At 40.1% G+C, this 576,716-nt stretch overlaps 2 protein-coding genes and 1 non-coding gene across 12 annotated transcripts; 1 reads left to right on the top strand and 2 right to left on the bottom strand.

The window, feature by feature from the left end:
• The first annotated feature begins 23,870 nt into the window (after nt 1–23,870).
• Nucleotides 23,871–27,271, top strand: LOC138393748 (arylamine N-acetyltransferase 1-like). Of its 2 annotated transcripts, none has more exons than XM_069485191.1 (2): nt 23,871–23,949; nt 26,143–27,270. In XM_069485191.1, the coding sequence occupies exon 2, from the start codon at nt 26,149–26,151 to the stop codon at nt 27,019–27,021; it is 873 nt and encodes a 290-aa protein (XP_069341292.1). In that variant the 5' UTR covers nt 23,871–23,949; nt 26,143–26,148; the 3' UTR covers nt 27,022–27,270. The 2 variants fall into 2 exon arrangements, with proteins under 2 accessions (XP_069341292.1, XP_069341293.1); XM_069485192.1 differs by having other exon boundaries at nt 23,875–23,935; nt 26,143–27,271.
• Nucleotides 27,272–92,290: 65,019 nt separating this feature from the next.
• On the bottom strand, nt 92,291–527,779 carry PSD3 (pleckstrin and Sec7 domain containing 3). Of its 9 annotated transcripts, none has more exons than XM_069484898.1 (16): nt 527,180–527,598; nt 412,987–413,095; nt 359,049–360,138; nt 355,583–355,978; nt 302,282–302,476; nt 302,080–302,160; nt 299,138–299,250; nt 296,547–296,605; nt 279,299–279,388; nt 185,400–185,443; nt 166,542–166,735; nt 147,289–147,359; nt 126,453–126,610; nt 123,704–123,848; nt 114,627–114,770; nt 92,291–95,673 (listed from the first exon to the last, which is right to left on the bottom strand). In XM_069484898.1, exons 1-16 carry the CDS (start codon nt 527,501–527,503, stop codon nt 95,458–95,460), a joined length of 3,429 nt encoding a protein of 1,142 aa, XP_069340999.1. In that variant the 5' UTR covers nt 527,504–527,598; the 3' UTR covers nt 92,291–95,457. The 9 variants fall into 9 exon arrangements, with proteins under 9 accessions (XP_069340999.1, XP_069341000.1, XP_069341003.1 ...); XM_069484899.1 differs by lacking the exon at nt 527,180–527,598 and adding an exon at nt 467,744–467,889; XM_069484902.1 differs by lacking the exons at nt 355,583–355,978; nt 359,049–360,138; nt 412,987–413,095; nt 527,180–527,598 and adding an exon at nt 314,029–314,069.
• On the bottom strand, nt 420,906–421,021 carry LOC138393840 (U5 spliceosomal RNA). The gene has a single exon (XR_011235250.1). It is a non-coding gene; the product is annotated as a U5 spliceosomal RNA (small nuclear RNA).
• Nucleotides 527,780–576,716: the final 48,937 nt, after the last annotated feature.

Raw genomic sequence — 576,716 nt, 5'->3', positions numbered from 1 at the left:
GGACAGAACCTAGGAAGGCCACGCCCAAAGGGCCTTTGCACCCCGGGACCAGAGAGATTTAAAGGTGAGTCACTGGAAATGGGACAAGGCAGAGGAATTACTTGATAAGCTTCTTAGAATGGGTAAGAGGGTTGAAATTCCCAAAGCGAACACTTAGAAACCCAAACTGCTATCTAGGGAGGGTGGCTCTGATTAATGGCGGGATTCTTATTTTACTGAATGGGTGTTCAGGAGAGGAGAGGTTTTTGGGGCCCCTGATGGCTCTCTTCCTCTGCCCTTCCCCATGCAGCACAGGAAGCCTCCCTGCTAAATAAATACTGAATGACCACACTCGAAATGCATGCACACATACACATGCGTTTTAAAATATGCAAACTTACTGGTTTGGTTTGGGTATGAGCATGTCTCAGTAGGGCCCTGTGTGGAGAGGAACAGCAAAAGAAAGAAGTTTCCTTAACTTCAAGGACTTATAGCGCCCCCAAATTATTGCATAAAACAGTTATCTGTCAGTAAAATTTTCAAAGAGCATCCAAGAATAACCCTGATTGGTAATTATATGAAAATTCCTATGGAACTAACTTTGCAGATAACTTCTCAATAAACGTATGAAAGACTAAACAGTGGGAAGATCCCCCTTGTAGAAATAAAAATGTTAATTAAGGAAAATGTGTTGTAAATTTCAAAATTTATTTCATTACAAGAAAAATTTTAAAAGAGCTTTCAGCAAAGTGGGGATTGCAATTAGTTTGTGTACAGAAGGTTGCACAAGACATAAGCCAAGCGACCTAAATTGTTTTGCAATTACGTGATATAAAAAATTAAGTTCTGTTAGCTACATGACCCTTAAACAAGTGACATAACCTCTGTGGGCCTCCATTTCACCAGTTAAATAAAGACTTTGAATTGCATAATTTCTAGGTCAACACTGGTTGAAAAATCCCTGGAGCTCTGACTGTTTCATCAGGTGAAGGTCAAGTTTAAATTCACTGCCATATTCTGTTTTTCTCTTTGATGTTGTCTAGGCTCTTTCCTATGTGGGTCATTTCAGCGAGAAATAGGAACTTTTTGTCCTCTAGATAGAGAGAATCTTTTCTTCTTTCACACATTCAAGACACTCCTGCAGTCCTGCCCCAGGCCTCCTGCCTCAACTTGCTTTTGCACCTGGGGCACGCATCTCAGCCCCACACTCAGAACCCTGGGGACATCCTTGACTTCTCCTTCTGGTCATCCAGTCAATCAGAAAACTTTGTACATGTTTGCAAAATAGCTCTCTATGTCGATGGTCACCACCAAGAACAAAAAATAAAATTATTCTCAAAGAAAAAAATTATAAGCAATTTTGGGGAAATTTTTACTTGCATCACAAGGGAGCCAAGTGGCTTCCTCAATAGAGAAAATAAGCAACATCTACAGCTCCATTCTTACACGGTAGTGTATAATTCTGTTTACATAATGATTGTGTGAATTTTAATAAAATGTACCTTGAGTGCTATGACATATAGTACTCTTTATTACCCCAAACGGTGGATAAGATTAGTCTAAGGGCAAGATGTCAGTTTTGCCTTTATTGTTATCTTTCACTTGAGCAATTACGAGTCTCCTGATTGGTTTCTCTGCAGTCATTCTGGTCCCCTTCCCTCTGTTCTCCATTCTTCAGGTAGAGTAAATTGTATAAAATTGTGCATCAGATCGTATGATGCCCCTAGAGTTCTCTCTGCCTGCAACACTCTTCCCTCATCCTCTCTCCTATCTACAGCTCAGGTTGCGGCTTAGTCATTCCTCTCCTGGGAATCCTTCCCCGACCACCACCCCCTCATCATCTCCTACCCCTACGCACACACACTCGGTTAGATACCCTCTTCTCAGCTCCAGCCACATCCTCTTATTTAGCCCTTTTGTAGTTCGTACTTGTTTACTTGAATATGAGTTGTTTACCTTCCTGTCTTCATGCTAAACTGTGAATCACGTGGGAACAGGACTGGGCCAATTTTGTGTGTAGCTGTATCTGTGCTGACTACTGCAGTGTGCAGCTCACAGGGAGCACTGGATTCACATCTCTGAGTGTCTCTGTCTTAGACTCCCTTCTGCGGGGGCCTTGTCATTCTGCCCAGCAGGGATGCTGACGCTGAAAGCAGTGAAAGGAGGAACGATGCTTAGAGCTGTCCTCACATTCTTCCGACAGCCCCCTCTCCATTCTTTCCACTCCTGGGGTGCCCAGGCATCCTTCTGTCTTTTATCTCACAAGGCAGCACCAGTGGGAATTCTTGGCTTCCTGATGCAAGAGCACCAGTATTAAGATATTGATTGTTCTTTCCCCGACAAAAGCTTTTCTTCCTTTGCCACCCACACAATAATTTGAGTCATTCTTCCGGGAAGCACTCTCCCTGTGACAGAATGACTCCGTCCTCTGGCACTGGGTTCCCTGCCCTCCCACAAAACAATCAGGGGCAGCTAAGCATGGGCATGTGAGCTCGGATTTCGGTGAAGTGTGCTCTCTCTTTTCACATGTGAGATCTTGCTGTTTCCTTATTTTCATTATTAATAGAGTCATTTCTACTCATCAATATTTCAGAGATTTCATTTACCTCGTGTCTAAAGACAGAGATGAGGCAGCGGAGCTTCCTACAGGACAATTATCATCCCTTCTAGAGAACGGCTTTTATATTCATGGCTCGACTGCAGACCTCATGGATGGGTTGCATAGGGAGAATTAAGGGACAACAAGCCACAGAGGTGAAACTGCATGTCACTGGAAATATGCAAACCATTCCTAACATTCTGGTGCCCACAACCTAGTACAGGTTGGCTAAATATCTAGGAAGAAATTTGCAAATCCACTTCCCATAAATATCGAGGAACCAGTCACCCACACAGCACTGAAAGAACCCAGATGAAAATACCTACCTCCATGTTATATTTATTCCTTAATACTCCTTTCAGCAGACTTTGGCCTTTTTATGAAATACATTTGGCACTTACTTTTGCCAATGGAATGTGGAATTTTTAATGTTCTTGCATTTGCTTATTTTAGGCAAGATCTCAGCATGCCCCATACTGCCTGGTTCAGATGCCACCCCTCCACTGGGCCTCCTGGGTCACCGTGGACAGGGCAGAGCTCCCTGTCCTGTCTTGCTGTTTACTATTTGTGCCTTTACAGAGCCTCATTGAGGGCTAGAGTGTACGAAATGACTTGTGTACGTAACTGGACTGCAAGTCCCCAGAGGGCAGCTGCAGTTTCTCTCCTATCTTTGTGTCCATGTCCACAATGCAGGGCACATAGTGAGTGCTGAATAAATGTCAATATGTTGAATTTGACTGAAATCCTTTGGATTTGTGGTCCAAGAGTTTGAGATATTCACAATTTATTCTGTACGTGGCTTTCTGTCCCTTAATTCTGTATGATCCTCCTGCTGAGCTGCCTTTCTCTGACAACTCAGAGTCTACAGAGGGGCACATCTTTGTGGTTGAAAATGAAACTGTCATCATGTTAGACAAAGGCAAGTTTTTGCCTAGTATCAGCAAGAGCCGTGCATCTGATTTTATTCTGGTATATATTTTATGGCCTCTGGAAATCATGCCGTTGATTTTTGCAGTGGCTCCCAGGAGGCTTAGAGCCAAATGTGTGCTCCACTTCTCCCAAATATACTGGAGCTCATTATGCTCTGTGTACTGACCTCACAACCTAACTTGCTCTCACCTTTCCTTGTCTCATTTTTCTCTCATCTTATCTCCTTCTCCACTCATTTTTTATTTTATTTTATTTTGTGAGTATGTATATAAGCCAAATTAAAAATAGTCCTGGAACAAAGTCATTGTATAAGCAAGTAAATAATTATAATATGATATGTTTGAAATTTTTTAGCAGCATAGGAAAAAAAGACAATTTGCATATATTCATCAAATGTTGCACTAGCTGTCTTGAATGGTGAGATCATAGGTAATTTTTATTTTCTTCTTATATTTTTCTACATTTTCTATAATAAAAAAGATATCACTTTTATAATTTTGAAAATGAACTTAAAACTAGTTTAATGAAGAACTTAGTTCCTTATGATGATATCTAAATGAGATTAGCGAAGGCATTCTATGTTCTGAGAAGACAAATCTTATAAAAACTTAAAACCACAATAATCACATCTTGGGAAAATTGGGAGCAACCACACGTAAGAAAAATTACAGCATGCAGGACCCTTCATTGGCCTGTGAGGATTTTAAAAGTAATTTCGTTAAAATTAGTTAAGAAAAGGAAACAGATTTGTGAAAGGCTGCACTTTGGGGCCTGATTCAGGAGCACCTCCACTGCAAAATGCTGTAATCCATCCCAGGTTGTTATAGCATTAATGTGGTAAAACAGTATCATAACAAATTCTATAAATTTTGTATGCATAGTGTGATTTACAGGAATTTTGTGTTGCCTGTGTGCTGAATAGAATGTTTTTATTTCATTCTTCTTTCTCTCCTTGTTTTGACAGGTTCTTACATAGACACCATGAAAACTGAGATACAAGGCCAACACCTTATCTCAGATCAGCCTACAAAGCTGCCACTGCCTGTTGTCTTCTTCTAGACTAAAGCACAACTAGGTACCCCACCCCGCCCCACTCGCCGAGGGAGACTCAGGTAAGCTCACTAATCTCTAAAATGCCAAGCGATCATAAATGTCCCTCTTTAAAATTAACTATCATTCTTTCTAAATGGGTGAGGTTTATGGCTGCAACACTTTCAAATTAAAATGCATATGGTTTGTGTGTGTGCATGCATGCACGTATTTTAAACTTTCATAAATGAATTTCATTCTGCTTCATACTCTTTCACTTAACCTAATAGTTTTAAATTCTAACCTGTATGGCTTTGTGTACATCTAATCTGTTACTACTAACTCTATGGTGTGCAAGCGTCAATTTTATCTAACTGCTCTCCCTGCTTGCTTCCAACTCTCTCCCACCACAAACTTTACTATAAATTAACAGCTTCACGATCCCATATGGACCTGGTGACAATATATTTGTAATGTATCTCGGGGAGCAGAATTTCTGTAATCTGTAATGTCTATAATGTCTCAGCAATTCTTCTTCTGAGATATATTACAAATAAATTCTCATGCAGGTTCGTGTGTGTGTGCGCGCGCACGCGTGTGTGTATGTGTGCATGTGTGTGTGTGTGTGTATTTGACTCGGTACTTCTAGCTCACTCTCCAGAATGGCTGCCAAGTCTAACCTCCCACATTGCCACATGTAGCAGATAAATGGATGAGGACTCCTATGGCATTATCCAACTTTTTAATATTTGCCAGTCTTATGGGAGTAAAATAATACCGAATTGCTGTTTTAATTAGCAATTCTCGGATTCCTAATGAATTAGAGCATCTCTTCATATGCCTGTAGCCATTTAGAGTTCCTCTTCTGCAAATTGTCTTCTGATATTCTTGTGTTTCTCTCCTAGGACTTCTTTTTTATTCTTGTTGATGTGAAAGCACATCTTACATATTACATGAATCAATCCCTTATTAATTTTGGGCAATGTAGATAACATCTTCCCTTCATCTTCTGTCACCTTTGTCCATGGTGTCCTTAATTAAAAAGATATCCATATACCTTTAACTTTGAAGAAACCAGAGTCATCAAATGTTTTGCTCTATGTGGTGTAGGGCAAGAGCATAGCGGGATGAGATTTGGAGATAGAGGATGCTGTTCATTGCCCTTATCTCCAAGAAGATGCTGAAGGGGCTCACCCAAGATTGCACAGCTACTCAGGGTCAGTCTCCACACCTTGTGGTCCATGAAGAAAGAGAGGGAAGGTCAGTTAGGAGAAGATAAATAATACTATCAAAGTGGATCTAAGATTCCACTCTCTAGAGGAAGGTTTAAATATTCAAGGTGAGGAATTTCTGCTGTCAACAAAGAGGTAGATCTGAGAGCAGTGAGAATTTTTAACCTTAATAGTTCTATTCCCCTTTCTTCTGTGATTTCCATTTCACTCATGTTTCCTTGCTTCAGATACTTCATTGCTCCCTTCCTCTGTCTCTCCCACCTTCCCTCTTTTTCTCTTCTCTCCTTCGTGTTCTATCCCACAGAAAAATATAATAAGCTTTCTAGCCAGATGTGACCTTTGCTTTGCTTTGGTAAAGACATTTATGTCATATTTTACCTGTTGTCACCATTAAATGCTCTAGTAGACATAAAGATGCAGAAGGGAAGGGTTTCCAACAGAAGAATAAGACTATCAAAGCAACTAACCATACAGCATTCTTCGGGAGGTCCTGGCTAATGCAAAACCTGGGGAAAAGGAAAAGAAATACAGAGACATGAATATCACAGTCCTCCCCAAAGGAGGAACACATTTACATACACGCAGCATACGTTACGTGACAATAAGGTTTTAGAGGAGGACAAGAGCCCAAAGAGCTTAGGGGGTGAGATAAGGTTTCCAGAAGGTCAGTATGCCCTCTTCTCTACTCTTACAACCCACTCCCAACTCTAGCTGTGCACACTGAAAACTTAATGAAAAATAATTACAGATCTTATAAATGGAAGAAGGAAAGAAAAGTTACTGAAGACAAATAAGGTTAGAGTAACCTTAGACATTTTCAAAAGCCAGTGTTTTTAAAAAGTAGACTTTCTCTATTGTGAACACACTAAGGATTTCTAACAAAAAAACTAAACTAATATGGAGCATTTATCCAATTAATGACTATGTATTAAACAGAATCTTCCAGAGAAACAGAACCAAAAGGCAATAGAGAGAGAGAAAGAAAGAAAGAGAGAGAGAGAGAGAGAGAGGAAGGAAGGAAAGAAAGAGAGAAAGAAAAGAAAAGAAAGGTGATAAACAACGAGGAATTGGCTCATGCACTTACAGAAGCTGAGAAGGGCCATGATCTGCCGTATGCAGGCTGGAGACCCGGGAAAGCTGGTGGTGTGATTCAGTCAAACCAAAAGGCATGAGAACTAGGGGAGCTAATGGTGTAAATCTCAGTCCAAGGGCAGAAGAAGATGAACAGAGCTGTCCCAGCTCAAGCAGGGAGGCAGAAAAAAAAGGGGGACAAATTCCTCCACCTTTTGTTGTATTCAGGCCCTCAATGGACTGGAGGATGCCCACTCATATTGGGGAGGGCAATCTATTGAGTCCGCTGGTTTAAATACTAATCTCGTTCGGAAACGTCCTCACTGACACACCCAGAAATAATGTTTAATCTGGGCATCCCATGGCCCAGTTCAGCTGACATAAAATTAACCATCACAGCCTCTCAACAAGCTATGTTAAAGCCCTTATAAGCCCAAGAAGTGCACTTTGGTTCTGTCTTTACACAGAGGCCACACTGGAAAGCACAGTTCAGCAACCTTAGAGAATTACAGGCTGAGCGTGGTGGCTCATACCTGTAATCCCAGCACTTTGAGAGGCCAAGGCAGGAGGATTGCTTGAGGCCAGGAGTTTGAGAACAGCCTGAGCAACACAGTGAGACCCCAACTCTACAAAAAAAAATTGAAAAATTAGCTGGGTGTGGTGATGCATGGCTGGATTCCCAGCTACTCAGGAGGCAGAGCCGGGAGGATCACCTGAGCCCAGGAATTTGAGGTTTCAGTGAGCTGTGATGATGCCACTGCACTCCAGCCCGGGAAACAGAGGGAGACTCTGACTCAAATAAAGAATACAGTTGATTTTTATTATAGATCTTCTAAAGGGGTTAATCCAGAAATTCTAAATAATACACACCTTACAGAAAACTTTCTCTACATCCATTTAGACATTGTTCCCTCTCTTGAATGTTTCACACTCAGGGTAGCTAAAAAAGAATCCCATTGCTCTGCCATTTCCTGAGGTCCTTTTCCAGAACTCTGCTCTCCTCATTCAGCATCTTCTTCCCTCTCCACCTCCTCCACCCCTGCAACCACAGCACCTGCCTCCCAGCCCTGGGATTTCCGCTCCTGTTCTCACCCCGAAATTCCCCATAGGATGAAACTTTCGAAGACTGATCCCTCTCAGTCAGTGGGGGCACGTTGCTCACATATGTTAAAAACTTTGGGGGTCTTACACTTGGCATGTAGCACTATATTTCTTAGTATTTTTTAAAGGGTGTTTAGATAAGTATGCATGCTGGCTATTTCACAATTCCATACAGACACCTTTTACGTTAATTGCCAGTGTCTGTTGCTTCTTGGCAAACGGCTGGTGAGCTGCTGTGCAACGCTCATTAACAAAACTGGGATGTTTCAGCCGTCCAAATCTGGCAGAATAGGTTCATGAGTCACGTAATCCAAAACATTTAATTATCAATGCTCTGAAATTTGGAGAGAAAAAGAATATGGAAAAACACAATCTCTGGAGTCTGTGTGTGTGCATGTACATAAGTTTTGACATATCAGTGTTCTATATCTTACTCCTGACTGACATATAATAATGAGAGTTGATTACTTATAATGAAAGTTATTTACAAAACCCCCAGTGTCTCCTATTATCCCCCATAATTTTCTCAGCAAAAATATTAGTTTCTTTCTCTTGAAAATATCTTTTAAAATTTACATAAAAGACATTAATTTTGAGACCTTACTCCATGACAGACGTGTGCTAGGTGCTTTAGCATTGTATATTTTAGGAGAAAGAAGAAGGCAAATGAAGCAAAAGTTTAAAAGGAGGTAAAATATGGCTTATATAATATTTAGAATTGATTTTAATTCTTTAATTCTATCCAAACTCAAATTGGCCAAAAATAGCTGATGCTGTTTGACTTTCTACATAAAACTGAGAGGCACCAAAATATTTGGAAAACAGAAGAACTGTTTTAAATCTACAAACGAATTCTCTTCATTACTGAGAGCCTCACTTATCAAACATCCAGAAGGATCTCAAATATTGATTAATGAAAAGGAAGAGCTTTGTTTTGTAAAACCAATGACTACAAACTATGATGAAGAAACACCTATTTTTCCTGGGTTTGAATAAGTACATGAAATAATTGTTTTCCTTTAAAGGGATATATGCTGTCTGGATGCCCCATAGATTTCTTGGAATTCTTGCTATTTTTAGAGTGCCTTAAATCAGTCATTCCCAGACACTCTGGTGTCTGTAATGGATTATTATGTCAAAATGTTTTGTAATCAATGTTCAAAGACACGAATTATTTAGTCACTACTGTTGATTAAAGAATAAAACAAGATATGAAATTGTTGGTCAACTTTAAAAATTTTCTTTTGAAAATTGGGTTCTGAAAATAATCTGGAGAAGCCTTTTTCAACTCCATCCTCTAACCTATCGATGACGTTTTGCTCTTCACCATTTTAGTCTCACGATTATGATGTTCTGCCAATACTCTGAGCTACTAACCTAGACCCAAGAGCTTAAAAAAAAAAAGTGTAGAGCAAAACTAAAAGATATATTCTCCAGTTTAGGGGAAAAAGTAATCCTTGCTGAAGATTAATTTTATGTTCTATTTCCTAAAATCTGACTACATATAATGGGTAACATCAGCCAGAAACCCATCCGGAAGAAAAAACAACCTAACGGTGACAACAAATCTCACAATGTCCCAGCACTTTGCCTCCCCGGAGAATCTGCCTTCTCCTCCTATTTACTAGGTAGCACTTGTGTAGGCCAGAATGTGGGATGTGTTTGAGATAATGTATGTGCAAATAGACTTCCCTTACACCCTATGAGAGAAATATCTTTCTCAACTCAGAAAGTAAAAAGGTGCCATTTTTATAACAAAATCCTCCAAAACCAGCAAGCTCCTGTCTACTTCAAGCTTTAATAGCAATCCCTACCTACAACATCTGCCGTTGGACTGATTTAGAGTAATTAGTTATAGCGATTCATTAATTCCCATGTGATCCACAAGTTACCAGCCTATGCGAAGATAATTTAAATCAAAAAGGGCTGGCAATGCCCACATTACAACTAAGATTATTATGACTACAGAAATACTTGTAGACTCGTCTCCTGCCTGTCTGGTCAATAGAACAAGTTTGGCCTACAGTTGGGGTGCTTGGTCTGTTCAATTATAATATTTATTGAGCACCTTTTTTGGTTCCAGGCTAAAAAAAATTAGTAAGAGAATTCCTGACCTCTAAGAGTTCAGACTGGTGAAGATAAAGATTAAAACACAAACACATACCCAATTCAGCATGGTAAATGCTATGACAGAGGTCACAATACTATTTAAAAGTCATCACTCTAAAGTGTCAAATATGTAAGGGCCCTAACCACCACTTAATATTTTCTAGGGGTAAGACCCTTTTCTGATTTTCAGCTTCAGCCGAACACTTTCGTATATTGTCTTTACCATTGGTAGACATTTTTAAAAGCAAAAAAATTTTAAGGATCAACACACATTTGACAGAAATTGCTTACATGTGCAGGGAAGTTCCACTACACAGGAAGCCTCCAAGTTTGTATCTTCCTCAGGCTTTTTCTCAATGAAATCTCATTTGCTCTCATGGTTTTTCTGTTGCCTATGGACTGATGGCTCTCAGGGCTGTGTTTCACTCTAATTTCTTTTCAAAGTTCCAGACCCACTTGTCTAATTGCTTGCTGAATCTTCTGACCTCACTCTGGAAGTCTTCATAGGGTCTATCTTAGTCTGTTTTGCATTGCTATAAAGGAGTACCTGAGACTAGGAAATTTATAAAGAAAAGAGGTTTATTTGGCTCATGGTTCTGCAGGCTGTACAAGAAGCATGGTGCCAGCATCTGCTTCTAATGAGGGCTTCAAGGAGCTTCAAATCAAGGCAGAGGGTGAAGGGGGAGCAGGCATGTCACATGGCAAGAGAGGAGCAAGGGAGGGGGGCTCAGGCTCTTTTAAACAACCAGCTTTTGTGTGAACTAATAAAGCAAGAACTTACTCATTACTGCAGGGAGGGCACTAAGCCATTCATGAGGGATCTGCCCCCATGGCCCAGACACCTCCCACCAGGCCTTACATCTAACACTGAGGATCAAATTTCAACATGAAATTTGGAGGGGCCAAACATCCAAATCATATCAGAGTCTAAGAAGCCTACCCGTCCAAACAAAACTAAAAACTATCCCTATCAGACATTAAAACTTGTTATAAAGCCAAGTAACTAAGATAACCTTGTCCTGGTGCAAGAAGAGAAACAAATCAAAAAATACAAGTAGAAGAATTTACAATGGAATAAATATCACATTTCAAATCAATGGGGAAATGAGAGATGACTTAATAAATGATGTTGGATAATTGGCTAGTTTTGGGGGAGTGGGGTGAGATAAATCCAAAAAAAAATCCAAAATAAATTCCCAGATAGATCAAAACATTACCTGTAAAAATGAAACCACAAAGGAATATAGATGAACATGCTGACAATCATGAGATAAAGAAAATTTTAAAACCTGACAAAAATCATGTAAGTACAGATTAAAGAAAAGATTAAGATCAACTTGAAAACTTAAAACTTTTAAAGCTTATGTACAGTGAAAAAAGCATAAAGAAATTTAAAATATAAATAAGTTAGAAGTATATTCGCGACATATCTGACAGCATTTGATGTAGTAAAGGAGCAATTTCCCCAAAATATAAATAACTCACAAATCAATAAAAATGCCCAAAGTACACAAATAGATAACTATTTTAAAAAACAATGCACATTTCTACTAAACATGAAGCTTTTCAATGTCATTCATATTTATAGAAAAAAAAGGAAAAGAAAAACAACAGCAACAACTTTTACCCATCATATGGCAAAGAGTATAAAGTTATGCTCACTCAGCGTTTGCAAAAATATGGAAAATAGGCACTGTCTTACACTTCTAGTCAGAAAATAAAATTAGTAAAATTTTTATAGAACAGTCTGGCAATATCTATGAAAACATATAGCCACTTTTTCTCAGTACTTCCGCTTATAGTAATTCATTATATATTAATAGAAGTAAATACATCTTTGAAATCATATGTAAGTATGAAAATTATAGCATAATGTGTAATGACAAAAAAGTAGAAACTACCTAATTATTTTAAATAGAGAATTGCTTTAACATTATGGTTTATTTATGAAATAGAATAATTTGTAGTTGATAATAATAGATGACTCTATATGTGCCAAAGTGGAAAAAAATTCATGCTCATGCTTATATACACATTAAAATGTCCTCAAATTATAATAATGATTTCCTCCAAAGAAAAGTATAAGGAACAAAAATTTGTTCTCTGTCAGTTGCACTCCCCAATGCCTTTCCCATTATCTATGCATTAATTATATTTACAATCAAAGATAAAACTCATTGATGCTATCAGCAAGCTGGCATAATATGAGATACCAGTCTTTGTCCTTCAAAAAGCCAATTAGACAACTGTCCATGAATGAAAAGAGCTGTGGGAGGGCCCAATTAACGGGTGATATCAGCAAAATGGTGGAATAGAAGATCCCCCAGCATCAGTCTCCCCACAAAAGTTCAACTAGAAACTATTCAAAGACAAGTTAACCACCCTGAATTTATCAGAACTCAGGGGAAAATGAAGAAACTCACTGGGTGCACAGAATCAAAAGAAACCACAACTAGTAAGAGAAATGGTCATTTTAGACTTTGCCATCCACTCCCCCAAGCTGGTATAAATCCAACTCACAGAAAAATTTTCTGGACCCACTGTTACTGATTGAGAGGAAAGAATTGGAGGTGGACATTCAACCTCCCGACTGATCTGGGAATCTTCATGGGAAACCCACTTTGGTCCCATCCCGCAGGAACCATTGGGAGTACCAGGAGGGCTGAGCCTCCTGACATGAATTAGAGCCAAAGAACAAGGCACTGAATGCAGCAACTTGGAGGCTACTCTGTGCTCAGATCAGTGGGAATGCCATGCTGAGGAGACTGGTCGGCACCATAGCCTCACCACCTGGCCAGATTTCCCATAAAGCCCAGCTGCTTGCTTGGAGATTTTCCTTATTCTATAAAAAAAAATTAAAAGGATGGAATTAAGTTCCAGTGCTCCCTACAAGTTTTCACCAGACAGGGAAACAAAGGCAGGGCAGTGGTTTAGTTCCAGGGCAGCATTTAAGTTCCAGTGTTCACTATAAGACTTTCCCAAACCAGGAAACAGTAGGAGAGCAATGAATTAGTTCCAGGGCAGTGGTCTGGGTCTGGTGCTCACTATAAGTGTGCCCCAGGACGGGAAGCAACAACAGGTCAGAAATTAAGTTTCAATACTAATTAGTAAAGGTCTACCACCACCAAAGAACAACTGCAAAAACTGAAAGAGGTGGTTGTCTCCCCAAATGTACAAGCATCAATGTAAAGATGCAAGAATTATAAAAACTCAGGGAAATATGATGCCACAAGACAAACCAACAAAGCTTTAGCAATAGACCAAGAAAAATTAAAGATCTATGAAGTGTTTGAAAAGAATTCAGACTAAGTTTCTTAAAGATGCTTGGGGAATCACAAGGAAATATAAATAGAAAACTAAATAAAAATGTGAAAACAATCCAGGAAAAAAATTAGAAATTTTAAAAAGAAATAGAAAAAATTTTAAAAACTAAATTTTAGAAATAAGACAATAAAATACAGTACAATAACTGAGCTGAAAAACTCATTTAAAAACATCAACAGCAGAATTAATCAAACAGAGAAAAAGAACTAGTGAGCTTGAAGACAGAACATATGCCATTACCCAATCAGAGGATCAAAAACAAAAACAAAAAAAAAAAAAAAAAGAAAGAGTGAAGAAGGCTTATGAGAATTATGGGTCACCATCAAGCAAACTAATCTCCACCTAATAGGAATTCCCAAAGGAGATGAGAAAGAAAAGATCTATAAAGGATATTTAAGGAAATAATGTCTGAAAAATTCCCAAATCTAAAGAAAGACTACATCTTCCAGTTACAGGAAACTGAGAAGTCACAAATCAAATTCAACCCAAAGACAAGCTCCTCAAGGCACACAATAATCAAATTATCAAAACTCAAATATTAAGAACAAATACTCAAATCAAAAAGAGAAGAGAAATATGTCATGTCCAACAGAACTCAGTGAGGCTTCAGTGAATTTCTCAGCAGAAACTCTACAGGCCAAAAGACAATGGGGTAATATAGTTAAAGTGCTAAAAGAAAAAAAAACTGTCAGCCAAGAATACTGTGACTGGCAAAACTTCCCATCAAACTTAAAGGAGAGATAAAAACTTTCCCATCAAAATGAAAGCTGAGGGAATTAATTACTACCAAATCTATCTTAGAAGAAATGCCAATGGGAGTTCTTCAATCTGAAAGAAAAGGATGTTAATGTGTAATAATAAAACATCTGAAAGTATAACACTGATAAGTAAAAAAAGTAAGAATACAGACAAATTCAGAATAATACTGTGATTGTGCGAAGTAAACCATTTTAAGTATAAAGACTAAAAGACAAAGCTTTCAAAAATAACAATAACTGCAACAATTGTTAAGAGATATGCAATATAAAAACTGTAATTGAAACATCAAAAAGTCAAAATGTGAAGGAGGCATGGTGTCAAAGTATACACTTTGTTTTTATTATTTTTCTTTTCTTTACGGTCAAAGTTAAGTTGCTATCAATTTTAAATACCCCGTTATTACTATAAGATTTTTTGTAAGCCTCATGGTAACTACAGAGCAAAAATCTATATGAAATACATTAAAAATAAACATCATGAAACCAAAACATACTACTAGAGAAAATTACGTAACTACAAAGGAAGACAGTAAAGGAGGAAAAAAAGAATCTACAAAACAACCAGAAAGTAACAAAATTGCAATAGTAAACACTTACCTAAAAATAACAATCTTAAATGTAAATAGATTAAATTCTCCAATTAAAAGATATAGAGCAGTTGAATGGGTAAAGAACAATTCAACTATATATTCTCCATAAGAAGTTCACTTCACCTATAAGGACACATACAAACTTAAAGTGAAGGGATGGAGAAAGATATTCTATGCAAATGGGAACCAAAAAAGAGCAGGAGTAGCTATACTTAGACAAAACTGACTCTAAGTTAAGAATGGTAAAAAAAATAAAAATAAAAAAGGATAATACAGAATTATATCAGTATAGAATGATAAAGAGGTTAATATAATACATTAAGGGGATATAACAATTGTAAGTGTATATGCACCCAACACCAGAGCACCCAAACATATAAAGCAAATATTAAAAGACCTAAGGAGAGACGAGAGATAATTGACTGTAATACAATAATAATAGAGAACTTCGACACTATACTTGCAGCAATGGACAGATTATCCAGACAGAAAATCAAAAAAGAAACATTGGAATTAAACTGCTTTCTAGACCAAATGGACCTAACAGACATTTACAGAACATTCCATCTAATACCTTCAGAATACACATACTTCTCAACAGCACATGGAACATTCTCCAGGATAGACTATATGTTAGGTCACAAAACAAATTTTAACAAATTTAAGAAGATTGAAGTCATATCAAGTATCTTTTCTGACCACAATGGAATAAAACTAGAAATCAATAACCGAAGGAACGTTGAAAACTGTACACATTCAGGGAAACTAAACAACATGATCCTGAGTAATGATTGGGTCAATGAAAAAATTTAAACAAAAATTGAAAAATTCCTTGAGACAAAAGAAAATGGAAACACAACACAGAAAACAGAAACATAAAACCTATGGGATAGAGCAAAGGCAGTCCAAAAAGGAAAGCTTATAACAATACATGCCTACATCAAAAAAGTGAAGGAATAGGAAAGTCTTAACTACTTCTGGCATATGTGTATAAATTGGTATAACCTCCTTGGATAATAATTTCTCAATATGTAATAAAGTTGAAATATGCATACTGATAACTCCTCCTATAGCTTGTTAAATATGTATATTTGGCCACCATGCTCAATATAAATTCCCATTCTCATTGTCTTTGCCTAGAAGCACATGTTCCTGGCTTCTGGCTGGGGGCTTGGCTTTCCAGCCTGTTGCAATGGCCACCCACAGGTTCCAACCCTTTATGAGAAATAAAGGAGCAATAAAGCTCTTCTTTCCAAGTTAAAAAAAATGAAAAAAATATGAATATAAATCAAGAATTATAGACATCAACAGTAATTTTAGTGGCCTCAATAGTGGCCTGATATGTTTTTCTTTACTGCAGAGAAATAAATAGCAAAGCAGTTAAGGAAGCATTCTTATTTTATTGAGCGCGTGGCACGTCCAGAGTTTTGAAACGTATTTTGTCATGGCAACATCTTGAATTAATAATTAGTTCCCCAAACACATTCTAGAAGCCATCGGGGTACTTTCATTCTTCTTCTCAAGGACAGACAAGGGCTCCTTCCCGGGGCGTTTGGGTCAGATGAAACATCTGTTTGCCTCAGGTGAAACATCGGGTTAGCAGCCAAAGAAACTCAACAAAACAAAGAAGGCCAGCAGAAACCATGGAAACTTAGCTTGTTTTCTGTCCAGTGATGTGAATTGTATTTCATTGAAAAGATAATGTTTAAGGTTGTTAAAGCTCTGAAATATCTTCATTAATTTGACTACAGATTTTAATTGCTGGATCTAGAACCAGGTTTCAAAATACGGTCCTGAGTGGCATTTAGGTTGTTAGTGGAGTTGTTTGCTTTCCTCAGCTGCCCATTCTCTGCCTGCTCTCCTCTGAGCCCTCACAGTTTGTCCCCAAAGCTGTCTCTCCTATCTACTTTCCAGTACGTAGCTTGGTGCCTTTTCTTTTACAAAATAGCCCATCTCTTTGCTCTGTTTTTTTTTAATCCCACAAATCCACATACTCTCTTGATTAACTAAAAGGCTGGGGAGGAGGAATCAACATTGCTGCTTTAAAATTTTTCTCTAGATTATATTTTCTCCTAAAATACAAATAAATTATGCATATATTATATGCATAAATATATTTTTACAGACACACGTGCACATATACAATGTATATTGCGGAAGAGATTGGCTTTGTCTCACGTATATAAAAGGTACCTGTTCTCAAGGTGATGTCGGCAACAGTATGGCAGAAGACGAGGTTCCTGACTTCTCTCCTCTCACAGGCACACCGAGCAGACACCTACACACGGATCAATTCTCTCCCAGAGAAAGACAGACTTTAGTGGAAAGACTCCTACACACGGGATGACTGGGAAAATATCCACATCAAAACGGGTAGAAAAAACAGATACACTTGCACACTAACCCCATCCTGAGCACAGCGCCTGACAACCTGGAAGGAATCCCGATCTCTCAGCTTCCTCCTGAGGTGATGGGGTGATAGGGGCTTGTGGCACACACGTGGTGCGTGGGTGTGAGACTTCTGCTCGCTTGAACAGGAGAGTGGGTACTCCCTGCACCTTACCCCCAGCTGCCTCCATGATAATTCTAGCCCTGCCATCTCTCCATGAAAAGAGGCTGAAGCCCTCTCCCAGCAAGAACGGGAGGGGCAGACTCCCCATGCCTCTTCCCAAACTTGCTCCAGAGATAAATTTCTAGAATCTTTCATTAGAGGGACCTATAAGATCACCCACCATGCCTAAAAAGAAAAAGTCGGAACTCTCCACACCTTCTTCCCCAGATTGCTTCAGTGACATCTTCCGACCAGAAGTCCCCCTCTGCAAAGAGGGTGTGAGACTTTTTGTCTGAACAAGAGTGGGAAATTGCAAAATCGCTAAAAGAATAGATTTTTAATGTTCACACCAAAAAAAATGGTAAGTTGGTGAGGTGATGTGTATGTTAATTAGCTTGATTTAATCTTTCTATAATGTATATAAATATCAAAACAACACATTGTATCCCATAAACAGACAATTCTTATTTGTCCATTTATAAAAGAAAGAAGGAAGGAAGGAGAGAGAGAAATAAAGAAAAGAAGGAAGGAAAGCCAAGGTCCTCAAATAAGAACATGTTATATTTTAGGCTAATGAACACAGAAAAACAACATTGGATTAGGAGATCCTTTGAAAGTACTACCTAAGACATATTGGTACAGAATCACCCGGATGAAACCAGGGACCTTCAGAGAGAGCAGTCTTTGGTTCCAGTTTGGTTATGAGTTGCTTCCTGAATGCCTCTTTCATTTCCAGTATTTTTGTTTGGTTCTTTCATAATATTACAATTTCTTTAGAGAATTTTTCATTCATTCCCTGTATTGTTCTTGTGGCTTCTTTGTGTTGGGTTTCTATTTTCTCTTCAATTCTATTGAGTTTTCTTACAATCCATATTTGGAATTCTTCCTCTGTTCTTTTAATCATTTCGCTTAAGTTGGTATCCGTTGTTGAGTATCTAACGATTTCTTTTGGGGGTGACTTTTCTCTCTGATCTTGCATGTTTCCTGCGTTCTTTCACTGATTCTTTCTCATCAGGCTACTTGGTCAAGAACCAGGGGTGCTAGGACTGGGTTATGGCCCTGTCTCCAAGTCCTCAAGGGTCGTTCCTTGACAGTGCTGGGGAGAGGCATGCTGGTCCTGTATTGCCTTAGAGGCATTTTAGCAAGTTGGGTTACCTCTGACCTGTTGTCTTCACCTCTTGCGAGTGGAAACTAGTGAGTTTGGTCCCCCAGCTTAAGCTCCCAGCTTGTGGATCGCACTTGTGGGTGTGACTCCACTGCCCTCTAATAGCTTGAGATGGAAGGCACTGTGCTAAGCTTTGGGGTTACCCTCTCTGTCGTTGGTTGTTGTTTGCATGGAGGAGCCAGTAATGGAGGAAATCTGATGTCTGTGTGTTAGGCTCTGGTCCCCTGGATGGGGAATATGAATGCCCCAATCTTTGGGAGCGGCCTTTTCACTCCTGAGGGTTACTTGGACCCTGTTCCCCTTAGGGTGGGAGTAAGGGCAAGATAGATTGTAGCTGGTGCCTGCAAGCCTGGGTGTGTGCGCTTCTGTGGTTGCTTGATCTGCCGCTAGGGGGAGCCGCTAATATGTTATGCAGGGCTCTTCCACCACACCTGGGAGGCTGCTCCTGATGGGAGGGGTCACTTGTGCAATTGCTGAGGTCCTTGGCCATGTCTTTCCTTCCCTGTCCACAAACCCCAATGCTGGCGCCTCCCAGAAGTGGAGACCAAGCCCTGGAGTTGAGTTCTTATTGGACGACCTAAGCCCGTCTGGTGGGCTGAGTCAACAGGCTGGGCCAACAAACTATTTTTCTGGACGGAATCCCGCAGATTCACGCCAGTTGCACAGAGAAAGCAGCTCTGGGCAAGAGCCCTGGGTAGAGTGTAGTGGTATAATCGTAGCTCACTGCAGCCTCAAACTCCTGGGCTCAGGCAATCCTCTTCCTTCAGCCTGCCCAGGAGCTGGGACTACAAGCATGCGCCTTGATGCTTGGCTACTTTTTCTATTTTTAGTAGAGACAGAGTCTTGCTCTTGCTCAGGCTGGTCTCAAACTCTTGAGCTCAAGCGATCCTCCTGCCTCGACCTCCCGAAATGCTAGGATTACAGGCATGAGCCACCACACCCAGCCCAGACTTGCCTTTTCTTGGGTTTTAGCATTTCTTTTCATTTTATATTAGAAGCTAAACATTATGTATTGGGTTATATTAATAGCTACTGAGGTATGTAGGCCTGTAGTGTGGGGGTTATGTTTTTCTGGCTGGGAGTTAACACTGTGCTTACTGTTTCCTATAGCTGCAGGTGCCTGAGGCTTCAATTTCCTTTAGTGTCCTTGTTTTTGTCTCCCCTTTTGTCTTTGAGTTTTCCTAGAAACTCCTTCTTCAAGAGAGTCTAAAACCTGCATTTTTTCAGCTGTAATTCACTGTGGATGTGCTGGTAAGTTCTAGGGAGAAGAGAAGCATTCCACAGTCCTATAATGAGGTCACAATCTTCTAGTGAACCTGTGCCCTGGGCTGTGACCCTCGAAGGTGCTTCTCAGCTTTTTCCCCTCTTAAGTGAGGCAGGAAAGCTAGAGGGGCGTGGAGTTGAATGCTTCCCTTCCCTCACTTCAATTAGGCTCTGAGAAAGCAATTTCCCTTGAGGGAAGGGGAGCCAGAATGCTCTGGGCTTACACCACTTGGTTGTTTTTCTCCTCCCCCTGCCGGAAGCACAAGGGGATTATTCTCCAGTGTCCATGGTGAGAACCTCAGAGGGGGCTCCTAGGGTAAAACACAAAAGTACGAAGACCCCCTGAGACTGAGCCCCCAGGACTTTAAACTCTCCAGCTTGCCCGACCCGGAGCCTCAGAAATTCATCAGTTGCATGTTTAACTGTTCCTAAGAATCACCGGCTTCCTCTGCGGCCTTTTGATCCTGGGCTCTGGTTCTATTGAACCAAATAAGTGACTGAGGCAAAAATCCCAAGCAACAGAGGTTTAATAAGCCAAATTGAGGACGTGCCCAGGAAAAACACGGATGACAGGCAGACCTGTGGCTGTTTTTCAGAAGGGCAATTCGGAAGCTTCAGTATTTAAAGACACACAGGGTGAAAGGACAAGGCTGGGTGAGGCCAAATGTTTACATTCTTGTGAGGCCCAGGAAACCTACACTTTCTATAAGATAAGGGGGGTGTTAGAAGAGAAAAAGGCAGTGAAGGAAGCATCAGTTAGGTAGATGTCCCTGCTTAGGTGGAAGACTGATTCTGTCCTTTCTCTTGTTCTATTACGTATAAAGATAAACTTGTCACTTAGTGTGGAATCAAACAGATTTTAGTTTTACATGCTGGACATAGTGACAACATCAAGTTCTTGCTTACAGGAGGCCAGCAAAGAGTTCCCCTGGTGAATGATCTGTAGTGCCTGAGACCTTTACCTTCCCTTTGTCTAAAGAACTGGACGGGTGGCCCTAAGAATTCTCTTTTTACATTTCCCAGGATTGATAATAAACTCTGATTCTCTATTCACCCATCTGCCTCTCCACTATTCAGGGCAGCAGTTTGCCCTGTGACCTCAATTCTATGATGGATCTCAGAAGAATTATTTATTTTCATTTTATTTAGTTTCTCCTTGATGAGAAAATGGGAAAGATAACTCCATACATTACCTGTTGAAATAGAAACCAGAAGTTTCGGTAAACAAATATTAAAACTGACGTAATTAAGCAAAAGCAAAAAAAAATCTTCAGCTTGAAGCCCGTGTTCCCATAGAGCCCTTCTTCAGGGAATTTCCGGAAAAGAAGAGCTTGTATTCCTTTCTTCCCGCCTTCGCAAAACAATTCTTTTTTTATAGCAAGAAAACGAAGAATCGGTTACCAAACTATAGAATTTCGACATAAAACTGAGTTACCACGTTAGAATATTTAAGCCAGACGTGCTACTGTCTCCGATGCTTTCAGTGTTTTCAGAAACACAAGCAGCGAGCTTTCAGCTTGCTTATGTCACAGGGAAGGCGGAGCCTCTCTTTATGTTGTCACTACTATTACCCCAGCCTATCTCTGTGCCTCTTACTGCTATGGTGACGGAGTGCTCGGTGACAGTTTAACTGTTTCCAACTTCTGCTCCCCTTCCATATATTAAAAAAAACACAAAACCTTGATATAGTCAGATTTTGGCTTGAAAGTTTTGACGACCACTCCACTGGAGGCTCTACAGTGTTCTCAAGCCCTCTGACGTCCCAGCCCTACGACCTGAGGTGCTCTTGGCCTTGGACATGAGGATCCTTGACTCTGGCCTCACCCTCCCTTAGCCACAAGCCCCCCGATCTCAGAGTTTCCCAGACAGTTCTTGCTGGCCATCCTTAAGGGCCTCTGTCACTTTGGCAATAATGCTAGAAGCAATGTCAGAATTATAAATTTGCTAATCTGAAGTGTAACATTTTAATTTCAGGGGGGAAGTTTCCCAGAATCCAGGGGACAGTGGCCGTCATCCCTTGAACAATTCTTTTCCTATACTCTGCCCCAAATGGTCCAGACCCTGATTCTGCATTCAGGGATTATGTCCTCCCTCTCCCTCCCCCACCCCTACCTCAGCCAGTATTCTTCTAGCAAGATGCTCTGCAACCCATCACTCTGGGGCCTGGCTAAGTTGGCAGAAGCAGCTCTTCCTCCAAACCTTGCCAACTAACTCGCAAGTGGAAATGTGAAGGGTCGTTAGGTATGTGAAGAGTTGCTCAGGGTCACTAGATATCAGAGAAGTGAAAATGAAAAGAACACCGAGCTATCACCCGAGACACAGAGAAGTGGCACACATTTGAGGGTTGCTAATACCAAGTGTCAGTCAGGATATGAGGAAGATGGGAATTTTTCTTCTATACAAAAGGACAGAAATCTGGTAGTGCTAAGGGAAATGAAATAAGCCTATGCCCTGCCCCTCAGCGGATCCCATTCCCAATACATATCCCAGCAAAGCTCACATGCTAATCTACAGGGGATGTCTAGGAAAGTATGCATCACACCGGCGTTTGCAAAAATCTGGAGTAGGAGGCAACCTACGTGTCCTTCACCAGTAGAACAGGTGAGTTAAGTTGTCTCATCATGGCTTCCTCTAAAAGCAAACCCTGGCTGGGCACGGTGGCTCACGCCTGTAATCCCAGCAAGTTTAGGAGGCGGAGGAAGGAGGATTGCTTGGGGCCAGGAGTTCAAGACCAGCCTGGTCAGCAGAGTGCAATAATGTCTCTACAAAAAAAATTTTAAAAATAAAAAATAAATAACACCTGATCCTGAGACAAGGATTTGCATTTGAGTAGCTTATTTGGGAGGTGATTGAAGGAAGCACCAGGGCGGGAGTGGGACAGTGAGACCAGGGCAGTGTGAAGATCAATAAAAGGTGCATCATTTCCAGATTGCCTGTGGACAAAGGGAACATAATGCCACTAGATGACACCAGGAGGCGGTGTTGTACATGCCTAAAGGTAATCTCACCTGAGCAAGTAGGACACAGGGACATGAGCCGCCAACTGCTTTCATCCTGGACTGAACGGTGGTCCCAGGGGCATTAATTTTCAGGTAATTAATTTGCAGCCTGCCCAAGCACAGGCTGAGAAGTTCACACAGCGGAGACACTCGCCACAGAGACACGTGCTGGAACAGCAGGTTCAAAGGCAACAATCATGTCATGAAGACCACAGATCTAACTTACGTGTGTACTCAAAAACCTGATCTCATGGAAATTAAGAGTAGAATAGCAGTTCTCAGAGACTGGACAGAATGGGGGCAGGGGGAGACGGAGAGAGGGTGGTCTAGTACACTGTTACGATTAGATAGGAGGAAGAAGTTCTGATGCTCTAGTGCACAGTAGAGTGACCATAACTAACAGTAATGTGTTGCATATTTCAAATAGTGAGAAGAAAGCGTTCTGAATATTCTCACAACAAAGAAATGATAAATGTTGAAGGTGATAGACGTGCTAACGTGGAAAAATCATTCCACATGTATACATGTATCAGAACATCTACCCCCTTAATATGGACAATTGCTATGTATCAATTAAAAACATTAAAAAATATATGGGGAGAAAGTAGGGAGAAATGCATAATAGCAAGGGTTATAGACCAATATCATTAAATAAAAAACACAAGCAAAAACAAAACCATGTGACCTATGTCACACTCAGACCCTATGTGTGGACTTATTGCAGACACCCATCACGGTGCCTTGGGTAGAGAGGAGAATGGAGCTGAGGATGAGGGAGGAAAGGAAGAAAAATAAAAAGAGAGAGGCCTCATAGGAGTTGATGAAAGTGTGCCATAAACTGGGAGTGTGATTAAAACCTTCCACCTTCCTCTTCTGCCTCCTCTAGGTTATTGGATCTGTTTTTCCTGGACCCCTTCTAAGCTGTCATCTTCCACGTCACAGCTAGGAAGTCTGGCATCAGACTCCCAGGGAGCAGGAACTATGTGACATACAAGGGCACACCCCGCCAGCCTGGGGCATGGGGGATCATTGCATAATAGGACGCTCCACATTTTTTCCAATGCAAATACTTGAGTAAGAGGGACACAGGAGCAACCTGAGGTCCTGCAACTACACTTCCCAGAGATCTCTGGGGGCGGGGCCATTTGAAAGCCAATAAAGGCACCTTCTCTGCAGACCTTAGAAGTCAGAGGATTGCATTCAACCCGGTTCCTGCTGCAGGCTGAAGTAACCCAGTGAGTAGAGCTTCGTAAGTACCTTGCAGTGTGCTTTGAAATCGGGATTTCATGCTATCTCAAATATGTGTACGGGAGACTGGATTCTGCACCATGCCTGAATTTCAAGTTCTCAGGGTGTTCAGAAAGTTTGGCTGGCACATAGTAGAATCTAATGCTATAACCACACTACAGCATAACTTTAACAAACGCTTGATTTAAACCGTCTGTGTTCAAGTCACAGACAAACCACTTGGTACCCATGTGAGAATGTGGCCATGTCGTTTAGCTTCTGCAAAACTCAGTTTCTCCATCAGTAAAATAGAGCTAACAATACTGAGTACTTCAAGGGGTTGTTGTGAGGTTTAAATATGTGTAATAAAAAAAAACAAGAACCACTAATGTGTTTAAGAGAACTTCCTCAACTGGATTTCCCTATTGGATACTTGTGACATGGGAGTCCACGCTCCTCTGTCCTCAACAGGGTGTGTCCCAAAGAGCCCAGTTAGTCCTGCTGACAGCAAGCTCCTAACAGTTCCTGATCCTCTTGCATTGGCTGATCAGAAAACCCCTAAGGGCCCCCCCGTCCAGGTTGTGTGCATTGGATTGTCCGCAAGGTCTAGGGGAGCTTCTGGGGGAAGTTTTGTCTTACTGCAGGGAGGCTTAGTGAGGCGTGTCTCCAGGAGCCATAAGTGACAAAAATTTAACTCCTTCACTGTCAGACTGAGGGCATCCCCCCTGAACACACACGTGCAGGATCCCCCAGGAGAGAGGAGCCTGCCTGGGCCATCAGCCCCGGGCGCTGCGGGCGAGATGGACCTTGCTCTGGTCACTGCTCCCGTGTTCCCGCGTGATGCAACACGTCCGCTCTTTGCTCTTCTCTGATCAACTGCTCTTTCCCTCTGCGGGCCGCTCCTTTTAGTGCCTGAACATGCTTAGGTGTCAGCAAAAGTCCCTCAGTAAAGTCTCATTATTCTACTTATGTCACATGCCATCCCTGAGCCAAACATCGGTCCTAGCGAAGATGTGTTTGAGTTTGTCCTTCCTAGTTCGTGTGACGATCCGTGGAGCTCACGATGGACGGCTCCTTCTCCATACAGTAGCCAGAAATGTCCCACGGATTATGGCAAACAGTGTTCAAATTAGAACCCTCCCCTCATCCCTTTTCATTTAGATTTCTTATCTTAGAGTAAAATCAAACTGCCAGCACTGGCCCCAAGGTGACTGTTACCTGTCTGATACCATCTCAGTCCATTCTCCCTCTCACTCACTCTGCTCCAATCACCCTGGCTTCCTAGATGTTTCTTTCTTACTTATTTTTTTTTCCCAATAACTTTGGTACAAGCTACATGTTTCTTTAATACTCTACATAAGTTCCAGTTTAGAGCCCTTTTACTCTCTGATCCCTCTGCGTGGAATGTTCTCCATACATACCCACAGGGCTTATTCTCTAGCATCCTGAAAAGTCTTAGAGAGTCTTTCTCTAACCACCGTATTTGACATTTAAGCTTTCCCTGTGCATTTACTAGCCCCTTCCATAGCTTTAGTTTTCCCCGGGGCACTTACCACAATGTAACAGATCGAATGTTTTATTCGTTCATTCAGTTCAGTCTCTATGTCACTCCGACTCCCACTAAAATGTAAGATTTTTGCGGGCAAGCAAGCTCTAAATCAGTAGCAAACACGTGATTGTTATTCAGTAAACTATTTATTGAATGAATTAATCAATTAATGAGTGAGCCAATAACATTCTTTGAGTGAAGAGCTTTGACTATATAAGTTTCAACAAAAGGGGAAATCAAATGTGTCATGTACCTTGAGTACCATATCCTCTGTTGTATAGTTCTGCTGCTTACAGCAGAAACTGTTTCTAAAGCTACTTAATTGATACCAACTGGAATCTCTTTTTTATTCATCACCAAGAAAACCAAAACAAGATATTTATCATTTGGCTCATCATTTCTTCTGGATTTCTAGCTTTTCATGCCTGGAAGATAGAAGAAATGGTAGTACTTTCCTTACAGGATTCTGAGACTATTAAGTGAACTTGTGCCCGTGAAAGGATTTTGTAGAACAAAGCACTAAACAAGAGAGTTCTTAATACAGATACTTGTAATCATAGAGTGTTTTTCCATAGGTAAAATACATTATACCTATAATTTGTCTACTCAAAGAAATCCACGTGCAAAAGTAATACTGTCTATCTTTGTTTTGTTTTCCTTGCTTAGGGCATCATGGACATTGAAGCCTATTTTGAAAGAATTGGTTACAAGAACCCTAGGAAGAACTTGGACTTGGAAACACTAACTGACGTTCTACAGCACCACATCCGGGCCATTCCCTTTGAGAACCTTAACATACATTGTGGGGAAGCCATGGAATTCGGCTTACAGGCCATTTTTGATCAAGTTGTGAGAAGGAACCGGGGTGGGTGGTGTCTCCAGGTCAATCAACTTCTGTGCTGGGCTCTGAGCACAATGGGATTTGAGACCACAATGTTGGGAGGGAATGTTTTCATACCTGCAGTTGACCAATACAGCAGTAACATGATTCACCTTGTACTGCAGGTGACTATTGGTAGCAGGAAGTACATTGTTGATACTGGGTTTGGATTCTCCTTCCAGATGTGGCAGCCTCTGGAGTTAATTTCTGGGCAGGATCAGCCTCAGGTGCCTTGCACCTTCCGCTTGAGAGAAGAGAGTGGAATTTGGTACCTGGACCAAATCAGAAGAGAGCAGTACGTTCCAAATGAAGAATTTCTTAATTCTGATCTCCTGGAAAAGAATAAATACCGAAAAATGTACTTTTTTACTCTTGAACCTCGAACAATTGAAGATTTTGAATCTGTGAATACATACATGCAAGAATCTCCAACATCTGTGTTTAAAACCACGTCACTGTGTTCCTTGCAGACCCCAGAAGGGGTTCACTGTTTAGTGGGCTTCACCCTCATCTCCAAGAGATTCAGTTATAAGGACAATATAGATCTGGTAGAGTTTAAGACTCTGAATGAGGAAGAAGTAGAAGAAGTGCTGAAAAATATATTTAATATTTCCCTGGAGAGAAAACTTGTGCCCAAACATGGTGATCTATTTATCAATCTTTAACTTTTTAGCATAAGGAGAAAAAAAAAAAACCACTCTTGTTTTTATCATCCACCTGACCCAATTACCAACTGATGAATTATCACATTGCCTCTATACCTCCACATAATTTTGAAGAAAATCCTAGACATGAAATCATTTCACCCATAAAAATGTCAACATATATAACTAAATTGCTTTTTAATGAAACATAACACACCTTTTCAAATTAATAATAAAGTCATTGTAATGATAATCTGTGGGCATTTTGGGAATCCTCGTGATTTATGCTATAAAACCTTTAAAATTTGTTTATTATTGAATTCATAGAAAATTTTTACTGGTAGATGAAGTAGAATATTGTAGAAAAATTTATTGTCTATAAAGTATATTAAAATATTTTTGGCTAATATGTGAATCAAAGTTTTTTTTTTGAAGACTTAAGATGTTATGGGCCTATGTCATTGTTCCTCAATGAAGTCGTCTTCTCACCCTCTTTCTCGTCTCCTAGTTATATTCTTTTATTAATACTTCCTTGCATCCTTTGTCATAGGAGAAAGAATATGACCTTCTCTGTGTAGATCTGATTTGAAACTCTGTGGTTACTGGGTCAATTACTTTTTTTTTGTTCTTTATTTTATTTTTTTAAATTTCAGCATATTATGGGGGTGCAAATGTTTAGGTTACATATATTGCCTTTTCCCCACCCGAGTCAGAGCTTCAAGCATGTCCATCCCCCAGACAGTGCACTCCGCACCCGTTAGGTGTGAATATACCAATCCCCTCCTCCCTCCCCAAATGAACAACCCAACAGCTGATGAATGTTACTATATGTGCACATAAATGTTGGTCAGTCAATACCAATTTGATGGTGAATACATGTGGTGCTGATTTTCCATTCTTGTGATACTTCACTTAGTAGAATGGACTCCAGCTCTATCAAGGATAATACAAGCGGTGCTAGATCACCATTGTTTTTTTGTGGCTGAGTAGAACTCCATGGTATACATAGACCATGTTTTAGCAATCCACTGATGTGTTGATGGGCACTTGGGTTGTTTCCACATGTTTGCAATTGTGAATTGTGCTGTTATAAACATTCAAGTGCAGATGTCTTTTTTATGGAATACCTTTTTTTCCTTTGGGTAGATGCCCAGTAATGGGATTTCTGGATCAAATGGTGCAGATGTCTTTTTTATTGAATTACTTTTAAATCAGTGGCTCTGATTCCTCAGAGGTAAAATGGGGATAATACTGATATTATTCAGTGGCAGACCTAGTGTAAACTCTCAAAAAATATTTGTTAGATGGATGAATGAATAATGTCAATAAGTTTTTGGTACTGGATCATGATTTCATGGAAGTTCTCCTTCCATCTTGTTTTATGTCCCTGCAGCCTGAAATCCTGTCCCCACTGTCATCTGCCTGCTTCTTTCTTGATGAAATATTGATAGGATATCAATGCTTCAGATCTAAGAGTATGTCTTGGGCTTCGGAATATGAATCCTGTCCACAGTGATACCACCCTCAACATGCCCGATCTCATCAGAATATGAGTCTTTATTTATCTATAACTCAGATTTTCTGTTCATGGATTTCAGTATCAGGTCTATAGTTTGAAATGTAAACCGATTTTTATATCATTCTCCCTCTTCAACTTGTGATTGTTGTAATAAGGTTAAGAGAAAAGCAGAGACTGGAAGGAGAAATGTTAGTTAAGAGAATAAGTTACATTGTAGTGTGGGTATTTTATGTAGCTGTATATTGATTGGGATATACTATTATGGGTCAATATCTTAGAAAGAGGTGGACATGAGACCTTGCCACTTTTTTTCCTGTGATCTAGAAAGACTTGTGTATGTCTAGTACCCTCTCAGAGCTAGGAGGTTTAGGATGCAGTCTCTTAGATGGAAGCTCTAATGGTGGGATGCTCAACATATGAACAAACTTGTTCCAATAGGGATCAATAGACACAGAGTTACCACTGACATGACTGGGAGAGGCGGTTACCTTCTCTGATGTGCAGAAACCAGCACAGAGTGCCAAAGAAAATGAAGGAACAGGAAAATATATTCCAAATAAAAGAACAATATAAGTCTCCCAAAATTGACCCAAGTGACATGGAGACATGTGATTTCCCTGACAAGGAATTCAAAATCATGGTAAAAGCCGCTCACCAGGGTAAGGAGAACAATGCAAGAACAATCTGAGAATTTAAACAAAGAGAAAGTTTTTTTTTTTTTTTTTTTAAAAAGGTACCAACAGAAATTACAGAGCTGAAGTATACTATAACTGATCTAACTCCTTTAGCTTATCTTTTTCTTCTCTAGGTGTTTAGTCAGCATCTCTGACGAATAGGACACTAACTAAACCAGTACCACACCTATGGCCAGACTGCATAGAAAGATTTAGAATAGGTGTCTTAAGCATGAAAATTTGGGGAGATGATGCAATACCTAAAAATAATTTTTTATGCAACAATGTGTATGAGAACTTTCTGGGGTCAGGATTATGTTGACTGATTAGCACAGGAAGTTTTTAAGGAGGTTCAGTAAATATATTCAGGTCCACATATGACTCAAGAACTATGAATAGAGACATGAGCACATTGTAAGCATCAAGAGACTTTCCCTCCTAGTGGAGGTTTAAACTGTGTTCACAGTAGGCAGGGACTCTGCCTCATTTATCATTTATCCGGTAGGCACTTAGTAAATATTGTTGAATAAATGTGTGAATAGCCCCAGCTTCTGTCTAGTACAGTTCTTGACAAATAGTAGTGTTCACAACTTGTTTGCTGAATGATGGCATGGGGTATAACTATAACACATGCCTTACTGTTGGAAGGGAACGTACACATAGTTATCTTGTGCTACTGGGGTCAACTTTTCCCCACTCTACACCCACATCAAGCAGGCTCCTGAGTCAGCTGTAGTGGCCGCAGTGTAAGGTTCTTCTGTGCAAATAGCGTAAGCCTGGCTGTCTCCATGCCCCACCCATTCTGGAAAGATGGCAAGGTGCTTTCCCCAAAGGGGTGGCTGGAAAGATCCAAAGCCAGGAGTCCCTTGCTTTTTCAATTCCTGGAAGTAAAAAGCAGAAGACTGTACGTACACCCAGAACAGACTTCGGTTTTGTTTCTTACTTTTTCCTTTTGGCCATGACCAAGGGAGAGAAGCAGAACTGGAAACGAAGTGGCCTCACTGAGGAACTGGGAAGGGCTGCCTGTTGGCAGCAGCATCACTTGGTTGGTGCCGTGACTGAAGAAAGCAAGAGGGGAGAAGGCTGCCGGCGGGGCTACCATGGTCAGTGCTGCTGAGGCCAGGACGGGGCCGCCCTGGAGGATTTCACAGTGAACTAGGGCAGCGCACATGGCCACACAGGTGCCAGTAGGCAGGCATCAGTGGGTCCTGCAGCACTGTACCCCACAGGGTGACCAGGAGGTCAGGGCTAGGACTACTGTTCCATCGTCTTGATGTCACCCTCCTTCTCCAACCCCGCACCCAGCAGGCAGGCAGCGGCGTCGCATTCAGTTCTGTCTGCACCATTAAACTGTGAGGTCTTTTAGGAAAAACAATACCCACGTGCTTAATAAATGTAGTCCAGTGAATTCATAGTTTTGGCAATAGACACATAAATAAAATTCTAATTCTTAATATGTTAGTTCTTCCTCACAGTTTAGTACGCGAGCCAACTCCCAGCTTTTGGAATCAGTTGTTCTGGCCAGAGGTGAATTTCACTTGCTGCTAAGAAAGCCTATTATTCAACACTTTCTAACAGTAAAAGGATATTGTGCAGCCCAGGTGCCAAAAGAAAATTGTCACTGCCAATGTCACCATACTCTAATATTCAAGTTTCATTTGCAAGTGAATTCAACCCTCAGCACTCTCTTTGCCACAGGACTTAGAATATAGTAACAAATATCTTTTTTCTTTTTTAATTATTTTTTTCTCAGCAGGCAGGGTTTTTGACATGAACAGATGTGGAATCTTGGCCATTGCTATTTTCTGTTCCTGACTCTAGTTCTGATCTCCATCAGTCTGCCAGTCCTCCACCTGAAAACTTCCCAGCTCTCCGCCAAGGAAGGCATGTTCATGCAGGGAGAATCACTAATCCTTTTCAAGAACCAAGAGGAGTCAGGGGCAGGTATCCAAACTCTGGGATGCTGACGTTCTTGTAACCATTTCCTACCCACAGGGAAACCATTCAAGTCCTTCTCCATCAAAAAACAACATATTCATTTAAACTTCAAGTCATTTGGAACAAAGGACCAATCAATCCAGTTGGAATCTAGATGTACTGCGCATTCCATCTTTCGATCCTCTTTCTCCTTAACAACACACTCCTTCTGCGACACAGATATCCTGGTTTCTCCTTAATTTTTGGTAAGGGTAATCACTGACAGCTTTTCTCCCCTCTAGAGAACTCAGGCTGCAGCCACTCTGATCTCTGAGCTGGTCTGTCTCTCATGCCATCTGCACTATACATGCCCACCCCTCTTCTCTGTCTGGGGCTGGAAGGGCCAGAAAACGAATGACCTAGGTCTCTAAAAATGTCACTAATTCTCCTACAAAACCTGCAAAGTATGTTTTGTTGTCCCTATTTTATAGATGACAGTATGGAGACTCACAGTGACTAAATAACTGCCCAAAGTTAAACAGCTGATAAATGTCACGGTTGGATCAGTTAGTGTTATAGGCTGAACCGTCACCCCTCATAATTCATATACTGATGTCCTAACCCTCAGTACCTCAAAATGTGACTGTATTTGGAACAAGACCTTTAAAGAGCTGATTAAGTTAAAATATGGCCGTTAGTTAATCTAAGCTAACGTGGTGTCCTTATAAGGGGAGGAAATTTGGACACACAAAAAAAGACACCAGGGGTACACACACGCGCACAGGGGAAAGACCATGTGAGGACACAGTAAGGAAGTCTCCGTCTCCAAGCTAAGGAGAGAGGCTTCTGAACAAGGAGCCCAGTTGGCACCTTTATCTTGGACTTCCAGCCTGCAGAACTGTGAGAAAATAAATTTGTGTTGTTCAAGCCCCCAGTCTGTGGAATTTTGTTATGGCAGCCTTAGCAAGGCAAGTTAATACAGGTGGGAACGGGATTCGGCTGCTGGTGGCAGAGCTCTAATACCAACGGCTTAAAGTAGGGGTGGACAAACTATGGCTCATGGGCCAAATCTAATCACTGCCTATTTCTATAAATAAAGTTTTATCGGAACACAGCCATGCCCATTTGGTTACGTGTTGTCTGTGGCTGTTTTCGCTCTGCAATAGCAGAGTTCAGCAGTTGCAACGAGACCATGCGGCCCACAAAGCCTGAGATATTTTCTATATTGCTGAATTTTATGTACTATACTTTACCACAATAAATGATTTAGTATGTTTACTATACAGCCTTTTACAAAAAGTTTGGTGACCTCTGTCTTAAACAAATAGGGGTTTATTGTTTCACATAAAAGAGGTCTGGAGGCTAAAAATCCAAGGCTGGTGTGGCAACTCCCCCAAAGTGACCAGGCACCTGTGCTCCACCTCTTTGCTCCACTATTGTCACAGGACCATCTGTAGCTTGTATCCTCAAGATGCAAAACGTCTGTTGGACCTCCAGCCATCACGCTTGCATTCCAGGAAGGAGATGCGAACAAACAAGGCACGGAATCAAAGAGATTTTCCAGTGGCCCTGGCTTTTTAAGTGGTTGGCAAAGAAGAAATGAGGGCCTGGTTTCAGATAGCAGCAGTGGGGTTAGGAGAGATAAGGGAAGTAAAGACCCACTGGATGTAGGGGATGAGGCAAAGACACACACAGGGACTGCAGAGTTGGAAACGTGTCACCAACCTGCAGTGAGGTCCATGAGATGCGCACAGTGGGATGGGGCATGTGTATGAGGCACACCTCGCCTGGAAAGAGATTGAGTCTCCTTTGGGGCAGGGAAGGACAAGACAGGTGGAATAAAATCACAGGTATTGTAAAAACGTAGGTAATTCAAACTCGAACCGGCTCCAAAGTCATTGAGTTCTGGCTCCCACCAGCTGGTCAGCCCTGCAGAGCAAGAGAGAAACAGGCTGGCGTGTGCCTGTCGTGACTGGGGGAAGGGAGGGTGGAAGGTAGTTGGGGGAGGGAGCCGGAAATCGCAGTGGGTTTGAAAGGCACCAGTCATAAGTCAATTCCTTGCCTTAATCCAGCGTCTTAGTGAAAGAGCCTAACAATGAATTCTCTCATTATTTCCCAAATATCTGGTCTCTTTGTTGTATTCGTGGAATCACGGAAAACGTGATAGGGTGGTAAGGCTCATGAATCAGTTTCCCAAAACGAAGGCCTCAGAAGCAGAAGTTTTTCTCTGTTACCTTCTCTCTGTCCTCCTGCCTCTCCGTCCTCTCCTCCCCCTGAGGCTGGCCATGTAGCCATGGAAACTAGACTCCCTCTTCCCCCCATGGGTCATAAAAGCCGGAGCCCCTTTTCCCAGCAGAGAGACCTGCCCTGTTGGTAGGTCATAATGTAACAGAGTCAAAGCCCTGATGGGGAACAAAAATGTTGTACGAGTTGTCTCTTTAAACGCCCCCAACAACTCTTTTTGGGAATTAAAAACTGCACCTCTGCCCGAGCCCAGTAATCAGAAGGGGAGAGGAGTGTTCTTTGGTGTTTTTGTACCACAGCTGATTGCTTAATGGAATTGTCGGGGGCAGAGGTCGAGAGATTGTCTTCACCTGGGGATGGGGTTGATCGGGACCATCAACTGTCGTTAAACAGCAACTGCCCCAAGATGAAAACGCCTTCTAAAAGCGTTGTGTTTCTGCTTATAGGTAGGACAACTGTAAGATGCAAATCTGCCATTCTCCTCATTTGCCAGCAAATGAATACATTTCTCTTTCTTTCACCTCGAACCACTTATCCTCATTCTTCTGATGTGGCCTTGGGGAGAAGTGACAAACTTTCAGGAACAGAATTTGGTGCCCCTGGCTGGGCCCATGGGCACCCCAGGGGAACAGCACCCTGAGACTGCTGGACGAGGCAGGGAGCAGCCCTGGGTCAAGCTGTGGGTGGGAGCTTTGCCTTTTAGGGTAAGAGGGTGAGGGACCATCCCCAGCGGCTGCCAGAGCCTGATTAGCTCCAGGGAATTCGTGCCTCGCTCTGCTCTGAATTAGATCCAGCTGCAACCAGCTTCAACTTTGCTGAGGAAAAGGAAATGGATTTGCGAAGCGTCCAGACGCCTTGGCTGTGTGTCTGGGTAAGTCCCCCGGCGTGCTCGCCGAGACCCTCGATTCCACCCATCTGGGAGGTTTTCAGACCTTCCTGCCACTTTGTTTGGATTTGTTCGGAGGTGCCATTTGGGGGTGGAAGTCACGGTTGAGTGGAACTAGGGAAGCTGGTTTGGGTTTGGAGCGCGTTTGTATGGGTCCCAGGGAACCTGGGGGATTCCTTCTCCTTTGGATCAGGAGATGTTGGTTCTCACTTGAGAATTTGGTTCTCATTTGGATGGTTCCCATTTGTTGGAAGGCCTTGGCATTATTGGTTCTCACTTGAGAATTTAGTTCTCATTTGGATGGTTCCCATTTGTTGGAAGGCCTTGGCATTATTGTTTCGTCGTCTGTGTTTGTTGTTTGTGAGTTTTGTTTCAACATAGCGAAGTTCCCTCTGAAAGCCCCTTGGGGAGAATCTTGGCTACACGGCCAGCTTATAGCTGTCCGTCTAAAAGGGAACGGTGTTACCCTAATCCAGTGTGTGTGCTGGAGTATGGGAAGTTGCTGTTGAAGGAAACGTTAAATTCTTATACTATCTTACAACTGGAATTACTTTGTCAAAAGGCAGGGAAATGGGACGAGATCCCACGTGTGCAATCTTTCATGCAATTGCATAATAAAGAGGCTGAAAGGCCGGGTAATAGAAGTGGGGAGGGATTAATCAGGTTGGATCTCATGAGCCCTTTACCCACTTCCCCATTCACCACGGGCCTTTGCAATACTTTGTTTTAATTAAACAGATTCCCCTGGTCCGCACCTGCTCTAAGTTGGCTGCCAGGCACGGCGGAGGCCGCTCACGTGGCCCACCACCCCGTGGCGCGGGGAGAGGGGGGAGAGGGGCGCCCCCCGCAGCATGGGAATCATATTTTCGAATGATGACATTAAAAGTAATAATTACTTGGTTCAGTGATATTTTTAGAAATCATAAACGTTCTTCCTTTGTGCATATACAAGGAAAATTGAATCAGTGCCAGGAATTTGGATTGTATAAAAAGTTAGATGGATCCTCTCCCCAAAACTACTTACTCACAAGGAAACAAAGGAAGTCATGTATCATGATAGTATTTCTGTCTTATTACTGAAGTCAAGCAGAAAGCCAGCCACATGGCTATGGTCTCTGCAAAACACCGTTTGGGGAGCAGTAGAAGATGTGGAGTCCAAGAGACGCTCTCCTGCCCCGCTCCCCATTACCTGATGCCTGAGATTCTGCCGTGTGCTTAACACACGCCCTCCTTCTCAGCAGAGTTTCTCAGCATTGGCACTGTTGACATTTCGGGGTGGATCATTCTTTGTGGGAGTCTGACCTGTGCATTGTGGGATTTCCCTGGCCTCTACCCTCTGAATGCCAGTAGCTCTTCCCCCACCTCCGAATTGTGATGTCCCAAAATGTCTCTGGACATTGCCAAGTGTCCCCTCGGAGGCAAAATCGAAAACCTGGTTGAGAACCACTGCCTTAAAGACAAATGCCACTGTGAGATGTTGTCAGTCTCTCGTGAAGAAAGGGCCAAGGAGAACTGGATTGGCTAAAGTGGTGGGAGGATTGAACAACAGGTGTCAGGGAGAGTTTACAGAGGCACCTCACAGGGAAGGTCCTGGGTGCAGATAACAAGAGAACCACCATGCACTTTGCCAAGGATGTGTACTGTCCTGGGACAGTAACCGTCCTACAGCGATGGAGCTCACCACTGCTTGGTGTCTCCTACGGCATAACTATAGGCAATGCCAGATTGTGTGGTGCGGTGGGTGTTCTAAGCTCCCTTTACATGACCTTAGTGTGCTTTGAATTGACTGGTGGGAATTTCTTGGCTCATGTGAGTGGCATTGGCTGAAGCATGAAGTATATTACAGTGGTTGGGATTACAGTCACTGGAACTGGGCTGCCTGCGTTTCACATCCCAGCTCTGACGCTTAATAACCATCCCATGCTTGTTCTCAGTTTCCCTGTCTGTAAAATGGGAGAACTAATTCTATGTCCTAAGTCAGCTGGGGTCTGTGATTGCACTGATGGGAGTAAGGCTTACCTAAGATGTTTTAATTGTTTTAATTACTTAGAATAACTTTGTGTATTTTGTCAGCAAACGCCCTGTGTGATACAGTCTTTTGTCAACCCAATATCCATTTCTCCTTTCTCCTCCCTAACAGAAATTTAACTTTGTTTTATTAACCTCATCATTCTCAATTTGGAAGGGAAAGTTTGATTCATTCAACTCAGCCAGTTGGTGTAAGGCCTCTACCCCAGCCGCTGGTTTTGGTTTAGGGTGGGCACCTGCTGGGATGACGCAGACTGTCATGGGCTGTTTCTCTCTTGCTTGTAGTGGATGTGAATAAGAAAGCATATTGACCCATTTACTTGTAGTCATTTTACAACCCTGAGGGTGCCCAGGATTAGAATAAAGCTGATGCTTTGGACAGAAGTTTGGAGAGGCAGAAAAAATGATGCTTATCTTTGAACCAGTGATTCCATCCACCCTGGAGACTTTGCTATGTCTAGCCTTCCTGTTACGTGAGATAGTAAATTTGCTCATCAGATGAGTAGGATTTTCTATTAATCGTAACCAAGAGAATCTAACTGGTTCATTTGTCATCCTCTATTTCCTGTTTCCTAAATGTCTATTCACACCTCTAAAGGTCTTCTATCCTACTTCTGACCTGAAAGAGCCCTGCTGATTAAAAAGTTCTGCAGACTCAGTGTCTGGAACTCCAGTCTGCAATGTAAAGGGCGGGAGAAGTGGGGTGGGGGGAGCAAAGGCTTCTACCAACGAGAAGAAAATGTGGTCAGTAAATATTTTTCGTACATAAGGAAGCAGGAAATTGAACAAATGTGAAAATGCTAATTAATGACACATTGTTAGGAAACTTCTTTGGGTTGTTTTCTATCCATAATCTTGCCTGCACTACCAGGAACTATAACATTTTCAAACAGTTCCATCTGATTTCCATGTCCCATGACTATTTCAGCTCCTATTATTTTTCCTGCCTGTGATATCCTATTCCTCGGATACAGGAAAATATTTTTATACATGTGATTCACCCAGAGAGATTCAGTTTGATCACGTAAGACCTTTCCATTCTTTGTTCTGAATCAAAGCAGGAAAACAAGAGGGCTCCCCAAAGATTTTAAATATAGTAACATTTCTTGTATGTAGTCACATCACCTAAACCATTCAGTAATGAAAACTTCATCCTTTAATACGCCTTGGCATTCTCCCTTCAGAAAGCAATTATTCTAGAACTAAAAAAGGACAAGATAAAGGAAAGAAAGAAAGGAATAAATTAGAAACCAACCAATGTTGTCTCCAAAACTCTCAAAAACTTCTAAGAGCAAGATAACTGGTGAGATAATAGACTGTAATTTGAACTGAAGGCAGTGACGTCACTACTCAAATCACTTCCGTAGGAAACCAGAGCACGGCACCCTGTAAGAACCATTCCAGCTACCCTGGTACTCTGCAGTTGCTCGATATATTTTATGTCATGTGGCCCTTATATTAGTGGATAGGTTGAAATGACTTATAGATAACTATTTTCTTAGACCATTTAACAATCCAAAATGTTTGGAAACTATATATGATAAGAGGTTAATATCAAAAATACATAAGGAACTCAATAGCAATCATAATAATGCTACCAAAAATGGGCAAAAAACTTGAATAGACATTTTTTCCAAAGAAAACATACAAATGACAAGAACAGATGCTCAATATCACTAATCATCAGGAAAATGCAAATCAAAACCACAATTGAGATATCACCCCACATCCATTAGAATGGCTTCTATTAAAAAATAACAAAAGATAACAAGCATTGGTGAGGACATAGAGAAAAGGGAACCCTTGTATATTGATAGAATATAAATTAACACAACTGTTATGAAAAACAGTATGGAGTTTCCTCAAAAAAATAAAAATAGGACTCCCATATGATCCAGCAATCCCACTGCCGGGTATATATCCAGAGGAAATGAAGTCAGTATGTTGAAGTGGTATGTGCACTGCCATGTTCATTGCAGCATTATTCACAATAGCCAAGATGTGGAATCAGCTTTAGTGTCCATCAGTGGATGAATGGATAAAGAATATATGGTATACGTGTGTGTGTGTCTGTGTTTGTGTGTATGTACAATGAAGTACTATTCAGTCTTTAGACAGGACAAAGTTCTGTTATTTTTGATGAACCTGGAAAACGTTATGTTAAGTGAAATAAGCCAGGCATAGAGGAACAAATACCACATGATCTCACTTTTACGTGGAATTTAAGAAATGATGAACTCACAGAAGTAGAGAATAGAATGGTGGCTACCAGGGCCTGGGGGATGGGGGATATTGGAGAGATGTTGGTCAAAAGATACAAAATTTCAGTTAGGAGGAATAAGTTCAAGAGATACATTGTAAAACATGGTCATACATGATTATAGTCAATAATACCACAAAAAAAAGGTGAGGTCATGCATTTGTTAATTGGCTCGATTCAGCCATCCCACAATGCATACACATATCACAACATCATGTTGCACATGATAAATAATGTATAATTTTGTCCATTAAAATTAATTAAATTTAAAAAATTTAATTTTTGAAACTCAATTTTTTAATGCCACACAGTTGTCACTAGGGGTCCAGATGCATATGGGATATTTAAGCACATTAACATAATAACTGGAATCTTGGTGTCCCCTTCTTTTAAAAATTAAATCCCCACTCCCTGCCTCTTAACTCTAGAATGAGGATTAACTCTCTGTTGTATCAAAGTCTTAAAATCATGCTGTTAAATAAGAACTAGACCTTTTCAGATAAGAAAACTCCTCCTAGTGATGTCAGAGCTGTTGGGTTTTCCTTCAATGGAACATGTCAGAAAGAGAGAAATCACATCAATAAACCCAGAAGGACCTAGGATGTCATACTAGATCTGCTACTGACTCTCGGTGGTCTTGAGCAATGCAATTAAACACTCCCTGCCTGAGGTTCTTACCTCTGTAATGAACATGACAGTGTTTTGTTGGGTCTCCAGGATCTTTCTTTGAGACCCACTGTGTCAGGCGCTGTGCTAAGACCTGTGTAAGGACAAACATATTCATTCTTCAGAACTATCCTGGGGCGGGGGGGCGGGGTTGTTTTACCCACTGCAAAGGTGCAAAGACAGGGCTAGAAAACCTGAAAGCTTAATCTTAACGGCCACCCGGCTAGTCAGTTGCAGAGCAAAGATTTGAACTGACTGCAAATCCCATCCTCTGCCCACTGCCCAGAAAAGGCCAACAAGGTAAAAAGCAAAATCTTTTTCAAAATCAGCAAAGTACACCCAAGAAGTGAATTACTCCCTAACAGAAGAGAAATGAGCTTGTAGACGAGCAATGGCATCCTTTTGCTTTAAAGGAGTGAGAAGTTCATAGCTGAGCACGTGTGATCGGGGTTGAGACATAATTCATCAAAATTTTAGGCAAGGCAGTTGAGACAGGGAAGAAAACCACAGAAGCCACGGATAATTGATGGTCCTTAGCATCTTCCTTGAGGTCTCAGAGACCTCATAAATCTTTACCCAAAATGAATTTCTTGTTGTTTCCTTAGTGTAGGCAATTTGTGATCCTGTTCATCCATTTTTTCCAACAAACCTAAAGCAATGGGGACGCAGGTGAATTTCAAGTTTTATATTTTTGCCTTCATATTCCAAAAATGGGTCTGAACTATTATAAAAAGCCTTCTGTCAAATAGATATCCCATCCACAAAGGAGCAGTGTTCAAAATTCAGAATGTTCCAGGCATTTGGCTGTATTCATCTAAATCCAAACCTCAGGGAGAGGTGATACTATTAAAATGGAAATGGTATACATTTGCATGCTTTGGTAACTTGTTTTGTGAAATTAAATAGATTTCCAGAAACAGTTAAGCACCGGGGATATTGAGTTATTGTTTAAATCTGAGATAAAAAAAAAAAAAGACGCCCACTTTCAAAAGGAAAAGAACTGTGAAAAACCTTGTATCTTGAAAGATGAATATGAGTCAGGAGAATGAGAAAATCTTACCCTTGAGGGGGAGGAAAGGGCTTTTCCTTTCAGGGCTGGAGATGAAACATTTAAAAATAAGAATTCAAAGCTCCAAGTCTCTCGCAGGCCTTTGTGACTCAGAATTGAATTTATTAGCCTGACAAATTGGTTTTTACAGATGCCTTGATTTGAAAACCAAATATACTGTTTGGCTGATAACCTCACAGAGGCCACACATCTTGCTGAAGTGCCTGAGAGGGACAACGTCCCCTGTGTTTGTTTATACAGGTGACAGAGGACTCAGAAGGGGGCTGCCTCCCAGGTGAGACGGTCTATCACCGTGCACAGGTCTTCTCAATCAGGGGCGGTTTGGGTTGTCTTGGCGGCTCTGGACTGGGAACTTCCCGAGTTGGGCACCTCCTGTGTCTCCTAACCAAAAGCAGGAGCAAAAGAACGTGTGAGATGGAGTCGAAGCCAGAATTGGAAGCCAGGACTCAAAGTCTAGACTTGTTGGCTATATAATTCTGGAGCTATCACTTCTGCTTCACCTTCTTATGAGGCCGAGTGAAGGCCTGGGCTCTAGAGTCAGGCATACCTGGACATGAACTTATCTCTACGATGTGCTGGGCATCCTCCTGGAGCCTCAGTTTCCATATCTGTGAAATAAGGATAATATTGATAATAATATCACAGGCAGGGTTCTCCAGGGAAATAGTACCTACATATGCACAGGAGAATGATTATAAGGAATTGGCTCATGCGAGTACGGAGACTGGCAAGTCCAAAGTCTGCAGGGGGAGGAGTTGGGGAAGCTGAGTTCAAGTCCAGAGGAGTCTGCTCCAGAGCCAGGAAGAGCTGATGTTTCCGACAGAGTCTGACAGCAGTGTTTGGAGAATTCCCTCCTACTGGAAGGAGGCCGGTCTTTTTGTCCTGTTCAGGCCTGATTGGATAAGGCCCACTCATGTTATGGAGGCAATCTGCTTTCGTCAAAATCCACCCATTTAAATGTTCATCTCATCTGAAACACCCTCCCAGAAATGCCCAGAATACTGTTTGGCCAAATACCCGGACACTCTGGGGCCCAGCCAGGCTGACACAGTGGCTCAACCGTCACACTCACGGGGTCCTCACAGCAGTCCTGGGAAACGAGGGCTATTTGTGAAGCGCGTCTCCCAGGCTGGTACAATAAATAGCCTTTAGTATTATTCCTTCACCTGTAACGTGGTGACAAAGTCAGGGGTCACTTCGGTTCCCTCTGTTCTCACCGCATTTCCAAAATAGCCCCTTCTCCTCAATCTCACCCCCATAGACTCTCATTCACTGTCTCTTGATAAGGAGGCTGAACACATTCAGTCCAGTGAGCTGACGACACACGTTCATTTCACTTCCTGACGGCTCCTCTGTGATGTCACCTCTGAGGTGCGTGAAATCATAAAAGTGGGTTCCAAAACTCCCGTCCCCAAGGATTATTCTGTTTAAGGATTTTCTTTTTGCATCTGTACCTGTAACTGCCTCCATAAGCAAGAAACCTTTTTTTAAAAATAGGTTTTTGTTTGTTTTGGGGTGGGTTTTTTTTTTTTTTTTTTTTTTTTGTAGTTCTCCTATGTTTCAAGTTCCCAGGCCAGTAAGATTTGCTGACCGGGACTTTGTAAATTTCTGCTGCAGTGACGCGTTCCCTTTTGAGTTTCTTTCCCTGAAATGGCAGATCCTCCTTGCAGCCGTAGGATTAACTACAAAGCCTACACCACCTGTTTGTCCAGAGAAAACAAGATAAGCGACTCCCCAACTCAGATTGTGCCCGGGGACCCACTGAGCAGCCTACTCCCCGCATCCCACCTGGGCACAAGGCTGAGAGAATGACCAATATTGACCCCTGGCTCATTATACTCCTAAAATCCAACCCCCGGCCAGGGACTTATCCACCATGTTTTTTGATCGTGCGCTGTATGTACTAGCATGATTTCTCACTGAGCTTGCATGCCCTGCGCTCCACCCCCAACACGTAATGCTGCTCACTCCGCTCGTGCTTTATTCATTTCGCCTCCAGAAGAATCCCTGACCCCTTTGGTCAGGGAGGTAGGTGAAGTGTTAAGTGATAGCGATCTCAAAGACTGTTCCCTGCCATCTAAACTAGGGTGCTGTGACTCAGTTGCAGACGTAATCAGGCAGAAACAGGCACTAAGTCAGGACGGAGGAGATACAGGGAGGAAGAAGCCATAGGAAACACACCCCACAGCAATCTTCACCAAGCCGCTACCCAAACATCCTCTAAAGAGGTTTGTTTGCTAAGAGCCTAGAATGTCTGGTGGGGGACGTAATAAAGAAATAAAGCTTATTACACAACAAAATGAAAACAAAAGCTGTTATGATCAACTTCACTGAACCAAAAACAAAAGCTTCAATGTGCTTCGATCTTTGAATTAAAAAAAAGTAAAAGCTTCTAACATTAAATGACAAATGTCAGTGTTTAATGCTTTTCCCATGAGATTAGGAATTCTATCATCCCCAGTAAGGCTAATATTCTTTTTTAGTACCCAAATGTTGGGAGAATGTTAGCACAAAGACCAAACAGTTAAGAGAGCTGTCATTAGAGATTCTTAGCCAGTAGGAGAGGGTGTGCTCCAGGGAGCTTGAACAGAAGTTTCAATGCAGCTAATATTTTATTTTAGATTTGTTTTCATCCAGTGTTAAAAATCAATTTTACAAATACTGAATTTTTCAGCTACAGTTTTGCCAAGGGACCAGTGTTAATGAGTAAAAGAAGCAGGCAGGGGAAATGTTGCTTTTGATTTCATTTGAACTGAAAAGAAAGAAGCACTGGGTTGTGTAAACAAAATGAAGATCACTTTTTATTTAAATCTCATGTTGAATTAATTGTATTTCACGGTTTGCTCACATCTTTGATCCATGCGAGGCCACACGCTTGAATACTAGTTTATTCTTTTTTGTACCTGTTCTCTCATTCCATTCTCCTTCCCAGCCTTTACAGCCCACCGCCCTGATGTTTTTAATATGCATCCTTAAATCTGTAGTTATTCTTTTAATATGCATAGTGTTATCTGTGTGTACATTTAATTCACATAAGTTCTATTTTGCTATATAGAGATACTTTGGTTGCTTGGTTGGTTGGATGGTTGGTTCCACTTAGTACTGTGTGTTTAAGATTTATCTGTGTTGCTGTGGTGCTTCTGGTTTTTTTGAAAGCCTTGTTGCTTCTAATGGTTGCCTGTCATTTTAGTGTGCATTCCATGACATCACACCTTTTCATCTCCACTACCTTACAGTGACAAGCAAGGAGGTTGCATCCCTCCAGCGCACACTAAATGCTGCAGTGAGTATCCTGAAAGGTTTGCTTTCACAGCTGACATTGAAAGTTTCTCTGGGGTATAGATGCATTAGTGGACTCCCAAGGCATGGGACGTACGTCTGCATAATTGATTTGACTCACTTCAGCCAGATTGTTCTGCAGTAGGTTGCACCAGGCTACACACACCCTCAGTACATGGGGCTTCTTGTTTCTTCTCATTTCTACCAATTGACTCTTTTTTGAGGGAGGTGGGATTCTGATGGATGTAAGTGACATTTTGTTTTATTTTGCATTTCTCTTTAAACTTTATGATCCAGTGATCGCTTTTCTTCAGAATTTTTCTTTAGGTAAGATAGAAAGAGTTTAAAGAACAGACTTGCGTGTACTCTGGATTTTAGTTGTAAACAAGATATAAGCTGGAAACGCCCGGCACTTTGAGATTTAATTGTGATCGACTGAAGCCTCTCAGCTTGTGGGAATTCCAGTAGATTCTCCAAGATTCTTTGAATTTCCGGGGGATTTCACTCTCGTGGTTTTGAGGGCCTGCACCCCACGAATTATCTCTTCTCCTGCCATCAACCTTGTCTTTCTGTCAGCAGCAACAATGACATGGAAATTGGTCCCTAGCCCTTGACTTTGTGAGGCACTCGTGCGTGTAGCAGACTCAAGTCAAAGTGTAGAGTCATAGAAGATATTTACATTAGAGTAACATAAATAACTTAAAATATTAGCATTCTCTTAAGAGTACATTTCTGGTAAAAATTTAAAATGATACCGTGACTCTGAAAAACAGAATTTGGCAGGTTTGTTTAAAAAATAAAACTAAAGAGGCAAATACCAGAAAGCCTTTCAATTTCACTCTTGGCATTTATCCCAGACAAATGAAACACACAAAAACCTGTACATAAATGTTCATGGCAGCTTTATTCATAATATGGAAAAACTGGAAATAACCCAGATGCCCTAGACCAAAATATGCAAGTGAGACAGAGCAGAAAGGTGGGTTGACGCCTGTAGGGAAAGGCAAGGAATGAATGGTGAAGGGTTAAAAGGTGAATTATTTAAAAAACATCCACACCATGGAGTATTATTCAGAAATACAAAGGAACAAACTATTGATACATGTTACAAGTTGGATGAATCTCCAACTAATTGCGCCGAATGAAAAAAGCCAATCTCCAAAGGTTACATACCATATGACTCCATTTATACAACATTCTTGAAATGACAAAAGTATAGAAATAGACAATGGATTTGCAGTTGCCAGAGGTTAGGGACAGTGGGGTGTGAGGTGTGAGAGAGCTGTGTGTGGTTGTAAAAAGCAACGTAAGGAATCTTTGTGGTGATGGAACTGTTTTGTACCTTGACTGTGAAGGTGGATATATGAATCCACATGTGATAAAGTTGCATAGAACTAAATACACACACACACACACACACACACACACACACAGGAGTACAAGTAAAACTGGGAAATCTGAATAAGATCAGTGGGTTATATCAATGTCAATATTCTGGTTGTAATATATACAATTTTTTTGTTTTTTTTTATTTAAAAAATTTTATTCTATGAGTTTTTAAAAAAAATTTTTTATTCAACAAGTTTTACAAGATGTTACCTCTGGAGGCTGGGTGCGGTGGCTCACGCCTGTAATCCTAGCACTCTGGGAGGCCGAGGCGGGTGGATCGCTCAAGGTCAGGAGTTCGAGACCAGCCTGAGCAAGAGTGAGACCCCCGTCTCTACTAAAAATAGAAAGAAATTATCTGGCCAACTAAAAATATATAAAAAAAAAAAAAAGAAAGAAAAAAAAAAGAAAAAGAAAATTAGCCGGGCATGGTGGCGCATGCCTGTAGTCTCAGCTACTTGGGAGGCTGAGGCAGAAGGATTGCTTAAAATCCAGGAGTTTGAGGTTGCTGTGAGCTAGGCTGACGCCACGGCACTCACTCTAGCCCAGGCAACAAAGCAAGATTCTGTCTCAAAAAAAAAAAAAAAAAGATGTTACCTCTGGAGAAACTGGATAAAGGGTGCAAAAGATCTCTTTGTCCTGTTTCTTACAATTGCACGTGAATCTTCAATTATCATATAATAAGAAATTTAATTTTCTTTTAAAAAAGAATACTTGAGCCATCCTGACACCAAGCTGCTTTTCTCTACAGACTTCAAGCCATTCTTTACTCTTCATTTTTCTGCTCTCTCACTCTGAAATGCTGGTTTGGTATATCTTTGTTTTCTTGTACTCTTTCAGTCTGTACTCTCAGGACCCAACTTCTGCACCCAAAGCAAATTACCAGGCCCTTTCCTAAGCAGTCATAACCCGGATGCTGGCTTCTGCAAGCGGTTTCGGTCTTCACTGTGTTGCAGTTAACATAAAGAGACCAGATCATTGGCTAGTAACAAATGTTTGCATAAAAATTTGGGGGAGAAATACAGAGGAGGATGCACAGTGTACATTCCAAGAATCTGCCCTAGACATCTGTTCCTAATTCTCTTTTCTCGTTCTTAAAACCTCCAGGTCTCCTCTCTGCTCGCCTTGCACCCAAAGTGCTGCCTGCTCTCAGCACCGCCTCTCCCTTCCTGGCGAGGAAACCCACCTTTGCCTCCCGCCTCCCACCCTTTCTCCCTGATCTCTTCAACTGTCGTCTGCGGCCCAATTTAACCTTCTTCCAGTTTCCAAAAGACAAAGCTGATGAGGGCACCCAGATGTCAAAGAATTTAGAGATTGAAGACATTTATTCTCTTTTAAGGAAGGCTTAGGAGTGATAAGGCTGTCATCAAACTGACTTTGTATTGTTCCAGAGGGAACTCAGGTAGAAATTAGAGACAGTTAGATTTTGACTGAGTAGAGGGGATATGTTCTCACAAAGATGACTGCCCAGTCTACCTCTTGATAATGCACAAGATCTGCCTCTGAGAGAGCATTCTGTCACTCAGAGTGTTTAACCAGAGATGAAAAGAATCGTTGAGAGGGTGATGGGAGTATGTCTTACTGTAATGGGAAATTGACATGGAGCCAACAAGATGAAACTAAATATAACCTTGGAGTCACTGAACAAGGACAAGAAGAGGGGAATGGAAGCATCAGGTAGCATTTGTCAATGTAGGTGTATCAATGGTAACATCAGGGCCACTCTGGTGGGGGATGCGGATAAGGAGGGAGGGGCCAGGAATGTACGGAATCTCTATACTTTCTGCTCAATTTTGATGTAAACCTAAAACTTCTCTAAAAAATACAGTCTATTTTTTTAAAAAAACTGGATTGTGCCAATGGTTATATAACTCTAATTACTAAAAGTAATTTAACTATATACATATACAATTAAATATATATATATTATTTCTCAATAAAGCTGCTTAAGCCAAAGAAAGAAAAAGAGAAAAAAATAGAGGGTGCAGTTTCTTGGAAATTCCCTTAAAAAGAAGAATCTCCCCCTCTTCTGTCCTGCTGCTACTGTCTAGACCTCCAGTGGCCATATTGTCCCATTCCTTAGAAATGGAAGCTGCACGTGTTAGAAATCCAAGACAGGAACACGAATCCCTAACACGGTGGAGCACTCTACTAGACCCAGATGATAACCTTGGCACTTCTTAAATGTAAAAGAGAAATAAATACCTATCTTGTTTTGGCCACCACTATATTGGAGTTTTCTGTTACTTGCAGCTAAGGTTTAAAGCCCAAATTATACATGTCCTATCGTGGGCTAATTTTTGTTAATCTTGGTCATTTATGATCAAATTTATATTTCCCATAGTAGAAATAAAAGCTATGGGCACTTATTCCAGAAGTTTTTTAAAAAATAGGAAATAAGTACATTACCCTAGATGGTACAGTGCTAACAATCCTAACCAGTATAGCAAATGTCATGTTATATAATCATTTTGATAATATGTTTTTAAGTTTAACATTATCCCATACATTTTGATATTTCTATAATTTTTTGGAAAAATATTCTGCATACTGTTCAGTCAAGTGGGTGACTTATAGCTAGCTCGTTTGATATTAAGGTTGGTTCTACTTTTCCACTATAATAGATCCCACTACAATAAACATATTTATACTTCAATAGCAGATGCTTTTTAATATTAGTGTATCAGTCAGAGTTCAGTTAGGAGACAGAAACCACAGCAGTAATTTGATCAGAAAAAATTTAACATAAAAAATTATTAACTAGAAATAGGGGGTTTAATTGCTAAGAAGGAATAGAAGAGAACACTAAAGAAGACATTAGGCCTGAAGGAGAATAGTCCAAGAAGACACAAACATGGAAGGGGGTGTTTTAGACATCGAAGCTGGGCTTGTTTGCTTATTGTTTGTTTTGAGACAGAGTGTCACTCTGTCACCCTGGCTAGAGTGCAGTGGCATCAGCCTAGCTCACAGCAACCCCAAACTCCTGGGCTCAAACAATCCTCCTGCCTCAGCCTCCTGAGTAGCTGGGACTACAGGCATGCGCCACCATGCCCAGCTAACTTTTTCTATCTTAGTAGAGATGGGGTCTCGCTCTTGCTCAGGTTGGTCTTGAGCTCCTGACCTCAAGTGATCCTCCCGCCATGGCTTCCCAGAGTGCCAGGATTACAGGCGTGAGCCACCGCTCCCGTCTGAAGCTTAGGCATCACTCAGCCTAAGAGGGTGGCTGTGGGTCAGTGGACAGAGGAGAAATTCACTGGGTTGTGCTGAACCTGAGTAGGGCCACAGCTGGAGGTCCAAGGCTCGGGAGCAGGAAACCACTGGCCAGCACCGAGAAGCAAAACTTGCTGGTGTGTGTCCTGTAAGCAAGTAGCTGTACCAAAAGACCCAGAAGAGAGAAAGCCCAATAAAACCAGGAAGAGAAGCCGCTTCCTCCTGAAAGCTGCCTCCAGTGCCCCCTATAGACAAAGCCCAACATTGTCCCAGCCGGGTAATGAGAAAGGTTTACAGGGTTCAGCTCCAGGAACACAAAAAGCAGGGGATAGAATTGTGGCTTTGGAGCTGAAAGACAATAAATGGGTACCTGGCATAAACAGCTTTCATTCATTCTTCCTGTGACAATTGTACCCCAATTTTCCACATCTACCTTTTTAGTCCATATACTCCGATCAGAGTATCATATCTCACTAGCCATGGTGATTGGTGCAGGGCAGAGATATCTGTCTGTCTATCCACCATCTATTTGTCTGTCTGTCTAAGCTTATACTGCATCCACAGGCTGAGTCATTTGCTCTTTTCAGCTGGTTGAACAAGGAAAGATGTGAGTTTCTTGCTGCTGAAGGCAGCACACGGAGCCTTCAAATGAAGCCCTTGCAGCAGAAAGCATTATTCAGGAAGCATGACCCCAAAGGGGGACTTTGTCTAAGCCTTAAAGTCAGCAATCCATGGACTTTTCTGTTGCATGAGCCAATAAATTCCCAGTTGAATTAGGTTATTACATTTTCTGTTCCTGGCAACAGAAATAGCCCCATGCACAGTTCCTCAAGTTTTCACCCCTATTAAGTATTTCTAAAACTTTTAATATGTTTGGTTGCAATTTTTCCCAGTAATGATTGGACATGTCCTCTTAAATAGATATTTGACCATATAGGGAATAGCTACCACATAAGTCATTACTAATTTGCTAATATATTCATTCGGAAAATACTGATGGAGTGACGTACACATACCACCTACTCCGCTAGGCTCTGGGAATTGATGCATAAACAAGAGAGACACATTCTTTATTTTTCTGGAGCTCATAGTCTAGCAGGGGTTATGGAAAAACAAACAGGCAATAACAATACAGGATAAATGTCATGTTGGGTAAGTCCTGGGTGCTTATGGTAGCCCAGAGGGGGGACCCCTGAACGAAACTTAGGGGCGGTGATCTCCGCAAGAGCAATTTCATCAGAGTAGAGTGGTTGGGATCCACACTACATAGATTTGAAGAGTGAATAAGGGAAAGGAAATGTACATAGCAAGTTAAAATGTTCCTTTTAAGAAATTTCTTGTGAAATGAAGGAGGAGGTCGCTGAAGGTGACTTGAGTTTGAAGGAGAGTTTTATTTAAAGATAAGTGTCAGACGTATTTCAAAGTCAACAGGGAGGCAGGTTGGACTTACAGAAGAAAAAGGAGGTAGTATTTTGCTGAGATCCCTGGGAAGACAGGACCAGATGGGGTCCAGGGCCGAGACGGAAGGGAGATAGGACACACCCTCCCTTGTGAGAGGAGGAAAAGAGAATGGGTAGGGACGGAAATAAGTCTGTGGTTTGGGGAACAGGAGATGGAGGACATGGGATGACTCCTTTTTTCTTTGTGGAAAGGGAGGCCAAGCCCATCCACCACGTGTGAGGCAGGAAGAGTTTGAGGCATGTAGAAAAGGCCTGAAATAGTCCCCGTGGAAAATAAGCAAGAACTGATTAGAGAAACAACCGAGGGGCTACACTGAGGGCCCAACTGTGGTTAGACCTGTGGGGGTCGAGGGGCAGGGAGAGCCTTAAGATGAGGAATTTCCTTCAGCAGCCTTGGAGCAGGTGCTGAGGAGCAGCCAAAGCAAGTCAGTGCTTCCTTTAGTTTTCCCCCTCTTCGGTCAGGGTGGTCATTCGTATTTTTTGAAAAACTCTATCATCCATTTCAGTGAGATTTTAGCTTAGCTAGCATGAATTCTCCATAGTTATTCTTTAAGAATTTATAATGCTATCTATCTTTTGCAGTATTTTTGTTTTCTTTATTTAATTTTCCTTAACTAACATTCCTGAAAACTGAGATAGCCTGTGTATTATTTTCCTATGGCTCTTGTCACAAATTACTCCAAAGTTGGTAACTAAAAGCAACACACATTGATACTCGTACAGTTGTGGAGGTCAGAAACCCGAAATCAGTTTCACGTGTGTCAGCAGGGACACACTGGCTCGAGGGCCCCGGGGAGGGATCTGTTTCCTTGCTTTTTCTAGCTTCTTCGCGTTGCATTCCGTGGGTTTCTTTGCCCACGATCACTTTCTCTTCTCAAAGCCACCAGTGTAGCTTCTTGCTTGAGTGGTCACGTCGCTGCCTCCTTCTGTCCAACCATATCTCCCTCTGCCTCCCTTTCAGAAGGACATTTGTGATTGTATTTAGGGCCCACCCCAATATTCCAGTAAAACTTCCCCATCTCAAGATCTTACCTTGCTCACATGTGCAAAGCCTCTAAGGTGAGATTCACAGTTCCAGAGATTAGGACCTCGGTATCTTAGGGAGCCATTGGTCAGCCCACCGCATGCTGTGTTCCGTGTTGGGACTGCCAGTCCTCCATGACACTGGAAGATGTCTGGAAATACCACTGGCAACGGGACCCAGCTACTGATGGCAACATGTCACTCTCTGCAGTCCACGTGCGTGGGAGGAGGGGCAGGTCAGTTACACGAGAATGTGGACTCTAAGAAGGAAGATGGGTGTGAAGCTCCAATGCCATGAACTCATTTTGAACTGGCTAACAGACATTAAGATGCATCATTTTGCGGGGGGGAGAGTGAGCTTGAGAGAGGAAGAGACTGAGAAATGACAGGAAAATAATTACTGACAACAAGTAAAGAAAACTACACCCCCCCCCCCAATGCCTCAAAATTCAGTCATAATATATCCGTACCTGACTTGCCCATGCTTTGCTCCTTATTGTCTCAAACATGCTTAAGGGATTCATTAACTTTTAACAAAAAAGATTTTTATACTTGTGTATTTCATCCTGTTTCAACTTTCCATCATGAAACTAGCAATTTTCTAGGACAAAGAAGTCCTTGACCGGCCCGGCCACACGGTGTGGCCGGACCAATTTCAGCTTCTCTCCCGTGTCACGGCGCCCTCCCGGCTGCCCCGTTCAGCTCTGCGTTCACCAAGGACGTCGTGACAGTACAGCACAAACCCGAAACATTATAAGAAATCCATTCCGGGCATAAGAAGGGCAGCAAATGACAATTATTTTGATTTAGAAACCCTGACATCATTCTTAGAAAAGTATCTGCTTTCTGTTAAATGATTTTGCAGAGCAGAGAGGACCGGAGAATTGCCAGAATGGGTACTTGTTCCTATTGTTCTTATCCCAGACAATAGGAATTAGAAGACCCCAACGTGTTTGGTTTGTATCCAGAAATTTAGATGAAATAGTCTAAGGACGTCATAGCCGAGAAAGTAACTTTCATGTCTCAACCAACAGCTTTCCAAAAAATACTAATGATGCAAACTTCTGTGTTATAGAAACACAGATGGATACTGATGTGTTGACATAGGGACCACGAGACCTAATTCTAGCCTGATTCCAGCCCTGGCCCTTGCCCTATACTGTACCATTTTGATAAACATACTTTCCCCATCAGAACTCACTTTTCTGGGCTGTAAAATGGATGAGTCGCACTCAATGATATCAATGGATTTATCTCTCATAGCCCACCCATTATAGTATGATTTTTATCCATGTGTCAAATTGCATATTAAGGATTTAAGGGTCTGTAATCCCATTTTTAGCTGGGATTAGCATTAAAAATGGTAGCTATTGCTCAGACACTTCTACACAGACATCTGATTCATACCTTTTATTTGCATTTGTCAATTTAAGCAAAATAGGCTTTTGTAGCTGCACAACCATAACCTAAGCATATTCCTCTTTTACAAGCCCTTTTATGTTGAAAGTTCCCAATTCTTGCCAAAGTTTTTTTCCTCCTTGCTAGGGCATTTTTGAGGAGGTCACACCCTTTTTAAAAAGCTTAAATGCTTAAAACATACCCTATTAAAGTAAAGGCAGTATTGTTTCTATAAAAGGAATTTCACCTCTTCAGAATTTGAAACATCATCTTGAGGACAATGTCAAAAGAATATACACCACATATTTAGTCTTGTAAAATACCTTACAGGGTTACGCACCCAGGGTGATTTAAACAATTAAATTATGATAGGATTTCAAGTTGTGTTGAAGAAATCAGGAGTTGGAAATGGCAGATCAGATCTGCCTGCAGATACTCTAGTTTAGCCTACCCGGAATCTTAAAAATTGAAAAATGTCACCCAAATATCTGAATTTTGGCTGCTCTTCAAAAATGGGAAGATCAGGCCACATTGGGAATGTTTTCCCCACTTTTACGCATCAGCAGTCGGGGTAGTGGGAGTTCTCTGTATAAGGAGCAGACCAATGCCACGTTCTGCACTCCCCACCACCCCCTATTGTCTCACCGGGTTCATTTCCTTTATCCGCATTACTTCCTGCCCCTGTGAGAATTCAAGTTTTCTCCCCAATCCTTGAACACATGAATAAGAAATAAAAATAAACGCTTAATTTTTATGAAAAGTATCTGGAAGTGAGAACACAAGAATTTCTCCTTTTTTATCACTTCCAGCTAACTCTTTTGAGTTGAGAAATGCCAAACCAACAGGGACAAACTACAGCAAGACCTCCCAGGCAGTGTGAGTAGGAGGGGAAATGGTGGAAGAGCCTCAGGGTGAGTAAAATGTCAAGGACCAACTGCATTTAGGGGAAATATCTTAACTAGAATCCTAACACGAGCATCTCTGAGCCATGCATTGCAAGGGTGATTCCCATTCCTTTCATTGTCCCCAGCTGGATGGGCCACATTCAGTTCTTCCTCCTGGGAAGCCACGGGTAAGTGCTACAGGTGCTACAACACAGGTCTGAGAGGGGCCACAATTCCTAAGTAGAAGATAAAATAACTCTGGAAAGATAGAATCTCACGGGCCTTAAAATACATGGTTTGAAATGAAACATGCCCCAGATGCAAATGCTAGAGCAAGAAGAAATTGAATTTCCATGTTTTCTTAATAACTTTGGCACCATTTGGCATGAATATTTTAATTTTGTGAATAGGTAATACAGTCACATGATTCAAACACCAAAAAGTGGGCTCCGATCCTCCTCACCCCCACTAATACACAGTTCTTGGGGTTTTGGGTTGGTTTGTTTCAGAGAAACTTTATGTATTTAGGAACAAATAGAGATACATCATTTTTTCTTTCCCCTCCTTTTAAAAATAATTGATACCATAATGTATACTGTGTTGTACTGCAATTTTTTTCACTTAGCAGTGTATCTAAGAGATTGTTCCCCATCACGTATAAAGAGCCTGCTTATTCCTTTTTATAGCTATAAAGTAGCCATCTAGGTGTGCCGTAATTTATGTAGTCAGTCTCTGTTGATGGACATTTGAATTGCTCCTAATCTTCTGCTACTACAAACAATGCTGCAATGAAAAAACATCAATATATGTCATTATAATACATACACACACATACATATATATAAACACATACTAACATTACTATAGAAAAAATTCTAGAATTGGAATTGTTGGGGAACAAGATATATGCATTTATAACTTTCATAGCACTGAGATTGGCCCTTCCTAAGGCTGACACCAATTTATCCTGTCACCACTAATGTCTGAGAGTGTCTGTTTCCTGAGAGCCTCACCATATACGTATTAACAAACTTGAGGAACTGTTATGCTCCAATGGTCTGTTCTGGCAGTGTGTTTGGACACTGGCAACTCATAGTTTTAATTAGCTTATTGTTTGTGTATTTGGTAGGGCTGGTCCCTACTTGCTTTTCTTTTATGGAACTTCTGAGAAATTCTCAATGTTTTCTTCTTTCCATATGAAATGAGGAGTCACCTTGATTGGCTCTTCTGAGTTGGTGGGTTCTTCTAGAGTGTAGTATAGTCATCATAGCTCACTGCAACCTCAAGCTCCTGGTCTCAATCAATCCTCCTGCCTCAGCCTCCCCAGTGGCTGGGATTACAGTTGCATGCCACCAAAGCTGGCTAATTTTTCTGTTTTTTATAGAGACAGGGTCTCGCTATGGTGCTCAGGCTGGTCTTGAACTCCTGTCCTCAAGCAATTCTCCTGCCTCAGCCTCGCAAAGTGCTGGCATTCCAGGTGTGAGCCACTCACTGTGTCTGGCCTTTTAGGGTTCTTTTCTTTATGGAAACTGCATTGAAATCCAACATTGAGCATAGCTCATGAGGAACAACAGAGGCAGTGGAAGCTACATTGACTCACCTGTATCTTTGATCTCATGTGTGTCTTTTCCACTGCTTGTTTGTGAGTTTGGTATAAAGTGAAGTAAATGCAACCTCATATTCACTTTCAATTCCTGACCAGCTTTTAATGGTCCAGCCTAACTCAGAATGGGAGTGGAGTAGGGGTGGATGTCTAAAGGAAAATCAGGGTGCTGCTATAAAAAGAAAAAGAAAGGGATACTAAAAGGCAAAAATTCTCAGGAACCCATAAACTTTCCACAGCTCAGAGGGCTAAGTTAGGTCCCTGTTATAAGCTTCAAGAACACTCTTGAATTCTGCGCTCCCACCTGTAATTATTTCCAGTGTCCATCATCCTCACTAGACCATAAGCTCCTATGTCTGTCGTGGTGACAACTTAATCCCCACAGGACTTGGCACAGTATAGGTGCTCAGTAAATATTTGTTGAGTGACCCCCCCCCCCCCCAAATCACTAAGCCACCAAATAGGAGAACTGAGGACTAAACCCTAAAATTCCTCATTCAATTTTAGCACTCTTTTCACCAAGCCACGTTATAATCCTACACCTGAAATCACCTCGCACATAACTAGGGAAGTTATAGAACGTGGTTTCCCTGGAGACTCCTCAAAGTGCGAGTTTATTATTCAAGAAGCAGTATCTTATTAGATTTTCAGTGAAAGACAGAAATGATGGCAGAATGGGTTGACTCTATACAGAATATCTTTATAAAAAAGTAACTAGTGATTCTTTGCAGGAAATCTAGGAATTCAACCAAAAGGCTTAAATGATAGGCTACCTTAAAATTGGAGAATTAAGGAAAGCTCAAAAAGCTCTGAAATGAAAATGACACTATTGGGAAGCTCTTCCCTTCAAAGAGAACTGTTTCAGCTACATTGATTTAAAGCATTTGAATGCATATCTAACTTAATAAACTATGATTTTTAAAAAGTACATCCATAGGGAGTCCTCAAGAAGATTAAGATAATGGTTTATATTACTGCTCACAACACCCCTAGAAAAAGAATGAGTCTGCATTGGTTTGAAAGGGGAAGAGGTCTTCTGAGAGAAATGAAGCTTCCTAATTAAGCTTAGTTCAAAACAAAACACAATGGCACAGAGGGGGTTAGAAAGATTAATAAATTATGTTTTATGCCCTCAAAGAGCTTGCAGCCCAGAGGGAAGAAGGGCATGTACATGACTAACTATAATAAATGGTAGAACAGCATAAGTGCAAAGCACTATTGGGCGTGCGATGGAGAGATGAAATCTGAACGGGAGTCCCAGGGCACCCTGAGGAGGAGGAGCTGCCATCTGAGCTAGAGTTATATAATAAATAATTTATTTGGTCTTTGTCCCAGATTCCTGGAGTGGAGCTTCTAAAACCCTTGGAATATCCTGAGTGATAGGAGTGTCTCTGTTATCCATAAGCCCCTGGGCTCATGCCTGACTTTATGCTAACAAGATGACGCAAGATTGGGCTAGTCATTAGAAAGATCAACTATGTGATTAGGGGATTGGGCCTTTGAGCCATGTAGTACCAACCTGACCTCCCAACTTCCAGGGTGGTGGGGTCAGAGACTGAGTTCAGTCATTTGGCCAATGATTCAGTCAATTGTAGGGTAGGAAAGGCTTTCCTCCAACCTTTTAGGGTCCCTCGCTGGGTCTGAAAATCAAACTATCAAAGAAAGATTAACAGCAGAAAAGCATACAAATTTATTTTAAGATATTTACATGACGTGGAAGTTTTCATAAAGAAATGAAGACCTCCCCCCCAAAAAAATTTAAACTTTAGTGTTTTTTAATAGGAGGTTTGATGAAGTGTGAGTAATTGTGGAGAAATATGATGGAACAAAAAGTGTATGATCTAATGGTAACAAGCTGGCAGAAACTTAGCATGGCCTATTTGTTCAGAATCTTCTGTGTGACCCTTCGTCTTCAGAGATAAGGATGTTCCCTTCCTCCGGGTACGAGAAGAGAACCTTTCACATGAGAAGCTTATGACTGGCTTCAGGGCAAAGTCAGAACATTTTTTCTAGGTTTTATGATCTGCTTCAGGGGACAAAGATGAGGGTAGGTCAGAGAGACCTTTCTGCTTCTGAGATTTTTCTTAAATTCCTTCAGCTTAAAATATTCAGCATGCCAGAGTGCCATAGCTTGGAGTAGTGTGTTCTGAGCCCCATAATTGCGCCCACACAATGAAGCTCCAGTACAAACTCAGCACACCGAGGCTCACTGGAGCTTCCCGGTCAGTGAGCACATCAGTGTGCTGGGAGGGTGAAGGGCACGGATTCCACAGCGAGAGGGCTGGCTGGGGGAAGTGAGAGGCAGGGATTACAGAGAAGCACAAAAACGTCTGGATGTGACGAAATGTTCATTATCTTGAATGTGGTTTTTAGATTCTATACTTTAAATATGTAGAGTTTATTTAATGCTAATTATATTTCAATAAATCTATAAAAAAATCCCCAAATATAAAATATTTAGTTAATTTTTTAATTACAGAAGACATCCTTTTGGAGAAAAAAAAAGAACATTACAATCCTGGAATACATATGGTAGAAACTGAAAGTTTTCCATAACCCCAGAGATAATGACTGTTAACAGTTTGGTGTATATTCCTTCATTCAGATTGTTTTCTGTGAATATACTGACACACATATCAAAGATTCTTACTATATCTTACAAGTGAGATTCTATTAAGTATCCTGTTTTGCATACTTTTTAAATTAACCAATAACATTGAAATATATTAAAAAAAAAAACAACAACAAAGTGCCCACTACCCTAAGTAATCAGATTTGCTTCTTAGGATTTGAGGCTGAGGAACCAGAGTAGCTGAGCCAGCTAAGAATAGAGACAGAAATTGAAATAAAGCCATAAGTCAGTTTGAAAATAACATAAAAAACATAAAAAAACATTCAAAGAGTCAATCTCAATAGCAAAAAAAAAAAAAAAGTATAAAATATCTAGAACCTAGAAATAAATAAACCTAGCCACAAATGTGGAACACCCTTGTGGAAGAAACTGTACAACTTTGTTAAGGACAAAAAAACAAAACAAAACATGAACATGAATCAATGTGAGTTATAATAGCTTCATGGATGGAATGGCTCAATATTGCAAAGAGCCGTCTATTTTCTGCAAGTTAATATAGAGATTTAATAGACTTCAAATCCAGATCCCTACTAAGTTTTTCAAGGAGCTTAACAAGCTGACCCTAAAATAAAGTGAAAGAATAAACGTGAAATAATAAGCAAGGTACGATTTTGAAAGAGAAATGAAAGTGGGACTTGCCCTACCCAGTATCAAGACATTGTAAAAAGATATAATACTTAAGCAGCATGGTATTGTCCCAGGAATAGACAGACTGATTAATGGAGGAGAATAGAGAGTCCAGAAACTGGCTCATGTATATATGAGAACTTACCGGATAATGAAGGTTGAATCTCAAAGCAGTAGAGGGATGAACAGATTATTTAACCAACAGGGTTGGAGCAACTTTTTAGATGTTAGGAAAAAATAAGTTAACAGCTAATTTTCTCTGTGGAAATCAACCTCTCCTGTTCTCAACCCATGTGGTTCAAGTGAGGGATTCCAGTTCACAGTTTTAGGTGTGCCCAACTAGAGTTACAGGGGTGGGTTTAATAAAGGGCATATATCCCAACCAAGGGTAATCTCAATTAGGCTGGACCTTTTTCTGGTAGTACAGAGAAGGAGGCTCTCAGTTCTCTGGGGTGGCTGAGCTGGTAGAATAAAAGACTAGACCTGCTGGTCACCATCATCAGCTACAAGTTGGTGTGAGGGAGTGAAGAAGGGTTATGCGGTTGGAGAGAGGAAAAGTCTGTATAACATCATTTGAGTACCCGGTTCCACCTGTGTCTGAAGTTAGTGTCCACCTAACCTTATAAGTTACATAAGCCAACATATATATTGCTACTTTGCTTGAGCTAATTTAACTTGGGTTTCTGTCCTTTGCAACTGGGATAGACAAGAGATGACTTTCTCCAGATAAAAATAGTTAATTTCAGGGGATTATTCTGCTGGCAATGTCCACTTCTCACTGTTTTTTTTTTTTGTTGTTGTTGTTGTTGTTGTTTTGTTTTGTTTTGGTTTTTTTTTTTTTTTTTTTTTGCTTCTTGGAGTCTGAGCTGCCTTTTTGTCCACTTAGGATAAAATCCAAGTGGCTGGTCCTGGCTTAAGTGACCTTGATTCTAAGAGTTTATCACCACGGCTATTGGAACCAGATATTAGCTCTTGTTTGGAATGCAGCCTACAGGGTAAAGAAGATGGAAAATGAGGTCAATGAGGTAGGACAAGATGTAAAAAACACCTAAGTCAAAGGAAAAGAGTATGTTTAACAATGTGAAGTTCTTTCTATGGGGTAAATAAGGGCCGAGAAAAAAAATCCCTTCATCAATGATGATTAAGAGGGTGTTTGGCAACTTTGAGGAAGTATTTTCATTAGAGCGGTGTGGTGACTTTAGCAAGAGTCAAAGAGTCAATGAGCGGTAGCAAGTGTATATTGTTTTGCTTTGGCAAAATAAAGTGAATGTCAGAGATGGACCAGTAGCTCAGAAGTATGATGAGAAAAAGTGTTTTTGCTGGAGAGATATTTGTGCAAGTTTATAGGATGAAGGGAAAAGAAGGGTGAGAGAGCTAGGAAAATGGATGGAACAAGGTAGTCTACGAGGTGAGGTCCAGGGAAAAAATGAAAGCGTTCTCACCTGGTGTCTTCACACTGGGCTGCACGTAGAATGACCCAGAGAGGTCGTTTAAAAATATCAGCGTCTAAGCCTCATTCCAGCCAATATAATCAGGTTCTCTGCATGCGGGGTGGGACCAAGGCATTGGGATGTCTTCCTGTGCAGCCAGGGTCAAGAACCACTCCCGCAGACACACGCTTCATTTCCTGGATTGATGGGAGCAGACAGGGTGTGAGACACTCAGAAACAAAGACATTTGAAGACAGATGACATTGATCTCTTCAATAAAGAAGAATACAAGGTCAACTGTTAAGAACAAGTGAAATAATGGCCAGTTGGGGGCCAAAAAAAAAAAAAAAAACCACAGTGCACAAAGTTTAGAACAGCCATTAGGTTAAAAACAAATGTCCAAGGAAACAAATGTCTCAGTAGTATTTCTGCTTATGTGCAATTAAGTCATATAATGAATAGTGCTCGGAATGAAACAGAGCTACTGCAACTGGAAAATAACTCGATAACTCATCAAGGTTGCAAATTTTAAAACCTAAGGGCAAGGAAAGTAAAATGGTTAAATCAACTTTGGAAAATAAATCATATCGAGGGAGGTATTAGCTATGAGATTAAACAGTGGAAATATGTAATACCTGCTCAAGCAATCATTTAAAATAGAATGGTTTTTTTTCTTTTAAGGAGCTCTGTGGATGAAATTACATTCTCCTGTTATGTTTTTATGAAAGGACTTTAATGATTTCTTTTTTCCATTTATATAGAGACGGGGTGGGGGGGTGTTGGTGGATGGGTATAGAAAATATTAGTTAATTTGCCAAGGTTTAAAAGAAAGAAGGCATCATTCTATAAATTCAATTTAATTTTCAAATTCAATTTTTTCGGGGCTTAAAATAAAAGGAGTAGAATCCACAGTGCCTGACCCTAAAAAGCATTTAATCCATAGAGGGTTTAAAATATAACTGCAGAATGTAAAGAAAGCCATGAAAAAGACACCAAGTGCTATGAAACTGCAAAAATAACTCAAAAGATGTTACTTGCATCTGCCCAGATTATCAGATAAATTTTCATGTGCAGGAAGATAATTCAACCAGGCCTTGAAATGTGGGCGTCGTCATGAACAGATGTCAGGGGAGATGAGCATGAATCAAGGAGAGAGAGGGAGAAAAAACTACAAAGTAAGCTGCATGAGGTCAATCAAGAAGTGTGGGGGCCAAGAAAAAGCTTCCTGTCCCTTCTCTAGAGGTTCACTAAAAATAAACTGACAACTGGTAGACTAATAGGAGAAAAAGGCATGCAAATTTATTTAGCGTGTATAAGCATGGCGGACTCACAGGAGAACAATTACCTGGCAACACAATGATGTCCAAATACTTACATACCTTCCTCATAGGGAAGGGGAGATGGGGGAATTTGGCCATTTTGAGGGGTGATAAATGGTTTTTAGGGGGAATGAATGAGCCCAAAGAACACTGGCCTGGAACAAAATTCCTCTGAGCTCTGGGGGGAGGTGGCAGGAAGGTGAGGAGTGGAATTTCACTGTGAACAAAGGTGGTCTTTTTGTGCAGATAAAGTCTCCTAGGTAATCTCTCTGAGCCACCCTCAGAGGAATAGATGAAAAGTCTATCTGGACGTGGTGATGATATTTAGTCTCTTCTCTAGTGGTTAATCTTTCTTGGCTATTTGATGAGAGTCCTAGAATGCGGGGAGGGTCCTAAGACAATTGCATTTCTTTTGAAAAAATGTTTTCTTGTATAAGGAAATTCCAGAGAGAGTCCCTCCCTGCGCTTTGGGTGAGTTAGGGGGTTGGGGACAGAAACAAGAGAAGGTTAGAAAGTTTTGGGTTCTGAGGCAGCTTCTAAGGTCTTTCAATTTCTTTTTTCTCAAATCACTAATCTCTTTGATTAGTGATTCCTCTGGTGATGCATCCCAAGCTGGGCAGGTTTAGCTTCAAGCAAATGCCGAAACGATTGTAGCTTAGTGTTTAATGTTTTAAGTAGTAATCAAATCTAAGACAGAAATTCCAGCTGAATTTGGGAGTAAACAATGTGAGTCAAGAAATAAATTTACTTGCATTAAGAAAAGAGAAAAGGCAAAGGAAAAGCAAACGCAAACAAATAAACAAAATCCCGAAAGAAGCACTGAAACACAATTTACCCTGACAACATGATCCACTGAATTGGAATTTGAACTAAGAAAGAAAAACCATCAGTCTTTTACATGTGCTTTTCCTTTCTTGATTTAGTTTCGAGCCATTACTTAAGTGGTGTATGTCTCCAACTATATTTCTTAACTGCATTTTTTATGCCTTTCCTATCTGAGGATATCTTTCCATTGCCTTCACACATCACGTGACTAAGTAATAAATTCTCGGATTGCTATTGTTTCTCCTGAAACTCTATAATTTGCCCTATTTCATCAGGTGCTAAGTGTTATAAATATGTCTGCATTTAGTCTGATTTTTTTTTTGTCTATTTATTGGTAAATTATTTTTCCTGGCTTGGATGTATACAAGATGTCTTATTTGACATTATAATTGAAAAATCTCACCGCACTTTGACCCTCCATGTGTCATTTTCTGTTGATTTGCACCTTGGAACATAGTGAACACACTTGATCTATATATACTAAGTTACTTTTTCAAATCTGGTACATTTTCTTCAACTAAGCCTTAATTCTTCTTTCTTTCCAATGAGTTTGGCTTTTCCATCTTAAATACCCATAGTTCTTTGATTGATCTTTTGTTATCTTTTCTCTTTATGTAATCATTATTTCTCTGATGACTTAATTATTGTCTTTTTGCTCTGTGTTCTGATTTCCTGGATTGTCTTGGACATCGACTCAAGTTTTCTCCAGTGTCAATTCTGTAATCTTCTGTCTCTGTTGAGGACTTTAATTCTGTTATATCTTTTTATGTTTCCTTACAACCTTAAAAAAAAATCTTGCCAGTTTTCTCTTTTGTCTCATCCTGTTGTTTTTCATCTCAGCCTGATACCTGTTTCACAGAAGCCATCTATTTTTATAATCTATTAAGGATACCAGTTTCTGTAAGTTTCTTTTGGTTCTTGTAGTCAATCATTTTACAAGACTGACTCTTTGTCAGAGTTTTTAAGATACTTCTCCTTTTCCTTGTCCTGACTACCCTCTTATGAATTCTATGTTGTCTTTTTCTTTCCTTGATCTCATCCTTGAAGGAGAGACATTCATTAGTTTGACGTTTGGAAAAATCTATAAAGATCCCAAACAGATAGGCAAGCCATAGGCAAACCTAACCCCAAGAAAGTCTCAAGACTTATAATCAAGTAGAACACAACTGTCTAATCTTACAAATCTAAAGAGTTATGATCTCAGAGCAACAATAGTTGAGGGTCTTTGTGTGCAAAATAATTTAGGTGCTTATACGTAATGAAATTCTCCACCACAATATAACTAACTTTTGCATAAGGCATTGCAAATAAAAAAGCTCTTTAAATATTTTATTTAACTGCATCTTCGACAAGCCTGTGAGGTTAGATGTTAGCCTTAGAATTTGACGAACAAATGACAGGCTGGAGGACCTTTTGCAATTTGCTTAAGATCACACAGCCAGTAAGTCCTAGAACCAGGAATCAAATCCAGCTCTTAGGACTCCCTAAATTGCTTATTCTTTCTCACAGGATACAAATAATATTTTTAATGTGATTTGCATCATCTACAATTTTAACAAAAATAGTTTACTTTTGAAATCACAACTGAGTGGCAAGCCAGGCTGTTAAGGTCATGAGCCCGTAGCGTAGGCACTTCCTGGTGACAGTTGCCCGAACGATAATCTCAGTGCCTGTAAGGCAGCTCCCAGCGCACCAGCCCTGCAAATCCAAGCAACACCAAGACAGAAGGCCACTGTCATAAAAATCAACCATTTAGATGGATTAAGGTTAAGAAATCATTATTCGGCCGGGCGCGGTGGCTCACGCCTGTAATCCTAGCACTCTGGGAGGCCGAGGCGGGTGGATCGCTCGAGGTCAGGAGTTCAAGACCAGCCTGAACAAGAGTGAGACCCCGTCTCTACTAAAAATAGAAAGAAATTATATGGACAACTAAAATATATATATACAAAAAATTAGCCGGGCATGGTGGCGCATGCCTGTAGTCCTAGCTACTCGGGAGGCTGAGGCAGTAGGATCGCTTAAGCCCAGGAATTTGAGGTTGCTGTGAGCTAGACTGACGCCACGGCACTCACTCTAGCCCGGGCAACAGAGTGAGACTCTGTCTAAAAAAAAAAAAAAAAAAAGAAAAAGAAATCATTATTCATCTTGCAGGTTTGGGGTCATCAGACATGCGCACCTCCCACCCCCAGCCTAAGCTCTCAAAATATCTGAGCAAGAAAAACTGAGATAACATATGAATAGATTTATAATCCTGGAGTCTGTGTTTGCCAGACATGGTGAGCATGCAGAAAAATGAGGCTGTGATATTCCCTAACAGTCCTTACAGATTGCTCCAGAATCCTTTCACTTGCTGCCTGCCTCCCATCCTGTGCTCCATCTAAATGCTCCTGAGTAGGCAAAACCTGCCTCAGTGTAATCAGGCACAGACTGCACTATGCCAGCACGTTCATGCCTCCTTTACCAACCGCCCCCACCCCCAGCCATTTCCTCCCTTTCTGATTTGGGGAAAAGCAATATGATCGATTTTAGGAATTAATAACCATTTACATTTGTACAGTGCTCCATACCCATAATCTGAGGACCTGAGTAAATTCCCTTGGACATTGAAGAAAACTTGCTAACAAACGGAAATTGCATGTTTAGAAAGAATGTCATGATATGGCAGTGGTCAAGTATTTCTGGAAACAAAAGACACTTCCTTAGCCCTGACCTTGTCAATCCCAGGCTGCCTACCAGTGTTTACTACCCTTCCAGCAGATATATTTTGCTTCTAACAACAGCAAATTGGAAAAGGCTGAGATGGTATTTATTTGAAATTCCTACCAGCACAAAGCTGAGAAGATGAAAAAGATTAATTTGCACTTGAATTTTTATTATTTTTTTCTTGAGATCCAATATTTGTTGAGCAAATTTGCAATATTTTGTTCATCCTTAATAGGATGCACTTTAGGCATGAAGTGATTTCATAAAAAGAAATAAATCTTGAAAATAATCAAATTTCCCTTTCCCTCACATTAAAAAAAAAAACAAAAAACAAAAACCAAAGGACCATAATGTCTAAAATGAAGTTTCTCTTCCTGCTGGATATAAACTTTTCATTTTATGTTCATTTGCAACATGATTATCACAAATCAGTTCCAGTATACCACCAAAAAATATACCAGAATATTTAACATATATCATCACTGGTGCACACAATAAAAATTTTAGGGTGATGACAATTATAGATAGTGCATGTTTATAAGAACATATGTTACCAACTTCTATGTTACTGATTGTTTTTCTTTAAATTCATAAACAACTGACTCCCAATCTCTCCTACCACTGATACATCAAAAGCATCTGTTAGGAACACATTGAACTATTTGTAGCTTCCCATGTGTGCAAGAAGGTGAAGTCAATGAGATCGATGTGAATCTCATCACATCCGTGTGAAAATAGGATGCTTGCTCCGGGTGGCAATTTCAACCAACAGAATTTCAGCGTATGAATGGCTGGGCTCTGACGTCATAGTAGAAGACTGGTTTCCAAGCAACGTAGCATCTGGGTGTAGCAGCATTTCAACCATAGTCACAGCAGGGTCAGCGCGGAGCACTCGGAGTCGGCTGAAGGGGATGGTCACTCCTAAGGGGTGGCTCTAAAGGGGATTTAAGCACAAGTAAGAGGTTAGAGTAGCGATAGCCAACACTGACAACTGCCCCCAGTCCTGGGATTCTAGGGCTCCAAGGACAGCGACAGAGGTGCCCCCGCCACATACTGGGCATCTGCTGGCTTCTCCCGCCTGTGCCTTCCCCTCATTCCTCTCGGGAGTTCCCTGGAGTGAAGTCCAAGGTCAGGTGCAGAGGTGAACACACCTCAGCACTTTGCCTGGGCTTCTAGCGGGGCAGAAGTAGGAACAGAATGGGATTTGTTTCTGAGCTTCTGTGGGTACGTCTCTCTGGATCACCGAGAGATTGGAGAGGTCTTGGAAGCGGCCCGTGGGAGAAGGAAATGGGGACCGAGTGGTAGGAGCATTTTGGGGGAGTTTGAAATGGAAAGAGCCGGGTCTTGCGCAGTGGGAAAGCAAGCGAGGCCGGGACTCACGGGGATAGAATCGTGCGTGTCTGCGGGGAGCCCTGCCGGGCGTCGCTACCGCGCAGGTTAGAGCGGAGCGGTTCATCGCCACCGTCATCGTCACTGTGAATTATGACATCACTGAGCGCTTGCTGTATGCCAGCCCCTGCGTTAACCCTTCCCACCCTGACTTCAGCTTTCCTCGGGCTTACCCTAAGTAACGTTGTGTTCCCTGCCCGAGGTCACACAGGAGTCGGGGAGCACGGAGGGACTCAGCGCAGGTGTGTCTGACCCCGGAGCTGATGCTCCTACCTGGCTGGGCTCAGCCGTGCTGTGTCCTCCACCAGGTGGGCCCTTCCTGAGCCCCGGGCTACGGGGCAGCACTTGCCCTGCGGGCCTTGAGTGCAACCTCTTCTCATGTCTCGTATTGCTCCTCCAAGAGTGGGGACTGTCATCTCAGTCGCCTCTGTATCCCCACCAGTGAGAAAAGTCCAGGAAGTGGCCAGTAAACTTGGGACTCGAATTCAATAGAGAGGCAGATTCAGTAAGAATGTGGGAGAGTAGAGACTCTAGAAAGCGGAAGCAAGGCTGCTACAAAAATGAGCAAGCAAATAAATGATTTGAAAACATAGACTCTTACAGATTGAAACAGACCAAAAAAAAAAAAAAAAAAAAAAAATCCCTTCACCAAAGAAGGGATTCTAGGGCTCCTCAGAACCGTGTGTGTTTCTTTTTGTTGTTGTTGTTAATTTGTAATTTTTAAATTGCAAATTGACAAATTATAGTTATATAGATTTATGGAATACACAGCGATGTTATGATTCATGCATGCAATGAGGAATAATTAGATCAAGCTAATTAGCATATGCATCCATCTCTCAGATAGCCACTGTGGAAGATCAGATTCATAGTTGCATCTGCTTATTTAATGCCATCCTGATTAGCACCAAGTTTCTAAATCCATTTCAAATTGGTATTAGAATTACATAGTTCTGAAAGATGGATTAATAATAAGGCTAATTTTAAATCTGCCCGGCTGCTCAAGATTCCCCAGTATCCTGCTAGGAGGGAACTCGTACTCTGGCTGGAGGAGATAACCATGATCCCTGGGGGCCACAGCATCTCTGTCTCACGTGCTTCCAGGGCCATGGTCCTTTGCTTTTGATGACTTTCCAGTAATAATCTTGAAAAGGCTAGATGTCCTCACATATGTTAGAATGGCTGGTATCAATGAAACTTAAAAAAAATACAAAAAAACCCCCAAAGATTGGCTGGGCACACCTGTAACCCTAGCACTTTGGGAGGCTGAGGCAGGAGGATCGCTTGAGGCGAGGAGTTCAAGAACAGCCTGGACAACATAGCAAGACCCCATCTCTACACACAGAAATTTTTAATTAGCATCCCACTGTTAAAATCACAGGGCAAAGACTGCAAACTATATAAGTTGTCAGCTAGTAGGAAGCATAGAAATAAAATTTCATCACACCTTTCTACCCAAAGTTTTGGGTGTTTTAGGAAGAAGCCCAGAGCATCAAGGGGCCCCCAGTGGCTATAAGCTACCACATTGTTGTTCATTCATGACTTGTAGAGAAGAGACCCCTAGGAAGTGAGTTTAAGATATCACTGGAAAAAAACCCCAAACTCTGTAAACTAATTTAAAGAGCTTTTTTCCGAACCAAATATACATATATTTGGTATGCGTGCTGGAGAGCCGCGCCCAAGAAGCCTTGAGCAAGTGGTCTTGCCATGGCTGGGTTACAGTTTGTTTTTATACATTTTAGGGAGACAAGAATTATACATAAAGTCATAAATCAATGCATGGAAGGTGTACGTTGGTTTGGCCGGAAAAGGCAGGGCATCTTGAAGCAGAGAATTACAGGTTACAGGTGGGTGTAAAGATTCTTTGATTTGTTATTGGTTAAAGAAATGAAGCTTTGTCTAAAGGCTTGGAATGTTTTAAGTTAAGGAAGTCTGCTAATCAGAGACAAGCCACCAGACATATACTGGACATATACCCAGACTCAAGTGATCTATTAAGTAAATCGATGACCTGCAGGTGTGGTTTAACCTTTGTCTTATATGGCCTTAGGCTTGTTAATGATTTTGTATCTTATTGTTACAAAAAATTACTCCAAAAGGGACAGGGTATGTCTGATCTCTCTTCTTATGGCTGGCAACTCAGCTTTAAGGTTTTTTTTTGGGGGGGGGAGGTTCCCTTGGCCAAGAAGGGGTCCATTCAGTGAGCTTGGGGGGCTTAAGATTTTATTTTGGTTCACAAAGAATTCTAAAAACTTGAGAGGGGTGCAGACCACTTTGAAAGTCAAAGAGGAGGCACTGAAGGACATCCTTGCCCATGCAGACATCTTCACGGTCTCTTTTCCTTCTAAGACTGGCTGACAAAGTGTCCACTCCCAGGACTCAGGCCCAGCGTCAGGCCTCCCTGATGACTGTCCCTGGGGTGCTCTCCAGAAATTCTCTGCATCACAGAAGTGGGGGAAAAGGGAGAGGAAGGGCCAGTTCACCCCCAGTGCCACCTCCAGCCAAGCACATTTCTACTTCCCATCAAAAGCCAAAAGAAAGCAAAATGCAGGCTCAGAGTCCACAAGTCATTACAAATTCCCAGGAGAAGACGAAAGTCTGAGTGAGCAATGCAGTTTAATGAGCCCTATTTTTTAAAATACGCTCTGATGAAGTTTACTGACGTTCTGGGAGTAGCAGTTGAAACGACTTCTAATTACAGAGCATGGACACAGTAATGATGTTGATGAGAATGTTGTCCGCACAGGCAGTTTGGAAGAGTTTCCTCCAGGGCTCAGAGACGTAGAGCACTCGTGGGACCCATCCAGGCCCTGGGGGAAGAGCTAAGTTGTGAGGTCTGACGTCCGCAGGGCAGAAGGGTGGCCTGGTCACAAGGAAGGCTGGGGCAGAGAAGGGGCCGCTCGGCTGGAATATGACAAAGGAAATCAGGGGAGCACAGAGGACTGGGAGCTAGATCCAAGTGCTGGATTGCAGGATTGGAGGGAATTCAGAGATTACAAAACCTGAAACACGGTGGGTGTGATCGAACCCACTGGATATAAGGGGAACGATGTTAGCGTTCAGGCCACACAGGGCTTCAGCCTACGTGAGAAATGCCTTCATTACGGGGTGGCAGTCAGGATAGGAAAGAATGAATCTGAGACAGATTCTGAAAGTAGAATCGTCAGGACTTGGTATGTGGTATAAGGAGTGAAAGAGAAAGAAAATGAGATGGCAGATTATTCAGTGATAAAAAGGAATGAATCCAATACAACAACCTGGATGAATCTCAAATGCTTTATGTTAACTGAACGATGCCAGACCCAAAAGGCTCTGTAGTGCATGATCCTATTTATATAACATGTTATATAATTCTATTTATGTAACAGTGCTCTGAAAAAGGCGAAACTATAGGCACAGAAAACAGATCTGTGGTTTCCATGAGTGGGGGTTTGGGACACAGTCTGACTGTTAATACAACGGGCATGAGGGAAGTTTTGGGGGTGGTGGAGCAGTTCTACACCCTAAGTATGGAAGTGTTTATAAGACTACAAGATTTTATTAGAACTCATAGAGCTATATACTAAAAAAGTGAATTGTACTATATGTGAATTATAGGACCCCAACCACCATTCTGCCCTGTGGACTTCAGCCCTCATGACTTGATTCATTCGCCAGGGCCTAGGTGAGTCCCACTGGGGCTCTACAGCTCTGAGCCCTGGAGGAAACCCTTCCAAATGGCTGTGTAGCAAATCTGACCTAAAATAATTTCTGTCTTGGGCAACTGAGTAGGAAATGATGCCATCCCTTGATACAGAGGACCCTGGAGGAGGAATAGGTTTGAGCTGTGGATGGGCAGGCAGAAGAGGATCTGTTGGCTATGTTGAATTTGAACACCCAAGAGATGGGTCCAATAAGCAGCTGGACACATGAGTGTGGAGCAGGAGGCAGGACATAGAGTGGGCAGGCACCAGCTCCCGGGGGAAGGTGAAGTCACAGGGTGAAGAGTTGGTCCCAGGAGAAGGGTGGTGCTTGGGTGGATTACTCGGCTAGCTGAGAGATATGATTTTAGGTGTCTTCCCTCCCAGTTCCTTCTCTGAAATACCTCCATCCAATGCCTGTGTATCCTTAAAATAATTTAATTTTAATTTGACCACTGGCATCTTTCAATGCATATTTAAGCAAATATTCCTGGGGGGTGGGGAGCTTAATGTAATGATGGCTTAATGTAAACTATTGAGGTCAGGTCCTCTTATGAAAGCTGGGTTAGAATTTAGGGGCCTACTGGGTCTCTATCCAAGGAACAGAAATCAGCGTATGAAGGGAACACCTGCACTTGCCTGTTTATTGCAGTGCTCTTCGTGATAGCAAAGATACGGGATCAACCTAAGTGTTCATCTGCAGGTGACTGGATAAAGAAAACGTGGTGTATATACATGATGGAATACTAGTTGGGCGTATGAGAGAATGAAATCATATCATTTGCAGCAACATGGGTGGAACTGGAGGTCATTATGTTTAGTGAGATAACCCAGGCACAGAAAGTCAAATTCTGCATGTTCTTGCTCATGCATAGGAGCCAAAACACTTGGTTGCATGGAGATAGAGAATAGAATCGTGAATATTCTGCCCCTCAATTAGTAAAACTACAAAAGATCTAAAACCACTTTCTCCCAGTGCAGCTGCTGTCTTTCAAGCCTGCCTGCTCTCTTTCCTGAGAGTCTACTTTAGCTTTCAATAAATCCTCTCACTTGCTTGGCTTACGTGGTGCGTCCTGAAATTCTTTTCTCCTGACACATTCTTTTCACCCAGAACCCGGAAAAACCTCCACTTGGAGACCAGTGACACTTCTTTGAAAACATTCACTTCAGGGACCACAGGTACCATGTCGGACAGAGATGCTACATCCCACTGCTGCCTAAATTCTGGTCTCACATAGACAAGGGGTCTTCCGGACTGAATCCAGCTAACCTCGCCCCAAACTTGGCTCCAGCCCCATTGGTATCTAAATGCCTAAGAGAGGATCAGAACTTTCCTGAGATACAACAAAGCTAATTCTGATTATTCAGTCAGTTAATATCATGGTGATGACAGGGCTTTTAATGCAGCTTCCCTGTATATGGGGACATGTGGAAATCGGAAGGTAAAAAAGACTCCAAATCTTCATCCTTCCCTGAGTCATGCCCTTTGCAATGTAACTTTACAGCCCCTTCTACCAAGGGGTGGGGTGTATGTCCCATGTCTTGAATTTGAGCTGGCCCTGTGACATGTGTTGGTCAGTGAAATGGGGAGAAGTCACATGGCACCAGCCAGTTCTGAGCCCAGACCTTGGGAGGCCTTTTAGCTTCCACGCTGCTTCATGAACCCCTGCAATCCCGGTATGAACGAGGCCAGGCCGGCCTGCTGGAGGAGAAGAAACCAGGTGAAGCAGAGCTGATGCACCCGAGCTGAGGCCACCCTAGATCACACAGCTGACAGTGGATGCATGAGCCAGCGTAGTTGAGACCAGCCATGCCCAGCCCAGCTAGAAGCACCTGGCCAACCCATTGACTTGTGCCGTAAACAAATACTGTCATAAGTCACTTGTTTGGTGGTGGTGGTTATGCTACATTACTGTAGCATTAGGTAACAGATACAGGCAAACACTCAGCTGAGTGGAGCCCAGAAGGATCCAGAAGAGAGAGGAAAGAGTCTTTAGCTAAAAGCCGGAATAGCTAGGTCATTCACTGGGGTCAAGTGACCGTCATGAACACCCCAGGACAGCAAATCAGTTGTGAACTAAATGTGTCCTACAGATGGAAAACAGAAATGGAGTGGGAGGACCCTAGAGGTCTGCAAGGTTTTCTCCAGGAAGCAAAGAAAGTTCATTCAAGGACTGTTACACTTGCCTAGTGGTAGCCCCCGAGACCAGGAAGAAAAGAGTAAGCAGGAGACCGCTGAGCCGTGAACAGGGTGACGTCACGTGAGCCCTTGGGACTCGTGACGTTTTCTTGGAGTAAATGGATTTCATGCCTGGAACCAATGAAGCTTTTACTACTTTTGTTTTGAAGTTTCATTCATCCAGTCCCAAATATTTTTGAATCGCTATGGTGTTCATCGTACTCACCACCCTACTTCCTCACATCCTGCAGAGTGATGGGGAAACAGTCCCTGCCTCTGGGGCTCACAGTCTGGTCAGGGGCCACCAGGAGAGTAGATGGGGGAGCACGGCAGGGGAAGGGCCCTGCTGGGGCAGCCAGCCCCGTGAGCAAACACAGGATGCACGCCCAGACATGTTTTCCCCGTGGCTTTCTTATGCTAAGGCCAGCAGGGCTTGACAGCCCTGTAACTTTTAACTACTTGACCTTTGGAGTTATTTCCCAGAAATGGCAGAATTTCTGCAAGATAAAGGAGTTGATATTCCAAGGCCCCTGCTGCAGACTTTGACGTCAGAAACCAGCATCCCTTACAAACTTGTAACTTCTGAATCAAACCATCTGCCTGGGTAAATTTCAGCATAACCTGCCCTGATGGGTGTAGCCATATTTCTTAACCCCTTGTAAAGGCCCCTACTCTCCTTTAATCGGACAGATGGATTTGAGGCTGCTCCTCCGTCTCCCAGCTGACGTCATTCGTATGAAAAATTCCTTTCTCCCTTGGCAATCCTGTTGTCTCAGTAACTGGCTTTCTGTGGATGAACCAGGCCTAGGCTGGACCCCTGCTGCAGTTTCCATGATGCTGGTCTCGAGGCAGGTGGATGGGGATGCAGAGAAAAGGCAGAGCCCTCTGGTCACTTTCTCTCGGAGTCTCATGGTCTCAGGACTGTCATTAAGGTTCCTATTGAACAGAGGAGGCAAAATCCCTTATCACAGGGTCGTACAAACCAAAACATCAATACAGAGTCTTCAAACGTTTGCCAACAAGGCAAAGGGTCCATGAAATGGATCAGAGGGAGGGACTGCCGGGTCCCTTGCCTCGGGACCCCCGTGGGAGAGGCAAGTACTCGGGACTGACACCGATCCATAAACACGAGCTGGGACCGTGCCTCCCAGGGAAGGCACCAGTGCTCTGAATGTGTACAGGAGCAGAAGAGCCTGGTCAGAAGAGGCTTCCTGTGGAGCTGACATTTGAACAGACATCGGCGGGATGAGCAGCTTGGTGAAGAGAGAGGAGCCTCCGAGAAGGGCACAGAGTGAGCAAGACCCAGAGGTGGAGAGGTTGGAGAATGGAAGGATCTGGAAGTATGTGAGAACATCGTGAGCCATGAGGCTTGACAGGTGGCCAGGGGGAGCCTGGTGGGCTGAGTCAGGAGCTCTGGTCTTTATTCCAAGTGCAGCAGGAAGCCTTAGAAGGAGAATGACCATATACGTTTGAACCATACGAAATTGCCATTTTTATTGGTCGAGGACGGCCAACGCTGGCAGCTTGACAGGTTGAGCGTCCCAAATTCCAAAATCCAAAATCCGAAATGCTCCAAACTTCAAAAGATTTTTAGTGCCGACATGATACTCAAAGGGAATGTGTCTTGGAGCATTTCAGATTTTTTGGATTTGGGACGCTCAACCGGTAAGTATAATGCAAATATTTCAAAATCTGAAAAAAATCCAAAACACTTCTGGTCCCAGGCATTTCAGATAAGGGATGCTCAACCTGTATTTCCAAAGGAGGCTTCAGCCTAACCCTTCCAAGTTTGACCATTTGTTACGGGTCTTCTAATTCCAAGGTGATTTTCTCACTTCCTGTCACAGGTGAACCACACTTGAGCAGCGAGAGAGTGGGGAGTGAGAGCAGCCGAGGCCGAGGCCAGATGGGCTCAGCATGCTGCTCTCTGGAGCAATGATGTCACTGTCATCTCGCTCACCTTTCTTCACAGCCTGCAGTGCCCCATGCAGAGGTGTGGGCTCAGCAGGGAAGATGCCACTTCAGACAGCTGTCCTCTGTCCCCGGGGTCTGGGGTGGGGACACTCTTCCTGCCTGGAGTTGATGAGTTCACAGTGGAGGTGGTAGACTCCAAAGGTTGTCAAGGTATGGGCTACAGGAACACAACCCTCCCCACCCCACCCACGCCCAGCCATGGCGGCCACTTGTCCTCAGCTTGTAGTTGCTTCTGTGTATGTGAGACCAGAATCCAGGTCACAACGCAACTGGACATCACTGCACTAAGATTTGTCATTTCCTGTTGGCAGCCCACGCAGAACTGTTAAAGAGAAAGTAGCAGGAAGATCATATAAGCCGAATGCAAACATCGAGGCATAACCAGGTACTGATGCGATTCACGTCTGATAAGGAAAACTAGCGTTTCACAAGGCATCCTTTATGGGGAGCCTTTTAGAAACACCAGAGGTGACACCTCACAGCACCCTCGGGCTTGAGGGAAATGGAGAATGTTCAATGTCCCCCGTGTAAGTGAGACCCCAGGAATGGTGGGGGTTCTTCATCTTAGACTGACTCCTACGTCCCAGAGCACTTTGTATTCCCTGGTCCCATGTCGAAGGAGGCAGTTTTATACCAACTGGGACAGAGGGGCTGGGGGGCACTTGGTTGACCTTGACTCATGCTCTGTGCCCACCTTGAAGTCACACCCAGCAAGATCTGCAAGGTTGAGGCTGGACACAGGGTAAGGCCTGATTCTAGAGCGATTGCAAAGCCAGGCACAGGGCTCTGGACTTAATCAAGAGGAGCACTATCTAGAGATTTGATCTGGGAATGTTAAGATGGAAGCCGTGAAACTAGATAAATCAGCCACACTCAGCTGAATGGTCCCCCCAGGAATAGAGAAAACACCCGGTGTATTATTGAAAAGCCACCGCACACACATTAGGATTTCTAGGTTTTCAAATAAGTTGTTCCAAAACGCCCCAATTTATGACTTCAAACCATGATACAAAAGTTTCTAAAGTTGATGGAGAAATTATCTGATTCAAAAATACTACATTATCTGAAGGAAAAATAGAGCTTTTTATAACTCATGCTATAAAATAAGTTTTTGAAATAAGCTTTTGGAAGCCTTGGTAGGATTAGGAAAGGAGGCCAGATTCCCTGTCGTTCAGGTCAACGGAAATCTATGACAAGGTTTAATGTCACAGAGGTGAACTCCATCCATGCACGCTCAGATGAAAAGCTTTAGTTGGGAGCTCTAGAAATTATTTTCCTTTCACTTATATATTTATAAAAAATGTATGTTCACAGAAAACACACAGACACATTCTAACAGCTAGCACCAAACTTAAGAGCATCACCTGTCTTTGTTGACAATGATACTTTGATGACTGCTGAGACGGCAAAAGGCCGCAGGCAAGAGTTTAAAAGAAGACACTTGGGTTATAGAGAGAAAGGGGGAAGCGAATTATTTATGAGTATTTACCTAGATACCAGGAATATCATTCATGCTGATCTTTGGTTTGGACTCAGATTTGAGGTCTGTCTTCTGGAAGGTGCTGTGGTTTCTTTCCAGTGTCATGTACATGGCATCATCTTGCAGTGTGGGGAAGAGAATGAGCTTTGGGCTGAGGGTCAGGCTCTATGGGTCCCAACACCCCAATACCTGGGACAGTCCTACTTTTTATATCAGTTGCCTTGATGTAGTTCTTAAGAACATTCCCTTCCCTCCTCAAAAGTGATCAGATTCCATATGTGAATCACATGATGGGGAACATTATAAAAACTAGCTTACTCTTCCTTGTACTGATAACCTTTGCAATGTGGCTTTTTAGCTTCTGCATCAAACAGTGGGATCTTTTTCCCTCTCCTTGAATCTGGACTCATCTGAAGACTGGCTTTTGGCCAATAAAACCCGGTGGAAGTGGGGGACCAGTTCCAAGCCAAGGCTTCAACCTACCTTGCACGTTTTTGCTGTTTCTCTTGGAACTTTGTCCAGCTGCCATGTGACCTGCCTGCTGGTGGCTGAAAGATCATATAGAGCAGCGGTCCCCAACCTTTTTGGCACCAGGGACCATTTTCATGGAAGACAATTTTTCTACAGACCGGGGAGGGAGAGGGGATGGTTTGGGGATGATTCAAGCACATTACATTTATTGTGCACTTTATTTCTAGTATTATTACATTGTAATATATAATAATTATACAACTCACCATAGGTTGGGGACCCCTGGTGTGGAGAGCAAACAAATCCTTCCAGCTGAGGCCATCCCAGACTGGCCGACCCCAGATGAGCCTAGCTTAAATTTATGATCCTTAGAATTATTAGCTAAATTTTTATTGTGTTAAACTCTTAAGATCTAGATTGTTATGCTTCAAAAACTAACACAACTGTGGTCGCCCTATTTCTAATCACCACTTTGTAACCATCCCTGCAAACTTAAGCAAGCCCTTAACTCTGCTGGAGTTAAGTGTTAAGTGAGGAGTAAATACATTTTGTAAACAGGTGACCAACGTTGCCTGTGTTCGTTTGCTATTGTTGCTGTACAAATGACCACAAGTGCAGAGGCTTAAAATGCAAATTTATTCTCCTACAGTTCTGGAAGTTAGAAGCCCCAAATTGGTTCCAATGGACTACAGTTAAGGTATTGGCAGGGCTGGTTCCTTCGAGATGCTCTTGGGGAGAATCTATTTCTGCCTTTTTTTAGCTTCTGGAGGTCACCTGCATTCTTGGCCACAAACAGGCGATGCCCTACAATGTGTAATTTGAACAGATAGCTCCATTGAGAACATCTCTGTGCCCTGAGTGGAGTTAACATGCGCCTCTTCCTCATCCCTCTCCAGCCTCTGCTGTGGTCCTCACATCTATTTCCTCTCTGATCTCCTGCATAAGGGTCCTTGCATTTACACTGGGCCCACCCATATAATCCAGGATAATTCCCTCATCTCAGAATCCTTAATTCAGTCACACCTGCAACATCGCTGTTGCCACGCGCAGTAACATTCACAGGTTCCAGGGATTAGGACCTGGATACGTTTGGGGACCATCACTCAGCTTATCACATCACCCAAGAACTCTGCTGTTAGCTGTGCTCTTGAGAACTGGGGAAACAGATGCGAAGAACACTTCCTGTTCAAAAGCAGGAAGTTGGACTGGAATGACTTCCATGTATTCTTGAGCAATGGCATTTAAGTAGTCCTTATTTCTGTGCTGTCACGATGGCCCCTTGCGTGGTATATGCCATTGCCTGAGGGGTGACACAAGGATCTACATGGTTCATTCAAGGCTTCAGCTCCAAAAGGCAACTTCCCCCTGTGCCCACCCTGAGTGAGGCGTTGGGCTGGAAGGCATCACGTGTCGTGTAGCCCACACCTGAGCCAGTGGTGGTTTAGTAAGGGCAGCTGGGAAAAGCAGTGGGGACTGGGTCGGAGGGAAGAGAGAGGTTCTCCATGGAAGCTGCCATTCAGATCACAGCACTGTAGGGCAACCGCCTTCTGTGACCAAGGGTGCAAGCGAAGGCAGGCGGTAACAGGGGAGAGTGGGTGCAAGGGAGGGATGAAGCATCAGGAAAAGGGGAAAGGGGGAAATGTAAGGTGGCAGAGAGGAGGAACAGCTAAGTTTGGAAAAGTGAATCTCACAACATAGCAAATGGCGCAGCGACCACACGCAGGCAGCTGGGGCTGAGCGAGGGGCGGGGTCCCCACCCGGCCCTCCTGCCGGGACCCACGCAAGCATTCCCCTCACTACCCCTCCATCTGCTCCTGGGATTAATTGCTTGTGAAGAAGCATTTATTCTCAGCGGGAAAAGATCAGGATATTAAGGAAAATTTCTAGAAATGGTAAAAATGACTACTTGTCAAACTCGAATTGGGAAGTAAAGGAGGGCTGGCATATACGCTACTCAGAGAATCTAGAGCTAAAACTCAGATTCGTCCTCCCTGGGGCCTTTTGATGCATGAAGAGCCTGTGACAACATCCATCATGGGGCAGACCCGCAATGTGAATTACAGTAACTGTGACAACAACTGAAATTTGCTGAACACGTGGTGTGAGCTAGGAGTTCTACGTGCATTATCTCATTAAACACTGAAAATAACACTGGGAGGTAAGTTCTGCACATCTTTGTCTTAAGAGAAGGGATCTAAGGTACAGAAACGTCCTGGTTCCCGTGGGATAACAGCAGCAGTCTAAGTTGGAATATATCCTGCATCCAAACATCCTAGAGTGACCATACAAAGCACAAGTAATAATAGCCTTTAAAATGTTTATAGCATGTTTAGCACTAACATTCCATTTGCTTGTAAGTAGGAAGAGAAATATCTGGTTGCACATTGTGAATGTACTAAATGCTATACTCAAGTTGTTCACTTTAAAATAGTTCATTTTTTTCAGCTTTATTGAGGTATAATTGACAAAAATTATGTACACGCAGGGTTTACAAAGTGTTTGGATGTACATATGCATCGTGAAATGATTTCCATCAAGCTAATTAGCATATCCATCACCTCACATGGTTACCTTTTGTTGGGAGTGAGACTCCTTCAGTTCTACTCTCTTAGCAAATTTTAAGTATACAATATGTTATCAATAATTATAATCACCATACTATGTATTGGGTCTTCATAACTTATTCATCTTATAACTGCAAGATCATATCTTTTGACCAACATCTTCCCATTTTCCCCACCCCTGGTCCCTGGAGTAACCACCATTCTACTCTCTTCTATGAGTTCAACATTACTGGATTCCATGTAAAAGTGAGATCACATATATTTATCTTTCTGTGTCTGGCTTATTTTGCTTAGAGTGATGTCCTCCAGGTTTATCCATGTTGTTGCAAATGGCAGAATTTCTCTAGTGAGGTTAAATATTCCTGTGTATGTTGGGGGGGCGGAGATCATAATTTCTTTGTCCATTTTTCTGTTGATGGACACTTAGGTTGATTCCATAGCTTGGCTATTGTGAATAGTGCTGCAATGAACACGAGAGTGCAGGCATCCCTTTGAGATGCTGACTGTTTTCCCCCTTTGGATATATACTCAGAAGTGGGATTGGTGGATCAGATGGTAATTCTATTTTTAATTTATTTTAGGAACTTCCATAGTGTTTTCCATAATGGCTGTACCAATTTACACTCCCACTAACAATGTATTAACATAAGGGTTCTCTTTTCTCTGTATCCTCATCAACACTTACCTTTTGACTTTTTGATAGTACCCATTCTAACAGGAGTGAGGTGATACCTTACTGTGGTTTTGATTTGTATTTTCCTAATGAATTAGTAATGTTGAGTACATTTTCATGTATACATTGGCCATTTGTGTGTCTTGTTTGGGGAAATGTCTATTCAAGTCCTTTTCTCATTTTTTTAATTGGGTTATTTGCTTGCTATTGAGTAGTATGAGTTCCTTATCAAATATATGGATTGCAAATTTCTTCTCTTCCATGTGTTGCCTTTTCATTTTGTTGATTGTTTCCTTTGCTGTGCATAAATTTTTAGTTTAATGTAGTCCTACTTGTGTAATGCTTCCTTTGTTGTTTGTGCTTTTGGTGTCATAGCCAAAAAATCACTGCCACAACCCACATCATGGAGGTTCCCCTAGGTTTTCTGATGGGAGTTTTACAGTTTCAATTCTTACATTGAAATCTTTAATCCATTTAGTGTTGATTTTTGTTTGTGGTATAAGATAAGAATCCAATGTCAAATTTTTGCAAGAGGATATCCAATTTTCCCAGCATCAGTGGGCAGTGGAGCTCTGTGGCCCAGGTATTGAGGACCACAGTGCTAGAGGGAGACAAAAATGGATGCCAAGACAACATAACATCACAGATAATTCACCATAGGCCTTTACAAGGACTCCAACTTCATTTAAATAGGTAGTATTGAATCTCAACCCCCCCCCCCCAAAAGTCAGAGAGATGTCCATGGGACCGAGCTATGCATCCTCTTTATAATATACTTCTAACAAAGATTATTTTTTTAAGTGTTTAAACCACACCCTTTGTTATCCAAGGCCCAAAGGAAGGAGAAGCCTCTTGTGGTGCCTCCAACATGGCCATTTATGCCTAGTTATGACACACCAAGGTCAAAACTTTCTCACAAAGTATTTTTGGTATCCCCCAAAGCCAGGGAGATCAGGTAACACAATACAAAAGACAGTAGTTTTATATCTGAGAGGAATCTTCTTATGACATTTTGGACTCCATTAGGAAAACAAAAGACCCCCCCAAAAAAGGATGAGCGATGCCTTTTTTCCCTTGAGTTCCTTGAGGAGTCTGAGCCATTAGCAGCAGCAGATCTTAGCTGGGAGAAACAGTGGACATTTTTGCTTTTGAACTTTTTACTAAAGATACTCTTCTAAACGAAACCAATGAGCTTTAACTCAGGTTATAACTTAATCAAGGAAGGAAGGAAGAGGGGCCTCCAAAGAGGTGCAAGACAATGTTTATGAGATCCAGAAAAGCCAAAAAAACAGTTCAAAGAAAGGACAGTCTCACTTGCCATAAGCCAGGTATAACCCACACTTGCCTGGCCAAATTTTTTAGGGTCTCAATTTCTCAGTTGACCATTTACTTATAAAAGTCCAAAAGCCTTGTGTGCCTCTCACAGGCAGGAGAAAACAGGAAATGAAAGATTGTCCATGGAATAGATGACAAAGTTATATAAAATCAAACCAGACTTATTCCCTGATGGGGAATTGAACCCAGGCTGTTAAGGGGAAAGCACAGAATTTTAAGAATTAGGATATAAGGTAAATTGGCCTCTGTTGTCATTCTCACAGGAGCAATCTACAGAAGAGTTTTATCTTTTAGGTCAGATTTTGCTCTTTAATTTTGTCGAGAGAATTTTGAAGGCTAGCCATAACACAATGACGTGTCTTTCTTTTAATCCAATTCCTCTACTAATACACAAAGGCACTTGTTTAGAGTAAGAGCTCTCCAAAATCTATCTTTCAATTTAAAGGATCCATCTTTTGGCTGTTCCTTTTCAATGATGTACTTATTCTAAAGCAACTTAATCTAATGTTAATCAGTCTCCCGAAGAATTTGGGAGCTAGGGTTTTTTAAGGATAGTTTGGCAGGCATGGGATTAGGCAATTAGGTTTGTTAATTGGGGCAAAATTACAGGGATGTAGAAATCATCTTCTTGTGTTGCTCTAGTCCCTGGGGTCACGATTCCAGTTGCGTTGGTTCCTTGGTATGGGCTGCTGGTCTGGGTGGGCCAGTCAGTCCACTGGAATGCCCAGCCTGGAAGGTATCTTAAAAACTACCTTTAGGTTTTGAAAAAGTGATGTTATCTACAGAGAAAGTTAAGAATCTTTATTGACACTAGCTGTATGGCCCCAGCTGGCAATTATAGAGACATAAACAGGGACAGCAAATAAGTACCTCTATTTTTAGCTAGGTGTTTACCATAGTTCTCACCTTGTACCCCGTTACTGAAGGGCAGTTTGATTATTATTTTCTATACTCCAACAAAATAGCAACCACCTTCCTAAAGCAGAAACTACACTCATAATGGAGAGAAACACACAAATAATAGGAGATTTTAATGTGCAGTTCTCAGTCCAAGACAGATCAAGGTAGTGGAAAGTATTTAAAGCTTGGAAAACCAAAAAACTCTCACAATTAACAAGATAGAATGTATGGCTATGCATCACACTTTATACCCTGATATCACAGAAGAACACACCTTCTCAGGGGCACATGGAGCGTTCATGGGCATTGTCCATACTGTGTTATAATAAGACTTCAATCATTCTTGAAACAGATACAATACCAACAATCTTCTCCGATCACAATGCTGTCTAATAAGACATTAATAATGTAGGGGAGAAAAAATAATTTTCTCTCTACCCTTTATGGTTCTTGGTTGGAATGGACCCTGTAACAAAAGAGATTAAGAAGAGGAAAACAAACATATGTTTATAACATGTACACACAGGAGATACCTAGGGAAATGAGTACATCTCAAAGGGGTGGCTTGGAATTCAGGCTTACATAGCATAGTCTGCTGAACAAAGAAAGGGTATAGGGAAGGCCCCTTTATGAAGAAATGCCTGGGGAAATGATTAGTAAACAAGGTAAGGTGTGTTATGTGTTATGCAGATTAAAGTCCAAGCTTTCTCCATTGATAAGAGCCTCTAGTGATTTAGTCATCCCTCTCTGCTGTGAAGGAGACACTCTTACAAATGGAGATTTCCTTTATAGATATAAATTTCCCCTACAAAAGGGTAACTTCTCTGTTTTTGGAGCTTCTCCTGTGTCTGCAGTATCTCAAAATAATCAGCTCAAAATAATCATTATGCTAAAGAGGCATATTCTGGTCTCTTCCAGTCATATTTTGGAGTGGCATATTCTCGTCTCCTACAGTAAACATTTAACAAGGCCCTTCAACTTGGAAATTAAAAATATCTCTAACAAACAAGCTTGGGTTAAAGCAGAAATGGAAACCTTAACTGCAAAAAATTTTCTTAAATTATAATGAAAACACTATATATTACTACTTTTCATAGTTAAAATGGAATTGACTCACCTATTAAAAGTTTTCAGAGGAAAATTAATATTTGTTACTATTAAATAATAGTAAATACTTGAGAATAAAAGAAAAGGAATTAAATTCCCAATTCAAATAGCTAGATAGAGAAAAACCTAATAAAAAGAAAGCATAAAAGAGAAAATAATAAAGATTAAAGCAGGAATTAACAGAAAAACATATCAAAACGCAAGTTCTTTGAAAAAAAGCAAAGACATATACAAACTAGTATCTAACTTAATTACAGAAAAAGTAAAAAAAGCACAAATGCACGAAATACGAAATGTCAAAGGGGAAGCTGTGTAGGGGCAGAAAGCTGCGATACCTTTCTTCACCCCTCAGGGGTAACAGCCAACATTGCTAGAACAAAAGACAGAGTAATAGCAGAAAAGAATAAGAAATTTATTTAATCAAAGTTTTACGTGACACAGGAGACTTCAGAAATAAAGACTCAAAGACCCAGGGAAAACTATCCACTTTTATGCCTACGTATTTTTAGGTAGATGTTGAGGGACTCCGGGTCTCCTAGGGACAGAAGTGGGCACTGTTGCCTTGGTACAATCGCCCCACCCTAATCTTCTCCTGAGCAAGGGCCATGCCTGGGGAAGGAGGGAACATCCTATGAATCTGTCCATCAACTTGGCCGCCAGCTGCAAAAGAATGCAGAGGACTCTGTAGCCCATGGGCCAACCAGCGTAGGTACCATAGAGTCGGGAAATTGATCTAGAACCATGCGCATGTGTAGTAATGCAACTCCCAACTGTCCAATCAAAGTGGTTCTATGGTGGCCTCTGAACCACAAGGGAGGTCCCAATCCAGGCTCTATAAAACAAGACACAAACCATAACTGAGTTCCTTGTGCCCTTCTTTTTGCTCTCCCTTTGCTGCGAAAGTGGGTCCGGTCATCGTCTGTGGCCAGATAGAGTGAATCATGCTCTGTAAACCTATCTCTTGCTCTTGCTCTATAATCCTATCTTTCTCTCCTCAATAAACCTCATTTTTGTGCTTGCCTTACTTTGGTGTGTCTGGTCATTCTTTGATCATGAGTGTGTCAAGAACCAACCTTTCAGACTGAAACCTGATGTTTGATGAAAAATAACTGTGTGAGATGTGATTAGATGAAGGGAGCATGATCTAGTAGTTATAGACTGCGGGGGACGCCCAGCCAGGCTTGTCTATTCTGATTCTTGTTGGCCTCTCTGGGTAGCATTTCTTCCTTCCTGGTGTAGACCAGGACCCCTTCTGGAATGAGGGTCTTAGATCTACTAGCAGGCAAGGTAGGTCAGAGAATTTTCTTTGTGGCCAGCTCTTACATAGAGAGGCAAGGGAAGGTCAGAGTAGTATTTCTATGGTTTTTGGCATGCTTTTGGGGAGAGGGGTTCTAATTTCTATGATCTGCCTTGGGGAAGCAGAATTCTGGTTTCTATGACTCAGTTTTGAGGGAGACAGGAGGGTGAGAAGTCAGACAGACCTTGGTTCTGAGGCTGCTTCTGAGGCCTTTCAAAGTCTGTAGTTCAAAGCACCCAGCATGCCACAGTGCCATATTTTGGGGTATTGTGTTCTGAGCCCCAACACTTCCGTAAGTGTAATTAACCCAAGGGTGTTGCCAAGTATCCCCTTTCTGGCTGAGAAAGAATAAATTCACCAGGAAATGCTACCCTAGTCGACTTCCTGGGTAGGGCTGTTAGATAAAATACAGAATGTTCAGTTACATTTGAATTTCAGATAAATGATGACTACTTTTTTTGGAATAAGTATGTTCCAAATATTGCATGGAACATACTTATACTGAAACGTATTTGTTGTTTATCTGAAATTCAAATGCAGTTGGGCATCCTGTGTTTTATCACAACCGTACTTTTGGGAGACGGGGCCAGGCAAGAGTTCCCTGGATAAACTCTTCCAGGCCATGAATGCCTCTTGCAAATTTTAGCAGTGTAGTCAGAGATCGGTATGTGGTGTGCTTAGGAGAGAAGGAACTGTGAATAGTCGGGGAAGGTTGCCTATAAAGGAGAGACAGGTTGTCCTTAAAACGTGGGTAGGAAGGTGGATCTGGAGGGTGGATTGATATTCCATGTCTAGAGGGCCAGCCCCAGCCAGGTGGCTCAGGGTGGGTCTGTGGGGTGGGCTGGGAGGGGGGTCTCCTTCTAGAAGGCAAGAGAGGGCTGGGGCTTCCCCTTCACTTCTACACGCAGGGAGGCCCTCAGGGCATCTTGGCAGGACTCCTTAGTTGACATTTCGTTACATAGCAGTTGATGGCCTGTGTCCCTTCTTCAGGAAGACATCTAGAGATGTAAGTGACAACAGGCAGCACTGCACCCAGCACAACAATGGCAACAAACTCCACTTAACCCTTACTAGCACGAAGGGCTTCTCTAGCCGGGTGAGATCTCAGACTCACTGGGTGTCACGTTACTTAGAGGGCTTGATTGAAGCACAGAGGGCTCTGCCCATCTGCAGACTTTGTGGTTCAGTAGATCTGGGGGGAGGAGGGTGGAGCATTTGCCTTTCTAACCAGCTCTCAGGAGATGCTCGTGCTTCAGGGACCACACTTCGGGAACTGCTCTGAAGCAAAGCTTCTCAAACTGGAATGTGCATAGCAACAACCTGGTTAAAATGCAGAATCTGACTCACTCGCTCTGGGAAGGGGTCGAAGATTCTGCTTTGCCCGCAAGCTCCCAGGAGATGGCGACAGGCAGGCACCAGGTTGCCAAGCTCCAGGGAAGGGGTTTGCAAGTCGGACTGTACCTTAGAATCACCTGGGGAGTTTTGAAAACTCCCGGTGCCTTGGCCAACATTCCAGACCGATTCAGTCAGAATGTCTTGAGCGGGACCCAGGCATTTGGATTTTTAAGCCCACGGGATTCCAATGTGGCACGGAAGGGGCTATTTGTATCGCAGGCTCTTCCTGGGTGACACACACACACTCCTGTTCCTGGGAGGGGAGTCATTGCTTCCTGAATCTGAGGCTGACAAGTTAGTGGTCAGAGCTCTGATTTCTTCTGTCGTTCAAAATAGAAGCTGTTGGGGTGTTAAAAGTATCTGAAGAGAAGGAGCCTGGTGCAGACTTTTCCTTATCTGTAAAATGGGGGGAATAATGGTTCTGCATCATGGAATTGTGCAAAAAGTGTATGTAAATAGAGAAGTCATGCTACGAGTGTAGCACGGTGCCAGGCAAGCAAGTGTGCGGTAAATTATCTTTGATTAAATCCTCCGTCATCATTAACACAATCCACCTACCCACCTCATGCTGCATTCATTCCTCAGTGTTTGTGCCCCGTAGATGCCCAGGCCACACTTGAACTCCTCCATTGGCAGACGACGTGTCTGTCGGGGACAGTCTCGAGTGCTGGCAACTCTTCCTCTTGGGCTGCTGTCTTATTTCTTGTAGGTTCCAGTCACCAAGTCTAGTTAAACGCCTTAGCTTGCTACAGGACAGTTCTCATTTCCCTGCTACGTAAGACTCGTTTAAATATTTAGATCCAGTCTTAGTTCTGCTGTGCGTTGACCATCTCCAGTTCATACACAACCCACATTCCTCTCATTGCATTGTTCACGTTTTTGGCCCTCCTGGCTGCTGCTTTGGCACGCTTTCTGATTGGTGTACATGCCCAGTCTCAAGCAATTTATGCAGGTGTAGTGTCACTAGCGTCAGGAGCACTGTAAGTGACCTGTACTTCCATTAACGTGGCCCGAGATGGTACGTGTTTTGGTGGCTGCATCACTGTGGACTTTCGTGGAGCTCGCGGTGGATTAAAGTTGGGGGCTTGGTCTCTCACGTGCGTGCTATGCTACGCAACATAACGTCCTATCTTGACCTCGTATAACTGGGTTTTTTTTAGCTGAAGAGTAAGGTATGATACATTACATTTCACATTAATTTGCCCCATTTCTCTGCCTGAAGAGAGTTTTTTTTTGAATTCTGATTCTGTCATTGAGTATAATCCTTCTGGCCCAGCTTTATGACATAGCCGTTTTTCATAAACTTGCCTTCTGGAGTTTGTCAAGTTGTTAATTAAAATGTTGAACAGATGGGGCCAAAAGGCAAGCTTTGGAGAAGGGCACTAGAAATGCTCTTCCAAGCCGATCCGTGTCCTTTAATTACCGCTGTTCAAGTGGTTTCACACCCACCAACTGTACTAACGCCCAGATCATATCTCTCCATTTTGCCCAGACATGGGTCATTAAAGACCATGTCAAATTCCTAGTTGTGGCCCAGATATTTTGTCTCCTGCATTTTTCTTTGATCTACGGGCTAGTCTTACAAAACAGGGAATGAATGGAGTCTGAAATGGTTTCTTCTTGGGAACCCATGCTGGCTTCCAGTAAGTGTTGCTTCCCTTGCAATTCACTCTAAAAATACCCCCAGGGTTAACATCGAGCCCACTGGTCTACAGCATACAGAACTATGCCAGTCTCTAATATTTCCTATTGCTCACAATTTATCCGTTAAAATTGACAGTGCTTGAGCAATTTCCTTGCTGAATCTCATGGTACTGTGGCATAGAATTAATCTAGAGATGAGCTATTTAGAGTTGCTTATTGCTTCCTTTTATCTTAATTTGTCCTGGGTTTCAGTTTCCTCTTATGAGTGTTCCCACGATGTCTACAGTCCCTTTGGCACTAATATTAGTTGTGCAACATAGAGAATATGACAAATAGAGAATATGACAAGAGACACAGAACTCCCACATCTGGAGGACAGGAAACTGGGCACAAAGGACTGATGTTTGAGTCTCGCTGTTCAATAGGAGCTGCAGTGGGAGCCCAGGGGTGCAGAAGGACGCTGTTCCCCCCAAACTCCCAGAGCTTGTATTTCTTTGAGATTTATACATCGTAGCAGGTTTGATCTCCGCTGGGCAGTCCTTTCATTTGTGTTTAAGAGGCTGTAACCAGTGACCTCATCTGAAAAAGCCTCCCCCCCAACATAAGATATCCTCTCCAATATTCAGAAGTTAAGGGATTAGCGTGGAATTTTATTTTTCATTTTACAAGTCAACAGATCTTATTGTTAACATTGTTTGGTTAAGAGAACGCAAAAGATACACACTAGGCACAATACAGCAGTGATGTGGAGATCAGCATCTGCATTTTGGGACAGTAATTAACTCCACGGTCCCTTTGCCTTGATGAGAAGTAAATGGGAATGCAAATGGTTCTTGAAATTGCTTCAAAAAGTTCATTTGTTCCTCCCCTGCTCAAATCCCCCTAATGGGGACAACAGACCTCGGAAAGTATCTAATAGCCTCTACCAACATCTTTATGGAAACACAGATCTTCAAGGAGGTCCACAGAGGTGAGTGAGTGTTAACCAGTTGACTCTGTCACCACCTCGCTCAACTGCTGTGGCCAAATCTCTCATCGTGGGGCCGGTGGTTATCTTGTCATGGACAAGAGCAGGGTGCTGTGCTGTGTTGCTTTTTTATTTTTGAAGGTATTATTCTAGTTGCTTAAATAAGCAAATAACAACATTCCCCCAAATGACTGAAATTTGAATTTATTTCTAAAGTACATTTACATATATCATATACATATTTTAAATCCTTCACTATTTTGCATGATTTCTATTACATAAAAACCATTTAAATGCAATAAGTTTTGTTGTTGTAAAACAACAAAATACCCCCAACTTATAAAAACACGGGAACAGTTATATTCATAAACATTTACACAATAAATGTACTATATATATCACAGCTTCTATACATATCAGGTGACTCACTTGTCTACAAGGTTTGCGTTTACTTTAACAACAGTGAGATAAGGGTAATATTTATGTACAACTATTTTAATAAAAAATAAAGCAATTGTAAAATGTAAACTTAATTTTCAAAATAGTCTTTAAACACTTTAACAATATCCACACAAATTACTGTTCCGTCCAAAAGACAGCCACCATAAAGGCCATCATCTTCTAGGAGATGGCATTTCTTGAATGTGGTGGGTGGTAGTAAGGAACAAGGCTTCCAGGACGTGATATGGTACCACTCGCTTACTCAAGCCTGCCACGGCTGACGGTTTGGCCACTGGAAAGGAGCAGGCTGCTAGTTTGTCACTAATTACTTTCACAATTTGCAGGGGACATATGGCACCAGGACTGCAACGAAACTGAAATGATTGGTGGGTGGAGAAAATCTTGAAGGTAAAGAAATGCTCTACGATGCCAATTAGTTGGAGGCACAGTGACTACAACCCAGTTAATGGGTCGGGAAAACTTGAAAGATACCAGTGACTGCTCTCCTGCCTGTCTTAGGGTGATCGAGGCGGACACATGGATTCGCCACTCGCGTAAATTTCTCTTCTAGAAATGGGTCCCTCAAACTTGAGGTAGGAGAGACTAGGGGGAGGCATTTAAGGCCTTTCCCCAACAGATCTCGTCTGGACTGAGCAGAACTGCTAAGCAAAAATTCAGTGTTCCTCGACCCTTGCCACAGAAATGAAACGTGATCCATTTCCCGAAAAATCTGGGTGGAAAGGCAAAGATATTACCCATCCCTGGTTAGAGCTCAATGTGCGAGTTTGTTTCTTGCAAAGGCAAAATACGTGGCCTTAGCTTCAAATATCTCTTTCATTACCTTTGTCCCGTCTGAGTGACTCGGCCACTCGGAGTGGGTACCTTGCCTCGGCAGGGTCTGTTCACTGGCACACCTGGCTTCTGAGCGCCAGGGCAGGGGCACGGGACACCAGGGTGTGCTTGCTGCTCAGCAGATGCCCAAGTGGAGTGCGAGGCTGGGGGACGAGCTCCTCTCCGCAGAGAGGATCCATCGTCACCTTCTGCAGAGCCCTGGAACTCAGGGCGCAGTGCAGTGAGCCTGGGACCTGCAACGTGGTCCTTAATTGAGCCTTGGGGCGGGGACCCTCAGGGGCCCCTGCAGACTTAATTGATGCTGACTGAATGGGAAATACTAAGTGAAACTCCAAAATTCTCTCCATTAACCAACATTTTCAGGGATTGAAGTGAAGGTGCTTATTTTAATAACACTATTAGCGAGAACGCAGCTCTCTGCCCTGCAAAGGGAAATGCGTTTTAACGAGGTTCCTTCCCCTCTCCAGCCTGGCAGTGGTTGCTCATGGAAAAGCGCTCAACGGTTCAGCATGTTCGGTCAGAGGGGAACGCGGACAACCCACATCAGTGCTCCCGGGGTCGGTGCCTCGCTGCTCCCCCCTTTGCACTCTCCTTTCTCAGAGGAATGATCTGCAAAGCAAGCAGCTCTGCCAGCCTCGGAGCTGACGCACACCAGCTTCCTGGAGCATCACCCAGGCGACGGAGGGACGCTGGAGAGCTCCTGCTTGTGGATCGCAAGAAAGCCTTCAGCGGGGTGGCCCACCAGAGGAACGTGGTATGTACCCCTCACTCAGTTGTCACAAATGCAGCTCAAGCTCCACCCCGGCCCTTGGAAACCTCTGTGAGGCAGTTTCCACACCCTTCGTTTATCATCTCTTTAGAATACTCTGGACTTTTGCGTCTTAAAGTCTTATGTTCATATAACTTAACACAGTCACCATGTGGGCACGTGTACACATGTCAGAGGTCCCAGATGCGTCAACTTTTCCCCTTACGCAGCTAAGGGGACAGTAAACTGGTTCTGAGTCTCTCAGGAGCAGAGAGGACTGACCCCATGCGTGGCTACCCCACATGGAAGGCCACCAATTTACTGTCCCCCCCCCCCCAGGTCAATTTGGTCTAATTACTCTTGCTCCTGTAGCTTAAAAAGAAAAGTATCCTAACGGCATTTAAAAATTAATGTGCATACATACTCTCTATAGAGTGGACATTATTATCCATGTCTAATGGTTACTTGGCTTTATAACCTCCATGGCTTTATATGCAAGTCCAACCATTTCAAATTATTAAGGCCCAAAATGACACTTATTTCGGCTATTCCTTTTCTATATGGTTTCTGAATCCAATGGCTGTTTTTGTAAATTACAATAATCCTCGGAAGGAAACACTCTTGCAAAACTAAGACCCTGCTCGTCAGTCAGAGCCAGTCCACTGCACGTCAAGCACAAATTAGGAAAAATGATATATTTGCAAAAATAGTTTGAGACTATAGAGTTAATTAAAAAAAAAACATAACTCAAGTATAACTACCAACACTACTGCAGCCTGGAGCCGAAGGTTAGCCTCCCACCCCACGAGTCCAACTCTCTGCATCAGATACAAAGACACGAGGCAGCGCGTTTAAACAGAAGACGCTGCCCTCAACCACTCACTCAGACACACTCAGTCGTTGCTTTAAATACACCAAACATGCTGGTTAATAAAGTTTTAGTCTCTAGTTAACTATTTACACTCTATAATATAAGCAGTAAGCTCAAACAACTAAGGCCGGTGGCTCTTCTTTGGGGAGAGGCAGGAAAAAGAGACCGAAGTATAAAAATATTTAAAATAAAGTTTAAATCTCGTCCTAAAATTCTTTTACCTGTGACACTAGATGCTAATTTGTGCAACTGTGCACCTAGCATACAGTACCCAATCCTGGGATGCCCTGATGTACTTTAGTGCTTGTGATAGTTCTTCAAAGTAAAGAGGTTAAGGAGGCGGCACCAGGAGAGTGCTTTGATCTCCTGCAAAATATACACAAATACATAAATGATATGGTGGGTACTTACTGAAATCTTCTCAATCTATTTTTCTGGACTAATTACAACAATAAAGAACGTGTGCTTTAAAGCATCACATTTTGTAATAAGCCCCAAATTGTCAGTTTAAGTGCTCTTAATACTAAAGTTACTAAGACTGCACACGCTGCCTTTCTGTTTTTTTTTCCTCCTTTTCTTTCTCTATTTTCCAGGTTACAAGGAGCAAGGCCCTTGGTATTGCACACGGTGCACCGTGATGGGTTCACAAGGTGAGTTCAAAGTCATTTTTGCCCTGGTGATTCAAAGCTCAAAGACAGAATTTTCTAGCATACAGTCTTATTTAAAAAATTTAATCAAAATAGCATTTGAATTTAAGTTTAATAAAACAATATCACTGTATATACTTTCAACAACGTCATTGTATAAGCAATCCTATGAGGTTTTGACTTGCTTTTCACATCACACTAGTAATTAAGGACAAAAATAATATTGATGGACATGTGCTGTACACGGATACACGGTCTACACGCTGATGCATATACACACAGACAGCTATAAACACCCACAAATACAATGTTGGCAGGGGACAGAAAGCATTTTCTTTGACATCTGACATACTATCTGTAAGAATATTCTCCAAAGCCTGCACTACTACACATACACACATAAATTACAAGGGATGAGCCAAGGAGACTTAAGAAAACCTACTGTATGTACAATTAACTTGCAATATTTTCTTGCTGTCGCATTCAAGTCAACAAACTGTCATGCAGATTCAAGTATTTACTGGCATTCTCTCTATGAAGACATTCTCTCTGCATGCAACGGGCCAATTACTGTCCTAAGCAGAAGGCTGCCCACTTGGGTTTTGGATACTGTCAGAACCAAAGGAGATGACTTTGGACTTCAGTCCTCCTTTTAGGGGGTGAGAGATGGAAAAGGCATCTGAGAGGAAGCAGAGACAAAGCACCTCTCTGTCGCTACCAGCAATCCGTCACAGGATTAATTTATGGTGATCTCTCAGGTCCCCTGGATGATTTGATGACGTCAGGTGTCAAAAGGCTGGAGGAGAGACACGTGCTGACCTGGGGCAGACCAGGAGGTTGGCCTGGGAGAGAAGGTGAGCAGAAAGCTACGGAGTAAGGTAGGAGGCCCAGAGACTCGTCTGCCTGCAAAGCCCACCGATCTTCTGTCAGAGTAACTTAGATGTTTTGAAACAAAAGCAGATGCTATTTAAACCCCAAGTTGCACTATTACTGCTAAACTCAACTCTACTTTTAATGAGTCCTCAGATGCCACTTTGGTTCTTGGTTTTACAGTGCTAGTTTTACACCTGGAAGAGGGAAGGGCTCATTCGCAGCTGGAATGAAGACAGGTGGCTACCAACCTGCCGCAAACTTCCGTGCACACGAGCTAAGCTACACAGACTTGGACCTACAAAGCTAAGAAAATTCCTGTGAATTCAGGCTGAAATAAGCTTCACCGCTGACTATAAGGAATTCAAAATTCCAAGGGTAATTAACTAAACCCAGGAAGGTCTAGAGTGTAAGACAGGAGAGAAACTTCTTGAAGGTCAATTTTCCTCTGATTGTCACTGATTAGGTGAAAAGACATTGAAGAGGCACAGCCCACGACAGAGCAGGCCCTGCTGTACCTAAGAACATCTTCCCTGGATCTGTACGTGACAGAGGGAGCAAGAGGCCGAGGACAGCAGAAAACTCCATGTCACTTTGTGCTCAGGCAGCAAAGGCCTCTTTCTCTGCCGATTATGTAAATTCTTCCTCAACCTCAGAAGTTCTATGGTTTGGCCAGAGGGTAAAACACAAACCTGCCTTGGCCTTGGAAAGCCGGCCAGATTGTCCTCTTCCAGAATGTACTCCCTCATGTCGGTCCTGCCTAGGGACTGGGTAACAGTGGGAAAAGCACAGAGGGTCTTGCGTTGGCACCAGACCACTGCGTAGGAAAATGCTTTCTCTCCTCTTTCCCTAGGAGCAAGAAAAAAGGTAACACATAATCCAGGGACTACATTTGCGGCAAAGGACTCTCCTACATGTTGGTTTCACTGAGATATTGCTTGGTTTAAGTAGACACTGCTGAGAGTTAGCAAAATGATGTTTTAAGAAAGTGCACTTCAGAAATGCCTATGGTCTGGCAATAGAAGCCTCTGCACGCTAAGAATGAAGTTTTGATTGCTAACAAGGAATCTCTGACACCTTCCTGTGAAAGCCAGCATGCAAGGTGGGGACAAACCCTGAAACATTCACAGATTTTATACATGGGCCACTTCCGTGGTCTAGAAGACTATCGCCAAGGTATTTGGATGACTACCAAGATTTTATATGCTAAAAATTAACATTAAGTGTATTTATGTGAAAAAGAAGAATGATTTATCACATGGAGAGAAATCTCCAGGCTCCTCCCGGGCACCGAGGTGGGGAGAGGAACAGCAGGGGGTGGGGTACCTGCAGAAGGGAGGGAGATGGGGGACTCCCCGTACCGTGAATCGGGCCGCAGGCTGGCGCGAGCTCTGAAAGGAAACATCTTCAATGTCCTTTCACTAGATACCACAGGAAAGACATGATCGCACACAAAAACCATCACATGGTTGGCTATGTCTCTAATCAAGCCAGAGACTGTTTCCTCCCAGGGGGCCAACTCTTGGCCTGCCCCATGCACTGACAGCAACCTTCCAGAGGCCTCCTCGGAAAGAGGTGTTCTCAGCCTGTCCCCTAAATATGGGCAGCGTCATGCTAGGGCCATCTGACATCCTGGCTCACAAAAGAACCTTTCAAGTCGTTTTGAAAGATAAACCACGCAAACATGGTATCCTGCAACTTCAAAAGAGCCCTTCTTATCCAATGATGGGTTAAGCATATCCAGAAGTCCCTGGAGTTAGCACTGCTGAGTCACGTGCCAGGACCAGTGCTGTAGTGGTGCGGATGCTGAGTATTTCAAGACTACTTTAAATGTCAGAAATACTGTAGCAAGGTACCCTTCAATGTATATTAAATACTATAAGTAAAACATACACAGACATTCTATATACACAGACACACACTGTGGGCAAACACATTCAAGCCAGAGAATTTTTCTTCAGTTATTGAAACTCATGGTCTAGGTACCTCTCTCCCCTCTGCTTAGTATAAATATTTAGGCAGAAAACAAATATGCTGACAACTTAGATTATCAGGAATAAAGACAACTTGCTTGTGGAAATTTTGGATTCAGTAAGAAGCTACAGAAATGAATGAGGTACATGGGCCATGTCGGGAACGAGCCTGTTCTGCAGTTCTAAAGCCATTGCCTTTACCTAAGCAAGATCGAGACTTTGAGTTGTTCGAAGGTGTGGCAAAATACCACAAAGCAAGCAACTGACAACCTTAAAGAGGGGTAACTCTTCTCCGGACACGAGCAAACAGAGACATTTAGATAGGTGAAGGAAGTAAATGTTAATAAATAATTCTGTAAATAAATGCTGGTATATACAATAATATACCACTTAGAAACTACCATGTTCTATAGCAGGTTTTCTCTAATTCACTGGAACCATGCTATTCACACAGACCAGCTGATTCTTTGGTCATAGTACCTTTAACTCATGAACCGAGTAGAACTAGAGAAAATATCTATGGGAGGAAAAGGAGTAATCAAGGTGATTCCATTAGTTCTGAAGTTTTGCCATTTGTGGAGATGACAGTTTTAGGGATGACAGAGGTTCGAAGTCACAGTGGGCTACCCTTTCACTCCTTTCTCTTCCTCTACAAAATATTATTCGGTTTATCACCTTGAGTTTCACAGGGGCTGTCACTAGAACAAGCTCATGGCTGTAAGGTGAATAGAACTATTTTGAGTAAAGTACTTTTAGGAGAAAGTTCGACAGTACCAGAGTGAAGTGGCTATCAGAGAGGCTGAGACAAGAATAAACTAAGTCACTTTGCATATGCAACCAGCGGATGCCTCGGTTTTCCAACCACCATTCATTCAGTTACTTTCAGAGTTAAAGAATATCCACTGGAGACAACTGCAGCTACTTTCCTCCCTCATTTTGCCTTGACTTAAAGAAAGAACAAAAGGGGTTCTGTTTTCAGTATTTTGTTAGAAAGGGAGACCCCACTGCCACAACCAGGACATAACCCGATGCCCACACCCATATATATGTAGAGTAAAACAGGATCCATTCCTGGATGGAAGGGTAGCAACAACAGAGATGATTCTGGATTCCTAGTCTAGACCCTGCGGGAGTGAGGTAACCATTCCCTGCAGACCAAACACATGCCTACGGCTGCAGCTCCCACAAGCCCAGGATTGCCATTATCCTGTAGAAATCAAAACTAACCGGCTCTCACTCTTTCCTCAGTGTTCAATGGCAAAATGACTCTACTACTACTTTCCCTTGCTCGGCTGAAATGGAATCAACACGGCAAGCAAGCTCATGTGCTTCCCCAAGTTCTGCAATCCTGCGGTCTCCACGTACCTTCCCTGCTGCCAGCAGGGTCGGAGCTCAGCAGTAAGTGCCAAGATGCACGCGGAGCTGCATCGTATCAGAACATCTTCATTCCCAGCATCGTGATTTCTAACTTGAGCGTCTGCGAGCGCTCGATTCCACCTCTGTGACTGGGCAAGATTTCACATGTAAAGGCTTATATTAACTCTGGCTAGAATTTACTAAACTACAGTTTGTCCAGTTAAATGTTTCACAATGGATTAAGTTTTTTAACCTTAAAAAAAAAAAGTTGAACAGTTGATTCGAGAATACATAAAACAACTGATCAGAGTGCAAACGAGAGAAAACCCGAGGAGGGATACATAATTCCCTCTGAAATCACGATCCCCTCCCCCTCACAAAAAAGGTGCATTAGTTCTCAAGTTGCAAAAATCATCAAAGCAAAGAAATCAAGAGCAGAGACAATCTGTACAGAAACTAACGAAAATATACAATAGAAAAAGTTACTAATGCACCATTTTGTCACAGACTTTTTTTTTTTTAATATATTCACGGATTACCAGAAAGATCTTGAAAAACCTTATGTTGCTCCATGACCAGCACTTCCTGGCCGCAGATGGATTCTAAGTGACTTTTTGCTTAATGCTGGGTGTTTCAGGTCGGTGATCCTTCCTCTCTGACACGTTGCGCTTGACCTTGGCAGTGATGGGAGATGAATCCGGGTTCAGCGAAGGGCTCGAGTGGGACTTCTTCAGTCCCGCGGCCTCACTCTCCTCGTGACTCAGGAGCTCCTTGCCTCCTCCTTTTAGGATGCCGACGTAGATTTCATAGCGGGTTTTCTGCAGGCAAAGTCAGAAGAACAGAGTCAGCAACCTGTTCACAAATGCACATGTGTAACACACTGGGGGGTTAACTATCTGGACAGTGTGAATGGCTGTTGAAGACCTGACTTCATTCTCCAAACTGACAAATTACTTGGGTACTTACCGGGCACAGGAGAGGCAACACACCAGGAGACTGACTGACTCAGCCATTTAGGTAAGCAATTAATTAGAATTTGAGTTCTCATTTGTTCTAGAAGCTGAAGGAACGCCAACTTGGAGTTACTGGCTACAGATGCAGGGATCGTGAGTTCTGAACACTCAAGAAGGGTCTAAGTGGGAGGATATGTGGGAGGATCTGTAACCTCTGGTTTTCGGTGACAGTACAATAGTCACTTGAGTCTTCCCCACGTAAGCTAAGCCTCACTGGAAACTGGCTTGGATATGGTGGTTTGCTCTTTCGTACTCCCTATAACTCTACAGTAAAGACTCAACTCGAGGCCGGGCGCGGTGGCTCACGCCTGTAATCCTAGCACTCTGGGAGGCCGAGGCGGGTGGATCGCTCAAGGTCAGGAGTTCGAGACCAGCCTGAGCGAGACCCCGTCTCTACTAAAAATAGAAAGACATTATATGGACAACTAAAAATCTATATAAAAAAATTAGCCGGGCATAGTGGCGCATGCCTGTAGTCCCAGCTACTTGGGAGGCTGAGGCAGTAGGATCGCTTAAGCCGAGGAGTCTGAGGTTGCTGTGAGCTAAGCTGACGCCACGGCACTCACTCTAGCCTGGGCAACAAAGTGAGACTCTGTCTCAACAAAAAAAAAAAAAAAAAAAAAAAAAGACTCAACTCGAGGGATCATTCCGTGGTGACTCTATTCTCCACTCCCCTGTAAGATGACAGCACTTTCTAGAAGCTGCTCTGGGTTTCCTGCCATTACTTTTCTGCTTAGAGTACCCAATTCTTAGGCTATTATCAATAGCAGCTACTGTGAACTGTATGAAGCTTGCAGAATTTCAAATTATTGTCTGATGCTTTTCTTATTCAACAAAATTTCTTTCATTATCAAGCATGTAGTGAGTGCCTGCTACTTTTCAAACAGCTCCTTGATTTCCCCTCTCTTGTGTCTGCATATAGTTTTCTAAAAGTATTTTTTTCCCTCTAGCCCTAACTGGGCTTTAAAAAGCCCCCACTTTTTAAAAGTTCCTATCTCAGTCAATATGTAGAACGATTCTGTACATATTACAAATTACAGAAGGGTCTCAAACTCTTGAGGTGATACCTTCTAGTCAAAATAAGTCTTTCACCATCCTGCCTGAACACATGAAGACTTTACAGAAGGCCTACAGCGTTTTATTTCTAAACAAAAGGACAGGTCAGTTATAAACTGTCTCAATAAAGGCAGGCATATTCTATTTTGACTACAAACCTTTTAGGGATTTTTGCAGTCAGATTGGGGTTTTTGTATATGTTGGTTTTAAGTTAGTAATTGTGAAGCGCTACCTTTCCAAGTTGTTTTGCTCAATAGTAGGAAAAAAGCTGCTGGACCTTAAATTTGTTCTGGGTTTGGTCAATATCCAAGTGTGAGTGCTGAGCTTTGGGTGATGACGATGACATTTATTGGGTGCTTGCACGCTGATTTCAGGCCATTCATACAATAATCATATACAACTGGTAACATTATTATCCCCACTTTACAGTTAAGGAAACAAAGACAGAGAGAAGTCAAAGTAAGCATGAAATGAAACTGGGATTTGGACCCAGATAATCTGACTCTAAAACCCATGCCCTTAAGCTATATTCCCCCCTTGATATGAAAACACAGATATGTATATTTCAGGATGATTGCTGCGACAGACACTGTTGGTTGGCCAATCAAAAGCCATTCTCAACTCCCTCTACTCTTACGTCCCTCCCACTGCAAGGAATGATAAAACCCAAGATACTTTCTCAGCCTCTCTTGCAGCTAGGATGGGTCATGTGATGTTCTGGGCAATGAGATGTAAAGAGAGGGCTTTTGGAGGGCTTCTGGGAAAGAGATTTTGATGACTGAATCAACCAACCTCCAGTAGCTATCATCTCGCATGTGCCCAGAAAGTACCCAAGTAATATGATAAAAGGGATGTTCCTTCCCTGACATGGACATGATTCCTAAAGCTGCCACTCTCGGACACGGGCAGTAGGTACGAAGATAAAAGGATAACATGCAAGGCCTGAGGAAAAATGGAAAGGCAGAAAGAGCCTGGGTTCCTGATGACACAATGAGCTGTATCTAACCATATGACCACTACCCTCTGGATTCCTGTTAAGAAAGAACAATAAATATCCTTATAGGTTAAAGCCATTGTTTATCAGGTATTGTTATCTGTAGCTGAAAGCATTACTAACTGATACACATTCCAATTTTAATAAAGAAGTAACAAGGTGAATCAAAACAACATGCTAAGCATGATCTCAGAAAGCCACAGGCGGGGTTAATAAGGGCACTAGCTAGAAAAATGTCATCAGTATTAGATATCAGTACATGCATTGTGAAATCTGGGGGTTGAACTACAAGATATCCAAAGGACATACCGGTTCTAAACTCCTACTCATTGTAGGAATTCATTACTCTGTCTCTAAACTGCCTTGGTTGGCAAGATTAAAATGCAAGAAAGAGCCACTCCCAATAGGTACAAAGTTTAGTAGAAATGATCTTAAAGGCAGTTTAAAAATAGATTCAGGAACTCAGTGTAAAGCATACGATATTTCACAAAGCTGAAGCATTTAGACAATGAACAGGGCACGTACGAAGGACAATTTTTTGAGATGACCTGAAAGGGGACAAAAGGAGAGAAGGTGATAGGGACCGTTTTCTACGAGTCTTTGAGGAAACTGATACTATGGGGAAAATTCACCTGAAAAACACATGAAGGACAACCATCTCATCCACTCATTCAACGGCTGCGGTTGCGAAGCTATTGTCTCAAGTAAATGACATCAGGGTGTCGGTCACTCATGGCAGTGCATGAGTCATCAGACCAGAAGAAAAGATAAAACAGAGAAAAGGTGAAAGAGGGGCCAGGAAACAAGGACTGATCTGTTAGGATAAATAAGGAAAAGGAAAGCTGTATGGGTTTATGATTTTCCAAACGAATGGGCTCCATTTTGGATTCTCAAAAGTTTACAGGGACAGAGGCCACGAAATCCAGTAATACAGTTTTTTACCATTCTCTGAGTCTGGCTTTTACTGAAACCAAACCAAATATGCCTCTTCAAAATATTATAGGGCAACATAACTTTAATCTCAGAACTATTCCTTGGGTATTAGTTTTAGCCATGTCTTTCCAGGACTACAGACTCATCCAAACATGTAAACCGTATGCAAAGGATTTGGAGTCAAAATAAAATTGTCTCTGAGTAAAGAAAAATAACTGAATGAAGCCCTGAAGGGCAATGGGCATGAACATAACTTTAAAATTCCTCTCCTCACTGATTTCTCCTTGTATTGTCTTTTTGGGGAGTAGGAAGGTCAGACTTCTTCCTGACTATGCAACCCCATCGTTGGGAGGGTTTGTCCTTCCTTCCCTTCAGAGAAGACATGATTCTCATCTTTTTTCCCAAGACCAATTGTGAAATTTAAGTTAAAGCTGGTGTGTAAGGAAAAGCTGAAGCAGCAAGACCAGTGTTAGTAAATCACCTTTTAAAGGTCTGATGTACCATACCACCTCGGACACTGACAACTTGATCGACGTTCAAATGGTCAACCTGGACCAAAGAAGCTCGTAACTGATGCTGTGGCAGACAGTGTCTGCTTTCGGAACAGCTTCTTCTTTCATGCTAATGGCACTGTGATTTTTATTAAGCATGTCGATGTGCTCAGTCCTCTCAGGGTTCAAACCAGACATGATAACCCTGTCTCCATTTGCTACTTTCTCTTGCCACCATGTGTCAGATTTGGCCACTGACATGCAAGTAGCAGTCTGCTAGGACACTTTTTGAAAGCAGCTTTTGCTATCCTGACAAAAAGGGCTAGGCAAAATGTTGAGCTATGGCAGCCATTGTGAGACCATGAAATGAAACACATGAAAACAAAAAGGCAACATGCTAATTATGACAGATTAGAAATTTAGAAAGATCATACATCCTTGATGACACTTAGCAGCCAGTAAGTACCCACTTGCATTTGCTTAAGTGAGATAAAGAATGTTTGTACTATTTAAACAGTTGAGTTTTCTGTTATTTGCAGCCAAAAGCATTCTTAACTAACAACATGGTCAACATTCAGCTTGGTTTCAATCATTAAAAAAAAAAAAAATTCCCAATTGAGTTGCACATGCACCTCCTGTCTTAATTTTACTTAGGAAAGGATTACTTGGTCAGTAACCTTTGGTGTGATGTAGCTTTGTTAGCGGTTTCTCTTTATAGTCAAAAATAATTTATAGATATTGCTCCATTATGGTCCACACTGTGGTTATGTAATGAATATTCAGTCAAGGGCTATTTTATCAATTCCACTGAGAGTTTTATGAAATTTGTTTAATCTCTATGGGTGCCAGAGTACATTTCTCCCAGTCTTTCCCTGTAAGCCTATACTACATGTAGGATATCCAAGAGTTCCTAAGAGATTCTAAGGGTTAACCAAAAAACCGAGCGTTCCATATGCTCGGCACACCTTGTTTTTTTGCACTTCATAGTTATTGCATTTTTAACAAACTGAAGGTCTGTGGCAATGCTGTGTTGAGCAAGTCTACTGGCATCATTTTTTTCAATGGCGTGTGCTCACTTCAGGGCTCTGTGGGAGATTTTGATAATTCTCATAATATTTCAATTTTTTCCCTTATTATTATAATATCTGTTATGGTGATCTATGATCAGTGATCTTTGATGTTACTATTGTTAACTGTTTTGGGCACCAGAAACCATGCCCCCATAGGATGATTAACTTAATAAATGTTGTATGTGTTCTGATTGCTCTACTCATTGGCCATCCCTCTGTCTCTTTCTCTCTCCTCAGTCTTCCCAATTCCCTGAGATACAATAATATTGAAATTAGGCCAATCAGTAACTCTACAATGGCCTCTAAGTGTTCAAGGGAAAGGAAGAGTCTTACATTTCTCACTTTAAATCAAAGGCTACAAATGATTTAGTCAGCAGGCACTTTGAAAGCCAAGATACATTAAAAGCTAGGCCTCTTGCGCCAGTTAGCCAAGTTGTTAAATGCAAAAGACAGGTTCTTGAAGGACGTTAAAAGTGCTACTTCAGTGAACATGTGAATGATAAGAAAATGAAACAGTCTTATTGCTGATATGGAGGAAGTATGAGTGGTCTGGATAGAAGGTCAAACCAGCCACAACACTCCTTTAAACCAAAGCCTAATGCAGAGCAAGGCCCTAAATCTCTTCAATTCCTGGAAGACAGAGAGAGATGAAGTGGCAGAGGAAAAGTTTGAAGCTAGCAGAGATTGGTTCATGAGGTTTAAGGAAAGAAGCCATCTCCGTAACATAAAAGTGCAAGGTGAACCACCATGTGCTACTGCAGCAAGAAGTTGCAAATCATCTAGAAGATCTACCTAATATAACTGATGAAGGTGGCTATACTAAACAATGCACTTTCAGTGCAGATGTAACAGCTTCTGTTGGACTTTCATAGCTAGATAGGAAAAGTCAATGCCTGGCCTCAAAGCTCTAAAGGACAGGCTGACTCTCTTGTTAGGTTTTTAGGGGCTAATGCCACTTGTCACTCAGTTGAAGGCAATGTTCAATTACCATTCTGAAACTCTTGGAGGCTTTAAGAATTATACTACATCTACTCTGCCTGTGCTCTATAAATGGAACAAAAAAGCATGGATGACAGCACATCTGTTGACAGCACGGTTTACTGAGTATTTTAAGCCCACTGTTGAGACCTACTGCTCAGAAAAAATGATTCATTTAAAAATATTACTGCTCATTGATAATGGACCTAGTCACCCAAGAGCTCTGATAGAGATATACAAGGAGATGAACGTTGTTTACACACCTGCTGAAACATCCACTCTGCAGTCTACAGATCAAGGAGAAATTATGGCTTTCAAGTCTTATTATTTAAGAAATACATTTTGTAAGGTTATAACTGACGTAGATATTGCCTCCTCTGATGGATCTGGGCAAAGCAAATTGAAAAACTTATGGAAAGGATTCATTATTCTAGACACCATTGACAACATTCATGATCAGTGGGAGGACGTCAAAACATTGACATGAACTGGAGTTTGGAAGAAGGTGATTCTAACCTTCATGGATGACTTTGAGGGGTTTAAGGCTTCAGTGGAGAAAGTAACTGCAGATGTGGTGAAAACAGCAAGAGAAATAGAATTAGAAGTGGTGCCTCGAGATGTGACTCAATTGCTGCAATCTCATGATAAAACTTTAATGGATGAGGAGTTGCTTCTTATGGATGAGCAATGAAAGTGGTTTCTTGAGATGGAATCTATTCCTGGTGAAGATGCTCTGAACATTGAGATGACAACAAAGGATTTAGAATATTACATAAACATAGTTCACAAAGCAGCAGCACGGTTTGAGAGGACTGACTCCAATTTTGAAAGAAGTACTGTGGGTAAAATGCTGTCAAACAGCATCGCACACTGCAGAGAAATCTTTTGTGAAAGGAAGAGTCAGTCCATGCAACGGGCTTCACTGCTGTCGTATTTTCAGAAGGTGCCACAGCCACCCCAACCTTTGGTAACCACCACCCCGATCAGTCAGCAGCCACCAGCGTCAAGGCAAGATGGCTTCTCATCCTTAAAATCCTCAAAATGGCCTAGCAACCCTCATCTGTGCCATGTGCCACCCCCTCCTCTGGTCCCATCTCTCAGGGCTCTCCCTGGGCTGTGTGCCAGCGCTTCTACCTCTGGGCTGACCTTGAACGCGGCAGACACACTCTTACTTGAAGACCTTTGGAACTTGCTGTTCTCTCTGCCCAATAAACTCTTCCCCAGAAACCCACAGGGCTTCCTCCCTCCCCTCCTCCACCTCTTTCAGGTCTTCATGCTTGACACGGAGGCCCTTCCTGGCCACCAAAATCTAAAATCGCGACTCCTACTCTTAGGTCCTTCACGGCTTTATTTTTCTCCTTAGACTTCTCCCCATCTAACAGCATCATATTTTACTTTTCAAAATCCCTTGTTTTTATCCCCTCTGCCCTTGAGTACTAGATGCCATCACATGAAGGTAAGGACTTTGCTTTTGCTTATTAACGTATCCCCAGGACGGAGAACACACAGCACACACTGAGTAAGCATTTGGTGACAGTATGAATGGAAAGAACAAATTTTCCCATATCTGGTAGAAAACATACATTGAACTAGTAATATGGCAAATTCCAGAAAAAATAAAAATAACATGGCTATATTAATAGATGTTGACGCTAGACGCTGCTAAGATCCTAATTCAGGATTCTCTGGGGACACACCTTTATCTTCAGTGTCCCACCATTCCCATATTTTTCACAAAAACACTAAGGTCTGAGCCGTCAGTGCTGAAACTCAGGAGCAACCACTGGGCAGAGGCTCGTCCATTTCCTCTCCACACCCACGTGACCGTGGCTGTCGAGACGCCACGTGGCCACAGCTGTATGTGCAGCGGTGCCGGCTGCTCTGTGCAGGACGGGGGCGCTCTTCCCTCCCTCACCAGTATTAACACAGGAGGGCATCTGCTATTGCCACTAAACAAATAACAATACCGAAGTATTATACCTTTGCTCTGACAATTTTTATAGCCAAATGGTAGAAAAGGAAGACAAAACAAAAAAGAGGATGTTTTAATTAATATAATTTCATGCCATAATCATTACACAAGAATTAATAGTCCCACATAGGGCATATTAAAAATGAAATGGGATATTTAGAAATGAGTCCGTGAAAAGCACTGTGCCAGTGGAAAACCAGCCCCGCAGTAGGGCAGCCTGCTGTGGACGATGGTCCTCACTCACAAGCGAGGCCTTAACTCAGTCTCCTAATCAAGGGTGGGGCACCTACGGCCTCAAGGCCCCATGTTGCCTTCTAGATCCTTAGGCACAGCCTTTTACACCAATCCAAATTTTACAGAACAATTGCTGAGTCTTCATTATGTAGCCCTTTCAGGTATGTGTCTTTCATTAAAAAGGGCAAAGAGAATTTGAGAAAAAGACGGTGTGCCTCAGGGACAGTTTAGCTACCTTTGGTTGTGTTATTAAAGATTTTATCTTAGTCTCTGCAGATTCATTCTCAGATCAATTCTAAATCATTTCAAGCTACCAGCTCAGCTTCCTTCCTTAGGAATGCTCTAACAGTGTAAATGGAGTTCTAGCACTCTAACTGCATAATATAATTCCACTATCGGAAAAACAGTGTGGGGATGGGATGTTTACCACATCCAAGTGCTGTGGCTATTCTCTGCTGACAAGCATCTGAGTAATGTTTTCTTGCACTTGGTCCATTCAGCAAGCTCTCTCCTTTGATTTCTTTCTTAAGATTTGCTATTTTCATGAAGCCTTCTGGGACCACCAAGAGCCAAAGACAACTCAAATGCACGAGCATCTATTAAAGTTCTTTTTCAGTATGTAACCTCCTTACTACGTTTTTTTTTTTTTTTTTTTACTATATTAAGTTGATCATCAACTGCCTGGAAAAATACTTCTCAAATATGTAGAGAAAACATCCCTTTTCACTAGCAGCAATGCCTACCAGGGATATACGAAAATTACCGTGTCCAAGGCTGTGTAAGCTGCTACTTGGACTGAATGTTAATTGCTTGCTGAAAAAAGTCTGACCTATTGACATTCTTTGAAAAGAAGTTTAATCACATCCACACATATATTTACAAGCATCTGATTGAACACTTTCTCTCCTGAGCCCTCCATACCATTTTATATTTCATTTAATAGAATGATCTCTCCTTTTGACCTCTGATACACAAATATGATAGTAACAACCTGAATGAAAATAAAACGGGGCTGCAGTTCTAACTCACTACTCCCATTTGCATTCAGACCTCGCTGCTCCAGCAATCAAATCCTGAATACATTTCCTCCTGACATTTCGCTTGCTCATGCAGGCAGGGTAAAAGGCCATCTCAAGACAAAATGAGCAGAAAACCAATAATGTCATGTACATAGCAAAATACTCTGCTCTTCGATCTCTACACTGGAAAACAAAAAGAAACCAAAAAACAGAACAAAACAGAACAGAACAAGACAAAATAAGGAGCTTCTGAAGTGACTGCCATTCAAGTCAAGACTGTTCACCTCCGTTCCGCATTCTATGGGATGATGGCGGAAATGAGTTGTAAAGACTTTCTCCTTAACCAGGTAGTTGGTTCACCCACCACTATCTACCTACTAATGTAGGGAAAGCAAATACATTCAAAACAAGAGTTCTTATATGAAAGTCATGCTGGACTTACATTTTTAAAAAGAAAATGTTCAGTCCCTGCCCCCACCCATGCTACTCCCGTATCAGGCAGTTTAACCCACTGCCTAAATATAGCAAATACCACACATTTTTATTTATACAGTTTGCATTTGTGGTTTTCTGGGAAAACCTAAGGAAGTGTGAATTCCATTCTTTTGATTCATTCTTCCTTTTCGCCGTATTGCTCTCTAAATGAGCTTTGTGACTTTTAATTTTTATTTAAAAAATTTAAAAATGAAAAAGCCTTACTTTTATATAATACGAACACAAGCATCCAAAAACTCCACACTGATACAGACAAAAAGGACTCGGTCTGCAGAAAGCACTGTGAGGCTTCATTTGTCTGTATTCTGTTGCCCTGCAGCCCCGTGATGCCTTACAGAATCAGGTCTTTGTCTGACTGCAGACTAGCTCCACTTTGTTCTTCACTTCCCCTAGACAGTCCTCTCCTGCAGGCCCTTCAGAGAGGAAGGAGAGCTGAATGGCCATCAGTGGACTCTCCCCAACCTCTGGGCCTTGCTACTGTCCTCCTCAGAACCCATCTGGTAGCCAGGACTAGAAGTAGAAGGCAGGTGCTTTTACCTTTGCATGGCAACATCATCTTTGTGGAGAAGAACGAGAACGAGAACAAGACTTGAGTTGATATTATGAGTATTCGATTCCCGCTGAAAACTAATTTCTAAAATACTGCTCCCTCTCTCATTTGTTACACTTTGTTCCTCTAGCTTGAAAAAGTCCTTCCTTAAAACCCTTTCTGTATTAGTGTTCAGTTTTTCATCTCTTAAAAAATTAAACTCAAAATTCTTTTTTTTCCTATTTATTATTTGTATGTACTCATGGGGTATAAGTGCAATTTTGTTACACTGATACTGCATTGTGTTGAAGTCGGGGCCTTCAGTGCGTACATCACTGAAGTAATCACATTGTACCCACCAAGCAACCTCCCATCACCCACCACCCACCACCTCCCAACCCTCCCACCCCTCCAAGTCTCCACTCTCCATAGCTCCACACTCTGCTCTTATGTGTACACCTATTCAATCCCCTTTATAAGTGAGACTGTGTGGTACTTGTCTTTGTGTCTGAGTTGTTTTCCTTAAAATAATGGCCTCCAGTTCCATCCATGTTGTTGCAAAAGACATGATTTCATTTTTTTTTTTTTTTACAGCTGAATAATGTTCCATTGTATGCATATACCACATTTTCTTTATGCAGTCCTCTGTTGATGGACACTTAGGTTGAACAGTGCTGTGACAAATGTATGAGTGCAGGTATCTTTTTTATATATTGATTTCCTTTCCTTTGGGTAAATACCCAGAAGTGCAATTGCTGGATCATATGTTAGTTCTATTTTTAGTTCTTTCAGAAATCTCCATACTATTTTCCATAGAGGTTGCACTAATTTACATTCCCACCAATAGTGTGTAAGAGTTCTCTTTTCTCTGCATCCTCACCAACATCTGTTATTTTTGTCTTTTTAGTAGTAATAGCCATTCGATTGGGGTAAGATGATATATCACTGTGATTGTAATTTACATTTCTCTGATGATTAGTGATGTTGAACATTTTTTCATATACTTGGCCATTTGTCTATCTTCTTTTGAAAAATGTCTATTCATGTCCTTAGTCCACTTCAAAATTCTTAATTTAAAATACTACAGAACTCACTTAGAATATGTCACACATTTTATTTTCTAGGTAGAAAGTCAGTCTTTCCCTATAAAACTTACTCCAGAAAACTGGAAGACGCATTGTTCTACCAAATGCAAAGATACCAACGTAGGGACAGGTGTGTTGGGGACAGGTCTGTTGGGCTGCCTCTCTGGCTTGGATGGCAATGGTATGCAATGGTTCAGCTGGCCAAGGGTGGGTCTGGCTGTTTTTTTTTGGATGGCGTATCCAGAACATGGATGCTTGGCCAGCTTGTGTGATGGGGTGGGGGTGTCCACCAGAGGCAGGCCCATCAGGTTCATTCTCTGGCCGGGCGTGCAGGCTGCAGCTGCTCCATGGCTTGGAGACGTGAATGCTGGGGGCATGTCTGCTGGCCTGCACCTCCTGCCAGGGACAAGGGCACACAGTGGTTCTGTAGGCTCAAGAGTGTGTCCACCCTGGGTGGGACCACCAGGTTGTTTCTCTGACAGTGGCTGTGGGCTTGTAGCTGTTCAGCCAGACCAGGATTACCATGATCATTCCTTGGCCCAGACTCTGAGTAGCCAGAGTCGTGGCACTGCAGCCACCCATGTGGGCTTGATGGAAAGATGGTGGAGCCCCAAGGCTGGAGGAGAGCAGTGGCTCCTGGTCACCAGGGCAGGATGCACCCAGTAGTGCATCTGGTTTCCAGATGGCACCGTACTGTAGTAGCATGTGTAATGAGGGGGAAGTGAGGGGTACACAATTTGTGCTCCTAATCTGAAGCAATGCAGCTGTGTCAATTCCAGGCAGCTCCCCAGACTGGGCTCAGGGCTTATAAGGATGGTGGTATTCTCCTGTAGTAATAAGGGACTCCAGATATGTGCAGTAGCAATGAAGGCTGCTGGGGTCTTCTGCTTAATTTTTCCCCCTCAAGAATAAGTCCCTGTCTACCCTGAGCTGATCCCAGCAGGGGAGATGGGTTGGCACAGGCAGGGTGACCTACCACCCTTGCTATGCTGCCTTCCTGGGCTTCCTAGCCCACAGGGATCTTCACCATTCCCCAGCTCCATTCCAACACTTCCTGCCAACATTCAAGTTTTACTTGTTTATTTGTTGCCATGGTCATTTTTTGTGAGGGAGCATAGTGCCAGATGCTTCTAGTCAGCTATCTTGCTGACATCACTCCTCAACCCCTTTTCTTTGGCTGCTCTCAAGAGTCTCTTTGTCTAATTTTTGACAGTTTGATTATAATATGTCTTGGCGAATTCTTCTTTGGGTTCAACCTGACTGGAGGTCTTTGAGCTTCATGTACTTGAATGTTCACATATTTCTCCAGATTTGGGAAGTATTCAGTCTTTAAATAAGTGTTCTTTAAATAAACTTTCTGCCAGTTTCTCTTCTCTCTTCTCCTTATCGTCTCCTATGATGAGAAAATTAGCTCTCTTGATGGTGTTTCATGAATCCCGTAAGCTTTCTTTATGTCTTTTCATTCTTTCTACCTTTTTTCCTATTGACTGGATCTTTTTAAATAACATGTATGGCCCTAATTCTTTGCAATGATTTACTTAAAATGTGGTTCAAAGAATCCTGTTGTTTTCCTCCCTTCAAAGGCACCTGTAAATCGTTTACAGATTAAAATTCAGAGCTGCTTAGTCTTCTTTCATCATGTAATACAAAATGCAATTCCAAGTGACAATGCAAGAATTATGTCCCCATTATTAACTGGACTGAGTGTCTAGACAACTGTTGCTCTCAGGTCACTAGCGTTTGACTCGTAATACAGACGCTCCTTGACTTATGACAGGGTTACATCATTAAGTAGAAAATATTAAGTGAGAAATGCATGTACACCTGACCAAACATCATAACTTAGCCTAGCCTACCTTAAATGTGCTAAAACACTTACGTTCACTTACAGTTAGCAAAATTATCTAACACAAAGTCTATTTTATAATAAAGTGCTGAATATTTCATGTAATTTATTGAATACTATGTACTGAAAATGTATTGCTTTCATATCATCTTAAAGTCAAAAAACTGTAAGTCAAACCACCTTAAGTCAAGGATTGTACTTAGCATTCCCATGAAGAAAAGAAAAAGAAAACTCTTAAATTTCCCCAAGAATTCTATTAACCTGCACTATCACAGCTCCTCAGAACCAGATATATAATCATCTTTGTGATGTCGTCTATAAAGGAGATGGCATTTGATTCCAGCCTAGACCGAGTTACTAAGATTGAGACTCTTGCTACCAATCTACTTGAGGTAGGTTAGTGGAATTTCTCCCTTGCTTTCATTAGGGAGGAAAAGGGAAATAACTGCTATCTCTGTATTTTTATGATCAAGGCCACTTATAACTTAAGAGCTAGATAGTTTTGTTCCAGAGGGCGAGTTTGCCTTGTGACAGTTGGCTCTGTTTTGAGATATGTCCTTGAGCTGCTCCTGTCAAAGAAAAAACAGTCCACAGTATGGCCTCTAATGTGGAAATTACTTCTCCAGTGTTGACAAATGAACCATAAATAATCTGAGGAAACGGGTCTATGATCATAACCAGAGATCATAAGGATTGCTCAAAAGGAGACTTATCAAATTAACTACCCTACTACCTACTAGGCAACAAAATACCCAGGTGTAAAACTAAAGTTTTACAACTTCAAATGTATATTATATGTGCTTCTAGATATGAGCTCTTTTTGGGTTTCCTTAATGAGTCTACATGGAATGTACTCTTTTTCTTAAATATATCGATTTGAGAAGGAATCATGCCATTTTAAATGCCATCAAAAACTAGAAATTCAGAAAAAGATGCATCATGTCCCAGATTTCTTAGATTTTAAATATTCTGTCCCAAGAAGTTTGTATGTCTCATTATAGTGGACATTTGTTGTTTCTAAAATTGAATTTCCTAGCCATGTGGTTGGTGTGGGCCCTAACTGTCTCAAGCCGTAAGCATATGCTACTCCAGGTCGTAATTTAGGGGTGGGCATTGGGCTGAATTCTAGCCCATTAAGTCAAGGGACCTTTACCCTGTGGTCCCCAACCCCTGGGCTGCAGACAGGTACTGGTCCGTGGCCTGTTAGGAGCTGGGTGGTACAGCAGGAGGTGAGTGTCAGGAGAGCCAGCAAAGCTTCATCCGTGTTTCCAGCCACGCCCCATTGCTTGCCATCCCCCTCCCCCGCCCCCCATGACCTGTCTCTGGTGCCACAAAGGTTGGAGACTATTGTTTTATGCTAAGTCTTCGGTTTCAGTAATCAGGGAAGTGGACTTTCTCTTTTTCCTGCTGAATTGGAATATGCAAATATATACACCCGGAAGCAATTGTTCAAAGATCTAACCAATACTCAAAGCATATAAAACTGGCTGCAGCCTCTGTAACAGGGTTTGCAAACTCAAATAGCTTTAGGGGCCAGGTGATGACACAAATGTAGAAAGCTATTAGATGTGATATAATAAGTAGTGGGAACGAGACTGCTTGCTTGTCTTTCCTAAACGCATTTAGATTACCATTAAAACAAATTCAGCAATATGCTGGCCAGAGAAAACATGTTGCCATTAGGTCTGCTGGTCACGTACAATTCACTGGCATTGTGTGGGCCACAGTTTTCCACCTGGCTCTACAAGACCCCTGGGAGCTGGCTATTACCCTGATCTTCAGTAATCCCTCTGAAGTAAACCTCTCACAGCCCAGCCATGTTCTCAACATGGCTGCTGCATTGCCTCCCTCTCCCTACTCAGGTGTGCTCAACATAACGATTAGTTACTCAACCTACTGCAAATATCTTAAGTGTTGCATGAAAAATATCTCAGAATAAACAGCATCTTCTCTTTCTAACTGCTGTTGCTTTTAAAGCTGAAAAAAACATAAAGCCAAAATATCAGGGCCAACTACGTTGCTATCAAGGGAATTTCTTTAATGATGCTGTTTCTTACAGGGCCGGGGTATTTTCCAGCACAGCTCAACCTGCTGTGCTTTGACTGGTGGGGTCTTGTCAGTTTCTACATCTGATACAAACCATCCATCTGCCCCGGATCTTGGTAAGTTTCTTCAAGTACCAGAAGCATAGGGATCCATTAAAACATTTTTAAGTAAAATGGGAACTGAATAAAGTAGACATAATTTACAAGGAAATGTGGCTATTTCTGATATTTATTTCATGAATAGGGAAATGGTGAGTTTCTCAATGTAGACTTGTGATGCCTCACAACTCTTTCAAAAGTTAAGATTAGATTTCAAGTGAGCTCTTCCAAGAAAATAGCAGCCACAGCTTGGGGTACCAATTCAGTCAAAAACGAAACACGCTCTTCCTCTCTAGTTAACAACCAGTGAAGACAGCCCATTCTGAATGAAGTTTGCTGCTTTAAGTAAAAGTGAATCTTTTCCTAACAGGCCAAGATGGAAGTCTCCTTGCTCTCTGTAGATTTTTTAAAAACCCTGAACCTATATATTTACCAGAATTCTAATTATTTACTATTAGCCAGAGTTTGGAGAATTTCTAAGACAGAGAAAGAGTTGTGGATTTGACTCTCCACGAAGAATTGTTTGTACTCAAAGCAACTTGGGATATACACAAATGCAATGCATAAAGCTAGGAACACTGTGGTGTTATTATTATACTAACAGCTTAATATTCTGGCAAAATAAAAGTGTGTTTTTCCTTACTAAGACTTGTGAAACTTGTAAGAATTGCCATGAAACCAGGGGAGGCCTCCCTGGTGATGACCTACTGCGGGAATAGGTGGGAGAGCTCATTGGTGCCTGTGATTCTGTCTTGATGACAACAAGACGGACTAAAGCCCTTCTCCCTGTCACTCCCCGTCTGAGGGTGCCCACCGAACCGCAGACCCGGCTGCCGGTTCCCGCCTGCCTATCAGACTTGTACTCATGGGAGCTTCTGGTCCTGTGCAAAGAATTAATACTAAGTCTTCTCTTTCCTCTGATGTTACCTTTCATACACAATAATAAAATTTCATTAATTCATTCAGCAAACATCTATCAATAAGTCAGTGTTCTAGAGGCTGGGGATAGAGCTGTGAACACAATGGCCAGTAACTCTCATATCCCCTGTTCAGGCAGTGAAGGAGCCAGCTCAGGAAATACTGCTTATGAAGTCGACGATGCCACGCAGAGACTCTCCACAAGCACCCATGTGTGGCCTAAATAATAGGCAAGTGGAGTCTACATGATATACCACTTCAATTTTAAGTTAGTGAGGAACAATGATTCACTTTTTAAGAAGCATTACTTTTACAAAACTCTGTTTAGATGGCACCTGTGCAAAATGAGGTACCTTTCACCTTCCAGGCGAAGGCCTAATGACCTTGACAGACAAGTCAACACGCTGCACCTATTAGCATGTGAGTCTGACTTTAATGAGTCAAGGGTCGGGGAATGCTATCTTCACGCTCCTCAAAGTGACAATTTGATGAAAGCGAGAATTAATCCCACAAAGCTTGGTCTAACTTCATGTCAGGGAATGAAAAGGCTGGCTCTTGCTGGGTTACATTTTCAGAAAAGGTGCAGCCCAGTAGATTCAAAAGCAGGAAGTGCTTCTAGCATGACAACCTTCCTATGGTCTTGTGGGGGACAGGCTGTTCCTCTTCAGAGTCAAGGGCTCAAGCAAGGTGCCGAGTGCTGTTGGAAGCAGAGACTGAAGTGTTGGGAAATTTAATTAGCACGTGTGAAACAAAACAGGGCCTATGGCTTCAAGCCACTCCAGAAGTGTGAAGAATAATGATTGCTTTTTTTTTTTTTTTTTTTTTTTTTTGAGACAGAGTCTCGCTTTGTTGCCCAGGCTAGAGTGAGTGCCGTGGCATCAGTCTAGCTCACAGCAACCTCAAACTCCTGGGCTTAAGCGATCCTCCTGCCTCAGCCTCCCGAGTAGCTGGGACTACAGGCATGCGCCACCATGCCCGGCTAATTTTTTGTATATATATATTTTAGTTGTCCATATAATTTCTTTCTATTTTTAGTAGAGACGGGGTCTCGCTCTTGCTCAGGCTGGTCTCGAACTCCTGACCTCGCGCGATCCACCCGCCTCGGCCTCCCAGAGTGCTAGGATTACAGGCGTGAGCCACCGCGCCCGGCCATGATTGCTTTTTGAGAACTCCTATTTCCCAAGAATGAACGAGCCTGGGGAAAGATGAGTGGCTTAGTTTTTTGTTGTTGTTCTTTTCTTTCAATATTTTTCCAAGTATTTTGCTGGTAAGGCTCCCACAGTTTTTGTTAACAAACTTTACCAAAATAAAGATTTCTGTTGGTATTGCCATCTGCCCATCTTGCTTGACCATGAAAAAACCAATACACGGATCTGTAGTGGAAGTGCCATCTTTTGAACCAAATGCCACATTTGATAAGAGAAACAGTTTAACTCAGAAAGAGACTTTGTAAGGCTTCCATGAAATCCTGTCCAATTCAATAAGCAAGCGTAAAGAAAGGTTGGGAATGAACTTGGGGTCCCTGCCCTCCAAAAGCTCATGGTGTTGGGCAGGCGGAGGTGTTACTGGAGTCACCACACACACAAAGATAGACCGAAATAACATCAACATACACCAAATTGTGGCAAATACTGACAGATTAATCCTAGCTAGTAGGTTAGGGTAGGCTTTTCCTAGAAGGGGCTGTACTTTGAAAGATGAACAGGACTCCCAGAAACGAAGATGGTGGGAAGAGCCCTGGAGGCAGAAGCAAGCAGATGAACTAAGGTATGAAAGCGTGTTTGGGGGAAGTGGGCAGAAATGTGACTCAAGTCCACGGAGGCTGGCATAGGAAAGACTGATGCTATGGAGAAGCCGGCACTCTCAGGTTAAGCACTCGGACTTTATTCAGAGAACACCTGGGGGTGAGTTTGTGGGAGAAGACCCAGGGCAGCTGTCGCACAGAGGAGGGCCAGCATCTAGGTTGAGCGTCAGACAAAAAACTGGCTAAAGGACGTGGAATGAACTGAAAAAGGAGACACAGTCGGAGGTGGGGGGACAGCGGGGTGGAGAGAGATGAGAAAGCGGGGACTCAGTGGAGAAGAGTAAAAGCCACGAGCAACGCCGGGAAGAAAGGGCCAGGATTTGCGCACTCGAATGGTTGCGAGTTTCAAGCCTCAGGAGGAAACAGGATGATAGGACAGACGTGAAGGAGAGGAATGACGGGAAATAAAAGGGGACAGAGTCACAATCAACAAGAATAGCTATAGATGGGGCCAGCACACCCAACAGCAAAAGAAGTATGTGAAAAATTAAAAAATGATTATTTCTGTTTTGGACTACATGCTACGTACTTCCAAAAAAAACCCAAAACCAAACCAAACCAAAAAACACCACTTACAATGTCTGAAGGCGGTGCTAAGGGGGAGAGTCCGAAGTCAGAGGGTCCTGCATAATCCTGACACTAGTTTGGGAGAAAACATGGATCCTCACTGTTCTTTTTAATAACCACACATGTGCCATAGTTCATCAATCCCTTTCTAAAGAGCAGTGAAAGATAAAATGCACTGGTGTCACCTAGCAGCAAGAATGTGCAGGAAAAAGCTCATGCTTCATGTCAACCCACAGCTCATTTCCTTTCTTGTACTTTTTTTTTGACTCAAACTCTGCGAGAGGAGACACAGGGACACAGAAAGTAGCTGTCCACTCTGGCATGTCCCTCTTCTGTTCTTTCTTTTTCCCCTCACAGCAGGCACACACTGTTCCAGCCAGGCAGGCTGTTTGCTTTGAAGCGCAGAAACTGGCAGGGACTCTTTGATGTTTATTTGGCACTTCAGTGGCACCACAAACAAGAGGGGCCACCTTGGCCCAGGCTGTGCCAGGAGCTCTCAAGTCAGCGCCAGGCCAAGGCACGTTTCCCACAGTTACAGTAACCGTAAAAAGAAGTGTTGCCTCGTGGACAAATCATACAATAGCTCAGTAATAAGCATTTATGGACGTTGTCGCTCGACATACCTCAAACTCCAGATAGTGATCTTTCAGTTTGTATTCGTCCACGTCCTTCGCTTTAACCTTCTTGTCCGGGGGGTACGAGCGATGCTCGGCCAGCTCGGTGGTGATCTGCTTCAGCTTGCTTTCGTGAGATTTCAGCTGCTCCTCCTGCAGGAAATTGTTAAGCCATTTAGTGGCCAAAAAAATAAATCAATAAAAAAGTGTAGTGGGCTTTAAAAAAATGCCTGTTGAACAACTTTAATTCCTTAGAAGTCCCATGTGCCTCCGCTGCTAGAGCTTCCCAGCTTTCTCTCACCAACGTTTGCCTATTTCCCATATTCCTTCCCAGGGTGGCAACCAAGGCAGCCTCCCTAACCAGGCCCCTTGTCACCAAAGCAAATGGATTCAGAGCTGTTTATCACGTGTAACTGCCACTCAGCTGGGACCAGGCTTCTCAAGAGATACCTTGAGAGGCAAGTCACCAGCTGAAGAGTGAAGCACTTGGCCTGAGAGCCGCACCCCTGGGCCTCTCTGTTTCATGCCCACCCAGCAACGCTGCCAGTCTCCCTATCACAACGAGCGAAGTGTCTATCTGCACATTTTTTATTCTTTTTTGGGACAAGCAGTGCTACGGAGAAATGATTCTTCTCTGAAACCTATCAGATGATATTATAAAAAATGTGGCTATCTCTGCTTAGTTCCTTCAACCGTATTGACCCAAAGTAGTCATTCCTGCCTGAATAGCATTCTTATAGGCATCATGCACCAATGCAACATGGTTCATCCCATGCCAGAGGATATCCATTCTAGGGGCACCATTTCTATCATCTTAGCAACAAGCTACCTAAAAAGATACGCTACTGAACCTTCTGGCATTTTAAAAACATTCTTGAAACAATGACACTGGAATTCTCTTGCATTCCTGAAATTGCTTGACTGCTTACTATTCCACTTTTACATACATGTTTTTCTTAATAACATGTTCTTTTTTTAATAAAATATTTCAGATATACAAAAAGTCATATTGAATGGATATATAAAAAACACTCATGTATTTAACACCCAGTTTAATAAAATGTTCTCATTTGAAACTCTCTGCACATACGTACTCATCTCATTCTTTTTCAGTGCTATTCCTGTACAAAGGTATATAACCATAAAAACACAGAAGTATGTTCCTATTTTTATACTTTATATAAAAACTACTTAAAGGTTGTCTTTTGTAACTTTCTTCTCCACTCAGTGTGTTTTTAAGATGTATCCATACGTATGGTTCTAGTTTCTGCCTTTTACCCATTGCATGTAGGACAAACTACAATTTTGTTGAAGAGTACTTATGTTGTTTACAGGCTTCTTATTTTTGTGTTTTTTTATATTATAAATGAAATTTTGATTTTTTTTTTCCCTTTAAGAGACAGTCTCACTCTGTCAGCCAGGCTGGAGTGCAGTAGTGTGATCATAGCTCACTGTAACCTTGAACTCCTGGGCTCAAGCGAGCCTTCCACATCAGCCTTCCAGATATCTGGGACTACAGGCACATGCCACCATGCCTGGCTAATTTTTAAATTTTTAAATTTTTTGTAGAGACAGGTCTATGTTGCCCAGGCTGGTCTCAAACTCCTGGGCTCAAACAATCCTCCTGCCTTGGACTCTCCAAGTGCTGGTATTACAGGCATGAGCCACCACACCTGGCCCACAATGAACATTCTTATACATGTCTCCTGGTGAATATGAGCAAGTATTTTTCTACAGAATATCACCAAGAGGTGGAATTTCTGGGTTTTAGAATATGCACATCTTTAAGATGACATTACACTGGTTTCCAAAGTGTCTGTACCAGTTTACACTTCCACAGCAGGTTTGAAAGTTTCCATTATTTGACATCCTTGTCAAAATTTGATGTTTATAACATTTGTAAATTTTTGCTAATTTCATGCGTATGAAATAAGCCATTGTGATTTGAATTTACATTTCCCTGAATGTGACTGAGGATAGTAGTTTTTCCCATGTGGTTGCCCCTCTGTGAACTGGCTGCTGAAATACTGGATCTATTTTTCTATTGGGTTGTTTGCCTTTTATAAATAGATTTGTAGCAGTATAGTCATTTCTAGTATATGTTAAGAAACCAAATTCTCTTCTTTTTTGGTCAGTAAAATGATTAGCATCCAAATACTTTTTTTAAGAAATAAGATTTTAGATACTTTGGTAAAATAATTTATAAATCCTCTGTATTTCTGGACTTTGAGTCTGTGTAAATATTCTTTTAGGTGCTTGCTTCGTCCAAAAGCTTTAAGTTTATGTTTCCCAATCTTACATTCAAATGTCTCTTCTTTGTTGTATAAACTAAAACTTCTATTTATTTTAATGAGGAATACAGGCCAGAATGACAATATGCATAGACTCATATACTGTCACTTTCCTCCCAATGATGGGGCTTGCCAGGCACTTGCTACGCCGGCGCTGGGAGAAGGGAGGGGAATGGCCACAGTCCTGCCACCAGACTTGTCCCCCCAGCTGTGGGGCACAGAGTCCTAGGAGTCCTCCGGTGGAAGAGAAGCTGGCCATGACCCCTTCTACTCTCTTCATCTTACAGGAAATAGAGATTCGGAGAGTTCACGTCCTTGGCTCCAGGTCGGAGGAAAGGACAGAGTGGCGGTAGCCCCATTCTCCCAGCTTCTGTCATAAGCCCTCCTCGGCACAGCCTTCTGAATCCAAAGGGCTGCTAACGACCTAAGCTTCAGAACGTTCCACTCCTGAATGTATCAGAGCCGGACTCGGCTCTGCAGCCCTTGCTACGCTCCCTGTGAGCTGGGCTCCCCGCACAGCTCTGCAACCCGCAGGCTGTGCCCAGGGCCATTTGCCTTCCTCCAGTTGCACCGAGAGCCGGTGTCACTCTGTCTCACCATCTCCTGCTCTTCTGCAGGACTGAAGCACTTAAATGCCTCTGCCACACACACAGTACAAAACAGATTCTGGCCTGTGTGTGACTTTTATTTCCTCTACTGATTACAAGCTCTTTAAAGGCCAAGAAAGGTCCTTTCCCCCTTTTCCTACATCCTTCAGTGTCTCGTGCAGGGCTGAGCAGGGAAGATAGTATGTGGCACAGTTCTGGATTTATAGATGTTACTTGCCCAACACTGACAAATACCTTAAGCTCTCAGAAGCTGAGAGCCATTATCACTGTCTTACCTCTTTTCATAATGCTCACAATAACTAATATATTACCTGATATATGAACACATGGATTTTTTTTTTAAGTGAAAGTAAAGAGGGGAGGTCCCAGACTGTTTCGTTTGTGCCGTCTTAAGGGAGAAAGATGCTTTAGAAGGTAATGACATTTCTAGGAGTCTGCAATGCAACTTACAAGTCAAACCGCTAAACACTGGAGACTTGCCGAGCTCCCGCGGAATGGAATTTAGAATAAAGAACCTCTGCCCTCGAGTCAGTTTGAGGCGGGCTGTTGCTGAAAGCACCATCCAAAAGATTTGTTTTTCATCACTTCATGCTTAAGATAGTTTCAGACCTTAAACACAGTGTTTAATAAGCTTAAGCGCAGTGACTTCCAAATGATTTATTATTTTATAGAATACTTCATATATACTAAACACAGACCTCTAAGAAATGAACAAGAAATCTATCTATTCTGGAAAAGCGTGGGCACCATTTAAAGCCAGGCCAAGGAGTCTGAACTACATCTAATTGGAAAAAATGAGCCAGTTAAGGGTAGGTGACACAATTAGAAGCATATTTTAGCCATAACCGTGAAGGACGATTGGTCAAGATTAGAGGGAGATCGATCTTGGGGGGTTGCAGAAATAGTCCTGGCCAGAGTTTTCCAAAGTGGGGTGTGAACCCCAGGCAAGACGATCCATTGGGGAGAATTTTTAAAATCAGTAGTGAGGTATAATTCACATATCATATAAAAATCCTCGTATCCTCTAACTGTGCTGAACTTATTTATGAGTTCTACAAGATTTTTAATGAATTCTTAAGGCACTGGGGAAAATTAAAAATTTTTTTTTTTTTAATCTAAGCACTATAAAATGTTAAAGTTTACTCTTGGGGTTGACAGTAGGACATGCAATATATTTTATTTAAAAAACATATATTGGAAGATGAGGGAGCAGTGGGTTACTTCCACGTGAGAAGCACGCACAGGACTTCCCTGAGTTTCTGGCAGCGTCCATCACAAGGTTGGCCCCAAATAGCACCAGTGATCATCCACTGATTCAAACTTTTATAAGAGAATGGCTGGAATTCAAAGAAGAAAACAGGCCTGGATGTCAGGCAATGGTGACTCACAGGGTACAAGTCTCCAGGGAAGTAAGGACAGGCCTAAGGGAGGTAGAGATTCTTGTAGTGAGGCGTGTCTAAGTGTCACCTGCACCACCCCCTGGCCGGACATCTGGTGTGTATGAGAAACACATATTCCTGGGCCCCAGCCTGGACCTGAACACCCCCTGGAGGGGCTGAGAAACATGCATTTTATACAAGTCCCCAGATAATTCCTGTGCACATTCAAGTGTGAAGGTCACTGCTTTGGTGGGTAGAGAGGGAGGTCCTGACAGATCCTGAAGGGGGACCATAAGACTCTATGTTTGGAGAGCTACACCAGAAGGAGAAACAAAACTTGAATTTTCCAATGAGTCTGTCTACCTCCAACAGAAGAAGAAAAATGTATTCTGGCAACACTGCCATGAAAAACAAAGAAGGTGATTCCTCCTACACAGCAGAGTTGTTTAGAAAGAACCATGCTGCACTGGCAATAATCAATTTTAATAATTAAGGCTAATGTGTTTTGCATAGAAGACAAGAACAAATTAAAGAAAGGGCCACAAATGACAGGGTGATGAACAATGTGTCTTACAAAGTAACAAACAATTTTTTAATTAAACGTTTAATTTTTCCTAACACTGTTTATCATTTTTTCCAACAGGGCACTCACATTGTTATACGTGTACTTTGTAAATTGAAATTACCCAAGAGGTTCTGGCATTTAGGGGAGTGGTAGGCAGGTTGTGGGGGTACAAAGAAAGGGAGGATGGCTAGTCTCATAGATTAGGAACCACTGGGTTTAATCAGTGTTTCTCAACAGCAATGAGGTAGATTTTGATGCCACCAGACATTTGGCAATGTCTGGAGACATTTTTGGTTGTTACAAATGGGGTGATGCTACTGGCTTCTAGTGAGTAGCGGCTGAGGATATTGCTAAGCATCCTACAATTCACAGGACCTCGCCCCACAACAAAGAATTATCCAGACCAAAGTGTTGATGGTGCCAAAGTCGAGTATGCCTGCACTAAAGGATGGAAACTGGCCTGCAAGGTGGGGGCGTCCAGACACATGTTCCAGGGTTTGCTGGGGGTGCACGATGACTCCGGCACAGACACCCGCCAGAGCCTCTACCCGAAGTCAAGGCTACTCCCAACACCAGGCTATGTATGAACTAACTCTTCTCTCTGCCTTTATAGCCTATTCTTTCTCACATGCTTCATTTTACATATTTGCTTCTCAAAGGCAAAAAAATCTTTATTTTTTAGAAACAAACATTATGATCTGGGCAAAGAAATAATACAGAGTTAGTGATAGGAAAAAAACCTTAAAGACATTCTAGAACTTTCTTCTCATTTTCTGGATAGAAAACTGAGGCCTACCAAGACTCAGTGATTTAACTGGGGAGGAAATCATCTTATTTTCCAAAGATGTTACGTTCCTGAAACGGCGTGGTCATCTTGTCTTATGTGATACTGGAGGATGCTTCTTTTTGGTTATTGTTTTCTCATTTAAGATCTTGAATCTATCACTTTGATCACAGTATATATGTATTTTTTGCATCTCTGTGGATATATGTCCAAAATGAGGGAAAATATAAAAAAAAATTATGCCTTCTAATTTTAGTTCCAGTATAAGACATTTACTTAAAATAAGAGAGTCTGCCTTGATAAAGGTACTTGCTTGCCTGTTCTGGTAAACACACAAACAGATGAACACACTCATTTTCATGTGCATGTGACTTACTAATTTATAGCCCACACAGAAATGGGAAAGCAGCACATTTTTCACAGTAGAAAGTAAACAGAACTGTAGATCCTACAGTGAGGGAAGAAGAAAAACGCGTATGTTGCTCTGAGCTACGTATTAATAAATCTTCTATGAATGACACGCATATTAACATCCATCTTTAGTTCAGCTCACCTCCCCTGGATCTTTTATAGAACTGAACGTGAGAAAGAATCAATATGTTGAAAAATAACCACTGGAAAGTTCATAGTACAATTAAGAGAACTCAATTTTTATATTTAAGAGATGGGGTCTCACTCTGTCGCCTGGGCTGGAGTATACAGCGGCATGATCATAGCTCACGGCAGCTTCGAACTCCTGGGCTCAAGTGATCCTCCCACCTCAGCCTCCCAACGTGCGGGCATTACGGGTGCACACCACAATGCCTGACTCAAAACTCAATTTTTGAAGTTATTTTTTGCTTCCTATTGTTTGATTTTTTTCCTCCCTCCCCTTATCATGATCATGATAACTGGTTTACATTTTATGTGATATACTCTTTCCTGTTTATGTGGTATACTGTTTATGTTAAGTACCCAAACTTAAAACAGGGAAATGGGTTTGCTTGAACAGTTCATATCTGAGTAGGTGGAGAAGTCAGCCAACATATTTTCTGGCCATTAATAAAAGCCTTCCCTTTATCTTAAAAAGTCTCAGAGTATTTATTATCCTTGAAAATTAAATGCTATGCTGTCCTATAAGCTAAGCTGGCTTGGTCCCTTCTATTCTTAACAGTGTGTTTGATAGTATATTAACTGCATAGTAATAGTAATGCTTACAGAGTAAGCATCCAATATATGTTAATCATGAATTAAAAAACAAAATGAAACAAAAGAATCTTTCCTGAAACCACGTCTCCTCTCTTCTTCTTGCTAGTCTTCCTGTTTTTTAAAATAACTTATGGCAAGACTTGTGCACAAGTCTTTCCCACTACCTTCCATACACTCATCAAAGGAGACCAGTGTAGTTTCTGTTCCCATCTCTTCCTTCCTACCTGACAATCGTGCTATCAGAGATACTAGTTTCACTCCACCAAAACTACTCTTGCCAACATTACCCAGTGACCTCCCAGCCATTTAATAGGACAGGTATTTTTTGTCTTAATTTTACTTGACCTTTCCCCCTTTTCTTGGCACAATGTTCTCCCTTTTTGGTGTTTTGTTTTTCATTTATTTATTTATTTTTTTACCTAAATATCTTAAAAACATTTTTTATTTTTCAAGTGTCTTTGTCTGCTTGTGAGCCCTGGGCACGGCAACATTTGGAGAAAGAAAGAACAAAGGGCTCCAGGAAAGGGCCAGGAAAAGCAGCAATGGGGAAACCAGGAGATGGTGAGGTGAGGCTCCAAAAGCCAGGCTGGACACCACAGTCTCCAGCTGTCCCAGCCGAGGTGACAGCCCTTTCCCCTCCACTTCTGCGAACCACTAGAACTGTCCGTTCTACACTCTCAAGGTCTCTCAGATACTTTCACTTCTATCCATTTCTTCTACAACGAACTTAGCTAACTCTCCTCTGGATTACTGAAAGTTCTCTTAAAACAGGCCTTTCTTTAAAATAGTAGTATCTTCTTCTACTGTTTTTCCTCACATTGTAATGAGAATAATTTTTAAAGTATAAATTTGATCACATTTCTCTTCTGCTTAAAACGATTATCCTAAAGACGCTGGGAACCACTGAAGCATCCAAAATCCTACATGTGCCAAAGAAGGACTTTGGCAATTTGGCCTTTGCTTACCCCCATGGGGGCGCGTTTCTTGCTTTTTCTCAGCATTTTGCTCAGGTCCCACTTAGTGTGGTTCCTGCAGCTCAGTCCTTGCTCCTGTGGGCCTGGATCATTTTTATTAGCTCATCCACAGCTCACCTAACTGCTTCTCATCCTTTAAGCTTCACACTAGATATCACCTCTCCTCCTTCACCTCCAAGGCCAGGCAAGGTCCCTTCCTCGCACCCCCACGGCACTCCGGACTCATCCTTCCTGTGCCTGTGTCCAATTGTGTAAGAGTCACTTGCTTATTTGCATTTGCCTCTCCTGCAGGAGACTGTTTGGGTTTCATTTGCCTTCCTAGCCCCAGGGCCTAAAATAGTTTCTGATGTGCAACAAGCAAAGGACGCACATTTATTAAATAAATGTATCATTGATCATCAGGACATCAGAGATGTGCAGAGGACCTAGTTAATACCAACACCTGGTTGATCATAGTCAGATAAAACTACTTCTATGGTTGCAGCAATAAGGAATTCACCAAGATATCAAAGTAAGTAGCTTCCAAGAGCTTTAGCTGGTCAATGGCAATGGCGTGCTGCAGATGCGTTTAAAATCAGCAAACGTGGTTTGTAGGCAGTGTCCTTAAGACAGTTTTAGGTGGAGAGGAACATAAAATACGGTTTTTAGCAAGACTAATCTGCCAACAGAAGGAAGTTTACGTAAATACATCTGAGATAGAGTTCTGGTGCACCGTGTCTCGATTGGCTTAGAAAACCCAAATGTCCCATTCAGCTCCGCCCTGAGAGGTAGGGAAGGCCCTTCCCCACTGTGCTGTGGGCACTGGGTCCCTGAAAATATTTCTATGTTCCTAGCACCAAATCCAGCCTGGCATATGGCAAATGCTCAGTAAAACAAACCAATGACGGAATGAACGAATGAAAAGCTTGCTAGCAGGGCGGGGCATCTCCCTAACATTAGCCAGCCATTTAAAAGTTACGGGCTGTCAGGAAAAAAAAAAAAAAAGGAGAAGATAAAAAGAAGAAGAAGAAAAAAACAGAACCGGGCAAGTATGACTAATTAAATAATAAACTAATTAATTTCAGAAACAAAATCAAAGACTATGTCATACTAACCACGACTCGATTGTGTTAGCTTCCTATATGAAGCACAAAACCCTGCATGCTGCAATCCTGCCCCATTTATACAATATGGCTTTACACAGCCAGGTCTCTCATCTGCCCCTCAAATATGGAATACTATTCAAATACAAACATCGGTAAGATTATTTTACAAAGCACTTTTCTTCCAGGGTCAAAACACTATCAAGATGACTTACCTGAGACAATTTTGTCGTAGTGGCAGGCAGAAGCGGGCGGCTAAACTTCTTCTGAGAGCCAATGGCTGCTGGAAATGGGGGTGCAGAAAATACAGCCGCAACACAGTTGATCCTGTTTATCCACGCTTGCATTTCCTCCGCACTCCTATGAGAAACAGACATACTTACATTAGGATATTTCTAGATCTAAGTATATCATACTTTACCCATTTCTCATTGCTCATTTAAAATGGCACATAAAAATCATCTATTCTTCTTGGTATAATTAATCCCTGGCAAAACTTCATTGGAGATTAACATTCTGAACAATGAACAGTAGTGAAAGGCCGTGGAACCTATTATCATTGTAGTATAAGATTATCCCTCTTGGATACAGAAGGAAAAAAAGAGAAATCTCACTTGACAATAAACCCCTGCTTTCTGTTTGATACCAAGCTAGGCCAAAAATCAATTATAAAATTAACTCATCTCTTTTAATCATATCATTTGATTTTAAAATCCAGCTGAAGCATATATTGATAGAGGGAATGTAAAAGGATATACCCACTTTGGAAAACAGTTTGACAGTTTCTTCAAAAGTGAACTACCAAGTTATTCTACAACCCAGCAATTGTACTCCTAAGTAGGTACCTAAGAGAAGTAAAAACATAGAACGACACAAAAATTTGTGTGTCAGAGTTCATAGCACCATTATTCCGAAGAGTCAAAAAGGGGAAATGATCTGAATGTTCATCACCTAGTAAATGGATGAACAAAACGTAGTAAATCTATACAACTGAACAGTATTCAGCAATAAAGGTGAGAAGCACTGATATGTGCTACAACGTGGGTGATCCCCCAAAGCCTTAAGTAAAATAAGCCAGACAAAAAGGACCACATAACGTATGATTCTGTTTTTATGAAAAGTCCAGAAAAGGCAATTCTAGTGAGACAGAAGGTAGATTAGAGTGCGGCTGGGGCAGAGACTGGCAGAGACTGCAGAGAGGCACGGGGCTCTCTCTGCAGAGATGGAAGTGTTCCAAAACCGGAGTGTGGTGACGGCTGCACCATTCTGTCAATTTGGTTAAAAAAAAAAATTGAAACATACATTTCAAACCAGTGAAATTTTATGATACGTAAAATATACTCACTAAGACTGCCAAAAAAAAAAAAAAAAAAAAAAAAGAATCCACCTGACAGGAGGTGGAAATCATCTGATGTCATGATATTTTTAATTTCTGTGTCATTATATCCAGAATGCCCCAAACTGACAGCATTTAGTTTTCGTGAATTCATAAATGAATGGTAGAAATGATCACGAACCAGCATAGATTATCTGCCATGTGCATAATTAATAAACAAAAAGTGAAATAAATGTCAGCCAAATCTAAAGTCATTTCTTTCGCTGTCTACTCTGAGAGAAATAACAATAACCTGAAACCACACTACGTACCGACTCCTCACTGCAGCCCAAATGCCTCTCTAGGCTGATCTGTTCCTCTGTTATTTCAATTGACTGATATCTGCCATCAATTCCTTTGGAATTAGATTTCCTTAGTTATTACAGCTGGTATTTTCGATTTTAAAGAAGTATTCGGGCATACAACAATTTGAAAGATTCCTTACCTAATGCCTAATAACTGTAATTACACCTCTGGCTACAGGGCCCTTTGTGGTGTTAACTGTCCTATTCCAACACCCCAAAAACCCCGTGTAACTGGCTTCCTTACAACTGCCTCCTCACCTGATGTCAGTAATTTTATAACTTCAAAAGTTTGACATCCACAAATTATGAGAGTACCTGCTTTGTTTTCATTTCTCTTTTCTTGATATTACATTGCTCTGATCAACAAGCACGCAGACACTTGTGTTCACTACCTTGATGTCAAATTTCAATTCTGGTGTCTACTGGGCTCAGCGGACAGTGTTACGCTGAGGGTGATGCTGAAGTCAAGCTCAAGCAATGATTAACGCTGCCTGCCACCGACACTGATGCCGTGTGTGGCCCCTATTAAAATTCCTGTTCTAGAGGCTCAGTTCTCAAAATCCAGTTTTTCACTTCTCAAATCCAGAATTCTCCATGTGGCACGTTCTAAGTCTAATTTGACGTTTGTCACTGGACTCCTCATTAGACTGGCAATCCATCCCATTTCCTTGCTCACAGCAGGATTTTGTTTTCCTTTTAGTATAATCACAGACTACAATAGCTCAGAAGGAAAGGGAAATGAGAGAATAAAATGGAAATTTTGGGGAAATTTACATTTACTGAACAGTTACTACATGCCAGGCTCTGTGTGAAGTATTATATACACTTATCTCATTTAATCCTCACCAGAACCCTATGAGATAAACATTATCACCCTACACGAGTGACAAGCTGGTGTTCAAAGAGGGTAAATTACGTGCTAGGAGAAAGAGCTGGGGAAATGGTGATTTGAATCCAGGTCTATTTTACTTTTGTTGTGAAAGACCTTGTCTACTAAAACCCTCATTTGTCATTGATGAGGATTACTGGGATCTACAGATGGTCTAAGTGGCTGACTAAAAGTCACAGGGCTACTCTGCAGCAGATGGAAAAATCTGGACGCAAGGTTTCTATTTTGTATTTTAGTCTCCTTGGCAGTTGTCTCTCTAACGTAACCAATTGTTGACTTTGACTCCAACTCAAAAAATGCGCCCTGCAGAGCCTGTTTCTATTCGTTGGTATAAAGTGGTGCTAAGCGAAGTAAAAAAAACAAAACAAAATAAAAGCCAAACCAACAAAACATACTGGGTTTGAAAAAGCAAGACCCTCCAGTCAGCAGTTTTCAGTTTGAACACATTTGGCTTCTTCTCGTAGTCCGTGGCCTTGGACGCCAGCGCGTGGTGCACGCTCACCGCGTTTTTCAAGTCCTCCTCAGACAAGGCCTTTTCCGGCTTGTATTCATCCTGTAAACGGACAGAAACAAAGACAAAGTCAGGATCGGATTTCAACTTCTCTTTTTAAAACCTAAAAATAAATTTTTTCATTTTTTTTTTTTTAGGAAATCCATAAAAGTGCATGGAAAAAAACGAAATGAATGGTGAGTAAAAACAACTCTTCACAACCTCATAGATGTCACTGAACATCACACTGTTTGAAAGTTTGCTGAGAATGAGAAAATACACATACCTAAGAGGCATTTTTAAAAAGCTGATATAGAATAATTAAGGTAAAATAGCTAAGGCAGGCCAAAGACAGAAATATCTATCACATGCATTTTACAGTGATTTGAAACAAGGCTTGGTCCAATAGTTAGCATGATTTGGTTTCAGGATTAAATGGCTAAAAACAAAAGCTTGCAGATACTCATCAACAGAATTATACCGGTGGTGAAGACAATGCCATTGTGTTCTTTGCTCTAAAGACACTGTATGTTCCCGCTACTTTCTTTTTAGGCGAATATTATCCAAAGAAAACGAACAGTAAAAGAAAATGATTACTCTAGCTCTTCTGTTGAAAGAAAAGAAAATTATTAAGATTATTGAATCTGAAGAAAGCTTAACTCTATTATCATACACTTCAAAAATGGGTAAAAATAAAAATAAAAAGGAAGGTATCACATATGTACGCAATTTTATCTTTGGACAACTACACAATTCAGAGTTCATAAAGGTTCTTCTGTATGGCATCCCTCCAAACACAACTAAAAAAAAAAAAAATCACAACTGGTAGAATAATAATTAGAATTTAAAACAAATTTGATTCCATTATTTCTAGTTGTTCTTGGGTTAATTAAAATTTAAAAAGCCCTAAATCGAATGTAAATATACTACCTATCTACTGCATAAGCTACAAACTATTACAGTAGATATTTTCTGAAGCTTAATGCCTCTCTCTCTTCTAACCATATTTTATCAAAAACAAGATATGATGCTAAATAAACTAGCATTTCTTCTGTAAACACACACACCACCTTCTAATTAGTAATAAAAGCCTAAAGGAAGATGTTGTCTGTTCTCTTGTCACAGACTGCTTTTACAAATTTCCAGGAAGACAATTACAATGCCCCAAACCTCCTCCCCCTTCTACCTATCATCCTTCTACCAATCGAGCAATTCCGAGGTACTGCTGTACCATCAATTCAAACTGCGTCAAAAATACCCTTAAAGTGACAGTTGCTGAGAGGCAAAGGTTTTCCCTTGAAAATATGAAGTAAATACCAGTAGCAATATAAAGAAGAAAATACTTGAGAGAAGAGAAAATAACAAAGGATGAGAATAGAGAAGTCAAGATGGAAAAAATGAAGAAGCAGGTTAGCAATGAAACGTGGACACAATCTATGAGAATAAGGAGAGGCTTAGAGGAGCATATAATCCAAGTGTAAAATAAGATTTCTTGAAACAAAATCCATAATACAAGATAATTTTTATTCTCAATGTCATTCATTTTCTCTGACGGGTATAGAACTGGATATAGAACGATGGCTGCAATATTTTTCACTAATTTCACTTATAGTCTGTAGATGTTATTCTCTTATAGTTTCAACTCCTACATGATGTCTAACAAATTGCTATAGGTGTATAGGAAACACGAAGACCAGTTGGTAGCTATTAATAGTGGCTGACTTACACCTCTGCACTTGGAGCCACTATGAATATTCTTGGAGCATATTTTCTCTGATATTTTTGTTTAAAACCAAGCTTAAAGGATGGCAGTCTTAGGCTGCTTTTGAAAGTGCAAAAATTTTTAAAATGCAACATTTATTACAGATCTAAATAAAGGCTAACAGTAATTGTCACCTTGGGGAATTGCGGCATTGTTTTTAAAGAGAACTTTTTATTTCTAGAGTTTAGGCAGCACCCTAAACTCTAAGATTCACTGCCAGTTTACCTTATAACGGAAGGAGAACACTACACAGGGCAGCAATGGAAGAAAGGATCTATTTAATTAGGGCTAAACTGAAGTCAATGACTTTTAAGTCTAAGAAGCTTCCACTTTTCCAGTTGATAATAATACCATTTTACCATTTTTTTTAAAAGGCAAAATACAAACCTCATTTTCAGCATTCTGAATTCCTATAAGAAAATGAAGCTTCAAGTCCACAAAAAATGAGCAGAACCCAGGGTAGAGTGGAAATACTAGGGTTGACAATTGGATAAAAAGAAATGCCTTTATCCTACGGAGTTCATTCTGACATCTTTACTGTTCACTACTCACAGTAGAAGATGGTGTTTAAATGACAAGATTGGGAACAAATAAGGGATAAATTATCGTAATCAAACCATTTCAAACCTAGGACTATTTGCTGTACAAACTAAATGTGCAACAGAGAGCAAGATAAATCCAATCAAGAAATTTTCTGTAAGAAAAGAAAATGCTCTGTGACATCTAATTACTACCCATTTTCTCAAACAAATGAAGGGTGAAAATGATGACTAAAAACATTTTATTCTCTCCCGTGTTCCCTGTAATTTACATCTTTTTACGTAATATGATTCATTAGACACTATATCATCCTAATAAGCAACAAGAATGTGATTTCACAACGCTATTTATTTTAAATTCATTTAAAGCACGAAATGAAAAGCTTCGTTTTTTTTCCTGAGAAGCTTGTTAATTAAACCTCTAATGAAATCACATCATAACACACTAAAAACACCTACATATGTACAAATAATTGGTATCAACTCTGGAAATTTTGTACTTTCAGGTGAATATAAAGTAAAATTTGGAAAGTGACCATATCTCAATTGAAATTCATCAATATCAGTTAAAAATATACTCCAATTCCAGATTTCAAAATATCATTGGCTAGGTGTGGTGGCTCATGCTTATAATCCCAGTGCTTTGGGAGGCCAAGGTAGGAGGATTGCTTGAGGCCAGGAGTTTGAGATAAGCCTGGGCAACATAGTGAGACCCTGTTTCTACAAAAAAAATCTAAAAATTAGCCAAGCGTGGTGGCATATGCCTGTAGTCCCAGCTACTCGGGAGGCTGGGGCAGGAGGATCACTTGAGCCCAGGAGTTTGAGGGTACATTGAGCTATGATTGCACCACTGCATTCCAGCCTGGGTGAAAGAGTGAGACCCTGTCTCTAAAAATAAGTAAGTAAATAAATAATATTATTTACTTCATGCCTTGTTAAACAGGGTAAAACTGTTACAGTAATCAAAACAATTTAAAACAAGGTTGAAATGGTCTTGATTTCCACTGGGAAGATAGAAAGTAGAACCAAGACCATATCCTTGCTTGAAGCTGTGAGGATACTATTACAAAAGTCAATAAAGTAAACTGGGTCCTAAATTGTCTATTAACTCCAGATTTTAAAAATGGCATTAAAAACATTTTTCATAATTTGATGACTTTTTAAATTCTAAATATGTCTGGTTAGGTATCTTTCTAAAAATCATTTAAGTTTATTCTTCCTGTTTTACCAGGCAACACGGGAAGTGCTGTTTCCATTAATCTGGAAGCTCCGAGTAACAGCAAGTCAAATGAAAACACCTTTTGGCTCATCACTCAACTAAGCATGTATTTGAAAATCAATCACAGAATTTTAAAGCTGGAAGGAGCCTGGGGTATCACTTAATTTTCTCATGTTATACAAATAGCGTTGCAGTCAGAAAAATACATCCTATATTACTGTAGAAAGGAGAATTAAGAGAGAAGAAGCAAAAGTAAGTCAAAAGGTTCAAATTTTTAATATGAATTTGTTCAATTAACATGTACGTGGTGCCTGTCTTCCATATTACAGAGATGGGGAGGTGTTGGCCTGTAGTAGGACTTTCTTCTTAGCACTTAGTCCACTTAGAGAGGGCACTTAAAGACACAGCCTTTCTCAATAATGGAGGGCTTTCTCAATAATGCCTCAGGCTTCAGTGAGGCACATGACGCTTTCCAGGATAAATCTGACAAGGGGACCAGGAAGTTGGGATTTAGATTTTTCACCATTATGCAGCTGCATGGGAAGGCAGTTAGATAAGATCAGATAACCATTATCATCCTTTGCAAAAACATTGTAAGATTCCTTGACTCAGTATCTGAAGAAAGTTAAGAAGTCAAAGTTTCTTAAGCAGAAAAAAAAATCTCAGCAGTTACTTTTCCATATTTCTTCTACTTAAAATAATGATCAGGGTTGTTACTGGTGGTAGGCTATTATTGCTGCTTTCCTCTCAGCTCTGGGCTTCACTAACATTCTGTTAAAGGCTGTGCTTTAATAGAAGGTCATCGTTTGTGACCATGTTGTTGTCTCCGTCTACAACCCACCCCACGTCCATTCAGTTCTCAGCCCTGTGAAGGCCAAGTTCGTGTTTACTTCATGTTTCCCTCTACAACTTTCACATGATTGGTGTGGGCGTATTATTTATTGAAAGAAAGGGAGGGAAGGAGGGTAGGAGAAAAAGGATGGGGAAGGGAAGGAGGGGAGGAAGAGGAGAGAAAGAACAGAAGGAGAGGAGGAAGAGAGGGAGGCAGGAAGGGCGGGCAGGGAAGAGAGGAGGAGAGAAACGCATTGCCCAGGGACCTCAGCTGCACACAGGCAAAGAGACCTGAGTGAGAAGAAGCCACAAACCACTGCATTAGCTTCGCAGATGGGGCCGAAAAAATTCATTAGGAACAAACTGGTTTCTGTTTGCTGAGCATGTAAACTGGAATTGTGTTTTTAAACAGAATCTTTCCTTCAGGGCACAGCCTAAATGTCTCAAACCCTGGAGAACAGGTGTGTTTCCAGTTGCAATGACTTTTTATGACTTTGTAGTTTTGTTTTTAGAGATGAGTTCTATCCTGTCCAGGCTAAATTTGAACTCCTGGGCTCCAGTGATCCTTTCCCTTCAGCCTCCTAAATAGCTGGGACTACTGGCATGCGCCACGGCATCCCGCTGAATTTACAGTTTTTAAAAATTATGATTATGCCCTAAATATCCCTCACATAATGGTCACATTTCTCTGCTGTAAAGGACCATTCATCTAAATTATGACTAGCAAAAACTTGAATGTGATCATCATTCTTCCAGTGGAACAGTAGGCTTCGAAGCTTTTTTTTTTTTTTTCTTTTTCCATGGTTTTAGAGAATGATGAGAGAGGGTCCAGATAGCCTTTTTCGAAGTGTGAAAGGCACAGAGCCAGCAGTTTCAAAAAGGAAATAAAAATGCCCTGGGTGCACAGGACAGCAAAAAGGGATAGAGGAGATGGGGACAGGAACCGGGCTGCTCGGGTGCTACGGTATTTGGCACATCAGCCCCAGACTGGCCACCATCCCTGCAGTCTGGGAAGCCTTCAATTTTCAGTGGCTTCCTTGCGCCTGGCCTAGGCTCACCCCGATGCTACCTATACCTGAAATATTGCAAAAACTCCCTTTCCAATTGAACTTTTAAAAAACTGTATAGGCAGCTGGGACAAATCTCCTTTCCAAGTGATCCAAAGAATGAGAGATTGTGCATCGAGGACAGAAGGGTTACCAGTATATTGTGATAACAAACTAAATGTTTAGATCATGAACTGATTTTTCACTTTCTAAAGACATGGTAAAGGCACATAGATTCAGATTCGAACTAGCTGTTTTCTAGACCCTAGAGAGAAAAGATATTAAGATTCTCAAGAGCCTGCTCTGCAGAACAGAATAATGAGACGTCAAACTCTCAGTAATTCACTGAGATCCACTAACCAGCCGCCCACACCCATCACTCTTACCCGCCCAGCAGTCACCTGGCCGTCTATCTTTAGGGTAGTTCAGTTTTGTGACAACCAGACCTGTAACAACAATACCACCATAAACCTTACCAAAATACTTTCAGGAAAGAGGCAAAGGCTGGTAGCACCAGACACAAAGCCCATGATATTATAGAAACCAAGAGAGAACTTTCAAAGCGAAGCGATAGCAAAGGCTTATGTGAGCACTTGGCTAGCAGATGACTCACTCTGTTAACAAAATGGATATGAAGTTAATATCCAAATGTCAACAATGATGGATCATCAAGACTAGTAAGAATTTAATCATTTTTATCATCAATTCATAGAGGTTTCTAATTTTTAAAGTATATATGAACTACGAGTATTACCTTAAAATGATAATATTAGACTTGTGCTGCCATGAACACTTTATATTCCAATAGCAGGAGTTGCTTGGGCTCAGGGCCCCTTGCAGGTACGAGAAAAAACAAGGATACAAGGACAAGAGCGTGTTTCTACTCAGCTGTAAGACAGAACCACTCTACCATAAATGTCTTATTGTGCCTGTTCATTACTGGTACTTGGACTTTGGAATAGTTTTCAATGTGCAAATATTTAAATCAGCCCCTATGCTGGTGCTGTATTTCACAGGCTCTACCTCAGAGAGTTCTAGAAACTGGAATCAGCTATTTGCCCAAATTCATTCCATTTGCCCATTTTTCCCCCTCACCTATACACTTGGTTTGCATCATGCTAACTGGTGCTTTTTCATGAGATGATTTTAAGAGTTCACCAGCCATTCATTGCCTAAGATTGGTCTTCTCACCTACACTGTAAGCCCAAGCTCTTTCAGGAAGGAGACACTGTTTATTTCTTGCATAGCACCTAATATGACACTTTGGAAATGGGCTAGACATTACTATCATGACACTGTGGATTTACTCTTTGCTTTCAAGTTACAGGCAAATGTCACTAAGGAACATCAAGTGAGGAGGCCAGAAGGGGAAATGAGGTGGCTGGTGATGAAGACGACTGTGTGCAACCCAGAGAGGCAAAACAGGAGCCCTGGATAATGGCAGAAACTGTCCAGGGGAAAGGAAAAGTGACAAGGACTTGTTTTACTTCACAGAGAAATCAATAACAGGAAAGAAGGGAGATTCAACAGAAACAAGATAGACATCGGGGACTTGTTATTTACAGAAGTCATGGGAAGGGGCTATCAGAAAAGGAGTAGAGGGAAGAGCACAGTGGGAACTACAGGTGGAGCTTCTTAAAAGTCGTTGTCTATATACTCCCTGCTTGTGTCTCTTCAACTCTCTCTCCAATCTGCCCTCTACACCCACCACTCCACCGAAACTACTTTATCAGTAATTTCCGGGTTGCTGAATTCATGCGGCACTTTCCAAATCCTGTCTTACCTTTTCACAGCGTGGGACATTTCCAACAGCCCTTGGTGCCAGTGGCGCCACCGTCTCTCTCACTCACTTGTCTTCCTAGCCGTCACGTATGAAGTGTCTATGTCCCACTGGTCTGTGGCTCCATCTTGTTCTCACTCGACAAACTGAGCAGCCTCATCTACCCCATGGGTTAAATTATCAACTACTTGTTGATGGCTCTCCAGATCTGTATTTCTAGGTTTCCTCCTTGGCTCCAGATCTGAATATGCATAACTAATTGCTTGGGGATGATTGATTTATTATTCCACAGACACATGGAATTCAACAGCTCAAATAGAACTCCCCAGTTAGACTTTATTTCTCCTTCCCTGTTGTCCCTACCCTAGTTTAAGCTAATCTGGTCTCTACGTCTCTGATCCAATCTGCTTCCCATCCATTCCCCATCCTGTAGGCAGATGGATCTTTCTAAAATATATGATCTTGTCACTCCCCATTTAAAACCCTTTGATAGCTTCGCATTTTTCTAAGATAAAGTCTCAACTCTTCAACGTGGCCTTCTAAGCTCTTCATAATCTGCCCGAGCACTGAACCTGCAGCTCCTCTAATGTGCGGTCGTTTCTCACATCCAGGCATCCACAGGTTGTGCAGGGTTGTCTGTATCCGAATGCCCCTATGTGACTAACTTCTGTTTTCTTTCTAAGTGTAGGCTTAGATATCACTTTGTTCATGAATCTTTCCATGATCTTCCCTTCTCTTCCTAAGGCTCAGTTAAGTACCCTTCTAAATGTGTTTCCATAGCACACTTCCCTTTGTAGTATTTACTAAATTGCACTGAACTGGCTTTTTGTATTTGTTACTCTCCTCAGACAGGACATAAGTTCCTCTAGGAACTAGATCTTACTCACAATGATCTCTCTAATGTATAACATTCTAAAAAGCGAGCAGACTTCTAATCTTATAGATGCATTCTTTACGGATTGGCTCCCTAACTAGCATTACAGCCCTCTGTACCAGAATGGTAGCTCATTAGCCCAAGGTCAGCAGATATGTGAGGCACTTTTAAGTATCAATCTAACAGTTAGGACATGGTTGGGATATTGACATTTTCCTATTTCATGGTTTCTGGGAATGGGAAGAATACCTGAAAAAGGACTATGTTAGAAAATCTCCAAGTTTACTTACTCTAATTATAGGAGATGATTAGAGACAGTCCCATATTCCAGTGCAAGAGTGGCTAGAGTCAGGGGAATGCAACGAGAGAGGGGGAACCCACCAGTCCTCACAAGCAGGAGGTTAAAGGAAGTAAGTCACTGCACATTTGCTATGTATTGGCCAAGAGTTACTTAAATCTGGATGAACATATAGAAGTCAGAGACACCACCCCCTCACAATAGCTTGTTTTAAACTTGCAGTAATTAGAGGGGTCACACACTAGAGCTTTAGTGTTCATCTGAGAATAGCCTAATGGAAAAAACACTGGCTTGGTCACTGCCACCTTTACAATCCTGAGGAGGGCAATCAACCTTTGAGCCTCAGCTTCTCAATTAAAAAAAAAAAAAAAAAAAAGGGAACAATATCCTTCTATGAAGTAGCGAAGTTCAGATGCAAAAAGTACCCTCAAAACTGTATCATACTGACAAGCCTGTCTTATTTCTGGCTGAATGATCACTGAAGTCAGCCGGCTCAGGAAATCTGCCAAGCCGTTTCCAACATTTGTGATGTATGACGCTGTGACCTGGGACTGTTTATCTTTTTAGATATTAGATATAAAGCAACACTCTGCAAAGATATGTGGGTTTTTTAAAATACAGGAATACTACTCTGAAGTGCCCCTTCAACAAGGTGGAGGGCTCCTATTGCTTCCTTGTTTCATGTTTTTTGCCGTATGAAGTGAGCATGTAGAGTATAGAGCTTGTATCTTCATAGAGGACCCAAGTCAGGGAGTATCCAAACCTCCTGAACTGGGACAGTAGGATGGTGACAAGAGGCACATATTTGACTTTTGGTAAATTCCCTCTACGTGGACGCCAAGTATGCAGAACTCATGTCACATATATAACTAGTGTCTACGGGAATGAGGATCAAAGGTCGACATGGTATCTCTGACTAGTGTTGATGCCACGTGGCGAACTCCACAACACGAAGCCTCTGCCTTGCCTGTTACTCCTTACGCTGGTCCTAGGAGGATCTATGGCGGCTTCTGACTGTCTCTGATCTGAAGCGGGAAGGGGTGGAAGGAATTACTTAATCTGCAATAAAGCCGGCACAGAGGAAAAGGGCCTGTGTATTTGGATGGCTGAGATGGCCTAACTCGCTCTTAATCATTTCATCACACAGAGTGCTGTTGGAGGGTCGTGAAAAGACAGGGGGAAAAGTCTGAGGAAGTCACTTTACTCCTCATGAGATTTACAAGGATCAGGAAAGGACGAAAAGAAAAAAATACTCTCATTTCTTATGAGTCATTAGGAAGGGAATCAATATTTACTATTAACCTAACATATAATAGGTGCTTTTTTCATATATTTAAAAAATCCTTTACGTTGATCGTGTAGCACTATTTCTCCCCATTTTACAGATGAATGAGTTGAGGCTCAGAGAGGGTAATGAACTGCTCCAGATCAGAAATTAATCAAGTGACAGACTTGGAGTATGACTCTCCACACTCTTCAGGGTATGACTCCTTTTCTGCAAGAGTCTTTAGTATTCTTCCCAGAGACATATTTTCCTAGGAGGATCGTAGGAAACCAAGGAGAGAGATCCCCAGCCTAGCAGAGCTGTCACTTTAATACCTAAGAGGCTGCTGATACTGTGTGTGTGTGTGTGTGTGTGTGTGTGTGTGTGTGTGTGTTCAGGAGGCACACAACAGACAGGGTGGATTTTAAACTTGGGAGGCCCGAGATATTATTTATTAAACTCTTCAGTTTCCTACAGGAGGGGCCAAAACCCTTTGCAGCAAGCTTCTATCTGGCGGGGATGGGAGCAGGGAAGGAGGCTGAGTGGATGGAGACTGCCAGGACTTGGGGTTCTTTCCAGTAGGATTTTGCCTGTGTCTGCTTCTCCTTCTGATGACTGTTGTTGTTGTTTGTTTATTTTGTTTTGGAGGAGGAGGAAGCTTTTGCTATTACTCTCCACTCTTAATGAGGAAATGCTAATTGAACTGTTCTATTAATATATGGGTAAAAATCATTACAGGCTATTTCATAGTTGAGAAGTCTTGATGAAAGGCTTAAAGTAATTGATGAGAAATTAACGATGAAATGAGACCCTAAATAGATTGCTACTCCAGTGGGGGAGTGGTTTTGTGTATGTGTGTGTGACGTGTGTGTTTACAGCCAAGGGAAGGTGGTCTTTAAAGGAGTGGGTTGCTGGTCATCATGGCCTCTTTAGGAGACGCATCTGATTCATTTAATCAAGCAGGGGAGGCCCTGTTTCCTTCTCGGGCTCCTCATTTAGGAGCCAGGGCCCAGGCAGCGGCAGGGGGCTGGGGCAGGGGGCTGCGGCAGTGACGGAGTGCCTGCCCACCTGGGGAAAATGGAGGGCACTCAGGAGGGAGGACTTGCTGGAATCTTTTGGACAGGAATCCTTGCTGCTGAGGAACTGATATGGAATAGAAAGGTGTGAGAAAAGAGAGAACCAATGAGAGAATGAACGCAGAACCCAAGTGTGCTAGCGAGCGCCTAAAGGACGATGCCAGCTCCTGTGATCTCTGCATCCCCACACCTGGCCTAGCCCCTGTCACACAGGAGGCTGAATAAGTGAGTCTTTGCCACACTGATGTGGCTCTCCAGATCCCCAAGTGTGGCTCTTTGACCGAATCAATATGTCACAGAACAAACCCCTTTATCAAAAGGATTTGTTCTGTAAAATTTGGATTCAGGACAAAGGCCACACTCAAGGATCCAGAAGGCCCCATGTGATCCCAAGGCCGCAGGTTCCCACCCCTGGTAGGGGAAAGGTGGGACTTTTTTCATTACCCCTTTCTCAAATAGTGGAGAACCGACTGAAGAAGGGCAGGAAGAAGGGGTGACCTTCCCAGCTTTGCTTGAAGCCCAGGAGTGTTGTTATTGGCATTCTGAGAGCACAGAGGGGAGAGCACCGTGCCACTCCTAGGGCACATGCCTCACCTGGCAGGTGTGTGAGAAGGGCTGCCTAGCGTGGGGGACAATGCCAGCTCAGTCCTTTGAGCACCTGGGTATAGGTGGGAGCGGCAGTGACCTCAGACTCAAAGAGCTTGAAATTCCTTCAAGGAAGAAAACAGCTTCTTTTGTAAACTGGGAAGTTTACGACACTGTGACACCATCTCTTTAATTTTCATGACACATTCATTGTTTGAGATGTAATTTTTCATCATCTTTCTACGGCTTGCTACTCCTCATCCATCCTATAATTCAAACGTGAAAAGCTGTTTTCCATTCTTTGAACATGTCACATTCTCGCAAATCTGTTATTTTTCTCCTTCTCTGGCTAAAATGCTTTTTCTTGCTTTGCCTGCCTGGACAACTCCTGCTCATGCTCCAGCCATCAGTTAAAGTGTCTTAACTCCTCAGGGATGCATCCTCTGACATGTGCAAGTATGCCTGGGTGGCCCTCTTCAGAAAGACTTTTCCACATCTCTATTAATTTATCCCATTGTTTGGTGAATGCTCAATTTACCTGTTTTCCACCTATTTTGTGAGATATACGTAGGCAGGGACTGGATGTTAGTCATCTTTGGAAGCCCACAATTTTGCACAGTACCTGACATGTCATAAACTCTAAACAGCTATGGGAGGATATAAAACCAGAACTGTATAAACCCCAAATCACCTTGCGACCATAGAATTTACCTTTTCCATAGCATCTGCCATCGTGTGCTGGCACATTAGGCTTGCAGCAGGGTGACAGATTAACCAGCAATGGGACATGAGAAGCCTTCTGTAGGACACAACTATCATCAGTACTGAGCCTCCGACACACTATACAACCCCAGGGTAATTCTGAGAGGAAGTCCAAGTACTTATTCCTGTTGTTTCTGGTGGGCAGCTCGATACCCCCAAAGGACACTCTGAAGCAAAGCTCTGCTCAGCAATAGACTATTGACTTCACAGTGCTTGGCATTTTCACATGTAGATGCCCAGAGAGTCTTCACATTTGTATGGTCCACTTGTCTTCTTGCTTGTTAATGTTACAAATCAGGAAGAAACCAATTTAAAGAATCAGGTAGATACACCCATACAAGACCGAGGCCTTCTAAGATCAAGCTTCCAATGATTGATGAACTAGTCTCTAGGATTTGTGTGAGGTTCCTGGAAACAGATATTTATTGATTGCTGGTTGAGATTTCAAGCATTTGTGACTTTTTTTTTTTTTTGGCCTTTTAAAAAAAGAGCACTGACAAAGAGAGTAGAGATTGGTTACAAAATATGGCCGCCTTTTGCAGGCTTACTGTTCTCCTAAGTAGACACTTTACAACCATTTATTTCACGGATTGAAATGAAATAGCAACCTGATAGATAACCCAAACTCTACTCTTCACTTTCTTACAAAAATATATAATTTCCTCAGTGCCAAATTTTCTCTTTATAAAAGCAATTTCACCCAACTTTTCCTAACTGCACATCTGCCACACTCCAGAGGTAACATCAGTCTGGAGGAGTAATCCTCCTGAAGCTCTAATCCACACTGAAGCTGAAGCTTCAAAGTTTACAAAGTTGTTCCCTCGTCAATATTTAGCCCTTTCTGGTCTGTATCTGGATGACTCAAACTCGCACTGTACTTCTCTGAGGGAGAGGAGAACAAGCTAGGAAAAGCCGGGGACTTGGAAACAGCATCTCTCTTTGCGTCACTTCTCTCAAATGTTGAATGCAAGAACGTTTTTCTCTTCTCAGGCCCACCCTGAGACAGAGTGGGTGGAAATCCTGTGGCTGGGTATTCAAAGAAATGGTTTTGCCAAAGACAGCTGTGCCCCTTATAGAGATTCTAGAGAAAATGGAAAAGTGAGCCAAGAGAATGGGATTTATGCTGGGGAAACAGCTGTGATCTGTGAAATTTAATTTCAAAGGGTTCCTCCCTGCAGAGACAAAGCTAGCTGAAAGGACCAGTGTGGGCCTAGGAGGCACACGCATGCTGATTTGGTGGAGGCCAGAGCAGTCAACTTATGAATTAAAAGCTGTGCTGGTTCCACAAGGAAACAAAGACAATACAAGATATCTGGCCACCTAAGAGCATGGATAATCTAAGAATATGAAAAACTGTCTCCATTTCTCTCTTGTTACGACCCTTGAAGTAATGTGTGAATTTTAGAAGGATGCTCTAAATCATCGTCTTTTGATCTTTGATTTTCAGCTAACTCCAAATCTCTCTCTGCAAAGGATATTTTACCCACAGAGAGAGCTTGGTCCTAGGTGAGGTAATATTCCTTACCCGATCTATTCCAAAAGGGAGACAACAAAAGGGTTTGTGTTAGATATGATCCTTCCTAATCTGGACAGCTGTAAAAAGTTTCAATAAAGAATAAAACAAAAAATAATTATGAAAGTGTTCCTTACAAAGCTGTTGAGGTAATATACAAAATGTTGATAAAAGATATATGATACAGTTGAAATCCTTCTGAATGTGGATCATCTAGGTGGACTCCTAAGGAAGGGTCATTTTAAAAGATAATAATTATTTCAATCTTACTATATATGGCATTATAACATTTTGAAATGTTTAAAATAACAGTAAATCAAATACATTTCTTCCCAATAGTTGTATTTCCATTCCAAAGTAGTTTATGCAAGCATGGATACCATTGCAAAGGGATTGCCACCTGATTCAGTACTGTAGATGGTGTATCAAAGGGAAAGCCTCTTTTCTAGAGAAGCATAAGTGTGGAAAGATAGCTATAGCAGTGTGTAAAGTGTGTAAGGACATGTGTTTATGCTCCAAAAACAAAAATCTCAAAATCAGCAAGATCCTTTTCTCTGAATATCTATATGCCCATAATGTGTTGGGAGAGACATATATTATCACAAACTACTGTAAGGCATGAAAACTGGTATAATCTCTCCAGAAGTAATTTAGAAATATGTCTCAAGAACTGTGAACAGTCCCTGCCATGGCACTCCCCGGAACCTACGTTAAGCAAATAAACAGGTGTGTGTGTGTATACACTGTTATTTATAACTGTGAAAAACTGAAAAAGAGTATGTCTGAAAATGATGAAAAGGTTAAATTATGATAAATCTATTTAATGGAAAGCACTGCACGCATTTAAAAACAAATACTTTTATAAATGCTACAAGGAAAGAGGGAAAAAAAAATCAAACCAAAATGACATAATATTTTGCCATTACCAGACGGAGCAAAAAAAAAAAAAATGCTTCTGAAAATTTTAATAAGAAAGTGTTTATAGTAATACATAGAATGAAAAGAATAAGATGCTAAAACTATATTATACTGTCAGTGCACATAGATTTTAAAAATCTTTTCCCAGGAAAGATGTTAGCAAGATAGATTAGGAAGTCCCAGATCTTATTCCCCCACAGAAATATTGATTAAGCAATGATATACAGACCAAAATATCTATTAAGAGGATGCCAGATCCAGTTAAGAGGTTGCAGTACCCCAGAAGACCACAAAGCAAGAAATCCACATTGAAGTAAGCAAGAAAACCAATTTCATGTTACCCACATCAGCTCCTCCCGAAGCTGACACACCTCAGCTCAAGAAGAGAACACCCTGGCCCATGACGTCTCCCACCAGGGGAAAGAAAACAGTGAGCGTGCCTCCAGTGTTTCTGGCTTTCGGAGGGCTGCCTGAGTAATGGGTTTATCTTGGCTCACTTGGGGCACTGATGGAACTGGCATAGTCTAGATGCCTGGGGATGTGAGAACAAAGCAAAGTGGTGGGTGGCTTGCTGCAGTCAGCACAGCCTGGTAGACCTGCAAGGAAGGAGCTCAACCTGAGGCTTCTTCCTAGGGAGGGAGGAAGAGGAGTACAGTGTGTGGCCAGCTCTTCAGAGGCTAGCCAAGGGGCTAGTTTCTGCCTCACCTCATTCAAAGTGCTAACAGAATCAGCATAGTTTGGATGCCTGGAGGCCTCTGAGAATAGAGAGACAGGTGGCTTGCTGTGGCTGGCAAGCTTAGCAAAGTTGGGAGGATGCACACAACTAAGATTTCCCTCTTGGGAGGGAGGGAGAGGAGCAGAACATGCATCCATTGTTCTGGCTCTTTAGAGGACTGGTACTGACTCACCTGATTTGGGGCATTGATGGGGAGCTGGCTTACACTGGGTGCCTGGTAGGTGCTTAGAATAAAGGAGAGCTGGGTAGCTTGCTGCTGTAGGACCACATAAGCTGCAGTGCTGCAGCCAGAAATTGGAGGGTACAAGGAATACGAATTCCTGAAAAAGAAATTGGCAAGCCTCTCTAATTGAGAAATTGCCATGCACAGGCTCAGAGAAGTCACAGCCCCTGAAAAAGGATTCAGAGGTCTAGCCAGAATGATTAATGAGTGACTCCCCCCGTAGGAAGCCAGTTGCTAAACTGGAGGAGGTGGCTGTTTCTTGAAATGTACTTATCTCTACAGAGTTACAAAAGACAGGAAGAAACAGGAAAACATGGTCCAATGGAAAAAATAAATCTCCAGAAGGCAACTCTAAGGAAATGAAGTATATGAATTACCTGACAAAAAATTCAAAACAGGCTGCGCAGTAGCTCATGCCTCTAATCTCAGCACTCTGGGAGGCTGAGGCAGGAGGATCATCTGAAGCTAGAAGTTTGAGACCAGCCTGCGTAACATAACACCTACAATGCCTACACATCTCTTCATTGGTGTCGATTCAATGTAGCACTTGATATGTAGAAAAGCCAAGTTTCGTTTTTTGGAACTAAGTGAAATATTTTTGGGTTGAATGTCAAATATGGAACCCACTGATAAAGAGAGCTGATTGTATATAGAAAAATACACAATACTTTATTATATAATAATAGTTGGAAATAAATCACTTAATTTTGCCATGGAAATTAGAAGACAAAAGTGTAAAATGCTTATAAATTATGCTAAGGGAAACACAATAGAAAAGATATAATTTGTGACATCAAATAACAAAGTGTGTGGTTTTTTTTTTTTTTTTTTTTTTTTTGAGACAGAGTCTCACTGCCCGGGCTAGAGTGAGTGCCGTGGCGTCAGTCTAGCTCACAGCAACCTCAAACTCCTGGGCTTAAGCGATCCTACTGCCTCAGCCTCCCGAGTAGCTGGGACTATAGGCATGCGCCACCATGCCCGGCTAATTTTTTTTTTTGTATATATATATTTTAGTTGTCCATATAATTAATTTCTATTTTTAGTAGAGACGGGGTCTCGCTCTTGCTCAGGCTGGTCTCGAACTCCTGACCTCGAGCGATCCACCCGCCTCGGCCTCCCAGAGTGCTAGGATTACAGGCGTGAGCCACCGCGCCCGGCCACAAAGTGTGTTTATGTGGGGGAGTACAAGTGTAGTTGTGGTATGGGACTGAAGTTATCAGCTTAAAATAGAGTCTTATGTCTTGTGTAAGCCCCATGGTAACCACACTAAGAAAAACAAACAGTAAAGGAAATGAGAAAGGAATAAACAAATGTCAATACAAAAAAAATACAAAGAAATACTCAAAAGAGGAAAGGAAAGTAAAAAGGTCACAACACAGAAAACAAATAAAATGGCAACAGTAAGTCCTTCCCTAAATGGATTAAACTCCTCAATCAAAAGACAGTGGATGAATGGACAAAAGAAAAAGAAATAGAGACCCAACTATACACTGCCTCTAAGAGACTCATGTTGGATTTAGAGACACACAAGACTGAGAGTGAAATGATGAAAAAGATATTCCATGCAAATGGTAACTAAAAGAGAACAGGGGTGGCTACACTTACATCAGATAAAATAGACTTCAAATCAAAAATTGTCAAAAGATCTCTACCCAGAGGCACTAATAAATAAATAATTCCAAAAACAAAAACCAAAATCAAAATTAAAAGAATTGTCAAAAGAGACAAAGTAGGACATTATACAATGATAAAAGAGTCAGTTCACTAGGAAGCTATAACAGCTATGAATATATATGCATCCAACATTAGAGTACCCGAATACATGCAGCGAACATTGACAGAACTGGAGGGAGAAGCTGCAAACACAGTAATAGATTTCCACATTCCACTCTCAATAATGTATAGAGCATCCAGACAGAAAGAATATCAATAAGGAAATGGAGAACTTTAATGAAACTTCAGGCCAAATGTACCTAGCAGACACATACAGAACATTCCACCCAATAGCAGCAATATATACATTCAAGTGTATGTGAAACTTTCTCCAGGACAGATCACATGTTAGGGTAAAAAACAAGACTTAACAAATTTAAGAGACTGAAATCATACCAGGCATGTTTTCTAACCACAGTGGAATGAAACTAGAAATTAATAGCAGAAGGAAAACTGGAGAGTTCACACATACTTTGCAATTAAACACCAAAGTTTTGAACAACTGAGTAAAAAAAAAAAAAAATGGAAATTTGAAAATAACTTGAGACAAATAAAGATGGACACACAATATATTAAAACTTGTAGGATGCAACAAAAGCAGTACCAATAAGGAAGTTTATAGCAATAAACACCTACATTTAAAAATAAGATCTTAAATAAACAACCTAATTTTACACCTAAAGAAACTAAAACAATAAAGAACAAACTAATCACAAAGCAGAGGAAGGAATGAATAAAGATTAGAGCAAAAATAAATGCAATAGAAGACAGAAAATCAATAGAAAAAAAAAAATCAACAAAACTAAGAACTTTTTTTTTTTATTTTTTGAGACAGGGTCTTACTCTGTTTGCTGGGGCTAGAGTGCAGTGGCATCATCCTAGCTCACTGCGACCCCAAACTCCCCGGCTCAAGCAATTCTCCTGCCTTAGCATTCCAAGTGGCAGGGATACAAGTGCGTGCCACCACGCCCAGCTAATTTTTCTATTTTTAGTAGAGATGGTGTCTCACTCTTTGCTCAGGCTGGTCCTGAACTCCTGGCCTCAAGAGATCCTCCCACCTTGGCCTCCCAAAGTGCTATGAGTATAGGCATGAGCCACCATGCCCAGCCTAAGAACTTGTTTTTGAAAAGATCAACAAACCTTTAGCTAGACTTAGACAAAAAAGAGAGAACACTTAAATAAATAAAATCAGAAATGAAAGAGGAGACATTGCAATTGATGCCACATAACTTAAAAGGATTATAGGAAACTACTATGAACAATTATATGCCAACAAATGGAATAACCTAGAAATGGATAAATTACTAGAAACATACGACCTACCAAGACTGAATTATGTAGACAATCTGAACGTATCTATAATAGCATGGAAATTGAAACAGCAATAAAACCCTCCCAGCAAAGAAAAGCCTAGGACCAGATGGCTTCACCAATGAATTCCACCAGTTAAAGAACTAATGCCAATCCTTCTCAAACTCGTCCAAAAAAAATGAACAGGAGGGAACATTTCCAAAATCATTTTATAAGGCCACCATGACCCTGATATCTAAACCAGGGGGAAAAAAACTGTAAGAAAAGAAAATTGCCTGGCCGATATCCTTGATGAACATAGATGTAAAAACCCTAAACAAAATACTATCAAATTGACTTCATTAGTATATTAAAAGGATCATATACCATGACCAAGTGGAATTTATTTATAGTAGTCCCCCCTTACCCACAGGGGACACATTCCAAGGCTCCCAGGGGATGCTTGAAACCACCGTAATATTGAACGCTATACACAGATGACCCTTGAGCAACACGGGCTTGAACTGCACAGGTCTACCTATACACTGATCATTTCCAACCAAATGCGGATGGAGAATAAAGCATTTGCATGACATGAAACCCAAGTATACAGAAGGCTGACTTTTGAATATGTGGGTTCCACAGGGTAATACCGTATTTTGATATACCCGAGGGGAGTCCTGGAACCAATCCCCCGAGTAAACAGAGAGATGACTGTATACTGTGTTTTTTCCTACACATACATACCTACGATAAAGTTTAATTTCTAAATTAGGCAAAGTAAGAAACTAACAACAATAACTGATAATAAAATAGGTCAATATAATAACATGCCAGCATCACTACTCTTTAAGGCCATTATTAAGTAAAATAAGGGTTACCAGGACACAGGCACTGTGATGTCGTAACTGTTGATCTGGTGACAGAGATAGCTATTAGGTCACTGAAGGGCAGGCGGGCACAGCCTGGATATACTGGACAGAGGATGACTCACATCCCAGGAGGGATGGAGCAGGGCAGGGAGATTGCATCACGCTACTCAGAACGGCATGCAATTTAAAACTTAAGAATTGTTTCTTTCTGGAATTCTTCATTTAATATTTTCAGACCATGGGTAACTGAAGCTGTGGAAAGCGAAATTGCAGATAACGGGGGACTGCTGTACATACATACAATGTAATATTATTGAAAAGCAAAAAGGAAGGAAATTCCGACGCATATTACAACATGAATGAACCATGAACGACCTTGTGCTAAGTGTGATAAGGCAGACACAGAAGGACAAATGCTACAGGATTCCACTGACCTGAGGTATCTAAAACAGTCAGATTCATAGAAACAAAGTAGAATGGTGGTTGCCAGGGACTAAAGAGGGGGCGGAGGGGACAGGGCAGGGGACCTGCCGTCCAATGGGTATAGAGTTTCAGTCATTTAAGATGAAAAAGTTCTGTAGATCTGCTGTGCTGCATTGTGCTTATGGATAACAATACTGTACTATACATATAAAAATTTAAAACAGTAGATCTCATGTGTTTTTTATCACAGTTAAAAAAAAAATCTTTCCCTATCAGACACCATTGAGGGCCTTGTTTCCTACTGGCCCTAAATTCATTGACTGCCCCTTCACAGTGGGAGCTAGAATCCACGAAGACCCTGTACTCCTTCCAGTCAACGCACACCTTCCCCATCTCCACCCACACAGAGCTGGGGAGGTGGAAGCTCCGGGGACTACCCTTCAAAGGGCCAGAACTTATCAACTGGATCCCAAACAGGTTTCCAGATTCTGCAACTTGGAAGAAAGGATCCTGACAGGGAATGCTCTGGTCAAACCTTTACGCAGGTAATCTGGAATACACTTGCATTGTTAAGTACACATGTTTAGGAACACGAATGAAAAATGTGTCTAGCTTTAGGTAGGATTGAAATTAAGACAGTTAAATAGTATATAAATGGAAGCTCTAACTAATCCATGGCATAACTATCCACTGAAACAAGTGCTGCCACAGGTCTGTACCTGCATAGACCATACAAAGTCTAACTCACCAGCTTAGGTTCAGTATTTTACTGAACATAATCAGAACACAGCCCATCCATTCCTCTGGATCATGTATTATATGTGTGTGTTTGAGTATCTACAGATAATTTTTTTTAACAAAAACGAAAATAATCTAAGAAAAAATTTCAACAATTAAATTAAACAGTCTTTTGAATGTTTAATATGGCTTTGCTGTACAAAGTGATTATCTCTTTGGGTACCTTATTTATCATTTCATAAAGCTTTGAGTTTTATTTTTTATTTATTTTGCTCTTACCTTTTGCAAGTATAGAACTGTTCCCTTCAGTACAGCATAAAAGGTTTTCCATCCTCGCTTTCCTCTTGGAGCTAGAAAGGAAAAAAAATGTTAATTTTTATTTCATGTAAATTAGCATTTTAGAATGAGAATCTAAATGACCAATATGGTAGTTTCAATATTCCTACTTTATTAGCTACCAAAACTAATAAGAACTAAAATTTTGTTGAGCCTTAAGGTGTACCAGGCAGAATTCTAAAATGTTTCCCATATATATTTAATCCTTACAATAATCCTGCCTGGTGGATACTATTACGCTCCTCTTTTTTATAGAACCGAAGCCCAGAGGAGTAACCTGCTAATGGTCATACTACTGGGAAGAGGAGAAATTGGGAACCGAACCCAGGTAGCAAGGTTGAGCAGCCTGCCCTCTAGTAGAGATCACTTATAGACTTGGAAAGCAAAAAAGGCATATTATAAATACATAATAATTCAAAAGAAAACGTAGAAGGCTCATTGTACCAGATCTTTTATGGCTTCTTCAAAGTCTCTAGGAATCATAAAAGTCTCAGAATATGAAAGGACCACTCTTGGCATTTCTCCCACATTCCCCTCAACCAGGTTATAACTTTAGTTATTACTCCTACGGCAACCTGTGCATATCTCTGCTGCAATGTAATTTGTTCTGTTATGGGTCTGTCACTAGCCTGTGAGTGACTTCAGAGCAGGTTACCCTTCATCTTTGGAATTCACAGAACCTAGCATAGTGCAAGGCAGACATTAGGCACCGATATCAAAATTCTCCAAATTAATTCTTTCAGAAGTCCTTACTTTCCTTTTGTTTATATTTTTCTGGATTATAAAGTAGTATTTCTCTACTGGCTTATATAAAATCTTAGAAATTGTCCTAAAGCAAAAGCATAGATTAGGAAAACTTTATTTTTTATTTTTAATCTTAATCAAGTTGAAATCTGTAACTGGAAATTATCACCTGAATGTCATTTTTCCAAACATGTCTGCCCAGATATATTTTTTTATATATATATATAAATAAATAAAAATATATAGGGAGGGCCATTTATTTATATTCCTTTATCAAATACTTGGCTATCTTTAGGCCTTCTTTAACTTGGATTAAATTAGGACATATACCACTTTAAGCAAATCCTTTAAATCTCTTTTGACTGAATATTCAGGAATTCTTAGGCTTGGAACTAGGTGAATACAAACAATACAGGTGGCTCCTGCCAACACCATACTGAGATACCCACCTGGCAAGGACGGACTCAAAACATCCGCTCTGCAGGTTTCCAGGGGAAGTAAAAAATATAAACCCTTCTGTTTCTACCAGGGGAGGTTTAAAAGTGTGTACTCAAAAATATATGACCAAAAAAGGATAATAGTATTATCTCCTTTATACAGAAAAAAAGTGACCAGGATGAACCGTAGAGCAAATATTCAATAAATATTCACTGTATGTTCAATAGTTCAGATTCTGGTCCTGCCCACGTGAGAAGTGTGCACACACACACACACGTGACCAGGGGCCGAGGGAGCTGCGGCACAGCAGGAGCACAGGTGGCATGGTTAGCGGAGGCGCCAGACCTTCTAGATCTCACCCGATCTTAAACCCATCCTCTCCCGCACCAACCCCTAACTGCCTAACTCCTGACAGTCACTCAACCTGTCAGCACTTCAGTTGCTTCGTGTTAAAAGGTGGGTAATTCACATAACTTAGGGCCCAACACTAGTGCTGGAAGGGAACTTAGAGAAAATCCTTTTGTTTTCAACAGGAGACCATAGGTCCTGGAGTTTAAAGGCTCTCCCTCGAAGCCTCAGAGCTAGTTTATTGGCATCTTGAGATCCCTTTAAGTTCAAAGATCTATAAATCTATTTTCTACTTCGGAAGCAGAAATCTGTGAATCCATGTACGTGTTCACAAAATTTTTAACAGCTCTTTCTCATTACCACACTAAGTCTACTACCTAGAAACCGAATCCAAAGAGCTCTCCAAGTGAAATTGATCTTAAAAGTCACCCAGGAGTGACTAATGCTTGCTAAGTGAGTAAGCATTACCTTCTATTGCATTCTCCAACTTTTCCATCTCCCACAGAAGTGTAAAACTTAATCTTGTCTTTGGTCAGTTACAATTTAGTTGTCTAAGATGTGAATGAAGCAACTTATAATCCTGCCAAAAAGATAAGCTGGCAGCAAGTGCTCAGCAGTGTAATATGTAGGTAGTATGTTGTACAAGCACTGCCCTAAGCGCTCTGACCTGTGTTAATTCATTGAATTCACACCGCAACGCTAAGAATAAGGTACTATTGCTATTAATATCTTTGTTTAACACACGAGACAGTGGGATTCAGGGGAACGAGGGACCGCTGGGCACTGGAGTAGGCTGGGGAGGCTCTCTGGAGGCCCACGCCATGGCTCTGATTTTAAAACCACTCATCCAGCGCTGCTACTGGGGCTGCACCTTGGTGAGGATCATCAGGTGAGACGATGGGCCAGACACCAATGAATGAAGAGCATCCTTCCTCATGACCACTGCGGGAGGAGTTAAAATTGATTTCACAGCACACGTGTTATTAAGGACATAGGACTGGGGAAAGAGGTGTAACTGTTGTCACATAATGACCAGAATGGGAGGAATGAGGGGAAAGGTTACTGATTGATAACCTGATGTGTGGACTGAAAGGCTCTAAGTACCAGGGCGGTGGGGCGTTGCTATGCAGATGTGTTCTAACAAACGTCCAGGTATCTACTGTGAGCAGCTGCTTACTGAACTTGACTAAAATGTCATTTTCTGTGCCAGACAGGATTTCACAGCAGTTTTTAATATGCATAGGTAAGGTCCAAAGATAATCAACTGCTTTTCTTCTTGAAAATACAAGAATGGAATGTTTTCATTCCAATCATCTGCCTCGAACCTTACCTGATAACAGTGTCTGTTACTTTAGCTTTAAAAAAAAAAAATGCTACTGACATAGACATTGCTATTTTTCTATAAACTGCTAATGTTTAGATTTGCCCACGTGTTTATTTGTGTCTTTATTCATCACTTTATTCTGTACCTCACTGTTCTTCGGAGGCCATTTTCAATTACTTCTTGATGGTAAATCTTTTTCTATTTAAAAAAAAGCTTTTGAAATTTATAATTATTGTGGGTACATCATAGGTGTGTATCTTTATAGGGTACGTGTGTTTTGATATAGGCATACAATGTGAATGAATCAAATCAAGGTAATTGGGGTACCCATCTCAAGCATTTATCATATCTTTGCATTAGGAACATTCCGATTCCACTCTTTTAGTTATTTTAAAAGTGTACCCTAACTTATTGCTGATTGTAGTTATTTTTCTAACTTTTGTGTATATAAAAGTCTTTATTTCATTAAAAATTCTAGCAGTTATTTTTTTCTTATGAAGCTATCATTTCACCCTATTTTGGCTACCATCACTGTTGGGATGTCCACCCCGAGTCTAGGTGTTTTCTCTAAGCATGGGTTTCTTTTTACATTTACACTGCTTGGTGTTCTCAGGGACTCGTGCGTATCATTTTGAAAAACCCGTGGCCATTGTATCTTTGAATATTGTCTCTCCTCATTGTCTCCGCTATTGTCATCTTCTAACACTCCACTCTGACTTCTCCCTTCATTCCACCTGTGTCTTCACTGTTCTTTCATACTCCCCATCTCTCTGCCCTTCTGTGTTAAACTCTGTGTAATTTTACCTCCAGTACTGGTCGGCCACCCAGATCCAAACCTGCCCTGAAGGCTGAGCGCCCCAAGGTTAGCTCAACCTCCCTAGATCTGCACTCATGCTTTATTCCTAGCCTGACAGGATTTCCCTTCCATTGTACAGGCTCATTCATTTAAAAAAAAGATTTAAAAATATTTTATCTATCATTTTTAGATCTTTTATAATGGGAGAGTTTCAGAATCTGTAGGCCATCATATTGAGAAAAATAGACTCTCCAGTTCTTTTATCTTTCCCTTTTTTTCTAAAAAAAGGAATTTATTCACAAGCTTTGTAATCTAGGAAGAATACATTTGGAGCAGGATATGGGAGATTTTGGGGGTGAGGATGGGGCCAGAACAAGGGGACCCAGTAAGGAGGCTATTTCAATAGCCCAGATGAGAGAAAGAGGCCAGAACGTAGACGGAGTTATGTAATAAAATCAAGATGAAGACATGAAAGGAAAGGGGAAAGGTGTTAACATCAACTGAGCATCTATACTGCGGCACTCCGGGCACTGGGCATCATCCAGGTACATTCGATGTGATCCAAACGATCCTGTCAGGTAGGTATTATTGCCTCTATTTCATATTCAAGTCTCCACTGTTAACTATACTTGCAGTTCTGAAAGGTAGAGTGAGCTGCTGAGGAGCTACCCATCTAAGGATTCAAAGCTACGGTACGAGGCAGTGCAGATCAGGAAACACGTTCCAGTGATGCGTTAAGGAGAAACAGTCAGGCTACCATCCTTTGCAGCGGTCAGTCAGCTCCTCCTGTGCAGCAGGCACTGAAGGCAGGAAAGCAGGTGATAACACAGGAGGGGAACACGAGCCAGGTACTTTCGCTCATCTCTCTTACCTCTAAGGACCTTCCAAAGGCATCCCTGCTCACAGCTACAGGTCACAGAAGAGAGGCACAATCCCTGTGTCTGCCCTCTCAAGGTGATACAGCATAGCATTTCTGCAGAATCATTATCTAATACCAATAATGATTACAGTATTAGTAATAGCAGCAGCTGACGTTTACTGAGTGCTGTTCCCAGACCTGACATGTACAAACGATACGGGAGCCACGATTATAATCTCCATGTTACAGACGTGAAATCCGAGACCCCACCTGACCGGCAGCATGTGCTTCCCCAGGGCGTTGGGCACCTTCGCACTGGTTGGTGTGCAGGGAGAGGCCAGTTAAATCAGACTCGGGATACAGTGTCTCGGATAACTCTGAGATACAGGAGTGATGTTCAAATTACTTAAGAGCTGATTCAGCAGGGACCCTGACCTATCAGGAAAAGCACTGTCCCAACCAGATTGGAGGGACACCCACTATACCAGTGTATCAGCCCTGGCCTGGGGACAGCTTCCTGCCCACCGTGGGTTAAAATAAGAAATGAAAAAAGGCAATAAGCTTCTGTGATTGTTACTCTGCATCACACGTATACACACACACAAACACATTTCTGTAAAAGAAAAACTGACAGTTGTCCCAAAGATGGGTGATATAGGAACTATCACTGAATTTTCAATATTACAAACCAGTTATTATTTTCTCATTTTGATTGTGCATTTGTCGAAATCTATTTGGAAGTATAAAGTACTTTGGCTTCAGTTATTACCACTGATCTTTACAAAAGAGTGAAATGCATAAATGGGAAAGGACAGGCTGTTACCCTTCTTCCATAAAAAGGAAGGTGTGAAATATCCCTTAGCAATAAAATATTCAGTGAAGAGTATTGATGGATACATGCCAGGAAATGAAAGTTATTTATTTTTTAATCCTCCATGTAAGCTTCATGCAGAAGTTTATATTTGCATGCTATCCTCTCCAACTTTCTTTTCTTCTCAACTGAATTGGGAATGCATTGTGTTTAAGATCTTTCCCAATTTTTCTATTTTATTCAAAGGGCAGAGTAGTTTTTCCTGCATCAAAAATCTTGTCCTGTTTTTGACTACTCCTTACTCTGGGCTCCCTGATCATCTGCTTTTTCCTTTTCTTCAAGTTTAGTATCAGAAAGACATAATATGCATAGAAAGACATGGTGTGTACGTTGCCTAATTTTTTTTCATTTAATATACTAACGTTTCTTTCCTGTCTGTTGTCCTGAAAACATTCTCCCATTGTCCCACATAAAATGACAAAAATACAGTCTGTAGAAAAGGTCAGTAAGCAACATCCACATTAATAAGAAGGAATTCTTCCTTACAGCCTGAACAAGAAACTTGGTCTGAAGGCCCAGCCAGGCCAAGCAACCACAGAAATGTGGGGATGAGATAGTTCTAACGCATAGTATCTTCTATTTGCTTATGTTAATGGAGAGAGACATATAAAATATAATGCAATCCCAGTGAGGGCATTCCAAAATAAAACTAGCACCTTGCTGAACTTGGAAACACGATGTGCTCAGCAAAAGTTCTATACTAATATAATTGGGACACATCTATATTAGATTTTAAAAGGTACAAGACATTTTGGAAATTGTTCTATTTCCCTCGTGATGGTATCTGAAAACTGGGCAAAATTCTTCAAGTATCTCTCCTAAAGGTGAAAGCAATCTCTGAAGTTCTACACCACTGAGGCAGCTGAGGATAAAATGCAGGCAGGGGGAAGTCTACTTGCTGCGACTGGTTTGCAAAGGACGTAGATACGTTAGCAGATGACAGACTCACAGATCGTTAAGTGAAGTTAAGGGTAATCCTTGTATATTCACCCCTAACTTTCTTCCACAAAATAGCCCCGGGCCCCATAAGAAGTACTATTAAATCTTAATTAATAGAGCAGCTAGGGCACTTTTCGATGACTGCTTGAAGCAATCAAGTCCAAGCTGAGCATAACAGAAGTTACCATTGGGAGATGAGTCACACAACATTAAGCAACTGATAGTATCAATTATCCCCAGGTCCCTAACAGTATGGTAGAAATAAAATAGTACTATTACTGTCTTACATTCCTATCACTTATCTTTGAAACATTTAAGGCATTTTACACAGTTATTTTTTTTTAAGAATCAGTTAATGCTTATAATTTTTCTCTAAAATAGGGACACTTTATCAACTCAACTTGATAAAAGGAAAAACTGGGGCACCCTTAAAGGAAACAGAAGTACAACTTACACCTATTGTAGAACGTGAAACAAAAGAAAGAATTAGAAGAATATCCTATCTAAAATGTCTCCTGGTCGGTGATGTTCACTCTGGATATGGCTCTATTCCTTTAAGAGGTCTTCAAGACTTTTACCCTAAAATGATCTTCCTGGAATGGCAGAAAGTATCCTGAACTGGGAGCCAGGCACTTGGATTTTATTCACACCATGATGCTATTTCTCTGATTTTTGGTAAGTCACCTAACATCTCCGGTTACAAATCTACAAAATGAATATTCTATAATGTACCATCACTACTTTATACTGTTGTTCAGTTATTCTAGGCAGACAGAAAAATTCTTAGGACACATACCCTAACCCTGAAGAGTGTACATACAGAGGCAGTAACATTGACAATGAAACTTAACACAACACGGTAAGGTGATAAGCGAAATGGTAGCACAGCACTGTCCTGGGACAGTCACAGTAGGATTCAAGGAGGTAAAATGAGGAGGAAGTCATTAATTCTGCTTATGAGTAGGATTTAGAAGTTAGAGAAGACTGTAAGTGGGGATTTAGTTTTAAGCAGGACTCTGAAAAAGAGTGACAGGTTTCTCATTTGACCTTCACCTTCTCCACAGGGTATATACACTAACACACTGAAAGTGTGGATCCCAATTATGGAAGTTTCATAACATTGCAAATCACCACCATTCTGTACTAAGATGACCTCTGGATTACAGTCAACATAATATTTTTTATTTCTTAGGAGAATATATTTAGGAACCAGAGAACCTGGTCTGAAATACTGACTTCACTTGAGTATTGGGCAAGTCACTTAGCCAACTCCATGCTTTACTTCCTGTGTAAAATGGGAGCAACATAGCAGCTACTTCACAGAGTTATTCTGAAAATTAGATGAGTTAATATATGTAAAACCCTTAGAAGTGTTTTTGTTAAATGAAGGATAGTCTCTGTTTAAGAAAACGCATCCAATTTTCATGCTAAAACCAAAGACTTTTTAAAAATTTCATCCATGTATTCAGAATATTTTTCTTTGTTAATATTTTAAAATTTTAAATTAAAATTTAATTTAAATATTTTAAATTTTTCTTTGTCAATATTTTGAGACACCATCCACCTAGCGATGTTGATTCATTTTTAACAGAAACGAGGTACTTAGCACACACCACCCTTAATCGCGGGGAGGGTGAAGGGTGACACATTTACTGGTATAATTGCTGTTTCCGTTTTGTCCCGAGCCTGTCTTGACATTGGAGGTATCAAACATGAATGCAAATAACAAAAGTAAATGATAGGATAAGAGACAAAAGCGGATATTTTCTACCCAAGTAATGAGCTACAAAGATATTCAAATCCGACTTATAAACAAATATTATATGGTTCCACACTTGGCTAGGAGATGGTTTCACTGGTAGCACAGGAAGGATTTGCCTGGCTTGGGCTGAGGCTGGAAAAGAGAGTAGAACAAAACAAGAACGTGCATCATTAGCTAGGAGCTACAGGAAAAGTGTGTGGGAGGCAATGAATTTGACTATATTATTTTTTCAGGAAAAAACAGAAACACTAGAGTCACAGAAATATTTTTTAGGATCTCGACAAATGAATTATTAATATATCTCACATTCTCTCTAGCTAGAATGTTCCTTTCCCACATATCATTATGACTTGCCCCCTTCACTTCAATTGGGTCTCTGCTAAAAGTCATCTGTGAAACGTAACATACAAGATGGCATCACCCTCATTCAGAGCCCTAAAATGTAGTCAGGAAGCCATTCTAAAAGGGACTGCCTGCACAACCTGCAACCTTGCAAAAAAAAAAACCCCAGGAACTTCTCTTGAATCTTTGAACTGGACCAAACCATGAGAACCACAACATCCTCAAAAACAGCTAAGTGTTGCCAGCACTGCAACTTCTAAACAGCAACAACCACGGACTAGGGACTCATGTACCAAGCCAGCCGCCTCCACCAATGATAATTCTTTCAAAACAACTTGTGTAATCACCCTCAGCTTCTTTTTAAAAACCCCTACTCCCCTCCCTCTCTTCAGAACACAACCTGGCTTCTAGCCAAATCTGTATCTCCCGAATTGAATTGTTAATTCCTAGAGCCCAGTAAATGCCCTCTTACTGCACTGCAGTCTGGTGTGTCAACCTTGTTGGTTGACACACCTCATCCGGGGGTTTCTTCCAATCACTCTCTGACACATAGCAACTGCACACTTCCTTCAATCTCTCTTAACCTTGGCTTTATTTATTTTGGATCTCTTAACAGTCATATTAATTGTCACATATTTATTATTTTCTCCTTATATAGAATGAAACCTTGAAGCAAGTACTTCTGGTTTGTTGCTGTGTTCACAGAGCAGATTAACCCCTCCTCCGAAATAAAAAACATCAGATGTTCTAAATAGGCACGTAGATGGTGTGATTCAACAAATATTACAGGGAATATTTTTAAAAAGTGTTTTATTATTTAAGTAAAACACGGTAGAAAATTCATGTTGCTAAAAGAGACTAGGTAAGGTGGGATAAAATTTTGGTACAGATTATTCCAACAAGAAAATGTTTTGTTTGGAAATAAAGTATCAGTAAACACCCAGGCTCATAAGAAAAAAATATAGCTTGGCAAATTACTATGGGTTTTCAGGGTTAAAGGATGAACATCTGTGATAAGTGGCTTCAAAATTTTAGCAAATAAGTCCTTCCTCATAATTTTTATAAACTGGATCTGACCAAAGGAAGAAGCTAGAGAACTTGTTTTTTTTTAGTAGCCACCTCAAAAAAGTTGGGCATAGCAAAATGTTCCTGAAATTCAATAACTTCATTTATGTGAAATGTATGAACACTGAACTCCAAGAAAATCAAGCATACTAATGATTTTTTCATAATCTTGAGAAATTTATAGAGCTCTTCTTAAAACTTGTGATCTGAGAAACCAAAATAGACACCTCTTCATCAGCCATGATGGACCCTAAAATTAAGGAAACAAAAGTTACCTATGGGCAGAGTGTTCAGAGCTCGGCTGGCACAACTTTCTCAATTCCCATGGCTACAAGGAAAACCAATCCCTTGCTAAATTCCCTAATAGGAGCCATCTGGCAAACTGTCAAATCCTCCCTAACTCTGATTAACAACCCAGACCCTACAACTCTTGATTGCACAGAGGACCAGCTTTGCAAACATCCTTTCCTGATGAATAACTGTAGACCTCAAGCCAGTTTCAGCCGGCTTATAGGGACTGCACATAGACCGTCTTTGCCTATAGTTCGCCTTTTGACATAAAGAGCCAAATTCCATTTCATTTTAATGCTAAAACTCCACCTCAAACTGAACATGAGATGTATATTACATATAGGTTTAGCCATTGCACATGTGCTCGACCCCCCTCATAAATATGTATAGCTCCCCCCAACCTGCTGAATATGTATGACTCTATTGTGTAATACAGACCCCGTGAGGCATAAAATCCAACCTGCACTTTCTCTCTTGGAAGAGAGTGTGCCTTCAGTCCATAACACAGACTATTTCTTCCCAGTCTGCAAACTGGTATTGCCAATAAAGCTCTCCTTTCTACTACTAATGTTTAGCCATCCTGGTGGCCTTCTGGACTGCGGACTTATAAAGAGCAAAGTACTAAAATAAAACGTAAGGTTAAATTGGTGAAGTGTATCTGCAAAGTACAGGTAACTGCTGAATCAGACAGGCAGGCTTAGCAAATGATACCAAATCAGGTTTCCTCAATTTCAGAAGCGCCATCTGACCCAGGGAGAGACAGAGCCAAAGACCCTGCTGAGCCTGCGTTTCTACAAATAGCAATTCAAATAAGCTATTGTAATTGTAAAACAGCCCCAGGCCTACTGGCACCTTTAAAATGCCTCTGGGCAAAAGCAGCTGAAGGTCAAAGAAACTAATTCCCAGTGGCAAGGACAGCAGCCCCCAGACAGACCCTGCTCTCCAAGGAACATGAGGGCAGCCTGGCTGCTTTCCTCAAACGTAAGAGGCTCCAGGAGAGACTTCCAGCTCCTTCTCCAACGCAGTTGCTGACTCTCATTCCAGGGCCAGGGCTCTGCCTTGCCGCTCGTGCAGAGGTGCCAGCAAACCGTGCACCGCCACGGAAGATGCCACTCTGTTTGCCTCTCAGCTTCTCCAACTCAGGCCAAGCTGCTTCGACTTGCCAGACGTCCAGTGCGCTCATGTGCTTGCCGCTGAAGGAAACCAAAATATTTCACCCCAAAATATACTTCTTTGTCATATTTTGAGACGGCTGTTCAGAGGGCCAGCAGACAGCAGTAGCCTTGCAAAGCTGTCTGTGGGAGAGAGAGGAAGCCAGGCTCTCTCCCAGGCCCTCCCTTGTCTGCATCTAGGAAAGACAAACTGAGAGTCTGACACCTTTAAAGGTCGGAAAGAAACATCTACCATCTCTTCTCTCTAAGGGCTGCTACCTGTGAGGTTTTTTTTTTTTTTTTTTTTAACATAAAAAGACCATGTTTGTCAGGCAGGCCTCATCTTCCTCCCCTCCCATAACCTGTTTTGCCAAGATCCAAGCCCTTATTCTTTCTGTGAACTCAAGATGGTATATAAGCTTCTGCACCTCCCTGGGGGTTGGGTAATCACTCTGTGATTCTTCCCGTGTACACGTTAATAAATTTCTATGCCTTTTCTCCAACTAATCTGCCTTTAGTGAGCTGATTTTTCAGTGAACCTTCAGAGGCCGAAGGGAAAGTTTTCCTTTGGCCCCTGGAGTACACAATCTTTTAATCATTTTCGTATGTACACATATGCCATATAAATTGAGATCTACTTGTTGCTTTTAAACTTTTCTACTTATATACGTGTTATTTAAAAAATGACATTGTATTGCTGCATATTTTACTTAAGGGACCTTTTATTGGCCATTAAGCTATATCCAAAATGATGATATTCTGTAGCTAAAATGAGAGTTGGGTTCCTTCCACATGCCAGGCAGTGTGCTAAGCACCAGAACAGACATTGGCCACATTTGATTATTATTACACCTTACAGCTTTTTGCATTACCTGTTTTCTCCACTGGAATTCTCTCATCTACAGTCTTTACACCCAAAGATTTCATGGACTAGCTTTTGTAATTCAGCTCTCAGCTGAATGACACATGTTCAGGTGTATCCTCTCCCTCCCCACCAAGAGTATTACTGGCACACAGCTGGTGCTCAAAAATATTCTTTTAAAATAAATCAATGACCTCTGTAGTTTCAAAGCTGATACTCCTAGGATGCTATTATCTAGTGATAACATTTTTGTTCATGAATTTTTATTCCTGTGATTAATCCTTTTAGGAAACTGATACAGTATTTTTAGTTTCAAATTTTCATCAGACTGAAGAATTTTATATACTGCAATAAATCACCATGGCAGAGGCACAAGAATTATTTTCTTCTTTCTCCTAAATGTTAACCAAAAGGTAAACACAGAACGAGTCAACAGTAAAAATAGAATAATCTCTAAAATTCAGAGGCAGTGAAAACTGTGCATTCCTCTTTCAGAAAGAAATATGTCAGAGTTTCAGAACATAGATCTGGTGGTGCTTACAAGATTGGCAGTTTATTTTCCACTATCCCTTGTCAAAAGTACTGCTTCTGAGAAGAAGGTTGGGGGCCTTTTTTAACCAACTTTATAGCAGGAAAGGGTAGATTTTAAAGACGCTAGCCATTAAAAGGGAATATGAAAACCTAAAACAACTTCTTTTACTCTACATGTTAAACTGTGAAGAGGCCTTCCCCATCTAGAACAGACAACATTCCGTGAGAACTAGACTGCCACGTGACAAACTCTGACTGGAGAAGTCACTCAGCAGCCCCTCCTATGCTGTTCTTGGGCCTGGCATTAACAGCTCACCTCTCTTCATTCCGTACCCTGTTGCCACAGAACAGCAAAGTGCAAAGGGGAGGGAAAACCTAGCCTAGTTTGAAAATAACTGCTTTGCTTTGCCTCCACTTAAAGAGTCTTTCTCTAACAGGAGGAGACAACTGTCTTATAGGGAAAAAAACCCATTGCGCTTTTATTATCTCTTAATTATAGTGTCGCTGTTCTCAATGTTATACAATAGCAAAGAATTCTGCCTGCATTGCCATTATAAACTCTATTTTCAGTATGTATGACTCAGAATAACATCTACTTTCTCAAATTTGACACGTGGGTCTCAATTTTCAAAACTTTTCGTGACAGCCAAGCGTGTAAATCCCTCTAAAGTGAGTGAACCTCCCTAACCTTTTCAAGGTGCTATCTAGCACTCCTTCTAGCCAAAGTATTGAACATGTAATTGAAAATGTAGTTCTCACATCCTGAAGAAGCAATTAATATTTCAGTATTTTATATTAAAAACTAATCTCAGGGGGTAAAATGACTGAAGAATCTATACAAGAATGCAATTAAAATATTTTAAAATTATTCAAGTGATATGTCCATACAATTAGCCTCTTTTGATTCACTCTACCCCAACTCCTCTAATCCTATTTTCCATAAGAACCTAGCTTTTAACATTTAACCTATTTCTCCTGGTAGTTAAGTACCATCATGTCCCTCAACAATGAGCTTCTACACTATGTCATAATAGGTTGTAAACATGCTCTATTGGTTTTCTGCTACAATAGGTGAAGATTTAGCAATCTTACGTGCCCCATTCCATCTTCCCAATATATACAGGGCTTTTTATGTGTAACTGTATTGATTACCTCTAGTTTTATTTCTTTCTCCCCTAAAACATCTACATTACTATCTCTGTACATTTAAGGAGCATAACATTATTAGTGAAGATTTTTTTCCCCAGCTTTATTGAGGTATTTTTGACAACCACAAATTGTACGTAAAGTGTACAATTTGATGTTTTGACATATGTACACACTGTGAAGTAATCACCACAATCAAGGTAATTAACATACCTTTCATCTCAAACAGTTATCACTTTCTTATTTATTGTGTATTTAACACATTCACTGGCACACTAGAAAACAAATTTTTCATAGGGGTCATGGTGTTTTATTACGAAGGTAGCATGAAAACTTCGAAAACAAAACGATCCTTTCTAATTTAATAAAAAATCTGTTATTTTTTATTGTTTTTTGTGCACGACATATATGCCCCCAAGGTGAAGAGATGTGTGAGTTCCGTGGGCTTCAAAAGGCCCTGGGCTCAAAACTAGCCTCAGTTAAAAACAACTCACAGGGCAGTTAATGCGTTAACAAACAATAAGTGACATTATTTTGTTTGCGTGCTCTGACTTCCTCTCTATATAAAAGGAGCATAAAGGCTGTTTCCCTTCAGTTCTCCTCTCCACTTTTACCTCCAAACTTCTTCCCTCTGTGCTTTTACAGGGTCAAGTTGGACAGTATTTATATATTCTGCTGTCTAACCAGGATTAAGTATTTCACATTTCAAAATGTGAGCAATAACCAAAATTCTATTACTGCGGTAAAGTTTTTAGATATTATACTGTAGCTGTAGTGATGGTGATCACAAAGACATTTTCTTTCTTGGGACTAATTTTTGTTTTTCAGGTTTTCTAACTGTGATTTTTCTTGCATGGATTCCAAGAAAAATATCCTTATATGTTTCTAAATTTTCCATGCAGATATTCTATTGAGTTTTAAAAGTTTTATTATGAAGCACTTAAGACATCACAAGGTTATCAAGAATAATAAAGAATACATGTACTATCAGCAAACTTAAATATATACACACACACATACACACACACACACACACACACAATCAATATAGTTGAACTGCCGGGTACTCCTCATTGACTGCATGTTATTCTCCCTGTCCATGGTACTAACCATTCCAAATTTAAATATGGAATTAAAAATGTTTATATGAATAATTATGAATACAATCTGACAAACAGTCAATTAAAAAATAAATACCAAATCTTGAGTAAGTGGCCTCTTCAAGAAAAGTTAATCAGTGTTTTATAAGAAAATAATCTCTCTGTAAAGCTTTGGCCCAAATCTTCACTTATTAGATAGTACTATCTGCCATGAGTACCTGGCCATGTTTACATATATGTACATATGTAATATAGTTCTAGCTATAGTGAACATGCTTAATCAAAATAAATTCTAGAAACTTAGCAGGAGAAATATGTCCAAAAGGTATCATCATGCAGATTTTTCAAATTATCTGGAGCTCCTATTCCAGGAAAGCTCCACTGTTGTTTTGATTTTTTTCTAATGTATTGGAAATGAAAAGTGATGTATTTCATAGCACAGTAGATATGGGCACTTATTATAAAACATCTCACAAATTTGCTTATAGTGACCATTTCTCAAAAGGGAAAAGTCAGAAATATTCAGAAACAGTTCAGAATTCCACTACATTTCTAAGAAGCAGCAGCAGCCTAACAGAAAAATCAGTTCAACCAGATATGATTGAAAGTTTAACAAACGGGAGGGGGGGAGTGGGAAGATTAGATGGGAAGACAACGAAACCTTTTCTGCATCTCCAAATACATACCTAAACAGTTTGCTTGTACGTAAATACTTAGAATTCCTTCCTACTTTCATAGCTCAGTAAATACTAGGTCTTGAAGTCTGAGGCAACTAGAAAGACACTTCTTAACAAAAAGGAATGTTAATCAGTTTACTCAATCACATAAACTACCTACTATAATAACTAAAAAAAAGGGACAACACATATATGAAATAGAAGTTTTTAGACATCTCACAATAGGCAGCAGTAGACTGTGATTCTGAAGTGGAAGATGAGATAAACCCAGCTTATTGCTTGGAGAAAGTTTCTCAGCCCCAATGAAAGAAAGAAAGTAAAAAATAGACCTTGGGTGTCATGCTGAGTTGAGGAGATGAAGGAGGAGTTCAGTGAGGCTGAAAGGACTAGAATTTGTGGAGTGGAGTAAAAGAGAGGGGAGAGTTGCACAAAGACATTGAAGATCTGCAGAGGAATCCCTTGGCTGTGGCTGGAACATCAATTTTAGCACAAATGAAAGGAAACAACCCAAGGCATGGGCAAGAACCAGCACAAAGTAGTGGAATGAACAATTTCGAGAGCTCACACAGGGCTAAGAATAGTTTGTGTTTTCATCAGCCAGAGTAGATAGACTTTGTAACACACGGGATATTGGGTGGAGTCTGAAGAAGGGCAGAATGCCTTATTAATGGAACTAAGTAAGTCCTAGAATAAAGGCTGCTCTGGATCCACCGCGATGAAGGGTAAAGGCAAGCCTCTGAAAAATTCAGCTACTTACCCGCTTATCTCCATACCAGAATAAAATCTTTTTTTTTTTTTTTTTTAAAGGAACACAACAAAAACAGCACCCAAGGAATGGAAAATTCACCATGTATGGCATTCAAATAAAAATCATTGGGAATGCAAAGCAAAAGAAAGTATGATACATAGCCCGCAGAAAAATCAATCAATATAACAGTTCCAAAAAAGATAGAAAGAATTCAAAGAAAAGAACCTTAAAACAGTAATTATAAATAGAATAAATATATTAATACATGAGGCAGGAAGAAAAACATCAACTTAATAAGGGGATGAAATGGCCCAACTGGCACTGTCTTAACCCATCCATATATTTTTCCCTTTGCTCTGAGGCAGGAAGCAGAGATGGAGCAGAGGCAAATTCCTCTGCAAAATAGGCAGAATTTATGTTGCTACAAAGACAAAAGCCTGGTGACACTTAAAAATTTCCCTAACCAACCAGAAGCTCTCCACATAGTTAACTAAGACATTAAAGAAGTTATGTTGGCAGGAAAACTTCCAGCTTGGTACAATGTGTCGGTGATATCTCAGCTGCTAAGCAGTCCTTAGGTTTTGTACCTATATTCATATGCACTAGGCTGCTAAAAGAGCAGAGCCTCCAGCAGATGAATCTTCTCCAATAATCCGCAGAGGCGGCCCAGGAAAACAATGGACAAAGACAATTTCATCAGTAGGTAGGACCTAGGTACACTTTGGAATAAGTTAACGAATTCAGTCAATCCATTGCTAGGAAGTGCATCAGTGAAAAGATGCTCATGGTTTAACTTTGTGATCCTGGTCTAGCGGGTTTTATTTTCTTTTTTGCCTTTTCTTGAACCGGCATTTTAAACTGCAGTTCTGTTTTTCACTGCTCGTACTTTATATGAAATATATCAGATACAGCTGGCTCTCCATATCTGTGGGTTCTGCATCCATGATTCGACCAACCACAGATCAAAAATATGTGAAAAATAATTGTCTGTACTGAATATGTACAGACTTTTTTCTTATCATTATTCCCTAAACAATACAACAAGTATTACATAGCATTTACATAGTATTAGGTACTGTAAGTTAGTCAAGAGATGATTTCAAGTATACGGGAGGATGTGCGTAGGCTATATGCAAATACTACATCATTTTATACCAGGAATTTGAGCATCCTTGGATTTTGGTACCTGTGGGAGGTCCTGGAACCAATCCCACACAGATACTGAGGGACAACTCTGTTTCTATATTTTTCATTTAACCTATAGATTGAGGTTACATCCACTCCTGACTAAGGGGAATGAACACAACCAACACATCATAGCCTTGGAGATGAAAGCTGCAGCTGGACAAAGCATGTTGCAGAGAGATAAGGATCTCTGCGGTTGTAAAAGGAAAATGGTACTGTGTCTGGCAAAAGCATTGTTCAATGTTTTGAGAAAGGTAACACTGGAAACAAAGGGATGGGTATCTATTGCCTTGCCTGCCAAGAAGAACTCCCTTTCTCTAAGACCTGTATGTTACTGCCTCTTTCCTCTTGCTATTGCAAGCAAGTGGATGCTGCCAACCACAGTATTCCATCCCCTCAGTCATTGGTATGTCAGAATCCTGTCCTAGAATGTACTAAGTTTGGAGTTAGAGAAGAAGGAGGATCCTCTTTGGTGTCAAAATCAAACATATGATCTACAGTGATGTGAATAACCATGTGTAAAGAACGCCATTTCAAAGAATAATGTTGACATGAAAAATACTGCAGAGACAGGAATTGAGAATGTGTCCTGGCATCAATCCTTCATGTCCAGGTGTGCCCTTTTTCTAAGATAGTTTGACTTGCTGCCACTTGCAACTCAAGAACCCTGATACAACGTTGTTAGAGAAAATTAAGAGTCTGGTAAGCTACTATATAAGGCTGCGGTCCCCAACCCCTGGGCCGGTACCAGTCCGTGGCCTGTTAGGAACGGGACCACAGAGCAGGAAGAGAGCAGTGGGCAAGTGAGCGAAGCTTCATATGTATTGACGGCCGCTCCCCATCACTTGCATCTGCCTCCTGTCAGATCAGCAGTGGCATCAGATTCTGCATTATGCTGAGTTCTAAATTCTTTCATTATATATTACAACATAATAATAGAAATAAAGTACACAATAAATGTAATGTACTTGAATCATCCCAAAACCATCCCCCCAGCTGCCAGTCTGGGGAAAAATTGTCTTCCATGAAACCAGTCACTGGTGCCAAAGAGGCTGGAGACCACTGATATAAGGTACACAGGGAATATGGTGGAGGTAACTCCTAAAGAACTTGGAAGCCTCAAGAACCTCGCTCAGCATCGTAAGTCAATGCCAAAGCCACTCTACTGTACTGTTTCTCTTTGCTGCAACCTAACAGAACCTAACACATTAAGAAAAAGTGCCCAGCCACAGATGAAAACAGCGGTTCTATCCATCCCTTCACTCCGTGTCTATTTTTATAGGTAGGGAGGGACTCCACAGGGGTACATCCTACTAATTTCGAGCATACATGTCAGCTTATGCTACCCTGTTCAACGACATCAAATTGCTATTTCACTCTATGCATAGATTATTCTAACCACATAAACATACTCTGTTCCTCTCAAACTTCAAACACCATTATCTGTCAGAAGATAATCATGTCTCACACTTCACAGAGAAATCAGAAGCCATCTGAAGGGGCTCTCCTTCAATTTCCCAATGCTAATTATACCATGCTCTCCTACATCTGACCTATCTCACCAATGGCCAATCACTCCACATGTGCTCTGAATCTTAATTCCCTCCTTCCTCCCCATTTTGTGTCTAGGACGTTACAAACACTGATTTTTCTATGTGTTGTAAATTTAATCTTTCCCTCGACTACCAGAAATAACATCTCCATCAAGACAGGGACCTTGTCCATCTTTATCCACTGCTGTATTTTTGGTGCCTACCATTAAAGGTAGCCAGTATTATTTGTTGAGAGGTGAACCTAAGAAATTTTCCGTTTCTGAAGTTCGGGAACTCTACTTAGAGATATCAGGCGCCACACTGGATTTCTAATTTAGGGTTAGGGGCCTTATCAAACTTCACAAATACTTCTCTAGGTATACAGTTTTTCTTCATCTTTGACTTTATTTCGGATAAATTAACTTTCAACTCTGAGCCTAAGGATGAAATAAATGAAATAGAAAATGACAGCAAATGATGCTTACTCTTCTTGCCATCCATATCCGCATGGATTTTCCGAGCCAAGAATCCGCTTTTGTACACAGCAGCATTTGGGTCGTGAGGAATGTCCAAAAAAGGGTTGGTCGTACTCCCAATTCGACTGATGGTCTTGGGATGTGTTCCATTAGCCTTCTCATCAGTACCTTCTGAGGGAGATTTTTTTTTCTCTTCATCATCTCTAAAATGGAGAAAACACAAAGACTGAGCCAGGCATCTACCATAATATTCAATAAAAGGTTACTTAGTGTAAAGAACTACCTTTATTCTAATGGTCTCTCATCCTTCGTAACAATCACCATGGTAATAACAGTCACCATTTAATAAATGTCTTCTAGATGCCAGATATTAATGATCATGACAATCTTGTAAGACTGATATTAGTATCCTCTATTTCAGATAAGGAAACAGACTCAGTGAGTTTAAATCAATACGTAATTTTGTAATAAAAACGAAAGACAATGACGGTATAATATAAAATCTCTACAGCCTCTGTTCTTTCCACCCATGACAATGTCTTCGTGTTTGTCTTTTTTGAAATAAGTGGGAATTTTTTTTTTGCAGGGATCATGATTTGACTTCTGTATTTCTGCAGGGTCTAGCATACTGCTAGGCATACAGAAAACAACAAATAATGATAGATTAAGCACAATAAATAATATTGAACTCTATCTACCAAATAATCAGGCTAATCCCTAATATCAAAACTTCAGGTAAAGCTACCAGCAGATTAGGATGGTGGCGTCATACACAGTGCTTTGGCTACTACTTTCCCAACCAATGTAGAAGTGTGGGTACCCTATAGGCTGCTGAGAGACAACACCCCTAATTACCTGACCCCCTTTTCTGAATCCCTGTTCCTTCAAGCATGGCAAATTTAAATCTGAGATCACAGTGTACATTAAGTATGAAGGAGGCAGAAAATGCATGATCATATCCAGTTAATAAAGAGGAAGACAGACGAGAGGAACGTTAACAAGCTCTGATCCACTGCTGGAGAACAAGACACCACGACAACATCATCTGTCTTAGTTCAGCTGTTGTAATTTCCTCAATCACCTCTGAGTTCACTGTTTATTAGATTATTGAATTTTTATAAAAACTTCAACCAAAATAACCACCACCAAAATATACTTTAAACTAATCACAAAATTAATAATTATCAGAAGTGTTTCATGATGAGGTGATCAGAGAAAACCAGACTTTTTCTTTTTCACTGGTATTTTATAAGCAATAAATGTATTTTAAACTAATCACAAAATTAATAATTATCAGAAGTGTTTGATGATGATATGATGAGAGAAAAACAGACTTTTTTCCTCCATCAGTATTTTATAAGTAATTGAGAAATATGTGAAAATAAAGCTGGACTCTTAGATATCAATATTTCACTTTTATTTGGAAAGAATTGTAGACTTGCAAAGATAGTAGACAAAGTTCCCATACGCCTAGCTTCCCCTAATGTTAGCATCTTATATAAACACAGAACTTCCAAAACTAAAAAATTAACATTAGTGCAATACTATGGGTTAAACTTCAGACTTTATTCAGATTTTGCCAGGTTCTTTTCCATTATTTTTTTTTTTCTATTCCAGGATCCTACCCATTATCCTACAGTGCATTTAGTTGTCATGTCACCGTGACAGTCCTCAAACTTCCCTTGTCCTTTGGGACCTTGGCACTTTGCAGAGTACTGGTCAGTTATCTTGTAGAATACTCTCATTTTAGGTTTGTCTGTTTTCTCATGATTAGGTTGAGGTTGTGCATTTTGGAGGAAGGAAATCTTCTCAGTGCATCAGATCCAGGGGATACTAACCGAGACCCCTTGGATAAGGTGGCATCTGACAGGTTTCTCTACTGTAAAGTTACTATTTATCTTTGCAAATGCTTTGAGGGAGTTATTTTGTAACTACGCAAATTCTCCTTTACATTTTGCCCACTAACTTTAACATTCATTAGCGGATCTTGCAACAATTATTACTGTGGCAATTTAATGGGTCCCTCACTTATTCTACAGTCATTAACTGAAATTCTGTACGTATGGACACACAGATATTTATTTCTTTCTTTGTATTATAATAAAATACTACTATGGTTATTTAATTTGTTGCACAAATTTTTCTAGTTTTGGCTTTTGGGAGTTCTAATCAGATACGCTCCTATGACCTACGAACATGCCTCATCTGTTTAAGTACTTCCTTATTTTTCAGGTATTACAAGATGCCTACAAGCTCATCTTGAATTTTCTTTGTCCCAGCCCTGAAATCAACCACTTCTCTAAGGAGTCTTCTTATTGGAGAATGGTTCTTCTTACTGGAGAATGGTATTTAGAAAGCAAATCTAAGTGCTAAGGTGCTAACCACTTCAAGGTCCTCTCAACAGACAGAGCTAGGAAAATATTATCATGTGCCACATTAGCAATGTTTTGGTCAGTGACAACAGCACATAGTATACAATGGTGGCTCTTAACATTATAATGGAGCTGACAAATTCCTACTGTCTAGTATTTACTGTGTTTTCAACATTAGAGTGTACTCTTTCTACTTATAAAAAAAATAGTTAACTGTAAAACAGCCTCAGGCAGGTCCTTCATGAGTCATTCCTGAGGAAGTCATTGTCATCACAGGCGATGACAGCTCCATGTGTGTCATTGCCCCTGAAGACCTTTGGGTGGGACGAAATGTGGAGGTGGATGACAGTGATATTGATGATCCTGACCCTGTGTAGGCCTAGGCTAATGTGTGTGTTTATGTGTTTATTTTTTCACTTTTTAAACATTTTGGTTTAAAAAAATTTTAAAATAGAAAAGAGCTTAAAGAATAAGGAGATAATGAAGGAAAATATTTTTTTGTACATTTGTGCAACATGTTTGTGTTTTAAGCTATTACTACAAAAGAGTCAAAAAGTTCTAAAAAATTTAAAAAGTTTATAAATTAAGAAAGTTATAGCAAGCTAAGGTTAATTTATAATTCAGGAAAAATTTTAAAAAGTAAATTCAGTGTAGCCCAAGTGTAGTGTTTATAAAATCTGTAGTAGTGTGTGGTAATGTCCTGGGCCTTCACATTCACTCACCACTCACTCACTGACTCACCCAGAGCAACTTCCAGTTCTGCAAACTCCATTTATGGTAAGTGTTCTAAACAAGTGGTACAATTTTTTTATCTTTTTTTTTTTTTTTTTGGAGACAGAGTCTCACTCTGTTGCCCGAGCTAGAGTGCCGTGGCGTCAGCCTAGCTCACAGCAACCTCAAACTCCCGGGCTCAAGCAATCCTTCTGCCTCAGCCTCCCGAGCAGCTGGGACTACAGGCATGTGCCACTATGCTCGGCTAATTTTTTCTATATATATTTTTAGTTGTCCAGCTAATTTCTATTTTTTTTTTTTTTTTAGTAGCGACTGGGTCTTGCTCTTGCTCAGGCTGGCCTGGAACTCCTGACCTTGAGCGATCCTCCCACCTTGGCCTCCCAGAGTGCTAGGATTACAGGTGTGAGCCACCGTACCCAGCCATTTTTTATCTTTTATACCACATTTTTATCATATCTTTCTATGTTTAGATATGTCCTGACACACAAATACTTACCATTGTGTTACAACTGCCTACAGTATTCAGTACAGTAATACACTGTACGAGTTTGTAGCCTAGGAGCAACAGGCTACACCATCTAGGTTTGTGTAAGCGCACTCTATGTTTACACAATGATAAAATTGCTTAATAACGCATTTCTTAGGCTGTATCACTGTTAAGTGACACACAGCTGCATATATAAGTGTATCGATGTATACATACATCTCTGTGTTTGTGTATCCACCCATCCATCCCCATGAGTTCATACCGATACCTCCAAACCCAAGCCAGCACAAGGTTCATTCCATCCTTCCCCTTTGCTTATTTGTACTTCCTCAACAGTGAGAAACCTGGCTCTCATTATCTACAACATAATCATTTATTGTTCAACCACAGTAAATATATAAACTAGCTTCAGAATCGCTAGCCTATGTCTGCGTGAGGAACGAATTTCTACTGGAGTATAGTGTTTGTGTACAGTTCTTCTTTCATACAAGATGCAGTCAAAATACTGTTTTCCAAAGTGATTGGGTCAGTTCCTATCTTCTTCACCCTCTTCACAATGGTTATGTGGAAAACACATTCCTTTGTTATAGTCTGAATTCCATCTTGCATTTCCCATACCCAGGCTGATGTTTAAAAATACACACTGTGAAAAGTACACTTCTTGTGATATATGGTTTTATGGATGTAGATAATACAGAGTCATGTATCTACTACAACAATATCAAATAGAACAGTCCTATCACCCCCCAAATTCCTTGGTGCAGCTCTTTTAGTCAACTCCTCTCCCCCACCAATCTCTGGCAACTGTCTCCTATTCCCATAGTTTTACTTTTTCCAGAATGGCATATAAATGGTTTCTTTCACTTGGTAAAATGCATTTAAGATTCATCCATCTTGTTTTGTGAGTCAACAGTTTGTTCCCTACTATTGTGGAGTACCATTTCATTTTATGGATATATTAGTTTATTCACCTATTGAAAAACATCTAGGGTTGTTGCTAGTTCTATATTTTATTTTCATAATGAAAAATTATTTGTGGCTGCAAAAACCACAATGGTAACAATACAAAAATACAGTACTACCAATCTTTCATAGATTAGAATCAATCCAGAAGATTTCTATCCTTCAAATGGATTATTCTGCTTTTACCATTAAGATTCAATACTGTTATACAGTTAACATCATACTCAACAGTGAAAGGTTGAGCACTTTTCCTCTAAGATCAACAACAAGACAAAGATGCCCACTCTCTCCAATTCTGTTCAACACAGTTCTGGAAGTTCTAGCAAGAACAATTAGGCAATTAAAAAAAAAATAGGAGGAAGTAAAATTGTCCCTGCTTGCTGTTGACATGATCTTATATATAGAAAACCCTAAAGATTTTTCCCCAAAATTATTAAAACTGATAAACTGAGTAAAGTTTCAGGTTACAAAATAAACATACAAAAATAAGTTGTGTTTTTATACACTAACAGCAAGCTATTCAAAGAAGAAGTTAAGAAAACAGTCTCATTTATAATAGCATTAAAAAATACTTAGTAATAAATTTAACCAAGGAGGTGAAAGATTGTACACTGAAAACTATGAAACATTGGTAAAAGAAGTTAAATAAGACACAAATAATGGAAAGATAATTCTGTTTGTGGATTAGAATTTTGTTAAAATGTCCATACTACCCAAAGTGATCTAAAGATTCAATGTAGTCAGTATTAAAATTTCTGTAAGAAGATGATCAAGTTACGATGAAGTCATTAGAGTGGGCCCTAATCCAATATGACTGATATATCCTTATTAAAGGGGGAAATTTAGACACAGATGGACACATACAGAAGGAAGACTCCTGCAGCTACTAGAAGCTAGGAGAGGCATGGAAGAGATTCTCCCTCACGACCCTCAAAAGGACCCCTCTTGACACCTTGATCTTGCACTTCTAGCCTCCAGAACTATGAGACAATACATTTGTGTTTTTTAAGTCACTCTGTTTGCAGCATTTTGCTACAGACGTCATAAGAAACTAATAGATGCTACCTCATCCCTGCGCCTGATTAATTTTACCACTTTTGCAGGTGGGGGTGTACCCTAGTGAAGTAAAATCGGGACACCTGGGTCTGAGTACTTGCTCTTCCACGAACTCTACTCTGATCTTGAGTAAGCCACAGCATCTTTCAAGGTCTGGGTATCAACATATGCAAAATTCGAGGCTTGCTCTAAATCAGTAAATACAAGCCATTCAATGCCTGTCATGGGAGTGGGAGCCCAGTAAGAGCAGGAAGGTCTCTGGAATCCCCACTTTCAACAATACAACTCCTGAAAAAAGGCTGTGGTCTTGAATCCATTCTAGTTCTCCTATCCCAGGATTATAGGACTCTGTAAGATACAGACCAAGGCATAAACACAAGACAAGAATGGGCGATCTCATGTGTCTCCATGGCAGTTGACCATAAATGGAAAACAATGCTGGTAAGTTTAGGCCAAATGCTGCAAAAAAGACTCTCCCCTCTGATACAGGGAACATGCCCCAAGCCTGGCTAGGGAACGGGGTATGACTGAAGTACCAAACTCCACCTTGAACTTGTAGTCATTACCATGATCATCGTAACTTACTTTCTCGACCTCACAACAAGCCTAAAAGCTAGATGTTATTTCAGGGAAAAACCAAGGTCCAGACAGGTGAAAGAATCCACGAAGGCAGGACTCATGGTAAGTGGCCACCTTACAGGACTCCTCGGGGCCTCCCTGATTCCAGTATCATCCCCAGGAATGCCTGGGGAGCACAGCAGGCAGCAGGAGGCCGCGACCTCCCTCTCCTCCAGGGAGTAAATGCCTGGAAACTGGTGTCCCTCCCGTCAGGGCCCGCTAAGCAGTGATCAGAAGGAGCTTTTAGTCACCAGGCCGTGTGCTAGGCAGTGGCGACATCGCGATGATTAGGACCCCTTGAGGGACTTGTAATCCAGCGGGGGACATAGACACACAAAATGATGAGAACACATTTTTCATAAAATAGCATAATATATGCCTCAACAGATGTATGTACAAAGCACTAGAGGATCAGATAGGAAGGAAAAGTCCATATCATATACGCTAAATTACAAATACGGGGAATCTTTTTGGGTGATGGAAATGGGGTGATAGATTGTGGTAGTTGTTACACAACTCTGTAAAGTCACAAAAAAAAAAAAACCATGGAATTGTACACTTAAGTGGGTTACATTCATGGTATGTAAATTATACCTTAATAAATCAGTCCAAAAAAAAAAAAAAAGTAAATGTAGTGGCTGAATGCAGGAGCAGAACACTAAGGCGGATACGATCTCAGTATTGTGATCAGATGATTGTCGGAAAATAACATGAAGAATGAGCTTATAAAAAATGTGCTGACTTATCATGGGGTTTCCATTATAACACATCATATTACGCCATGAGGCAGGCTGAGTTTAAAATGGATCTTTGTCACTTACCAAAAATAAAAAATAAAAAAGCATGTAGTTAAATTTAAAAATTCTGGTGAAAATATGAATTGAACTTTATTTTATAAAAATACCTTATTTTGACACAGGCATCTTATTAAATGTAAAAAAGAGACTACACTTTCATTAAAAACGTTAAGCTCTGTCACTAGCCCCTTAGTACCAAGAAAAATGCTGCCAGAGGTGAGGAAGATGGAGACTTGGCTTTCTAAATAAAGGTTCTGACTGTATGTACACTGAATGCAGTATGCTTTCCAAACTAAGACAAACTTAGTCATAGAAGTTTATTTGGTTAAAAAAAAAAAAAAGTTTTTGGAAATGCAATGAGGTCAAGCCAGATGTTAGGTGTTTCCGAAAGGTCTACTGGGAAATTTTTAATGAGCAACTAAAAATAACATCCTTCAGGATTATGGATCTGTCTAGTTAAATTTTTCTCACCTTCTGAAAATGTATATATGTGTGTATAATAAAATGTACAAATACACTAATACTCAATGAAATCTAAACAACTATTGTCTAAAATGTTCAAGGAACTGTATTGGTCATTGCACACAGGAGTCATTTATATTTATTTATTTCTTCTTGTATCATTCTTTATCAAACATCAAAGGCTTAGCAACTATAATAGATAATATAAAATTCTATATGATCAGCGAATTACGAAAAGTACTTTCTTTATATCCCAGGCTTCATAATTCTTTGCACCTCAGTAATTCTAAAATTGCTTTAGGACAAGTAGGCTACTAACATTATAATCACATTCCATCTGCTCACCAACCTGTCTGCTCTGCATATTCTGAAGCTGAAGATAATGTGAAGCAAAGAACAATATTTGTAAATTACATCACTTTTATCATCTTTAGAAATATTAACACTGTTTTCACAATACAATTCTTAAAAATTCTAAGTCATGTCAATCTCGTCAATGAGAGAGATGCCATTTATACCTACAGCAAATAACTCCTTGTCAGTTTTTTAATTTTAATTTTTTTTTTAATTTGCCCTTTTAAAGCTAAGGACTTGGTGGCAAATCTTTCCAGGTTCCTATATACCTGAGTTCAGCATACTTGAGATCGTTGAGAAAAACAAATACTTAAATGTTAAGTGTAAGCTAAGATTAAATGTGAAGTATGAGCTATGATTCCGGTTCTTAAAATTACATTTCACAGAGCTATGAGAGATCTGTCCCAGTCCTTTTTGTGTTGCTTTAACGGAATTCCATAGACTGAGTAATTTATAATTAACAGATATTTATCTTTTATAGTTATGGAGGCTGAGAAGTTCAAAGTCGAGGGGCCAGAATCTGACAAGGGACTCTTCTTGCTGCATCATCCCATGGCGGAAGGTGGGAGGGCAAGAGAGCACAGGGAGAAAGAAGGGTGCGGACCTGCTTATAAATAAGAAACCCTCTCTTGTGACAACATTAATAGCCCTAATGACCTAACTGCCTCTTATGAAGCCCTCATGACACTGCTGCATTGGAAATTAAGTTTCTTACACATGAACTTTGGGGGATACATTCAAACCAGAGCATTCTGCCCCTGAACTCCAAATTCATGTCCTTTTCACAAGCAAAATATACTCATTTCATCCCAATAGCACCCCCCCCCCCCAAGTTTTAACTCTTAGTACCAACTTAGAAGTCCAAAGTTTCATCTAAATCAGACGTAGGTCAGATTCAAGGCATGATTCATCCTGAGGCAAATTCCCCTCCAGCTCTGAGCCTGTGAAATCAAGTTATCTACTTCCAAAATGCTACGGTGACATAGGCTTAGGATAGACATTTCCTTTCCAAAATGGAGAAACAGGCAAGAGGAAAGGAGCCACAGGTCCCAAGTAATCAAAAACCCAACCGGGAAAACAACATTAAGTCTTAAGGCTGGAGAATAACCTCCTTTAACGCCATGTCCTGCATCCTGCACATACTGGGATGGGGTTTGGGCCCCCAAAGCCTCAGGCAGCTCTCACCGGTTGGAGTCTCAGGCCAGCAGCTCTCCCAAGCTGGTACTGCAAACTGGTAGCTCTACAGTCCTGGAGTCTTGGGATTGGTCTCACTTCCGCCGCTTCACCAGGCATTGCTCTAGTGGGAACTCCCTGTGGTGGCTCCGACTCCACATTTCTGTTTAACCCTATGTTTCCATAAGGCATTGCCCTAGTAGGGGGCTCTTCGTGGTGGCTCCACTCCTGCAACAAGTCTCTGCCTGGGCCAACAGACTGCCTGTGACATCCTTTGAAATCTAGGTAAAGAAAGCAACGCTCATATAGCTCTTATAGTCTGCGTGCCTGGAGAATTAGCACCCAATGGATGCCACCAAGGTTTATGGCCCCAGCTGCACCTGGGCCTGCTTAAGCCATGGCTGGGGTGGGCATGGAACATGGTGTCAGAATGCAGGGAGTAGAGAAGTGAGGCGGTTCTGGGCAGCTAGCCCATGGAAGGAACCCAGGGCCCATCCCCTGAAACTATTCTGTCCTCCTAAAGCTCTGGGTCTATGATGGAAGGGGCAGTAGCCTAGAAGATCTTTGAAATGTGCTTGGTGTGATTCTCCTATTGGTCTTGGGATCTTGATAATCCCTCATATCCATGCAAATATCCTTAGCAAACAATGACTTGGTCAAAATCTTCGTTTGCTTTCCCAAACAAGCCTTTTCATTTTTACAAGGCCAGGCTGAAAATTTTCAAAACCTTTCCATTCTGCTTCTCCTTTAATTATAAATTCTCTCTTTAAGTCATTTCTTTCCTCTTGTATCTTACTGTATGTGGTTAAAAGTAGCCACACAGCTCCTCCAATATTTTGCTTAGAAATTTCTTCCACAGATATCTTATTAAATAGTTCATTGTTCATAAATTATGCCTTCCATAAAGTCCTTGGGCATGCACACAATTCAGTTAACTTCTTTACAACTTTATAATAAGGACTGCCTTTACTTCAGTTTCCAGGATCTTGTTCTTCATTTTCATTTGAGAACGCATCAATATGGCCATTACTGTCCATATTTCTAACGTTCTGGTCATGACCACATATGTAATGTCTAAGAAGTTCCAGATGTTTCCTATGTTTCTCGTCTTCTTTCGAGCCTTCACTGATCCACTTATTGCAACCTAGTTTTTCTAGCATTTACTTCCGAACTGTTCCTGCCTCTAGTCCTTATCCAATTCCAAAGTCCCTTCCACATTTTCAGGTTACTTACTTGTACCAACCTTCTGTCCTACTCAGTTTTTTGTTGCTATAACAGAATTCCACAGATTAATTTATGATGAACAGACATTTATTTCTTACAGTAATGGAGGTGGGGAAGGCCAAAGTCAAGGTGCCTGCATCTGGTGTCTAGCCCTCTTCTTACTGTGTCATCACATGGCGGAATGTGGGAGGGCAAGAAAGTGAGAGAGAGCAAGAGGTGCTTGAACTCACTTTTATAACAAAACCACTCTCATGATAATGACATTAATCCCTTCAAGAGGGCAGAGTCTTCATGACCTCATTACCTCTCATTAGATATATGGTATCTATATCTATATATACACACACACGTAGAGATAGACAGATACATTATTGCATGGGAGATTAAATATTTAGCACATGAACTTTGTGAGGACACACTGAAACCATAGTAAGAGTCTTCCCTAATTCTAGCCACTGAAATTTTCCTTCCTTTAAACACTAAACTCCAAGAAACTAATCCACATTCAGTATAATTTTTAGCTAACAATTTTTTTAATTAAAAATATTTCATTGCAAAAAATGGTAACAATAGCTAAAACATTTTTAAATGGTATCAGTCCTTTAGCTCACTATTTCCTTTAAGTTAATGGTCAATATTTTATAACTATATATTTTTTCTTATATTTAATGTACATTCACTGAAAATATATGCACACACACATATATATAAAATAATCAAATCAACAATATTCTGTTAACAGAAGAAATAACGAGGTTCGTAATTGGGAAAGGGCTCTATTTCTCATAAAGGCTTGCAGCCTGAGGGTGGCCATTCTGACAGGCTGGAAAGCAGGGCCCCTGGCCATGAGCCAGGAACCCGTGCTTTGAGGCAGGGACAATGGTAACAGGAATTTATACTGCGAGGGATGGCCAAATATACATATTTAATAAGCTATAGGAGAAGTCATGAATATTTACAGAAAGAGAAACATGAGCCTGTGCAATGGAACTTTTTGCCCTTTCACAGGGTCCCTGTTCAGAAATGGCTGCCCTCTACGTCAAAAAGGTGAAACAAGGACACGAAAAACCCTCTCTGCACATGCCCCACGGACTGATGAAAACCACTTCACGGTTGGTGGTCTTTTCTCAGGAAAGAATGCTGGTCTGGCCCTTAGGAAAAAAAGCCTGAAGAACTGTTAGCAAGGGAGGCAGGTAAAATGATGCCAGTCTGACCTCCCATCCTGTCATGGCTGGGAACTAAGTTTTAAGGTTTCTTTGGAGTCCCCTTGCTGAGAGGAGCAGGTACGTTCAGTCAGCAGAGGGGGTTTAGGATTTTGTTGTTAGGAACCCGAGTATAGTCCAAGAGACAGCAGTTACCCTGGGAACAATCCGTCTTACTCTAGTGTTTCAATGGGGCACAATGCATAGCTGGAAAGTAAGTTTAACAGTATGAACATCCCAAATGGAGAACTGGGTTTTATTCCTTCTTTCTAGTCAAATATCTCATATAAATAGTTTTATTAATTTCTCCATGCTGAGTTCTCTCTGCCCATGACTCCTAATGCCTACCATCCTACCTCTCTCCCTACACACTCAAATTACTCAAATATTATATTTACAACATCTGCCGTATCTGCAACCATTGTCCAACTCACGGCAACTTTTCTTTGCCGTATGTTTCTCATTAGTAATTGTTACCAACCTACAGATGGCTATTTTGAAGTTTAAAATGAAAATTACTTTTGTTTTAAAATGTCCACTTACATGTCTTGATCCCAAATAATTTATCTGATCAAGAAAGTTTTCCTTCATGTGCCTACATCTACTATTAAGAAACACTGTTCTGGTTAACAATTTCATATATCCAGATTCAACTAGGGCATTAAGAAAATAAAGTTATATATTATAAATCATTGCAAAAAAAGGAATTAACATGGGCTGTCTTTAAGGAAATAAAATAATTTTATCTCAAGGTAGAAAATATTTTAATAGGGAGCACCCTTTTTTCTTTAGGATACAGGTTTAAATCTTGTATATGTGTGTGTGTGCGCATAAGGAATTTCACTTTTTAGTCAAGGATGATTTTGGTGTTGCCAAAATCAGAGAGAAATATAACAAGAAAAAAGAAAAACTTAAATGAAAGGCAACAAATTGCATTCAAAAGTGGAAGGTGGCACAACTAAATCAGTCTAAATTAATAGAAAAACTCTCTGGTGAAAATATAACTACTTGTCCTTTTCATATGGCCATTTCCTATACAGCAATAACTGAGATCACATTTTAATTAATATGCATTATTACCTAAAGTGAAATTAGAATCAATACTAAGTAAAATATGAAAAGGGAAACAACTAATAAAGCAGAAGAACTCTAGAAGGGTTCTTTTCTTGGAAAAAGTGTTTAGAGATTACACAGCAAAGAGACTTTGGAAGTAGTTACCAATTTCAGATTCAGACCCTTGGACTGGATAAAGAATTAAAGTACCCACATAAAAGACCAAGTAACAGTTATCCCATTGCCTCTCTCTATCCTTCCCCGATGATACACACAGACAGGCACTCACATGCACACACTCACAGGCAGTGTTCAACAAAATGCCAAGAAGTGGGAGGAAATCTTTAGAAAGTTTCCTCTACTTCCTCATTTCAGCAAACCAGCCAATAAATAGGCAGCACCGATCTGAAAAGACCAGCCATGATTAAAGTCCACAACAAAGAAAGGATAAAGAAGCCAAACAACCAACGGTTGGTATTAAAAACCACACTTTTTAAAACTCAAGGCTATCATAACATAGGACCTGAAGGACAGAAAGATCCCAGTGTGCCACCACCCCACCTAATTAGCCAGAACAATTTAACATGTGAGGGCAGACAGGACACAGTTTGACTTACTAGCGAAGACAGCAAAGGTTTTTCCACTGCTCTGGTTACACAGTGAGTCACAGGGCAAGATGAAACAGCAAAGACTGTTCCACATGCAAGGTTGTGAAATGTTTTTTCACGGTTAAAAAGAACGACTGTGCAAAATGATAAGCAAAGGCAATGCCGCTGTAACCCAAACACTAGGAGAACGGGAGTACGGGGAAATCAGCAGCTCATTATTCACACTAGTTTTATTGTGTCTTAATTAAAGTGAGGCTGGATACATAAATTTTTAACATTTTTTGAGACCAGGTGTGTTGGTCTGTTTTGCGTTGCTATAAACAAAATACCTGAGGCTGGTTAATTTATAAAGAAAAGAGGTTTATTCAGCTTATGGTTCTGAAGACTTTGTAAGAAAGATCACACCAGCACCTGCTTCTGGTGAGGGCTTCAGGGAGATTCCAAATCAAGGCAGAAGGCACAGCAGGAGCAGGTGTGTCACATCGTGAGAGAACGAGCAAAATCAGAGAGGGAGGTGGTGGTGCCCGGCTCTTTTAAACACCCAGCTCTCAAGTGAACTAATAAAGTGAGAACTCACTCATCTTGGAGAGGGCACCAAGCCATTCTTGAGGGATCCACCCCCATGACCCAAACACCTCCCACCAGGCCCCACAATTAACACTGGGGATTGAATTTCAACGTGATATTTGGAGGAGCCAAACATCCAAATCACATCACCAGGGTAAGGGAGATTTCTTGTAATTCCTAAAAACTGTTGTTGTACAAAAACAGCAATAAACATGGAGGTGAAAAGGTAGGAAGAGAAGATCATTAATTTTCCTAATGAATAATATTGTACTTATTTTCCCATTTTTATTAATTGTTTTAGTCTCTGAAGATCTTCATGCAGCTCAATTTTAAACAACTCTAACATAAGTTAAAACTCCCATATCTACCTCGCCTTACCTCATTCTACCCCATTACAGTCAGAGAGATTAATTACTACTTATTTTATCACTTAGACCGTAAATTTTCTTAAGGCCAAAAAACATTCCTTAATGCCTTATACACTTTTGTTCTCCCCAAATTCCCAGCATACTGCAAAGTATGAAGTAGCTCAACAAATTGATGCTTTGTAAATAATAAACAATTGAGCCAAGGAACTTGGAAAGGCGTGTCTTACTCATATTTGTATCTCAGGGCATCGCCCTGGGCCAGGCACAGAAGCTGCTGGTTAAAGACTGGAATAGATGAATGAATGATCCTTGTTAACCAACTTGCTTGGAGGAAAAACACTAGTAAATCTTTGAGTATTTAATGAGACTAACAAATTGATATAAAACTCTTCGTTTGCACTGTATTAGAGGCTGGCACAGAAACATTCAGATACAATTCCTGCTCTCCGAACACCCTGTAAGACTGTACGGCTACAGAGAAGCCAGGCAACATGGTGCTGCCACCCATGGGCAGCCAGAACTCCTGGGGACACAACTCCTGGCCTTGCCACCGTGCTAGCTGTGTGACTGTGGACCTGCTATACAGAATGCTTCTTGACTTCATTTTCCTCATATATGAAATGAGAGCACTGGACTCAACTTTCTAAAAGTACAGATACCTTAAAGAAATATTAAATGGGATTCTAAATATATATTCAAAAAAGATAAAAGTGTAGCTTCTTTGGTCAGCTGAAATAAGCATGATGCTTGTGGGAGGCAGAACTGGGTCCCCATCAACTTCCCCCTCTCCCCTCCCTCATCAGTGGGGAACAGAAACCACCAGGGAGGCCCCCGAGATATCTCCCTGGACTCCTAGAGCTCCATGGAACCAGTCAGAAAACCAATGAACTCAAAACTTCTAAGGTCTCTCCAGCTTAACATTCCATGATTCTATCACTGGATTTCCTGTAAGGTTTTAAAATCAACATCAAGATACCTCCCATGCAAGTACTGTATATACATTACCCTACAAATTTTGTAGTAGCATCACCTTTCCTGTAACTATTTTCTAAGCTGTACAATTGTAGGCTTGTCTCTGAAGAAACGCAGTTCCCTGCATTATCATTAATATTCTCTGTACAGCGTTTTTATGGAGCCTTCATTACATATAAGCACTATGATCAGCAGAGGAGGAGACGAGGGACAAATCCAGACATGTATCACTTCCTTAAAGAGCTTACAGCCTAATGGCACATTACTGCAGGTGACTGTGATGGGGAACAGAAACCGATGGTGCCAGCAGATAAAGTAAAATGGATGCTTGAGGGCTGAGATGATTTCTGGTTGGTAAGATCAGGAAAGACTTCAAGGAATGGATGTGATATGACCTGGGCTATAAAGGCCGGTAGGCTTTGAACACGGAAAGATTGCGGGGATACAGGTTCCAAGCAGAGGTCACTTCATGAGCGTGGGCAAAAAAGCAGGAAGCCAAGGGACAAGCACGGGGAACTGCACCTAGGTAGGGGCAGCCTGGTTGAAACGGGGGCTGTGTGAAGACGACAATGGGGAATAAAACGGATTACTGGCAGGATGTGCAAGGCCTAAGTGAAGCTTTACAGCACAGAAGAGCTTTATACAGGTTACAGTAAAGGAGAAAGACAGGAGACAGAGGCTCTCGTTAGGAGGCAAAGAGTATGAATGCCTGGAAAAAAAATTTTAAAAGGCAGGCATGGCAGCAGGAGCAGAGAAGAAAGGCACTGCTTGGAGCCACTTCTGCAGCAGCACGGCGGTGGCGTGGGAGGAGTCAACGATGCAGAGGCTAAAAGCCAGGTAAGTCGGAAAATGCTGGTGTCATTGACAGAAATGGAGAACACACCACAAAGTGTGGAGACAGATGGTGGCACGAGAAGTACCCAGAGCAGGACAATGCGAACAGTGAATTGAAACTTTCGAGAAAGAGGACAGAGCTGTATACGTATTTAGGAAGAATTTTTACAGAGATGGAAGAAGAAGTTTTAAGAATGAATGGGACTGCTGAGAAAGATTATATTGAAAGAAGATAATTCTAAGTGTTGATCGTAGGGAGGCACTAACATAAATGGATAGGAGGAAAATGAGTCAGAGAAAGAGTGGTTGGAGAGGTACAAGGAGAACTGGGAGAACATGGTCTTATAAGTACTTATATCCATGCACACACGTTTATCAAGGAAAAAGCTTAGCTCCTGATCTAAAGGATCACAGAAATTGATATATATCAGTGTTTTCTAAAGCAGCGGTCCCCACCCTTTTTGGTACCAGGGACTATTTTCATAGAAGATAATTTTTCCATGGATGGAGATGGGTAGGAGGGGGATGGTTTTAGGATGATTCAAATGCATTACATTTATTATGCACTTTATTTCTATTATTAACACATTGTAATATATGATGAAATAATTATACCTCTCACCATAGGTTGGGGACCCCTGTTCTAAAGGACACTAGTTTTCATAGATGTTAAAAGGTGCTTTATGATCAATGTAAGATTCAGTGATCTAAAAAGCTGGGGTATTGGCACTTCATTCTCTGTAGAAATTCAAAATGTACATCTGATTGTTAACAAATGAACACGCCAGTAACAGAGAAAACTGTTCAACTTTGTTTAAACTAGAATTTATTCCAAGACTCATGTGACCCATTAACTCTTTTAGTTTTACATTTGTTAGATACAGCAGTGCCCGTTCCATAGGAATTCAGTTTAAGAAACACTGATATATAGTAAAATTCAGAAATTTATAGACTATTACAACTGGAAAGGATATTTGTGGTCATTTCATCCAATTCCTTTATTTTATAGATGAAGAAAGAAAGTTAATTATATGATAAACTACTATAGTACCTTATTCTAATTCTTGATAAAGTATAAGAATGCATTAATAACGTATGTATATGTATAAGCAAATGAGAGACAGAGAGAAAAAAGAAATCAGGGCTTTAAAAGCTATAGCATTAGACATTAACTGAAGGATAACTTACTTTACGTTTAGTGTTTTAGAACATTTCACAGTGTTATCCTGGTGGTTATAAGAGGCTCAAGAATTGCTCCACCTTACTAAAGAGGAAACTGAGGCTTAGAGGTTAACTTGACCAGTGACTTGGCTAGTACAAGAAAGAGCTAGAATTCAACTCAAAATCTATCTGACTCTGAAATCTGGGCTCCTGAACAAGACGCTTTGCTGACTTCACAAGAAGCCCACAGAAGAATCTAGTTCCTGGGTAAACTTCCATCCCTCCACCCTTGGATAAGACCCAAGATATAGCTTTCTTGCATCAAAGTCCAACTACACATAAATATATAATTAAATCTATTGTAACAAATAACAAATGCAACATAAAAAAAATCTAGATTTACAAAACAGGTCCTCAAGAGTATATTTATTTGCCTGGTAGAATAACTTCATAAAAGAATCCTCAAAATATTCTCTCCCCCAGTGTGAATATAATTATTTCATTTTTATTAATTTTCTCTAGAGTACATATTCTGCACAGGTCAGGATATTCCTTTAACATTTCAGCAAGATTCTATCATTCAAAAAAATTTTCTAGGAAACCCAATTTCATTCATGATAAATAAGTCCAAAGAAAAATTATCACCTTGGATTTTAGACCACGAATTCTTAATAATCCCTTGAAATGGGATTTAAATGTCTTTAAATGAGTCTCATCATGTATATACACACAGACACATGAGACATTACATATGTTTGCAAGTATTAAAGTCTTCTAAACTTTGACTCCCTAACTGGAAACAGTACTGTATGACCTTGCAGTTAATAAAGACAATTCAAGAAGTACTGATTTTATTTATTCATTCCAGCATATTATATGTGACATGTAGTTAACTGCTAAAGCATGTTCCCCCAATGTGCACATGAAAGAACAAGATTTATCTCCCAAGTTATGATTCTGTAAACCTGAGTTCGTTGCAGAATGTTATGATAGGCCATATGCTAAAAAAATTATGAATGCTTAGTATCATTAAAAATCAAAAATAAGAATCACATGTAGTTCTCATTACAAAAAAAATTTTGACTTAATTTTTTGATAACTTGATTAAAAATTTAGTAAAGATTCTTCCCTAACAATTTTTTAAAAATTAAATTTTTAACTGCTATGTTGTTAATGAAAGTTTAACTGTTGTTCTACATACAGTTCGGTGTAATTTGTCTGTTAACAGTAGTCCTCAAATTATGTACCTTGAAACACTACATTTTACTGTCAAACAGATTTAGGTAATATTGCAAACTATTCCTCTCTTAGAGATTGACAACATATGTGGGTGTTATGTAAGCTCCTGGAAGTTCTGCAGTTAAAAAAATTATTTTAGATCTAATACGTCACTTCTCAAGCTTATCTACCCACAAAACTTTGTGTGCATGTGTGCTTAGTATCTATCAATGTCCTGGTATGATTAGTATCACAGGAAACAGGACCAGAAAACCATGATCTATGATGATAAGAAAATAATTAAAATACCTGGACGGTACCAAAATCATTTGTATTACATTTTGGAATACAGGAAATTTATCAACAGATTTTCTTTTAAAGACACATTAAAAAGATAATTGATTGCCTACAGGCATAGCAACCGGTTTAAAAGCAGAACAAGAGCATATTGAGTACCAAGAAAAAAACACAGGATACTCATGGTTTACGTAGGTTTTATACAAAGTATGTAAGACACTTGGTGTAAAAGGAGAACTGGCGATGCATATTTAATCCTTCTCTAAGATCACATCCATGGCACAAAGAAAGACTGAGTAGGAAAAAGTGAGTAGTTCATTATTAAAAGGCTGACATCCAGCATACTTACACTGCCCACTCAAGCTTCTCGTTCTTGATTGAGTTGTACAGAGCCTGTAAAGAGAGAAAATAAGATCGAATTATTCTTTTCATTCTAGGTTCCACATCTTGAATTCAGCAAATGATCAGGCAACTCCCATAACCTGGCCGTGAGGGGATGCGCCTGAAACCCCTTGTCAGTTATCCTGTAGGTTCATGGAAAGAGGAGGAACATACAGGTATAATAAAGGCACACAAGGCAAGCAGTGTTTTATGAAACAAAGACTTTCACAAAGTAAAAAATGTCTTTTATAAATAAGACACACAATACCGTGTTACATTTCACCATAGTAAAATATTAGGATATGATAAAAATTAGACAGTGCACTCTATTTCTTATTCAAAAATGGTCATGTAGTTTCACTAATTTGGACATTGGAGTACTCATACCTTTTTCATTAATGGAATAAATACAACTTTTTATGGCAAGTTAATGAGTAATATATACGGTAGAGGGACTAAAGCCAGAGAGGAAAAAGCATCTTAGAATAGTTTCAGAGTTTCTGTACCAATGACTTAAGCAGTTTTTATTGTTTTAACATGGTAATTCTGCTTTACATTTAAGTGAGAATTATACTGGTGTGTATGTGTGGTGGAGGAGCAGATAGAAAGCTTCTTTAGAGCCTTGGAAATAATAATAATACAGTTAGGTCAGAATAAGACTGCCTGACTCTTCCAGCTCTTGCATTACATACAAGGTCCCTACGATCACTTGTTCCACTACAACAACTACCCAAGAAAATGCTACTGTATGTATCTATATTATATATATATGTGTGTGTGTATATATATATATGTGTGTGTATATATATATATATATATATATATATTTATATATTTGAAGAGACAGGTTCTGACTATGTTGCCCAGGCTGGAGTGCAGTAGCTATTCACAGGTGCGATCTGGGCTCAAGCTATCCTTCTGCGTCAGCCTCCTGAGTAGTTGGGCCTACAGGCACAAACCACCTCACCTGGCTTTACTTTTAAATTTTGAATAAGATGTTAAAGAAAACACAAATGCATTTCTAAGATATAAAATCGCAACAGCAAATTATGTTGAACAAAAGAATAACTATATGGTTGATAACTTCATGATGATGTGGGATATTTTTCCTAAAAGAAGGACTTGGACCTATTGGAGCTTGAAGACTTGGCAAAGACTTCTTTTACTTTAAGATGGAAAAAAGGGGAACTGTCTCTTAGTACGTCTCATCCAAGTGTTTATATGCGTGTAAACAAAGACTGCACATCAATAGTGGATTCTCCTTTCAGCAATATGCTTCTGAATTCAGTACAAATGTGTTTAGGTTACAGATTTTATAGTATTTAAGATTCAATATTTGTATCCTTAGCCAGTATCTTGACAGACTGAGGAAGTTCTTTCAGTGTGGAGAATAGGCAATTTAACTATTGAATAATTATGGTAGCTAATAAAAATCAGAACACATTTCATCTTTATCAGAACATGGTGAAGTAATGTGTCCTCAAACACAAAAATGATACAACATCCAATTAAATTATAGGATACATCAAGGCACAAAGATTATGATATAAATTGGATATTCTTTTTGAAGAACTCAAATTTACTAGAGAACTACAACCTATGGTATAGCTGATGTCTCATAAAGCTGAACAGTTATGCAAGTGCAAAAATAATAGAAATCTAACTCAAATTTCAGGGGGCTTTTGCAGAATAAATGCCTTTTAAATGGATTCTATTACTTGTATGAGCCATTTTGAACCCACAAGTCACAGCGGGCTGAGAAACTGCAATTGAAAAGAGACGTATCATTAAAGAGCTTCCTTATATACTATCACATTCAGTATCACCCTAAGTAATTCATGATGTAGCAAAGATTTAAAAAAAAAAAAAAAACCTGTTCATAAAGGTAGACAGTTGAAAATGATATCTAAAATTTTTCTAATACATTCAATTCTGCCCTAGAATAATTTTTTTCAAATGTTTGACCTCAAGGATATTTTGCTTAAAGAGAAATGAAGTTCTATATTTAAAAATTCTTGCTACTCCATCAGCCAGATATCTCATGACAAAAATATATTATAAAAATACCTTGTCAAATTTCACAGACTTGCCATATTGTAGGTCAAGTTCTCTTCCTGTGTGTATAATAAAAAAAGGTTTCTTCTTGTAGCATGCCAAATCTAAAAGGTGCATGTCATTCCTATTCTTTTCAATTGTAAAATTACAAAGGAATTTTCCTGATCCTTTGCAGTGCTTTATGGTGATCCATTATTTTTCTTAATAAAAGGAAGATGCTTTGTGACTGCATCCAACACTTATATACTCTTGTCACAACTTCCTATCCTTTTATTTAGCTTAGCCCAGTTGCGAACTGAATTTCCTTGATTCCTCTGTAACTGTAGCCCAACAGACACCCCTTCCTTCCTCTCCTGCCCTGCTGAGGCACTGTGTCTATCACTTCCACCAGTCCTGTTAATATCTTCAATATATTTGCCCCACTGTTTTTCTGTTGTACCTGGAAACCGATACTCTACAACTCTTGACCAATCTTACTCTGTATTAGTTAAGATTTCTTTTCGTTTCAAATGTCAAAAATACCTCAACTCTAACTACCTTAACGGAAAAAGGGACCTCATAGTTAATGTGGTCAGAAAAGGTATGGCTGGAGCTGGCCTCAGGGATGCAGGAATTTTACTCTCTCCTTTTTCCACCCCAAACATCCCCAAGTCCTTGTTTCTCTACTATGCAAGAGACGCGTCTGCATCAAGCAACACCTATTTGCACCCTTGAGTCTCTCAATAAGAGAAAATAGTTCTTTCTTCCAGCTCCAGTAGGAAAAGGCCCAGGTAAATATTCTCACTGGTGTGGTCTGCTACCCTCTCCTCCCCGGGGATGGATCCACGTGGCTGGGGATGAGGAGCTAGGACTCGGCCGGTCCCTAAGTCAGGGGGCGGGGGTAGCAGTTAATGAGGAGTAGTGCTGACAAAGCCACTAGCATAACGCTTTACAGCCTCCCCAATGCACATGCGACTGATTCAGCACTACTAGAGAAAATTAAACAATACCACAAATTAATGCCACTGAATATTCATCATCTCAAACTTCCGCAGGGCCTTCATTCATGAGCCTCTTCAATTTCTTGCCGTCTTCTCTAAAATCCATCTGCACTGACACCCATTCTTTTACTCCTTTCTGATGGTAAGGGAAGAAACAACAAAATGGAATCTCTGAGCTGAACAGGGACTTAAGAGACTATGGAACAAATGCTTCCTTACATAGGTAAGGAAAATGAAGCCCCATGTTAATTAACTTCTCTCAAGGTCCCGAGGTGTGGGTTTTTTTTTGTTTTTTTTTTTTTTTTTTACAAAGTTTGACCCAGAAACATTTCTCTCCACCTTTACCATCAACTAACTACACTCTGTATTTCTAAGACTAAACCTTACAGCATCCCATATGTGCCTGGACTGAATCAGGGTCCATCTGAAAAGGTAACAAGGCTTGTGCCTATTTCAGAATATATTCAAGTAATGCTCAGCACTGTAATATTCTATTCTTAAAAGATGAGCTTAAACAAGAGCCACTGTTGCTAGGACACATGCTTGAAGTGCCTTTGTCGGGGAGGATGATGGGTTTGCTGCACGGATCCTACACTCTCAGTCCACTTATGACCAAAGCTATTTGCCGTGAGAACGGCTAGAATTGGAGGTGTAGTCCACAGGTCAGGGAAATAATTTATCCATCTGCTGTGGAAGGCTGAATAACAGAACCCCAAAAGATGTCCAGCTCTGGAACCCCTAATATTACCTTATATGGCAAAAACTTCAAAGATGTGAATATGTTACAGAACTTGAGATGGGAAGAGTATCTGGGTGGGCCCTAAATGCACTTGTAAGTGTCTTTACAAAAGAAAGTAGAGGGAGGTTTAAGAAAGACAGAAGCAGAGAAGGCAGCATGAAGAAGAGGAACACAGAAATTGGAGTGACAAGGACAAATGCCAAGGGAGGCTGGCAACCACCAGAGGCCGGAAGAGGCAAGGAACAGACTGATTCTCTCCTAGATGCACCAGAGGGCATACAGCCCTTCTGATACCTTGATTTCAGACTTCTGGCCTCCAAAATTGTGGGAGAATAAATTTCTATTGTTTTAAGGCACCAAGTTTGTGAAAATTTGTTCCGGTAGCCCTGGAAAACTAATATACCGGAGTATAAGTGAAAGGCTGATACCTGAACGAAGAACAATCACATACCCATAGGTTGATTTTCAGAAATATTTCTAGGATCAGTCCCTGGGTAAAACAGTCTTTTATCATAGCGGTCTCGTCTGTAGATATGATGGCACACACCGGTCAGCCAAGGAATTTTAAAAAATATTGATTATAGTACCCTATCCCAGATCTACTGAGTCAGCTCCCTGGATGAGGAAATTGTGCATGAGTATTTCCAGATGCTCCACATGTGACTCTGACATGAAGCCTTGGTTAAAATATCACTGCTCTGTGTGTTAACCAGTCTCTCCTCTAACTGAAATTTCTGCAACTTAACTCAGGAGCTAGGTAACAATCATATACCTCCACTGACACTAAACAGGACAGAATAATTCTTCAAATTTGAAGATCACCATTTTTAAGAATGAGAAAGCAAAGTAAATTGCTTAAATTATAGAGATAAAGGTATTTTGGTCTAAATTTACTTTTAAGTCTTTGTTCCTCACTTTTGATTGCTTCTCAGAGATGATAAAGTACAATTTTATTCAAGGCTTAGCACCGTCATCGTCTGCCCACACATGGCTCTCTGAAGTTTTTCCACATTACCATGCATTGTGTAACCATGGGGCTCTCTCTCCAACACATTTTGTACAGTTGGTGGAATCTGTGTATTTTAGTTCAATCATCTCTACACTCTAATTAATTTTTTTCTCTGTAGTCCCTGAATCATTACGAAAAGTATGGAGGATAACATAGCTTCCACGTTCAGTGAAACTGACAGTGACCACAGAATTTGCACTCGGAAAGAATTATGACACAATCAACACCATGATTACCTTTTTCAAGTGCAATCCTGGCTCATACAGATAGTATTCAGATCAAGCAGACTTTTAAGTGCAGAATTAAATATGCACCACTCTGGCGGTGTCATCAGACAGAGAGCATATTTGAAAAAGACATTGGTTAAAAATTAATGATAAACCTGGTTACCGGATGAATGTCAAAATGGTGAGAAAAACTCAAATACCCTGCAGTGGTCATCAACTTTTATTATTCTCTCTATCCTTTAAAATAATATTGAAAAACTGCATTATCCTTCACTAAAGGAAGCTTCTCCAAAACCAGTATTTGAAAGTGACACTTAGTTTGCCCGCTCTGAACCCCTGGAGGTCTTTATACCTGTGCAACGTATCAAATAAGGCTATGGGGGAGAGTTATTTTATTTTATTTTAAGTGGCAAAAGGCAAATTGTCCAGCAGAGGTGAAAGCAGAGAAACAGCCTGAAGCCTTGAGCATAAGAGAATTCAGAGGTAGATCCACTTTAGGGAGGAGGACATACGGAAGATGATTTTCTGGAAGTTGCTACCCTTTAAATTACCAGTGTCCCCGTGCACACTAGACGGCTTCCATGTGCCCAAGTTCAAAGGGCACTATTTAAAAAGCACGTATATTCACAGGCAAACTTGTCCACATTCATCTCTTTAGATCTCCTTCGGGGAGACAAAGCACGCTTGAATTTGGTTTGTGGTTTTTCACTTCTATAGTCATATGCATTTTTTTTGGATCTAGCCAACACGTAAACAGAGCCAAAATCTACATCCTGGACAATTATCTTAATCTTGTGTTGTGGTGCACTTACAAACCCAGTCAGCAATGGCAAAAATATCTAACCATGAATGAATGAGTGTACCAGCACGAATTCATAATGAACACTAGAAAATTAATCTAAAAACCCTTATCTTATTGAAAGGGAATTCTGAAGTATAATTAATATGTGTAATTCATCATGTAATCAACATTTTTGAGCACATTCTAGAGGCTAGGGAGGCATTATGCTAGGTGCAGATGAATCCATTCTGCCTTCAAGGGGCCTCTTATATACAAACCCTGACTGAGCTTTACCCAGCGGAGAATTAGCTAATGAAATCACTAATATTGTACTTGCTACTTACAATGTGCACGACACTTTCACACACAGTATCCAGTGTATGGCAGTATGTTATGTATTTACTTCCGAGAAAAATTTAGTAGATGAGAAAAGAGACCTAACCTCAGGAGCTAAGCACTGGAGGCAGGTAGGTGGGGCACCTGACTGTCACCAACGTGCCCATTTAAGACAAGTCACTGAATCTGCCTGGCCGGCATGTTCTTCCCTGGCCATATGACAGGGTTGTGTAAAGTCATCATTCTTGGTCCCCTTCCAGATCTACCCTTTTATGATGCTACTAGAAAAAGACCTGAGAGATAACACATGGCCAAACTCCTAGACTAGTTCTTTCCCTAGTCTCTGCTTCCTTTCCCTGTGGCCCCCACCAATTTTTTTTTGTCATAGATACTGATTAGGAGCATCACTACCTGCTGCCAAATCCCAAGCATGGCTCTTAATAAAGTAATGAATGTGTATTTTACAAGCATGCATAAATGAGCAGGAACAGGCAGAGGGAGCAGGAGCTGGAGCCAGAGAGAAATGATTCTCTGAGAAGGTGAGGGTGGCACTTGGGACTTCTAAGGCCTCTTGTCAAATGTACCTTCCTGAGCTAAAATAGTCTGAACCACCATTCCTTCATTATTCCTGAAAACAATACTAAATAAACGCCACAGGCTATCATGGGCAGCTCCGAAGGTGCACAAAAACAAACTTGAAAGAATGAAAATGGAACTGGTGGTTATCCTTTGGACTAACGCAATACTCCAAACTTTTTCTAATGTATGTGTGCATTCACTCATTCTTCATTCATTCATTCATTTATTTTGGGGGTGGACATAATCAAGAAGATGCATTTATATAGAGCACATTCCTCCTAAAGTGCTTTTTTTCACCTTAAGATTAATTTCCATTTGACTGGCTGCTGTGTCTAAAGCAAAGTGTCTTAAATATGTGAGTACAAATAACACTATTCCAAATGTAAACAGAACTTTAAATACTCAGCCACCAAGTTCCTTGTTGAGCAGAAGTTTTAAGTGCAGGCATATCTTGTTTTATTGTACTTCACAGATACTGTGTGTGCCTTTGTCCCCCAACCACTAGATCACCAGGGAATAGACACCATACTTTTTAAAAGTTGAAGATTTGTGGCAACCCTTTGCCAAGCCAGTCTACGAGCACCATTTTTCCAACAGCCTGTGCTCACTTCATCTCTCTCTGTCACATTCTGGTACTTCTCACAATATTTCAAACTTTTTCATAATTATTTTATTTGTCATGGTGATCTGTGAGCTGTGATTTCTGATGTTACTGTTGTAATTGTTTCGGGGCGCCACAAACCATACCCATATAAGATGGTGAATTTACTAAGTGTTGTGTGTGTTCTGACTGCCCCACCAACCAGTGGCAGTCCCCTGTCTCTCTCTCTCTCCTCAGGCCTCCCTATTCCCTCAGACACCACCATATTGCCACTAGGCCAGTTAATAACCCTACAATGGCCTTAGAGTGTTCAAGTGAAAGGAAGAGTCTCACGGCTCTGATTTTAAATCAAAAGCTAGAAGTAAGCTCAGTGAGGAAGGCATGTCAAAAGCCAAGACAGGCTGAAAGCTAGGCCTCTTGTGCCAAATGGTTAGCCTAGTTGTGACTGCCAAGGTGAAGTGCCTGAAGGACATTAGAAGTGCTACTCCAGTCTACACACGAATGACAAGAAAGCGAAACAGCCTTATTGCTGATACGGAACAAATTTGAGTGGTCTGGATAAAAAGATCAAACCAGCCAGAATATTCCCTTAAGAAAAAACTTAATCCAGAGAAAGGCCCCAACTCTCTGAATTCTATGAAGGCTGACAGAGATGAGGAAGCTACAGAAGTTGGAAGCTAGCAGAGGCTGGATCATGAGGTTCAAGGAAAGCAGCCATCTGCCTAACATAAAAGTGCAAGGAGAAGCACAGCAAGTGCTGATGCAGAAGCTGCAGCAAGTTATCCAGAAGATCTCTAAGAGCTAAGTGATTTTCAATGTAGATGTAACAGCCTGCTACTGGAAGAAGATGCCATCTAGGACTTAAAGCTTGACAGGAGAAGTCAATGCCTGGCTTCAAAGCTTGAAAGGACAGGCTCTCTTGTTAGGAGCAGCTAATGGAGCCAGTGACTTCAAGTTGAAGGCAGTGCTCAATTACCATTCTGAAAACCCTAGGGCACTTCAGAATTATGCTGAATCTACTCTGGCTGTGCTCTATAAATGGAACAACAAACCTGGATGACGGCACATCCGTGGACAGTGTGGTTTACTGAACATTTTAGGCCCACTATTGAGACCTACTGCTTAGAGAAAAAGATTCTTTTCAAAATATTATTGCATATTGACAATGGACTTAGTTAACCAAGAGTTTTGGTGGAGATGTACAAGATGAATGTTATTTTCATGTCTGCTAACACAACATCCACTCTGCAGCCCACGGATCAAGGAGTAATTCTGCCTTTCCAATCTTCCTATTTAAGAAATACATTTTGTAAGGCTATGGTTACCATAGGTAGTGATTCCTCTGATGGATCCGGTCAAAGTCAATTGAAAACCTTCTGAAAAGGGTTCACATTAAAGATGCCATTAACAATGCTCGAGATTCACGGGAGCAGGTCAAAGTACCAACAGGAACAAGATGTTTAGAAGAAGGTGATTCTAACCTTTCATGGATGACTTTGAGGGCTTCAGGATTTCTGTGGAGGAAGTAACTGCAGATGAGGTGGAAGTAGCAAGAGAACTAGAATTAGGAGTGGGGCCTGAAAGTGTGACTGAAGTGCTGCAATCTCATGGTAACACTTCAGTGGAGTCACTTCTTACGGAGAAGCAAAGGAAGTGGTTTCCTGACATGGAATCTACTTCTAGTCAAGATGCTGTGAACATTGCTGTAATTATGACAAAGGATTTACAATACTCCACAAACTTTGTTGATAAAGTGGTAGCAGCGTTTGGGAGGACTGACTCCAATTTTCAAAGAAGCCCTACAGTGGTTAAAATGCTATCAAACAGCATTACATACTACAGAGAAATCTTTCAGGAAAGGAAAAGTCAGTCGATGCGGCAAACTCATTGTTGTCTTATTTGCAGAAATTGCCACAGCCACCCAATCGTCAGCAAATATGACCCTGATCAGTCAGCAGCCATCACCATCGAGGCAAGACCTTCCACCAGCAAAAAGACTATGACTTGCTGAAGATTCAGATGACTGTCAGCATTTTCTAGAAATAAAGGATTTTTAAATTAATCTATGTACATTTTTTAGACATAATGCTATTGCACACTATATAGACTACAGTGTAAACATAACTTTTATATGCACTAGGAAACCAAAAAATCTGTGCGAGTTACTTTATATTTATATTTATTTATATTTGCTTTATTGCTGTGGTCTAGAACTAAAACTGCAATCTCTGAGTTATCCCTTTATAAAAAAATTTTCCCCTTGTTAAAAAGCTCTAAACATTTCCTAATGAATCAGTTTGAACATCAAGTCCAAATGCTGGTTCAGCACCAAAAAACAGACTAAGAGTTGTAACTCAAAAATCTACAGGAGTTGGCAGGTAACATGAATAAGGAAGGCCAGGCAGAGACTGGGCATTTGGATAAAGTTCCATGTAGAGGAAAAGCTAATACCAGGTGTAGCCTGATTTCAACCAGGTGAGAATGTACCTTTACTACCGCTAGTTACTATTATTTTTTGGAAGTAGTTGGAAGTCCACATTATTCAAGACTGAGAAATTTTCAAGTATGGCAACAAAAAATAGCAATTAAAACTACTGTGGGCCAAACACATCTATTGTCCAACCTGACACCAATTTTGAAACTCTGATTAGAATGATGTGATTAGAAAATTGTAGTGAGGAAACAGCAAGCATCACTGAGTAAATCTCGGTTTATGATTTAAACTTCTGAATATTTTGTTTCACCTGATATTTTTGATTTTGTGATGATGTTTTGGCCATTTCACAATAGCTGATAATCTATTGATAATAATGTAACTATTAACAAGGATGCATTCATTATGTGAGACACTGCTAAGAGCTTTACTTTCACTTAATGCCAATGAACCCTCACAGCAACTATACGAGAGAACTATTATCCTTTCCATTTTAGAAATGACGTAACTAATGCTTATAAAGGGTAAATGGCTTGCCAAAGGTCATATGGCAGAGCTGGGGATCTGAAGACAGGCTTGTCCTAGGCCAAAGTCCATGCTTTAAAGTGCCCTAATCATGACACAATACTGACAGCATATTTATGTTATTTATATACACGTACGTGTATATGTATATATATATGCACATGTTAAATCAATATAGATTATCAGAGATAAATTTTGCAACTCTGATAAATACCTTGTTGAAAAAACTTACTAAAATCAGAATTAATGAAATTAAAAACAAAGAATACTATCCATATTAATTAATACATTTCTTAGCCTTTTAAACTTTGTTATATCAGTGCAGGACCTGTTATTAATTTATCTAAAAATAATGCTTTCGTAGGGAAAGATATCCATGATCCTAAATTCACAGTTAAGAAAACACTTATGGTCACAATATACATGAATTGATGGTCAATAGTTCAAATTCTCTTTCAACATGTTGAATCTTTATCATCTGTCTGCTCCAACTGCCTACATGGCATACCTTGCTCAATTCATCTGTATTTTATTACTCTATGGACCAATGATCACAAGTATTTTATCATAACCTATGCTGATATACCAAATGAAATTACTTTTATAACTACTAATGCTAATCCACTAGGGATATGTTTGAGACTCCCAGTGGAGCCTGAAACCATGGATGGTACCACATCCTATAGATTCTATGCTCTTTCCTATACATACATACCTATGACAAAGTTTAATTTATAAATTAGGCACAGTAAGATATTAACAATAACTAATAATAGAACAATTATAACAATATAATAGCATTACTACTCTTGCGCTTTGGGGCCATTAAGTAAAACAAGGGAGACTCGAAGGCCAGCACTGCAGCGCCGCAGCACATCTGATATCCTGGAGGGGCTACTGTGTGAGTAATGGTCAGGGAGCACGGACAGCACAGACATGTCGGACAATCAGATGGTTCGTGTCCCAGGTGGGATGGAGATTTCATCACGCTACTCAGAACAGTGGGTAATTTAAAACTTACGAGTTATTTATTTCTAGAATTTTCTATGTAGTATTTTTGGATGCAGTTGACTGTAGGCGACTGAACTTGTAACTGAAACTGTGGAAAGTGAAACCATGGATGGGGGGATACTGTAAGAGTACAGTATATAGTACAGGTATCCATAGAGGATGGTATTAAGTATTTTATAACTACTAGACTGGAACTCATAATTATAAAATGAACAGTATAACAGTTGTAATACTTGTAACAGTATAAATAAATCTTCTCTTAACACCATCCATTCAATCCTATGTTCAGTCAGTTACTACCTGCCAGATACTAATTAGGCACCAGGATCCAGGGTGCACAATGCATAGACCTTAGATTTTAGTGGGGTGGAACTAGACAACAAAGATGATGACAAACAGATGATGATAATTCTGTCATTTTCTGGTGGGCTACCAGAGAATTATCACGAGGTGATTAAAATCAGGTAATTCAAAAGAGTAGCTTTGGGATGGATGGTCAGAGAAAGCCTCTGTGAGCCGTCAGTGGCAGGGAGCAGGGAGCAGGGTGCACAGGTGAGGGGAGAGGGGAGCGGGGAGCAGCTCCTAGGCATGGCCGGAGCACGGTGGGCCCTGGGTGTGGTGGATGACTAGCACAAACAGGGGAGCTGGGCCCAGGGGGCTTTTTAAGTAGAACCAGTCAAAGGTTTATTTTGTGCAAGCCGGGCAGCCTGCTACAATTCAAGTTTTTAAAGGTGTGAAGAAAGGACTGGAAGAGAGCCAGGGAAACAGCAGTGAGCCTGGTGGTGCCCGGGCGACAGGTGAGGCGATCTGGCTGGGGTAATGGCAGTGGCAGATTTGGGGTGTGTCATATTATCTTCCTAAACTATGGGAGAATGGTGGCCCATGTTTGCATACCTCAATCGCAAATAAACTGTGTAGACAAACAGATTCAACAGTAGCACCAGAAATATAGTGTTACGCATGCATATTTACAGTCATTTAAGCCACTAAGCAGGAGGTCAATATTATATTAAGATATATTGTTAAAGGAAAAAAGTAAGGTGCAAAACAGTTGTTATGGTATGCTCCCATTTTTTTGGGGGGTGGAATACGTCTATCTGGTCACCAAGACAACGTTTCTGAAAGGATACACAAAACACCACTGACAATGACTGCCTCTGGGGAAAGCAACTGTGGGAAAACTGGGTGGGAGACAGAACTTTCAATGTATAAACTTCTGTACTACTTGAATGTTTACCAGACCACGTACACATCACTTCCTTCAACTAAAAATATAGATGACACTAGATTTTATACTCCTTGCAGATGAGATCAAGTCTTCTGTCTCCCTTTAGACTCCACAGTGCCTCATAAATTATCTTTACCACAGCAAGTGTTTTTAAAAAAAGTCTGTTGATAAGATAAGGACCTGAGTGATGACAATGGTGGTGTATCACAATTAGGACGGAAGGCAGCCAATGTAGGAAAAAAGAACAGTGGACTCAAAATCAGTAGACTTGGATTCAAAGCTGTCTCTACAACCTATGAAGTCAGTACATTACTCCACTTCACTGGTCTAGAAGCTGGAGATTAAAAGATTATTACCTGCTTTAGGTTGTAGGTTGCAAGAGCAAATACAGGATGCCCAGTCAAATTTGAACTTCAGATAAATAGTGAATGATTTTTTTTTTAGCGTAAGTATGCACCCAAATTTTGCATGAGACACACTAAAAATTATTTATCTAATATTAAAATTTGTCTGAGTGTTCTGTGTTTTTATTTGCTAAATGTGGCAACTTTATGCCAGTAACATCTCAAAGATATGACTGATTCCAGAACCGATATTTTATTCACTATTTTACACTTTTGTTGTGTGTTTCCCAGAATGGGCTTGCCATGACTATGTCAAAACCCTCCTGGGAAGAGGATATGTTTCTCTGAAGAAGAGGTATTTTCACTGAACTTAGTGAAATATAAATGGAAAGACAGCAACATATATTATGAAAGCACCTTCATCTTTCCTTAACCCAGTGTAGACATTAAAAACAAGTGTCCAAAAACATTATGTAGATGTGATTAAATGTAGAAATCCTTAGAGTTTATGCGATTATAGTCTTAGCAAATCACCTTCTTCCTTATAAAATGAGTTAAAGGTTAACTTCCAGAATATTCTACAGCATATGTAACTGTTCTCTGATCTGTGTAAGTACCGTGATTTCCAAATTCATTGTTCATAGTCATCTCCTCATTTTGTTTTTAACTCTTATGCTCTGATCCTCTGAAACTGTAATTTATTTATTCATCAAAAGCTTGTCTAGATTTGGACAGCTAAACCATGCCAATGAAAAATATAATCATGACCAATATCTTCAAAGAAGATTCTGAATAGTATTTGCTGTAATCTGTTGTTAGATCCCTCTTGTTGGTAAACCTTAATTATTGGGAAGTAGCAGGCATGAACCATAATAAAGAATGGTTGATAATCTGAGAACATAAGGAAAACATAAATTTCAAGTGACCTTGTAAATTACATGCAGTATTTTTTAAATACCTGAGAAAAATGATCAATTATATTTAATGACTATGGACATAGGAAGTTAACATGCCCAGTTAAAAAAAACCTGTTTGTTGGGTAACAAGCAGAGCCCTTTTTAATAAATGGCTTGTAAAAAAACAATCCCTGGGGTACACTGACATTTAGAGAGAACAAAGGCCAGGTCTGGCATTTGTTCCCTGTCATTTCCATGCATTAGACAAAGCAATGAAGACAAACCAAATGGAAATAGACTTTATCCAAAACAATCAATACAGCCAAATTAAATAATCTAATCCAGTGGATACTAGGCTTTCAAATTTCATAAAGAGGAAAATTGTCAAAAAAAGTGTTGGGAACTACATAGAATTGCCAGTTTTTCATTTTGCTAAGTTAGAAAATAAATTAAAAACACAAAACACTAACTACTGTCACTATCAGTCCATAAAAATAAGTAGCATGGACAGTCTCAGAATAAAGAAGTGTTTCTCAAGAAAGAACCAGTCTTCCAGTAATATTTCGCTACAGACTGAAAACTTTGACAGCAGAACATGGTCTAGTCTGATAACTGCTACAGTATAAAGTCTTGGAAAAAAAGTCATTTTTTTTTAAAGAAGCGTTTATTATCTGGTATTTGTTAAACACAAAGTTAATTAAGATAAACATTGGAAATTATTCAAATCTCTTATATACCTATGCATGCTACTTACTTTCCTTCCTATTTAAAACTTTTCTCAAGGCAATACTTGTATATCATTTACATAATTGAAATTAGTAACAGGTACCTAATGAAAATAACAATCTCTTAACTTCATCTCTGATTCTTCTTGCCCAAAGGTAACCTCTTTTGACTCCTTTTTGGTTTTTCTATTTTTGAGACGAACTATTCACTTTCAACTGTGGAACTCTGAAAAAAGAGCATTTATTTAGCTCTCTTATTGCACGCACGTACGTAGGTACGCGCAAACACACACACACACACACACACTACCCTACTCTCTTCTTCTCCCTGCTCCTAGTCGTTCTATCAAAATTATATCACAATCACAATTTGAGGCCCATCAATTTTCAGTGCCTATGTTATTATGACTATGTAGATATACTTCACAACTGAGTTACGTGGTACACTATGCTACATTTCCTTTTTGTAAGCTTTTGTTTTCCCTGGAGTTAATCATCACTTCATTTTGTTGTTTACACTTTGTTTTCTATTTATCTCTAATTCAACTCCACTCTCTCCAACAGGCACTCTATCAGTGACTCGGGGAAGCCTGGCTCTGGGAATCCTCTCTGCTCCCACTCCCATCTCACCTGGCTGGTTTCTATCTCCTGCACAGCTGCTGTCCCAGGGCTTTCCTTCCCCATCACCCTGGGGACTCCCTCTCCCTCTCCGCTATTCCGTTTCCTGTTACTGGATGCCATGCCTTCTCTTTAACTGCAAGTAACTGAGAAAAAGTAAAGGGGGGTGGTGGGGAGGAGAGAGGGAAGAGACTCCCTGTTGTGAAGTGTTTATACTTCTCACTTAATCCTGTTATTTTCAATGTGGGGATCTCACTGCAGGGCCTCAATTGAGCCTGATTTCCTAGGTCCAAAGCCTCCGTGTTAAAGTCACCAGCGAGCAGGGGGGAAAGTGGCGGTGGAGGGGCAGCTGGCTACACAAAGCATGAGAGGGCACTTTCCAATTTAGAGGCTTGAAAGGGATCGTCCCATTTTGAACCCTGCCCTCAGAGGCAGCCAGCGCCCCGCCCTATTCCTGGGCCTTTCCTCTGTTCTGTGGAGCAAATCACTTTGCTTCCTTTCCTGGCTCCCAGGTCTGCAGGCACGTGGGGTGGGGATTCGAGCTTTCTCCAGGGTGCTACAACAGTTAACGAAGAGTCTATCTGCTTCCCATCTTTCAAATGTTGTTGACATCTTGAGGGCATCCTCCTCATTCTCAGGGTCCTTAAAGACCTATGAGTTCTGTTATCTTAGTGAAATTTATGTGGGCTTAGATAAAAGCACATCGTTACCTTAAACTCTAAGTTTAAGAGTTAAGTTTTTGCTATAGATAAATACCACTTAATCATGGCTATGGCAGTGGTCCTCAACCTTTTTGGCACCAGGGACTGGTTTCATGGAAGACAATTTTTCTATGGATTGGGGGGTGGGGGTGGTATGGAGTTCAGGCAGTGACATGCCACCCAGTTCCTAGCAGGCCACGAACCAGTTCCAGTCCGTGTGTGTGTGTGTGTGTGTGTGTGTGTAGGCAAGGGCAGGTGGGGACCCAGGACTCAAAGGGATCATAGCAGGGGGTTGACGAGATACACAAAAATCCCCTCAAAACACTGCCCAGTCATAATAAAAGTATTCTGGGGAGCCTTTCCATTCTACCTTTTTTATTGTTCTTTCTTTCTTTTCTCTGCTCCTCCTGATCTGCAGGAAAATTTTACTGTTTTTAACAAAGTGTACTGAGGAAGAGAAGTGTCATTTATCAATATAAATCAGCTGGTACTTTTATCTGTCCCTCTAAGTGACAATAAAGAGCTTCTTCTCACTTTCCTGTATCTTGTATGTCTACTAGGTCTCGTTAGGTGGGACCCCAACCCTTCAGGTTTATTTATGCTGGGAGCTGTTAGAAGAAAACTGTAATGACAAGTTCAATGGGAACGAATTCCCTTGTCAGGAGCTGCTGGGGCCCCGGATCTACAGAAGGCCTTGCTGCCTGCTGTGAACACCTTGGCCTGCTCCAGCAGACTTCTGAGGTGTAGAGGTGCAGATGATGCCACCAAATTGCACCTGAGTGCAAGATGGAGCTTAGACTGTCTGGGATGGCTATGTAATTTTATTTGGCTTCCTGGAAACACACACACACACTTGGCTCGCCCTTTGAATCTGGCAATAGTGAGTATACTGGTGTCTCCAGTAGGTTGGGTGGCGTTTCACGTTGTAAAACTTAACTGCAGGCTACAGCCAACAGCATGTGGTGAGAGGAGTTAGGGTGAGAGGGCCTCAGCCAGCAGTATCAGAAAAACTTGGGTGTGAAGCATTCCAAAGAATCTACCTAGAAAAACAAATTTCATTGAAATCAGGTGATCTGTGTGCCCACAGGGGTACATTAAATGTTGTACCAGCAGAACACAGTAGACTGGATTTTAAACAAGAAATGAAAAAGTCATCTGCTTGAATGATAAAGCAAAGCCCAAAAATCTTAATTAAAATGGGAAACAGAAGAGTAACATCCATCTTGAACTACTGAGGAGGAAGCCACATTGCTCAACTCCTCACAGTTTCTGCATCACTGCGAGTAAATAAAAAATGTTTCCAAAAATCTGTTAGACTGTAAGCTGAATGCAAACCCTGAACTCTAAACCAGGCATAACCTAGCAACAGGTCGAGCTAAAGGAAAGGCATCATCCTGGAAAATGCGCGACACCCGGTCATCACACATATTCCCACACTTGAGCCCTGACGGTTAATTTCAGGTTGTCACGATGCTACTCAACCCCCTAAATCTTCAACGATTACTATTTTTAAAAAGTATTTTTTTCTCTCCCTTAACTCCTATCAATATTTCATAGATTCTTCTATTTCCCTCCTCTTGATTCTGGCAAGGGTATTATACCAGCTTGCAAGAGATGGGGCTCAGAAAACAGTACCCCAAAATGAAGGCCTCAGATGCAAAAGTTCTTCTCTAACCTTCCCTTGTCCCGTTCTTCCCTGAGGCTAGACATGGAAACCAGAATCCCTCTTCCCCAAGGCAGGTCATAAAAGCCAGAACCCCTTTGCCCAAAAGCCAGCCGTAAAACCTAAAATTATTCCACATAAAAACTATCCATAAAGAAGTTATGTGACCTACCTGAATGACTGTAGGTCATAAGACTCTCATTCCAGAAAGGGCCCTGCCCCACACCCTGAAGGAAGGAATGCTGCCCAGAGAGGCCAAGAAGAATGTGGACACACAGGCCTTGCTGGGTTCCCCACTCAGCAAGTTAGCATTAGATCATACCCTGTTTCTACATGGCTGTCCATACTTTGTTGAACCTAAGCATAAAAATGGACAATTTCCCGTGTCTTTGAGTTTTCATTATGAAGGTTCCCATATACACATATTAAAATAAATTAATCAATCTGCTTCATGTCAGTGATGTCTTCAGCAAACCTTGGGAGGGTGGCAAGAGTCTTGCTCCCCACATAGGACCAGCATGGACCAGAATTTTCTTTATAATGTTCAAATACTGCGTGGAAGTTTGGCAAGACCTGCTTTAGGACACCTTCATTGGAAGAATGTGTTCAAATAAAATCTACTTGTAAGTGTAGCGGAGCAAGAATGCCGAGTGACACTAGGAGTTATTTTAGAGACACTCAAACCAAACACAACACCACCTACACTTTGCTCAAGTGAAATAGGTAAACAGTGTGGATGGTAAAGATCTGACTTTAATTCAGGAGTCAACGCGTGTCACTCTATTGGGAGCATAGTTTGTTCAACATTCACTCCAAAATAATCATTTGTACATCCTTGAAAAAGGTGTTAATTTACTTGAAAGTACAGCAGGACCTGAAAAATTCACAGAAACAAGCAAGCTGGGGGAAGGGTGAAAATTAGGGGGCAATAGGGATCCCAAACAAAGGAATTCAGCAACAAAAACTAATGTCCCTTTGCTAGCTCCCTTAACTTAGAAATAAAACCAAAGGTAGTGAAAGTTTTTATTGTGGGGCAAGTCTGACTCAGGTCAACTTAAAGGGGATAAATACCTATTGATAATGATATTGATCATGATACTAATGCTGATATTGATAATGATAATCATAAGAAGCCAGGTCTCTTAAGATCTCCTTTGGGTAAGGATACTAATACCAATATTGATAATGATAATTATAAGAAGCCAGGTCTCTTAAGATCTCCTTTGGGTAAGGATCACATTAAAACATCAGAATGTGTTAGTCTGGCAGAATCACACCTGGAGGCAAAAGTGTAATTTCTTGGAACACAAGAAGTGCAGTGTAAAGATAGTAGAGCCAATAGAAAAGAAATAGAGTTCTGGAGATGAAATTGTTTTTATCTTTGCACTACCAGGTTCACTTTGTGAAAGACATCTCCCTGATCCTCCCATATGCCAGGTTATAACTAGTGCAGGGAGATGTTCTTGATATTCTGACCTAATAGTTTAAGTTGTTAAAAAAAAATTCCAATTGGGAGTCCATGAGATTGGGGGTGGGGGTGGGTTCTGGTACATTAAATTCTGACAGGAGCAAACCAAAGCCCAATGTAAACAGTAAATTGAAACTAGAAATGACACCAATCCCAAACTACCAACTTCTTTTTTTTAAAAATTATTATTTTTCTTTCTGTTTATCATTCTTTTCATCAACTAACTTCTAACCAATCAAAACTATTTCTTTGTCTTGCTTTGGCAAATACTATATAAAAGTTTCCCCTGGTGCCTGCTTAGCCTCTCAGTGGAGAGCTGGTCCCCTGTGCTCTGGTGTGACCCCCCCATTCAGGAATCCCCGAATCCTCAAATCAATGCTTTAAAATTTATATGTGCTTAAGTTTTTTTTTGGTTTTTTTTTTTTTTTTAAACAAAGTCTATTGTTTCTCTTGAAAGGATCCAGCTAAAGGATGAATTTATGAGTTAAAAGATGTTCTGATTCAATTTAAGAATTAAAAAAAATATAGAGAGACATCGGCAGGAAAATTTTCAAATTATGACTGAGGATTTTCTCCATAGGAGATGAGATATGCATTTTTAACTAGGCAGATATGAATGTCCCATTTAACCAGAATCTCCTTTCCTGGCTCCAGCCTTAGTCTAAAGAACAAAACTCATCTAGGAAAGAATGACAGATCTGTAAGCCTCCCACTAAAACTTCAGATTGCAAAGGGCTATTGTCATGATTTCATCATGTTTACATTGAACTCACAGAGGGAGAATGATTAGCATTTATCTCACACTGCTGGAGAAATAGCGAACAAAACTAATTCAGAATGGAGAGAACAGGGTTGATGGTGCCTCTCAACACTGCTGCAACATATTTTAAAGAGCAATGAATTAGGCACTCCCCAAGCAGTGTTTTGGAGCAAAGCACCTTCATTTTCCTTTAACGTATTTATGGTTAACATCTTCTAGAGTACAGGAGGAGGTTTATTCAAAATACATATAAAACTCACCTCCCTTAAATCTAGCTCAGTCTTTAGGTTCCTTTTACAGAGGAAATAACCCCACCAACCTCCGCGAGGTTTCTAAAATTAACATGGCTCAGAACAAAAATATCATTTTATCAACTCCTGCATTTTAGGGATGAGGCTCAGGAAGGCAAAGGGATTTGTCTGGGTGCGCACTGTCGATTAGTGAGCAAACCAGGGTAGGCCCACCAGGACGCAGCATCATGGCTGAGAAAGCAAATGGCCAATATTTTCTCTATGCACCACCCAAAGTACCAGTAGTTTTACTAGAAGTTTCTGAAATTTCACTGTCACAAAAAGTGATATCTTTGCTGTATTACTGAATACCTTTAAACAGTTCATTTGAATCTGCAGGATTATTAACTAGTGAATTCTTGATTTAATCTCTAGCCTCATGCTATTACTCATAAAACGCCTCAAGGATTCAACCACGCATGTTATATTCACCCACAACATAAAGAAACCAAAGCATCGGGCTGAGATTTCCCCCTCATCTAAATGTCTAACAAAGGTTGGCAAGATGTGGGGAAGGAATGAAGTTGATATTATCAACACGAACATTTACAGATTCATGTTCTAAACCTTACTCAAGTTAAAAACTAACCAGTACCAAAATAATTTATATTTGAGCTATAACTAGATTCAGAGGAGTGTGGAAACGTTTGGCAGAACTGAGGTTTAAATCAACACATGCTTATACTGCACACCCCAAGTTCTGGAGCATAGTCGGCACTCCGTATGTGAGGGGTTTCAAAACCCCGCAGACACAGAAGGACAACTGTATTTCACTTTTAAGAAATGGACTGATTCCAAAATGTTACTTCTGTCAAAGGCAGAGCAACCAGCTGGGCTTGACAGCAGGAAGGGCTGCACTGCCCCCTCCTGGCCGGGAGCCTCGCTGGTGACTCCTCCAATACCACTCATCTGACAAGCAGCTGAACTCAAAGTCAGACTTAATTAATACATTTTCACAATGGATGCTGGTCTCCGCAAAAATGCATAAATATTCTTCCAAAACGTTATGATTGCATCCTATTTTGTCTGCTTCAGAATTTGATATAAATATTGTTAGCTAGAAAAAGGCAAAGCCACATTCTCTCTAGAGGAAAGAAAAGAATTTAAAAACACATTAAAGAAAAAAAAGTCCACACAGAGAATGGAGTTTTAAGGGAAATAACATACCGAAGCTGTGTTTTAGTAGGTTAAATACTATTCTTCAGACTATGTCAATATGAGCCACAAAGGATTAGAAAATTCAATTTTCTTAATTTAAAATGATTAGATCAAGGAAAGCTTTTAAGAGATTTCACTAAAATCAAAGGCAAAGAGTATCTAATCCTTTCAGAAGTCGTTTAACACTTTCTTCAAATGAAACAAAAATGAATAAATAGGAAAAAAGTGAGGACTACAGATGAACTGATATTTAAATAAACCATTATGTATTTAAGGGCCCACAGAACCAGTTAGAAACACCAAAGATGAAAGTTTTCAAAGAATACAAAACATGTTCTAATCCCGACTCTCTGCCAAGGAGAAATGATTATTATGCCCATTCTAGAAAGAGCCAGAGTTCCAGGGAGACAAAATTAAATCCTAGGAGCATACCATGAGTTAATGGTACTTTATCTTTTTTTTTTTTTTTTTTTTTTTACAGGTTGGGGTAAGGAGGTGAAGGGGTGGAGAGAGGTGGGGGGTGTGAAATTTCTTCTTGTCATCAGATTAGACATCCTGCATTCTGGATAGAGTCAGATAATCAAAAAATGCTGTTTACATGATTAGCAGAAAGAAACACTGATTTGGGTGCTAAAAATTACTACTAGATATAGGTAAGGTGAATGAGAATTCTGACTATTAAAACTTGGAGTAAAATGTGTAAGTGTAAATAAGAGTGTATGTTGACATGTATTTATACATGTCTACAGTATAATTAAGTTCAATTTTAAAAGACTAGATAATCCTTAAAAAAATCTCTTGTGAGGCATTGGGAGCTTGGATACATTCTTGGATACACATTCCATAACTTAAGAGATAAGCCTCAAAAAAAAAAAATAAGTTTTAAAAAACTGGCTGTAATCTCTGAAGTATTGTGTGATGGCCTACTGACTACAATTTTACCACGGGCCTTTTTATATTGTTAACTCCTTGAAATGTTTGCGTTATTTCAAAAATAAAGTGCTTGGCCTTCTCTAGCATAGACATGTATCGAATGAAAGTATCTGTTCTGTGTGACAAACATAGAAGACAGCAGAGAATCTTTGCATTTGGCATCTATGCTAGATTCCAACATTACACTACACAACCACAATCCTGGGTGAACCCACTAATATTACAATACTTAAGCTGTCATCAGGATAGGTGGTAGGACTGCAACAGTGTTAATGATGAAGACTTCTTAATTTCCCATAGGCTCTGACTGTACACTGTGGGTATACATTAAACATATACATTAATACATATAAAACAAAATCTAGGGATGACTCAGTGCTCTTTATAGAAGCCACTTTTATAGCCATGTTGAGAATCACATACATGCCAACATACATTTTATTTAACAATGTGAGAAACCATTTCAGTCTATCTCAGCAGGAGACTGTAGTCATCACACCACAGAAGGTCTCCTCGCAGTTTCAGTAGAAACCAATACATCCCCATCCAGGTCACATTAAAGGACTTTGAAGACACATGTTTCTCCCTAAAGCTAAAGCTTCTAAAAAAATCTGAGGAGGAAAAAGCCACCTCTGAAGACTTACTGGAGCCAGACAATTTGCTCATGATTGATGGGGTTAGACGCCACTATGTCATAATCTAGGGGGGTGGATAAGGAAGCCAACATATTTCTTAAAGTCACACTAAGGTATTTTGCCACCTGTCCCCTGCCGTATTTTGAGGGGAACCTATTATTACCAAAGTCTTTCAATAATGTAGTGTCACAGAAGGGAACCGGGAGGGCGCAGGAGAGGAGGGCAGTGGGGAGAGGTGGGAGGGGGGAAATCTGATGTCACTGTCACTGGGTCTGGATATAACCCTGGGAAGACTGAAATGACACTGGGACCCACCTCCTAAGCTTTCCCTGCACATAATCAAGCCTATGAATCTCCATTATAATCATCTGCATCTCCATCCAGCCCTCGAGTTCTGTGATCCTATGATTCTATTATTCCATTTTTAAACCTGTGGAGTGGGAGTGTTTCTGAGTACCCTGCTCACACAGATGGTGGTGGGCAGGATCTCAAGAATATGTTGCATGTAGTAAATGCCCACTTCACTACGTAATCACTCCCTTCCCATTTCACACGAACAAAGATTAGATTATCTTAAAGACAGCCACAGAAACACAAGTGGTTTAACGGCAGCATAGCATCGGCACATATATGTGGCAGGAACATGAAAGAAGAAATTTCTCCTAATTATACAAACCTGGGGCTAACGACTCTACACATGACAAGAATGTAGTATAACAGGACCAGGTCACTATTGTGCATTAGCTCTACATATGGGGGGACAGAGGGAGACCGGGGGAGGGAAAGCAAAAGGAACTCACTGAAAGATAAAATCATACACGATCTCTCTATATTCCTGATGTTCTAAAAATACACGGCACTGAAAAATCATTTGTCAAGGCAACCTTTCTGAGACTAAAAACAAGATCAACGTGCCAACCACCAGTTTCCCACAATCATCGCATTTTTGAGCATCGCTCCGATCCTTCTCTTCCACAAACTGGCTCTTTACAAAACTGACCCATGCCACAGCAATCTTTGCATCCGGAGTTCGGGCACCAGCCTGTTCACCTGCTCGCACCTGATCGGCTTAGAGCCATTTTATGCTCCTTGTTACTTTCGCAGACTGTCATTGCACATTAGACACTGGCAAAGACTGTATCCAATTCTGTTATCCTACCACACAATTGTCAAGAAGGTTTTAGCAGGGTATTTCTTTACCTTAGTCTCCTTAGCAGAGAACTCTGAGGAGTTGGAAATTTTCATAGACTTTGACCTGTGGGACTGCCGCCGGATAGAATCCTCCCGGGAGTATTTCACGGAACCTGAGGTCCTCACCCGTACCTTGCTGGCACTCTGAACACTATTCACGCCAATCATTTTGAAGGTCAACTAGGGAAGGGGTTTTGGAGAAATCAAAAGGCACTTTCCAACCGTTACAAGGCTCTAATGCTGGAGGAACTCTGTCGGGTTGTGCCTGGGCAGCTCCTGAGCGCTGTGATCCGCGTTAGCTTAAGAAGCACCGGGCTGCTTCCCCCAGCATCTTCAACTACCCTGTTTGCAGCGAGTCTGATTGTTCCAGGCACAGCTCACGTCACTGGCTGCAAAGAGGAAAAAAAAGCAATCCACCCCTGCTACTCGTCTCTCTTTTCCACACACACACACACACACACACACGCCGCACCATATTCACACACTGGAACAAATGGCAATTGGCCAGGCAAGCAATTCATTAACATTCCAAATAGCAACACTCTTTCTCTTGTGATATTGTGCAGTAAGCTCATTAATGTCAACAACAAAATAGAGATACCACAAATAAAAGTCTCAAATAATCTGCAAGGCACCATGTGGGGTGGGAATGGAGCTAAATTTCCAAAAGGAGAGGAAAAAAAAAAAAAAAATACGGACGAGCATTAAATGGCTCAATCAATTACAGGCTAGTGAAAAGGATGGTAGACACAAAGCCGTCTCAATGATCAATAATTTTCCTTTCTTTTCTGTTTCAGGACACACGCTGTTTAACAGCAATTCAAATTGCATTGCCATTCCGAAGAATTAAATGTTTCTCGTGACCTTAGACTACTACAGCCATGTATTTAAACAGGAATTATGTCAGCTTGTATGGCAAATACAGATAAAGATGTTATACTACCACTCTGTCATTCTGACAAAATAATTGTGGAGTTAGCACATGTAAACTTTAAATATGGCTCAGAGTGAGACCAATGAAGCCACCTCAGATCAATAAGGAGCAAGCCGCTTTTCCTAAAGCTATAAATGTTCTGTTAGTGGACACAACAGCACGGGACCTTCTGAGTAAGAATTATGAATTGGAGATTACTAGAAAACAAGGTAATTTTAGTTGCTGACACATGAAGTTAGTTTTGAGAATAATACTTGAGACTGCAGTGCCTCATTCAGCTGGCATCCCAGGGCCGTAGGGGTCAGCCACATGAGCACGTTTTTCCCCCAGATAAAGGAGATTTTAGTGTTAACAAGGAAATTTAAAAATAGTTTATAAAAGCCAATCTAGTTGAGGCTATCTTTCAAGTTCAAGGTAAAAAAAAGGCCAATCTGGGGGACAAAGTGCTGCCTCAATCAATTCATCCCAGCCCTCAAATCTAAACTTTTCCTTTATGACTCAAGATTTCAAATTTGCAAAGTACTGATATTCTTGAATATTATTTAAGGTAATTGTTTTCCTCCACTATCAATAGGCCTCGGCAAAGGTGATGTTTGAGCTTTGGGTTTTGTTTCACTCTCATGATGGTGGCTTTCTCCTCCACCTACTTTAGACTTCTTTACTGTCCAGCCCCTACTTTTAAAGCACTTTTTTTTTAAAATGACAAAGACATGAATTCTGGTAAAGTTTTGTCTGAAATAATTATAGATAACAGGTTTTGGAAGATATTGGGGCTCTCCTGTCCTTTGAGGTACATTTTCCTCTCTTCCTCCATAATTGAAGCTACTGAATAACTTTCTTTAAAAATTATAATACAAAAATTCTGTTGTGACTTTATACTTTATAAAGCATGTTCCAAGGACATGAAAAGTGGTGTGTATCAGGCCAGGCATGGTGGTTTACGCCTGTAATCCTAGCACTCTGGGAGGCTAAGGTGGGAGGATTGCTTGAACTCGGGAGTTCAAGATCAGCCTGAGCAAGAGCAAGACCCTGTCTCTACAAAAAATAGAATAATTAGCTGAACGTGGGGGTGCATGTGCCTGTAGTTCCAGCTACTCAGGAGGCTGAGGCAGGAGGACCACTTGAGCCCAGGAGGTTGACACAGCAGTGAGCTATGGTGATACCACTGCACTCTACCCGGGGTGACAGAGTGAGACTGTCTGAAAAAGAAAGAGGTGTGTTGTAGCAGTAAAATCAAGTTCATCATTTAGAATACACATAATTCTAACTTAAGCATAGGTTAGGGGAAATTATCTCCATTTAATAAAAGCCTGAAGTAGAACCCATAAAGGAACTGACAGCAGAGCCAAGATAAAAATTTAAGAAGTACCATGTAAAAAACATGAGAGCCTGCCTCAGTGTGGTGATAAATACAGAACATCGGTTGAAAAGAAACACATCCTTTGGATATTTGCCAGTCACCATAATGAGGAGTTAGAAATGTCTCCTGAACTTAATTTTCTTTTTTTCACCAACATGTTTTTTTTTTTTTTTTTAAAGAATAAACCCACGTGCTAGCATGTACATAAATGGAATCTGATATACAAAGTCATTTCTGGGAGGTTTAGCAGAAATATACTCTCTTTACCCAAAGACTGCCCAATTTGCATTATTACTGTCCTGTCATTACTAACAACCCCTTTTCATCTGTTTAACACCTAATACTTTACAGAAGTAACACGTTATCTCATTTGATTCTCAGCTTGACGATTTTGTGGGGTGGGCTGAGGTGGTATTACAATTTCCACTTCACAGATGAGGAAGGTCAGTTCAAGATGCTACGACAGAGACAGCATTCAAAATTTCTCACGTTGAGCCGTACAACAAACCACACTGTCTCCCTCACACCACGGCTGTTCGCACTGCCCTTTCCTTTTGAAACCTGTAATGAGCCTTTTTGCAAGTCTGGGAGAGAAAAGTCTTCCTGTGCTCCTGCCTTATATTATCTGTTCCAGAATACAAATGTCAATCTGGATGGAATGAAGACAAACATTGTAATGCCTCTGGCAGTCTGAGAAGTAGCAGCAGATGATGCCCACCATGTATCTCAGTGTTTCCTCAGGAGATACCAGAAGAAGCCAGTAGGATCCCTAGCACTCAGGGCCCCTGAGTGCTCTGGCCTTAGCCTACTGACCTCAACTTAATCCTTACCATTGTGCACTACCAACCCTTTCCTTCGAGCACGCCTGTCTCTTCATCCCAGGTTAAGGCACTGGACTTTAGCTTCCACTCAACCCATGCATGGAACACGAGCTGCCTCCTTTCTGAAGCTTTCCCGAATGAGCCCTCGTTTGCTGTCCTCCTGCCTGGAATTCTGCTGTCCCCATCCTGATTTCCCACATAGCTGGTTTCTCATCATCCAGCACTCAGCTGAAATGTTACCTTTCCCAAGGGACCCTCTCTGGCCAACCTTCCTGAAACAGCCCCACCCTGCACCCCACTCACTCTGCATCATACCCTCTTCTTCCCTTGTCTTCAGGGCACTCGGCACCGTCTGAAATCATGTGCATCAAAGAGCCCACAAAAGTGCCTGGTAGAGAGCATGAGCTCAGTGAGTACTTGTCAAATAAACCAACTACTTAAATACACAGTACGTTTCCCTTGGTTATTAGCCTTCATGTGATTAAACTTTCTTTTTAAGAAAATTTAGATTTTTTTCTGAAAAATGAATATAGTAAATATATAATAATTTTTCCCTAACTATACAGAAAAGCATACAGTAAAATTTAAGTTTCCTTCCCTTACCAGTTGCCTAGTCTCTCTGCCCAAACACAAGAATTATCACCAGTTTCCCACGCATCCTTCCAGAAGCAATTCATCTATATGCACTGTGTGTCTGTGTCCCTTTTGTTCTTAGGGACTATAAATGGAAGTATGATCTATATTCTTGCTGTTTCTTGCTTTTTCACCCTGTATCATCAAGATTACTCTACATCATCACACATATAGCCACCTCACCTTTACCAATGATAGCATAGTGTTCCAGTATATGGATGTACTGTATTTTATCAGGGTCTTATTACTGGACATTTCGTTTACAGATTTTGCTACAATAAATGATACAGTGAATATGGCTGCAATATACCAAATCTTAACATTTAAACAATATGGTTTTCCAATTGTTTTCTGAGCAAGCCTTATTTTCCTCCTCCTACATTTATTTCATATCGCCCACAGTCATGGTGTTAGGTACATATGGGGTTCACAACTAGATTCAACACGAAATAATTGCTTCAAAGACCTATTAGATGGCCCTGTCCTGCCCCATCCGGCTCTGAGGCCTTGACCGTTTATAGACATTAGCCAGCCTGTGCACAGCCAGCCTGCTTGCTAGAAAATAAAAGCAGGCTTCCTGGAGAGCAGCAGCTGTTTAAAGGTACAAAATAACTTTCCATAAAAGCTTTAGCAGAAAATGAAGGTGACTTCCATATCAAATCAAAGTTGTGGGAGAAATTTAATGAAGCAAACTAATTAAGTGGAAGGCTGGGAATTGGTCCTTCACCTTCTGATGCTTTCTGACTAAGGATGCTATTTGGTGCATAAGCCCTAAAAGGCTTTTAAAAAGTGACCTAGTTAATGGTCATTGGAAAAACTCTCTTGGCCTCTCAAGAGAGTATCAGAGAAATGAACTCAATTTCAGATGTCTTTCTTGTTGTGTACCTACTAGGTACCAGGGGCTGGGGATATACAACACTGATATCATCAGGCCCCCAACCGAGCAGATCACAGTCAGGGGTGGGGAGTGGAGAGAGCAGGAAGTTCTGTTGTCATAATTATAACAGTGAATACATTCGAAGTATCAACGAACTGAAAGGCTGTAGATCCAGATGAGACAGACAGGAGAACATCAAATGATATCTAGGCAGATGCTTCTCTCTTTTCTAAGAAAATGCCATAGAGCCATTAGCAGAAAAAGCTGAAGATTGAGTTATGAGCTCTCGGGGGAAGGGAAAGCAGAAATGAATTATAAATACCAATTGTCCAGAGATACAGTCAACGCAATACCTCCCGGGACTGCGAAGGGAAGACAGGCAGAGGGCATCAAGAGGAATCCAGCCTCCGTTTATTTTCACAACAGAATGGCAATTGTAACATTCACTTAGCTGAAAAGGCTCTCATGGTTTTCCCCAGGTTCCTCAGATTACATTTGCTCATAGGGACACAGAGTAAAGGGACAGAATGCTGATCCAGGAGTGACAAGGTTGGTGCTCACTGAGGTTTTCTGGCCATGTTTGTCACGTGGCCCAACATATTTGAAAGGCTGGTGCTGCTGTCTGAGGTGCTAATGAATAATTCTTCCCTAGGCCATTCATTTGGACTTAATCTCATTATTAGAGCTGGAAGGGACCTCAGAAATAATCACTTTCAATGTCTTTTAGAGATGAAGACTCCTGACACACGGAAACATGAAGTGACTTGTCCACGATGCCGTGACTATTAAGTGACAGAATTGAGACTTAGGCTCAGGTTTCCTAATTTCCAGCATAGAAGGTTTTTTCCCCTCTCCTGTGCTATTTGTTTCTTGGAAGCTAAATATTCCAGGTACACAAATCTTTTCAGCCTGCATTAAGGCTTGAAATGGAAAATTCAACTTGGGAAACAGACTCTAAAGGTGAAATGGAGGCCAATCACACAAGAATACAAAAAGGAGACTTAAAAAAAAATCAACTCTACCAATAGCTTAGGAACTAGTCTTGGAGTCCAAAAAATTGTGTGACAGCTTCCTGTCCTTCCATCGTCTGGGGGCTATTCCTTCCCATACAGCAACATGATCGCAAAAACGAGTTCATCTTCTAGAGAACAATGTCGACTACAGTCGTTGAGAATACACATAGACACAAATAAATTTTAGTGTGGAAAAACAGATTAATTCCATAAAAACTTACTTCCTGCTTTACTTTTCCTGTCTTCTTCCAGGCTTTCCCAGCTGAGAGGACCCATTTTGAACTCCAGCAGATGGTAGCAGCCTACTTCTAACACCCTGTACCCCAGGACTACATCTCGATCCCCAGATGGCCCAGCGGCATGAGGCCTGATGCAGGCCCCCTGCCTGACTTCTGAGTCTGCGATGGAACCCTATTGCCATGTGTTACTAATCTACCACTTTGATGGACACAACCCCACTTTCCTAAATAGGACTCAGACAATTTCTCCCAGAATAGACACTCAGCCCACAGTGCGTGGCTACCTTTTACTTACTCTCTGGTCCCTGATCCTTCAACCCCAGCCTACTGAGCAAGTTTCACAGGCCCTTCCCTTTGTCCACCGATGCTTTGTAAAGGCCCAACAATGCTTGCCTTTACCCGTCTCAGCTGGACACAAAAGCGAAAAGTTTTGTCAAGCAGTGGGGCTATAGATTTTCTTAGTTCACATAAGGTATCACTAGAACATAAACTAAAGCAACTTCAATGAACAATCACCATCTATAGGAATTGGCACTTGGAAGTCAAAAATCCCATGACCTGCTCAAACTATGAGGACGTATCAGCTAACTCTGGTGGCCCTCAATCTTGCCTGTAGCATCACATACTTTTGGTTCCATCTGTTCCTCAAACATACAAAGCAACAGGATGGGGAAAAAAATCTTGAAATAGAACCTTCTTACATTTCAAATTAAGTAACAGTCTTAAGGGGGGAAAACACCCTGTATGCATGAAATAGTTCCAAAGTTGAAAAATCATTTTCCTCCTCATGAATGAAACCAGGCATGTAAGATGTTTTAGACCAGAGTCATACATTATATTTGCTATTAATAAGTACAGGAAAATGCAGAAGGAAGACTACATCTGTGTGTTCACATACATAACTCAGTATACCTGACACTCTCACAGCTCAGACCTTTTCAAGCTACCACGTGGAAAAGAAACAGAATACCTTGTCATGAAGCTACTAGGCCTTCTGGAGAGGTAGAGACCTACCCTATACACCTGAGGCACCATAAGTTGTTCTTTCTGTGCTACAAGAAGGTACTCTTCATTCTAGCCCAAAATAATATGAAATGCAAATACAGAAATGTTATTTCAGGGCCCCAAAAGCTGTTCATCTGGGTGAGTGAACTAATAATTGTATATAGGAGGATAATTGCTGAGAAATTATTCTGCTTCCAAAGCTAATCAATAAACTCATCCATAACTATCTCTTTATAACATCGAGTGTCAATTCAGCAAATATCCCCTAAGTGCCTAATACATGTTATGCACAGTATCTAGGAGGAAATAAAAGGATCAAAGATACCTATCTTTCTGCCTCACATCAAAGACAAATTATTCTCTAAGAAACAATGCCAATCAAAGGACATGGCCCCACTTACATTTTTTTTCCCCAAAGATTATTTATTTGAATAGAGAACAAGCTGCTTTTTTGCTGTCTCATTTTCATTTACCAAAATGGCCTTTAAAACAACCAACATTTCAGTTTTCATTTCTTTGATTAGCTTGCTTGGCAGTTTGGTCACTTACTTATTACTTTCCATCAGTCCTCAACACTTTGAAGCCATATTTAATTTCACCAAAAAATGGTTACCTTTGGCACTATGTAAGAATAATGGTAAGCTCTATAGTGCAAAAGACAAAACATCTGCTTAATTCTGTTTAACATTTTGATTCCCCTCACCCATTATGCCAGGCACTAGGAATCAAATATTAGGCAAAACCACATAGATTCCTGTTCCCACTGAGCTTACGGTGAGATAGACATTAATCAAATAGTCAATAATCAATAAATAATCCCATAAACAAATGTATAACAGTAACTGGGCCAATACTATGAAGGAGAAGCACAAGACACTGTATTCTCAAAGTCTCTAACAGGATTCTGAACAGACCTGGCCTTAAGGAAATCTTAAGGTTTTCTTGAGGGAATTAGGAAATGATGCTTGTTGACATGGGATCTGAGGGATGGAACAGGAAAACAGAGGGATTTGTGCAGTTTGTGCAAAGGCCCTGTGGCTGATAGGTGGAAGGTGGGCAGGAGTGACTGGAATGAAGACCAGTGAGACCAAAAGGTGATGGGCGATGTGGGATGTAAGCCTTACTAAAGGATGCTGAGAAGCCATCAAAGGGACTTACAAAGGCAGTAGCAGAATCTCATTGGAATTTTCAGGGATTATTAATTCTTTTTTCCTCCCAATAACTGATGTTGATTGTGGCGCAACATTAATAGTCTTCCCTGAACGTACTATAATGTTGCTGCTTATACGTAGAGCAGAATCAAAGGCTCAAATGGTCCAACATTGGTCTACATTAATGTAGAGTTAGTGTGATTGCTATGCTTTGGTCATGAAAAATGTGCCTCCGTCTAGCTAGTTACCAGCAACACTTAAAATGGGAAGTAGTAAAATAATAGCAGTAGCAGTAATTATGTAAGTTTCAAAGAAGCTACAAAAATGGTTACTTTGGGGACATTTTCTATATCCAAACTTATCCTTGTGTTTCATTCTCAAAAGGACAGCAAACCAAAGTGTCTATACTATGTAGATGTTATTTTAACTCCTCAATCAGTAAGGTCTCTCCAGAATTCCAATCAAAGAAAGAATGGAATACAGAAAGTTGAGGAATAATTAAAATTCCAATTTTACCAAAGCTGTGCTTTGGGGCTTCAGAAGTTCACTTCCAGGGGTAGAGAGTCCAGGTGGGAGTTTGGACTGGCACCAGCTCACCCTCAAGTGAATTCCTAAAGCGTTTAGAAAAATCTTGGAGATTTAGGAGTCTAGTCCACTTTGAAATAGGCAAAGGCCAGGCTATTATGTGACACTGGGTATCAGATGCTCAACTTCTCAAACAAAGCTGGGCATTACAAAGTTTGGAGGACACAGAGCTATTTCAAACACCTTCCAACCTTCTAGTCATACCGCTGCTAAGTCCTCAACAACATCTATAGGGTGCCTATGGAACCAGACCAGCTGAACATGTACAACCTGAAATGCAACAACCAAACCAACCCAATAGATGTATTATTTAATACTCTCTACCTCATCCACATGTCAGCGTGGCCAAGACCGTAACATGTAGGTTAACAGCACATAAGGCAGCGGCAAAGTGCAATGATTATGAGCCAAACAGACCTGCGTTCACATCTTGGCTTCGGCATTGACTGGTCACTGACTTTGGGTAAGTTACTCAAATTGTCTAAATTTCACTAAAAAACAGGGGGGAACAGGCCACAGTGGACATCTGTTGATTTTATGCTACTCACTAAAAACAACCTTCTACTTTAGGGGAAACCTCCACTGTGTGCCAGAGGGGTGGCAGGTAGATATCCCCTGTCCCTGTAAGCAAAGGTACAAGCCATGTGTCCTAAGCTTGGACATGTGATGTTCCCAAAGGAGTGACATAAAGACTCAGACTGTGGCAGGGCACCCCTGCTGCAGTCGTGGTGGCAACTGCAGTGTCCTCATCCCATACCCCTCCCATGGAAGCAATGTGGCATTGTCCTCTGTCAGCCCTCCTTGGCTCAAGTCTATTTTCCTAATAGGATTCTCAAATTAGCCTCCTCCTGCATTTTGTGAACTGCCCAATGACCTTCCGATAGGTTGCTTTGACCCGAAAGTTATCAAAGGTCAGTTTCCATTTTTTGTAGCCAAGAATCTGGCTATTACAAATGACTTAGGAGGTGGTAGAGAGCAAATGGAGGTGAAGCGTTCAGCACAGCGTCTGATTTGTAAGCGGCATGTTTGTGGCTGTGAACAGTAACACTGGACGGAATGCTCTCAAAGACTTGTGTATTGAGGATCTGAAATACTCCTGTCCGTGTGTCAGGACACAATGAAGTAACTACAGTTCCTCAAGCCAGAGCTCTGTTTCAGTAACAAAGATGGCACTGGTACCTATTTAAGCCTCAGCTACCAAGTAGAAAATAATCAATAAAACTTTCCTGTTCGCTGTGCCTTAAATGCCTGCCCACCACTCCCACCCTACCCCGACCTGTCAGCCAACTCTCCTCATCTGCTGCCACCCACAGTGTGCCCTGAGCCTCTGGGGAAAACATTCTACAGAACTCAAATAAGTAGCAAGTGAGGCTCCTCCTCTAGATGAAAGCTGCTTTCATTTCTTAAGTAGATACATAAAAATTATTCTGATAAATAAAATGGTCTTCATTTGGCAGTGCTCATTCAAGAGATCCTTAGAGCTGGTCAGTAGTGCAGTGGAAAATTATAGCCCCCCCCCCCCCCAAAATACCCCTAACTCTTAGGTGTTAAAAAAAATCAAATACACCATTTTTACATCAGAAGGAACCAATAAATGGAAAGGAAAAAACAGAGACTCTAAGACAAATAACAATGAAAGGGACCAGAGTTAGGCTGTGCAATTCTCAAATTCTCTAGGGATAAAACTACCCCTAAGAAGACTAAAGAACTCCAGCAGACAGAAAAAGCTCCCTTACAAAGAAGAGCAACAACAAAGGGCTGATGAGAGCTAATATTACAGTGATATTGAGATCACAACTTGGGCTGGCTAGGTGAAGGCTGACAATCTAAATTAAATCTTAATATCTCTTAGAGGAAGCTGCTGACACAAGAGTCATTGATACCTGATGGCCCCAAATGAGCCTTGTAGAAAGGAAGGCACAAGCATGAGGTTAAAAGATAACAGCATCTTTCATGCCTCCTGTCATATGTTATAAACGGAACTGGGTAGTATATCAAATACTCTAGAAACAAACCATTAGACTTCTTCCTGTACTTCAAAAGACTCCTGAGGGATTTCATAAAACTATGGATAACTTTAATCTCTTCCCTCTTAGGGCACATTTTTATTATGTAAATAGTAGACACACACAAAATAATACATATGTTTATGCAAGATATTAAAAATAATAAGAAACATCCTCTAACATTCCCCTCCCTGCAAAACATAACCACTACCATTAAAACTACTTGGGGTCCAATCTCAACTGTTTTGCTCTTCCTCAACATACACATTCTGGGAAACAATTTGGCATTATCTTGTAAAGTTCAATTTGTCTTCCTTATTACCTCAAAGTTTTTCTCCTAGGTCCATACCCTAGAAAAACTCTTACACCTATATATGCTCTAGGACATGAGTTAAAAAATGTCATTGTTTCTAACAAGAAAGCAGAAAATAACTCGAACGGTTAGATAAGTGATGGTAACTTGATACAACCAGAATGGTATACTTTCTCATTTGTAAAGCAAGCTTATTACAGGAGGGAGAGGGTAATGGACTCTTCTGGGTGGACACGGTGCTGAGCTGCCCAGATGCCCCTTCACGGGTGATGGACACATGCAGACTCACCTGCGGCCCTCTCTGAGAAGTGCCCTCAGATGAGGAAAGCTGCCTGGCCCAAGTTCACTGCCCCTTGGGCGAGATGACCTGCATCTGAGGATCAGTCGGTGCCCGTCTAGCTCGCTCATCCCACCCTGGGACGGCTGCGAAGGGCCACCTAAGTTTCAGGGTTCTGTGAGGGGCAAAGAGGCCTTTGTTGAGACTGCATCACAGTCTAGTACCTCCTCTGCCCAGCCCTGCTTCCTCTTTCCTCTTCCTCCCCCACCCCCAAATGACTCCGTCTGTTTTCCAGGGAATTTCATAAATGCCAGAAACTTCACTTACATTATTTCATTTAATCTTTCTGAGAAGACTTATTAGATAGATATGATTAGTCCCAGTTTATAGATGGGTTTCAGAGAAAGCGGCTAACTTACCTAAAGCCATTCAGCTAAAACAGGAACTTGGATTCAATGTTGAATCTACCTGGATCCTAAAGACTACACTCTTTATATTACTGTGTGGCCTACTTAACTAAGCAGCATTTCACTCAGCTTGCATTAATATACATTCCCAGAAACAAATAAAAGTGCTTTTCTTTTAAAACATTCTTTAATTCAGATATCACTAATTGCATTTTTCCCAGAATTATCAAGACCTTCCTGTAACAATAACACAGTATTCGCAATCATTCATCAAGATACGATGAACTTACTAGATTGTGAATACAAGTAAGAAATATTTAATTTTTACTGGGCTAGTTCTAAAAAAATATGGCTCCACTACTATTGCTCATTCCGACAGGATAAGGGAGAGGCAGTGAGCCTCCAATCAGACCATGATTAGACCTGGGGGAAGTGCAGGACGGTATTGTCCAAGAGAAGTCCATAAAAGCCACATGTCTAATTTAAAATGTCTAGTAACTTCATTAGAATGTGTAAAAAGAAAACACGTGAAATTAACTTTAAAAATATATTTTATTTATCCCACATGTCCAAAATGTTATCATTTCAACATGTAATCAATATAGAAAACTAACTAGTGAGATATTTTATACTCTTTTTTTCTGTACTAAGTCTTTGAAATCTGGTGGGTATTTTATATTCAGAGTATCTCAGTTTGAGCTAGCTGGGTATTAACTGCTCAGCGGGCACACGGACCAGTGGCTACAGTCTTGGGTAGCAAGCTGAAAGGAAAAGAGCAGAGAACACAAGGCTAAGAATGAGATCAGGAATTTCTAGTACTTCTCCCATCTACTCTCTTCTCCGGCCAATGAAAGCACTTGACATAAAACATTTTCCCTCAAATATGGAGCATGTCTCCTTGATGATCTATTTAAACTAGAGCAGTTATGTAGAGCACTCGAGAGAAGCATTTCTTTTATTTACAGTATTGAGGCTTGAAGCCCATGATTGCCTAGAACATTACTTCTGTGCTATCAGAAGTAGATTTGGGAACATTTTGTATTCTAGAATATTAGTGTTAATTAAAAAACCACCACCAAAAAAAATCCCCTTAAATGGAATTCTAGGAAAGGAACAAGGTACCTTTTCTCTCCCCTTCTCTATCTTAAAAATCCCAAAAGCTCTGCCTGTGATTAGGCAAATGACCTCTGGGCAAGGGTGTCTCAGTTTTTTAGGGGTCCCGGATTTCTCATCTATGAAATGTGAATGTTGGATGAGGTAACCTCCATAGTTCCTTCCAGCATCAGCATTTTGTGACTACATGGCAGAGTCTGATCAGCAAATTGTTTTCTGAAAAGCAACCAAAAATCCATTTCATTGTTGTTATCACTTTCCCCTGAGAAACAGTTTGCACATCATGTGCCTACTGTGGGGTAAATTGAATAGTAGTCCTCCCCTCAACCCACATCCTAATCCCCAATTACAATATTTTTATATTATTCTGTGAATATGTTACCTTACATGGCCAACAAGGACTTCGTAGACAAGTTAAGGATCTTGAGGGGGGCATGATGGAATAATGGGGTTCTTGTAAGAGAGAGGTTGGAGGGTCAGAGTCAGAGGAGATGTAATGACAGAAGCGGAGGTTAGTGAGAGATTCGACAGTGGTGCACTGTGTGGCTTTGAAGATGGAGGAAGGGGCCATGAGCCAAGGAATATACACAGCTTCTAGAAGCTGGAAAAGGCAAACAGATTCTCCTCTCTGCTGGAGAAGGAACACAGCCCTGCTAACCCATTTCAGACTTCTGATCTTTAGACCTATAAGCTAATATATTTGTATTGTTTTCAGATAGTTTGTGGTAATTTGATATGGCAGCAAAGGAAATCGACGAACCTATGTATCATTCTAGCATCATCCAAGGTGGCGTCTATGGGGCTTCTTTAGCAGAGGTAGCATATTGATTTTAAATTCATCTGCCTATTTCATTAGGATTGATGTGTTTTATGTCTATTCTTATATAAGAGAATAAAAACATGAGTTTCAATTAAAAAATTGCATTAGCTTTTTCTAGAAAATATGTGGAAGTATTGACATTTGAAATTATCATTAATGAAGACTAATAAGTCCATATTATCATCAATGCATCTGAGAGCATCTGAAGACCCAAAGAAGAGACTCCAGCTCAACCAGGCTCATTAGTAAATGAATGAAAAGATTACTTGGAATGGCAAAGAAACACATTTTTGCCAGCCAAAATCCTTTCTTCTCCCTCATGGACAGGGTTGTTTCTGGGAACATCCAGAGACTGTTTCTCAATGCCCCTTGCAACTAGATTCCCGCTAGAGGGATGTGCGCCACTTCCAGGCCAAGCTTTTAAGAACCAGTGTTCTCCCTCCACTCTGTCTTTCTCCTTTTACAAGCCAGATACAGAAACATTAACAAGTCCCCAAAGATGATGAAGTCACAAAATGGAAAGAGGCTATGTTTTTCATAAAAGAAAGCAACCTGTTCACCAGGAGCATCTGCCTTCTATGACTACTATAAGCAAGAAATGAACCTCTACTGTGTTCGAGCCACTATACGAATTAAGATCATTTACCACAGCAATTTAGCCTACCCAAACTGATCCACCTAGCTCCAACCCGGAAAAAGGACCCAACATTTCTTTCTTGAGTTACTTCCATGATGGTAACGATTCATGGTGTTTGGTGAAAACTAGATTTCCATTCAATGAGTTGACTACTTCTACTTGTGTGGCCACATACTCTAAATGAAGGAGGGTGTGCTTTGAAAATATTGGCTGGAATGTCTATAATTCCTGGTAAAGATTTCCGGTAGCATAAAGTCTATGGGGTAATATAAGATGGTAAGAGAAAAACAAAAGAAATTCAAATGATATAAAAGGTGAATTATAAATTTCTGGATAGGCATACTGGGATATACAATGGGTGGGCGGTTGGACAGGGAGAATAAGCAATATGTCGAGTTTTAATTATTTCCAGTATTTAAACTAAAGTTCATTAAGGTTATTCCCAGTAATACACATTGTACAAATCATAATGAGGTCCTCTAAAAAGCAAAAAGCAAGCTTCGAATTCTATTATTTCTTCTTTTCTTTACTAAACCCACTGGCAAATGGTTAACTTTTTGAAATTATTCCCAAGCATAAAAATTTCCCCACTGGCAGATAATCAACAATAAAATTTCTGAAAAGAATTTCGTAATGTGAAGCTTCCTGATTTGCAAGGGCATTTGATGAAATCTTACTTGAACCCTGTATCACTTTCCTTGGTACAAAATTAGAGAAATGGGACCTGAAATGAGCAACCATCTTTGGGGTTCTCATATTAACATTAAAGGTATTAAACACGTAAGAAACCAAACCCAGAGAATAATGCTGTAACTTTCCCTGTTTCCTTTGAAAAGAGACTTCTTAATCACTTAATTAGATATAATGTAAAAGGTACATAAAGTCCAAGAATTACATAAGTTGCTAGAAATACGAGGATTTTATAGATTCTCATGAATGAGTCATCATATATATTCTTATTAGTAATAGGAAAAATGATGCACTTTCTAGAGTATGGCTGTTTTCTTCTGGACCAAGTTCTTAAAGATGTAAAACACCACTTCAACAGCGTGAACATTGGTTAGCGGCTATATATCCCATGCTTATCACCTTGAACTTTTCTGCTACACTTCTAATAACCTGAAAACTGTACTTCTAGGCAGCTGTTTAGCGGTTCATAATTTCATCTATAATTTATCACAATTTTAACATCAGTTAACCTGTTTATAAATCGTCTAAACTCTGGAGAATAAAGATTTAAAGAAATTTCATTTTGTAAACAGGAATGTTTAAAGGCCCGTTTCCCCATCGAAACACAAACACAAACAAAAACACAGGTCAGATGTGTAAAACAATACAGAAAATCCAGTTTCTTTTTTTTATTTAAGAGGAAAATAAAAAGTTAAAAATAATCTGCCCAAGGCCTCTGAACAAAGGCAAAACCAAAGCCAAGCCTCTAGACCTCTAGACTCTAAGACCAACAGGTTTTACAACATCACACTAAAGACCCAGACAAAGAATACTGCATCTTCATGTTCCTTAGGCTTTTCCTTTCTTTTGGGATTTTCTTTCTTTCTTTCTGCCCAGGTCTAAGCAAACGGTAGGATAGAAAGGAAGCTGGACTGAGAGTCAGAACATCCGAGTGGAGAGGAGGCAGTGCCACCGTCCTGCTCCATGACCTCGGAAGGGTCACTCTACACCTCCAGGCTTCCGTTTACTCATCTGTACCAAGTTACGATCTCCAAGGTCCCTGGAAATTTAAAATTCTACAATTTCATGAAACAACATTTTATCTTATATACTGTAACTGAATTTTTTTTTTGGTCCTAAGAAATCATATATATCTTGTTAGTATAAATAATTTCAATGACAAGTTTCATTCAAATTTTAAACTCAAATATAGTCACCCATTTTATTTAACAAGCTCCTTTGTGAAGCCTGCACAATTTAAAACGTATCATGTATCAAGAAACCTCTTTATATAGGACAGAACAGAATCATGTTGATTATCAGTATCATATAGTTGCTCATTTATATTACAGTCCAGTGAAACCAAATGTGTCTGTACTAATCTCATTAGATAGAAGAGGTGCTCCACTGTGGAAGGAAACAAAAAAGTGGCTTCTAGTTGGGGGCAGTGGCTCATGCCTGTAATCCCAGCACTCTCTGAGGCTGAGGCAGGAGGATGACTTGAGGCCAGGAGTTTGAGACCAGCCTAAGCAAGAGCGAGACCCCATCTCTAGAAAAAATAGAAAACTTAGCTGGGCGTGGTGGCGTGTGCCTGTAGTCCCAGCTACTAGGGAGGCTAAGGTAGGACGACTGCTGAGCCCAGGAGTTTGTGGTTGCTGTGAGCTACGATGACGCCACTGCACTCTAGCCAGGAGACAGAGTGAGAGTATCTCCCTCCTCCACCAAAAAGTCGGGGGGACCTTCCTGACAGCATAGAACAAGTAAGTTCCAAGTTGTTTAAAAGGTTATACCTGTCAAGGTGAATTTTCTTCAAATACGCTGAGTTTATTTGGTAAAGTTTGGAGTTGGATTGTGAGTGGATATTTGCCTTTAATATTTACCCACTGCGAGAGCTTTACAGTTGCATAACCATCAGCTTTCCCAGGGGTGTAAAAACCTATTTACAAAGTAGAGACTTATGAACAGTATTTCATTTTAGCCTTTTCCAGTCTAACACACACACAACCATGAAAACACCATTGGTGTGAAATACTATGTTCACAGGACCATTATGGCTCTTGGGATTTTTGCCTATAAATTATGTGAAAGAACTAAAAACAAAAACAAAGCAAAAACAAATCCTCTGTAAGATTCCATTAGTTTCAGCATTTTGCTTTTCAAGGCAGGATGTATCCCAGGAACCCTGGGACTGACTTCAGACACTTTGACTGACAGTTAGTGCTGCCAGGTATTTCCATCTGTGGAGAAAGGCTGCAATGATCACTTGGTAACCAGCAGTTCTTTCTAGGTGTTCAAGATAATCTTGAAATAGATGGAATTGTTTCTAACTATCTCTCAGATCCACATTCTGCCTGACAGCTTCAAAGCATGACCTGACTGGTTAAAATCAATCATATTGCAGCAACATAGTACAGTCGTTAAGAAGGATGGAGCGGAGATGTGTCATTTACGATTTGGGGAACCCCCAGGCTACTTATTCACGCCAACTAAGCTTCAGTTTTCAGTTCTGTAAAACAGGGAAATTTCAAGTGTGTGGACACGTGTATATGTAACCCACCTTATTGGTTGTTCTGAGAGTTACAAGATGAAAATCATGTCAAATATTAGTTTATTTGTAAAATATCTACACCTTAAATGGTACTCCTTTCCCCTCTTTTTGGTATTTTTTACTTGCTATATCATAGTCGTACATATTTTGGGGGTACCTGTGATATTTTGATACATGTAGACAATAATGTGTAATGATCCAGTCAGGGTAATCAGGACATCCATCCTCTCCCACATTTACCTTGTGTCTGGATCATTTCAATTCTTCTCTTCTGTATTTTGAAATATATAACAACTTATTGTTAACTCCAGGTGTTCTTTATAAGAGGCACATTATTGTTTTGTGTACTCCTGACACAGCCATTTTCAGGTTCTCCTAAAACGTCTTTCTCCATCTCTTTTCTGATGCTGTCTTGATTTTTGTGTTTTTGTGAGGCAAGGACTGTGAGCAATCCTAACAGGAAGAACTCTTCTTTGCCAGTGTCGAGAGCTGGATGAAGTATCCTTTAACCATTTGGTGTTAGGACTGCACCAAAAAGAAGGCAACCCCGCCAGCAGTGCCTGTTAGAAACATTTCTATTTCAAGATTATCTGAAACCCCTAGAAACAACAGTCGGTTACCAAACAGTAGGGGTCTTTTCTCCCTGATGAATTCACAGCCCACAAGAATCAGGATAGAGGTTTCAAGTGCATTCTGTGGCTGTTCCAGAGAGTGAGGGTCAAGACCAAGATGCAAATGAGCCTGCAGCTACCGGATCTACTGGCCCAGCAAGGGCCTGCTGAGAGAGAAACTGAGTTACCATCCCCTTCAATGTACTTAAAAATGCTGATTAAGTAAACACTTTTGAGGTTGAACTCATGAAAATAACTTGAACTTGAGAATACTTAAAACTAACTTTCCTTCGGTTCTTCATTATCACCAGACAAGTTAGACTCTGAAGGGATCAAGCATTTACTTTTCAAGGAAAAGTGTAAAACAAACTTTTAAGAACACAAAACAACTAGAAATGTACCATTTTGCTAGTGTAAATAACCACCCGCAGAAAACAGATCCCATATAGAGAATTCCTCTGGAAATGGAATTCTTTGCTAAAGAACATGCAGCTGACAGAAGACTGGGTGATCACGGCACAAGGGATGCTATTTCTAAGAAGACAGTTGCTAACCCTTATTTTTAAAAAAATAAAGGTAAAACAACATGAGTATGTTTCTAATGATAATATATAACACTACGCCTGAAAGTTATTAAGCAAAGCTGGAGTGGGAAACTATATGAATATAAATGAATGCGGTTGAATCTCAATGCTATCATTTTCAAAATTCGGCCTGAAGAATACTGACAGCGAGTTTTGCATTACTCAAAGTGCTTTTAATCCTGAAAATACTGCAACATCACTGATTTGGTCCTAAAATTATGGCACCGATTTCCAAAAGTGGCTGATTCATCAAAAAGAAAAGGAACTTCCTGGCAGATAAAGCTCTAAAGGAAAGATGCCAAAAAATGAAAAAACAAGAACCAAAGCAAAGCACAATGTACCAAAATGCTACTTCCCAATTGAAAATGGATACATTTCTGTCCTCTCTTTAAACACTAGTACTTTGGACCCCTTGGCAACCAAAAGGTAAGAACAATGCCATAGCTTTGTACAACCCTCACTTTATTGTCACTGAAATGCAGATCCGCTTTACTCTGGACGTTTATTTTTGTTACTAGACTCTAAATGAAGCATCTCCCTTTATAGTTCTGGGAAGACGAACTTTGACAGTGGGAACCTTCAACAACAAAAGTGTAAAGGAAAATAAGGAAACCTCAATGCTTCCAGCTCCTTCTTTGAGTTTCTATCTTGGTCCTGCCGAACCACTGAGACAACTCCTCTCTAGTTCTACTGCTTCTGTTCTTTTCTTCCTACCCCATCCTACCTTCATACAATACACCGTTCACAATGTCTTTGTCCTGTTTAGGATTCAAAGACTGAAAGTAGGAAAGTAACAGACATTAAAAGAAAATCCAGAAAAAATTATAATCAGCACATGTGTCAAAGGTGAAAAATTAGAAAAAGCCCTCAAAATACAAAGATTTTTAGAGATCAATTAGGAAAAAAAATGAATACCTCAATAAAAAATTGGGAAAGAGTAAAATAGGCAATTCAGAAATGAAGAAATACAAATTTGCAAGAAACATGATAAAAGTCAAAATTAACCAGTGCTAAAAAATGCAAATTTAGACAGTGAGATGCTATTTTCACCTGTCAAACTGCCCAAGAAATAGTACAGAATAGCCTTCCTGGAGGAAGATTTTGTAATATAAACAAAAAGCATTAAAAATATGCATTCATCTTTTGACTCAGTAATTCTTAAGGAAATGAAAAAAATGTTTGAACAGCTGTTGAAAATAACAAAAATTGAAAACAATCAAAATGTCTACTAGTGGGGCACCAGTTAAATAACTTACAGCACATATAACGAAATGCAACCAATTAAAATGCTGTTGAAACACACACTGATATGTAAAGATGTTTTTAATGTATTAATTCGGAAAAAAGAAGACCACAACCACTTAAATATTTGTTCATCTACCTCTATATCATAAAAGACTTAAAGAATGCAGTATGTTATGCTTGGATAAAGGGGTGGGTTTATTTTGCCTGTGGAAGAAAATGAGTATTTATGACCAAGAAAGTAGAAAATGATTGCTGTATTTCTGTATACAAATATACTTTGTATGTGAAGAAAGTGTGACCAAGGCCATTATAATATATATTATTTTTCACAAATATCTACTATATACCCTAGTCCCAAGGTTTCCCAGGGAAAGTTTCCTATTGCATTGATGTTGGTCATAGCCATGTAACTTGCTTTGGCCAATGGACGATGGGCAAATACGACCTGTATCATGTTCCAGCAGAAGCTTTAAATGCACTGTGCGGTTGGTTTCACCTCTCCTGTTCTTCCCTTCTACCATAAAAATGGGCCTCCTGTCCACTGAGGAACTGTTCCTTCAAGACGGCTGCTCTCCCAATGAAAAGCCACATGCATGGAGCAGAGCTCTGTCCCAGCCATCCCACAGCCACCAAAAAGTCACTGGAAAAGTAAATAAATACCTGTTTTAAGCCATTATGATTTTGAGGTTCTGTGTTATTGAGAAATGCTATTCTGCAAAATGTCATTATCAATTTTTTTCTCTTGTTTTACTTATCTATATTTCCTAATTTTTCTATTATAACTATGTTATATAAACATGCATTAGTCAAAAAAAACACAACAGGATAGCTCAACAAGCTAAAAGAAACTGACTCTAACTTGACTGAATATGTTACAATAGCTAAAGAAATACTCATTGACAGCTATTTGTCAGCTGAAGAACAGCAAAACCCACACAAAAAGATCACGGGTGGTGTCTATCTGTGCACAGTCCGGGGAGAAAAGGCCTTAGTTAATGGGACTGGACATATTTTTGGTTCAACTGAAATCTCCTAGCGTGGAGATGGATACAGAAGCTGTAACTAAGGGGCTCTGCAGTCTGTGGTCCACTGGCAAAGTCATCTCCATTGGAAATGGCTACAACAAGCTGCCTTAGCTCGATGACATAAAAACAATCAGTTTCTCTAACTCCCTTTGTCCTGATGCCACACAGGCTAAGCAACCTTAGTATACTTTATTATATGGTGTCCTCGTAGTCTTATCTACTGGGAAAGAATGTGCTGGTTACATCAGCTTAGATAAAATTTAAGCTAATAATTGGTATTTAGATCTCTCTTTTAGAAGGGGGAGAAAGAGTGAAGGAATCTACAAAGATTCTTGACTATGAAGTGCCACATTCTTGTTCAGGATTTTCCATATTGCACTCTATCCAATCCCATCTCAACTACTCCCCATTTTCTTTCTTTTTTCCTTGTTTTCCCCCCAGAGATAGGGTCTTGCTCTGCCCCTACACTAGAGTGTAGTGGCACCATTATAGCATCATAGTTCATGATAACCTTGAACTCCTGGGCTCAAGCAATACTCCTGCCTCAGCCTCCTGAGTAGCTAGGACTGTAGGTACCACCTCTGGTTAATTTCTTTTATTATTTTGTAGAGACAGGGTCTTGCTAGGTTGCCCAGTCTGGTCTCAAACTCCTGGCCTCAAGTAATCCTCCTGCCTTGGCCTCCCAAAGTGCTAGGATTATAGACATGAGCCACTGTGCCCATTTTCAAGTCCACACTCCAATTATGCTTATTCCCTTTCAGTTGCCACTGCACACACGTATACACATCATACACACATGTTAATCATGGGTAGTATCCAAAGCTTACCCATCCTTCAAAAATAACACCTCAAAGCTTTCCCCCTGCCCCTTTCCAGAAATCTACCCTTCGATTTCCAAGAGCAGCACTACCCATTTATACTGTTTTGCTCATGCATCAAGTGTATGAGATTTTTCTCTTCCAGGTGGCTATGAGCTCCTCGAAATCTTCCATATCCCCCACAGCAAAGGCGAGTAACTGATCCTTAAAAAATATTTGCGGAATTGACTTCTGACCAAATTAATCTGGCAGCTGGCAGTTTCAGGGCAGGGTTTATCCTGCTTATCTTGGCAGATTGGAGGTCTGGGATTTACGGCTGGCAGCCCGCCCCACAGCAAACATGCTTACTATTACTGCCAGGCAGAGTTCTGAGCACTTTTTTCTATATTATCTCATAAAAAAAAATACAAGACTAGGAGATAGATATCATTATCATTTTCACATTCCAGATGAGACAGCAAAGCTCAGATGACTGATAACACTCCCGAGGTCAGGAGTGGCAGGGTCCATGTTTATTATCTCCTGCTAATTTTAGTTCATTATTATAAAACTCACTGGAAATGTAATAAGATAGAAACAAATTATTATACTCCTCCCCTAAAAGAGTCCAGTGTAAGACTGAAAAGTTCGGGATTGGAAGTCAGAGCCCCAGAGAGACACGTTTGAATAAAAACAGGCAGAGGCTCATCTGTGTTGTACAGAGGGCAGGTCACAGTGACTGCAGTATTTGTTTCACTGAGCAGGACATGAAAGTTTGGGGCCAGAGCTGTGGTGCTCAGGACAACACGTGAGAGATGACCCATTGCTACCTACATTCACCTCCCCTGCTCTTGTCCTAGATAGCCATCAACTTTGCTTCTAAATATTAAATAAATATTAGCCAATTACATAAAGAATATTTATTTACAATCTTGGCAGAGTTTCCCAGCCTGACCCTGGAGGTAGGGGGAAGAGGAGAATGAGACCGAGGAATCGTGTCTTATTTACAGTTTTAATGGGGTTCACTTTGATCCTCAGATTTACTCCTCCTCCTTCCTTTACACACATGGCAAAGAGAAAATAAGGGTAAAAATGATCGTAAAACTCCTTTTTTTCTAGTCATGACATAGAAACGGTAATTACATCATTCATCTCCATTGTCTTGAAAGGTCTAAGTAAGAGCTTGTGCTAAAGCATCCAGTGTAAGCTCAAGGCAGGGTCGGTCCGCTGCTGTCCCCACTTTCCACCTATGTGCATCCTGAACGTGGCATTCCGTGTGAGTTCTAGGCCCAGGGTTTTAAAAAGTAACAATAATAAATCGCTCCATAGAAAAAGTTCTAACTTTCAGTCTTAGCAGTTGCCTCTAGAGCCATCACTAATGAGTTACAGACCATACAGTTTTCTCTCTGTGTTTTGTGTTTTTCCAAAAGTTTTTATTCCAACCTTCAGTAAGAAATAACATTTTCATCATGACCCAGCATACACAAGACACATGTATCTATCTATTTTTTTTTTTTTTTTTTTTTTTTTGAGAGTCTCACACTTTGTTACTGGGGCTAGAGTGAGTGCCGTTGTGTCAGCCTAGCTCACAGCAACCTCAAACTCCTGGGCTCAAGCGATCCTCCTGCCTCAGCCTCCCAAGTAGCTGGGACCACAGGTGCGAGTCACCACGCTCAGCTAATTTTTTGTTTCTATTTTTAGTTGACTGGCTAATTTTTTCTATTTTTTTTTTAGTAGAGATGGGGTCTCACTCTTGGTCAGGCTGGTCTTGAACTCCTGAGCTCAAGCAATTCTCCCACCTCCGCCTCCCAGAGTGCTAGGATTACAGGCGTGAACCACCACGCCTGGCCAAGACACATGTATATATCTTAAATGAAAGTTTCAGAGAGTAAAACTTACTTTTCCTATGTGTAATATGCTATTTTTATATTCCATTCTAATTAAAAAATGCTAGTCACAAAGCACTAAATTAATGTAATGATCCACAAATGGGTCACAATCTGTAATCTGAAAAGCGTTGGCCTAATTAAGCAAATCTTAAAAAAAAAATCTACTAATGTATTCATGTATGTATTTGTTTACTGTTCATCTACAAATTCTGACGCTTTAAAGAAAGTCAATATTTTGCTATTCTTTGAATTATCCTGATTCAGATTGTTCAAGAAAGCTAAGTGTTCTACAAACTCTAAATTACCTGGGTTTATAATCTGACAGCAATTTAAAATGTTATCTTTTCGTCTAGAGACTAAGCAGCATTTAGACTTAGTCTCATGTGCTAAATATAACAGAATTTTTTAAAAAGGAAAATCTCTTGCAAGTGTTTCCCAAACACAGGCATCAATGTTCTGCCTCAGTTGCTATAACCCATGGCAGGTTTCACAACAGGGTCCTGCTGCTCCAGAGCCTGCGGCAAACACCACTTATTACCGCTTGTTTCCCGAACCCCATCGCAGTCTTTACCTTTCTTCCCATCTCAGACCTCCCGGCAGCTGCCAACGAACTGGAGCTGGCACATGAGTTTATTCACCAAATATTTACTGAGACTCTACTATGTGCCAGGCTTTGTCCTAAGTAGGGGTGGGCACAGCAGTACAAATGCAAAGGAACATGGATTTTAGTGCGGGAGGCAGCCAACAAATGAATAAGCAAATTCACTGATTGTTCCATGTTGCTAAGAGCGCTAGAAAGAACATAAACCAGGGTAACGGCAGGGCTGGGTAAGTAGCCATGACATAGGTATTGGTCAGGGTGCAAGTGCAGAGAACACAATCTACTTAAGAACATTATTTATCAGGTATTAAATAGTTTACATTTTGCTGGGAAGGCTGAAGAGAAAGGTCAAGGCCCAACATCCAGGAAACACTCCCCAATCCACAGTTGCCTCCAACGGTCCACATTCGCCTCACACGTCTCACGTGGCGTGTCTGGTGGTGGAACTGAACCACCACCGGAACCCTAGCAGCAAGGGAGGAGGGAAATGCAGTTTTCACCCTTCCAGGCTCTGCCACGGAATGGATGGAATTGATGCTTCTGTGAAATCACAGCACTTGAGCAGGCCCCTGATTAATGATGAGCCAATGAAAAAAGAGTGTTCCAGGTGTGTGAAACAACCAAAGGGCTGAGAGAGGGAGTGGGCTTGTTGTGTACACACAGCAGCAAGGTGGCCTGTGTGGCAGAGAGTTGGGCAGCAAGAGAGAAATTGGTAAGAGTTGAGGGGCTAGAGGGGTTGTCTGGAGCTGGATCATGGGAGCCTTGTAGGCCTGGATAGGTGTGGAAGGAAGTTACAGGATGAAAGGTTTTAAGCAGGGAAATAATATGATCTGATTAACCTTTTAAATAAACCATTCTAACCAAAATGACTAATTTGGTCTTGTATAGAATGGTAACTTTTTAAACCCAAAGAAAGGCCTACAAGGTGGTATTTCTCAATCTCTCTCTTTCACAGACATAGTGTGTGGGCGCATGATCACCTCCACTTTCTCTAGGACCAAGAGCGGTGGCACAATGGCAGCTGCCCCAACCCTGGATCTACATCTCCTGCCAGACTCCAGAAAGATGTGGTTGATAAAGGATGTACCTTTTTCTTAGGGGAAAAAAAAAAAAAAAAAAAAAAAATCAGACCTCTGAACTCAGAAAATCTGAGACTCATCAAATGTGGAAAAAATGTTGCTAATTAGAAACAAAAATGAAAATTAGCTGGCAGCACTGAAGTCAGCCTAATTTAAAAGAGTCCCAGGGTTAAAGGTTTTTTTTTTGTACTTCTCCAATACAGAGTTCAAAGCCAAAACATTTCAAAACCAAAACAATACAATGAAATAAACATAAAATCAACAAAGTAAATTATGTTTATTTAAAATGTTTTTTCAGATAGTAAGCATTTCACTTTAACACTCCATTCGCAATGGGCCCATTTAAAAGAAAATGTCAATTTTATAATTGTTCCAGAACAGGGGGAGTGAGGAATTCTGGCCATGAAAGTCCATGCCTTGTCTAGCAATTGCCATGCTTCTACCAGTAGCATCTATTACCGGTTTGAGGTCACCCATTGTACCTGTGGTCTAAATGTTCTAACCTGCTTTTCTTCTTACAATGATAATGTTTAAGCTTTTAGCCGAAACACATACTGCTCCGATTTTAAAAGAAAACATGAAGCAAAACTGCACAAAGGGAATCAGTTTTAAACACATTTGCTCTATTATGTATTTTATGTATTTGTACATTTAATTTCTTTTAGCTTCTCCAAAGCAGCCACAATACTGGCTTTGATGAAGGGTCACAATAAAAGCACTTTTATTTTGAGTCTACTCTGGCCATTTTGAATGAGTCAGAAAGATAAAACAAAACGGAACATTATTCCCTTTGCTTTCTCTCCATACAGCCTACCCTGGGATCCTTCTCACACATAAATTACATCTGAACCGTTCATTCTCTTTCCATTTCACAAACTTTTTGCCTGCTCCAGCTTCCCCACATACATTACATTACCTAGGGGTGAGACCTTGTAAATAAAAGAACACAAAAAACGTTCCCTAGGATTAGACTCCATGCCCAAGCTGGCTCAGTGGGGGTCGAGGCGGCTAGTCTCCAGGATGGCACCCAGGGAGCCCAGCCTCGGAGACACACATGCTGGTAGATGCCCTCCACATCTGTCCTAGGATCTAACCTCCTCCCTTCAGGAACATTTGGTGGCAACAGGATTTGTTTCACACCTGCTCCAGGGAGCCCTCAACATCCCTTCCATCATGAGCTGGCTTTGACTGCATCTGACCTCCTGGGGCAGCTACCACACCCCTGGCTCTGCGCAACCTCCTAAAACAACATCTTCACATGGTTATGTTGTATATAATAGTCTTTCCCCTTCACACGCTTATATTTTATTCATTCCTCCGTCCACATTCACCCATCTACAATCAGAGCATTCTTTACCTATTTTCCTGTGTTATCCATTACATGCCCTAACTTTATTTTTCCCCATAAGGAATTATAAAAGAAGTTTTCTAGCTTTAGCACACTATTGTGTGTGTTTTGGTTTTTGTTTGTTCTTGCCAGGAAGTAGGCAGAGGCGGGGATTACAAAGAGGTTAGATCATTCAGCTTCATAGACAGATAAAAAGGACTAGAAGGAAATATTCAAAAGCACTAATTATCTCTGAGCTGTGGGAATACTGATGCATTTTTGGTACTTTAAAGATTTACAGTCCAAAAAATATTAACAGAAAGCAAATATAATTACCACATGTATTCATGCACACATAAGCTGTGCTCTTGAACATATGTTCTTCTAAGACCCGAAATGTCATATAATCCAAAGTAAAAACCCTAAAAACCCTAAGGTGATGACATATGGTACAAGAAAAACAGGAAATGATGTTAGAAGACAGTAGGAAGTCAGGGAAATTTTATAATTTAGAGATATATCGAGTTTGAAAGTAAAGGGTTTTGGTACCAAAAAAAAAAAACAAAAAAAAAACCTAAACTGAAATGGGAAAATCAGGTTTAAAAAAAGGAGGCAAGTAAGAGCAGAGTTTAACACAAAGGCCTAGACAATGTGCAAAAAAAAAGACATCACAGAGCTTCAGCTTCTACCCGAGTGCCACAAATATCTGTGAAACTGTCAAGCAGCTGATGGAGGGATCTTGTGAGAATAAAGGATTAAAGAACAAAAGTGGTAGCAGAGTTATCCTAAATCAGGAGAATGAGGCTAAAAGGAAAGAGCTAAGACGGAGACTGAAAATTAGGTGGCTGTGACTTCCCATAGACTCTGCCCTGTTCTGGCCTATAAACAAGTTTCCAAAAGGCACTTTGGAAGGAGGATATGAGCGGACTGTACCGAGACTGTCAAGCTAAAAGGTCTGATATATAAAATACAGAAAGAAGGCCGTATTTTGACACTGACTTTTTAATGAAATTTTTTAAATCTGAAATTTAATTTCTGGACTGAACATACACCTAAATCCAGACTTTTGCTTTATTGCATATTTTAGAGGATGCCAGAGAAAAAGAATTTTCTCAAGCTACGTAAGCAACATTGGCACAAGCAAAAGACAAGTCAAAGGCATCTTCTTTATTATGTGCAACGAGTCATAATACTTTAAAACATTCATATTTGTAAAAAACTATAACAAAATTGATACCATAGAGTTTCATTTGGACCAGACCTTAAAAATCATTTAGTCCAAATTCTCTTTCAGCTGGATTCCTTGTTCAACATCCAGAGTAATTGCACGATCTATGCTTAAACACCTCCAAGTCAAGGAACAATATTGGCCAAGGAGTACAATCTATCTGTGGACACCTCCAACTTTAAGAAAGCCTGACTTGCCTGTTGTAGGTTATCTTATCTTTAATCCTAAAACTACCTAAATCTGCTCTTTTAGGGTTGGTTTCATTTTAAGCAAATGGTTCTTTAGAAATACAACATACATATATATAGCAAAACTCAGTATTTTACTTTGTCAAAGATTTTTGAGATAGTAGGTAAGAATGGGTTTTGTATACCATGAACTATATACTAACACAAAGGATTAAACACCACAAATGACCCTTCTTCTGTTCACGGTGATACAATCATTATATTTGTCTCATGCAAATACAAAAAAGTAAAGAGATGTAAGTGTTCTTGCCTTCGGTGCCCAAAGTGTAAAATAGAAACCTACAGGCACTGTGACTGCTCTGCTCTGCCCTGTCTCATTAAGGACTACTGCCATAACCAATACACGGGGCACTCCCATATGGACAGAAAATCCGCAGAGATATTCCCTGCAAGTAGAGGGGCAGGTTGAAAAACTCAAAGCTCCTGTTCTGAAAGCAAAAAACATAACCATAAACCATATTTTATTGAATTGGGCATTAAAGTACACGGGCACATTCCAATCATTCCTGCCAACATGAATCACCAGATGTTTACTGGATTACGTATGTTGGCACATTGGCATTCTGTGAGCCTCTTAAAAAGACTCTTTGGATTTATAACACATTTTAATAAAATGTCTGGGAAAACAGTATAATTATAATTGAGTAAAGGCTGAGTGATGTAAGAAACAAAACTAAAAAAAAAAAAAAAAAAAGAAAAGAAAAACTTCTATCCATATATCCTCAAACTACCTGGAATTATATGTGTTTACAGCAATTAACAGTTGGCAAGAATTAGAGGCTCTTGAGTGGGATAGAAAGATAAAATATATGCAAAATGACCAAAAATTGAAATGAAAAGCGATTCTTAAATAAGTATATACTGAATATGCCAGTAAAATTAAAAGAAGAATCCAGTCTTTAGTGCAAACCCCCCTCCCTGCCTGGCCACCCCCACAGTGCTCTGCAGATGGCATACAATACCCAGTCGCAGGAACGCACATGCACTCTCCCAACGCCTTTTAAATACACACATAATTACAACAATGCAAGCCTTCAAGAAAAGAAAATAAGGTTAAAAGGTCACATTAAAGAACAGTGATATATTATTTGTGGTGATGTTTAATTTTTCCTGTATCACTCTTCCCCAAGCCCCAGAATTTAGAAAAGCCAAAATAAGCCCATATTTAAACAGAAAGGATGAAGATAGAAATATTCATACTGACGGGAAAGCATCAGTCAATGTGAACAAGGAGTTTAAATAACAAACATTCCACTGGTTTTCTTGGGAAAAGAAGTATCTGCGGGAGAGCCCACAGCCCATATCCCAGCGGAAGCAAAAGCCCTTCTCACCCCGAGAGCCCCACTGAATCATGGTGTTGCCATCTGTCCCTGCAGGACACCCCCTTGCTTCTGGCTAGCGAAATAAGGTGTGTGCAATTTCTGGTATGGTTTTATCAAGTAATCTTAATGGTTTCTCTTGAAGGATCAATTGTTTCTGAACAAAATCTGCCAACGTTCCAACAGAGGCTCCAAAGGGGGTGGGGAAAGCACTGGTGCTATTTAAGATTCATTTTGAGATATGTCTACAAATGTCTATCTCGATGAATTAACTGTGCCCTAAGTAACTGGGGCCAAGTACTTGAGCCACTTGAGACCAGGAAACACTGTATTTACTATATTTGTTTTCCCCTAAAGTTCTATAGCCTAGCTAGGACAAGAAAAGCCTTAGAAGTTAAAAAGATTGACATTTAGTGAGACAATAATGCAATGTCTCATTTTATATATGAGGAAGGTGACACTGGGCAAGATTAGGTGACATGCCCAAGGTGATGAAGCTAATGTAACGGCAAGGCCAGAGCAGGGCCTTGGTCTCCTGCTTCCCGCTCCAGGAATCACTCTGCATAAACAGATAATGTATCTGGAAAATGTGTCCTTTCTTAACAGAGCAAGAGGGAAGCATTTACTAGAGTAACTGTTTACTAAATGGTTCCCTAGACAAAGACTCATCACACTTCTTCATCCAATAAAATCCAGCCTATAAAGCATCACAGTCACTATTTATTTAATCTGCTGATGTTCAAGATATGTTGCATTAAAAGACAGCTTTTTAAAAAGCCTACAAATCAACCAATGGATGCACACATACTGTTCCCACTGAAGGGACAACCATTTTAAGTAGGTCACAAATAGTAACACCAAGTAATTTAAAGTGTGATGACTAACAACACATTTTAAAACGGAAGTCAATTTATTGTTATAATTTCTAAACTAGTGCAGACATAGAGATTGTGATTGTTGAGGCTTGTTTTTACCATTATAAATTGAATTTCAACTCCCCTTTCTCCCAGCTGCAGTATTGAACTTAAATGTCTACTAGATCAGTGGGTGGAAGATCAAAGAACATTTTAAAAATTTTAACTTTACTACCCACAAGGTGTGGGAGTAATATGTCAGTGGGACTAAAATGTATGTGACAGCGTCTTAGAGATTCCGTAACTCAACAAGGAGCAGGTTGTTCCCTCTCTTAAAGAAACAACACTCACCCTACCTTTGCTCAGTCTACTTGCTAGAGCTGACAAACAGAATACAAGAGTTAAATCAGAATCTAAAAATGTACATGTTCTTATATGTTCTGTTTCCAGTGCAGTTGAAGACACTAATCACAGCTAATAATCTGAGATTTCTCCTACTTAGATGGCCTTGTAAAAGGGTTCCTTTAATTGGGTAATATGTGATCCACACTAAGAATAAACTTAATTTTTAAAAATTGGAAAAGATTAAGTCTTCCTCTCCATTTCCTCCCCCTTCATTCCCACCTCAAAGGGAGTACAGATGTGAATAAATGTATCTAAATATAATCAGTAGAGACAGATGTCAATCTCATTTCCAAAAGCCTGAGCCAAGGAGGAGGAGGAGGAAGAAACAGCAAATGTGGACAGGGTGACTGACCTCCTCAGCCCCCTGCTGCCTCTGACCATTGTCACATCTTCTCAGGTATGGCCATACCTGTGGAATGTGAACTCAGGTCGGCCACCTTCACTGCCATGCAACACTAATAGCACACTTCCAGCCACTGCTGCTCTCTCATCCTAGAATGCCCCTTCTGTCTTGCCACGGGCACCCCCTCTTCCACCTGTCTAAATCCTATCTATCTGTAAGGCCTATTCAAATTCCAACACCTGTAGAGAGCTTTCCCAGAGTGCTATATATTCGCCAACTCTCATTTTCTGAACTATTACAGCACTTATAATGCGAACCCCATAATCAGCAACTATTATAGAATGCCTTGCATTCTTTGCTAGTTGTTCCATATGTTATCAGTCTTGTCTCCCCATTGAAACGATGACATTAAGGGCTTACAACATAACTCATACTTTTAAAATGTTTTCCAAAGTACTAGCATGCAAAAGGACAAATAGGTGCTTGAGAAAAAACAGATCAAGCTCCACTGAACTAATATAGTGAAACTCATGCCTCTTAAGAGCGACCTACAACATTTCTTCCGTGGGGTGTACATGAACCCGGAAGAAAGTGAAAGATGTAGGGCTGCAAATTACACCAGTGCTCCAGCCCCTCTGGAAAGACCAGATAAAACCATCAATATTACTGTTTTTGTTATTCATCTTCACAGAAAACTAAGTGCCATAAGTAACGCTTAGGCACGAGCTGTGGTGCAAACTCCTCAAATGCCTTTCTGCATATATGGATGTAATTTTTCTTTCATTTGTGGATTTCATCATCCAGTGCACTTTCTCATTTTACAGGAAGTCATTAAAAAGATCCTTGAGCAGCTATTTTAATGTAATCCAAGTTAGTTCCACAGGCATTTCTCTCCTCAAGATCGATTAAATGCTTAGCACAGAGCAACATCCTAAGAGAAATGCAAGAAGACATATGACAGAGTTCCCTGTCTATTTTGAGGGAAGGAACAAAAACCTATTTCTTCTCCATCTCCAATACCATCTCTCCCAGAGCTTTGCATACAGCAATAGCTCAAAGAGTGCTCAGCGCCACTGCATTGTTTACAGAAGAATAAAATTTGTTGAGTATAAACATAGCAAAGTACGGTAGCCCTTGATAAATAATCATAGGAAAGCCAAGTACATAAAAATAAATTAATGCATTTTAAGACCATGTTTTTCTTCTAACTGAAATTTATAGAAGTTGATTTTCCCACACACTGTGATGGAAAAACCATTTATTGATTTGAAATCTCCTTTTATGCTCCCTGAGGCAGAAATTAATTTAATGGGATTGGCAACTACTGTATCTAAACACATCAGAATACTAAAGGAAGCTTCCTGTGACCACAGCAGTGGAATACTCTCATGGCCATATGAACGTAAGTAAAGACCTGTAAAGCTAGACAGAAAGTTATTCCTTTTAGAGTGAATGATAATAGATATTAAAAGAATAGAAATAATAATAAAAAAAAAGTGAGCCTAGGGTTTTGGTTCCATATAAGCAGGTAAGGGCAGAAGAATCACATGGAGTGGAGATCCTGGTGTCAGGATCAGCAGAGGGACACGCCTGTCACCAGGCCTATTACAGGGGACTACTAACAGAAGAAGAAAAAGGAGGCAAAAACCTATCGGGTAGCCAAAACAAACAGCAGTAATAGTAAAGCTAGAAATCTCTTTGTAATTCTTACCATTGGTGGGGATGGGGGTGGGTAGACAGTTAATGGGAGAATGGAATGGTTCATGTGAGAAAAGCAAATATGGCTCAACAAATGATTCGAGAACAAACGTCCTTATGAATAAAGGGAGGAATGAACACATGAATGTGTAAATAAAATAAAAGCAAGCAAAGAGATGACGCAACTAACAGCCTAAGTCCCTGGATGCAAGGAGGAGCACATAGACAAAGACCAATCCTAACAACTAGACAGGAATACTTGCAGGTCTGGAATGGGCAGGTGAGCTTAGGCAAAGTTACTGGCTCAGAAAAAAGAAAGAAAACTCATGTAAAAAGATTGTATGGAGACAGATCAAGTGAACTGAATTCTCCCATGTTGGATATCGTTGAACAAATCTAATTTCCTAGTTCTTTTCTGCCAAGTGACCTTCCAATAAGCTTTCAGTGCAGCAAATGTCTTCTATTTGTTGGCAGTCAGTCATGATACTTCCTTTGCAACCCATGCCTGGAATAAGCCTCCACTCCAACCCACCCTTCTTCTATCTACCCTTTAGGTCTAATTCAAAACTCTTTTTCTCCCTTAGGAAACTTAAAAAGAGTAACCTTTTTCTTCTTTTGCAGTCAGCTTTGGTAAGGGGGGATACAAACAGACAAAGCACAGAAACACATAAAGGAGGAGGTGTAAGTAGGATCAGAACTTGGGAGAAATTGATATTGTAGATTTCTTTGGCTGGTGTCAGAAGAAAGATGAAAAACCAGGTATTCCAATCATATTTTGGCCTAAGAGGGTAAACCATCCTTTATACTTTCTTCAAGGAGGCTAACTTTTGATTTCTGGAATCACTGCAGGCAGTGGGGTTGGCATTCCTTTCTAACTCTCTACCTCATGTTCCATTTCCCCTCCTTTCAGGGATTGGGGCATCTAGTGTGTAGTCATTTAGTTTATGTCCCAAGATCCACAGAGAGACTTTTTTTCTTTTTTTTTTTTTTTTTTTTTTTTAAAAACAAATTCCTTTAGGATTAACCTTGTAAGATGGGATAGATAACATCTCCTTGGTTATTGCTTGAGAATACTGTTCCAACTCCAAAGAAAATATAATGCTGAGACACTGGGCCACTCCCAAGGAAATAAGTTATAAAAGGGTAGAGGAGGGAAGCAAAATTAGTGGCACCAATAGCAATGACGCAAAGAAAAAGAAAAAAGAAAGAAATGCCAAGCTGTAGCCAGGCAATGCAATGTAAAACCATTGCTTCATGTCCCGCCCACTTCCACACCCACTGAGAGTGCTGTTCTTGGGGACGAAAAAACAGCTTGAGGTAACAACAGAAGAATCAATGCCAAGCCATGCTTATCTCTGAGCCAAGATGCTAACCTCCGGGTTCATGGCCATTACTCAAAGACAGGAGATAAAGATAACAGGAGAAACTGTGATTGTGGTTCTCTCCTTCCTTGTCCACCACTCCCCTAGACCCAGAAAGGCACTCCTGTGCCAAATCTGTTTAAAAATCATATGAATCACTGGGCTCTATTTCTTTCGTGTATTTGTTGGAGACCAGCCTACACTGACATCGAAGAGCTGGGGAGATACTGCCAAGTAATAAGCAGTCGGAGACATTAAGTTACTGAACTTTAATCAAATGACAGCTTAGAATTTAAAGACAAAGAAATGTCTTTCTTTCCCTTCCACACACAGAAAAGAAATACAGCTGGTTAAAAGATCCCCTGTAATTCCCTGATTTTCTCTTATATCTTTATTTTAATACCAATTGCTATATAGCTGATTACAATCATTATATTATTATATCAAACCCTAGATATAAAGATTTAAATAAACTACAGGGTCATCTGCTACCTAGGACTAGGCTTGAACCTCCATCCAGTCCTATGACTTCAATTCATGGTTGTCACAAAAGATTTCTAAACACTGATCCCCAGTTCTATCCTCTCATCTCAGTGTCCACTAGAACATAAACTCTATGTCTATTGTGTTGTGCCTTTATAATCCCTGGAGTATACTTGGTAAGCATCAATGGCACAAAGATTCAACTTATGCAAAATATCTTCATTCCAACCAAATCACAATTACTGCCCTTTCTCCGTGCTCCCACTGCTCTTCTGGGCTCTAAATTTATAGAATTCATCCCTCTCCTTCATTTCCTCTATGCAGATAGTGTATCATGTAGGAAAGTTTCTTTATCAAATAGATTACTGAATTAAAAAGAATAAAAAAGAAAGAAATTCAAACACCACCCTCCACCCCAAGAACACACAAAGTCTCTCTTCTGTTCATCTGTACTTCTCTGCCACCACCCTATTCCAAGCTGGCTAGCATTACCCCTATTTTGGTAATCTTGTCTAAATAGGCCTTTTTACTTTCAGTTTCTGCATACAAATTACAGACTAAAAGTCTCCTTTGCTTTTACATGTATATAATATATAATATATAATACATAATATATTATATAATAAACATATATACAAATATAAATATATATAAACATAAATGTATATATTTAAAAGTTTCCTTTGCTTTTAAACTGTATATACTTCCCCATTACCCACCCACTATTCAAAGCAAGATTACGCTCTCAAGGGAAACTATTCAAAGCCCAACTTTGTAACATATCCCACTCAACAAGTTAGGTTCCTCATTGCCCTACCAGCCTACTAAGCTAATTTTTCTACACTTATATTTAACCCATTTTTATCTATTTAGTCCATTAGAATGCAAACTCCATGAGGGCTGGGATTTTTCATTGTTATATCTTCAGCACCTAGAATAATGCCTGAAACATATTAGCCCCTCAAATAATATTTGCTGAATGAATGCACAAATGATTTTAAGAAGAAGAAGAGAAAAACAGAGAAAGGGATGTAGGAGAGAAAGACTGTTAAACTTCCTCCATGAAGGAGCTTATCATTAAAGGTTCAGGTCAAATCACCACTTTCACTAATCACTTCTACTTTCACTGGTTTCTGTCTTCTCTGATTCTCTAAGGTACTTCTGTATCATACAATCCAGCACTTAAATACTCATTCCAAGGATTTCAATGAAAGGTTGGGAGCCTCCTACATGCCAAGCTCTGTGTGACACACCGGTGAGGCACTGGTGATGCACTCATGTGTATGAGACGTGGTCTTTGGCTTGTCCAAACCTACAGTCTTGAACAAACATTGAACAGTCAGTCAATTAAAAATCAGATGCTACAGGTGCACATAGAAAGGACACTTGGCCGGGCGCGGTGGCTCACGCCTGTAATCCTAGCACTCTGGGAGGCCGAGGCGGGTGGATCGCTCAAGGTCAGGAGTTCGAGACCAGCCTGAGTGAGACCCCGTCTCTACTAAAAATAGAAAGACATTATATGGACAACTAAAAATCTATATAGAAAAAATTAGCCGGGCATGGTGGCGCATGCCTGTAGTCCCAGCTACTCGGGAGGCTGAGGCAGTAGGATCGCTTAAGCCGAGGAGTCTGAGGTTGCTGTGAGCTAAGCTGACGCCACGGCACTCACTCTAGCCTGGGCAACAAAGTGAGACTCTGTCTCAACAAAAAAAAAAAAAAAAAAAAAAAAGAAAGGACACTTAACTTGGACTTCAACAACAGAGAAGGCTTCCCAGAGGAAGTGACATCTGAGGGAAGACTTGAAGGATGAGTATGAATTAGCCAAATACGAAGTAGAGAGAAGTGTTCGAGGCAGAGAGAACAGCGTGGATAAAGACCTAGAGGCAAAAGAGACTAGAAAAGTGTTTATGAATTGCAGGGAGTTCAGTGGCTCTGGAGCACAAAGTGGGCAGGAAAGACCAGAAGCTACAGGGGCTGGTAAGGACCAGAGCTTGAAGGGCCACGAAATCACCTGAAGCTAAGCAGCATGAGCTAAAAATGTGAAGAATGCGAAGTAATGCATGTGATACTCAGCTTGATTCAGCCATTCCACAATGTATACATATTTTGAAACATATTGTCCATCAACAGTCCCCAACCTTTTTGGCTCCAGGGACTGGTTTCACGGAAGACAATTTTTCCACAGATGGAGGGTGGAAAGGGATGGTTTTGTGATGACTCAAGTGCATTACATTTATTGTGCACTTTATCTCTATTATTATTACATTGTAGGATACAATGAAATAATTACACAACTCACCATAATGTAGAATCTAAGGTTGCCGCTGCTGATCTGCCAGGAGACGGAGCTCAGGCGGTGATGCGAGTAATGGGGAGCGGCTGTAAATACAGATGAAGCTTTGCTTGCTCACCCTCTGCTCCTGCTGTGCGGCCTGGTTCTTAACAGGCCACAGACTGGTATCAGTCTGCGGTTCCGGGGTTGGAGACCACAGTTGTACATGATAAAATATACAATTTTTCTAAGTCCATTAAAAGTAAACACTTTTTTTTTTTTTTTAAAAAAAAAGCTATAAAATGAATATGAAAGGGAAGCTGGGAAGGAGACAAAGGAAAGGTAGAAGCCTTACATGTCAGTTTTGTCTCTCAGTCTAAAGGATAAACTCCTTGTGGGAAAAGCAGAGACTTGGTCTTATGCTTTCTGTATATCCCAAAATGCCTTTTCAAAAATTGTGGTGTTAAAAAAAAAAAAAAAAACAAACTATCGACTGAAAACTTTAATTCAACCTGCCCCTTTCCCATCCAAAGAAAAACAAGAATAACTTTAAAATGTAAAAACTGAACACAGAGACTAATAAACCATTTTAAATGCAGGAGATTTCATCAAGTATGTGAACCTTGAGTCCCTTTAAATTGTTTTCCCCTCTGAGACTCTGAACTTCCTCTGCTAGTCAGCAGAGACTTCTGAACTAGACTTCCCCCAGAATCTACATTCCTATAAATTCTCATAATTATGCATGCTGTAAAAGCTTAAGCAATGAGCTAAGGAAACAGCTCTAACTGGTTCTGATTTCCCTTTTTCTTTTGCATCAGATTAACTTACTCCTTTAATCCACGGCAGTATTTAACATTAGTCCATACTCAATATCAAGTTCTAGCCAAATGCGGAACCGTGTATAAGGCTGTCTCACCCAAGATTATTTCAAGATGAAAAAGACATATCTAGACTCACGCAGTACTCCTAAGAACATGCCACCACATTAGAGAAAAGAAATGTGCAACAATGATGTAAGGAATAAACAAAGTTCAAAGCTCCTAAGACAAAAAGTATGCAGCTTTCTATGCAAGGTATAGATTTTAACTGAACAATTTTTAGTAATTGTGTATTAAGAAAAGCTACCCAGCATCTGTGCCATACATCACCTCAAACACTGTTCTGTCTCTAAATAGCCTGCACTCATTCTGGGCCATGAATGAAATGAGGCCACTATGAGAAATTATAAATGCCATTCTGGGGGGAAATCCTTCATATCCCTGTCTCTAGCCTACTACGCAGAGAGGAAATAAATTCTCACGCTAAACCTTCCTACTGAGGAAGTTACTAATTCAATTTTTCTTAGTAATGTTGCTGCAATGTACTAAACAATGTTTCCACACAGGAGAAACTCTTACTTATCATATTCATTTATTTCCTCTTTCATTAAAATAGCAAAGCTTAATTCCAATAAAGACTAGAAAGAAAAGCATCAAAAAACAATAAAGCTTCCCCATTTCTGCAACAGGGCCATTATATGGCATTCTAGCTTTTGACTTTCAAAAGTAAGCAATACACTAAAGCAATGCCTTTTTCTAATTAGAAGCAATACATGTGTTTTTCCCAATGTACCACCACTTCTTTTGAGATGTTCTTAATGTGAAATGTTTTAATACTTTGGAATAGCTCTGAACATCTGAAATCATTCCACAGCGACACAACAACCTGAGGATCTGACATTCTAGGGCTCAAGGTACCTTGGCATGATCATCAACCTTGCCATCAATTCTCATCTATTAATATGTAAAATGTCTCTCTGCAGCTGACAAGTGGCAAGTATTCTCCAGTGCAAACACACACACACACACACACACACACACACACACCCCCCACATTACAACTAACAATTTATCTAGCTTTGATCTGTCATTCTGGAAGAAATGTAGACAGTCTTTATATTGCACCTTAACAAGACAACCATGCATTATATATGAACTAGCAATTTGGTCTTTAACAAAGCCAACCTTCAGTACTTTTGAGGAAAGAGAATGAAAAAACACACTGTATCTGTTGTTACACTCACTGATCTTTCATCTATCCACTCAAAAAGCACTTACTGATCACCTTCTGTGTGCCGGATACCGTGCACTGCAGAATGTTGCCCAGCATTTTTAGCTTCCACCCATGGAAAACACCAGTAGCAGCTATCTGCTCCAGCTGTAACAACCAAATATGCTTCCAAATGGCAAATGTCCCTCAGAAACCACTGCTCTATTAGAGGTTTAGAGTACATAGCCACCATTTTTCAGAAATTTGGACAGGTGTGGTGCCTCTAATCCTAGCACTTTGGGAGGCCGAGGCGAGAGGGTTGCTTGAGGAGTTTGAGACCATCTTGAGCAAGAGCGAGACCCTGTCTCTACCAAAAATAGAAAAATCAGCTAGGCATTATGGTGTGTGCCTGTAGTGACAGCTACTCAGGAGGCAGAGCCCAGGAGTTTGAGGTTGCAGTGAGCTAGGACGATCCCACTGCATTCTGCCCGGGGCGACAGAGTGAGAGACTGTCTCAAAAACAAACAAACAAACAAACAAACAAACAAACAAAAATGGAATGGAAAGGAAAGGAAAGGAAAGGAAAGAAAGAGAATGTAGCCACCATTTTTCAGAAATTTAAAATACAACCGGAAGACAAGATATGCACACTTAAAATGTATGAAAACATTGAACAAATACATAAATAGCCTGCAGTAACATTTTAGGGTTGGCAAGAAGGCTACCAAAAAAAAATTCACATGTACCTAGGTAAGGCTAAAAATATTTATTTTTAAATGAAACTAAGGAAGGAGAATTTCTTCCTAAAAACTATTCCTCTCTAGAAATTTTGCCCCCTCTTCACCTCCCCAAAATACCCTCTTCATCACATAACAAAACGTTTATTTTAACTACTGACTTTTGAACTCAGAGTCAACGTCAGTAAATCATTACTGGAGGGATGGGAACAGCAAGCACATCACTGAGGTGAGCTTGCTAAGGGTTCTCTCTGTCAATTAAGAAATCAACTTAGATCCTCTAAACCCTTCCTCATTTATCCTTTGATGCTTAAAGTAGACTGCCTTGGATTAAACACGATCTCAGTAATTCTTTTTTAATCAACTGTTTAGGACAGTTTGAGGAAAGGAATTGCTAGGCAGAAAGACAAAACGAAAAACAATAAATCTTTAAGTACAAAAAACTGACAACAAAATGAGAAAAATACTACCTTGAGCGTTCAAAGGAAATTGCTCATAGAAGCTGATACAAGGACTCAGAACAAGCATTCATTCTACTCAGGAAATTAAAAGTTGTACTTTTAAAAATGGCTTTGGGTCCCTCTAGCACATTTAAAATAACACTAAATGACTACCTTCTAAGCTTTCCTGGGAACATTTACAATTTGAACAGAAAATTTACATTGCAAACTCTCCTTGGATTGTCTTGGCTTTCATTTAAAAAATTTTTTTTTAAACCAGATCCTTCTGTTTTGTTATCTGTTCATCAATGAGTAGCACATACAGTTTTTCAAGGTATGGTCCTTTAGAGAAAACGTCATTTTTTCCCCCACTATTTTTCTTTTGAGAGAGAGGAGTAACTTTTTGGCTCTCATGCACAACTATAAGAAGTCAATGCCACTGTGCCCTCCAGAGAAACATTCTCTCAGGGGCATTTCAGGGGACATGTCTGCTCCAAGTAAAGGACAAATGTAAATGCCACTAACTACAAAGTGAGAAGTAGCTACTAAAGATTGCTTAATGCATTTATACTACAATAAACAAAATACTGATCATAGACAGATAATACATGGTCATGGAACTGCTTGGGCAAACAGTGAACATATGAGAAAAGAAGGAAGATTTGGAAGATATAAATCCTGCCTCAGTAATCTATTATTCTGCAGTAAGCTACTCTGTAAGTCGGTGGCTTTAAATCATCATTATTTCATTTGCTAGAGATTCTGTGCATGTGCAGTTTGGGCAGAACTCAGCAAGGACAGGTTGTCTTGGCCCCACGGGGTATATTGGCCAGGCTTGCCTAGGACTGGAGGATCCAAGAGGCCCCAGTCCCAAGTCTGGGCATGTTGATGGCTGCAGGCTGGAAGGTCTTGGTGCTCCTACACGTGGGTTCTCTCTCCAGCAGCATAGCTTGTACTTCCTTCCTTACATGGTGGCTCAGAAACTACTAGGCCTCTTAAGGTCTCCAATTAGCATAGCATCACTTCTGTCATGTTCTATCACACAAGCCGGCCCAGACTTTGTAAGGAGGGTGAACAGACCCCACCCTCTTGATGAATGGAACAGCATGTGCACACAGTGTTGGGAGAACTAGGTGGCCATTTTTATAATCTACCACAAACCCCATCGCTGGAAGCCACAATAATATAAAAGAAAGAAGGAAAAAGAAAAGATGATTAAGTGCCTTTTCTTGCCAACACAACTCATCTCTTGCCCTTGACTCTTCAGCCAATGAAGAATAAAAAAGAAAGAACAGAACGGAAGATGCAGTACAAGCTAGAGCTTTAGAGAGATCAACTTGGGTTACAACATCTAAGTAAGATTCTTCAAAAATATAGAAAAAGAATAAACACGGACTACAGAATCACCACTGAGGCTCTTACTACTTTTGGCTAAACATACGTTTTACACAAAAAGATATATTACAAGGTTTTGGTACCAAGCAAAGAATATGCAAATTGTTAGGGAACATGTGAAAAGTTTTTTTCTAAAAATGAGAAGTTCTACTTTTAAGGGTCATAATTTTAAAAGGCCAGTGTTTCTAACATATCTTTCTAGAAGAAACATTGGAATAGGTTCAGTTGAAAAATAAAACCAATAAATGGAAGTAGTAGATCCTGTGGACAGGCAGCTTCCTCTTTCCTGTACCAGAGGGCAGCGCTGCAGAATGCTATCCCTCTCTTGAAATCCTCACTCTTTGGGGAAGAAAATGGTAGTATTAGTCATACATGACCTTTGCCAAAAAGTGGCTGGCAGATGGGTATACACAGCCAAGTGGAGATGTGATGAGATTATCGTGAATCTCCAAGAAACTAACCCAGTTATGCCTGGACAAAAATTTCACTGGGTAAGAGGGTTAGCATTTTCACAGCATGTGGACAAATGTGCCATGTTACAGGAGGTTCCACTCACGGCCTGGTTTGTCATCATTCTCCTCTATTCTGTCATCATTCTTCTCTATTCTCCTTATTAGAAACAGTATCAAAAAAAGGCAATTATCTTTCTCCCAGCTATAGCCCTTAATCCTCAACTACGTTTTAATACCATTCCATCCCAGCGGTATCTGCAATCGGTAAGAAAGCTTTGAAGCCCGCAAGTCATTTAAGACCAAAACGAAGAAATCCAAGTCCAATTATAGGAAAATGAGAAAAAGAAAGAGTAGAAAAGCCCTTCAAATCAGACCACACAGGAGGCCAAAAGCACAGATGAAAGGAAATGGAAAGCCACGCTTTTTTGCTGCCTTTTAAATACAGACCCCCTAGGCTAAGCCAGCCCTTGCTTAACGTGTCTACAGGTATTAAGGTCTGTAACATATAAGATGCTGGGGAAAAAAATTCAGTTACTCCTACTTATGGGTCTGAATTATTCTTCATCTTGACAAACACGGGTACCCATGTAAAAGGCAAAAGTAGAAATATCACTAAACTTGGAGGCAGAAACCAGATTTGAATCCTGGCTCTATGTATAGTCTTTGGAAAATTATTTTTCTTCCAAAGCCCAAGTTTCTTTATCTATAAAAATACGGATAAAAATATCTTCATTCAAAGAGCTGTAGTATAAGGGTTCAATGAAATAAGTAGCTTACATACCTAAAAACAGTACCTAATAAACATAAACTGTATATAAATCTGATCTTCAATACAGATTAAGGCCCTCAAGTCTATTTTTTTTTTTTTTTTATTATAGAAAAGGCACAAAATTTGTAGCCACAAGATGAGATTTCTAGGTCAGTTTTGCTATTTACTGAGAAGACAATCTTGGGTAAGTCTTTTCCCTTCCCAAGTCCTAGTTTCCTCATTTCATTTATTTGCTTCCAAACCTAACTGAGCACCTGCTGGAACACTGGCAGGAAACGTGGCAAATCAAGTCCCTGCCCTTAGGAAACTCGGTATTGTCATGGGGAGACCTAAAAGAAACAAACGCATAGTGCTGGGTAGTGTTGTCCATAAAATAAGGTGATTGGGTTAGACTGTCTTCAAGGCCCTCTGCAGATTTAAGTCTGTGACTCCGTGACTACAAATATGGAAGTCAACAAATAGAAAGGAAGATCACAATTTCTCACTCTGATATTTTGTGAGGTGTTAAATCATTCTTTCTAAAGCTGAAATCAAAAGCTTTCTGAAGAACAGCAGTGTCCTTACAAAGGCTTTGTGTACCATAAATGAACAGCCATCGTCTAAGATGAAAACCTAAAATTCGGCTGTTAAAGGGAAACCTGTACTGTTAAAGGAAGAATCAGATCTTCACATCAAAGGTTGTGCTATTCTTTATACTCCTGAAACCAGTAATTTAGAGGGTAATATTGGCACAGATGCACACGACCACCCAAGCTTTGGCACATACAATTAGAGATGGCGGCTTACATACTCACAATACTAGTTCAGAATAATACGTAGAGCTGCAAATGGACTGCAAATGTACACAAGTAGACATACTGTTCCCTAGGATAAGATGCACAGTGAATAGAAATGCTTCCTTCACAGCCTTTACACTTTATCAGTCCTACTAATGTACCTGAAGCTAAAGCAATCAGGTGGTAGGCAGGTTTTACAAGCACCATTTTTCTCTGAAACAATTCTATCCCCATATAGCATGGTTTTTACTGGCAACCATGAGTATAAAAGCCTTAAATAAAAACTTGAGCTTTCCGAATGAACCAGACAAGGACTAAGAAATAACATTCATACAGAGAATCAATACAAATTTCTCAGGCTGGTAAAACTGTAAGGAACCAAAGATTATCGTATATCAACAAGGGTTCTTCAAATGGTTTTTCAGTGATATATAGTCAACAACTTTCTGTTTGAGTCAACTGAAAAAACACCCCTCTGAATAATAAAATTATGTTTTGGGAAATTTATTTGGCAAATTGAACAAAGATTGACTAGCAGAATTTATTAAAAATCTACTCTAAATAATAAATAAAAGTAATTTATAATTAGCATATAAATTGTTTTTATGGAAAGTAGCTTCTGAAGTCAATACAGTTTCTTGAACCAGCATGCAATTACAAGAAATTTGAGTGTATATCCTATGATCTAGTTTACCTATTTAAGTGTAAACCTTACACTTTCCATTATCATTGCTGTAACAACCAACTTCCACATTTACAAACTAAGAGTAATGAATTTTATTAGTCATAGGGTTGCTTGAAACTCTCCAGAATTCTAGAATTCTGTAAAATACATCAAGGTTTAGCCCATATTCCCTCTCCAGACTTTCAGTTGATGAATGAAAAGAACGTAAATTCCTTTATTATTTTTACTCTAAAATAGATTAGCTTCAACTACAAATTCAGGCAATGACATTTGTGATTTAGAATAAAATAAGTGAAAAACTCTTGTCTTTGTTATTACTTTAAAAATAGGTCTCAGGGGCTGAAGATTTTTTTTCTTTTTTTTACTTAAATATACTATGTTTAATTTATTGGTATAAATACACTATTATTAACTTACAGAGAATCATAAGAATTTGGAACTGTCAAGGTACTTAGAAATCAATATTCTGATTGCACAGGTGAGAAAATCTCTACTGAAAGATCAAAAGGGCAGCAGGTTCTGGAGTAAGATGCCCCATATCGTTCAACAAACATTCTAGCTCTGCCACTTCCTTTGAAATTGGATGCAAGATACTAGCTCTGCTCCTTGGTTTGTTTCTTCTTTTTATCTAAAAACATGAAGATAATGATGGTACCTACCCTCATAGAGTTATTGCAAGAATCAAATGTGTTAATATATTTAAATGTTGGAACAATGCCTGGTACACAAGAATTTTAAAATGCTGGGAATTTTATCATCTACTGTGTTTATTATTGTATGTGTCTGTAGACCAGTGAGTGTCAGTAAACGCTATTTACTAAAACTGTTTACTAAGAACAGGATTTTTCATTAACCCTACGCTCAATAAGAAAGTGAGAGAAAAGGCCAGGTGCGGTGGCTCATGCCTGTAATCCTAGCAATTTGGGAGGTAGAAACGGGAGGATCGCTCAAGCCCAGGAGTTTCAGGTTGCTATGATGACACCACTGCATTCCAGCCTGGGTGACAGGGTGAGATCCTGCCTCAAAAAACAGAGAGGAGAATCACCACCCAAAATCCTTACGTTTCCTCTCCCTGACCATAGAGGGGACTCTGTTCAACTCTAGAAACATACTTCACAATGAGGGGAGATCACCCCCAGAGCAGATTGAATAGGATGCTGAGATATGGAAATAATGTCACACAAGCAAGAGCTCAAAAAATTGGGACTATTTTGCCTTAAGAAGGGATAACTTTGCTGAATCATAAAAGTAATCTTCAAATACCAGAAAGTCAAATAAATAAAGAATTAGACTTATGATACATTTCTCCAAAGGTTAATTTGGCTATTATCAGGAAAAACTCTTTAAGAATCTAAGCTTTCTGATGGCAACGAGCATTCTTTCAAGATCAATGTTAACATAAAAACAAATGCAGCTTTTCAAATATGGAGAGATGATTATGCTGGCTGCGAGGCTGGACTGGATGACATTAAAAAATTCTCAAAATTGCAGAATATAAGAACATGAAAAACACTTCAAAGTCATCTGCTCTCATGGCTTAGTTGTCCATTAGAATCACCTTGAGAATTTTTAAAAAATACTAATCCCATCCAGATGGATTAAAATCAGAACTTTCTGGGCAAGGAGGCTGGGCACTATTTTGTTCATTTGCTTTGTCTTTTTAATTCTCTCAGGTGGTTCTAACATATAGCCACAGTTGAGAAATACCACATTAATTCACAAATGAGAAAATCAGGGCCCACTGATAGAGAATGACAGAACTGTAATTTGAACCCAGGTACTATACTATTTTCAAAATACTAAATTACTCATAAAATCTATGGAGTTACAATATGCATAAGGCTATAAATCAGTCTTGCAGATATAGGTTGGGGGGGAGTATGTATTATAAATTTTTTCCCAGAGTACAGATTGTTCTCTTGTCTATTATTCCCTGTCTAATTTTATAGCCACGGTATCACTGAAGTTTAGTAGAAAAGACACACAAAACGAATCTTGTACCATGGGGTTTACTTTTAACTTTGATTTTGACCTACTTGAACTTGACTTCCTATTGTCTGAGCAAGTGTGCCCTGCACAGATCCTCATCACACAGGTTACAGGCTCAGGTCCCTTCTACTCTATTTGTGACCAAGAGAAACTGCTTGTCAATTCTGTTCTACTTACAGATGAGACTGACTAAAAGCTATCTTTGCTTGATTTTAGAAGTCTTAATCTGTGCGGGATTGGGACAAAAGCAATGGAACAGGAACCAGGAAATCCGAATGCCTGAAACGGGGTCACAGGGAAAGAACAGCAAACCCAGAACTGAATGTTAGCTCCACAGCTCAGCATCTCCATCACTAATTAGCATCAGGACTTGCTGGTAACCAGTCCTGCACGTCATTTCAGATGAGAGGCATCCTGGCAGGTGGGAAAACCATGGTGGTAGGAAGAAATAGCTTTACTCCTTTCTGTTGTTTTTCCCTGTCCACACTGGTACGGCCTTAAACAAGTCACTACTTCTCTCTAAAACCCCTTTTCTCATTTATAAAATGAGAGGGCACATCAAGATCATCTCAGGGGTGACTTTCAATTCTAATGTTCCATAGTTAGATAACGTCCATGCTGTCAAGATGGACAGGGCTGGTCTATGATGGTTTTACTGTATATAGTTGCTCCTTTTGGGGACACAACCCACCAGATAGTGTATTCGTATCAACATAGTAAATATATTATAAAGGGGATCTACCATATATACGGCACATTAAATTTTGAATGTGATAACCATTATCAGAAACATTAATTCTACCATAGGTTAAACTTTAACATGAGTAGGTTTGAATGCCAAACTGACATCTTATTCTCACACTAGAACCTAGAACGATAACTACATCAGAGGGATATGAACATTATACAGGGTGAAGGGCTGATTACACCTTTAACAGACTCATCATTTTCCAGACATGCTATTTTTGGTCTTCTTGGATTGTTAAAAAACAGACAAAAGTAAACTATACTTAAAACAGGAAATCCTCGACGCCCCCCCCCCCAAAAAAAACCATTCTATGAAAAATGCTAGTCATTTTTGTTTTAAAATTGCATACTTTAATATATTTTTAAGACAAAAAACTACTCTAAGGATGATTTCTGTTCCTTTGAAAGCAAACCTTAGGCACTTAGGTATCACAGATTGTTCAGAACAACTTGAACTAAAGGCTGCCTTCTCCTAGGGATTTTATTAATAAACATGTTTGTGGTTCCAAAAACATTTTGGTAGGCACATATGGAAAAACCACGAAAAAATTCAGAAGGATGAAAATTTAGTAATAAGTATCTTTAAGAAAGTAAGAATATTAAGCAATTGAAAAATTAATTTACAATGAAAAAAACTCTTCTCAGTTATAATCAGTAACAAGGAAACGTATGATTCCCCCAGCAGAAATAGATTTTAGGCAACAAGCTCATCTTTGTGGGACAAAAAAAGTAGGCTATATAAGGGGAAAAAAATGGGTGTTCCTATGCTTAATTATTAGTTATAAACTCACTGTTAAAATGCCAAGAGTATTTAAGGACACAAAGGGTGGGGCAAACCTGGAAAACATCAAATGTAAATATAGTGCATTTGCCTGAACTCTACAGTGAAGCAGAAAGTGTCCCAAAACATCTGTGTTTTATTATAGGGTTGAAAATGAAGGAGAGGATAATTTGTACTTTCAAATCTATTTTTTAACTTCCATTTTTCATGTGTCTAATACTCCAAGCATAAGAGGTTCATTTTATAAATACAGTATCTTTCACTATTAATAAACATGTTCACGGGATTCTATCCTTTAGTAGCAAAAAAAAAAAAAAAAAAAAAAAAAAACAACCATTTTTTTTTTTTTACTTATTTCAAATAGACAGCTTATAGTTATATATATTTATGGGGTTACAAAGTGATGTTATGATTAATTCAATGTGGAATAATTAAATCAAACCAAGTAACATATCCATTACTTCAAATACTTATTTTTTTGTGCTGGGAACATTTGAAATTTACTTGGCCTTTTGGTTATTCTCAAGTGTAGTATCTGTTCTTATCAGTTGAAATCAAATATTTTTAAAGAATATAAGAAACTAGATGAAAACATTGCTAGCTATCAGTAGAACATTAAGTTCTTTCCAGAAGAAATTTCAAGAGATCACAAATAACATAACATCAAATCTAGGATAATAGACTGCTTAGTAATTTTCTTGTTCATGGAAAAGCTCACAGCAACAAAGCTGCAAGGTGTTAGACAGCAGCAAAGGTCGGAGAGAGGTGGAGGCAGGCCCGCCTTCAGCAGAGCGCCTCAGGCCACCTCAGCAAGGCTGTCCGCCATTTTGTCTGGACCAGCTCCATGTCCACACAGCTCGGCTTTGCTTCCTCCTCTGCTCCCAGCTTTGATCTCCAACTGGCCCGCAGAACCGGACACTGGCTCCACACTGACAGCTCCTGCTGTGTTAACTCAGCCTGGATCGCCCCCACGTTGTTTAACCAGCACTAAGTTTAGGCAGCCTACTCACTCCTCAGAATCTGACCTCAACTCTACCTATTTTTTTTTTTTTCCACTTTACTTCTTCTCAATTCTGACAGCTTGCAGTGACCTTCTCTAGCTACAAAGTAAAAAATGCCTCGTATTTCACTTGTAAAATTCTCAAGCAGAGTATCCCATACCTTCACTCCTGGTCTCCAAGGGCCTTTTTAGCGGTCAAATTATTGTCCTCCTGTGACAGCGGGAGAGTCTATCCGAGAGAGTTTGAGTAAGTTTCAGCTCCTCTTTTAGCCCACCCTTGATAGTTTCTTCATCTAAAAATTTAGGGATATCCAGAAAACCTTTCTAAGATTATCACCATTTCTAATAAAACTGCTCTTATATTCCTAATCTCAGGGAATTGGCCCCACCAGGCACGAGCAGTCATCATGAAATCCTCACATCCAAATGAACTCAACGTCCTCCCTATCCCACCCTCTGGCTCCTTCTTCTCCCAGCTTTGCTTGGATCTTCTCTGTGAGGCCAAGTTTAACATTCCCACACTTCCAGCTGCTTCAGGGCTCCACACTTGCACTTTTGGGGCTCTTCCTGAGTCTCCCGGCCTTCTCTGAGGGTGAGTCAATGTGGGTGTGTCCCTGGAAGGCAGGAGACTCACCTTTTCCTCCAGAAAGATGCCCTGGCACCCAGTCAACAATGAATGAAGGAATGAAAGGAAGAAAGAATACTTGTAAAGATTTTCCAACCCAAATAGAAAAATGGACTAAAATAATGCTTTCTGTTGCCTGTTTTTCAAATCTTATAAAACAAAACACTGAGTGGGAGGTACATTAAAACAAGTAGGGTGGGGAGAGAGGGAGGAAGGACACTTATAGGTATGAATCATGAACCAGAAGATGTACTGTACATTTGACAGATAAGATCCCCTTTAATCCTTATAATTACTTTCCACAGAAAGTGACGTTATCGTCATCTCACAGTTGGAGAAAGGAACTTCAGAAAGCTTCATTAATTTGACCAGTGTCACACAGCCAGTAAGTGGTAGGGTTAGAAGGTTAGCCAAGATGATGTGACTCCAAGAGTCCATTGCTCTTGCTCTAGAGCTTGTTATGATTTCAGCTTCACAGAAGTGACTAAAGTAAGCAGCACCCACTAGAGCTAGCCAATTTTATCTCCTATTAAAATCCTAGAATTTAAGAAACCAAAGGATTTGGGATATAAGTGGAAAAACTCCACAAACATTACAGCTGTGCTATTCATTTATAGACTCTGCTGCTATACTGGCACGAGCTATATATGTATCAGTATCTTTAAAATGTAATATTCTAAAACCCAATTCTGTGCTAAAACTATATACCCATATCAATGGCACGTTGCTTTCTGGAATGTCCTCTCACCTACTTTAAGCTCTCCAGAGATTACAATACAACAATATGGGCTTCAATAAACTGCATGTAATTTTATTGTAAAAGAAAAATGCTCTGCCATATGGTTACCAACAAATGAAACAGTGACTGTTGCAAACAGAATTAAAAAACAGGTGGAGCCCTGAAGAAAAAAAGTAGAACTTACATGAAATCTAAACAATTTTAAAACAGCAGGTCAGGCAGTATTATATATTTAAACAAAAGTGTTTAAAGAAACCAGGATGCAAAATGTATAAAAATGTTACCAAAAATCAAATGAGGAAAATAATGCTTTCAACATTTTCACTTTTTTCCTTGGAAAGCTTTGGTGATTCAAATTTGAAAGGGCTATAATAGGGAAGATATAAAATGAAATCACATGTCCAAAAGAAGATAAGTGCATTTGACCTTTTATTCTAATTTCTTGGAATGGTCTTCCTATTTCCTTGCAATACATTTCTTTTTGACATTTCATCCTAGTTCTACCCCTGTGGTCCTTTTAGAAATGCCGTATAGCCAAAAACCACAAGGTAAGATGGGCCTTAAATTTGCTACATAGACCTACGTACAATTAAATCAGACTGGTCAGACTTAACTAAGTGCCCTAACACCAACACAGAATTTCAGAACAATAGCGGCATTAAAGCAAGCAAAAAAAAAAAAACAAACAAAAAACAAAACCAAACCAAATGAAAACATCAAAGTCTTTATAATCATAGAAAAACCAGTATCATAACTAAAATCTAAGCATATTCTTTGAAAATATGTACTTCTATTTCTATACATATGCCCACATATATTCATCTACACTGTATATAAATACAGATGACTTTTGCCAAGATGTTAGTAATTCTGGCCCCCACAGTAACTCAGGTGAGCCACCAACACCTAGTGATTAAGAAGCAATTGATATCAATCCCATTTTTAACTTGAGTTCTGGCGATTACATCATCATTTTGGTGTTCTACTCCAGGGTTTAATCATTCTAATGAAAATTACAATTACTTATTTCTGGCCAAATGCTACATTTTAGACCTTTTGGTTTATATCCCATGAAGACAAAGCGCTGCTCACACCCATCCTGACAATAACCTTTCACAGCCTAGAATTATGCACCAGAGTCATTAATCTTCCAAGTTAAGACCCATGTTCCAGAGAATTGTAGACATCAACACAGTTTTAAGGGGCTAAGAGCACAGTCAGGCCTCTTGTATTAATATTTTCCACTGTAACAGACAAGTCATATGACCTTGGAGACTACTCAATGCCTTTAGCCTTAGAAATAAAGTTTTCACTGCTTATTTTTAAGGGCAGATTAACAGGAGAAAAGGCACACAAATTTATTAATGTGTACAGAGCAGAATCACAGAGTGGTTATCCAAATATCCCAATGGGGCCAAGATACTCATGTATCTTTTTTCATAGAGGAAGGATGGGGAATATAGGTAATTTTGTTGAGGGGCAATAGATGATTCCCAGGGAGAATGAATGAACGGGGGAACAGAGATTAATTTGTAAGTGGTCCTCTTTGGAAATTTTTCCAAGTTTGGCTACATTCTTCAGTCTTCTCTTCTGCAACAGATAATGAGATAACAAGGAGGGGAAAGAAGAACTACTGTTCCCCTTGGCAGGGCCAGTCTTTCTGTAGACAGGGGGAAAGTCTCTTTCAGCATCTGTTGATCTCTAAAGGCTTTTAATTCAAAATACTCATTATACTTGGGAGCCATATTTTGGGGTGAAGTTCTCTGGGCTCCCTCAGTGTAATTTATGGAAAATGAATTTTTAATTGTTTAACTCAGAAAGTAAAGTTCCCCAATATTCTGCTCCCGACATCACAGCTATTAACATATTAGTATCTAATCTTCAATATTCCTACATGTGAATTTTAACAGAAATAGCATATTCCATACTTATGTTGGAGTTTTCCCTCATTTATTCCTTGAAAATAATTAGAGTCTTAATATTTTATGAAGGATTTATTATATGCTAAGTATTAATATTATCCTGAGTGCTTTACATGGATTTTCACATTTAATCCTCATTGTTAGTCTCTAAGTGGATTATTACTCCCAATTACACATGAGGAAACTGATGAACAGAGAGAAGAAGAAGAATTTCCCCCAGGTCACAGAATTAACTATGACCTGGGTATTGGAGGTGCGGCGAGAATGCAAGCAGCCTGAACCGACAGTGTACACTCTTAACCCTTTCTCTTCACTTTGACGTCCATACTAGTACACATCAACTCTATGTGGTCTTTTTAACAACTATGTTAATTATATGGATAAAGTATAATTTAGCTAATCCCTCATTGACGGACATTTGTATTATTCTCAAGTTTTTGCTATTATTAACTAAACTACAGACCTTATTCGAATGCCACCAGTTTTTCCATTACTGCCCTTTTCCTATTCCAAGATCCTCTCCAGAACTCACAATACATTCGGTTGTTATGTCTTCTTGGGCTCCTGCAATCAGTGATAGTTCCTCCTGACAAGTTCTCCTGTCTTTTACGAACTTGACATTTCTGAAGAGGATGGCCAGTCATTCTGCAGACTATCCCATAATCTGGGTTTGGCTGTCATTGTCTCATGTTTACAATGAAGTTAGGCATATGAGGGAAGGACACCAGAGAAGTGATGCTGTGTTCTTAGCACGTCAGCGACTTCCTGATGTCGAGATGTCTTGTGACTGGTGATGTTAACCTGGATCACTTGGCTAAGGTGGGATCTGCTGGCTGTCTACACTGTTTAAATTACTATTTTCTCCCTTATAATTAATAAATATCTTGGGAGAGATACTTTGAGACCATACAACTATCCTGTTTCTCCACAAACTTTTACCCACTAATTTTAGCACCCATCAATGGGTCTTGTGTGCAGCAATTACTGTAGTATTTGCCTAATGGTAGTTTTCTATTTCCCTCTTTCCTTTTACATTTATTAAAATTATTCTGTAATAAAAAGCTGTCCCTTCTCCACAATTTATTTTTTCAATGGATATTCATTTTCTTCTCTGTTTATAATGTAACACTATCACTTTCTTGCTCAAATTGTTCCAGCCTTGGCCATTAGGAGCTTCTCCAGGTTGGCCTTTTGGCATGCTTTCCTCCTTTCTTGAGCACTTACTTATTTTCTGGAACCACAAGATGTTCTAGGCTCATCCTGTATTTTCCCTGCCCCAGGTCTACAACCAACGACTTATCCAAGGAGCCCTGGTTTCTTTTATTGGTGACCCAGCATTTAGGAACCAAGTCTGGATGCTACGTTATTCATTGCAATTGAGGTGTCATTGCTTCTAGATCCTCTCAGCAGGCAGAGCTAGGAAATGTATGTATGTATACTGGCCCATGCACAAACACCCATCTACATTTCTGTACCAATCTATACATTAAAAATTATGAGCTCATATTCACAATTCCGATTGCAATCCAACACCACAAGGTTCCTTATTCATAGTTTCTTTCTCCCACAGAAAGAAACCTGGTGCTTATCATCTGCAGTATATTTGCTTATTTACTCAATCCTAGTATATACACAAAGTAATAGTTGCTAGCTCATATGCCTGTGCAAAACAAATTTACTAACTAGAGTCCAGTGTTTCTGCATTGTTCTTTTTGTCTTCAGCTGTACAGCATCCAGTTAAAATGCTGTTTCTCAAAATTACTTATTTTAGTTCTTTCCTTTCCTATCCTCTTCAGTGGAATTACAAAGTACTGCATTTGTATTATAATACTGCTAGGCTCATTTGTTACTGTTATGTTTTCATTTTGAATCCCCTCCTCCTAAGACAGGTTGATTTTAATTGTTAACCTGTATCTTAGTATGGCAGGTCAACAGAGCTGTCATTTCATCTAGCAAATGAGTCACAAGAGCACATTCAGTGAGGAACTCATCGGAACACCCCTATCTGAGCATGGATGCTTCTCTCAGCATGTGTGTGTGTGCACACATGCACGTGTATGCTCCCCTGCCCGCCTCCCATGCTGTATCTGTGTCTGTGCTTAGCTTCAGTTTTTAAACCGAGGTACCCCCTTTGCTCATAGGAAATAATGTGAAGCTTGGAAACCTATAGATTTTAAGATTGAAAAGAGCCTCTCAAACTCAACTATTACCCCCAAATCTCCACTTCTTAGTAACAATTTAAAAACATACCGTAAGTTGGAGATTGGCCTTTTCATAAAAATGTATGTGGGTACCTGCAGGAGTATGAACAGTATTTACCGGACGTTCACAATGCTAGAAGGATCCTTACAATAACCTTTTTTTTGAGACAGAGTCTCGCTAAGTCTTCCTGGGTGGAGTGCCGTGGCATCATTGTAGCTCACTGCAACCTCAAACTCCTGGGCTCAAGCGATCCTCTTGCCTCAGCCTTCCAACCTTATGATAAGCTTTTAATTAAGCATTATAAACACGGAAAACACAAGAACTTGAAGACATAACCCAAGAGACTTTCTAAAGGTTTGGTTTCATTTTTAAAAAAATCAATTTTCTCTAGAGAAAAGAAACCAGAAACAGATGTAACTGACATGGCGGAGGGGCAAAGAAATAAATTTTCAAAGTCAGAAGCATTGTGGAAACATGGAGAGGAAAATGTAAGTGAAAGCAAAAGCAGTATTTCTGAGTTATCAGAAAATATACCTTTGCATATTGAAGTGGGAAAATGAATGGAAAAAGATGAAATCAGAAACAGTTCTCGGTGTCTTTGAATATGAAAGCACAAGGATTTAATCAAAACACCAGCAGAGATCATTGCAGGATGGCAGAAAGGAGGAGACTGCCGCATGGTAGGGAAAGCTGTGCTTCCTCTGCAGGTGCTAAATAGTGCAAATTAACTACTATACGAATTCCTCCTGTATTAATGTTTTGCTCAGAATGCAGAAAGCGACTTCCAGAAAAAGCTATTTCTCTTTTCAAAGCTAGGAAAAAGTGACACGGAAGAAAAATGGCTTTCCTTTAGCAGGCCTCTAATTTAATCAAGGCCAACACTTAAGGCTTGGGTGGAAGGTGGGAAGAGATGGAAGGAAAACAAACACTGGCAAGAGAGGGGAAGAAAGGTTTGCAAAGACTGTGGAAGGCTTAGTACGCACCAGAAGTTTTAAGGGCAAAATGTGAGTCACCAAAGAAAAGTGCAATTTGTTGATTCCCAGTGAAAGACCCCTTGGCTTTCTACCTCCATAACTTCCTTTTGGGGGAAAAAAACCCACAAAAACAGCTAGCTGTGCTTGTTTCATTATTTTAGTCCTTATGTATACACACTTTAGAAGGTTGAATAAAAACAAATAGAGGCAGTGATAGCCTTTATATTTTTAAAAGGTTGGCAGGAAGTATTCTGTGACTTGTTTGTATACATGCATACCTTTCAAAATAAAAAGGCACATACAATCCTGTTTAAAGGCTTATAAATAAATTAGGTTGAAAGGAAGATAAGTGGGGGAGAGAGAGAGAGTAATGCTAATAAAAAAGGATTTTTCCTTTATGTGGAATTGCTATAAAAAATCAGTTATGATTCTGTGACATTAGAGCAGGAAAAAAATCAGTTTTGATATGGCTGCAATTTTTAGACAGACACCAGGGAGATGCCAATATGATCACAGCACCTCTCCACACAAGCTATGATTGTACTGATGCTATCATCTAACAAGAGCAGGGTACAAAGTCCACTAAAAATGGTCAGAGAGATAAGTCCTATGGGGCCATATAAAGGCAGAGTGGTATACTTTTATGGAAGGCCACATTCCCTGGTTTATATGAGTAAAGTTGGAGTTTTAAAAAGTTTAGAAATATGAAAATAACTCTTTAGACTTCTGCATGTAATTCTACTCGGTTCTGACAGCTAAAGAGAAGGTGGGACACAAATCACACCACAAAACTGCGCTAGTCCTTTTTAAAAATAATAATTCTGCATGCTAAGTGTTCATAAACTTTTTGACATCCCTGCTATTTTTCTACTTAGATCTAGAAAAATTTCACTTTATACTGCAGTGGCCTGAACAGCCCAGTGTAGACAACACACACACGGATTGCATTCACGGGATAGGGCTGCACCCCTCCCCTCTCCACTTGGGCATTTAAGCTGTTACTCACACGTGGAGTCCCTTCTACTGTGTCTCTATAGCACCCATCAGAACTGCCTGTCAAAAGACAACAAAATGCCACCATGTCAAGTGTGGTTTCCCCGATACTCCCCAGCTGGAAGCCATTTCTCATTATTCTGAAATCCCACAGCATTTTATATGTAATTCTATATTTAAGCAGAATTCTAAAGACGCTGGTCCCCCTAAGATTCTTATCTCATGATTGTTTAATCAAATGTTCATCTCGTAGTTGCTGCTGGGAAGGGACTTGGCAGATGGAATTAAGGTCACTGGTGAACTGACTTTAATATGGGGAGATTATTCTAGATTATCTGTGTGTGCCCAATGTAATCATAAAAGCCCCTCAAAGCATACGAAAAAGGCAGAACAGTCAGTAGAGGCAACAGAAGAGGAAGGCAGGTGGCGCAGGGCAGGTCAGAGGGCTCTGAGAGTGAGGAGGAGGACTCGAACCACTCTTGCTGGCTTTCAAAATGGAGGAAGGGAACCATAAACCAAGGAATAGGCGTGACCTATGGAAGCCGAGAATGACCCCTGGCCGACAACCATGAAGAAAATGGGGACCTCAGTCCTAATACCACATGGAACTAACTTCTGCCAACAGCCTGAATGAACACTAAATGGATTCACCCTCTCAATCTCCAGAAAGAAACACATCCCTGCCTGAACTTTGAATGCGTACTGTGAAATCCAGAGCAGAACCAGTGAAACCAATCCAAATCTCTAACCTACAGAACAATGAGATAATAAATGGGTGTTGTTTCAAGCCACGAAATTTGTGGTAATTTGCTACAATAACAATAGAAAACTAATACTAATACTCTTTACTAATACTAAAACTAATACTCTTTTGTATTTTATCCTATTTAATAGCGCAAATCTCAGTGGGCATCAAAATCACCTGAGGAGCTTCTTAAAAACACAATGGGCCCCTATTCCAATAGATTTGAAACTGATGAGGGAGGAGGAGGAGCAGGGAGAAGATACCAAGTTTCTGTTTATATCTCCCCAAGTAATATTTTCCCCAACATGTATTAATATCAGCATCACCCCAGAAAGTTCCTGCATGCCCATTCCCAGGAAATTCCCATCCTCACGTCCACGAATCAAACAATTGTTGTAATTTTATTTCTATCATACATTAGTTTTGACTATCCTAGAACTTCATATAACAAAACCATACAGTGCATATTCTTGTGTGAAGCTGCTTTCATTCATAATATTTTGTGTCTCAGTAGTCCTTTCTTTTCCATTGTTTAGTATTCTATTATACTGTATGGGTATACTACAGCTTGTTCACCCATTCACCTGTTGATGGACATTTGGGTTGTTTCCAGTTTGGGGTTATTACAAATAAAGCTACTATGATTATTCTTGTAACATAAGCTATTCCATCTCTTGAATTGCTGGATCACAGGTAAGTATGTTCAATTTTACCAGAAAGTGCCATAGCTATCTCCAAGATGTTTGTACCATTTTAGTAGTTTTCAATCTCAGTGAGAATAGTTCAGCCTCTGACTTTTTCTCCCCTTGCTCCTAATGATTTTATGTGTAGCCAGAATTGAAAACTACTAGATTAAAAACTCCTTTAAGGCAGGATTCATGTCTTACTCATCTCTGCTTCTGCCAATATATTAAATATTTGTTTAGCACAACCTTTACCAAATCAAGAACTCAGAACTCATGAACCCTAATAAATTGTATCTTGAAACAGCTTCTGACTTTTGCCAAACATGGCAAATCCATTAAATATGCCTTCTATAATTAATCACATTTAGTGTGTAATTTTGAGCAAAGTATTTCATAATTTGCGTAATTGCTCAATACCTGTTCTCTACCAAATTCTGAGCTCCATGAGGGCATGGCCTATTGTTGGTCTTTTTAAGGGCTGTACCCCTGAATCCAGCCGCAGGGCCTGGCAGACAGCGGGGCCTCAATGAATAAACAATGTGCTCTGAGGAAAGAAAAACCCTTCCTCCCAAGTTTTTTGTTTATTTTAATTAAAACAATAATGTACAGGTCTGCATTCTGGGAGAGTTCTAATCTATATCTCTTAATACACTGGTGAACAAAGATCCCTCTGGGAATCTGATTAATGGTATAGACCACTCCCCCCGCCCCCGGCACAAAAAAAAGATAAAATTATGTATATATTCACACACATAAACAATTCAGCGTACAAAATCAAGTTGTTCACAAAGAGTCACTGCCACCGTGATTTATATAAAACTGCGACCATTTCTTCAAGTATCTAGTTTGTCCTAGGAATTACACTAGGCGTGAGGGATACTGAGATCAAGAAACAGTCTCTATCTTTAGGAATAAAGGCGGGGAGGAGGTCAAACACAAGTATATGCAACATCATCACCTAATCAAAATTAGTATGTTGTCAAAATCTCTAACTCTTTCAAAGATTTCTTCTTTGCCTAAGTTCATATGACTAACAACCTGAAATGCTTCATGATAATATTTTGGGCACACATGATTACCTTCCATTTATGTTTCTGGGAGTGAAAGAAAGCAAATGAGGAAAAAAAGGAAGAAGTACCTGTCTTGCATTCTCAAGGAATAACTGCTTCTGATTGCTTCTAAAACTAAGTAACCCCATTGAAATGGCCTGCACCAAGAGCATGTACTGACTTTCCTTTGTGGTCTTTTGCAAATGGCAGTGGTGCCCAAATGAATAGGGTAGTTCATTTTTTCTGGGGAAAAGTGTGAAGACATCAGAATTCTTCCCAACAGATGGTCTGGGGCGACGATGGGGGAGAACTACAAGAATGTATGCCTCCATTCGACCAGACGGCGCGCTGCAGAGAGGAAGGTTCATGTACCTGCAGCATCCATGAAACACTTCCTTGCAAGACCTGGATAAATGTGGCTTCTGGTGTTTCTGAGACAATAACATTTCAGCATAAAAACTATGCTGCTATGTGTGGAAAGTTTAAGAGACGCGTATATTTTATAACGACTAAAACAAATAAAACCTTTCAAAATAAAAAATCCAACACTGACAGGGAACAGAGTTCAAGAATGGTTTTGGATGGAGAAATGAATTATCCTGTATTAGTGAATTTTCTGACTGAAGCTGATTTCTTTAAATGCCAAAATCTTTAGAAAATAGTTTTGTTGGCAATCTTTTCAAATCTATTTCACACTCCCTGTCTCCTTAATCAAACTAAGTAAACATAATGTAACATTTTTGATGACTCATTAAGTACGTCCATTACTTTGCTGTGACACAGCCGTTCTCTGAGAAGCCACTGACTCCACAGTTCTGCGCCTGTCTCTGCTCAGAGCTCCGGCTGTTCCGTCTGGCGACCTCGCGCCCCTTTAAGGTTTCCTTTTCTCTTCATCTTTTATCAAATCACTTCTTGCTACCGACCACAGATCTGCCTAACAGCACTCCTTCCAACTTCATCAATGCATGGCCAAACTGGGAAATAATTGTTTCTTTATAATAATTTCAACTTAAAAATTTAAGTAATAACCTAAATGCCTGTGTTCTACTAAATCTGTTTTAGAAAAATTAACTGGATGTGGTTATCACCTTGTCCATGAAGAGCAGGCTCAGAGATGGTCAGCAGCGGGTGCCCAGGCCAGGGGATGATGGTTTTAAAAGCAGTTGTTTGTGTATTTACAGTCACCCTTGTGTACTCGGTCAGTTGTATAGGATATACCAGGGAAAGGGATTTGGCCAAAAATTTTGAAGTAAAAACTAATCATGGTTATTACTAAAAATAGGATCTAAAGGAGGGTCTGAGTAAAATTTGTTAAGTTACACAGACTCTGTAACATCCATTTATTCTGGCTGTTCAAAGTTATTTTTACTTTTATTTTTTGCTTGTTTTCAACTTTTTGACTCTTTTTCAAACAACTGACCTTGACCTAAATCAAGCATTACTACAAGCACAAAACAAATTGTTTTCCTTTATGGCTGTGGTCCCCACCCCCGAGGCCGAGGACTGGTAGGGGCCACGGCCTGGTAGGAACCGGGCTGCTAGGCAGGAGGTGAGTGGCAGGAAAGGAAACGAAGCTTCATCTGTATTTACAGCTCATCCCCACGGCTCACGTCACTGCCTTTCCCATCCGTGGAAAAATTGTCTTCCATGAAACCGGTCCCTGGTGCCAAAAAGGTTGGAGACTGCTGCTTTATGGGATGTTTTTGCTATATATGTATGAATGCCTCTAAAGTAAAATTTCCTTCCCTGTATCCTTAACAGATAGTTAAACATCATATTCAGGATAGAATATTTGCTATCAGAGTTCATTTACCCTTGGACTGGAGGCCTGTTGAAAGAGGCACATCACTGGCAAGGAAGCCCCTTGTCCCCTTCTGGAATATCTGGAAATTTTTATCAATAGTACATGTTCATGGTTGAGTGACAGGAGCAGGGATCTCGATGGACTGCATTATGTTGTTTTAAAAATACTTCAAACATACAGACATTCAAAATTCTATGGGTGCATCTGAATATGAAATCCCGTAGCACTTCATGATCAAATTGAAAATAAAATCTGGGACTCATTAATATTCTATTACAGTCCCCTTAACGACTACTACCACCCCCACTCAAACTTTTTTCTTTCTTTTTTTTGGTTAAAAATCTGTTTGTACTCTTTAAGCAGCATCTGTTCTGTTAAAACGTTGTCACAGACTTCTTTTTGGTAGATTTTTTTTTTTTAAGCATGAACATGATTTGTGGATCTTCAGCTACTTCAAAGTATTACTCTCATTATCATCACCATTTCTCATTCAAGGTCTGAACCACTCCAAAAGCAGCATCATTCCTGTGCCCATGCTGGGCACGTGGGTGAAAGGAGAGTATGATTCCAGGCCCCCATGGGGAAGGGAGAAGCAGAAACACACCATGAACCTTTTACCAGAAAACTCAGCTTGATGTACTTTACTGGGGGAAAAAAGCTGCAATATTCCATATTTTACACCAGAGTCGTTAAAGCTTTTCTCTTAAAAAGCTTGCAAACACAGCTTTTCTCTTAAAAGGCTCTCCTAGTTACACCAGGATAAGCATCCAAGCCCCTTTCCTCCATAGATACTGTTGCTACCAGGTTTCCATGACCTTCTCTTGGAGAAATTCACCTACTCTAGGCAACAGTTGATGCTCTTTTTTTAGCCACACTTAAATACCACCCCTAAGTTCCTATTTTCAACTACAGACTCCGAATATAACTCGGATCAAGTATTTTTGAGAATTCACTTCAGGCTTTTCGTTTATAAAAAGTTCAGACCTTTTTCAGACTGAGTCCTGCTCCTTCCTCTCATGTAGTCCTTCGGAATAATCTTTTGAGAATGCTTCTACAACAAAAGCAATTTTCTTGAATTTCAACCTGCACATTTACTAGTTGCATGATTAAGTATATACTTCCTTAAGCCAGTAAATACAATGTGGAAGTTAACTTCAGAGACGTGATTTGGGTTTACAAAGGAAAAAAATGATGTTAAGAACATTCCCAGCACCTAGACTGAAATGATCCTTAAGGATTACTTGTAGAGTTTTTCTGGCTTCTGTTTTGCCACGCAATGTTTTGCTCATGAGAGCTCACATGAGGAAGCTTGAGAACGACAGGAAAACACAGCGAGCAGCTCTGGTCCAGGAAGGGCACAGTGATGGGGAAGAGGTTGAGCACTGGACACAGAGCTCTGGGAGCCTGAACCGAAAATCAGCAAACTGTGGGCACAGGCCAAATACCTTACTTCACAAATGAGGAAACTAAGGCAAAAGAAGTAAAATGTTCACCCTGAGGCTTGACCACTAGTCACGAGCAGCACTAAGACAGGGTAGAGCCCAGTGACTTCTACAACTAGAGCATTCCACCTGGGCACAATGCTACAGCCCCTCAATGCACCTCATCGCGTGTAATCCTAACCGCTCTTGGAGGAAGGTATTATCCCATGTTATACGTGAGAAAACTGGGAACTGAAGTTGCCTGGCCAAATGAAAATATTGGGCTTGCTTTCCAGATCTGACATGGGTCATTTCACACTACCACAAAGTCTTCCACTGCATTCACCCTAACAGATCAAATATTACCAGGGAAGAAAGAAGTCAGGTCTTTCTGCTTTTCTGTTTCTCTTCTACTCCATGCAGGGTAGATCACAAGTGAAACCGGAAAGGACAGAGGGGCAATCAGGAAAAACAATCTGTCAACAGGAACTCTAATAATAAGCTCAAAATAATTCAATACTTAATATATTTCCCTCAATACTGTCACCACTTGCATCTGAGCAAGTGCTACTTCTTGTGTGGACAACTGCAACATTACCATCTCTTCCACTTCTACTCCCACCTCCTCTAAAGAATTCTCTAGAACATCTGCGTAAAAATAAAAATTATAATAGGTTTGTGTTACTTTCTAGCTTTCGATTCTTCAAAATAATCTTCATTGTCTTTTTCTTAATACACCATTGTTTTTAATACGGCTACAGCTATATCTGACCTATTGGCCATTATATTCACTACTTTGAAAAATGACCAAGAGTAGTAAAATTTCACTAAGCCAATTTTTATATGATGCCTAAACCTCTGGTTGAATAAAAAGCAATTGCCTGATTTGTTTTTTGTTTGTTTTAGTGAACTCATTCATTATTTTTGTCATTGAAAGTTTTATTGAGATAATTATAGATTCACATGTAGTTGTAAGAAAGAATAAAGTCCTTGCATTGTTTACTTGTTTTCCTCCAATGACAACATCTGCAAAACTGTAGTATAATATCACAAACCAGAATATTGACATTAACAAAACCTGATCTTATCTTGATTTCCCTAGTTATGTTTGTACTCAATGATAATCATGGAAGCAGAGATGAAAGAGGAGACAGCAAAAATGGGAGCGGGGGGATGAAACAGGGAAGAGAAGACTTCATGTTGCTTAAGGTCAGCCTTTTTGTAGAAAATATAGAAAAGTAGGGCAATTGTCAGTGTTAAATTTCCAATCTTCTCCCTGGCTGAAAGGGTCAAATTAGAGGGGCAGATAGAACTCAGGAAGTGAGCTGGGCCGGCTTTGCTCTCTTTTTAAAAATTGTTTTAGAGTCAGGGTCTCACTCTGTCACCCTGGCTGGAGTGCAGTGGCATGATCACAGCTCACTGTAACCTCGAACTCCTGATCTCAAGTGATCTTCCCGCCTCAGCCTCCCAAGTGGGGGGCGGGGGGCAGGCACGTGCCACCATGTCTAACTTTTTTTATTTTTTTTGTAGGGACAGGGTCTTGCTATGTTGCCAAGGCTTGTTTTGAACTCCTGGGCTCAAGTGATCCTCTGGCCTCAACCTCTCAAAGTGCTGGGATTACAGGTATGAGCACAGCACTCACCCTCCTCTCATCTTTTTTAGAAAAATCCTTACAGCTCTCGTTTACACTTGGTGTACATAGGTCCTTTGTGGAGTTTGAACTTATAAAAAATTGCTTATCTGTAAATCTGTAATAGCTGATTGATTTGGTGGTGGTGTTTGTCCTTCTATACAGCTGTAACTGATTAAAAAGCCTAATGGTTGTGAACCTGCATAGCATAATTTCATATTTCTTAATTATGTTTCTTCCTTGTCTAAGAAAATGGATTAATCTTTATTTAAAACATGTTTTTCTCTGTTGACCTTTTGAGTCTGTTTAAATGCTACCTTCCTGGATATTTCTCCATCATTTTAACAAATCATTTTTCCCTAAGAATACTAAATGAGAAAATTAGATTTAAAACAAAATATATATGCTTTCAGCCAACTAGATATGTTAAGGAATGGATGGAGGTAGTCTATACATTTTTGGAAACTTCTTTTTAGAGAATCTTGCCTAAATTCTGTCCTTTGAGAAAGTAAGGGAAAAACAAACGCATCTGAATAAGAACTTTTAGTGGGATTCTAACCAACAGAATGTGTAACAATTGAATTCGCTGTTATATCTCTTTCCATTAATGGAATGAAACATGCGAATCCTGCCAGGCCAGGCATGCTGATTTACATCTTAACCACCCCTGTTCCTCCGTAACCACACCCTAACACCCACGCGTGTACACACACACACACACACACACACACTCTTCAGCATTAACAAATATAACCCAGTGAAAAACTTTTGGTCTTCCTTTAAGGGAGCACAAGTTAACTTCAAAGTTAATAAATTCCCAAGTAAAGGAGATAGAATAAGCAATTCCTACCAAAAAATTCATTTTTTAAGAACTTTTTTAAAGTCAAACATCTAATGGTAAGCAACAACCTGAAAGGGTGTCACTGTCATTGATTGGCCGAAGTAAGGTCTATTTTACCCAGCTTTTTAATGATTTCCAGCAACACTGCCTTGTAACTGGATGGATTCCTGTACTTTTTGTTTATTTATGCATAATTGGAAAGAGGTGTATTTTCAAACACTCTGTAAATTGTGCTCAGTTTTGTTTTTTAGTGATATCACAAACATTCCAAAAGGCTTGGATTTTTTCATTTGTTTTGTTTCTGTTCTCTCCATCAATAAGATGATATAAAATTTTTTAAGTTAAAGAGATCATTTCACCTAATTCTTTTTCTGTATTCACTTGGTACCTACTGAATTCAATTGCTGCTGTGGAAAAAAATAAAGATCTAACTAGGAATGGAATAAAAAGATTAAGAAGTGCATTATCTGAGCATCCAATGGTAGCTGGCAACAGAAAAGCTGGGAAAGAAAACAATTAGGGGTTCACGTTCCATTGCCAAAATCTTCAGTCTGGATGTCTCCTCAAAATGAGATTATTGTGCAGCCCGTAACTGACCTTCCACCCTACATGTTGCTATGTCATTTTTCAGTATCACCTTTTATTTCCCATTGTTTCTTCCCTTTCATGTAAATACATTTTTAAATGGACACTTTATCTCTAAATATATAAGTAACTGGTGGCCATCACCCAAAGTTCCTGCGTCCTTCCCTGTATGTAATGAGCAAGGGACAATTATCAACTATGAGAGTTCGAAATGGAAACCAGATGAAGATAAAATTGCAGCTTTTCTGTTAAAAACAAGAATAGAGGTTTCTGATGAAACTCAAGAAATAAAAATTAGGGAACTGAAAAGCAAAGGAGAAAAGTGCTGTATTTTGAGCATGAGACAGAATAACAGCCAAGAAAATTATATTTTATTTTTTAATTGACAAAAATTGTATATTTTTATGGTATGCAATGTACTATTTGAGTATATTTATACACTGTGGAATGATTAAAGCTAATTAACACATCCATCACCTCAATACTTACTGTTTTGTCATGAGAACATTTAAAATCTAACCTCCTAGCAATTTTCAAGAATACAATACAATATTATTAACTATAGTCACCATGATGTCCAATAGATCTCCAGAATTTATTCACACTATCTAACTAAAACTTTGTCCCCTTTGATCAACATGCCCCCTCCTCCACCCCCGACCCCTGGTATCCACCATTCTACTCTCTGATTCTATGAGTTCTACTTTTTTAGATTCCACACATAAGTGAGATCACACAGGTAATTTGTCTTTCTGTGCCTAGCTTATTTCATTTAGATAATGTCCTCCAGGTTCATACATGTTGTTGCAAATGACAGAATTTCCTTCTTTTTTAAGACTGAATAGTATTCCATTGTGCATATATATACCCACACTTTATCCATTTGTCAGCTGATGGACACTTAAGTCGATTTCATGTCTGGGCTACTGTGAATTGTCAGAGATTATCCTATAAACAGCTTCAGAAACATGCACATGATAACAAGTGGGTATTAGTCCCTCATGACACCAACTGGAGAATGTCCTCAGGCCAGCAAAGAATCTACAAAAACTGCACCGAGACAAACCTGAAATATCAACATCCCTGGTCTTCATACTTCAGACCTAGGCCTCTCTACCTGGAAAGCAAGTATCTAGCAACCTTTCTTTTTCCCAGGGATATTTAGTCATTTCAAATAATTCACATCTCCATTAATATCCCAGGATTATCTTGGGATCTCAAGAGGTTAAGAACTAGTTTGCTTCCTCAAAGGTTCTTTAAGATTCCAGGACCACTGGAAGACCTAATCCACCTGAGTACCTCCACTCTTGCCATATTCAAAGAGAAAGTTGCTCAAGACCCAAATCAAACATAAAAGGTAAAAATCTGGGAAGAGGGATAGGCCCAGGACAAACAGGCTATTGACAAGGAAAAAAGGAAAATACAGGGTTAACCAAGGTTCATTTTCAGGTCAAAGTCACAGATGGTTCCTTTCAAAGAGCAGAAGATATGTGTCCTTAGCAAGCAGCAGGCTAAATAGAGACAGGTTTTGACTACTGGCACTAATCCCACTTGGTCCTAAAACACTTTAAGCTCAAATACTTTTAGGAAGGGATGGGGTCCCATTCCAGCCCACTTTGGACTAGGTGAAGAACTGCTAAGACTTACATAGCATTCACTACATGCTAAGACTCTAAAGTCTTTATACACACACACACACACACACGCACACAAAAGCTCATTCAATTATTAAAACAACTAGGTGAGATGAGTACTAATAAAATCTCTCATTTTACAAATGAAGAAATTGAGAGACAATATTTAAATGAACTTGCCCACAGTCCCCTGGCTATCTGGCTATGAAGACAGAGGAGCTTATATTATAACTCAGCTAACATAGCTTGCAAGTCTATAATCTCAATCATTGTACTAGATCGTCCTAAAAAGTTCAACATGCAATTGAGAGGTAACCCACATTCTATATTTTCATCTCTCTATTCATGTCCTTGATAGTTTTAATATTTATCAGAGAATCTTAGGAATGTTTCACCAAATCTATCAGAACACAGAACGGAACCTCTCTTTTCCCCTTTTCCACACCATCCCCAACGATGCTTGCAGGCAAACCACATCCAACAGTAGGGAGGGGTGGACCCTATAGAGACATGTGAACAGGGTTACTCAGAAACCTTTAAGATGGTAACAAACTTTGTTTTTATCTGTATGTATGTGAAACATACCAGATGGTTTGGCATATTCTGTTAAATGAATTACTGTCTTGATTTGGTGATGTAGTAAGGAGGGTTATGTATGAGAATGTTTATGGCTAGAAGAGAGGATACTTCAAAGGCCCATCTCAAATATTAACCTCCTCCCAGCCTTCTGCAATATTCTATCACTGGTTGTCTTTTGGTATCAAACTCACTTCACTTTGTATTATAGGTATCTGTAACTTATACTCTAAGGAACTTATGGGGAAACAAATTCTTATTGGACAAAATACTAAAATATCTGTTCAGGTTATTTGAGTAAGCAATGGAAACTGTGGTGGAATTGCAAACTGTAAGAAAGGGCTCAATGTACCTTCTGTCTCTTCAGTGCAGTCTAAGGCAAAATATTAATTAAATTCTTTGAAATAAAGGCTTGAGACAAGTTTCTCATACATTTAAAATATGCTAAGGTCTATTTTTGCTTAACCAGTTCTGTTGAGAAAAAGCAGAATTCACTTTATACTTTTATTTTAATATGGAATAACTTTCCATTTTAAGGGACAAAGAACCCTCCATGTTTCTCAGTAGCTTGTGACCTCTGAGAATAGGTGCCCATTTGGTATTAGCATCTTCTCCAAGTCCCACAACACCTGCTGAACACACAGTGGACCTTTAATACATGTTCCCAAGTACACAACCATAGTGAACAAGACACTTAAGTCCAAATGTTACTTCTGGGCCAAAGAACTCTGAACACACTATAAATCTGAATGTTACTTTTCATCCACAGTAAAGTAAAAGAAAGAAGGTCAATATGCAACAATAAAAGCCTCAGTTCAGTCAATGTAACTTTAAACATATTTTGATATTGAACCTTAGCAGTTTCTTTATATTTTTATGAAGAAACCTAAGAAAGGTCATAATTTTCCCTCCTATCTCATAAAATAAACTGAATGTCATCTATGCCTGTCATTTTGTAGGTGGAGAGAAAGAAGATGGGGTTTCTCAGAACCCTGGAAGATGACACCAAACTTTTGTGTTTGTGTGTATGTGTCTGTGAGGAATACATGTATTTTCTCCAATATTCAGACAGAGATTCCACCCAATCATTTATCTCAGCGGGGAATCCACCGAGAGCATCATAAGAGAAACAGAAAGACAAAGAGGAAAGAACAAAAAGAAATAAAGAGAAACAGGAAGAAAGAGCGGGAAGAAGAAGGGGGGAGGAAAGGGAAGGGAAAAGGAATAGCACATAGAATAGTGAAATGAAACAAAAATGGCTTAAAGAAACCTTTTTTTTTTGTTGAAATTTACAATAAAAACCATTCCTACTGAAATGGCAAACTCTCATCTTGGGTGGGTGAGTGGCTGGGGTTTGTTAGGAAAGAGAATCAATATTTTACTTGACAATTTCCACGCTAAACGCCACTGTCATTCTCAGTGTCATTTCACCATTATCTTCCCACAGTAAATAAAGACTAATACATACTTTCACCCGAGGATTATAAACATGATCTCAATTGTACCACAGCAACAGATCATCTGGCAAAGTCTCAGCAGAGTAAGTCAAAGAACGTATGTTTACCCAAGGTGAACAGTAGTTGGACTGTACATTAACTACACTCGGGTTCAGACAGCTCTATCAAAAATGCTTGAAATCTACCCAATAATTTACCCACAGGCATGCAAGTTACCATAAGCCTACCACCAGAATCTAGAAGTTTCACTATGAAAATTTTCCTGTCAATTTTCTTTTCTGACTTAAGTGATAAAAGCCCCGCAAATCCTTTCTTGGAGCGATACCGTAACTTTCCGTGCAAATACCACTAAACTGAAAAAAGACTTGTTAACACTGCGTAGCTTCAATGGAATATACATAACATATTTATCATGCCACAATCATGCACCTTTTTATCTCTCATTCCCATTTGGAATTATAGTTTCAGAAATGGCAGCATTTGCTCTATAATGAAACAATCTAAAAATATACCTCCTTTACATAGTAAATTGAAACTTACTTTCTGTTGTCATAATTTTTTTTTAATGAGCTGCAAATAAAGTCAGAAAGACTAAGAATGTGATAATAACATATCTTAATGCCTTCGTTTTCCATAATACACACGTCTTTCCAAATCTGGCAGAACTCCATATAGTTTAAAAGTTACATGAAACATAATAAAGGACTTATCTTTCAACTGGTACATTTCCACATTACAGCATGATTCAAATGTGTCACATTTCTAAGTAAATTCACTCAAAAACCTGATTCCAAAAGAAACCTATATATGTACCAAGTTTTAAAAGGAAGGCTAGAATTAAATCGAAATCTGTAAAAATCACATTCTCAACATATACACCCTACCCTTCAACTTCTATAATATGCATAGTCTCTATCATTATTTTGTATTTGAGCAAATGTATGTCTCATTTTTAATGCTATAAAATATATCAATTTCAAAGTTGATTTTGTTGACTCCTTCAAAACAATATGATGGGGAAAAACATGCTGATTGCTATCAATAATAAAGCCAAGTGGAAATAATTCAGGCATTCGACAATTACCCAGAATTTAACTGAACCTATTTCCAGAGACAACCTGAGTGGCTCTGTGACTAGGGACTGAATACTGTCAGAACTGCTTCCACTGCAGCCTGCAAATGCTTTTTTGTTTCCATAGTGAATATCCCTGTGTGACCTTTCTCAAGTTCTGATGGTCTACTTATAAATAAATCAAACAAAAACTGCCCACTCATTATTTGTACCACTAACCATCCCAAATATTTATTATCTCAGTACTACCAACCACAAGGCAGACTCTTAGAACTTATTAATTTAAGAGTACTTTGCAGTATGAAGCATCAAGGACAAGGCCCAACAGAAACATCACCAATAAGACCAAAAGCAAAACACTTCAGTGATCCTTAGCCTATTTTGGATTAAGATGTGAGGAGTAAACATAAACATCAGCCTACATTAAAAACCAACAATTCAAGGCTTACTTTCAACAGATCCTTGGAGAATGTCACACCCCCATTTACCCCTTGGAGATTTGCAATGAACTCCTGGCAGGTCATCTTCTTTCCAATATTCTGGAACAGAACAGGAACAAAGAGTGTATCATAATGACATCTATGGAATTAAGATTAATTCTTAAATATGCCATTAAGCAGAGCAAAAATTTGTTTTTGCAAACATGACCATACGTACATATAAAACCACAATATACATATAATACAATTCTAATGCATAAAAACAGATGGCTTATTATGCTTTTAAAATTCTCATTAAATATAAATAGCAAAATTATATCAAGCACTTATTTTAACACAGGAAAAAATATGAAAAACCTATGCTACATTTATATAAATAATACATAATACAGTTTTTAACAAAAAACACAGGTAAAACTGACATTTCCGAGCTGAACTTGGATAGTTGTTTATGTGTTTATTTGTTATTTCCTACATACTGTCAAGATATGTGACAGATCTGAGATTTACCCTACTTTCAAGCTAACAAGTTAGCCTGTCACAATCTGACAGATGCTGGCAGAGGAAGTAAGATGCCTGGGTGAGAGGCACAGGTATTTATTACTCACAGTAACAGCAGTAGCCAGAGTATCAACATTATCTTGCGCCAGTTCCCTGGGCCCGAATCCTCACACAGCAACTTGAATAGGGCCAGATGCCACTTGCATTTGCATGGGTTGCATTATAGGAGAGAAACCCTGCACTTCAGGAGCCGAAATCTTTGATAACGGGCAGTAAGTATGCCTACATCCCTTGCTAGAGAGCGAGACACTAGCTCTATCCCCCGAGGTGATAAACAAACCTGACCATCACTCTCTATATCTTCCAAAGCTGCTCACTATATATAGAAACAACCTTGAACAGACAAGAACACAGGCAACCAAAGCCTCTGTCCAAAATATGTACAGAAAAGTGAGAGACCCATAGAGAATTATCTCCCAGCATATGCTTCCAAACTAATTTAACGGTAATAAAGTTTAGCCAAAGGAAACCACATTAATGAACAAAATGTAATTGGAAAATCTAAACTACAAAAAAAGATATGCTAGGAAAACTAATAAAATTACTATCACAGAGAATCATCTCCTATTCCAGCTGAATCAACTAGTAAAAGCTGCCAGTTGTAAAAGATTCTGAGGTTCAAGATGGACACCAAGATAAATCTGCCCCAAGTGTAGGAGAGGGGGGTAGAACACAGCAAGTGGCAGAGGTATAGCATCTTTGGCAAAATGTGGTCCAAGTGAAAACAAAGCATACCAGTATATTAACATACCTGTACACAATATTCTTACACATAAACAAATGCTTTTCAAGGCCACTTTATTCATTCACGAAAGACTAAGCGTAGGTAGAATAGTATTAAAATGAGAAAGCATACTCCTGGAGATAAAGACTTAAAGGATGCAGAGTGACAGATTTAAGGGAATGTGTACAGAATCTCAACTTCAAAAGCACAGATCTGCCTGAGGACGTCGCTTTACGTGTTTCAGGATTAATCACCTTTCACCTCCCTTTATAGCTGCCCTTCTCCTGTTTTACAGAATGAAATAATTTACCCTACCCACACTAAGCAAATATTTGCACTGAAAGTAAAAAAAAATTTTTCTTAAAAAATTTGCCTTTTCCATCAGCAAAGAGGGCACAGCAGATTTTATATGAAAGACCGAAGAAATGGTTTGACAGTGAGAACTGGCCTTGACAACTAACTCATTTGATGTTTCCCATAAATTAAATTTAAAGCACAGAAACTGTAATGAAAGATATCGTTTTGCAGAAGTATACTGAAAAAGACAATAATCCTATTTTCCCAATCCTTTTCAAGTGTATCAGGTCAAACAAGGTGCTTCAAGGTAAAAAGTAACAAGTATAATCAATAGTCATTATGAAATGACTTAGAAAGGCTTTTCTGGATATGATCCAAGGATTTCAGAAGATGAATGAAAAATCACTAAGTAATAAATTCTTTTCCAAGTCAGGTAGTTTCCAATTCTTCGCTTTTAACAATATTAAAGGAAGACCTAATTTAATTATTAGATAATCACCAAAAATATTTTTGTTATGTGATCTGGAAAATTCAAATACTTATAACATTATCTGTTTTTTAATTATTTGTTATTAATCAACATCTATGTAAAAGCAGATTAAAATATAAGTAGGAAAAGAAATGAAATAAAATCTCTTAAAAATTAGTGTTTGTTATATAATGATGCAAAAGTGTCATCTCACTATAATGTTTTCAAAATGTCAACTTTATTGAAATATAACTTCATGTAACATTCACCGTTTGGAACTAGACACTTCAGTGATTTATAGTACATGGACAAAACTGTGCAGCCATCACTACTACCTAAATTCAGAATATTCTTATCACCCCCAAAAGAAAGCCCAAACCCACCAGCAGTCACTTTCCTAAATCTCTCCTGCCATCCTCAGTATCCGTACACCTGGCAACCACTGTTCTATATTTATATGGATTTGCCTATTAAGGACAGTTCATATAAATGGAATCATATAAAATGTGGCCTTTTATGGATGGCTTCTTTTATTTAACAATGTGTTCAAGATTCATCCACATTGTTGCATGAATCAGTATTTAATGTCTTTCGATTGCTAAATAACATTCCATTGTATGGATATACCTAATTTTGTTTATCCATTCATAAACTGATGAATGCAGACTTTTCCTACTTTCTGGCTACTATGAATAATGCTGCTATAAATATACACGTGTCAGTTTTGGTGTGGACTTGTTTTCATTTCTTCTAGGTATATATTAATACTTAGGAGTAGGATTATTGGGTCCTATGGTAACTGTGTTTATTCACTTGAGGAACTGCCAGACTAATGCTCTGAACTGTCTATATCATTTCACATTCCAACTAGCAGTGTATGAGGGTTCCAATTTCTCTACAACATCACAGACACCAAATATCTATCTCTTTTTATTTCAGCCATTGTTACAGATACGAACTTGCAACCTGTGGTGTTTTTTTTTTTTTGAGACAGAGTCTCACTCTGTTGCCCAGGCTAGAGTGAGTGCCGTGGCGTTAGCCTAGCTCACAGCAACCTCAAACTCCTGAGCTCAAGCGATCCTCCTGTCTCAGCCTCCCGAGTAGCTGGGACTACAGGCATGCACCACCATGCCCGGCTAATTTTTTTTCTATATATATTTTTAGCTGTCCATATAATTTCTTTCTATTTTTAGTAGAGATGGGGTCTCGCTCTTGCTCAGGCTGGTCTCGAACTTCTGAGCTCAAACGATCCGCCCACCTCGGCCTCCCAGAGTGCTAGGATTACAGGCGTGAGCCACCGCGCCCGGCCGCAACCTGTGGTTTTGATTTTCATGTATCTAATGTTTAATGATGCTCAGCATCCTTTCACATGTTTATTAGCTATTTGTGTATCTTCTTTAGAGGAATGCCTATTTAAATCCTATTCCCCTTTCGTATTGGGATATTTGTATTTTTACTGTTGAGTTGTAGGACTTTATTCTAGATATAAGTTCCTTATCAGATGTGCATTTTATAAACATTTTCTTCCAATCTGTGGGTGTCTTTTCACTTTTTTTCTTTCACTTTCTTGATGGTATCCTTTGAAACACAAAATATTTTAATTAGATGAAATCCAACTTATCTATTTTCTCGTTACTTGTACATTTTGTGTCATATCTAATAAATCATTGCTTAACCCAGTATCACAAAGATTTACTCCCATGTTTTCTAAGCATTTTGCAGTATTAGTTCTTACATTTAGATATTTCATCCATTCCAAATTCATTTTTGTATATGGTAGGAGGCAGATTCAACTTTATCCTTTCATATGTAGATACTCAGTTATTACAGCACCATTTATTCCACCCACCAAATTGTCCTGGAACCCTTTCTGAAAATCAACTGACCACAAATATAAGGGTTTATTTTTAGATACTTGATTCTGTTGCATTGATCCAGATGTCGAGCTTTCTACCAGTGTAACATACTCTTGATCATTGTAGCTTCGTTGTGAGTTTATCATCTTAACAATTTTAAGCATACAGTTCAGTAGTGTTTCACATGAGTATATTAACATTGTTCAGAAACAGACCTCTGAAACTGTTTTATCTTGGAAAACTCAAACACTATACGCATTAAACAACAACTCCTTCTCCCCCCCACTGTCTCAGATCCTTGTAATTACCATTCTATTTTCTGTTTATGTGAATTTAACATTACTTAGCCTCAAAAATGGAATCATATAGTGTTTTTGTTTTTGTGACTAGATTATTTAACTAAGCATAATGTCCTAAAGGTTCTTCCTTGTAGCATGTCACAGGATTTCCTTTTTTTTTAAAGCTGAATGGTATTCCATTGTATGTATAGACCACATTTTGTTTATCCATGAATCTGTAGATAAACATTTGGTCTGCTTCCACATCTTGGCTATTGTGAAAAGTGCTACTATGAACATATTCTCAAACATCAATTGAGAATCCTGCTTTCAATTTTTTGCTATATACCTAGAAAGAGGATTGCTGGATCATATGGCAGTTCTATTTTTAATTTTTTTTTTTTTGACGCTCCATACTATTTTCTATAGTGGTTACACCATTTTAAAATCTCTCCTATTTGTCCACATCCTCACCAATGCTATTTTCTTGATAGGAGCCATCTTAATGGGTGTGAGGTTGTATCTGATTGCAGTTTTTATTTGCATTTCTGATTACAATGTTGAACATACTTATATATGGTCATAACCATTTGTATACCATCTTTAGATAAATATCTACTCAAGTACTTTGCCCCTTTTTTAATTGAGGTATTTAATGTTTAGATGTGGAGATGTAGAAGTTCTTTACATAGACTGGATATGAACCTCTTATGGATACATGATTTGGAAATATCTTCTCCCATTCTATAGGTTGCCTGTTCACTCTTGTGTGTCTTGAGCCACAAAGTTTTTAAGTTTGATGTAATCCCATTTTTGCTTTTGGGATCATATCCAAGACCACTTCCATGTACAATGTCATGAAGCTTTGGGCCTGTTTTTTTCCTAAGAATTTTATAGTTTTAGGTATTTAATCCATTCTGAGATAATTTTTATAAACTGTATAAGGGTCCAACTTCTTTCTTTTGCATAAATATATTCAGTTTTCCCAGTACCATTTGTTGAAGAGTCTGTCCTCTCCCCATTGAGTGGTCTTAGAGCCCTTCTTGAGATCATTTGATCATTCTGAGCATTATTCAAAGTGTGGTATTGGTGTCCTCAAACTATTACTGTTGAATTGTCTATTTCTACTTTCAGTTCTCTCAGTTGTTCATTCATGTATTTCATGGCTGTCTCGTTATGTGCTCTGAGGGGGGAAAAAACCCAAATAGCTTTTCCCTACTCTCCCATATCACTCAAGCTCAATAGTTCACCTCTAGTCACCAAAATATGTGAAGATTTCTCCCCACCATCAATTCTCCAGCAGACATCAGTTGGGTGTTTTGTATGTCAGTTCAATTGTGACACTACATACCTGCTGATATTGTAAGATCCCTCACATAAAGGGCTCAGTCCCACAAGACTGACCCCCACTTCAAATGTCAATCACAAGTAGTAGATTGTCCTCTATACTTTTGACTGATGGTTATAAATGGGGGTTCCCACCATCTCCTATTAGAGTTTGATTAACTAGCTAGAATGGCTCACAGAACTCAGGGAAACACGTTTATCTATTATAAGGGATATTACAAAGAATACAGATAAACAACCAGATGAAGAGCTACATAGGGTGAGGTGTGGTAGGATCCTCAGCACAGGGTCTTTGGGTCCCCGTGAAGCTGAGATGCTCACCCGTCCCAGCACGTGGATATATTCACCAACCTGGAAGCTCTTTAAACCTTGTTCTTTTGGGTTCTTATAAGGCTTCATTGCATAGGCATGGTTGATTAAATCTTTAGTCTTTGGTAGCAACTCTTAAGCCCTTCTCCCCTCTCTGGAGGTGGGAAGTAGGGGGGGAAGCTGAAAATTCCAACCCTCTGATCACATGGTTGGTTCCCCTGACAACCACCTCCATTCTGAGGTCATCTAGGAGGTCACCAACAGTTACCTTATTAGAATAAAAGATCCCATTACCCCAGAATTTCCAAAAGATTTAGGAACTTCTGACACCGAGCTCCTATCACTCAAGAGATTTAAAAAGGTCTTAGGAGCTCTATGTCAGAAACTAGGGTCAAAGACCAAATATTAGAACTCAAGATTCTTCTAGTGTCCTTATCTACAGGAGTTTTAGAAGGTCTATGTCAGGAACCAGGGGCAGAGACCAAATAGTTATTTTATCACAATCTAACAATTCTTATCAATATAGGCACCCGTTACATCTTCTTGGTGGATTTATGCTTTTATCATCAAAAAATGTTCTTTGTCTCTAGAATAAAAGTCTTAGCTAGATTCTGTATCAGTACTTGCTGCTTTACTTTGTATTTTTATGTAATGAAGATCTTTCCTTAAACTTCAAGAACCAACTTCTGCCAGCTTCAAATTTTTCTTCTGCAGCTTCCTCACCTCTCTCAGCCATCATAGAATTGAAGAGACTTAAGGGCCTGCCCTCCTTTGGATTAGGCTCTAAGGGAATGTGATGGCTCGTTAGATCTTCTATCCAGACCACTAAAACTTGCTCCGCTATCAGCAATAAGGCTGTTTCTCTTTTTCATCATTCATGTGTTCACTGCAGTAGCGCTTTTAATTTCCTTAAAAACTTTACCTTTGCACTCTCAACTAGGGCTGTTTGGGACAACAGGCCTAGCTTTTGGCCTATGTTGGCTTTTGACATGCCTTCCCCACTAAACTTAGTCATTTCTAGCTTTTGATTTAAAGTGAGATGCGTGACTTGTCCTTTCACTTGAAAACTTAGAGAACATTGTAGGGTCGTTAAATGGAGTAATTTCAATATTGTTTTGTCTCAAGGAAGGAGGAGGAGGAGACAGAGACAGGAATGGCTGGTCAGTGTAGTAGTCAGAACACATACATTTATTGATTAAGTTTGTTGTCTTTCATAGGCTCAGTTCGTGGTGCCCCAAAGTAATTACAATGGTAACATCAAAGATCACTGATCACAGATCACCGTAACAGATATAACAATAATGAAAAAGTTTCAACTATTGCGAGAATTACCAAAATGTCACCACGTCCTGTTGGAAAAATGGCACCAATAAACTTTCTCAATAGAGTTTCCACAAACCTTCAATTTGTTTAAAAAAAAAAAAAAAATTCCAAAAAACCAAAAAAAAAAGGAAAAAAATCACTACCTGCAAAGTGTAACGAAGCAAAGCACAATAAAATGAGGCATGCCTATACTTAAACTTATGATAAAAAATTGAGATGATAATTTTAAACTGGAAGAGAGGACATTAATTTTTCAAAATTCCCTTGGGAGATTCACGAACAAGATGTTTAAAGACTACTTAGTCAAAAATGCTTTTTCAGGATACCATGAATTTCTATTGTAAGGTATCAATAAAACTATCATCATTTAACAAAAATTGTCATATTTTATAACACTAAAACAATGATAAAAATCTGTGGACTTATTTTGGCTTATGAAATCATACTTCATCCTAAATTCAGATTTAATTGCTTATTTTGGCCTTCTGTATACTTTCAACAGTGACCATACTATTACCTATACTGATATAAAGATACCAATTTGACTCATATAGACTTTGAAACAACAATTGGGAAAATAGCAATTAGGTGGAGAAAATGGGTACATAAATTCAGACCAACAAAAGCCAATTCAAATACTTTGAGTCCTACACAGTATTAGTGTAATTAGCCAATATACTGTGCCCTAGTTTGCCTTACCAATGCAGGGAACAATCATAACCAAGATACAGCTTTCTACATGTCAAAGATGTCCAATAACTTCTTGAATACTTGATTAGCTGAAGTTGTTTTTAATCTGTCATTTAGTGTTCTCCTGACTCATTGGTAATTCTTCTAGCTAAAATTGAAGAGCGAAAGATGAAGGGTGAGGTCAGTCCCTTTCACTTCTTACTGGCGTATGTATTTAAAGACCTCCCTTCAGTCACAGGTTTTTATATCATTTTAACAGGAAGTAAAAGTAAAATGAAATGAAGTCTTTGTTATCAAGAAATATCTGTTATGATGCCTTGATTTTCTTTCTCCATGTCATACACAAAGCTGTATCAATTACTTTGAAATACTATTCAAGCAAACACTGTCCACCAAATAAAGCTAACTCCAATCATTGATTTTATATCTTTTTTTTTTTTTTTTTTTTTTTTTTTTTTTTTTGAGACAGAGTCTCACTCTGTTGCCCAGGCTAGAGTGAGTGCCGTGGCGTCAGCCTAGCTCACAGCAACCTCAAACTCCTGAGCTCAAGCGATCCTCCTGTCTCAGCCTCCCGAGTAGCTGGGACTACAGGCATGCACCACCATGCCCGGCTAATTTTTTTTTTTTTTTTTTTTTTTTATATATATTTTTAGCTGTCCATATAATTTCTTTCTATTTTTAGTAGAGGTGGGGTCTCGCTCTTGCTCAGGCTGGTCTCGAACTCCTGAGCTCAAACGATCCGCCCACCTCGGCCTCCCAGAGTGCTAGGATTACAGGCGTGAGCCACCGCGCCCGGCCTGATTTTATATCTTAAGGATTCATAGGTATTACAGAGAAACTTATACATTGTCATGGTTCTATTCATTTTCTTTCCAAATTGATTTACAACTTTGAATAAAAGTAGGCCTGCTCTGAAACAAATGTTAGCCAGTTGCATGCCAAGAAAGTGCTTTCATAGTACTTTCTCATATTCTAAATACTTCCCATTAAGTCAATAAAGTACAGAGATTTGAAAAGGCCTCCTGATGCATTGAGAGGCACAGCAATAGTCCCTTGAAATCAATGCAACATTTGCAACCAAAACTGAGATGCTTACTGAATAACTCTGGATCATTACTTTTAAATGCAGGAGGCATTTTAATCAAACTTAAAAAGATAACAAAATGGAAAATCCACAAAAAATAAGAATTCCCTTTGAAACTCCAAAATACCAGACAGGCCCAATCCTTAAATATTTAGTTAACGTGTCATCCTTAACGAAAGAAAATATCAAAAATTCAAATCATCCTATTTTAAGGGTTCATATAGCCCCCAAATTTAAGGCTATTCTCTGCATTGACAATATTGCCATTTTCAACTATATCGTCTTACAATAAAAGGAACTGTTTTCTCTAATTGTTTTCTTTTAAAGATACATTGAATGCCATTTAGAGGGAAATTCTTTGATGGATTTGTCATTTCTAAAAAACTTGACCTGGATATGTTTTTAACACATTCCCATGTAGAATTTTAAGATATTATCCTCAACCTTACCCTACCTATGTTAGGGGGAGGGAGTGTCCAAATTATAGAAGATTGCAGGGACTAAGGGCAAGAGTCTAAAATAGAAAAAAATCTGTAAATTTCTGTAAAGAACCATATATAAATATTTTTGGCTTTGCAGCCCATATATTCTCTGTTACAACTATTTAATACTGTCATTGTAGCCTGAATATGTAAACAACTGGGTACAGCTATGTTTCAATAAAACTTTATTTATAAAAACAGGCCCTAGCTGAATTTTGCCTATGGGCCATAATTTATCTACTCCTGGTCTAAAAGAAAAGTGTAAGAAAGTTGGTATTGAGGACAACATCACGAGTGAGCAAGCAAATAGACTAGATAGACATCCTGATGTATTTTATTCCTTAATTTCAAGTTTTCCTTTTGTTAAAGTTAAGCCATTTTTCCCCACCCTAATACAGAACAAGCTCTCAACTTTTCTGGAAATAATGAGACAAAAGGGGGAAGAGTTAAGATGGAGACTTCCATTCTTAGTGGGGGCCGCTAGAAATCATACAAGCTGCAGTCCAAAACTAGTACATGTGTGATCAAATCTTTGTTCTGAGTATGCCTTCTAGGACAATAGAGAGAATGTAACCTTCTAAAAATATCCAACCAACACCTACCTTAAACTCAGTCTTGGGGGGGAACTGTTAATAGGGCCAGCTGTCTCAATTAGGTACTTGCTAGGAAAGCAGACCACAGCATACACTCTGACCTAGAGGTTGAAGAATTAGGCATAATGACCCTAAAATTCTTCATTTTTGGTAGTGTAGAGTCTGGACGCTTTGTGGAAAACATGCTTTTGGAGAAACAAAGCTCTCCCCATCCACTGGTAAAATCTGGCTTCATAAATCCTGGGATATTAAAACACAGCAGGCACACCCCTCCCACATGACAATTCCACCTCCTCCAACATGTTACAATAAATGGTGAAAAAGCATACTACTGATTTGGTAATTACTTCGGTGATGGAGCTCTGCTAAAGCTCATGTTTTGCCTTTATTTTGTATGCTTCTCTACCAAATAAGTTTGATGATATGCTGCCCTCAGGTGTCTATTTCTCTTTATCTGTAAGATGAGTGGGCAAAGCAAGATCCTCTGTAAATTTTCAAACCAGGAAACTACAACTGTGATATTAAATGTTCTCTTTCACAAACCCCAATCCTATAGCTCATTTAAGTGTCAAGAGTTCAACCTTCACGGATACCTAAAGTCTTACTGGGATTTGTCCCACCTCTCAAGTAATACATTGCCATTGAAAAATGAACCGGAAGTGATAAAAAAAATATCAAACTGAAAATAGCATCTTAGCACAGTGCTTCTCAAAGTGTGGTTCAGAGATCTTGTTCCAGATGTCCATGAGGTCAAACCTATTTTTATAATACTAAAAAAATTAACTTTTCACTCTCATTCTCTCACAAATATACAGTAGAATTTTCTAGAAGCTATATAACTTATAATATATTGCAACTGACTATAACAGTAACTGCCATGTGAGTTGTATTTAACTCACATTAGTTTTGACCCCGAAGCCTTGTGAAGCATATGTAACTCACACGTCTCTTTACCTTGGGAGCCACGTGTTAGGCAGGCAACTCATGCTGCCATGCCGTGGCATACATGTTACCTGATGGGTGGCCCCCCAGGCAAAACCCTGCAGTTGGCTTGTGAAAATCTTACTTGTTGATGCTCTTATTGTTACAATTAATATTGACAATTGCATATAACTCACGCACAGAAAATAAAAAAATAAAACTTTTATTAAATTAGAAAGGATCATTTTGTTTTCGAAGCTTTTATTCTATTTTCATAATAAAACACTGTGGCCCCAAGGAAAAAAAATTTTTCTAGTGTGGCAGTCCATGTGCTAAATGCAAAAGCAGCTATGAGAATCTAGCCATCTTCTACCAAGCCAAATATTAAAGAGACTTGCAAAAATTTTAATTGCTATTCTTTTCACTAAATTTTTCACTTAGGAAAGCATAATTATTGTTCATAAAAGTATGTTATTCACTTACTGGGTTTTAACTGACCTAATAAATATTAAAAGTTTATATTTTAGTTTCTAATGTAGTAAATACTAACATACTTAAACAAAAGAGTTTTGGGTACCCCAAAATTTTAAGAATATAAAGACATCTTGACACCAAAAAGTTTGAGAAGTAGTAAAATATAGATTCTATCAGTATTTCATAGAAAGTATTTCATCTAAAATTTAAGAAGATAAACACATTAACTTACTATCAAATTACTAACACTAACTTTTAACTTATTTGTCATAGGACACATATTAAATTAAGTCATGGGATTAGAAGAGTCAGAGGCTCCAATCACTGTTATCCTCACTCCTTATCCCTTCACAAGCCATTTGCAGGAAGCAAGGAAGAACAAAACTGACTTAGAGTTTAACCTGCTTTCTCTTATCACCTTTTCCTAACGAACTGTGCAGATGTGAAAAGCTCACAATGATAAGAAAAAGGAACAAGTATATAGTGACTTAATAATGTATGAATTAGATAATCCGAGGTCCCTAAATAATGAGTCCCATTGACACACTGATAAAAGCCATCCTGAGGTATTTTCCATATATGAACCTGTTCTAAAGAAAGCAGAACTACACCAAAAAATGGGGGGACGGGAGGGTGGACAAGGAATGGAAGAATAGAAAAAGGAAAAAAGGCTTCCATTTTGAGAGGTCATAGAATCCAACAAAGTTGATCAAAGCATGATTAAACTTTGACATACTTCACTAAAGATTCCTATTAAAATCTAGATGGTCACCAATATGATAGTGAATTACATCCTAAAGGTCATTTTAAAATTAAAAACTTTCAGATCATGACATTTTCCTATGAAAACACTGCCACAGCTGACGATTAGGTTCTCAGGCCATCCCACACACGCTCCTTTCTGGTGACAGAAATAGTAGGGGAGAAAATGAATTACACGCCCCACCGGAACCCTCAGCAACTCTGAGCTCTAGGCCTGATGCTTCTGTGAACTTTCAGGACCACCGAGAAGCTCTAAGGGCTAAGAGCCTGGTGGAGGATCACTGTGGCCAGGGAGCTCCAGGTCAGGTGCAAAGAAAGACATGGCACCAAGTGGGTGGAGACGAGGACTCCAAGGGGGGAGGCACTGCTGGTTTCATAGAAATTAAGATCATCACTGGACTCTACAGCAGGATAAAGCGGAGGGAGAAAAAGGAATGCCAAGGATGGGTTTCATGGCAGAGGGCATCGAGTACACAGGGCAGCAGACAGGAAGGAGGTGTGTAAGCAAGTGGAAGACAGCAATACAGGAGATGGGAGGGCAGCATGCAAAATGCACTTAAGGCAGCTGCCAATTACAAATATGGTAACTACAGATACAGAGACTTCTTGAGGATATTAACTACATATGGTTCATCAATCTCTTGGAGGTTTGTGGCATATAGGATAGCACAGTATGAAGAATTAAATGCATTGCGTTTCTTTGATAACTATTTTTGTAATAGTTTTTTTTGTGACAATAAACCAAGTATTCATCCACCGTTTAAAATTGTAGGTTTCTATGGAGCAAATCCAAGAATTCAGTTTACAGATTAGAAAAGAAATAATGAATTCCTATGACCTAACTCAAACTCAGCTCCATAGATCTCTTAAACATTATTCTGCTACAAAACCTATATGCACTTTCTTCCTTGACTTCTTTCTTCTTCCCACCAGTTTGGTGTACTAGCCATGGTTTTACTCCTTATCAAAAGAACAACCCAAGACTAAAAACACGAGAGTAAGAACCTGCCCCATACATTAAACTCAGACTACGCAGGATGATGCTAAACCCTCAGTATATCCCAAAGACAAAATATGTACAAGAGGCCCAGCCTGAGGCAGAAAGAGCCACCTGTCCAGAAAAGCCACACCCCAGCCTCTTACACCCACTGCACATGATGGGCCGACACCTACCAATACTAGAGATCACAGGGGGACACTGGATAAAACTGCTACTAAAATTCTCAAGCCACAATGTTAAATGGTAGATTTTGCCAGCAAATCTTGATTAAAAATAAAGCCCTGGCTACTGTCTCTGACCATGGCCTGACCTTAGCCAGCCACTCACTAGCTTGTGTATCTCTTGTGAATTTCCAGTTGTGAGAAACTGGCCGCCTATGCTCCCACCTATCTCATTCCTCAAAGCAATTCAATGCTATGTCTAAACTTCTGCCACCTCTGAATGCCAGCCCTGGTGACAAGTGTCACCCTTGCCTCCCGTCTTCAGCCTGGGCAATAACCCTGCCAGGATGTCTGGATCCTAACTATGATCCAAGTCCAAGAGAGCTCGCTAGCTGTAGAACACATTTGAAGATTAGTCCAGAAAGGAAATAAGTATGAATTATTCTAACCTATCATATCATTTCCAATAAAATGCAAGGTTTAAACAAAGAAAGATTTAATTCTATCCTTGTTGATTTTTCAAGCAATATTCAATACCAGTTAATTCCAACAGAACAGAGAAAGATCAACTCTGGGGTTTCATAAAAATTTATCTGTATATACAAAAGTTTAATTTGCATGTATTTTGTAGATGAAGAGGCATTTTAGAAATCAAACATAACTTAGCAATTTAGCCACGGGACCAAAATTATAAAATATTTTTTTTCATCTAAGAGAATAACTAACTTATGGACAAGTAAAAGCAAGTCAATGCTACTGCTAAGATAATGACAGATCTTTCATGGTTTTTTTTTTTTTTTTTAAGCAGGTACTGCTTGAGGATCAATGAATTTCTCTCCCCAAATATTGTGTACCCTTCAGATTGTTTTTTTCCTAGCCTAATTCGTGAGATTTAACTATCATCCAATGTGAAATTAAGGCACCTCCCAGGGTTCTCCACCACAGCACCTCAGCTACCTGCTCCCACGTCTCCAGTTGAACCTGACTAATGAGGTCAACTCAGCCAACACTACCAGAGAGGAGATCTGGCTCCACGAACGTGTCTCATTCACTTCTGATCCTTACCCAAATGGCACAGAACTTGGAACAGAGCAGACATGCTATAATATATAAGTGTTTGCTGTATGAGAAAAGACATTAGAAAACAAAGATAGAAAGGCATTCCAACGTGTCACACTGAGCTATGTTAGAAGTATTTATTAGTATACGTTCCATCACTTTATTAGTAAGGAAATTAGCAGGCCAAATCGAGGCCCATACCAATGCATTTTCAGCGCACCATTCCTCAGAGTAAAGGAAAGATTCTCCGAGAACAGCCAAAAAAAGTTAATCTCCCAAGTTAGCCCTCCCCTATTGAAAGCATGAGGGCAAGCTGGTCTCAACACTTCTTAGAAGGAGCATGCTATTATTCTCCTATCATGACACAACGGTAAGGAAGAAAAGGAAAAGAGTTTATTAGTTTACTCCCCAAGGGGATTATTCAGGCATCGGACCAAGTAACAGGTGGTGGTAGCCTAGGCATTAAGGAGAAGGTGAAAAGGGGCAGACAGTAAAATAATACACTTTACTTTCTGAATGATTCAACCTCATGCTAATAAGTCAAACAGACACTAGAACAAAAAAAAAAGAAAAGAAATTCAGGCAATCATGATGCAAGAGAAGCTACATCCAGAATTATGGATCAAAACTTACCACCTAGAAGGAAAATTTATTTTGAAAATGCATCCAGAGGAGGAAAATAAGAGAAACACATTTTTATATGGTTAGTTCTTATGATAGCTACTATACAGTCAATAGACCTGTAAGAGCATGTGTTGTAAATAAGGATAAAGAACTAACGTAGAAAACCTAAATAGACAATCCTAAGTATACAGCACACATTTTTTAACACAAATCTGAAAACAAGGAGCAAAACCATGATCCTGAAGATGACATAGAGATTTCCTATTATTTATAGTTTTCTCCCTATTATATCAGTAATTTTGCTATTATAACCAATTGTTAATTATCTATGATCGGCACAACTCAAGATAATATTAAAATGTTCATTTATATAAACTGGTGTTTCCATCCCCGTTGCCACAAAGCAGCACGATGCTTCATCTAATCTCTTTACAGTCCCTCAGAAGTTGTCTAAAGACAGGGCGAGAGCAAATGGTCTGTCTAGATCTGTGGTTCTGAACCTGTGGGCTACACACACACACACACACTAGGGTGACCACAGCTCAACTGGATATCAAGTATGTGCAGATATCTGAATAAGAAAATAATTCTCACGCCTTTATTTGCTGCTATATTTCAAATTATTGTGATTAACAAAATACATGTTTATTTGAGAGTATTTTTAAAGCTATATTAGGTTTTTAAAAAGCAATTGAGGATTTAATAGAGACAAGCCCCCCCAAAATCTGACAACCTCTACTGCAGTTCTATGAGATCCTCAACCTTTAAATAGGAATCCTCCTGGATTCTCCCCACCCCCAATTACACATTTTCCACATTCAACAGATGCTAAATGCACATATCTCATGTGTTGACAGGACCCTCAAGATATCTGATGTGAAGAGAATTTCCCATGCCGGGAATCGCTGGTTTGGATCAACATTATATGTGCACAAACACACTCCCAATTACCTCCTTTGGCCAGAAAGTTAAGAAATTGGGGATGGGAAGGGAAAGGAGGAGGCAGAGCACACAAAACAGGGAGAAAAGAAAGCAGTGAAAACTTACTTGACCAGTAAATGCAAAAGAGAGGTTCGGACAACTCATAGATTGGTTATTCCCTTAAGTTGGATGAATGTTAGATTCTGACACTCATTTCGAGGCTCACACTGTGGGAATCATAGTACATTTCCACATGATATAATACAGCCCAAGAATGCTCCCTGAAGTATCTATATACTGAGTCTGTATAATCTCTGAACACATGCTGTATATGTCTATAAGCCACTAAAAGTTATTCTGAATTCACCTCTTACAAATTGCAAAAGGAACTTCCTAGTTTAGTATTTTGAGATACATAAAGACAATGTTAAGGTTACGGGTCTATCACTGTTATCTCCCCTTCACTTTGCTGATGACAGGAGCCTTTGTCCCCTAGTCCTCTTACAATCGCTAGTCTAACTTAATGGTCCCACAGGGCTCCATTTTGCCTTCTGTAAAGAGAAACACCATAGTTTCAAAAAAAGGGAATTATGTGAATAGTAGAACAGCTACCTAAGTATTAGTTCTTTTAATGTAATTTTTAAAATTGTGAGATAAATTTTATTGTAGCAAATCAAGGATAATACACTTTGAGATAATTTTTGTTCTAAGTATAGATTGATCCATATTTAACTAAAATATTCTCACTTTCTCTAATATGAAGAGTTTAAGCAAATGCCAAAATTCCACATCTGTGAAAGGTGAAAGTTCACTAATAATAAGAAATTCATTTTCTATTTTAAATAGAAGACAAGTAGGTTATTTTGATATTGCAATTAGTAAAAGAAGGGGAACTGAGAGGTGTAGAAAAGACTGAGTTCTTAGAGTTACTGCTGTATTTAGTGATAACAAAATTGACATTTTCAGAACTTATATTCTCTTTTCAACATATTGTCAACCATAATACCTACTAAAAACCAAAATGAAAACAAGTAAAAGCTCTGTATGCCATCTAGTGGAGAGAGAAGATACAGGACCCACATATTACTACCAAAACAACTCCACGTACCTAAACGACACATTTAAAATTATGCTCTGTGTTAACATGTAAAACAAAAGTTATTTTTTTCCAAAGATTTATGTTTACCTGCCTGCCATGGGAACCAGGCAGAGAATGAGAAAAAGGGAGGCAGAGAACAAACATATATGGACACAAAAGGAAAGATTAATAAGCCCACGATGCTTTAGATTTCTGTAAGACAGCTTCACAAGCCTACACTTACATGGCCGTGGAGATCAGTGTTAAGGAGCATTATTGCACAGGTAAGGCAATGGACTTCATCTAAAGAGAGATATGAGAACAGAAAACATTGATTACTATTTACTGTCAGATTCCTGCTTAGTATCATTAAAATAGCACACATTAAGGACCTATGAAAACACGATACTGTCCTAGGCATAACCAATCATATTTGTTTAGGGGACAGAAAATGACCAAGAATAAATTATAGAAAAAACCTCAGTGCACAGAGTTGGACCCTACTGGATAAAGTAAATTGTTCCTACCTCTCTGGAGGACAATTTGACAGTACATACGTACAGCCTTGAAATGGTGTCCCATGACACAACAGATCCACTTCTAGGGCTTATACTAAGGTAACAATTAATGGTCTATACAAAGCACAAGTATATTACACAGAAATATTGTTTACAACAGGAGACAAGTAAACATGACCCTCCAAAAACAATTCTGTTATGTCAAAGTCATTAAAAATGTTGTCCACATAGTCATGTTGAAATGGAAAGATATCTCACGATAAATTATATGAAAACATATGCAGTATAATTCTATTTAAATGTAAATACATTTAGAAGAATAAACACCATAATCTTAAAAGATTATCTCTAGGTAGTGAGATTATAATTTTTATCTTTTTATTTATATTGTCTCAATTTTCTATAACAGAATATGAAAATGGAAACAAATCAACATGGTTAGTTTTTTACTTTCTGGAAGTGAAAGTTAAACAAAACCAATATTTAAGTTTGCCACTATTTACTGTTTAGGTATCATTTTTCTGGCTAAAAACATATAGGCAGTAATCCTTCTCCTCTTTCCTACCATTGTTTTTTTTATTTTCTTTTAGAGATGGGGTCTCGCTATGTTGCCCAGGCTGCAACGCGGTGGCTGGCTATTCACAGGTGTGATCACAGTAAACTCAGCCTTGCAGTGTTAGGCTCAGTTGATCCTCCTGCCTCAGCCTCCCAAATAGCTGCGACTACAGGCGTGTACCAGTGTGCTTGGTTTTCTTGCCATTCTTTAAAGGCAAGATTTAGGTTGAATGGTTTTGTTTAAGAACTATGGACTAAACCAAAGTAAAAAATACTGCAATATTCTGTGAAGATTAAAAAATTAAATAATCAGGGGGAAAAAAAAGTTGCCCAAGCCAGAAGAATCGTTTCACACTTAAATGGCAACATCACTCTTCCTTACTTTATACAGGAGAAGAAAAAGTATGAAGAGTTAAGTTTCTTATTTCCAAGCATTAGAGTTAGTTGTTCTCCTTATCCTTTCCCTACTAATTCTCAATACAAGTACAATAGACTTAGATGCAGTAAAAATTTTATCAAGTTTATGCTAAATGTATAGAAATGCTTAATTATTGAATTCATAAATTAAAGACAGCCTATTTTTAAAAGCGTAAGTTTTTTAGTATGGTAGGTGATTTCTGTTATCAGTCTCTAAGTAAATGCTACTAAATGCCTAAAAATATATTTATTCTAGTTCCATTTTATTATCACATTATATACATTTAAAACACATTCCTGATAAGTATTTGTAAAACTCGGCAGCCAACTCTCAAATATGCCTATCTACAGCCAATTCCTTATTTTTCCCAGAAATGTCAACATATTTTTAGATCTGAAGGAGGTTCTGATAAAAACAACCCTCTTCTGTCTTTTTCATTCTCTAGTCAACACTAAAGGTGATAGAGATAGTGAATAACTGGTCCAAATCGCACCAGTTTACAGATAGGAATGTGACCTTAATAATCAGATGATGAACTGACTGCAGCTACAGCCGGGGGGACAGAGGGAAGACAGGTGCAAACACCTTAGTCAATGCCAAGTACACTTACCCCAGTTAATTGGCAATAACGAAGCTAAGAGATAAATACTATTTCTTATACACCTGGTCACAGTGATTTGTTAGAGTTTCAAAGTTTATGCAAGATTTTCTAACTGCAACTGAATGTGCTCAACTACAAACTCTGAAAACTTGGCTTTACTGCAGGACTTGGACTGGAGAAAAGACCTCTCCTTCATAAGGCAGGCCAACGATCAAGTAGTTTACGATTAAATAGTTTACTACGTAAAAATGGCACAATAAACACAGATTCATACTTCATTAAAATCATAGATTAAAGTCAGTGGTTAGTGTTATTACTACCAAACAAAAGCACCAGAGACATTTCTAAAACAAGTGGCAAAAAACAAACAATTTAAAGAAAGTATAGTCACACTACTGAATTGGAAAACAGAGTAAAAATAATTAAGAGACTAAAGACTATCATGCTGTTAATTATACATTATGCTTTTAAAGAGTAGTTAATGGCATGAGAAAATGCCCACAATGAAATAAAAAGACAGTAGGAAATAAAACTCTTGAATGATTCCAATTTGACATTAAATATTATATAAATAGACTAGAAGGAAGTCAAAGTGTTAATAGTTATACTTAGGTAATTAGAGATACTTAAATGATTTTTTTCTATGCAATTTTCTGTATTTTCCACAACAAAATGCAACTTTCGTAATAAGGAAAATAACTATTGTTATAAAAAAGAAATTCAAGAATTTGCATTCAGATTACCTTGTGAAGCAATGGTATCTGGGTTGCAATGAAAATATCTATTGGAGAAGTGTATCAAAACTCTCTCTCGTTCTTGAGTTTCTCCCACAAGAGAAAATGCTTTAAAGAAATACCTAAAAAAGAATTAAGGAGAAAAAAGTGAAATTTTAGAAAATTTTAACCACACTCTTTATGTCTGACAGTTAAAGTTGATTTATATAAACATGAGATTAATTATACAAAAATATTATACAGTTCTCTCTTTAAAAAAAAATCACTTCCTAGATGGTCATTCAATATAAATATGTATTTGTATTTAAATTGTATAAAATATCAATATAGAAGACGACAGGTTGATAACAGGGGTGTCAATACATCAAGAAAGCCTTGGAAAGGTAAGTAATCAGCCATTATGATTAAGTGTCAAGTAGCCAACTTTAAAAGTTCAATTAAAAAAACCAAAAGAACACTTAGGACTCAATGCATAATCATACAGGCCATGTTTTAAAACTCTACACACATCAGCATTCTTTTGTTGTTTTGTTACGTGTTTAACCTCCAGTAACCCACTGTCAAAATTAGTTACAATGCCATGTGCACAGCACATTTCTGTTAATTTTGTCTTATCACAGTTCATTATTAATTTGTTGTATGAGGAGGAAACTGGGAGGTAAAACTCTAGCTGATTCCTTAAATTATGGAATGATTTATGTATAAAACTTTTTAAAATAGGAAATATGAGGCCGGGCGCGTTGGCTCACGCCTGTAATCCTAGCACTCTGGGAGGCCGAGGTGGGCGGATCGTTTGAGCTCAGGAGTTCGAGACCAGCCTGAGCAAGAGCGAGACCCCATCTCTACTAAAAATAGAAAGAAATTATATGGACAGCTAAAAATATATATAGAAAAAATTAGCCGGGCATGGTGGTGCATGCCTGTAGTCCCAGCTACTCGGGAGGCTGAGACAGGAGGATCCCTTGAGCTCAGGAGTTTGAGGTTGCTGTGAGCTAGGCTAACGCCACGGCACTCACTCTAGCCTGGGCAACAGAGTGAGACTCTGTCTCAAAAAAAAAAAAAAAAAAGAAATATGCCTAGAACCACTAATGAAACCAGTCAATAAGAATACGGTTTACTATAGATTAATCCAGATGGCCCTCACTTGACAACATAGATGCAATTTCCTAAATATGAGATGGGAAGCAAAAACATGATTTAAAATATACTAAGAAATCTTACTATAAATACAATAAACCTTATTCTGTGAAAATTTTGGTTTCATCCTTATTATAGTTTGTTAACCTAAATTATGCTGATTAAACTTTAATCTTCCATAACCTTAAGAAACCACATCAGAATGCAAAGCAAAAATGTAGATCTTTGCTCCACTCTTACCCGTTTTCATTAGGAAACTTTTGAGTACCCTTGATGCATGGAAAGAGTCACAGAATACATCACTGTAGTACACTCTAATCCAAACATAGCCAGTTTACCTCCCCAGCCTGAGTTTCCTAATTTGTAAAATTTAAGGGTCATACTAGATGATCTCAGAATTCTTCCAAGCGCCGGCATTTTATAAATAGTTTGTAAGATTAAATGCTGACGGGTTTTATCTTCAGCTGCTCTTAGAAATTTGCAATACAATATAATGTGAAAAGGATCAATGTGTTTTAAACACATCTTCATTTGAAAAGGTCAGCAAAAAGTAGATATCGTTGGGAAACAATTTTACAGATACTTTCCACTGATTATTATGTTATATTCATTTTCATTCCACTCAAGAGTTAATTCCCAAGTATCATGTTAAAAGGCAATTTGGCTGTAAGTAAGCAAATGCTTAGGAAAAAAAATTCTGCAATTCAACGTCTGTAAACGTTTTTTTTTAAACTGACCATTCAAAAACCAAACTCCCCACCCAAAAGAGATGAAAGCAGGGTCTCAAAAAGATATTTGCACACCCATGTTCACAGCAGCATTATTCACAACAGCTAAAACGTGGAAGCAACTCAAGTGTCCACAGATGGATGAATGGATAAGCAAATCGTGGCATACCACTAATGGAGTATTATTCAGCCTTAAAAAGGAAGACAGTTCTGGAACATGGATGAAACTCGAGGGCTTTAGGCCAACCGAAATAAGCCAGTCACAAAAACACAAATACTATGAGATTCCATTTGTATGTGGTACTTGGAGTAGTAAATCATTCAAACGAACAGCAGAATGGTGGTTGCCAGGTTGGAAAAGAGGGAAGGGGGAAGGGAGAAAGGGGGAATTACCATTTTACAAGATGAAAAGAGTTAATGAGATGGATGGTGGTGATGGTTGCACGACATTATCAATGTATTTAATACCACTGTACATTTAAAAATGGCTAAGATGGTAAATTATGTCATGCATATTTTACCACAATAAAAAAAAATTGAAAAACAGAAAAACTCCCACAGATTCCATTTTGTTCTCCAGATTTGCTTTGCCACCATTCTTCACTATGCCATCTGGACTTGGGCTCACCATTAGACGCAGAATATCAGTTCCTGTGTGATTTCATAAAAACAGTATGTTTTTCTTACTCTCTGCTATGTTTAATATCTATAATACAATCTGAGCTAAGTTCATCAAGTACATGTTGGGCATCCCAAATCCAAAAATCTGAATTTCAAAATGCTCTAAAATCTGAAACTTTTTGAGTGCTGACATGACGCTCAAAGGAAATGCTTATTGGAGCATTTCAGATTTCATATTTTTATGTTTGGGATGTTGTCTGCTCAACTGGATGAGTATAAGGCACATATTCCAAAATCTGAAAAAAGTCCCAAACCCAGAACAGTTCTGGTCCCAAGCATTTCAGATAAAGAATACTCAGGGTTTAAAAAAATAAAATCATATTCTAGCTATAGCACATTACATTCTCTGCTAAGAATTAATCATTTGGAGCTAACGAGAAATAGAAGTAATGTTTTAAATCATACCTGAGAGACTGATCCAATGTCATTCCTGTAAAATCAAAAAACTTCAGATATTCTTCTGCAACTAGTTTGCTAAATTCATTGCTATAAATAAGAAGAAAGAATAGACTTGGTTATTGGAATGGAAGCTACTAATATAAAACACAAACACACCCACACAAAACAGGACAAAACTCAGACAACACAGCTTTGGGTCAGAACGTACTTCTTGCCTAGATGTTTTGCAACATCCGATCTTTTGAATCTGTCTAGTTGATAAAGGCGTTTGGCCAACCTTTTGGCTGCTTCCACGTTGCTGCTGGTACCATTACTGAGATTTTCTGAGGTCTCCTTTTCCACAATTTCAGTGCTCCCCATTTCAGAATGAGCCTCCAGTCGAGCTGTTTTCACCCCAGCATTGCTGTGAGAGTCGATAAAGGAGGAAAACAAAACAATAGAAAAGATTTTTCTTGGATGTCAAAAAAGGAAATATTAAATCTGATGAAACTATCATGATGTTGTATAACCAACTAAGTGAAAACTATTTTAAACGAGATCATTTTGTACTTAAATATTCATAAAAGTATTTTCAGCTAGCAAATTTCAAAGGACTCAAGAAATAATTGCCTAAACCCTAGACAAGTGGTTCGCAAACATTTTGGTCTCAGACCTTTATATTCTTAAAATTATTGAGGACTTCAAAGAGCCTTTGTTTATGTGGGCTATATCTCTTGATGTTTATTCATATTAGACATTAAAACAAAAAATTTAAATATTTATAAATTCATTTAATAAATCCATATAATATAAATACATTTTTATTAAGTATAACTGTATTTTCCCAAACAAAATTTAGCAAAACAAGTGACAGTGTTTTCCATTTTTTACAAATTTCTTTAATGGCTGAATTAATAGAAGACAGCTGGATTGTCAGCCACTCCTACATTCAATATTGTTGTGGTTGGAGTATATTAAGAAAATCTGGCCTCACACAGATATTTAATAACTAGAAAAAGGAGGAGTATTTTAATGTCCTTTCCAGATAATTATACATATTCTTTTTTAATACGACACCAAAATAAGACAAGTAGCAGTCTTTTTCCAAAATAAGACAAGTGGTAGTCTTTTTAAAAGTTAGTTGCAACATAGAATCTGAACTTACATCAATGAACTTTTTGTATTCTTACGTTAAAATCTGTCTTATAGTTTGAATGGATCTTTTACTCATGCATGATTTTGTAACATCACAACATTGGTCATTTGCAAAATATTTGCTGACACATTTCATTATACAATAAAAAAACTGCATTCATTAATGTTACTAACCAGTATCTTCAGAAAAGTCTAAGTACCGGGAAGCTGTTGAACATTTGGTGGCAGACTTAAGTTTTTCAAAATTCTAATTTTTGATCATAAACCTTAACTTTAATCATTGGCTATAAATATCATCAGTTTTCCCTAAAGCAATAGGCTTACAATATTCATTCTTGAAAAAACGTATGCCGATAACCATAGTTTGTCAGTCATTTTTGCAAGGAAAAATGATCTTCCATGAAACAAATGACTAGCTTATCTCCCCAACTCAAATGACATGTACATGCTTTTCCTGGAATTAGTCATCAGGTGCAAGACTGCTTTATTCCCATTTCACCACATGTGAAATTAAAGACATGAACTCAAGTGTAGATAGGTAATAAAATTAATCTGCACTGGCTTCACCAAGGACACTTTTAGGTGAAACTGGCCTTGTTTTTACTTTGAGTGCATGGCAGTGGAGAATGCAATGACGGCGAGATCAGCTTGCTGCAACTCCCTGGATTTCTGCTAAGGCCCCTTCTATTGCTTTGGTACTATAATCAACACAGAGAAAAAGGAAAATAATGTTGTAGTAATTAATATAAAGTAACTTTGATCTTGCACACCTACTGAAGGAAGGAAGCCTCACAGGCCGCACTTGGAGAACCTCCATTCTAGACAGGAATCAAACTATCACCTGTGGCCAGTTTAGAGCATCACCTCACGCATTTATCACACTAAAACTAATGAGGAGACATTAATTTCCAAATCTTCATTTTAACTTGGCAACAAAGACATGCTCGTGATAAAATATTGTGCTTAAATGGCTTTCCAATACACTCTTCCATCCATAGACTCTGAACCAGGGGTAGTCACAATTTTCCCAACATGAACCAAATAGTAAATATTTTAGGTTTTCAGGCCACACAAGGTCTGTGTCACACATGCTGCTTTGTCGTTGTTTCTTTACAACCTTGGAAATCGTAAAAGCCATTCCAGGCCAGGCTGAACTAGGCCTACGTATGGAGTTCACATCCCTTGCTCTATTGCAAAGTTCTTTAACGTGGCCTGCATTATAAGTAACCATTTATTATTTAAACTAGGACTCTCTGAAGAGGGATAGTGATGACAAAATCATTAAAGATGTAATTATAATAGCTATAAAATAAAAAAAACTATTATCAATAAAAAATAGTGATGCTAATGGGTACATAATTTCTTTTTGAGGTGATGTAAACATCCTTAAGATAGTGGTGAGGGCTAAGTAACTCAGAATATGCTAAAACCACTTTTATATTTTCAAAAGGTAAATGTTGTAACTCAATTGGTAAGATAGTGGTGAGGGCTAAGCAACTCTGAATATGCTAAAACTGTTTAATTTTATACTTTAAAAAGGTAACTGTTATAACTCAAATCGTTATATTTAAAAAAATCTGAACCTAAAAAGTGTTATAAACTTACATCATGTAATAAATGATAAAAACCATTGTAGCAAGAATGAATACATTTTTAAGCAGAGCTGTTCAGCCTCTATCCTGTCATTTATTCTACCTCAAAATTTCCCATTTCCCACTGATCTGCCAAGGAAGTGGTGGCCTGGCAGCTTCACTGTCACTCAGCATGCAGCTGGGGCCACTGCACAACCAGCTGGTAAAACAAGTAGCCGCAGCGCCCCAGCCTTCCCAGACTGGCCCCAGACTTGAAGGAGTTAACTGTCCCTAGCAACTCCTCTCTAAGCCAAGCACACTTTATCAGCAAGCACCCCCAAACTGCCCTCGAAAGGGAGCTACAAGAGTAGGGAAAAGAGAGACAAGCCTGATCCTAGATTATCTAGGATCTCTATCCTAGATTATCTCTTAGATTCAACTATGTCAAAACGTCAACTCACACATTCCCAGATGAGACCACAGGAGAAACTGGTAGTGCAAAATGGGGGTCTCCTAAACCCATGCTGGCTTATTTTACTGCAACTGTTAATGAAAATGCTTCATTTTTGAAAAGTCTAAATCAAATACTAAACCACAGTTGACGCCAATGCCGGAACAACAGGCATAAACTGGAACTGACCCGGGAAGACCAGGGTAGATGGGAACTCTCCTTAAACAATAAGCCACTTTAAACAATTTTCCAACAGAAAATATCCACCAATTAAAATAAATTGCTTCATTATGATAAAATGAAACCTAAACCTTCCCTTCATCGAGTTAACATTACCAGTCAGTTTTGTAAAATTTATGCTATCAGAAAATGCATCGTTAATTATTATCTATAACATACTCATAACAAGTAAACTCATAGTAGAAATTCCTTTTAGGCAATTCATGATTATTGTGTTTTCCCATATCAGTGATGGAAATGTAAAATATTTACTCGAAGAACTATAATAGTTACAATCAAGTAATTTTTATAATTAGAAAAAATAAAATTCCTGGAGTTGTGTTTCTATGCATTCTTTTCCTCTCTCTATATAATAGCTATCGTGTAGTAAAAACAAATGTCAAAGAAAAGATTTTTCTTCTCAATTAAACTACTATTTATTGCTTACTTCTCAAGGCAAATTCATGACATTTATTTAATCATTCTGTGCAAATAGTGTAATTATACCACATATGTAGTACTGGCCCAATTTTGCTCAAATATAAGAAGCTTATCCTAAGGAGCACACATTTAAAAATTTCCTACTCAAATCATTCCTGTTTTTCATTCTACATATTTGCCTCTTCTACTATTCTTGCCCAGTGCAGTTGATTTCACCTAATTTTCCAAACATTTACAAGGTATAATTTTAATATCTGTGCACATCAGACTTCTCTGGATCTTACTTGAAACAAACAAACAAACAACAACAACAAAAAAAAAACAACCTTCAGTAAAAGGAGAAAATAAGGAATAAAGTGAGGACAAATACCTCCGTTATTAATGGTTTCATTCTGTCGAACTTACGAGATTACTTCAACGAGAACAAAAATTGCTGATTTTAAGTCAGAAAGCTTGGCAATATGATGGCAATTCAAACTCACCAGCAACAATAAAGACACCAAGAAGAGTCCATCACAACCCCTGGGGGCATGCCTGGGCCATATTTTCTCTCCCGAGCCTATCCCCAAAATTCTTCATCCTGGAAGTCCAGCGTCTGCTGATCCAAGTGGCCTTCTAAGGAGCTGGCTCCCCGTGAGGTCACATTGCTATGACCTCACATTCTCAGAATGTTTATTGTTGGGGTGTCTGTAATCTTTTTACAGCTCCAATAAAAGCAGGAGCCAGAACACAAAGGACACTGTATTTTAGGGACATAAAAAACAATGTAGCCCAGCCTTGCTCACACTTGAGAAAGCAGACGAAAGGATCCCTCTCAGAGGGGATGATACCCGTTTTGTTTCGCTGAATACACAAGACATTGTCCCTCTAGTCTGCTGAGTATTAGATGCTTTTGGCAGTTCGGATTTTCCCTTCTTTTCTATAGTTCAACTTTATTTCCCCTAATTTTCTCTTTTTATTTTTGTTCTTTTTTCCTCCCCCACCCCAACAACAGGGTCTCACCTGTGTCACCCAAACTGGATTCCAAGTGATGTGATCAAAACTCACTGTAACCTGGCACTTCTGGGCACAAGGGATCCCCCAAGGTCAGCCTCCTGAGCAGCTGGGGACTACAGGTGTACACCATCATGTTTGGCTAATTTTTATTTTTAGTAGAGACGGGGTCTTGCTCTTGCTCAGACTGGTCTCAAACTCCTGGCCTCAAGCCTCCCAGAGTGCTGGGATTTATAGGCGTGAGCCACCATGCTCGGCCTGCCCTATTTTTCTTGATCAAATAACCTTACAGGCTGGGCATGATGGCTCAAATAAAGGATCAGACCACTGAGCCTGACTACCTTCTTATAACCTTAGGAGGCCTTAGGCCTTCTTATAAGCATTTCCCGGCATAAGGGAAATGAAGGAGGTGGGGGTCACACAGAAATGTAGGCTGCGCTCACACAGCCCTTACACCTGTTGTTCCCTCTGCTGTTGTCATCACCCCCTCACCCACCACGCCAAAGTCTGCAAACTCCTACTGACCCTACAGAGCCCAGGTGAAATCACAGCTTTTCTAAGAATCATACTTTAACTCTCCCTGCTTCATTCTCAGAGCACTTAATATAGACCTTCGTTATAGCACTGCCTTTTAAAAATCCCATCTCCCACGTGCTACTGTCTTGAGTTCCACTGTGTATCTGTATCAGAATAGGCTGCAGTTACTCAACAGATCTGTGAAAAAGCGCAAGGACTGAGCCATCCGCTGGGTCCACTTCCTGCACTGTCTTCCATGCTGTGCTATTAATAACACGCAGCACCGACTTTCTAATTCCTTCTGGCTAACCCTGGAAGGTTCTGGCTAAACTGACATCAGCAAAGGTAGCAGATGTATTCTTTTATTTCATATTTACTTTGAATTTTTAAAATTCTTTAAAATTTTATGTAATTGTAATAAAACTAGGACACAAAAATAAATCAGGCTAGGGTGTCCAAGGTCCCCTCCGACCCTGCATTTGTAAAGTGTACCCTCAGAGTTATGCGTAGAAAACAACAGTTACCTAGTTAAATTTTGTTTATAAACTAGGGAAAGGCAAGTCATAAGAATCCTAAAGAATGGGAAGAAATGACTTCAGTTGCAAGTGGAATAAAAGGACCAGAGTGAGCAGTATGACCCCTTTTTGTCATTCTTCAGGCTGAAGACACTGAAACAGGCCTGGAACCAAGAGGTGAATGAGCCAGTACCAACGCACAGCTGTCACGGCTGGAATCCAAATACACAGAAAACCCTAAAGCATAAACAGCCTCTGAGAAAGGAAAGGAAGTCTCGCTGGCCATCCTCATCTATGGCATTTATTTCCCAGGCATCGCAGAGACAGTACATAATCTAATCCTGAAGGAAACGTAAATGAGAAATTATTCCAAACAGTCATAGCACCCGCAGTGGTGCCATTCACCGAACAGCATCTGACACTGGTTAAATCCTTACTAAGTCCCAGTCACTGGGCTAAGTGCTTCCTGGGCATTGTCTCATCAATTCTCAACAGTCTTATGAAATGGGCGGTAATATAACCCATTATATAGATGGGAAAACTGAGGTAAAAGCTGCACACAGACAGTGGGACTCCAGTATCCAAGGCTTTTACAGGCTCTACTACCGTGCATTTTGCTACTGCTAGTTAGCTTATGGTATATATGTCTTTTCTGATTCAACAAATATTTATCAGAATTCCTACGATGTGCCAGACAATGTTTTAGGTGCTTAAGATACTTCAGTAAACAAAACAGAATAAAAGATTTCTACCTCGAGCGGGGAGAGCTAAAAATAAATAATAAACGTAATAAATGAGTAAATTATCTGATAGGAGGAGATATTAGCTATGAAAAAAAAAAAAAAAACAGAGCAAAGATAGGCCAGGAATACCAGTTTGGGGTGAAGGTGGATATATTTTTACATATTGTGGTCATGGGGGGGCTCGTTGAGAAGGCAACATTTGAGCAAGACTTGAAGGGGGTGAGCCATGCAAATATTTTTAAAAAGCAGCATCCAGGCAGAGGGAAGGCCCAGAGGCTGGAGCATGTAGGCCCAGATAAGTGAGAAGCAGCAAGGAGGCCAGTGTGGCTGGGGCAGAGGGCAGGAAAGGAGAACGTTCAGAGAGCAATGGGGCTTGGAGCAAGAGCACAGGGCAGGGCAGAGGTCCCCACATTTTCTCGATTCACAGAGCTCTTAACGTGTAAGGTTTTCATGACACTTCTGGACTAAAAGGAAATACCCAAAAGTTTCTCTTATTAACAGGGAAACAGTATATGAATACTTAAGTTGTTTGGACCTAACAATTTCTGTCCATTTGAAAAAACTAGAGAAAAGAAAAACTACTTTTTTCATTATTAAATAACCATCCTTACTAATGGAAGTCCCCTGTTGGGGACCACACAACTTCCCAAATCCCAGAGCAGACTGGACACTACCGCTCATTCATTTTCTCACAGCACTTAATTTTTATCACAACAATTGGCAAAAATCTGGCTTCATCAACTCGTATCATCAAGAAGGCAGCACAATCTAACGCTGACACTGTGAACTCCCTGGAGCTGGCAGCTCACACAGCGACTGACGCCAGTTTCCCTTGAAGATTCAGACACCCCGAGGGACCCTGCGAGTTCACTGCAATGTTCTAGGCACCTTTGCAGACGCTGGGAACCACTTTGTGGTGTGGTTCAAGGCCTTGTGGGCCACGCGTGGGCTTCTACTCTGAACGAAATGGTTAATAGTGAAGGGTTCTGAACAGAGACATAAGATTTAATTTCTATTTTTAAAGGGTCACTGTATCGTTTTGAGAACAGACCATAGGAGAGCAGGGAGACCAGTGGACAGGTACCGCACACGCCGAGGGGAGATGGCTGAGGTGGGTGCAGGGGGTAAAGGTTCAGAGAACAACAGTCCAGTTGTAGACCTGAGCTACTTGAAGGGTGGAGTTGCCACCAACTAAGACGGGGAAGACCAAAGCTGGCAGAGACTTTGAGAAAATAGTTCAATTTTAGGCGTGTTGATTTTGAGATGCCCATTAGATATACAAGTATGCAGGTGGATATAAGGACATACGGAGCTCTCAGAAAAGACACATGCCAGTTTCTAAGCTTTGTATGTTCCTAGGCATTATTTTTAAACCACTTTCTTCCTATCTTCATTTATTATGTTTTAAAAGAGTTATCAAATTTCAGGAAACGTATTTCATCTTAGTTTGCCCTTTGATTTCATACTGTCACCTCCCAAAATCAAACTACCTGCAATGGGAGGAAAGTGAGCTTTGTGTTCTGTAATGTAAATTAGATATTATTTGCTATCTGTTTTAAAGTATTTTGGTATTTTAAAATTGAAATCATGGCATTTTGAAGGTAACCAGAGTTTAGTGACATGAGCTGGAACAGATTCAGTTATTGGACACAAGATAGGACAATCTGTCCCGCAAATAAACTGAGAATTAAAGGGATCCAGTAGACAGCAAATTTAGTGAATGTCCTCCACCCAAAGAGGGAGGGGACGAGGGAGGAAGGTATTTAAAATCAGACGGGAAGAAGAAATATTGCATTTTCTGGCTTTTGAAAATGTGCCGAGCCCTTTATATTAAACATCTCATTTTAATGACTATCAGAACCTCCTAGCATAGTTTCTTCCAGTGAGTTTTAAAAGGCATCCTTCTGGACAGATGGATTACAAAAAGGCATCCCCTGCCAGGGCTAATAGTTGAACAAGTAGAATTCAGGGCACATGTCTACTTCTGACAGAGTAGTACCCTCACAGTCACCCTTGAGGTGGTCCAGAGAAGTCATGGAGTGAGCAGGACAATCACCTACCTCTAGGCTGCACGGCTAAGAAAGCCAACTGCAGAACTTCCAAGTAATAGCTCACCTAACAATTCAGAGTTCACATGAAAACAATTAATGCCCAGAGACAGGACCCTGGACTCCAAATCCAACACCCTCTGTCCACAGCACGCACCATTGTCTAGAGCAGAAATGGCTGTCAATGACTGTTGACAACGCCGGCCTTTCCAGAGGGTGGGCTCAGTCTCTACAAATACTCTGGGCAAGTATTTTTCAAGCAAACTAAAAAAAAAAAAAAAAAAAGAAAAACGACACCTAGAGTCTAGTTGATGGAAAGGGGACCCCTTCCAGAGGCCCAGAAAACTTATGAAGGGGAGAGGATGAACTGGGGGGGAGTCATGGCAAACCAGCCGGAAGTTCCAAAGGGGATCCTTCAGTGTCAGAACATGACCCGCCTACAAAGGGAGGGGATGAGTCCACGAAAAGCCAGAGATGCTACTGAATAGAAACAAGAAAAGTCCTCCCTCTACTTTTTTCCCCTCACTGAACATCTCTAGAGAGATGAGACAAAGTGGTTACAGTTTTGGGCAAAACTATATAAATACAAATCCATATCATATTTCATTAATTCCTAGACACATTTTACGTTTCAGAAGTCTTTGAAATTAGGATGGTTTCTTTTGCAGCAATCAGTACAAGCTTTGCCAGCGAGGTGGCTGTCAGGTGTTAATTGCCTGTGTGTCAAGGCCAATTATATTGTTGGTTTAATCTTGATTTAATTGATGTTTACAGTATCTTCAAAAAAAGTTATGCTATGAGTTGGTATTGAGAAAAAAAAAGTATTATGTCGGCAGAAAAACATCAAGAATAAGCACCCCAAATAATTCTTACATAAAAGCTTTTATGTGTAAGAATTATTACTAGAAATTCCAAGTGTTAAAAAGGTTTGTGTCATAGTTAATTGGCAGCATATTATTTTCTGATGGTACTTAAAATTAATGATTTCTCTCCCAATCAATAGCATCGTCAATTCAAAAATTCTGTGCCTGTTTGTTTTTATTAGTATGGTCATCTCTTGGTATCTTTGGGGGATTGGTTCCAGGACACACCCTCACCCTGCGCCTACCAAACTCCAGATACTCAAGTCCCTGATATAACATGGTGTAGTATTTGCACATAACCTGTACACATCCTCCCATATACTTTAAATCACCTCTAGATTACTTAATACCTAATACAATGTAAATACTATGTAAATAGTTATACTTTATTGTTTAGAGAATAATGACGAGAAAAGTCTATACATATTCAGAAAAGATGCGACCATTTTTTCCCCCTCTGAATGTTTTCAATTCGCAGTTGGTTGAATCACATGGATAAGAAGATCCCACTGTATCCAGTTGCCTTAAAGTTCAGTAACATTTAATTTTTATGGCCAACTCCTCAAATATCACCACTCAAAAGTCACAGAAATTCTCTCTAATTGTCATTTAAAATACTATTTTTCAGTGTAGCTAAATGCAAATGATATTTTTAAAGCAGCTCTATTGTCCTCAGTACACTAAGAATACACTTGAGATAAGTATCAAAATTTTATCCACTTTCAAAAAACAAACAAACAATCATACCAAGTTCCAAAAAGCTAAACCTTAAATTAAGGTTATGGGCAACTATTCCTCATGAAAAATTATGAGTAAATGGAGTTTGAGTGAATTAGTTGAGATCATTATTTACAATCAATGCTTAACAAAATAAACACTCGGGTTTTTCCTAACAAACTGGAATAATCTTAATTGTTTTTCTCATTTATTGGTCAGTTTCTTTCACCAGCTAATTCAAACACTTCTGCAGGTAATATTAACTAACCATGTCACTCTAATTCCAAAATTTTGGCACCTCTCTCTCTTATACACTTACTTCTATACCTGTGGCTTCAAATAATTATTTTTATTTTGAATCATAATCTAGTCCATCACTTCATCTTCCAGTAAGAGGGTAGACAAAAAAAAAAAAAGTCTCCTAGGGGACAAGTAACCTCCATACTACTACTACAAAGCAAGTAATCTGAGTTTTCTTTAACTTCTAAATCCCCACTGCAGAGTCACAATTCACGTTAGTACTATTAGTAAAGACATTAAAGACTTAAAAGCCCTTCAGAGAAGGGAGTTTTACTTCATTTAACCTTGATGAAATCTTCTCTTTTGTTTACCGTCCATTTACTTCCTATCTATTCTCCATGGAATGCACCTTTGTGAAACATGTATTCAAACTTCCTAAACTATTAGATTTATACAGTCACATGCTTTTAGTACCACAGAAACTTTGGTTTCGAAGGGGCCATGGGAAAGTCTTAGGTGATCTGTGTCCAATAACTGAGTGACCGTTAGACTTCAGAGAAGAATAGCAAAGGGACTAGATCTGCCTTCCTAAAAAGGAAGTGTCACCCAGAGCCCTAGACACAATCTGTTCTCTATTCTCTCCATTCCTCAAAGGACGTCACTCAAGCATCACTTGAGAGTTGAACAAACCTTTGGCATCTCTTTAATAGTATAGTCCATCCCCGGTGTGTGTTCTTAATACCCCCCTTCTCCCCGCTCAAGCTGGACAAATATACCCTTAAGAGCAACACTCCACTTTGGTACAAGAGTAAAGGAGAAATATCATCAAACCCAAAATGGCGAGAGTCTGTGATCTGGCTGTGATGTCCTGGATAAAACTGTGTATCCCAATGCCAATGTCTCCCTAGTGACAGTCTCTGCTTCTTGACCTAAATGCCATAAGGTGTCGACGTGAACCACTTAGCGATTCCCAACTATTTGCCGCAAGAAGCTGTGTATCAGAGATGAACCCAGAAAACAGCTTATGCTCACCTTTTGTGACTTTCAGACAATATTCTGACATTTCAGAATGAAATTCCATCATAGAAACATAATATGCTGACCTCACTGTAAGATTAACCTCAGGTATATCTTGTCTTTCTTCTAAAATAAAAATTACACATCAGATGACTAAGTTCAGATATTTGAAAGCTTACATCACGACAATATTTACTTAACGATCCTTCTCCTAGGTCGTGACACTACTTAAAATTCCTACCCTAGCATATGTGCTCACTCAAAAGTGAGCAATCAGTCCAGTCAATCAGCTCTGTAAAGTTTTACTAAGCTCTATTCTTCAATTTTATCTATGAGGTATATGATAAGTAATATCATTCTGGCTTTATAAAGAAGTTAGAAAGGAAGAGAGGGACAAGAGGAAAAAAAAAAAAAGGAAGGAAAAAAAAAAACAAAACTGTTCATGCCAATAGCTAGAAAAACACCCAAGAAGCCAAAATAAACCTACCAGTCTGGGACTTCCACTCGGAGGATACACTCCTTTCTTCGGAGTCTGTAGAAAATAGAATTCACTTTGGCATCATTCTTAAAATTCATTTTTAAATTCCACCTTCAACTACAGTCAAATCATCTAGACAATCTCAGTTTCACATTCTGAACTGCTATCATTTTGGAACTGGGACTGATAAAATGAAACCTAAACATCCTGTAAATCAATTGTCACCAGTCCTACCAAAAGATCTTTACCCCAGTAACTCAAAATAAAAAGAACTAGGAGTCAAGAGGCAATACAATTATAGCAAAGGTGTGAATTCGCCCCTCCCCTTTATCCACCAGAGGTGTTAAAAGTCCTGTCCTACTGGGGATCAGCCTGGCTTTTTGGATCTGCCACAGGAGATCCTAAATTCTGCAACTTGCTGCAATGTCACCAGCTCCAAGTCACCCAAGCAATGACGTTTCTGCACCTTGTCACAGTGTTGTCACATGCTAGTCACTTCAACGCAAGCAAAATACTTGCAGAAAAAAACTCTCATCAATATCATTTCAAACTTACCCAAGTTTTAGAGAAAAGCTCATTATTACAAATACCACTACCTGCTCTCTCTTCTTACAATTACAGATTGTGCTTTATACTACAAACACACACACCCACACACACACACCCCACGTTCACAAATGTTTCCTAATACACAGGGAAGAAGGCCTGGAAAGCACTATAAACTTAATGGAAGAAAAAAGTGAGACTCAGCAAGGTTAAGTAACTTTCCTAAAGACACAAGGCTACTTAAATACAAGGCTGGAAGTGAACCACATCTGTCTGTCTTCAATCCTAGAGTACATTCCACAGTAAATGACCCACTGCCCTAACACAGACCTTAAATAAAACTGAAAGAAAGGCAAAATGACTAAGGAAAAAAAAAGTATATGTTTGGAGGGTCAAACAGACCAAAGTTGAGATCTTAGATCCACCAAACTGTGTCACCTTCCTGAGCCTCAGTTTCCTCATTTATAAAAAATAAAGACCATAATACTTGCCTTAAAAGGTTACTTTGAGAGGAGGATTAGATAAAATTAGTAACTCAAAAAATATTTTACGAGTAATAACTATTAAGATTTTAATGGTTTCTGCTTCCTAGAATTCTTGATTTTACAAAATAGAAACAGAAAAAAAAAGTTCCCCACAATTCCCCTGAATAGATTCAGGGACCATCTATCAATGCCTAGGGCACATACTTTATCGTGTATGGTAAATGCTACCAAGAAATTTATACTGTTTCCAGGAAGCAGTTAATAAAAACAGAGACCAAGATGGCTTTGTTCGATACCTGACTGCAAGACAGATCTCTAAAAGAGCCACACTAAACCCCTAGTCAGAGCGTCAATAATGCACAGTACTCAAACCAGTGTGCCAGGGCATACACAAATCCAACATGACCCTTTTGGTCAAGTCTTTGAACAAACAAGGGGACAAGAGTCACCTTCTTTCCACATGTCCCCAAAAACAGTATTCCATAGAATTCTAGAGTTCTAGGCTCTGAAAATTAGAGCTATTTAAAACACACACACCCCACTTTTTAACTTCCCAGAATTTCTCAAACTTATTTGACCATAAATCCTTTTGTGTCTAGAGAAATATTAATATTAATGGAATTTGGGAAACCCTATATTGCTGCAATACTGTTGTATACTAGTACTGTTTCTCAAACCAACATGTGCATTAAAATCACCTGGGAAACTGTTATAAAGGCAACTTTTCCAGCCTCAACTCAAACCTAAAGTTTGAGAACCAATGGGTTAGTTATATTTCAAAAGGCATCCCAGGTTACAACAAATTTAGAAAGTTGCTGCACCAGGAGGTATAGAATTGTCTACTGTCTCACTGCGAAGACCACCGCCAGGTCTCAAACATCAGTGTCTGGGAAGCTTGTTTAAAAAATGCACATTACCAGGCACCAGCCCTGAGGAGTCAGATTCACAGGTTCTAGGGTGCAACCCAGACTGAGATTTCACAACTGAAGCAGGTGTATCTGAAAAATTAATGTCCACTGTTTGGCTATTGGCATCCTCATCCTAGCCATCTTATATTTCACTAGAGGGTAAGTAACAATTAGAGATGAGTATTCAGAATTAATACTCATTGGTAAAAACTAACTCAGAGAGTTTCAATATTATTTTGAATGAAGATGATTTAAGAAAAGGAATGATGATTCATACTTTGAACATTACTGCTTTAAACTGATCAATATTTTTGATGGAGTGAGAGTGACCGATGAAAATCTGATCTTTTCCCTAGCCTCCCAGTGCAGCTCATTGCTGGCTTTAAAAGGTATTAGCAACATCAGAACATCTGGCAGGATCTGGGCAGTGGATTCACAGTCACCTCATTTGGTCAGATGCCTGTATTTGCCCCCTTACAGCAAAAGGTACTGTGAGGGTTAATTTTATATGTCAACTTGACCGGGTCACAGGATACCCAGATATCTGGGTGCATGTTATTTCTGGGTGTGTCACTGAGGTGTTTCTGGAAGAGATTAGCATTTGGACTGGTGAAGTGAGTGAAGCAGAGGGCCCTCCTGAACGTGGAGTGTGGGCAGGCACCATCCATCCTCTGTGGGCCTTAACAGATCAACAAGGTTGGAATCAATCTCTTCCTGCCTGGTTAACAGGGACACTGATCTTCTCCTGCCCTCAGAGCTCCTGGTTATCTTGACTTTGGACTCAGACTAGAAGCTGCACCATCAGCTTTCCAGCTCTCAGGCCTGCAAACCACACCAGTGGAAGTCCTGGGTCTTCAGCTTGCAGATCGTGGGACTTCCTGGTTCAACTATGTGAACCAATTCCTCATAATACATCTCATGATACAAAGACAGACAGATAATCTCATATTGGTTCCATTTCTCTAGAGAACTGTATTACAAGTACACTATACCCTTCTCATGAATTGGTGCAATTCTTAGATCCAGAGTTATATCAGTGGCAGTTTGCCTTCTACCTTCCAAAGCCCAACTTCCTATAAGGCTCATCGAGTGGTATAATGTCTTAGTACCTTATTATTACCTTATATTCCCTGTGATGTAAATAAGATCCTTCCTAAAGATCTTTTGCAACTTTCTCTTAGGAAAATAAATAGAAATGTTACCATTAAGGAGAGATGGAGTAATATTATATACAACTGGTTCTAATAACATCTACTATGTTATCTTTGAAGTTTGAAGAATGCATGTCAGCCTTCATAACTTTGGCAAAGGCCCTTTGGAAAATTTTTGAAGGTTCTGTTTTTGATTTTTAAAAATCAAATTATGGCTATACACCCAGATCAACTTCCATTTTGAACTCACAACACTGAGAGGAATATTTCTATAGCCAGAGGTAAGGTGCCTTCTCTCTTTCAAATGCACTGTAAGTTCTGGGCCTTAAGTGCTGTAATATAATTAACATCAGCTCATACCGAAGTGGTATGAACCCTATGATGATTTGAAATTGTTTTGTAGCAATGTTAATGTCAGAGTTAAGAGCAGAGGGTTAAGAGGAAGACAGAGTGGCCTAACCATCTACAACCTTTCCTCACTGACATTGGTTACTGAGCATGCATCCACACCTTGTGCTAAGCACAGTATGAATACAGAGCAAGATACACCTCCTAACAGCAAGGATTTCATAGTCCAGTTAGTGAAGACAAACTCTGTACAAACAACTACAAGCAAAACAGAAATAATGGAGCAACTGGTGCTTCAACTGGAAGAGGTAACATCCTGCACAACCCTGAACCAAAAGGTAGCATTTGCCAAGTGGACAGAGACAAAAGAAAGGTTTTCCCAGAACAGAGAATGGCACATGCAGGTAACAGAGGTGTAAAACCACATGGCTTGTTCAAAGCACTGCAAGAGGCAAGTGTAGCCAGACTACAGGTGCAGAGAAGGGACAGTAAGAGATGGGTGTGGAATACTCAGGCAACGGAGCTTTTTTTTTTTTTTTTCTTTCCACAAAGCCAGCCTTTAACCAAAAAACAGAAGACTAAGCAGGTAAGAAAAATGATCAGATTTGAGGGAGAGAAAACAGGTAGCACTGTAGAAGATGATTGGATTAAATAGATGGATTAAATGAGTTGGAATTTGTGAAGTGCTTAACATAGTGTTTGGCAAATAAGTGCTAGGAAAGGGTTAAGAGGGTGAGACTGAAGACAGGGGTCCACTTAGATCACTACAAGAGTCAAGGTGGTGGATGAAAAGGAATCCTTGCAAGGTAGGGGATAAAAAGCTGATGGAGCAGCATTGTGAGTAAAATAATAAAATTGGTAGAATTTTGTTGCCAATTATGTATAGGAGATGAAGGAAAAGAAGGAATTGAGAGACTTCAGTGCTTCTGACTTGGACACCTGCATGAATCACAGCGCCTTTGGCCAGCCTTTAACCAACGTATGTCGGACTGTCTTGGGAAGGAAGTAGAAAATGTGTTTGGTTTTCTTTAATAAGAAATTAAGTATGTTTCTCATACGTAAATCACTTGGATCTCAAACTCCTTGTAAGGTAGACAGTTTACACTTATTTTACAAACAAACAAACAAATAAACAAACAAAAAACCAGTTTCAGGGGGGTTAACAAGATATTCCCTGAATTGCATAATTAAAAGCTGCAGGCAAGTGAACTATAAGCCAAGTCCTCTTGCTCCTTGGTTCATGGTTATCTGCACTTCGCAAATTTGCCAAAGGAAACATATCATCCTCATACTCTAGCTTTCTACTTTTTCCTAAATCAACTGTAGAAAGCAGCCCAAAAAAAATCCATCAAAAATGCTGACTCTAGTCTTAAACAGTTGCTGGTTTTCCCATTGAAGACACTGTGGTATCTACTTATTAGTAATGAGAAATGTCTACTTCTTAAAGATGCAAGTTTATTTCTAAGTTATAGCAACAATGAAGTGACCACATTCAAGCTTTGATAACAGAAGAAAGCCATCTTATTCACAGTTTTTAAAAATAGGTTCTGTAGACAAACACCTATGAGAGCCATCTACTGGGGAAGGAGCTGAAACAATTCTAGATTATATTTTTCTTTATAATGAAAAGGCAGAGTACCCAACATTTAAAAGCAGTAGATTCTCTGTATTATAGAAAAACTAAACATTCATTCAAAAACACAGAAACAATAAAGTTTTAAGATTATACAGCAACCCAGAAATCTCTAGATACATACCAATGGGCCTTTACTCTCTTCTCAAATACAACCTACACCCTTCTAGAGTCCCTACAACTAGAATGGATGTCATGCCCTTTCTCAAGAACATTCCAGTGCCTATAAAGTCCAAACTCCCAGCATGGTGTTCTCAGATTTGCTCCATCTGGCCGATCAAGGCTGGAACCTCATTTCCTACTACATGTCTCCCCTGTGCGTTGCGGCCCCTTTGCTCGGGCTATCCTTAGCTTCAAGTGTCCTTCCTTCTTTCTAGCACAGAGCAATCGACTCACGCTGCAAAACTCAAATCAATGCCTCCGGGAAGTCCACCCAAACCCTTGACTGACATGACCTTATAATCACATAGTACTTCTGTTATGCCTCTAATAGGGCACTTCCTTAATTCTCTGGAAATAAAATAGTGTATGTGAGAAGAATTAAATGGTGCTCTAAAGTCTGAGAAAAATTTTTATTACAATTTTGTAAACAAACATATTTTAAAAGGCCTGACAGGAAGTAAAAGTCACAGCCATTTTTCCACCAGAAAGCTCTGAAGATACAAACCTTAGTAACTTTTTATTGAATACATGAGCCTCTGGATCTCACAGACTCTTCAGGCCCCATGGACCTTGCTATGTTACAGCCTTTGGATTCTACAAGTGCTATTGTTGAAATGTATTCATTTCATTTCAAGTCCTATTTGGTTTTCCCAACTATAAACTCCAATGGACCATATTTGAAACAGATCCATTTTGGGTGAGTCTTCCTTTACAGCAAGTTTTATACACTTAAAGCTCCTGGGCATCTCTTTTAGCTCTTTCCCAAGAGGACACAGAACAGATGCATAATGCAACTGTTTAAGAGAATAACAGAAATTATCTTCTGCCATCCAAAGCAAAGAAACAGATATTTAACAGGTATCAAAAAGTATACTTTGGCTTTTAATATGATCAACCAATTTCATTTGTTGGCTTTTGCGCCAACTTTTTAAAAAATGAGCTAAGTGATGAACTCCATGGTTGAGAAAGCAGATACAAAGAGGGAGCATAATGCAAACGACACCACTTCAGGAGGTGTAGTTGTCCCTTGGGTGCACTGCTCCCACTGCCTGTAAGAATGTAGGCATCTGTTTCCTATTTCAGGGTTCCTTAACCACAGACTAGATTCTTTCAACCTAAACCATCTCTGAGAACAGAGCATAATATCTTGGGGAAAAGCTAATACCATTTTCAGGTGTGGAAAACACCTACAAGAGCCATTTACTGAGGAAGGAGCTGAAACAACTCTAGGTGGCAACATGGCAAAGGGCGGAGAATACTGGATTGCCAGTCAGCAAAGCCAGGCAGAGGCAAAATAACATAATGGTTAAAAGTGAGGACTTGGGACCCAGATCATTTTGGTTCAAGTCCTGGCCCTGATGCTTGCTAGCTTTGTGAAGCCAGGCAAGTTACTTAACATTTCTATGCCTCAGTTTGTTAATCTGTACAACGGGATGCTAATGTACCTGACTCCAACGCATCCAGAAGTGCAGCTAGTATGATCAGTCTGGCTCTGAAGCTACAAAGCTCCACAATCTCCAGCAAATCATTCAGCATCTCAGCCTCCGCATTTGTAAAATGGAAAAATTAAATTCCAGCCCTTTTACAGCTCTAGCATGGCTCTAAACTTAAATATAGTACCTCATAAACCCAATCTACCAAAATTAGCAGTCTCAACTTGCTTAATTTTATTGGTCATATAGTAATTTCACATACAATCAGTTCAATCACTATGTATTTGTTTTTACTTCTCCCAGTTCAACCCTCAGTTCAACATTATGTCTAACAGCAGGTTTCCTCATAAAGACACAGTATACAAATAAGTGAGATATAGCAAATAGTCAAAAATGTATTTGGTCTTGCTTTTTATATTTAGTTAGAAGTTCAGTTTATAATTTACAATAACAATATGATAATATAAAAAATAGAAGTATGGGAAGGAAGGTAAATTTACTGTAACTTGAGAAAAGTTGAAACCATGTGATAATTTGTTATTCACTTCTGAAAATATTTTCATAAACTGGTACCATCCAGGCTTACAAAAGCAAACCTGCTTTTCTTTTGCCGATGAAACAGCACCAAATACTAACTTTTTGTGCACACTCCTCCTGTTTTGCCTCCTACTGCCTTCTGTCACTCTGGCTTTTTAAATACAGTCTTTATTATAGGTGGAGTTCCTGCATTTTACAAGCCAGCCTGCCATTTTAGACGCTGTAAAAGCCCAGTGGATGCATTACTGCAACCCTGAAGAGCAGAGAAATTAAAGGCTAAAAGCATGAAGTATAGGGTTATATTTTCCTTCGTGTCCTAGGTTGCACAGAGTTCATCTATATATGCAACTGTCTTTCAAATCCCTCAAAACTCTGTGCTCAACTCCAGTAAAGAGAAGGCAGGCCTTTCCTTTAGTTCTACATAGGTTCTGATCCAGGTCGAACTAAAATGCTTACACTGTCCCTAGTCCCTTCAACTCCAACTTCCCTCAGGATACTACTATTGCTAGGAATCAAAGCAGCTCCCTGCAATCTCTCAGGTTCACCAATAACATGGCAAGCATTGTCCTCCACCCCTCTTTTAACCATTAATTTAGAGAACACTTACTCAGTGACCACTCATATGTCAGACATAATGGATAACAAGGCAAATACACTCCCTGGCATTGCAGTTGCAGGTTACAGTTGAGTAGCCATGAGAGATGATTTTAAAAAGTAATTATAATAATATTATTTTACAGACAATACAGGGTGCATTAGGAGCATGCAGTAGGACACATAACCTAGTCTGGGGGGGGAATCCACCATCCTGGAGAAAGTAACAGTGAGGTTAGTTAACACTGAGGATGAGGATGTTGAGAGTGGGGGGTAAGCAGGAAAGCCCCAGGCAAGAGAATATTTGAAAAAGCAAAAGCAGTTCACCACGGTTGAAGCTTACAGGACGGAGCTGAGGTGCACAGCACACAGGGAAGGCAAGAGGCGAAGCCAGAGGTAAGCAGCTACCATTGTGAAGGCTCGTGCTAACAGCACTACCAAAATATATTCCATTTAAGATCCATTTCTCAATTTCCCATAACAACAAACCGGTACCATTTATTAGAAAATAATTAGATAATTAAATCCATGACACACCATCTTAGCAGGTATAATATGTTATTAGTGAGGATCACATGTGCATTCTAACAGGAACTTTCTAGAGGCAACACTTTGACCAGAAACAATGACTAAGAAATGAAATTTTCAGACTCCAAGACAAGCCAGTAGAACAAGTATTTTGGGTGGAGATTTCCGCTAGTTTCACTTACCTATATTTGCTGTATAAGTGGCCAAAGCATTCTGATTATCTAGTCAGAATAATTATCACTAACAAAATACAACAGCATAAGACATGTAATACATTCCTCTACAATTATTCTGATTCTCACTCTAAAAGATCCAGCACAATAAATCTGAAAAAGAAATGAAGGGAAGAGATTGGGAAGGGTAGAAATAAAATAATAATTACTTGCAGATGTTATAACTGTTTACATGTAAAGCCCAAAAGTATTAAGTAAAAAAGTTAGACGTAGTAAGGCAGTCAGTTATAAAAATATAAAAACAATAGCTTTAATAAACCATGTAGGACCCGTTAGAAAACATAACTGAAAAAAAATTCACCAAGAATAAAGTTTATAAAGCAGCTAGGAATAAATTCAAGAAAAGTTCAGAACTAAAATAAGGCTACAAAATTTTGCCAAGAGAAATAAATTAGAACTAAGCACTATGCTCCTGGAAAGAATATTCTAAAGATATTATTTCTCTCCCAAATCCCCCTAAAATGTAATCCAATTCAAGAGAACATAAAAAATAAAACTATAAAGAACTAGAAGGAAATACAGTTGAACATATAATTTTCTCATAGTGACTTTAGACTAGCAGAAATCATGATTTAATCGACAGATTTAATTACATGGCAACACCACCAAGCAAAATTAAAATGATGAATGGGGAGAAAAATATGAGTCCTTTTCATATGTAAAGGACTTTTGGGTATCTATAAGAGAAAGATGAATGTAACAAATCAAAAAATGGGCAAAAGGCACTGTACTGAACATTCTAATCACTGTGTCCTGGCTACAGAAGCTGCTTTATCCATAGCACCTGGAAGGAATGGGCCCCAAGGGCCTCCACCCTCTATGCTGAGCTCAGCTGACTGCACCAGGAGTGAACACCTGATGAAACTGATCAATAGACAGCTCCCTCCTAGAAATGTGGGACACAGATATCCATGGTCCTTAGATTATGATGGGATCTGCATAGAGAGTTCATGTATAGTAGGGGGCTGAACTAAGTGACATGGCAAACCAAAGCCAGGTGGAAGGAAGAGTTAGGGGACAGCAAAGACTCCATGAGAAAAGGCAGAATCCAGTGTGCAAAGAAAAGCAGCAGAGTGGAGCTGGCAGAGAGAAGCAGACCCTCGGGTTCTTGTGTCTGGGAGGTCTGACAGTCCCTTGCATTCTGTTCCTGGATATAAACCAGGTGCCTGTGACATCCCTCTGATAAAACCAGTTCAAGTAGGTTTTCAGTCCACAGGAATCAGAGCCCAGACCAAAACAAACGTGAGCAAGCAATTCACAAAAAACGATAAACAGATAAAAACTAGATATGTAGAAAAAATGTTCATCCATAACAATGTAGTACAAATTGAGGCATTTCAATGGCTCTTTCAGCAATTCAACTGGCAAAGATAAAAAGGGACTTAGATAATGCACAGTGAAGCTTGGAAGAAATACAGGTGCTCATATAATGGAGGCAGAAGTGCAAACTGATACGTACAGTTTAGCTTAGTAACTCTTAAAAATGTGCATATCTTAAGAACCAGCAATTATACTTCTAAGCATTTACTTTAAGAAAATAATCATAAGTATACAAAAAAAATTACTTCAGGGTACTTACTGCATTGCTATTTATAATAACACAAAAGAAATGAAACAAACTTAAAGATTACCTATCAGTGTTTCTCAAACACCATGGATCACTTTCATGACTCTTGCATATCCCTATATCACATGTACTGATTTACTTAATATTATTCTTTATGTCAGCTCATGATTTTTATTTAACTTACTCTTCCAACGAGTGTTTACTGAGTGCCTACTATATACCAGGAACTATTCTAGGAGCCGGAGATTCAGTAGTGATCAAAACAGACAAAAACCCTGGCCCTTGTGAAGCTCACATTTTAGAGGACAGACAGATGAAAGCAAAATACATAGCACGTTGGTGGTACAGCTGAGAAGGAAAAATAGAACACGCAAGGGGAATATGAGGGCTTGGGGACTGGGGAAGTTGTAATTTTAGAGAAGGTAGCCAGGTAAGTATGGACCAGAAGAGAACCTTTCAAAACAGGAAGTGGGGAAGGGCCATGGGACTCTTTGGGGGTAAGCACCCCAGGAAGAAAGAAAAGCAAGGGCAGAGGACCCCGAGGTGGAAGCATGCCCCATGTGTTCAAAAACGGGCAAAGAGAGAGGCCAATACAACCGAAGCAGAGCGAGCAAGAAGAGTGGGAGGAGATGAGGTCACAGAGGTATGCACGGGGCGCAGACGGGGACGAGACTGTGCAGGGACTGGTAGGTCATGGTAAGGAGTCTGGCTTTGACTCTGGGTGAGGTGAGAAGCCAATGAATTGAGAAAACACTTAAGTGGGACACCAGTTAAAAGGACAATGCAATAAACCGCAGTGACTTGGATCAGTTGTAGTGGTAAAAAAGTTGAACTATGAATACATTGTGAAGCCAGAGCTGAGCAGACTGCTGATATGCTGGATACTGGAGGCCCAGTGAAATCGCCTAATGAGTGAGATGCTGAAGAGGTGTTGGGGACTTCCAATGTCTCAAGGTCTTCCAAAGTAATTGTAACCATGAAATCATGTTTGATGTGCTAGTTAGAATTTTGTAATACACATCAGAATGCACATATAAGTATTAATACAAAAATGCTCATTCATATATTCCCTACATTATCTCGTATCACCAATGGTATCTGTAACATACTTTGGGAAGTACTCATTTTAAATAAACTTGATATATGTATACTGTACAATACCAGGAAGACATTAATTCACTTACATAGACTTTATCTACCTGTGCACATGCACCCTCACATACACATACAAAGGCTACAAATGCATATACCAAAATGGTGAGAATACTAATTTCTTAGTGGAACTAATAGATATGCTTTCTTCTGCGTGCTTTTCAAATTGTCTACAGTGAATATACACAAATCATTCCTTGGTATCCAGGGAGCATTGGTTCTAAGACCTTCCTTGGATACCAAAATCATAGATGCTGAAGTCCCTTATATAAAAGGATATAGTGTTTTTGCACATCCTGTGCAAGACCTACATGCATAACCTATGCGCATCTTCCCATATACTTTACATTATCTCTAGATTACTTAAAATACCTAATAAATGTAAATGCTATGAAAATAGCTGTTATACTGTATCATTTAGGGAATGACAAGGAAGAAGTATGTACATTTTCAGTACACACTTAACCACTCTCCCCCCCCCAATATTTTCAATCTGCAGTTAATTGAATCCACTGATGCAAACCCAGATACAGAGGGCCAAGTTTACTTCCATAAATCAAATTCCTTAAGGGTTTTTTTAATACATATGCAAATCTGGTTCCAATTAAGTTCTTTGTTTCTGGTTTGATCTGATGGCACTATTTTTAATTAAACATCCAGAAGAAATGAAACAAAACTAGGATAGAGACCTATGGGGCAAAAGTGAAGAGCTATATGCTCAGAAGCCAGAAACTGAGTTCCAGATAGTAGTGACAGAGAATCTTAAAAACCCAGTGGATGCCATACAACATGCAAAAATCAAGAACCAGAAAGTAAAATATAGACAGCAAATGTGAGATGCTCTTCAACCAGCCATGACCAAGCTCGTGGTCACTCACTGGACCAGGGGCCAGCTCCCCACCGAAACTTCACTGCTTTGTGGTAAACAAATCTTCTTGACACATGCCAATACTATGACACTGTATTTTTATAAACTACCCAAACGCTTCTGTGTAAATGTCATCTGCAACATTACCCAGGTAAAGTAAACATTGGCATGCATAAACAGAGGACAAGAAGAATAAGAGCAAGTTCGGCAACAATCAGAGTCGGCTCTACAGAGACTGATTACGTTTCTCCTCTGTTCTAATAGTGTAACTCTCATAGGTAACTAGGATTAAGTGGAGGTTTTTAGGTCAAACCATTTATAGTTCTTGATGTTTGAGTACCAACTGGCAAAAGACCATAAATGTAGACAGTAAATGAAATGAGACTTAACTCTAAAAGCACTCAGGTCAGCTCCGAGGTGTTCAAGTAATTCTCTATCTTGCTTAAGAACAATGATGACTTTTTACTAACCTCAGTCAGATCAACAACTTGTTTTATGTTCAAGACATTGCGTTGTACATCAGGCAGACAGCTACCAGGTAAGGGGAGAGTCACTCCAGGATGAAATGACAGAGGACTGCCCTAAGTACCTATCGTGTATAGACGCGGCTCTCTAATCTCTGTAATAAAGAGCTTAATGACAGATGGTTTTAAGTTATCTCATTGATCAAATGAATCATACAGCTTAACCAGTTAATAATATAGTGAAATAATGTAATGCTGGCTGACACAGCTCACACCTGGATTCACCTTACAGCCCTCAGCAGGGCTTTTAATTTCTAGAACAATCTTCTGCTAATGCCAGTAGAGCTTTAGTTTTGTTTTCATGTATAGCTATAGCTTCACGATGTCATCAAGGAACATTAAGTATGAATAATGACCTCAAGGTCAGCATTGCCTCACCACTCTTGGCAAGTGAGAGAACATGGGTTTCCTTGAAAGGAAATCTGACCTTCCTTTCCTTGTCCCTTCTGCTCTCCAAAAGCAGTTTTGTCATTCGTAAATCTAAATATCATTATTCAATGAATGTATCCTGTCCTCTAAAAAAAAAAAAAAAAACCTAAGCCAAGTCGAGCAATTATTTTTGAGTACATACAAATCAAAGTTCAATTTTTTTAAAAAACAATGTTCAATAAAAGTAAGCTAACCTATTTCAGTTAACTGCATTTCAAAAAGGTTTTGCAAACTAGGCCTTGTTTTTTTTTTTTTTTAAGTGATCTCAATCAGTCTCTGAATTTTCTACAAATGAAAAGCCTGAGGAAATCGGTTATCATACTCATGAGGAATGGCAGACAACTCAAAACTAACTTTAAAACAAACAGAAGGGAGAGGCCTGTAAAAAGGGAACTAAAGCTCAAAACAAAACTTCCTGCACTTAGCTCCCTCCCAAACAGCCGGGCTGCTGCTCCTCATCTTAACCAAAGAACTGCACAGGCTTCTCAGGACCCTAATCTGAGAGTTCGCACACCATTTACAAGTGCTCTGATGGGTTAGTTCATCAGTTTCTGCCGCTGTTAATTTATCAGAGCATGGACCAAAGAAACATTCCTGGTCCAAATACATTTTCTCCGTTGAACTTTTAGACACAAACCTAACTGAATGTTTCTATATTTTTAAAACAAAATATTTTCTTAAGCATGAAAGAAGAAAAAAATGCCAAATACAGTCAGGCAAAGCTTTCCTTCAAAAGATCCACTGTTAAAAGGTAAACGTCCCTGGCTTCTCTTGCAACACTGGAGCACCTCCCGTCTGCTTTTCCTCACACAGCTCCTTGGCCCTTTAAAGGCGGAGTCTGTTCCCCACAGACAGGGAAGGGGAGTGATGGCTCTAGCCGAAGGGGAGGCCTACTTTGAGGAGGAACATTTCTGCGACTTAAGCAGCAACCAGGTTTACTCACCCAGAGAAAGACAACAGTTTCCTTAGGAGGTTTTGCAGCTCCAGTGGTTCTAGAACACACCACTCACCGCCAGCATCACCACTGCGAGTAAACTCAACACCGTGCCCAAGGACGAGCGGGGTTATCCTCCATGTGTCTTACTCATCACACAGAGCAAGGCCTGAGCTTGGCTGCCGCTCTCCCATGACACAGTGACGACACAAACGAGCTCCGCACTGTGTCTTCCCTGCCTCCCACGTAGCCCATGGCAGTGGACCGACAGCCGTGGTAGTTCCTCAGCAGCACTTTGTGGTTATCTCACCCACATCATTCACAGAGACCGACACTGCAGGGTCATCGTTCCATGAAAACTTCTCTCCTCCCACACACTGTTAATTCCACATAATAATTTATGTTGTTACACGGAGGAACAAAATACTGGTGTGTGCTTAGTAGAAAGGAGTCATCCCACAGGCCTGCAAGGATCCTACTGTGGGTCCCTTTGTCCTCTAGGTCTTAAAGAAAATTACTCTGTAGTATTTCAAAGCAATGTGACTGCCAAGTGAATGAGCCGGAAAAGCTTAGTGAGAACTGCCACCCACCTGAGAATGCCCCACCACATCATTTGAAGCAGCTACGCTTCAGGCCCTCAGTCACTCTGAGTAATAGACTGTGGGTGGGGGTGGGGTAGGGGCTGAGCCAAAACGTCTCCCAACACTTGTGATGAACATGCTGGCCTTCCAGAGATGATCTGGGGGGTGGTATATACATTATGCTAACCTTACATCAACCCTAGTTGGTCTCCCAGGCTGAAATAAACATTTTGGATGATCCATAATGGACTCTACTTAATTTCTCTCCCATGTCATTCGAAGCATACAGACAAAAATGACATTTAATGTGTATTAAGCACTTTTGATGTCCCAGGTATTGTTCTGAGACTTTTATAGGCATTAACACATTTAATCTTCACGGCAACTCTATGAAGTAGGTATCATTAGTCTGTACATTTGACAGATGGGGAGAATAAGGCACATGTGCTAGGTTTCCCACACACACATCAGGGCAGCATGACAGAGCTGGGACGTGTGTCCTGGCAGTGTCACCTCAGAGACCACACTCTGCACTGCTGCTCACAGTGCCTCTCTGGGAGAGGTCCCGCAGTGCCAACGTGGAATAGCAGATTCACAAACAACGGTCAGATGGGGAAGGCACATGCTGATAATACTGTGGAACAGCAGGGTATATAAAGAACGGTATAGAATTCTAGTTCCAATTTCATCATTGATATGTGACTTTGGGCCAGTCACCTTACTTCCTTGTACATTCATCTGCACAACTGTGTGTGTAAATCTGTGTGAAGGGGGACTAGATAAGTGTCCCTTTTAACTCTAAAATTCTACTACAGTCTGCCATACCTGAGGAAGTCATAATATTATGTCCTATTTAAAAAGTACTAAAACAAGAACCTAAGTAGGGCATGGAAAGCAAAAGAAAGTCCTGCGATTTCTGTTGGGCAAAAATCAAGTTTACAACCAAAACTATCTCATGAAACCATGGCTAGCAGTGACAACTCCTGCCTGAGGCAGTTAGGTAGTATCCACACTAAACAGATGGCTTAGTAGACTGTCTATTTGTTACAGTTTGCTAGTATGTAAACCTATGTTCATGCATGCTCACATACAACATGGAAAAGGAGGGAGAAATACATCATGTATTCTCAGTGGGGACAACCCAGTAAGAGGCAGCACCTTGGGAGTGCCGGGCAGGCCCAGAGAGCGAGCTCAGCAGCTCCCCAACTCCACCTTCTAACGGAGCAGCTCTACTTCCAACCAGCTGATGAAACTGGGAGTTCTTCATAATGCTTTCTTATTTAAAAAGTGTCTGCTATTTAAACACACACACACACACACACACACACACACACACACACAGTTTCAAAACCCACTAGCAGGGAGGAATGACCATGACCTGCCATGAGGAGAAAGGGCTGTCTGGATCCCACGTGTACATGTACATAGAGAGAGGAAGTGCAGTAATTGTTTAACCTGGGTAAGACGAGGGGCCCTGGTGAGCAGGTGGGCTTTTCTGGGTTGCACCCAGTTAGCGTCAACTGGTCATGCCTAGGTGACTCAACTATGATGAAGACGGCCAAAATTCTTTTGAGTTTTTAAAAAGACCCTCATGTGCTGAACTATCCTCAGGAAGCTTCAGAGAGAAGCACAGATAGAATCTTCTACGCTGGGAGAAGAAACTTGGGAGAGAAACCCTGAGCATATGAAGATAACAAAATGGATTTAAATGCATGAACTAACATAGGGTCCCCAGTCCTCCACTTTAATTAAAACTTACTTTATTTCTAAACAGAATACTCAAGGCCAGTGAAGAGGTAGGAAAGGTAGGGAAGAAAGGTGACAGAGAAACCCTACCCACTAATAACAGATGCAGAAAGATAGTGAAGGACCCTTCTCTGCTGTTTCCAAGGCCAACAACCTAGTAAGACTTCACCATCCTCCCAAGTTGACCAGTTTTGCAATGTCTCAGAAGACCAAGAAGGAAGCAGTAGTACCTGGGGCCCACTGCTAGATACATAATGAGACTGGAAGATCACCCCAACCAGCATTTGGCCACCACACAACCAGAGTCGCTTAGACCAAAACCACAGCCACTCTCTGCAGCATCACATGTGAATTCCCATAAACACCAAGTAGCCCGAGACTGCAGAGTTCCAAAGTTCGCTTGCCTTTTTATAATCCTCGTGTTGTAGAAACTCCTTACAGGTAGTTTGACATATAAATGCGCTTGTCAGGAGCTTAAGTGGAAAAGACTTTTGTGCGTCTCTGAGGGCAATTTGGATGTTTTAAGATGAATAGCTCTCATGAAATTGTATGGTTTTACTAATATACAGACTTTGTTAATATTCAGTCAAGGAGAGCCCTTCAGCAAAGGTTTTAGATATAAATACACATCAAGGAGTAAGTGTACTAAGCATTATGCAACGTGAAGTATAGAAGGACATTCCCCAGATGTTCCCTTTTGCCAGAATGTGTGGAACCAGGCATGGAGTTTTCTTGAGCAAAAACCCACAAATTTTCCTACTATTTTAATTTTTACAAAGAGATATTCAGTTTCCATGTTGTTTTTTCCACTATGTACCAATGAAGACTGTGTTTCTGCTATAGCCGTTAATAAAAAATAAAATCCAAAGGGCTACAGGGACCCATTATAGCAAGATATTGCCTAGACAGACACATTCCAGCATGAGGAATTAGAATTGCCACATCCACAAATCTGAGCAAGAGAATCAAACATCATTTGAACTTGTCCATTTTCTCCTCACCCCCCTTCATATAATGAAATAATAAAGTTGACTCTTGAACAACATGGGTTTGAAATGCACAGACCCACTTGTAGGTGGCTTTTCCCCCCACGGATCAAAAATACAGCATTTGCTGTATATGAAACCTGTGTATATGGAGGGGATGGCCGACTTTTCACATGACGTCTGTCCAGAAAGTATGCAGCCATGTAGCAGTAGTAGTAGGAAAAATAGAGACATTTATTGAAGATGTAAGATACAAGAAACATTGTACATAGGACAATGACACCTCAGTCCCCTTCTAAGTAGGCACTTTGGGACCTTTGTGGATTGCAGCCCGTACACATTCACCATTCTCAGGTGTTCTGCTTGTTGCAGGCCTTCCAGAATGTGCATCGCCTTCAACAGATTCTCGACCATCTTCGAAGCATTTGTGCCACATTTTTATTTGTGCTGCACTCATTACATTGTCCCTGAAAGCCTTCTGAATCATCCACATAGTTTCTGTGCAGGAACGCTCAAGCTTAACGCAAAATTTGATGCAGATTCGTTGCTCTACTCGCACAATCATTTAGAATGCGATGGCCACACAGCACACATGCTCATTCAACGGTGCCTAGCACGACACTGACTAGTACAGTGACATCGTCATTGTTCACACACACGCATCCCAGTCCACTCTCCTTGGCTTCCAGGTTACAGTGGTGTCACACTAACTGTTCTTATTATATTAACAATGGCTGGATACTTTCTGACAGCCCTTGTGTGTGGGTTCTGCAGGGCCGACTGGGGACTTGTGTGTGCTCAGATTTGGTTATCCTGGGGTGGTTCTGGAGCCAATCCCTGCATATATCCAGGGACAACCATATAAGAGGTGTTCAGAAAATCCCTCCTTCCTGGAAAGATACTATGGAGAACTCTGTATTCCGGGTTTGTAGTGGGTTCTCCTAATAACAGCTCTGAGCTATAATGTCAATCCTTACCTAACTCTCCTGACCCAAGGGCACCAAGAAAGGTACTAAGTATAGAGGAGACGTAGGAAAGGAATGAGTATGCAGTACTGCCCTTTGTTGCTAATCTGAGCATTGTGATTAAGGGAAATAATATAAAAAGCATAAGGAAAGAGAGGTACATTCAAGCATTGATGATGATGATGGTAAGAATGGTGATGACAGCCGACACTGACTGTGTACTTACTAGTTCAGGAACTGTGTTAAGCACTTAAGTGTTCTCAGTTGATCCTGACAACTCTAAGAAGTAGGTATTACTGTGACCACTCTACAAAGGACAGACTGGGGGTTTTCTGCAGAACCAAAGCAATACTGTCAGGAAATAGCTGAGTTGGGATATGAAGACAAATACCCTGATTTTAAAAAAACAGGTTCTTAACCCTACACAAGATTCTGCCCATTGCATAGAGTTCAGGCCCTGTACGACAGACAGCTTGATGGGAGCCAAACTGTAACATAACTATGGATGAGAAGACTTCCATTAATACCCTTCAACTAATACAAATTATCCATAATTATCTAAGAGCTGTATCTTCCCAGGGAAAAAAAAAAGAGTTCTGATAATTACTATCCAAATCTGAAGATATCATAGAAAGAAAATAAAGGAATTCCCCTTCCTCCCTTGGGTCGCCTAAGAATTCTAAAGAGGATGAAATTTTCTGTAAGTTCATCTCCTCTTTACTCTATTTCACTCATATATAAATAATTTGAGGTAGACACACTTGTATCTTCCATCAGAAACTTGAAAAAACTATTAATGACTCCTACGACATCTAACACCTTTCCTCTCTCTAGCTCAAGGCCTTATAATGTTAACAACGTAAAGTATACTTTATCTTGGCTAAATATGACCCTCCTTCCATCAAACATATTTATAGTTTTTATTATTCTGTACCCTTTAACCCCAAACCACATTGAGACTGAATCACTTCCATTGAAAACACACTTTGAAGTTAGAAAAAAATCAAAATCGAACACCCCCTGGATTTGTTTGCAATTTCAACCACAACCCCTACTCCACCTTAAATAGGATGGATTGCTTTCTCATGGAAAAATAAAAGTTATTCCTAGAAAAGTTAGAAGCACAAATACAACATCTAAGGGAAACTGTTCACTTAGCAGGACTCCTTTGCTATGGAAGATTTTAATCAGGAGAAAAATAGTACAGTCAAATTCCACAATAAGCTAGTTTGCATAGCATTTACTTTGGGTATAAAGCAAATGACATCATTACAGGATTGGGATCTGAAACAACTGTTCCATACAAAGCTGGTTACAATGACCAGTTTATTCCAAATGGTGGGAAAGGCTTTGCACTCAAATCTATAGTCAGCGATGGCTAAAAGGAGTTCACAAATTGATCTAGATTTTCTAAAGTCTTGTTATTTAAACAGAATAAAATTTTAACTTGAGGGTAATTGTATTCCAAAGGAAAAAAAATCATGAGATAAAAGATAGGATATCTTGTACATTAGAATACAAAGCGTATTTCATTATCACCATTTTATCTTAAATAGAGACAGGGTCTCACCTGTCACCTAAGCTAGAGTACAGTGGCGTGATCACAGCTCACTATAACCTCTAACTCCTGGGCTTAAGCAATCCTCCTGCCTCGTCCTCCCAAGTAGCTAGAACTACAGACGCGCACCACCATGCTCAGGTAATTTTTAAAAAAATTTTTTATGGAGACAGGGTCTTGCTATGTTGCCCAGGCTGGTCTTGAACTCTTGGCCTCAAGCAATCCTCCCACCTGGGCCTCCCAAAGTCCTGGGATTACAGGCATGAGCCACCATACCTAGCCCATTATTACCATATTGATTTGAAATTTTATTACTCCAAGAAGCTTGCAGCATCTACACAGATATCTTGAAGAGGACAGGGCAAGGAGGGGCTGTCACATCAGTAGTGAGCCAGGGAAACCCTGCAATCTCTTAGAGTGGACAGGTTCCCTGGACCTTTGGCACTGCACTATCCCATTGACATGGTTTTGTTTGCATTTCCAGATTTGGTGACGTAAGTAGGGTGGCAACTTCCTTCTCAGTCATCACTCTCAGGGCTACAGCAGGGCACTCGGAAGACAGGTACTTACAAACAGGGTGCTGTGGAACCACATCAACATCCCATGAGCGATACCTGCCACACAGGTGGGGGCCACTTGAGCCCCTTAATACTCTCTTCTCCCTCCCTGCTGCCCACAGGTGAAGTCTCATAGGTCTCACTACTACAGCAATTCGAAATGGCAGAAGGAAACCCAAAAGAAATCAAACTAATCACCTAGTCTAAAAATTTGACAGGAGAGAATACTGAAAACCTATTGTTTTTATTATTAAAGAAAATAAGCACATATAAATGAAATCCTTTGTATCTCTGTTGACTGAGAGCATGGACAACTAAATGCATTTGTAATATCTCTACTCGTATTGATACTGTTCATTGAAGTCACTGGTATGAGACTAAACGAAAGCATTCTCTGGGCCTACGTACGATGTATCCTTCATGGAGACAGGATGTATTTGAAACTCATATCAATTTGCCAACTCCAAAGTGGCCCTGTGGAACCAAGAGGAGGATAGGAAAAGGAAATTTCCAGATTACCTCATGAGCAGAAAATATTCTTAACAGGCCATTCAACACAAGTATACGACCTTATCCATAGGAATGCAAATGCTTTGATTGGTACCATCATTATCAAGAGAGCAAAGGCAAATAAACCCCTAGAGAAACAGAGATGCTCCCTGCTACGTCTCATTCCAAGGTTCGAGAGCACAAGCAAGCCCTCAACCTGAAAGCCAACAGACATTTAACACACGCTGTGCAGCAATGACTGTCCTTGGGCCTTTTGTGGAAGAAAAAGCAAAGAAACAGAAAGGGAAGATGGATAGGGAAGTTTCTACAATGCCCTGGAGGGAGACACTTTCCTCGTGAAGGTACAGAGAGTTCATAAGTCCTACTGTCACTACTGGGGAAACTTCCCCTTGGGAAGCCACTAATGTCTCTGAGAGTTGCGCTCCTAGCAGAAAGTGCCACAGACTGCTGACACCTGGATAAACAAATGCCAAAATCAGTACACCAACAAAAAGGAACAATCAATTTTAAAACATTTTGTGGAAACCTGGACTTAGTGCTGTACAAAAATCAAAAGACAACCTCTGCCTTTGGAGAGGTTATAGGCTATACACGAGGCACCAGCAAAGCACCATCGAGCTCGACTTCTTTTTCTCTCACTGCCTTTCCTCTCTAGTGGCCTTGCTAATGAAGAGGGAAATCACAGGCACATGGCATTGTGGCTCTGGGAAAAACCCTAAATATTGTCTAGCCCAACCACCTCATTTTAAAGATGAAAACAATTCAGAAATGGGTAAATGACGCACTCAAAGTCACAGAGCTAATGTGAAGTACAAGAAAAACCCCAGACTCCAGACTGCCAATCCCAGGCCATCATTTTCGATTTTAAAGGGAGAAAAATTTTCCCCTAAATGTAGGGTGTACAATATCCATACCCTGGATAACTAAGAATCAAGAGAGTATTACAAGGCCTTTTGCCTCCTACGCGCTGGTTTCATTTCAGTTGCTGTAGCTCACACTTCTGTTTTCATGTGAGAAAGCAGGGCCTTCTGAAAAGGGATGGAGAAGATGAAGACATCAGTCATGTCACTTTAGCCAGGGGAAGGAGACTAGAATAAAATTTCTTACTCTCCTGGTGCTTCCCCCTTCCTGGAAAAGGTGCATTTGGGTTTCAAAGTAAGTATTCTGTATCAATCAACTCAGGAAGAGTAACTAGTGGACGTTGCTTCCAGGGAAGAATGCCGGAAGAAAAAAAAAAAAAATCAAGCTGCGTGGGCAGCCTGAACGAGACTGCAAATGCATGGACTACGCTTGTTTGCCGCCTCCAGCCCTGCCCTTGCCCTCCACCTTTGTCACTGGGCAAGCCATGAGCACTGTCACTAACTTTCTGGTATAGTCTACCTGCTCCAATTTGTCTCCTCACTGTTTTCAGCTTATTTTGAACTAAAAATCCTAATTGGTCACAAAGAGCTAATCTAGGGAGCCAGAATTATGATAATATGATTTCACAGAGTCAAGTAATGGATTTTTGAAGGTAGAATACACCATTTGAATTATTTAATCAGATCTCACTTTTTGAATGAGTAAATGAAAGCTTCAGAGAGATTTAGAACTTAGATATGGATAGACTAGGGCCAGAGCCAAAGTCTCCCAATTCCCAGCACAATGATCTTCCTGTGACCACTTGTGTCATCAGTAGACACCGGACCACTGCAGATGCCAACCCCTGGGACTGTCAGAGTCACACTAGACTTAGATGTGCAATGGCCACAGCAACGTAGCAACTTACAGTCCTAGCCCATCGGCAGCTAAAAAGGCTCAGCAACACAGAATGTGGGCTGGAGAGAAGACAGGGCAGACAAAAGCATAGTTAAATATGCAGGCAAAGAAAAAGATCCAGGACAACCCAAATAACTATGAAGACAGCGCGGACACCAAATGCAGGGGCAGGGTAGCAGGGGGAGAATACACACCATCCAGAAAGCCGGTGAAGAGAATGGCATCAGAGCACAGAAAGAATGGCCAATGGTCACTTCACACGCAAGATTTTGAGAATTAAAAAAACCTTAAATCCTGTTGCTTCCTTTACAATGATGCTTTCCCTAAAAGTTAAGAGGACATACCCAATTCGATTTTTAACCAAGTTGGTGCACAGTTACATCAGACAGTCTTCAGATGTGTTTTCATAAAACTGAGTGCAACACAAGATAAATATCACTTCCCCACTGGCCAAGAATGGGTGGATTTTGATACTTAACACATACTGGGTAGGGCAACCCCGCCCTTGGCCCACAATCTAGCTTCTGCAGATGGATCTCTTAGCCTCTTGCCAGAGCTAGTCCCACAGTTGTGTGGCCCCGAGACCACCCAAGATGACCTGGGTGCCAGGAAGAGACACTGCTGACTCAGGAGATGGGCCCCTCCCACTGTGAGGCCGCCAAGCCAAGACAGGCACAGAACTGAGAGGCGGCATGGGGCCGTGCTGATGTTTTAGACACTTAGTGAGACTGTGGCTCAAATGTAAGTGCTGCATGTTCTCTCTCATGTTAGGAAGTTTCTGGAAATAATCTTGTGTATGCATGGTGGTGGTTGCCTATTTTTGCTCAACCTAGATTTCCCAATAAAATATTTTGTTGCTAAAAATGTTTTTCTCCTTTGAAGAAAAAAACTACTTTCAAAGGACTGGGTTGTAAAATTCACATTGCTTATCAACCCAGGAGCCCCCGAACAACCAGTAAACTCGCCCTGGGTCGGGACAGAACACCGCAGAGGAGGTGCAGACTAAGGCCTACAGTAGTTTATTATTACACAAAACGCTGCCATTCAGGTGGACTTTTTGGTTCCCTCATTATTTTTTTTTTTTCATTATTTTTCAGAATTCTAGAAGAAAATGGTTCCCTCATTTTTAAGCTTTAGAAAATGCTCAGCTATACATTTCCCATGAGGTCAGACAATCAATGGTGAATTTAAAGTCGTAATGGAGGATGGGACACACTAGCTTCCCAAGGGCAAGATGCCAGAAAATGCAAGGCCAAAATCACCTTGCATCAACCTACTCCCCAAGTTTATTCTTCATTACTGTCCGAATCTGTTAGCCATCTCCCCACCTCTGATCCTGAAGCAGCACTTACACATCTGGCAATTAAATAGGTACTGGTCTACTTATTAACAATGTATGCAAGGTAAGTATCTTTGGATTTAGTAAAAAGTGCCAAATCCTGATCAACAGAATCTCCACTTTACATTGTGACTGAAAGAGTCTACAACAGAGATAGCTCCTGCATAGATAGTCATCTACCTGGGCTTCAGCCAGCCTCACCAAATACTGTCTTTTGTAGCTGTGACTCCTGGTATTTTTACATTAAATTGCTTCAACCAGAAGGACATCTTCCATGGGTCTCTAACATTTGGCCCAGCTGATGAGTCCCCCTAGGGACTGGCTGGATACACAAGTTCCCGCTACTAGGGCCATTCATGAGACCTCTGGTTAGCAAGATGCAGACAGAGTTTTTAATTGTCTTTTTGTTTATCTTTTAGCAGCAAAATATTGAAGAAATACAAATGTTTCCCTATTATTCTGTCACACAGAAATGCAGTCTGGTCCTGGGAAAGCCAGCTAAAGTGTCCACACATGATAGATGTGCTCCTCTACTCAACAAGATTTAGATAAAGAGCTTGAGAAAAATGGAAAAAAAAAAAAAAAAAAAAAAAAAAAACCAAACAAACAGGATGGATGAATCCTAGAGAGAATGAGAAGCACAGCAATGCAAACATCTCCCACACAGCCTGGCAAAGGCTCCTCCCCTGCCCCAAAGGGCGAACTGCTTCAAGCTAAAAGAACATTCATTCTCCATTTCTTCTCAAGGTGGCATCTCTATTTCAGCCACTTGCTGCCATGAGACCCTTTGTCTCTCTCCCCCAGTTCAGGTGCTCACAGGTCCCATAACAACGGATCTGAGACCCATAAGTCCTGATCAAACGTGATCAGCTCCGGACGACTACAAAACGAAGTGATGCCAAGGTCAGTGGATGATAGGCAAGACGATTTGATATTCATCCTTTACACCCTGTTACCCTGAAATGGTTTTCACCACATTTAAGTCTCAGTAGTCAACCTGGCATCTCGGCTGAGTTCAGCCTCATTATTCACTTGTATCTTTTCTAAGACGACTGTCTTAAGTTATTTAAAAGGGGAAGCAGAAATTGCCCAATAAGATGATGGATATAGCAAGGTAGAGGAAAAGTAGAAAAGGGAAGACAGTCACTATCTCCTTCCCATTTGAAAAGGGCTTTTAGTCCAGCCCTTCTGCAGTTGAGGAAACTGAAGGATGGAGAGAGGAAGTGACCCTTCCCAGGTCTCACAATCAACAGCAGAGCTGGGCCAGCAGAGAGGCTCAGGGCTTCAGTTCCTGGGGTTTCCTATGCTGAAAAGCAGGGCCTCAGGAAAGGACCAGCTGAATCCACGAAAGGGAGTGGCTTATTGCAGAACATTCTGCACACAAACTACATTGCCCATCCCCTTTTGAATACAGGTTCTTAGGCATACCAGGAATACTTAAGAACAGATGGGACAAAAGACCTCACAGAGAGACCAAAGTGCAAGGATGAGACAGCTACCACTGCTCCTCCTTTGCCGAAGCATAAACAGTTCAGTCTACCTAAACCAGGTAAGAAGAATAAGCCATTGTCCTTTGAGTAATCCAGTAAGATAAACAACCAAAACCCACAGAGCACTCTGTGGGCTATCTATTAATAGTACCTTCACAAGCATTATTTTATTTCACCCTCGCTATAGTCCCATTTTGCAAGTAAAGAAACTGAGGACCAAAGAACTCTTGTCGGGTAAACAGCATGGCTCGAAGTTGAGCCTACATCCTCCAACTCCATATTCAATGCACCTTCTTCTAGACTACCTCCACCCAATGTTACTGTGACAAAAAGCCAAACATAACAGGAGACCACAGAGCTGACTGAACCACACCCCTCAGGCCAGCTAAACAAGGACTAAAATCCTTGCTGGAACCCAACACAGGCTCTGCCTTCCCAGAACTTCAGGATTGGGGGTTTCAGAGCAGGTTCAGCCCAGCCCTCTGCTGAGAACCAAGCCCTTCACTCCCCCGCAGGGACTCTGGGTTAACTGCATGACCCACAACAGTGTGGCTGGAGCTGGACCTGTCAGGCGCATTTGGCTCTTGGTGACACGACCCAGCTGTGCAGGCGGTTCCTGTCCAGGGAGCTCCTGAACATTCCAAACGCTGTGCTTCGGAGCTGCAGGCAGGGACTGAGCTGGCAAACCTGATGGAACTTTCCATACCATGTTTGTACTTTTGCACCAATAAGGCCCTTTCAAATCCAGTCCCAAATTGCTGCACAGACTATGCCTTGCAAGAGTAGGTTAGAAATGGCCAATGGAAGTTCCTTCCTGGGAGTGGAATCAAAGGAACTTCAAGTTGAATTTTTACCGTCGGCTGGCTCCATATTCCTTTCGTAGTATTTTTGAAAACTAGATCAAAATTAAATTTAGAAGCTATAAGGAATATAGCCTACACTGACAATCACGGAAGCAAAAAGAAACTGACATTAGATGATGTAAACTAATCACCCAAGAAAATTATTTTAAATTAAACAAAAGCTTCAGAAACACTGATCTAGACACGAGACCTTTATAAAGTATAACAAGGTAAAGAAACTTAATTACAAACTATGTGACATTTCCCCGATCATAACAGAAAAAACGGAGCGATTTTTAAGGAGCAAAAAGTATGTTTAGTACTTACTGTGTTAGGCATTTTCACATATTTTTTACCTCATTTATTCATGCAAAGAAGACATTACCCACAAGTGATCGACCAGGAAATAGATACTCGGAGCAGCTTTCACAGCTACTCCTGGAGCATAAAGACACAAGGGGCAAAGCTAGACATACAGATGAGCCCTATAAAAGCAACGACTAATGCCCAGCAAAGGTGACCTGCATCTAGGAAAAGAACACGGACACAGTGACAATTCCTTTTTACTTCCATGAGCCATGTGCACATAGTGCCGCTCTCCATGCTCAAAGATGATGAAACTGACACCTCATCAACAAGACATGAGCACAGAGATGTTTTCACAAAGTGTTGATGGAATTGCTCTAATCTACCATTTTTCTCTCCCAGCCCTACTCACCACCGAGGGCTTCATTTGAGAGGGACCAAATAGGAGATGTGGAACAGAGGTGTTCCCTGGAATCTTGCCGCAAAGAAGCCCCAGCACGTTTACAGCGGGAGCACACATACGATTGCAAATTCATTATCACCTTCTCTAACATCTAAGTCCTCTCACAAGCCTGACATAAGAAAGCATGATTTAAACATAATAGCAGCCATTGATCATTAATGTTTATTAAGCTTTTATTAGAGTAGAAGAAACTGTGGTAGTACTTCCCATGCACTGCACCCTGGTCAATTCCTAAACCCACCAGCCCCGTGTCAGAGACTGTCATCTGTTTCACATGGGAAGAAGCTGAGCTTCAGGGGTGGTTAAGAAATTTACTAGAGGTCAAACTGTAAGAAGAGAGGTAAAACTTAAACTTACAGGCCTATGACTCCCAAGTCCACACTCATAACCACTCTGCTTATGCATCTCACGTAAGTGTTTCACCTCCTTTTTTCTCCCCCAAGTATTCTTTGTACTTTATTATTAAAGCTATGAAACAAAATGTCCAAATAGGAGTCACAATTGTTATACCGATGGGCTAGCAAGACAAATAGCATTGTCAAATACTGGAAATATGAACTTAAAATCTATGATCAAGGCCAGAAACGCCAACCTAACCAATATATGCACACAAGCACACATGTTAAAACTGGCTGACTACCCTGGAAGTTCCCACTGGGGTTCCCATTGGGTCATGGGTGGTCATGAATAATTTAATCCCAGCCATCAAGGGAATGGACATAGTATCAATGGACTAGGCTTGCGCCCCCTTCTGTAACATCACTGACCTCCCTTATACCCTGTACTTGTCTGTGCCTTGAACATGAAAAGAGAGAGACTTTCCCAGGGATAGAAACCATGGGGCTGAAATTCCCTCGGCTCAAGAAAAAAACTCCCCACGCCTTTTTTCATTAGAGAACTGGCTTGTCTTTAAAATTTAAAATCTGATGCTGAATTCTAAGACAAATCATCTTTCCCATACTAACAGCATAGCCAACTTTCAGAGCAGCGATAGATACACTGAAATAAGAATGACAGCCTTATGCAGTAGTCAGAATGGACCCTGCTAAATGACCAAGCTCAAATTGGTGACATTCCAATGCCTGGATGAAGTTTCACAAAGGCTGGCTGAGAGTACACACACCGTCTAGGAACACCAAGCTATGCCTAATCATCTCAAAGAGCAGCACAACTCCATAAAGGGAAAAATCTCATTTTGACCAAACATTACAGACCTTGTAATAAATATACCCTTTTCATTTTTGTTACGCTTATTTAGGAAATAATATACACAAATCATATTCCTAAGTTTCTCCCTAAGATCTCCTTACAATGTTTTTATTTGAAATAAAATATTTCCAAATCCAAGGAACTTTCTGTAACTATGGTTATACATAATCCAGCACTGCCTAAGACCAGACAAAGACAATAAAACAAATTCCAGTTACCTCCGTCAGCAAACAGTCTGCCCATAATTTTGCCACGAACACGAAGAGCACTCTCCCGTTCCATCTGCTCAGCAAACTTTCATCTCCTGCAAAGACTCTATTAATGTACTTCTAAAGCTGCCTCTGTGGCGAGTACAAACTGCTACACAGCGACTTCGCAGTGACATTCTCCCAGAATGCCACTGGATCCCTCAGGGGCTCAGGGATGAGAACTTGAAAGAAGTTGAAGGAGGACGTCCCCCTCTTCCCAGCCTCCCCTCTCAACACAGCTTCCCTCCAAGAGACCTGCTTCAAAAGTCCAGACCCTATGAAGTCACACATGACTTCACAAACCTCCCGCTTAACTCTTTCAACACCAGACGGCAGGCTGGCAGCAGGGAAAAAAGGCAACTGTCTAAGGGTATTTGGAGTGGTCGCTGTTTAAGGGAAAAAAAGATATTTGTCCAACACCACTAGGAAAAAAAAATAAATAAAAAAGTAACTTCAGCATTGTTTTTCTTAATGGCACTAGGGTTTTTGAAGAACTATTTGAAAGACCATAATTTCCTACAGCAAACTTATTCTGGCTTTAAAGCAGTGACCAAAATAGCCAACAAAATATATCTAATTTGTTCATATTATGTAAAATTCAGCTCTGTTAAATTCACATAATCTTATGGGATCTGCGCTGTTCTGTTTTCATTTCTAGTTTTGTTTCTGCTTTTCTGCTATCGTGGATGTGAAAATATTTATTGTCCTGTTGTTCAAAACCTGTTTCAGACAGCCAGCAGCGGCCAGGCAACATTCACAGCTGTCGGACAGGGGCAAGGACTACCCCAGAGCATCTGAGAACCCGGGACAGCAGGAGCAGGACAGCCAGACCTAACCAATGGATGGCAGAGTCCACATCAGCCCCTCCAGGGAAGAACAAACAGGGGCTCTGCTTCCCTTGTTTGCGTTTCCACGCTTTGCCTCCCAGCTCTTGCTATTGTTGTTGGGACTCGGGGATTATGAGGATCAAGAAGTAAAAGAACTACAATTTACTTTCTAAACACAAATAGATAAAATTATATACACTCAAAGAAAATGTAATATGTCCTTTCAAGAATGCCCTGGTTCACCAGAAAGTGATTACACTTACCATACAGCAATTTTATGGCTAAAAATATACTCTCTAGAGAGAGAAACTCTCTAGAGAAACTCTCTGGACTGCTTTTACGTGCATAAGAAGCCACATGTAAGAATATGCGCACATTGCCATGCTGTTTGAGACAAATAATATAAGACACACCCAAAACTCTCATAAATAGAAAAATGGAATGAAAATAAGTTACAGTAAACTCATATAATGAATACTGTACAACAAACTGATATACTAGGGCTTTGGGTTCATAAAAATGACTTTCAAATATTGAGAAAAAAGCTTTACAAAAGCAAACAAGAAAATGGCATTTATATGAAGCTCAAAAACACATGAAACAACACTATATAAGGTTTATGGACGCACACCTCTGTGAGAATGATAAATGTCAGTAGGTCTCGGTTACCTAGACCTAGGGAAGGGAAGAGTGGGACCAGGGAGATAGAAACAGGAGTTCGAGATTCATCTGAAGTGTTTTACTTCTTAATGAGATGGTGAGATCACAGGGGTTTATTATTTTCTGCACTTTTTGGTATGTCTAAAATGTCATTGAAGTTTTAAAACATCAACCGCATACTAGCTACTACCTCTTCAAGCACAACACCTGTTCAGTCTGTAAGATTAACAGAACAGCAGGCAAAGAGGTTAATAATTCCCTTAACTCCCAAGTCTCAATTCCTCAAAGCCAAGCAGCTGCTCCTAATTCTGCCACGGTTTGTCTCCTTCAATCTGGAAAGTCACCCTGCCCCATGGCCCCCACGACCCTTTCCACATAACCCACCTCATCCTTCACAGCCCACCTCAAAACACAACACTCCCTCCAGGACACCCCAAGCCGAAAGTGGCCCAGCCTTGGAAACGGCAGCCTGGTTCTACAGGCGCCGTAGTAGAGTTATTTCTGCCATTATCTGATCTTCCTCCTCGTCGGGAGACACCTTCATTTCTAGTACAGAGCAGCTGCTCATTAAGTTCTTTATTCAACAAAAACTGAGTGTTCAATATATGCTGGCCACTGTGCCAGAGGTTCTCCGAGTCCCAACACAGCAGACCTGAGAAGTCCACAGCCTGAAAGGAGGGACAGGCCTGTAGCTAAGCACAGTATTCTGTGCTAAATCAGAAAATAGTTGCTAAATATGAGCAATAAACTTTTACAGTTTTGTTTCACAGTAATAATCATTCAGTATCTTATTTTCTCTATACTAAAGATATAATATTACGTACTCTTGGCAAGACAGTGTCACCTTGTTTGTGTTGGGGTGAGGCTTCTAAATAGAGTAATTATAAAGACAAACTATTATTAAAACTCCTTACCTTCAAGTAATCGAAGCCTCTTAGAATTATTATCATAGATACACAACATCTTAAGTCCATTCATACCAGGTGACTTTGAAGAAGTTTTAATGAAAATAGTTCAGGCACTGTTATTACTGATAATAATAGCCAACATTTATTGAGTATTCGTTAAGTGCTGGTAAATTATTATCCCTTTTCCCAGATAAGGAATTTGAGGTTGAAAGAGAGACTTCACTAAAATTTCAAGGAAAGCGGTGTGACCTAGGAACCCACACTGTTCATCACTAAATCACACTGTTTCCTAGCAGGAAAATCAACCAACCTCTATATTTCTAAAGGAGGGAGCACCCCGTCACTATTACACCAATGCTGACAAAAAAAATAATTTCCAGATTCACATTTCCATATCAACAGGTCATGGTTACCCTGACTCAGGGAAGGAAAGAGAGGAACAGGACCAAGAAGGCATCAACAGGAGTTCAAGTTAAGAGGGCAACACTCACTTTCACAAACCTCCATTAGAAGAATTCTCCCCACGACGAGCAAAGCGACCTCTGACAAGCCTGCACCCGCTGAGAAGTGAGACTGCGTCTTCCTCAGCTTTGTATTCTGCCTCTAATCAGGCTCCAGCACGTGCTTCTCAAACTTAACCGTGCTTACGAATCACCTGTGTATGCTGCTAGTCTGAGGGCCACACCTGGAGTAGTAAGGGGTTGACAACCTAGGCCACACATCAGAATCACCTGAGAAGCCTTTAAAGCTATCACTGTGCCCGTGCCACCCTAGACCAATAATAGAATCAGAATCTCCAAGTGAACGCTGCTGAATGGCAAGATGGTGAGTTAAAAAAAAAAAAAAAAAAAAATCAGGAAATCTCAGTAGTTCAGTGTGTGTGATTGATAAGGCTTTCCTTTCATAATTTTAGATTCAGAGACCAGAGACCTGCAAATGAAGGTTTAGGCACTGGCATATGAAATAGCATATAAAGTGTGGTAATTATAAAGGCAAAGTATTTAGTTAACATTGGTTTAAAGTTTAATGTTAATCCTCAGTAGCATTCATAAGAAAGATTATATTCAACTTCCTTTACCTGTCTCCAGTACTGAATATGAAGGCTCTGGTAGGAGCTGAGCCGCTTCAATATACAGGCATACCTCAGAGATATTGCAGGTTGGGTTGGAGACCACTGCAATAAAGTGAATATTCAATAGACAAAGTCATGAATTTTTTGGTTTCCCAGTGCACATAAGTTATGCTTATACTATTCTGTATGTAGTCTATTAAATGTGAAATAGCATTATATCTTAAGAAACAATGTAGATACCTTGATTTTTAAAAATTGTGTTGCTAAAAAATGCTAACATCATCTGAGCCTTCAGGGAGTCACGTTTTGCTGGTGTAAGGTCTTGGCTCAGTGTTAACAGCTGCTGACTGATCAAAGCTGTGGTTGCTGAAGGCTGAGGTGGTTGTGGCAATTGCTGAAAATAAGACAACGAAGTTCACCGCATCGACTGACTCTTCCTTTCACCAAAGATTTCTTTGTAGCATGCGATGCTGTTAGATAGTATTTTACCCAAAGTAGAATTTCTTTCAAAGTTGGAGTCAATCCTCTCAAACCTGCTGCTGCTGCTTTATCAACTAAGTTTATGGAATAGTCCAAATCCTTTGATGTCATCAACAATATTCACAGCATCTTTACAAGGAGTAGATCCCATCTCAAGAAACCACTTTCTTTGCTCATCATTCATAAGAAGCAACTCCTCATCTGTTCAAGTTTTATCGTGAGATTGCAGCAATTCAGTCACATCTTCAGGTGCCACTTCTAGTTCTCTTACTGTTTCTACTACATCTGCTGTTACCTCCTACACCGAAGTCCTGAACCCCTTTAAAGTCATCCATGAGGGTTAGAATCACCTTCCTCCAAACTCCTGTTCATGTTGAAATATTGACCTCTTCCAATGAATAACAAATGTTCTTAATGGTACTGAGAATGGAGAATTCTTTCCAGAAGATTTTCAGTTTATTTTGCCAGCTTCACCAGAAAAATTACTATTTATGGCACTCATATAGCCTTATAAAATGTATTTCTTAAATAATAAGACTTGAAAGCCAAAATGACTCCTTGATTCATGGGCCACAGAATGGATGCTAAATTAGCAGGGATGAAAACAACATTCATCTCCTTGTACATCTCCATCGGAGCTCTTGGTGACTAGGTACATGTCAATGAGCAGTAATATTTTCAAAGAAATATTTTTTTCTGAGCAGTAGGTCTCAATAGTGGGCTTAAAATATTCAGTAAACCATGCTGTCAACAGATGTGCTGTCATCCAGGCTTTGTTGTTCCATTTACAGAGCACAGGCAGAGTAGATTTGGCATAATTCTAAAGGACGCTAGGATTTTCAGAATGGTAAACAAGCATTGGTTTCAACTTTAAAGTCACCAGCTGCATTAGCGCCTAATAAGAAGAGTCAGCCTGACCTTTGAAGCCAGGCATTCCGTTCTGTCTAGCTACAAAAGTCCTAGATGGCATCTTCTCCATCAATTATCTTAACTAGATCTTCTGGATAATTTACTACAGCATTTCCATCAGCTCTTGCTGCTTTACCTTGCATTTTTACGTTATAGAGATGGCCTCTTAAACTTCATCAACAAAACTCTGCTAACTTCAAACTTTTCTTCTGCAGCTTCCTCACCTCTTGCAACCTTCACAGAATTGGAGAGATTTGGGGCCTTGATCTGGATTAGCTTTTGTCTTAAGAGAATGTTGTGGCTGGTTTGATCTTCTACCCAAACCATTAAAACTTACTCCATATCAGCAATAAGGCTGTTTCTCTTTCTTATCATTCTTGTGTTTACTGGAGTAGCACTTTTAATTTCCTTCAAGAACTTTACCTTTGCTAGGCACAGGCCTAGCTTTCAGCCTATCTCAGCCTTTAATAGGCCTTCCTCAGTAAGCTTAATCATTTCTGGCTTTTGATTTAAACTGAGAGACATGCAACTCTCCCTTTCTTATGAACACTTAAAAGCCATTGTAGGGTTATTAATTGGTCTGAGTTCAATATTGTTGTGTCTCAGGGAATAGGGAGGCCAGAGGGGAGGGGGGGGAAGAGAGAGAGAGAGAGAGAGAGAGAGAGAGAGAAGGCGGCAGCCGTCACTTAGTGGAGCAGTAAGAATACACACCATATTTATCAACTAAGTTCACTATTTTATATGGGCACATGATGCTCCAAAACAATTACAATAATAACATCAAAGATCACTGATCACAGATCACCATAACAGATATAGTAATAATGAGAATGTTTGAAATACTGTGAGAATTACCAAAATGTGACCCAGAGACACTAAATGAGCACATGCTATTGGAAAACTGGTGCCAGTAGACTTGCTCAATGCAGGGTTGCCAAAAACCTTCAGTTTTGTTTTTTTTTTTTAAATGCAGTATCTACAGAGAGCAATAAAGCAAAGTATGCCTTGTAGGCTGTATTTGCATTTACAGAGAGTTTATGAAATAAAAAATCAAAAAGAACAAGATTAAAGCACAGGAAATGTTCCCATGTTGGATTCAAGTACATTTACACTCCTACATAAAATACCTTCAGAGAACTATTTATTTGGGAAAGGTCTATGTCTTTTTTCCTCCCCAAACCAAGACTCAATGGATAATACCCAGTGTTGCAATGATGTTAAGTGACCTCTGCTGAGATGAATGTTTTTGTTTCGTTTAAAAGTTTGCACTGAAATATGAATAAAAAGATTACTATATCAATTAGAATTAAATTGAAGTATTAAATTAAAATATGAACCATCATTCCAGTTTTATTTAGAGCTGTGATTCTCCTTACATTCATTTATGCCTCCAATATCCTTTATCACTTGAAGTCATGTGTGATCAAAGATCATCCAAGTAGCCGGCACCCCAATGTGTGCTTCACACCCATATCCACCAATACGTAGGCGATGAATGTTTGTTTGTTTGAAGGTTTAAACCACAGAATTAGTATGTCTGGGAACAGCTATTTCAAATCCAGGACCATTTCCTGAAGCCATCACCACTTTTTATAAGAGGCACCGAAGAGACAGGGAGAGCACAAGAGCAGCAGAGCCAGGGCCATCTGAAGAGCACTGAAAGAACGACCAGTCACCAGAGCACTTGGCTTCCACGCTGGGCTCCCTGACGATCAACCCACTGCCGGAGAGGGCAGGCAAGCACAGAAGAGCTGCCAGGAAACTGACCTTACAGGGCACATTTTTCACAAAGATGGAACTAGAAGGACACAGAGAAGCACCAAAGTGCTCCTCTGCGCGTGAGCACCTCACAAGCCCATCTTGAGCCAGCTCCTTGTCCCCAAGAGCTTTCTCACTCCCACAGCTGCAAGGCTCACCCCTGACAGAGCGACTCCAAAGTCTCTCCAGCAACCTTCAATGGCACATTCCCACCAGCCCTGCATGAATGATCCTCACTGTCCCCAAATCCAACCTCTTTAAAACTGACCCCACAGCTGCTCTTCTGCCAACCCTGCTTCTCTCTCCAACTCAGGTGGCTGTTTCCTGTCTCGGTAAGCTATCCCCACTTCAGATCTCACAGTCACTTTGACGTGGCCCCACATGTCCTACAATCAAACATTCCCAAAATCCTTGCATCTTTCTTTTTTTTTTTTTTAACCAGGCTTTTTCTTATCTATTTTCTTAACTATTCCTTAGACGACTGCTCAGACTATTTGCAAAACCCATGATAGCTTAAAAATAAGTATTCACAAACTAGAACTTAGCAAACTCTTACAACAAAGGGGCAAACTGGTTGGTAAGGTTATTTCCATTTTAGCAATGAGGAATGAAGAGAGGTCCACAAATGAAACCACCTGCCTGAGATCAAGCTGCCAGGAAAGAGGATGACTTCACCTGTTGTCTTTCATCTCAAATCTCCATATTAATTCCACCCTACCACGGTGCATTGCACCTTATAAAAAGAAAGTGATGTCTAAGGAAGTCTTGTAATGAGTGTCTCAGGAGGCTTAGGGCTGGAAAGACCGGGTGCTGGCAGCTCAGAGGCTGCTATGGGGCTTCAGCACACGGCCAAGTGGCTTGACAACCTTTCTTCAGGTTACTACTGTTGTCGGTATTGACTTTCATTTCACGATCTCCTGCTATGTACAGACATTGTCAGGACCCTTGATTTTTGTTTCATTTCATTGATCTCATTTGCTCCTCTCCTTCCCTTACAAGATAGGTATTTATTAATTCCATGTTACACTTGGAAAGGTTCCCAGATTTTATGTATTTACTCACGATTACACACCTAGAAGTCAAAACCAGGTATGACTGGCTCTGAAACCAAGCAGAGCCCCACCCCTCATCGCTGAGCAGAAGTTCCTTTGTGGTAGGAAAAAAAAAACCCAATTCACCATCACAACTATTTTAAGGAAGTCAGAAAGAGAAAAAACTGAGAACCTCTTTCTCTATGGGACAGATTTTAAAATGCAAAAGGATTAAAGAGGTCACTAAAGCAACAGCAACCCACTAATGAACCTGAGGCAGCAGGGCTTCCTGCAGCTAATGACAGAAGAAAAGCTGGCGGCTTCATGGGCCTCTAAAGACAATTTCACAAGATCAAAAATATTTTTCTCTGTCCCCATCCATCACATTATTTTAATTTCTTCTGTTAATATTTATACACTATATTAAAATGACTTCAGGTTTAAATTGTGATGTCAGAAAAATTGTTGAAACAGCACTTCAACAAATTTCTGTATTCCTCTTATTTCATGGGACTCCTTCCTAAAGCAGAAAGACACTAAGGAAAGAGAAAAACTGAGGAAGACAGAGGTTAGTCTCAAAACACCAGCGTTCCATTTGAGAAGGGGAGGAACAAAAAAAAAAAAAACAAAACACAAGAGGAAGGCAGACAACCACAAATATCAAATTCAGAGTGGGCTGAAGACAGACTGTAGCACTCTCCTCAGGCACATGAGCTGCACACAGATGGAATCCACCCCTCCTGCCGTACTCCTCAGTATCCCAAGCAACATCTGAAAGAATAACTAGGAAGCGGAGATATAAAATAGATCTATTCCACCAAAAAGCTTATTTTCAAAAGCAGTTTCATATATTTCAGAGAATCAAAAGAGAAGTTCCTGCGACATCCCTGTCTTTGCTCTCTCTCTTCTCCTCCTGTCCAAACCAAGCTCAATGGAAATGGACAATATGCAGCTCTGTTAACGGTCACAGTGACAGCATATTTGCGCCTTAAGAACTTACTGATTGGAGCTGTGGTCATCGGCTGGTAGACCAGCGAGGGAGAAGCACCCAGACACAAAGGAACCCATTGGAACATGTATAACTGTAAGTCTCTAATTATCCTTTCTAATTTTGGAACCATGTGACTGGACTTCACACAGCACCGCTGACCCCCTGTCAGCCCGAGTGCTGTGTAGCTGGACCACATAGGGAGGGGATCCTACTCCTTGCCCCTGCATTAAAATATTGTGTTACGTTTGCAGGCTGAGCTATTTCCTGGCTGACTTGTGGCTCCCTAGTCAGAGCACCTGGGAGAACTTAACTATTCCTGTCTAGAATTATTCCAGGATTTTAAGTGTCTTTTTTACCTTATAAAGAGTGATTTACTTGATATCACAAAGGTATATAATACTTTTAAAGACAAATAGACAAGTACTCAAAAAATGTCTTTCCCAGCCTGATACTAGAATATTACAGATTTGCAAAATTTTCTTCTCTGACTCGAGAGGAGATAGTAACAGGGAAAAACACTGTCCCTCTGGCCACCAAAGCATGGCAAAGTCCAAGACAGGAAGGTGCTCCTGAGAGAGGGACTGAGATTTGCTAGAATGTCACAATAGCCTAATCACCTTTCCTGACCACGTCCACGTTTCTTTAAAGAAGCAATGCAACAGAGACTGTCATCCTGTGTTCAAAAGAAATCACTGTCAAATACCGCCACTGAAATAATCTTTAAGGGCAAAACAAAGATACATAATGAAATAGAATAGGATTTAAAAACATACCTAGGCAATACCAAAACTAATACATTTTTGTTTTGTTTAAGACATTTGGTCCTAGTCTATTGAAATCATTATCACTCATACAGATAATTTCAGGGTCCAACTCAGCATAATTCAGGTGCTGGGTGTGTCACTTACCACCTGTGTGACCTTAAGCAAGTTATTAACCTCTCTGTGCCTCAGTTTCCTTACCTGGAAAATTAGAACATTAATAGTTCCTTTTTTTCTCCTAGCTTATTATGAGAATTAAGTACCATGTGTATACTAAATAAATACAACTAGGAACTACATATGATATAAAATTATGTTTAGAGACTCACTAAAGTGATCTTATAATATTTTCTGCAAGCTGACAACATTTTATACATGAAAATCAATACTTAATTTCCTTGGTTCCTGTCTACTGAATATCAAAGAAGCATTATTAGGGGAGAGCTCACTAGTCCTGACCCCTTTCTCTCATGCCTTCCTCAGAGCTCACTGTATCCAATATGGTGAGACCCCCGGCCCACTACCAAGCAAACAGGAGAGGCCAGTGATCACAGATGGAATGCTAGGAATGTGTGCTTGTTTTGTTTATCATTTTTCTTTTATAAATATCATATTTCTTAATAAAATCGGAGAATTTTTTTTTTTCCTTGAACTCTAACACTTTGGCCCTCGGCGCTTGGCTGAGGGACAGGCTCAATACCTCTGTGTCTGCTTCCTTACCTCTGCAGAGGGATGTTTTAATGCAGAAGAAATTTTAAAAGGCTGCTCATTGATTGCTTTAAAAATTTATGGGAAACATGTTTATTATTGACTTGGCAAATTTTCCCTCAAATTGAACACATATACCACCACCATCAATAACAACGACCAGCTTTACATTTAGAACTTGGTTTCTTGGAAACAAACCAACTCAGACTCCTGGCTCTACAGATACATGGCATAAGAGAAATTAGATCAAAAGAAAGAATAATAGTTTAAGAGGCCAGGCAGCCCAGAATAGTGAATGAATCTGGCCTAGGAGGCAGACAACTTGAATCCTAGTGTCACTAGAAAGTCACGTGGCTTTGGGTGATTCACCCCACCAAACTGGAATACAGATTCTTTATTATAAAATAAAGTTATCTGAGGTCCCCTTCAAGCAGTAAAATGTCATCATTCTCCCACAATACTATTAATAATCCAATGCTGACACAATTCCTCTATGGTTGCAACTTCTCCAAAGCACCAAAGAAGGCAGAAGAAGGTAAAGAAAAACATGAAAGTCTTCCAGTTCCTTTAAAATTTCTTAGGACCATTAAAACTGCCCTATTTTTTAAACCCTGAATAGACAATATTTCACAAAATAAAACTTTCTCCACCTATAACCACTTGTTATCTTATGCCAACTCAAAAAACGCACAATAGGGGGTCCCATCAAACTGGTCTGTCCAAGTCACTGGCAGTGCTCAGGGAAGGGTGGGATGAGCACCAGGCAGGCATCATGCAGGGGGAGCACCAGAGCTGGGGTGGGGCAGCCTGGCTCATCTCCAAGACGCTCTCATTCAGTACCAGAATTTGGTTTTTACCACTAGGCAAGATCTCGTGGTGTGACAATGCAGGTGACACAGGTGAAACCTTATCTCGAGATGGCCTGAAGGATACCACTGTCTAAATCTGAGATGCTAAAATATTACAACCTACTCCAATACTCTCTCTTAACTATTTATCTCTGTCCAGATTCATGACTGACATCCATGCAGGCCCAAATGATGGCTAGTTCCTGTCCTAAGTGCACAAGTAATAAAGCTTTCAGCTGATTCCACCACTGATGTTCTTGTCTTGACATTTACATACCCACCCCGTGGCTTCTGCAGTAAAGCCTCAGGCCAAAACACTCAGCTCCCCAACCTATGTTTGGTCTATAATATAAACAACTTCCACTCACCCCCAGAAAGTTGAGTTGCAATTTCAATGATATTATCTGCCTATCTGTCCTATAGCATTTTACCATGATTTACAGTCTTCAGAGATGGTGAAGCAGGAGGACTGAAGTGGTGCCCTCCACTGAGCTATACCCGCTCCCAGGGACACTCTCCTCTCAGAGACACTCCGATCTCAGAGACACCCTCCCTCTCAGAGATACAGGATGTCTAAATGTGGACTTATCAGCCAACCAATTCAGATTCACACATTTACTCAAGCTCATGCTTTGTACCAGGCACTGTGCTAGGTGTTTTAATCTATAGTAATCCTTTAGATTTCACGGCCACACCACACAGTGGATTACCATTAACCCCATTTCACAAATAAAGCAGGTTTCAGAGGAGAAGAAGTGGCTTGAATAAGTAATTCAGACCAACAGTCTTGTGCTTCTGACACCTTGTTCTTTTCATTATCTCCCTGTGACCCAGTAAGACAACCAATATCCACAATCCATTTCACATGGAAATGCACAGCTACAATGTTACATTGTGCCTGTCTTGAATTTGCTCATCCAATGAGCTATAAACCTATAAACTCATTACACAAAATGCTTAACACAGGGCAGACTGCTCAGAAACAGAGGTTCATTGCAAACCTGTAATACAAATACTGACTTTTAACAAAAGCACTGATGTTATTTCATGACAGCTTTAAAATGGTCTATCACCACGTAACCTTTCCCCCATCCCTACCTCCACATTCACCCAGAAAAATACAGGGTGTCCCAAAAGTTGCCATACATAGGGAAAAATGGGAAATTATAGATAATTGTACCTTTATTTAAAACAAAGTGACTTTTGGGACACCCTATACATCAAAACTAAATCTGCAAAATCATTACAAAGTTTAGCATTCTCTGCCAACCAATGGAGATGCTAAAAGACAGGCAGATGCCCTGAGGATGACAAGAAAGAAGAAATGAAATGCTGGATAATTCATAAATAGACACGAAATCCCCAAATGACAGGTGTGGTGCATGTAACCCACATAATTTGTCATTTGATCTCCTAGACTAAAATCATAACATTGAGAGAGAAAATGAATACTTATGGCCTTGACCAAGGAATCAGCTCTCTCAAGCATCCGTATAACCAGATGCTTCTCCTACCACTTCAAGAACAAGAGGATGGCCAGAGAGAACAGGACCCCTCAGAGCAAAGGGCTGGAAAAGACTTTGCTGACCACCTAATCCAACACCCTTGATTTACAATTAAGTAATCTCTGGGCTAATCAAACAACTTGCTCCAAGTCATCAACCAACATCAGTGCCAGACTAAAGCCACGATCTCTGTGTTCTTTCCAGAGCACCACGTCACTGCCATCAAAGCTGAATCATCAGCGCTAATACCTAACGTTGGCCACAAATATTTTCTCAGTCTGCAATTTACATATGGTAATCCACGAAATCCCACAGAATAAAATGACCACGGCTTGCCAACTGGTAAACGAAGGTGTATCCTGTCTGCCCCTAAAACCCAAATTACTTTTTACTCGCATCATGTGCTATATCTACAGAAACTGGCCAAATGCTTTTAAAATATATTCCATATTCAGATTTCCCAGAGAATGCCACAAAAACTACCACCATGAAAGTAATGACTATGGGACTAGTACCTTCCCCAGAAAGCAATCTCCGGGGTGCCTCTCGTGTAGATGGAGTCGCTGGGATCGTTCAGCCCGTTGGTGGCCCCGCTGGAATATCCCATCACTATTCCGCCATCTGCTGAGACACTCAGGACATCCTGCTGTCCTCCCCCCAATGGCCTCTCCAAGAACTGACCGCCTTCTTTAATGCGCTGCTGAATCATTGGAGTGAGGGGCATTTCGAAGCTAAAGTAGCTATCAGGCTCTGAGTACAATGTCTCCAATGACTCTGCACTGTAGTACAAAGAAGTGTTGTCCAGAATGGTTTCAAACTGGGAGCTGTACACATCAGTGGAGTCCTCCGTGTATCCGGGCCCAAGGGTGTCTTCATCTTCTCCCCTAAGGTGCTCCTCTTGCTCAACGATCCTGGAAAGTAAATAACAGTGCAGAATTTCAATATTAGGTTAATCTATTCCTTTTGTATTTTCTCCTTTAACCATACAAAAAGGACAACATTCTGTAAATCTAACTTTTATATTCACTGAGCTTCTATCTTGACATATTTTGGAAAGAAAATATGAAACATACCTAGGTTGAAAAAATTCTTAGCATACGTGTGGCTACTACACTATAAATAATTTAATAAAGTTTCCAACTAGTTTCCTAGTGTGTGAATACATCTAATCCAATGCATATTTGAATAAAATATTAAATTCTCCTTTTAGTTGACTATATTGTGCAAATTCAGATTACAACAGAAGCAGATAAATATATCGTATAAACTTGATTCAGTAAATTTTGCAGGAAAAATACACTAAACTTTCACCAGTCTATTAATACTTTCTGATTTAAACAAGACCAAATGCCTTCAAGAAGATGACTACATCAGAATCCAAGGGCTGCCCTCTGCTGACAAGCAGGCAGTACTGCAGACAGATTTCAAGTCCAAGATTACACAGCCAATGAATGACCTAAAAAAAGCCAACAGATATGTTTATTGCAAGGCTAACCAACCCCATAAGAAACCAGAAACAACTTATGAGTTAATATATAGAGGTGGAGCATGAATTTTGGCACACAAATATGAAAAATTAATATGCAGCATGTTCTTCAAATATTAAAAATGAACATGAGGGTTGGGAATGGTGGCTCACAACTGTAATCCCAGCATTTTGGGAGGCCAAGGAAGGAGGGTTGCTTGAGCCCAGGGGTTTGAGACCAGCCTGGACAATATAGCAAGACCTCAACTCTACAAAAATTTAAAAAATTAGCTGGGTGTGGTGGTACACGGCTGTAGTCCTAGCTACTCAGCAGGCTGAGGTGGGAGGATTGTTTAAGGCCAGGAGTTCAAGGCTGCAGTGAGCTATGACTGTGCCACTTTTCTCCAGCGTGGGCAACAGAACGAGACTCAGTCTCTAAATTCTCTTAAAAAAAAATTAGGACAATTAAGCAAAATTTAATAATTAGGCGATAGATCAGTGGTAAGACCAAGAAGTCAAGAGTTAGGAAAAACTGGAGGTGAATTTTGCCTGTGCCAATTACTAGCCATGTCACTGGAGGCAACTTAACTTAACTTCTCGGAGCCTCTGATTCTTATAAACACGAATAAAATAGAAATAGGAATTACCTATTAAGTATGTCCTAAGTAACCCATGTTGTTGGGTATTACCAGAATTCACATTCAACAATGCAGCTGTCTTTGTTGTTTTTAAATTATTGAAGGTCCGTCATGTACCAAATACTATGTTGCTAATGGCTTCCCACTGCACTTGGAATAGAAGAGTCGCTCCTAGGATGATGCTACTCCCTGCCTCTCCCACCTCTCCACACTCACTCACCCCACTCTCCCCTGCTCTCTACGCACCAACCACAATGGTGAAGCTTCAACTCTTCAAACCTGATATAAGGTCTTTGCCTCACACAACTCTAGGAAGCTACACTTTAGTCAAGGCACCCAGCAGCCTCCTTTGAACACACTGTTCCCTCTGCCTGGAACATTCCTCCCTCCCATTCTCTGCCTGGCTAACTCCTATTCCTCAAGTCCCAGCTCAATTTCTATTTCCACAGAAAGGCCTTTACCAAACCATCAAACAAATTAAGTAGCCTCTCCCCTCGATTCAATTATTCTTTCTAGTTGCTCTCAGGTTCTTTTCCTTTGCGGAACCCAGCATGGTTTGTGATCCCATACTTACCAATGTGCTTATGTGATTACTGTTTCTCTTCAGCAGTGACTTCCATGAGGACAGTGACACGGACCTTATCTATTTTGAACATCCCTTTATTCCCAACATCTCACAGTGTCAAGGACATAGCAAACAATCAAAAAATACTTGTGGAAAGAAAGGAAGGGAAGAAGGGAAGGAAGGAGGAATGAATTAATAATTTGAACAATAGTAAAAGTGCATATTCCAGGGGAAACATAAATACTGAGACACAGGCCACATACCAAGGCTGCTTTTGAGGGACGTCTGCAGATGCGACGTGTCAGGGCAGGGGAGTGGGGAGCGTCCTGATAGTCTCCCAAAGAGGCAGCACTCTTAGTGGATTTGTTAATTGTAAAGGAAAAGGCATTTCCTTATAGCAAACAAAAACCAAAAAACAAAGCCCTCAGCCTCGACACAGATGGTTTCCCATAAAAACTATAAAATGTGGCATCGTGAGGACTGACAGAAGAAAAGATGGTACGAATTCAAAGCACAGTACACAACAAATGACTCTGCCCAAAGGAGCACTGCGTGGTCAGACTTCGATCACAGGGAATGAAGAAAGATGGGTCATGTCTTTATCCAGGCTCTAAGCTGGTATGAATGTCAGAAATGCAGGGAAAGACCACGAAATACCATGTGATGTCAAGTTTACTTATTAGGGCCATAAATCAAAACATATGTTACTTGTAAGAAGAAGAAATTCCCATGTGAGTACTATGGAAACAACTGAATTATAAAGTCTACTTCTGGCCTCCCGAGATGTCCTTACTAAACATGGAAGACTGAGGGGGCCCGAACCCAGAACCTGTGTTCACACACGTATGGAGGCTGCATTCTAGGCTAGACTGCAGGCATTGGTGTTGCACGCGGAAGATATGCCTCAGTTAGGACGTAATGACCATATAAGGGTATGCCAAAAGGGTCCAACCCTTTTCATATTATTAAAGATAACTGTGGGGTTTTCTGGTTACCATGATGTTGAAAAACTCGAAACCTGTTAAATATAACAGAATGTCACAAATGGATTTGCGTAGTTCAGTAGTCACAGACTCTTCTTCCCTGCTCCATGCCTAATGGACAACTTTATAACAGGATCACTCTAATATCTTAGTAACATAGAAGGAATCTCAGCTTAGAGGGACCTAGATTCCAATAACTTCTCTTCCATTCTACGACAACGAGGACCCAGTGTATTGTGAGTTGAGTTCTCCTATTGAGCACAGGATAATGGTTTTCTATTAAAATATGTACCAGGCATCACAGACAGCAGGGCTATGCTCAGAGCTCACCTTTCCTTGTTTCTCACTGGTTCCAGTTTCTTCTCAAGATGCTGTCTGTTTTCCTTCAGGAAGACCTCATCCTCTCCACTCTCATCAAGGTGCACAGGGGAAAATGTCCCCGAGCTAGTGCCGTGCCTCTCTGAAGGAGCTCTCCAGGTTTCATCCCTAACACTCTCGGTTAAACTAGTTGAATTACACAAACCAGCAGATGAGATGAGATGGCTTGGCACTTTGGGAAACTCTTTGCTTTCAGGACAGGCTGTCCTTTCCACCTGTCCTGTCTCAAACTCTACAGGATGCTGGGTCTTTCTCTTATCTCCTCCTGTCCACAGTATCTCCACCCCTTGAAATTCCACATGTTTGATCCGGCCTGGGCGTCCCAGGGAGCCGCCTCGATCACATCTCTCTGGTTGCACTCTGCCAAGAGCAGATCTCTGCTCCTTCAAGAAACCAACACTGTCCGCAGAGTTGTGGGTCGCTGCTGGGCCCCCCAGCTCCTGCACACAGACAGCCCCTTCTCTCCCATCCTTAGTTATCTGGGAAAGCTCTGCCTGAGTGTCTCCAGTTAACAGTGCAGTCAGATCCTTCTGGATGCTCAAATAGAAATCTTCCTCAGTCGTCACTTCAGCTGAAAGAGGTATATCTGGTGACTTCTCTTGGCCAGCAGGGAGTCGTTTGTTGGCTCTCTGTGTTTTATAACTGGCAGAGTCCAGCTCTTTTCCCACCTGCTGAACTGAAAAGCTAGAAACACCATCTTTGTCCAGTACCTTGGTAGCCTGTAACGTTCCTGAAGCTATTCTGGCCTCTGTGGCTTTCAGAGCTGAAATCAAAGAGTCAATGGGTTGTAAACTTTGTTCCTTGAGGTGACTTTGAGAGGGGGCCTCTCTAACATCTTTTGGTCCTTCAATAACACTGTCGAGCCCAGGGTGACGGCCACCAGGAAGCTGGACCCCGTGCTGCCCTTGGGGGCGGCATGGCAGAGGCTCTGCATCAAACTCCAGAGAAGTTCTTAGGCCTTCTCCGCCTTCCTCCATGGTCCCATATTCTGGAAATTCATTTGTGACATTCGGTGGGAGTAAAGTGCTTCCTCCATGATCACCTATGAATAGAACAGAGTGGACACATGATTTGTATGCAACAATGGGGTCCAGGATATGTTAATAAATATTCACATGTATTAAGCACTCAACAATAATTATTAATTGGATTCTTTCACTATCTCTTCCCTCCTACCACCACATAACTCATACTTCTCATAACTTTGCAGCTCTTTAACCTAAATGAGTATATCACAAAACCACATTAGGTGACAATCTAATAACACACACCATATTTAACCCTACTTCTGATAAAGTCCCACACATAAAGATTAAGTAACTCAGTGCTTCATATGCAAAAAGAGATTTAAATAAGAATATCTTCCAAATACCACCCATAAAACAGCAACTAAAATATTTACATTAGGCATAACACCAAACAGCCTTATGATCTAGCCAACGCTATTTATGCTGTGCAATTTCTGAGACACAGCCTCAGAAAAAAGTCATGATCTATTTAAAGTCAGTAAATATTTTTTTGGCTAGAAGACTCCCCTTCACTGTTGAATTTCTGTGGGGGAAAAAATGCTTTCAAAACATCCCCGAAAAGTGAGAATGAAGTCAAAACGGAATATGAAAATATGTTGAGAAAGATTTACAGGATCCCAACTGTATAAATTTTTTTTCTTATTTCATATATTTTTCAATTGACAAATAAAAGTTTTATATATATATACGTAGTGTACAACATGCTGTTTTAATATATGTATACATTGTAGAATGGCTAAATCAAGCTTATTAATATATCCATCACCTCATATATTTTTTGTGGTGAAAACACTTAAAATCTACTCTTAGCAATTTTTAAGTATACAATTCATTGTTACTAACTATAGTTACCATACGGTACAATAGATCTCCTGAATTTACTTCTCCTAGTTAAAATTTTGTATCCTTTGACCAATATCTCTCCAATCCCCACCCACCTCCCCCGACCCCTGGTAACCCCCATTCTACTCTCTGCTTCTCTGAGTTCAACTTTTTTAGATTTGACATATTGGTGAGATCACCAACTGCATAAAATTCCAGTGGTATCTTATAGAGAACCTCAATATACGAAGCAAAGAAAACAATATTTAGAACATATATATTTACTATAATGAATCAAATTCACAACAGTGAGAACTCAAAATGGGGACATGCTGATAAACGAAAAATTTAAATTGGGGGTTTATGGATAACAGCTACCGTGTTATCAGCCCCCGGATCCGATCTCCTCCTGAACTTGGTTTTGGTTACTTTGTATCAAGAAAACACTCATGTACACTAGAATTTGTTGTACTCCATTTTTACTTATGAAAGAGGACATTTGTTATTAGTATTTATAAATCATCACCAAGCTACAACCTTCCTATTTAGTAAAATATTTGATATATGTCTGAATAGTTATGGTGAAATGGGATGCAAGACTTAATTAATCAAGTCCAATGCACGCTCGAAATGAGGTAACTTGGAAACATCAGTTAATACATGGTATCCCTCAGTGTGTTAAAATGTGATAAACAGTAATGTATCTAAGAGTGTATCTTGTTTCATATTCTATTTTTTAAAATAATTTGAAATTTATTTTTAAAATTAAATTTGAACCAAGTGTTGATGGAATCTAGGAAGCACTATCTGTGACAGCAGCGTTTATAACACCTTCACCAGACAGAACTGAAAGGATGCAGCTTGCTAACACTTGAAGAAAAAGCAACTTTTCAAACCCCGATTTTGAAAAAGACGACAGCAAAACAAACAAACAAACAAACAAAAAAACAAATACCCCTTTACCTAGGGTGGCATATGGACATTTTTATTTTTTCAGTAAAGAATACAGTAGGACTTTTAATCTACCTTTTAAGATTCAATGGCTTTTAGTATATTCACAAAATTATGCAACTATCACAACTATCAATTAATTCCACAACATTTTCATCACCCCCAAAAAGAAACTCTGTATCCATTAACAGCCACTCCTCATTTTTCTTCTGGTAATTACCAATCTACTTTCTGTCTCTATAGAATTGTATATTCTGGATATTTCATACAAATGCATATAATATGTGGCATTAAGGGTTCGATTTCTTTCACTTAGCACAATGTTTTCGGGGCTTATTCATGCTGTAGCATATATCAGAACTGCAGCCCTTTTACTGCCCGACAACATTTCATTGTATGGAGATAACCACATTTTCTTTATTCATTCACCAGTTGATGGGATATTTAGGTTGTTTCCACTTTTTGGCTACTATGAATAATGAATTTGTATGTAAGTTTCAGCATCTACATATATATTCAATTCTCTTGACTACTGGCATTTCTGGGTCATATGGTAAATCTATGTTTAGTGTTTTAAAGAACTACTAAACAGTTTTCCGAAGCAACTGCATGCACCATTTTACATTCCTACCAGCAATGTCTGAGGGTTCTATTATCATTCATGTTTTTTTGTTACAGACATCCTAGAAGTGGTATCTCACCGTGGTTTTGATTTGCATTTCCCTAACGACAAATGATGTTGAGCATCCTGTAGTGTTTATTGGCTATTTGTGTATTTTCTGTAGGGACATGTCTATTCAGATCCTTTGCCCATTACATAACTGGGTTAATTGTCTTTTTTTATTGAGTTATAAGTGACCTTTGTATATTCTGGACAGAAATTCTTTATCAGATATAAACTTGGCAAATATTTCCTCCCATTCCATGGGTTGTCTTTTCACTTAATTGATGTGCCTTTTGAAGTTACAAAACTTTTTAATTTTGATAAAATCCAACTTAATATTTTTTCTTTGGTTTTTGTGCTTTTGGTATCATATGTAACAAATCATTGTCTAAGTCAAGGTCACAAAGATTATGTCTATGCTTTCTTTTAAGAGTTTTACAGTATTAGTTATTACGTTCAGATCTTTGGCCCACTTTGAGTTAATTTTTGTGTATGATGTGAAGTAGAGATCTGATTTTATTCTTTTGCATGTAGATAGCCAGTTGTCCCAGCACTATTTATTGAAAAGACTATTACTTCCCCATTGAAGAGCCCTGATACTCAGGTAGAAAATTAACTGACCCTGTATGTAAAGGTTCATTTCTAGACTCTCGATTCCATTTCATTGAGCTAGATGCCTATCGCCAGTATGCCAGGGTCTTGACTGCAGCTCTGTAGTAAACAAAATCTGAAAGTGTGAGTCCTCCAACTTTGCTCTTCCTTTTCAAGGTTGATCTGGCCACTCTAGGTCCCTTGCATTTCCTATATGAATTTTAGGATCAACTTGTCAGATAGTTGAGATTTTGATAGTGACTGAAATGAACCTACAGAGTACTGTTTTCCTAACAATAGTACTATTACATCTTTTGATCTGTGACCACGGTTTGTCTTTTCATTTATTTAATCTTCTTTAGTTTCTTCTAACAATGTTTTATAGTTTTAAATGTATAAGTTTTGCATCACTTTTGTTAAATTTTTTCCCTAAGTATTCCATTCCTTTTGACGTTGTATTTGTAATTTCATTTTTAGATCATTTGTTCTTAGCAAATGGAAATGCAATTTGTAGTTGTATAGTGATCTTATATCCTACAACCTTGCCGAACTTGGGTTTTAGTTCTAACAGCATTTTTGTAGATCCCTCAGGATTTTCTACATAAAAGATCATGTCATCTGTGAAGAGAGAGAGCTTTACTTATTCCTCTCCAATCCCAATCTATCTTTCCCAATCTACTCTCTCTCAACTCCCCTTTCAAATATATTATACACCATTGCTTCTAAACTGAAGGAGCGTGCAGCAAATGAACACCTTGAAAAGGTTCTTTCTAATTTTAATATATTCTGGAAATAAAGTTAATCCTACATACACTCTGAACTTCATACTCCTTTGCCTTTGCACAACCTCTTTTCTCCATCTGACATACATTTTCTTCCCCTCTCAATATGATCAGATTATTTTCACCTTTCAAGACCTAACTCAAATGCCTTCTCCTTAATTTAGCCTTCCCTTAATCACCAACCCTTGAAAAAAGTCATCTCTCCTCCTTATAAATAAATGTCAAAAGAACTTTAGCTGTATGTTACATACAGTGCAAATGCATGAACATAATATTAGCTCACATATTAAAGCTTTTTCCAAAGACTACAGTTTTTAACCCATCATGAAGTGGTTTAAGAAAATTGACCAAAGTGACCGTTGAAGCCATATTTATATATAACACCTTTTGTTGGACGGATTGCACTATCCAACAAAGGTTAGTAAAGTTAAACTTTACCATTTGGAAGACCGTTTTGTTCTAACAATTTAACTCATCATCTGTAAAACAACCACAAAAACAAACACTGCCCCAAAGTGGGCACAAAGAAATCAAGAAAAGGGGCCTCAAAGAAGTTCAGTAATTCCTTGGCCCCATTTTTAATATTGTTCATTGAAATGTCCCTCAGAAAAGGACAGCAAATGCAACAATTGTGGGCAAAGGCTTGTGATGTTTGATGTAACAGCTTGGCAAATCATCAAAGAAAGTGAGATCAGATAAAAGGGAGAAGGGCAAAAGCAAAGCCCTGCATGACAAAAGCTTGCTTTACTATTGGAATAAATTCTCCAGGTCTAACATTACTGTTCTCAGTAAGGACTGGTGTAGATCAGGGGAAACGAATGTTCTGAGAAGCTATATGACCTGACCAAGGTCAATAAAATGATGTTCAATAAAATATTATACCATAATTAAAAGTCAGGACTAGATTTCCTGGTCTTCTGTCTCTCGGGAGTAAATGCCTGGGAAAAACTCAGAGACCACTGAGTGGTCAGACCATCATTTTTAATAGCAGTGATATTAACAAATATATTGAAGAATGAAGAAACTCTTGTCACAACTTGAACTGTCTTTAACAATAAACAAAAGTTTGCAAAGTATTCATCCTGACCTTTTACTTAAAATTTCTGATTTATTCCTTATGTTTAAAAATTGGGACTAGATGGTAAGATGAATATATAAAAAAAGACCCAATTCTTCTTTAAGCTGTTTTGTCTCTGCTCCCCTGAAAAATAGGGCCATAGATAGTTCCTATTAAATGCCCATTGTTTCCAAAATTCGTTCACTCACTCAGCAGATATTTATTGATTACCTGCTATGTACTGAACACAGGGAATTCAAAACTCAGTACTGCATGAGAAGTCTGTTTGGCATATTAGAAAGGTCACCTTGGTAGCATGTGAAGAATGGATAGGGGAGAGCCTACGAGCATAGACTCAGGAATAACAACACAGGCTCTGGCAACAGCATAGGTGTGAGATGGTAAGTGCTCCAGCCAGAACAAAGGCAGAGTGGAGTGGAACAAAGATGCAAGGGTTGCTGCATCTCCCAGGACACTCCACTTCGGCCAGAGTCCATGGCCATCGTCACCTCACCCACTCTGTCCCAGGCCCTCTCATTTCAACATGCCTCTGCCAAAACCATTGCTCAGCCTCATCCAACTGCTGTGGGCTCTTACACTTAACTTGTTAAAAGCTTTCCCTTTGCCTTTCTTTCAGTCTACATCTATTACTAATGTAAGAATCCAACTCAAAACATTTCTCTTCCAGAAAGCCTTCCTGAATTAGTCCTGCCTGAATTTAGTCTCATAGCTGTGACAAAGGGATTTGCTAAGTATAAAAAAAGAACTTTAGCACTTACCTAAATATAAACCACACACTAGAAGAATCTGAATTAATAAAGAGTTCATAGTTTTACTGCACTTATTTTTCCCCTTAAAGGAATGAAAATGTAGTAGAAAGTGTGTAGGAGGGAAGGGAGGGGAGAGGAGAGAGAAAAAAAGTTTCACACTCATGGGAAATATATGTACTTTTGGGGGGTGTCTATTTATATTCCATTAGAAGTCACCCTTTTCTATCGGGAATCTTATCTGTTGCCTTGTGTATTTGGTCAGATTCCTAACAAATTGTGTTTCCTGTTGTTTAGTGAAGATGTTTTTCCTGTGCTGATCTACAAACCCACTGATTTTTTTAAAGATTTTTTTCTTTTGATTTAATATAATGAGAAAGAAAGGGATACTTCTGAATGTTAACAAGATCAATTTTAGGAGTTCTTTGTGTTGTATATTAAATAGCCATCTGTTTCTAGAACACAGGGATAGGACTGTAATAAAATAAAATGGAATTTTAAAAATTTCCTCAAATCATGAGGGAATGAACCTGTTCCATAAGACTGGCTGTAGAAACACCATGGCCTTTCTAAGAACAATTTTGTTTTAAGACCAATAAATGAAACAGATTTTCTTCCACTCTGGCTAGCAAACTCCTTAAAAGAAAATGGTTCAAGAAAAACAAAATAACGAGAACTGTTTGGCACATCTACTGCAGACTCAGTCACTGGAAGCTGAAATTTGAAGCAAATAAAACAGTTTTTGAAAAGGGATTCTGAGCAATAGGACGTAGGTTTCTCCAGACAACATGACTGTCACATCTACCCCCAGATTCTTCAGGAGAACCACAATTATGGATTCTATATACATACATTTCCTAGAACCGAGGCTCAGTTGCTTTTAGAAAAAAGTGTTTTGTTTTTTGTTGCATTGTTTTGTTGCCACTAGAATATAAACTCCAGAAGCCTATAGCAATAGTACCTAGCAAAATGGAATTTTGTTGAATCAATGAATTAAGAATGTCCTATAACCAACGGGATACCATTTAATAGAACTTCAAGACAGAAACAAAAAGAAGCCTCCTTAAACGCAAGCAAAACACTACATATTAGTGTCCTTCAAGTTCCCCTCCCTACTCCCAAATACAGGCTTGAATAGAATGCTAGAAACACAAGAGTACTTCTCAACTTTAGAGCTAGCTCATTCGTTCATTCTCTCAGCCAACATTTATTGTGCGCCAAGTATGTGTCAAGCACAGTAGAACAGAGCAACAAACGAGGCCAACATGGCTCTTGCCATCAACGCGCTTACAATCCAGCAACTCCATCTGTATACACTGCCTGCCTATAGATAAAGTCCAGGAAGTTGTAAAGTTCAATGGAGACAATCTCGTCCCGTTCTAGAATTTAGCATCATCCTACATGAGCTATTACAACTAAGCATAAATTTCTCAGTTGATTTATCTCTAAACACTGTACTGTCCAATATGGTAGCCACACATACATATGGCTATTTATATTAGTTAAGATTTAATAAAATTGAATATTCAGTTCCTCAGTGTTCCATACCATATGTAGCTGGTGGCTTCTGTACTGAACTATACATACATAGAACATTTCCATCATCACAGAAAGTTCTATTTGAAAACGCTGTCCAAGAGCCTACCTACTCAGAATAGCCTTGAGACGGCAGCAGAGCTATCACCCAGGAGGCTTGTTAGAAATGCAGACTCTCAGACACCAGCCCAGACCTTCCCAATCAGAATCTTGTTGGTTTCTAGCAAGAAGTCCAGATGACTCACACACACATTAAAATATGAGAAACACTGTTCCCGAAAGATAAAATATCTAGAAGTTGTTCTGACTACATTTAAATGGCTACTTTTTTATCTTAAAAGATATCACAAGTTCCTTCCTCCTAACCAAAAGATCCAACTGTTCGATCAAATAAACAATTAAAAAAAGTTCCAAGAAAACATATAATCTCTCATTCCTATGAAGAGAGAGGCTTGATCATTCTAGCCTGGGTTTGCACTCTAATTAGCAAGTACCCTGGGAACCTTTTCAAGAGAGGAAGAGAATTGCCTCTACTGTAATACGACCTCTTCTTGATTTTATTGCACATAGTAAACTTCTCTCACAATGAATGGTCAGTGACTCTACACTTGTGCAAAAAGATCATAAAATAATAAAATAACTGCAAATGTAAACTTGACCATTAGTGAAAGCCTATACATTACTCTCTGTACATAGCCTTAAAGAAATTATTAATGCATTGGAGCTTAAAAGAAAAGAGCTAAGGGAAAGGCAAGGCCTTTCAATTTTTAAAAACCAGAATATTTTCCCAGGGCTTTAATGTTCATGTCTTTGGAGGTATTGTAAAACAAAAAGGCACGTGAAAATTCAGTCTGATGAGGTACTATCGAGAGTGCACTAAGTGTCTACAATCTATTTTCTATGAATATAGTTCATCAGATTTTCAATTCTTTATAAATCATGGCTAACCTAGCCACTAAAAAATTGTTTTCCCTCCTTTCCACGTAAGTTGTTCATAATTGCAATGATGTCCTTGGTGGTCTCTGTTGCCTAATGAATATCAGTTGGCAAACACCTTAAAATTCTTAAATTATTTTAACACTATAAAATTTACAGAAGCAAGTTCAAAAATACATTCTCCCTGACTTGTCAGAAAGGAATTCAGTCCCAAAGACAATGAGATAAACAGTGACTACTTTGATACTGCCCAAAGTGATTTACAGATTTAATGTAATCCCCATTCAAAATACTAATGTCAAATTTCACAGATCTACAACAAATAATCCTAAGCTTCATTTGGAACCAAAAAAGAGCCTGAATAGTCAAAGCAGTCTTAAGCAAAAAGAACAAATCTGAAGGCATCACGATACTTGACTTCAAATTATACTCCAAGGCTACAGTAACCCTTATAGCATGATACTGGTATAAAAGTAGAGATACACCAATGGAACAGAATAGAGAACCCAGATATAAAACCATCTACCTATAACCAACTGATCTTCAATAAAGCAGACAACAATATACACTGGGGAAAGGAAGCCATATTCAATAAACAGTACTGGGAAAACTGAATAGCCACATGCAGAAGAATGAAACAAGATCCCTATTTCTCACCATATAGAAAAATTAATTCAAGATGGATAAAAGACTTAAATTTAAGGCATGAAACCATAAAAATTCTAGAATAAAACATAGGAAAAACTCTTCTAGACATTAATCTAGGCAAAGAATTTATGACTAAGAACCCAAAGGCAAATTCAGCAACTATAAAAATAAATAAACGGTGCTTAATTTAAAAGCTCTGCACAGCAACAAAAATCATCAACAGAGTGAACAGACAACCTACAGAATGGGAGAAAATATTCACATAACTATACATCAGACAAAGGACTAATATCCAGAATCTACAAAGAACTGAAACAAATTAGCAATAAAAAACAACCCATTAAAAAGTGGGCAAAAGACATGAACAGAAGTTTTTTGAAAAAAGACAGACAAATGGCCAACAAGCATATGATAAAATACTCAACATCACTAATCATTAGGGAAATGCAAATTAAAACTATGAAGAGATACCCCCATGAGAATGACCATTATTAAAAGCAATAGATGCTAGCTTGGATGCAGAGAGAAAGGAACACTTAATAAACTGTTGCTGGGACTGCAAATTAGTACAACCTCTATGGAAAACAGTACGGAGATTCCTCAAAGAACTAAATGTAGATCTACCATTCGATCCAGCAATCACACTGCTGGGTATCTATCCAAAGGAAAAGAGGTCATTTTATAAAAAAGATACCTGCACTTGAATGTTTATTGCAGCACAATTCACAATTGCAAAGATGTGGAATTAACCTATGTGCCCATCAATTCACAAGTGAATAAAGACAATGTGGTGTATATATACTAGGCCATAAAAAAAGAATGAAATCACGCCTTTTACAACAATTTGGATGGAACTGGAAACCATTATCCTAAGTGAAGTTTCTCAGGAATGGAAAGCCAAACACCAAATGTTCCCATTAATAAGTGGGAGCTAAACGATAGGTAAACACAGGCACAAAGGGATATAAAGGACAATGGAAACCAAGAAAGGGGGGGGCGGTGGGAGGTGGGGTGAGGATTTAGAAAAACATATCTATCGGGTACAATGAACAGTGACAGGCACACAAAAAACCCTGTCTTAAGCATTATGAAAGGTATCCATGTAATAAAAATATTGGTACTCTCTTAACATTTTGAAATTATTTAATAAAACGGGGTGAGGAGAGTGACTTTTGATCCCTTGGTCTGAAATTTCACAAATCAGTAACATTGGAAGACAAATGCCTAATTTACAAAGCAAATATAAAAGGCAAGCCTTGCAGAGTTAACAAAAAAAAAATTTCAAATGTATTTCACCTGTAAGTAACTATAATCCTTAACTGTGAATGATAATAACCAATGTTTTATGTTTATTAATCGATAAACCTGTCCAGCAACACAGTGATGCATGGCTGAAATTTGCAATGCAATAGAAAAAAATCATACAAAAACAAAAACAGGAAGATCATCTAATCAATTTTACCCAGCAAGGTAAAATATATTTGGTATGATAAAGATAACAGAAAATGAGTCTAAGTTACAGGAATTTACTAAATGAGGAATCTAAGTGTATTATATTTGGGGATATGCTCTTCACCCTAATAAAAGTCACATTTTGCAGAAGGCTATAGCATGTAGTCTGTGTCTATTGTCTGGACACTGACAACTCTCCAAAGGCACAGATATTTAAGGTATTTACATGCTGCAATAGCCAGGAAAAGGCCTGCCAACCACTACACAAGCTTTTAACATGTGCACGGGAACCGAGAATGTTCCATTAATTGGACACTGTTTCCCCAAGTGATTAATAGTTACAGCTGTGCTTACCGCAAACCAAATTTCACATACTAATGATTCAGAACCCAATTTTTCTCATTCGGTTCTAATCCCTAGAGAAATGATCCTGGCTTATCATTGCAGTCAATTTCAGAGGCAGCTCTGGAAGCTAAAGAGTGGCATCACACACAGCACACAGAAGGGAAGACAAGTGAGACAAGGAACAGCCCACCAGTTTCAAACCAAAGTCTCTGCAACTGTGCAGAGCACTGTGACTCCTCCCAGAGAAGAAATGCTAAGCTCTAAGAGCTGACTGTGAGCTCATCCTTAAAGTCCTTGTTTTTCAAAGCTGGTTTCGTTTTTTTTTTTTTCCAACCGGTAGGATTCTCTATTTTTGTCTCTTATCCACCTCTCATAATTTCTGGTTTTTATATCCACATCTTGTGCTTCTCCTTTCTGCCTTATCTCTTCTGATCAGATGAGTTCTGATCTGATTTCATCCATTCTGTCCATTTTCTATGAAATACTACTTCTTCCTGTTTGGGAATCCATACTTTTAAAACTTCAGTTTTAAAATTACTCTCTCTTCACTGACTCTTAAGTTTTTATTTTATCTTTAAAAAGCAAAAAAAAAAAAAAAAGTTTTAAACTAAACTTTCAAGTAACTTTTCAGTCTCATTCCCAGCAAGCTTTCTTCTGTTAAAGTTAATTAACATGGACATGGTAACAGTCATTTAAAAGTTTTCTCATATAAAATATTTTATGAAATATTTTAATATTTAAGAAATTGAAATTGATAGTTCAAAATACTATGCAATTCTTATCATGAATGCCCTGCAGCTAGCATGCTTAGCAGTGATGATCAGCCACAGCTGCGGACTTCGCTAAACTGCTGTCTGTGAAGACAGATGTTAGGTGCAGCAGTAAACAAGCAACCTCGAGAGCCGCCAGCCTCAGATGATCCACATTAGCATTTAGGAGTTTTCATGCTCGATAGCAGACCCACAGTGTTACTAAGGATTCATACTGTAAACTGACATGAACAATAATGCCAAGTATATCTAAATGTGCAAATTTTACAGAAAGTTGAAAATCAGTTTCCCCGGTGAGAGAGAAATAAATCTTGAATTACTATAAAAGTGACACTTTGAACAGACATGGAAACTTGGATACCTGGTACAAACTTGCAGTAGAGATTCTACCTCAGCCTCAACTACAGTGTTTACAGAAGATTTTTGGTGCTACCTCTGAGCTAACCTTATTCTCTTCTAGGCTATTCCATGTTTCGGGCATGCAGATGGAAAGGAGTTAGAGCTCTTTAAGAGAAACTCCTCCCCTATTCCCATCCAGCACCACAATATTATGTCTTTCTAAAACTAAAGGGGTAGCCTGTTTTCTCTCTTTCTGCCTATATAATACATCACAAACTGGGAACAGAAATAGGGTGATAGAATTCTGTGTTCCCAGGAAAGCTGGTTGGGGGAAAAAATGCAAAGAAGTAAGATTACAGGTAAGAATAATATTCTGCTTTCTATATGAAAATAAAAATTTTGGAAAATTCAGTGTCAGATGCTAAAACAAACATTCCAGGTTAAAGCCAGGTGAGGTACGGGGCAAAGGCATTCGGAGGGCAGGTGGCATCTTTCTGATGAGTGGGGAATTAGAGAACAGTTGGCGTGGGCATCCCTGAAAAAATGCAGTATGCTCGTCTCTGTGTCAGGATTCTGCAAACCTGGTCGAACCCCAGGAGTCTCTTACTGGGATGCTCAAAAGACAAGACTAGTAAGCAAAAGCAGTCAATAATACAGACGGATCATTTCACAGCAGCATTTACAAGAGATAGATATATAAAAATATATTTGCCTGCATAGACCTACAAATAGAGGTTACTCACAGAGATTACTGTAGCTCCAGCAGTTACCCATTGATCATAGAAAATGCCCAGTTCATCAGTTTAACGCTTGAGAAAAGTTAGCTAGAAAAAGAAGCAAGCCAATTCAAAATACGCTGTTCTAGTCAACTGGAAGCAAATTAGTTTCAAATTTCCTGGCAGCCCCTTTTGCCCTGCACTGCACGCCGTGATGTAAATGGAAGCACTTTGAGCACTTGGAACCCGAGCCGAGCGGAGAGGAGCTGCTGCCTCCGTCCCTCTCACAAAGGCGGAAGCAGCCTGTTCTCTCGCGGGCTCTCCCTCTCTCTGCCTCGGTTGCTCTCTAGCCTGGTAGCTTACCGAAAACAGCCACCATAGGGCTTTTCTATATTTGTGAAAACTACTTCCAAGGAGATAATTGAGATGCCGGGGAGTTAGCTTTAATGTAACCATTTCCCCAGTGCAGCCGCAGGAAGCCCAGCAGAGGTTTGGAGAGGATTGTACCATCCTCGGTGACATCAGAGGTGGGGCTGTCATCTTAGTATTATGCAGCATTTTCTCTGATGCTAGAATGACACATGTGAAAGGGGATGGAGGGTTCCCTTTAAAAGGGTTTAATTCTTGTGTTATGCAGATAAAAAAGGCAAATGCAAATATACTGTTCAAAAGCTGCTGCAGAATGACATAAATCCTGCTTTGCCAGTCCTTATCTCACTACTAAATGACGCTGCCATCTAAAGTCATTTTCTGATGATTACATGACTGTTCCCGAGATTGAATTAATATTTAATGGGTGATTGCTGTTACTTGGAAATGTGACACGAACAGATTCAAAGGCATTAACATCTATTTTAAAATACAACGGCATAAACTTTTCTATGACTAATAGTACCTCGGACGTACATGATACCTTTCAACACAATCTCTGTTAAAACACTAAATGTAAAAACTAATAGTTTTGTAGATGAGAAAAGTGAGGTGAGGTGAAAAGTAGCACAACATGAGTAACGTAATGTAATATTATTGGTCTTTCATCTTGATAATGGCTATTAATACAAATATTAAAAATAACTCATCTTTACAATCTTAATATTTCAACTAGTATGAGAAGCATGGGCCAACAATACAAACCAACTCACAGTTATTTTCGTGCATTCCATATACATTTACTGAGTGCCAAACAGGTGCTAGAAAAATGTATTAGGTTAAATTTGGAGTGGACATTTCTGATAAGTAGTAATATAATCAGAACAGAAAATGTTTACTTATGTGCCAGGCATTGCACTAAGCAGTTTTACTGTATTAGCTCTTCTATTCCTACCAGCAGCCCTGTGGAATAGCTACTATTAACCCATTAATGGATGAGACTATCAATACACACGAGAGGTATGTGTCTTGTCCGAGACACATCGATAAAACTGGCACAACCAGGATTCAAACACAGGCAACGGCTGTGTTTCAATGGCTCCGAAGTCCACCCTCTCTACCACCAAGCTATACTGCCTCCTGAGGGATCGGCGCCAAGTAGAAGAATTCTAAAGGAATAATATAATTTTCACGATTTAGAACCATAAAAATATCCACCTCTCAAGAAGACTAGCCCAAATAAAAAGAGGCAAAGGCTTAGAGAGTGCACCTAGAAAAAGCATACATACCGAGACAGTGGATATAACGCCCAGAAGCAGAAGTTTGGTGCTGACTGTTTGACCTTGGGCCAATGGCTTAAATCTTTTCAGTTTTGGTTTCTTATCTCTGAGATATAAATGTTTCAATTATAGATTGGTATAACTATGTGGTTAGAGCACACGATTTAGATTTGTAATCTGGATTCCATCAGTTTCCAATTATGTCACCTTGAACAAGTTATTTAACCTCTGTGGGTCTCAATTTCCTCATCTGAAAAAATGGGAAAAATAATGGGGTTGCTCTGAGGATTAAATAAACTACGCACATAAATATATAAAGCACGCAGTAGCAACTGGTATATAAGCTCAAGGTTAATTATTATGATTTTTTTCTATAATCGGCATTACTTTTAGCATTACTACTTTTTTTTTTTTTTTTTTTTAACTAAAACTGCTCACTTCCTCACTTTTCAAAATCCTCCCAAAGAAGAGCTGTTATTTTTTCATTGTTGGTTGGGGAAGCAGAAAGGACAATCTTTGCTGACTTCATACAAACATTAACCAGTCCATGAATCACCAATGCCCTATGAGATATAAGCTGAAGTTGTTGGGTATGCCTTCCAAGAAAGTGCCTTCCAAGGGGAAGACAGAAGGGTATGCACTTTTTTTTTTTTTTTTTTTTTTAGAGGTAGTGTTTCACTCTGTCACCCAAGCTGGAGTGCAGTGGTTCGATCACAGTTCACTGCAGCTTCAAACTCCTGGACTCAAGTGATCCTCCTATCTTAGTTGTGCCACCACATCCAGCCCTTTTTTTTTTTTTTTTTTTTTTTGTAGAGACAGGTGTCTCACTATATTGTCCAGAATGGTCCAGAATGGTCCATGGTCCAGAATAGTCCATTTTCCAAAATGGTCTCAAACTCCTGAGCTCAAGCCATCCTCCCACTTTGGCCTTCCAAAGTGCTGGGATTACAGGTGTGAGCCACCGTTCCCAGCCAGTATGCACCCTTTTGCTGTCCCTCTTCCTTATGCCTGGAATTTGGCAGGAGGAGCCCAGGTGGAAGCATCCATCCTAACTTTAAGCATCCCACCAGCTAGGGAGGCACAGCAGGAGGAAAGAGCCCCACACCCACCACAAACTTCCCATCCACTGTCTTCTTTTACATGGAAGAGAAATAAATTAGGTGAAGTTATTTAATTCAAGTTTTCCAAATGTCTAGCATTTAGCATCAGGTTTTAGTTAACACTTTCTTTGACTGACTCCCTAAAACTCCCTATTTCAAAAAGTAAAGCTCAAAAATAAACTTGTTACATATTCTCTAGTCCTTCATGGACACCATCTCTACAAATACGTGCACAGAAACAGCACTTGGTTAGCAGTGTCATCTTGAAGTCCTCAATTGTTTTGTTTTGTATTGACTGTAGTCTCTTCTTCTTTGTATTCTTGATGCTCTGGCATTTGGGGCCGTGATTCTGGAGAGACTGCCTCTCCCAGGGCGGCTAGCTCCTAGAGATAGAAACGATCCTCTTGGGCACATGCCTTTGATAGACAAACCAATCAATCCACAGCCACACCCCCAACCGTCTCCTTTATGGAGCTCTCACACACCACGATGTATTTCCATGGTGATGTACTTCCCCTGTCCTACATCACCCCAGGGCCAGGTACTGGGCACCTGGGGACCATCCCTACAGTCCAGAGCATGCCCAAATTATTCAAACTAGCCAATTTTAAACTTACTCAGCTTGCCTACCCTGCCTGGCGCATTCCTTCCTGCAAAAACCCCCATAAAGGCTCTGGGCCATACTCTCCCCATTCTCCCCTCTCTGGCTCCTGACCAACCCTGGCTTTCCTATATCACTCCCATGTGGCCCTGCGTGGTGTGCTGTGCCTCCTGTTTCTAGAGATCTGTGAGTATAAAATTCCTTGGTGGCAGTCATTTCCATGTCTATACCTCTTACCATCCTTGATTAAAATAAATCCCAAGTACAAAAACAAATAATTACTCATTCATTAGGAACAAAATTTCAAATCAGTAACATATTTCCAGATTTTAATGTCACCAGCATTTTGCCTTTTAGTTTTGAAATGACAAGCTATAGGTTAATAAATTTTTGATATATTGTGTTATATCTCAAAAATTTTCAAATAAAGTAATACAACCAGGAAAGCAAGCTAATTATTATTGTCCAAGTTAGTATGAGATTTTAAAATTACAACTTTTTCACAAATCAAGACTGACTATATAATACCAATTTTTATCACCATAATATCCTGTATTTTAACTGCATCCTTTAAAACATCCTTTTATTAATTAACTCAATGTAGAAGACAGTAAGATTGTCAAAGGAACTGGTAACAATAATTCCTTATTTGAAATAACTTTCATTTAGCAAGTTCCAGTAAATAAGAAACCAGTTTTCCTAGCTGAAATTTATTTATTTTCTCAGTCTGGTTCTTAGATCCTAAAAAATATTCTATGACAGCTTAAGAATTATAAATTTTAGTCTGTATATGTTAGTCTGTTATGTCCATTATAAAAGTTACATCTAAATGTTTAAGCTTAATGTAGAGAGATAATCAGAATTCCAGGAAGATATAACACGAAATAAATCCAAGTGAGCAGAGAGGAAAGATGTTGAGATGCCAAAACCTGGCAATAATGATAGTCACACCAGAGCGCTATACCCTGAAACACTATTTTTTTTTTTAAATAAAGGAAATTTCTACAGTGAAATTTAACTTATAAGGAGTATACATACAATCCTCCTAGCAAGCTTTTTGGGAAGTATACATTATAAAAAGTTTGTATGATTCAACCATCATATCCAATAAAGATGTAATCAAAAGTCACCTGCAAAACTATACCATTTTCCCAGGACTACCTGACAAATGCCACAGTCAGCTGACCTAATGGCCTTGAGTTGCTGAGCTCGATCCCTCTCTGAGCACAGAACAGATGTGTTCTCTGCACCATAAACTGCATTGCAGGTGGGCGGGGAAGGGAGGACAAAAGGAGAGAAGAGGAGGAGGGGGAGGGGAGTCACAGCTAACACTTAGGGATTTCTATGTACCAGGGACTGAGCAAGATGCTTTTCACTTCTCAGGCCTCCCCATCACCTTCTGTGAAACTCCCAACTACATGTTTCAGCCCCCAACCCAGCCTGTGATGGGAAGGAAAGCTCCAAGCGAGCAGGAAGCAGATCTCATAGCAGGTCTCTCTGTTAGTTCCATTAACCCAGAGCTTACCACATATAATGCTTGCTACATAGTAGATGGCCAATTAATGATTTCATTTAATTCTTAAAACCTCCCTAAGAAGTAGATACCAGATATACCCAAACACAAAGCAACCTTAAGTAACTATTAGGTCATCCATACATTTCAATGGGACAAAAAGTTATTGAACCTGTTTTAGTGATCTCCATAAGCATTCTAAACTGTCATTATCTGTAGTTATTTGAAACTATTGTGTTTTCTCCAAAGAGTTGTTATATTCAAAATAATCAAAAGAGCATCCCTAATATAGAAAACTTTAAGAACTTGAATATAAGGCCACTCATTTTCTGATTTTTTGCAAAAATAATCCTCACCCTAATTTTGGGGTATGTAGGGTATTAATTCTTTTTTACAGGTGAAGAATACAGAGAGAGTCTGAGCAACGTGGCCAACACATAATCAGAAGATAAAGACTGCAAGCAGCATCCCCCAAACCAAAGTTTTCAAAAAAGGTTGGGGAGGAATTTAGGTGGCAGCCCATGTGTGAAGACACAGACAAGCAGAAGGGAACACACACAGCTACTATTTTACATCAGGCTGCATTTCTTTCCTGTATTTTATTCTAGCACAGTTTTTGAAGTTTAACTTTATTTCCCTGTTGATTGTTTATATAAACTTATTTATAATCATACTAATATGTTATTTTCTATTAATCTAAATCACATAAACATCTCTCATGAATACATAATATGCCATTAGTAACATAATTTAGTTATTGTTGAGTAGTCTGGGTATTTCCAATATTATCCTGAGTTAATTCTTATATGGATAACTGGCTAACTAATATGATTCAGAATGTAATCAAAATATAAGCCCCGCTGATCCAAATGACATGTCCAGGAAGTCAGTGATTTGTATCCCCATGTCATTGAGACCCTCAAAATGCACAAACATCAAACTGCAACGCAGGTCAAGATGGCATAAAACTCAGGTTACACGCAATGGACAAGGAGAATTTTTATGCCAGTTGGGAAACTCCTTTCCTTATGTGCTGGGCCTAGGATAGAATCAGAACCCAAGAATGCTGGGAAAACACTGGAGCAGAAAGCAAGCAGAGGCTTGGGCTTAAGCCTTAAGTGGTTGACCTTATGCGGGGTCTATATATCCCCAAAGACAAAATGAGAGCATTTTCTGGGAGGGCTTCAATTTCCCTAAAAGTAAAAAGGTCAGCAAGCATCCAAATGGCATTTAACTTGGCAACAGGAACCAGCCAGAAGGGCACTGTAAGCTGTATATATCAATATCTGGCTAGCCCTTGGTTAAATTAGGATCATAATTCTCCATTCTATAAACATTCCTTTATTACTATTTTTTTTTTTTTTGCTGTTTCTTTTTATTTTCTTTCTTTATCCCCTTCTTCCAGTAAAAGCTCTGTTCAAAAACTCTCATCTCAATTATGTTAGAGCAAAATACAGTGCTCCACCTCTCTGTGCAGACAAATAAGAGCACAGATGCGCTAGATGACAGGGAAGCAGGACCAGAACAACTGGAGACCCAGACCTAGGAGCAGAGCACAGTCCAGTCAGCCAAGGGATGGGCAGAGTGCAGAATTTCTTTTAGAGTCTCTCTATCCCACTGGCTCGCATGGCAACATGCTATCCCAGCTGTGGCTCGGCCACTGCCGCCATTCTGGCCCGCGTCCTGGGCCTGCTGCACTGCTTCTCCTGCCCTTTAATTATAGGTGCACTACCAGGGACTAGCTCTCAGCCTGCTGCTCTGCTCACTTCGTATTCTTCGCCTTTTAAAATGCATGAGGTTAGGAGCAGCATCTATCATCCAACAGACAACAGACTGGTGTGATGGAGAAAGTATTCTAAGTGAGTTAAGACACAGAAAGTGCTTAAAATAGTGCCCAGCACATAGAAAATATTCAGTAAGAACCAGGGGATATGGCTACCACTGGGAACCAGCCTTTGTTGCGTTACCTACTGTGTGATTTGGGCAAGTAATTTTGCCTTTCTTTCCCAGCCTTTTGTACTCACTACAAAGTACTTTTGTACTTCTAGCCTTTTGTACAATTAATTTTGAACATAATTCAAACAACAGCTGTAGGCAAACAAGATGCTTGCTGCACAAAGTTGTTGTAAGATTACAATGACAGAGGTCACATGAAACAGTACATGAAAACCTCAAAATGACATTTAAATGTAAGGCTCTACACTGATAATTACTGACATCTCCCCTAAGCTTCAGTCTACCCCACACTTCTGTTGAGTGGGAAGAACTCACTAAACAGAGACCATTATGTAGAAAAAATGACAGATGTCAATAATTTAGTCAATTCAGAAGCAACTGCGTAAATCAGCCAGAACAGACATCTGAGGCAGGGGTCTAAACTTGAACTGGGATAACAGAACAAGGGGAGAAGAAAACAAGATAAACTTTAGATCAGTTTGTATTCTTTTAACCACAGGAGTGAAGAAAGCCAAATACAAAAGAAATCTTACAAAGTGGAGTTAAAGGTCTCAAAGCAACATTCCATCTGTCTTGGCAACAGAACCACCATCTTATGATAATGACAACATAATGAGAAAAAATATATAAAGTAAACCATAGTTAGAAGCAGCTCACACACAGTCTAGTTAGCTCACCTTGTGGGGAGGTCTAAGGAGTAGTATAGAAGGGACAGGTGTCTCATGAATGAAAAGGAAGAATCCGAGTTTTGTAAGAAGGGTTAACTTGAGCCTGTGCTCAAAGAGAGCTTTTGGGAACTCTGCCCCGTGCATCTCCCACACAGAGCAGTCAAATCACTGCCAGTAATAAACCATGCTGCTGCATATCCACATGACTTCACAAGGCCAACCCACTGCAATCACTCTTTGAAAGGCACCACCCGACAGGAGGAAACCTGCAAGGAGGAGAAGGAGATTCTCCTCTCCCTGGGGTCCTGCATGGGGTCTGAGCAATCAAGGCAGCCTCTACTCTCTCCACTGTGCCCTGTGCCCACCATGCCCCGGGAAGCTGGGTATGTCCAGAGAGCCAGAGTAAAGCAAGGAGTCAACAATTCCTAACTGCTGGCAGATGCTCCATGTCACACACTCAACATGTCAAAACCACAGTGACTGCCTTCCCTGAAAAACTAGCTCCTTGTGGAGAATTCCTATTTCAGCTGCATCATTAACATCTCCTGTCACTTTACTGCCAAACTTCAGAGTCCTCATGTCTCCCCATATCTACAGTCACCGAGACTATCATTACTTTCTGAAAGTGTCATGCATTTATGCATTTCTATTCCTATTACCATCTCTTCTCTAGAGCACATGGTATTGCTTTCAGAATTAACTACTGGTCCTAACGAGCCTACCCTCCTCAACACTAATTTCTATCTTCCAATCCACTATAAGCAAGTTTGCTAAATTAATCTTCCTAAAACACTTTTATTTCTGACAAAAGTATAAAACAAATTGTGTGGTTTTGGCTTTTATTTTTTTTTAATTTACACATAATAATTATACATATTTATGGGGTAGTGTGATATTTTGATACATGTATATGATGCATAATGATCAAATCAGAGTAATTAGCATATCCATCACCTTACATTTCTTTGTGCTGAAAACATTCAAAATCTACTCTTCTGGCTATTTAAAAATATGTAATACATTGTTATTAATTATACTCACTCTATACTGCTATCGAATATTAGAACTTATTCCTCCTCTCTAGCTGTACTTGTGTATCTCTTAAGTAGCCTTTGGCTATCCTCAGTCCCCCTAACACTTCCCTACCTCCAGTAACTACTATTCTACTCTCTACTGCTATGAAATCAACTTTTTTAGCTTCCACATATGGGTGAGAACATGCGGTATTTATCTTTTTATGCCTGGCTTATTTCACTTAACATAATGTCCCCCAGCTAGCTCATCCATGTTGCCACAAGTAACAGAATTTCATTCTTTGTTATTGCTAAAGAGTATTCTATTGTGTATATATGCCACATTTTCATTATCTGTTCATCTGTTGATGGACACTTAGGTGGATTCTATATCTTGGTTATTGTGAACAGCGCTGCCATAAACATAGGAGTGAAGATAACTCCTCAATATATTGATTTCCTTTCCTTTGGATATATATCAAGTAGTAGGAATGCTGGATCATACGACAGTTCTATTTTTAGTTTCTGAGAAACCTCCCCACTGTTTTCCCTTAATGGCTATAGTAATTTACATTCCCACCAACAATGTCTAAGAGTTCCCTTCTCCAACTCCTTACCAGCATTTATTATGCTTTGGGTTTTGGACAACAGCCATTCCAACCAGGGTAAGATGACATCACACTGTGGTTTTGATCTGCATTTCCCTAATGATTACTAATGTTCAGCATTTTTTGATATACCTGTTGACCACCTGTATGTCTTCTTTTGAGAGATGTCTATTTAACTCAATTCCCAATTTTTTAATCATTGTTTTTTTCCTGTTGAACCATTTCAGTTCCTTGTATATTCTGGATATTAATCCCTTGTCAAATGAATGGTTTGCAAATATTTTTTTCCCATTCTGCAGGTTGTCTCTTCACTGTTTCCTCTTCTTATAGAAGCTTTTTAGTTTGATTTAATCCCATTTATCTCTTTTTGCTTTTGTTGCCTGTGTTTTTAAGGTCTTCTCTATAAAACCTTTGCCCAGACCAATCTCCTGAAGCATTTTCCATATGTTTCTTCTAGTATAATAGTTTCAGAGTTTCAGGTCTTACATTTACATCTTTAATCCATTTTCAGTTGGTTTTTATTATTATATATGGTGAGAGATGGGGGTCTAGTTTCATTCTTCCGCACATGGATATCCAGTTCTCCCAGCACCATTTATTAAAGAGACTGTTCCTTCCCCAATGAATGTTTTCGGAGGCTTTCTCAAAAATGAATTGGATATAAATATGTGGATTTATTTCTGGGTTGTCTATTCTGTGTGTGTGTATATATATATGTGTGTGTGTGTGTGTGTGTGTGTGTATGTATGTATGCTTTTATGCCAGCACAAGGCTGTTTTGGTTCCTATGGTTTTGCAGTATATTTTGGAGTCAGGTAGTGTGATGCCTCCAGCTTTGTTCTTTTTGCTCAGGATTGCTTTGGCTATTCAGGGTCTTGTGTGGTTCCATGCAAACTTTAGGATTGTTTTTTTGTATTTCTGTGATGAATGAGATTGGTATTGGTATTTTTATAGGAGTTGCACTGAATGTGTAGATTGCTTTTGATAGTACAGTCATTTTCACGATATCAATTATTCCAACCCATGAAAATGGGATTTTTTTTTTTTTTTGTAACTCCTTCAATTTCTTTCATCAGTGTTTTATAGCTTTCTTTGTAGAGATCTTTCACCTCCTTGGTTAAATTTATTCCTAGCTATTTTTTTCTGTAGCTATTATAACTGGGATTGCTTTCTTGATTTCTTTTTCTACTAGTTCAATGTTGGTGTTTATAAACACTACTGTCTTAAGTTGATTTTGCATCCTGAAATTTGACTGAATTCAAGTATCATGTCAAAGACGGTGTTTGTTTTTCAGAGCTTTTAGGGTTTTGTATATATAAAACCATGTCATCTGCAAAAAGACACAATTTGATTTCTTCCTTTTGAACTTGGATGCCCTTATTTCTTTCTCTTGCCCAATTTATCTGCCTAGAGAACTTCCAGGACTATTGAAAAAAGTGGAGAGAATGGTCACCCTTGTCTTGTTCCAGATCTAGAGGAAAAGCTTTCAGCTTTTCCCAGGTCAGTATAATGTTGGCTGTAGAGTTGTCATATAGGGCCTTTATTGTGTTGAGCTTTGTTCCTTCTGTACCTACCTTGTTGAGAGTTTTTATCATGAAGGAATACTGAATTTTATTCAAATGCCTTCTATTGAGATAATCATATGGTTTTGGTCCTTCATGTTTCACACTTATTGATTTGTGTACGATGAAACATCCTTATGTCTCTGGGATAAATCCCCATTGATCATTGTGAATGATCTTTTTAATGTGCTGCTGAATTTGGTTTGCTAGGATTTTCTTGAGGGTTTCTGTATCTACTTCCTCAGGGATATTGGCCCATGGTTTTTTCTGTTGTTGTTTGTTTTTTTTTTAATGTGCTCTTATCTGGTTTTTTATCAGGGTAATGTTGGCCTGACAGAATGAGTTTGGACAAACTCCCCCAACTTCTGAAAGTTTGAATAGAACTAGTATTAGTTTCTTCTTTATGTGTTTGGTAGAATTCCACACTAAAGCCATACAGTTGAATTAACACATATTTTGTACGTTATGTGCATTATATACTTCATTTTTTATAATACAATAAGCTACGGAAAAGAAAATGTTATTAAGAAAATCATAAGAAAAAATATATTTACTATTAAGTGGAAGTGGATCATCATAAAGACCTTCATCTTCGTCTTCAGATTGAGTAGGCTGAAGAGGAGGAGAAAGAGAAGAGGTTGGTCTTGCTGTGGGTGGCAGAGGTGAAAGAGGTAAGGGCGTGGAATGGGAGGCAAGAGAGGCAGGTACATTTGGTGTAACTTCACAGAAATACATCATAATTTCTCAGTTTTTTGTTTTTTCATTTCTCCAAAAATGTTTCCATATAGTACTAATCCTTCTTCCACCATTTATTTTAATTTCAGTGCCTGTATGATAGAAGGGTCCATGTTATAAAAGACATCAAGAATAGTCTTGAATCATTGGAACTCTTCTGCCAGATTGTCTAATGTCAATTTGCTTTCTAGCACTGCTTCTTTTATATCTTCTTTCTCATCAACTGGAGCTAATTGGGAAGCACTCACCTCCATCAAGTTGTCTTCTGTTAGTTCCTCTGGTATGGTGTCTATTAGCTCTTGAATTTCTCTAAGATCCATATCTTGAGACCCTTCCCCCGACACCAGCCCTGTATCTTTTTTTTTTTTTTTTACCATATCTATAATTTCGTTTATGATTTCCTTGATTGGCTCTGTGATAAATCCTGTGAAGTCTATACATCTGGGTTAAGTTTTCTTTTTTCCAGCAGGAATTTATTTTCTGGGGCTTCATGGCTTTCCCAGCTTTTTCTAGAACAACAATTGAATCTTCTATGACAACACTGAAATCTTCAATGGTATGATCCTCGCAGACTTTCATTATGTCCTCTCTTTCACAGCTCTGTTCCAGAGCACTGAAATCCTTTCTTCCATAAAGTACTGTGTATAATGAGCCATAAAGGTCCTCATGACCCCTGATCTAGAGTGTGAATAAGAGACTGTGGGTTTGGAGACAAATAAACCACTTCAATGCCTTCAGTGTGGAACTCATGGGGTTCTAGGTAGGGGACATTGTCCAATATCAAAAGAACTTTGAAAGACAGTCCCTTACTAGCAAAGTACTTCCAGGCTTCAGGGGACAAAGCATCAATTGAACCAATCCAGAAAAGGGTTTTTGCTGTCCAGGACTTGTTGCAGAAATAGAAGATTGGCATCTGGTGTTTATCTTTTCCATTCAAAGCTCAGGGGTTAGCGGATTTACAGACAAGGGCAGTCCTGATCATAAATCCAATTGCATTTGCACAAATAGTAGAGTTGGCCTATCCATTCCTGCCTTAAAACCTGGTGCTCACTTTTTTCCCTACTAATCAACATCCTTTGTGGAATTGTTCTCCAGAATAGGGTACTTTCATCTGCAATAAAAACCTGTCCAGTCAGATATCCTTTTTCCTTAATAATTTTTTTAACAGTGTCTGGGAACTCATCTGCTGCTTTGGTCAGCAGAAGCTGCTTTTTTAGCCAAACCTCTTTCTAAAATTATCAAACCATCCTTTGCTAGCATTACATTCTCCAGGTTTAGATCTATCAACTTCCTTTTGCTTTAAGTTGTCATATACTAACTTCCCCCTTTCTCGAATCATCATAGAGTTTACAGGTATGCCTTTCTTATAGCTATCCTGCATCCACATAAAAGCTACATTTTCAATTTGAGATTAAAAGGTATTTCTCAAAAAGTTCCAGGTTTTTGTGCCTGCTGGCAGAGCTGCAGCAGTGACTCCATGAATTTCCTTTTCATTTTTATAATGGTACTTATGCTGCTAGATTCTTTTATCTTGAAATGGCATGCAACTACAGCTGCAGAACTCAATCTATGGTACATACCAAGCAATTCAACTTCTTGTAATGTCATGACTTTTCTCTGCTTCTTGGGAGCATCTCCAGTATCACCAGTGGTACTTTTTATGGGTCTCATCATGTTATTCAAGGTTTATGGTACTGCACTAACACGATGAAAAATATGGGAGAATTGTAAGAGATCACTTTTTAATATGATATGTAATTTACTGGACAAACTGTTCATGCAGAGCTGATTAGCATCACATGGAGTTTTAAGCAGACATGTGCAACACTTGAGCTCACTGAAATAGCAACAGCAGGTGGCTACGAAATTATTATAGTAGTATAAATGTACTACAGTTAATTTTATACAGTTATGATTGAATACTGAGTCTTCATGCTTGTTTATATTTCTGACTGTGAATGGCACCATGTGTAATCTGTGTTTGTGTGTATAAGTTTTAATATATTTTAACCTTTTGTAATAGACTTGTGTATTTTTATGGTAGTAAATTTTAAAACAGACCAGGATCTATATATATTTCATATATTCATATCTTAACTCACTTTTTATTTTATGAATTTTTTCAATATTTCTAGGCTACACAGTTTGTCTATGAGCTTTGTCAAACTGTCACACATCTACAAAAATATTAAATATATTTACTGAAAAAAATCTACATATAAGTGTACCTGCATAGGTCGAAACCTGTGTTGTTCAAGAGTCAGCAGGTAAATTGAGTTTCCTGTAGGTAGCATACAGTTGGGTCATGTTTTCTTTATCCATTTAGCCAGTCTATATCTTTTAAGTGGGGAATTTAATCCATTTACATTCAAGGTTATTACTGATAGCTGACAACTTATTCCTTTCATTTTGTTAACTGTTTTAGGTTGCTTACATATCCTTCATTCCTTTCTTCCTCTCTTATTGTTTATCACTGCATTTTAGTGGTTTTCTATAGTGATAAGTTTTGATTCTTTTCTCTTTATCCTTTGTGTATACGCTCTACCAGTGAGTTTAATAAGTTTGCATGTTTTCATGATAGTAATTATCATCTTTTTGTTTCCAGATGTGGGACTTCCTTGAGCATTTCTTGTAAGGCAGGTCTAGTGATGAATTCTCTCAGTTTTTGCTTGTCTGGGAAAGACTTTATGTCTCCCTCAGTTCTGAAGGGTAGCTTTGCTGGATATAGTATTCCTGGTTGGCAATATTTTTCTTTCAACTCTTTGAATTTATCAGCCCATTCTCTCCTGGCCTGTAAGGTTTCTGTTAGTCTAACTGGGATCTCTTTACAAGTGACTGGACTCCCTTTTCTAACTGTTTTTAGAATTTTCTCTTTGTCTTTGACTTTTGTCAATTTGACTAAAATGTGCCTCAGAGAAAATCTTTTTGAGTAGAATCTATTTGGGGACTTTGAAGCTTCCTGGATCTCAATGTCCACATCTCTTCCCAGACTTGGGAAGTTTGCAGCTATTATTTCATTAAACAGGTTTCTCTCTCTTCTCCTTTCCTTGTACAAATCCTATGATATAAATATTTATTCACATTTATTGATTTGTGTATGATGAAACATCTTTGTGTCTCTGGAATAAATCCCCATTGATCATTGTGAATGATCTTTTTAATGTGCTGCTGAATTTGGTTTGCTAGGATTTTCTTGAGGGTTTCTGTATCTACTTCCTCAGGGATATTGGTCCATAGTTTTTTTTGTTGTTGTTTGTTTATTTTTTAATGTGCTCTTATCTGGTTTTTTATCAGGGTAATGTTTGCCTGACAGAATGAGTTTGGACAAACTCTCCCAACTTCTGAAAGTTTGAATAGAACTGACTGGGATAGCTCAGCAGCAGCTTAGCCTCTGGGATGAGGGGGAACCATGGCTACTTGCCCGCCCTTGGAGCAAGACACAATCCAGCCATAGTTCTAATTCCAAGATGGCATAGAGCAGTAGCTATGTGGGCCACAGACAGCCAGGCACAGTGTCAGCTCCTTCTCTAGGGGAGAGCACAGCTCTCCAGGTGCCCCCCGCAGCTGGGATTAGTGCCTCTGAGGACTGCAGAGGACAGCAGTAGTGAGGTTTGTAGGTGTCCAAGGTATTGACTGGGGTTGCTAAGATCCTCTTGCTTACGGAAGGGAGACATTCCTCCTGGTTCCCAGATGATCCCAGTTGACGGATGCAGTGGTGGAGGTCTAGCCTTTTCCTCTTTTCTCTTTGTGGCCACCCTGAGTTTCTGTTACTTCTCAGATGTACTCCAGTGCTCTCTCTGTTGTTTCCTTTAAAATGTAGCTATTTACTCCCTGTTCTGGTTTCTTTCCAAGGGGAATATGCACTAGGCGCCTCTAGTTGGCCATGATGTTGACATCACTCCACAAAAGGCCCTGAAACACTTTCTGATGGCACTGTCCTCACCACAGTCCCCTCATGCATCAACCTTTCCCCCAAAAAACAAATTTTAAAAGTTCTCCAATGTAATCATGTCAGAGCTGTAATTATTTAACTCAGAGGTCAGCAAACCTTTCATATCTGGGCCTTTTCTGTAAAGGCCCAGATATTAAACAGTTTAAGCTTTCTGGGACATAAGGTCTCTACACAAACACACAATTCTGCTTTCGAAACAAAACCAGCCACAGACAACAGTAAATTAACATACGGCTGCCTTCCAACAAACCATTATCTACAAAGATGAGAGAGTAGGATTTAGCCTGAGGGATGTAATTTGTCAACACCTGCTTTACCTTGTCACTCAAGAACTTTTACAATCTGGCCACTACATACCACCTTATTCCCCTACTGTTATGTTGGTGGCATTGTGCATTAGGTTTTTATTTTTAAATATAACAAACACATGCCATGTAAAATTAAGAACACTATAAGAAAAGTACTAGTATTATAAATAAAAAAGCCAAGGCACATGGCAGTTAAGTGGCTTATAGCCAGGAATGGAAGCCAGGATGAAGAATCCATGCTGTTAACCACTACCAAAAGCTGCTTCTCCACCGGTCAACTTGGTTCCCCCAAATGTTACATGATCACCTCTGGACCTTTGCTCATCAACTTATTCCCTCCTCTCCAGCTATGTCCTACTTATCTCATGTCCCAGCTCAAGTCCCACTTCTCACTGAAGCCCTCCATGCTGCACCAACTCAGTGCCATCTCCCTCCCTTTTACTCTTAAGACACATATGACCTATAATTTCCTATGGGCCTTTATATTTTCATGATTTCATACTATCTTCCTTACTTACTTTTTAGCTCATGTTTTCTATCCTGGATAACTATCAAAAGTGTTCTGAAGTTAAAAGGTATTCCTTATTTTTTACTGGGATGATGATGTTAATATACAAAAAAAAACCATGGATAAATGGGCCTAAAACAATTTTCACCATTCCCCATACTTAGATTACAGCAAGCGGTCTCTTTATAGTGACCATATCATTTTTCAAAATGAAAGAACAAAATTACATTGATCCCTTTGATCTTTCCTGTATGAGGTGCACTTTGCAAAAACAATTACAACCATATATATTCAGTAACCGAGCTACTTAGAAGAGGTTATTTTATATTAAACACCATGTTAGAGTGATTGATTTAGGGTAATGGCTGTATTTGTAAGACTAGGAAAATTTACACTGAAATTGATTTTTCTGTTACCCTGGTCTCAGAGAAGTGGTGCTCTTTGAGAAAGCTATGGACCCTCTCCCCACCAAAAAAGTACAGAAAGATATTTATACAAATTTTCCATAAAATATCTCAGGGCTCAAAGACTCTACAAAGTTAAGAAACCCTGCCTCAGAAGGTATCATATTAGCTACTCACAGCTCTGACCCACCTAATAAATTTTCCTTTTAATTCAAGGCATTCAAAGACATTTCAATGCACTAAAAAGGATGTGGCAGTATTTTAATTCACACCCAAATTAGAAGGTGTCAAAAATCATGAACAATAGAAAAGGGGAAATTTATGGTTAAGAACAAATGAATGAGAAGGGAGAGCAGGGATATTACCAAATGTAAAGATTTCAATTTCATCATACTGCCTGCTAGGAAAGCTCTGATGGGGTGGCCAGTGGCCCGGAGACACCGCCATGTACATGAGCAGCATAGGCACAGGTTTTCTACGGACAACATGTGCCGTCTTACTGGTAAAGCTCAAACATCAGAAGTGGTATGCCATACAAAAATGACAACTAGAACTAAGAAAAATCAGCAGAAGCAACGAAATGTAAAATGTAGTTAAAACTCAAATTCAAAGATAAAAACTAAAAACAAACAAAGAGTTCCTAAAGTAAAGTCATATGCCACATAAGGACGTTTCAGTCAACGACGAAATGCATACATGAAGGGTTATACACATGATTATATACGTACGCATTAAATTATAACAGAACTACAAAATTCCTATTGCCTAGTGACATCCTAATGATCCTGACCCTGTGTAAATCTAGGCTAATGTGTGTTTTTGTGTTTTTGTTTTTAAGAAAAGTTTAAAAAGTAAAAATAAAAAATTTAAAATAAGAAAAAGCTTACAAAATAAGGATATAAAGAAAAAATATCTTTGCATAATTGTACAATGTATCTGGGTTTTTTTGTTTGTTTGTTTTTTTGTTTGTTTGTTTGAGACAGAGTTTCACTCCATCACCTGGACTAGAGTGCCGTGGCGGCAGCCTAGCTCACAGCAACCTCAAACTCCTGCACTCAGGCAACCTTCCTGCCTCAGCCTCCCACGTAGCTGAGACTACAGGTGCACACCACCACACCTGGCTAATTTTTTCTATTTTTAGTAGAGACGGGGTCTCACTCTTGCTCAGGCTGGTCTCGAACTCCTGAAGTAAAGTGATCCTCCTGCCTCGGCCACCCAGAGTGCTAGGATTACAGGTGTGAGCCACCCCTACCTGGCCTGTATCTGTATTTTAAGCATTACTACAAAAGAGTCAAAAAGTTAAAAAAAAAAAAAAATGAAAAGTTTATAAAGTAAAAAAGTTACAACAAGCTAATTTGTTATTGAAAGAAAAATATTTTGTATAAATTTGATGTAGCCTAAGTGCACTGTGTTTATAAAGTGAACATTAGTGTAATGTCCCAGGCCTTCACATTCATTCACCACTCACTGAGTCACCACAGCAACTTCCACGTCTGCAAGCACCATTCGTAGGAAATGCCCTATACAGGTATACAACTTATCTTTTATACCACATTTTTATTGCACCTTTTCTATGTTTAGAAATGTTTTGACTCACAAATATTTACCATTGTGTTACAACTGCATAGAGTATTCATATGGTAACATACAGTATAGGTTTTAGCCTAGCAACAATAGGCTATACCATACAGTCTAGGTGGGTAGCACCTATACCACCTACGTTTGCGTAAGTGCACTCTATGACGTTCCCACAATGATGAAATTGCCTAATGACACATTTCTCAGAACATATCCCCATTGTTAAGGGACGTATGACTGTACCAACAGAGTAACACACCCTTGAATACAAGAACGAATGACAATTATGTTCATGATACACAAACTTGCTGAATTTTAATTTCCTTTCATTCAACCTTTTTTTATAAGTTGAATTTATTACATGTATTGGTAAACAGGATTTAATTTTTATAATCTTCTGTACTCAGCACGTAAGAATGAGAACAAGCTATCACAAAAACCTAAATTTTAAGTATTCAACGTGAAATAGTTAAAATCAAACTATCTGTAGAATATACTATGTATACTGATGAATGTAGGTAAACTGATGAATGCAGAATTGATAACTGGTAAATTGCTGAATGTAGAATTTCAAAAATTGCCGAATACCAATCAAGATAAGCAGATGTAGTCTTAGTTTCAGTGAAAGAAAAACCTGTAAGTAAATTAGTGCCTTTCAAAATGACTGGTCCAACAACAGAGGCAAACTCTAAGGTACAGTGGAGGCCTCCCAAAAAGAGGGTGTAGTCAACCAAATTGAGAGAGAATAAATAAAGCTACTTGAGGACATACACTTTAAATCACCTTTTTGTGAACTAATATTTAAGGTCTTCCATGATCATATCTTAAGTCACTTCTCCACCTGCTGTCCTCCAAAACATCCTATACTCAGCCTCATCTATTCCTAGGACACAATGGTCTCCCCATTCTTTCCTTCTATTCAAATAATACTTATCCTTCAAGACAAAGAACAAATCAGTATCCCTGTAAGGAGCCTCTAATTGGTGCCTGGCAGCCGGCTCTGGTTCTCTCCTCTTTATATAATAAGATGACCACATATCCCTGATTTCCCATACTGATCCTGGTCTCAAATAGTCTCCTTATAAAAGCATACATCTGTCTCCACGCAGGACTTTTAGAATGAAATGAGTCTTCTGTTCATGAAATTTGTACCAATCATTTGGTACTTAATTACATATCATCTTCTATTTAATGAATTCTAGTATGAATGTTGTCTTGCAAGTTCATTAGCTGCTTACAAGCAATGATTAGCAGTCTCAGGCACACAGCAAATATTCAATGAATGTTTGTAGAAATTAGTTAAACTTAATTATTTCCTGTACTCCCCTTTTCTACCTAAATATAAGAACCAAAACTGTACAAATCTCAATTCCTAACTAATTCTAGGAAATCTACCACCACAAAAAAAGAGTCTCTAAGTCATTTTTGTTTTAGATAGAAAATTAAAACAGGGTCTCAATCTTCTTTATTTGATTTTATTCATTTTAACCAACACTAACTCAAAGTTCACCAGGACAGTTGTTCCAAGGATAAATAAAGGGGCCACATTTCAGATATTTAACAATTTTTTATCAAAAGGGCAAACACTCTAAAGTGCTTTATCTAAGTATAGTTGGATATTGCACTGAGCCTTCTCTACTCACGTGCTAGGGCTTCCTTTCAACCAACAGAGATACAAAGGCATCTGCAAAGTATCCAGCCATTGTTAATATAATGAGAACATGTTACATAACTGGATAATTTCCGGATACCCCTTGTATTTCTGTAAAACAGTGTGCAGAGTTCTTGATGTACTGAAATTAAAGTTATCTCTTAAGATTTGACCCTGGCCCCATTAACACCACTGTCTTATCAAATGAACTAACTCTGATTGGATACTTCATTCATTACTTGAACACTATAGGCACAACAACAAAATATTATTAAGGGAAAGTGCAGATAACTTAGCTATGGATATAAGAGTACTGGGACTTGCTACATTGTTATTTTGTATTTTGCCAAGAAATCTTCTCCAGTTCTATAATGCTGAAAGAAAACAGAAATTGTAATTTATGTTGCAGTGTTTTATGTATTCCATCATATTCCTGGCATTATAATTTCCCTCCACTGAGAGGTAGGGGCTTTAACTTGGGTTGTTGGAAGTTATAATGCAAGGACAAAGTGGCAGGCTGGTACTTCCTTTATGATGGATAAAGAACTAGGATGTTTCAGCATCCTAAGACGCAGAGGACTGCCCCATCAATAGTTTGCTTTCCTCTTTTCATGGCCCTGTCATCAGTACCTGGATGCTACCAATGGAAAAGAACTGTACTAAATGACTGGATCCTCAAGCCATACCTTCTTTCCCTTCCAAAGGAAAAATACAAGGAGCTATTGTGTTGTATCAATATCCATAAAGAAATGAGCAGCTATTAATAGGTGGGACCTAAAAAATCATATAGTCCAGTAGTTTACATTTTTTTTTCTTAGCAGAGAAATTGTACCTTCAAATGGCATCTGATACAGACATTCAAAAAGAAAAACTGAGGTGGTTTTGGTTGATTGGCAGTAGGGGCACAGACTCATCTCCTACTACCATCTCCTCATTTCCCAAACCTCCGGAGACACAAACACTTTGGTTTACATAAAAAGTTAAAAGCAGAACCGGAAAGGTTAAACAATTTATTCAATATCATACTACCAATTAGTAACAATGTCAGAAGCATAGCCCAGTTTCAAACGAAGTTAGCAGACTGGCAATTGGGCTATAGGAGCGGTGCCTCACTCTGATTCCTTGTAAGGTTATAGGACATGGTGGAAAGATGGCCTCTGAAGTCATGTTTGATTGGCATGCCAGTTCCATGTAACCTGAGGTTAAGTTACTTAGCCCCAGTGAGGCTCAGTGACCTCATCTATGAAATGGGGGAAGGAGAGAATTGTATCAGAAGATCCATCTGAGGTTTAAAGAATAACACACAAAGTTCCTAGCAGAGTATCTGTTATGTAATAACGACTGGGTAAAAATGTTCATGTCTGCTTACTTTTCTGATAAAGCAGAAAATGAAATCTTTATCTTTGCTTTGCAAACAGCATTTTAATTGTTTTATAATTCATATCTTAGGGATATATACAGACACAGATATACAGATATAGATACACACACATATCTCACTAGTCAACATTAACACAAGGAGGCAGAGAACTCAGGATTGAACCCCAAAATTAAGAAAAATATCTTTACTTATTTTGTCAGCCTATACCATAACTTAATACACAGCAAAACAAACGCAACGAGTGAAAAACTATCAGTTAACAAACAGCCAATTTAGAAACTTCCACATCAGTCTTTCAATTATTACATCTCTAATAACAATGATTTCTTTAAAAGTTTTTGAAAATTTTAGACATAAAAAAGCAACATTCAGGACCAGGTTTCATATATTATTTTACTGCATATTATATGCAAGCATTGCTATTTTTCAGGGGCCTACCAAAATGTCTATTTGAGAAGTTTTTGCTATGAAAATTCCAAATTTTTATTTCATAACATTATAATGAGCTTAAGATATAACAGGGAATATTTGCACACCACTGGAATTTTGATAAATCTTCAGATTAAATTAAGCAGAAAGAATATAAGCATATTAACTGACCTTCAAAACAAATCTGAAAGAAATCTGCTAGTAGGAAAATCAAATACCACTTGACAGTTTAAAATGCTACTAAAAAGTGTTACAGACTCAGTCCACCAGGGGGAAGTGTTGTCTAACTATTATTTAATAACAGACCTGAACTCAACAGGAATAAAACTGTATATTTTAAAATTTTCTAAGCTTTTGGTGGGAAAAAAAAAAATTCTTTGAAGCAAAACCTAGAAATCTGTCATTATACATCTGTAATTAGGTTAAAATGGTATCATAAAAGATGGACTACTTCTCACGTGTCTGGGAAGTGACCATACTTCTAGGTCCAGGGCTGCTTCAGTCTGGACCAGAACCCTCATCCTCACTGCTAGCCTGATGCTAGGGTTCAAAGAAGGTGGTGACCAGTGACAGCTGGGACCCTAATGCTTCATCACAAATTCCAAACCATTTCACGATGGCCATTGTATTAAATATCTACCCACTATACCCGTATAAACAACTTCATGTAGGAATAAGTACATCCAGAATTTTAACTTGAAAGCTACAGGTACTGTGCTGTCTCCAGTGACAAAAGCCCAAAGTGGGCTGCTGAAGGACAAGGTTGTAGAGTGCCCTCCTAGAGACACTTCAGGGAAACAACAACCATCTACCCTGAGTAATTTTAGCAGTCATATGATAATTAAAGGAAAAAATTGGGGGCTTAATCTAAACAACTTTATACATAGACACACACACACATAATTCTCTCCTATTTTATTGGATTCAATTACCTCCCATTTGCTAAGTGCCTCAGTCTTTATCTTACTGGACACATCTGTGGCAGGTCTCTGCAATTACTGCCTCCTTATTGAAATCCTCTCTCTCTTGTTTCCCAAATATCTTTCTGTTAATAATTACCCTATCTTCTCTCCCTCCCTCTCTCTCTCTCTCTCTCTCTGGCTGATCCTTCTAAATTTCTTTCAAATACTTCAGGTTTCAGACAAGCCCCCACAGACCCAGGCTCCAGGCCTGTCCCCATAAACTCAGCAGAAACCTTACAGGCCAGTAGACAGTGGCTTAATATATTTAAAGTGCTGAAACAAAAATTTAAATTAAAATTAAAAAAAAATATCAAAGAAGAATACTATACCCGCCAAGGCCGTCCTTCAGAAATGAAAAACAGGAAGATCTTTCCCATACAAACAAAAGGTAAAGCAGTTCATCACAACTAGACCTGTCTTACAAAACATACTAAAGGGAGCTCTCTTCAGGTTGAAACGAAAGGATGTTATCTAATAACATGAAAACATATAAAAGTATAAAACTCACTGTACAGGTAAAAAAAAATACAAAAATCCAGAAAATTCTAATATTGTAATGGTGGTGCATAAATCACTTTTAACTTTAGAATGAAGGTTAAAAGACAAAAGTATTAAAAATAATCATAGCTACGATAATCAATGGATACATGACCATATAAAAAATGTAAACTATGACATCAATAACATGTGGGAGGAGAAGTTAAGTTGTTATCAGCTTAAAATAGCCTGTTACAACTAAGAGATATTTTATGTAAGCCTCATAGTAACCACAAATAAAAAACCTGCAGTACACACTCAAAAGATAAAGAGAAAAGATTCAAAACACACCACTACAAAAAAAGAGCAAATCACAAAGGGAGACAATAGGAGATGAAGAATGTAACAAAGAAACTTTAAAAAGTCAGAAACAACAAAAAGAAATTGACAGTAGTAAGTCCTTAACTATCAATAATTACTTTAAATTGAAATGGATTACATCCTCTAATAAAAAGACAGAATGGATAAATGAATTAAGAAATCAATATCCAAGGATACGGTGCCTACAAGAGAATCACTTTAGCTTTAAGGACACACATACACAGAAAGTGAAGTGACAAAAAAGATATTCCATGCAAATGGAACCAAAAGAGAGTGGGGTAACTATATTTATATCAGACAAAATATACTTTAAGTCAAATACTGTAAAAAGAAACAAAGAAGGTCATTACATAATCAGAAAAAGGTCAATTCATCAAGAGCATGTAACAGTTATAAGTATATATGCACTCAATACTGAAGTACCTGATTACATAAAGCAAATATTAGCAGAGCAAACAGTGGACTTGAACTACACTACAGACCAAATGGATCTAACAACATCTGCATCCAACAACTGCAGAATATACATTCTTTTCAAGTATACATAGAACATTCTCCAAGACAGATCACAGGTTATGCCACAAAACAAGTGTTAACAAATTTAAGAAAATTAAAACCATATCAAGTATCTTTTCTGACTACAATGGTGTAAAACTAGAAATCAAAAACAGTAGGAATTTCAGAAAAATCACAAATACATAGAAATTAAAAAACATGGTCCTGAACAGCCAATGGATAAAAGAAGAAATTAAAAGGGAAATTTAAAATATTCTTGAGACAAACAAAAATGGACCACAACACAACAAAACTTATGGGATGCAGCAAAAACAAGCTCTAAGAAGAAAATCTATAGCAATAAATGTCTATATCAAAAAAGAAGGCAGGCCTCAAATAAACAACTTGAAGTTACACCTCAAGGTACTTAAAAAAGAAGAAACTAAGCCCAAAGGCAATAGAAGGAAGGAAATAAAGAAAGACCAGAGACAAAATATATGAAACAGAGACTACAAAAACAATAAAACTAAGAGATGGTTTTTTATAAAGATACATAATATTGACAAACCTTTACCCAGACTAAGAAAAAAGGAGAACAGCCTCAAATAAATGAATGAAAGAGAAGACATTAAGACTGATACCCCAGAAATACAAAGGAATATAAGACACTACTATGAATAATGATATGCCAACAAATTGGGATACAGCAAGTCCTCACTTAACATTGTAGATTAAGTTCTTGGAAACCGTGACTTTAAGCAAATATACAGCAGGTCATTTTGTTCAATGTCATTTTATTATAAGGTTAATGAGAATGTCATTGAATGTTATATACGTTGTTTCACTTAAACTCACAGTTTCCAAGAACCTATGGAGGATGTTAAGTGAGGACTTACTGTATCCATAAATCACAGCATGCCCCTGTGCCCTTCTTCTGTCTCCCCTCTTCCTCCTTCCTGCTCTCAGGAACGTGGCTAGAGCTCAAGCCACCCCATGAGAAGATGAGAAAATCTTGAAGGATGGCAGACCAAGTAGCCAGGACAATCCAGCACTGTGGAACCAACATATGAGCTCTGAATCATCTATCTGGACTTCTTTCACGGAAGAGAAAACTTTTCTCTTATTTAAGCCACTGTTGTGTGTGTGTACCTTCCTGACAAGGTACCCTGCCTCCAACCTCACTTCTCTACAGCTGCCATCCATCTCTGCACTGCTTCCGGACTGACTTCCTAAATCTCAAAGGTGATGAATCAATCCACTATTTTTTTTAAGAAATTAAAAAAAAAAAATACACACAGCATGCCTTAGCAATGGCATGTGAGACCATTCACAATCTGATTCCTGCCTGCCCCTAGTCCTCACTCATGGCTGCCCTGTTGACACCAGCTGCTTTAAATAAGCATGGTCTGCACAGCACCACAGCTTTATACATGCTTCTGCCACTGTCAAAATATCTTTCTTCCCAGCACGCATTCCAATGTATCTTCAAAAATTCTGCTCAGATAGTCACCTCTGCCAGGAAGCCTCCCCTCCAGTCTAACTGATCTGGACCTTCAAGAGACCCCCAAAGCCCCCATTCTTACTTCTGCTGTAGCAGGTATCACACTGTGTTAGAATCATCACATTACTTGTCTGTTTCCCCAGCCAGACTGCACAGACTGTATGCTTCACTTCGCCATCTCTAGCCTAGCAACTATAGGTATTCATTGCACGCTGAAAAAGTAAATACTTTCAGGAATGCCTTCCTTGTCTTGAAGGAAATTTTTGGCATCTGATATCTGACGTAAATGAAAACCCAGGCCTCTTGATTCTCGGCCCAAGCCTGTTTCCAGCACATCAGCATTTCCCCAACTGTGTTCCAATAACACCTGCTTAGGGGATGTTAATAATGTGAATAACGTGTGGGTTTCCAGCCATGCCACAGAGCTTTCAGTTCCACTAAGCTGCCAGACTCCCTCACCCTCCAAAGTCTCCCAGCCCACCCCCTTGGGCTCCTTCTACCTGGAAGGCATTCCACCTCAGCCTGCCCCCTTCCCTAGTTCCCACCCACCATTCACCCTTCAGACCCCAGTGCCAGCTCACACCTGGGAAGACCCCTCACTCTCCCAATCCTTTCAACAATCCTCTAACATTTGGCTGAAGAGTAACCTGAAACTCACTAGTCTCTATAATTTCCTTAATTTTCCTTTCTAAAGATAGAGGCTTTGTCTCTCAGATTTTTTAACACTTGCCCCTTTCTTCATGATTCTCAAAGAATACCTAGAGTGGATCTCTAACGTATCTGCAAATATGCTCAGCGCTTCAGGACATAATCTCTCAAGAGTTTAAATTCATGTAAAAGGAACCAAGTGGTCTCTTCTTGGGCTTACAGCTCCTTCTAGCAGTGTTTGTTCTACCCTTTCAATTGTGCTCCTTGATAGAGAAAACCCAACCGAGCAGGAGTTTCATATCTGTGCTTTATCTCAAAAATCTCTTAGCATTACCTCACATGCCCTTAGAAAGGAGTCTAACCTTTCCTTGTTCTCTTTCTTTTTTCAGACACCACACTTATTATACCTAACCTCACTGCTCGAAGTGCCATCCAAGAACTACCTGGATTTGAATCACCTGGGGAGCTCATTAAAGTACTGGATTTGAGTCAAATAGAATCAGAATTACTGCAGTGAGGTTCAAGAACCTGAATTTTTAACAAGCATTGAAAGCATCCAAGGTGTCAATAGTCTCTGCTTGCAAGGTAGGGCAGGGCAGGACTGGGGCAGCCAGAATCCCCAGGAACTGCCACCTGCAGCCTAAAGCAGCTGCCTTCATTCACCTCAGTGCACAATACAAAGAGCATTATTTTCTATGTGTGCTATGAAGTGAAAAAGGTTCACAGAGTTCCTAGAATTTCCTAGAGAACTTCTAAATTAGTATTTCCAGGAAAGGTTCACAATGATCATTTTCAAAACTTCCACAAGCCAATCCAGTGCGCACTGCTGGTTAAGAACCATCGCTCTAAAATAGCAATTCTCAACTCTTTAAGAGCAAAAATATCTTTTTATAAAAAATATTCTGCAATGCCTTTTTTATTATCCTGAAGTGAAATTCATAAACAATATAACTGCCTAAATATAAAATTCAAAACAATCAACATAATGTTCTAAATGTAATACAAAGGAGAAATAAAATTAAAATGATTTTCATCATATAAACACTCAGATTAATCAGATACTTGCTTGTACCTAAAGGTGGAATCACTCTAGCACTCTGAAAGCAAGCCTCGAGTGCAGACTGATACGGGTGTGTTGAACTGGGGACTCAACAGCATGATCAGTGCCTCCTGGGATGTGATGCTTTGAAATGGTGAATAGTTTTTAGTAAATTTCCAAAGAAAACAAAGTATAATCTTTTCTTGATTTACATGGTAGTTACAGTCCTAGAAAACTCACTGATATTTAAAACCATATAAAAATATTTTGTTCATATATCCTAAGTCCAGATAATTAGAAACATTTTTCCCCGACCTAAATGTCCAACAGGACATTCAAAGTCATGAAGCATGTGGAACAATTCTTTCCTGTGCAGTAAGATCCATGCCCTACAAGATGTCTAGCATGCCTGGCCCCTACCCTAAAGGCCAGTAGCCACCCATCCTTCCATCCCCAACCACTGTGATAATTAAAAATATCCCCACATAGTTCCAAAACTACTGCTTTAAAACAACCATTCAACCTCCATGATTCCACTTAAACATCTAATATTTTCAAAGCAAATATCTACATAAATTTTACCATGACAGAAACGGACAACTATCGCAGATATGAGAAACTTTCTTCATAAATTCTTGAAAAACTAATGCAAACTACCTTTTTTTACAATCAAATTGTGTGTCCCTATGGACATTATATTTTAATTTCAGAGATATCCTCTCAACATTGATATTCAACTAGCAGAGGCTCCTAAACAGTTCAGCTTTGAGTGTCAGTAAAATATATCAAACTATAGTTTAAATGTATTAAATGATTCCACAATGGATCCTCTGAGTAGTAAAATAGTTTATAAATGACTCAAGTAAATTACCTTTTAAAATACAGTGATTCCCAAGCCTGTGTGTGCATCACAATGATCACCTAGGGAGCCACTTAAAATTTGGAGATACCCGAGTCAGTCCCTGGCCCACAGATTCTATAATAATTGCATAGGCCTGGAGTGGGGAGGCCACAAGAACCTTTATTCTTTTTAAAAAGGTCTATAGGTGGTTCTCATGTTGGTAGGGGTAAATTTAGTTTTGTGGGTGCTGAAATCTACACAGTTTGGAAGGGGCTCTCCTTCAGAGAAAGAAGGAAAAATTGTTGGGTCTCCCATTAGCCTTTGAAAAGTCTCTGGATGATACCTGGAGTTGCAAAGTGTGACAGAATGAGAATCACAACTAGAAAACACGAGCAAAAATGTAAAGTCATACACTATGTGTGACTTCAAAGCAGAGACCTTAAATCCAATGACTACAGACTTCAGGAGGTAACATAAATGAGTAAGGCAGGCAAAGTATGAGACAACACAGGAGCGGGTGGTGACCAAGCACCTGTGTGATTAGATAGTTTTATTCAAGAACCAATGAAGGGAGAGTACTAAAAACATACTTTGTGAAGCAGTTCATATACCTGACAATAAAAAAAAAAAAAAGTTTTTTCAGGGATTCTGCAACATCTCAAAGACCTAAAACATCCTTACCAGCACTCAAAGAGTTCTAAAAGTCAATAAAAGACTGGCTCTCCAATATAAAACTTATTAACAGGAAAATCTTTTAAAATGAATCATCAGTGGCTAATGAGCAAAAGGTCTGACCTCAATTATACCTGGTGCAGCTAGTGTGTGCAGAGGAAAGCTCACAACTGTAATCGAGGTATTCTGAAAACACATGAAGAAGCCAAACCAAAGTGCTCTTCCTAGTCCCTCAATCTACACAGAAGACTTCTGTGACTACATGTGTACGGGGTTTTCCCCACACACTGAACAAGCCATCAATTCTGCAGCAGACACCAATTAGGTGCCCTCGAATTCAATTCCAACACTGTCCACCTGGAGACAGCATCAGATTCTACAGGTTGAGGGCTCAGTCCCCAAAACTGTCCCCACTTTGGATGCCAATCTAAAGCCTCAGTTGTTTCACCTATGATTCTGACCAACAGGCTATAAACCGGGGTTCCCATAACCAACTCCTTGAGTTCGATTAATTTGCTAGATTGTCTCATAGAACACAGGGAAACATGTTTACTGGTTTATTAAACAGGACATTACAAAAGACACCGATGAAGAGAGGCATAGGCAAGGCATGTGGGAAAGGGTTTGGAGCTCCCATACCCTTTGGGTGTGCCCACACGGAACCTCCACGTGTTCATCTAGCAGGAAGCTCCCTGAATCCTGTCCTTCTGAGGTTTTATGGAGGCTTCATTACTAGACATGATTAATTACATAAATCATTGACCACATGCGATCAACTTAAACTTTAGCCCTTCTCTCCTCACGGGAGGAGGGGGAGGTTGTTGCTTAAAGTACCAACCCTCTAATCCTGCCTTGGTCTTTCTGGTGACCAGCCCACATCCTGAAGCTACCTAGGGGCTGTGGGACTGCAGTCAACTCATTAGCATACGAAAGACATTTAGGGCTTTGAAGATTCCAACGATTTTAGGAGTTATATGCCAGGAAACTGGGAGGGAAGACCAAATACAATCAACATTTCAGTCAACAAAGACCATATATAGGACAATGGTCCCATAAGATTATAACAGTATTTTTACTGTACCTTTTCTATGCTTAGATACACAAATACACTGTGTTACAACTGCCTACAGAGTTCAGTATAGTTACATGCTGCACAGGTTTGTCGCCTGGGAGTAATAGGCTAGACCATACAGCGTAGGTGTGTAGTAGGCTATGTCATCCAGGTTTGTGTAAGTGCACTTTATGATGTTTGCGCGACAAAATCCTCTAACAACACATCTCTCAGAACATGACCCTGTCGTTAAGCAACACAGTATATATTTCACAATATCACAGATATGACATTCCATTGCTGTTTACAAAGATAATCTGATCCCACTCTCAAAAAAGTCAAATCCTGCCCTTCAGTTTTTCAATTGCTGCTTTAAAAAAATACAATAATGAAAACCAGTCTGAAAAGAATGGATCTCCTAAGCAAAATAAAATTGTTGTACTGAGTAGATAGCAGGAATAAGCTTTTCAACATGCTCTCCAGGTTGATTTTTGCAATACTGCTCAGCTATCTCAGTATATAAAACACCAAGTAGTGCCAATGAGGTAGTTAAAGCTACCAGTATACAGCTCATTCTGCAGATATATGGGCTAATGTGGAAAAGATGGATGTTCTGACTTACTATACGGAAACCCTAGCCAAAGAAAGAATTCCCAGTCGTTTCCTGGCCCACTTTGCCAAGCCCAGACAGACCACTAAAAACTCCTGCCTATTAAGCAGAGGCTGTGATATGGCTAAAATAATGGAGAACATATGGTCAATTTAATAAGGGCCAAGGAATGGTGAGCAAGTCTAACATACGCTTGTGTATTATACCATAAAGTCATTTTTCTACTTTTCATAATTGATGGGGAAGAGGCTGGGGAGTGGACAGGAGGAAGCAAACTAAATAAAATGTGCCAAAGATAGATGATTTCCTAAAGGACTAGCCATAAAATTATAAACCAACTTGAATCTGTGGTGGAGACAAGAAAATAACTCAACAGAAAATCTTAGACTTAGTGGATTTGTCACTTGTTCCTTTGCATATCTGTGGTTTTCTATGCCAGCCCACATTTTTGCTACAGCAGCGACGCCTACATTTCCTGGGTCCTGCAGCCAGATGCAAAGATTAGAACAGGGGCAAGAACAAGGTTAGGCTACAATGCTACTATTTTTGTATCTTGCTCTCGAGGAATTCTGTGTGTATGGAGAGGTGTCCAAGCAAATCAGTAAGATGCTCTACATTCACCCAACACATTCTATCAATCACCAAGAATTATTCAGCTTCTGCATACCATAAAGAAAAAATAACTCAAAATGGATCACAGACCTAAATGTAAGAATTAGAACAATAAAACTTACAAGAAAATATGGAGTAAATCTTCTTGACCTTGGCTTAGGCAATGGTTTCTTATATATGACACCAAAATTATAAGCAACAAAATAAGAAACTGATAAATTGAACTTCATCAAAATTAAAAACTAGAGTGACTATGAGTGGGTACAGTCTTTTCTTTTTGGGGGGACGAAAATGTTCTAAAGTTGACTGTGGTGATGAACGCACAATGCTGTGGACATACGAAAACCCACTGAATTTTATACTTTAAATGGGTGAATTGTTTGGTATATAAACTATATCTCAATTAAGCCATTAAAAAAAAAAAAGGATTATTCAGGCTTCCCAGTCACTATGGCAGACAGGGACACAAGTTTGTTTCCTCTTCTCTAAGATCTTTGAAAATGGCAACAACAAATATCAAAAGAAAATAAATTCATAATGATGCTGAGAAAAAGAGAAGTACAGCCACAGACAAAATAAAGCAGAAGTCACAACCCAAAACAAACCCAGAAGGCCATAGTTATCCTAACAGTAAAGCCACAAAGAAGCTAAAACCCCAGAGTTGGCAGATATCCATACCTGGAATGGGAAGTAGAACAGATGTCACCATGATTAACTGCAAATTATCTACAGAACAGCTTCTGTGTTGGCTCTCTCCCACCCTGCTCTCCCACCCAGAGGCTTGCCTGCATCAAGGCACTTAGCGTAGGTATAATCCCACCCGCCCCTGTGCCAGTCCACACACCCCACCCCACAGAAATACATCCCAGTCCTCCTCTGTATAAAGGGAAGATGCCGGGCAGGGACACATAATCCATACATCCAGAGAAACTCCAGCGATCTCTGTTCAGGAACTTGGTCTTTCACTCATGCATATGAATGGGAAAACAAACTCCAAAAAACAGTGGCTTTTAAGAGAAGTCCTAATAATTTAATAAAACAGAACTGACTCTGGATGAAGCAGAAATTCAGGAAACAGAAGGTAATCTTAGAAAAAAAAATCTAATTGATTCTCTGGGGAGATTCAAATTAATATATCCATAAAAGACCTGACAGCAATGAAAACTGAGCGATTAGAGAATGGGAAAGAGCTCTTAAAATTATAAATATAACTATCAAAATAAAAATTTTGTTAGAAAGAATGGAATATGATATTTTAAAATAGGAAAGAAAAATTAAGAGACATAGAAGATTAATCCAACCCAAGAGAACCAACATCCAGCTCACAGGAATTTCAGAAGACCATTAAAAAAGTAGAGGAGAATAATACAAAAATAATAAACACTTGCAGAACTAAGGAAAGATATGACTGAAACAGCTCCACATGCGCCAAGCAAGGAGAACAAGACTCACACCACTTGAAATGTGAGCAGGCGGGGGAAGGACAGCCTGGAGAGGTGTCCAGAGAGAAAGAGCTTATAATTCCTAAAGGAGCAAACATCAGGGTCACATTAGCACCAACGGATGCTAAAAGAAAATGAGGCAATGGCTTCAAAGTTCTGAGAGGAAATGATCTGAACCTAGAGCTCAATTCAATGAAGTATAAAAACAAAATTTTCAGACACACAAAGCTTTAGGAATTTTACCAATCCCAGAACTTTCCAAAAGTACTACTAAAGGAGATACTTTAACCGCCCCCCCCAAAAAGGGAGGGGGCAATCAAAATTGAGAAATTGAGGCATGGAATCTAAGAAGCAATATATCTAATCAAGAACATAATGAAAAATTTTGCTCAAGTCTAAGGAGAACAGCTGTATAAAGGCCTAGAAAACTTTTGGCACAAATTGGAACAAATTGTCAGAAGATTCTGAGATGAATGTCTTCAAGATGAAAATGAATTCCCCATTAAATAATAGTTCATCCTAGTGATAAAGTGAAGCCATAGCAACCCATCAGTAAATTATAGCAATATGCTGTTCCCCACCCAGCTCTCCTCTTGGTTCTGATTAGCTGTCTCATCCCTTGAGCAGCAGACATTAGGGACATGGCTCTGTTTCTCTCCACTTTGGGTCCAACCAACTGTGTGGATTGTGCATTTTGTAAATGTTGGTGCTGCGTGTGAAATTTTTAAAGTCAACCTGCAGTGAAAGCACGGAAGACAAAGAGAACAAAGAGAGCAGAATGCCAATGCCATGAGCCTTGTCAAAGTGAAGGTAAGGTAGACAGAGCATCAGCACGGAAAGCAAGGCAGGAGGGACGTGCAGGGCTCTGCAGCCTCATTTTCCCGTGAGAGTGTCATGAGATGACTGCTTATGATTGGCTTAAGAAATATTGTTTCAAATATTAATATTTAAAACCATAAATATAACCAAGTTAAAAAAACACTACAAATAAAAATGTAACTGTTGGGATGGGGATGTAGATAGAATAGGTGGGCCAAATTCCTCATTTTTTACATTAGGGAATTAAGAGATAAAGTATATTACCTATGAGGCAACTACCAGAAAATCTTAAAAAGCAAAAAACAAAAAGGGCAAGGAAAAAGAAAGAGTAAAAGAAAAAAGCATTAGCCAAAAGTCATTGCCACAGGCAAGCAGAACTGGGGGTAGAAAGTGGCCTGAGGTCTTCACTGAGGAGGGAGGAGTCAGGGCTCCTGGGCAGGTGCAAAGAAACAGGTGCACAGAGGCCAAGGCACCAACAGCAGACGCCTAAGAGGGGGATGGAGAGTGTGGCAAAAAGGTGATTCTTGCTCCCATTCTGCCGTGTATACTTCATTGAAAGCTGTATTTCTTAGATTATACACACATATTATTTTGGTAATAAAAACATTAAAATTTGTATTACTGTTTTAAAATAAAATAACATGAATTTATTTATTTAAAAATAACAACACAACAAATTAATGCCTACCTCTGGGGGAGTAAAAGCTAATCAGTCCATTTCCCCTATCCAATCTGCTACTGTTTTGTTTAAGATAATGATTACCCGCTGCTGCAGAGGGCGTGGGGGATTAGCATCCACATGTGCGGAAAAGGATCTGAATTAAAAGCACCTTTCTGTTAAGCAATTTGCTAAACAGGAATCTTTGTTTTGTTCAGATCTAAAAACCACCCCAAGACCTAGAATGATGCCTGGGACAGAGTAAGCACTCACGTGTTTACTGAATAATGAAAAAATGTGTGTGTGCTTTGGGTATGGAGCATACAAACAGAAAAAGATGAGAAGTGAATTCCACCAAAACGAGAACATAATTGCTTGGAACTATGGATGCTCTTCCCACCCCAACCTTTTCACTTTTCTACAGATAACATTTGATAAGCAGGAAAAAAAAAAAGGGATCAAAAAAATTTCATCAGTCTCTACTTTAAATGTCAAGTATAAATCCAACAATGTACACTTAACTCATCCATTGGCTTTTTTAAAAATTTCACTAACTATATATATTTTATAAAATATATATTTATATATTTTTAATAAAATATTTATAAAATATTACCTTTTAAATTATGTAAATGACTTCAAAGGACTTATAAAACATTAGCCTTGGACTGATAACAGTCTTAACAATGTAGAACTGTACCGTTGTATTCCCCCTTTCTTTTTCATTCTTTAGTTCTACAATTTGGATTTAAATTTTCAATCGTGTTCTTCATATGACATTAACATTATAATCTTCACCCAAACAACCTTTTAACAATGACAATCTGAAAAGGCAATAACGAAATCAAAACATGATTCTGGGCCAAGAACTTGTGGTCTATGTTCTTTAATTTTGTTTCTTTCCTCTCAGACACTTTGTTGTTTTGTTGTTCCTAAGATCAAATCTCGAAGGTCTCCTCATTTAAAAGTGCCTCCAGTGTACACTGTATACTAAATCAAGGCCAATTAAGGTTAAAGAAGGGATTATGAATTTTGAAATGCGCCATGCAAAGTCTACCACTTGAATTATTCATTTCCTCATTTCAGTTGCCTACTTTTTCAAAACAGCATAAACTCAGACCTCTAATTTGACATTTTGTGTTGGGTGTCCCACAAGGGACTTATATCTAGTTTCTCAACTAGACATAAGTCAAACTGTTGAGAAGCTCTGATCTAGTTAATTTTGCTGAAAAGAAACACATTACACTGCAAGGAGCCATGTTCTATACATGATTCACTCTACCTTTAAAAACAAAAAAGGTAATTTTTTTAAAAAACTGACTTGAATGCTTTTTTAAAATCACATTCTTCAGAATCTATTTATATCTATGTCCAGCAAGCACCTTACCTATTCATATTTATGACCATAAATCATCACAAAGGCAAACTTTGCTTATATGGTACAATTCAGAATGAGTTCTAACTACAGAGAACTAACATTTCTATAAAATTTTAGTACTGCTGCTATCTGGAAAATTAGCCAGAGGCTCCCAAGTGGCCAAGTTCTCACTACACAAGCACTATAGAACCTTAAATTGTAACACATTTCCCTTGGCTTCCCCTTTGGCCCCCACCCAACTCTTGCCTTTTAATGATGGGCCCTGAACAGTTCAGGGGAAAGCAGGAGGGAGGCAATGTGAAAACAGTTCTCTTCCTTCTTCCTGCAGTAATCAGGAACTTACTCCACAGAAGAGTCCCTGAAGGCCTCCCTCAGAGCCTACTTATTCTGATCGTAGATGCTAGTCTAACAACACGGCCATTTATAGCAAGTATCTCAAGGGGGTGAGATCAGATGACTTCTAAGTCTTTCTAATCCAAGAGTCTGTTTTTCCATGGGAGCAGGCAGCATAAAATATCAAACACATGATTCAGAACCAAGAAACCTAGATGATGGTCTCAAACCTGCCAAAGAGTTTGGGCAAGTTAATTTATTCTCTTAAGTCTTCAGTTTCCTCATGCATAAAATGCAAAGTATTTCTAATATTTCTTCCAACATAAATATTCTGCTAGTTTGATTATATCAGCTGGTTCCCTAACACCTAAACACTGATGGGGACCGTGTGCCAAGCACTGAGTTGTGTACTTACTTGATGTACACTACAGCTCGATACTACCATTATTCCTATTTTACAGATGAAGAAACTGAGGGAAGTGAGTAACTTGTCCACAGGCACCCATCGTACGTGGGTCCCGGCCATGCTCTGCTGCCACCACTAGCACTTTGCATTCAGTAAACTGGAAGGAACAGGAGGCTGCTTCATCCGGACTGCAGACGGCAGAAAGGAGTAATTACTGATAGTCTACAAGTTTCAAAAACACACGCAAACTCCAAAAGGCAAGTTTAGGACCGTTTATGAAGTTCTACAATTCCCCAAACAACTCAGTAACCTCTGAGGGCATCTCTCTACCTCATTACATCAAATAACCCCCAATTACTGGCAAACTGTGCCCAGTAAGAGGACTGCATTAAGCAGAGACTCTTCCCTTAAAAACCAGATAGACTGGATTTTTAACCACATTCTAAAGCTTCTAAACTATGTGCCCTTAGGCATGTTCTTTAATATCTCAGAAGCTCATTTTCCTCTCCTACTTATCTCAAACAGTTTATAAATCAATAGAGAATGTAGGAGTGAGATTTTGTAAACTGCCAAGAGTTAATACAAGAAGTTGACTCCCCGTCTTAACCTCCTGTAGGCCCTTTCACCTTCCCACACACTTCCATAGGTCACTTGTTCTCCCTAGAAGTTGAGGAACAAAGTCGTCTTCTTCAAAGACTTCCTCAACATTTCTTCCTTCTGGATTTTGACCAAAAAAGAGAAGGAGATTGACCGGCTGGCCCTGGCCATTTAGTGCTGCTATGAATTCTTCAAAGAATGTCACTTCTGCCATACTGTACTCCATCAGACTAGTTTGGAAAAGCCACACTGATCATCTAAGCACAGCAACACAAAGAGGTGTGCTGAGTGGAACATCTAGGGGACACTGCCACCCCACCCCTAATGACTGTAGGCCTGGTTAGCCCCAGATTAAATCACCCACCTTTGGGGACTTGCTGCCTCCTCACTAAAGTCACAGCACAACTGATAACACACATACCCCTTTTAGCCCAGAGCCTCTTAACAGTTAGCAACTCCTGCTCTTGCCCTTAAAAAGCTCCTGAAAGCTGGGACAGCTCCCAGAAAGGAGGAAGGAACAGAGAAACCAGACAAGCATGGTTACCTCTTTCCTTTCACTGTACTGATGAACAGATCATGAGAATTCCAGATCTTAATTCCCAACCTAAGGGGTCTTCCCTCTGACCACGTGTTCTCCCATACCCTGCCAATACCCTGAGCTCTTGTCACTGATTCAAAAGCCCTGTCCTAAGCAACTAAGATTGGAAATAATCTTGAATTGTCTTCCCTAGAAGCTCCCACTGACAACCCATGTTAAATTCCAGCTAAGAGGCAAAGTCTAATCCATCTCTCCCTATAGCAGTGATGCTTTCCTTGGATCTAACTGGGGATCATAAATCAAGTGACCGTGCCTGACCTGGCCATACCATTACTAGGCTACCACACCTGAAGTGCTACTACCTGTGCATTTCTGGGGATGTATTCAAAAGTCACTTTCAGCACTTCCATTCCTCCAACGGACTATTTCTGGAACAATTATTTCAAGTCACTATATCAAGAAAGAGTATGGTAGTTGCAGAACAGATTAATAGCTAATAGAGAAACAGTAAAGAATCTGTTGACAGTTTCTGGTACTTATTTAACTCACTTTTTAAAAATCTATATTGGAAGAGGCATGTCTATCAATCAAATTCAAATGGAAACACTGTCCTATTCTCTCCACTTTCTTTCCCTACGTTTTTCTGAGTTTGGGCAGTGTGTTTGATGACAGATGAATGTTCTATGTAAAGGAACTTCAAGAACACTTTTGAAATGGTAAAAATGTACATAATTTCTTCGTGAAGATACAAAGGATACCTTCCAAAATCAATATAAACATGCATTTTAACACCCCTCCTGCAGGAAGCAACAGGTTCCACTGCTCCTGCAACTTCCACATCAACCCCTCTTGATTTGTCTATTTAAAATAGCACTTCAGTCACTTCCTCTCTACCTTCACCGGGATAAGATGGAAACTCTTAACCCTGTCTTAGAAGGCCTTACATGATATGACCTCTTTCTAAATAGTAATCTCTCTGAACTTAGCTCTCGCTGATAATGTCTGCAAACCAACCAGGCTGCCACTACAGCCTTGCTCATACCATTCCCTCAGTTTGAAATGCTCTCCCCCAAAACTCTACTAACCAGAATTCTAGCCATCCTTTAAGACCAAGTTCAACTTCCACCTCCTCCACAAAGTCATTTACCAGCCCAGCTAAAAGTGGTCATTCCCTCCATACACGCTAGTCATTTGGAGACACGCTGTTTCTCCTTGACCAAAGAATAAGCAACAGGCAAGAACCATGTCTTCTACTTCTTTGTGCCATCACAGTGCCCAACACAAGTGACCACACATAAGAAATGCTCATTAAATATATTTGTTCAGTAAATGCATGCACACTTTAACACCTGCAAAATAACATCATACCAGGAAAAAATACCACCAAAATAACATCATACCAGGAAAAAATACCACCAACCATTTCAACAAGGCAAATAAGAAATAGAAGGTTTAAAAAGTCATTTTGGTTTGATCAAGTATGCTATTTAATATATTTGAGCTGATAACACAGGGAAAAGTATTCAACACCCATGACATGAGTAAAGAAGAACCACGTTCACCTACCTATAAGGCAGTAGACTGTGTAGCCATTTGATACTATCTCTACACAACGAAGTAAAAATTAGTTTTATTGAAATAAAAAAAAAGCTTTATCAGCACAAAATCACAATGTAGCCTTCAAAGTTACGGCTATGGTAAAGAGTTGTAAGCAGTCTTAGGGTGACTATAATCAGTACCTCCTGTTTGGGAAGTAGTGAATCCATGATTAGGAATCTCAAGCCTTAAGCCCAGAATATTTAGGTATTTATGATACATGATAAGTGATGTAAATGACTACACTACATAATAAGTATAAGAGATATATTATGGAACATATTCCCCTCTAAATTGGGGCATTGTGGTAAGAGTCAAATGACTTTTTACAATAATTTGGCTGTTTTATAATGCATCTAAGAGTCTCCAACTATTTATATATCCAATGAACATTCATTTTTAAGCTAAAAGAAATTATTACATGGCGGTGTATACATTGCCTTCTTGGTAACCCCAAATATTGTGGAGTTATTATATAATCCCACCTAACACACAAGTCAAAAACATACAGTTAGTATTTGACTTTTTCAACTGAGCAACAGCTATATTAGTTCAGAGTCCTTGTCCTCCCAAAACATATCAGTGTCAGATAACCACAGAGTTGAGGAAGGTCAGCTTCAAAGGTCAGGAATATGGTGATGATGACACCAATCACCATCGTTGCCACAAATAATAGCAGCAAACACTTTTACAGCACTATTATGTACCAAGCATGACTACGATCTTTACATATGTCAACTTATTAATCCTCAAAAGAATTCTGAGACATAGGCACTATGATCCCATTTTACAGATGAGAAAACAGGCACAAATAGGTTGGATAACTTATGCAAGGCTACATAGCTCGTAAGTTCCAAGGCCAGGATTCGAATTCAGGAAGCCACACGCAGTAGCCCTTTCCTATCTAATTCTTAAGATATCCTAATATCCCCTTTATCATTGGTCTTCCACAGATACAGTTAAATGTTTTGAGGCTCTATAAAGCTATTCGTATTTTGATCTTGTGTCTCCCTATAGAAAATGCCTTCAAAAATGTATTATCCCAATAGGTTGAGAGCATAAGTTTTGCTATTAAGGCAGACTTGGGTTAAAGTCCTGGCTCTGCTGTGAGACAAGATTACTTCAGATTCCTCATCTGGAAAATGGGGATAGTAGTACCAATTTATAGGGTTATTGTCAGGATTAAATGAAATACTGCCTGCAAAGCACTTAGCATAGTGCCTGGCACAGTAAGTAATCTAGTAAGGTAGTTAGTGTTATTACTGTTATTAGTACTAGTGATTATTCTATCTGTTCTAAATTTACCTGTTTCAAATTGAAGGGTGTTGATTCTAATTCCAGAACACTAGAATTTGATAACTAGATTAGACCAACATTAAAAAGCATTAGAAATAAACCAGAGCTATAATAATCCCCAAGGTTAAGAACACAGTGTCTGAAAATCATTGTGGAAATGTTTCCTAATAATATATGTTGGTAGCTAAAAGTGAGCACCAAAAATAAATTAGTTAATATATACAGTAATGGTAAATGTAGAAAACTCCTATGAGAATAAGTTAATTCTTGCAATTTCAAATATCAGAGTTTGAGAATACCTTAAACCAAGAACATAACTTGAAATTACCAAGAACAGGCAGCAAGGACCACATCCAATATTTCTGAATTCTACATCTTGGAAAGATTGTTTTGATGAATAACTAGAGCAAACAGGTTTCACAAAGGTAAGAAGGAAGTGATGCAGGTGGAGAAAAAGTGCTCAGAAATGACAGCACTTCATGTCTTCTACCTGAAGGAGGGGAGTCGGGAAACACTTACTAGTATCTGGAGTTTTCTCTTCAGGTCTGCCAAATAAAAATTCATATTTGGCCTTGGCAACACTCTGGGAATGTGCAGATGCATTGTTAACCCAAACAAATGTCTCTGCCTGCAAAATTAGAACAAAACAAAGACATCATTAAAATACATCATAAAAAGACATCATAAAACAAATTATCCAACAGGGGAATGGTTAAGCAATTATGACATAAGTCCTTGATGGGATGCTATATAACCACATTGAAAATGAAACATGAAAAATATAACACGGAAAAAATCAGAATATAAAAATATCACTGCATGATTACAACTATAGAACAATATATACATATGTATAAACATTTATAGGAAAATAAGAAAAAAAAGCTTAGTTTGATTTGGAGGCAGAATTATGGTGGATTTTTTAAAAATTAAGTTTATGTTACTTTTCTGCAATTAGAAAACTATTTAATATTTTTAAATGCATCATTTTCCAAGTGATTATCATTACCTGCAGTTCATAACAAGATTACTTCTTTGTGTGGGTTCTGTTAGAGGATGCCAACAAAAAAAAGTAACCTGTCCCCAAAAGAGATCACATTGTTATATAATCAGGAACCCCCTTCAGCCAAATAAGGGCATGGGACAGAACTGCCAGGCATCCCATTTATACTGATTATCCTAAATTTAAGCAACTGTCCCAATGTCCTCTGTGATTCTGAAAAGTTCCTTACTTGAAAGAAAAACTACAAAGGTGACAGTGACAGTGGTACACATGATGATTCTGAATTTCTAAGACCTTGTTCCTGGCTTCTATAGGCAATTGTCAAAAATCAGCAGTGCCTCTCTTCTCTGGCCTAGGGCTAATTAAAATTAAGTAACAGGAAAGAAATTTCAAAACACAAAGAAATTTGACTTAGACCAGTCAGGGAGTCCTTCTTCTGCCTCTTTACGGTGAACTCAAACAGTAACCAGGAGGATCCAGTCGTTACCCACTGGTCTGTACCCACTGATTATGAGACATCTTCTTTTCTCATCTCTGAACAGCGACTGACCATTAACAGCGACTGACCATGAAAGCTTTTATCAGCAACCAAGTAACTAGTTCAAAGAGGAAAATTTTATGACTTGTATTATATCCTTTGGAGCAGAAATGATTGACAGTAATGAGAAGACCCAATCATAACTCCATTACCCCACCACAGACAGGTTCAGTGGGCGGGCCCTGCTTTGTTCTTCAATGCCAACATCAAAGAGCTAGCTTGCACAATTTTTAGATAGCAATTTCTTAAAATAGTTCTACGATCACTTAATGTTCACAAGGTGTAAAATTTATCTTTCTGAAAAAGGTGTATAATCCGCCTGGTGTTATATGCTTAAGAATCACAGGTTGTTAATTATCCTTTTCCCCAATAGAGAGGAAATGCTCATTTTTTGTTATATCTGGGAAGCTTCAGGCTGGTAAAGAGGAACTCAGCTCCCAGAGTAGGTGCCCTAATTTAGGTAGGGTGGGTAGGGAACTCTCTGAGGACCCTGCAGAGATGAGAGGCTGGGGAAGGACAGTGATACCCAACCAAGCAGAGGGAGGGCCATACGCACGGCCTTCAGACATGGAAGGACCAGCCTGCTCAGATAACTGAGAGGCCAAAGCAGCCACAGAAGAGGGGGTGAACAGGCAAGTCAGAGACTCACAGGGAGGAGGGAGGGCCAAATACACAGGATGTGTAGCTCAAGAAAAGGACATAGCACTTTGATCAGTTTGATGGGAAGCCGCGGAAGGGTTTTATGGGACAAAGCGATTCGTTTACACTTTTAAAAGATCATATGGTTGTTATATGGAAAATGGATTGATTGGAGTGAGACAAGAGGGAGCAGAGACACCAGTGAGGAGTCCAGACAAGAGTGTGACAGCTCAGATGAGGGTTGATGGCAATGGAAATAAGTGAAAGTAGCAGAATTAAAAATGTATTTTGTAGGGAGACTCTACATAATTTTCTGATAAACTGGATTTAAAGAATGAGGGAAAGAGAGCAATCAAGGACAATTATAATGGATAACATTAACCACCTACTCTGTCCAGGCACTGTTATAATGTAATTCATAGCCATTTCACAGGTGGAAAAAAGGAGGCAATCAGAATAAAACAAAACTGGTTCCTTTCAGTGAAGGATACTATTTAGATCCGACACCTGAACGTTAGATATGCTCATTGCTATTGGGGTACAGCTACTTGCAGGCTAGCTCAGGGGACAGACCTAGGGAATATTAATCAGACAGACAGACACATACACACACAGTCACTGTGGTAGACTGAATAAAGCCCCACCACAAGATGTCAACTTCTAATTTCTGAAACCTGTGAACACCACCTTATATGGCATAGCCTTTTATGATGTGATTAAGTTAAATTTTTTGACATGGGAGCACTACCCTGGATTATCTAAGTGTATTGTAAATGTGATCACATGTATGCTCATAAAAAGGAAGAAAAGGGAGATTTGAGGCAGAAGCATAGAAAAGATGCTATAGCCCTTGGCTTTGAAGACGGAGGGAGCAGCTGTGAGCCAAGGAATGCAGCTGTAGAGGCTGGAAATGGCAAGGAAACAGAATACCCTCTGGAGTCTCCAGAGGAACCACCGTCCTGCCAGCACCTTGATTTTAGCCCTTAGACTCCTTTCGGACTTCTGGCCTCCAGAACTGTAAGAGAATAAATTTCTGTTTTTTTAAGCCACCAAGTTTGTGGTACTTTGTTACAGCAGCCGTAAGAAACTAATACAGACACACAGAGAAATCACACTCATATTTTTCCCATACATGTACTTCTGTTGCTTTCAAGTGCACATGAGCCATCAATGAGATAATCACAGGACTAACGTAACTTGTTATCCCACCTATACTGATCCTTGTTAGTGTAGTTCATCCAAATACACTTTGCTCTTCCACTATAATTAAGAAAGCTTTATTGCTGAGAAACAAAGAACACTATCCTTTTCTTCAGCTTACCTGGCAATAAAGAGGAAGACTCAAATCCTAGCACGTGCAGCATTATTTCCTTTAAAAATATATTTGACATATGCCTGCACATAAACAAGTGGGAAAAACACTGGCACTTGGGCAGAAGGGGATGCCCATGTATTCCCTACAACCAGCCCCTATTCCCTTGACAGACTGACTGGACAGATGTTATAAAAGTCAATAACAACATCAGCAATGTTGGGACAGAAAGCCACTTAAGAGCAGAGAAGCCAAAAACAGCCAGGAGACAAATGGGGTAACTGAAAAGCCAAATCTTTAATTTCTGAAGGCTGGAAACACCATTGAAACCTAAGGGCAAAGCAGGAAATGGGCCACAGACTAAGGAGAAGACCTCAGCGAAAAGCAAGTGTGGCCCGTTACCTACTCATTATCCAGCCCTGCTGCCAGCCCGTTTTTAACTGTGTGAGCACAGGAGACAGAGCTGAATCCAGGGCCTTTTTAAAAGCCTCTGAAGGTCCATTCTCATTTTCCCACCAGCTGCTGCCTGTTCACTCTGCCCATTTCCTGAACCCACACGCCCCTGGGACTAGGGTAAGTGGGGTTCTGCTGCTCCTGCAGGTATGGAGTCAGGGCAGGCAGCCTAAGCAGGGGTGACAGAGTGGCCCAGAGTAGAGCTACAGAGTCCCCAGCTGGCTTCCATCAGCACTCATGTCAGGTCAGAGGAAAAGGACATGAAAGCACGCCTTTCACAGACTTGAACGAGTCTTCCTTTGATAACCTTTACCTTGGACCTATTTTAGTTGTCTCCTAACCAAATGGGAAGATTATATCCCCTTCTAGGAAGTGTGCCTGCCCTGGGCAAGGCTCTGAATTCATAATACAGTAGGGGTTCTTACCCAGGGTGATAGCTGCTTGACTTTTTTGAAGCATTATGTAGAAAGCTGGGAGCCAGGAAGCTAAGATGATAAACATTTGTTTGTAATAAAGCCTCCCAGGAAACCAAAGTAAGACAAAAGGATCAAGTTTTCCTCAGCGTCCTTCACTAAGACACTAAGTAACTAGAGAGTTGGAGAGCTTCGAGGAAAGCATTTAAAAGAAAATGAACAACCATCATTAGTTCACAGCATGTCATCTGCCTTTCCCATCACCTCACAGTGAGTAATGACGATGCACAGGCCTTTGACAGCCAATGTACAGACCCAGTGACTCAAGTTTCCAGTTCACCTTTCTTTTTCCCTACCTGTTACTTCCCTTCATGCCTACACCTCAGGCTCTGGATCTGCGGGCTTCTGATAACGTTTAAAATTCATTAAATAAATCAGAGTATAAAGATTCACATTTTAAAAATAAAAACAAACATTGTTAAGCCTCTGAACTCATCTCCTTACTTGCCATAGATCTTTTTTTTTTTTTTTTTTTTTTGGTGTCTTCTACAACATCCAGACAAACTCCAGATTCTTAATCAGGAAGCTGGGAGCTCTGCCTATGAGGAGAGAACTTCAGGATTTAAATTGGGTCACATGAGGAAAGGCTGAAAACCACAGAAAGCTTTAAAAGTCAACCCAGACATAAAACCATCCACATACAGCCAACTGATCTTTGACAAAGCGGACAACAATATACACTGGGGAAAAGAAGCCCTGTTCGATAAATGGTGCTGGGACAATTAATTGGATAGCCACATGCAGAAGAATGAAACAGGATCAATTATCTCTCACCACTCACAAAAATTAATTCAAAATGGATAAAAGACTTAAATGTTAGGCATGAAACCACAAGAACTCTAGAAGAAAATGTTGGAAAAACTCTTCTAGATATTGGCCTAGGCAAAGAATTTATGAGGAAGACCCCAATGGCAATCACAGCAACAACAAAAATAAATAAATGGGACTTGATTAAACTAAAAAGCTTCTGCACAGCCAAGGAAATAATCAACAGAGCAAACAGACAACCTACAGAATGGGAGAAAATATTTACAAGCTACATGTCTGAAAAAGGGCTAACAACCAGAATCTATTAATACAAAGAACTCAAACAAATCAGCAAGAAGAAAATCAAACAACTCCATTAAGAAATAGGCAAAAGACATGAACAGAAGTTTTTCAAAAGATAGACAAATGGCCAATAAACATATGAAAAAATGTTCAGTGTCACTAATTATCAGGGAAATGCAAATTAAAACCACAATGAGGTCTCACCTTACCCCAGTTAGAATGGCTTTTATTAAAAAGTCCAAAAACCACAGATGCTGGCTTGGATGCAGAGAGAAAGGAACACTTACACACTGTTGGTGGGAGTGCAAATTCGTACAACCTCTATGGAAAACAGTGTGGAGATTCCTCTAAGAACTAAAAATAGACCTACCATTGAATCCAGCAATCTCACTACTGGGTATTGACTCAATGGAAAAGAAGTTATTTCATCAAAAAGACAAGTGCACTCAAAAGCTTACTGCAGCACAATTCACAATTGCAAAGATACAGAATCAACCCAAATGCCCATCCATTCGTGAGTAGATTAACAAAATATGGTATATGTATACCATGGAATACTACTCAGCCATGAGGAAGGATGACTTAATGCCTTTTGCAACAATTTGAACAGAACTGGAGACCATTATCCTAAGTGAAGAACCCAAAGAATGGAAACACAAATACCACATATACTCACTATTACATTGGAACTAACCAATGAGCACACGTGTGCATAGAGGGAAGTAAATCTCAATGGAAATCAGTCAGTGGGGAGGGGGGAGGGAAGACGAGGGGATGAGCAAAAACCTACCTAATGGGCACAATGAACACTGAGTGATGGGCACACTTACAACCCTGACTAAAGCATTACAAAAGCGATCCTTGTAACCAAAAACGTACCCCCATAGTATTTTGAAATTTTAAAAAAGTCAGCCTAGCATAATCAGGATGGCTATGAGGAAATCAAGTAGACTTCGAATAAATAACATTCATAAATGCTCCTCTATGTCTTCTTTTAAAAAAGGAGGGCCTGGTACTGAGAACATTCAAATATCATGCAAAGCAGAGAATACAGGCTCACAGTCAGTGCTGAATAAATATTGTTGCTGAATTCTTATAAACTCAGCAACCTCAAAAAAGCCTTGATACCTTGGCGGAAATCCCACAAAAAAAAATATATAAATGAAAAAACTATGCATCAGCCTTATTCACCTAAATCTGCTTTTCAAAATACCATGGTATCTTCAGTTATTTCAAAAGTTCCACTAACTTCTGCAACAAAATTAAATCCACTCTACATTTTTTTAAAAACCATATCATTTGGCACTTTGAAAAAGAGAAAAACAGGTGCTAAGTGTAAATTCAAGGTGAGAATCATGATAATGTGTCTTCTCACCTTAGTTTGCTACATCTATGTTTCCTTTAACCTCCACTGGGTGGTGACCATGTATTTTAGTGAAATGTGTAATACATAGGACTGGACCTTACAAATTAGACATGCTAGATTGTTTTTGATTAAGGTGAGAACACAGCTATAATTTTCTTCTCTTCTAAGGAGTTATGGGAGTAATCAAATAAATTAAACCAATATTCTTTTCCACTTCTACAGTATTAGTCTTTTACTCAACATGTACAAAGAAAAAAAAATCTTCTAGGCAAATATAAACATTCTGAAAATCATAAAATCCACGTCGTAATTTAAGCTAAAATGACACATGAAATATTAGGAAGAGTATAATCACTGCATTAATATCTTTAAGAAAATATATGGTCCATCTAAATTCCATCAAAGCAAAATCTCTCCAAGCTTACACTTCTCTTAAGAAATACCACGTGATCATGAGTTTGGTATCATAATGAAAATCAGAAGAGTCAGGTCATCCCTTGGAAAGCATTTGGCTCTGCCCACAGGACATAAATCCTGACCAGATGATACCATGCATTTCAACCCTGGCTGTTGACAGATGCCCATTATGAAGAAATGAGCATGAGCTGAGCTACAAGGATCTATAAAACACACATCTGTACAGTCAAGGTGAAGAGGGACACCAAAAAGAACACAAGGTGCTAAGATATAAATTTAGCAAAAAAATTCCAAGTCAATTTTTAGCCCTAATTATCCATGATCTTGATAAAAGTTTTTTCATCAAATTTTTTATTTTAATTTAAAATTATACAGAAAAGTGAAATCTATTATGAGGGTGCTTACTACCCTGTTGATTACCAGTAAAGTTATTTCTTCAAAATATCCTGACAAGGCAGAATACATTAATTGCCCAATTTTCCACTGATAAATTCTTAGCATCCTAGCTTCAGGTGGGCTGTTAACAGGTAAAATAACACTAGACAAACTGACAAAGTGGACTGGATTGTGATTTCAGAAGGTCTCCAGTACTTAAACTAAAGCAGTGCCTGGATACTCACACTACCTGCAGTATGAAAACATTCCCATTATACATTTTGAGCTTTTAGGAAGACATAAACTATTCATTTGTAATGAATATTCAAAGACACAAACTATTCATTGTAAGCCAAAATGAATAAACTTCTCAGAAAGAAACTGCTTACATAAGCATGTTAAAAGTAAGTAATTCTTTTATTGACATATCCATCACCTCAAATACATCATTTTTTGTGGTGAGAACATTTGAAATGTACTCTCAGTGATTTTGAAATGTACCATACACTATTATTAAAATAATATTCAGCATACTGTGCTATAGATCTGAAAAAATAAAACAAAACCTATTCCTCCTATCTAACTGAGGCTTTGTACCCTTCGACCATCCTCTCCCCATTTCCCCCATCCCCAGCCTCTGGTAACCCCAACTCTACTCTCTGCTTCTCTAAGTTTGGATGTTTTAGATTCCAGATATAAGTGAGAATATGCAGTATTTGTCATTCCATGCCTGCCTTATTTCACTTCATGACATCACTTTGTACCCCCAAAATATATACAACTATAATTTGTCAGTTTACAATTTTTTTTCTTTCCCTGCAAACACAAGGCCTCAAAAAATTGGGTTAAGACTTAGAATTGTTCCTCTCCACAGAAATCTTTAGTAAAAGGCAAAAGATGTATACAATCTGAAGAGAAACCATAAATCTTTTTTAAAAAGTAAATAATTCTTTCAGGACTTCCAGGTGCTATTTGGCCAACTACCTTCTTCAGGGACATCAAGTTGTTTCCTGCTGCCCAGAGTTCATCAGCCTCACCCACAGAAGCAAGTGATCCATGGATTGTCTTATTGTGACTCACACTTGAGAAGGACAATATAGGCGAGAAACATTCCGCAGCAATATTTCTGTTGGTCCAGGGCCAACCTGCAGCAGATTACCTGGGGCGCTCGTGGATAAACTGCTGATTGCTGAATGGAATCAGATTGCTGGGAGTGGAGCTGGGAAGCTACATTTTGACAGAACTCCCTCAGCTGCTGCTCAGAGATGCTGAAGTCTGAGAGCTACTATTTATTCTGGAGCTAAACGGAGTATACAACTGAGCCCTCTAAAAGTACTAAGGAACAGCCAGACAGCCAACAGCAAGGAACAATGCCCGTTCCTCTTAGGCCACGCCCATCCTCCCTACAACACAAACTACAACCACAAGGCACCTGGGAAAATGCACTGACAAGTTAGGATTTCCGGCTTATTGTGAGTATGTTACAACTGATGTTAAAGCTGTCAGTCCCTTTAGTCAATGGCTTTAAATTTGGACAGTTAGTGAGACTAAAGCTAAACGTTAGCTTAACCAACGAGACTTAACCAAAACGTTGCTTTTGGACCCAAGCAATCAAGGAATGCAATACCAGGAAAGGTCCCTCGCTACACTTCTAGGCAAGTCATTTTCCCAAACGCTGGATTTTCAACAGACAATGCTTTAGCTAACGGATAACGAGTGAGAGCAATTACCTTTGTTCTTAAATACAGAACACTGGAGAATAAATGATTCACCAAGAGATGTCTTCACTTTCATGGTTTAAAGAAGCTTACCCCTACTCCTCCCTACCCACACACCCACCCCACAGCCTCTGACCTCCAGAGCTTCTGAGGATTAAAGATGTGCTCTATTTCACATCAATAATTGGAACATAAAAATAATGTGATAAACTTTATTTTCCAGGTTTAGCCCAAATAATACTTAGCACTTTTCGATGTACTGTAAGAGTTAATTTTAAGAATGCTTGTTTGGGCTTGCTGGAAACCTAGAAACTGACTTGTTTCTGTGGGAAAACTAAAAGTAGAGTTCCAAATAATTAAATTATAAATAAACTTTTGAGATTCACATGAGGAAGTCAGAGATTGCCTATACATTTTATTGATACATATGATAATAAAATCCTGGTTAAATGAGGTTGACAGTTTACATCAATTTAGGAATAAAGACTACTGATGTGAGTCTGATTACAGATCCCTAATTATGCTTTAGGGAGCTGAGAACTAATTATCTTCTAAGCAAGAGCAAATTAATTAAAAATATAAAGTGTGGTGATATTAGAGTAACGGTTCCATTATTTGGAGCACAATAATCCAATAAACACATATTCAGGATATAGAAGACAGATTTTTAAAATGGCCAAAGTATACATCTTTCAAATTCCATGCAATTAAATATATTATATTTTATTCAGGAGAGCCCTTCAGAGCTCTTACAGATGGACAATTTTGAGAAATTTAGTTATTTTCTAACTCTTGTAAGACTCCAAATGATGTATTAGGGGAAGGGCTAACAGGAAGCAGGCACTATATAAAATAAAAAATGACCACCACAAGTCACAGTAAAAAACAAATAAAAAAAAGACAATATAAGCAAAGATAAAAGACAAGTACCAAATGTGAATAAATATTTGCAATATATATTTAAATATCTAAGATATAACACATTCCATCAGATCAATAATAAAAAGACAAACCCAACACAAAAACAGGCAGATAAAAAGACAATTTGAGAAATGGAAATACAAATGGCTAATAGAAATTAAACAATGTCCAATCTTGCTATCAGTGAAATACATATTAAAACAAAAGTTACCATTTTTTTACCCATAATACTGGCAAAGATTAAAAAGTTTATCAATAATAAATTTGGAAAGGCTGTGAGAAAACTGATAAACTCCTGGCTGGAGTATAAATTAACAGTCTCTTTGATGATTAATTTGGTAGCATATAAAAGTTAAAAAATAATCCTTATGATTGATTGATAGATACATAGATAGTTTATGAACATTTGAACAGGTACCCGAGGCAGCCTATGCAAGTATATCCATGACAACAGCAAAAAAATTTCAATCAATGTAAACGTCCATCACTACAGACATGGCTAAATAAATTACAGGATGGAATACAACGGAGCAATTTTTAACATGATGTAAATTTACATATATTGGCATGGATATATGCCAAAATATATGGAAAAAAACACTTTGAAACAGTAATGCACAGTATGGCACAGTATGCACAGAATATATGTATGCATACACACACACACACACACACACACACACTACAGGTATAAATTGCAGGGTTGGTATTAAAAATATTAAACAACCAGTGACACAGGGCTCTGAGCAATTTCAATGAATGCTGGCCCAATCAGAATGGATAGAGCTGTACCGGTACAGACCATTTAATGTGCACAGGTTCTCCTCGACTTATAATGGAGATATATCATGATAAGGCCATACTAAATTGAGAATACTAAAAGTTCAACCATCTTAAGTCAGGGACGTCAGTATTAGGCTTAAATACTACCATTACATGTATGCATACATAGAAAAAATATGGAGGGATCATGTGAGGAAATGATACCATCTGAGGAAAGGCAGGCCACTGGGGAAGTGTAAAACATGTTCAGAAAATGACAGACAAGCCAGTTCAGCATCTTGCAGCTTGTGGAAGCAGGCTGAGAAACATGAAGTAGCATCAGTACTTCTCACTCCAGTGTGGGCATATAAAACACCTGGAGATCTTGCTAGAATTCTAGTTCTCATTCAACAGGTCTGGGCTAGGGCTGAGAACCTGCATTCCTGACAAGATCCCAGGTGGTGCTGATGCTGTTGGCCCATAAGTGGACCTCACTACTTCAAATAGTGAGGGAGCAGATGATTATTTTAAAGAGGCAGAGTCTCAGTAAAGGGTTTCAAATATCAGGCTCAAGAATTCAAACTTTATTTATTTGGTAGTCAATTTAAGGAACGGGGTATACTGAAGGTTTCTGAGCAAGGAAGATCTAATCACTTAAGAAAAATCAGATAAGTCTTCACTCTACATTACCAACCAGGCCTTTCTTAGGAGATCATTTGTTTTATCACTTTAATATGTTCTCAGTTTTGGTTAATATCATACACAACCTTGAGGCTATTTTGGCAGTTTTGGTGCTTTACATATATCCCTCTCTAGCCTAAAAGGCATTGTTAATTGGAAGACACAGTCGACAGACAAAAACAAAATGATCTGGGATTTGGCTCTCCACTACCTCCCTAGCCCCAATCTCTGGCCCACTTGGCTCAGGCCATACCCCTGGGGTGATGCTTTATCACTGTTTCTGATCAGTGATAGGAATAACCAGGAGTCCATTGGGGATCCCATTTCTAAAAATGACAAGGGGTGACCAAGTGGTACATGACAAAGTGGCCCCCCCCAAAATCAAACCTCAGATCCTTCCAATTCAGTAAGTGATGACTTCCCATTCCTGGAGCATCTATCACTTCAACACACTGAGGCTTAATAATAAACAATCACACGAAAAAGGAGAGCGAGTGTACACAATATGAAAACTGAATCCAACTCAGGGAAACACCCAAAGATACGAACAGCCTAGACAGAGCACAAATGCCCAAGAGCGAAGTTCATGTCATCCCATCAAGCTCTGTCCCTCCAGCTATCACTAGCGTTGGAATGCAGACAGAAAGAGGCCAGCATTTGCTGAAATTCTGGGAGGGACATAAAAAAGACACAGGAATAAGTTAGGTAGGATGAACTCAATACATGATCTTTGGGCATTTTGCCAACACCCTCTCATCCCTGCTCATCTAGAACATAGCAGTTTCCAGGGTTCTTCTGCAAAAACCTCATGGGACCACCAAGTTAGCAATGAATGCACTTGCACGAGAGGCAACGTGTAGGTGCAGCTGACATGGCTGAGACTCAAGAGTCACCTGTGCTGTGGTAAGTAAGTCTTGGCGACACCTCAGACATTTGCTATGGTGCACTTATATGCTGTTGGAGTGTGAAGAGGTATCACTCTTTTGGAAGATAATTTGGCTATTTCTATCAAAATTTGAAATGCATATGCTCTTTTATCCAGCAACTCAACTTGTAAGAATTTATTCCACAGATAACCCACATGACAAAGAGGTATCTTGATGCTCATCCCAGCAAAACACGAGAAGCAACTTAAATGTCTACCAACAAGGGTCTGGTTAAAATATTGAAATATAATAAAATATAATATAGATATTAAGAAAATAATAAGAAAAACCTTATGTATTACACTGGAACCACCTCCAAGATATATTACTGTATACATTAATAATGTATGTATTAATACTTTATATATATATACATATATATAATTATGTATGCACGCACACACAGACTATCTCTAGTAACATTGCCTTAGGGGAAACTGGGTCTCTGAGGTTAGAAAAAGACTTTAATTTTATAGCTCCCACTTATTTATCATACACATGTATTACTATTTCCTTTTTTTATTTACTTTCTTTGGGAGGAGGGTGTATTCATTCATTCATTTTTGGTTTCCCAGTGCACGAGTTCTTTCTGAGCACTTGAAGAATTAACAGAAAGCATTTACATGAAAATTGCAGGTCAAACTCACAAAACAAAATGCAAAAATCTTAAACAAGATATTAGCAAAGTTAATTCAACAATATATCTAAAAAAAACAAAAAAAAAGGTAATCCATCATGACCAGGTTGGCTTTATCCCCAAGAATGCTGTTGTTTTAATTTTAGAACTGAATTAATATAATTTACTACATCAATAGATCAAAGAAGAAAAACCCATATGATTATCAGAAATATGCAGAAAAATATGTGATGAAATTTAATGTCAATTTATTGTTTTAAGAAGAAGTCTTAGCAAACTAGGTACAGAAAGCACTCCTATAATATGATTAAAGCATTACCAAAATATCTAGAGTAAAGATGATACTTAATGTTGAAATTTTCTTCCAATATGTCCTATCAACAAACAGAATACAAAGGTGTTTAGTGCTGGCTCTTAATCCCTTTTGGAAAGATGACCCTTTAAAATATCTTGCATATCATTTCAGGGTAGTTCATGTACATCTCCCTTCCAAACTTCCAAAGCCAGAAGTTCCAGAAATTCCACACTCTTTAGCTCTGCACAAGCTGACTCCAATCTCCTGTTCAACATCATCTCTCATTGTTCCATCACATCAACCAACAGTGTTCATCTACTCAGCGCTTCCTGCCTTCTGAATCCACCAAGCTTGTCTGCCCACCCTCCCCACCCAAGCTCACATCCAACTGAGAGAAACAGGAATCAAGACATCACCTTTTTTACTGATAAAAGCTGACTAGAGACAATGGCTAAAGATCTGTGATAAAAATTAGCCAGACCTCCCCCATCAGCCAGTTAAACAGCTAGGCAACCACAGGCCACTTCAGCAGGGCTAGCTCTGTCCACGCAGGACAGAAAAAGCCACCTGTAGGCCAAGTCTGAACAGAAAGGCTGAGAGGTGCAGAGCTTAGGATCTCAGTTCCTTCTCCAAACTCACCAATGAGATGTCTTTCCACTTCGGTCCCTCAGTCTGGAAATGTAGGCTCCCTCACGAATACCCAAGTCTTCTTTTCAAGGCACAGTACAAGCCCCACTCCAAACCAATGCCCTTCCATCACGTTATCCATTCCTTGGAATTCCTATGAAAACTAATGCCTGTGCCGCTCTTTTGATTCAACATTTACTATATGTCTCTTGTACTGATAAGGAGTCTCTCTCCAAGATAAAACAGACAGTAAGTCCCCTGATCCTGAGACTCTATCTCCCTCTGAACTACCATCACTTAGATGCATGCCCTGAACAAAGATGACGCTCAACTATCCATTGATTTTGAAAAATTATGAATGTCAGAACGTAGACTGTGGTCTTAGATAGGTAAGAAGGAATCTTAATTAAGATAAAACATGATCAAAGAGGTGTTTTCTAAAGATTAACAATCAATGGCATGTCTGATTAAAATACAAGACACAAATAAGCAGAGATGAAAAGCAATAGAGAAAAATAGTTAGATGTGATTTACAAAAGGGTTCTTTAGATATCAGAGTAATAAATTAAAGCAGAAATCATCAAATAATGGAAAGCTGTCCAACAAAGAACTGAATAAAAACAAATCAAGAAAACAGAACAGGAAATGCATAAATATACTAAGAGTTGCTGTAGGTCACCAGTAGATATTAAACTGCTGCTTAGTGACATTACTCACATAACAGGCTGTTAAAACTGGGAGGTAGTTAAGTCATTTTTATACTTTCTATGTATAACCAACAGATCCCAATTAGATTCTTATTAGAGTTCCAAGCCTAATTGAAAAGAACAATGAAGATGATTTAAGGAGCTGAAGGTGAGACTTCTGGAGGGAGGAAAAAAACTTAAGGCAAATATTAAAACAAAAAAAAAATCTGAAGAGGTATCATACTCTTAAAGACTAAAGGTTAAAGAGAAAATTGCAACTAGACATTTTACAACTTCACTGAAAAACAGACATTCGGCAACAGAGAAATTTTAGCAAAATCTGAAGGAGACACTCCCTAAACATAAACATTGTTAATGAAACAATGGTAAAAACAATACTATCTTTTTTAATTAGTCAACTCAATACTTCGGAATCTACAGTTATTAACACAATGAGACAGCAAGCAATACAGAACATAGAGAAGGTTACAATTTAAGCTATCTAAAGACAAAGACAAAAATAACAACAAAACAAGAGCCATAAAAAATAAATATACACAGAAGGTATTTGTAAATATAAATATTAATCTAGAGAGGTCTTCAAAATTACCATAAAGGTATTTTATTTGTCCTGAGTCAAACACCATGATAAATCATATACACCATTCAACAAAAATACTCCAAAGTCCTGGTCAACAGTGCACGTGTTTCCGCCACAATATAGCACTCACTCTTCCCAACTCATAACAGACATCACTAATCAATGGCTTGCTTTCCTGATAAAACCATGTAAAATCCAAGACACTGACTTTCATTTTGCAAAAATTTAAAATTTAAAATGAAGATGGTGCAACTGTGATTCTTAAAATCTTGTTTTAAATAACAGAATTCCCTTTAAAAAATTCTCCAGCATTAAAAATCTTAGAAATCTTTGATGACAATACAAACACTCACACAGCAAAAGGTATTTTTGGTGTGTGGAGGGGACAGGAAGGTAATGCTATTTTTAAAAAATGACAAACCATATTGCTAATGTATTTCCAGTGAGATGTCCTTCTCACAGTTAAAAAGATCAGTCTCAGGTTGAGAAGGGATGTAGAGTTATTCTGGCTGCCTATATCAAGCTAATGCTTGAATCCCCTCCCAGCATCTTGGCTCAGAAGTTTAAATACCTCTTCCAACTGCTGAAGAATTAACTCTGCCTAGAGAGCTCTTGTTGGTTTAAAAAAAATTTTTTTTCTTTTAAAAAAAAAGTTATGCACGATTATATATTATACTATGAGCCAGGCACTGTGGTAAGAACTTTATCTTATCACATTAATCTTTACAAGGCCTCAAGACCTAGGTTCTGTTGTAACTCTGTATCTTGCAGATAGGAAAACACAGAAAGGTTAAAGGTCACCTCAGGCAGTTGGTGGAACCAAGATATGCCATGATCCTTGGAAGAGTTCTACTCAGAAACCATATATATTTGCACTTACTACAAACGGCAGAATTTGATCCCCTTAATTTCTGTTTATAAACGAAAAATTTCCTTCAAAACTTTTCCCATGCACATACCAGGGCCCCTAAAATTTCTGTGTACTATGGATTTTAATTCTCGAACCTTAGTGTTTTTTATTTTTTTCCTACTTTATACCTGACTAGCAGCAAATAAGACGCAAAGCATCAACAAGACCAACTACCTTCCTCAAAATGACCCAGAGGGGTAAGTAGAGGCCATCGAAATGTTTAAAAATTAGAACCACTGATTAGTTCCTTACATTTGTCTTGTGCAGGATTTTCTTCCATACAACACTAGCTGGGAGAAAATTAGAAATGGGGGAGGGAGAAATGAACGGTCAATAGCAATGTTTCAGGTGTAGTTTATTAATAGTACTCCAAATTTAATGAAAGAGCAATATTTTAAGACTTTGCTTATAGTTAAAATACACAGGCCATATCGTCACAACACAAAGCAAATATGTCACCGCAAAGAGTAGCAGATACCTAACAGCCCCATCAGAGGGGCTGTTCATCCTGGGTATTTCACACGTATATTAGTTACTTGCCACGTCTCTGTGAATGATGGTGCCTGCTTCAGATAATTTAGCCCCCAAACGTAGGCTTTCTTCATGAAAAGGAGAAAGAAATAATACCTTAGTAAGACAACAGCACATATATGCATAGCTTCTATCTTTCTTTGCCTATATTTACAGGCAAAATAGCTTGATTAAAGTAAGACTTACAAGAAATGTTATTCTCTAATTCTAATTAATAACTCTTATTCCACTGCACAAAACTAATGCTTTACTCTTTCAAACCTGGAGCACTTATTTTTTTTACTTCAAAGATTGTGTTGCCTAAGAACCAATTCATAGGACAGGCGATGACAACCTCCTTAAAGTGGGACCTCATGGGCAACCAACTACTCTTGACTTCTCCATGGCAAGGCCTCCCTTGATCTCCAAAGCTGCGGGAGTGTCCCGAGTGGCTATGAACTGGCTGTTCTTTCCCAGAGAGGCACAAAAGACTCCTGTGTCTATGACTACTTTCAACTCACTGAGAGCCAGTGGTTTCCATTTTACATCTAAGCCACCCCTTTTACATATTCTGAAACTCAAAGAAGCATAACATTATAAACAAGGTAACAGAGCTTTCTTCACAAGGCTATAGATTAGGAACTAGTAATTACTTGTGTTGCTTTTAGGCCAGACTTTTTGCTTTTATAGCCCTAAAATGTTTTTTAAAATCCCAGCCCTAAAATGTTTTAACACAGACCACTAAACCAATTTGCATGACCAACTTATTCTTCACTGAAGCTCAGCTCATAAAAAGGTTCATTCATGTTAAAAAGCTATTTTTAAATGTGCCTAACTCACTGCTTAGAATATGCTAACAATTAAGCATTATACTTCAGTGGAATTTTAAAAGCTTAAAATTATATTTCTCCCATCTCATTTCCACCTCCCTCAATTCAGCCATCCTGAATATCAACATTATTTTAAACTTTGCTGTTTTCTATTACAGTAGCCTCATTCACTGGTCTTTCAGAAATAATGTGTTTCTGAACACACTGGCATCTGACTTTTAAACTCAGTTATACAAGTCAGGTTTTGGCTACCTAAAGATGTATGAGCAGCACATCATGCCAGAACCCAAGGGAAGTTTCTCCAGCTGACATCAGGGGGAGGTCTACCTACCTACAGCAGACAGTGCTCTCCATCAGGAACCAGCATCCCCACTGGCCCATTCACAAAAGGACCACAGGCGCTGCTGGCAAGGCCTGGTTCTCTCTCATCCCACCAACCCACTCAGTGGAGGAGACAGTACACATCATACACCCTGGTGAGGATGCACGCACACACACATGCCCGCCAGGCTGCCAAGATGACAATTTACTACTCAAGTAGGGCACAAGGTTTCAATAATGCTCTAAAAAATTACAGCCTAGGATTACTGAAGATGCTGAGTCCCCACAAATAGACTGGAAGCTGCAAAATGCAGTTAAGTTGTCTCCAGAAAAAGTGTCCATTCCAACATGCAGTAGCCAAGCTTGCAGGATTCTGGAGATGGATGGGAAGTTAAAACATGTGAAGCCAACAAGCCCACTTTTCATTTTGACACGTAGATATTATCACACTCATTAGACAGGCCTCAAGCTTAATACAGCACTTTACTTTATCGTTTCAAGCAACACATGAACAAAATAAATGGAAGCCTAATAGCAGAGTAAAAGCTGCGCCTGAGTTAAACTCCTGGTAATATAACACTTGGGCTTTTCCACGACCATTTCTCCCTGTGAGTTTCAGGCACATTACTGGCATGATCTCATTAATCCTTACATCATCTGATGAGGGGTGTAGGCAGCAAGTATTTTAATCTCCCTTTGTAAGATGGAAAAAGAAAAGTGCTGTATAACTTTTCCCAGGATTACAGCTGGAACTCGGTCCTTGAGTCAGGGAAATAGGTGACTTGAATCACAGTAAAAGAGTTGAATATATTAGGCTCTTTGAAAAAAATGCTTCTCACTGAGAGAGGAGATGGGTTTCTTAATTAGGCAGCTGTATATGAAATACCTTCCAAATGGATTGTCATTCCACTGCTCACAGTTTTTACACTCTATTCCAGGCTGTCAAATAGAGTCATTTTAAAAAATATATCCTTCCCTAGACCTGCCTTCCACTTATGCCCTACAACAGTGTTTCCCAAATAAGGGTATCCTCAGATCCTCGGGGTTACCCGGCAGTGGGCCAAGGGGCACACCAAAGTCTCTGAAGCAATGGGCACATTTTCTTGGAGCTTGGTTTGAAAAGATGGCCACTTAAAATCTGATTTTTATATTAAAATAAATATATTTTTGAAATGAAATGCAAAATTGGCATGAATTTTTAAAATGAATCATAAAAGAAATGGTGTTCTTAAGCATGCTGCTACAGGGGACGCCCACAAGCAGGGCTGGGACAGGGGGAAAAGGATGTTATTTTTATTTTGCTATTGGGGATAGTTCAGGGGAAACATCTGAGAAGCTCCAAAAAACAGAACTAAGATATTTAAGAGGAAAAATTATTCTAAGCTACTCGCCTGACCCAAACCATCCTAGGCAGGTAGGAACACATCTTTCCATACAGGCTTTTACTTGCCTTTCTTTTCACTTGGGTTCTAAGACCTATCAGAATGGGATTCCACTTCAGTTCTAATATCAAAGTATCTTAAAATTACCAGTAGGAAAATGCTATCTCCATGTCAAATCTTAAACATCAAAAGCTACTTATTTACTCATTTAACTATTTTTAGAATGCCTGACAGATACCAGGATCACCCTGCTGAAGTCCTTTAAGTGTGAACTGGTCCACAGGGTACCTTAGCTTTTCTGACTCTTGGGACAGTGTTCTCTTTATTATTGCAACTAGAAAATTAAAAAATTAAGGAAGGGCAAATGATCACATATGTTGGTTGGGAGGAGTGATTCCTTTATACCACTCACTGCCAAAACAGTCACATGATCAAATTAGTAAGCAGAAATGGAGGCACATAAAAGTATAATAACATACAAGTTATCAGAAAATCAACTGGGCAAACACAGGCTTCTACCAACATTTACTTCTTTCAAATGATCAGAATGAGGATTAAGTTATCGAGGGCCCATTCAAATATTCCTGGAAGCTATGAGGAGATTTGCTTTCAATACTCAAGAAGTTCAACAAAAAGCTAGTGAAAGACCTAAATCTAAACCACCAAAACCAAACTGGTAACTCTTCTGAGGAGCTCACTGAGCAATTATGACCATGGGAGAGACATTCATTTCAAGCTCCTTGGGAAAGCTCTAGATTTGTGAACAAAGTGGAGCACAGAAATTCATCTCCATGTTCCTACAGTTCCTGAAATTGCTAGAGAAGGAAGATGTTCCTTCTTGGTTCTCTGTTGTTTTGGGGTCACAGGCCCCTTGGAGAAAGTGGTAAGTACACTGTACCCTTTCCCCAGGGGGGAAACAAAGGCACTGCTGCACACCAGCACAAACCGCACACCACTTCAGCACAGCGCCTGACCTTAGTTAAGATCACCTTCTATTTCTACCCAATAACTGAGATTTCCCAACTCAGAAAAACTGCTTCCAAGTCTCATTCTGACTAATCAGGATGCTCTAACACAGAAAAATTTTATAAGAAGATCATAAATTTTACAAGAAGACTTTAAACTTTATTTTAAAAACAGAACTTGTGTGTCTAAATACATTGTCCTCATTCAAATGGTCACCCTAGGAAACCACACGTGTTATTTCAAGGAACCCTAAGCAAATCATCTGGAATTCCTATTCTGAAATAAACTTTAAGGCCAGTTTCCACATCACACAAGACAGGAGGTTTCTTTACAGACATACTTCATGGCTGACTAAAGAAAAACTGTTTCACAGCTATCACCTAACTCACAAAGTACACTTCAAAATGCTGTGGCCTGACTCAAAAGTTAAATCCACCTACAAAAACATAAAGGTCCACCACCACCAGGCTATGTTTTAAAAATGCAATGGAAGATATAAATACAATCCCAAAGAAAAAAGATCAAACAAAGTGTTGAGTTATTGTAATATCACAGAAATAAGTAGATAGCCTTCCAAAGTGTCTACTCTGAAAAGGATAATATTCTTTTTAAATCTTTACGTTATCCCAATAATATAAAATGCATTTATTTAATAAACATTTCCAAGGGATGTAGCTAATATTCAGCAATGCCTTCCAGAGTGACTCATCTCACTGGGATTTACTTTAATAACCACTGGAAGGTGTCAAGCAAAGTGACATCATATTCATACATTCTTTTAAAAATTCCTTTCCCACAAATATTCTTTGACTGTTCAAGTGTCCCACAAAGTACATTATCTTAACTAAATCCTGAAAATAAAACATCTGAATTTAGATGCAACAGGCAATCAACAATAAAATGACTACATTATTATCTTTACTTTCAATTGCACAGAAATCCACAGTACACTGTGAATTTGTGGTAAGGACCAGAAAATCCCTGGGGGGTGGAGGGCTCACTGATGAAATACAAAGTATCCACATTTTAGTCCTTGTTAAAAAATTATTAATATTATATACGAATAGCTTTTTATTAATGGCCATTTCTAAAGAGAGGTCACTATACTTTATCTGTTCAATGCATTCACACAACTAGACTAATAAGAAAAATTCCCAAGATCTTTCAGCAAAATAGTTTAAGATCACATCCTTGATCTTTTGAATGTACGTATTTAGAAAAATTCAATATCCAAATTATTATATGGTATCTCTCATTACTTTTAGTCTTGGCTATCATACTCCACAGACCTGAATCTCTGTGAACTTACCTGAAATTTAAGGTAAACCCAACAGGAGGGGTGGGGGAGTCTATGAGAGACTGTCATGTACAGAGAGAACAAACAGATGTGATCAAAGAGTAGCAGTTATGGAGTAAGATTTTGACCCAAGATATCTAATTTTTCAGGACACTTGAAGGAGTTCCAACAATGGAACAAGTTCCACAACAAAACAAAGAGCTCCCTACCACTAGAAGTATAAGAGAAGAGTAGGCAGTCACTGTTAGGAGCAGTGCAATGGACTGAAAGTTTGTGTTTCCCCCAAAATTCATATGCTGAAACCCTAATCCCAATGTGATGGTACTTAGAGGTGGGGCCTTTGGAAGGTAATTAGGTCATAAGGGTGGGGCCCTCAGGAATGGGATCAGTGCCTTCCTAAGAACAGGCCAGAAAAGTAGGTGGCTCTTTTTCCACCATGTAAGGACGCATGTAAATCAAGAAGAGGACACTCGACAAGAACCACACCATGTGGGCACCCTGATCTCGGACTTCTAACCTCCAGGACTGTGAGAAATAAATGTTTGCTGTTTCAGCCACTCAGTCTACGGTAATTTGTTAGAGCAGCTCGAACTAAGACACACAGCATGGAAAAAACTGGCACCGGGCGAGTGGGTAGGCTGGTTGGTCCAGATTTCTAAGGTCCTGTCCCACTACGGTTCTACAAAAATGATTTCTATGGTCCGGGGCGGGGGGAGGGGGGGGCGGAGCTGAAATTAACGAGATAAAATTTTGAATTTGGACTAAAATAACAGACCAAATATAGAATGGGGTAGAAGTGAATCTTGAAAGTTTATTTAGTTGACTACCAAACACAATCTGAGATTCCACTAGAAGGGTAATGTCCAGTACCCACACTGTTCAGACCACCTTGGAGTGCTGAGTTCATCTTGGAGTTCCTCATTTTAAAATGAACAGACACATTGAAAGTATGGAGACAACAGTGACCAGGATGCAGAGGCATCCGAACACCCTCTCAAGAGAACTAAGATGAGGCTGATGACATGAGAAGAGAAAGAGGATCTGTCTTAGTCCTTGGGTTGTCATAGTAAGTTTTTAGTTTTTTTGTTTTGTTTTGTTTTTTATAGTTCTGAAGGCTAGAAGTCCAAGATCAAGTTGCCAACGGGTTGGTTTCGGTGAGAGGTCTCTTCCTGGCTCAGAGACAGCCACCTTCTTGCTGTCCTCATGTGGCCTTTCTTCTGTGCACATGCACTGGTAACTCTTCCTCTTCTTAGAACACCAGTCCTACTGGATTATGGCCCCACCTTTATGACCTCCCCAGAGGCCCTATCTCCAACCACAGGGGTTAGGGCTTCAATATATGAACTTTAGGGGACAATAATCAGTTTATAACAGGACCCAATTTTAAATACATGAAAGACTGTGTCTGAAAAGGATACTGATTTGATCTTCATTGCTCGAGAAGGCAGAACTAGAAACAGAGCAGGAGTACTGGAGTTAGACTAGATGAAATCTAAGCTTCTTTAAACTCTACTATGACTATGAAGCTATGGGTATGAGTTACTGGGCATTTCCTATGGACCAAATTTTGTGCAAAAGCACTACGATCTCAATGAAACTTTACATCCACTCTGAGGTACATACTATTAGCACTTTATAGCCATTTATTGCTGTTGAGGCTTGCTCATGCCCAGTGTCACATTGCTGGTAAGTGGCAGAAGAAGAATAGGATCCCAGGCAGTCAAACTTCAAAGCTTCCCACCCCAGCTTTTTAACCATTACAGTGAACAGCCTACAACACAACTGAGGAAATAATTCCATTTACCAACAGAAAATCACATATAAGAAAACTAAAATACTGACAACATGTTACCACCATCATTTATTTTTCTATGTACTAGCTGTTTCCATACATTGTCAGTTAATCTTCACAGCAAGCCAAGGAGGTAGGTATTATTATGTACACACGTGAGGAAACCAGCTCAAAAAGACTTCCTCAAATTCATACAGCGACTAAACATGTGGGGGCCGAGATTCAAAATGCAAAAGAATTGTATTTTTCAAATGCAAATCTTTTATGTCAACTACAATCCACTCCTACTGGGCTCTCACTTGGCTCAGGCCTTGGGACTTGATGAACTTCCAAATCCCCTTGAGCTGACCAAATTTCCCAGGGAGAACTGAATATAATCCAAACCTTGCCTCCAAGAGAGGGAGAGCCACAAGAAGAGCAAATCCTATGATATAAAATCGCCCCCGCTGTGTGCTAGTCCCAAGTAATAGGTAGAGAGAACAATGAGCAAAAGGAAATCCCACTTACCTATACCCGACATTCTAGAAAGGGAGACTGAATGAACAAATTTTTAATATATGTCAAGTAAAAATAAAAAAAATAAAAAGGAAAAAATCTCAGAGAGTGAAGGGGCAGAGGAGCAGGGGTGGAGGGCATAATCAGTGTGATTTTAGAACCGGTGGTCAGGGCGGGCTTGGGTTTAAACTGCATTACATCCTGCAGGTCCTGTCGTCTTGACTACAGTTTGGTACTTCCTCACTTTCACTGCAGCAAAGGGTGGACCACAGTGCTAATTGCAAACAGGTCAAAGGGAAAGAAAAATATGAAGTCTTTTTCCTTGACCGCAAGGAAAGTAGTATCACGCACTGTTGCCATGGCATTGGGGAAAAAGAGAAAGCAGCATTCCAAGTACCAGAGTATGAAGAGAACAGTGAGAACCAGTGAGGAGGGGACAACAGGCAGGCTGAGGTTTCAGTCCCTGGGAGAGCTGAGGCCCCCTGGGTGGCAGGCAGGAAGCAAAGCTCTCAGAAGAGGCAAAGGCTGGAGTGTGGGGAAGAAGAGGACAGAGCTACTATAAAAAAAGGTCTTTGCCTAATCCCTACCCATTTTCTACATCCCTAATACATAAGAGTACTGAATGGAAGAGTAAGTGGAAAAATGAAAACAAAAGAACACCAAGTTTCTAAAGTGCTCTATATTACAGAATATTTCTAAAGTAGATATTTTCTGAAATTTTCATCTTTTTTGCCAAAATGTACCTTACATTCCAACCAGCTAATTTACCATCTAATGTGAATATGTCTTCTCAAACAAGGTATGGCCCAGGAGTGGAAGGCTATGTGCTGGGATGGAAGGAATGTGTGGGCTAAGGTCAGGCAGAAGAGCGTGTATAGCCTATTTCTGACACTTACGGCTGCGGAACACTGGATAAGATGCTTGGCCTACCCAAGCCCCTTGTTCTTTAGCTGTTATAATAGATTAAAATAGAAAGATTTAAAGAGGTAACAAGATTGATTTGTCATAGCAAAGTAATAAACATTCATTCCTTTCCTTAAATAGTTCTAATATCTGAACTTCTGCTCTAATACGATCAGCAATGGGAAGGTGAGGCAGTTCATTCCACTGTTAGATAACTGGAACAATAAAATTTTTAAAATTGTACATAAAATCAAGATCCTCCTTAAGGCATGAACAGGCAATTCACAAAACGAGAAATACTAACTACAAATAAACATATAGAAAATATCTCAATCTTACTCAAAGATAAACACACTGGCCAAGATTGTTTCAAGTAATGTCATTGGTTATCGGGAAATAGGCACCCAATCAGACCCTGACGGTCAATGTGCTTACGATATTTCTAGAGAGAAATATGATCTGAATCAAAGCCTTAAAACGTGTATTCCCTTCCACTCACCCCTTACACTTCCAAGAAATTTCCTACAAAAATATGGTAAGTGGATGTTCTTGACAGCACTGTAATCAAAAACTAGAAAGAACAAAAGTCCCACTATTCAAATAAATTATGATAGCTCCATAAAATGGAAAACATGCAATTAAAAATGTTTTATGTTAGAAAAATATTTGCAATGCATATGAAAATTCAAAGAGTAATTTCCTTATTTTACAAAGAGCTCATAAAAATCATTTTTTTAAAAAATAGAAAAATGAACAAAGGCAATTTAGAAAAAAACCAATTCAAATGACCAATAAACTTACATTGTTTGACCTTACTCATTATTAAGCATAAATCAAATTGAGAAAAATGGTAGCCATTTTTCACCTATTAAAAATTCTAACGTCTGTGATACCCAGGACTAGAAATGAATTTTAAAATGGGCACTCTCATACTCTCATGGTGAGAGTGTGTGTAGACATTAATAATGTTTACCAATATCAGGGCCTCCTCCATCTCTGGTACTGGGAAGATATCAACTCTCTGTCCCATATATATTTAGATGGGATTAGTCAAGACCATGTGCCCCAGAATCAGATCGGGGTACTCAAATTCTAGATTTCACTACCACATACCACAAGAACTGTTTAACCTCTCTAGGCCTTAGTGTCTTCAAATGTAAAAACAGGGATAAAAACAGTATCTACCTCAAAGGGATATTTTGAGAATTAAATTCTGGCACAGTGCATGGCACTGTGTTAGTAATATTAGTATTAGTAATGACAGTAAAAATTACTGATCTTACCATGTAGCAGGCTCTGTTCTATGCATTTACCTATAGTAATTGATTTTATCACTCAATAAGCATTAGCTTAGTAATATTCATACTAGAATATTGCTGCATTACTTATAATTGCAAATATCTGGAAACAACCAAATTGTCCATCAGTAGGGAACTGCATAACTAAGCCAAAGTACACAAGGATGTCTGTGTTTGGCTGTTACAGAGAATGACGTAGCTCTGAATATGTTGACAGAAAAAGATCTCCAAGTTTGTTATTAAAATTCTAAAAAAGCTAAGATATAGAAAAATGTATATGATCTCTTTTGTGTAAGCAGAGATGGATGGTTGGATGAATGAATGCTAAAATTGCCATAGAGCAGTTTGTTTGTTTCTTTGTTTTTAAAGTCTGACAGCATGGTGTGTGCTTAAGAAATGAGCTCTGGCCCCAGAGTGCCTGGGTCCTAATCTGGTCTTATGATGTAACCAGAGACGGACTTTAGAGTAACACAAGCGGACAATACATGCTTTCCTGAGAACCTGCAATTTCAAGTTCAACAGCATGACACTAATAAGAAAAATAGCACTTGATAATCAGTAGCTAAGACTGCCATCCTGCATGGGACCAGGCTCCCACCTGACTTCTGGGAGGTGTGCTGGGATTTAAGAACTGTAATTCTAGCCCCAGGTAACATGGAGCCAAAGCAGGTAACACAGCTTAGAGCTGAGCTTGCTCAAAGTCCAGAGGGCACTGCTGCAAGGTTACAAGCAGCACCGCATGCCCACACGCAGTGTTTCAACACGTGTTCCACAGCAGCAAACCCAAAACAGACCCCGAGTGCACTGGGAAAGAACAACTCAAACATTCAGAACACCTTCTGAAAATAAATTTGTATTATGACTTCTCCTAAAATGTCCAGCCCTGAGTAAGCAAGGAAGGTCACAGGATTTTGTTCAGATTATACTCAGGAAATCCTTTTGCTAAAATTTGAAAAATCTGAACACTCACAAATGATGAACCATGCAAATTTCAATTTGTCTCTTCTCTCCTTAACATCTCTACATGACCTGAGACAGCTAAGTCAACTGGTTGCACCGGACCAGAGCCAACAAGCCTGCAGACACAACAAACTCAGAAGGGTTTATACTGCAGGAAGGGGGAGCAGTGAGCCGCAGGTACAGGGTGTTCCTACAAGTTCACCACTGCCAGCCTCCCCACCTCATTCGTGCCCCAGGCGCTGCTTCAGATCACTGCTTTACTGCTGTCACTTCTCAGAAGGCGTATTTTTGTCTTTATAGTCCTCTCTGTCTCTCCCATTCTCAATATCTCAGTCCCTCAATCCCTCTCAATGACACTGACTCACTCTCTCTCAACTTCCCTCCCTCCCTCTCCCCTACCTTCCCCTCCTCCTCCCATCACCCCTCTTATCACTGCACTAAGGCCAGCAAGAGGCCACAGCCACAGAAGAGCTTCCAGCCAACAGCAAAGCAGTTGAGCCTCAACGCAAGCCAGATAGGGAAGCTGAATGCCTATCTAGTTCCTTCCACTGTGGGCCTATTTTCTCATGTGGGGGACAAATGAATAAGAAGAGATTTCTGAGATCCTTTTCCTGCTTTAAAATTCTGCAATTCTACCACAGCTAAATAAGATCACTAAACAGGCGGGGAGTCAGCACATAGCCATTGTATTTTATTTCTCACTAAATGCTTCCCAAATGTCTATCGCCAAGAAATATATCCAAATAGACCATGGGTCTATGTTTTAATTTTTATACACTGTAATTAAAAACAGAATGCCTCGCTTTTACTTTGGATTCTGTAATTCCTTCTATTCATAATAAGCAGGTCTTTTATGAAATCAACTGAGTTTTATCTTAAGCAGTACAAGTCTTACTCAACAAGAGAACTTTTAGCATTTGGATTAACAGAATCAGTAGTATATTTCACTCTACAAAAAGATATTCCTGTTTTGGTATGGTCTGCCCAATAGTTCTTCTAAGAAAAATAGTTTTATTATTTTACTACTAATATTTTATTACAGCTTATATATGAGTGAAGCATTTATTTTGATATTAAATCATGCTCTTTAAAGTACAAAAGAATATACTCTTCTACCTGTAAAATATACTTATGCAAAAGTAGGTTTTTAGGTGATTCTTGCATTAAGCAGTGGTTTTTGTTTTTTCTCTGCTGTGGAAACAAACCTCCAAAGCATTGAGAGGTAGAATAGTATCCTTATGCAGACATCAGATTTAATCTTGACAGAATTAAATAAGAAATACTCATTATATACTTTCCTATGGTTTAGCAGATACTACAGAAAAGTCAAAAGCATAACAGGTTCCCTGCCTGCCAAGAGTTTACAATCTCACATGGAAATCAAATGTACGTACATGATAAATACTAGTTAAGGGCCTACCACATGCCAAACATTATGGAAGGCACAAGGGCTGTGAGTAAGACGCCATCTCCACCACAGGCTGCTGGGGAAGCCAGACCTGAGGAACCCAGACACAGCTAACCCCCCAGGACTAGGACAGCCTCCACTGCACGCACACTGCGAAGTCCAGTGCCCTTCCCAAGATATGGTGGCTTCTCGGGTACCCTCCCGGGAGATGAGAGGAGATACAGGCGGGGACGCAGGCATATTGTCTCATGGCCACCATGAGTCATTTCTTGTCTCCTGGAGGTATTCTCTCTCCGTCAGGTAAAAGTAGAGCCTGATCTGGTTGGTTAGTTGATTAGTTTTTATCAGTCTGACAATTTTCATCTTTTAATTGCTACATTTAGTCCATATACATTTGATTTAACTAGAAATATATCTGGGTTTACATCTACCATCTTATTTTGTGCTGTCTTATCTATTTTATCTTTCTTTGCTTGCCTCCTTTTTTATTATTATTTAATATTATTATTATTCCACCCCCTCCCACACAAGTATAGAAGCTTTACATTCTGCTTCCAGGCTTTTACTATCCTAGAAATTATAATAAATATATTCAACTTACCAAAGTGTAAAGTTAGTCAATTATTTCACTCTACTGCCTGATCTCAGAGAACATTTCAGCACCATTCACACCATTTACCAACCCATTTCCAACTCAAAACACGGAGCTTCAGCCATGGTGAACTTATTTGCAGTTCCCTGAACTCCTTACACAGCCTCTTATCTGTGGTCTCTGCACTGGGTTGCTCCCCCTAACTGGAATGCTACTCTCTTCTCCTCACACCCCTTCCCAACCTGGCTGGGTCTTGCACACCTCTCAGGTCCTGGTTTCTGGGGCAGTTCTTTGTGACTTCCACGGTAAGGTTCCTTCTGCTACATCTGTCTTCACTAAGGTTGGACATATAAGAGCCTAACTGGATCACTGCTAAGCCCTTTGCACCACGTAATGGATGCTCAATAAATATTTGCTGAATGAACAAATGAATGAATGAAACATAGTAGTTTCAAGACATATAAAAACCAAGGAAAAAAGCAAAAAAGTTCACAGATCACCCAAAATGAATAAGAAAGTCCACTAATTATAGAAGCAGAAAGACCACCATGGTGATTTAAGAGCACAGGCCCCGGCTCCAGACTGAATGAATTCAAATCCAGATTCTACCACTTACTACTAGGTGATCTTGGACAGAGTACTAACTTCTCTGTGACTTTGGAAAATGAGGACAACCATAAAACAAACTGATCAGGTTGTTGTAAGGAATAAATAAGCGAGCAATTGAAAAGTACTTAGAATACTTCCTGTTGAGATCTTATATATAGAGACATACCTCAGAGATATTGTGGGTTCACTTCCAGACCACAATAAAGGGCACATAAGAGGTGAATCACAAGAATGCTTTAGTTTCTCAGTACATATAAAAGTTATGTTTATGCTATACTGTGATCTACTACTGTGCAATAGTATTATCTCTTTTAAAAAAGTATATACCTTAATTTAAAAAATACGTTATTGCTAAAATATGTCAACAATCATCCAGCCTTCTGTGAGTCATAAGCATTTTGCTGTCAGAGGTTCTTGCTTCAATGTTTATGGTTGTTAACTGATCAGTGTGGTGGTTGCTGAATGCTGCGACAATTTCTGAAAATAAAACGAGCTTAGCCATATCCACTGACTCTTCTTTTCACGAAAAGTTTCTCTGTAGAATGCAATGCTGTTTGATGGCATCTTACCAACAGCGGAACTTCTTTCAAAACTAGAGTCAATCCTCTCATACTTTGCAGCTACTTTACCAACGAAGTTTATGGAATAGTCTAAATCCTTTGTTGTCATCTCAACAATGTTCAAAGCATCTTCATCAGGAGGAGATTCCACTTCAAGAACACTCTGCCCATCCAAGAGAAGCAACTCTTCATTCGTTCAAATTTTATTGTGAGACTGCAGCAATTCAGTCACATCTTCAGATACCACTTCTAATTCTAGTTCTTTTACTATTTCTACCACCTCTGCAGTTACTTCTTCTAGTCTTCAACCCCACAGTCATCCATGAGGGTTGAAATCAACTTCTTCTGAACTCCTGTTCATGTTGGTATTTTGACCTCCTCACATGAATCATGAATATTCTTAATGGCATCAAGAATGGTGAATCCTTTCCGAAAGGTTTTCACTTGACTTTGCCCAGATCCATCAGAGAAATCATTATCTATGACAGCTATAGCCTTACAAAATATAGTTCTTTAATAATAAGACTTGAATGTCAAAATTACTCCTTGATCCACGGTAGGATGCAGAATAATGGATGGTACGTTAGTGGGCATGAAAAACAACATTCATCTCCTTATACAACCGCATCAGAACTCTTGGGTGACCAGGTGCATTGTCAACGAGTAGTTGGAAATATTTTGAAAGGAATCTTTCAAAAGTGGGCTTAAAACATTAGTAAACCATGCTGTCGGCACATGTGTTGTCATCCAGGCTTTGCTTTTCCATTTATAGAGCACAATCAGAGTAAACTTAGCATAATTTTAAAGGGCCCTAGGATATTCAGATGGGTCAATGAGCACTGGCTTCAACTTAAAGTCACCAGCTGCACTGGCCCCAACAAGAGAGTCAGCCTGTCCTTAGAAGTTTGAAGACAGACATTTACTTCCCTCCAGCTATGAAAGTCCTAGATGGGATCTTCTTCCAATAGAAGGCTGTTTCCTCTATATTAAAATCTGTTCTTGAGTGTAGCCACCTTCATCAATCATCTTAGCTAAATCTTCTGCATCAGTACTTGCTGCTTGACCATGCACTTTTATATTATGAAAATGGCTTCTTTCCTTAAACCACATGAAGCAAACTCTGCTAACTTCAAACTTTTCTTCTGTAGCTTCCTCACCTCTCAGAATAACGTACACTGTACCCATTAAATGTAGGGTAGCAAAGCAATAGGACCTTAAAATACACATTAGATAAAGGTATGTTTAATAATAAAACCTCATTAGTTTTAATTAATTGTAGAGGCTCACGAATTTAGGAATTTTATTTTAGGAAGAAAATAATTTTGATGGCTTTCACAAACAAAGAATAACTGAAATGGTGTTAAGAGTAGAGGTCCTTGAAGAAACTGCACTAATGAATAGACATAAATTATTGTAATGAGAATTTCAGTGATAAAGTGTTCAAAGGTGTCTGAAACATGTTTACACTCCTTTGGTGTTTAATTTTTTAATTGTTTTTGTTGGTTTCTTTTATTTTGTTTTTTCTATCAAATACTGAGTACCTCATATGAATAGAACTGTGCTTCTCATTCAATCCCCAGACCACTTCTGCAAGGCTGGTATTATTACCCCATTTTATATCAGGAAATATACTCAGGGAGCAGAGGATTCAACAAGGTCCACCTGGCTCTTTCTACCACACCACACATTCTCATCAGGCACATCAGCTCTTGCTGGAGATAAGGATGGTCATTCAGCACAAAATGTTCAATGTTTGGGGAAAAAAACTCATAAGCATTTTTAATGGTGCTATATTTCATTTAGCTGGATAGCAGATATATTACTAATGCTGTTTTTGAAGAATTAGACACTTCACCTACCACTGATGCCTCTAAAGGATTCTCTAAACCCAGTGGGCTAATTTGGCCATTTGCAAACTGGGTACAAAAGAAAGCATTCCTTTAAGGGAACTTGTCCTGTCTGTTATAGATTAGCTAATGGAGACTTAAAATCGGTTAACTTTTGTGAACCTCACACAATGAGCCCCCTTTAATGCTGTCACAAGGATAAGCTTGCCATGCCTATGTCACAGAGTTTACGACAGCCTTACACGACCTAATGTGTATAGAAGTACTTCATAAATTACACTCTGTAATTTGGCAAAACATTTTCACTCTAGATTTTTATTTTTAAAAGATCTATAACACTCCTGATATTATTATGTTTTAGAAGCAAATTCTTTTAAGAGGTTTAGCTTAAATTTTAAAACTACCAGGAAATGAATGAGATTAGATTTCCAGAAATTTGTTTTCTAAAAAAAAAAAAACTGTTTTGCAAAGTAAGCTGCAATTGCATGAGCTAAATCTGAGTGTACACACAAAATACAAAACAAGGGCCTAGCCTTTAACTTGCTCATTCATTCATCAAATATTTACACAGTACCTACCATACGCCAAGCACCACTCCTAGCAGCTGGGGCAATAACACTGAACGAAACAAAGTCCTTAACTGCTAGATATTTTTGAACTCCTTGCACCTAATGGCACACAGTAAGCACCAATGAATGTAGAGGGAAAAAAGTATATGTGAAGAAGTTAGGTGTATAAAAATAACCAGAAAGAGGCCTGTCACTAGAAAAGTTGCTTGTATACTGACTAAATAAAACATCCTGGTTCTATGCAAAGACTTGACTAAAAGTGCCTGTTAAATCTGCTCCACTAGACTAGTGTAGAGAAGAGAATGGAACCAAAAGCAGGAAAGCCCTATCCCCAAACTGCAAAATAAGACCCATCTGCCTCTCTGTTATCAGAGAAATAAAACTGAAACAGACGAAAACCAGGCAAATAAATCTCTAATTTAAAAAAATAAATAAACCCCCAAGTGTAAAACCTGCTTTTCATCAATCAAATTAATCAGGAAAGGCAGCATTTCTAGGCCATTACCCTTGGGTCTACCATGGCACTTACAAAATGGCTTTCCTAATTAGTCTAATCATAGCTTCTGTTCCACGCCTTCTAGCTGCCTAATTACCCAACTCAAAAATGTTCACCCAACCCCCATGCCAAGCCCCTCCACAGCTCTATTTTCAATCACACTACTTAAACCATTTTCCCAGGAGACCCTTAATGACACTACCACATGTAAAAACAAATATTGATTTGGGTCTGTGGAAGAGACCCCAAAGTTTCGGAACATTTTTTTCCTTAGAGAGTTTTAAGGAGCACAAGTTTGCAAAAAGAGTAAGGAAAATAGTTGTGGTTTCTGAAATTCTCTTAATTATCATTTTAAAAATCTATATCAAGAGAAAATGACACAGAACAAAAAGCATGTTTTGCTCTGGAACAGGAAGTGCTTGTTGGGATGCAGCCTGCCATTCTGGCACAGGGGCTTCAGAAGTGCATGCAAGCCAGGGCTAAGCACATCTTGTGATGCCACCGTGTCCTATGTGAACAGCAGCCTGCTCAAGGACTCCAGGTAAGGGGGGCTTAGGTTCTGTAAGAATTCTATTTCAGACTGCCTCAATTCAATTCCTCCTGTTTGACAAATTCTCTTAGGAAGAAACAAAAAGCAAGCCAGAGATAGCAACAACCATGCACAGAAAAACCAAGCAGTGGGCTGAGTTCGAGCAACCAGCACCAGGTGAGCATCTCCTGCATACTAGGTAGGCACTGTGTGATGTTCTGGAAGCAATTTTTTGTTCTAGAGCAACTTTTTGAAGAGGTTTAGTTTGCCCTATTACCTCAAGTAGGTGTTGCTGGGTCACTGGATTGATTTCTTCTGATTTCTGTCCCTTTTCAGGGGTGCTTCAGAATGAGCTTTTTTGGAAAAGAGAAAAAAGAGAACAGAAGGTACCAAGATGATTGAAGCATCAAACTGCGTAGAGACCATCCAAGAAAGATACAGGTAGTTATTTGGTGTTTTATTTTATTTTTAATATGTAGAAGAACATCAAAGAAAAAAGAAACACAAATAAAAATTTTCGGCAGAAAAAAAATTATCCAAAAGAACAAGTACAGGTTAGATGATTTAATGAGAATACTAGGGATTATAGAATGTCCCAGCTCTATTAATAAATTAGGGCAAATTCCTCCAGCTCTGAGGTCTGATCGCATTTTCTGTGCTCATGGTAGCTTCTTCTTACATAACTTATACCATTTTAAACAAATTTAAAAACCAACGACTACAAATATCCTAACAAAGAGGTTTTTGTTCCTTTAAACCTTCTCTCAAGACCCACCCTGGGAGTGGGGTTTAAAATCAACCTGATACATGTCGAAGCAAGTGCTATCACATGCCTGAGCACTGTGCTAGAATCAGTGGTGAAGAAAGATGAAATGCTACCTCATCTGTGTTTTAAGAAGCTTATAGTCTAGGTGGAAGGAGCCAAGTAACACAAAGGAATATCCAACAAGAGGTGCTAAATCTCTTAATGAACAGCAACTCCATGAATTCTGTTAATGAAGCCAGAAATCTGTGTCATTCTCTCTCTCCTCACATCTCATCAATCAACAGATTCCGTTGATCTACACCAAATGTGGCTCATCTACATTTCCACTTGTCGGATCACCATGGCCGCCATCCCTGTCCAAGAAACCTTCATCTCTCACTTATAAAAGTTCCCTAATTCATCTCCCTGCTTCCTTCCTTGCCCTCTCCAATCCACTCTCCACACTGCATCCAGAGAGACCATTTTAAAAGGCTAAACTGCTTAAATCCCTTCGATGACTTTCCATTTTCATAGGATAAAATCTAAGCACCTAACTTCAACTACAAGGTCCTGCACGATCAGGCCTCAGCTTACCTTTGCAATCCCATTCCCTCCATCCCTCTGCCCCCACTGGCCCTTGTCACGTGGCTCGACCCCCTGGCCTTCTTTCATTCTTCATATGCTCATCTCTTTCCTGCCTGTGGCCTTTGTGCTAGCTATTCCTGTAGAGCTGCAGTCCCCAACCTCTGGGCCACAGACCGATACTGGTCCGTGGCCTGTTAGGAACCAGGCCACCCAGCAGGAGGTGAGCGGCGGGTGAGCGAGCGAAGGACTGCTACTCTATAGGACATATGCTTCCTCTGGCCAGCCCCAATTCATCTGCCACCGACATCTGTTGTTTGTGCCTGCCCAGCACTCTTTCTTTTGGCAACGGAACACCTCTTTTCTTCTTTAAATCATCTCTCCCTCATTCTAACTCCATGTGTTTTGGCTTAAACTGGCGATGTCCTCTCATCCCTACCCAGGGCCAAGCATGTGGGCATGTGACTCAGGCCTAGCAAAGGTGTTCCGTGCCCTTGGCCACAGGGATAGACAAAACTCAAACAGGTCCTATCAAAATTAATCCCGGGGATTTTGCTGGAAATACTGGGTAGAGGCATGCGGTGGGGCCAGATGACGGGCGACGGCACCGTACAACAAGCAAAGGCTGTGCCACAGCAAAAAGAAAAGAAAACAGTTTGGCCACAGGCTCTAGTCCCTTCTAATTCAGTCCTGGGGGACTACTGTTCCTGGTGCATCAAGAACAGGATGAAGAAGAAAAAACAAATGACAAAGAGTCAAGTCTTGACTATGAACTATAAGTTAATTAAGTCAATTAACCCATTATAGTTCTCAGTTTCCTCATCTGTAAAATGTTAAAGGAGGACTAAATATTTTCTAAGGACCATTTCAGCTCTGATTCCACAACTTCCTTGTATTATAAAAGTATAGCCTTATAATGGCCACAACAAAGCCAGCCCTAACCAGCATCATTTAAAATCTGTAAAAGCTTCTTTCCATCTGACTGTACACTGTGGTGGGAGTGTAAAATGGTGCCACTTTCCAGAAAGGAATATGGATCGCAGGCCTTAAAAAGCTCTTATCTTTGATTTTAACTCCACTTTCAGGAAAATATCCTATGAAAATAGAGATACAGACAAAAGTTTATATATAAAGTGTGTGTGTGTATACACACACACACACACACACACACAGGTCATCACAGTAGTTTAACTGGAAACATCCTAAGTGTCCAAAAAGAGGGAGCTGGTTAAATGAATTACGTACGATTAAATACTAATAGTATATGGCCATTGAAAAAACATCTTTGCAAATGTTTTAATGTCATGGGAAAATGTTCATAAAATGTTAAGCAAAGTAAAACATCATGTAAAAATGTGTATACTGTATGAACACACACATGTGCTCAGAAAAAGAGAAAAAATGGAAATGCCTCAAAAAGATTAATAGAGTTTATCTCTTAGTGGAGGGACTATAGTTGATTTTTATTTTCCTCTGTAAATATTAATATTTCTGTATATCCCAAACTATCTACAATTACTAGGACTTTTTTTTACAAGGAAAAGGCTTAAAATTTAAATTTTTTTATTTTAAAATAGAATTTTTAAAATTAATTATACACTCCAAGAAAAAGTTGCACACGCCCATGAATGCCTTCACCAGGAGTCTGCCATGCACCCACCTTTTCCATGATCTATAATTCTCATGATGATTACATTTGCTAATGGATCAACTAAAAAGAATGCTGAAATATTCCATTAACACAGTAACACAGTGATTTCAGTTTTGCTAAAATATCTTCAAAAATAATTTAGGGAAGGGAGAAGCAAAATATTTCCTCCAAAGACAGCTAAAATGTCCACATGGGCCTCTAACTCTCTCCCATTAACCCAGATAAATTTATCAACTCAGGTAGCTGACACCTAAGCCCCATGAAAATGAGATGTAAAACTGGGGTAGAAAAAGCTGACTGCCACAGCCCAAGGAAAATAGGGCACCACAAAGACAGGTTTTACATAGGTCCAATTCAGTCTCACGTGGGTCTCTCCCTAGTCTCACCTGGAGATTTACAAGTCAAAACTGTAATGCTTTTGACCAGACACTGCTATAGATATAATGTTGAACCAAAAGTCAGACCGAATTTCCAGGAGTAAAAATATGCAAACAAAAAAAATTATAGATGTGAACTTGGCTATAAAGTCATAAGGTGTTGTGATTTCTCTCAGGAAGGACAAAGACCCTGGGTAACAGAATACACACACACTCACTCCTAAGACCCAGGGAGGCATCACAGTTGAGCAGTTCCCTGGGTGTCCTCTGGCCAGAGGTCAACTGGGACCTATAAGCAGGACCTTCTCTGACTGTTTTAATTGATAAACAAACCTCCAGAACTGGTCCAAAACTGATAATGCCTGTGGAATGGGGGACCCAGGGGAAAGCTCTAGAATTTGCCAAGGTGTGACACCACAAAAGCAGCTACTGACACTTAAAAAGATTAATTCATACACATGCAAAACAAACAGTATTAAGATAGAGATGTTATTTTAAGCATTGTTTCAATGTTAGGACAAAGGCATTTAAGACATTTTGTCTGAGCTCAAAACTAAAAAATAAATTAAGACTCTGAATTAGCACTCTCAATCTATCTTCAAAATAACTTTTACCCATTCTTAAAATTCCTTTGACTAAATTATCACAATAATGGCTATGATTTTGTTGAATGTTTACAATCTGCCAGACATGGGCCTGAGCATTTCACAAGCCTGGTTTCCTCTTAATCATTTAATCCTCAAAAACACACCCATGTAGCAAGTTTTACCCTCATTTTACCAATGAGGAAACTGAGGCTCAGATAAATTAATACATTTGCCCACAATCAAACCACCAGTGAAAGGTGGGATTGAAACCCAGGTCTATCAGATTCCATCAGAAAGTCATAATGTTTTTGAAACCCAGTAATGGTAGAATATTTTTAAGAGGTTTATAACTGTTTTTATGAAAAAGTTTCATGCTTAACTGAGAACTTAGTTATATAACTAATAAGGATCAAACCTCAAACTGCAGTTAATTCCAATTGTGTGCTGAGATCAAAAAGTGTGTGTCACTAAATCAAGGCAAGTAGGACTATAGCTTGCTTAAACTCCCAGGGAATCCTTTTGCATTGTTAATGACACTTAAAAAAAAAAAAAAAAAACAACCAGATCTCCATTCCTATGTTCAAAACTATCTGATGGCTTCCTGTCTCAGAGTAAAAGCCAATAACCCTATAATTGTGTTGCAAAGTGTCTGGCACACACGAGGTCCTCAATAAATACTTGCTGAATAAAAGGGAAAATTTGGAGAGCCACTGTATCCTTTCTTCTGCTTTCAATAAAAAGACGCATACGTTTCCAAGGAAATAAAACCCTAGAGCATTAAATAAAGCTGAGGAACCAGAAAACTGTTCTTTAGGAAAATCACTGAACTCTGAGTCCAGATAAAATAATCAAAGAGGACTCAAGTGTGCCCCATTAGAACAAAATGAACTCCAGGCTGCTTCACTCTGGTAGCTCTGAAGAAGATTCAAAAGGACCTTTAAAAAACGTCCTACAAATGATTTAGTCTGTTTCATCTATACATTAGAAACTGTAATTTTTAAAAAGCAGTGGACTTGAAGTCAATACCTCAGTACTTATCCAATTGTGTCCTTAATTCATTTTCTTTCTCGGTGTCCTCATTTCCAAAATGAGGTTTGACTATAAGATTTCTAAGGTCTGTCTTAGTTGTGACATTCTATTATTAAATCACAATCTCCAACCTAATTTACAAAACTACCCAGTAATTATTTACATCACAAAAAGAATCTGATTTCAGAATACAATTTACTATAAAATCATAAATGCCCAAGACTAGAAAGAACTTAAAAGTTTCTTTCATTTGAACCATTGGACAACTCACCCTATAAGCAATTCCTATGTCCTTGTATAATCCAAATCTTCCAAATGTCAAGCATTTAATCTAGAATATTCAGGTAGTGACCTAGTCTCTGTCCAAATGCATAGAGACAGAAAGATGGGTTAGTTTTTCAAACTGTTAGAAAATTCTTTCTTATTTTGAATTAAAATCTGCTCTTCTCTAAATTTCTCTTCTGTATTCTTTAGAGAATGAGTGAGTGTATTCTCTTGCCATTGTCAGTTTTCTCTTTAGATTATATTCTTTATTCTAAATACCTAATGACAGCTATAACATTCACTAGGTCTTCTCTTCCTTAGGTTAAAGATTACAGTTTCTACAGCCTCTCCTGATATGCTATGATGTTCTGACCACTCACGTACCCTTTCATTGTTAATGTCTCTCTTAAAATATGACAGTCAGAATCCAATAAGATAATTCCCAGGGTCTAATTATTTCAGACTACAGTGGCATTGCTTTTGGCACTTATTTATTGATTAAGATAAAACCAACCTTACAGCACTATTTTAATGATTAAATAAGATAATGAGTTTAAAGTCTTGGCACAAGGTTTGGCATACACTATTCACTCAATAAGCAGTTGCTGCTGCTATGATTGGCATTAATAATAAATTATAATATTATTTCATCAGTATTAGAGCTTTATCTCCCCCAATTAAGCTGTAAGCTCTAGTTCTCTACAGCACTGAAGGTCTGCCTTACATATTATTAGCTGTTTTTCACCCCCATCAGGGTTTGGCAAAGAAATAAAGTACTGAGGCTCAATTTAAATTGTCGATCCATCAGAAACCAAGATAAAACAACTCTGAAATTAAGACTTCAATTAATGGCAAATAGGATGTGATTTATTGAGTTAATTTAAATTCAAGTTTGCTGAACAAATTGATTATATCAATCAAGCAATCCCACTTTTTACAATTAAAAGGTACTTCTCCTCAATCATACAATTTAAAGATGAAGTAAATGTATCACTGAGATATGCTGAGGAAGCAGTTTGGCGCAGAGTTTAAGGGAGTAAGCTCTGGAATCAGACTGCCTGGAGTTCAAATGCTACATCTACCATTTACCCACTGTGTGACCTGGGGCACATTACTTAACCTCTCTGGTTTCAGGCTCCCCATCTATAAAATGTGAGTCATAACAGTACCTACTCACCTTACAGGGGTTTGAAGGAATCAAATGATGATGGATGTGAAGCGTGTTTGGCACAGTGCCTCTCACCTTTCAAAAACCCTCAGTGATGCTACTGTTGTAACTACTACTCAGAAGTTATCTCAAGAAGTAAATTATCCCAAATAATGTAGCTAAAATTGATTATCTGAAAGTCTCAGCCATTTTTAATTTATACAGGCTCTCATCTCTGTTAACCATAGCTGAAGTCAATGAACACCCTAGTATTCTTTGCATACTTACAATTATCTATTTTTCATACATCTATTCATTTTTAGGGTAGATTTTAAGATTAATGCGAAAAACTCCATCCTAATTTTAATATTTAACTAACCACATATGCCATCACTACAGCAAGTCATATGTTAATAGTAACAGAGAAAAATGAAATAAAGGAACAAACAAAATTGTTCTTGTCATACCTGCAACTGCTCTCCATGTAGCCCTGCACTGTCCAGTATGACAGCAACATGGGGCCATTTAGCACCTGAAATATGGCAGATGTGCTGTGGGTGTAAAATATATGTCAGATTTCTAAGACTTTGTATAAAAAAATTATTTAATTAATAATTTTATACCAATTATATATTGAAATGACGATATTTTGTATATATAGGTTAAATATATTATTTAAATTAATTTCACTCATTTCATTTTACTTTTTTAATGTTGCTACTAGAAAATTTAAAATTACATAGCAAATTCTCAACATATTTCCTTTGAACAGAACTAATATAGAAGATCCTAAAAAGTATGCCACGTGAAAATTAAATTCAGAACAAGATACATGATCTAAATTACAGCAGAGGCTGGGCATGGTGGCTCAAGCCTATAATCCCAGCACTTTGGGAGGTTGAGGCAGGAGGATCACTAGAGCTATGATCACTCCACTGCACTCCAGCCTGGAAGGCAGAGAGAGACCCTATTTAAAAAAAAAAAAAAAATGAAAATGAAAAAAAGTTTAAATAAAAAAAAATGCAAAGAGTGGAGACCCAAAATACTGAAATGCTGTACTGTTGTTCTGAGTCAGAAAGTTCCTGCTAGAGAAGACCCAGTATGGAAATAATAGAGAAAGTAGAATAGCAGAAGGAAAATCTAAGGGATAAAACAAGCCCAGAATTAGTACCCTAAGATCGCTTTCTACCAAAATGAGGTGTGCCAGCATCTTTGGCATCACCTAGGAGCTTGTTAGGAATGCAGACTTCAGGCCCCACTCCAGACCTAAGGAATCAGAATCTTCATTTTAGGTGATCTGCACAGTAACATCTGGGAAGCAGCTGCTCATCCACACAAGATCAAGAGACACCTGTATCTTTAAATACTTACTCTTATTACACATCTGTTGTTCGGTAGTTGCTAATCACACACACAGGACCTTATATGCATAATGCACACAATGAATATTTTGTTAACTGAATACATTCTTGGAAAATGGGATCCTAAACATGCTTAAAGGATGGTGGGGAATCTGTGCCTCAGGTAAGAACTGAAGAAGTCACCAGTGACTGAAAGTGTGCGGACAGGGCACACCCAGACCTATGCCTACTGCAGAACTAGGACCGCCCTAGGTTAAACAAGATGAGCAGACACTATTCATACCAAAAAATAATTTACTGAAAGGCTCAGACAAAAGAAAAAAGTTTGATTTTTGACAGAGATGGAAGGAACTTTGTATGGTGAAAAAACTGACTGCATTAACAAGAATTAGTGTTTACAACAGTAAGCGAGATGGTTTTAGCTGTTTTAAACTAAAGTTCCTTTGACTGGGAATTGTGCTACTACATTAAGGATCATCTTTCAGCCTCTTCACAGTCTTTCCTGTTAGTATTCAAACATGCTGTAATTTTCCCCATTTTAAAACATCTCTTGATCCCACTTCTCCCTTCAGCTACATTTCTCACCTTCTCTTTACAGCAAAAATATTTGAAATATTTGTCTACATTTGAAGTTTGCATTTCTCTATGTACGGACTATCTTGAATTCTCACTTATCAATTTTGGGGCCCCTCTACTCCACCACACTTCTGTTATCAAGCTCACCAATGACTCCTCCATTGCTAACTCCCTGGGTCAATTGTCATTGGACCCTCATTTTACTTGACCTTTCAGGAACATCTGACTCATCCTCTTTAAAGCAGTTTTTTTTTAACTTTTCACTTGGCTCCCTAAACACCAAACTCTCTTGATTTTCCTCATTAGCTGCTCTTCCTCATTCTCCTTTATTGGTCCCTTCTCAGCTCTCAACCTCAGCATGGAAGCAGCCCACGTTCTCGGTCCTGAACCTCTTTTCCTTTCCACTGTCACTCACTCCCTTGTAGATTTCATCCAGTTATATACTCTGACAACTTCCAAATGTTTAACTCTATTTAGACCTCTCTTTTGAAAGCCAGACAAATATTAAATATATCCAACTGCCTATCAGACATCTCAAAAACTGCACTCCTGATCTTTCCTCCAAAATCAGCCTTTCCCTATCTCAGTTAATGCAACTCCATCCCTCCAACTGCACAGGCCAATACGCTGCAAGTCACTCTTGACTTCTCACACTCACACCCCACTTTCTGTCAATCAGAAAACCCTTCCCACTCAACCTTCAAAACATACCACTCTGGGCCAAGCCACCACCTTGCTCACCTAGGTTACTATACCAGCCTCCTAACTGGTCAGCCCCTTTCTGCCCTTCCCCACCTCAGGCTATTCCCATGACACACAGCAGCAGTGTGTCCTCCAAGAGCATAAGCCAGATCATGTCACATCTTTGTTTGAAACTTTCTAACTGGCTTCTCTGCTCACTCTAAGTACAAACCAAAGCCCTTGCAATAGCCTAGAAGGCCCCAAGGGAGCTGGTGATGGTGTCTGCTCCTCCGTGCCCACTCTACTCCAGCCACGCTGCTCTTCTCTTCCCGGAAGGCAGGGACCATGGCACTGCCTCAGGGCTTTGCACTTGCTGCCCCTTCTCCCTGGAGCACTCTTCCCTCTTCTTCACGTCTTTCATCACCTGTCACCTCAGTGAGGCCATCCTTGACGGCAACTCCATCCACTCCCAGCCTCCCTCCTCTGACTTCACACCATCAACATACTACACACACACACACACACACACACACACAGTCTTTCTCACCTGGCAAGAGCAAGGATTTTTTTTGTCCGTTTTGTTGTTTACTGTATCCCTGGTATACAAGAGACATTCAATAAACATTTGCTAAATGACTGTATGAAGGAAAGATGACAGTGACACACAGCTGCACATGACCTACTCTCACATAACTTGTAGCCTTTTAAAAGAGTTGTATTTCAAATAAGTCACTTTGTATGCATACACATATTCAGATACTATGGAAGAAGCAAAGCTGCTCCAATTTGATTATTAGATTAACTTCACACAAAATCTGACCCATTGTAAAGAAATCGCTCTCTAAACTGAGCTAAAATTCTCCAAGAATGCTCGGCTTTCTCAAACCCTTGCTTCACTAGAGCTCATTTAAAAGATGGGTCCCAAAAAGGTACACCCTTCCTGCAAGCAGGTGGAAATAGCCAGGCCAATAGAATGGACTTTGATTTCCTTAGATGAATGAGAAATTATGATGAAAAGTACAAAGCACTTTATAGTTTAATGGTATATAAAATCCGGGTGTAACCCACTTTCAGTGAACTTCTGGACTCAAGTACAAGACAGAAAAAAATGTTTTTGTTGTTTTACACTTTAGTAACGTACTTAGTAGATGGACATAGTGGGTCCTATTTCTATAAACCACATTTTAAAATAACTTAAAATTATCTTCCAGGTAAAAGGAAAGCAAAATGATTTTGGCAAAATGTTTAGACATAAAAATAAATTATTCAGGAGTGAAGTAGCTTTGTACACAACAGAAGTAATGTGAGACAGATAAAAGCCAAAAGTGATTTTAAAACAAAATGGACAGAGTCTTAATTTCTCTACCTTATTAGTTTTCATATACTACGTCAGGTTTGCTTTTGTTTCTGGTTCCACACACAGCAGACGACTCCAGGATGAAGAGCCACCCTGTAAGACTCGCTGTCTAACACCCATTATCACCGAGTGCTCACAGCTAGTAATCAAGGCTCTGGAGAGCTCATGAAATTCTGCTCCCACCACTGAGTTGATGGTTGCCAAGAATCAGTTGCGTTTGCCCCCAAATGGATTTCTGCTGGTTGTACTTGCTACTGAAATTATGTAATTTCAATATTATGTAAAACAAATATAGGCATAATAAATAAAAGTTGTTTCACCATGAAAACTACATGGAATGCTGTAGAAAGAAGCCATTAATGGCCATAAGAGAATTCTACTCGCAAATGTTTTACATTTTAATTGTTTTTACTAAACAGAAGCAAAATGAAACTTACCAAACATTTGTAAAATATACAGATTCATAATGCAAATACCCTTGTATACGCCACCAGGTTAAGAAAATGGAATTACCATTCTCCTAACTCCCCTGTGAACCCTACTGATATATAACAATTTTGTAAATTAAACCATTTTCTCACTGACTAATCATAGATATATTTATATTAGTAATGCTTCTAAAATTTTGGCTTTAATTTCTCTAACCTATCAATTTCTTTTGAATCCATAAACTACCTATCTTTACTTAAGCTTCAGTTTCAGAATATTATGCTATGTCTCATTAGATTTTTTTTTCCCAAACAGGACCTAGCAATATGAGAGGCCATCAACTGATACACAAGCCACACCAGGAAGGTAGAAAGAAATGCATCAAAAATGGAAAAATACGATAAAATCAAAAGAATGATGAAACAGAATTGCTGAGACCGTTACATCACACCAGGCAAACTCAGCCAGCACCATTATCTACTTCTATCAGAAGTCTCTGCCAGAAAGGAAAGAGTAGGGTGAGGAAATTCATAGTAGCACATCACTCTTATCTTTTGTGCCCTAGGTTGTCATTTGCAAGAGAGCTAAGATAAAAGTCACACACCTGGAGCTCTAAAAGCAGCCCATGGACGCTGACTGTGAAGTGGGGGAAATCCCACTTCTCCAAAGCAGGAGATGTAATGAGACCCCACAGCAAAGCCAACAGCAAATAATTATTAGGCCAGAACTCCTGTTGCCTCTGGAAATTCTATTTCACCATTAGACAAGGCTAAATGTCAAAGCAGCTACTCCGTCCATATATTTTTGGGAGGGTTCTTGTGCTTAGCTATTTAAGAGCCTATAGTGCTTAACTCATTCACTGAGCAACATTTATTGAATGACTGTATGTCAAAGCACCAAATAAAGTATAGTCTTCCCTCAGTATCCTCAGGGGACAAGTTCCAGGACCTCCCTCAGAGCAGATGCTCAAGTTCCTTATATATAAAATGGTGTAGTATTTGCATATACCTTACACACATCCTCTGTTATACTTTAAATCTCTAGATTACTTATAATACCTAACACAATTTAAATGCTGTGTAAATAGTTGTTACACCGTATTGTTTGGGGGAATAATGACAAAAAATGTCTGTATATTTTCAGTACAGACATAATTTTTTTTTTTTTTATATTTTTGATCCAAGGTTGGTTGAATCCACAGGTACAGAACTCACAGATACAGAGGGCTAGCTATACTAGAATTTTCCTCTTGGCTTCCATAAAGTGCACCTATAGGCAATCACAGTATAGGGTACAAGAAGGGACAGTTTTAACATTTGATAGATGTGTGACTTTAAGATGGGTGATAATTCCATCTCCCACCCAGGTAAATGTAACCTACCACCCAGGTCACATTTACTGCCTCCTTACTGTTTTTCAGAAACTGCTCTAAGCCCTTCCCAACCACTAAATGTTAGTGAGGTATTCCATGAGCTCAATGAGGCAGCAAGGCATAGAGACGTTAAAATAACTGGCCCAAGGTGACACCACTAGAAGGTGACAGAGCCAGGAAACAAATCAGATTATCTAATTCAAGGTCACATTCTATGCTGCACTGCTTCTTGGTGACACAGAAAATCCTTTAAGAGACAGAGCTGGGTGTGGTAGCACACACCTGTGATCCCAGCTGCTAGGGAGGCTGAGGCAGGAGGATCACTTGAGGCCAGGGGTTGAAGGCTGCAGTGCCCTCTGATCACACCTGTGAATAGCCACTGAGCTCCAGCCTGGGCAACATAGCAAGATCCTATCTCTAAAAAAAAAAAAAAAAAAAAGAGGACAGCCAAATGAGTCTTCCCCTCCCAACTTTCCATTTATCAAATTTTCAGGAGACCCTAACCAGCCACTAAAACAAGCAAAGTGTAGAGATTATATAAAATGGGGTCTATCTTTCTTTCCATCTATCTTTCTCCCCTTGGGTTTGTTTCATGGAGATCTGTATGGCTATGGGAGGCCTCCAGGCATTCAGTAATGATAAGAAAATATGAACTCATCTTAAAAAGGAGGGAAGGAGGAGGGAAGATTACTCTCAAGAGAGTGGTGGCAACCTTATAACTTGAAAATGTTGTGAGCCTTGTTTAAATTTTTATGAACCATCTCTAGCATGTGGGGGTCCAGGGGGACAATATGAGTTGCCCCAAGATCCAGTGCTGAGGTCAGCAAAGTGGCCAGACTGGCTGATCAGCTCCTTGGACTCTCCCTCAGTGAGAGATGGTTGCCACCTGGAGGCCACACCCACTAAAGAGAACTAATTAAGCTGCAAAGGAGACCACTGACAGGTCATTACTTCACCTGTTAGATCAGAGTTTCCCAGACATGCTGATCTTAAGAATCACACGGAGTGATTATGAAAAGTGGCCCTTCAGAACCACTAAACCTAAATCTTCAGGCAGCCCTAGAAATCTAAAGCCAGGTAATTCTTGTGACAGACAAGTTTGGGAAACACTATTTAAATCATGAAACTACAGGCCCTAAAAAGATCAAGAGGGCTCTTCGGGGTAGGATATCCCCCTTTCAAGCAGTTCTCTGTCTAATCCAGGAGAACACTAGTTTCTATATAAAAGGCTCCATAGAATCCACTTCCAAAATTTCCTTTCCGTACACACACGAGTCTCAAGTCCTCAGAGCTTTGTGGTCCTCCCACAAAGCTATGGCAAAGGTTAAACCCACCCTTTTTTGAATCATTTTACCTGAAGTTGTGTATACTCACTTCAGGAAACGTTGTGAGGGCAGGGATCTTCACTGAGACTTCTCACGCTTTGCTGAAAATAAAGAACCTCACGTATCTCAAACAACAGAACAAGAAAGTGAAAACATCTGATAAGAGACCTATATCCAGAATATATAAACAACTCTTACAATTTAATAATAAATGAACAAAAAACCCAAGCAGGGGTGGGGAATCTGCGGCCTCAAGGCCACATGTGGCCCTCCTGATCCCCAAGTGTGGCCCCTTGACCAAATTCAAACTTCACAGAACAAATCCCTCTAACAAAAGGATGTGTGCTGTAAAATTTGGATTCAAAAGGCCACACGTGGCCCCAACACTGCAGGTTCTCAGCATCATTAGTCATTAGGGAAATGGAAAGAAAAACCACAATGAGATATTACTTCACTCCCAGTAGGATAGCTAGAATAAAAAAGACAGAAAATAAGAAGTGTTGATGAGGATGTGGAGAAATGGGAACCGTCATACACTGCTGATGGGAATGTAAAATGGTGCAGCCTGTGAAAAACTGTCAGTTACTCCAAGCATTAAACAGAGTACCAATATGACCCAGCAATTCCACTCCCATACCCAAAGAAATGAAACCACGCATCCACGCAGAAATTTGTATGCTAATATTCATAGTGGTATTATTTCTAATAATTGGCATTATTCCTAACTGCCAAAAAGTAGAAACAATCCATCTACTGATGAATGGGTGAATAAAATGTGACCTATCTATTCAATGACATATTATTCAGCCATAAAAAGGAATGAAGTACTAATACATGCTACAATGTGGATAAGTATTGCAAACATTATGCTGTGTGGAAAAAGCCAGTCACAAAAGGCCATATCCTATATGATTCCATTTACATGACAAGTTCAGAACAGGAAAACCCAGAGTCAGAAAAGAGATTAGTGGTTGCCTGGGGCAAGGAATGGGGCAATGGCAGGACTAAGGGGTGTGGTGACAGCTTAGGGTCTGGGGTTTATTTTTGAGGTAATGAACATGTTCTAAAGTTGACTAGGGTGATGGATGCACAACTTTGTGACCATACTAAAAATCACTGAATGTACACTTTTAACGAGTGAGTTTTGTGGTATGTGAGTTTTACCTCAATAGTTGTTGGAAAAAAGAATCTCTTTAACACGAGTCTCAATTTCATCCTCTGAAAATAAAGATACCATACCACCTATCTTTCAGTAAAGAATACATATATGCACACAAAACGCACGTGTGTGCATGCATACATACATACACACACACACACACACACAAACACACACTCTCTACAGTACCTGGCCCATAATAAATACTGAATAGACGTCATTCTTTCTCCTCTTTCTATACCCATATTTTTGTATTGTTATGCCTTTATATCATTGTATTTTTACTACAAATTACAAAACTCAAAACTGGAATGTATTCCAACGGACGACTGTGAGAATTCTCTCATGGTTTCACACATGCTATACTCAAGGCTGCTCCTAACTCTGGAGAAACCCTAGTGCCTGTAAATGTGGCTGTCTACCTCCAGACTCGACACTAAAAAGCATTTGGGGATATAGCGTAAGACCTTTTCCTCAGTTCCACGTCCTTATTAGAGTGTTCTCTATCTCTAATCAAGGGACACAGGCGCCTTCACTTACCTATAATTTAAAAGCTCAGTACTCTGCCAATACGCATGCTAGTCAGGCATTTTTCCTGTCAGTTTCATCTACATTGAAAAATCTCCTGGGCCTCTAAGACAGCTCTGCAGGTGTCCTCAAAAGACCTTAGCTGCTCTAATATCCAGCACTGCCCCCCTGAATATTTACTGTGATGCTATGCAGATTCACAGAGAGCTTGAAGCTACAGAACCATCCACAGCTTCCAACTACAAAAAAAGATCAAGGGCAGCGTTTTCACCACCTCCTTTAGCACTCAAAAAACTCCCAGCCATTTCTTCAATTAATAGAAGCCAATAGTCGACCGGTTCAAACGTTTTCCCATATTGTCAAAAGCTTTTCCTCCATCTTGCTGAGTATTACCAATTGTTACAAAATGTGTTCACTTTTCTTCAGAACAGCTCCTACCATTGAGATCGGACGAGATCGGGCGTGTTCAGGGTGGTATGGCCATAGACAGTTCCTACCACTGAATACACTTTTCTTCTAATCATTTTCAAGGATTTCATCTCTATTCATTGCCATTAAACCATGTCCCCCATACATTTTTCCTACTTTTACATTTACCAGACATGACAGGGTAAACAGGTACAATACTCAAATTTTATCAAAGCCTAGTTGGTAAAGACACCATGAGCAACCAGGTGGTTAAGAAAGACATAACAATTCAGGACAGACAATGCCATCTATTAAAGCACTTTTGCTCTAAAGCTGTGCTGTCCAATATACCAGCCACCTGAAATTAAATAAACTTAAAAATTCAGTTCTTAAACTTCACTAGCCACATTTCAAGTGCTCAGTTATACACATGCACCTACTAACTACCTTTTGGAGAAGGCAGATTAAGGACATTTTCATCACAGCAGAAAGTTCTACCTGAACAATGCTGATTCGGGCACTATCTTCATCGATTCTATGAAAGTTCACAAGCTCTGAATTCTTAGATACAGTAGTTTCAATATTTACTGATTGTGAAGTCTGACTCTCACAAGTATGACCCAAGTGCCTCTGAATGTTCTTGGCAGCTTCTCCTAGGTCAGTGGACAAGGTTTTTTGGAGCCTATTACAGAGCTTGGCACATGGTAAGTACTTAGTATTTGCTGAATGAATAAATGAATAGCAGATTGATGTTTGTACTTCATTTTGTGCCCTGACTGATTTACTTACGGATATTAGCTCATGGAAAGCAATGCAATTTTTCTTTTGTTCATAGGAGATTTTTATAGGGAGACGCATCAGCAGGTAGGGAAGGCAGCTCATGGACCTTTTGGAGCCACTAGAAATGAATCCGCAAAACATAAAAAAAACTGTCCAAAGGGAACTTTGATATTCAAACAGTAAGTTCAGACCCAAGTAAACATGTTGCTTCTTCGAACACCCACTATTTGTAGATTTTAGGGACATGAAGAGAAGGTCAGGGCAGATGCTCTGGAAGATCAGACAGCCTGCTACCAATTTCTCAGCATTTTTCCAACATAACTTTTTTAGAAAATAAGATAATCAAAAAGGTAGCAACTCTCTCCTAGTATGGCCTGTGCCATTCACTCTTACACCTAGATTTCCCCTTCCCTCAGTGTACTATGACTCAGTCTATACTGTACGTATCAGATAACTTCTTGGAAAGAGTTTTTGAAAATCTAAATTAAAAAAAAAATGTAAGTTTTCATATACAGAGAAAAGCAGTTTCATTGGCCCTTAACCAGTAATCTCCTGAAGGCCAAACAAAAGTAGCTATAGTTGCTTCTATTTTACATTTTCTACTTTCCTTGCTCACAGACCAACTAGCCATAGGAAGAACCAAGCTGCTCCATCCTATAATTCACTTATTCTTAGCAAAGATCTGAGAACAGAAGGCCAGAGAAACAGGGAGCAGCTGCCGCCTGATCTTCTTATTAATGCCCTGGGCTCATTCCCCATCCTCCTCCTAATTGTTTCAGACTCCTTTTCGCAACAACCTCTAAGCCCCAGCTCATGAGAAGAAATAACAAGGAAAAGCTGCCTTCTCTGTGTCAACACCCACTGTGGTAGAACTGTCTACATCACATCTGAGATGATGTAATTAGAAATTAAAATAGGCGAGCCTTACATTCCATTTTCAATTGTTAATCTGCTTTACTTTGGATTCCAATTAATGAAACTCCTTACATGTGGCCCTACAGTGATCCCTGTAGGCACTACAGGGTTTTGGGGGGGGTTTTTTGTTTGTTTTTAATTACACAATTTCCATCTCTTGAGCCAAACAATCTTGGTCTCACTACTTAAGCCAACAGATATATAAAATAATGATTGTTGATGAATTAGTCATCCAATATTCACATTCCAAGACCCAAAGAATCTAAATTATTAGAGCCAAAAAGCTCAGTTTCTGCAACACTCAATGCTAACTTTTAAGGACATAAAAGCAGAATGGTGGTTAAGAAAATTGGACTCAGCTGAAATCTCAGCTCTGCCACTTACTACCTGTGGGATCTTGAGTAAGTTTCTTAACCCCTGCAGATGTTCAGAGATAATGACCGTACTGACCTCATAGGTTGTCGTCAGGACTAGGGGAGACAGTTCACATAAGAACTCAATAAATATCAGCTGTGACTGTGACAATGCTTCATGCCTGAAAAACATCACTTAAAATAAGCGTTTTCCAAAAGTTAGGATTTAAGATAAAACTTAAAGGAAAATTCTGCTTCTCTTAACACCCACATGAAAATACAATGTAAGTAAAGAGGCCCAGCCCAGGTCAAAATGTTAATTTTTCCACTTACTCTAAATCCCTAACTCCAAAAATAGTCTTTTAAAAATATCCATCAACTTGTACAAATTATTCTGATTCATCTCACTAATTTATGTTCAGAGAAAAGGGAGTTTCAAACCAGATGGCTGTTTGCTGTAAAGCAAGCCCCAAGGAGTGAGTGGTCAGCCCTGGCCACAGCCTGGCTGTCTCATGGAGGAAGGAGAAACGAGCTGGCGGATCCATCACATCACAGGTGTCACCAAGAGGGAAAATGCTGGGCCACCTCTGTGCCCTGGAGTGTCAACAAAGTCCCTGCCCATTCGGCACCAGCTGGGCCCCAGTTTGTTGACCTTCTGGGCACAGTGAAAAATCATTCATTAAATAGAGCAAAAAGTACTGCAGGGACATGTGCTATTGTTATATAAATAATACAAGCAAAGATTATTAATGTTAAAAGTTGCACATTATTTTCAAATGAGACATGGAAATTTGGTAATTTGGATTTAAGAATAACTTGTTAACTACATGCTGCAAATTACCCTTTTTCTCCATTGTAAACTGCAACAGCCACTACAACTAACACTACTTAATTTGGAACTTGTGAAAAATGTCTTTGGAAGATGGTCATGTAACTCGGAAAGGCTCTTTCAAAAAAATAATGCCACCACTTAAATTCTTTCCAGCAAATCTCTGAGTCTGTATACAATATCACAATCAACACAAGCTGTCAAGGCATGGACACTCTGAACAAATGCTCTGGAGGATTTCATCTGGATCCTGTACTTCCCTAAAATAAAGCCAGGCTGTTTTAACTGTAAAAGAACTAGGAAGAACTGAGAGGCAGAATTCAAGGTGAAACATCTCCAGAGGAAGCCAAGGACTGACTGTCCAAGAAGAACCCCTAAAGGTTGAGAACCATGACAACAGCGGTGATTCAAGGTTAGACTAGACCCCCAGCCTTCTGTAAGCTGATTCACAAAGTACAGTACACGGACTTTGGTCATCAGATTTTTCACAGTCTGCCTAAACCTCAGTCATGTCTGAATTCATTTCTAAAAATTGAGAAAGATCATTATCCATAACTCACCTCCTACTCCAACCCAAACCCAAAGATACGCTCTTTTTGTAATTGCCAAATGACAACATTACCCCACATAAACCTCAAAAAAACCAGTCTTGAAGCCAAAGCATGTACACACTTTAATGTTCACACGGTTTTTGCCTCAGCAGCTCTTAACCAAGGCTGAGATTAACCCATTACCACACTGGTGTCTTAGTTTATAAATAATGCATAACAAATCACTCCAGAATTTCTGTAAAGGAAAAAAAAATCACCTCTAAAAGTAGTCATGCCTTAGACATGTTTTTTTTCAATGTAATTCCAGGCTAAATTCCACTCAAATATTTTCCATCTCAGTTGGCAAACAAATACATAAATATCAAGGTTTTAGAAAGAGAACAGAGACATTGATGGACAGTGTCTCTGAATTCTCTTTTTCAATGATCTGCTTTTCAATTTTATTTTTTTATTTCCAAATTCCCAAGATTTACTAGCCTATAAGATTTCCAAGTTCCCCATTTTTTTCATTGCTAGCATTTACTTTAATTAAAAGCAAACTTGAACCGCTTAAGTAAAAAGTACCTAATAAGGTATATGTATTATTCCTTGGTCACAAATGAAGGGAATAGTGTCCACAAAACTTTTTTTTTTTAAAGCAAACACACATTCAGGTCTGCAAATCAAACTTTATTCTCGCATTTTTTAAAACTAACATTCAACCATGGAATTTCACCTTAATAAGGTTATTTTAGCTTTGCAGCTTTAATCACTCTCCCAAATTCAATAGCCAGGATAAGAGTGCTGATCCATTCATAGAACACACAGAGATATTCAGAATGTGAAATTTGGAGTACATCCATGAATAAGTAATGCATACACAAGTCTAGGCATGGAAACATAAAATGTTAGAGCTACAAGGCTCTGAGAGAGCATGTATCGACCCAATCCCCTCACCCTACACAGAAGGAACTTTAGCTATTTAATACAAAGGTTAAATGATTTGCCCAAGTCAGTGACAAAAACTCACCCAATCAGTGGCAACACCTACATGCTAGGTGTCCTACCTACTAGTCCAAGTGTTTTCCTTGGTACCAACTGCTCTGCTCCTTTTGGTACAAAGAGCTTTTATTAATGTAATATTTGACAAACAAGACCAAATCATTCGTGGACAAATATAAGAAAGCTGTAGAAGGACATGCACCCAGCCACTAAAAATTGGTTGAGAAGATGCTAGCTTATTTTGCATCTGTTTTACTGGTTCTGTTGAACATGCTGCATTTTTAACTGCTAAAGAGGAATGTATTAACTTACTAAAAGAAAAGCTCTTGATGTGTAAACACTCTCAGAAAAGAAAGGATGGTGAAGTATTTCTTGGAAGAGGCTAGAAAGTGCATTTCCCTTCCTTCAGCAGGGAACATCCTTTCCCCCACATCTCACGAAAACCCAACCAACCCCTCCCTTCCAAGGTCCAGCTCAACTGCCAGTTCCTCTCTGAGAACTTCCAAGCCCTTGAGCCAGAGCCTCTCCTTCCTCTAGGATCCTCCATCATAACCTATGCATAAGTCTCTTTCTCCTACTAGAAAGCAATCTCCTTGAGAGCAGAAATCCTGTCTTACTCACCTGGCTACTGGGCTTTGCAAAATCCTCTGCACACACTCAATTATAACTAATGAATGGAAGCATTTGCTGCCAGAATCCCACTTACAGTAATTTTCCAGATCTCCCGCTTTCCTACCCCAACACCTGGAGCCACTCAAGAGTGACTGCGGAGGGGAAATCTTGGATCCCACTGTCAGGAGACCAGTCTCCGGAGAATGAAATCGTAGTGCCCATTACCTCCTCTGCCTAGTGAGTGTTTAATATCCTTTAACACCCGGAATGGCGAAATTAATCATTTATTATTTAGGTCACCGACAACGTTCTAAACCCACGTTGTCTAATCTGTGTTAACCGGTTTTTTTTTTTTTTAATCTCAGAACATCATTTCCCAGAACATTCAGCTGAAAACAATGGATAAAGTTAAATGCATGTAAAATTGAATGATGTAAACGTCTTTAAAAGCCACTAGGAATATTACACCGAATAATCTCCCCTTGTCTGTCTGCTCGCTCAATGCAAGTTTGTTGAGATTTTTTTTTTTTTTCCTTTCTGACAGAAACGTGATAGTCCCTAAATACAAGGACTGACTTGGCAGAGTAAAATCGGCACATCAGGTCCTCTAATGCTTTCCTCCTTTTGATCTTTAAGCAAGATCAGGTCTCTTGCTTCTCTCAGCTCTTAGGTTTTCAAAGCAGAGGGATGAACTAAAACCCCTAAACCTTAACACCACAAAGTTGATCTTTTGGGCTCCCAACAACACAAAGAAAGCAAGCGCAAAAAGGAAAATAGTTACCAGAACCTATCGTCCAGACACAAACACAAGTGGCCCCGGGGACCCTGAGGGACCGAGGAGCGACAAAGCAAACCAGACCCCCAGTCGGACAGTGGACACCCGCGCGCCCCGCGCCCCCGCCCCGGTCGTTCCGGAGCCTCACCGCGGCGTTGCTCCCTTCCATCTTCCATCGCCCGCCCCGGCCGCCGCGCCGAAACCGCCGCCGGGAGCTCGGGGGCCGGGAGCCTCAGGGCGCGAGTGCGGGCGGCCGGCGCCGCGTGCTCTTTGTTGGGCTCCCGGGACGGCCCAGCGGCGGCGGCCGGCGCGCTCCCTGGCGGAGGCTGCCCAGGCTGCGGAGCCCGCCGCGGCCGCCCTCCCGGCCCCCGGCAACGTCAAAGCGAAGGCGGCGGCGGCGGCTGGGGGTGGGGTGAGGAGGGGGAGGGGGCGGGCTGGGGGCGGGGCCGGCGCTCCGGGAAAAGCGAGGGAGGGGCGGGGCAGCAGGCGCGGGGGCGGGGCCCCGGGGGCGCGGCGGGACACCGCGGGACGCGACCTGGGCCTGGGCGCTCGGCCCTCGGGCAGCCCGGGCCCTCCGCTGCCTCCCGGGGCCGCGCGCTCTCCTTGGGCCCGGCCTCCAGCCCGAGAGCGGAAACCTGCCTGTTGCTTTGTCTTCTTCCCTAACAGTTTTCCCAGCCCGAGAAAAGTGAGAGGCGCTTTCCCTGCTGTTTCCTCTCAGGAAGGGCCGTGTGAGGGGAGCCGCGAGCTGGGCGCCGTCTCGCCGGGTCCCGGGCGGCGACGCCGAGAGCCGGGCGAGCGCGGGCCCCCGCGTCCCCTTGGGGTCCCGGGGCAGCCGAGCAGGGGATCCGCCGGCGTCGGGGTTGGAGTTTGTCGGCCTCTCTGATCGGGCTCCCCGGGCAACGAGCCGCCGCGGGTGCCTTTGGTCCCCGGGACTCGTGACCCATTGAAGGTCCATTCCCCTTTGAGGCGGATCCGCCCGAGGACGGCGCTCACTCCCATCCATCCCGCAGCCTTGCCCGGGACTGTCCCTCACCGAGAGCGCGTGCCGGGGGACAGGGCACTTAAAACTGCATTTTCTATCAGAAGTGCCACCGACCGGCACCTTTCTTCTTTGCCCCTTGATCTGTGCCTCGGACGAAAGGCCTGGAACGGCGCCCTCCTCTGGTAAAGGGAGGGGGGACCTAAAAGCCACCCCCTTTCAGTCTGTAAAGTCCAAGCACCTGGAGGTAGACGCCCTGGCCCATGCACAGTAGTCCCATGTTTGTCTTACAGCTTTATTGTTCCAAAGATTAGGCTTTTTCAAATCAGTAGAAGATGCCTAAATGAAGAGAAGTGACTAAGTTGGCCATGCTTAGAGTTGGGGGTGGAATCAGGTCCCCTGGTGGCCGGGAGCTGCCCAGTGAGCTCACTTGCCCTCCGTCCACTGAGCGCAGTAAGATGCAGCAAGGCCACATGAGTCGCCTACTTTTGCTTTGACTGCCCCATCCACATCTGTCAAAGTCAGTCGGTGGCACCCACCAGAGGAACCAGACTGAGGGGGAGTGGGTGCATTTACACAAATCCATTCCAACTTCGGACAAACGACCGCAGCTCGTGCTCCCCCTGCTAGAGCGGCAGTAAGAGCAGATGAGTGGGTTTGAAGAACCCCAGTCACTTAGGCATATTTCCCGTTTATGCATGTTCCATTATTCTTACACAAATACCCTACAGAGACAGTCCCTGTGTGCCTATTCCCAATAAACTCCTGCCTTACTTGAACCTTGGCGTGGGTCTGATGATTTTGGTGGCAAAGAATCAGAAGTAAGACCAGGTGCAAAATGTAGTTACTACCCTGGACCTCGAGGACTGGCCTGGTGGGCTTTACCTGGAAAATTAACCAACAAGTCATAAACCCAGACATAACTAATCATATAGGAGGCAGGGCGGACCTAGATTTACATGAACTTACTAGTTAAGGGATTTGGAAATAGACACCTATAATCTGAGCCTTTGTGTCCTCCATTATAAAATTGGGTTAATAATGCCTTGCAGAACTGTTATTAGCATGATAAATTATATAAAGTTCCTGGCCCGTAGTGAATGTTCGATAAAGAAGCATTTTGAAAGTTAGGCAACAGAGATGTGTTTCCCATTTTCATCACAAAAGGTGTTGTTTTTTTTTTCCTTGAAGCCAAAATGTTTTAAGATTTTACTTACAAATCTGATCACATATATTAAATAAATCATTTGTTTTTCCAAGTTTAAATCATTGAAGATTAAATTGTTAGAGGTTCTGATTAGCATAAATTAACCTGTGTTACCAGTACTAAGTTGATAAAGTCTGAAGCAAATCAAGTAAATGTTGACATCTCACTTTGCCAGCATGTATCCTGTGTGTAAATATTTTGTTAGGCTTTGTGAAATATTGAAAATAGAGTAAGAACCCCCATTTCTAGAGGTTAAGTTTTCATTTCTCTTTTTAATTCTATCTAGAGTAGAATTCATGGGTCATATCGTAACTCTATGTTTAACTTTCAAACTTTTTTCTACAGTAGCTACACCATTTTACATTCCCACCAGCAAAGTATGAGGGTTCTAATTTCTCCATATTCTCACCAACACTGGTTGTTGTCTGTGTGTTTGCTTATAGCCATCTTAGTGGGTGTGAAATGTGGAATGATTTTGTAACATCATTCTCTATGGGATAGAATTAAACATAGACAGTCTTTTCTCTAGCATGGTTGATTACAATTTATTTTTTTATTATTGGCATTTTAGAAAAGTTCCAGCCTCACATTCATTATTGATAATAGCATTTACGCTTTTTGTGTGTTGTCAAATTTTGAAAGGCCTCTCAAGTTTCTCTCATATATAACTGTAAGATTTTAGGGCATTTCAGGTTTTTTTATGCAGTGGTTGGTTAATATTGAATGCTGTTTTTTAAAAAATGAGGCACAAGAAAACTTTCTAAGATGATACAGATGTTCTATTTGGGTGATGTTACATTTGTCAAAACCTACTGAAATTACACTGAAGAGCTGTGTGTTGCTCTGTATATAAAAGAAAAATATAAGATTTTGAATCTAGTAAAAATTTCAAATAGCCCATTCATTGTCTTAGACTGAAAGCCTGAGAGAGTTCTGTGAATTGTCCTTTGCACTGTTGGGCGATGCAGATGTGTGTGTCTGTGTGTATGCATGCACATGTATGATGTGGGTGCTAATAAACATGACACTAAGAAGATCTGGCAAAAGGTAGAGACGGAAAGCCACTTGGAATTTGTTTGGGGATTAAGTTAGAGGTATTGATACAAAAATCAAACAAAAATGCCCTTTCTTGAACCAGGTGAGTCTGAATACCTAGAACGTGGATGCCCAAGTCTATCTATACTCACAAGAATCAGAAGATACGTTCCTTATTTTAGGTGAAAGCCAAGGTAATTTACTTAGGTCTGGAAAGGAATGCACAGCAAAACCAGGGGTGGAAGGAAGAGTGAAAACAGTTGAGTTCCCCAGGCTTCAGGTAAATGCTCTTAAATTAACTTATTAATCTCCATTATGAATTTTGCCATTTCATAGATATAAGTTATTTCATGTCAAAAAAGCAAGAAATTTAAATATTTTTCCATTGCGATTTATGGTCTACTCCTCTTTATTACCTGGATTCTCAAACAATCCAAGAGTTTTAGAGTATGCATTTAAAGAAAAGGGATTTTACTTTAAATACACGAGCAACACTAACCTCTACAGTATTTTCAATTAGAAGGCCTGCTCGGGATGCTTTGGTGCATAGATAGGATGCTTTATAAATCATACACCAACTGCACACAAACCATTGATATATTAAAGGACATAAGTGTTGGTCTTATTTATTGTTGTATTCCTAGCTTCCAGCACTGAGCCTGGTCAGTGGCACAATAAATAGGGCACAATAAATAATTGTTTAATTGAAATTTGCCACGACCCAGGCAGAAATACTACCTAACATCATGTTATACTGCAATTTCAATAGCCCAACGTAGAGCCGAGAGGATATGCCTGAGACAAAGCTCACCACGGTATTTTCCTAGTGGGGCTTTGCTGAATCCTGAGTGGGTGCTGTGTAGATAAAAGGAATAAGAGAAAAGAAGCCAAGAGCAGAAACGTGGCCAGTGTGCTTGGGCGACTGAAGAGAGTAAAGAAGTTGAAGAAGTCAGGGAAAGATCCAGGAGGGAGCAGATGCTGCCTGCCTTGAGGTTAAGTGCACAAGGAATGTTGGATCAGAGGGTGATTTGAGGCATAGCATGGACTCAGCTCCCCTTTTCCCCATAGACCAAATAAGTTAGGCTAAGTATGGTGAAATAACAACACTAAAATATACATGTATTAAGGCTTCAGCTTATTTTTATTATCCTTATGAATAGTTATTCTTTCATTCATCCATGTGACAAATATTTATTGAGCACCTACTGTGTGCTAGGTATAGTTTACTGACTATAGCCATACACAAAACATCCCTTACTTTATGGCACTTACAGTCTAATGAGTTTGAGAAGACAAAAAATAAGCAAGATAAGTAAATATATGGGATGTTGTATGTATGTTGTATGATAAGTGCTTTGGGGTTAACGTGTAAGGAGTGTAGGGTCAGGTGGAATGAGGGTTGCAAAGGGTTTTCAGAGACGGTTTCACTGAGAAGGTGAAATTTGAATAAAGACCTGATGGAGGTGGAAAGCCATGCAGACATGTGAGTAACTATAGGTGCAAAGGCCCTGAGATCTTGGCTGGTGTGTTCTGAGCACTGCCGGAGGGTCAGTGTGCCTAGGGATGAGTGAGCAGGGGAAAGGTGGTCCAAGATATGATGGATGGGGTCTTACGGATTGTTGTAAGGATCTGGGATTTTAACTGCCACTGGAAGATTTTAAGGAAAGGAGTGATACGATCTGACATGTTTTACCAGGCTCAACCCGTATGATGTGTCGGAAGCAGGGAGGTGAATTAGGAGGCTACTGCAACAGCCCAAGCAGGAGATGGTGGTAGCTTGGGCCAGGGTGGTAGCAAAGGTGGTGGTAAGAAGTGTTCAGATTCTGGTTGTATTTTGAAGGTTGAACTAGAGGGATTTGCTGAAAGATGGATGTAAGGTGTAAGAGAAAGAGAGTCACAATGACTCGAGGGCTTGGGGCTGAACTACTAGAAAGGTGGAGTTGCATGAATTGAACTAGAAAAGACTGTGGAAGGAACAAGATTCAGGATGGGAGATCAGGTCCTCAGTTTTAGACATGTTAAGTTAAAGGTTCCTTTTAGACATCCTGCAGAAGCACTGAGTCAGCTGCTGAATGTCTGAAACCAGAATTCAAGGAAGAGGTAGGAGCTGGAGCTGAGTATTTGAAAGTTAAAACAGAGATGGCATTTACACCCATGAAACTGAGTGAGATTAGCAAAGGAGTGGATGGTAAAGAGAAAAGACGAGGGCCCGATGCGCTCTAACGCTAAACAGTTAGGGAGATGAGTAAGAACAGCTGATGAGTCTTTTCAGGAGCAGAAGGTGAAGGAGGAGGAAAACAAAGAAATGTTCCTTAAAGGAATATTTTCAGATTATTTTTATATGAAATCTTTTTCTCTCTAAAGTTTTCAATCAGCAGTTTCTGTATTCTGCTCACTCCCTACATCCTGCAATCATCACTTCTCTTTTTATCAACACTATTCTATTATTTTCAAGGAGAATGAAAGTGAGAGTGTTATATGCCTGTAATGCTAGCAATCTTTCACTTTGTCTCAAGCTATTTTTTATGCCTGACCTAGTGTTACTAATATTCGCTCATGAATTTTTTTTTCCTAAATAATTACTTCTGGAATTATCTAAAAAGACATATTTAGTTAATATATAGGTTTCTGGGCTGACAGAAATTAATCCATATTTTGTTTATTTTTGTTACAAAAGAAACTAACATCCACAGCTTCTTGGAATTGCTAATGAGAAAATCTAATGAAATCCATATACGTATCATAATCAGGATGTTGAGTAAGCTCCATTCCTGGTTGATCAAAACTATCTTCAATGATCCCTTTATTCAGTGGAAGAAACTTTCTCCTGGCTTTAGAAGAAAACTTGGCAAGCTCAGAAGTTGTTTAGCTCACTTGTAGGTCCTCTAAATATAGTATCAATTCAATAATTAAACTATCCAGGCCTTAGTCCAAACTTGACTTTGCATTAAATCTTCTCCCCTGCTTCATCTGGTAGTGCACAGTGAGAAAGGGAGGGTGGACGAGGCCCTCTTTCCAGTTCCTCAGCCCTAGGTACCTAGTGGGACACCTCCTCTTCCTACTGAGACTCTCCCTCTCCTGCCCACCCTACTGGGTAGACCCCCAAGAAGACAGAACTCATGCCAACTCCCTTGCACGTGGCCCACACCACATCTGGTCCACAAGAAACACTCACATGTCCCTTAACTCAGCAACCCTGGGAGTGCAGGCTGATCCCAACCACACAGCAAGGGCTTTCTTTGTCACTCCCCAAAAGCAGTTGGTCAACCCTCCCTCACCTCTAGATTTCCTGGAAAGAAGCAATCTCCATGAGTTTTCTGGGGCATGGATGAAGCCACCATCATCAGTGTTTTCCAGCTACAAGGATCAATTTCAGATGTGTCCAAGGGGTTCTCTTTTGCTAGGCTTGCGGTTAGAGAGAAACACCTCCCACCTCTCTCCGTAATGGGAAGTAGAGGCAGGCAATAGCTCTCATCTGTGTTTCCTCCCATTCTCTTCTTACTTTCACTTCTTTTTATAGCTTTGATCTGACTGGGAGGATCCAAGATTGTGGAACAGGGTCTCAGAACCATTGCCTCAAAAATCTGCACCTGGGGTGGAGGTTGTCTCACATTCAATTGTGATATCTGTTGCTTTGTATTACATTGGCACCTCAATAGAACCCGAGATAAAAAGGGCTCCATTCTGCCATCCTGTTACACTTCTTAGCTTGAAGGAGTCATAGCATCTTGCTTCTTCACTATACATATATGTGCACATAGGATATGGACTTCATCGCCTCCATTGTAGACTCTTACGTTTGACAGTGATGATTCTGAAAGACTGGTACCCTAGTGAGCAGATACCGCTGAAAAAACACCTACGTCTACTGTAGCCCAATCCTCTCCCACCACATTGTGAATATTGAGGCACTTCATATTTCCTGTTCCTCACCCCTGCGATGTCCAATTCCGTAGCTACTGGCCACATGTGGCCATTTAAATTTAAATTTAAATGAATTAAAAGAAAATTAAATTTAAAAATTCAGTTTCTTGGTCTCACTATTCATATGTCAAGTGTTCAGCAGCCACAAGTGGTTAATAGCTGCCATATTTAGACAGTGCAGCTCTAGAGATTTCCATGAATGCAGACAATTCTACTGGATGGCACTGTCCCACGCAGTGTTGGGGATATAGGATGCATTAAATAAATGACAAATGAAAATTTGGTCCAAAGGTACCATATGATTGCTATGGTTTATTTTTCTGAGAAGCAAATCTTTACCTGCATACCTAGTTGCAGCTGCCTTTCTGTTTCATGTTCGGAAACCTCTCTGCATCCCTCTATTCCACCAGAAAATGCTTTACTGTCAAAATAATTCCTGCAAACGTGAGGAAAAAGTCCCTACATCCCTAAAAGAACACATCACGTTTTCCAAAACTGTTGAAAGAAGGAAAAGGAATGGCTTCAACATCAGTATTTGTATCGAAGGGGGATTCCATAGAAAACATATCTTTGCTGAAATAAGCATTTCACTTATAATAGTTTTTTTCCAGGATAGAAATGACCCATGGAAATTACCTATGTCTGCGTGTTTTCAAATTGTTAAAGTATCATGGAATGTGTCCAAGAGGACAGCAGAGCTTAGAAAGCCTCTGCTCTGCAGGGGGTGATGAGGGAGGCGATGAAGACTATCCCAGGGGCCTCTGGGATGTTGAACCGGAGTCAGGAGACAGAAAGGGCCCCAGCTCACTCACTGTCTAACCATGTGTGGGATAAGAAGAAACATATTTGGTCTTTGCCTTGGTTCCTAAAACCCTTGGAATTTCCTGAGTCTTCTGTTACTCGTGAAGGAGCTCCTTTTGATCACACCTGAGTTTACACTAAGGAGGTGACTTAGGGTGGAGCCCCTAGACAGCCCCAGGATAGGCCTGGTTATCAGTGAAACCACGTGATTAGAGGGTTGGAACTTTCAGCTCCAACACTGACCTCTGGGAAGGGGAGAGAGGGTTTGGAGGTTAAACTCTATAAAAGGTCTTGAACAAGGAGATTTGATGTGCTCAAAGGTTTGGTGAACACACTGAGGTGCTGGAAGTGTGATGTGCCCAGAGAAGGCATGGAAACCCCACAACTCCCCCCCCCCCAAGACTTTGCCCTATTTAGCTGTTCCTGAATTGAAGCCTTTATAATAAACAAGTAAACATAAGTAAACTGTCTTCCTGAGTTCTGTGAGCCATTCTAGCTAATTATCCAACCTGAGACAGGAGTTGTAGGAACCCCCAGTCTCTAGCCAGTTGGTCAGAAGTATAGGTGGCAACCCCAGACTTGCTATTAACACCTGAAGTGGGGACAGTCTTGTGGGACTGAGATCTTTAACTTGTGGGATCTGACGCTAACTCCAGGTAGCCAGTGTCAGAATTGAACTGGATTATAGGACATCCTGTTGGTGTCTACAAAGAATTGGAGAATTGCCTGGTGTGGAAAAAAACCCACACATTTGGTGTCAGAAGTGTTGTGTGACTAGAGAAACAGTTTTCTTTTACCATGGGACCTTCCAGTTCTGAGGCTTCCATTTCCTTTTCTATGAATGGCAAGGATGGCCTTCCTGCTTGCCAAATTCCTGCATTCTAGGATTTAAAGAGATTTTAATTAAAAGCAGTCTTTATTTCATGATTCTCAAAGTCTTTTTGGCAAGACTTTAATGCCAGAAGTTGACTCTCAACATTCTGAATCGTGACCCCAAGGAACTCAAGCTAGACAGCTCCCCAGAGGGCAGAGGCCACGCCTTTTTTATATATTTAGTTTTTATTTCTAGCAGTGGGCACATTGCCTAGCATGTAGGAGTGCTCAACACATGTTCACTGAATGAGTGAAGGAATGGATGAATGAATTCTCTCTCCTTATTTTGGGTGAGAATGGCATGTTGTTTAAGAATCCCTTTGATTTCAGTGGCTCTAAAGAGACAAATGTTGGTAAATGCTGTCAACAAAGTCAGAAGGAGGACTTTAAATAGAATTCTCATCACACAATACATGCCTTATTACTCTCACATTTGGAAAGCCCTATAAATTTAGGTGTTTCTAAAAGGAAAAAAAAATCTATCAGATCTCTCCCAATTTCCCCACCAAAGACTCTCACTCTGGACATAACTACTGAGTTCCCTGCAAGAGTTGATGAATTTTTGGGGCTGAATTCTGAAGGAGTAGTGTTTTTGGGTTACTTCACTTGTAAGTTCTGTGAGAGCAGCTATTTGATGTTTTGATTTGTATTAATCCATAGTCAGAAACCCTAGAGAAAAGTTGGGTTTTTTTCCTTCAACATCAGCTTTTTTGAAGTATAATTTACATACTGTAAAACTCACCAATTATATGTACAATTTGATGAACATTGGCAATGTATAGAGCTGTGTAAGCATCACCACAATTGAGATAGTCACTCCCTCCTCACGCCCTCCAAAGTCCCATGTCCCTTTGCTGTCAATCCCATCCTTCCAGACACTGAATCCTAGCAACTGTAGACAGATTTGCTCTCATTGTAGTTTTGCCTTTTTTATAATTCCATATGAATGGATTTACATAGTATGAGACCTTTTGTTTCTGCCTTCTTGCACATAGCATAATGCTTTCGAGATTCATACATGTTTTTATATTGATTTGTAGTTCATTCTTTATTGTTGAGTAGTGTTCGGTTGTATGGACATATAGTATGTTTTTCTGTTCACCAGTTGATGGACATTTGGGTGGTGTCCATCTTTTGGCTATTACAAATAAAATGATATGAACATCCACGTTTAACTTTTTGTGTATACATGTTTTTTCTTAGATACATACCCTGGGGTGAGCTTGCTGGGTCATATGGTTAATGTATATTTAATTTTACTTTTTAAAAAATCTGCCAGTTTTCTGAAGTGGCTATGCTATTAATACTACTTTGCATTCCCATCTGCAATGTATGACAGCTCCAGTGTTCTACATTGTGGCCAACATTTGGTACTGTCAGAATTTTTTTTTAACTTTAGCCTTTTGAGTGTGTAGTAGTATCTCATTGTAGTTTCTCTGGCATTTCTTAGTGATGATATTGAGCGTCCTTCATGCCCTTATTTTCAATTTGTGAGTCTTCTTTTGTAAAGTGTCTGTTTCAATCTTTTGCCAATTTTTTAAGATGCATTTTTTTTGTCTTATTACTGAGTTGTAAGAGTTCTTTATATATCCTGGATACATGTTCTGTATCAAATTTGTATTTTGTAAATGTTTTCTCTCTGTCTTTGGCTTGCCTTTTCAGTTTGAGTGTCTTTGAAGAGCAAAAGTTTTTAATTTAAATGAAGTTCTATCTACCATTTTTTTTATGCTCTGTATTATTTTTTTGTCCTATCTAAGAAATTTTTGCTTAATGTAATGTCATAAAGATATTCCTCTTATGTTTGCTTCTAGCAGTTTCATAGTTTTAGCTCTTATGTTTACATTTATGAACCATTACAAATTAACTTTTATATATGGTATGAGTTAAGGGTGGAGGTTCTGTTCTTCCTATATAGTTATCCAGTTGTTCCAAGTCCATTCATGAAAAGATTATCCTTTCCCCATTGAATTACCTTATTGAAAATAAATTGACCATGAATGTGTGGATCTATTTTTTGAATTCTCTCTTCTTTTCCATTGATCTATGTGTCTATCCTTACACTAATACAAAACCTTGATTATTAGCTTTGTAGTAAATCTTGCGATCAAGTAGTATAAATATTTTGACTTTATTCTTCCTTTTCAAAATTGTTTTGACTACTCTAGGTTCTTTGTATTTCCATATAAATTTGAGAATCAGTACATTAATTTCTTTAAAAATGCCTTGATTAGGATTTCAATTCAGATTGCATTGAATCTATAGGTCAATTTGGAGAAAATTGACAATTTCAACAATTAGTATTCTGAAACGTGAACACGATATATCCAATTATTTAGGTCTCCTTTCATTTCTTTCAGCAATGTTATACAGTTTTTATAATGCAGTCCTTGCACATATTTTATCAAGTTTATGCCCAAGTATTTCGTGCTTTTTTATGCTATTGTAAATGGCATTATTTTCTTAATTGTGATTTCAAATTTTTCACTATTAATATAAAGAAATGAATTTTATTTTGGCATGTTGATCTTGTATCCTCTGACCTTGCTAAACTCACTTATTATTTCTACTAGTTTTTAAATAAAATCCTTATACTTTTCTACATAGCTAATTTTATTGTCTCTCTCTTTTTTTTTTTTTTTGACAGAGTCTCACTCTGTTACTCTGGGTAGAGTGCAGTGGCATCATCATAGTTCACAATAACCTCAAATCTCAAATTCCTGGGCTCAAGCGATCCTCCTGCCTGCCTCAGCCTCCCAAGTAGCTGGCATTACAGGTGTGCACTACAACGCCTGGCTAATTTTTCTATTTTGAATAGAGATGGGGTCTCGCTCTTGCTCAGGCTGGTCTCGAACTCCAGAGCTCAAGTGATCCTCCCACCTAAGCTTCCCAAAGTGCTAGGATTACAGGCATGAGCCACTGAGCCCAGCCCATTTTTACTGTCTTTAAAGAGACTTTTTGCAGTGGTCATGAACTCTAGTATGATATTGAGTAGAAGTGATAAGAACAGACATCATTGCCTAGTTTCTAACTTAGGGGGAAAGCATTTAGTCTTTCCCTATTAAGGACAACGTTAGCTTTTGGTACATGCCTTTTATCAGATTGAGAAAATTCCTGTTCGTGCCCAGTTTGCTGAAAGTTGTTCATCATGAGTGGGTGTTGAATTTTGTCAAATTCTTTTTCTGCATCTATTGAGATATTCATATGATTTTTCTTTTTTATGCTGTAATTTTGTTATATTACATTGATTGATTTTTCACAAGGTGTTGTCAGGGTTGGTTTCTGGTGAGCGTTCCCTCCCTGGCTTACAGACAACCACTTTCCTGCTGTGTCCTTACATTGCCTTTCTTCTTTCTTCTTCCTGGTGTCTCTTCTTCATCTTATAAGGACATCAATCTTATTGGATTAGGGACTCACCCTTATGACCTCATTTAATCTTTACTACCTCCTTAAAGACCCTATCTCCAAATACAGTCACTAGGGGGTTAGGGCTTCAACATATGGATTTGGCAGGGGCAGGGGCACAATTCAGTCTTTAACAATTATCCATCTTATATGTTGCTGGATTTAATTAGCTAATTATCTTTGCTATTATTGCATCTATGTTTATGAAGAATATTGGTCTTTTCTTGTATCTTTTTGGTTTGGGTATAAAACCCAAAATGCTGGCTTCATCAAATGAGTTGGGAAGTGTTTTCTCCTCTTTTACTTTCTAATAATATGTGTAGAATCAGTATTATTTCTTTCTTATGTGTTTGGTAGAATTTACCTGTAATGCCATTGGGACTTGGAGTTTTCTTATGAGAAGGTTTTTATTACAAATTCAATTTCTTAAAAAAAATGTGTGTGTGCATATATATCTATATATACATACCCACATACATATGTAGATAATCTCTTTCTATTTGAGTGTGATTCCGAATAATTTGTCCATTTCATTACATTGTCAAAATTAATGACATAAAGTTTTTCATAGTATTTCCATATTTTTTAATGTCCATGTGATGCTGATATTGGTCATTTGTGTTTTCTGTGTATTTTTTCCTGATCAGTTTAGCAAGAGGCTTATCAATTTTATTGATCTTAAAGAACCAACTTTTTGTTTCATTGATTTTCTATATTATTTTTTATGTTTCCTATTCCATTGTTTCTGTTCTTATTGTTATTGTTTCCTTCCTTCTGCTTACTTGGGATTTAAATTGCTTTTCTTTTTCTACCTTCTTAAGGCTGCAGCTTAGAAAGAGCTTAAGCTTAAGTTCAATGGCAAAGGAAATAGTGTAGATTAGAACCAAGTTTATACCATAGAAGAGTGGAAGGTGAGACATCCAGGCAAAAATATGGAGCCAATGTCTGACAGAGAATATCTCCAGATTCTGTAAATAACCCCCCAACACACACATACATACACACACTCATATACACTGCAGAAAAATGCACTTTCTCCCTATATAGCATTTATCTTCTCTATCCCCATATCAATTTAGTTTCTACCCATCTACCACTCCTTCATTTCTAAGTCATCCAAACAGAAGGAATTCAACATGGTCATTGTCACAGCATTTGAATGACACCCTAATTTTGGTCATGGAAAATATACTAGGATAAGTTACTTTCTCCTTCACGTCCTTCTTCTTCAACTCTTTGCTGAGTATAACTCATTGCTACAGAAGATCACAGCAGAAACAATCCTTTGTGTTTACCAAAGCATTTCAATTTCCTCCTAGGCACAAAGGAAGACTACATTTCTTACTCCAATTACGTTACTAGTTCCGGTTCATGGACTATGTACCGGAAGTAATATCTACCACTTCAAGGCCCGACACCTGCAACCTGCCAGAGAACCTCCATGTTCTCTTCCCTGTGCGCTGGAGAGTTGTCAGTGCTCCTAGGGACTAGAGCATTCACCAACACACATTCTGTGAAGTAAGCAATAAATTTCCAATTTGTTAAGCTCTGAAAACGTAAGGGTTTCCATTACAGCAGGACCTTTACTTACATGGACTAATACATAGCCCAAACCACATTCAATCAAGCACTGATAATAAGCATATCATTATGTGTTTTGAAAGCTGTAATAGAATTCTGTTGTTCAAAGAAATGTGGATTGAGTATCCTGAAAACAATTATGAGTTTGATAATATCTGCCACACTTAAAAGTGGTGTGGAGAAAAATTACAGTGGAGAAGAGTAGTACTATAATAAATGTAAAGTCTTTGTGTTATCTGCTCTGCTGAGCTGACCTTTGTTTTTTGACACAATGAAGTCAAGAACAATCTGAAAAAATATTAAACACATACGTAGGTGATGGTGTTTCCTTCGTTCCCAATAAATGGACTAAAAAGCTCTCTAATAAGGAAAATCAGGATGAAAGTCCATTAATGACAAATACATTAGACTCATCACAGTGCAATTGGGTACTAGTTGTGAGGCAAGGGGGTGACATTCTGTTGATAGATTGGTTTCTGTATGTCAACTAGATGGGGGTGGAGAAATAAAACCACAACAAAAGACTCAGATTCATAGACCTGAACGAAAACAGAACAAAAAAGGGACACTAGACATTATCTAACTGAATCTCTATTTTGCAGATGAGACAAACTCTTTCAAAGACTTGTGGCACAGGTGGTGAAACAATTGTTTGGGTAGAAACATCATAATATTTTACTTTAAAAATGTCTTACTTGCACATGTCCCACGATCTGTTCTATTTTGAAGAAATGATTGCCTCCTTAGGGGAGTCCCTTTTGCCCACTCAGCATGACTCGGGAACGGGGTGCTCAGGCCCCTGGACCCCTGGGGGAAGGGGACCAAGGAAGGAGGTTAATGTGAAGCCACGGAGTCCTATCTGGTCATTTTACTCCCATCACTGTCTTCATTAGTCAAATGAATTCTAAATAATTTGCTTTTACTTTATATATAAAAGATATACTTAGAATTTATCGAGCAACTTTTAATTTTTAAAAGTTCAACATTTCTTCCCTTGCAGTACTCTGAACCACACACATACACAAATACACACAGAGTAAGATATGTTTTATCTGTCTTTCCCTTATGTTCATATGTTGGAAGCCAACTTGATTTATTTTGTAACTTAAGATTTATTGATCTGCTATTAAATTTTTTCAGGTAAGAAAACATTTCCAAAGAGAGTATTAGTACCTTGTAGCCGATGGATATTCAACATTAATGTTATAGAGTGTAGAACTTGCATCTCATTTTGTTGTGAATATAAGTTGAATATGCCATTATTATTGTTAAAGAACTTAACAATAACGTTAACTGTTAACGTGAAGAAAGAGGGCTAGTTTAATGTTCTGAAATTTGTCATTTGGTGAAAATGCCACGTAAATATCACCAATTAAAAACAAACCAGAGACCTATCTTGAAATCCGTTTTGTTTGGAAGAAGACATTCTGTGATTTTAAGAAGTTATTTCATAGGTAGAAAAAGATACATCATCAACATATTTTTTGATATGAGATTGTTTTCTCCTTTCATAGTTTTTCACAGTTTATGGTTTACTATGGGAAGTGCCCATACTGGACATACAAGTTTATTCTGCCTACACTGTTATAGGACTTCGAGTAAATGATTGATGCTAGAATTGATTCTAAGATAAACCCTATTTGGTCATGATATATTACTATATTAGTCTGCTATCTGTGAATGGATCATTTTTCTTTTCTCTTTTACTATCTTTTTATTTTTCAAAGCTGAATTTTTATTTTCTCCAAAGCATAGTGTTTCCCAGGTTGGGCGTGGTGACTCATTCCTATAATCCTAGCACTTTGGGAGGCCGAGGCAGGAGAATGGCTTGGGGCCAGGAGTTCGAGACCAGCCTGAGCAAGAGCGAGACTGCGTCTCTACAAAAAATAGAAAAATTAGCCAGGCATGGTGGTGTGCGCCTGTAGTCCCAGCTACTCTGGAGGTTGAGGCCGGAGGATCATTTGAGCCTGGGAGTTTGAGGTTGCAGTGAGCTGTGATGACACCACTGCCCTCTAGCTCAGGTGACAGAATGAGACCCTGTTACAAAACAAACAAACATAAAAAACAAAAACCAACCAAACAAAAAAAACCCAACAGTGTTTCTCTTGCATTTGAGAGAACTACGTAGATGTAATGCTTATGGCTAAAAATCAGGGCCATTTAAGCCTCTCTTCTTTCCTTGTCTACTTTGAGCTCTTGTTTTTCTAGATGTTTTCTTTCTCCCCTCCTGCTATTTATACCCAACCCTCTCACCTTTGCCTAGTACTCATTTTCTCATTTCCTTTTCCCTTAGCTCCCTCTTGGCTTTGCTTCAAGGTTTTCAGGGGGTGCCCTGCTATTTATGTTTAATTTCAAAGTATTACGGGGGTACAACTGTTTTTGGTTACAAAGATTGCTTTTGTTATGCTTGAGTGAGGGTTATAAGTGTGCCCATCATGCAGATAGCGTTCATTGTACCCATTAGGTACATTTTCGCCCATCCCTTCCTCCCGCTTCCCTCTGATTGATTCCCATTGAGATTTACTTCCCTCTATATGCACATGTGTGCTCATCAGTTAGTTCCAATTTAATAGTGAGTACATGTGATGTTTGTTTTTCCATTCTTTAGATACTTCACTTAGGATAATGGTCTCCAGTTCCATCCAGATTGTTGCAAAAGGCATTAAGGCATCCTTGGTTCCCTGCTATTCTGAGCCAATTATCACAGTGAGAGCAGCATTCCCAGGAGTAGACAGCTCATAAGTGGTTGGGATGGACATGACCCCACAGTCCTCCAGACAAGCCTGTAACTATGGATTTCAGCAGTTTCTGTGTGAACGGCCAGCAACTGGGCAGACGCTGGTCCTCATACAGTGTTAAAGAACAATAAATACGAGGAGAAAAATGATGCCATGTTGTTTAAAACCTAGACTGGTTCATTGCCTACTCACTGATAGAACAGTTAAATGACAAAGGTAAAGATAAATAAATACCTAGGGAAATGTGACTATAAGCAGAGAACATTCTGGATATGAAGGGAAATAATTTGTCAGTTTAGAACACATTGAGTCACAGACTGAGGAAAGCTAGTTGGGGGGAAAAAAAATCTCCATTTGGAAAAGATCTGAGGGGTCTTAGAGGAAACCCTGGCAGAGACCAGGTAGTCAATATTAATGGATATTTTCCCCAGAGTAAGGCTTGTTCAGGGCAAAAGTCTAAAAGAGAAAATTTGCTCCATACATCATTTAACCAATAATACTGTGTTACCAGCTACGTCCCCCAGGTCTCACATTGTAGCAAGAATCCAGTGGAGAAAATGTGGAAGGATTCACATAGAAGCACTTCTCCCTTCCCCCTGCAAAATTCATGGAATTATGTGGACCTGGAAATCATCTATTTCAAGCTCACCCTCAAAGCAGGAAGCCCTTATACAATATTTTTAACAGGTGGCCATGCAGTTTCTGCTTCATTACTTCCGGTGCCAGAGAAATGAGTCATTGCCTTCCAAAGCAGCCATTCCGTTTTAAACAATTATTTTTTAAAGGACAAATACTACATTAATAAAGAGCTAACACTCCTGCATTGCTTGCCAGGTACTAAGTGTAGACCTCAGTGCTTTGCTGGGGGTGTTATTTTCACAGTTCCCACACAACTCCATGCAGCAGGCTTACAGTAGGTAGGTAGCCAGACTTACAGAAGGAAGGGATGGAGTGTGCATTTAGGCCCAGTCTTTTTGACTCCCGGGCATTCACTGTAACAACTTCTAGAATTGACTCTGAAGGTTCATACCTTCATATCACACTAAATCACACTGGCCTCCCTGTAGCTTCATGTTCACTCTGGTCTGGACCCCAGAGTACACACCACAATTCCCACCTCTCTTCCACTCCAGTAGCCCCCCAGACATTTGAAAATAGCGACTGTGTCATCTCCCTGTGCTGTCCCTACGACTCCTCTCCTCACTGGCTAAACACTAATAGATCCCTCTGTTAATTCAGCGGCAAAATTTTTTGAGATCTCTTTCATTCTGAAGACCTTCTTCTCGGCATGGGTGCGCAGGAGCAAACACGATAGAGAAGATACACCCAGAGCAATAATTACAGATGAGATTTTCATTTTTGGCTGTCAGATTCAGTAAAGAAAAATCTTTCATGAGTAACAAACATAAAAATTAAACATTATAAATATTTGATATCACATGTATCTACGTATACTTGCAAATCTTTTCATTACTAACAAAGGAATTATCATTCTAAACACATTATAACACTACATAATAATGATTTATTGCCCCAACTGAATTATGTTTCAGGAGCTAAGAACAAATTTGATAGATGCAGGCATTTCTGCGTATCTGTTGACTACCATGGCAACGAATTAAAATAGGTTTGTTTAATTAATTAGTTGTTGGTAAAGCACTATGAAGATGAAAACTGCTATTAATAGATGCACAGTGTTTAGTATTAATGCTAGTGTTATTGTCATAAATGGTAAAGTGTTTATGGCCAGACTAGACCAATTCATTTTCTGGTAATAGTACTAATCTCATCTTTGAATTAGGAAGAGGATTTTTCAAAACCTTTTTCACTTTTTTTAAACAAATTATCTAGTCTTCTATGTTTATTTTGGCTAAATATTAACGAACACTATACGCTCAGGAAGCAGAGAAAATTAATGAATATGGTAATAACCAAAGTTTCACAAATAAAAAGAAGAGTATCTTCTGATGGTTCTTGCAATGTTCTATAATAACATAACTGCTCAGGCTTCATTTCTTAATGCTGAATGAAGGATTTGGAGATTTCCAGTGGTGCAGAGATGGAGGAATAGTTCCACCAGGAACTATTTCCAGAAATGGAACAAGGGGTTGCTTTAGATCTCCCCCAAATCTCGTCACCCTCCCCCAACTTCCTCCAATACTCATGCACGGTTGGAAGGCATCTGAAAGGCCTTCTGGCCCACTGTCACCTGAATTCCCCAGACAGCATCTCCAGCAGGCAGTTTCATACAGGCTGAATTTGAACAGTGTCCCACTTAGTGGCACCTGGTATCTAGCAAGCCAGACCTTTCTTTCTCAGGTCAGATTCTTCAGCCCAGAAAGTTCTACCACTGATCTGTCATAGCTCTTGAAATTGCTATTTTCAATCATTCTGTAGGCTTAAAGGATTGAAAGGTCCTTTTAAACCACAAATACATAACCTGGGAATGGACACAGTGGTAAGGACCGTAAGAGTCCTTTAATAGTCACACACTCTGAGTTCAGCTATCTGTTCTGCACTTGGTGTTTCCTCATCCGTAAAGTATCTTGTCTGTTAGAATGCCAGGAGCTGGATTAGAAGGTCTCTGATGGGTTTTTCCACTTCTAAATTGCATGATATCAGTTCAGCTGCAAGATCTCCCCGGAGAGTTGAGAGGTCATGGCAGGTGGCAGGTGGAAAAGGAGCAGTGACAGCTCCTTAATTTCAACCTAGGACAGACTTGGAGCAATCTATTTGGAGGGGAAGGCTGGGGACTTTTCATGGAGTTGCATCTTCCTGGTAAGCAGCTGTTTTTATGTAGGTTGCATGAGCATTTTTGTTTGTTTGTTTTTTGTTAATACATCTAACAGCACATGATATCTGAATCTGAATGTCCCAGTGACACCTCAAACTCAGCATGTCCAAAGCAGAATGTAGCATCTTCCTTTTACCATTTTGTCTATAACCTGGCCTCATCTCCTCCCCCTGACTTGTAAAGAGCTGGTGTGATGTCCTGGAAGGAACACAAGCCAGGGAAATCAGAAGACATAGATTCCAGCCCCTGATGTAGTGGCCATATAATCATAAGGTCCTCATCCAACCCTCTCTCTAGAGTAAGGGGGTGGGCTGGATGCTGGATGATGTCAGATGCCTCCCAACCCTTTGGTCCCATGACTCCTGATGTCTGTCCCACCATTCTCTCATTCTTGTCATCATTCCATCATTCTTTCAGTTACTCAGGGATGGAATCTTAGCATCATCTTTCATACCACATAAACTCAGTGTTGAATTGGAAAGGAAATTTTTCTAACAATTTATTCCTTCAATTGACATATATCTATAGAATACCTTCTGTATGGCAACACTGAGAAACAGTGGAGCATGGAAAAGACAAAGTCCCTCCAACATGGGACTTGCTATCTAGTGACAGGGGACTGACAGTAGACATCTGCACAAATAAACATATTATATCATATCAGGGAACAATAAGAGCTGTGATGAAAAGTAAGTCGGGACAAGGGTTTGTGAGTGACTCAGTGGGAGGACTCTATTTTAGTTAGGGTGGTCTGAGAAGATGATGTCTGAGTGCCGGCCTGCATGAATGAGAGAATACGCCACCCAAAAATGAATGGAAAAGTCTTTCAGGCAGTGGGAACAGAGTACAAAGGCTGTGAAATGGGAACAAGCTCCATGCACTGGAAGGACAGTAGACTCCGTGTGCTCAGCACCGAGTACTTAAGAAGGAGACAGGCAGGAGCCAGGTCACACTGGGCCTTAGAGGCCATGGTTAGGCATTTGCGTTAGCTTTTAAGTATGGTGGGAATACCTCAGAGGACTTCAAGCCTGAGAATAACTGGGCCTGATTACATTTTTAAAAGATCGCTTGCTGATGTGTGGAGAATAGATCGTGGGTATTGGGGCAGCACAAGCAGGATAGCAGGAAGACCTGTTAAGATTCAGAATCTATTGCAATCACCCAGATGAGAGATGGTAGTGGCTTGAACCAGAATAGCATCAATGCCAGTGGTAAGCTTACTGAATAAGGTGAGATATCTCTTGTTATTGGAGGTATTCTAGAAAAGGGGAGAAAATCAGGGATGTTGTTTGTGAGTTATGCTCAGACCACACGGTATCTAAAGTCTCTTACTAGGAGGTTCTGCACACTCTGAGACTTGATCCCATTTTATGTAGAACCGACCTTACCTACTTTTATAAGGCCTACTACCTCCTGTAAGCCAGAAGCAAAATTGGAAAGACATTAACTCAGAAAAGGACAAAACTAATTTGAGTTGGTCTTGCTAATTATCCTACCTATGGTAGTTCATGTGATCCTAATGAGGTAGGGTGTGCTGCCATCGGGAAGGTGCCTCATTGCATGACAATCATTTTAATTGTCCATGTGGAATCAGAGTTCCTTATCCCTTAGACTCATGGTTAAAGGGGATCACATTTGTGAAGATTAAATTAGAGAACATATGTGAAAACCCATAAAGCTATAAAGGTCTATAGAAGTCTAAGTATGGTTTATTTAGATGAATTCAGTACAAAAGGTACAATAAAATATTTTCTAATGTGCTACATCACTTTGTGAAACTGTAACTGCTGGAAATGCTCTAGCTCTTGAACACACTTGGGTCACACACAAAGACAGCTAAAAGCTAAAAGTCAGTATAGCTTTGGACTCATAGTCAACATATTGGACTATGCCAAGGCAGTAATAGTTGAGACAAGAGTAAGGCCATGTTCCAACACGTTCTGAACAACCAGTATTCCTCTCTGTTTTGATATTGTCAGCAAAAGTTTTCTAATGCATTACTTTTCCTTGTTAAAAAGAAATCAAAAACCTTGATTGCTAATATTATTTCAAAATTGGGCTTTTCCTATGTGGTTTTTATAGAGGATTAAAAGAATGAAAGAACATATTTGAAAAAGAGAGACAAGACAAAAGAAACAATCAGAACTGCATTTTGTTCTAAATTCTGTTTTGGATTCTTTAACTTGTACATTTCCATAATTCAGAGCTTTATGTGAATTCCATCATCAAAGAAACTTTAAAGGAAAAAAGGATTTCTCTTTATTAGAATTGTTTTATTTTTATGTGTATGTGTTTATATGGGAACAAAACAAAACTGATGAGAAACAGCTGAGTGAACATGTGGTTTTAAAAACATTACATAATACAAGAGAAGGAAAAAATTCAGATTCCCACATTGCACATATATTTTGTCCCTGAAGCCTCCATTTTTTTTTTTTGAAAATATCAAATTCCAAAGTGATTTCACAGGTGAGCCAGCCTCTAGAATTACCTTCTGCAAAATTGTTTCTCTTTCCTATCCTCAGTGAAATGTGGGGTGATGGCTTCCATATGAGGATAAGTCCCCAACATGTTCTCCAAGCAAACCCAGGCACACATTTAAAACCAAAGTGTCAGGTAGGATAAATCTAAATCCGTTATATGTAAAGGGAAGAAAATCATATGTAACAGCAGAACATCAGTGATTGAAATATCAAAAACCTTAAATTCTATGCCAGCAAAGTAGGTTTTTTACAAAGTTGACCATGTCTGGACATCAGTGAAATTTCTGCAGTTTTCTTAAAAAAAAAAAAAAAAGTCTGGAATATAAACAAAAAGCACCTCACAAAAGTGCTTTTTTCCTGGGTCACTGAAACTCAAAATAACTGAATTCATGAAAAGCGCAGAGGAGTATCATAAATCTACACCATGCTCTTGAACACAGACTTGGGCATTTTAATTTCATTCATAATGCCTGAGTTTGCTGCCAAAAGTTCAATTCTCTTTGTTGTAATTGAATTAAGTATCTACCAAAAAAAAGTATACTTCCTAAAAAGAAAGTACAACTTTACAAGAGAAGATTAATTGCTCTTATCTCCAGTTAAATACAACTTCCATTTTGATAAGATCAAAAGAAAGGGAATATTATATCAGTGAGTTGGCCAATAATGGAGTTGGCCAATACATTAGGATGGAAGTGCTGGCAAAAAGGAATGATTCTTCCTTTGATCTACCTCTTCTCCCCAATAATCTGGTTCTTATCTATAAATTACTTTGACTTTATAGAAACAAGATGTCGATAAAAAACAAACAGAACAGAAAAGAGTAGAATTCATGTAGAGCCCAAAGACTTGAAGCATATTAACTAGGAGATAATTCTATATTCAGCGTCAGACCACACATTTTGCCAAATATTATAGACTGGCAAATAGCATATTTGGGCAAAATGTCTATGATAAAAATTTATATGCATGGAATCAAGCTATATAAAAAGATTTTGAAATAGTTTTAGTGGTAATTCAGGGTCAGAAACTTTTCCATATACTGTGATATTCAGCCAAACAGAGCTCACAAACAAGCTTCTCATCTCTTAGTGTTTTTGTGGGGCCAAAGTGCTGCATTTTCTGCGCAGCTGCTGATATCCCATATAGACTTGATGAATTCTGGCTGGGAAAGAAACCAACAGGTTGGAATCTAACCTATTACTTTTGCAGGTCACCTTTAGATTCATAGTTGGTGGGCGGAGGGGTGGGGATGGGGATATACCATGACTACATATTGTATCAAATCTCAAATAGGCCTTGCTATGGTTTGAATGTTTACCCCTCGAAAGCTCAGGCTGAAATTTAATTGCCAATGTAATGGTATTGGGAGATGAGGCTTTTAAGAGGTGATTAAGCCATGAGGGCTCCACATTCATGGGTGGGTTTAATGCCTTAATAAAAGAGCTTTCAGGAGTGGACTCCCTCTCTCACCCTTTCATCTTCCTCCATGGGATGATGCAGCAAGAAGATCTTCACCAGATGCTGCACTTCGACCTTGGACTTCCCAGGCTCCATAACTATAAGCCAATACATCTCTGTTTATTGTAAATTACCCAGGCCGCGGTCATTTGTTATAGCAGCACAAAACAGACTAAGACAAGCATTAACTGCATTATGACTGTTCTTCAGGATCTGAGTCTTTTTGTTTCCTGGGCAATAATCTCAGCTGCAGGGCGCAGAGCAGCTGCCTCTGGGGGTCTGGCCTCAGGACTGTGCCCTGCCCTTACTGCACAAGAGGCAGAGCACCCACCTGACTCTGGGTCAACCACAGCTGGAAGCAAGCATGATGCTGTGCTACACTGACGATCTCTACAAATTGGCTTTGCATTTGCATGGTCTTTCCATTCGCCTCCACCTTATAAATATCTATCACTTTCGTTGATTATTTTCTATTTATTACTCTTATTCAGACCCTCCTAACCTCACGATTAGATTAATGTCCCAGTCTCTTAGCTGCTTTTCCTCCCTTCTCAAATCCATACTGCTTAAGAATGCCACCTGTATCTTTGATTATATCTTTTCTCTTTCCTGAGCCAGCCTGGTGTAGGCAAAAGCCTGAGCTTGTGGAGTGTCAGATAGGATTCAAATCTGGGGTCTTCCTTAATTAGCCTAAACAAGTCACTCTATCCTTAAGCCCATTTGCTAATCTGTAAATGTGTTAATCTCCACATGGTTGTTGAATAGATTAAATAAGATTATGTCAATTATATCCTAGAGAGCATCTAGTACAGTACCTAACATGTAGCAGATACTAAATGAATGTAAATCATCTCCTGTTCTTTTTCACTATTTGCTATTCTTTATCAACTCATTTCATAGTCCTTAATCTGGTCACCAAGACCTTCAATGCCCAGGTCTTCGTCTCCAGGAGTTTGCAGTCTCATACGGATGAAGACATAAAAATATAAAAATTTAAAAAAATATAAAAAGTACTGTGAGATTGAAAGAACTATGAAAGCACCAATGGACCCATGCTCTGCGGTACCATGAAGATTTACAGAAGAGATTCTTCAAGGATGAACAGCAGTTTAGTGGAGAAATGGGGAAAGTTATATCGAAAAGGGTGAAGGCTTAGGTATGTTCCAGGGAGAGAAGGAGATGAGACGCTTAAGGAAAATAAGGTCTGAATTGTGAAAAGCGTTGAATGCCATTGTAAGGAGTTTGGACTTTATTTCTTATAGGCAATAAAGAGGAAATTTAAAAGACAAGATGATATGAAACCAAGAGATTCACAGTATAATAGGAAAAGTTGGCCAAAGGACTTGCTTATTCCTCTAATATACCTCTTACTTTGAATTTATCAGAAATGTTAAGAGCTGAGACTGACAGTAGCCAACCTCCCTTAAACACTGCAGCCAAGCCTCTTTCCTGGACAAACAATAAGCATTTCTAAGCAACGGTGCAGAGCTCTTGAAAACAGCTCTTCTCAGTAGCAGGTTTTTAGGACTGATTCTATAGAAGTTCACCCAAGTGATTAGGAAACTCTTTGCTCTGGCGAAGATGAGGTCTCTTTATAGAATGAAAGAAAAGTAATAATCCCTTACTTCGGTAACTTCTTCCCCATTAAAAGGAGAAGGAAATCCTAGAAATGGAAGGAAGTGAAAGAATTTGATTTGGTCAAAAATCAGCTAGCGTTGAGAGGGTAGAGAGGAGGCTGTTAATATTTGCTGGGCACTCCTAGGTGCTAGCTAGTACCACACTAGATGCTTTATACACATTATCTAATTTAATCCTCACAATAAGTCATCAAGTAGGTGTTTTTATTCCCAGTTGAATTCAAGGCTTATATTAGTCTAATCATTACTGGACTGTCAAATAATTTCCTTTAAATCTTCATTCTGGGCATAACCATCAACTCTTATCCTCTGTCCCTAATAGCTGGTTACCAAGGACAGTTGAAATTAATTTCAAGTTTAGTTTGGGTAAGCAAACTCTTACAAGGATTAGCCAACAGGTAACAAGAGAATTTCGTATAGAACAAGGATGAAGTAACTAGATTTTATACTCTTGACTTATTCATCATTTACATTGACCAATTTCCTTTCCTGGGCCATTCATTCAACACGTAAGTTCCCAGCACCATGCATCTGGCTGAGCTCTGGCTCAAGAAAGGGCCCTGCCTACTCCTTAGCAGTCTTGGCACCATACGCCTTATCATTTCTTTCTGCCTTTTGAAATGCACACGTACAACCTTGCTTTGAATTTTTAAGGCAAGCTCAAACTCTTTTGCCTTGTAAGTTCGGTGCAATGTGGGATCACCAAATAAAGCACCAGATGCTAATCCTTTCAGTAAGATCTGATGAGGTTTTGTTAAAGCTGACAAGAGAAGTTTCAAAGAAATACTGTCAACACTGTTAAACAGTATTTAATGCTGAAGCTTACTACCATGCAAGTCGTGGCAAGTGAAATGGTTGGTTGGTCCTGCAATAGAAGAAAAGGCATTAAATTGGGTAGTGACGGTGACAAAGTTCTCAAGATCAAGAGAGGTCTGTACCCATACAATACCTGGAGAGTTAGGGGTTAAAACTTAGGGCTGGCAGCTCTGGGACCAACAGCTGCCAGCAATTACATTTGGCAATGTATCCTCTGCAAACCCCACTGCCTCTCTGGGGCTCGCTGCCAGCAGGCCTCTTATTCCTCTGTTCGTGGGGATATAAATCTCTTTGCAGGAAGCAGGAACTAAGCTAGGTGCTTGAGTAGACAAGGTACTTACGGAGCCTCAGAGAAATGCAGTGGCACTCAGCTGCTGACTTGCTAATGACAAAATGCACTGCCCATTCGCAAGCCTGGAGGTCTTTCTCTAACTCTGCAGTTCCCTGTGCTGTGGGGCAGCTCTCAAGGGGTCTCCATGTGTCTCCAGGTTACAGCATTGTGCAGATTTTATCACAAGCAAAGGATTCAGGATCCCTGCATTGAAGGGGCCATCAGACGCTCATTCACCATAAAATATCTTCTAGTCAGATGATAAAATTCCGCTACTAGGCATTCATGACCTGGGATAAGCATCACTCTCTTCCTGTAGTTTTCTTTCTGGGATGCAAACTTCTGGGAGGTAGGAGTATGCAGGGGACAAACGATGGAGGAAGGAACAGAGAAGAGAGAGCTGTAGGGTTTGAGTGGGAGAAGGAAATACAACCTTTGCTTCCTTCACCACCACATTGTTGAGCCCAAAGGGCAGGGATAAAAATCTTTCTATCCATCACTGTTATCCCCGACCTTGTGTTACACTTGGTGCAAGATGGGCAGTCAGTAGGGATGTGTTGAATGATGTTATGGGGGTGAGGGGAAACTTTCCCTTTCCCCAAATGTTCACTGAAAGATCAACTCACAATGAAGGCAGATTAATAAGAGAAAGAGGTGTATTTACCAGGTGCACGGGGAGAATCACAGAGTGATTACCCAATATCCCGATGGGGTCCAGAAATTTTTATACCCTCCTTTTAGAGGGGCGGGGAGATGAGGAATATAGGCAATTCTGTTTAGGGGCAAGAAATGGTTGCTAGGAAGGATGAACGCATGGAGGAAACAGATTGACTTGTAAATAATTCTCTTTGAAAATTAAATTAACCTGAGAGATTGGGCCGGGTCTGGTTGCATCCTCGATCTCCTTTCCTGCAATATATTGAGATAACAGGGAGGCGAGAGGAGGTCAATTTTTCTTTTGATGGGTCCATCTGGTTATGCAGATAGAGAGAAAGCCCCTTCCAAAGCCTGTTGATCTTGAGGGCCTTTAATTCAAAATACTCTTTATACTAAGAAATCATACTTTGGGGTAAAATTTCCTGAGCTCCTTCAATATGAATTCACAAAGCAGAGAGCTAGCTCTCTCCTCCCTAAGAACGAGAGCACATTAGAGCAAGGACCACAAGGTGCCTGTGCTCCAGACAGCAGCTAGCAGTGCACACTGTCTGACACAGTGGCCAGGTGGGCTTCTTGGGCTGATGCTTCTTGTGTCAGGTGATGCATAGTGACAGCTAGGTTTGGCCATTGAGTGTTTTCTGCTTATATTTTTTAAAAAACTGAAGTAGTATGCAAATTTGCCTTCTATCCTTGCTTGTGTAGCAGCTCCACTGACCGACCTGTCAGCATCCCTGGCCTGCCAAACCTAGACACAAGCAGTATGTGCACATCCAAAGACTTCAAAGAACCAGGACAGACAGCTTTTAATTCACTGTCCTGAAACCTCTGCCAAAATCAGCAGCCAGGATGAGGCCAAACTTCATGGCTGCCCTCTGGGGCTGAAATAAACCCGAATGCCAGGGAGCCTGGTGGGGCAATGGAGCCACCCTCTCCTACAGGCCACAGAGTCCCGGCAGACCTATCATCTGGGAAGTAGGATCAGCTAGAGTTGTTTTTATGGGATCCTTTTACAAGGGCAGAGTGTACTTTGTCTCTGCATTTAAAGCCCACACCTTTGAAAGTCAGATTCCTGGAGAAATGGTTTATAGCCTTGAGCATGGTAAAAACCATTAACTTGCAAAAATATATGGATAAAATAATGAAAGGTGCTCAGCTGCTGAATTAATACTTTATGAACTCCAAGCAATTTAACTGCCAAAGTGTTGGCTTGTATGTCCATGGAAGAGAAATGAGAGAGAAGAAAGGGAGAAGGAGACCCCAACTCGTCAATGTGGCCAACAGACGTGAGAACTGTGAAACGGTGAGTTGAGAAATGAAGAGCCACAGCTTGCTTCTGGATCAGTAAGCAGCCTCATTCCCCAAACAGGGGAAACTCACTGTTAGAGTCAGATTTACTCTCTTGAGCAGGGAAGCAAGGAAACGTCATCGGGCCTTCTCTTTTTATGTGGATGTGGTGGAGCTCTGTAGGGTCTGTGTTAGCTGCTAGGGCTGCCATAACAAAATACTGCGTGGCTTGAGAAGGAGAAATTTATTTTCTTACAGTTCTGGAGAATAGAAGGCCAAGATCAAGGTGTGGGCAGGTTTGGTTTCTTCCTAAGCCTCTCTCTTTGGCCTGCAGGTGACTGCCTTCTGACTGTGACCTCATGGGGTCACACTCAGTCTGTGTCCTCTTCTCCTTATAAGGACACCAGTCATACTGGATTAGGGCCCTCTCTAATGACCTCATTTTACCTTAATTACCTCTTTAAAGGCCCCATCTCCAAATACAGTGCTGCTCTAAGGTACTGGGAGTTAGGGCTTCAGCACTTGAATTTTGGAGAGGACACAATTCAGCTCATAATAGGCCCCCAAAGGAGGTGATGTTCTCCCAAAGGAGGAGAGAGGAGACTATCTCCCATCAGTGTAGTCCTATACTCCAAGCAGGAGGTCAGGAATCCCATAAACCTAAACCATACGTTTGGATTACTTTCCTCTGCTTCTAAGACCTTCATGTGCCTCTAAGATCGATGGGGGAGGATGATGGTGAAATTGTCTTTAGTTTCTCATCTAACAAAAAGGTGACAACCTAGGTTTTTTTCTCTCCTTGGCCTCCTGATCCTGCATTGACTAGAGAGAGAAAGCAGAGCAGCATCTCAAAATCCAGAGTCTGAAGCCAGATTCCCTGATCTGAATCTCCTCCCTGCCACTTATTAGCGTCACCTGTTAATTGACTAACCCATTAGTAAAAAACAATCATGACAAGGGAAGGCATGGAGCAATTAACATTCCGAGCTGCAGCCAGTACTTAACAGAAAGCTGAAAGTCTTGAAAGGCAGGACTTTGAAAACATAACACTTTGGTTCAAACAAGCCAATCAACTCACAATGGCGGCTGCATTACATCTCAGATCAGGAACGCGTTACTTATAATGTAGGTCAAGGAGGGTGTCAGCTCTGCTAAGTGAGTCTTTGAGGACTGCAATTTGCAAATTAGAAAAAAGAAAGTGTTCTAATTAAAGTGACTCTGGTGGTCCCCAGCCTTGGAAGTGTGCCAGAATGTCCACTTCGAGCAGAAAAAGAAACCACAAAAATTCAGTGGGCTCCACAGTCTACGCCCACACCCAAATGCTCACCTGTCAGAAAAATAATGGCTAAGAGGCTTAGAAAATATGAAAAAGATATGGGATTAAACAAATGGGCTGAAGACCCCTCCACGGGCTGGGAGCTAGTCATATGTATTCTTTCCTAACTGTCTCGGTGTCCTGAGAAGAAAACAGAGCTTCAGGAGGTAAAAGGAGTTTGCCCAAGATCTTTGGGCTCATAAGATTCGAAGTTAGAACCTATGACTGCAGATTCCAAGTGCAGTGCTCTTTGAATTTCCCCAGAGTTGACCTAAACCCCTCTACACTGTTCTTCACTGCAGCTGGGGTGCTCATCTATTGGCACAACTGATCGTCTCCTGTCTCTGCTTAAAGACCTTCAACGGCTCCATGGTGCTCGGAATAAACACACAGCTTCTTCAGCTGGTCCCTGAGACCCTCTGTGTGGTCGTCTCCAGGGACGCTGGTCCCTTCCCATCTTTGCCTTGAGAACCAGCATTCATCCCTCAGTTCTGGGTTCCATTGTCCCAGGTCCTGGGAAGACCTCTCTGCTTTCTGGGATCAGCCACATCCTCTAAATCAGCAGTCACCAACCTTTTTGGCACCAGGAGCCAGTATCATGGAAGACAATTTTTCCATGGATGGGGGTGGGGGTGGGGGAGGGATGGTTTGGGGATGAGTCAAGCTCATTACATTTATTACATTTGCAGCCGCTCCCCAGCGCTAGCATCACTGCCTCAGCTCCACCTCAGACCATCAGGCACTAGATTCTCATAAGGAGCGTGCAACCTACATCCCTCCATGCACAGTTTACAATAGGGTCTACAGTCCTATGAGAATCTAATGCCTCCACTGATCTGACAGGAGGTGGAGCTCAGGCGGTGATGCGAGTGTGGGGGAGTGGCTGGAAATACAGATGAAGTTTCCCTCGCCCACGGCTCACCTCCTGCTGTGTGGCCCATTTCCTAACAGGCCAGGGACTGGTACTGGTCCGAGGGCCCTGGGGGTTGGGAACTGCAGCTCTATGTCATATGACGGAGCATTGCCCCTTTTTAGCCCTTACCATGACTCATACTTATTTGTGTGATGAAAGCTTGTCATTTTCAGTAATCTATAAACTCCATGGGTGCAGGGATCTTGTATGATTTTGTTCATGAGGGTGCCTCCAGCACCCTACATAGTGCCAGCACATAGTAGGCACCCAATAAGTAGTTTCTGCATGGGTGAATGGATCCATGAATGTGTTTGCATACACCTTCTCTTTTTTCTATTTATTCTGCTGCTGGAATAGGGAAATTGGCTCCCAGGCAGTAGAGCCAATAAAACCCCCCAATCAGAATGATTGTTCCTTCCTGTAAATGCCTGCAGAACTATTTGTCACTCTGCCATGCTGACTTATAATAAAGTCAGGGAAATAGCATGTTACCATCTTCCCCTACTAGACTGCGGGCAGAGGCCATATTTCATTATATCCACTGTACCTAGCGCAGTGCAAGAACTCACATGTTTTTTTTTTTTTGAAGGGGGAAAACCACAAACAGCTGACTGAAAATGACAGGCTATGGGAGTAAGATCTCTCAGCTCAGATGCAGGTAATTTAAAGCACAGGTAGATGATTAATTCCAGGACGGAAGAGGAAAATTTCTTCCTCTGAAAATATGACAAAGACATAGAGAACAGATGTAGAAATAAAAATAGATGAAGGTGCCAGGGGAAGGGGGCATCTGTGACAGGTGCCTGTAATTTGCCCAGTTTCAGCCTTTCCCTGGCAAGGTCTTCAGGTAGGGGTGAGGGTGGGTGGAACAAAAGACGGAGGTTGAAAGAGAGCAGGGATGGTCTGCAAAAGCCACTGTGGTGAGCAAGCCGGAAAGTTCATTATAGAAATGCAGAAAGTTATAAAAGTAGGTGTCAAGAGCTGAGCATTGATTGGATATAACAATAGTTCTTGGAATTTCTCCAGCTGTGCCTAAGTTCAGAGCTTGAGGAATGGGGCAGAGGAGGGTGGGTGTTAATGTGGCTAACTGAGGAGTCCTAGTTGGGGAAGGAGCCCAGTGACACCAGAAGGGGACAGGTTGTCCATGCACAGTGAGAGAAGTCAGGTTGCTGGGAATCGTGGTGATGGCTGATGGTCAGGACTTGAGCCCACGAGGATGTGGGTGGGTCCACCGGGTGCCCCAGGACTTGGAAATCAGAGCGGCGGGGGAGCGGCAAGTGATAGGGTGCAGACTTGAGCGTAAGTCGGAAGACGGACCCCGGACTTATCGCGGAGGGCCTGCTCGTGACAGTTCCTACCAGGAATTGCAGTCACCACCTCTAGTCTTCACTAGGAGCGGAGGTCAGCCCGGCGATGACCATCCAGGAGCCAGGGAATTCAGGGACTGTCCCGAGGAGGCTGAGTGGTTAGGAGGGTCACAGTCTTGCACGCTCTCGCCATGCGGGCTAGTTACCAGAATTCAAGCAGAAAGAAATGGTGAGCCAAGTGTTAAAGGCATCGTAGGGAGGTGAAAGTGGGCCCAGGGAGCATGGGAGATGATTGCAGTAACATGCTAAAGGCAGGTGGTAAGAACCGGTGAGGGTGCATGCTGGTTCCGGAACTGGCACTAAGAAGGCCAAAATCAGCCTTCCCTCTGCCCTAACCACACACACACACACACACACACACACACTCTTCTCCTCTTGAAAGAGAACCGGAAAACAGGAGGGGATAGGATACTGGGACAGACTGATTTAGAGAAAGCCAAGTTTCTTATCAAATGAGGAGATCAAGTAAGGAATAAAGAGGTTTATAATGAACTGGAAAACACCCAAGCACAATCAAGAACATAACCTATGATGAGGCTGTGCTACTGAGAAGGACCTTGGACCAAACCTCACCTTGGCCTGTCCTCGTCCAAGTCTACATGCCTGGAGCTGGAGCTGGTGCACTGATGTTTGCCTACACATTTGCCCCAGGTCACCTGGCTTGTGCTTGTGTTGTCCTCGGCTCAAGGAGAAGGTTTGGCTCTAGCATGAGTACGGTTATGTGAAAGAGATCAGGGAGCCAAACTCATGCAGTTAAAAATGCTTTGCTATTATTAATACAAGAATTAGCTTGCTTGCTCAAGGTGACTTGGAGAGTCTCTCTGGCATCTCCCCAAAGAAAAGATGGATATAAGGAGAATAGCCTGGTTTCATGAAGTCCTAGCACATGCATCACCATGCTTAAAGCCACAAAAGTTTGACTTTGTTGAACTCTCTCGAAAATGATAAAATGAATGGGGGCCCCCACATTGGAAGAGCTATTGAAGAGTCCTGGGAGTTGGATTCTGGATGAAAAATGCACCAAAGACCTGCTTGGTAGCCATCATTTTGGACATAGACAGGTGAGGTCGGCTGCCCTGAGCCTGTCCCTACCTACCACTCCCTCCCCACTCAGGAGTCTAATGCCTGCGCTCTGCCCCCTCTCTGTTCCATTCCAGCCTTTCTACACCACCCCAGGTGCATCACCTAAGGGAAAAAAAGGACCGGAAGTAGAGGTATTAGGGATACCCAGGATGTTTGGGCGGGGCGGGGGTGGGGGGGTGAGGTATGGGAAGACGACAGGAGGAGATGAGTCCAGTTAAATGTACCAGAAACATTTCAAATGTAATAACAAAAATAGAGTATGATACATTGAACACCCATACACTTTGTCCAGCTTTACCCAATCAAATCTTATTCACTTAGAAAGTTTCTAAGAGAAATTACACTTTATAGATCCACCTGAGGTCCCCTGTGTATCCCTTCCCTATCCACTTCCCTGTATTTCTTCCTCCTTGCAGGTTAATTACCCTTAATAACATCTAATAGCACAAACAATAGTTCATCCTGATATGCCTGCAATTCTAGGCTTGGGAAACTTTTAAACCAAGTCAGTTAGCAAATAAGAATATCATATACACTATGGATATATGATATATGTTGGCAGGAGAAAGAAAATTTGTGGTAGAAACTTCTAATGCTCACTCTATCCTGTTTGCTTCTTCCTGGGCACATGTTCAGCCCCTTTACAGACATGCACTGTGACTGTCCCAGTCAATGTGAGATGTGTATGTCATTTCTGGGCAGAGGCAGTACAAAGCTTCTCTAACACCTTCTTGATCTCTTTACCTGATTAACATGAGCAAGAAGTCAACTTTTGTTGTGTTACTCTATTAAGGTTCAAGGGTTGCTATGTTTTAGGGAATAGTTTAGTCTAATTGAAGAGGGTTATCGCAGAGGCAGTACACACATAACTAATGACAGTTACTTCCTAGATGACTTGTAGACTTTTTTCCACTGATCCATATCACTAGTCCTGGGTGAAAGTCTAAGCTATGATTTGCAATCTCAACATATCAAGAAAAGGCAAAAGGTTTAAAAAGGGTAAGTGCAGTTGTTGCTCATGATAAAGGGTGTTGACAAAGCAAAGTTACACAACTGGGAGCAGTGCGTTGAAATTCCCAACCCAGCTGAATCCACACTTCATTCTGTGACTTGTGGCCACAGAGATTTAATCTTTGCAATGATTCCTTTTCCTGTATTCAGATTACTTTAAACGTGACTGGAAAACCATTCCACCAAAGAAAGGTAGACTCAGAATTCAACGCAGTGTAACATTCAGCCATGCTGATGTATATATCAAGGAACACACTGCTTCCCCAGATTATCTGGTCTTGTACTAAACATGCTGCTATGTGCCTTATTAAAGATAACATTCTTCTGGAATGTAATTTTATTTCTATTTCAAGATAGAAAATCTATGTATGTAGGTCTGATTTTTTTTTCCTTCCTTGATGTTAAATGCTGTACTCCTTGTTGCTGTTCTTTGAGTTTTAATCTCATTTAAATGCAATCATTTACAGCAACTTCCTCATGAGATAACTTCCTTTCCTTTCATCTTTTTCAAATACAAGCAGACAAAAGATACTATTTCAATGTAAACCCTAAAACTCAAAAGCCACAAAGGAAACTTCTCATGGCCTCTGGGCACTTTGTTATGATGCAGCTTTGTGAATACAGTTTACCCTCCTGTAATGTCATTGATCAAGCCAGGCAGAATCTGGGTCTGAATATGTGGATTTCATCTAAAATATGTCTTGGAACTGTTCCTCTCGGTAGAAGAGAAATCAGAGTTTTAACACGTTGTACAATTACAAGGAAAAGAGAAGGATCTTGATGGAAAGAATGGACAAATTCCATGTACGCAATCTAATTAACACGAAAAAAATGCATAGGCAAACTAAGATATGTCTAAATAGAAGCCATATTAGCAAAGCAGTTGCTATCATTTTCAAATTTCAACAGGCAGCAAACATTCCATTAAGGCTCCAAAATACATATCGTGTCTGTGCACTTTTTCCTTATCTGTCTGGCTCCCTCATCAGCTATTCCAAACCCCATCCCTGGCTTGCTAGTTTCCATATTCTGAAGCTAAGTGAACACTGATATCTGTCTGGCGCAAATATACCCGAATATTCCTTGTTAACCCCTTAGTTGCAAAGATTCAAATAAATGAACAAAGACAGAAATAAAAGAAAACAGAAAGGTAAGAAACGATCTATAATAAAGAGATTCACTGTGTACAAATTCACAAAAACAGGTTAGGTAGAAGCTTGTTCTGCTCCAAAAATTCTCTCGGATTCTTCTGCTGGGCTGTGGGTGATGGCCTTGGCTTGCACTTCATTGAGAAATTATCAGCTCTCAGACAAGGCTGTGATCTTTCATCTTGCTGTCACCCAGCCTATAAGCCAGCCTGCCTTTAGTGAGCTTCTGATGAGCTCTCGATGCTGCTTTCTCTCTCTCTTTCTTCCTGCATTGTTCTACCTGGCTCATGGGACATGCCTTCCTATCTCTTTACGCCATCCTCCATCTAGGGCCTCATTGTCTACCCTTGTTCACAGCCAGATCTCTCAAAGAGTAGTGCATGCACACTGCTCTTCAACCTACTATTATAGAATTTGGTTTCACCTCCATCTTCCCATGGAAATTCTCTTGACCTCTTATCAACGTCTCCACGTCTCTCAGCAACATTAGACACAACTAACCTTTCAGGCTTCCATGACACCAGAACCCCTGCCTACTGCTCTGGCCACGCCTTTGGTGTTCCTTTGCAGTATCTAGGGCTGATCTTCAGCTGATTTCTACACGTTTGGTTATACTAGGTGTTAAAACATTGAAATACCTCATAGCAGATGGAAGTAGCCACCTCTGCCCCAGCTCTTCCTGCTGTCTTGGCCTCTCTTTCAAATCTTGCTAAACATTTGCTAAAAAAATTAACTAAAAAATGGATCATAGACTTAAACATAAAGCCTACAACTGCAAAACTTCTAGAAGAAAACAGGTGAAAATTGTAAGGTTTCTTTGAAGTAGCCGGCACCAGAGAAAGAAAGACAAGCAGAGTTGAAAGGGATAAGTAAAGAGGCTTTATTGGGGCGCTCCCGGGTGGGGGTAACGAGTCCCTGAGAAATGGACCTGGCCGAGCCTCACGGGACCCACGGGACCCAGAGAAGTTGCCCCGCCCAGAAGTCTGAGTGGGTTTATATAGGTTTTTAGGGCTGGGGGATGGGAGCTTCTTCGGCCAGGAGATGTCAGCGCCAGGAATAAGGAATTTCTTTGTTTAAGTTTTGGGGCAGATACTGAGGGACAGGAGGAGCCGCCTCTTTTTTCATTAGGGAAGAGAGGGGTGCCTGCCACCAGCCTTACAAAAATCTTATGATCAAGGGTTAGGCAAGGAGTTCTTATACATGACATTCCATAAACATGATCTATAAAAGAAAAATAATAAGTTGGATTTCATAAAAAATGAAACCTTTTGTTCTGTGAAAGACACTGTAAAGATAATGAAAAGACAAGCTACAGACTGAGATAAACTATTCCCAAGTCACGTATCAGGCAAAGGACTTGTATAATAAATATATAAACAACACACAAAACTCAACAAAAATGAAAAAACAATACATGAGCAAAGAAAAAAGTGGGCAAAGGATTGGAACAATTACTTTACCAAAGAGGTTACAAGGATAGCCATTAGTGAAGTGCATACTAAAACCACGATGAACTACTACTACACATTTATTAGAATGGAAAAAATAAAAAATAGTGAAAATACACAATACGGGCAAGGATGTGGAGAAACTAGATCTCTCATACATCACTGCTGGGAGTGCGAAATGGAAGAGACATTCTAGGAAACAATTTGACAGTTTCTTGTTAAAGGTAAATATACACGTACCATATGACCCAGCAATCCTCCTCCTCCTTTTCTCTAGAGAACTGAAAACTTTTGTTCACACAGAAAGCTGTACATGAATGCCCACAGCAAGCAGCTCTACTTATAATCACCAAAACTTGGAAACAACCTAAATGTTTTTCAAAGGGTAAATGGATAAACAAACTATGGTACATCCACAAATGGAATATTTAGCAATAAAAAGGAACAAACTATATTGCTACATGAAATAACTTAATTGAGATACGACAGAACTATAGTGTTGAAGAACAAATTAGTGGTTTCTAGGGATTATGAGTGGGGAGACAGTATAACTATAAATGGTTAGCATCAGTAAGTTTTTTTGATGATGTAACTGTTCTATTTCCTGATTATGGTCATGGTTGTACACATTTATATATATATTTATAATATAATGCATATATAAAATTATATGACATATATTATAATGTAGAATATAAATTTATAATATAATACATATAATATATAATGTTTTATAATTGTATATGAATTACATCACATAATTTGTATATAAACATATAAATTATATGTAATATATAATTTATATATAAAAATATAAATTTTATCACATAATTTATATATACTTATATATGTGTTAAAATTCATAGAACTGCACATACACACAAAAGTCAATTTTACTGTCTGATTATTTTTTTTAAAAAAGAGTTGCTTACCCTATCAGCTAAGCCCAACGAGAATTTTACCTCTATCCTTTCCTTTTCCCTGAATTTTGTGGTGATTAAGCACATTGTACAAAAGTCCCCTGAAGTTTGGGGATGTTTCTGGAAGTTAGAGAATGGTGCCAGCTCTCTATCTAGATATTTTTGATGGTGAGTGGCCCATTAGTACCTGGGCCAGTAGGGTGAGGCGGGCCGTATGTAGACCAACTTGGAAAGAGACAGTGAGGACGTTGCCATTCCCTGGCTTTGGGAATCAAGGCAAAAATTCAGCTGGTTTCTGTGACCCAAGTGAGGTTAATCAAGGGTTGGGTGCCACTGGCCCACCCTTGTGGTCACTCTGCAAATGCACCCATATGGCTGGCAAGAGCCACGGGGAAGTTTGACTGTTCCCTAGCGATCCTTTTGGACTGTTAGCTGTATTGAAGCTGAACGCTGCCCAGGGAAATACTACCCTGAAATTTCCCTTTTAACAGAGACATGAAAAACAGAATCACCAAAGTCTAAGTCATGGGCATGCCTCTCTGGTCAAATAGCACCCAGCTGTGGCAGAGTCTGCATCACAGTGCCAGAACCAGACCAGAACATGGCCCGCAGCAGGGGCCAGCAGAGGAGGGACCACACGTAGGTGTCTCAGCTCCCTCTATAGCCTTTACCTGTGGAGCAAGATGGTTCCTCTGGCCTCCAGCTCTGCTGCTGCTTCTGCAGTTGGTGCAACCCAAAGGGAAAAATGGGAGGTTATGACAGAAGGACAAGGCAGCAGGGCATGCCGTGTTTCACAGCACAGCAGCTCCTATTTCCAGCTGCAGCTGCTCCAGAACAAAAAATTAGCCTGAGCAATCTAAACTTTTAGAAAAGTCTAAGATTTAAACCAATATCAAATGGGACCAAGATACTTTATTGAGTAAGATCGGATCCCTCTTCCTCCTACCCCAGGGCCTAAGCAGGGAGGTTAGGAGAGCAAAGTTTGTTATCAGTTATTCAAAAAATTACCAAAAATGTCTATGTTTGTCGAGTGCTAAGTTGAGACCTTTAATCACTCCCACAGCAGAAAGAAGAAAGGTTAGGAAATGAATTGTGGCGATAACAAACAGAGGGAGATAGGACGCAAACGACAATTCTCAGCAAGTTCAAGGCCTTTCTCTTGGATCGTTTTCTTTTTTTCCCAAGCTGCCCGAGTCCCCTTCAGCTCTCGCTGGGCCAGCCTCCGGTCCAGGGCACATGACAGACTCCTGTTTCTTGTAACCATGAAAACTCCTGGCTTTGCTCTGTGCCCACAGCTGCATCCCGAGCAACGGGGCAGATGCTGAGAACCAGTGGATTAGCAGGGCTGCCGTCAGCTCTGAGCTTGAGATGAGTGCCTTTGACCGAAGCCCGGCCCTAAATGTTGCTGACCTTTCAAATGCCAGCCTTCGTGTTGTATCGTGACGTCGGAGGGCACCAGCTCTCTGAAAACCCAGGCTGTTGCTGAGATGGGGTTTGTCTCTTTCCTTGTGTCAGCTGAAGGAAGTGAATACATTTTGAAGTTTTGGAATTTAAGGAGGATGCGGCTTCAGGTGACTAGAAGAAAACTGAGAAAGAGAAAACGCTTCACAACTTGAAATGAGTTTCCATGAAGCAATTTTAGGAATATCTATAAAGAGATTTTGCTATCAATACCTCCTACCTACCAATAGATAGATATCTACAGCTTCTCTTGTAGGATTACTGATTTCCTTATGTCTTTAAGTAACCACAGAGACCTATAGGTCTTAATATAGCTCCACACTCACATATTAGTGTCAACAGATCTTGGTAATGTGAAATAGGCTTCCATGATGACGTCCAATCCATAATTCTTTCTTTGTTACACCTATTTTCTATTAACAGGATGGAATTCTTCTTTATAATTTCCTTAATTATAAAGTTAATTGAAGGAGGAAAGAAGGAAATGAAAGATGATCTGTGGAAGCAGCTAGTCATACAAGGGCGCATGAGCTTTAAAAATGGCCAGTGGCTTAGAAGGTGCCCATTCCTGGTTATCTAGAAACCTTCTCTGGCAAAGTAACAACAGCCCCCTTGTTGAAGGCTCCCGGCTTCTACCTACTCCGACTGGCCCTTTCTTTGGCTCCTTTCAACCCGCCACAAAACACAGTGGGGCACATTCATCAACAGGGTTTCCTTTGTAGCCTTGGCATGCTCTACAGGCATCAGGCCGGTGCCAGCCTCCACCAGTGGTATCCTCTCCCCTTCCCAATTTCCTGTAACTACATAGAATTTTTAAAAGAAATATGCACAATCATAGTTGGCAACTCCTTAAAAATAAGCACACACAAACACAACCACACCATACTTACAAACAAGCAAAAGAGAGAAAGTAATCTAGTTGGTCAGATCCTTATAGTTAGTGAATGTTTGGGGACCTAAGAAAGGGACACGGTTAAAATTTTAATCACTGGTGACAGGACAAAATAAAACAAACTATTATGAACAAAATGACTCAACCCACAGGAATGTTTGGTTGCAAATACTGTGCTTGAATCAGGAGCAGACAGGTACAACTGTTTTGATTGTTTGCTGGTGAACTTGTTAAATCATGCATTTAAAAAAAATCACTTCCCAGACTTTACACATAGGAAGAACTCCTTCTTCTTAGCCCTTATTTTAGCTCCTCTGTTCTCAAGGTCATGTCCCAACTCCTACCCAAGCTTCCTGACAACTTTCCCCTCCCCATGCTGGGTAAAATTTACCACACCCAACTGTATTGATTACCCAACTGCCTACCTTGCCCTCTCAGTGCCTTCCCAAGGGAACTGCAAACTCCTTGAGGCCACTCCCCACTTCCTAGACTTCTCTTTCTTCCTTCATTCCGCCTAGTTCATTCAGGTCACAAATAAAGTCAATCAAGTGTTTAAATATTCAGGGTTGGCCGGGTGCAGTGGCTCATGCCTGTGATGCTAGCATGGGAGGCCGAGGTTGGAGGATTGCTTAAGATTAGGAGTTTGAGACCAGTTTGAGTAAGAGTGAGAACCCCATCCCAACAACAACAACAAAAAAAAAATAGAAAAATTAGCCAGGCATAGTAACATGCACCTGTAGTCTCAGCTACTCGGGAGGCTGAGGCAGGAGAATTGCTTGAGCCCAGGAGTTGGAGGTTGCAGTGAGCTATGACGATGCCATTGCATCCTAGTTTGAGCAACAGAGTGACACCACTTTGTCTCAAAAAAAAAAAAAAAAAAATCAAGGTTGTATCTATATAACATATTCCCACCAGTAAGTAACTGGGAAAAAAATGCAAATAAATAATATAGACCTAGAGGGATCTCAAGTGGTGGAGTGGAGGGGTCTCAGTGAATTTGTTAAGTCCCTACGGCCACATATGGAGCCCCACTGGTGTTCGGCTCACTGTGTTTGGTAGCTGGGATACACAGGTGGATAAAGTACGATCTATTCACTCAGAATGCTTACAGTTGATGGCGTGATCCTCAGGTCTGAATCCCACTTTGTAGAGGAGGAAACTTAAGCTTAGAAGAGTCGAATGACTTGCCCAACTCATGCAGTTAAGTCCAGCAATATACCACCGTTTTCCCAGCTTCACTTCATCACACACCATCTGCACATTTTTTTGTCTTATAGAAATAACATCTGTTCAATTTCTAATAGCCTTTTAATTTCAATAACTTAAAAAGGAATCTTTAGAATTATCAATAAATAGAAAACCAGTATCATTTTCTATGAGTACAATGTACTCATACTAATATACTTTAAAACAGATATATAACTTTTAAAATAAAAATAATAGAAATTGTGTTATCACCTAAAGTCCACATTTTGGGGAGACATTATATTACATTTAAATCCATATTGACCAATCAGATAGATTAGCATGCATGTCACATAGATGATACTAGATGCATGTCATGACCCACATATGAAAAATCAGTCTTTTTGCAGAAGTCATATCTATCTGCTTTGATCTGTTTTGCCCCAAATACAAAAGAAAAGAAAATTCAGAACCATTCAAAACTATTCAAGAAAAAGAAAAGCCTACTCCAGTGAAGGTGTTAATAGGTATTCAGTAATAAACAAAACTAAGAAATTAATTAGAAGGCATGTGTGAGACAGTTGGATTTGAAGAATACAGATTTAATTAGTTTAAAAAGGCAGAGAAAAACAGCATGAGTTCCTACTTGGCAGCTGATTTAAACTTTGCTAAAATCAGAGTTGACAATTTTATTGAGTGTGTAAGATGTACCTATTTCTCTGTAGATAAAACACTGTAGTTTCTGAATGCAGGAAAATCAAGTTTTTATTAACCTGAATCTTTTCTAAATTGGGCACTCGAATTAGCTGATTTTTATTGTAGGTTACCAAGAGTTAGCCAGAAAATATTTCCATTTTAACTGTCATTGTTACAAGTAACTTTTGAAAATATGAAGGCTACATTTGCTGTCAGAGTTAGTACACAATACCAAATGTAATGTCACATTTCTTTGGTTATTTGTGATATTGTGGTGGCTCAGGCTAAATCTTGATCTTAAATCGTTTCAATTTCCTAAGCACCCATCATGAACTGGCTCTCTGCTTTCCTTATATGATCCATTTGATTCTCACCACATTACAGTGAGACAGGTATTCCTATTGCCATGGTACAGATGAATGAAATTATTTATCAAGAAATTAAATAGCTTTCCCGGAGATCAATAGTGAGTATAGTAAAGAATTTTGTCCAGGTCCATCTGATTGCCAAGTTCATGCTTTTCATCCCTAGGAGTGTAGTAGGATAGCAGAATTGGAGGCCACAGAATCCTGGCCCGAAGGTCCATAGTCAGAATGGCATTTCTTAGTTTTAAAATACGAGTTGTGGTTTTTTGTTTTATTTAGTTTTTTAATATTTTAAAATCTGTCAATTTCCCTCAAGCCTTAGATACAGTACACAAAGAAATTGAAGTTAATTGAGAACTCCAGGTAGCTGGTTTCTAGTTAATTAAGCTTTAGTAGCATGTACTTCCTAATAATTAAAGATGCCTCTAGTGTATACCTAAATAGAGTAACATAGGACCTGGGCATGCTTAAATGGCTTCTTTTGAGGATAATGTAGAAACATTCTAATAATACTGGGAGGATCTAAATAAATTCTGCACAGCAAATTCATCTCCTGAATGTTATGAAGTCCTCCCTAGTAAGAAATGTTCAAGATAAGCCTTTCAGAACTATGCTTAAAAATGTCAGGAATAAAAATCCTTCCCTCCCAACATTCTACTGTTTCCTCATTATTTGCCCTAAACATGTATTTCCAAGAATTGAAAAAAGAAAATCAATAAGAGACCACTGTTTTGGACTAAGCTCCTGCAGTAGGCCCCAACAGACCAGACCAAATCAGAATGGAGTCACTCATGCTGGGTGTCACATAATCGAACTGAACTTTAAAATGGGCCAGTGTTTCCAAAAAGCAGGAGATTCACAGCAACCAATAGAAAGGGTCCCAGTCTACCTGAGCAGACATGATAAGAAAGTTCTTTCTACTTTAACCCTATAAGGAAAGTAACTTTGCAATGAACAATCTGCTTTTTGCTCTTTGTATCTGCTTTCTTTCATTTTTTTCTACCTACAAAATCCACCTCCTCTGTTGAGCTCTGTGGAGCGCCTTTCTACATCTTTAGATGGGATGCTGCCCGATTCATTGTTAATAAAACCAATTAGATCTTTAAACTGTATTTGTTGAAAATTTTTTTTATCAGTTCCCACTTGATAGTTACTAGGTAGAATTTCATTAAAATCATTATAGAGTTTTATTATTTGAGGCTTATTGGAGAATTAGATTATACAATACATCTCAGTTCCGAAAAAATTTTCCTTTAAGGAAATTTTAATTCTAACAAACCCTTATACCTCCGGCTGTATATAAAAAGTTTCATCTCCTTCTTTCCTGAAATAGGTAGCAGCTTGATTATTTTCTTTCACCAACACCTCACTATCTTAAAAAGCAGAGGGACAGTGAAGAAACTCCCTCCCAAACTCACACAATTGGTTGATATTTTCTTCCAGGGTAATTTTCCCAATGCATCGGCTCCTACAGAGTCTGATTCAGCCTTTGTCTCCGGACTCATCCAGCTTCCCTTTTACCCCAGAGTCAACAGAGACCCGGTGTGGAATGACCTGCACTCATATTCAGGTGCTATCCCCTACTAGCTGTGAGCTTTGGGCATGTTTATCCACCTGTTATGCCTTGATTTCTTTTATCTGTAAAGTAGAAACAATACAGGAAATTTACCTGATGGAGTTCTTGTGAAGATTAAATTAAATCATGCCTATAACATTTCCACCCATAATAAGTGCTCAATAAATGTTAGCTTTAATTATTAACCTGGATAGTTACTCCTGGAAGGAAGCTTTTCCTAACCATTCAAACCAGACTGGGTGCCTCCAATATTCATTTCCATAGCTTTTTCTCCTTCTTTGTAATACTCATTCATCCTCCTTTTAATACTTACTCAGTGTCTTCTCAGCTAGATTATGGACACCTTGAGGAAAGATCTGTCTTTTTAAAATTATTATTGATAATCCCAATGTCTAGCACAGAGCCTGAAAATGAGTATTTGCTAGGTGAGTGAAAGTTAGTTGCTAAGGCTATAAGACTGATGTATTCTTTGGGCAGACGTTCAATGGTCATTTAAAAAAATTGATCAGTTTGCAGGAACTATGAATTGAGACACATCAGTATTGTGCTGTGCCTTAGTTTGTGAGATAATTCAAAGGAAAACATACTAATAGTCATAATAATAATTACAGCAGTAGTACTTGAGGTTTCCACACCCTCTCGTGCTTTACAAATATATTCATACTTACTATTCAGCTCAGGCTCCCAGAATCTGAGAGTTGGAAGAAACTCCAGAATCATCTCATCCAAAACTTCACTTGAGAGATAAGGAAAGTGAAAGACGTCATTGCATTCTCCAAAACGCCTCCCCCCAGAAAGGGCACCCTTTGCACTCTGACCACGGACCTCTGACCATGTGTTCCTTGAACTTGAAAGCCTGACTCATAACTCTCCTGAGCATGACTTAGCTTGTGAAAGACAGGAAATCCCACGTGAATGGGCAGACAGAACTAGAAGGTGGAACCAAAATTGGATGCTCCAGACACAGAGTATCCCCCAGCGTCACCAGCCAGCAGCAAGGGTGTCACTCAAGCCCCGGGTTGGTAGCCGTTGTCTTAGGAAGTGAAGCGAACCACAGCAGGAGTAGACGAAGCAGGCAGGACCTGTTCCCCAGAGACGCACAGCAGCTGCCCCTGCGTGACTCATTTCCTCCCATTTGAGCCAACTGGGTGACTGCTGGGCTTATCAAACCCAGCCCCCTGGACCTTTCCCTGGCCGGCTTGGAGGAATGTCCCTGGCGTCTGCCTACGCGTTCTATCTCTTCCGCCAACTGCAGATATCTCCCTTTAGCTTCCCAACGCGGAACTCCTGGGGACCTAAAGGAAAACCCCTCCATCAGTTATTAAGAGGTGTATGGGAAATGCTTCCTGAGAGGGGAGGAGAATGATTTTCCACCTGCCCAAAAGTTCAGTCCAGTTCATCAGTGCACGGCTCGGGCTGACGTGCTGGGAATACAGGGCTGACTGCCCAGTTCTTTGGTTTTGATTCCTCTGCAGCCTGCACGAGGGGTGGCGGGGGGTGTTTACCTGCCAGAGAGCCCAGATCACCTGACAAGGGTGAGATACTCAGAGACAGTGGAGTTGAAATGGGGGCCGCTTAGGTCAGGGAATTTAAAAAAATAAATTAAGATAAAGCCAGATTCAGATGGCTTTTAATTCTCACTTTACTCTTCCCTTTTGAAGTGGGGTGGGGCAAAGAGCTGATACAGTAGACCAGGAAAGCACTTGGTGTGGCGATGAACAGGCCATCGGGGGTTGGGCTTGCTGTGATTGTGGCAAAAATGGCATGGTCTCAGTTGAGCATTTTTGCTTCCTCTCAAGGGGTGTCCTGGAAAGGTGAGCCACCCAGGAAGTCCTTCCCACCGTTCCCTGTTGTTCTCCAAATCCTTGTTGTGCTTCATAATTTTGCAGAAATACCCAAGCTTCTATCACACCCAGCTCATGGTTCTGATGGAGACCGATTGCGCACCCTGAATTAACGTCAAGCTAGCACAGGGCAAGTTGTTTTAAACTGTCTAGGGACTCAGCAGAACAATAGCTACCCAGTGTCGTAATTATTTACTTTCAGCAGCTTGCATGCAAATGTCATTAAATCTTTACTACGGGTCTCTAGTGAATGCCATTCATTTTCATCTGTAGTTTCAAAGAATTACACAGGGGAGCTTTTCGATTTAATATGAACAATGAATCTCATGCATGTTGTAGGATCTACTGGTCTACAAAAGCTGAATAAAGCAGTTTCCACAAGGGCTTAGCTTGCTTGAAATAACTTAAGAACAAAACGTCATTCTTCCGATGGGGAAGGGAACGGAAAGGGAATAGGAGAATTGGAAGAGAGAATGGCCAAGTAGCCGGGCTGCTAGACTCACCAAAAGTGCTTGGGCAGAAGCTGAGTTCATGCAAAATTGAGCAGATGATGCATCTACTACACGCATATCTGTGCACATATAGATCCCACCTTTTAGTAAAAGAGGTAAGATTTGTACATAAATACTGGAAACGGTGTTGAAAATAATAGGCTCGTCATCATGATAATCCCCACGACTTAGTGAAGACTTTACTATGTGCAGGAACTGCTAAGTGCGTCACATCTGTGATCAAAAGGCACTTACACAACTGAGCAGTACAAAGAAACTGAGGCTCAGAGAAGTTAAGTCATTTGCCCAGGATCACTCAGCTAGCTGGACCTTCAACACCAGAACTAACTCCAAACTTAGGTTGTCATATAAAATATAGGATCCCCGTTACATGTGAATTTCAGCTAAACAACAAATAATTTTTTAGTATCAATATGTCCCCAATATTGCCATTTTTATTTGCTAAATCTGACAATCTTACTCCAGATCTCATCTTAAAAAGCTATTCTTAAGTAGTGTGAGAATTCAGGACTAGAATTCCCACTGGTTAGGAGTATTGCAGGATACACTGTTGCCCACAGTTCTGGGTACTCTGGCTCTACTTCAGATAGATTGTTTTGGCTACAAGAAGCATAAGATTTAGACAAAATTGTCATGTAGATAGTATTTTTTTTTTTTAGTGTGATAAGTCTAGCAATGTTTAAACTTTTTTTCCCACACCCTATCAGCAAAACACATTAGAGCGTTCATTCCCAAAATATACATAATTATTCATGACTGATATATTAACACTATCATTTAATATGTCATGTACATTTTACAACACAAAAATAAAATTAGAGAGGTAAGATATAAAAATATAAGCAGAAATACTATTACTTTTTTTCTGTGCCTCGTGGATCGCCTTGTGCACTCTGCTTTCAACACTGCTGACCTGTAACCCTCTGATTGATTCTTTAGATCACTGGAACCCACCACGAATCAAGCAAAGTTAAACCCAGGACATTGAATCCAGAGATTCAATCTACTTTTATCGATTAACTTCTGTAACATCCAAATTTTCTTTAACTCTTTCTTTTACTTAGACTAGGCAGACCTGGATTAGTGTTTTATTTTTCTTTTTAAACTCTCTTTAGACTAGGCTAATGCCTGTAATCCTAACATGCTGGGAGGCCAAGGCAGGAGGATCGCTTGAGGTCAGGAGTTCGAGACCAGTCTGAGCAAGAGTGAGAACCCCCCCATCTCTACTAAAAATAGAAATAAATTAGCTGGACAACTAAATATATATATATATATAGAAAAAATTAGCCGGGCATGGTGACACATGCCTGTAGTCCCAGCTACTTGGGAGGCTGAGGCAGGAGGATCGCTTGAGCCCAGGAATTTGAAGTTGCTGTGAGCTAGGCTGACGCCAGGGCACTTTAGCCCGGGCAACAGAGAAAGACTCTGTCTCAAATAAATAAACTCTCTTCAAACTATTCTTGAGTTTCGGGATAATTTATTATCATGAACTTGTGGATTTTCTCCTGTTTGTTTTTTTAGCTCCCCTCTCTTTAAGCCAAGCCCCTCACTGCCCCCTGCCTCAGGGAGGTTTATGGGTGAAGATACTTCTTCCCTGGTGTAGAAGACATTGAAGTGGTAATGACAAATGCTCTGGACAGAAGGGGAGAAAGAGACACCTGTTAAGAAGTCTGAGGGGAGGGAGGGCCTTGGCTTGAGCCTGGAAAGAGGTAGAAAGAGAATCCTGATGAACCTCTGTGGTCATGGGGGGGGGGCGGACGGGGGCTGTTAGGAGGCCACACCCTGGGGAAAGTTTTAAGCAGGGAGTGGCAGAAATGAAGGGAAAGGTGGGCGTGTTTATGAAATGACTTTCACACAGTTAGTCACAATTTTGCAGGCTTTAATATTCCTGCCTCCCACTTCTTAACCCTGTCATAGGCCCCTGACGCGCATGACTTCACTCTTCCAGCTGTAGAGAGCTCTTTTGTTTTCCTGAACATTTCCCGGCCTCAATAATATTCTTGTTTTCAAGGTCCCATCGGTTCTGAACTGTAGCAAATGATGAATTCATAGAGAATTAAGATATTAAGTATATAGAACACAGAATTTATGATTAAACAAAATAATAACCTTTATCTTTATATTGAAAGATAAAGGGTAGGGAAGAAAAAGGAATTTCTATTCAGACATACAGAGAAGAGAGAGAACCCAGGCCCTGGGCTCCCGGCTGCTCAAACCCCACCAGGACCTGGAAGCAGTGGGGTTGTTGGACCCGGAAGCACACAGCCTAGGCTGGGCAGCAGCCGAGCAAAAATTAGGGTGTATGGAGGACTGGCGATCAAAGTAGGGAGTTTCCCCAAGGGTATGCACGTGCCTCGCCAGACACGGTTCCAAGTACCGTACGTATTATAACTCAATCCTTATTTTCTATCAGGTGGGTACTCATGTCGCCTCTATTTTTACAGATGGGGAAACTGAGGCACAGGGAGATTAGGTAGTTTACCCAAGGCTGCACAGCTGGAAGGGGAAGAGCCAGGGCTTACCCCCAGGAGTTGGGTTCCAGAGTCTACGCTCTTCCACACTGGGCTATGCTGACCTTGTGTTGAAGGGACCCAGCGAATGGAAAAACTCATGGACACTTTTGTACCTTAGAAATTTCCTGACCCTTGGCCCAACTTTAGTGGACGGGGAACCCTGAGACTATCTGAGACTGCGTTTCTTGCTAGTCCCGTAGGATGGGTATTTGGAGCTAGATTTGCATGGGATTTGATTAAGAATAATGAAATGGCTCTTTCTATGAGCGTGTTGATGGACAGGCTGAATTTTCATACCTGCTATACTTATGGTTCATGAATAACTTATTTTGTTCTTTTTCCTGTTCTCAACAGAGTAAGAACTCATTTCTTCATAAGGCAAAGACTGTTTGTTCCACCTGCAGCAAAGGCAAGCCTGCAAAAGGAGAGAAATGAAGGCTATACATTCTTCAGCCCGTCTTCATGATTAAGCTCTGCCTAAGAGCTCTTAAAAATCATCTTGTCTGGGAGAGAAAGAGGCAGAATAGCCAATCTGCACATTACTCTTGTGAACTGACATCTGGTTAGAGGTGTCACAAATTTCTAAACCTCATTTGTGTTCAGGGGTCACAGTCTGCGATCCCAACCAGAGCACTTGCTTTGATTTGCTGTCCAAACATCAAAATTGTTTATGTGCTACATCAAGATTGCAGTCCTCGCACAAGGAGCCTCATTCAAAGAAGCATTCTAAGCCCAACCCCATCTCCCCAACTCCCCACATGCTCTGACTGGGAAACAGCTTCAGATTCACTGACTTGGATCAAATTTACACATCCCATTCCTGTGTTTCTGCCGTCTCTTAGCAACGTCTTTCAGGGTGGCCTTACTGAGTTGCCATCACTGCCTGGCACCTGGGAAAGGAAACCTTCCAGGGTGACGGGAAATATTGCTGATCCAGCGGCTGCTGCCACTCTCTAATATAGCGACATGGTGATCGAGGTCCAGGTTTGCTGGCCCTGATTTCAAATCCTCCAATGTTGTACTAAATGATGCATATTTTTAATGCTGAAATACATTCTTCGTTTCGTAGACTTCTTTTTGTTTTCCATAAATGTAGTTTACTATTTTTATTTTTTGTACCCTTGAAGAAAAGGTGTCACTTTACAAACCAGAAATCTTCATTTTCAGGTTGGAAAACAGATGTCACTCTGTGTACATATGACCACTTGGCTCTTATGTTCCTTCATAATGAATTATGAAAATCACATATGAGCTCAGGAGAAGTCAAAACTCAAATTCTTTTGACAGTCTTTCAATTCACTAAGGTTTTCTTCCTTCACTCTAATGACCCCTGAAGTCTGTCTCCATTGAGAATCTTCCCCTGACTAAATGGAAAAAGAGATGGTGACTTTTCTCAAATTATGATGTCCAGATAGTAACTTGTACAACTTTCCTTGTTCAGCCATTACCCCCCTGTAGGCCTACCCAGATTATTACTGCTTCTGCTGATGTTTCCTTTTGTATATGTCTTAAAATGCCTCTTTGCATATATATCTTCCTTAAACTTCAAGCTTGCAGAGAGCAGAAGAAGAATCTTCCCTGTTTTATGCTTTATAAAGGACCTACAGAAATGTTTAATAAGATAATGATGCATAAAGTGACTTACAGGTAGTCCACAACATAATTCCTGCTTTTACTTTTAATACATAGCTCCTCGTTAGATTTATGAAACGCTTTTTCCCCGAAGAACTTCAGAAGCTACAAATGAGACAACACAATAAATGAACAAAAGGCAGGTGCCTGCCCTATGTGGTTCACAAAACAGTATAAAAAGATGGTACAAAGGTAGTTTGCAAAGGACTATGAGAAAAAGTTCACTTACTTAAAAACAGTATGAGAAAAGTAAGAATTACGCCATTAACTTTCTAAAATGGCAAGAAGAGTAGGAATGATTTATTTCAGTTGAAAATATTTCTTTCTAGACTGTTTAAGGCATAGCGTAGAGCTAGTTCTCTAGGAGAATAGTTGTTACAGTTGAGGGGACATTATTCACAAAGATTATTCACAAAGTAGGTCTAGAAAAACTCAGTCAACAAACTCACCAAAGAGAAATTTATCACTGTAATTCCTTGGCCACGGGCCCACCCAAGAACTTTTTAAACATTAGTCTACATTATAAGAAAAACACAGTTTTATATAAACACCACTAGGCTAAATTTATGACCCCAGAGATAATTTGGAATTTCATTCCACTTTGGACTGATGGTCCAACGATGTCAACCACCCCTTGCTTGACGAGTCACCAGCTCGGGACAACCTCACAGTTCAGTGCCTTAGCAATATAAAGTGCGGGGACCAATCTTCCCAGGGCTGGTGCTTCCCTGTCATTCATGTCTCCACTCAAATGTCACCTGCTCCATGTGGCCTTCTCTCATCACACAAACTAAAGCATCCTTTCTGGTGCCTCTCACTCCATCACTTCTGTTTAATTTTCTCCCAAGCACTTGCCACCGAGGCTCTGATGTTGTTCTGTTCCTGTCTTGTTTACCAATCCCTGCTCCTTCGAGAATATATGAGCAAGAACCTTGTGTGTCCTTCTCACTGCTAGAACAGTGCCTACCACATAGTCGGTGATCAATAAATATCTATTGAATGAATGAATCCAGAAGTTGTTTGTTCAGTAACCAGATTCACCCAGAATGTTACCTTAGTCCTAGAACACAAGAGTGTCATCACTGAACAGACAAAATCAGAAGAAAAAAATCCCTATCAGAACGCATGAGAATTTCTCCTGGGTTGAACACTCAGCCCCCCTCACACAGACACTTTTGACTTGTACTTTACATAATTAACGTAACTGTCTTACAATTGAAACAAATTTATTGTCTAGTTTCCTGGCCTGTGGTGAATTAAAGAAAGGATGTTAGAGGTAGGCACAGTGACAATTGTGAGAGGAGATAGATAGGCCAGCATGGGGGAAACTGAAAAATTACTGAAAATAAAGAAAAAAAAAAAAAAACACCTTAGAGAGTAGAGTTTTGGAAGGGAAGGGGCACATTAAGACATTAAGTATAAAGGCAAATGGCCTTACAGGTTTAAAGGTACCAGCAAGCATTGCCTGCTTTTATAGTGATTACTGATGTTATCAAATTAAATTATGTTGTGTATATAATACGTAAGGAAACAGGAAGGCAGTAAATATTAAATGCTTGTTAAAACATTTTTAATACAATATGTTTTTTTTTAATTGTTGCTTTAAAGGGCAAGCAAAATTCAGTTTTCTAAGAGAATTAATTTCTGTGAAACATGTTAAAAAATTCCCCTCCCTTCCCCCTCTTTTTTTTTGGTGGGGGGAGGGTCTACTTTTTTTTTTTTTTTTTTGAGACAGGGTCTCACTGTGATGCCCTGGGTAAAGTGCAGTGGCGTCATCATAGGTCACTGCAGCCTCACGCTCCTGGGCTCAAATGATCCACCCGTCTCACCTTCCCGAGTAGCTGGGACCACAGACAAGTGCCACCACATCTCCCCCCACTTCTCTCAATTAGAAATATGTAGATAGACACGTGTCTCTTCTAGCTTGGGCGGCTGGAAACCACAGAGCCAGACTTAACTTTCAAACATACCAGCTCTGTCAGCCTTGATGGCAGGTCCTTTTGCATTCTCTTTCTGATCTTTCCTTGATCTTGACTCTTACTTATATATTTTCCTAGACTTAACTGTTTACCACAATTTACTTCTCACCATTATTTTATTTATTTATTTATTGTGCTATTACTATGAGGCATTGGAAATCCTTTATGGAAGAAAATTGAGTGTATATAAATATACTGAGGTCCTGAGACCTCTGCTTAGGCCATGAGATAAATGAGCTGATATTATAATTATCACTGCATCATACAATCAGGTTGAGAATTCAATGGAGGGCAACCAAGCTCCTTGCAGAAAAAATGAGATTTTCAAATGATAAAACGTTGCAAGTGCTTGAATAATGTCCTGGGACTTTCAACCTCATCATCCGCTGGACCTGGTCATTGAAAGGTTAATGCAAAATCACACATCCTGAAAATTGAAAGTGAAATTCCAAAAAGTTAAAATTGACTAAATATAATCACAGGAAATATGCACAACACAAAGGGCAGCCAAAAAAGAGTCACAGCTGTTGATAACTTTAGAATGAAGGAAAGTGAACTTCCTAAAAACATAGCCCTGAAATTGCCCAACAATGCCAACTATATGTAGCCACCATTCTCTCATTTGCCCACCTTTTGTTTTTCATCGATATGGTTCAGTTCAAGGACTCATGTAACCCAATTCAAGGAATGCGGCTTATCGTCATTTTTGTGTTGTTGTTCTGGCTTCTGGAATACTGAATCAGGAATCCCAGTGAGCTGATGTCAAACTGAAGAGATCACACGCAGAATCTGTGATGGTAATCTGCTTATTATACAACTTGCTTTCACCTATGAACTTATGTGTATAAATCTTGTAGCATCCTACAGTCTCTAAAAATCTGTAAGTCTTTAAAAGAGGATATTTTACTATATCATAACCAGTAGCAGATTGTGGAAGCAAATCTATTTATAAATTCCATCAGGCAATGGTTTGATTCTATAATAATGTATTACTCAGTTCAGGGATGATCTTTTTAAAAATCTCCCCAAAGGCTATAAAATCTGGCTTCCCTAAGATCTGAGAGGGCTAAGATAGGACATTTATATAAGAAATCACTTTGTGATTTCAGTTGACAACTCTTTGGAAGTGTTTGGGATCATTTATTGGGTTGGCTGTTCGTATTTGCTCCTCTGCTCCCCAGCCCCCATCAATTTCTAGGAATTGTCCCTTTCCCAGACCTACAGGGTACAGCCACCTCAGGCTCTCAGCACACCTGATAGTACAATGTGAGCTGCACCCACCCCCACACCTGCCATAGTAGATTGGGTGGGCACCAACTCATCCTGGACCAAGGAGCCTCTTCCCAGCGGAGTGTGAATCAGGCCTAAGGGATTCCAATCTTGGCCTGGATTGCCTTCTAAAGAGAAGAGAGGTAAGCATGGGAATTGTGGTGGCCATATTCCTCCCTGTGGAGTAGGGAGTAGGGTACACAGATGTGCAGAAAGAGTGACTCAGAAAAGATTGAAGAAAGGGGCAGAGGAGAACAGAAGAGAGATGGAAAAAGAGACCTGACGCATTTGGACTCCCTGGTTCCAATGGGTCCTCTTTGTCTGCGGGTTCCACAAGACCTTACATATGTAAACACATATGTATTCTTATAATGAAACCCCCTCATCTGAGATTAAGTAGATTCGAGTGTCTCTATTTTATATAACTAAGAGTCCTAACTAAATCTCCACGTGATGGAAGATGTTTGTTTAAGAGCACAGAGCTTGCAAGTTAAACAGACGATTCATTGGAACCGATTCCAGCTGAGTGAGAGTGAATTTCTCCATCATTCTAAGTCTGAACTCCAGACTGGAACTGATTTCCAAGATCCCCTTTGCTGAATATTTGATTCAAGAGACCGAAAACAAATACCAACCCCTTTCAGCAAGTTTATTTTCTTTTAGCATGGCAGGAAAAAAACCCTGCAGCTCCTATTGGTATAGTTATAAAAAAACTCAGCTTTAGTCTTTGTGTCAAAATCTCTCCAGTCAAACCTAATTTAACACTAGAGATTAGGAAATTGTGTCTATATTGGCATAAATTTTTAAAATTCATTTATTTATTTATTTTGGTTTCTGTTTATCCTCCGGCTACCGGAGAGACATTCAATTTTACCGATAAAAGTGTTTCCCAAACACAGAGAGATTTCCCAATATGATGGACTTTTAAAAATTTGCCATTAGAAGCCATAGCTTTGGTTCTATTTTCACAAACACAGGCACAAATGGATTGGCAAGAACTGACTTAGAATCACAGATCTGGAGGGGAAGAAAGCAAACAGTTTTTTCACATGATGGATAAGAGTAAAGAGACTTGGCTTTCCTCAGCTACCTTGAACTTCTATGTCCGAGCTCCCAATGCAATGGCTTTTCTGCATGTCACAGAGACACCAACTGTACAGTCCTTCATGTGCTTTCTGCCCTCCTCTTCCTGTAGGTAGATCGGGATGCTGAAGTGTGTGAAATTCCGTGAGGACAGCACCTTATACAATGACCCACAGGACTTGGGTCGACCCACGACTTGTATGAATGTCAAAGGAAGGAATAAGAAGAGAAAAGGAACGCGAGAACGTTGTCATGGGAACACCAAGGCAAATCTCAAGACGAAAAAGATTTGAAACTCATTCTGCTATCTCAGGCTTTATTTATTCAAGTAATAAATCAAGACATCTGTGTCAAAACCAGTGTAGCGTAAAATGAACTAAGGATAAGCTTTTCAATCCAATCAATACTGTCTTCTAAATGCCAGAATCTTTTTAAAATGGATGCTTCACTGCACATTTGATCTATATTACTGGTAAAATTACTAGATGAGCATTTGTGCATGGTCTTTGTTCTAGTTTCTTTGAAAAATTCTACATTACTCACCAAGAAGGATTACTATAAAGACAGAATTATCGAGAATACTATTTCATGAGCAGAACAGTTTCTAAATGTATGATAGGTCAAACAAGTCAACCAGGCTTGGGTAATGAAGTGCTTACCCCAGATGAGGTCAATGAATGCCACGTAAGGGTTACATAGATCAGGGGGTCAGTGTTCAACTCACAGAAGGAAATTTCATTTAACTAGAATCTGCTCAGAGATGAAAATATCAATCATTGGAGGGCAGACAGTTTACAATACTGGTCTTAAAATTCCGTGGTGGGAATTTGTGTTACTACAGAAGGCACTAACTCTTTCATGTCTTCCATTCCTAGCTCGCCACTGAAATTCTAGTTCTTCCTAAGAAAAGTAAGTCCACTCTATGTGTAAGTTTCCTATAGTGAAGTCATTTGACAAAATAATTGATCTTGGGAGCCAAGCTGAAGTCGAAGAAATTAAATCGCTTTAATACTTGTATTTCATTAAACAATTCATTCCCTGTCTGGATTCATAGATTCATCGTTAAGATAGAATGTTAGACCCGGAAAGACCTCTGAGAGCAAATAAGACAAGTTGGCTTTGTTCAATAAGCTGTCAGAGGCCACCCAGTTGGCAGAACCGGAGCTTCCTTTTTCATCTCTAGAATGAAATAAAGACGTTCTGCGAAAAATTGAATGCAGTTGACAGACTTACATCTCAGACATTAGTTTTATGGTAAGGAATAACAACCCAAGACATAGAGAGTTAAAACTATTTTTTCTAGTCTGCTAGACAGGGCCTGCCTATAAGAAAATAGACCTACACTGCATTTCCATTTATTAGATTAATGGCTAAAGTACCAACCGTGGCCTTCCTCTCGCATAAACCTCCTGCTCAGTCCTTATCTGTCTTGTTCATCCTCATCTGTCTTCTCAACCCTGGGCACCCTTAGAAGCTGGAGATGAAAGCTCAAAAAATTGGTTGGTTTTGAGGACCCATGGTGAGGGAGGAAGAGAAAAAGGAAGACCGAAATAGGTAAATTTGGGGAGAAAATTTAAAGCCATAGGTGAACATTTTGTGGGGTTTCCAAAAATGGAATTTTGGGGGACATTTTAAAAATATATTTACTACTAATTTTCTAAGGCTGTTTATAACACCAAAAGTCACTATTATTTCAAGACATATTATGTAAGATATGAAGACCTAGTGAAAAACTGTTTTTTACAATATGTGGAATTTTTCCCAAATGACTATAAAGCTTTGTTCCCCTCTCTCTTGAGTTGGGTCTGTTTTCCTTGTCTTTGTATCTTTAGCCCCAAACTGGACTCGAACACTGACAGTTCCTTGGGTTTCCACAGAGGGGCAATGGCACACGGGGCCAACAGATGGCTAGGGCAGGCTCTGGCCCCAGCTCATGGAACATTCTCTGAGTCACATTGGCAGACCAACCACGGGAAAGTTAGAGCTCTCAGCGGACATCGCCCTGCCCTGCAACTCCACGTCCTCCACACCCAGGTCTCCATGGCTTCTAGAAAGCCGGCTGTTCTTGTTCCAAGGAGCCCAGGTCACTAGACCTGATATTTCTGAGGATCTTTCTCCTGCCCTCTCCATGAGAGAAACTGGGGCTGAAGTACAGCAAATGTTGAGTTACCTTCCAAGCAAATGTCGCGGGCTAGAAAGACAGCACGAGAAGGCAAAAGAGCCCTGGCCGCAGGGTGGACGACTTGAGTGCGAGGCCTGAGCTGTCGTGTCCTAGTCTTGGGTCCCAGCAAATTGCTCCCTGTCCTCAAGCATGGTAATAACGTGTATCCTCATAGAATTTTAATAAGAGGAAATAGTGTAATGGAAGCCCTCTAAGTTATAGAAGGCTACAGTTATTTTTACTAAAGCCCAATCATAGAATAAAGTAAGAACCAAGAGATTTGATGAGCTGTACTCACTCCTTAGGATATTTGGAAAGATGTAAGTCAACAATTTTGACTCTGGAGACCATGATGTTTCAACACTGAGAATAAATTTAGCATTTGGAGTACTGGAAAGAAGAAAGTTTACTCTTACTATCTGGATTTTTCTCCTTGGAAAGTTGACGCAAGGACCTCACCCTACAATATGCACGTATGGATAGAGTTTCCTTCCATGTAACCAACATTTCATGTTTTTTTTTTTTTTTTTTGAGACAGAGTCTCACTCTGTTGCCCAGGCTAGAGTGAGTGCCGTGGCGTCAGCCTAGCTCACAGCAACCTCAAACTCCTGGGCTTAAGCAATCCTCCTGTCTCAGCCTCCCGAGTAGCTGGGACTACAGGCATGCACCACCATGCCCGGCTAATTTTTTCTATATATATATTTTTAGCTGTCCATATAATTTCTTTCTATTTTTAGAGGTGGGGTCTCGCTCTTGCTCAGGCTGGTCTCGAACTCCTGAGCTCAAACGATCCGCCCACCTCGGCCTCCCAGAGAGCTAGGATTACAGGCGTGAGCCACCGCGCCCGGCCTAACATTTCATGTTAATAAATATAACGGATCACATTTTTCACGAGTACATCCCCCGAAAGTTCCCACTGTGGGCAATCGAGGGCCTCACCATCCATTGTGGACAAGAAGATATTTTAATCAGCCTCTTGACACTTTGCTGCAACTCATACAGCTAAATTCCAAAAACAGGAAAGGATTGGGTCCTTCTTATATACTAATCTTTCAAGTCTAGATGGTACCTTACGTGCCCAGGGCTGGAGAGGTTAAAAAAAAAAATACAAAAAAACTATTTCTGTTGATTTTGCTCCTTTCTGTAACACCCAGCACTGGGCAGGGGTCACCTGCTTAGTAACAGCCATAAAGCATCTAAGGACTCATGGATCTAAGGGTGCTCAATTCCCAACTCCTCTCTCTCCTCACAGCAGAAGGAATCACAGTGTCTGACCAGCAAGGTCAAGGACAGGCAGCCCTGCTCCCTCATCAGACTCTGGGTTCCCAGGCTACACTGGCACCTCTCACTCTGTGGCTTCCCTGGTCCTACCTGGTGTCCCCCTGGTTTTGCTTCTCCTCTCTTTCCCTAAGACAGGGCTACTGAGGGGTCTTTCACTTCAGCCCACAAATCTCCATAGCAACTGGGAAACAGATGATGTCATCAGTATTCTCAGGATGGGAAAACGCAGCCTCAGAGAGCCCTGCTGGCTTGCTTTAGGTAGGGACTTGGACTTGGGGCTTCTAACTTTTTAGCCAGGGATCCTGCAGTCCTCAGTTTAGATGGAGCAGATGTCTGGGGGCCCATTCACAGAGGGGGCTAAATAAGGTCAACCAGACCGAGATCCACACACTTGGACCGACTCCCAAAGTGCCTCTCCCCAGAGAAATGGCAACAGTTCTGAAAGGCGGGAGGGGAGAGTGGGAAACGAGGGGCTTCTCAAGTCATCAGACAGGCACTGAAGTACACAAACGACGACTGTGTGACCCCACATTACAGAGACTGGGCTCTGACACAGGGCTGTGTCATTCCTCCTAAATCCCTGTAGGAAATGAGAGATGCAGGAATTAGGATGGAATGTAAACTATTTCTTAAGGAGGCAAGCGAGCACATCTCTTCTTCCAAGAGTTCCCTTCCGGAGAGAACTCGAGCTCATCCTTTCTCCCTGATTCTTAACTGTGGCTACTATGTAGGGCCCCTGTTAACAGGAGAAAAGGGAAGGAGGGGTGACGTGGGGGGAGGCAGGGGAGAGGCACAAAGTCCGAGAAAGCAGGCTCCCCTCCAACCCCACGGTAGGCTCCTTTCCCGATGTGAATTTCATCCCTTTCTCCTGTGACATCTCTGAGCGTCCCCTCCAAGCCAACCTGGCACAAAAGCCCCCTCCTTCTATCTCACCCCCCCCCACTCTTCCTCACTCCCACCCTCGACGCTCATACACATGCAAAGCATGTCCTGATGCCCCTTCATCTGGGACAGGAAAAAGGAACGCATACTTTTCAGTTTTGTCCACCCATGCTGAGAACTGTGCCCCTGGGCTTGGGAGTGGGCGGGCTTCAGGTACCACACGATCGGGAGGTTGGGCCAGATGCGTGGGGAGTGAGATGCTAACAACAGAGCAGGCACGGCCACCATCAGTGGCAGAGCCTGTAGAGCTGGAAAAGACCCCGAAGGCCACACAGGGTGACCTCTCTCCTTCCTGGTGGGAAACGGGGGATCATGTCGGGGGCTCCACATCCACTCAGTGGTGAGGGGTGAGGGGGGAGGGAAGACGGGAGGTAGATGTGGGCCCTGGAAGGTCAGGAGCTCACAGGTGATGGGAGGATGAGACTGGGGTCCGATCTGGAAGCTTCCACAACTCACTGAAGCCCCTCCCAGTGTTCCCAGTGCCCGTTCTGGGACACCAGGCTCTGCTTTTGCCCTTGTCTTTTCGGAAGGAGGGGGAGGATCCTTGCCTGGCCACGTCTCGATTCCCCCGAGTGAAACTGGAGTTATGAACTTGCATTTCTCAGAGCAGTTTTGAGACAAGTGGGGTGTGGGAAGCCACCCAGCACATCACAGGGCCCAGTCAAGTCTGGGACCTCCTTTGTCCTCCTCTCTGGTCTTCCCCTACAAAGTCTGTCCTTCCTTATCCGACTTTTCCAATCCCCTCTTTGGCAGAAATCTCGGGAAACAGTTATTCACTGTCTCCTTCCAAGCAAAACGCTGCCGGAGGCCGGGAAGGTGGCAGAGCCCCGAGGACAGAGGCCAACACTGGGCTGGTGGAGCCTCCGCCGACAAGGTGTGGCCCAGCCAAGCGGAGCAGAGACCCAGGGGCCGTGGTGGCACGTCTGTGCCTTGGCTCCCTTTCCCCGAGTGGGACAGCTGGGGTCCGGGGATTCAGGCTAGTTCTTACCTTGAGAGGCAGAGCCGCAGGTGGGGCAGGGCAGCCCGTGCTGATCTGGACGGCCGGACAGTACCTGTAGAGCCGCGCCCGTGTCGCCCGCACTGGGGTACCTGTGCCTTCCTCCCAGCGCCTGGGGAGCACCTGGCAGGTCGCAGCACCTCTGGTCAGCACGGCCCATTCCCTGTCGTCAGCAGCGTGGTCCAGGGCGGCCCGTGGGATGGAGCATCCCCAGGCATCCCTGCACAGGGGGTCCATGTCCCACGGGCCCTGCGGGGCAGAAGGGACTGGCTGGTGCTTCCAGCCCGTGGAAGAATCGCTGCTTCCATTGCTCATGCCGGGAGCTGGGCTAGGACACCCGCATGGCAGGGGCTGTGGCCGGCCAAGTTTCCTAGTGGCCGGGGCCCGGGGACGTCTGCGATGTGGGGATCCGCAGACACCACTCCTGCTTACGTGCAGGTCCTGGGGTTTTTCCTCCCCCGCCTTCTTTGCCTTCAGAGCAGAGCAACCAAAAGCAGCTGGTCGCTCTGTCCCAGGGCCTGCCTCCTGCGGCGGGCTTGAGGGAGAGGCAGCCAAGCCCTGTGTGCGCCTGAGGTCCCAGCCTGCCAAGAAGCCAGTTCTAGGACTTGGGGGAATGTGTCCCTCCTCCAGGCCCCCTGGGGCTGCTGCTGTGCAGGCCGCAGTGGCTGGAGACTGGGCGGGGAGAGCCGGGGCAGGGGGAGCCCGCAGCTGGATGAAGAGGAAGGAAGTTTTCATCTGCTGCTGCTGAAGCTGCCCAGCCATTTCCTCCAAGGGGGTAGGCTGGTCCTTGCCAGGGTCGAGTTTCAGACCTCGGTGCCCAGGGATGCAAACAGCTGCAGCTGTGGGCAGACGCGACTCAGCCCCATGGTGGCCCCGACGGCCTGAGGACACAAAGGACACACCTTCAGCACCCTGGGGGCATCCTCGAGGAAGGGGGGCTCAGGGGATGATCTTGACCGTGGAACCGGACTCTGCACTCACTCCACAGAATCACAAAAACAGACAGCTCCGTGGAGAATAATCTACCACTAAGGGTGGGAGTGGGGACAGTCAGGACTTGTCCCCTCTCACCTTTGTGTATCTAAATGGCATTACTTTTCCTTAACTGCCTCCTTTCTCATACTCGGAATGAAAACACTATTCATTTCCTGGTTTAATCCTAAATTCTGTATTAGCTATTCCCATTATTTGGTGTCTGACCTGTGAGATACCAAGGTTTATCCATGAAGCCTCCAGTAAACTTCAAAGTGTCCCTTTAATCTACTTTGCTTGCATTACTCTTATTAAATACTTTTAAGACCTTTAAAATAAAAGGTATAACAAATAGTCAGAAACAGCTTTAATGTTTTAATGAATTTCCACTTTAAATCCTGTGGTTATTTAAGGGTTCTCCGGGAGGAGCCTCACAGTCCCACATCAAAATACTCGGTGCTGCGGTTTGACTGTGTCGCCTCCGATGTTCAGGTGTTGCCAATGTGATAGTACGAAGAGGTGGGGCCTCCGGGAGGCGATTAGGTCATAAGGGCCCCTTCCTTCACCAGTAGGATTAAGGCCCTTGTAAAAGAAGTTTCACACGGTGATCAGTGTGTCCTTCTACCTTCCATCCTGCGAGGACACAGTTCCTGCCTCCCGTAGGATGCAGCCCTCCCCAGACAACTCAGCCTGCTGCCGCCTTGATCTTGGACTTCCTGGCCTCCAGAACTGCGAGAAACTAAATTCCTGTTCTTTATAAATTACCCAGTGTCTTGTTATACCAGCACAAAACAGACAAAGACATTTGGCATCACAGCCCCACCAAAAAAGAAAGAACAAGAAAGAGAAAGATGGAAATGAGAAAAGAAGAAATAAGAAAAAAAAAAAAAAATCCAGGTAACAAATCAGGCTGGAGGGTGTTTTCGTTTTTGTTTTGTTTTGTTTAAGTTTATTTATTTTATTTATTTATATATTTTTTTCTCTTTTTAAATTTCAGAATATTATAGGGGTGCAAACATTTTGGTTACATATATTGCCTTTGCATCGTCCAAGCCAGAGCTACAATTTAGCCGTCTTAAATTGTGAGAACATACCAGTGCTTTTTAAAAAATGGAGATCACGTGTTTCTAGCAAATTGTAACAGGTGATTGAAAAGTATAGTAAAAGCAAAGCAGGACAAAAGGAAGAGGAAAAGAAATCACCTGAAAATTCAGTCGAGGAATTCACATTCCCGAGGGTTTCTATAGGCCCCACAGTTCTTATAATGGAAGGGAAGCTTTCTGAGCCACACTGAGCTTGCACCTGAGGAGAAAAGCAGGCACAGGTGAGAAAGCTCTAGTCTCCATCAGTTTGAAATAACTTGACTAAATGGGAACCAGGAAATCATCCGCTGAGACAAAGTGTCCCTGCTCTGCATGGAGCATCGTGTCAAGCCCAGGTGAGTTCTCCTTCCCTTCACTATCCCCTCACATTGGCAGCCATCAAAGGCCATGGGCCCCGGGTGGCCACCGATGGCCAGGCTGAGTCTGTGGAAATACTCAGGATGTTGGTTTTCCTTCGTAAACATCTTCATGTAGGTTTTTCACCCAAAGTTATGGGGGCTTTGCCCACATTTCCAGAGAGCTGACAAATGGCTTGGTCTACGTCTCCCTTAGAAATGTGTTCACAACTGTTTAGACCATGCATGGGCCGCCATAATCCTTTCATAACAAATATCAATACAGAGAAAGTTTTGGCAAAACAATATTATGTCCAAGTATAATTATATGGTGATCACACTAATTTTCACCAAAAATCCTGTGCAAGTGATATCTAGTCCTCTTTGTGTAATTTGCACACTCTCCTCCAAACAACTTGCTTGAACATTGCAATCACTCAACAAATACAAGTTCATTGACTAATTAACTGCCAATAACGGGAGAAACTATGTCTTCAAATAGAACAGGGATTTGGGTGAAAATAAACTGTCATTTTGTTTTAGCTTCTAAAGGTGCCAAACATTACATCAGGTGCTTTACATACTATATTTCACTCAAGGCACAACATGGTCCGGTGAAGTAGGTGGCACCATTTTCATTTTGCAGTCAAGGAACATGAGACTAAGAGAAGTTGAGTCATCAATTGCCCGATGTTTTTTAACCACAGCTGCCCCAAGGATGCAGGGACTTTAAAGAGCTGTCAGATGAGAAGTCTCCCTTCAACTGCCTCACCTCTTTCTGTTTCAAACATCCAACTTCCAAATGAACTGAAGTACCAAAGCCACCATGGTGGTGCTGGTGGTGTGTCCAAGGCACCTCTTTCTTCTTTCTCTTTTTATTTGCAAGCTCACTGCAGAGGGGATTACTGCCCAATATTTCATTTCTAGGTTGTGTGGGTTGGAGGAGAAGTGTAAAGAAATGGCGGGTGACACTTGAGAGCTGACCATGGGGCTGCCTTGGCGGGCACATGTGAGACACCTCCTTAGGACACCCTTAATTATTAGGGGGAACATTTAAGGGCCTCGGGTTCTGTATGAGAAGTGGGGCCAGTGCCAGAGTGCCAGAGAAACATGGGTTACTGCTGTGATGTAAATGGCATCGTGATTGAGAGCACAAGCTTTGGGGCCAGACAGACATTTCTCTGAGCCCTGCTTCTACTGTGTGGCTGTGTGACCTTGGGTGAGTTACTTAACCTCTCTGGTCATCGATGATCAGTTTCCTCTTGACTAAGAAGTAACAAGACCTATTTCATAGGGCTGTGAGGATTAAGCACAGGTGTATATATAAAGGGCTTACTTAGCAAAGTGTCCGGCATATAATAGGTTTTCAATAAATGTTCACTACTCTAAGAATTTATACCCACACATTATTGAGGCCTGGAGAATTGTTCACCCAATCATGAACAATTTGAGTTGCTTCATGCAGGAAATAATTTTTTAAAGCTGCAACGGGCAGACACACACATGTTTTTACACTTCCTGTCTGATGGGTAAGCATCTAAGAACTGAGGAATTAATAGGGATGTGGAAGAGTGAGCAATGGATTTGGGGTCAGGAGATACAGGTTTGAGTTCCGCAGTAACCATGTATTAGGTGTGACTCACAGCAGGTCTCTGAACCTCAGTGGAAATACCTGTAAAACAGTGGAGTGAATTTCTCCCCTTCCTACCTTACAGAATTATTTTGCAGGTCAGATGGGATGGTCTATGTAGGAGTAATTTGTAAACACAAAAGTGATGCACAAAAGTGATATAGGGTCATGGACCCCATAATGATGTTTTGGCCAACACCAGACTGCGTATAGGATAATGGTCCCATTAAGATTATCATGGAGTTGAAAAATCACCTGGTAACGTTGTAGCCATTGTAGAGTTGTAGTGCAATGCATCACAGTTTTGTGAAGATGCTGGTATAAACAGACCTACTGCACGGCCAGTCACATAAAAGTCTAGCACATACAATACATCAGTACATCATACTTGATAATGATAATGAACAACTATGTTACTGGTTTATGTATTTACTATACTATATACCTTTATCCTTATTTTAGAGTATCCTTCTTTTATAAGTATCCTTCTACTTATAAAAACAAAAGTTTACTGTGAAACAGCCGCAGGCAGGTCACATTCTCTCCAAATACCAGGGTGTGGTGTCCCCTCCATTCCTTAACCTTATGCCTTTTTCCTAAACCAACTCGCTTGCGATCCTTTTCCGCCTGTCCCCAACAGGCACGCCCAGTTCATTTCTTCGGGAGATGACACCATGTCAGATATTCCCCCTTGTGGTTATTATTTATGGAAGAACCAGATGGGAAAGCTTGGGAAACAGTCTAATTAGAACGAATCTTTCCTTTCCATCCTGTTTCTATTTCCTTAACAGCCCCGCCCCCACCCCATGCGCACGTGGGCATGTTCTGGGCGCCTCTTTCTGTTCTCAGTCCGTCCGTGCCTACCCTGGCGACTGATCACACGGCAGACTGCTTTTGAAGTAAATGGAAAAAGTGCCTAAAAGGTCCAAGTCCTGGCCGTGGGGAGTTGAAATGCTCTGTTCTGTGTCATGCCCGGACGGCCAGTCCCCTCGTGCATGGTTTCTGAAGCCTGTCACAGTAAGGACGTGCTAAGCGGTGACAGACAGGGTCCTAAAGCCAGACGGGGGCAGGACGCACCCTGCAGAGGGGTCAGGAAGCTGGGCTTGACAGGTAGGAGGTGTTTGTGCAGGAGCCGGGGGCCACACCTCCCCTCCCCACCTCTGATGGCTCCGGGCTGCTCCTGGGTGACGCCGTCCTCACACCACGTGGGCTTGCTGGCAGCTGCCTTCACAAAACTAGATTACAGAAATAGGAATTACTGCTAAGAGCACGTCTCATGAGTAGTCAAGTCTGTTGACTCAGTGATGGCTGCAATTTTATGTCGTGTCCCCATGACACAAGCACTTCCCATTCGCTGTTCGGTGTGATCCCCACCAGGCCACAGGGAGGAAGAAACTGAGGCCCAAGAGGTGCAGCCACTCGCTCAAAGTCACTAACAAGAGGCAAAGCCCAGCACTTGAGCCCTTTTTGTCCTAACTGCGACTCGGGGCTCTGACGTGTGGCTGCTCCGTCCAAAGGCCCCTCGGAGCCGTCCCTGTCCGGCGTGGAGCACTCAGGCTGGGCGAGGACACGGCCAAGCCAAGTGGGCGGATGCAGACAGACACGGGCAGGAGAGCTCCCTCACCTTTGCCTGGAGGACCAGGCTGCAGGGACAACCTCAACGGGGCCGAGCAGGAGAGGAGCAGACGCGCTTATCACGCGTGCTCTGCGCCTTTCAGAAGGAAATCTCAACGACAGGGAAGACAGGCCTTAGTTATCTTCAATGGCCATTTCAAGTGAAAGAATAGTGACAGGCAGGGGGTGGAAAGTGACACTTAAAAGTACCACTGTTGGAAAGCAGAATGCTTTTCTTTAGGTCTTCATGATGGAATCAATGACCTTTGATTCCATTTAGCACACCTATGCAGTAAGGCCTCTTTCCCAACTTACCTTCCCCTGCAGTGGGCAGGCCTTCTTAGTAGGGGAGGAAACGGTCTTTCCATATGGTGCCCGCATGCCCATCAAAATGCCATAGAAACAAAAGTTCTACCCGTACAGATTAATTTCTCTGGGTTGAATATTGTCTTGAGGGCAGGGGTGGATTCTCCTTTGAAATACTATTATAATTACTCTGGAAGGAGAAAGCTCCCAATACCCCTAACATCTTGGAGCAAGTGGTTTTTCTCCGTCTGCTTCCTTGTAGACTGTCCTGGTTCAGCAGCCCCTGGAGCTGGGTGTGGCAGTGCTAGGAGGAGAAAATGGGCCACCAGCCAGCCAGGGACAAGCCTTGGCAGCACCCGACACCCTCAGTGAACTCACCAAAAGTCAAGAATGTGGGCACCTACTAGAGCCCTGGCTCTGTGCAGGTTCATCACGCTCAGTGTTTACAGTGATATTTGTAGAATTTTCCTTTAGTCATTTTCTACTTTTGAAATGCGATGGATGATGTAAAAAATATTTTTAAAAACGAGTTTCATCCTTTCCAGCTCCTTGTTCTTACACATATTCGCACCTAAAGGAAATATACTCATGTGTGTACATACACGTGACTTTGTTTTGCATTCGGTGATAGGAAAAAAACCAGTTAACATTCTTGAAAAAAATCCACCCAAGCAGAAAATTGGGAAGAGCAGCTGCTGTGAGAAGAAGCCGTGTGTACGGGGTACAGATGAGTTCTCATCCCACCCCAGAGGCTCTGTCCTTCCCGGTCACCAGAGGCCCATCTGAGAGGCAGATGCCATGGTGGGGACAGAGACGATGATAGAGGAAGAGACAGGAAGGAACAGCAGTTAGTTTATTTGTTTTAAAAGAAGTTGCTCAAGGGTTTTGAGTCTCTCTATTCCTGATGAGTCACGTACCCACTGCATGGGCAGGACTTGGCTTTGAACTAAGACCTCCCTGCCTCTGCCATTGCCTGGCAGGGATGAGCTTAGGCAAGATGCGTGGGCTCTCTGATCCTCATCTTCTCACCTTCAAAATGATGGTAACAGTAATGTCTGCTTTGCAGAATTGAAGCAAAGACTAAATGAGAGACTAGGTAAGAGAGCAATTTATAGACTGGATATCGCCATGAATAAGTGAGTTATTTTTCCGAATAGGTGGCTTCACTCAAGGTTACAAAATATCCCTGACGACGTGTCTCCCTGGGTGATTCTGACTAACACGAATCTTAAAGGATAAACAGGAATTTGGCAGCTAAAGAGGAGGAGAGAGAGCATTTGTGTTTTGCATGAGCAAAACACACGCACAAAGAAACCACGAGGCATGCAGTTTGCAGGGCAGGCTGGGGCATGCGGACTGCGTGTGCGGGGGGCGGGGGGGGCAGGGAGGGTCCCAGGTGGTTTGGCTCAGTCGTACTAAACGTAAGATTTGAAGCAGACAGTGGCAGGGGCTTCACCCTGGAGGGCACTATGTGTTTTCTCAGGGAGCTTAGATTTTATGTCCAACAACTGTGGTCCCCAACCCCTGGGATGTAAACTGATACTGGTCCCTGGCCTGTTAGGGACCAGGATGCAAAGCTCCATACCTCCCCCTCCCCCACCCCATCCGTGGAAAAATTGTCTTCCATGAAACTTAGGAAGGGTGTGGCATGCAGCAGATGAACTGTGGACGAACGAGGGAAGCTTCATCTGTATTTACAGATGCTCCTCATCACTCACATCACCGCCTGAGCTCCCCTCACCCTATGTCTTCCATGAAACTGGTCCCTGGTGCCAAAAAGGTTGGGGACCACTGCCCTAGAACACTGTTTTGTCTGTTGGGTTCAGTGAAATTTTAACAGACATAAATTTTTTAAAAGTTTCTTTAGTCAAGTAAGTTCTGGAAATAATGAAGTACATAGTTAATCCTGTTTCTTTACTGCAGGACTTGTCAGAGCCTTCAACATGCTAACGTGAACCACAGATGATCTTTCTTGCCTTCTCACCATTCAAGGATTTCCATGTTCTCATGTCACACATTGGGAAATTCTGGGACCATCAGCGGCCATAGCTTAGGCTCATACAACAGGTCTGTGCTTATAAACGTCACTGTGGCTTTACCAGCTTTTCCTGATCTCCCGTACACTTGCCAAAGACACCCCTCCAAAGCTCCTCTTCACACGGGCCACTGCTTCTTCTCCTCCATGGAGGAACTCACCTCCTACAGAAAGGACTATGTCCAAGCCTTTTACTCCCCTCTAACACACCTGTGTCTACTGACTGTGACCTTGCTAGTCCCAGAGATGTCGCTCCTCCTTCCTAAAGTGAATGCCACCATTTGAGTCTATGATGAGGGAAGAATAGTCAGCGAAATGAGGCCACCTGTGCAAGGTCGGAGAGTTAGTAAAAGGCAGAGCTCCAGCTAACACCCAAGTCTCCTGCCACCCGGGCGAGGGCCCTATCCCCAGGCCACGCCGCCATCCTGTACCTCCCATTCTGCAGTCTTAGTCCCAGAGTGGTTCCAGTACCTGACACACGCACGTCATTCATCCATTTTTTATACTGGCACAAAATCATTTAACCACATTTTGAATGCTTATTGGCATTAATCTGTCACATTCCTTTTACTAGAATTATTTTGTTTTCTTCCCTTTCCATTGCACGGTTGCTTCAACACAAACCACTCCAGGCCTAGAACTACGCAGGGATTCGTAGAATGCCTTTTGTTCTGACAATTCCGACTAAAGCTCATTTATTCAGCTGCCTTTTCCAGTGTTTCTAATTTTTTCCCTGCATTTTCTCTGGGTTTCCACCATGCCAGGGGGGCCTCAGTGGGGGAAAATCAAGGGGGTCCCACAGCTGTAGAGCCCACGAAGCAGGTGGCTGAGCTGTGCCGATGTTTCAGCAGGTAGCAAACAGATCTGCTTTCATTCCTGTGTCCTGTCATGCATCACAACCATGGAACCAAACACACCCACTGTGTTCACTGCACTGAAAGTTTCTGCATTTACAAACAACATCTGAAAAAAATATCCATTTACAGCCCTCCTAGAGCAGGGCCCCTTGGCGTCAACTCAAGTCAACACCTTTCTTTCTCCATTGCTCATTTCTCCTGGGATTTAGAGTAAAGCCGTTCTTAGCCTGTTGCTTTTTTTCCAGGTACTGTGGGTAGAATTAATTTTTGTTTGGTTGGTTTTAAACCCATGTTTAAAATCTGTACAACTATTTTTAAAGTTTCTGAAACTCATCGCTGTGTTAATCACTTTTTCCAGGCACTATTTCAATCCAGATAATTTGAAGGAGCTGGGCCTTAGAGCTTCAGAGCTGGCTCACACGTGGTCTGAGAAGAAGGTTTGCTCACCAAGTTTGCAGCAATCTGATTTGGAAGGAATGAGAGGTTGTTTGTGTTTAAAAATAGCCTGCTGAATATGGGAGGCTTTTTCCAATTACTGTGGAAAGATGCTTTCAGGCCTGATTAGCCCCCAAGCCACAAATTATAAATGTTTTATAGCTTGTGGGCATTGATATATTCTATGATAACTTGTGTCATTCATTCAAAAACTGTAATAATTTAGACATGACAAACCCAAGGCTGAACTATTTGATAAGTCAAATATTGTTAATTCTTAATAAAAAATTACTATATATAACTTAGTGCAATTATACATTTATAAAGCCCTTTTTCCTCCTCCTCAAAAAAAAATATATATATATATCTGCTGAATCACTTTGTCCTTCCAGCAGCTTTTCTTCTGAGTTCTTTCCATCCCTTGTACTGGTGCTAGGGATATTTGCCCAAAACACGGATCCCAGCAATTTTGAGGTTTTTTGCTCAAATTATTTCATGTTTCCCCATTGCCCATAAAGTCTGATCTCCTCACTGTGACATTCAGTCCTCCCCACAATCTGGTCTCTGACTTTCCAGTTTTATGTGCCTCTAATAACACTTTATTGCTTCCACCCTACTACCTGCCTCCTTCTCAATAACAAACACTCAGCAAATATTTATTGAGCATCTATTATATGCCTCAAACTTCGCTAAGTGCTAGGTTAATGTGGTGAATAAAAGAGTATATCCACAGGTCTTGTGTAGCTTTCAATTCAGTGAGTAAGGGAGACAATAACATAATTAAAAAGCAAAGCAATTCATACATATGAGTTGTGATAAGTGTCATAAAAGAAAAAAACAGGTAGAGTGACAGGGAGTCACTGGGGGAAGGCACTTCCCTGGGGATTAAAGAGAACTTCCTTAGGAGGTTGCAAGGTAGAGCATAGACAGAAGTCCCTGAATGGGACATGTTTGCAAAGTGGGCCATGGAAGGGAACGTATTCACAGGTTAGGAGAGTATGATGTAGACATCTTTGGAGGGGGACGTTATTCAGCCTATCACGGTCACTAACTGGAAAACTGACTATTGGATTTGATAACAGAATTGGAATGAGAAAATATACTTTTATGAGAAGATGGTTTGGAATTGGTTGAGGAATGAATGAGAAAACAAAGAAATATAGAGATGATCCTTTAGAGAAGTTCTGCTTTGATGGGTGGTAGCTTGAGGATTTGGGGATGGAGGTAGCAGAGCATGTGTATACTCCAAGACTGATCTAGGAGTGAGGGAGAGATTGATTCTGCAGGGGAATTGGAAGCTGAGCTTACTTGAGAAGTGGAAGAACATTGACAAGCAGCTGAGAGCTCATCTGAAGTCTGAAATCGTGAATGTCGAATGAAAGAAGTATTAATAATATAACTTTCTGCAGTTGTGCTCAGGCATGGAGAACGCTGAAGGCTGAGTTTATCTGAGAAGCTATGGCGGATAAAGGAATTCATGGCACTTGTAAAAAGTGATTAGAATGGTGGAATATGGAAATGAACCTGGGCAAGAAGGGAGGCATTTATGAGGCTATTGATGGATAGTGAGAAAGCAGGAGGATCAATGAAGTGGAGACCATGATGAGCTTGAAGGACTTTTCTAGTAGGAACACCTGAACAAACTTACTAGCAGGAAATGGGATGGCCCAAGAGCTTGATGTTGGCCTTCAAGATTTTAGAGGTGGTGTAATGGTCCATGCTGCAACTACTACAGTGGGTGATTGACGTTGAGGGAAAGAAAAGAGAATTTGAGATAAGGAGGAGAACTTGAGATGCCAAAGAATCGAAATGGCCTTTCCTGGGAACGTTGAAGTTACAAAGAATGATGACAAAATCTGGGGTGTAGAGGAAGACAGGGAAGCAGGAACTGAAGTCTTCAGTGAATGAACAGGAGTGTGAGGGAGATGACAGGAACAACGGAGATGATGTACCCAAGTCACACAAACCTCAAAGGGCAACGTTTCTGCAGGAAAAAGGGAACACTGGTCTGGGGTGACAGAGGGACAAAAGGACACTCACATGGTTATGTGGAGTGTGGGGAAAAAAACAGCCTTTGATGGGCCTGGAAGAAGTGTGTTCAGGAAACCACCACACTTCAGAATGGAGACAAAGGATGTTGCAAGGGGAGATTGTGAGATGGGAAAGTTTTAGGAGAAGCAGAAGGAGGACTTGGCCAAATTGGGGCTATAGAGTGAGGCGTGGCAGTGAGCACCAAGGTGACAGTGGGTGATGGGATGCTGGGACCTGATGAGCGACTGAGGCAAAGGGAGATTTGCACGTGGGATGGGCGTGAAGGCCTGTTAGAGGAGGATCGGCTCTGGTGGTCTGGGACCACCGTCCTGCCCTTGTCATCCAGGGTAGCAAATCCCCTCAGACACCCAGCATGAATGTGTTCCTGCTGCATCTGTGTCCTCATAGTCCTCCAGCATTCTAGATTTTTCCACTTCTGAACTTTAGCCCCAGCACTCTCCGCGTGAGGTGCCCTTACCTGCTCGTGCCACCTATTTTAGTCCCATCTATCTTCAGTGTCCGACACAAGTGCCACCCTTTCTGCAATGTCCTCCAAGAGCCTCCCAATCAGAGACAACTTCTCCTGCTTCTGAATTTATGTAAGCAGAACGGGATATGGAATTTGAGATGGAATGTTTTCAAACAATGTTTTCCCTCCTCGGCAGAAAACTTTGTTCCTGGGTATTCTTGGGGGAGGGGGATGTAGCAAGAAGGGAGGCCCCTGTGGTTCTAAGGAAACAAGGGGGACACCTTAGCTCAGAGTGTTCAGATGCCTGGGGTCATCTGGCCGGGCCCATAGGAGCCTGTTCTTAGAAAGGGAACAGGAGTGAAGACTTGTATAGAACCACAACCCAGATTCAAAGCCTGACTTTAGTCCCCTCCTGGGTGGGAACATCACCCACCTGTCCCAGAGCACCTCTCCTGCCCAGTGGCTGGTGACACAGTGTCTTGCCATAGCTGCAGGTGCCAGCTCTGTTGATTTCCATGATCCCCAGCAAGGAACCTTGTGCCTATGGGGTTGATGCTCAACATAAGTTTGTTAAGTTAATAAAACATCTTCTGAGTACGTACGACAGACATTACCCCCTGTACTTTAGTCCTGGAGATTCTGAAGTGGAACAAGGTCAAGGTGATTTCCTTACACTTAAACAGTAACTGACAGGGGAAGCAAGAATCCAGGCTCCTCGTGCACTGGCATCTTTGCTATTTGTTTTAGCTCAGCTCCACGGCTCCCCTGAAGAACAGAATGAGAGTCTGTCACCAAGGAGACACCTTGCAGAAAAGAAAGCTGAGATTTTGTGACTCCCTACGAACATTTTCCCTTTGCAGAGAGCTTGCATAAACAAAAGGCCACTTAAAAATACTCTCCTGTTGTAAACATTACAATAACAGCAGCGTATAAACTGCAGTGAATGTGTGCACAACCTGGAGATAATATGCACAAATCAAAGTAGTTGTAGAGTGAGGTTAGGATTATGAGTAATTCCCTCCTGACTTTCTGCAAAAATTAATTCACTATTTTTATATTATATTTTCAATAGATATGCTTAAGAAAATCCTCAACTTTATAATAAGGCACTTTGTTATATAAAGGTATTATAACAATGCTATAATAATAGCATTCATTTAATTGATGTTAAAAAGATAAAAAGCATTTTCTCGTTTCTGCCCCTGGAATGCAGGAAGGATGTTCATTAGGACAAGGCAGCAGTAGAGGCCCTTGCAAAGCTGGGGACATTCCAGTTGGGATGCAAAAGGACCTCAGTATTAGTTGGGGATCCTAGGGTTCAAAGGTCACAGCAATGAGTAGGAAGCTGAAGAGATGACTAAGGAGCGAGCTGGGGAGAATGGGAGGGAGGTGAAGTTGCCTGTGAATTTAGCTTCACATCACTGTCTTCCAATGTGACCCACTGCCGGTCTCTTCTTGCCCAGCTCTCATCAACTGTCACCCTGACACCTCCAGTTGGCGGTTCCTGAGGGAATTCTGACTACAACGGATGAAATCTCAGGACGTTCCAATCCATCAGCTGTAGGGACTCAAGTTAGCCTTGCTGCCATAGGCCGGAAGGTTCGGGGGCCCAAGGTATCCTCACGTGTCCTAAGTCAAAGCCTGCCCCCGAGTCTTGCGTGTAGGAGAAGCTTAGTAAAAGTTAAGCCCGACCAAATTAATTTCTGCTCTTAGAAGTCAGGTTAGTGGTTTCCTTTTGGGTGGATGGGTAGTAACTAGAAGGAAGAAAGAATGCATTTCTGGAGAGGTTGGAAAGTTCTCTTCCTTGACCTGAGTGTTACCTGGGTGTGTTCAGTTTGTGCAGATTCATTAAGCTCTTGTACACTTATGATATGGGAATTTATTTGTATATATGCTATAATTCAACAAAAAGTTAAAAGGAAGGAAGAAAAGAAGGAAAGGAGGGCGGAAAGAAGGAAGGAAGAAATGGAAATCTAGTGATAAAACTAGATTGAGGAGCTTGAGTCTGATTCAGTAGGCAATTGGGTGCCACTCCAGGTTGCTTAGTCGGGTATGACATGAAATTAGCACTATTAGAGGAAGATGAATTTCACCAAGGAGAACAGTTTAAATGGGATGAGACTGAAGCCAGGAAAGTGAGGGAAGGGTTACAGTGACCTGAATCTGAATGATTGGGGCTCACACTATATTGGGAGGACAGGGGTGATATTTAAAAGAGTAGTGGGGCCATTCTCTGCACGGGAAGGCAGTTTTAAGGCAAACTGTTACATAAATGAAGCAATATTCAGCACATGCTGTAGGCTGTTTTACATAAGCTGGTATTTAATATCACATTGCACACCCGCTTTGCTTTAATTGTAATAATGATTCTTGCCACTATGAGTTGGACAGAACATAGGACAGACCACTTAGATGTGCTCAGTTCCAAATCTGAGCATCACAGCTCTGGGCCTAACCAGCCTCTGTTCTCCTACATATCCCATTTTTCAGGAGTCACAGAGTGAGGGCATCTGGGTGACTCTAACACAGACCAACTGGTTGGCAGCACGAGCCTCGCTTTTTTGCTTTGTTTTGTTTTGACTTGGTTTTTGTTTCATCGTGATAATGTTGGTATCACATGCTTAGCCTGCCAGATAAAACCAAACTTTTTAGGACCCGTTCAAAAGATTAATTGAACGGCTGAATGTTTGCCATTGAAGAGGTTATTGCTTTCTGTGGCACAGAATGGAGATTTTAAAGACTGGATCGGACAGATTGATGCGCATCCTTCTGAAAAACAATATGGAAAACGTACTGGCACAGCGTCCTTAGTAGAATTTGGATTTATGCAAAACTTTCATTTTCCACAAGGCAAAATTAACAAACTCAGAATGACACAAATTTGTTGAAATGTAATGCAAACTAAACATTTTAGTGCATCTTCCCACGTTTCGACAGAATGTTGATATTTAAATTCATATTAGGCACCTCATTTAATTTCTGCATGATGATCCAATGGGCAGAAAAAGATGAATCTCTGACACACTGACTTTTTTTCAACTCCCGGGAGGAAAACAAAGGTTCACAGTCAGAGATGAGGGAGGAGTTCATCCGGTTCATCACTTTACATAAATCTGTAATTATGCACAATAAGTGATTTGTATGTACAGCGCTAACTGTATTAGTATTATTAAGCTTTGCTCTGATGCCAGTCATTGAAACATAATCTAATTTTATTAAGTTCCTCAGAGCCTTGGAGCATGTTAGTTACAAGCCGGTTCTCTGCTCATTAGCATTGACCTTCATAGTTTGTTTATTTGGAAATTTTTGTTTTTTTGGCCTCCTGCCCCCAAGTTAACACGCCTTTGTTTCATAATCTATACTGTCATTGTGCCCTCTTGACCCAGAAGAGAGGCAGATGAATGGAAGTATTGATACCAGCTTTACAGCTTCTGCACACAGGCAATGGGCCTGAATTCCTACTACTTGGCTCTGATTTCTTTGGAAACAAGGGAGACAGGAGAAAGAGAAGAATTGAGCAGGTATACAGGCTTTCATGGACCCATGATTAAGCACTGTTATGTGCAATGTAATTAAACAGTCAGGGCACATAATAAGTCCAATGTTAATATCATTTATTATTATCGTTGTTCTTGTCTCTTGGTATTTCTTGGCACCTCTACTTTTATAATTAAATTATAAAAAGCTCAAAGGAATGTAACAATCACCCTCACAATAGCTACTATGAAATTATGTTACGCAAACTACCTGACAACTTGGGAAATGATTATATTATATCAATAATTTTAAAAGAAAACAAGCAGAAATAAAATTAAATGTATATCTCAATTATAGTAATGTATAAATATGGAAGCTTGGGACAAAACATAAAGGAACTTATGTAAATAAATTGTGGTAGGGTTTGGGGCAGTTTTTGTTTTCTTTATTCAAAGGGTTATTTAATATCATTGTGCTTTAAATTAGTGTTTTTCTGTTTTATCTTTTTCTATTCTTTTCCTTCAACATTTTAGTGTTTTTATTTTTTAGGTGTGTCTCATAAGTAGTATATAGCTGGAACTTTTTTTCTCCAATGTGACCATCTCCCTCTCTCTTTGGTTTACTTTTAACTTGTAAGATGATAACATTTATATTCACTGTGCTTATTGATATGTTTAGACTTGTTTATACCATATTAATTTATTGTTGCTTACCCTACTTCTTCTATGCCTCTTTTACCCCTTTCCCTGCCTTTAAAAAAATTAATAAGATTTTTATTCATCTGTTTTTCTTATCCTTTGTTATTTTTGTGCTTCGGGTTTGGAAGGTTAATATTGTATTACTATTTTTGTATGGTTTTCCTTGAAATTTGAATAAACAAAGCCCAAGTGTAATCAATATCTTAATTCTCCTCCAAAAGTACAAGAACCTTGGCATGCGTTATTCCACAGTGAGACATCATAATTTTTATTATAAACCACATGTTTTCTAATGTATTTATTTACCATTCCTTCTTGCATTCCAGCTTGTCCTTCTGGAATAATTTTCCTTTATCTTGAAGTGCATCCTTTAGAAATTTCTTTAGCAAAAGTCTGCTGGTGGCAACTTCCCCAGCCTTTCATTGTCTAAAATAGTTCATTCTTGAGACAGTTCTTCTGGGTTTTCATTCAGCTGTTGATGATATTATTTCACAGTATCTGGCTTTCTTTTATTGTGCTGAGACATTTTGTGTGTTTGATTGCCACACCTCTGTGGGTGGTCCACCTTTTCTCTTTGGCTGCTTTTAAGATTTTTCTCTTTGCTTATGATATTTTGCAGTTTCACTATGGTGTATCTAGGTGTACTTTTATTTTTATTTATCCTTTTTGGTAAGTTTTCCATACATATATATATGTCTCTCATCAGAAACCTATTTTTTCTTAAATTATCACCTCTCCTCCATCCTTTCTATTCTATACCTCTGTGATTCTGATTACACATACGGTGAGACTTACCATTCTATCCTCCATATTCCTTCATCTTTTCTCCCTATTTTCTATGTCTAGGCTTTATCAACATGCTTATGAGTTTTGAGTCATTTCTTCCTAGCTGTGTGATTTGAGGTAAGTTACTCTACTTTTTTTGGTCTCAGTTTATTAAAATGGGAACAAAATACAGTGTCTTCTTCATATGGTTATTGTGAGGAATAAGTAAATCAATACATGTAATACACGAAGAACAATGCTCATCATAAATGCCAGCTATTATTATGATTATTATATTCTAGTTGAGTAAACCTAGATGAAACATAGATACAGCTGATTACTAGAAAACAAAATTATAAAATCTAAATTCCCTGGTACCGGCAGAGTAGAAGCCTAACTGCCTAAACAAGCTTGAATCCTATTTTTGAACAATTTCAACATTCACTTGCTAGCATCTCTGTTCACGTACTGTGCTTTCCTTAGAACAGTTTAAGTTGATATTAACAGAATTTCTCAGGGTTAAAGTTAATAGAATATATGGGGTTCTGCAAATATCTTTTCAAAAAGATAGATGGGCAAAACCTTTCTGATTGCACTGTTTACTCCAATTTTGGATTCAAATTGTGACTCCTACTTAGCCAAGGAATGATATACAGTCTCACCATGAATCCAGTATATTTCATTAGCTTACCAGAAATACTAAAAATAAAATTATTTTCACCAGTTAATGGTCTTTATTTCTGTTTATAACACACAGTGAATAAATGTGAAAGAAATGTCAAAGTGGAAGCCATTCTTTTTCCAAAAGAATCACAAATTGCTGAGGATCTGGGTGCTGGCTCTTTCTAACTTCCATGTTTGCTGCACTGTCCAATATGGTAGCCAACAGCTATATGTGGCCATGGAGCACTTGAAATAAGCTTACACAAATTGAGATATTCTATAAGTGTAAATACCTGCTGGATTCCAATTCTTTATATGAAAGAAAGAATAGTGTAGAATGTCTTTATTAATTTTTATATTGATTAGATATTTGGATGTTAATGATATGGATATATTAGTTTGAGTAAAATATATTATTAAAATTAATTTTACCTGTTTCTTTTTACTTTTTAAAATGTGGCTATTAGAAATAATGTATTGTAAATGACAAATGTGGCTCACATTGTATTTCTATTGGACAGCACTGGTCCACACAGCGTCAGTAAATCCTTTCTGACACAGCCCTTACAACTCCCAAGTATGAGAGAGTCATCAGTCTCCTTCATTGAGTGGGTACAGGGACCAAGAAAATGGCATTTTCAGTTTCTAAAATGAACAGCTCTGCAGTTCCAACTTAAAAATTGGTGCAGAGCCAAACTGATGATCTTACTTCACTTTGACTGCATTTGCTATGTGTGTGGACAAGGTGTTAGTTATCTCAACACCCAAATAAGGTTTTTCAGAATTTGCTCATACTTTTAATCTCACTTAGCTTGTATTGGAGGCAGAGGACTCAGTGGGCAGAGAGAGGAGAACAGAGAGGGCGGAAAGACACGGATGCCTCACTCATTTAAATTCACTGGAAAATTAAAATTGTTTTAATCATCAGATTGTCTGGATAAACAGACGGTAGCATATAATTTAGGTAAAGGTCAATGATAGAGGGAAAGATTCCCTGGGGTAATTATTTGGATACTCACGTAGTCAGCATGATCCACCAAATCCCCCAGTACTTACAGAATCCTTCTCTTGGGAGTGTTTCTAACAGGGATCTATGCATTTGACTACACGTCCAATCCACCTCTCACAAGGGGACACTGTCAGTCAGAAGGGTCCCACAGAGGTAGTGTCCTCCTGTTGGGCACTGCTGTCTCTTGCTCAAGCTCTGCTGTGAAGTCCTGGCTCACAACCCTTTAGCCACAATTCCAAAAAAGCTCTGAAAAACAAAAGGTTTTTCAGAATTCATTTGGAGGCATGAACTGACGTGAGGCTGTCATCAGTCTTTCTTTATCCTAGTGTGATATTCAAGCACTAAGCCACAGACACGTGGGTGTGTTTGGTTATGAGCATCTGCCCCACTCGCCCTGGGGATATGACGTCATATACAACATATTCGAAATAGATTACCTTCACTACATAAAATTATAGTAATTAGATTTACCTTTTCTAAACTTACAAAACAGAAAAGGACGGTAGTATAACTATAAAAAGAAGAAGAACCCCATGAGTTATGAGTTGAGGGTAATATGTGTGAAGATGTATTCTTGTTAAGACTATAAATTATTTTGAGAAATTATGCAACATTCTAATTTATTTGTTTATTTATTTTTACTTTTTAGAGATGGGCTCTTGCTCTGTCGCCAGGCTGGAGTGCAGTGGCACAATCATAGCTCACTGCAGCCTTGCACTCCTGGGCTCAAGTGACACTTTTGCCTCAGCCTCCGAGTTGCTGGGATTACAGTCGTGAGCCACCAACCCTGGCTCTAATTTATCGAGGGAGCTTGATTGTCCTCAAATTTCCTATTAATAACTATGGTTTTAATTCATTTTCATGAAAGATTTCAAAAATTTTGGAAGGAATTGGCAACTAAAAATGTAATGAAGTCTGATTTACCTTACCCAGGAAGTTTAAAAAAAAAAAAAAATCCTACACTGTTTTTTTTAACACTTCTAATTATCTGGCTTTGGTGAAAGCAGTTATGGTTTCTTTCTTGGAAACCTTTCCTTAGTAACTATTCATATACCCGTCCATATGGATGCTGCATATTTGTTCCTGCTCACTGCCCTTTGGACCTAAATTTCATTTTGCACAAAGACAGAACATGAGAAAACTAATCAAAATGTTGTACACTTTTCTTGTCTCTTAAAAAAAAAAAAATCTTTCCGTTTCTTTCTCTCTGGAAGTGGGTTGAATGTGTAACTCTCTATATGCAGTTAACAATATGCAGTAATTATATTCAAATATCTGTCAAATTACTACCGGTTTGCTTCTGAGCACTACTGCTCTAGCATAAATTCAGAACCCTGGGACAGGCAGCCTGCAGAACACAAGCCATAATGTACCTTTCAGATCTCGTGCGCCGCACAGAATTTCTAAATGACAGTCTATGTGGGACCTTCTCATCCCTTCTCCCTGCGTGGGATCATCTGAGTCATGACTTGAGTATTCAGACTAGGTGGTCTAATGCTCAAGGCCCCTTTAAAATCCCAGGACTCCCAAAGAAGTTGACGACTGAAACTACTTCTCCACTTACGGAAGGCCGCATTCCATTGCTGTGCTGAGAGCCACCTTTGTGCTCCTTTGCTGAAAGTTCCTCTATATTATGACAGCTTTGTCTCATTTTCCCCTTTGACCTTCCACCGGGAGCCTGAATCATTCATCGCTTCCCTTCTCAATGGTTCTTACTCCAGCAGTAGGTCGGAGAGTGACTTCAAGGTCAGGCTTCTGAGACATTCCCTCCCAAGATGTATGCCAGCTACACCATCAGATGTGTTTCTGGGCAATGAGCTTTTAATTGGCTGATATTTTTTCAAAAATTCTGTCTTTTTGCCATTAAACTCGATTCTCCTATCATTGTGTTCTTCTTCTGGAAACGAATTCAGACGAGGTCTGGTTTAATTGGGTCACTAACCTAAACCTTCCCAGATAACCAGAGAAAAGGCACTCCATGCATAAATAGATCGTCTGCTCACGATGAGCAAATATGAGACCCATGTGCTTTTTGTTATTGCATATTTTTGGCTTTGGTTTTGTTCCTTCTTTTTGTTAGCTAGTTTCATTTCTGCCTGAGTTTTACAAGGACACATGACAAAAGTCCTGCCCTGACTCAGGCACTCTTCAAACTGGCCTATCTGTACCTTCTTTGAGGGTTTCATAAGTCCCAACGGCATTGTGTTCACTCAGCTTGAACAATTGCATTTTCAAAACTTGAGCGTGTCAGCCGTTGCCCAGGGAGTCCAGTGACCCAGGAACTCAGCTCGACTCTGCTTATCTGCGAGGGGGCAAGAATTCTCCAACCTTTCTGTCTCAACCAAAATCTACGGTACAGTCTCCGTTATCCGTTTGTTTATCTTCTGGATCACCAAGTTGCCTCTAAAGTTTCAGATAATAATTTCTGGAGGACGTATTTTCATTTTGCAATGTTTAATTGGGATATAATTCACACAACGTAAAGTTCACCGTTTCCACATAGTTTTTAGCATATTCGGTAGTTTCTAGAATATTCACACTGTTGTGCAGTCATCACCACTATGCAATTCCAGAATATTTCCATCATTCCAAAAAGAACCTCCACACCTACTAGCAGTCACTTGCCATTCTCCCCTTTCTTCGTCCCCTGGAAACCACTAATCTACTTTTTGTCTACGTGGACCTGTCTATTCTGGACATTTCATACAAACAGAGTCATACAATATGTGGTCTTTTATGTCTTGCTTTTTTTCCCACTTAGAATAATGTTTTCATGGTTCACCTGTGCTATAGCATGAATTGGTACTTCATTCCTTAACATGGCTGAATAATAATATTCCACTTATGGATGTATCACATTTTGTTTATCCATTCATCAGTTGAGTTATTTCCACCTTTTGGCTATTTGAATTAATGCTGCTAGGAACATTTGTGTGCAAGTTTTTGTGTAAACCTACATCTTCAAATTGTCTTGGGGTATATACCCAGAAGTAGAATTGCTGAATCACATGGTAACTCTGTTTAATTTTTGAGCAAATGCCAAATTGCTTTCCATAGTATTACCATTTTACAAGCCCTGCAGGAGTGTACAAGGGCTTCAACTCCTTTATAGCCTCACTTGTTATTCTCTGTCTTTTTAATCATAGCCATCCTAGTGGGTGTGAAGTGATTGACATCTTATCGCAGTTTTGATTTGCATTTCCCTAATGACTAATGACGCTGAGAATCTTTTTTATGTGCTTATTGGCCATTTATATATCTTTTTTGGAGAAATGTCTATTCAAATCCTTCATCCATTTCTAAATTGGGTTTATCTTTTTATGATTGAGTTAAAGAGTTCTTTATATATCCTGGACAGTAGATCCTTATCATATATGTAATTTGCAAATATTTTCTTCCAGTCTGTGCATCATCATTTCACGTCTTGACTGTGTCTTTTGATCCACAAAAGTTTTAAGTTTTGATGAAGCTTAATTCATCTATTTTTTTTTCCCTTTGGCTTCTTGTGCTTGGAGGTCCCCTTTAAAAAATTAAATCCATGTGGGACCCCAGTATATAAAAATGGACAAAAAGTGAGGTGTGTAGTGAAAAAAAAAGAGGCAATCTCATATCTCTGATCACAGCAGAAACCCTCCCAGCACATCCGCCCTCCATGGCACCTTGCGATGTTAGGAAACCTGTAGGGCTCATCTCTAAATGTCAGCTTTTCACTCACCACCTTTCTTGGTGCTCTGCATGAAACATGATTTGCTCTGGTCTCTCGCAGGATCACAAAAGCAAATAAAGAGAATGAACGTAGAAAATTATTTTGTAAGCTTAAAGGGTCAGACAATGGAAGTCAGAGATCACAGAGAATCAGAGTAAAAAGAGAATATTAAAGATTATCTAGTCCAATGACGTAATATATAAACGTAGTGACTGAGGTCTCATAGAGCAATTTGCAAGGTGCTGTCTCTTGGAGACTCCTGGGGACCCTCGAGATCCAGGGGTCTATGAGGTCAAAACCATTTTCATAATAATTCTATGACAGCATGTGCTGTTTTGCACTCTCACTCCATCACAAGCGTTCTGTAGAATTTTCTATGACATCATTGTTTTAACAACTAATGGAATGTGTGCTTGTGTATTCTTCTGTTTTAACTTTCTCAGATATAATCTATGATACGTCTGTATCTTTATCTACACCATGTAGCTAGCTCTCACATCAACAAAAGCCCAAAGCTTTTAGGGGTCCTCAACAATTTCTTTTAGGTGATATGGTTATTTTTAGATTTTTATTCTGTCTTTATGAGATTTTTAAAAAATTTAAATTTGTATAGATTTAGAGGGTGCAAGTGCAGTTCTGTTACATGGATATAGTGCATAGTGGTGAAGTCCGGGCTTTTAGTGTAACCGTTACTCAAATTATGCACATTAAGTAATTTTTTATCACACGTCTCCCCACCCCCCACCCTTCCGCATCGCCAATGTGTGTTATTCCACTCTCTATGGCCATGTATGCGCATTATTTAGCCCCCACTTATAAGTGAGAACATGTGATATTTGTCTTTCTGTTTCTGATTGATGTCACTTAGGGTAATGGCCTTCAGCTCTATCCATATTGCTGCAAAAGACATGATTTCATTTTTTATGGCTGAGTAGTATTCTAAGGTTTATATATACCATATTTTCTTTATCCACTCCTCCATCGATGGACACCTAGGTTGATTCCATATCTTGGCTATTGTGAAAAGTGCTGCAATAAACACATGAGTAGAAAGTTTTTGGTCTCAGGACCCCTTTACACTCTTAAAAATTATTGTGAAACATTTGAGAGTGCTGGTCCAAAGAGATTAAATAAAATAACTACATATATTTTCTGTGACATGTTTTATTTCCGCTATTCGTGGGAAGAAACCAAAATATTTTTTTAAAGTATGGGGTCCACAGCTGCGTAGTTGTTTAAAATCATTAACTTGCATGTGTAATCATTGGACAATTTGATACTTAACTCTATTCATGTTATACTTCAATTTAAAAGTAATGGTAGACCTTGGACATTTGAAAAAAAAAAGAATGCTGGCGGGAAAATGAATTAGAAAATAAATAGTTCTGCATAAATCCCAGGTAATTGTCCAGGTCAATATTTTCTTAAAAGCAGGAGTGATTTTACAAACCCAGATTTTACCTCCCTATTCGTTATTATCTCATTCCTAGAGACTCTTTACCTTAGAAATTCCCTCTCAGAAACTAAAGGAGGAACTATCTCAAGGCTGATGGGAGTGTTCTCAAAAATGAAATTCTGTCGGTGCACTGATAAATCAAACAGGTTGCTATTTAAAGAGATGGAAGTAGATACATAAAGTAGGGACCCGAGATAAGGAACAAATGCATATGGGGAAATCATATTTTTGGAGTTAGCCAGCTTGTTCTAGTCTCCCCCTTCCCCAACCCTACGTGGACAGTGTGGCACAGACCAGTACTTGTCCTGGGGAGGGTAGTGGGCTTCCACTGTAGGAACCATTTATCCTCCACACAGCAGCTGGAGAGAATTTTAAAAATATTGATCTTTCCAGAGGCATCTCATTGCACATAGACTGAAATCAAAACTCCTTTCTCTGGTTTACAAAGTCTCTGTAATCTGGCCCCTCTCCACCTCTGGAGACTGGGAAGGCCATTGTCACTGGCAAGGACCGTCTGGCTGTGTCATTACATGGCAGTAGACATCACATGGTGGCAGAGCACAGAGATGGTGAGAGAGAGACAAAAGGGGGCCAAACCCATCCCTTTATAAGGAGCCTACCCCCATGATAATGAACCCACTGTCACAATAACTGCATTCATCCACTCATGAGGGCAGAACCTAATCATAGTCACCTCTTGAAGTTCCGCCTCTTAATACTGTTACGACAATTAAATTTTCTACATGAGTTTGGGAGGGAACAAACATTCAAACCATAGCAGCGGGTTTTCATGTCGACGTAAGTTTTCAACTCATTTGGATAAATAGCAAGGAGCATGATTGCTGGATCATAGGATAAAAAAAAAACACTGCCAAGCTATCTTGCAAAGTATCTGTACCATTTTGTGTTCCCACCAGGAATGGATGAGAGTTCCTGTGGCTTCGCATCCTCACCAGCATTTGGTGTTGTCCATATTTTGGATTTTAACCATTCTAATAGGTGTACAGTTGTTTTAAGTAGCAATTCCCTGATGACATATGACACTGAGCATCTTTTCATACGCTATTTGCCATTTGTGTCTCTTCTTTAATGAGTGGCTATTTAGATCTTTTATCCAGTTTTTACGTGGGTTGTTTGGTTTCTTATTGTTGACTTTTGAAAATTCTTTGTACATTTGGAACACAAGTCCTTTATCATATATATATATATATATTTTACAGACATTTTCTCCCTGTTTGTGGCTTGTCTTTTCATTCTCTTGTCAGTATCTTTCACAGAGCAGAAGTTTTTAATTTTAATCACCAAATGCAAGGACACTTAGATTTTCTCATATGTTATCATCTAGAAGTTGATAACATATAAGGTTTGAGGTTTATATTAGGTTTATATTTAGGTCTACGATCCATTTTTGAGTTAATTTTTGTGAAGGGTATAAGGTCTATGTCTAGATTCATTTTTTTTTTTTTTTTGCATTTCTATGTCTAATTGTTTCAGCACCATTTGTCGAAAAGACTATACTCTCTTCATTGAATTGCCTTTGTTCCTTTGTCAAAGATCAGTTAACTATATTTACATTGGTCTAGCTCTCCATTCTGTTATATTGATTTATTTATCTACTCATTTGCCAAAACCACAGTGTCTTGATTAATGTGGCTTTATAGTCTTGAAATTGGGTGGTGTTAATCCATCAGCTTTGTACTTCTTCAGTACCGTATTGGCTATCCTGATTCTTTTGCCTCTCTGCATAAACTTTACAATTACTTTGTCAATACCCTAAAAATAACCTCCTGGGATTGTAATTGGGATTGCATTGAATCTATAGGACATGTTGAATAGAAAGCATATCTTAACAATATTGTATCTTACTATCCAGGAACATGGAATATCTTTCAATTTATCTAGATCTTTAATTTGTTTTCTCAGATCTTGTATTCCTCATATAGATCTTGCACATATTTTGTTAGATTTGTATGCATCTCAGTATTTCCTTTTTTTGGTGCTAACGTAAATGGTGGTGTGTTTTTAATTTCAAGTTCCAGTTGTTCATTGCTAGCATATAGGAAAGCAACTGACTTTTGTATATTATCCTTGTATTTTGCAATCTTGATAGAATTGCTTATTAATTCTAAGAGTTTTTGTTAGTTCTTTGGGATTTTGTCCATATGCCCAGTTAAATTTGAACTTCAGATAAACAACAAAGCTTTTTTTTCTCTTAGTACAATATGTCCCCAATATTGCATGAGACATACTAAATACAAAAAACCCACAACTGTCATTTATTTGAAGTTCAAATTTAACTTGGGTGCTTTACATTTTTTATTTACTTAATCTGGCAACTCAAGTTATTTCTCATCCCACTAGGCTCATTTCTGCCTCTGAGAGTTTCATCAATTAGTTCCTCCTCTTCCTGTAATGCTCTTTCTCCCATTTTGCATGGCTGGCTGCTTCTTGTTCTTCAAAATTCAATTTACAGACAGGCTTCCCTAACCCAGTCCAAAGCAGCCTTCAGCCCTTCTCCGCCACAGCTGCCTATGTTAGTGCTCTGTGTAGCAGTCGTCACTTCATAGTTTATTGACTGGCTGGTCAACTGTTTGACTGTGTGCCCCTCCCCCCACCGGCCCATCCCCCTAAAATGCAATTTCTTGATGGGCACTGTGCCCTCCGTACCTTAGAACAGTGCCTGGCACATGGTAGGTGCTAAGTATTTGCTGAATCAGTGATGGAATGAGAGTATTTAAATCCACAAAGCTGAGTCATCCTTTAACCCCTCCTCTTTTCCCTTTGTGTTTATATCTAATCAATCACCAAATGGTGCCCCCAAATCCCACCAAAGAAATCTTAAACCCATCCTCTTCTGCTCAGGTTTGTAGCGTCAGTCCTCGGATTTAGTCCTCGATTGGGGAGGAACCTCTCCCACACTTTAGCATCCTGAACTGAGTGGTGACATTCACACTCCCACACACGAGATCCTAAATGTGTCTGTCATTTCAGTTAGACCAAGCTCCACAAAGTAGGGACTGTATCTAAGTGCTGCTGTAGCCCCTGAGTCCAGCACAGAGACTGACACGTAATAAATATCCACTAAGTGTTAGTTATTATTATTTTTGAACAGTGACAATAAACCTACTTTATTTCAGCAAAAGGTGTACTAATGAGAATTAGAAAGAAATGGAATCTTAACACTGACAAAAGCACTATTGATGTATTTTGAGATCCTGCATTTCCTAGCAAACTCAGTTATCTTAAATGAGCAGTTTTCAAAACTTTTGGTTTCAGGACCCATTAACACTCTTGAAAATAATTGAGGACTCCAAAGATCTTTTGTTTATGTAGATTATAACTACCAATATTTAAAAAACTACCTATATTAAAAATTAAAACTGAGAAATTTTAAAAATGTTAGTTAATTTAAAAGTTACAATAATAAACCCGTTACATGCTAACATAGATAACACATTTTATAAAGAATAACTGTATTTTACAAAAAAAGGAAGGAGAAGACTGGCATTGTTTTACACGTTTGCAAATTTCTTTAGTGTTTGGCTTAACAGAAGATAGTTGAATTCTAATATCAGCTTCTGCGTTCAATTTGTTATGTACAACACATTGTTTTGGATAAGGTCTATTTTTAAAAATCGAGCCTCACACACATATGAATAGCCTTTTTAGATAATTGTTGATATTCTTTGATTCTGCACTGAAGCTGAACAAGTGGTACTTTCTTAGAGGTTAGCTGCAATGTGAAATCTGAAATCTTATCAGTAAACTTTTCCTGCTCTTTCACAACAAACTCTGTTAGTCCATCTTGCACTTTGAATGGGCCTTTTATCCATGCATGATTTTGTATCATTATTTGTCATTTACAAAATATTTATTCGCTGCATTATGAAAATCTTCCAAATGTTTGTTGACCCATTTCATTAAATAACATTTAAAAATCTCATTAGTTAACATCCCCACTGATCTCATCAGGAAAGTTTGTATATATATATGTTTTTTTTTTGAGACAGATTCTCACTTTGTTGCCCCGGCTAGAGTGCCGTGGCATCAGCCTAGCTCCCAGCAACCTCAAACTCCTGGGCTTAAGCAATCCTTCTGCCTCAGCCTCCCGAGTAGCTGGGACTACAGGCACATGCCACCATGCCTGGCTAATTTTTTTCTATATATATTTTTTTTAGTTGTCCAGCTAATTTCTTTCTATTTTTAGTAGAGATGGGGTCTCGCTCTTGCTCAGGCTGGTCTCGAATTCCTGACCTTGAGCGATCGTCCCGCCTCGGCCTCCCAGAGTGCTAGGATTACGGGCATGAGCCACCGTGCCTGGCCAAGTTTTTTTATATTAAGAACTATCAAACTCATAGTGGTGGATACTAGTTTTCTAAGATGCTAATTTTCACTTAAAACCTCAAATATCATTATTGGCAACAAATAGTGTCCATTTGTTGCTCTCCATGCACTTAATGAAATCTGTTTCTCTTCGACTTCCATTATAGAAAAGCCCGGCAACATTGTCTTTCCCTCCTATCCTTCCTGTCTTTCCCACTCAATGTGATTTTTAGAGTATTGAGGTGATCGCTGAATAATAATTGTTTGGGTTCATAATACTCCTGAGGGCAAAAGTGCTTCCAAGGTGGGTACTAGAATAGAGGTAGTGTGTAGACTTTGTGACCAGATAGACCTGAATTCAAAGTCTAGATCCAGATGTGGATTAAAGGCTTAGAGTTGAGAAGTCTTGGGACTCATGGAATTGGGGTCAGTCTTTCATCCTCTCTGAGGTCACTGCCATGTCAGAAAGGGGGAAATAAAAACAATGTCTCTCACGAAAGTCATTATGAAGCCAAGCAAGAGAGTAGACTTGAGAGTTTTTACACTCTAAAGCCGAGTTACACTCAGTCCAGCAGGTGTGTTTAGATTTTGTGTCTGCTGTTGTCCCGTGCAATGCGTTCACATTTTGTACTTGCTCATTAACCTTTTTAAAAGGGAGATTTCATTCAAACACCTGGATTTCTAGCTTCTCTTGGCAGGCCTGGACGTCACTGGACATGCTCCCTGTTTTCATTACTCTGGAATTTTCCTTGTGATGGTGTGAAGAGGAAAGCGAAGCGTCTCTTAGATTCATGTCTCCATCAAAAGTTAGAAAACGAAAACTAAACTGAGAGGATCACGTGGCTCAGGATAAACCGGAGGAAGCGTATTTCTTCACAGAAGCTAAGAATATTCTTGCATGTTTAGTATTCAAATAAAGTCTATCTGTGTTCGAAGCATATGTCCTAAGATGCCTTTATAGGACTAAGTCATCCTGAATCACTGTGAACCTTGCTCTCACACGTTATACGATGCGAGCTACTATTATGTCAGCATCCACTTAGCTGTTATTTCTCTTCCTCTCTTCTGTTTAGCAGTATGTGAATTGCTTTTATGTTCATCAAATTCCTCTGTGATCTTGAACCATTCAATCATCTAATTTTGTAGTATTATCTAATAAGTTCTAAGTGTCTCCAATCGAAGTATGAATTGCTTATTTTTATCTCCCCGCGTTTCCAGCCTTACATTTCAATCCACATTAACATGCTTAACACTTGTCGTGATTTTTTTTTAAGTGTTATAAGTGGAACCTCATCAATGAACCCAAGGCAACGTTTCCAAAATGTTGGCAAGCAAAAGACGTCGTCAGTTTCAAGATGCGTGGTGTCACGGAAACACGTGAAAGAGGGACTGAAGGCTTCGTTTTCATCCAGATGTTTTGGCATCACGCAGACAGAGCCTTGAAGGAACCGAATGATGGGCCACAGCTAGCATGTCCACCATCTGCTGTAGGACACCAGTCAGGCAAGATTTAAAAATGGACTCGCAGCATAAGATCAATTATAGAGTCTGGAAGCCAGCCAGTTTGAGTTTCCTCCCGAAAGACACCACTATTGGTTTTTATAGCTTCCTTCAAGGTCATACATTCTAACTCTATTTAATGGCATTGACACATGCCCCAATGCTCAGGCTAGAAACTCAGACTTACCTTCGAGTTACCTTTCTGCTTCACCTTCCTCGTTAATTTAGCTACTATGTTTCATAAATTCTACTCTACAATATCTTTGGAATCTGTGTCATTTTCTCTAGCCTCATAGTTGAATATTGCAGTAATTTTCTAACTTTTCTTTTTCCTGCCTTCATCCACCCCCAATGCATTCTTTATGTTGTATATATATTTGTATATATATTACATACATATTTTTTCTCATGGTTTTCTATTGTCTGATGAGGTTCAAAGTTCTCACCATGACACCTTCAGGAGATGAACCCTTGTCTATTCCTTCAACCCCAACTTCCATCATTTCAGACCCCACCCAGGCCCCTCTTGTTCATTCATGAATTCCACAAATATTTCTTGGATACCTACGATATTCTGAGTGTTATTCTAGGTTCTGGGGATGCAGCAGTGAACAAGAATCCCTACCCTTTCTGGAGCTTCTATTCTGAGGATGGGTTGTCAGTTGCAGATGATAACAAAATACATAGAATATAGAATGTTTTCAGAGTGATATGTGATATAAGCAAAATAAAAGAGAAGAGGACAGGGTATAAGAGGGGAGATGGCCATTTTATGGAAGAGGGACAGGGAGCCTTCCTGAGAAGGATCACTGTACAAAGATTGGAGGGGACAGAGCCGGCGTGTCTGGGGGAGGCCTGAGTTCTTCTGGCCGGTGTGGGTGCAGACGGGTGGGCAAGAGCGGGGAGCAGAGGGGAGGTAGGTGGGGTGAGGGAGGGGAAGTGCCAGCTTATGGAGGGCCTTGTCGGCCACGGTGAGGACTGCGGCTTTTGCTCAGTGTAGAAAGGGGGTCTCTGGGGGGTTCTGAGCTGGAGAATTACATGATCTGTCTTACAGCATAAACAGGTCACTCTGCCTGCTATGTGAAAGATGGATGGAAGTGGGGCAACGCTACTAGAGATGATGGGGACTTGGACCGCGGTGGAAGCAGCAGAGCTGGTGAGATGTGTTGGGTTCTGGATCCATTCGGTGGACCTGAAGGGATTTTCTGACACTTCGGATACGGGGTAGAGAAAGGAGTCAATAGTGACTCCTAGGCATTTGGCTTGAGCAACTGGAAGACTGCAGTTGCCACGAGAGGAGCTGCTGGGGGCAGGGCACGGAGGAGTAAGAAGCTCAATTTGGTGTGCAGTGAGTTTGCAATGCTTCTTGGATCTCCAACTGGAGCTGTTGAATAGGCAGTTTAAGACATGCGTCCTCCACACCCAGGAACTGCAGCATTCTTGCCTTTCCCGGGGTATCTCATTCTTTCATGTCTATATGCCATTTGCACATGATCTTTTTATAGCCTCTTTCTCTTCTTTACCTGCTTAAATGTATTTTCCCCTTGGCCTGCACTTTACCACTTGGCGCAGTGTGTTGACATTATTGATTTACCTGATTTGTTCCTTTACCCTACTATCCTGCTACTAATCTTCAACATAATGCCTGACATAAAATAAATCATCAAGAAGAGTTTATTGAATAACTGGAAGCTATGAGAGCCATAATCTCCTCTGCTCAGTGTTTAGATCTCTTGATATACGTTGCTATTTCTCCTTTCCCATAAAAAGAGCTCTTTGGCACATATTGTTTTAGTCAATGTGAATTAAATCCTATTTTTGTTGCTGTGCTTTTTTTTCATATTCCCTTGGGCATGCAATTTATCAAGCATGAGTAATACCTGGTCCGCAGTCTCTAATGGCTTCCTTTTATTATTAGATCATGATTGTCTGAATTATTGAGAAAGGAAATACCTAGGAAGACAATGCTCCCAAATTCCTTGAAAATGGTGTTAAAGAGAAAACACGGAAGCCTAAAAACATTAATAATGAAATTGCCTTGAGCACTTGAATCCTTATTTACAGAAATTTGGAACCATTTTAGAAGTATATTTTCAGCAGCCAGTTGCTTAGAAATGATGGTTTGGCCTCTGAATAATGAATGCATTGTGTCTTGCTTTAATATTTGACATATTTGAAAAGATACATTAAGGAAAAGACTAATTTTAACAAACTAATTCTCTGTTACACCTCTCCTGGGCCTAATTCAGTTAATAGCTATTTTGCCCATTTTTCTAGAGACTGAATAAGCTTTAATATAAACCTATTTTATAGATTTATATAAATCTATATTAATTTAAATAAATCCGTATTAAGGCTTTGTATTTTATATTATGTCTATCTTTCTGTCTACTAAATGAGCCCCTGCTATACAGTGTTTTCTTCTACACAATTTTATTTCACTTAACATATCTTAAGCATGCTTAAAAATAACAGCACGTAGTAATAGCATGCATACTAACAGATATCAATACACTTTTTATTAGCAACAGCTCCATAATATCTGATTGTATAGATATACCACAATCTAATTAAACAATATCCTACTGTTGGGTATTTATTGTTGAATATTTGCAGTTGGAACAAAAGTGTTTCAGGAAACAATTTTGTGCATTTATACCCTATGTATACATACACATATACAGATATATTAGCATTGAGTACCTGTATGCCTAAATACTTATTAGGTATTTAATGGTACTATATCCATACGATACTTTTTAAAAAGTCATTATAACATAATATTTGACATATAATTGACAACTCTGAGAAGCCCAGTAAGATGCACTGGTGTCCACTAACACATGCTACACAAAATTCAATCAGGACCTAGATTTCTATTATCAAAGCCTCATTAACAAAGCCATCCACACTCATTTTCGAGATTGCTGTCTGGCCAAAAAGCAAGCAGCAGATGTTGACCTTGTAAAGGTTAGCTTAACAGAGTTGAATTTGATTTAGAGTCAATCACGGCTTCCACAGCCATTCTGTGGGCCCAGCCATGACTGATGTCACGGTGTCACATTGCATGGGCTGATGCTCTGGCATGACTCACACCTGTGCTCTGAAAGACTCCATTGTCACTTCGCTCCTGGGTGGAGTGGGATTTGACTCACTCACTGACTCAGAAGCCAGCACACCCTCAATCTGCTGCTAGAACTTCCATGTGGGGACATTAACTCCCTCGTGCCGCTCCTGTCTAGCAAGTAGGTAAGAGTATAGAGAGCCCCCATCCATGATGGTCTTTGGCTGTGAGAGCCCCACTGCAGAATCCAATCTTGGGGCTCCCCATCATCTCTCCCTCCACCCACAATCCCATCAAAATTTATTCATGTTTGTTACTCATCTCCCTAATGGCACTTTAAATGCAAAGGGGTCATTTAAGAATAATTCATCAAGCATGGTGTGACTAAGCACTTCAGTTAAATTTATGCCCTTAATTATGGACATATAATTTGTTTGCAAATAAATGATGCCAGGGTGAGCACAGTTCAGGTCCAAATCCCTCCTCGCTAGGGAGATGGCAGTTTCATGGTGTGGCGGAGCAGGCTGCATCCTTTGGTCGGGTTCTTTACCCTCTGTTAAAGCTTCATGTTTTCCTATTTGCTTCCAGAATCATTTCTTTACAGGTTTTGGTTGACATGGTCATGCCTGTTGTAAGAAAAATTCCTTGCTTCAGTTCTTGGTCTTTTAGTTTATTCCTTTGCTTCCTCTTTCCTTCAAGAGATGCTACTGCTTCTCTCCAAACATTTTGGTTTTTCCTTATTTCTCACGTGGTGCCAGCAGTGCCATTGAATCAATGTTCGTTTCATATTTTCCAGGTCTTTCCATCTCATCAGAGATTTTTCTGGCTCTTTTTGTGGTGGGAGAAGCTATTTCTCTGCCATTCACTAGTAGGTCAGGAAAGACCAGCCCCTTCCCTCCTTAATCCTGTGCTGCGCACTCAAGTTGTCCCGAGCTGAGCTTTGGGATGTCAGCAGCTGGCAGGGATGAAATAGACATGCTCCAGTTCAATAGGTGAAGCAGGAGGGAGGCATGTTCATTGCTCATTGCGTCGTCTGGATAGAATGTTGTAACTGGCAGGACTGGGATGAGAAGGCTGTGACCTGGTTCCTTGGGATGGTGCTTATTCTGAGCTATGGTTTTTGGGTTTAACTGCCTTTCCCAAATTCTTCCCACATTCACCAGTGAGAAGCATAATATACCATTGGCAGGAACTGTTTTTTATTCCACCTTTATTCCTTTATTTTATGCTTTGAAAGTAAAACTCGCCAAGGAGAACCAAGGGCACAGATGTGCTATGTCCCAGCACACCTTGACTCTTACTGTCTCATGAAGCTCAGTTTAGGGGAAGGAGATTTAACAGGAGACAGAAGACCTGGACTCCGGCTTCGATGGTGCCATTTGCTAGCTGCGTGGCCTTGGGCAGATGACTTAAACCCTCTTGCCCTTCTCTCTATTAATAGACGGTCTGAATTGCCTGGAGGGCAGAAGGCCTCTCACGGTCCCTTCTCTTTCCACTGTCTATGAGCCAAACAGTCAGTTTAGTTAATTTATTATTGCCTTCATTCTAGCAAGAAAAAAAAAAATGGAAGTTCCAAATAAGTGATCAGTCAAGCCACTTGAAGTACAGAAGATACATGTATGGAAAAGCCACTAGAAGTCAAATGATATAAGTCAGACCAGATGGCCCTCCAAACATAGAGCAGCTTATATGTTATTTTTTCAGAAAGACCTTCTTGGATGACCCCAGTCGGTTTCACATTACTCTTTTAAACCATTGCATAGTGCTATGGCTTGAATGCATTCCCCAAAGTTCATGTGTTATCAACTTAATCTCCAACACAACAGTGTTGGGAGGTGGGGCCTAATAGATGATTAAGTCAGTCCATGCTCTGCCTTGGCGCATGGATTAATGTCGTTATCGCAGGAGTGGGTTGGTTATCTCAAGGGCAGGTTTGTTATAAAAGCGAGTCTGGCCCCCTCTTGCTCCCTCGTGCTCTCTGGCCCTTCCGCCTTCCGCCATGAGATGACACGGCAAGAAGGTCCTTGACAGATGTCAACACCTTGACACTTGACTTCCCAGGCTCCAGAACTGTGGGAAATAAATTACTTTGTTTTTTTTAATAAGTTATCCAGTCTGTGGTATTTTGTTGTGTCAACTAAAACGGACTTGGACACATAGCATTTACCACGAATTGCCACGGTCCTATTTATTAATATTTATTTGTTTTAATCATCATGTGTCTTTTTATCTGTCTCTGGCCATTGGCCACCTCTGTGCCCTTCCACCCCAGTTTAAGTTCCATGAGAGCGTGCCCCAGCTGTGGCTATATCCCAGCACCTAAGGTGTCTCTTGGCGTATAGGAGTTGCTCAATAAATGCTTATGAAATGGATGAATGCTAACTCCATCCTGGGTAGGAGGGAGGACACAGAGCCTTGCCTTGCTACTTCCCCCACCTCAGCTCACTTCCTCTTGCCCAGGGGGCATTCCTAACGTCTGCAGGTTCGGGCCATACAGCATGAAATGATTGTCCCCCATTTTGTCACAACTACAATGCTGTTCTCATTTTTAAAACCAAATTTAAGTATATTAATAAAATAATGAGACTTTTTTTTCTTATGTTCTCTTTAAAGAATTTCCTTCTTCAACAAATTGTTCAAATTTTCCTTTCTAACTTTTTAATTGGTTTATCACTAATAAAGCAAACATCACACACTAGGTAATTCTTATTTCTCTCTCTCTCTCTGCCCTTACCCTTGGCCAAGCCTGAGGGTCCCCACGAGGGCCAGTGCTGGAGCAGAGATGCTGGCAAAAGCCATTTAGAGTCCCTCACCCAACTGCAACAGGCTTTTTTGTTTGTTTGTTGAAGGAATGATAATCATGATGAAAGTGAACTCCTGAGAATAACTATTGGTCTCTAAAAAAAAGTTGATGCTTGAATTCATAGTCATCGGCCCTTTACTATGGGGAAGAGAAACAATACTTTTAACCAGGGAAAATCTTACCTTGCTATGAAGTATGGAAGGAAGGAAGGAAGGAAGGGAGGAAGGAAGGAAGGAAGGAAGGAAATAAGATGGCAGATGGCAGAGGAAGGAATTCAAAAGCTTAGGGAAGCAGACACGCTAGAGTGGGTACACTCCACCCCACTATGGCAGCACAGTCTACAGTGTGAGGCCAAGGTGAAGTGTGATAGAAAATGGTGTGTGGTCCAGGTGTCCCCTTCTGGACCAAGGCACCCATTCCCCCAGCTGCCAGAAGTGTCAGCTGGCCGCTCACAATTGAGTCTCTCTCCAGGAATTGTTTAGCTGCTGCCTAGCCCAAGGTCAAGTTCCCACCCCAGGGACAGCCCACATCCAGTGACTGGCTGATGCTGGGTACAAAGACTCAGTCCTCTTGCCTCATTCAGTACAACCGAAGGGGTTTTCAGCTCCATGCTCCCTGTAGGGTTAGCTGAGAACTCCGCACGGCCACATCACAGTTCAACTCCCCCCTGTGCCCAGGCCTGCAGCCTGCACTCCCTTCACAGGTGTGGTTCCTGAGAGCACTATGGATAAACAGGTCTCAGGACCTGTTCTGGAAGCCTGCCTAAGGCAATAAGTATTGTCATCATCCCATGGAACCTGACTATGTGCATAGAGTTGCAAGAGTGGTGAAAACAGTATTTGTAAGTCTGTCCACCACAGACCTGACAGCTCTGAGAGCACCATAAACTGTTCCTAATTTCTGTGTGCTTTGAATCAGTTTTCATAATGAATTTAAGAACATCTGACCTTTAATAGCCCCATGCATGCTTACATTTGCTAATTGAAAGACCGCCTGAAACTAAAAGGAGGCTTTGCACACCAAAGCCCTCTTGCATATCGGAAACAGGGATCTCAAGAGATTTCAGGTTTACAAAGGCACATTCATGCTTGGAAATTCACGGGTTTAGCATTTTTAATTAGGTCATTTGGTATCTTTAGGTTTTAGATTGGAGGACTGAGAATGTGCAGGGATGGTCATGGAACATTAATTGGAAATAATGGAGCTTTCTCGGGTACCACTGAAACAACTCCAAGAGAGACGGTTGATTTACTATCCATGCAATGCGCACTGTGCCTGGCAACTTTCTGTAATTAGATTATCTGGGACTAAACGTGAAGAGTTAAGTAATTTCTTAGCACAGTGCAAAACAAATTCTCATGATGATGTATCCGAGAGGAGAATTAGCGGTCGTGCTTCTACTTTAATCTGAAAGGCTTTAGCAACGTTGCCTCCAGCTGGAGTAGAAAGGGCTCCATCGAAGTGGAGCAGATATTGCTTCAAGGCCTGCCAGCCAGGCCACAGCTGAGTTGGCGCATTGTTTGATGACTTGTCCAGTACTATAGCTGGTGCACAAACAGAGAAAGTGTGATTGTTGTTGCTTTTGATGGAGGTACAGTCACAGTCAGGGCTAATTTAATTTCCTTCATGCTGACAAACTGAACAGAGAAGTCAAGACTTAGGGACAAAGGCACGTGAGGTCATAGCTTCCAGTGGCCCCAGACCTAGCATCTGAGTACAGCTGGAGCTGTCCAGAGGTGAGGTGCCATGAAAGAAGTAAAGCTGAAGAGCTAAGGCAACAGAACTTCCTTCCATGGGACCATCTAGAAAGCGAAAAAGCAACGCATAAAACTGGAGATAAGATTTGCAAATCACTTATCTGATGAGGGACCGGTATCCAGAATATATAAGGAACTCTTACAACTCAATAATAAAGGAACAAATAACCTAATTAAAAATGAGCAACATCTTTGAATAGAAATTTCTCTAAAGAAAATATACCAAATAGCCAATAAGCATGTGAAAAGATGCTCAACAACACTAACTATTAGGGAAATGCAAATCAAAACCACAAGGAGATACCAGTAGGATGGCTAGAATCAAGAAGACATATGATAACAAATGCTGGTGAGGATGTGGAGACATTGGGAACCCTGTACGTTGCTGATGAGAATATAAAATGGTGCATCTGCTTTGGAAAACAGTTTGGCAGTTCTTCAAAAGATTAAACATAGAGTTAGCATAGGACTCAGAAATTCCACTCCTAGGTATATACCTAAGAGAAATGAAAACATATGCTCACACAAAATCTTGTACATAAACGTTCATAGCGGCATGATTCATAATAGCCCCAAAGTGAAAACAATCCAAATGTCCATCAACTGATGAACAGATAAACAAAATATGGTATATCCAAACCATGGGATATTATACAGCCATAAAAATATGTAAAGTACTGACACATGCTATGACATGGAGGAGTCTTAAAAAAAAATTTGCTAAATGAGAGCAAGAAGTCTCAAAAGACCACATACTGTAGGATTTCATTTCTGTGCAATGTCCAGAATAGAAAAATCTGTAGAACTAGAAAGTAGATTAGTGGTCACCTAGGGTTAGAGGGTAGTTAAGAGGGAGAGGCTGCTAATGGGATTTCTCTGTGAGGTGATAAAGATGTTTTAAATTTAGATCGTGGCGATAGCTGCATAACTCTGAATATATTAAAGCCACTGACTTGTACACTTTGAATGAGTGAATTTTCTGATATGTGAAGTATAACTTAGCAGAGATGTTTAAGAACTTTTAGAAAAAAACTTCATTGCCTCAAGATTGTTCTCTCCTTTCCTTCTCCAAGCCTGGGCCAGACAGGGAGAGTCACGTGGTACCCTGTAGCTGATCTGGGTTTCACTGTACCTGTGTATATTTTTCATGCAGGTGAGAGCTCCATGTCTGACAACTCCTCAACTGGAACATTTATAAGGATGGACAATCAGTGCGAAAGCTTTTTGACGGCTTTGGTGGTACCTTGGCTCCAACACTGACTCTGCCCTGTGGATCTGCTGCTTCTCCATCCCATATTCTTCACTTTGGGGTGGACTGTATTATTTTTCAGCAAATATTTCCTCTGTCCTCTGAGCCTGTCCTGCCCCCAGCTACAGGAGGAATATATTTCCAAGTGAAGTTGGGTTTGGCTGGGTGACTTGCTTTGGCTTATGGAAGGAAGTAGTGACTCCTACAATTAATAGTAGCAGTGTATCCATCCACTATGGGAAGTGCCCACTCCAGACAGAGGTGTCTCCTTCAGCCTGAGTCCCAGACTGAAAATATGGGGACACACCCACAGCTAAACCCAGCCTGGAGCCATGCTACCCCAGACTGCCCATGACCTCCAAGGGAGAAGTAAATGATTGTTACTTTAATGCGCTGATTTTTTATTAAACACAGCATGATCATAGTGAAAGTTGACTAATACAATAATTTTATTCATTCAGAAAACATATTTGGAGCATTAACATGCTCAGATTCTACGGCTGTTCTTTAGTAAATAAGACTGAATGGCAGGAACTTTAGAGTCTAGAAGGTAAGACAGGAAAAAACACAAATAACCAACATACAAAACATGTGGTGAGTGATACAGGAAATATAAAGTATAATAAGAGTAGAAAGATTATTTCTGGCTCAGAGGAATCACAGAGCTTCCTGGAAGAGATGACATTTGAGGTGGGGTCTTAAAGAGATATATATATACATATATATATATACACACAGACATACACACACATACTGTATGTATATTATTCTTGAACTGTTTATTCCATAATCAGTTATTTTAGAGGAGGAAAACTCAATTTCTATAGATAGAAAGCAAAAAAATATACAATTTAACACAGTATATCTAGTTCTTAACATAGATAGGTACTCAGGTACAATACAATATAGAATAAGATGAAGGTAGCTTAATATGCTGATTTAATTTCACAGGTTGAACCCTAATATAAAGTTATTTGATACCACAGATTTCTTGTTGTTTATAAGCATTTTCTTCTTTTCATTTATTTGTGGATAAACTGCTTTGTCTGTTTGCTTATTTGTTTAGGGCAAGCTCCCACCTGCAGTGCTTGCCAAGGGTCAGGGAATTACTTTATCCTGAGCACAGACGAGCTTGTGGCAGGCAGATAAACCAAGACAGAAGACAATCCTGTCTGAGGAAAGAGTTGGGAGAGGAGACTGGCCCATCAGAAAGCTGTATCGCGATTTTAGTCTTAAAAGAGACCTTCAAATATCCTAATCTCTCCCCATCACTGCACTGGTAAGGCATGGAGGCTCAGAGAAGCTGAGGGACGCCCTCAATGTCACACAGCCTGCTAGCGGCAGCTCCAGGGCTCGGGGACAGGCCTCCTGATTCTCCACCCTGTTCTTATTATATTTTTATTTCTAACAATTATAACTCTAGTCATATGTTTTCCTACCTTGCCTTGTGGTGAGTTCCATTTAAAAACTGAATGTAAAAGTGAGTAGTTTAAGGCCAAAGTCACAAGTGTCTACAGGGTCTTCTAGACAGTTCCATGAGCCCAGACCAAAGAAGGCAGGTACAAGTCTACTTGGGCAGAATTGTGGCCAAGTGGGCACAAGGGCCCACTGTGGCCAGAACTTATGATTTTTTTTCAAGTTGAGTAACATTTTGAGACAAGATTATTGGAGTGGGGAAGACCTTTACAAACAGAGAGGACAGTGTGGATAAAGACAGAGAAATGGGAACTTAGAGAAAAGCCAATAATCTGATTTAGGGATATATGAAGTCTCGCTTGGTTGAGATAAAGGGGTGTGTCCTGCAGCCCATGGGGCAATAGGATGATCTGCCCCAGTAGGTGCCAGAGAGGTCCACACTCAAGCACCAGGTGGGATTGTTCTCTCTGGATCCCACTGTAGGACAGAGAACTGGAGGACCTGTGCTTTCCCCAGACACTACTGTGCTAGACAAGTCTCTGGAATTGACATCATCCTTTGGGGAGAGGATGAAGGGGGCAGGGAAAATCCTAAAATAACTGGAAAATCCTTGCAGTGATAGGTGTACTCGAAATTGACTAGACTTTCTAACTTCAGGGAGAATGGAGGTTTAAGATAGATTTCAGGTTTAAATATAGAAAAATATAGGCAGATTTCTCTATACTTAAGCCTGTGCCTATAAAAGTCACACTCCCTGCACACACAGGAAGGGAGCGGCTATTCCAAATGAGGCTATATGTCTTAGAGAGCCAGGTGCTTGGGTTCTTGCCCAGATGTCTTGTTTCTTTAGATAGCTGTTCTATTTCATTCCGTTCGCTAAAATAAAGTCCTATGAGTTTTCCATACATTGCACTATGACTAAGACCTGAGCAGAAACACCAACCCCCAAAGAAAAATCAACATACTTGTTTTTTTCTATAGTGAAGGTATGCTTTGGAAATGTGGAATTTCCTCCCAAATGTTTCTATTAAAACATCCCTACCCACAAACTCCACCTTGTTTTTAAAAAATACATTTATAATAAGGGAAACCTGAATACACCTTCATCACCATATACTGAAAAGAGCCCAAAAATACGTTGAAGAGACTCAAAACCATGGTGACATTATTTAGGTAGTTTTGACAGGTTGTATTTAATTTTTACTTAAGTAAACTTTTATGAAATCAAAACAATAGGAAAATATAACCTCCATTTCTGGCAGTTCAATTTTAGGATAACCAGTAGGTCTCTAGAAGGTTACGGTACATTCTATTGCAGCGATGGGTTTAAGGAGACCAACTTTGGCGACTCTGACAAACTCCACTGGGAGCCTGTGTGTCACTGAGGCTTGGGCCAGTCCCCTGTGGCTACTGGACCTCAATTCACCCTCCTTAAAATGAGGGGACCTCTAGCTTTCACACTCTTTGTTTGATTCTTCTTTTTTTTGTGACATTTCTAGATTCACCGCTTAACAATTAAATCTTTTAGAATTTAATTTTTTTTGCTCCTAACAACATGTGTTTTGGCGAAAGTCCATTAAAGCTTATTTTATTTATCTTCCTAAAGGTAGATTCAGAATTTACCTTTATACTTAAAGGTACACAAAGGTGTTGTTAATGCCGGAGGAACTGTATTAGTCTATGCAGGCGTTTGCTCAGATGAAGTAATCTACCGTGTTGATTGCAAGGGACTATGAATCATTCCAGAAGAAAAAGTATTACCCGTTGGAAGGAGAAAGCATGATTTTCCATTTGGAAGAGAACAGGCATATTCCAGCAGAGAATGGCCAGCACAAACCATTGCCTAATTTCTCTATTTCCATACCAATAGTTTTATTGGCAGATTTATGAAGGGAGTGTTGTGTTTGGGGGCAGCTGGCAGTTTTGGTAGTTTGCTTTCAAGCATGATTTTGCTAAATATAGAGCTCAGAAAAGAATTGCAATCAGTGAAATTCTGGAAAAAACACAACATGCCAAGAAGGAGTGTCACAACATTACAAAGAAAGAGGAAACCAGAAAGAAAAATTAGATGATTTTAAAAGAGCCCAGAAAAGATATTTAATAGCATCTGATGTTTGAATGGAGAAAGGTATTTTATTAGCAGTAGAATAGGATATAAAAACAAAAAGTAAATAAAAAATAACAAGAAAGGGATGTATTTGGAGAACTGGAAGTGAACAGTAGAAAATGAGAAATTACTAGTCTGAAGAACTGGTATTCAAGAAAAGTAATTGGAAAAAAAATTCATTTTTCTTCCATGGTGAAACACACACACAAAAAAGAAAAAATTCATAAAAGGAAATATCATTTTCATCAGCATAATTGACTTAAACCTATGTTACTATATTTATTCTTATCTTGGTAGTTTATTTAATCCTGGACTAGGTGGTTATAGTATTTAAATAACTTTTTAATATACTCACGTGACAGTTAAATAAACAATTGAATCGTCATTAGACAACATATACATGTATAAATTAAGTAACAGAAGGTTAAGATAAAATGAGATGGAACTAAAGACAGTTCTTGAACTTTTCTCCAAAACATTATTTTTCTTAGGTCCACTCAAATAGAGCATCCAAATGAAACATAAACAAACTCTTATGAATATAACATTAAAGGTTAGTTATCACCATATATAGCTATCAGATTAAAAAATGATAGTCAAACAATTATGACAAGATTCTTAAAGCATTAAAATCCAGGCCACATTGAATATTTTGGAGAAAATTTGAGAAGTACTGGAAACATCTTCATTATGATGAGTAAACAGAATAACCAAAATGAATTTAATGATTAAATATTTTTTTTAGGAAGTTCTTTCTCAAAGAGTGCTTAAACTTTTGCCACTACTGATTTATTAATAAAGAATTTCACATTTACATTCGTCAGTGCCTTTAAACAAATAAAATAACTTGAGGTAAGGAATTCAAAGTGTATGCATTTAGACTACTCGAATTTTTCTTATAATATAAGAGGTCTATTCAAAGCAGGACTCGGCCAGGTGCGGTGGCTCACACCTGTAATCCTAGCACTCTGGGAGATGGAGGCGGGAGGATCACTTGAGCTCAGGAGTTCGAGACCAGCCTGAGCAAGAGTGAGACCCCCGTCTCTACTAAAAATAGAAAATATTAGCTGGGTGGTGGTGTACACCTGTAGTCCCAGGTACTTGGGAGGCTGAGACAAGAGGATCACTTGAGCCCAGGACAGAAGTTTGAGGTTGCAGTGAGCTACAATGACACCACTGCACTCTAGCCTGGGTAACAGAGCAAGACTGTGTCTCCAAAAAAAAAAAAAAAAAAAAAACAGGACTCAATAATCCAAAGGAGTTTTAGATGGATGCTACCACACAAGTCTAGGCAAGTCTAGGTCATAATGCTGCTATATGGTCTTTCTTCAGAGAAATAAGAAACATAATTATTTACGGGAAGGAACTTAGACATCTCATGCTGCCATGGGAAGAGGATTGGAAAAGTGACATGGTTTGGTCAGAGTCACCTGGCTTATATGAACAGAAGTGTGAGTGGGGTGTATCTTTTGATTCTCAGGGCGATATCTTTTTCACCTTCCTAGGCTACTATTATTGTAATTCACTTTGTCTTAGCCCAAAATATTAAAAAGTAGCCCCAGGAAGAAGTGTTAAACATCTTAAATGTGTGGCATTAGGTAAAATAAAGCTTAATCTTTGCTTCCACATGCATAAGGATTAGACCTAGGATTGCGATAGGTAAACAATGCTGCTTTTACTTTACAAGTGGTCTCTTTGTTTTAGGAAACAATGCAATTTAAACTCACAGTTCTGTGCTGATCACCAGAACTACTGGTCACACACCCTCACTCTGTGATCTTTCAACATGTACTGAGTAGATTACTTTGGACAAGTGTTGAGCTCGCAGTAATATTGGTTCTTGTTTGTTGAGCACTTACTATATGTCAGGCACTGTTCTGAAAACTTTCCATGCATTAAGTCATTCAACCCTCAAAACAATCTCGCAAGGGAATATTCTTTTCTGCATTTTACACATGATAAAATCAGGCACAGACAGGCTAAATGACTTGTCTGAGGTCACTGGGTAGGTGGTAGCACCGGGGTTCAAATCTAGGCAGACGTCGAGCTCAGTGAATAGCACAAAGCTCCTCCCCCATGAAGTTCAAGGGCTAAGGAGGAGACAAACTCAAGTAATAGGGCTGATATTTTGTGTTTTGTGTGGGAGTATATGTGGGAGTTTGCTGTATTTAACCTTCTTGCTTCATGTGTCTGGAGATTTAATTTGTTGCCAAAGAAACAAATGCCAAAGGACAAGAAAACATAGCGTTCACACTCTCGCATTCAAAATAGGACTTTTTAATTACAAAATAATCTTGCCAGCCAGGTACCACTGAGACATGATGTGAAGGAAAGAAAGCTGTAGTAAGTGCCAGGCGTGGCTGTCCAGACCCCAGAGTGTCATCTAAGGAAGGGGACGCAGCCAGTTAGGAGGAAGAGGAGGAAAGCCCCCCCATTCTCCTCCAGGGGATTGTGGGAGTAAGATGGCTGACAGAGGTAGTTGTATGTCGGATGGATGTTGGAAATATTGGTGGCCAGAGAATTTAGGAGTCTGACAGGGAGTCCTGTGACAACCTGGATGTCCCAGGACAAAGCAAAGGGCAGAGCAACAGGTTCAGGCAGAGGAAGGTTCTAGTTTGCCTGTCTCGAGCATCCCACACATCGAATGCAGCAGAGATGCTAAGTTGAGGTCCAGCATCACCGCAGGGGAGCTGGGGGCAGACCACCTGGCATGGGGGAGGGGTGGAAAACATACAGTGACTTGGAAGAATCCCGACCTTCGGGGACCTAAACCAGGAAGAGGCCAATGCAACTTCCGGAGTTGAGAAGGAGCTGAATGTGAGTTCAGGGGTAGCAGGCCCCAGTGGAGTGCAGGGACAGCCCCTCTCGGCTGGGGACACCAGGATCAGAGAGCCTGGCATAGGTCCGAGGACCCTGCACAGAGCCAGGCCATCCTCCCCCCGCCTGCAAACCCCTGAAGGTGGAGTTGGGGACAGGCAGATAAGCAAATGTCCCAAGGACTGGACATTATCAATGAGAATGTTTAAATTACTGGATCAAACTCAGTTTACCAAGCTAAAGTAAATCTGGTTACTTTATCTCCCAGAACAAGAAGGGTGGAGGTGGCAGTTGTCAGTTCATGAGAAAGTTCAGAACAGCTGTACACAAGTTAAGATTAAGTTTTTCCTGCACAATTGAGTTACAACAGTAGTTTAAAGAAAAAAAATCCTGCTCTGCATATAAACCATTAACTACAGTGAAGTATGGGAAGTTTTGTAGTAGGATAATAACACACTGCTTGCCATGCTTCACCCACTGACCTCAGTGCTTTACAGCAATTAACACATTTAAGGCTTACAACATCCCTACGAGGTGGTGCTATTACTATTGCCATTTTGCAGAGGAGGAAACGAGACACAGAGGTTAAGTAACTGGCTCAAGATCACACAGCTGAGAAGTAGCAGATCTGGGATTGAACTCAGGCAGTGTGGCTCTCGCGTTTATGCTCTTAATCTCCATGTTGCACTTTGCATGTACAAAGTGCGATGCAATACCGTTCAAAGATGATGTGACCCACTCGGCCCATTTGCAGACCAGGTTGCTCAGGGGACGTGCTGTGGGGGGTTGGCCTTGAAGGGGGAGAAGAGAAGCCAGAGCGGTACAAATCAGAAGCAAATGCACCAAAGCCTCAAGGAACATGCATGCAGAGAAGGGCAATGCGGCAGACCCCTTAACACGCAAAGGGATAAGTCTGCAGGCCTGCTAGAATATTCTATTTGTCAATATTACTATGGCTGTTGCAGAAGAGCACCCTTTATGCCCAAGATTTCTTTCTTCTGACCAAGAACCCAAGTTTTCTAGCACTTGCCTACATTCACTTAACTTTGACTTCGTGGCCACTTTGCATAAGGAAACAGCTTGGATGAATTAGTGAGAGTGTCTTAACAATGAAAAACAATAAGGTGCAGTCAATTGGAAATGCGTGGCAGTCAGCTAGGCTCACTCACTGGCTAAATGAGTCGCATCACCACCCTCACGTGAGTGTGAGGCGAATTCAAGCCTCCTCTGCAGAGCAGCTCACAGATAGTCAACTCCAGGAAAGTGAAATCTGAGGACAGGACGCTGCTGTGTCCTTTGGGCTGGACGACATGGTGCTGAGCAGAGGGACAGGAGAGGAGGCAGCACACCCAGCCCAGGCTGAGCTGGGGGTCTGTGGAAAACCAGGATCAAGAAAGAACTCTTAGAACATTCTGTCAATCTCATGATTCTGGATAATTTCTCTTTCATAGAATATTTTCCTACACATTTATTGACCATTTGTATTTCTTATTTTGTGAATTTTTCAATCTATGGATTTTATTTATTTTTCATTGAATGTGCATTTTTTTGAACATTTTAAAAGAGGTTTTAGCCAATATGGAGAACAGTATGGAGGATCCTCAAAAAACTAAAAATAGAACTACCATATGATCCAGCAATCTCACTGCTGGGTGTATGTATCCATAAGAAAGGAAATCAATGTTTTGAAGAGACATCTGCACTCCCATGTTTATTGCAGCACTATTCACAATAGCCAAGATATGGAATCAACCTAACTGTCCATTGGTGGATGAATGGATAAAGAAAATGTGGTATAGATACACAATGGAATGTTATGCAGCTGTAAAAAAGAATGAATCCTGTCATTTGCAACAATAGGGATGGAACTGGAGGACATTATGGTAAGTGAAATAAGCCAGGCACAGAAGGAAAAATGTCATATGTTCTCACTCATATGTGGGAGCTAAAAATTAGTCAAATTGGACTTACGGAGACAGAGAGTGGAATGGTGGTTACCAGAGGCTGGGAAGGGTAGAGGGGAGGAGGGAATAAAGTGGGGATGGTTAATGGGTGCAAAAATACAGTTAGATAGAACGAATAAGATCTAGTATTTGGTAGCACAATAGAGTGACTATAGCTAATAATTTATTGTATATTTTAAAATAACTAAAAGAGTAGAATTGGAACACTCCTAACACATGGAAATGATAAATGCTTAAGGTGATGGATACCCCAATTACCCTGACTTCATCATTACATATTGTATGCCTTTATCAAAACATCACATGTACTCCATAAATACATATAACCTTTATGAACCCATAATAATTAAACATTTTTTAATATTAGAATATTAACTGATAGATTGTGAAAGTTGTCAGAATCAAAATAGAGTCACTAATGTTAAGAAAACCCTGACAAATAGAGCCGTGAAGGGCCATGAAGAGATTGTCTTCATGCTTGTATGCCTGCTAACAAAAAAGACTATAAAAACCACAATCTTGCACAAAGGCCATGGCAACCTTACACACACACACACAAAATACTTCTGCAAGGACATCTGCCCAGCAACTGCCTGTCCAACGCTGGACTGGCGTCACCTGTGTTATTAACCTTTGTAGCCAAGGACAATTATTTCAACAAGATCACGTAATCCTCATTTTTTTCTTTAAAAACCTTCGTCTGCCTTTACCTCCCTGAACACGCGCGTCGTTTGCCGTGGCATGCATCTTCCCGTTGCAATATTCCATTCCCAAACAAACAGCTTTTCTTTTAGAGAGGGTGTCTCTGTTTGTTATTTCGGTTGATGGTATGTCGTGGATGTTTTGCTCAGGGTGTAATTTACTCCTGAAATGTATCGAAACTGCTTTTTATATGAAAATTTTAAAAACTTTATGTGGTCAAATCTATACATGTTCCTTCAGGGTTTCCTTATGGTGTCTTCATTTGTTGATATTATAATATTATTATAAAAAGTTCTTCCTTATGCCAATTCAGAAAAGTAGCCCTCTATTTTCTTATCTCTGCCTCCTGGTTCCATTAGAGCTTAGAGGTTAAGAGCTGAAGCTTTGAGTCTGATGAAGGTGACATTGAATCCTGGTTCTGGTCTTCACTGACTGTGGGCACTTCCCCTCCTTCTGTTTCCCTCCTTGTTACAAGCCAGACAATCTAATGAGGTAAGTACGTTCCCATTATGCAGATGGGAAAACTGGTATTTAGAGAGGTGAAATTAGTTGTGCAGAGATGTCTAGTAAGTGGGAGCTGGAATCGGACACAGTTTGCCTGTTTCAGAGCCTGGGCTCTTATCAATTACACTTACATTTCACTCACCCACACAGAACGTCATTGTTATACACTTTTACTATATTGTAGAGCAAGTTTTGCTAGTGTTTTACTTGCGATGTTTGTTTCTATAGTCAAAAGCAAGAATGGAGTGCAGTGTGCCTTACAGAAATGTTTCATGACCTTGGTGTTTGAACTGCCATTGTGCTCTGGCTGGAATTTGGAACCTCTGATGTCATCTGAAGCCTGAGTTAACGTATTCAGCCTCTTGCAAACACAAGACTAGACTAAATGCCCTGGCTTGGCACACAATCCCGCTAGCGAGACCTACAAAAGACAGGGGGCTGGAGCGAGAACAGGGCAGATCGGCTTCATGAACAGCACTTAGCAGTCTCCCTCTCTGTCAGGATGAAAGTGTGCACGGTAAACAGGTGAGAAGAAGACTCCACTCCCTCAGGCTGCTTGAAGCAAGAACAACGACTGTTGGGAGATGGTGGGGGTTCAGTTCAGAACATGTTTATAAGTTTTCATTTAACTTGATTAGAAACAGCTGGAAAATCAGGACGCTTGAGTAACCACTCCAATGATGCAGAGGGAAAGAATGTTCATGGTCCCATAACCACAAGTTACCATCCTGGCTTGTTTTAGACAGGGAAATAATTTGCATTAATTAAATTATAAACCCCAAACTTCTGATCCTTTCAGTGTTCATCTTTATGTCTGTTCAGATAGTATTGTCCCCCCTCCTTTTGCCCCCCCAACTACTGTCACGTGCTAATATGACATTATTGGCATCCAGTTTGTCTTTACAAAGGGTTTTTTTTTTTAAAAAAGTATTCATATCAATATAAGATTCTTAACATTTAAACGTAATTTTTTTCAGTCATGGGTAGATGGGACAGAACTTTTTCTAGAGAGTTGGAACAGTCAGATGTTGACCTATTCCTGAAGATACAGGAAGAAATGTGTCTGGAAGAGCAGAACCTGGTCCTGGCTCTGTGGCATCCTGATTCAGTCTCCATCCAGGCAGCAGTGAGCGTGGTACTGAGACCACCACCAAGGCCAAGCTCTAACCCCTAAGGCCAAGCCACACCTCCAAGGCCAGGCTCCACCCCCTAAGGCAGGCTCCACCTCAAGGCCAGGCTCCACCCCTTAAGGCAGCCTCCACTCCAAGGCCAAGCTCCACCCCCTAAGGCAGGCTCCACCTCCATTCCCTGGAGCCCCTCCCAGGCTTGCTGGGGCTATTGGCCAAACTCTGGCCTCAGATTCTTGATTGAATCTATAGTATTCATTTCACAGAGAAGTTGAGAGAATTTTTTGCAGATCTTTTTTTGTTCTGCAATTGCATAGTGTAAAAAATTAATTAAAACACTAGGTGTCAACCTTACAGAGCCATTGTCAGAATCAACAGAAAAACTTCTGATTGGTGTTTCAAATAAAATAAGTTGCCTTTAATGGTAAAAACTATTACTGCTTAATTTTAAAATGGGAAAATACACAGGAGAAGGAAAAAGGCAAAAGAGAGGGAACAGGTAACCCATAATCCCCCAACGTCCAAACACGCACTGCGAACATACTGTCCTGTTTCATTCCGGTATGAAGTGGTTTCTTCCGTCCCTCTCTCCTCTCTCATCATCGGTTCTTTCTCCCTCCTTCAACCAGAGATC

This window comes from Eulemur rufifrons, chromosome 12, assembly GCF_041146395.1.
Source record: "Eulemur rufifrons isolate Redbay chromosome 12, OSU_ERuf_1, whole genome shotgun sequence".
In the NCBI taxonomy this organism is placed as follows: domain Eukaryota; kingdom Metazoa; phylum Chordata; class Mammalia; order Primates; family Lemuridae; genus Eulemur; species Eulemur rufifrons.
The sequence above is the reverse complement of the archived record's forward strand: the minus strand, read 5'-3'. Positions and strand labels throughout refer to the sequence as shown.

Bases quoted from the DNA above. Each gene is read 5' to 3' on its own strand.
- LOC138393748 (XM_069485192.1), top strand. From the start codon at position 26,149: ATGGACATTGAAGCCTATTTTGAAAGAATTGGTTACAAGAACCCTAGG.
- PSD3 (XM_069484898.1), bottom strand. From the start codon at position 527,503: ATGAGCAATGGAAGCAGCGATTCTTCCACGGGCTGGAAGCACCAGCCA. The intron at 302,161-302,281 runs GTACGTTCTGAC...TCTTATTTATAG, and splicing joins GCAAAACATCTAGGCAAGAA to CAATGAATTTAGCAAACTAG. The intron at 296,606-299,137 runs GTAATCTGAATG...ATCTCTCTTTAG, and splicing joins AGATACCATTGCTTCACAAG to ATGAAGTCCATTGCCTTACC.